The sequence below is a fragment of the Dendrobates tinctorius genome, unplaced genomic scaffold (genome assembly GCF_039654945.1).
Source record: "Dendrobates tinctorius isolate UK_male_01 unplaced genomic scaffold, ASM3965494v1 ptg000035l, whole genome shotgun sequence".
In the NCBI taxonomy this organism is placed as follows: domain Eukaryota; kingdom Metazoa; phylum Chordata; class Amphibia; order Anura; family Dendrobatidae; genus Dendrobates; species Dendrobates tinctorius.
Genome location: NW_027361703.1, coordinates 33,001,018 through 33,479,008, shown reverse-complemented (window position 1 = coordinate 33,479,008; position 477,991 = coordinate 33,001,018). Strand labels below are relative to the sequence as shown.

At 43.9% G+C, this 477,991-nt stretch overlaps 1 protein-coding gene and 1 long non-coding RNA gene across 5 annotated transcripts; one reads left to right on the top strand and one right to left on the bottom strand.

Moving 5' to 3' along the window:
• Positions 1-74,510: 74,510 nt before the first annotated feature.
• Positions 74,511-429,205, bottom strand: PTPRZ1 (protein tyrosine phosphatase receptor type Z1). Of its 4 annotated transcripts, XM_073573381.1 has the most exons (32): positions 428,938-429,189; positions 319,864-319,926; positions 316,422-316,598; positions 303,030-303,181; positions 295,279-295,374; positions 265,876-265,939; positions 259,298-259,455; positions 257,812-257,962; positions 233,049-233,233; positions 230,214-230,340; positions 224,113-224,159; positions 204,351-205,236; positions 201,870-202,532; positions 190,398-190,412; positions 178,950-179,094; positions 171,728-171,819; positions 150,857-150,942; positions 148,820-148,840; positions 148,434-148,530; positions 146,766-146,848; positions 142,529-142,663; positions 134,567-134,701; positions 128,584-128,747; positions 116,044-116,179; positions 114,287-114,433; positions 113,507-113,600; positions 110,751-110,824; positions 83,348-83,476; positions 82,988-83,134; positions 78,808-78,950; positions 78,085-78,220; positions 74,511-75,276 (listed from the first exon to the last, which is right to left on the bottom strand). In XM_073573381.1, the coding sequence occupies exons 1-32, from the start codon at positions 428,993-428,995 to the stop codon at positions 75,139-75,141; spliced, it is 4,944 nt and encodes a 1,647-aa protein (XP_073429482.1). In that variant the 5' UTR covers positions 428,996-429,189; the 3' UTR covers positions 74,511-75,138. The 4 variants fall into 4 exon arrangements, with proteins under 4 accessions (XP_073429482.1, XP_073429483.1, XP_073429481.1 ...); XM_073573382.1 differs by lacking the exon at positions 190,398-190,412 and having other exon boundaries at positions 428,938-429,188; XM_073573380.1 differs by lacking the exon at positions 148,820-148,840 and having other exon boundaries at positions 201,870-205,236; positions 428,938-429,205.
• Positions 393,355-394,394, top strand: LOC141087683 (uncharacterized). The gene is made up of 2 exons (XR_012231713.1): positions 393,355-393,578; positions 393,741-394,394. It is a non-coding gene; the product is annotated as an uncharacterized lncRNA (long non-coding RNA).
• Positions 429,206-477,991: the final 48,786 nt, after the last annotated feature.

The following is a 477,991-nucleotide window of genomic DNA, read 5'->3' as shown; positions in this document are numbered from 1 at the left end:
TCCTGGGGCACTCTCCTTCCATGATGCCACGCCGATCCAAGAATTTAAATGACCTATTGGTACGGAGCCATTATGTGCCCACCCCCAAGAACTTCTTTGGTTCCAGCGGTCCGGTGTGCGTGTCCTTCCCATGTGGGCCCTGTGTTGCCTGTGCCAATGTCCTGCGCTGCTCCACCTTTAGCTCCTCAGATGGCATGAGGGAATATAAGATCAGATATCGGATTTCATGTAGCACTTTAAATGTTATTTATTACGCCACATGCCCGTGCCGCAGAATATATGTGGGTCTTACCACTAGGGAGCTGAGGGTGCGAACACGTGAGCATGTGCGGGACATTGGCGCAGCCAGGACGGTGTCTGATTTGACTGAGATCAAAACTATTCCCCGACATTTCTGGGTACATAATAATTGCGATGTGGGGCTGCTGAAAATCAGGGGTATTGATGTACTCCACATGGGCATCAGGGGTGGCGAATACAAAAAAAAGTCCTTGCACAAATGGAGGTAAAATGGATTGTCCAATTGGACGCCATGACATCAAGAGGACTTAATGAGTTCTTAAGTTTCGCCCCCTTTTGTAAGATCTGATGTCCCTGTGTGGATATCCACACCAGTTTTCGTAGTTCTATATTCCTTATATGGTTATGAGTATATATACTCTACATTGACTTATTCCTTTAGGCATTCCTGGTCTATGTCTTTGTTCCTGTGTCCCCAAAACCCTGTATTCCCAATGCTTCCCAGCAGTATTTGTTTTTAATTTGATTTTATTTTTCACTAACTTTTTAATTCATTTTTTTTTCTATATTTAGCCAGTCTATAGTGGTCCTCCATTTGGCCTTGACTCAGCCCCATTTTGTGGATCCTATATATCGTTTACTGCAATCAAGCATACCTAGCGCTCTATGGAAATCGTCATACAATTATTCAATGGATGCATCGCCAAATATTTATTTCTGTATATGTGTATGATTTACTATCTGCATATGTATGCTGCCCCACGGTGGTTATCTATATATTGATATATGATTTTCTTGTTACCTATATGTGGCGGCAATGTATTAACTTTTATGGCATTTTTCTGGCCCATGATATATGCCCTTCATTGGGATCTGATCTACACTCTTGTTGCAGTCATCAACTTTTCCTTTTTACAACTCTATGGCCATGCGCATCGCTCTAGTATCTGGGGCTCCACACTGCGGCCGGAATCTGTATGCACTGCGCTTGTATCTGGGCATATGCCCAGCACGTGCGCACTGTGCAATCATGCCTGTGCTGCAGTGAAGAACCTGCAGACGCTAGGGCGCATGCGCTGAAGGTGCCATCACCATTGGTGGATTCCGGTCACGTGACCGGGTTCAGGGGCTAATTTAACATCCTGCATGGACGCTTATAGCAACTTCCTCCTTGACAAAGTGGCCTGGTGCACCACGAAACGCGCATCGGGGGTGACACTGCCGGGCTCTCCTCCCCGGAGAGCTCCTCCAAGGGCACTTTTGAACGGATTTTTTTGACTTGCTATTATGGATTACCCGTACCATTCAGTCCCCTGTTTCTAATGGTCCCACTCTTTGGTCTCTGATTCTACTACATAGCCCTTTGGCTTTATTATGGCATTATGATATGGGTAATTGGATATATGACCATATTGGGGATTTTTAGCGGGATTGTTTCCATCATGGTGGGAGGAGTTGGGGACATTTGGGTTAATACTGTCTGCATTATTTGATGAGCACTTCTGTCACTTTGAGATTTTTACCTGTAGTACTTTCTCTAAATAAAACTTGACGAATCCCGACGTCCGCATGCTCCGTTGGTTATTATACGCTACCCGGGTTGGTTTCTGACCTGATCTAAGCCTGCTGATGGACGGGCTTATTTCAAATGAGGAACTGATGGCAGCAAACCGTACCATTTTAGTGAGGAACTCTGGCAGTGACTGATGGGAGATATATATACACCCTGTTTCCCCAAAGTAAGACACCGTCTTATATTAATTTTTGCTCCGAAGGTTGCACCATGTCTTATTTTCGGGGGGGGGGGGGGGGTGTCTTATTTTCTCAAGAAAAAGAATTGACTTTTTTTTAACAAAAAAATTAACATTTATTAACACACCAGCGTATGCCGAACAATAGTCATCACAATACAGTAGAATCAAATAAACTGTGAATCGTATCAAGAATTTCTTGTTACTACCATATAACTACGGTATTTCCATGTACAACATGTAAAACAACGAACAATGGTTCATTTACTGATCTCAATATTTAATAACACAAAACAAGATTTATTCAATGACAACCATGTCATCATCTTCTGGAACATCACAACAATCCAAACTCTGAAGTTCCCGTGGAATTTCTTGTGACTCCATTTCTTTCAGAATCATTGGCCCATATCTCTCATGTCTAGCAATAGCACTGTCGTAGTGCATTTGCAATGCAAGTGTCGGTGATTTTCTCCCATGAATTCTTCAGCCAAGTCACAATCTCTGGCAGTTTAGGTTTCACAAAGTTTCCACATTGATTTCTCTCCATTCTATTTTCAATGTAGTCATTGATTTCCACACGCAAATTGTCCTTGAATGGCTTGTTAATGGCAATAGCAAGAGACTGGAGATAAGCCGTCATTCCTGCAGGAATCATTATTTGATCTATTTTTCTCTCATGAAGGAAGTTCTTCATGTCTTTGGCGCAGTGTGTGCTGGCGGCATCCCAGATCAGCATTCCTATTTGGCTCCCTCGCATAACAAGCGACAGCATTAAATCGACCCACTTCCTTATAACTGCTGGTGTGGGCCTGGGCTTTTTCAGTTTCAAAAATATAAATGTCTTTCTTGCCCTTTTGAAATGAGTAAAGGTGAGACTTTAGTGCCATCCAGACGCATCGCCAAAATACAGGTAACACGTGCACTTTCATAAGCAGTGGAGAGAACGTACTGATGAGGCACTTCGTTGTTTGAGATGCTTTGCCCATAAACACTGCAGTTTCATCCATGGCAATCATGTTGGAAAGATTGTATTTAGAGAAGTCAGCGTCATCAACAAAGGTCTTGAATGCAAATGCGCGTTTAATAATTTCAGCATCTTCCAGCCTAAAGAGTGTTGTGGATCTTAAAGACAGTTCACTTCGTTGAAGGAAGTTATCCAGCCAGTGTTGTGATGCCTTGAATTCTTCAGGGGCAATTTCAAACTGTGGTGCCATTGCAAGGGCAAATTCTTGAATCTGAGCCCTAGTCACAACCAATGTCTTTGCTCTCCTGTCAGCAACCCACTCACAGATCAGGTCTTCTAGCTCAGAATATAATGCTTGCCGACCAGATCCAGCCTTGCGCTTTTTAGCATTTCCGCTGTCCACTTTTTGACTGAGGTTACCGTAATCTGCTCGCCAATTTTGGACCAATCGGACACTCAACATTTTCTCTTTGCAGAATTCAGTAAGATTTTTGCCCCAAGATTCTTCCACGATTCCTTTTTTGTACTCGACGGAATAGCTCTTTCTTTTAGCGCTCATGTCTAGGGGTAAAAATATACCGTATCACCATTGTTTACGGTATTTCTTTTACAGTACGGTACTTTACGGTAGACCGTTCAGCAGAAAAGCAGACAACAAATCAAAGTAACACACTACGGTATAGTACTGTAATTGCCTGACTCCCACACAGGGCCACAAAACATAAGGGCTCTAAAATGGCTCCCACACACTTTCAGGACACTGTTCCGCTACTGTAACAATCACCCACAGCAGTTCCTTTACCGTAGCAGCCCCATCATCATTTTGCCCCAAATATTCCCATCATCCCATTGCAGCCTTCATCATCCCTTTACAGTCCCCAGTACAGCACCCCCATCATTCCATTACAGCCCCCATCATTCTACAGTACAGTATTGCAGCCTCCCATCATCCCACATCATCCCACTGCAGTCTCCCATTATCACAGTATCCCACTGCAGCCTCCCTTGTGTGTACCGTACACACACACCCTTACACAGACATACACACACACTTTCACATTCTTACTGGTTTCCTCCGCAGTGCTGCTTTCAGTGCTTTGGTGGTGCAGGAGCCCTGTGCCAATCAGAGCGCAGGAGCCCTGGGCCAATCACAGCCCAGGAACAATCAGAGGCTATGGATGACGTCAGCTGGTCCATGGTTCCTGCTCTGTGATTGGCGCAGGGCTCATGGGCCGAGATCGGCACACAGCTCCGAGGCTGTGATTGCAGCCGCGCTGTTCGCAGGAGTTAGGAGTTAGTGGCGGACAGCGGGAGCGAGACACAACTGCATGCCCCATGCACAGAACAAGGTATGCCTTATTTTCGAGGGGGGTGCCTTATATTAGCAGGCACAGTGCTCCCCCTAGCATGCCTTACTTTCGGGGGGCGCCCTATTTTCGGGGAAACAGGGTATGTATGTGTGTGTGTGTGTATATATATATTATTATATATATATATATATATATATATATATAGATATATATAGATATATATATATAAAATCTATCCCCAGCCTGGACTGGTGATATACACACGTGGTCAAAATTGTTGGTACCCCTTGTTTAATGATAGAAAAACCTACAATGGTCACAGAAATAACTTGAATCTGACAAAAGTAATTATGCATAAAAAATCTATGAAAATGAACAAATGAAAGTCAGACATTGCTTTTTAACCATGCTTCCACAGAATTTAAAAAAAATAAAGCTCATGAAATAGGCATGGACAGAAATGATGGTACTTCTGAAAATAATGTGACAAAAGGGACATGTTAAATCAAGGTGTGTCCTCTAATTAGCATCACAGGTGTCTACAGTCTTGGAATCAGTGAGTGAGCCTGTATAAAGGGCTACAGATACTCACTGTGCTGTTTGGTGACATGGTGTGTATCACACTCAACATGGGCCAGATGAAGCGAAGGAAAGAGTTGTCTCAGGAGATTAGAAAGAAAATTATAGACAGACATGTTAAAGGTAAAAGTTATAAGACCATCTCCAAGCAGCTTGATGTTCCTGTGACTACAGTTGCACATATTCAGAAATTTAAGCCCAATGGGACTGTAGCAAACCTCCCTGAACATGGCTACAGAAGGAAAATTCATGACAAATCAAAGAGACAGATAATACGAATGGTAACAAAAGAGCCCAGAATAACATCTAAACAGATTAAAGGTGAACTTCAAGCTCAAGGAACATCAGTGTCAGATCGCACTATCCATCAGTGTATGAGTCAAAGTGGACTTCATGGAAGTCGACAAAGGAGGACACCATTGTTGAAAATAACTCCTAAAAAAGCCAGACTACAATTTGCCAAATTACATGTTGACAAGCCACACAGCTTCTGGGAGAATGTCCTATGGACAGATGAGACAAAAATGGAACTTTTTGGCAGGGCACATCAGTTCTATTTCACAGACAGAAAAATGAAGCATAGCAAGAAAAGAACACTGTTCCTTCTGTGAAACATGGAGGTGGCTCTGTTATGTTCTGGGGCTGCTTTGCTGCATCTGGCACAGGTTGTCTAGAATCTGTGCAGGGTACAATGAAATCTCAATGCTATCAAGGGAGTCTACAGAGAAATGTGCTGCCCAGTGTCAGAAAGCTTGGTCTCAGTCGCAGGTTGTGGGTCTTGCAACAGGATAATGAACCAAAACACAGCTAAAAACACCCAAAGAATGGCTAAGAGGAAAACATTGGACTATTCTGAAGTGGCCTTATTTGAGCCCTGACCTAAATCCTATTGAGCATCTTTGGAAAGAGCTGAAACATGCCGATTGGAAAAGACAACCTTCAAACACGAGACAACTGGACCAGTTTGCTCTTGAGGAGTGGGCCATAATACCTGTCGAGAGGTGCAGAAGTCTCATTGACAGTTACAGGAATCGTTTGATTGCAGTGATTTGCCTCAAAAGGTTGTGCACCAAATTATTAAGTTAAGGATACCATCATTTCTGTCCAGGCCAATTTTATGAGCTTTATATTTTTTAATTCTGTAGAAGCATGGCTGGAAAGCAATGTCTGACTTTCATTTGTTCATTTGCATAGATTTTTGATTTATTATTACTTTTGTCAGATTCAAGTTATTTCTGTAACCATTGTGGGATTTTCTGTTATTAAATGAGGGGTACCAACAATTTTGACCATGTCAGTATATCCCCCCTACTGGGAGCGCCTCATTAACTCGTACCTATAAGGGAAGCCTTTCCGGCAACTATTTGCCCTCAGTGCAGTTTCCTGTCTGACTTGTGGCAAGTGGTGGCGCCAGAGAGCCAATCCCTGCTGGGTCCTTCTCCCCCCCCCAAGTGAGCGAAGTCAAAAACCCCTTCCCCTGTGCAATTCGTCACACCTCCTAATGAATCAAGTTCGCCATCCCTCTACTGAATCAATAACTGCAGAGTTCCATACCTCCTCTGGAATTAACACCAACATAAAGACCCGTGTGGGGGGAAACTTCATGGCATAGGTTTCCATGGCTGAGCAGCCACATTCAAGCCTTACATCACTAAGCACAATGACGAGTCAAATGAAGTGTTCTAAAGCATGCTTTCACTAGTCTGGCGCATAGGAAATAGGTTCTCTGGAGGGAAGAATTGAGCATCTCTATTTGACGAATCTAATGGATGAGTCTTGGTTTGTCAAATTTCAAGAGAATGTTACCTTCCTGACTAAAGTTTTGGTGCAGGAGGGATAATGTTGTGATTGATTGTTCCACTGAAGGGAATTCTTAATGCTTCCGCATATGAAGGGCTTTTGGACACGTGTATGCATCCAACTTTGTGGGGCAGTTTAGGACAGGTCCTTTACTTTTCCCACAAGACTGTGCCCAGGGCACAAAGCAAGGTCCAAAAAAGGCTTGGTTGGGAGAATTTGATGAGGTTTTAACACTGTGTGAGCTAGGTAAGTTTTTCCATGCAAAACATTTTTACGATGAACTAAAAGGGAGATTGTAAGCTAGTCTCTCATACACTTATCAGAGTCCCCATAGACGCAACCCCAAATCTTGTAGAAAGCCTTCCCAAAAGAGTGGAAGCTGTCTGTGCTGCAAATCCTATGGATTCAGAATGTGATGTCATAATAGCTTCTAAAGATGTAATATGTAGGTTTCCCGATCTTTTTGTCTCTATTTTATATGTATTGGGTGAATCAAATTAGCAACAGAAGGGAACATTCTGATATGACCACTGCAAATCCCTAGTGCAGTGGGCACAATTACATTAATTTAGCTGAAGCTGTGACCTCACGCTATGTTAAAAGCTGACTTAGAAAAGCATGCTGTAAATATTTCCAGGGTGTTTCTCTGCGGAGCGCACCATGCTGTTCCACTGATGCATCAAGCAGTTTCTGCCAAGTTGCACTTATGCTGCTTTAAGATGATGTGAAAGCCTCAATAAAAAAAACAGCTTTTTTCTTGTTTTGAGAACTAGTTTTCAGTTTAATACATCTGGCCTAATATATCTAAAAGCAGGCTTGAATTTTATTTTATCTTTTAAGTACATCATCTACAAAGTGGTGGTTTTGTGAAATGCTCCAATATGGATTAAATAAATCTATTTTCAACGTTGATTTCCTCCCAGGAGTCCTGATAAAATAGAATTTTAGTTTTTGAACCACAGGAGGCACTGTCCTTCAGGCACGCCGTAGTACTGAACAAGTGCATTTATTTTCTGTAGACTTCCCAGAGACGTTGATTTAAACAAGAACTCAGAAGTGGGGAAAAAATGGAATAAAATGGACATCTATGCAGCACAGCAATGTTTTGTAACCATTTGAAATTTGCATTATGATGCTTTTTTGATACTTAACCAGTAGAACATTTTTAATTTTTTTATTTGTCCATAGTAATGAAAACGCTATGTTTTAGTTAATATGATTTTTGCAGCGCTTCTGCTTAAGTGATCGCATTGAGCGGTTTATAGACTCAAGAGAAAGTCTATTGAATGAAGTAAAACCTGATCTTCAATCCTTCTGCTACAGAGCAGCTTGGTCAGGTGACCACTCACTAAAACAATGTGACAGGTCCATAGAGAACAATGGGTGTAACATTGGTATTGCTGCGTCGATTTGAGCACTGTGTACAAAAGTGATTGAGAAGACAGAGCTGCTATAAATATTCCCTTAAAAAATGGAATAAGTTCCCATCTTAAAGGGAACCAGTCGCCAGGTTTTTCCGATATAAAGCCACCGTTAGGGTCTCCTATCTCCAATTAGTCCCCAATCTAATCTCCAGATCCCAAAAAATTGCTTTTATTATACTTACGGGGCAGTCTGGTCCAATGTGCATTTCTGGTCTTGATACGACGCTTCATCTCTTACTGCGATTGCCGTCCTACGTCATCCACACAGTGTCCTCCATAACGCTCCTGCACACGTGTACTTCTCTGCCCTGCTGAGGCTAGAGCAAAGTACTGTAATGCACATGCGCAGGTAAAGGCCAAAGGGCGCCAATGACCTCAGCAGGGCAGAGAAGTGCACCTGCGCAGGAGCACAATGCTGAAGACACTGTGTGGATGATGGAGGACGTGTCATCCACACAAAGCAGGACAGGATGCTAGCAATGTAAGAAGAGAGGAGGCGCTGGTTCAAGAATTGGACTGCCCCAGCTTTAAGTATAATAAAAGGTATTTTTTGGGAACTCTGTAGACTGGATTCTGGACTTTTTTTATAACATTCTAGAATGCTGCAAAAGAGGCCTCAATGGTGGTGGTTGTACTTTAGATGGGAAAATCTCATTTTCTTTCATTTCCTTTTTTCTTTACATTATAGTTGAAGCTTTCAAAATTATAAAGAATTTTCCAGTATTTGTTCTATACATTTCATGCCGCCCTCCACCAGGCAACTTTGAAAATCTATATCTATACAATAGCGGTCTACTAGAAATCTGGTTGATGAGTATGTGGTTTATTAAAGGGGCAGGTTCTAACAATTTTTATTGGTAAAGAGTCTGACTTTTTTGAAGATCATGTAGAACTGAAGACTGTGCCTTCTTTCGTCCCAAATTATTTACGGATAATCGACAATTAATGTTTTGTTATATTTATGTCAAAGAGCTTCTTTTGAAGAAGAGGAAAGGTTACATACTGACCTCTTAACCATTGCAGATGTGTCACCATATTGTTGAATACAACCAAAGGATTCGGGAAGGAGGATTTTCTTTTGGAGAGGTCTAAATAAAAAGTATCAATGTTGACAATTGTAATATAGATACAAGATACCATAATCTCTTCTTATGTTGCAGAAGGTGTTCAACTATCTTTGTCATGGAAGCAGTATTGAATATCCGCTTCCTAGCCATTGTCTAAAACATTTATTATAAATTGGCTTAGTAGGCTTCCAATAAAGCAGAGCGTGGGAGAAGTGTTCTTTCTTCGTCTTTTACTTAATATCCACTCTTTTGATCTTGCTCTCTACCCATTGTTTTGCTTCTGCAGGATGGAAACGGAAGATGTGATAGTTTTTCTTTCTTGTATTCATCGTAAATAATAATTAATTTAAACCTGGCACCAGCACAAGACTTACGTTCTATATCCAGATGAGATAGTATACAAAAGTTTTATTGGATTATTCACACAAAGATGCAGAGAAAAGTGAGTATTCGTGTAAAGTCCCTTTCCTTATGTTTTCTATGGGATGGGCAAGGCTTAGACTGTGTGTAATACTACCAAAAAACAAAAAGAAAATAATTTACCGTACCCAGAAAAATTTTTCTATTTTCAAAATGTGGCTCTCATTTTTTATAGAAAGAGCATGTGCAGATATGGCTTTCGACATTCATTGCAGTCAATACAGGTTTACACTTCAACGTGCGTGTTACAGGGCTACTATGACTATTAATTATTAATGTCAGACTTCACTATTAATAATTAATATTCAGCTATGAGTGATGCCTTAATGTTTTCTGTTCTTTATATACTGTATGAACGGTGATTAACTGTGACGGAACTGTGGGTAAATAAAGAATATTACTCAAAGTCTACAGTTATTCTATTGAATTGCCACACTAATATAGGATACAGTAATATAGCAATAGCACATAGTAAACCAACAATTGCCTAATAGTGTACCACCCATGTAACCTAAACACACATCCAATATAGCTGCCCACTCCCTCCTAACAATACTACCTGTCCCTATATAGAATCAAGGGGTTAATAGCAGTGCAGATATATCTATCCAACAAAGGGTTAAGGGTATAAATAATGTTGGGATAAAGGGTGAGTACTTAGTACACGGCGACTAGGCCTCCTTACCTTGACAAGCCAGAGCTGGTATGTCAATCTCCACAAGGAGAAAACTTACCCCTTAGACCTCAGTCCAGAGCCTCTCACCTAGCCAAATCAGTTCTCATACTTTGCACTGACGATGGCCAAAAGCCCGAAACACCGTGTCGGCAGATTGAGATTCTGATTTGGCTTTGATCCTGTCATATTACAAGACTTCTTAAAGGGTTGATTGTGACTTGTAGGATTGCTACTACCAACAGGTGGCGCTATAGAGCTCAAGTCCTCTTTTCTCTCTGAAGAGGCAATTTGCACATTACATTTCCCAGAGGAGCATTGCACGGCGAATAAGCCTCCTTACCTTGACAAGCCAGAGCTGGTATGTCACTCTCCACAAGGAGAAACCTTACACCTTAATACTTAGACCAATGTTCTCATCATGATGACAATAGAGTAAGAGAGAAAGGAAATGTGTGTCTTTTGGTTTTTCAGTCAAGCAGAAGAGGGGTTAATGTCCAGTCCCAGGTGTGGGAGATGTGAACCCTCTATTCTATTTTTCCCCACCCACTGGCTAAGGTTCATAATCTTTGAAGATTCTTGGAGAACAGAAGTCCCAGAAGACTGGAGAAGAGCAAATGTTGTTCCTATCTTCAAAAAAGGGGAAGAAGCTGGACCCAGGGAACTATAGGCCGGTGAGTCTGACTTCTATACCAGGAAAGATCTTTGAACAAATTATTAAACAACATGTAAGTACCTGGATAAGATTTAAGTGATTAAACAGTCAGCATGTGTTTGAAACTAATAAGTCATGTCAGACTAACTTAATTTCCTTCTATGACAGAATCACTGGGTGGATCAGGGAAATGCTGTAGATATAGCATATCTTGACTTCAGCAAAGCATTTGACAAAGTATCTCACACAATCCTTATTGAAAAAATAACTAAGTATGGAATGGACAAGGCAACTAACTGTCAGGTGGATTCATAACTGGCTTAGTGATCGGACCCAAAGGGTAGTCATAAATGGCTGCAGATCCAGTTGGAAGAATGTCTCAAGTGGGGTACCACAGGCCTCTGTTCTGGGCCCTGTATAGATCAACATCTTTATCAATGATGTAGATGAAGGAATTGAGGGCAAACTGATTAAATTTGCTGGTGACACAAAGCTAAGAGGGATAGCTAATACTAGAGAAGAGAGAGGATTCAAAAAGATATAGATAAACTGGAGCAGTGCGCAGCAACTAACAATGGTTTTAACAGGGAAAATGTAAAGTACATCTGGGCAATAAGAATGAAAAAAGCATATACAAAATGGGAGGAAAAGGGCTAAGAAACAGGACATGTGAAAAAGACTTGGGTATACAAATAGATCACAGACTGAACATGAGTCAACAGTGTGATGCAGCAGCAAAAAAAAGGCAACTACAATTCTAGGATGTATTAACACAAGCATACAGTCTAGATCACGTGAAGTCTTTATTGTCCTCTACTCCTCTTTGGTCAGACCTCATCTGAAATACTGTGTCCAGTTTTGGGCACCACATTTTAAAAAAAGACATTAACAAACTGCAGCAAGTTCAGAGAAGAGTGACCGGAATGCTTACCGGTCTGCAAACCATGTCCTATGAGGAACGGTTGCAGGATTTGGGAATGTTTAGCTTGCAAAAGAGAAGACTGATAGGAGACTTAATAGCTGTCTACAAATATCTCAAGGGCTGTCACATTGCAGAAGGATCAACTTTATTCTCATTTGCACAAGGAAAGACTAGAAGCAATGGGATGAAAGTGAATGGGAAGTGACACAGATTAGATATTAGAAAAAACTTCTTGACAGGATGATCAATGAGTGGAACAGGCTGCCACGAGAGGTGGTGAGTTCTCCTTCAATAGAAGTCTTCAAACAGAGGCTGGACAGATATCTGTCTGGGATGATTTAGTGAATAGGGGGTTGAACCAGATGGCCCAGGAGGTCCCTTCGATCTCTACCCCTCTATGATCTCCCAATCCTGGCTGAGCTCTTTTTCAGGACATAGACTGACCATTCCTTTGCCTCTCTTTCAACAACCACCCGTGGGGAATTGTATCAGATGGTGCAATATTTATATATATATATATATATATATATATATATATATATATATATATATATATACATTATAGTGACAAAGACACTGGTAAAATTCTGGAGGGGGGACATGTTTCACTGTGATTAATGGCACCAGTGATGCAAAACCCAGACATTTTCCTCCATCACATTAAGTACTGCAAGGGGTTAACAGCTAATTTGTTTAACCCCCTTAATGACCAAGCGAATTTTTACAATTCAGACCACTCTCACTTTGAGGTTATAGCTCTAGAACGCTTCGGCGGATTCCACTGATTCGGAGATTGTTTTTTCATAATATATTGTACTGTACTTCATGTTAGTGGTAAAATTTCATTGATATGACTTGTGTTTATTTATGAACAAAACGGAAATTTGGCAAAAATGTAGAAAATTTTACAGTTTTCAAACTTTTAAAGTTTGTGCCCTTAAATCAGAGTCAAATTGCACAAAATAGTTTATAACATTTCCCACATGTCTACTTTACATCAGCACAAACATAATTTTTTTTTGTTAGGAAGTTATAAGGGTTAAAAGTTGACCAGCGATTTCTCAACAAAATTTACAAAACCATTTTTTTAGGGAACACCTCACATTTGAAGTGAATTTGGGGGCTTAATATGACAGAAAACACCGAAAAGTGGCAGCATTCTAAAAACTGCACCCTTCAAGGTACTCAAAACCACATTCAAGAACTTTATTAACCCTTCAGGTGCTTCGCGAGAGCTAGAGCAATGTGGAAAGAAAAATTAACGTTTTATTTTTTTTCACAAAAAAATTACTTTAGACCCAATGTTTTTTATTTTCACAAGGGTAACAGGAGAAAATGGACCACAAAATTTGTTGTGCAATTTCTTCAGAGTACATCGATACCCCATATGTGGAGGAAAGCCACTGTTTGGGTGCATGGCAGGGCACAGAAATGAGGGAGCACCGTTTGACTCTTTAAATGTATAATTACGCATATCACGGTGATCAAAATTAACCAATAGAAAAAATCTCCCACCATTTTCTTCAATGAAAATGGCATGGATGGCCAGGGAAGAGAGCCGGAGGGTCCGAGGATGGCGGAGGTACCGAAGGGGCTCAGGGGACCCCATTTCTCTCTCTGGTAAGCTAGCTCATATCAGTGGAGAGAGAAATGTTTGGGAAATCTGAATTTTTATTCAGTGAATAAAGGCAATTACAAGACTCGGGATGGTAAAAAAACAACTCAAATCATGTTCTCTGGAGTCTCAGCGAGCTGAGACCCTGGTGATATTCCAATGCCTGGGGGTGCTATACCCTTATTTCTCAGCGTCATTAACAGGTGCATCGGCGGTCATTAAGGGGTTAATGGGCTGGGTTTTTTTGGACAACATAGAGCAGGTGTGAGGTTGTCCACCTTATCTCCACACCTGTGTGTGGTCTGGGGCTTAAGTAACTGGCCTGCGGAGTACCTCAGTATTTTTTCTACTTCTGGTTTTAACTTACAATCAGAGGGAAAGTATTTTGTAAGCCAAAACCAGGAGAACAATTAGAGGAAAAGTATAATAGAAACACGTCACCACTTCTGCTTTTTTCACCCACTCTTTGTTTTGGCTAACACATACTGAGGTAAATAATTCACTAAATACTCAACATGTACACGTGGCCTAAGTCTGGTTTGACACATTCTTGACACCCGCTCAGCCTAAGCTAGCTTCTTCATATATGCTCATGACCCAGCAGTCATACTAGGTCTTCCAATGCAAGAACCGTCTGTGTTCACATGTGTGAAACCAATCCAAAGGTGGGCACATTTGTATCTGTACTCAGAATGAACATCATCTATGGCATTTGTGCAGTGTGTACGTGGGCCCTGGCTCCTGTGGCATACTCATTTTGGTGTGCAGATACTGTATGCAAATTAGGAGCATAATGTTTTTCTGAGCAGCTATATAGACTCTATCCTTGAACAGTCTCACGATAAACTGTTGGCAGCCGCTATAATCTTGTCTTATAAATCGCAAGGCTGCTCTCAACTTTTCTGCTCCATTGCCTTGTTTGTACGTAATTTTCTTTCTCAGCTGTGATAACAGCTTTCGCAGAGTGTTACATTTTTATCTCAGCAATACATGAGAAGGTAAAAATGTTTTATGGCAAATCTGTTTTCTGGGTGTTCAGTGAACATTCAGGAGCACATTGGTAATGTAGCTCCACCTGTTATGAATGGGTCACCGAGGAGGATAGCAGGACCAGGCTAAGCCACCAGAAAACCAGAGAGGTTGGTAACTAAGCGGATTGCAGACCCCTGATCCTATCCACACAACTAGCAGTAGCCGTGGAGCGTACCTACGATGCCCTAGATGCCTCGGCACAGCCGGAGAACTAACTCAGCCTAAAGCAAGAAAGGTGAAATCTAAACTGCCCCGGAGCAGACCCCAAAGGAATAGACAGCCCCCAAACATATATTGTCATTGAGACAAGATGAAAACACAAACGCAGGCAGAAAAATAGACTGAGCAAATGATGGGGCCCAAACTGACTAGACAGGACAGGAAAGGAAAGACACTGTCTGCAATCACGCAAAAAACCCTGAAAAATCCAACACGTCTGATGCACAAAAAACACTGAAGTCACATGACTTCGCCCCCACTATGTTACCATGGCAGGTCAGAAGTGGGATCTCCAGGAGTAGTCCCTCTGGACCGTGGCACCGAGAGGCCCCGGGCGAGCTGCCAGGTAGAGCCGACCCCAATACAGAGATCGTTATGAGCAGGCCCAGGGGTTCAGATGCCACGATAGCCGGTACCGAGAGGGGCGGCTCAGGACAGACTAGAGTAGGAATGCGGGACTGAAGCATAGACAACAGGATGGAGCAGGAACACGGGAGACAGGACTGGTGTAGGACTGAAGCGTGGATAGCTGGATGGAGCAGGAACACAGGAGGCAGGACTGGAGTAGAACTGTAGGACTGAAGTGTGGATGGATAGCAGGGTGGAGCAGGAACACCGGAGGCAGGACTGGAAGCAGGATTCGCTAAATCATCCCAGTCAGATGTCTGTCCAGCCTCTGTTTGAAGACTTCCATTGAAGGAGAACTCACCACTTCTCGTAGCAGCCTGTTCCACTCATTGATCACTCTAACTGTCAAAAAGTTTTTTCTAATATCTAATCTGTCTCCTCCCATTCAGTTTCATCCCATTGCTTCTAGTCTTTCCTTGTGCAAATGAGAATAAAGTTGATCCTTCTACAATGTGACAGCCCTTTAGATATTTGTAGACAGCTATTAAGTCTCCTCTCAGTCTTCTCTTTTGCAAACTAAACATTCCCAAATCCTGCAACCTTTCCTCATAAGACAGGGTTTGCAGACCGGTCACCATTCTGGTCGCTCTTTTCTGAACTTGTTCCAGTTTGTTGATGTCTTTTTTAAAATGAGGTGCCCAAAACTGGACACAATATTCCAGATGAGGTCTGACCAAAGAGGAGTAGAGGGAAATAATGACTTCACGTGAGCTAGACTGTATGCTTCTGTTAATACATCCTAGAATTGCATTTGCCTTTTTTGCTGCTGCATCACACTGTTGACTCATATTCAGTCTGTGATCTATTAGTATACCCAAGTCTTTTTCACATGTGCTGTCACTTAGCCCTATTCCTCCCATTCTGTATATGCTTTTTTCATTTTTATTGCCCAGATGTAGTACTTTGCATTTCTCCCTGTTAAAAACCATTCTGTTAGTTGCTGCCCACTTCTCCAGGATGGCAGGACTGCGAGGCTACTGCAGGAATCACTGAAGACAGGACTGCGAGACTGCAGAGGAAGCAGGGCCCAGTGTGCTAGCAAACACAACGATCAGGCGCCTCCCTCAGGGGGGAACGGCCTGATATGGCCCTGTCTGGTCTGCCATTGGTCAGTAGGTGCTTCCAGGTCAGGGCATTGCCAGAGCACAAGTAACAGGAGGGAGGCGCGGCCGCGACCGTATTGCGCATGCGCATTGCATGCAGAGACCCCGTCAGCCATGAGCCTGTCAAAAGGGACTGCCGTGGCTGTTGGGTGGCGTGGGAGCGGAGGCCGGGTGAGTATGAAGAGGCGGCATAACACACTATATCAGCACTCTGGTATATACTGAAAGCAAAGCAAAAAGAGACCAATATAACAGGGGACAGAACAAACTGACACAAGCAGTAACATATGGGCAGTGATTCAGCACAGCCCCAGCAGGAGCAGGATGACCCGCACAAAGCAGAGATAGACAAAACCAGATCAAGTGCAAAAAGATTAGCAAATGAACCACTTAGCTGAACCATGCAGGAACAGAGCAGGAGACAACAGACATCAGACCTCAGAAGGCACAGGAAGAAAATTACCAGCAGGGATTGAAGGAAGTCAGCTTTCTTAAATACGCCAGTCAGGCCGGTTTCACATTTGCGCCCTATAGCACAGCGACGGCCTGCGCACGCCGCCGCTAAGCCCCGCCCCCTGCCGGCTCCCTGCCCGCCACATCCGGTCATCACCGCCTACTAGCGCACATGGGCGCTTGCGATCTGCGCACCCTATCTTTAGCATAGGGTGCGCAGATCGTGCGCTGGCAGGATTTTGCCGTGCGCTGCGCACTTTTGAAGGTGCGCCCATGTGCGCCGAGCGCAGCATGTCGCATTTCGGCGTGCACGGCGCACCTTCAAAAGTGCGCAGCGCACGGCAAAATCCTGCTAGTGCACAGCCAGCGCACGATCTGTGCACCCTATGCTAAAGATAGGGTGCGCAGATCGCAAGCGTCCATGTGCGCTAGTAGGTGGCGATGACCAGATGGGGCGGGCAGGGAGCCGGGAGGGGGCGGGGCTTAGCGGCGGCCGTGCTCAGGCCGTCGCTGCGCTATAAAGCGCAAATGTGAAACCGGCCTCAGAAACCCAAGATCTCCAATCGTCATTATCAGGTGGCAAGACTCTGTCAATCTGACCAGCTCCACTATGACCAGTAACCACCAGAGGGAGCCCAGAAAGAGAACTCGCAACACCTCTGCAAATCTGACCAGCTCCAATACCTTCAGTAACCACCAGAGGGAGTCCAGAAAGAGAATTCACAACATCCACCCATTAGGACAGAAGTTACATGACTCATTCTGCTGGGGAAAAAGAAGAGCGGAGCACGGATAGTTTGGTTTCACAAATCAAATTTTTCTCTCATTTCTAAAAATGATCCATGGTTTGTTCAGCGTGATGATAAAGGGAGTGGGATATGTGAACAATATGATGTATGTGAAGAAACAAAATCATACCCTCTACCCATCAAACAGTAAAAATAGATATCCGTGTCTTGCAATGGGAGTTTGATTTCATGCACATGACTCTATTTTCTTTTTTCTAAACAAGTACTCCACAAGAAAAGAAGGAAACGTGAAAAGGTAGATTCACTCTAATGAGTCTACGATCTATCCGCAAAATTAATGGATAGCACATGGACCAAAATGCTCATGTGTGCAAGAGCCCATCAGGAGGCAAGAAAGAAGCAGGGAGTTATAATCACTGACTATATTGCAGTAGTTTATTAAGTTTTTAGGAATTTGGGTAAATATTTGGAAGTGGAAAAACCCCATAAGCAACATTTTCTTAGGCTATGTGCCCACGTTGCAGAAGGGAGGTATGAAGACTGCATTCTTTGCTATTCCTGATGACTTCATTATTAAATTGTATGAATCATTGTTGAACCGCATGGATGCAGTCCTTCAAGCTCATGGAAGTCACACAAAATATTAAATATGACTCTAATAGCACCACAACTTCATTCACCAATGTTATGCAACATATATTTGTATTTTAATTATTTGTTTGAATATCACATTATTTTCTGTGGCCAACAAAACTTTTGTCTTGCCAAAATCTGACCATTCTGTGTCCATTAAATGATCAATATTTCTACATTGATGGCAATTTATTTTCTTAACCTAAACCACACTTCGGAGGGTTTCATCTTTCAAAAGAATAATTTATACAGCCAATGGATGAATTTAACGTCCGTTTATAAGCTTTTATTTACATAACATGGATAAGCGACAATACTTCTGTCAGGGAGTGTACTAGAAAATGGGAAAAAATTCCAAGTGCGGTGAAATTTCAAAAAACAGTGCAATCCCATGCTTGTTTTTTATGTGGCTTTTTTTTACTAGGTTAACTAAATGCTAAAACTGACCAGCCATTATGATTCTCCAGGTCATTACGAGTTCAAAGACACCAAACATGTCTAGGTCCTTTTTTATCAAACTGGTGAAAAAAAAACTTTGTTAAAGAAAAAAAAATGCGCCATTTTCTGATACCCATAGCGTCTCCATTTTTCATGATCTGGGCTTGGTTGAGGGCTTATTTTTTGCATACCGAGCAGACGTTTTTAATGATACCATTTTGGTGCAGATACAATCTTTTGATCACCCGTTATTGCATTTTAATGCAATGTTGTGGAGACCAAAAAAACGTAATTCTGGCATTTTGACTTTTTTTCTCACTACGCCATTTAGCAATCAGGTTAATCCTTTTTTTATTGATAGATTGGGTGATTCTGAATGCAGCGATACCAAATATGTGTATGTTTGATTTTATTTTTATTGTTTTATTTTGAATGGAGCATAAGGGGGGTGATTTGAACTTTTATGTTTTTATTTTTATATTTTTAAAAACATTTTGCTTTAACTTTTGGCGTGCTTCAATAGTCTCCATGGGAGACTAGAAGCTGCCACAACCCGATCGGCTCTGCTACTTATAGGCGATGATTAGATCGCCTCTATATAGCAAATTTACCGTATTTTTCGGACTATATGACACATCGGACCATAATACGCACCCCAAATTTTCAGAAGGAAACTGGGGAAAAAAATTAATGCATCAAAATAGGGTCCGTCTTAAAGTCCTGAATGCAGTTTACCCAGGGGGGATTGGCAGCGCTGGTGGCAGCAGGAGTCAGACGATTCTTCCTTTGGTCCGACGCTGCAAGGTGATGATCTCGCTCCCATCCCAGCCCGGTGCAGCAGGTTCGGCAGTGCTCAGTGTTGTGGAGGACTCCGTCGACATTTTCTGAGCGCCCAGAGGCCCCACACTTCTATTGCCTCCATGCTGTGGCCTCCGGGAAAATGGATGCCAGAGGCGCGGCATGCACAGATTGAGATCTCGGCAACGAGATCTCGTCCTGAGACCCCAGGAGACAAGATCTCGGAGCCGAGATCTCACCCGCGGCTATTGCGGGCACATGTCAGCTGTTCAAAAAAACACATTTGAAAGGTAGACTCACCAAGACCCTGACTAATGCACTAGGAGGATGCAGTAGACCTCCATTGATAAAGGCTGGGGCAGCACAGGTGCATACCATTGATGAAAACAGCCAGTAACCCAAAGTGGTCTGGCTGCCTAGTAGAAAAAAAAATGCTACAAATAGGGCTTGCATAGGACATCAGTCACACAGATAAGTGTGGTGCAAAGTGTCTGAACAGCCTATTAATGATGCCCATAGTATTAGCAGGCGGGCTGTGCAGCACTATATATAGACCTCTTTATGTTGGCTTGGTTTTTCCTGTGTGATGCATATATGTTTTGCATTAGGTAATAAAAGGTTGTTTTATTCCTGACAGGACATTTATTTCCATTTTAAAAATGGAGCGGCACTTGGGATGTCTGACTGCAGCTCCATTCATTCTCTTTGGGACTTCCAGATGAAAACAAGAGCAGTGCTCGCAGCCACTGAAGAAATGAATGGATCAGTGGTCAAGCCGCACATGCTGCTACAGTATAATGGGGATAAAAGCTCCACTGCTGTAGATTTGGTCCCAGCATTCAGACCCCCACCAATCAATATGTTATCACTTTTCCTGTGAAGAGGTGATTCCTTTTTCCACCGGAAAAACTCCGTAAGTGCATCATGTTCCAATCACCAATCACTAATGGAAATAAAGAATCTTCTAATTAATATCAGAGAGAACAAAAGACCACCATGCACAACACAATCCACTAAACCAAGACCAATACCACATACAAGGGAGAAATGCCACACCATGACCAGACCACATATTTCCAGCATATAGCGACCAAATAATACCACATACAAGGAACATATACTTCCATACCATGACAAGATCATATATTACCAGCAAATTGTCACCAAATAATACCACTTACAAGGGACAAATACTGTCACGGTCCTGGTCACGGCCCACGTCGCGCGCCCTCATACTCACCTTCCAGCGCCGCAGCCTCTCCTCTGTCGGCAGCATCCTCCTCAGACTGGCCCGCGGCCTGTGACGTCGCTACGGGCCTTGCGCATGCGCCATAGGCCGCGGCCGGCTCTCCCTGCCTCTTATGCTCTGGTGGTGCCCTGACCCGGTAGCACCGCCGGACCAATGGGGGCCGATCCTTGGGTATTTCAGGCCACTCTCCCATAATGGAGGCGCCTGATCGTTGCTGTGCTATCCGCACGCTAGGCTCCCGTGCCCCTGCCCTGTGCACTGCGCCAGTTCTCATACTTCCCTGTGCTTCTATTGCAGTCCTACTCTGGTCCTGTCTACCCATGCCTTATTCCTGCTTTCCTACTCCGGGTCCTGTCTACCCGTGCCTGATTCCTGCAGTCCTATTCTGGTCCTGTCTACCCGTGCCTGATTCCTGCAGTCCTACTTCGGTCCTGTCTACCAGTGCCTGATTCCTGCAGTCCTACTCCGGTCCTGCCTGCCAGTGTCTTTGTCTCCTGCTGTCCTACTACAGTCTCCACCCAAGGCCTACGCCTTCCCTGTGCTCATGGTACCAGGTCCTCTGTCTCGCTCTAGTCCATTCCGAGCCGCCCCTCTTGGTACCGGCTGCCATGGCACTCGAACCCCTGGGCCTGCTCCTAACGGTCCCTGTATAGGGGTCGGTCCCACCAGGTTGCTCGTCCGGGGCCCCTCGGTGCCATGGTCCAGAGGGTCCACTCCTGGAACCCTGCCTTGCCTAGCGAAATGCTAACAGTACGATCAGGCCTTGGATTCCGCTGGAGTTGCTCTTTTTGCGGGAGAACCAGGGGCGCATCATGTCCGTAATGAAATCCATGGAGTCGAGCTCATCAGCTCTTCAGGCCACCGATCCGGGAAATGCTGCTCAACAGGCCAGTCTCCAACAGGAGCTGGGCCAGTAGCGTGACACCCAGTCCCATATCTTGACTTATATGGCCTCTGTAGATAATCGCTTGGTGGCTCTCCAGTCCGCCACCGCGGCATCTACCGCTCCCCCCGGTCCCGCTTCTTTTCCCTCTCCTCGCCTTGCCAAACCACCCCGGTACAATAGCGACCCCAAACATTGCAGAGGGTTCTTAAACCAATGTAGCCTTCACTTCAAGCTTCTACCTCACCAGTATCCCTTCGATAGGGCCAAAGTGGCCTTTATCATGTCCCATCTGGAGGGGGAGGCCCTGTCTTGGCTAAACCCTCTCTGGGAGAGGGATGATCCTGTGGTTTCAAACATTCTGGTCTTTTTGGATACCTTTCTTAGGGTGTTTGATGAGCCAGGACGGGTAGCCTCTCTTACTGAGTCGCTTTTCAACCTCCACCAGGGAGCCCTGAGTGTTGGACAGTATGCCATCCGGTTCCACACGTTGTCTTCGGAATTGGGTTGGAATAGTGCAGCACTGGTAGGAGCATTTTGGCGTGGGTTATCGGACAGGATAAAGGATGAGTTGGCGGGTCGGGATACTCCCACCACTCTCGAGGACCTCATCTCCCTGGCCACTCCCATAGACCTCCGGTTTCAGGAGTGCACGTGGGAGTCAGCTAGGGACAGGAGACCCACCAGACCAATCCCATCCGCGAATTGGTCCTTTAGTCCACGACCAGCTGGGTCCACCCACACTCCTCCCGAGCCCATGCAGGTTGACTGTGTCAGGTTGGCTGAGTCACGTCAGAGAGAGAGATGGGTGCAAAGTCTATGTCTATTGTGGAGGAGCATCGCATTACATCCGTTCTTGTCCTGAGAGACCGGGAAACTCTTCCATCTAGGCCAGGTAAGAAAGGCCTCCCTAGGTGTTAATGATTCCCCTCAACCCCTCACGATATCTGTTCTTTTGCTTTCAGGGGAGAAACGTAGGTCCAAGGTGGCCTACGTAGATTCGGGCTCGACAGGTAACTTCATCCAGCGTGAAGAAGTGGACAAGTACCGAATTCCCGTGGTTACCCTAAAGAATCCTCAATTAATTGCTTCAGTTGACGGCAAACCGCTACAGGAACCCATCACCATGGTCACTGAGGAGGTTGATTTGAAAGTCGGCGCTCTCCACCGGGAAAGAGTGGCTTTCTACGTGCTGCCTGATTTGTCTCATGCCATTCTGCTTGGTCTTCTGTGGCTACAGACCCATCAGCCGGTCCTCGACTGGTCGTCCGGGGAGGTATTGCGCTGGGGACACTCGTGTCAAGGCCGGTGTCTGAACCCTATTCGTCCCGCTGCTCCCGCACACCCACCTTTGGAGCTCTTGGGGCTTCCCTCGGCCTATTGGTCCTACGCAGACGTCTTTGACAAGAAGGAGGGGGAGATCCTTCCTCCGCACCGGTCTTTCGACTGTCCAATAGAGTTAATCCCCGGTTCCACCCCTCCAAGGGGTAGGATTTACCCACTGTCTCCCGCAGAAACCTCAGCCATGTCCGAGTACGTCCAGGAGAACCTAGCCAGAGGATTTATACGGAAGTCCTCCTCCCCCACAGGAGCTGGTTTCTTTGTCAAAAAGAAGGACGGTTCGCTGTGCCCATGCATTGACTATAGAGGCTTGAACAACATCACTATCAAGAACCGGTACCCCCTTCCACTTATCCTGGAGTTGTTTGATCGCCTCAGAGGGGAGTGGATTTTCTCCAAGTTGGATCTCAGAGGCACCTACAATCTTATCCGCATCCGTGCAGGCGATGAATGGAAGACCACTTTTAACACCCGTGACGGTCACTATGAGTACCTGGTTATGCCCTTTGGTCTGTGCAATGCTCCCGCTGTGTTTCAGGAGTTCATCAATGAGATCTTCCGGGACCTTTTGTACTCCTGTGTGGTAGTGTACTTGGATGACATCCTTGTCTTCTCCCCAGACCTTCCGTCTCATAAGAGGACTGTCCGCCTGGTTCTTCAGCGTCTTCGGGAGAATCGTTTGTACGCCAAGATGGAGAGATGCCTGTTCGAGCAAACCTCGCTACCATTTCTGGGCTACATCATCTCCGACGCCGGGCTGCAGATGGATCCCGAGAAACTGTCCGCCATTCTCAAATGGCCCCGCCCCATCGGAATAAGAGCTATTCAACGCTTTCTCTGATTCGCCAATTATTACAGGCAATTTATTCCGCACTTCTCGTCACTTACCAAGCTGATTTCTGCCCTTACCCGTAAGGGGACGAGTTCCAATTCCTGGACACCAGAGGCTGAAGAGGCCTTCCAGTCACAAAAACGGGCATTTTCCATGGCCCCTGTGTTGTCCCATCCTGTGAACAGCAAACCCTTCGTGCTGGAAGTGGACGCATCCTCGACAGGTGCCGGGGCTGTACTATCTCAGAAAACCGCTTCTGGTCGCCTACGCCCTTGTGGATTCTTCTCCAAAGCCTTCTCCCCATCCGATTGCAACTACTCGATTGGCGACCGTGAACTCTTGGCCATCAAATTGGCATTGGAGGAGTGGCGTCATCTTCTGGAGGGAGCTGTCCATCCATTTGTTATTTACTCGGACCACAAGAACCTGGCCTACCTTCTGTCCGCCCAGAGACTCAATCCTCGGCAGGCCAGGTGTTCCTTGTTTTTCCCTCGCTTTGATTTTGAGCTCCATTTTCACCCTGGGGACAGAAACACCAAAGCCGATGCCCTATCCAGAGTCTTCCAACCATCCGAGGTTGGGGAGGAACCATCTCATATCATCGAACCCACGAAGATTATCACCGTGGCACCGCTGAATTTGCTTTCTCCACCCCCAGGCAAGACTCTCGTGTGTTGTGAGTTCATTTTTCCCTTCACCAGTGAGGTCTGATGAACTCCCTCTTCTGGCGAAGGAAGGTAGTGAGGCTGATTACCAAACAGCTGAGCAGGTAGATGATGACTGGGTCACAGGAACTGATGACTGGATATAAGGCAGCCGACGCCCTGCTGCCTTGCTGGTGATTTTCCTGCTGGATTCTTGGAGACCAGTCTGATTTCTGCTTCTCAAAGCTAAGTTTTGCTCTGCCTTTTGTACACTTTAGTTCTGGTTTTGTTTGCCTTGTTTTTTGGAGTTCAGCCATCCCCGGCCGGCGGTGAGCTGAATTCCATTTTTGTCTCTGATCTGTTAATCTCTGGCTCTGTCTTCAGAATATACCTGAGTGCTGATATAGTCTTTTTGAAGCCTAGCGACTTCAGGGCCTGTTTTTCCTATCAGTCGGTTGGTTCATTTTTGGATAGGGTTTTTGCGGATTGCAGACAGCAGCTTTTCTATCCTGTCCTATTTAGTTAGCTTGGGCCCCATCATTTGCTCAACCTATCTTTCTATCTGTGTTAGTGTTTTTCATCTTGCTTCACAGTCATTATATGTTGGGGGCTGTCTATTGCTTTAGGGTCAGCTCTGGGCAGTTCAGATTTCCCCTTTCTGTCTTTAGGCTAATTTAGTTCTCCGGCTGTGATCGAGGGGTCTAGGGCACCGTAGGAACCCCCCACGGCTACTGCTAGTTGTTGTGGATAGGTTCAGGGGTCTGCAATCCGATAACTTCCAACTTCTCTGGTTTTCTGGACTTAGCTATTATTTTTGTTTTTTCCTCCTTCGGTGACTCATCCATAACAGAATCACCGGCCATACCGCAGATCCTAGGGTACTCAATAGCAGGAAAGAATTGTAAGAAAAAAAAAAAAGGTGTCAGAATTTCTTTGTGTATATTTTTTCCTCTATATCTCTGAGGCCGTAGGGGGAATTTTTTTTTCTCTCAATGGAGATGAAGCAATTGTCTGATCGTGTGGAGCAGCTTGCTGCGGAAGTGCGGGAAATTTCCGCCTATCTTACTCATTCACATGCTGCTGAACCAAAGATCCCCACTCCTGATGTGTATTTTGGGGATCGGTCTAAATTTTTGAATTTCAAGAATAATTGTAAATTATTTTTTGCCTTGAAGCCTAACTCGTCGGGGAGCTCCGCGCAGCGGGTTAAAATTGTCATCTCTTTGCTGCACGGCGATCCCCAGGATTGGGCGTTTTCTTTGAAACCTGATGATCCTATTCTAAATAATGTGGATGCATTTTTTCAAGCCTTGGGGTTGTTGTGTGATGAACCTAATGCTATTGATCAGGCTGAAAAGGCCCTGTTGGCATTGAGCCAGGGTCGGGATTCTGCAGAGTTGTACTGTCAAAAATTCCGAAAGTGGGCGGTCCTTACTACCTGGAATGATGATGCCTTGGCAGCTCTCTTTCGGAAAGGTTTGTCAGAAACCGTAAAAGATACTATGGTGGGATTTCCTGTTCCCTCTGGTCTTGACGATTCTATGTCATTAGCCATTTAGGTTGATCGGCGTTTGCGTGAATGCAAGACTGCACGAGAGGTGTTGCCACCTGTTGAACAAATGTCTGAACCTATGCAATGTGATAAAGTTTTGTCCAGGGCGCAACATCAGGAGTTCAGAAGGCATATTAAGCTGTGTTTTTTTTGTGGAGATGCCTCGCATATTATTTCTGTCTGTCCTAAAAGAGAGAAACGTTGTGCTCACACGTTTTCTGTGGGTGGTGTTCAACCTAAGTTTCTCCTGGCAATTACTCTGATCTGCTCCCTGTCCACATTTTCCGCCAAGGCTTTTGTGGATTCGGGAGCAGCTCTGAACCTGATGGACTTGGATTTTGCTAAACGTTGTGGATTTCCTATGACGCCTTTGCGGACGCCTATCCCTTTGAGGGGTATTGATGCGACTCCTTTGGCAAAAAATAAACCTCAGTTTTGGACCCAGGTGGTAATGCGGGTCGCCCCAGACCATCAAGAAAATTGCAGATTTTTGGTGTTGCATAATTTGCATGATACCATTGTTCTGGGGATTCCCTGGTTGCAAATCCATATCCAGTTTTGGATTGGAAATCTGTGTCTGTGGTGAGTTGGGGTTGTCGGTGTACCCTTAGTGATGCTCCTGTTTTCTCCACCTCTCCCCAGTCACATGATGTTCCTGACTATTTGGCTGACTTTTATGATGTATTTAGTGAGAATGAGTCTGCGTCTTTGCCTCCTCATAGGAGTTATGACTGCGCAATTGAGCTGAGCCCGGGGTGTAAATTTCCCAAGGGTCGGCTTTTCAATTTATCTGTACCCGAGCACGAGGCTATGCTATCCTATATTAAGGAGTCGTTGGAGAAGGGTCATATTAGACCATCCTCTTCACCCTTAGGTGCTGGTTTTTTTTTCGTGGCTAAAAAAGATGGTTCATTAAGGCCTTGTATTGACTATCGTGCCCTCAACAAAATTACTGTTAAATATCAGTATCCGTTACCCCTGATTTCTGATCTATTCTGCAGAGTTAAAGGTGCTTGCTGGTTTACCAAGCTTGACCTCAGGGGGGCGTATAATCTTATTCGCATTAAGCATGGGGATGAATGGAAGACGGCGTTTAATACTCCGGAGGGACATTTTGAGTACCTGGTGATGCCTTTTGGGCTCACTAATGCCCCATCTGTCTTCCAATCCTTCATGAATGATATTTTCTATCTGGATGATATTTTGATCTTTTCCAAGGATTGGGACTCTCATGTGGAACATGTTCGGACTGTGTTCCGGATTTTTAGGGAGAATTCCCTGTATGTCAAGGGATCGAAATGCCTTTTTGGGGTACAGAGGATTTCATTTTTGGGATTCATTTTGTCTCCGTCAATTACTGAAATGGACCCGGCCAAGGTACAGGCCATTTATGATTGGGTTCAGCCCACTTCTTTGAAGGCCCTCCAGAAGTTTTTGGGTTTTGCTAATTTTTTTTCGGAAATGTATAGCTAATTTTTCTAGTATTGCCAAGCCATTGACTGATTTGACTAAGAAGGGTGCTGATGTGCTGAATTGGTCTCCGGAGGCTGTTTCTTCCTTTCAGGAGCTGAAGCGAAGATTCACTTCTGCTCCGGTTCTGCGGCAACCTGATGTCTCACTCCCGTTTCAGGTAGATGTGGACGCCTCTGAAATTGGTGCAGGAGCTGTTTTGTCCCAAAAAGATCCTGTGACATCTAAAATGAATCCCTGTGCTTTCTTTTCCCGAAAGTTCTCCCCATCCGAACGTAACTATGATGTGGGGAATCGGGAACTGTTGGCCATGAAATGGGCATTTGAGGAGTGGAGACATTGGTTGGAGGGAGCTAAACACCAGGTCGTGGTCCTTACTGACCACGAGAATTTGATTTACCTGGAGTCGGCCAAACGCTTGAATCCTAGACAGGCTAGGTGGGCCTTGTTTTTCACACGTTTTGATTTTGTGGTCTCTTTTCTTCCTGGCACTAAGAATGTCAAGGCAGACGCCCTCTCTAGGAGTTTCTTTGCTGATTCTCCTGTTGTGACCAAGCCTGCTACCATCTTAGGCGAGGGGGTAGTTCTTTCTGCCATCTCGCCCGATTTGAGACTTGCTCTGGAAGAGTTTCAGTAGGACAAACCTGAGCGTTGTCCCAGTGGAAAGTTGTATGTTCCTGACCACTGGAGGAAGAGAGTGATGTCTGAAGTTCATTGCTCTGCATTGGCTGGTCATCCAGGTATTTTTGGTACTAGAGATCTGGTGAGTCGGTCTTTTTGGTGGCCCGCCTTGTCTTGTGATGTCAGGAATTTTGTGCAGTCATGTGGGACTTGCTCCCGGTCTAAACCTTGTTCTCGCTCTAGTGGGTTGTTGATGCCTTTGCCGGTGCCCAAGAGGCCATGGACCCATATTTCAATGGATTTTATCTCTGATATGCCTGTCTCTCAGAGAATGACCGTTATTTGGGTGATTTGTGAAAGATTCTCTAAGATGGTCCATCTTGTACCACTCCCTAAGTTGCCATCTTCCTCTGAGTTGGTGCCCTTGTTTTTGCAACAGGTAGTTCGCTTGCACGGGATTCCTGAGAACATTGTGTCTGACAGAGGAGTTCAGTTTGTGTCTAGATTTTGGAGGACTTTCTGTTCCAAGCTGGGAATTCAGTTGTCCTTCTCCTCTGCATTTCACCCTCAGACCAACGGGCAGACGGAGAGAACAAACCAGACTTTGGAGTCGTATTTGAGATGTTTTATTTCGGCTGATCAGGATGATTGGGTTTCATTTTTGCCCTTGGCCGAATTTGCTTTAAATAATAGAGCTAGTTCTGCCACTTTGATGTCACCTTTTTTTTGTAACTTTGGGTTTCATCCTCGATTTTCTTCAGGGCAGGTGGAGCCTTCTGCCTGCCCAGGTGTTGACACTGTGGTGGAGAGAATGCACCAGATCTGGGACCAAGTGGTGGATAAGTTGTATCTCTCCCAGGAAAAGGCCCAGCGGTTTTCCAACCGGCATAGGACCATTGGTCCCCAGTTTAAGGTGGGTGATATGGTTTGGTTGTCATCAAAAAATATCGCTATGAAGGTGGCTTCTCCTAAGTTTAAGCCTAGATTTATTGGACCTTACAAGATTTTGGAGATTATTAATCCGGTCTCATTTCGGTTGGCTCTTCCTGTCACGTTTAAGATTCATAATGTGTTCAATTAGTCCTTGTTGAAGAGGTTTGTTGAACCAGTAGTTCCTGGGGTGGCACCTCCTGACCCTGTATTGGTTGAAGGTAACATGGAGTATGAGGTAGAGAAGATACTGGATTCCCGTCTGGCTAGACAGAGACTCCAGTATTTGGTTAAGTGGAAGGGTTATTTATAATTCCTGGGTCTCTGCCTCTGATATTCATGCCAAAAGATTGGTGCGTGCCTTTCATCGGGCTCACCCTGATCGCCCTGGTGGCATGGATGAGGGTTCGGTGACCCCTCCTCAAGGGGGAGGTACTGTTGTGAGTTCATTTTTCCCTTCACCAGTGAGGTATGATGAACTCCCTCTTCTGGCGAAGGAAGGTAGTGAGGCTGATTACCAAACAGCTGAGCAGGTAGATGATGACTGGGTCACAGGAACTGATGACTGGATATAAGGCAGCCGACGCCCTGCTGCCTTGCCGGTGATTTTCTTGCTGGATTCTTGGAGACCAGTCTGATTTCTGCTTCTCAAAACTAAGTTTTGCTCTTCCTTTTGTACACTTTAGTTCTGGTTTTGTTTGCCTTGTTTTTTGGAGTTCAGCCATCCCCGGCCGGGGGTGAGCTGAATTCCATTTTTGTCTCTGATCTGTTGATCTCTGGCTCTGTCTTCAGAATATACCTGAGTGCTGATATAGTCTTTTTGAAGCCTAGCAACTTCAGGGCCTGTTTTTCCTATCAGTCGGTTGGTTCATTTTTGGATAGGGTTTTTGCGGATTGCAGACAGCAGCTTTTCTATTCTGTCCTATTTAGTTAGCTTGGGCCCCATCATTTGCTCAACCTATCTTTCTATCTGTGTTAGTGTTTTTCATCTTGCTTCACAGTCATTATATGTTGGGGGCGGTCTATTGCTTTGGGGTCTGCTCTGGGGCAGTTTAGATTTCCCCTTTCTGTCTTTAGGCTAATTTAGTTCTCCGGCTGTGATCGAGGGGTCTAGGGCACCGTAGGAACCCACCACGGCTACTGCTAGTTGTTGTGGATAGGTTCAGGGGTCTGCTATCCGATAGCTTCCAACTTCTCTGTTTTTCTGGACTTAGCTATTATTTTTGTTTTTTCCTCCTTCGGTGACTCATCCATAGCACTCGTGCCTGAGAATGCCAAAAGAAGAGTTCTGCTTTGGGGGCATTCCTCCAAATTGGCAGGCCATGCCGGAATTCAGAAGACTCTTGCCCTCATATCTCGGCATTATCGGTGGCCAACTCTCCGCCAAGATGTGGCAGACTTCGTTGCCTCCTGTCCCTCCTGCGCTAGGAATAAGATACCACGTCGGCCTCCGTCTGGTCTGCTGCTCCCTTTGCCAGTTCCTACGTTACCTTGGGAAAACATTGCCTTGGACTTTATCACCGATTTGCCCTGCTCATCCGGTTGTACGGTGATTCTAGTGGTGGTGGACCGCTTTTCCAAAATGGCACATTTTATCCCTCTGAGCGGCCTCCCCTCTGCACCCGGATTAGCTAAGATCTTCATCCATCAAATTTTTAGGCTTCACGGCCTACCTCAATGTATTGTATCTGACCAAGGAGTCCGGTTTACTTCCAAGTTTTGGAGAGCACTTTGCAGACTCCTGGATATATCCCTGGATTTCTCATCTGCCTACCATCCACAGACCAACGGGCAAGAAGAGCGAACTAACCAAACGTTGACAGGATATCTTCGTCATTTCTCCAACGCCCACCAGAATGACTGGGTGGACCTGCTTCCCTGGGCGGAGTTAGCTTACAACAATCATACCGGCGAATCCTCGACCAAGGCGCCGTTCTTCGTGATGTTTGGCAGACATCCCGGCATTCCCCTCCCTGTAGCTCCAGTCTCCGAGGTATCTGCAGCCAACTCCTTGTCCCAAGAATTTTCTGAGATCTGGTCTGAGACCACTCAAGAAGGCCAGTGAGCGGATGAAGAATCACGCAGACAAGAGGAGATTAGATCGTCCGCCATTTCACATCGGGGATAAAGTCTGGCTCTCATCCAAGTATATCCGGTTAAAATTACCCTCCTACAAGCTGGGCCCCCGGTACATCGGCCCCTTTGAGATCCTGAAACGTGTCAATGAAGTCGCCTACAAGTTGAGGTTGCCTGATTTGCTTTGAATCCTGAACACCTTCCACGTCTCTCTCCAGAAACCTGTGGTACTAAATCAGTTCCATCCCTCACCCTGTCCCGCTCTTCGACCAGTGGGCTCCGACAACACCTTCGAGGTAAGAGATATTCTCGTCATTAAAATAGTCAGAGGTAGGACCTTTTTTCTTATTGACTGGAAGGGTTTTGGTCCTGAGGAGAGGTCCTGGGAACCTAGGGAGAATATCAACGCTCCCCGCCTTCTCAGGAGATTTTTTGCCAATCACAGCAGGGGGCGGCTTAAGGGGGAGGGTACTGCCATGGTCCCGGTCACGGCCCCCGTCGCGTGCCCTCATAGTCGCCTTCCAGCGCGCAGCCTCTCTCCTCCCTCCGTCGGTGGCAGCGTCCTCCTCAGACTGGCCTGCGACCGGCTCTTCCTGCCTCATCTTATGCTCAGTGGTGCCCTGACCCGGTAGCACCGCCGGACCAATGAGGGCCGGTCCTCGGGTATTTCAGGCCGCCCTCCCATAATGGAGGCGCCTGATTGTTGCTGTGCTATCCGCACACTAGGCCCCTGTGACCCTGCCCTGTGCACTGCGCCAGTTCTCATACTTCCCTGTGCTTCTATTGCAGTCCTACTCCGGTCCAGTCTACCCGTGCCTGATTCCTGCAGTCCTACTCCAGTCCTGTCTACCCGTGCCTGATTCCTGCAGTCCTACTCCAGTCCTTCCTGCCAGTGTCTTTGTCTCCTGCTGTCCTACTACAGTCTCCACCCGAGGCCTACGCCTTCCCTGTGCTCATGGTACCAGGTCCTCTGTCTCGCTCTAGTCCATTCCGAGCCGCCCCTCTTGGTACCGGCTGCCATGGCACTCGAACCCCTGGGCCTGCTCCTAACGGTCCCTGTATAGGGGTTGGTCCCACCAGGTTGCTCGTCCAGGGCCCCTCGGTGCCATGGTCCAGAGGGTCCACTCCTGGAAGCCCACCTTGCCTAGCGAAACGCTAACATACTACCGCACCATGCCAAGACAAATATTACCATCACATAGTGACCAAATAATACCACATACTGTATAAAGGAGAAATACCAACACATCATGACCGGACTACATTGTGACTGAATAATACCACATACACGGGACAAATGCTGCTACACCATAACCAGATCACAAATTACCACCCCATAGTGACCGAATACTACAATACAGTTCATGAATACAAAACACAATGTTAACAACACTGTTATTGCCACCAGTTACATGAGTATCTGTCCTTACAACCACACAAAACCGCACACTCCATTGAGGTGGCCTTTGTGGAAGAGTGGGTAGAAAAAAGGTTTCACCTATGTTTTGAGTTTGCCAAGAGACATATGAGAGACTCCTCAAATGTATGGAAGAATTTGCTGTGGTCAGTTGAGACCAAAATTGAGCTTTTTGGCCATCTATGTAAAAACTATGTCTGCGACAAACCAACACAGCTCATTACTCCAAGAACACCATCCCCAATGAGACATGATGGTGGCATGTTTTTTTCAGCAGAAGGGACAGGGAAAATGATCCAAATTGAGGGTAAGATGGATGACGCTTAATACAGGGATATTCTTGAAACCTGTTTCAATCTGTCAGTGATTTGAGACTGGGATGGAGGTTCACCTTACAATGAGATAATGACCCAAAGAATACTGCTAAAGCAACACTCAAGTGGTGTAAGAAGAAACTTGTAAATGTTTTGGAGTTGTCTAGACAAAGCCCAGACCTTAATCCAATTGAGAATCTATGGTCAGACTTGAAGATTGCTGTTCACCAGAGGAAACCATTTAACTTGAATGAGCTGGAGCCATTTTACCTGGAAGAATGTGTGAAAATCCAAGTGACATGATGTGGAAAGCTCATAGAGACTGTGAAACTGAAATTCCAGGTTGTAGGTAGGAAAACACCTAAAAATGCCTAGGGTTGGGTGGGTGAATACTTTCGCAAGCCACTGTATATATACATCCACATTATACTTTATCCATATACACACATATTTGCTGAATATAAAGTTAGTTGGAGAACTTTTTTAACCACTACCTTTTGCAGCCAATCTTCGTTTTGTTGCGTTATTTTCTCTCTCCTTCCAAGAACCATAACTTTTTAAAAAAAATTTATTCACATAGGAGTCAGCAACAATGGGACCTAAAACTTTACCTTTGATATTTATTTATTAATTAAAAAGTCTTGCAGAAGATCCACATATAAAAACAAGAAAACCAAAAAACATACACATGAAATAAATGCAGATATCACAATACAGCCGGAGTCACACTAAACGTATGAAAAATCATTTCGAGTCTCCCTGCCGAGAGTGACATGAGTGTTCTCCGTATGGTAATCCGTGTGTAATGTGTTTGCAATGCGATGATGCGATTTCCTCTCAGCCATGTATCCGTATGGCTTTACATTTCTCCCTGACTTTCTCCATTAAATTAAATGGCTCAGTGGTCGGAAATGAATCAAAACCTCATTAAGAAGCCCATAAATTAGCTCCACAAGATGTTCCCTCCTCCAATCTTTCAAATCGAGTCCCTGCTGGTGTCTTGTTTTTGCTGGTTTGTGACAAACGTGTGAGAGCCTAACCATAAACACAACTAAGCGTATTCTTCTACATTGGGGCTTGTCTCAACGTTTTGGGGAGCCTTCCCCAGGGATTGTGAATCCGAGAAGGCGGAGACGAATGTGGGTACATCCGCTTTTGAGGCGTCGGTTGACTAAAGGCCCCTTTACATTTAGCGATGCACCAGCGATCCCGACCAGCGATATGACCCGGTCAGGATCGCTGGTGCATTGCTAAATGATCGCTAGTGAGCTTCCACACAGGAAGATCTCACAGCGATGCAGCAGCGATACAGCGGACGATACTTATCTTTCAGACGCGGCGATCCTGACGTCCTCCCGCCCGCGTCCACACGTCGCTCGTCAGTGCCAGCAGGAAGCCCAGCAGGAAGCGCCCGACGAGAAATGGAGCTGCGCGATCAGCGATGGACAGCGGGGGAGCCGGTCGGAGGTAAGTATCACACATAGCGATTTCGCTGCTGCGTCACCAAATCGGTGATGCTTTAGCGATATTGTTAGCGATATCGCTATGTGTAAAACCCCCTTTAAGGACATTGCCACCATCTGCAGGGTTCTCTACGCAGCCATCTGGATAAGTTTATCAGTAATGTCTGATAAGCCTTTCTACATTTGACCTTTTGGAGACTGTCACCTGGCCTAACCTTCAAGGACACAAACATTCACAAAGGTATTTCAGCTGAGGAGCATCTTTTACTTACACTACGGTATTTATTACGCCTTTATTTCTGATATATTAAATGGAATTATCCTTTTAAAAAACCCGCTCCAGACGTACGTTTTGAAAATAATATTGTGTGAATGTTTACGGCATCTTTACTTCAATTACTTTACCACATTTGGTCATTATCACTCCCTGATGTTTGCCAAAATGAACTGTTCCTTAGCATGTAATAGTGTTGTCTAGAGTTGAGCGAAACGGGTCGAAAAAATTCAAAAGTCGCCGACTTTCGCCAAAGTCGGGTTTCATGAAACGAAACCCAAGCTTAGCGTGAGGTCGGCGACTTTAGCCCAAATTCGCGTTTCAAAAGATGCTTTAGCGCCCTTTTTCAGTCAATCAGGAAGAACGGACACTGTGGGCAACGTGATGACATAGGCAGCGGTCACCACCATCTTGGAGAAGGGCATGCAAGTGATTGGCATGCTTTGTGGGGCGTCACAGGGGGTATAAAAGGGCGTGCACGCCGACCGCCATGTTACTCGTGCTGATCTCAGAATAGGGAGAGCTGCTGCTGCTGCTGCTGATTCTGTAGGGAGAGCGTTAGGAAGGCAAAAAGAAAAAAAAACTGCTTCTGCTGATAGCGCTTTTCACTGTAGTTACTGTGCAGTGAAAGGTGAAGATTTTTGCTTTTGTGCAGCAGCTCTGGTGGTGATTAGCCTGCCTTTTAAGGCTAGCTGCATTGCTGTGTGCACACTGGTGTTCAAACTGCTTTTTTAAAAGCAATCCAAATTTTATTGTTTTGTCCTGGTGAGGTACTGAGTGTTCATTTTTTCACACACCGTACAGTGGTGTACGCTCCTCACACAGTACCGTGTAACGGCTGTTATCACGGCCAAATTGAAGCTAAGTGTGTGACTCTGTATGGAAAAGCCGAGGAGTTTGTCCGTTCTTACAGACCTACACCTTATAGTTTTGTCCGTTTTTCAAACAGTTTAGTATATTTGCTGTTTGATTACATTCAAAACTAGAGAGAGACTGCGTGTGTCAGTCCGTATACAAAAACACGGAGCTTGACAATTTTACATACACCGTACAGTGGTGTACGTGTACGCTCCTCTCACAGTACCGTGTAACGGCTGTTATCACGGCCAAATTGAAGCTATCTAAGTGTGTGACTCTGTAAGGAAAAGCCGAGGAGTTTGTCCATTCTTACAGACCTACACTCTAGGGAGATCCCAATTCTGCCCAATTCTATATACACCTTGTAGTTTGTCATACACTAGGCAATTTCTGCCTGTCACATTGCGGTGTAATTTACACAGGGCCTGACAGAATCCAACTGTGTCCTGAAGTCTAGAGAGATTCCAATTCTCCCCAGTCCTCTATACACCTTTCTTACACATTCCAGAATCTGCCTGTCACATTGCGGTGTAATATACACAGGGCCTGACAATCCAACTGTGTCCTGAAGCCTAGAGAGATTCCAGTTCTCCCCAGTCCTCTATACACCTTTCTTACACCATCCAGAATCTGCCTGTCACATTGCGGTGTAATATACACAGGGCCTGACAGAATCCAACGGTGTCCTGAAGTCTAGAGAGATTCCAATTCTCCCCAGTCCTCTATACACCTTTCTTACACCATCCAGAATCTGCCTGTCACATTGCGGTGTAATATACAGTCTTGGCCAAAAGTTTAGAGAATGACACAAATATTATATTTTCACATGATCTGCTGCCCTCTGGTTTTTATGTGTGTTTGTCAGATGTTTGTATCACATACAGAAATATAATTGCAATCATATTATAAGTAACAAAAGGTTATATTGACAGTTAGAATGAGTTAATGCAGCAAGTCAATATTTGCAGTGTTGACCCTTCTTCTTCAGGACCTCAGCAATTCTCCCAGACTTGCTCTCAATCAACTTCTGGATCAAATCCTGACTGATAGCAGTCCATTCTTGCAAAATCAATGCTTTTATTTTGTCTAAATTTGAAGTTTTTTGTTTGTCCACCCGTCTCTTGATGATTGACCACAAGTTCTCAATGGGATTAAGATCTGGGGAGTTTCCAGGCCATGTTCCCAAAATCTCTGTTTTGTTCCCTGAGCCATTTAGTTATCACATTTGCTTTATGGCAAGGTGCTCCATCATGTTGAAAAAGGCATTGTTGATCGCCAAACTGCTCTTGGACGGTTGGGAGAAGTTGCTCTTGGAGGACATTCTGGTACCATTCTTTATTCATGGCTGTGTTTTTAGGCAAGACTGAGAGAGAGCCCATTCCCTTGGCTGAGAAGCCACCCCACACATGAATGGTTTCAGGATGCTTGACAGTTGGCATGAGACAAGACTGGTGGTAGCTCTCACCTGGTCTTCTCCGTATAAGCTGTTTTCCAGATGTCTCAAACAATCGAAAAGGGGATTCATCAGAGAAAATGACTTTACCCCAGTCCTCAGCAGTCCACTCCCTGTACCTCTTGCAGAATATCAGTCTGTCCATGATGTTTTTTCTGGAGAGAAGTGGCTTCTTTGCTGCCCTCCTTGAGGCCAGGCCTTGCTCCAAGAGTCTCCGCCTCACAGTGCGTGCAGATGCACTCACTCCTGCCTGCTGCCATTCCTGAGCAAGCTCTGCACTGCTGGTAGCCCGATCCCACTGCTGAAACACTTTTAAGAGACGGTCCTGGTGCTTGCTGGTCTTTCTTGGGCGCCCTGGAGCCTTTTTGGCAACAAGGGAACCTCTTTCCTTGAAGTTCTTGATGATGCGATAGATTGTTGACTGAGGTGCAATCTTTCTAGCTGCGATACTCTTCCCTGTTAGGCCATTTTTGTGCAGTGCAATGATGACAGCACGTGTTTCTTTAGAGATAACCATGGTTAACAGAAGAGAAACAATGATGCCAAGCACCAGCCTCCTTTTAAAGTGTCCAGTGGTGTCATTCTTACTTAATCATGACAGATTGATCTCCAGCCCTGTCCTCATCAACACCCACACCTGTGTTAATGGAGCAATCACTGAAATGATGTTAGCTGGTCCTTTTAAGGCAGAGCTGCAATGATGTTGAAATGTGTTTTGGGAGATAAAATTAATTTTCTAGGCAAATATTGACTTTGCAAGTAATTGCTGTTAAGCTGATCACTCTTTATAACATTCTGGAGTATATGCAAATTGCCATTAGAAAAAATGAAGCAGTAGACTTTGTAAAAATTAATATTTGTGTCATTCTCTAAACTTTTGGCCATGACTGTAAACAGGGCCTGACAGAATCCAACTATATCCTGAAGTCTAGAGAGATTCCAATTCTCCCCAGTCCTCTATACACCTTTCTTACACCATCCAGAAACTGCCTGTCACATTGCGGTGTAATATAAACGGGGCCTGACAGAATCCAACTGTGTCCTGAAGTATAGAGAGATTCCAATTCTCCCCACTACTATATACACCTTGTACCTTGTTTTACAGTACCATATAGTTGGTGGTTTTTTGGGTACATTTTCCCCAAAAATGAGGAAGTGTGGTGGAAGAGTCCGTGGAAGTGGGTGAGGGTTGGCAGCTGGTAATGATGGTGTTGGTGGTGGATCTGCTGGTAGTGGCAAAAGCAAAATAGCACCTAATGCAGGAGGTGTTGAGCCTGCATCATCGTCTGGCTCCACAAGGCCTCGAAGGCTCCCTTTTCTGAGAGTAGGTAAACCGCTTTTAAAGCCGGAGCTTCATGAACAAGTTTTGGCTTATATTGCTGACTCAGCCTCCAGCTCTATCGCCTCCTCTTCTGATGTTTTAAAAATTAAAAGCACAGTCATCATTGGAGGCTCATGGTCATGAACCATACCTTTCCTTGTGTTCTTCACCCCAACCAAAATTGAAGGATGCAGCAGGCCACACTACAGATTACTCCATGGAGCTGTTTTCACATACCATGCCTGGGTTATCAAAGTCAAATCGTGAATTACCCAGGCCAAGATGAATCTGACATGGAGTGCACTGATGCACAGCCACTGATAGATGATTCTGCTGGTACAATCACTCAGAGCACTACATTGTCCTCGCAATGTACTGAGGCAGAATCTGACCCTGATGAAACTCAGGTGCCCCTTCCTGCATACTATACCACCATACACGGTGAGACAGAGGAAGGTGCACATGACATTGAAGAGGAGGTGATGGATGACCTAGTTGTTTACCCAGATTGGCATCCATTGGGGGAATAGGGTGCTGCTGCCAATTGCTCAGAAGCGGAGGAGGAGCATCCGCAGCGGGCAATGACATCACAACAGCTGTTATTTGGCAGGCCTGGAGCAGTCCAAAAGCAGGTACCAAAAGAGTTGCAGGACAGCTTGGCCAGATGGTCAAAATAGCACAGCGTGCAAGGCCTCAAAATGTCTTCCATAGTAGGAAGAGTGCAGTGTGGCACTTTTTTGAGCAAAATCCTAATGATCAGGCAAAGGTTATCTGTAAGAAGTGTGCAAAGACCTTTAGCCGAGGGAAAAATCTGAGAAATTTGAATACCAGTTGCATGCTAAGAGATTTAACCACCATGCACTTGCAAGCGTGGACGGACTACCAAAACTCACGTACCACATGTGCAACTGCTCCCAAAGAAGGTAGTCAGCAACACTACATTGTTTCCCCCACTGTAAGCACACCGGTTAGCACACCACCAGCAGCAAATGTTGAGTTGTCGTCGCAAGGGCAAATTAGTCAGGGAATCACACTGTTATTGCAACGAAAGACTGAATCTAGGCCATCAGAAAGAGCACCAACTCCATCACCATCATCAACCCTCTCTCAGTCCGCCATGTCCATCGCTAGTTCGACCATATGCAGCTCTCAAGTCCAGCTCACCCTACCAGAGACTATGAGTAGGACATGAAAGTACTCATCCTCTCATCCGCGTACACTGGGTTTGAACGCCCACATTGCCAAACTAATCTAGTTAGAGATGATGCCCTATCGGTTGGTTGAAAGCGCAGCTTTCCGCGAACTCATGGCCTACGCAGTACCACGCTATGACCTACCCAGTCGCCACTTCTTTTCTCGCAAAGCCATTCCAGCCCTCCACCTTCATGTGAAAGACCGCATTGTACATGCACTCAAGCAATCAGTGAGTGGAAAGGTGCACCTCACAACTGATGCATGGTCCAGTAGGCATGGCCAGGGCCGTTACATGTCCATCACCGCGCACTGGGTTAATGTGGTGGATGCAGGGTCCACAGGGGACAGCGGTGGTGGGACAGTGCTGCCTAGCCCACGGTATAGGAAACAGTTGGCTGTAGGTGTTCGACCCTCCTCCTCCTCCAGAAGTGAAAGGTCGTCCACAGAACGCAGTCGCATGAGCACTCCATCCACAGCTGCCAGTGTTGCACACGAGGTGTCCCCCTATCGATCAGCTAGTGGAAAGCGTCAGCAGGCTGTGTTGAAGATGATGTGTTTGGGCGACAGACACACCGCGGAGGTACTGGCCGACTACTTTCAGCGACAAACTGAGTCATGGCTGGGCAGTCTACATCTTGAGGCAGGCAAGGTAGTTAGTGATAATGGCCAGAATTTTGTGGCAGCCATAGCCCTTTCAAAACTCAGCCACATACCTTGCTTGGCTCACACCTTGAACCTGGTGGTGCAGTGCTTCCTCAATAATTATCCGGAGTTAACAGGCCTGCTCCAGAAGGTCCAAAGACTGTGCTCGCACATCCGCCGGTCGCCGGTACTCTCCAGTCATATGCAGAAGCTGCAGCGATTGCTCCACCTTCCCAAGCACCGCCTAATTATCGACGTTGCTACAAGGTGGAACTCCACCCTGCACATGGCTGAGCGGCTGTGTGAACCGAGGCAGGCCGTAATGCATTTGTGGGAGGATTCACAAGCAGGCACTTTGAGGGCAGACATGGAGTTGACAGGTGTGCAGTGGTCGAAGCTGAAAGACCTCTGTAAAGTCCTTCAGTGTTTTGAGGAATGCACACGGCTAGTAAGCGCAGACGACGCCATCATAAGCATGAGCATCCCACTTATGCGTCTGTTCATGCAAACTTTGATGCACATTAAGGAGCAGGCGTCTGCAGCCGAGGATGATGAGGAAGAGGAGGAGGGAAGCCTTGATGACAGTCAGCCATTGTCTGCTCTGGGACATCTCCTGGAACTGGACGAGGTGAAGGAAAAAGAGGAGGAGGATGATGATGGGGATGATTATTTAGGGGAGGAGGATGCTTCTTGTGGGGCAAGAGAAAATGTTGGCGTGGCAAGGTCTGGTCAAGGGTTTGTGCGTGACTGGAGGGATGTGGATTTGCCTGAAAGTGCTCCTCCACCCAGCACTCGCAGTGCATCATTGACACCGGGAACATTGGCCCACATGTCAGATTACGACTTGCAGATCCTAAAAAGGGACCCCCGCATTGCCAAAATGATGAACGATGACGACTACTGGTTGGCCAGCATCCTGGATCCACGCTATAAAGGCAAATTCCAAAACATCATGCCACAGGAGAACCTTGACCTAATATTGGCTATCAAACAAGCAACTCTGGTAAACCGGTTGGTTGAGGCATTCCCAGCACACAGTAGCGGTAATGGTTCTCACACGAGCCGTAGGGGCCGAGGGCAATTTGGAAGAGGTGTTGGTGGTGCACACATCAGAAGTGGCGTTGGAGACAGGGGTTTCATGACCATGTTGTGGACTGATTTTTCAAGTCCCGCGCACACGACTGGTAATACTGCATCGATTGAAAGTGACAGGAGACAGCACTTGTCAACTATGGTTACAAACTACTTCTCGTCCCATATCGATGTTCTCCCTCACAGGTCATTCCCATGTGACTATTGGGTCGCTAAACTTGACACCTGGCCTGAATTGGCACAATATGCCTTACAGGAGCTCGGTTGCCCAGCTGCAAGTGTGCTATCGGAAAGTGTCTTCAGTGCTGCTGGATCAATCCTGACAGAAAAGAGGACCCGTCTCTCGACCCAAAATGTGGATGATCAAACCTTCATTAAAATGAACCATGCATGGGTTTCCAAGGATTTTGTCACACCTTACCCTGATGACACATAGGTTGCCAGAAAAATGGCTTTCTTTGGTCCTCCTCTTCCAGGGACTTGACCAATTTTGCCTTTGGCAGCAGGTGAATGTCCCACATCAACATATGTAATTTTGTAAACCTCCCTAACTGGGCTGCCTCCTCCCCCATGGTCGGGGTCACCATCTAGTGCACGCAACCGTGCGAGTGCCGTTGCCCTGGACAGGTGGGTGGGCCGATCTTGGGCACTGGCACAGGGTCCCTCATATTGCAATCAAGTGTCTCTGACTGTGGGGGTGCACACCCGCCGTCAGACACACCGCCGTACTATGAGGGGCCCAGTGCCAGTACAGACGCCCACGAGTGGGCCCCCCCTTGCTTGGGCAGGGCCCCAGCATTTGCAATGTTTACCTCTCCCTGCTCCTCCGCTGTGTAGTCTGGGCTGTCAAATCCTTCACTGGGACTGCCACTACAAATTTGGTGAACTGACAGAAGATGATGGTTAAGACGTAGCTATGCCTTGTCCCGCTGGCCGGGCACTAGCTTCAGATGATCAATGGCTTCCATTTCTTATGGACATCGACTCACAATGAGATGCGGTGGTGGTTTCTCATCAGCTTTCACAGTTTTCCTACCCACAGACGTGTGACATTCCAGCGCACATTTTTAAATGTGCCCTCTCATGCCAATCCAATTGAATCGGCTACGGCCTGTGGCTTCTGTGTTTTGCACTCCAAAGTTACGTGACAGATCATGATAGGCAGTGAGCACCATGTTTACATCTCTCCCTGTGATCAAAATTGGATGGATATGAGTAACGGCGATGGGATCAACTGTACTGCGATACAGCAACACTTTCTTCACAAAGAAAGGTTTTTGCTGTCTCCACACACTAATTAATTGAGGGTCAGCATCGCCTCTGAGAATTGTGATGGAAGTTTTTCCCGTGAATAGTAATTCCTAGATTTCTGCAATCACTAGACTTTTTGTCAGTAATTGTATGCATCTCATTGCGGAGAGTATGGACTGTCCTAATGAGACAGAGATATATATGAAGATTAAAAAATACCACGTACTGGTGTACGCTTCAAATACATTTCCTTTTTTCGACTTTTTAGATTGTTGTCTAATCCATACTGAGAGCACGGAGATTTTAAATGTTTAAACTATGCTATATATACCTGCTAACCAGTGATAATGTACCCTTTCTCAACTTTGTACAATCTGGTCAAATCCATACTGGACCTGAGAACGTCTGAGTCTACCTCCTGATCTATAGACATATATTTTTAATGTGTAAACTATGCTATACATACCTGTTATCCAGTGATACGGTAACCTTTGTCACCTTTGTCCAATCACGTCTAATCCATACTGGGCCTGAGACCATCTGAGCCTGCCTCCTGATATGTAGACATAGGTTTTTAATGTGTAAACTATGCTACATATATACGTGTTATCCAGTGAAACTGTACTCTTTATCAACTTTCTAGAATCTTGTCGAATCCATACTGGGCCTGAGAATGGCTGCCAAGCTGTTAAGCAAGCTACAGCACCTGTGGTTTGGACACATAATTTTTTGCATTTTTTCAGGAATGCCGGTTAGGCCTAATTCAGGAATTGCAGTTGACCTGCACTTACTGGGAAATCATCGTTCGCGGGGAATAATTGGAATCACAAATCCATAATTGTAATCACAAATCCCCATCACTAACGGTGTTCTGCGGGTTATCTGTATCTGTAAGCGACAAAAGCTGGTCCTTTCAGTGTAGCACGCATGCAGCCCCGGACATGTAAGGCCATGATAGACCTGTTATTGCTCGATCTCATGTGCCAGAGCCTCGCGTATCACTCTAGTAAGCTTGACGCCTACTGCGGGGGCATGCCGGAGTCTCGTTCGTTAACGGAATAAAGCTGACAAATCGCCAGCACAACTGCAAATGGAAATACCTCACCACACACAGAATCAACAAACTTTCAATGTGTGCATCTTTTCTTGAGGTGGCATGGTTGTGGTTTCCTGGGTGGAGTCCAATTAAGCCGCAGGCTCCACTCCTAGTGGTGCCCTTTTGGACATTCCTTTAAGGTTCAGCTTTGCAATAATACGGCCCCAGAAAGCAAACACTTTGCCTTCATGGATGCTGTTTGGAGGTTCGTGGGAATAACGCCGCCCAATCGCCAGTTGGCATAATTTATTGGTGGGACGTCCGATGGTATATGATCGTGTTCGATTTCAGAAGTTTTTTTTGTTTGTATTTTACGTTTTTATTCCAGCCTTTCTTGACTTCATAAGGGCATGACAAGCCTATATCTGTATCTCCTCCACCTCCTCCTTTTACTCCTCCACCTCTTTTCTAAATGTAGTTGCCCTTTTCCATATGTTAATTTTTGTCTTCTGAGCATTTTTTCGGCTTTGGGACACCTTTTAAGGTGTTTTGTAATTGTTTTCTATGTGTTTGTATGTGTTTATGTTTGCCTGCCATTATTTTCAATGTGGTTCGAGGAACATTCGATGAACTTGTCTCCTGTGCGACGAACCAAAACACTAGCGGGGTGGCTCAGCACTACTCCTGATATATAGACGTACATTGTTAATGTTTAAACTATGCTATATATACCTGCTATCTGATGATACTGTACACTTTGTCTACTTTTTATATTCTTGTCTGATCCATACTGAGCCTGTGAGGGTCTATGTGACTGATGGAATATATATGGAGATTGACAATTATCCTTTGACTGAAAAGAGCTGTACGCTTGTGATACAGTGCCATATATCTGATGTTATTTTGTGTCTATTTTGTGCTAAATTTTGAAGTTTGGTGGAAGAGGCCGCGAACGTGGGCGTGGGGGGGCCAGCTGGTGCTGATGGTGGTGGTGCATCTGCTGGTAGTGGCAAAAGCACGATAGCAGCTAAGGCAGGAGGTGTTGAGCCTGCCTCATGGTCTGGCTCCGGAACGCCTGGAAAGCTACCTTTTCTGGGAGTAGGTTAACCGCTTTTAAAGCCGGAGCATGAGGAACTGGTTTTGGCTTACGTTGCCGAAACAGACTCCAGCAAATATGCCCTCCTCTTCTGAAGTTTCAAAAAATGCAAGCACTGAGTCGTCAAGTGCTGGCTCCTGGTCAGGAAGAGCCCCTTTCCTTGTGTCCTGCACCCCCACCCAAAGTGAATGATGCAGCAGGCCACACTTCACATTAGTCCATGTAGCTCTTTCTATCATACAATGCCTGGGTTATCAAGTCAAATCGTGAATTCCCCAGTCCAAGATGAATCTGACATGGAGTGTGGGAGGCCAGCCAGGGCAGTGGGGTTAATCGGTACCGGGCCGGTGTCTCACAGGGATGTGTCACGGTGGTGGTGACCCGTTCCATGTCCCTGGGCGTCCATGCAAAGGGGTGAATTACGTTTATAGGTGAATGATACGTGACGCCACCTGTGGTTTCTGGGACAGATGTTGTGGTGCAGCTAAGATGTAGAAGCCCTGCACAGGTAGGGCCGTAGTCGCAGGGCAGATGAAAGAGTTGGTAGATGGTGTGCAGTGCAGGATGTAGCAGAGCCGTGTGCCAGGCGCAGGAGAAAGATGACAGACACAGTCGTGCAGTTCCTTTACCTGTACTTAGTAAGTGCCGTCCAGGACCCAGAGTACAGATGGAGAAGGAGTTGGTCAGCCTGGAAGCCAATTTGGAATTCTCTCTCTGCAGATAGGTAGTGTGGCCTCCGTTCTAGCGCTTATCTGAGGTACTCGCAGTGCTGAGTTCAATGAAGTTCCCCCTGTTGACTCTCTTTTGGAACTTTCTCATATGGCAGGCAGCCGTAGCCTTTTCCTTCTGGCTCCCACACGTCGCTGCTGGGGCCTCCGAGCCTTAGTTGGGTACAGAGCATTTACAACTGCTACTTCCTCCGGTTTCGGCTGCAGGAACGTCAGTGTCCCTACAAACTCGGAGACCGGAATCCGGACCATGCCCTCCAGCTAGGAGTGAGCCTTAACTCTGCTCATCCTCCAGCTCCCCTTCTCACGTCCGCACACTTCCCCTTCCCTTCACAGACTGCCCTAACTTACCTCCTCCCGACCACAGAGAGCAGCTCCTCAGCAGTCAGGTTCAGAGGTCTTCCTGCTAGCCTGGAGTGGGAAATGTGTTGTGTGTTGGTTTAACTGCTAGAGAGATCCTTTGTTGCTCCCAAGCATGACATCACACTCCCTAGGAGGAAGGTAATGCCACTGTGGCGACCGTACTCCTGGGGGCGCCACAAGTGCACTGATGCCCAGCCACTGCTAGATGATTCTGCTGGTACATTGACCCAGATCACTACATTCCCCTCACACTCTACACAGCCAGAATCTGACCCTGATGAAGCTCAGGTTACCCTTCCCATATACTGTACCACCTTACACAGTGACAAAGAGGAAGGTGCAGATGAAAGTGCAGGTTCGGCCCACCCGCCGTCAGACACACCGCTGTACTATGAGGGGCCCTGTGCCAGTGCCGTCACCAATGAGTGCCCCCCCCTGCTTGCTCAGGATCACAGCACTTGCAAAGTTGAAATACTTACCTCTTCCTGCTCCACCGCCATGATGTCTTTCGCATTTCGTGACAGTGATATTCTGATCAGAGAGCGCAATGACATCACGTCTGTATGCCCAGACTAATACAGGGATTCCCTAGCGACTTTTTTGAGGAGGCTTATTTAATTATTTTCAATGTTGGGACAACAATTTTTGGGGAGCACTATACTCTGGAGAATGATATATGGGGCCCACCATACACTGGTGGACATCAGACACTGGAGCAGCATTTACAGAGCCCATTATACACTAGAGCATTAGAAATGGGGCCCATTATGTTTGGAGCATTATTTGGGCCCATAAGACAGTGCAGCTTCATCCATGGGGACCAACATATACTGTAGCATTATGTGGAGCTCATCATATACTGTTTCAAACATTATATGGGACCAATGATTCTGTATGGAGAAATATATGGGCCTCATTACTCTGTATAGTGCGCTATGCGGTGGCCATAATACTGTATGGAGTAATATACTGTCCGTTTTTGGTGCTATTGGAGAATTTAAAATGGATATCAGTCATGAGATGTAAAAAGTGAAGTATTTTTCATTGTACTATACCGCTATTTCTCTGCCATATCGGAGCATCATGAGTTGTGCTATGTGTTAAAGGGGCGCTCTTTGGCCCAGGGCACATGAAAACCTGGAGCCAGCCCTACCCCCCCACAAATTTAGCCAAATAACCCCCATTTTTCAGTGCGTAACTAGTATTATGAAGTAAATTAAGGTTGAAATGCTTCAGTAATAAGAATTGATGTTTTTGGCATTCAAAAGGGCACTGTAGATGTGTTTCCTGTCCTCCACTCCCTGCCGACTTTGCTTCCCCATTGACTTGCATTGGGTTTCGTATTTCAGTCGGCCTTCAACTTTTCACAAAAATCGGCCGATTTCGTTCGACCCGACTTTTGCGAAAGTCGGGTTTCATGAAACCCGACTCGACCCGAAAAAGGCAAAGTCGCTCTTCTCTAGTGTTGTCTCTTGTTGAGTCAGGGCTTAGTTTGGTATGTAGCTTACTTTTATGATGGATTACACTGTTAATATTATGCGTGGAGAAGTTTTTTTTACTGAATTTGTGTTTGTTTATTGTTAAATTTAGATTTCCCTACACTGGTCTCTCCCATGCCGCAGTTCATGTGGAGTTTCTGATTGGGGAATCGACCATCTTAGGCATTGTACATTGCACTTGTACAGAAATATTGGCCTGCCTTCATAATTCTGTTCTGCTGGAGCCCAAACAAGAAAACTTGCTGCGGATAGCCCGTGGCTATGAGCAAACATGCCAGTTCCCCAACTGCATAGGATCCCTTGATGTGAAGCATATCCATGTTCATAAGCCGCCAAACACAGGGTCCCAATATTAAAATAAGAATTTTTTTTCCGTAGTGCTGTTGGCCCTGGTCGACAGCATATACAGGTTTGCAATTGTTGATATTGGGGCCTATGGAAGAACTAGAGACTTCAGAGTCTTCAATTCTTCAAAAAGGGTCGGCGGCTGCGAAGCAATGATTTGAAGATACCACCCCCATGTGTTCTACCGATTCAAGCCTGTGTCATCCCTCACAATTTCACGAGGATCCATGAATGTCCATCAAATGATGCTGAAGATGGAGACTATGGAAATAATGGCATGGCTCCAACACATGTTGCCAATCCACGTTCTCAGTCCTCTGGCCTTAAAGTGCGTGACATATTAGCAAATAGTTTTCTATCATCAGAGGGATATACTGCATGGCAAGACTATGCTGTGTCTATGTTATAATAACCTTTGTTCAATTATTTTCATTAACCCCTTAAGCCCCAAGGGTGGTTTGCACGTTAATGACCAGGCCAATTTTTACAATTCTGACCACAGTCCCTTCATGAGGTAATAACTCTGAAACGCTTCCATGGATCCTGGTGATTCTGACAATGTTTTCTCGTGACATATTGTACTTCATGTTAGTGGTAAAATTTAATTCAAATAACTTGCGTTTATTTGTGAAAAAAACGGAAATTTGGCGAAAATTTTGAAAATTTCGCAATTTTCCAACTTTGAATTTTTATGCCCCTAAATCACAGAAATACGGCACACAAAAAACTTGATAAGTAACATTTCCCACATGTTTACTTTACATTTGCAAAATTTTGAAACCAAAATTTTTTTTCGTTAGGAAGTTATAAGGGTTAAAAATTGACCAGCGATTTCTCATTTTTCTAACACCATTTTATTTTTATGGACCACATCACATTTGAAGCCACTTTGAGGGGTCTATATGATAGAAAATACCCAAAAGTGACACCATTCTAAAAACTGCACTCCTTAAGGTGCTCAAAACCACATTCAAGAAGTTTATTAACCCTTTAGGCGCGTCACAGGAATTTTTTGAATATTTAAAAAAAAATGAACATTTAACTTTTTTTCACTAAAAAAATACTTCAGGTTCAATTTTTTTTATTTTACCAAGGGTAACAGGAGAAATTGGACTGCAAAAGTTATTGTGCAATTTGTCCACTGTTTCGGCGCATGGCAGACCTCAGCAGAGAAGGAGCGCCGTTTGACTTTTTCAATGCAAAATTGGCTGGAATTCAGATTAGACGCCATGTCGCGTTTGGAAAGCCCCTGATGTACCTAAACAGTGGAAACCCCCCCAAGTGACCCCATTTTGGAAACTAGACCCCCCAAGGAACTTATCTAGATATGTGGTGAGAACTTTGAACCCAGAAGGGCTTCACAGATGTTTATAACGTACAGCGGTACAATTAAAAAAAATAATATTTTTTCCACAAAAATGATCTTTTCACCCCCAATTTTTATTTTTCCAAGGGTAATAGGTCCCTAAAAGTTATTGTGCAATTTGTCCTGAGTACGCTGATACCCCATATGTGGGTGTAAATGACTATTTGGGCGCATGGCGGAGCTCGGAAGGGAAGCAGCACCATTTGGCGTTTTTGGCTGGAATTGAGATCGGACACCATGTTGCGACTGGAAAACCCCTGATGTACCAAAACAGTGGAAACCCCCCACAAATGACACCATTTTGGAAACTAGACCCCCCAAGGAACTTATCTAGATGTGTGGTGAGCACTTTGAACCCCCCAGTGCTTCACAGAAGTTTATAATGCCCGGGCGTGAAAATAAAAAATCGTATTTTTTCCACAAACATGATCTTTTAGTCACCAATTTTTTCATTTTCCCCAGGGTACAAGGAGAAATTGGACCCCAAAAGTTGTTGTCCAATTTGTCCTGAGTACACTGACACCCCATATGTGGGAGAAAACTACTGTATGGGCACACGTCGGGGATCGGAAGGGAAGTAGTGACGTTTTGGAATGCAGACTTTGATGGAATGGTCTGCGGGTGTCATGTTGCCTTTGGAGAGCCCCTAATGTACCTAAACAGTGGAAACCCCCACAAATGACCCCATTTTGGAAACTAGACCCCCTAAGGAACTTATCTAGATGTGTGGTGAGCACTTTGAACCCCCAAGGGCTTCACAGAAGTTTATAATGCCCAGGCATGAAAATAAAAAAATCGTATTTTTTCCACAAACATGATCAATTAGTCTCCAATTTTTTTATTTTCCCAAGGGTAACAGGAGAAATTGGACCCCAAAAGTTGTTGTCCAATTTGTCCTGAGTACGCTGATACCTCATATGTGGGAGAAAACTACTGTATGGGCACACGTCGGGGCTCGGAAGGGAAGTAGTGATGTTTTGGAATGCAGACTTTGATGGATTGGTCTGCGGGTGTCATGTGCGTTTGGAGAGCCCCTGATGTACCTAAACTATTGAAACTCCCCACAAGTGACCCCATTTTGGAAACTAGACCCCCCACGAAACGTATCTAGATGTGTGGTGAGCACTTTGAACCCCCAAGTGCTTCACAGAAGTTTATAACGCCTGGGCGTGAAAATAAAAAAATCATTTTTTTCCACAAAAATGATATTTTTGCCCCCAATTTTTTATTTTCCTAAGGGTAACAGGAGAAATTGGACCCCAAAAGTTGTTTTGCAATTTGTCCTGAGTATGCTGATACCCTTTATGTAGGGGTAAAACACTGTTTGGGCGCATGGCAGAGCTTGGAAGGGAAGGAGCACCATTTGATTTTTTCAACGCAGAATTGGCTGGAATTGAGATCAGACGCCATGTTGCATTTGGAGAGCACCTGATGTGCCCAAACAGTGGAAACCCCCCAATTATAACTCCAACCCTAACCCAAACACACCCCTAACCCTAATCTGAGCCCTAACCCTAGCCCTAACCCTAGCCTTAACCCTAGCCCTAACCCTAGCCCTTATGGGAAAATGGAAATAAATACTTTTTTTTTATTTTACTATTTTTCCCTAATTAAGGGGGTGATAACAGGGAGGGTTTGATTTACTATTTATGGCGGTTTTTATGTTTGGCGGCTGTCGCACGCTAAAAGATGGTTTTTATTGTAAAAATAGTTTTTGCATCACCACATATTGAGAGCTATAATTTTTCCGTATTTTGACCCACCGAGTCATGTGAGGTCTTATTTTTTGAGGGACGAGTTGACGTTTTTGTTGGTTCCATTTTCGGGCACGTGACATTTTTTGATCGCTTTTTATTCCGATTTTTGGGACGCAGAATGAACAAAAACCAGCGTTTCATGAATTTCTTTTGGGGGGGTGCGTTTACACCGTTCCGCGTGCGGTATAATTGATAAAGCGGTTTTATTCTTTGGGTCGGTACGGTTACAGCGATACCTCATTTAGGTAGTTTTTCTATGTTTTGTCGGTTTTTTGCAATGAAAACAATTTTCAATTTTATATAAAAAATAATTATTTTTGCATCGCTTTATTCTGTGAGCTATAACTTTTTTATTTTTTTGCGGATGATGCTGTATGGTGGTTCGTTTTTTGTGGGACAAGATGACGTTTTCAGCGGTACCATGGATATTTATATGCGTCTTTTTGATCGCGCGTTATTGCACTTTTTGTTCGGTGGTATGATAATAAATCATTATTTTTTGCTTTGTTTTTTATTTTTTTTTTTTAAGTGGTTCGCTAAAGGGGTTAACTAATGGGACAGTTTTATAGGGCGGGTCGCTACGGACGTGGCAATACCAAATATGTGTACTTTTATTGTTTTTTTTGATTTTCAAAAAATGAATTTATTGGGGAATATTTTTTTTTTTTTTTTTACTAATTTATTTAGCGATTTCTTTAAAATTATTTTTACACTTTTTTTTTTTTTTTTTGCTTTATTACATAGTCCCAGGTGGGACATCACTGTCCTGTGACAGATCGCTGATCTGTCACATCACAGATCACTGTGACAGATCAGCAATCTGTCACAGGCAGTTCTGCAGACTTCCTCATGCCTGCACTTTGCAGGCAGTGAGGAAGTCAGCTCCCTACAGGCCCCCGAAGGCCCCCGTCGCCATCTTGGATCCGGGGGCCTGTAGGGAAGGAGTCCCCCGCAGCAGCGCTGCACATTGCGCTGCCGTGGGGGGCTCAGGTAAGCACGGAGGGAGCCCCCTCCTTGCCGATGCTTCCCTTTAACCCCCGGTACACCGCGATCGTGTTTGATCGCGGTGTACAAAGGGTTAACGTGTCGGGGGCAGTCCGTGACCGCCCCTGACACATTGTGCCTGGTGTCAGCTGTGATAATCAGCTGACACCCGGCCGCGACCAGCGGCGCTCACCACGTGGGCGCCGCTGATCGCATTAGACGTACTATCCCGTCCTTGGGAATTAAGTCCCAGGGCACATGGACGGGATAATACGTCTAATGGCAGAAACGGGTTAAAACACTGTTATGGAGCAAAGTGTGTGAAGACAATTTATGTGTTGAAATACACCCTGTATATCATAAGCCTCGAAAATATATTTGTAAAAACCAAAATCACACCTTCAAATAACAGGTTTATTTTTAGCAACTATATTTAAAAATATATATTCAAATCATATGGCAACTTAGGATAATATTCCATGGAAACATGAAACAAACAAACAAGGACATTAACCATTAAGACACTTTTTTTTTTTTTTTACAAATTCTGGTACGAAGGTGGAGGTGATAGCGGCAGCACAGCCTCACTTGTTTGTTGATTTAGGTTTAATACATGATTTGGACCCTGAGAAGTGGATGCAGCTGGAATCCGAGCAAAAGGAGGGCCCTGCTGTGGTACATGGTATTGGCCACTTGGGTAATGGTATCCATACTCATGTGGATTTGTGTTTGACATTTGGATAAACCCCCTAGAATGGCCATGTTGAACGTACCCATGTTGAGACCATTCTCCTACAGTGGTTATGTTCAAGTGGCCATATTGGGCAGGTGCAGCAAGACTTGAGAAGTGCGCATGTGTTTGGCAGTGTTGGTATGGGGTTTGAAGTGGCTGAGGCGATATGATCAATAGTGGAGATGGTTCTAGGAGTGCTATTGGCTGGACATCATGGCATGTGTAGGTGGTTGTTGGTGGACATCTGCTATCTTTCAAGGAAGTTGAAAGTCAGACTTGGATTGTTAGGTTTGGTGCATGAATCTATCACAATTTGTACGGCACCTCGTGGAAAATTGATGATGAACAGTGTCAAATGCTGCAGAGAGATCCAGGAGAATTAACATGGAGTATTGACCATTAGATTTAGCTGTTAGTAGATTGTTAGAGACTGTAGTGAGGGCAGTTTCCATAGAATGTAAAGAGCGGAAACCGGAATGTAGAGGGTCGAGAAGAGTTATCTGAGAGATAGTGGACAAGACAGGAATGGGCCAGGCATTCCAGAAATTTACAATTGAAGGGAAGATTAGAGACAGGTCTATAGTTAGTGCCACAGTTTTGGTCAAGGGATGTTTTTTTAGGTAATGGATGTATGTGTCCGGAACACCGCACTGCACTTGCTCACTGAGCCAGTGCGCGTGTCCTGAGTTGAACAAACTATGCTCAAAGATACCTGTGGAGCGAGGCAGCAGTGGTGGAGATGCGTGCTTCAGGTAAACAGGACCTGAAGTATGTGACTGCTGAGGAGTGTATGGGGGTGGAGACAAGCTCTGGAGAGCGGCGCTTGGGCTAGAGATGCACAGAAAGTAGTCGGCAGACCCGGGTCTAAGCTAGGAGATGGCACGGTACAGGAGGGGCAAGACAGGGACGTGGTCAGTCACAAAGCATAGTCTGGAAACCTGAGATAGCAGCACGGTACAGGCAGGAGCAATGGAACAAAATGTCAGGGACAGGCAAAGGTCATAACAGAGAGGCAAAACAAGTACAGAGGCAGGCAACGATATCAGAAACAGGAACGGACCAGGTCATACACGAGCAAACATACACAGACAGGCAGTATCCACAGATACACAGGGGTCAGGAACTAAGTCGAGGTTAAAAGTATCACTGACAACAGACAAAGCCCAAATGAGGCTATTTAAAGCCCTCCCAGAACCAGAGAGAGGCCAAAAGCAATAACCCCTGCAGCACTAAACCAGAATTCACATACAGAACATGACAGTATGATGGCATGCTTAAATGAGGAGGGAAAGATACCAGACAAGAGAGCGAGGTTAAATATTTTTGTTAGGTGAGTGTTGACAGCAGGGGAAAGGGACTGAAGGAGATGTGAGGGAATAGGGTCACTGTTGCAAGTAGTAGGGCATGAAAATGCAAGGAGCCTGATTACTTCTTCTTGACTGGTTCAAAATCAGAGTGAGCTAGATGCATTGGGGCAGCGTCGGACTGGAACACCTTGGGCCCACCAGAGAAAATCATTCTTGGGGCCCACTATGTAGCTGCATAGAATTAAATACCAGACCACCAATTGTGCGGTAAAACACGCTAATATCCGGGTATAATATAAGGTTGTACATGTATTAATTATGTAGCAGGAGTTGGGGTAGCCCCCTCATAGAATATAAAGCAGCCCCCTCATAGAATATAATGTAGACCCCTAATAGAATATAATGCAGCCATCTCATAGAATATAATACTGCCCCCCTCATAGGGTATAATGCACCCCCTCATAGGGTATAATGCACCCCCTCATAGGGTATAATACTGCCCCCCTCATAGGGTATAATGCACCCCCTCATAGGGTATAATGCACCCCCTCATAGGGTATAATGCTGCCCCCTCATAGGGTATAATACTGCCCCCCTCATAGGGTATAATACTGCCCCCCTCATAGGGTATAATACTGCCCCCCTCATAGGGAATACTGCTGCCCTCCTCATAGGGTATAATGCTGCCCCCTCATAGGGTATAATGCTGCCTCCTCATAGGGTATAATACTGCCCCCCTCATAGGGAATAATGCACCCCCTCATAGGGTATAATGCTATATAGATATATAGATATAGAGTTAGATAGATATAGATAGAAAGATAGAAGTAGAAATAGATAGATATAGAGATAGATAGTAGATAATGGATAGAAAGTAGATAATGGATAGATATAGATAGAAAGATTCATAGAGATAGATAGAGATAGATAGAGATAGATAGAGATAGATAGAGATAGATATAAAGATAGATATAGAAAGAAATATAGATAGATAGATCGATAGGTAGATAGATATAGAGATAGATAGAAAATAGATAATGGATAGATAGATAGATATAGAGATACATAGCTATAGATAGAAAGATATAGAGAGATAGATATATAGATAGAGATAGATAATAGATAGAGATATATAATAGATAGAGATATACATATATAATAATAATAATAATAATATAGACATATATAGATAGATATAGAGATAAATATATATAGATAGATGGCTATAAATAAAAATAGATATAGAGATATATAGATATAGAGATAGATAGATATAGAGATAATAGATAGAGATAGATATAGAGACAGATAGATATAGAAAGATAGAGATAATAGCTAGATATAGAGATATGTATAGAGATAGACAGATATAGAGTTAGAAAGATAGATAGATATAGAGAGAGATATAGAGATAGATAGAGATAGCTAGATAGATAGATGGATAGATAGATATAGATAATAGAGATAATAGATAGATGTAATAGATAGATATAGAGATAGATATAGAGATAGATGGATAGATCAATAGATAGATAGATAAAGAGATAGAGATAGATAGATAATGAGATATAGAGATAGATATAGAGATATAGTGTTAGATAGAAAGATAGATATAGAGATAGATAGATATAGAGATAGATATGGATATAGAGATAACAGATAGATATAGAGATAGATAGATAGATAGATATAGAGATAATATATAGATAGCTATAGAGAGAGAGATAGAGATATAGAGAGAAACAGATATAGATATAGAGATAGATATAGAGATAATAGATAGATATAGAGATAGATAGATATAGATATAAAGATAGATAGAGATAGAGAGAGCGGTAGATAGAGAGAGATAGATATAGAGAGAGATAGATACAGAGATCGATAAATAGATAGAGAGATAGATATAGATATAGATAATAGATAGATAGATAAAGATAGATAATAAATATAGAGATAACAGATAGATATAAAGATAGAGTAAGATAGAAAGATATAGAGATAGGTAGATATAGATAATAGAGATAGCTAGATAGACATAATAGATAGATATAGATAGATATAGAGATAGATAGAAAGATAGATATAGAGATAGATGTAGAGATAGAAAGATAGATATAGAGATAGAGCGATAGATAGAGATAAATAGATAGATAGAGAAAGATAGATAGATATAGAGATAGAAAGATAGATAGATATACAAAGAGATAGATATAGAGATAGATAGATAGATATAGAGAGATATAGAGAGAAATAGATATAGATATAGAGATACTAGATATATATATAGAGATAGATATAGATAGAGAGAGAGATAGATACAGAGAAAAGATATAGAGATAAATAGATAGAGAAAGATAGATATATAGATATAGAGATAGAAAGATAGATATAGAGATAGAGCGATAGATATACAGAGAGATAGATATAGAGATAGATAGAGATATATAGATAGATAGCTATAGAGAGAGATATAGAGAGAAATAGATATAGAGATAGATAGATATAGATATAAAGATAGATATAGAGATAGATATAGAGATAGAGCGATAGATAGCGAGAGATATAGATATAGATAGATACAGAGAAAAGATATAGAGATAGATAACGGATAGATAAATAGATAGATAGGTATAGAGATAGATAGATATAGATATTAGATAGAGATATATATATAGATAAAGATAGATATAGATGGTAGCTAGATAGATAATAAATAAAGAGATAATAGATATAGAGATAGAGTAAGATAGATAGATATAGAGATAGATAGACATAATAGATAGATATAGAGATATATATATATATATAGAAAGATATAGAGATAGATAGATATAGAGATAGATGTAGAGATAGAAAGATAGATATAAAGATAGAGAGATAGATTTAGAAATAGATAGATATAGATTATAGATAGAGATAGATAGATAGATATAGATAATAGATAGAGATAGAAAGATAGATAGATATAAGAGAGATAGAGAGAGAGATAGATAGAGATAGATAGATAGATAGATAGATAGATAGAGAGAGCGAGAGAGATATAAAAAAAAACAAAAAAACACAATACTCACCTCTCCTCCTCGCTCCCACGCTGATTCCGGCAGCCGGCTTCAGTGTCAGGAGCTGCCCCCTCTGCCAGACACACAGCGGGTGCGCGATGTAGTGACGTCATCGCGCACTGGCTGTGAGCCAGGAGCAGAGAGGACTGAGGGCGGCGCCGGCCCTGATTTACAGCTGTAGTCTGCAGAGCAGCTTACTGGGCTGGGGGCGGGGCCTCTGGGGGTGGAGACTGTGAAATGATATTCACTGCTTCGCAGTGAATATTCATTTCTCTTTAGCAGCGGGGACAGGGGCTCCTGCCTCCTGACACCCGCTGCTGCTCCGCTGGCAGGGGCCCCCATAGCAGCTGCATGGTGTGCGACACACCACTGGCTGGGGGCCCCTGGAGCAGCGGGGGCCCTAGGCAACTGCTGGCCCTGTATGCCTGCAGGTGCCAGGGCCCACCAGATGCCAGGGCCCACCGGAGAATCCACCGGTTCTCCGGTGGGCCAGTCCGATGCTGCATTGGGGGACGGAGGACAGTGCATGGTATGAGGGGATTGGGAGATAATTTTCTGTCAGATATGGTCAATTTTCTCTTTGAAATAATTGGCCAGATCGTCAGCACGGAGATCCGTGGTTGGGGCCTGCACTCTTGGGTTGAGTAGGGAATGAAAAGTGTCCTATAGAAATATTGCAGTTTCAATTTTCCAAAATTCCATATGTACAGAATGTAGCACTTACCTATTTTCTATGGCAGTAATGCAGTTCCAATTTTCTAGATTTACTATTCTTAATCTTCCAGAGTGCAACTTTGTTTTTTCTTAAAATTGTTTGCTAACAGACTAACTTGCTGCTCAGGCACCTCCCATCAAGTGGGGGTGACTTAAATAATAAGTGTCTCCTAGCTATTGGCTGAGACCAATTTAGGATGGAATATGCTGTCCCCATAAGAGGTTGGGAGTGTCCTAAGCACAGTGCCCGGGGATGTGTGAATAGTGCGAAGAACCCCGGGCAGCAGCAACAGAAGGAGAAGGTGGTAGTGTGGGACTGGGGCCATGGCGGTAAGTTGCCATCTCTGCTGGGGAAGGAATGTGCAGAGACGCCAGTGCTACAGTACCCCCTTTACGCCCCCTCTTCTTCAGGCCCACAAGAAATCTCTCCAGGAGGAGAGGGTCATGAATGTTCTCTTTGGGCTCCCACGACCTCTCCTCAGGACCGAACCCTTTCCAACCAACAAAAAAAATGTTTTTCCTCTTAGTGGCTAGAATATTTTCTCTACCGCGAAAACATCTTCAGTGCTGACAAGAGCAGGAGTTAAACTGGTTCTTGAAAATGGGACTGAAGATGACAGGCTTGAGGAGAGACATGTGAAATGAATTGGGAATTCGCAGAGAGGGTAAGAGTTTGAGCCTGTAAAATACAGCATTTATCTTAAACTTGGTAAGAAAAAAAGCAAGCCGGCACCACAGGTATCCCTGCCAGGTATTGCTGTCAAACTCGTGCTGTGTTGCAGGCTATTACCAAGATCGTGGTGCTTGTCCAGAAAATACAATATGTATAAGTCCACAATCAGAAGAAAAAAGGACCATAGCACTCACTGATCCAAATAGAAAGTCCGCGTTTATTGGCACACAGTTACAACTTCATGGACGGGAGGGCTGTGGGAGAGAGTGAGCACACACGCGACGACGGCCGTTTCACACCTAATAGTGCTTCCACGGATCAGTTTCAAGGCACAAGGCGCGCATGCGTACTGGTCCACGGCACTGTCACGGAAAGAGTACAATCAAATGCACTGGCCGCACATATATGGTAAATTATAAACAAATGATCAGCCATAGATATTTAAACCTCTGTACAAATGGTTCACATACCTATTAAAAACCAGAATACTGTAGCATAGAGATATATAAAATAATAGTGTATCAATTAAACTGATGAAGCCTAGAGGAAAACACACACACATATATATACAGTATATATATATACACACACACACACATACTGTGTCTATCTATCTATCTATCTATCTATCTATCTATCTATCTATCTATATATACATACATACACACACACACACAAGAGTGTATCCCCAACAGAGGAACCAAATGCCAATATGGTAATAGAACTAAACAGACCACTACCAAAGCCCAATAGAAGTATATGGAATAGTTGTTACATAATATAATAATACGGCAAGTAATATTGCTGTATACATTAATCAAACCGTCTAGACATATACATATCTCCTTTAGATGGATTGTATCATATAATTATACAAAAAATTCAAAAGATCCATTATCACAAATTATTATGAACACTTTATACTTTTGTGTTTATATGTGTTTTCCTCTAGGCTTCATCCATTTAATTGATACACTATCGTTTTATATATCTCTATGCCCGACGGCTTTCAGAGTCTCCATGTGATGGCGGTTGCCATGGTGCCCATCTGGCCTCGCAGTGCGATGCCGCCTGGCGTCCCGGGTTGTCATAGTGGTGCAAGTGTCACATCCGGTTCACGTCCCTGCCACTTCCAATCCGGTGTGTATTTATATTTCCCGGTTTCCCTCACTTGTCATTGTCCCTGATGAAGGACAAGCATCCAAAACGTGCATTTTGGTAGACGCACTGACCCTGACGACCCTATCAAGTGATACATACCAGAGATAATACAAAATATATATAGGGTACCTTGCCTTATCTAATATGGCAGTATGTGCCTTGAAGGACTTATGGTGATTACATGTTGCGGTGTCGGCTGGCACATTTTTGTATTTTTACATGCTACTCTTTTGTCACCATTCATTTGTACATATTGATGTAATCTTCTGAGTCCGGCGTCTGTTTGTATAACGGCATAGTTGTGCCAGTGGTTGCACCCATGTTCGCCATTTTCCGCTGTGTATATTGTACTTTCAATAAAGATAATTTTTTACTAATTATGCATGGACCTTTGGTCATAATTGTGGTTTCCACAAACCTCCCCCCTTTCTGTGTTTGCTAATAGCGACTGGTCCATATTTTAGTCCCTCCTGAGTAGCAACTATCACATCTCCAAATATCAGGATACATTTGATATTTATTAAATTTGTTTTGTTGCTGTTGATCACTAGCATCCATTCAGGGCAATAGTATGGCCTGTGTGGTGGTAGTGTCTCTGCCCCCTTTTTATCAAATACATCCGTGTAAGTCCAATAAGCAGGAGGCAGGCCAAGTAAATTTGATGGAGTAGGCGGTGGTCTAGCAGGATGAATGGGAACAAGGCACCTCTAATGACAGGCCTGACCCCATCGGAGTACTTCTCCGGATCTCCAGTCTAAGACAGGCTTGTGCTTTCGTAGCCATGTAGGAACAGGAGCAGGGATGGGACAGACCAGCCAGTACATAAAGAGAAATTTTATTCAAGTGCCACATTCCGACACAAAGTTCCACAGGTTTAGAAACGAACAGCCTCAGAAAGAGGTTTTCCATTCACCAATGATTACCACCAACGGATCCTGTAGACACTGGATCAGGATTTGATACTGCTCCACAACTGCCTGTTGAATGAAATTTCCAGCAGAACCTGAGTCTAGTTAGGCCGATTCGACAAAACGGATGTTGCTAAAGAAAACTGATACTGGCAGAATCAGTGAAGGAGAGGAGTGATCCTTGCCCAGGGTAGCCTCTCCAATAGACCCTACACTCTGGTGCGGATTACATGTTCTGGACTGCCATAATAGAAGCACTTTCCCTCGGCCATCTTTATCCAGTCAATGGACCCCGGGGAGAGTGCCGAAGCTGAGGTTTGCTGCATGATCAGCCTTTGAAAGGTAGGAGCCAAGCGCACAGGTTTTCTCTCGTGGGTCACCTCCTTGGAATGCTCCTGAAACCAGATGTCAATCTGAGTTGTCAGGGACACCGGATCCAGCGAGGTAGGTATATCATGACCTGCCAGCTCAACCTTGCTTCTCCTGGAAAGGCCCTCAGCGGAGGCCACCAGCGCCTCATTGTTCCAGGTAAGCTCAGAGAACTGGAACAGAATCTGAGAGCGTGCTGTAAGGTTTCTCTGACGTAGTCTGAAGAGAGAAGATACTGCAAAGGAAACACGGCCAGACTCATCAAAGACCTTGCAGAATGCATCTAAAGAGGTTTGAAACAAGAGCATCCCCTCTCTTCCATAGGGGATTGAGCCATGCCAGACCTTTGTTAGTAAAGCAAGACATGATGAATGCCACTTTGGCTTGATCATAAGCTTACTGGTGTGCCAAAAATTAAGTGCAGCATGCATTGATTGACGAACCCCAGGCATAGAGAGGGATCACCATCATAGCGACAGACGGGGTCCATAACCTGGAATATAGCTCGTATTCTGATGTGCCATGCCTGGGATTGCTGCAGCTTGAGCATGGGTGGATGCGGCTGCAGATAGCGTGTCTAAGCGGATGGTCACTGCGCATATAAAATATTTTGCCCTGGTGGTCTTTCTGGCAGGAGACTTCCTGGTACAGGTTAGAGATAGAGGAAGCTTGTGATTGAGCCGATTCCATGGCCTGAGCAAACTGTAATGGGAGTGGTAGAGCCACTGTGCCATGGTCCAAGGAGAGACTAGAGCGGCGTAACTAGGTGAATGCATGACTCTTTGCTAGAGCCCCTGATGGTGGGGTTAAACTTTGCTCCTGAAAGACATCAGATGCTACATCAAGACAGACCTCGGACGCATGGCAGATGAATCTCAAGGGACAGGAAGCTGGAATGGCCAAGAAGGATAGGCTCAGCTGGTACAGACAGGCACGGTAGGAAGCCAGGAGTGTCAGTGCTGGTGGGCTCAATTGGAAGACAGGCAGGCATTGGCAGGTGCAGGCAGCAGGTACAGGTGGGCAAAGGCAGCTGCAGGCAGGGACAGCTGATATACAGACTGGCACTGGCAGCCAGGTATGGCTGGTATATAGGTGGCACAGGCAGGTATGACTGGTATATAGACTGGCACAGCAGGTGCAGGCAGGTACAATGGAAGGCACAACCAGGAACGAGCAGAGAAAGTGGATACAGGTCGGTGCTAGCGGGTATTGGCAGGGGACCTGAGAACTAGCAAACATGCAGACTGACAAAACATGTTGCTCAGGCACCTCCCATCAGGTGGAGGGGCCTTAAATAATACGTGTCTCCCAGCTATTTGCTGGGGACACTTTAGGATGGCATGCACTCTCCCTTTAAGAAGGTGTAAGCACGCGCCCTAATCACAGTGCCCAGGGATCTGTGAGCCAAAGAAGGATGATGAGGGAGTGCGGGACAGGGGCCGCAGCAGTGAGTAATTTGGCGCCCTGCCGGGGGGAAGGGCGGACACATGCAGGGACTCCTGCGCTACACAATAATTGTTTGGGATAGTGGAGCATAAGCAAATTGAAATACTGGAAATAAGTGTTCACTGGACGTGTTTCCTCCTATCAGGATTCATCAGCGGATCAACTATCTTTGTGGAAAATTCTAGATAAAGGCAAGACAGTAGCATAACCTGATTAGTCAATTCACATCACATTGATGATATAATAAATATAACAAATAGGAATGACCTCACACAAAATCCTAATGATTACTCTGGTAATTGTTAAGGATAGTGGAACATAAGCAAATTGAGATACTAGTAGTGTTGAGCATTCCGATACCGCAAGTATCGGGTATCGGCCGATACTTGCTGTATCGGAATTCCGATACCGACTTCCGATATTTTTTCAATATCGGAATTCGGCATCGGAATCGGAAGTTCAAAGTTGATTGACAGACTGACGTCATCATGATGCGCGGTGTGTGCGCATCATGATGCGCCGTCATTTCGGGCCTTCCGGGGGTCTCTGCCGGCCTGCCGGGGGGCTGTGTGGACTGCCCGGGGTCTGTACCGGCCTGCCGGGGGGCTGTGCCGGCCTGCCGGTGGTCTGTGCACCCTGTGGGGGGCTGTGCCGGCCTGCCGGGGGGCTGTGCCGGCCTGCAGGGGGGCTGTGCAGGCTCCGGGGGGCTGTGCCGGCCTGCCGGGGGGCTGTGCCGGCCTGCCGGTGGTCTGTGCAGGCTCCGGGGGGCTGTGCCGGCCTGCCGGGGGGCTGTGCTGGCCTGCCGGTGGTCTGTGCAGGCTTCGGGGGTCTGTGCAGGCATCGTCCGATGGGACTACAAGTCCCATCGGGCGATGCCTGCTACCATGACAGTGATTGACACATTAGCCAATGATGGGACAGTAGTAGTCCCATCATCCGGCTAATGTGTTAAATGTTAAAAAAAAAAAAAAAAATACTACATACATACTACATGCATGCTACATACATACTACATGCTACATACATACTACATACATGCTACATACATACTACATACATACTACATGCATGCTACATACATACTACATGCTACATACATACTACATATATACTACATACATACTACATACATGCTACATACATACTGCATGCTACATACATACCACATACATACTACATACTACATATATACTACATGCATGCTACATACATACTACATGCTACATACATACCACATACATACTACATACATGCTACATACTACATACATACTACATACATGCTACATGCATGCTACATGCATACTACATGCATGCTACATACATACTACATGCATGCTACATACATACTACATGCATGCTACATACATACTACATGCTACATACATACCACATACATACTACATACATACTACATATATACTACATGCATGCTACATACATACTACATGCATGCTACATACATACTACATGCATGCTACATACATACTACATGCTACATACATACATACATACTACATATATACTACATGCATGCTACATACATACTACATGCTACATACATACCACATATATACTACATGCATGCTACATACATACTACATATATACTACATGCATGCTACATACTACATGCATGCTACATACATACTACATGCTACATACATACATACTACATATATACTACATGCATGCTACATACATACTACATGCTACATACATACCACATACATACATGCTACATACATACTACATATATACTACATGCATGCTACATACATACTACATATATACTACATGCATGCTACATACATACTGCATGCTACATGCATGCTACATACATACTACATACATACTACATACATACCACATATATACTACATACATACAATACATTCATACAATACATACATAGACATACAGTACATATAACATAGAGTAACATACTTACCAATACTTGTCACATTGTTCCCCGAAGCCATTGTCGTCTACGGAATAAATATTAACATAACAAACCACAAAAATACTCACCCACGATCCGAAGCAGTCCACGAGTGTGTCCCACGACGATCTTGGGTAGAGAACTGCAGCATCAGATGATGCTGCCGTTCTCTACGGGCTGCAGGAATCCAATGACGGAAGGTAGGTATCCTTCCGCACTGTATTCCTCCGCCACTTAAAAAAAAAAAAGTCCCTAGTCTCACTTTATGCCATTGCTGCGTGGGAAATTCCCACACAGCAATGGCATAAAGTGAGACTAGGGACTTTTTTTTTTTAAGTGGCGGAGGAATACAGTGCGGAAGGATACCTACCTTCCGTCATTGGATTCCTGCAGCCCGTAGAGAACGGCAGCATCATCTGATGCTGCAGTTCTCTACCCAAGATCGTCATGGGACACACTCGTGGACTGCTTCGGATCGTGGGTGAGTATTTTTGTGGTTTGTTATGTTAATATTTATTCCGTAGACGACAATGGCTTCGGGGAACAATGTGACAAGTATTGGTAAGTATGTTACTCTATGTTATATGTACTGTATGTCTATGTATGTATTGTATGAATGTATTGTATGTATGTAGTATATATGTGGTATGTATGTAGTATGTATGTAGTATGTATGTAGCATGCATGTAGCATGCAGTATGTATGTAGCATGCATGTAGTATATATGTAGTATGTATGTAGCATGCATGTAGTATATATGTAGTATGTATGTAGCATGCATGTAGTATATATGTGGTATGTATGTAGCATGTAGTATGTATGTAGCATGCATGTAGTATATATGTAGTATGTATGTAGCATGCAGTATGTATGTAGCATGCATGTAGTATATATGTAGTATGTATGTAGCATGTAGTATGTATGTAGCATGCATGTAGTATGTATGTAGTATGTAGCATGTAGTATGTATGTAGCATGCATGTAGTATATATGTAGTATGTATGTAGTATATATGTAGTATGTATGTTGCATGTAGTATTTATGTAGTATGAATGTAGCATGTATGTAGTATGTAGTATGAATGTAGCATGTATGTAGTATGCATGTTGTATGTATGTAGCATGTAATTTTTTTTTTTTTACATTTAACACATTAGCCGGATGATGGGACTACTACTGTCCCATCATTGGCTAATGTGTCAATCACTGTCATGGTAGCAGGCATCGCCCGATGGGACTTGTAGTCCCATCGGACGATGCCTGCACAGACCCCCGAAGCCTGCACAGACCACCGGCAGGCCGGCACAGCCCCCCGGCAGGCCGGCACAGCCCCCCGGCAGGCCGGCACAGCCCCCCGGAGCCTGCACAGCCCCCCGGCAGGCCGGCACAGCCCCCCGGCAGGCCGGCACAGCCCCCCGGAGCCTGCACAGCCCCCCGGCAGGCCGGCACAGCCCCCCGGCAGGCCGGCACAGCCCACCGGAGCCTGCACAGCCCCCCGGCAGGCCGGCACAGACCACCGGAGCCTGCACAGACCCCCTGGCAGGCCGGCACAGCCCCCCGAAAGGCCCGTACAGACCCCAGAGAGGCTGTACAAGGGCAGGAAAGGGTTTTTCTTATTCCGATACCGGAAGTCCCATAGACTTGAATGGGACTTCCGGTATCGGAATCGGCGATACCGATACTTTTTTTAAAGATCGGCCGATACCATCCGATACGATACTTTGAAGTATCGGACGGTATCGCTCAACTCTAGATACTAGCCATAAGTATTCACCAACGTGTTTCCTCCTATATCAGGATTCATCAGGGGAGTTTGGAATACTTGATCCAGTGTAACAACATGAGGGTGTTGTGCCACTGCTCACGGTAAATGTGACATAGTGTATCTTGCAGAATACTTACTCCATAGATAATTAAATATGCGCACCAGACTCATCAATACATCACTTTCAGGTACTCTCGCATGTCATATCTGGTCTGTGGCGCGCTGGGTAGAACACAAGGGACACCACCAACACGTCATATCCGGTTCATGGAATGCATGCGTCACTATCAAGTGTCAATCTGGTACTGTTACTTCCTGTGCACCCAGGAATTACCGACAATATTTAAATATGTCTAAAGTACCAATCATATATGAATTAGGGGAGTTTGTAGCCAGGCGCCTAGATAGGAGTGATGACTAAAACAATTAAAGTGTTACATCTATAAATAATCACAAATAGAATGGCAATTAAGCTATTTCATAAGGTAAGTAGCATTCTACAAACTGAACTAAAATTGGAGCATATTATCTCTACTTGACCACCCCGAACAGATACAAAAGCTAGAAATCCCAAGGATTGACTCAGGAAGACCATTTCACATGTCCCCCTGTCGACCTTGGTAGGGACATTTCTCTCTAGAGCTCACGTGCTTGTGGTGATTGTTCCATCTGCCAATTTATGCTACACACCTATACATTTTTTAACAACATAGATCAAAAAATGTTCTGCTCAAGAAATATTCCAACTGTGGCTCCAAAAATGTGGTCTATGCACAAAGCTGTCCATGACTATATGTGGGCCAAAGCACACTGGAATTAAGCAGAAGGGTACAGTAGTATCTCTCCAACATCGCCCTAGCAGCAAAACATGACATGAAATCTTATTCCTACTAGTATTATGGGTTGAAATAGTGTCCCCCACTTCTACGCTCAGAATCACGTTGGATCTACGATCTCGATTGTGTTTTCCCAGAAGGCATTAATAAAGAACTCTTTTATAAAATAAAAAAAAAAAAGAATTATTATTTTACTTTTATTTTTTATCACTTATACACTTTAGTCACACTATTTTATATTTATATTCCTCACTTTTTGGCCATTTTTTTCTGTGTTTTTGGTGTACACATATGCATAAATACATTCATACAGTACATACATACTCTCACATTTACACATACTTTCATTATTGTTATCACCTTACACCTATTCTTCATTTCATCCTCACATCATATTCACTATTATTACTCATCCTCATTTTTTTCCATATATTTTAATATAAATATATATTTTTTATATTTTTCAGATTATCATCATCTTTCCCCTTTGGACTTCCTTCTTGGACCCTTGGAATGCTGTCTGTTAGGGTTCTAGGTAGGAACCCGAGAGTGGACCCTCTGTGTCGTGGCTCCAGAGCCCCCAAGGGCGAGTGGACCAGGTGATGACCACCCCCTATACAGGGAGTGTTAGGGGCAAGCCCAAGGGAGATGGAACCACAACAGTCGGAACCAAAGGGATGACCCGGGGTGTTTACAAGAGAGAAGATCAGAGTGCAGGAGAGCATACGAGAGAGGGTATGGACCTGAGGCAGGAGGAGACAAGCTGTGAGGCAGGGATGGATCAGGACCAGCAAAGACCAATAGCTGAAATATAAGGAGGACACAAGGAGATTAGGAGATAATGGACCAAGGGGTACTGGCAGAACACAAGATAAGATGGAAGAGGCAAAATACACAGGAGACAGACAACTACAGAGGCAGCGGTACAGGCAAGGAACAGGCACGGTAGTAATACAGGATGGCTAGTGGAGGAACAGGAGAGGGAGGTAGGAAGAGAGGACGGAGGAGGGAGCGAGAGCAGGGAGACACAGGACGGGGAAGCCAGGCGGGAAACAAGGCAGAAAGCTGACCGCAGCACAGAGGGTGCGCAGGGACCGGAGAGTCGGGGGTGACGCTGCGCAAAGAATGCTTAGCGCCACAGAGATTGACAAACAGGCGTCTTACCTGCCAAGACGCCGAGCAGAGATAGCCGGTGGGTGCCGCCATGATGGGGCGGAGCCACCGGGTCACGAGCTCCCAGGATGCCTGGCGACCGGGGAAGAGCGAGCGCGCATGCGCGGACCTCTGATGCGCCGTGACCCTGCAAAGCCAGACGAGGAACGGCATGAGAGCGGACTGGGAGGGCGCCAGGAGGAGGCGGTCCCCAGGTGAGAGTATGGGGTGTAACAGTACCCCCTCTCTTACTCCCCTCCTTCTTAAGGCGGGACAGAAACCTTCTTGTGATGTGAGGGGCATTGATGTTCTCCCGGGGCTCCCATGACCTCTCCTCAGAACCAAACCCTTTCCAGTCAATAAGGAAAAAGGTCCTACCCCTGACGGTCTTCTTCGCCAAGATGTCCTTGACATCAAAGATGTCTTCAGCGGTGCTAGGTTGAGGAGCGTGGAACGAAGCTGGGTGAAAGCGATTAAACACCGTAGGTTTGAGGAGCAAGATGTGGAAGGTATTGGGAATCCGCAGAGAGGCAGGTAGTTTTAACTTATAGGCCACGTCATTGATGCGACTCAAAACCTCAAAGGGACCAATATAACGTGGGCCCAACTTATAAGAGGGAATCTTAAGTCGGATGAAGCGCGAGGATAGCCAGACCCTATCGCCGGATGATAAGGAGGGGCGTCAGGGCGTTTCTTGTCTGCATACCTCTTCATCCGATCGCTAGCTCTCTCAAGGGCTCCTTTTGTCTCCTCTCAAATTTTAGAGAATTCTGAGGACAAGAAGTCTGCCGCCGGCACGCCCGAGGCGGGGGAAACGGGAAGAGGAATGCCCAGATGCTGCCCAAAAACCACAAAAAAGGGAGACTTGGAAGAGGATTCGTTGGGGTAATTGTTGTAGGCGAATTTGGCCCAAGGAAGCAGCGAGACCCAATTGCTCTGGTGTGCGTTAGAAAAATGCCAAAGATAGGAGGTTAACACTTGATTGACTCGCTCCACTTGGCCGTTGGATTGCGGCTGGTAGGCAGGGGAGAAATCCAGGGTTACCTTCATTAAGCCGCAGAGGGCTCTCCAGAAACGAGAGGTGAACTGAACACCGCGGTCTGACACGATGTACCGGGGAAAACCATGAAGTCGGAAAATATGGTGCAAGAAGATCTTCGAATAGAAAAAAGTTGATTCAGCCCACCCTTATAGTGATGTCCACACCGCACATTAGTAGTTCTATCCGAGCAAGGAAGCGTCTCTGCTTGACGTCAGGTACTTGTGAAAAAAGAAGGTATCTACCTCCGGAGATAAAATCCAAAATCTTTATTGAAACAAATTAAAAGGTAATAAGCTGCTTGATAACCAGTGTATACTGGAGGAAGGAATGTCCTGACGTGCCCCGACTTTAGCTAATTCTTTATCCCCCAGCTTTTATGGCGCTGTTCAGACAAAAAATGTTTCCACTTGGTTGTCCACCACAGGGTTTTTTAGATGTGGGCAATCTCCTTGCAAAACATGTCTACGTTCTAAAAAAAGTCTGTTTTTTCTTGCTCAAAAAACATAAAGAAGTTCAAAATTAAGAGTTTTCTAAATTGCAACTCAGATTATGTTGTATACATAATAGAGTGTTCAGCATGCAGATTGCTATATGTGGGCTCCACGATCAGAAGATTAAAAGACAGGACTAGAGAGCATCTTTATGATATCATTCAGCCCACAACCCGTCATATATCTAACGCATCCAACCATTTTGTAAACCTGCACAATAGACAAGTTGCACAATTTAGTGTTTATGCAATAGAACAGGTGCATGGTAATATGCGTGGTGGAGATAGGGTGAAAAAAATTGCGGGATAGGGAAGCATTTTGGATTTATTTATTAAACACCCGAGTACCTTTGGGCTTGAACTTAAAGAAGGAATTTGTTGCACTATTGACTATTGTCTGTACCATCTATATATGACATGTACCGTCATAACTTAAATGTGTTATGTGTTTTTTTTTTTTTCTTCTCTGCCATGTTATCTGGGTGTTAACCTTTTCTTAGTGGAGCAATTATTTTCATTTGTTTACCACCTGTTTGGGGAGTATTTTAACTTTTGCAAGACTGCTCATTGTGAAACTGAGGACTAAGAGCACTACACGTGTTCGAAACGCATCCAGTTATCTAGGACATTCCTTCCTCCAGTATACACTGGTTATCAAGCAGCTTATTACCTTTTAATTTGTTTCAATAAAGATTTTGGATTTTATCTCCGGAGGTAGATACCTTCTTTTTTTGCAAGAAGATCTTCGCCAACTCGGGAGCAGAAGGCAGACCAGGCAGAGGGATGAAGTGGGCCATTTTGGAAAAACGATCCACCACCACCAAAATGACGGTACAGCTGGAAGACGGAGGTAGATCCGTGATAAAATCCATGGCGATATGGCTCCAAGGGACCGAAGGTACAGGCAACGGATGCAAGAGACCAGAGGGCAATTGTCTTGGGACTTTGTTTCGGGCGCAGGAGGAGCAAGAAGCGGTGAACTCTAAGACGTCCTGGCGGAGCGAGGGCCACCAATAATGGCGGGAGATGAGGGATAGAGTCTTCTTGGCTCCGGCATGCCCGGTGACTTTAGAGGAGTGTCCCCAACGCAGAACCCTTACTCTGTCATGGTCCAATACCAAGGTCTTGCCAGGTGGTGGATTGACCAGACTTAGAGGAGCTAAGGTGACGATCTTAGCTGGATCGATGATGTGGGCAGGACTCTCCTCTTCATTGGTAGGAAGAAACGACCTCGATAGAGCATCTGCTTTAGTATTCTTATTACCCGGCCGAAAGTGGAGCTCGAAGTCAAAGCATCCAAAGAATAAGGACCATCTGGCTTGCCGAGGGTTGAGCCTTTGAGCAGACTGAACGCAGGCCAAATTCTTGTGGTCGGTAAATATGGTGAAGGGATGGATGGCTCCTTCGAGAAGGTAACGCCATTCCTCTAAAGCCAGTTTTATTGCAAGTAGTTCCTTGTCCCGATGAAATAATTGCGTTCGGGAGGGAAAAAAAAGCCTTTAGAGAAGAATCCACATGTGACAGCCCGAACAGTGGAGGTTCTTTGCAGAAGAACTACTCCTGCTCCAACAGATGATGCGTCGACCTCGAGAATGAAGGGCCTATCGGCATCCGGACGGTGGAGAACAGGTGCTGTAGAGAATTCCTTCTTCATAGTTTGGAAGGCGTGCTCTGCCTCAGGGGACCAGAGGTTGGGATTTGCCCCTTTGCGTACGAGAGCAGAGATAGGCTTGGTTAAGGTGGAGAAATGAGGGATGAATTGCCTATAATAATTGGCAAAGCCGCGAAAGCATTGACTGGCTTTGAGTCCAAGGGGACGAGGCCAGTTAAGGACAGCGGACACTTTCTTGGGATCCATCTTCAGACCAGACTTCGAGACGATGTAACCTAGAAAAGGCAGGGGCGGTTGCTCGAAGACGCATTTCTCCAACTTGGCAAAAAGGTGGTTCTCTCTTAGATGTTGTAAAACTTGCTGTACGTCTCGCTGATGGGTAGAGAGAGCCAGAGAAAAGACAAGGATGTCGTCTAGATAAACCACGACACAAGAGTAGAGGAGATCCCGAAAAATATCGTTGACGAGCTCCTGAAATACTGCTGGTGTGTTACAGAGGCCAAAAGGCATAACAAGGTACTCATAGTGACCATCACAAGTGTTGAACGCGGTCTTCCACTCATCCCCAGCGCGAATTTGGACCAAGTTATAGGCTCCTCGAAGATCAAGTTTGGTAAATATTTGTGCTCCTCTCAGGCGATCAAAGAGTTCGGGGATGAGGGGTAACGGGTACTTGTTCTTTATTGTAATGCTGTTAAAACCTCTGTAGTCGATGCACAGACGGAGCAAGCCGTCCTTCTTTTTGAAAAAAAAAAGCCTGCGCCCACAGGAGAGGAAGACTTTCGTATGAAACCCTTGGCCAAATTCTCTTGAATGTACTCCGACATGGCTTGCGTCTCTGCCGGTGAGAGCGGGTAAACCCTACCCCTCGGAGGGATGGCTCCAGGGATGAGATCGATGGGGCAATCGTAGGATCGGTGTGGCGGGAGGTTCTCGGCTTCCTTCTTGTTAAAGACTTCCGAAAAAGAACTGTAAGCGATGGGCAACCCGGGGGAAATGGAAAGGGAACGGGGACCACCCACGGGACACACCGGCAGCAGACACCTCGCCCCACAGGACTCCCCCAGCGCAAAATATTGCCCTTATGCCAGTCTAAGGTAGGCTCGTGTGCCGGTAACCAGGGAAGGCCAAGAAGAATAGGATGAGAGATGCCCGCTAAGACAAAAAAGGCGATTCTCTCCTTGTGCAAGGCCCCTACCTGGAGTTCTACCTCGTGGGTGACTAGGGTAATGGCCTCTTGAAGGGGTTTGCCGTCCACGGAAGCGAGGATCAGTGGAGTCTCTAAAGTCTTAACCGGGACCGAAAATTTAAGGACCTCCTCGAGCCTAATAAAATTTCCTGCTGCGTCGGAATCCACATACGCTGCCACAGAAAAACGTTTACCACCAGCGTGCAACAGGATGGACAGAGTGAGGGGTAGAGAGATATCAGACACACCTAGGGAGGCCTCTCTTACCTGACCTAGGCGGAGGAGTTATCCGGACGTTCTGGGCAGGCAAGGACCAAATGAGAGGCACTGCCACAGTAGAAACAGAGACCCTGGGTGCGCCTCTCCTCACGGCATTGTCCAGATAGTCTGAGCCAGTCCACTTGCATGGGTTCTGGCACAGAAGCTGAAGCAGATGTCCTGGAATGAGGACAGGGCGGTCCACGGATGGCTGGGGAAGAACGAAGAAGCCTCCTCTCACGAGCACGTTCTTGGAATCGAAGATCGATACGTGTGGCCAGCGAAATCAGATCTTCTAAGGCAGTGGGGGTGTCGCGACCAGCTAACTCATCCTTAATTCGACCCGCGAGACCTCACCAAAAGGCACCTACCAACGCTTCATTGTTCCATCCCAAATCAGAGGACAGCGTACTGACCCACGGTTTGGGACCCCTGGTGAAGGTTAAATAAAGATTCCATGGTAGAGGCCAGGCGACCCGGCTTGTTGAACACTCGACGAAACATCTCAAAAAAGGTACTTAGCTGGTAGACCACAGGATCGTCATGCTCCCAGAGAGGGTTAACCCATGCCAAAGCGTCTCCCTCAAGGTGGGAGACAATAAAAGCCACCTTGGCCCGCTCAGTGGGATACTGCAGAGGCAGGAGTTTAAAGTGGAGGCGGCACTGGTTCAGGAAACCCTGACACAGCTTGGGGTCCCTGTTGTAACGAGGTGGCTTAGCTAGGCGGGGCGGTGCGTGAGGAGCCAAAGCTGGGGCGGGGGATGCGGCGGCCGACTGCAGGGAGAGTAAGCGGTCGTCTACAGAGGCCATATAGCTGAGGATATGGGTCTGGGTATCTCTCTGCTGAACCAGCTCTTGCTGCAGTCCAGCCAATTGGGAGGCATTCCCTGGATCGGAGGCCTGGAGCACGGAGAGACGGGAGTCCATAGACTTCGTGAAAGCCATGATACGGGATTGATTCTCCCGCAAGTAGACTAGCTCTTTCTGAGCCGCAGCGGCTCCAGCGGGGTCCATGGCCTGTTTGTTCTGTTAAGATTCTAGGTAGGAACCCGAGAGTGGACCCTCTGGGTCGTGGCTCCAGAGCCCCCAAGGGCGAGCGGACCAGGTGATGAACACCCTCTATACAGGGAGTGTTAGGGGCAAGCCCAAGGGAGATGGAACCACGACAGCCGGAACCAAAGGGACGACCCAGGGTGTTTACAGGAGAGAAGATCAGAGTGCAGGAGAGCATATGAGAGAGGGTATGGACCCGAGGCAGGAGGAGACAGGCTGTGGGGGCCGGGATGGATCAGGATGAGCAAAGACCAATAGCTGAAATAGAAGGGGGACACAAGGAGATTAGGAGATAATGGACCAAGGGGTACTGGCAGAACACAAGATAAGATGGAAGAGGCAAAATACACAGGAGACAGACAACTACAGAGGCAGCGGTACAGGCGAGGAACAGGCATGGTAGTAATACAGGATGGCTAGCGGAGGAACAGGAGAGGGAGGTAGGGCGAGAGGACGGAGGAGGGAGCGAGAGCAGGGAGACACAGGACGGGGAAGCCAGGCGGGAAACAAGGCAGAAAGCTGACCGCAGCACAGAGGGTGCGCAGGGACCTGAGAGTCGGGCGTGACGCTGCGCAAAGGATGCTTAGCACCACAGAGATTGACAAACAGGCGTCTTATCTGCCAAGACGCCAAGCAGAAATAGTCGGTGGGCGCTGCCATGATGGGGCGGAGCCACTGGGTCACGAGCTCCCAGGATGCCTGGTGGCCGGGGAACAGCGAGCGCGCATGCGCGGACCTCTGACGCGCAGTGACCCTGCAAAGCCAGACGAGGAACGGTGTGAGAGCGGACTGGGAGGGCGCCGGGAGGAGGCGGTCCCCAGGTGAGAGTCTGGGGGTGTAACAGTGTCCATGCTGAAGATAATTGGATCATCGTGGTTATCAGTGGTGGTGCTGTATCATAATTTGCACTATTGGTCTCTAACTGCTCCTCCTTCTCGTACCACTCCTCATTATTTGCATTTGTGCAAGCAGATAATGAATGTATACTTTGATAGATTAAATGATTAAACCTCCTGTATTCGGTTCTAATGGAGCAATTACCATGCTGCCATCTTCAACGCCTTTATAGCGCAGCTGTGACATCAGCAATGTGAGGAGGTAACAATCACGCCAATGCATGTCAGGGCAGGGGTCTGATATGCACTACTCCTCTGTTGCAGTAGTGCCGCTCATGTGTTCTATTGTATTTGTGTCTGCAGGACAGTAGGAATCCAGACAGCAGGAATTGGCATCCTCCCTGTTCTCCAAGCTAGTTACCAGTATAACAGACAGCTTGGAGAGCTAGCAGAGCTCCACTCCAAAGTAGCGCCCCCCGGGAGCCAGTTCAGATTGCCTCCTGAAGTGAAATGCTCATCTGGTCTCATAGCAAAAGTGGCCCAAAGTACAGATACAAATACATTTTGCATTATATCTTTTGAGGATTCATACAAGAGAAGAAGAATATGACACAATTTTACAACATATTGGATTAGCCCAATTCACATGTAGACACACATGTACTGGAAACCATTTTTAATATTTATTTCGTAATAGTGTTAACATTCCATGCAAAACAGTAGTAATAATATCATTAAAGAAGCGCTTAAACAGGTCGGGACAAATCGTTACAATAAAAACAGAGTATATCAATGTAACAATGCAAATACAAGTAACTAGAAAACTGACTCTCTGATCAAATATAAAAATCTACATTTATAAATATAAATTTGGTCCATGGAGTCACAAACAGTATTTACAGTAATGTTAAGTTCCTTACGTCCTTAGCTCGGCGTAGCTTCTTCCTTGAAATGATGTACTATTTACAATCCAATATTAAAACTACTAAATATGAGCATCACCACAACTACATAGTACATGTTTGCTCTGAAAAGGAGCATAGCTATAAATATCGAGAATCAAAAGATTAGAAATGTGCTAGTAATAAACTAATACTGAGTAAATATAAGACAACTCCATTTATAAAACACTGCCAATAACTAGTCAATTAATAATGAGGTGATGGATTACAAATTCTTCCCCAAGGCACACATTATAATTGTGGGCAGTAAGCAAAAGTCATTTACAAAAATAGTGCTGGTAGAAGTTTCAAAGAGATATGTGATGAGCAGTCAGATCGTTCCTAAGATTACACTAAGGATTCCAGGCTTTCTGATGTGTTCCCATCTGGTAGAGCGGATCCATTGCTCTCCATACATGCCACCTGTCCCTCCTGTCGTGTGCTCACCAGACTCAGGATAGCCTTATATAAGAACTGAAACTGCTCCTAGAAAAAGTGTGGAGAGTAAATCATTAACATTGCTGCACATATAATCTACTATTTAATTATGTTACATTTTACAAGTATTAAATATATTGTTAATGGTTTCAAATCAGTGCATGAATAATGTATAAGCAGTAAGTCAACATGTATTCTATACTAAAAGACTCACAAGCCAAAAGATGTGTGTAATTGTGTATCTCTAGCAAGCATGGGGGCAGCAGCAAGTACCCTCCTCCTGCAGACTCTGTGGCTACTTTATTAGATGATTGCCGATGAGTCACCATACACCTCCCTTCTATCTAATGAAACCTTTTACCCTCTCATTGCTTTTCATTATCTTCATCTCTCTTTCTCTTCCTCCTTGAGTGAGAGGTCCTCTATTCATGGTGGAAGAACTGAGCTGCAGGTTTGAGATCTGTTTTAGGAAGAATACAGCTTTTTTATTAGGTAGTCTTCCACACGGTCACCTTACCTTTAGACTATATTCACTCGACCGTATAGCTCCTGTATGTTATGATCTGTATTATGGCTACAAATCTGTGCCCGACTCATGACCCAGACTAACTCTGTGTTATAGCAGCCTGAACGTGGTTGTCCTGACTCCTGACCTGAACTTACAGCTTGAAAAGCCTAGATTGCAGACCGTAAAATGCTGTCACCATATGGTCATGTTAATCTGCAGATTTTCTGATATATGTGTATCATTCTACTATGGAGGGTAATTATTATTACTGCTATATGATTTATTTTCAAAAATATAACGATAAAAGACTAAGATTAACCAACAAGTAACTAGCTAATATGCTTTTGGAGTGTTGAGGAAAACCAACAACCCAGAAGAAACCCACACAAACTCCAAGTAGAGTTTGCCCCGCCTCCTTACTGACTGAAATCCCACAATGTCGGTCCGCTATCTCAGCCTTCTTCTCTGCTCGCTTTCTCAAATTGAACATGGACAAAACAGAATTCATCATCTTTCCCCCATCTCACTCTACCCCTCCATCAGATCTATCCATCAATGTCAATGGCTGCTTTCTTTTCCCAGTCCCACACGCTCGGTGCCTTGGGGTGATCTTCGACTCTGCGCTCTCTTTCAAACCACATATCCAAGCCCTCGCCTCCGCCTGCCACCTCAAACTCAAAAATATTTCCCGGATCCGCTCATTCCTCAACCACAAAACTACAAAAACACTAGTGCACTCTCTTATCATCTCCCGCCTCGACTATTGCAACCTCCTACTCTCTGGCCTCCCCTCTAGCACTCTGGCTCTGCTCCAGTCCATCCTACACTCTGCTGCTTGACTAATCCACCTGTCTCCCCGCTATTCCCCAGCCTCCCCCCATGCCAGGCCCTTCACTGGCTTCCTATTGCTCCAATTCAAAACCCTAACCATGACATACAAAGCCATCCACAACCTGTTTCCTCCATTCATCTGTGACATGGTCTCTAGGTACCTACCCGCACGAAACCTTCGATCATCTCAAGATCTCCTTCTCTACTCCCCCCTCATCTCATCTTCTCACAACCACATACAAGACTTCTCCCGTGCTTCCCCCATACTCTGGAACTCTCTGCCACAACACATCAGACTCTCACCATCAACGGAAGCCTTCAAGAAGAACCTGAAGACCCACCTGTTCCTACAAGCCTACAGCCTGCAATGATCCTTGGTCTACTGAACCACTGCACAACCTGCTCTACCCTCTCCTACTGTATCCTCACCCATCCCTATAGACTGTGAGCCCTTGCGGGCAGGGTCCCCTCTCCTTATGTACTTGTGTGTCCCTTGTCTTACACATGTTTATTATACTTGTCTATATTTCCCCTTTTCACATGTAAAGGCGCCATGGAATAAATGGCGCTATATAAATGCATAATAATAATAATAATAATAATAATAATAATAATAATAATAATAATAATATCCTTACCAGGCCACTGTGCTGCCCATAATTTACACTATACCTAAATGGTAACTATAGTTTTATGAACAAGCAGTGCGACCATAGGCTATTAAAAATATTCAGAATGTAATTACTTTTAAAGAAACTTTTCTCCAAACCACTGGGTCAACAACTATATATACAATGTAGGAACCTGATCCCACCTGCTACAATGGTGAATCGAGGTTACTGGTATAGCCAAACCGGCTATGCCATGTTGTTTCATAACTTGCAAAGAAGGTAAATTTCAGAACTGTTCAACTGTTGTAGAGATAGGTGCAAGGCCTAAATATGGAATCCACACAGATCTAATATCTGTGATGTGTTCTATGGAAATGACATACATAAGTTAGAGGCCAAAAACAATTTAGGTAAAATTATAAGCATACTGAAGTCTGTATGTTACATCTTACTTATATTCACCGTGAGCTGTATATATATAAGTAAAATTGCAATGATGTGCTGAAGGACTGCCACCTCAAAAATAAAAATCACAGATGGATCAATAGCTTTTTACAGACAATGGAAAAAAGTGCCCAATTTTTACAGACTGTCCAATACTGTCAACCTGCAGTGACTCTTGTTGCACCATACCACTGTATGACCAGCTCTACCCTCGCCTACTGTATTCTCACCCATCCCTTGAAGACTGTGAGCCCTCGCGGGCAGGGTCCTCACTCCTCCAGTACCAGTTGGTGTTTTTACGATGTATACCCCTTTTTATATGTAAAGCGCCATGGAATAAATGGCGCTATAATAATAAATAATAATTTCTGGACAAATGAAAACTTTACAAATGAAAAAAATTGCAACTGAATTTGCTGAGGTCTGTCCCAGTTATCGATTGTACAAAGGTTGTGTACTTACTAAATCTGAGAAAATCCCTGGTCGCATCAGATTAATCATCTTGGCCACCTGGTAAACATCTACAGAGTTTTCATTCTCTAGTTGCTGCAGAAGAGTAGACAAAGCGCAGAATGTTCCAGCTGTCACCCCTCCATACCTGAAATAAGGAGAGACACGAAATGCAGACCCAAATGTACAACTTGTTAATATGAATATATGATATGTTACACAGCGGATTTAGTAAAAGTGATGTAGTCTAAAGCGACAGAGAGACTGTGGGCAGTTTATGGAGTATATCACCCTCTGACTGGTATCATCTATTAATAACGAGAAAAATGAACTAGCAATGATTGTTGCTTTACAAGAAGAAACACAGAAATATAGTATTTTTGGACCGTATATTACTTAGTTTATTCATCTAAGCTGCAGTTTAATTAAACTATAACTAATGGTGAATTTATCGTCAGAAAATGGCTGTTTAAATTATGTTTTGAAGGGAAAATATTAAAAAAAAAATAATAGTGAGTTTTTTTTATATTTATGCTATAAGTACTTCCTAAGTACAGAAGTTATACAAGGAATGCATCAGAAAGAGGAAAAGATTTCCTATTTGTTTTTTTATACTTTGGCTAAATTAGACTACAATCATCTTCAGAAGACGATAACTAGACCTTTAAATTACTATCACATGCATAAGTATTTAGGAAACATGGTAAAATTTATACAAGAATATGTCGGACTTACTCATCATGTACAACAATAGGTCCGTCTTTATTAGCTGCTTCTTCTTTGATCAGATTTATAAGCTCAAATGTCTTACTCATTCGACTGTCAGGATTTGGCCACTTTGGACAATGGAAATGTTTCACTTCCAAAACATAGTCATCCTAACAAGAATCATATTTGCAGGGTTTACAAAACAGAAGCTAGATAGATAGATAGATATGGGTGCTTCAGCACAAAATTAGAATATCATCATAAAGTTAATTTATTTCAGTTCTTCAGTACTAAAAGTGAAACTCATATTATATAGAGTCATTACACACAGAGTGATCTATTTCACGTGTTTATTTCTGTTAATGTTGATGATTATGGCTTATAGCCAATGAAAATCCAAAAGTCATTATCTCATTAAATTAGAATACTTTATAACACCAGCTTGAAAAATGATTTTAAAATCCAAAATGTTCTCCTACTGAGATGTATGTTCAGTAAATGCACTCAATCCATAACACCTCAGCAATGCCACAGGCTGATCGCCTCCACGCCACGCCGCATTGATGCAGTAATTGATGCAAAAGGAGCCTGACCAAGAATTGAGTGTATTTGCTGAACATAAATTTCAGTAGGCCAACATTTCGGATTTTAACCCCTTCATTACCCAGCCTATTTTGACCTTAATGACCTGGCCATTTTTTGCAATTCTGACCAGTGTCCCTTTATGAGGTAATAACTCAGGAACGCTTCAACGCATCCTAGCGTGTTTTTTCATGACATATTGGGCTTCATGTTAGTGGTAAATTTAGGTCGATAATTTTTGCGTTTATTTGTGAAAAAAAGGAAATTTGGCAAAAATTTTGAAAATTTCCCAATTTTCACATTTTGAATTTTTATTCTGTTAAACCAGAGAGTTATATGACACAAAATAGTTAATAAATAACATTTCCCACATGTCTACTTTACATCAGCACAATTTTGGAAGCAAAATTTTTTTTTGTTAGGAAGTTATAAGGGTTAAAAGTTGACCAGCGATTTCTCATTTTTACAACAAAATTTACAAAACCATTTTTTTTTAGGGACCACCTCACATTTGAAGTCACTTTGAGGGGTCTATATGGCAGAAAATACCCAAAAGTGACACCATTCTAAAAACTGCACCCCTCAAGCTACTCAAAACTACATTCAAGAAGATTATTAACCCTTCAGGTGCTTCAACAGGAACTAAAGCAACGTGGAAGGAAAAAATGGACATTTTAATTTTTCCAACAAAAATTTTCTTTTAGCATCAGTTTTTTCATTTTCACATGGGTAACAGGATAAAATGGATCCTAAGATTTGTTGGGCAATTTCTCCTGAGTACACCGATACCTCATATGTGGTCATAAACCACTGTTTGGGTGCACGGCAGGGCTCAGAAGGGAAGGAGCGCCATTTGACTTTTTGAATGGAAAATATGCTTGAATATTTAGCGGTTGCCATGTCGCGTTTGGAGAGCCACTGTGTGCCTAAACATTGGAGCTCCCCCACAAGTGACCCCATTTTGGAAACTAGACCCTCCAAGGAACTTATCTAGATGCATAGTGAGCACTTTGAACCCCAAGGTGCTTCACAAATTGATCCGCAAAAAAAAAGTACTTTTTTTTCACAAAAATGTTATTTCGTCTCAGCTTTTTCATTTTCACATGGGCAACAGGATAAAATGGATCCTAAAATTTGTTGGGCAATTTCTCCTGTGTACATCAATACCTCATATGTGGTCATAAACCACTGTTTGGGCGCATGGCAGGGCCCGGAAGGGAAGGAGCAGCATTTGACTTTTTGATTGGAAAATTAGCTCCAATCGTTAGCGGACACCATGTCGCGTTTGGAGAGCCCCTGTGTGCCTAAAAATTGGAGCTCCCCCACAAGTGACCCCATTTTGGAAACTAGACCCCCGAAGGAACTTATCTAGATGTGTGGTGAGCACTTTAAACCCCCAAGTTCTTCACAGAAGTGTAAAACACAGCAGTGAAAATAAAAAATCTTTTTTTTTGCTCAAAAATGATTTTTTAGCCCGCTATTTTTTATTTTCACAACGCTAACAGGAGAAATTGAACCACAAAAGTTGTTGTCCAATTTGTCCTGAGTACACCGATACCCCATATGTGGGGGGAACCACTGTTTGGGAGCATGGGAGAGCTCAGAAGGGAAGGAGCACCATTTTGGAATGCAGACTTTGATGGAATGTTCTGCAGGCGTCATATTGTGTTTGCAGAGCCCCTGATGTGCCTAAACAGTAGAAACCCCCCACAAGTGACCCCATTTTGGAAACTAGACCACCCAAGGAGCTTACCTAGATGTATAATGATCACTCTGAACCCCCAAGTGCTTCACAGAAGTTTATAAACGCAGATCCATGAAAAACAATTTTTTTTTTTTCCTCAAAAATGATTTTTTTAGCCCGCTATTTTTTATTTTCCCAAGGGTAACAGGATAAATTGGACCCCAAAAGTTGTTGTCCAGTTTGTCCTAAGTACGCTGGTACGCCATATGTGGGGGGACCACTGTTTGGGCACACGTTGGGGCTCGGAAGGGAAGTAGGCATTTTGAAATGCAGACTTGATGGAATGGTCTGCGGGCATCATGTTACGTTTGCAGAGCCCCTGATGTACCTAAACGGTGGAAAGCCCCCACAAGTGACTGCATTTTGGAAACTAGACCACCCAAGGAACTAATCTAGATGTGTGGTGAGCACTTTGAACCCCCAAGTGCTTCACAGAAGTTTATATCGCAGAGCCGTGAAAATAAAAAATAATTTTTTTTCCACAAAAATAATTTTTTTAGCCCCCAATTTTTTATTTTCCCAAGGGTAACAAGAGAAATAAGACCCCCAAAATTGTTGTGCAATTTTTCCTGAGTACGCTGATACCCCATATGTGAGGTAAACCACTGTTTGGGCACACGTCGGGGCTCGAAATGGAGGTAGCACTGTTTAACTTTTTGAACGCAAAATTGGCTGGAATAAATGGTGGCGCCATGTCGCATTTGGAGACCCCGTGATGTGCCTAAACAGTGGAAGCCCCTCAATTCTATCTACAACCCTAACTCCAACACACCCCTAACCCTAATCCCAACCCTTATCATAACCCTAACCACATCCCTAACCCCAACACACCCCTAACCCTAATCCCAACTCTAACCTTAACCACAAGCCTAACCGTAATCCCAACCCCAACCCACCCCTAATCCCAATCCTAACTACAACCCTAACCCTAATCCCAACCCTAATTCCAACCCTAACCCTAATTCCAACCCTAATCCCAACCCTAACCCTAATTCCAACCCTAACCCTATTTCTAACCCTATTTCTAATCCTAACCCTAATTCTAACCTTAACCCTATTTCTAATCCTAACCCTAACTCTATTTCTAACCCTAATTCCAACCCTATCCCTAACCCTAAAGGAAAAATAAAAATATTTTCTTTATTTTATTAATTGTCACTACATATGGGGGTGATAAGGGGGGCGGTGATTTACTTTTTTTATTATTTTGATCACTGTGAAAGTTTATCATAGTCACCAAAATAAATGAATGAATCTGCAGCATTGCAAATTCGATTAGGCGCACTGCGCATATGCCCGCCATTTTCCAAGATGGCGGCGACCATGATCCGGGATGGTGGGACACCGGGACGGCCAGAGGGAGTTCGGAGGCACCGTGGAGGGTGAGAGGGGGTGATCGGAGGGTGGGGGGGAGCGGAGGGAAGGCGGGGGGAACAGATTATGACGGCGGCCACCGATCGATGCCGTCAGTCGGTGGCGCCAGCCGATCGGTGCCGTCAGTCGGTGTGGGGGGGGGGGTCGGGTCTCGGTCTCCAGCCATGGCCGATGCTATTTCAGCATCGGCCATGGTTGGATTGTAATATTTCACCAAATTTCATTGGTGAAATATTACAATTGCTCTGATTGGCTGTTTCACTTTTAACAGCCAATCAGAGCGATCGTAGGCACATGGAGGCTATGCTTCAAATAGCCCACTCCGTTTGTAATGACTCTATATATGAGTTTCACTTTTTGTATTGAAGAACTGAAATAAATTAACTTTTTGATCATATTCTAATTTTGTGAGAAGCACCTGTATATAGATAGAGATAGATAGATACATTTTAATCAACTAAAATGTATACCGTATATTAGATAGATAACCTGAATATCTGCACATACCTGTGTAGCTTCTAAAATAAAATCTTGGATAATAAGTTTTTCTTCATTAGAAAGACAAACATGATCTTCTCCAGCCAAAGAGACAGTAAATGTTTCACATGTAATTGGCTCATCTCTGTTTGGCCAATACACAAATTCATCTTCAGCCTGGGCAAGTAATAGTAATAAAAAAAAAAATGAACATAGTGTACAAATAAAAACAACATCATACTTTTCACATAATACAAATAAAATGAAAAAGAGTACTGAAATCCATGTTAACTTCTTCTTGTCAAATGCATTACCAAAATCAGTTAACATAAAATTAGTGATTGCGTTTAGATAGTAAAATCCCTGAACAGTTGACATACTGAGACTTACCATGTTCGGGTTATCAGGAAGCATTACAATTATCTGAGAATTGTGGTCCCAGATCATCCTCCAGAAATCTTTTATGGTGTGTAATAATGGGTGCTGCGTTATGATGAATTCATTACTTTCATGGTAGCCCTGTAGAGAAAATATTGTGCATCAAGTTATTAATGAAGCATATCCAATCTACAGAATAAATATAAGCACAAATACCAGGTATGACTGCTCATACCAGCTTCTTTCCATCAGGTGTTCAGTATTTTTGCTGTAGTAGTTTGCACTATTATTGTTGCAGTCATACTGTAAACTACTAGTAACCAAATGAAATCCCTACAGGCAACGTAATCTGTAACACTAAAAGTGAATATTTTCCATTTAGATACTAAGTCCTTTGACTTTTTACATGAGCAAAATCATTTTATCGTATAACAACGTTCAATATTACAATAGGAAACAATATTTCAAAAACATTTCTGGGAGTGATGGCATGAGAGTCCTAAAATATCATGATTAGAGGCAGATTATCAGTGGCAGAGAAGGAAAATCTCTAACATTGAGGCACGCATTATGCTCTAAAAAGAAAATAATATGATGACATGTAGTTGTGCCTTATAAACTTCCATCTTAAAGCAAACCTGTAACCAGTTTTGGCTGGTTTGAGATACAGTCATCACCTTTCAAGGCTGATATACAGCATTCTATTATGCTGTATATCTGCCCCCAACCCGACCTGCAAGAGAAGAAAAAGAGCTTTTAACATACTCACCTGCGGGGTAGTCCAGTACTAGGGGTGTCGCTGGTCTTGGTCCGTCACTTCCCTTCTTCTTGCGATGCCGTCCTCCTTCTTGGTTTGTGTGGATGATGCGTCCCTACGTTATTCACACAGTCTCCCTGGCATCGCGCTGAATAGGTCAGAATAAAATACTGTAGTGCGCACGTAGGGAAGGTGACCTGACGGACGGACTGACTGGTCAGATTTAAAAAGGCGAAAACAGCTAGGAAAGTGTAGGTGACGTGCAGTACCTTGAACTGACATTACAGGGCAGGGAGGAGTGTGAGCATAGGACTTGACATTAGCTTAGGGCTAAAAAACCGTTGGTCATGGGGGGCGGAGTGACAGGAGGGTTCCAGAAAGTTCCAGTCCCCAGGGGGAGCTCAAGTGATGAGGAGACTGTGACAGTTGCTGCACTGTGAGGAAAACCCAACCAGGGGGACTGAGGAGAAAGGAAGTCAGGGGGTGGTCCTGACACGAAGTACCGCAGTATAGATGAGGATCCGGGTGTGAGACACCGTATTGGACCGACGCTTGACCAGTAACCTTACTGTTGGTGTATAGGCCTAAGGAAGCCGCAGTGACGGAGCTGTCAGAGTGTCACTGAGTAAAAAAAGGGGACGGTACGTAAATATACGTCCCTGGAGAAAGTGTGTCACCCTGTGTTCTGTAACCGGAGCATTGTGAAGGAAAGTGCGGTGTGCTGTGAGGCCGTCTGGCGGACGGCGAGGAAAAGAATAAACTTGGACCTGTTGCACCCGAAACTTGCCTCCAGCTTGTGTCTGTACGTCTCTGCGCGGTATCCAGAGGGACCACCCCCCAGCCCGGCCCACCGACCCTACACTTGGCGTAGTCGGCAGGATCAACGCCGCTAATACAATATCTTCTGCGGCAGGCCTGCCTCTGAGTTGTGGTAATGGACTTGGACTGCACTGTGTGGATTGCAAATACCTGTGGATTACAAATTACCAACCTGTGGATTACAAATTGGGAGTGCTGTGGCATACCTGCGTTGCCTGCAGAGGATCCGGGATGGTACCAGGTCCGGAGCAAGATGGAGGTGCTGCTTCATTGCAGAGGGGAGATCCAGGTGTTTGCCGTTGTCTCCAATGGACTGGGGCCCCCTCCTACGTACCCTTGGGGACGGCGCTATGTACCAGGAGGCCGCCGCTCCCACAGACTGGACCCTGACAAGTGGGTGGAAAGGCCTGCGGTCGCCCCACCCAGCAGAGGGAGTGGCACAGAGGAAAAGATTGTCTGCGGCTGTTTGGCGCCATTCGAATGCTGCCCACTGGACGGGATGCGACGCTGCGGTTGTAGAGGCATCGGCCACCTGGAGTGGCGATGGCGGCGGGAGATCGAGCTCCTCCAGAAGATCTGTACCTCGGAGTCATGAACAGCCAGTCTGGTCTCGGGTGGAGGAGCGGAGCCATGGCGGATCCCACTGGAGCGGCCGCCCAAGATATCAGCAGAAAGCCCCTCCGCAGAACCTCTGGGCCTGGAGGCCAGCCTCACCAGTTGGTGGAGTGAAGAGTGGAGACTGCAGGAGCAGCCACGGGAAGATGTGACGGAGACAGCGACGCCAGGGAAGGTGAGAGCTCCCCGTCTCTGCCCGTGGCTCCGCAAGCGGCCCCCACGACTCAGCCGCAGCACATGGCCTCCTGTGATTCCGAAAGGCTGGCCAAGGAAGACTCCACTGTCTATGCGAAGCTGAGTGGGCCCTCCACCCCCAGCCCCGAGCCACCACGCCCGGTGACGCCACGCCTGGTGTTGCCGGTGCGGAGCCTGTTGCCAGAAGACGCTGTTGTGCCCCCCTGCAAGGGGTGACATCCTCCCTGAAACCTGCTGTTACTCCAGTTATGCCGGCTCCGGCTGAAGCTCCGGATGCAGCCCACCCTGCGGCCACGGTTATGCCGGCATTGGAACTGGCTGTGGCCTATTTGTCAGGCCCTGTGGCCCAACATCCGGAAAACCTGTCTGCCCCTATCCGCCACCCGGCCCCCGTGGCTGCTGGGCCACAGACATCACCAGCCGCCTCTGCCCTGTTTTTGTCCCCGGCTAAGTCCCGCCCACCGGACCCTCCGTTTGGGTGGCAGAAATGATAAAAAAGAAGAAAGCCAGGGAGCAGGAAGTATGGAACCTGCTTCATGCAAAGGGGGAGGCTGGCATGGCGGCGACATGACCTATGGGACGGCTCGTGTATACGAATATACCCAGGGGGTATGGGTTCATACGCGATCTGGCTACCGGCCAGAAGGTTTATATTAATGTGGCCTCTATTCGTCACGGCCGGGCTCTATACAAGGGGGACTTGGTGTCGTACTACAAAGAGTACTGTCCCCGCGGCTACTACGCGGTAGCTGTGATTGCTGAATCCAAAGGTCACGAGCCCCCCCGTAGAAAGAACTCACAGGACACTCCTTACATCCTGGGAGCTCCACGGCTGTGGGGCCCCTCGCTGCCGGCCACTAGGAGGTGGCTTGAACTTTCAAAATTTCGTTGCACCGTTGTGCAAATCACAAGGAAAGTTTGCATCCAAGTTAATGAAAAAAAAAAAGTTTAATATAAAAGTTGAGGTTTTGTTTGTATTAAGCCTGGCAAAGTGGGGAGGTAATGAGAGAGGAAGTGTCCATGTTAAAGGAAGGGGGAGAAGAAAATCTGTTATGTTTATTATATGCTGGTTTTAAAAAGCAATAGAAAAAATGTAAGAAAACGGGGTACTTGTGATATTATAGAGTTGTTTTGATGTATGATATGCACAAGAAGATGCGACAGGTCTGGGTAAGGGAAGGTCTGTTTGACCAAAGGAAGCGTGAGACCAAAGGGGTCTAGGAGTTGAGAGGGTCTGGGAGACCGGGACGCCGACCATGACTGGTAACTAAGAGAAAGACAAAGAGATGGAAGATGTGAAGCAGACATTAGTCCCAGGTCAGGTCCCAGACATCACGGACACCCCAGGAAGAGGAAGACGGGCACCGGCGATGATCTGGTAGGTGTAAGGCCTCGATCATGGCGTACCGGATTGTGAAAAGTGACAGAAGGGAAGAGTAGAAGAGTAAGATTGTCGGGGCGACAATAGACAAAGGAAGGGGGAGTTTAGGGAAGGTGACCTGACGGACGGACTGACTGGTCAGATTTAAAAAGGGAAAACAGTTAGTAAAGTGTAGGTGACGTGCAGTACCTTGAACTGACATTAGATGGCAGGGAGGAGTGTGAGCATAGGACTTGACATCAGCTTAGGGCTAAGAAACCGTTGGTCATGGGGGGGCGGAGTTATAGGGAATTGGTAAAGCTATAAATTTGACAGGAGGGTTCCAGAAAGTTCCAGTCCCCAGGGGGAGCTCAAGTGACGAGGAGACTGTGACAGTTGCTGCACTGTGAGGAAAACCCAACCAGGGGGACTGAGGAGAAAGGAAGTCAGGGGGGTGGTCCTGACACGAAGTACCGCAGTATAGACGAGGCTCCGGGTGTGAGACACCGTATTGGAGCGAAGCTTGACCAGTAACCTTACTGTTGGTGTATAGGCCTATGGCAGCCGCAGTGACGGAGCTGTCAGAGTGTCACTGCGTAAAAAAAGGGGACGGTACACAAATATACGTCCCTGGAGAAAGTGTGTCACCCTGTGTTCTGTAATCGGAGCATTGTGAAGGAAAGTGCGGCGTGCAGTGAGGCCGTCTGGCGGACGGCGAGGAAAAGAATAAACTTGGACCTGTTGCACCTGAAACTTGCCTCCAGCTTGTGTCTGTACGTCTCTGCGCGGTATCCAGAGGGACCACCCCCCAGCCCGGCCCACCGACCCTACACGCACGCACTGGGAAAGGTCAAGGAGCCCCGGCGCATGCGCACCGGAGTACTGTGCAGGAGCGCAATGCTGGGGAGACTGCGTGGAAGATATAGGGACACATCATTCAAATGAAGCAAGGAGGGCGGCCATCGTAAGAAGACTGTATTAGCCGGACTAAGACACGCCCCTTGGACCGGACAGGCGAGTATAATAAAAGGTCTTCTCTTTCAGGTCAGGTTGGGGGCAGATATACAACATCATAGAATGCTATACATCAGGCCTGAAAGGTGATGGCCTTGGCCTAGTGACAGGTAATTAGGTACATACTGGAGACACACCATCAACACAACGATTGAAGTAAGAGGAGAACTGAGGTCAGTAATCTTGGAAAATCCACACAATAAGAACTTGGTCCACCAGCAGTATATTAATAATTTAATAAGTGTGGAGTGTATCATCTCATTTACTTTAGATAATATCTAATGAAAGTGATCTTTTGTTAATGCTAGTGGACATGGTAGAAGTATGTCAATTTGGATAATTGTATGTGCATGTTGTATACCTTACCACGGTGTTATTATTGTATCATCTCATTGCTTACACTGGCAGAAGAAAGGTGATTTACCAAAGTATATACAGTCAAGGCCAGAAGTTTTGAGACTGATACAAATTTTGGTTTTCACAAAACTTGCTGCTTCAATGTTTTTAGATCTTTTAGTTGAATGTTTCTATAGTTACTGAAGTACAATTCTAAGCATTTCATAAGTTTTTTTAGACTTTAATTGACAAATACATCAACTTTATGCAAAGACTCAATACTTACAGAGGTGACCTTTATATAGCTTCTGGGCCAAATACTAACTGATGGCAACTCATTCTTGCCTAATCTGTAATTGGAGCTTAACAATTTCTGAGTTAAGAGTTAACCCCTATCTTGGAATGTAACTGACTCACTCTTGGTCAGGGTTTGTGGAGCTCTGTGTACACCTGCTGTATACTATACTATAAACTTACATTGAAGGAGAATGAAAACAAATAGATAAAACAATTCAATTGCAAACTTATTTTAATGATCTTTCACTAAATTCCCAAATCCTAAAGGTTATACTGTAAAGATGTCACAATTATTCATAATGGGTAAATAAAGAAAAGAATGTTAATACCATCACAATGAAGGTCATTAGTTCTCATTTATCACTGGCTTTAAAGGTGCAAAGTACTTCATGGTGGAGAACATACAGGTTGAGTAATATGGCTGTGATATAATTAACACAACGAGTCAGATATTTCAGCATAACTAAATAGTGATGCTGCTTTACTGCTAGGAATCCCACATTTGACCTTCAATAAACACAACAATGAAGCAGATGTGAATGCTATTCATATGCATCAACAAACCCTTAGCAATTATATTACTGAAAGCAAATGGTTTAACAAGGAATGACACATATAGTATGTCATCAGTCCCTGCAGGCCCTGTATGATAGCTAACATTTAAAGGCGAAATAAGCTAGAACAGTTAATTTCCAGAACATCATGAGCGCTGTGTGTGAAGGGGGCTGGCTAACTGGCCCATTTCAATTATGAAGCCAGCTCTCTTCTCTGTCAAAACATCAACTGTGATGGAGAAGCGGGCTGGCCCTTCTTCACCACAGTTGATACATTCACAGAGAACGGAGTCAGTTTTGTAATTGAAATGGGCTAGTCAACCAGCCCTTTTCATACAAACAACTAATGACATGCTAATACAGAGAACAGTACTGTGCAGGGCCAGACGAGCGATCAGTTAAATCTGGAAAATGCCAGCTGAGTAGATTCAGCAATGGTCCAATGAGATGCCGATACAAAGAATACTCTACTGCACAGATGAGCTGGTTCAGCCATAGCCCATATTGATTGCCACATTGTTAATAGTATTGGTGTCCTCAGGAGGCCATTACTGTTAACAACTGTGGTGGAGCAAAGAACCACCGGCTCCCTGCTATGTCGTTTACTCCAGCAGGAAGCAGGATACTTCTGGCCTGCATCTTGCTGAAGGCAGCACAACTTCATTGCGTTGTGCTGCCTGCATTGACTCCCTGCAATACAAGATAGAAGAGCAGAAGCTGGTGGACAGTGAGAGTTGATTATACATGTGGTTAAAATTGTTAGTACCCCTCGTGCAATGACAGAAAAAACCACAATGAAAGTCAGCCATTGCTTTTCAACCATGCTTCCACAGAATTAAAAAAAAATAAATAAATAAAACTCATGAAATAGGCCTGGACAGAAATGATGGTACCATTAACTTCATATTTGGTTGCACAAGCTTTTGAGGCAATAACTGCAATCAAACGATTCCTGTAACTGTCAATTAGACTTCTGCACCTCTCGACAGGTGTTTTGGCCCACTCCTCAAGAGCAAACTGCTCCAGTTGTCTCATGTTTGAAGGTTGCCTTTTCCAGACAGCATGTTTCAGCTCTTTCCAAAGATACTCAATAGGATTTAGGTCAGGGCTGATAGAAGGCTGCTTCAGAAAAGTCCAATGTTTTCCTCTTAGTCATTTTTGGGTGTTTTTAGCTGTGTGTTTTGGGTCATTATCCTCTTGCAAGACCCATGACCTGAGACGGAGACAAAGCTTTGGGACACTGGGCAGCACATTTCTCTTTAGAATCCCTTGATAGTCTTGTGATTTCATTGTACCCTGCACAGATTCTAGACAACCTGTGCCAGTTGCAGCAAAGCAGCCCCAGAACATAACAGAGCCTCCTCCATGTTTACAGTAGGGACACTATTCTTTTCTTGATAAGCTTCATTTTTTCATCTGTGAACATAGAGCTGATGTGCCTTGCCAAAAAGTTCCATTTTTGTCTCATCTGTCCATAGGACATTCTCCCAGAAGCTTTGTGGCTTGTCAACATGTAGTTTGGAAAATTCCAGTCTGGCTTTTTTATGATTTTTTTTCAACAATGGTGTCCTCCTGGGTCATCTCCCATGAAGTCCACTTCGGCTCATACAGAGACGGATGTTGCGATCTGACACTGATGTTCCTTGAGCTTGAAATTCACTTTTAACCCCTTCACCCCCAAGGGTGGTTTGCACGTTCATGACCGGGCCAATTTTTACAATTCTGACCACTGTACCTTTATGAGGTCATAACTCTGGAACGCATCCATGGATCCCGGTGATTCTGACAAAGTTTTCTCGTGACGTATTGTACTTCATGTTAGTGGTAAAATTTCATTCAAATAACTTGCGTTTATTTGTGAGAAAAACGGAAATTTGGCGAAAATTTTGAAAATTTCGCAATTTTCCAACTTTGAATTTTTATGCCCTTAAATCACAGAGATACGGCACACAAAAAACTTGATAACTAACATTTTCCACATGTTTACTTTACATCAGCACAATTTTGGAACCAAAATTTTTTTTTGTTAGGAAGTTATAAGGGTTAAAAGTTGACTAGCGATTTCTCATTTTTACAACACCATTTTATTTTTAGGACCACATCACATTTGAAGCCACTTTGAGGGGTCTATATGATAGAAAATACCCAAAAGTGACACCATTCTAAAAACTGCACCCCTTAAGGTGCTCAAAACCACATTCAAGAAGTTTATTAACCCTTTAGGTGCGTCACAGGAATTTTTTTGAATATTTAAAAAAAAATGAACATCTAACTTTTTTTCATTAAAAAAATACTTCAGGTTCAATTTTTTTTATTTTACCAAGGGTAACAGGAGAAATTGAACTGCAAAAGTTATTGTGCAATTTGTCCTGAGTACGCAGATACCTGATATGTGGGGGGGGAACGACTGTTTCGGCGCATGGCAGAGCTCAGAATGGAAGGAGCGCCATCTGACTTTTTCAATGCAAAATTGGCTGGAATTCAGATTGGACGCCATGTCACGTTTGGAGAGTCCCTGATGTACCTAAACAGTGGAAACCCCCTACAAGTGACCCCATTTTGGAAACTAGACCCCCCAAGGAACTTATTTAGATATGTGGTGAGAACTTTGAACCCACAAGGGCTTTACAGAAGTTTATAACGTACAGAGGTACAATTAAAAAATCATATTTTTTCCACAAAAATGATCTTTTCACCCCAATTTTTATTTTCCCAAGGGTAACAGGACCCTAAAAGTTATTGTGCAATTTGTCCTGAGTACGCTGATACCCCACATGTGGGGGTAAACCACTATTTGGGCGCATGGCAGAGCTCGGAGGGGAAGCAGCGCCATTTGACGTTTTTGGCTGGAATTGAGATCGGACACCATGTCGCGTTTGGAAAACCCCTGATGTACCAAAACAGTGGAAACCCCCCACAAATGACACCATTTTGGAAACTAGACCCCCTAAGGAACTTATCTAGATGTGTGGTGAGAACTTTGAACCCCCATGGGCTTCACAGAAGTTTATAACATAAAGCCATACAATTAAAAAATCATATTTTTTCCACAAAAATGATCTTTTCACCCTCAATTCTTATTTTTCCAAGGGTAACAGGACCCTTAAAGGTATTGTGCAATTTGTCCTGAGTACGCTGATACCCCACATGTGGGGGTAAACCACTATTTGGGCGCATGGCAGAGCTCGGAAGGGAAGCAGCGCCATTTGACGTTTTTGGCTGGAATTGAGATCGGACACCATGTCGCGTTTGGAAAACTGATGTACCAAAACAGTGGAACCCCCCCACAAATGACACCATTTTGTAAACTAGACCCCCCAAGGAACTTATCTAGATTTTTGGTGAGCACTTTGACCCCCCCAGTGCTTCACAGAAGTTTACAACACCCGGGCGTGAAAATAAAAAATTCGTATTTTTTCCACAAACATGATCTTTTAGTCACCATTTTTTTATTTTCCCAAGGGTACCAGGAGAAATTGGACCCCAAAAGTTGTTGTCCAATTTGTCCTGAGTATGCTGATACCCCATATGTGGGAGAAAACTACTGTATGGGCACACGTCGGGGCTCGGAAGGGAAGTAGTGACGTTTTGGAATGCAGACTTTGATGGAATGGTCTGCGGGTGTCATGTTGCCTTTGTAGAGCCCCTAATGTACCTAAACAATGGAAACCCCCCACAAATGACACTATTTTGTAAACTAGACCCCCCAAGGAACTTATCTAGATGTGTGGTGAGCACTTTGAACCCCCGAGGGCTTCACAGAAGTTTATAATACAAGGGAATGAAAATAAAAAAATCGTATTTTTTCCACAAACATGATCAATTAGTCCCCAATTTTTTTATTTTCCCAAGGGTAACAGGAGAAATTGAACCACAAAAGTTGTTGTCCAATTTGTCCTGAGTACGCTGACACCCCATATGTGGGATAAAACTACTGTATGGACACACGTCAGGGCTCGGAAGGGAAGTAGTGACGTTTTGGAATGCAGACTTTGATGGAATGGTCTGCGGGTGTCATGTTGCCTTTGGAGAGCCCCTAATGTACCTAAACAGTGGAAACCCCCACAAGTGACCCCATTTTGGAAACGAGACCCCCTAAGGAACTTATCTAGATGTGTGGTGAGCGCTTTGAACCCCCAAGGGCTTCACAGAAGTTTATAATGCCCGTGCATGAAAATAAAAAAATCGTATTTTTTCCAGAAACATGATCAATTAGTCCCCAATTTTTTCATTTTCCCAAGGGTAACAGGAGAAATTGGACCCCCAAAAGTTGTTGTCCAATTTGTCCTGAGTACGCTGACACCCCATATGTGGGAGAAAACTACTGTATGGACACACGTCGGGGCTCGGAAGGGAAGCAGTGACGTTTTGGAATGCAGACTTTGATGGAATGGTCTGCGGGTGTCATGTGCGTTTGGAGAGCCCCTGATGTACCTAAACTATTGAAACTCCCCACAAGTGACCCCATTTTGTAAACTAGACCCCCCAAGGAACTTATCTAGATGTGTGGTGAGCACTTTGACCCCCCCAGTGCTTCACAGAAGTTTACAACACCCGGGCGTGAAAATAAAAAATTCGTATTTTTTCCACAAACATGATCTTTTAGTCACCATTTTTTTATTTTCCCAAGGGTACCAGGAGAAATTGGACCCCAAAAGTTGTTGTCCAATTTGTCCTGAGTATGCTGATACCCCATATGTGGGAGAAAACTACTGTATGGGCACACGTCGGGGCTCGGAAGGGAAGTAGTGACGTTTTGGAATGCAGACTTTGATGGAATGGTCTGCGGGTGTCATGTTGCCTTTGGAGAGCCCCTAATGTACCTAAACAATGGAAACCCCCCACAAATGACACCATTTTGTAAACTAGACCCCCCAAGGAACTTATCTAGATGTGTGGTGAGCACTTTGAACCCCCAAGGGCTTCACAGAAGTTTATAATACAAGGGAATGAAAATAAAAAAATCGTATTTTTTCCACAAACATGATCAATTAGTCCCCAATTTTTTTATTTTCCCAAGGGTAACAGGAGAAATTGAACCACAAAAGTTGTTGTCCAATTTGTCCTGAGTACGCTGACACCCCATATGTGGGATAAAACTACTGTATGGACACACGTCAGGGCTCGGAAGGGAAGTAGTGACGTTTTGGAATGCAGACTTTGATGGAATGGTCTGCGGGTGTCATGTTGCCTTTGGAGAGCCCCTAATGTACCTAAACAGTGGAAACCCCCACAAGTGACCCCATTTTGGAAACGAGACCCCCTAAGGAACTTATCTAGATGTGTGGTGAGCGCTTTGAACCCCCAAGGGCTTCACAGAAGTTTATAATGCCCGTGCATGAAAATAAAAAAATCGTATTTTTTCCAGAAACATGATCAATTAGTCCCCAATTTTTTCATTTTCCCAAGGGTAACAGGAGAAATTGGACCCCCAAAAGTTGTTGTCCAATTTGTCCTGAGTACGCTGACACCCCATATGTGGGAGAAAACTACTGTATGGACACACGTCGGGGCTCGGAAGGGAAGCAGTGACGTTTTGGAATGCAGACTTTGATGGAATGGTCTGCGGGTGTCATGTGCGTTTGGAGAGCCCCTGATGTACCTAAACTATTGAAACTCCCCACAAGTGACCCCATTTTGGACACTAGACCCCCCACGGAACTTATCTAGATGTGTGGTGAGCACTTTGAACCCCCAAGTGCTTCACAGAAGTTTATAACACTCGGACGTGAAAATAAAAAAATCATTTTTTTCCACAAAAATGATATTTTTGCCCCCAATTTTTTATTTTCCTAAGGGTAACAGGAGAAATTGGACCCCAAAAATTGTTTTGCAATTTGTCCTGAGTAGGCTGATACCCTACATGTGGGGGTACAACACTGTTTGGGCGCATAGCAGAGCTTGGAAGGGAAGGAGCACCATTTGACTTTTTCAACTCAGAATTGGCTGGAATTGAGATCAGACGCCATGTTGCATTTGGAGAGCCCCTGATGTGCCCAAACAGTGGAAACCCCCAATTCTAACTCCAACCCGAACCCCAACACGCCCCTAGCCCTAACCCTAGCCCTAACCCTAGCCCTAACCCTAACCCTAGCCCTAACCCAACACACCCCTAGCCCTAACCCTAGCCCTAACCCTAATGGAAAAATGGAAATAAATACATTTTTTTAATTTTATTATTTTCCCTAACTAAGGGGGTGATAACAGGGGGTTTGATTTACTATTTATGGCGGTTTTTATGTTTGGCGGCTGTCGCACGCTAAAAGACGCTTTTTATTGTAAAAATAGTTTTTGCATCACCACATATTGAGAGCTAGAATTTTTCCGTATTTTGACCCACCGAGTCATGTGAGGTCTTATTTTTTGCGGGACGAGTTGACGTTTTTATTGGTACCATTTTCGGGCACGTGAAATTTTTTGATTGCTTTTTATTCCGATTTTTGGGACGCAGAATGAACAAAAACCAGCGTTTCATGTATTTCTTTTGGGGGGGTGCGGTAAAATTGATAAAGCGGTTTTATTCTTCGGGTCAGTACGGTTACAGCGATACCTCATTTAGGTCTTTTTTTATGTTTTTGTCGGTTTTATGCAATGAAAACTATTTTATATAAAAAATAATTATTTTTGCATCGCTTTATTCAGCGAGCTATAACTTTTTTATTTTTTCGCTGATGATGCTGTGTGGCAGCTCGTTTTTTGCGGGACAAGATGACGTTTTCAGCGGTACCATGGATATTTATATGCGTCTTTTTGATCGCGCGTTATTACACTTTTTGTTTGGCGGTATGATAATAAATCATTATTTTTTGCTTCGTTTTTTATTTTTATTTTTTAAGGGGTTCGCTAAAGGGGTTAACTAATGGGACAGTTTTATAGGGTGGGTCGTTACGGACGCGGCGATACCTAATATGTGTACTTTTATTGTTTTTTTTTTTATTATTTCCAAAAAATGGATTTATTGGGGGAATATTTTTTTTTTTTTCTAATATATTTGGCGATTTTTTTTAAATTATTTTTACACTTTTTTTTATTTTTTTTTTTACTTTATTAAATAGTCCCTGGTGGGACATCACTGTCCTGTGACAGATCGCTGATCTGTCACATCACAGATCACTGTGACAGATCAGCGATCTGACACAGGCACTGCAGAAGGCTTCCTCATGCCTGCGCTTTGCAGGCACTGAGGAAGCCAGCTTCCTGCAGGCCCCCGAAGGCCCCCGTCGCCATCTTGGATTCGGGGGCCTGGAGGAAAGGAGTCCCCCGCAGCAGCGCTGCACATTGCGCTGCCGTGGGGGGCTCAGGGAAGCACGGAGGGAGCCCCCTCCCTGCCGATGCTTCCCTTTAACCCCCGGTACACCGCGATCGTGTTTGATCGCGGTGTGCAAGGGGTTAACGTGTCGGGGGCGGTCCGTGACCGCCCCTGACACATTGTGCCGGGTGTCAGCTGTGATAATCAGCTGACACCCGGCCGCGATCAGCGGCGCTCACCACGTGGGCGCCGCTTATCGCGCCGACGTACTATCCCATCCATGGGCATAGGGGCCCAGGTCCCATGGACGGGATAGTACGTCGGATGGCAGAAAGGGGTTAATCTGTTTAGATGTTATTCTGGTCTCTTTTGCTACCATTCATATTATCCATCTCTTTGATTTGTCATCAATTTTCCTCCTGCGGCCACGTCCAGGGAGGTTGGCTACAGTCCCGTGGATCTTAAATTTCTGAATAATATGTGCAACTGTAGTCAGAGGAACATCAAGCTGCTTGGAGAAGGTCTTATATCTTTTACCTTTAACATGTTTGTCTATAATTTTCTAATCTCCTGAGACAACTCTTTCCTTCGCTTCCTCTGGTCCATGTTGAGTGTGATAGACACCATGCCACCAAACAGCACAGTGAGTATCTGTAGCCCTATATACAGGCCCACTCACTGATTCCAAGATTTCATGAGTTTTACTTTTTTAAAAATTCTGTGGAAGCATGGTTGAAAAGCATTGTCTGACTTTCATTTGCTCATTTTCATATATTTTTTTATTTATTATTACTTTTGTCAGATTCAAGTTATTTCTGTGACCATTGTGGGTTTTTCTGTCAACCAACAATTTTGACCACATGTGTAGGTGTGTATAGGTTTTTTTTTTGGAGGTGGGGTGCTATGGGAGGATATCATGCTGTAAGTGGGGCTGTGGAAGACAATACTGTGACTAAGGAGCAGTACAACCAGTATACTGTATGTGAAGCTGTGTGGGTGGACATCCTACTGTGTGGGGTGCTGTGGGGAACAATACTTTGTATAAAGAACTGTGCAGCCATCATACTGTATGGGGGGGTATTGAAGCCATGATAATATTTGGGGAACGTTCGTGGACAATACTGTATGGAAGGCTGGGGAGACTATACTGTTTATAATGTCTTGCACAGCCATCATATTGTATAGGGGCTGAGGTGACATCATTCTGTGTAGAGGGAGCTGTGCAGCCATCATATGAGTGTAAGGGAGTGAACAGGACCAATGCCATCAGTCCGGAATACACTCTGGAGCCGGAACTATCGGGGTATTCATTACTGTTGCAGGGGGCTAATTTGTCTGGGCGTGGAGGGCTCGAGCACTTGACAGAAAGGGGCGTGGGAGACTTTAAAAGGAGCTGAGCGCGGGAAGGAAAGAGACTTAGCGGGAAGGCGACTACAAAGCAGGATGAAGGTTGACTCCCTCTCAATTACCGCCACTGACGCCAGCCCTTTACAGACTGTCCGCCTTTTACTCGCTTTACCCAGTGTTCCTCCACGAACGAGATCCATACTGGGTAGTGCAGCAGACGTACCGACTTCTCCCAGACGTTGTGATCCTGCATGAGGCCTTGTTACCCCTGCGGCCTGTGTGGCATTGTGCTCCCAGTATACCGAATCACACTCTAGGAACTCACAGAAGGAACTGTACTCTCTCTCTCTAACGGAACCAAGTTCAACGGACCCAAGTTCAACGAACTCAAGACCAGCGGACCCGGATAATTCGGCACGAACAGGAGACAGTGCATCTCGTTTCTACACAGCTGAGCCAGAGACTTTGTTCACAGACTGCGATGCCGTCGGGAGCTGTTCCAACCACTCGCCAACAAAACTTCCAATCAATAAGTCGTTACTTTCACTTTTACCCCTCTTGTTGTGTTTTGCTGTATAGTTCACTAGCTGCCTTAACACCTCCCTGCGTGGAGGTTTCCTTTAATACATATTCAATATTTGCTTAAGTAAACTTTTGTTAACTCCTTCTCTGCTTCCTGCTGTTTCCTGCATCCAATGAACCTTTACATTTTGGTGTAGTAGGCAGGATGCAGTCCAGCAGCATGGAGTCGGCAGAACAGGCAACCGGGCCCAGGATCAGGATCTCCTTGTGGGCTATGTTAAGCAATTTTCCCAAATTCACAGGGTCTAACACTATGCTGTGAAGTTGGACCGAGCGCATGAGAGGAATGTTGAGACTGCACCCGATGACTCCTGCGCTAGAGGCTGAGGTGGTCATTTTAGCGGAGAGAGTGGAACTGTCCCGCGAGAAGATCAAGTTGATCCAGGACAGGCCAACTCCTGAGACCATGAAGGACGTCCGGGCCTTCCTAGGATTGACAGGGTACTACCGATGCTTTTTGAAGAACTTTGCCCATGTGGTGCAGCCCCTGTTAGAGCTCTTCAAAGGGGTATCCCAGAATGCAAAAGGCCGGCCCATCCGTTGGGAAGACAAACAAGAAAAAACTTGGAACTTGATGAAGGTGCTGACTGAAGCACCGATGCTGGCTTACGTGGACTTTTCTGTGCCATTCATTCTACACATCGACTGCAGCTTACACGGGTTGGGAGCTGTGTTGTCACAGATGCAGGACAGAAAAGAGATGGGTGATCGCTTACGCAAGTCGGTCCCTTCACGATTCCGAACACAATTCGGACAACTACAGTTCTTTCAAGCTGGAGTTGCTGGCACTGGTGTGGGCTATGACGGAGAGGTTCGCTGAATACCCGGCCGGCTCGGAAGTGTTGGTGCACACCGATAATAATCCATTGGTGCATCTGGAGAATGCTAATTTAGGGGCCCTCGAACAACACTGGGTAGCCCAGTTGGCGAAGTTTCAGTATAAGATTGCTTACAGGAGGGGGGCCGAAAACACCCACACCGACCCCTTGTCCAGAGTGAGGCATGCAACGCCTGGGAAGAACACTGGTGAGATGTTAGAGGAAGAGGAAGTTCTCCGATTTCAAAAGACTGCTGGGACGGGTGGGATGGTGGCAGCGACGCTGGATCAAATTGGGACCTCCCCGCACAATGGAGTCTTGGGAAGATCCAGGGACGAGTGGGTCCGCTTACAGCAGGAGGACGGTGAACTTGCCCTGTTTTGACAATGGGTGAATGCGAAACAGTTGCCCAGGCAAGAACAAAGAAGCACTCCGACTCCTGAAGCACTAAAAATACTTCGACAGTGGGAGCGACTCCAGATGAGGAATGGCCTGCTGTATCGTAAGGTCCAGTTGCAGAAAAAATTGGAAGCCTCTTGGCAGGTGGTGATTCCTGAGACGGTGCTGTCCGAAATCACCGCAGAAGGTCAAGAGAACTGAGCCCGCTTTGGTGCGGAGAAAACCTTCCAATGGCTACAACATTTTGTCTATCATCCTTGCTTGAGAGCAGTGGTTGAGGAAGCTTGTAAACTATGCTGGGCGTGTGAATTGGCCAAATCTCCACAATAAAGGGCCCTGACACAGACTATTGTGATGTCAGCGCCCCTGGAACTGCTGACTGTTGACTACTTAACCTTCGGACTGGCACATCAGGGATATGACCACTGTCTGGTGATGGTTGATCATTTCTCGAAGTTCGCTGAGGTAACACCCACTTGAGATCCAATGGCAGAGTCGGTGGCCCACGCCATCTGTAAAAACTTTATTCAGTCTACGGATGCCCACAAAGGATTCACTCTGATCAGAAGGCCTGCTTCTTAGGGAGAGACATGGAGGACGAATTACAACAGATCTACCAATTTGACCGGACCCACACCACACTGCATTATCCACAAGGAAATGGGGCCTGTGAACGCTTCAACCGTACCCTTATACAAATGCTGAGAACTTAGGAGGAGGATCGTAAGGCCCGGTGGCTTGAGTATGTGTCTGAGCTAGTGTGGATCTATAATAATCGAGTGCACCAGACCACCGGTTTCACGCCATACTCTGTGCTGTTCGGCCGTGAAGGGAAAGGAGTCACGGAACTGGAATTGGACCAGGGGGAGGACTACCCATGGACGGGGTGTCTACCTGGGTTCGAGAACATCGCCATCATCTGCAGACCCTACATCGGCTGGTACAAACTCGACTTCGGAAGCTGGAGCACCCTGAGAGACTACCTCTGCGTGGGACAGATCTCTCGGTTGGAGACCGGGTGTTGGTAAGGGAAAAACGTCCACGGGACAAACTGGAGAATCGATGGAAGAGTCGGCCATACCGGGTGAAGTGCCAGGTCGGCGGGAAAGGACCTGTCTATGAAATTCAACCAGAAGGAGAGGGGGGTGCTCCCATCTGGGTAGTGTACCAAAGTATGCTCTGGTCATGCATCTGAAGATCCCATACCAGAGGAAGAAATGGCTGAGGTTCCTGAGGTGGTCTCTCCCACAGTAGAGGAAAATGAAGAGTAAGAGAGTCCGGAACAGATTGAAAATGTATCTGAGAATCAGAAGGGACTGTTATGGTGGGCACTGACCTGGCTTCCCCAACATTGGAACTGCCGGGTACAACCACACTTGAGGACTCCATTTTTCCTTCCAATCTACGCCACTCTGAACGTACAATGGCTGGACAGCACTCCAACCGGTACAACCAGGACAAATTCATTTGGCAACAGGCAGCTGAGAAAGATCAACACAGACGTAACGTGTTCCAGGATATCTCGCCCGTGGAATGGCGAGTGAAAGGAAAGGGGGAGTGTAAGGGGGTGAACAGGACCAATTCCATTGTTCCGGAATACACTCTAGAGCCCGAACTATCGAGGCAGTCATCACTGTTGCAGGGGGTGACTTGCCTGGGCGGTTAGAGCTCGAGCACCTGACAGAAAGGGGCATGGGATACTTAAAAGGAGCTGAGCGCAGGAAGGAGAGAGACTTGGCGGGAAGGCCACAGAACTCCCAGAAGGAATTGTACTCTCTCTCTAACAGACCCAAGTTCAACGAACTCAAGACCAGCGGACCCGGATACTTCGGCACAGTCAGAAGACACTGCATCTCATGCAGGCATGCATCTCATGATCATGACTAAGGGTGCGAAGTCACCAGAAACGCGCTGATAACGCAAGCATATTCACTCTTTGTGCTGGCATTTTAACCTCGTATTTTGCATGGATTGAAGTGAATAAAGGAAAGACTATTTTTCACTACATCGTGGAGCTGGACAATCTCTCCTTTCTTATGCTACAATACAAACGCTTTGACACGGCAGGTCCGTACTCCGATGCCTAAAGATGCCCTCTCTGGTGAGCTGGATTTCTTATTGGTTTCCTTTAATACATATTCAATATTTGCTTAAGTAAACTTTTGTTAACCCCTTCTCTGCCTCCTGCTGTTTCCTGCATCCGACGAACCTTTACACTATACAAGGGGCTGTGAGGACCATCAAACTGCATGGAGGGCTGTGGAAAATAATACTGTGTAAGTGAGCTGTCCAGCTATAATACTGTATTGAGGGCTGTGGGGAACATCATATTTTGTGGAGGCTGTGGTATCAATCATACTGTCTAGTGGACTGTGGTGAACATCATACTGTGTGAGGGCTGTGGTGACATCATTCTGTATTGGGACTGTGGAGGCCTTCATACTAAGTGGTGATCTATGGGGTCCATAATACTATATTTGGGATCATCATACTGTGTGGGGACTGTGGCGACTATCATACTGTATGGGGAGATTTGGAGGCCATTATACTACAAGGTCTATTTAGGCTAATAAACGTTGTGAGGAACCTATGGGGCCATTTTACTGTGTGGGATGCTGTGGGGCATCATACTTAATGTTGGATTTATGGGGACATAATGTGTGTGGGGTCATCATACTGTGTAGCAGTATTTTTCGAGGCTTCCTATTCTATAGGGGCCATGCAAAGGGTGATATAGTGGGTGGGAACACTAAGGAACTTCAATAGGCAATAAGGGGGCAAAATAACTATGTGCCATAACACATATCCCTCTCCGTGCCTTTAAAAATAGGGATATATGTCCTTCTGTCACTGAGCTCTATGTGCCATGATAGAACTTTTGCTATGGGGCCTTCATGATTTCTATGTATACCTCTGCTAGGGGGCATTATTAAAATAAAAAGGCACTGAGGGTCATTATTATAAGCAGGCATAATGTGATGGTCAGGAGACATTAGTGAAAGGAGGCACACTGGGAGATCGTTATCATTATAGAAAAAGCACAGGAGGCATTGTTATTGTAAGAAAGCACAGGGCATGTTTGTATAAGGTTTTACAGGATCATTATTATTATAAGGGGTCAAGGTAAATTATTATTAAAGGGGGCATAAGGTAGCATTATTAGTGTGAAGATGTAGAGGAGAAGACCGGGCTGTGGGTGCTGACCAGGCACTGGGTCCAGAACTGCTGGGGCCAGGCCTACTGTTGCAGGGGGTGAAGGAGATTGAGGACGGAGCAGACCCTTGACCTGTGTAGAGGGGGAGTGGTGAGCCAGTGGGATATAAGCGGGTTTGCGAGGGAAAAGAGAGGGGCTTCCCGCCAGAGAGAGGAGTCAGTGAGGACCGGCGCTGAGCTGCGAGTAAAGACAGTCCGCACTGCAGCAATTACGGTTGGTTGCAGCAAGGACTCTCAGACCTCATTGGGCGTGCGGAGAAACGTACACCGAGTGGAGGATCACAGTGGATTATGCTTTGCTGCTCTGCAGCATAACAGACTAGCGGCTCAGCGGGTCAGACCGGTGACTGCCCGCTGTCGCCAGAAGTGAGACCGACTTGTTAGGCGGGAAGCCGGAAAAACTCAGCGCGGCCTCAGCCGGAAGCCAGCCATCCAACCCAGGAATAGAGAAACACATCAGAGTTACACTAAGTGAAATAGACATACCGTATTTTTTGGACTATAATATGCATTGAACCATAAGACGCACTCCAAATTTTGGGGTGGAAAACAGCAGAAAAAAAGATTTTTATAAGATGGGGGTCTGTCTTATTGTCCGCATTTAAGGTATCTTACCTGAGGGCCGGCGGTGGTACAGCGGGGTCACAGAAGGCATGGTCCCTTCCTCAGGAAGCCGACGGTGGCAGAAGTGGGGCAATGCTGCAGTCCTGGGGTGCAGTGCTGCAGGTCCAGTGTCGGCGGTGAGGAATAGCATGGAGCCGGACCCCTTCCTCAGGATACTGGTAGGAGAAATGTGCCCATGCCACGGTCCGGTGTCCACAGCAAGCAGAGCCGAGTGAATCACCGGCTTCCTGTGGCCATCTTCCTGAAGCCGTGGGCGCCTGCGCAGATTGAGATCTTGGTGGCCATTTTCCTGAAGCAGAGTGCTGCCGAGATCACAATCTGTGCACACGCGGCCTCCGGCGACCATTTTCCTGAAGCCTCCGGTTGCCCACGGCTTCAGGAAAATGGCCGCAGGGAATCCAGTGATGCAGTTGGCTCTGCTCGGCATGGACACTGGGCCACGGCGTGGACACATTTCTGCCGCCGATATCCTGAGGAAGAGACCCTGGTCAGGTGCACTCCGCGCCGCTCACTGCCACAGCATCGCCACACCTCTGCTGCCACCGGATTCGATGCTATACCACTGCTGCTACCTCCTGGTAAGTCTGCGTTCACACTAAGATGCACACCCCATGTTCCTCCCAAGTTTTTTGGGAAAAAAGTGCGTCTTACAGTCTGAAAAATGTAGTGTATAAACTGCCATCCTGAGTTATTTTTCCCTTTGTACCCCTTAGCCTTCACCTTGTTTATTCCCTGTTGCTCACTGTGAGTTGGTTATTCTTGTACTTATTAAGTAATTGCTTTCCCCTGTTAACCCTTGCTCTGTGCCTCTGCATCACTGCATCCTAATACCTGTGTTACAAAGAATTACAGAAAAAACTATATTACGGTGCAGGATACTGGTATTACATGGAGGCAAAAAAAGAAGAAGGTACTATTACTGTGCAGGGAACAAATGGGGCATTTTTAGGAGATTGGCTAAAGCACTTTGTGGTTTGTACAGGGGGGGAGAGAATGTGAGCAAGATCCTGAAAAAGCAGTAAATCGAAGATGTCTGTGCTACATTTTGCAGGAGCGAGTAATGGATGAAACTAATTGTCATGGTGGCCTGGTCTGAATGGAAAGAATAGGGAAAATGAATAACTACGATCAGTGACAATGTTACTGGTGACAGTACACACATACAGTATATGGTCTGCAGAGCACTGATGTTAAACTGATATCATCATTATATGGTCACTGAATATACCGAAATTAGTCCATAAATGCTATAATAAATTGGCACTTCTCCAGAATAATACACATCAATATTCGGACTTATATAAATAATTAGCCGAAAAAATGAAGAGATCCAATAAACAATAAAAAAATTCCTTTTCTATTAGTGAATATTAAAAAATATTAAAACCACCTAATTATAGCCAATATCACATAATGGTACTATATAGTATACAACAGAAGTAAAATACTAGCATGTAACACATTTGTACCAGTAAAATGTTTAAAAGTAAATACTCAAATCACCAGTTTCAGTGAAAAAATACAACAGGATATAATCAGAGTAACAACATGACACCTAATGTGTCTAAGTGTCTGTGAAAATAAAGACCTAAATCAACACTGAAAAAAAGCTGCCAATGAGAAAAAGAAATAGAACACAAACAAATGGTCACTGTACCTGAAGCGTATAGTATGAGTGACACCGGTGGCGCAGCCTCCTCACCCCAACGCGCATTTCGCACCGAGCTTATTCACTAATAAAAAAGGAATTTTTTTTTATCATTTATTGGATCTCTTCATTTTTTCAGCTAATTATTTATATAAATCCGAATATTGATGTGTATTACACATAAAGGTTTGCACACAGTACTAAGCCAGTAAAAAATTCTTAGGAGAGTCATCCATACACCCTTGAAGGCACTAAGTGAAGTGACTCATAAATAAACTAACAAAGTGTAGTTGATTTACTCCTACACTCATAAAGACTCTGAACTAGTGCAAAGCCAGGAAAAAATAATATGGAGCATCATCCATACACCCTTGCAGGTACCAAGTAGAGTGCCTCATAAAAAAATTAACAAAGTGTAGTTGTGCTACTTCTACACTCATAAAGGCTTTGCGGATACACCCTTGAAGGCAAGAACTGTAGGGCCTCATTCAAATATTGAACATTAAAAACACTTTATGTGCTACTGTCATCTGGTGGTGTGGAGAAGTGGGGGCTAATCCAAGCTTTGTTCATTTTTATCACAGTGAGCCTGTCAGGATTCTCTGTTGACAGGCACTTTTGCCTGTCTGTTATGACTCACTCCTGGCAGCAATAAAAACCCACTTAGACAAAACACCAGCGGCAGGGGAGCAGAACACCTCCAAGGCATAGAGCAGGGGTGGGGAACCTCAGGCCCCAGGGCCATTTACGGCCCTCGATGACCTTTTATCAGGCCCCCGAGCAGATTCTCAGGGGCCGCATTCTTGGACAGGGAGCTGTATTTTGATTGCCACAAGCTCATTAATTTCTTCTTGCTCTGTTAGCACACACACTCAGTGTTCACTATTGAACATTGAAGGGCATGCAATGAAAGATTAAGTCATGAAACCAGTGCCAGAGTCAGGATGTACTTTGTGGGCGGAGTCTGTACGGCCCCCGAAGGATGGTATAAATATCCAAATGGCCCTTGACAGAAAAAAGATTCCCCACTCCTGGCATAGAGTAAGAGCTCATGGCAGGTGTCCAGCTTTGAGACCCAATAGTTGAAGGTCACAAAAGAATTAGGGAGTACACTCGTTTGGTTGGCCAGATATTGCTTGATTATCTTTAAAAACTTTTTCCTCCTTGTCAAATATACCCGGTCATCAGGCCCAGGATGCTGAGAGGGTGTCATAAAATTGGCCCAGGCCTTTGATAGTGTACCACTGCCTCTGCTGTATGTCCATCTCACCTCTCCTCCTTGGTTGGGAAAGGAAGCTTACCTTCTGCCACTAGCATTGTCTGATGGGAATTTTTTCAACATATTTCCCAAAATGGCCTTTTGGTATAGCACCGTTTTAGAAGACCTCTCTGCCTCAGTAAGGAGAGATGCAAAGTTCTCCTTGTAGCATGGCTCTAGCAGGATGAACAACCAGAACTCTTTTTTGACCAAGATAAATATAATGCGAGGGCCACGGGAAAAGCAGCGGTACATAAAGTCGGCCATATGAGCCAAGCTCCTTACAGTCAACACTTCCCTGTCTCCAAGATTATGATGACTCTCCATGTCCTCCTCCTCCCTTTCTTCCTCTTCAGCCCATCCACGTACAAAAGATGGGACGAAGTGTTACGGGCTGGCGGAACGCACCAAATAATAAAGATGGTATTTAGGTGCGTTCGCAGCCCAGGGTCCACAGTGCAGAGGTGTTAACTGCTGCTCGGTAATGGCGGACGCGATATGGCGGTATAATAACGGAACACACGGGGTTAACCTCAACCAATGTGTACAGAAGTGGACTCTTATCTCACAGAGCCGCACACAACCACCAAATAATAAATGCCGCAGCCTGTTATTGCTCACAGAGCTCAGCAGTGTGAGCGCTAGTGTATAGTCACAGAACTCAGCCCTTAGACCACAGGACTGAAGTCCCTCTAGACTGCTAGCGCTTAGCACTGCGACTACGATGCCAGCAAGGGTTAAATAAATTACGTGTGCAAGTGTGCACAGTGCCGCTCAGGTGGACGCCACTAGTCGCCCTGGGTTGGGCCAGATAAGCGCACAGGTTGTGCAAGGCGTTGCACCGGCGTGGCTGTCACTTGCCGGGGTTCGATAGTGCCCTGCAGTGGGGGACACCATCGGACGCTAGTGTGCAGACGGCTGGTATGCACTGTGGCCTATAGACTAGCCACTGACAGGCGCTGACTCGGACTCTAAACTCTACCAACATACGTATCAAAAGGGAAGGGGTTTCATAATGAGTCAGTCACCAGATACATGCATCCATCATCATACACTCCAAACTATTTGAGTCTATACTAGCGCATGGCCGAGTGGCCATGCGACCCTTTTATAGCAGCGTCCTTCTGTGACCTTCCTGACCGTCCAATTCAAGCTGGAGAAGTTCCTGAGCATGTGACCTCCGATCTCCAATGAGAGATCGTCCCACGGGCATGCTCAGTGGACCGAAAGGAGGACTTAGTCCCTGGAGCAGCTCGCTGCTGACCAGCCTGCGTTGCTATAGTTGGACCAGAGGTGGCAGCAGCAACTAAACCTACAGAGCCGGTCTGAGCAGAGCGCCTGGATCGGCGAGTCTGCTGAGCAGCCCCCTGTGCGGCCGGAGAGGAATGGGAGACTGCCAAATGCAAGGCTTGGGATTCCTGCTGTGCAGCGACCAGAACCCAATGCCTCACACGAAGATTGTATCGGTACTAGCCTCTGTTGCACCAGAAATCAGATCCTGCTCCTTCTCAGCCTCCACTTCCTCATTGTTACCCAATCCGTGCTGAGCAGATGAGATGAGGATTGACTGGGTAATATATCATTATATCATTGTCTCATTTCTTCCTCCATCTCCACTTGGTCAGCAGGCATGGCTTCATGTTTAATTGTGAGCAGCAACTGTTTAAGTAGGCAAAGAAGATTATTGCGCTTACTATGGTGTCATCGCTGCTCATCATCTTTGTGGAGTCCCCAAAGTCTTGGAGCACAACAAAAATGTTGGACATCCATGCCCACTCTTCAGTTGTTATGTGCGGAGACTGACCACAATACCGACAGGTGTGTTAGAGCTTGCATTCGACAACTGGTCTCTGCTGCTCACAAAGTCTTGCCTGCATGTGCAGTGTTCCAGAGCTTGGTGATGTCACACACCAGTCGTTGAGCTGGCACTTGTATGCGCTTCACAACCACCACCAGGTTAAGCCCATTATCACACACAACCATGCCTGGTTGGAGGTTCAGAAGCAAATTCCACAGATCTGTCTCATGTTATTACTTTAAGTAACTCTGCCACGGTAAATTAGCTTCAGCAGAGCCTGTTGCCACTTCCAACTGATATGGAAGACGTGCTGGTACAAGGCAGGGACACCACATTGGAAGACCGAGTACCAAAGGACAGTAAATCTTCCGTGTCAACAAGCCTAAACGGCAACATTTCAAATGCAATCAGCCTAGATACGTGCCAGTTTAGTATTTAGGACTGTGGAAACTTTCTCTTTCGTTCCAAGGCCTGGAGTAGAATCATAGAATCGTAGAGTTGGAAGGGACCTCCTGGACCATCTTGTCCAAACCCCTGCTCAATGCAGGATTCGCTAAATCATCCCAGACAGATGTCTGTCCAGCCTCTATTTGAAGACTTCCATTGAAGGAGAACTCTTTTTGTGGCAGCCTGTTCCACTCATTGATCACTCTGTCAGAAAGTTTTTTCTAATATCTAATCTGTGTCTCCTCCCATTCAGTTTCATCCCATTGCTTCTAGTTTTTCCTTGTGCAAATGAGAATAAAGATGATCCTTCTACAATGTGACAGCCCTTGAGATATTTGTAGACAGCTATTAAGTCTCCTTTCAGTCTTCTCTTTTGCAAGCTAAACATTCCCAAATCATGCAACCTTTCCTCATAAGACAGGGTTTGCAGACCGGTCACCATTCTGGTCACTCTTTTCTGAACTTGCTCCAGTTTGTTGATGTCTTTTTTAAAATGTGGCGCCCAAAACTGGACACGGTACTCCAGATGAGGTCTGACCAAAGAGGAGTAGAGGGCAATAATGACTTCACGTGATCTAGACTGTATGCTTCTGTTAATACATCCTAGAATTGCATTTGCCTTTTTTGCTGCTGCATCACACTGTTGACTCATATTCAGTCTGTGATCTATTAGTATACCCAAGTCTTTTTCACATGTGCTGTTGATTAGCCCTATTCCTCCCATTCTGTAATGCTTTTTTCATTTTTATTGCCCAGATGTAGTACTTTGCTTTTTTCCCTGTTAAAAACCATTCTGTTAGATGCTGCCCACTGCTCCAGTTTATTTATATCTTTTTGAATCCTCTCTCTCTTCTCTATATTAGCTATCCCTCCTAGCTTTGTGTCATCAGCAAATTTAATCAGTTCACCCTCAATTCCTTCATCTAAATCATTGATAAAGATGTTGAACAATACAGGGCCCAGGACAGAGCCCTGTGGTACCCCACTTGAGACATTCTTCCAACTGGATGTGCAGCCATTTACGACCACTCTTTGGGTCCGATCACTAAGCCAGTTATGAATCCACCTAATAGTTGCCTTGTCCATTCCATACCTAGTAATTTTTTCAATAAGGATTGTGTGAAATACTTTGTCAAATGCTTTGCTGAAGTCAAAATATACTAGAGTATGAAGTCAAGATATACTAGAGTATGGACATCTGAAGGCTGTGCCTGATGATGTTGTGTCAGAATGTGCAAGGACAGGTGCAGGGTAGGAGGCACTTGCACCAGTGTCATGGACTGGGGATTTGGAAGCACCTAGCACAGGGGAAGAGGCAGTGGTGTCACCCTCTAGCACCAATCGTGGATCCAGACATTCAGCCCACGGAGTCAGGTGCTTAGATGACATGTGCCTGATCATGCTGCTGGTGGTTAGGCTCTTAGTGTTCCGGCCTTTAGTGGTTAGGCCCCTGCAGATCTTTGCATGGCACAGGTTGCAAATGACTTTTTTGTCTCAGAACCCTCTTTGGAAAGGTCTCAGACTGGGGAACACCTAACGCTTTGATGGAGAAATTCCCGAGTGTTGATGCTCTGAAGAACAGCTGCCGGCCTTGTCCCTCTGGTCACTCCACTGCTTTTTTCTTCCTGTTTTGGTGGTGCCAATTCCTCCCTATCAGCACTGCTGGCCTGGCTCTGCATGCCAGCTTCTCAGGTTGGGTTGGTGACTTCATCACTCACCACCTTGTCTTTCACCGCCGGAAATTATAGCTGCAGTCATTTCTTCATCACCACTTCTGAAACAGTACCATCACCAGTGGATGGCAGTCAATGAAACTGTAATAAATGATTCAGAGGGGCGATAGAGAAGAAAAGGGACTGCATCGCCATCCTCCTGTGACGTTCTGTTTGAGACTCCCCTCAAATGAAACGTCACAGGAAGAAAAGCAAAAAAAAAAAAAAAACAGGTATAGGGATTAGAAAGATAGAGAGAATGGTAGGGAATTTTATAATAAAGATAATTACAAGAGTAGTTAGGGCTTAAAGACTGATATTTATAAAGGACATTATATGTATCGGATCAACCCTTAAAAAATGCACTACATACCGTAATGTATGAAGCGTTTATGTAATCTGCTCCTTCTCCAGCCAGTGATGAAAGGCCTACTCTCGATCGTTCCACTGTGAAAAAAAAAAGTATCATTCTACTATTAATTTATGCAAACATATTTATTACGCAGGCAGATGCAATCTCTGGGACCCCCACTGATTCTGACAATATAGAGCTGGAAGAAACTATTACTTTATTCCTACCAGGCAACATTCGCAGCCACAAACTGTGGAACAGACTGCAACATGACTCCATTAAATTAATAGGGTGTCCCTGCAGTCTGATACCCGCCCACCTATCAACTGTTGATGGCATCCCTAAACTTTATGCCATAAGCTGTAATAGTGGAAAGAAGATGTAATAGTGGCAAAGCACTGTTTATGATTACGTGTCCATGTAAAATAGATGTTAATATTAATATTGAAATCTATTTGCTTCCTGAAGTAATCAACTTTTCTTTTTTTAGCACAAATGCTAAGACAGTTTCTTTATCAAAAAGTGTCTGCTTTCATTGTTTTATTATAGAAACAAGTGAATTGATGCGATGTGAATCAAATTTGTGTAGAATTTTTAGAATTTTTAGGACCGTCAAATTTACCTTTGCTATATTACATAATAAGAAGATATGAAAAATTTGTGGATGGAAGACGTCAAATCTCGGCAATTTATTCAAACATATGATTTTTATTCTACTCAACGGGTTTCAAAGTGTCAAGCACTTCTTTCTCAGTAAAAGACCACATAACTTTTACATAATGCAGAAGATTTACATGACGAAAGGGCAATCTTTCTAATAATGTCTTATAGCCATCACAAAGTATAGCCTAGCCATCATGTAGCCCAGCACATCACATAGTATAGCACAGCCTATCATTGCCTGTAGAAAAGATGAGGCAAGGAATGCAGTGAAGCAAATATTTTGGGATGAATATATTTTGTGAGATGTCACAGCTCATATCTCAAAAAAAAATTCAGAAAAAGCCCCACAAAACTGAAAAACTCAATAAACTGTACAAATAGTGTGTATGACAAAACAGCTGTGAAGATTGCTTACCATCCGTTTACTCATAGCCATACTTATGGAGATCATTTTGACATTACTAAGGCTGCATTTGCCTTAAAGAGACTTAATTGGGTTGGCTACTTTCCTAGGAGACCTCAAAGTGTTATACACATTTTGTTCAGAGCAATGGAGTACCTGAAAATCAAATTTTTCAGAAACGTTCGCAAAAGCTTGCACATTTTTTAAATACTAGTTGCTGGCCCGATTCTAAAGCATCGGGTACTCTAGAATATGGCCAGCAGCAGATTAAAATAAAAAATGTGATATACTTACCATCCGACGGCCCCCGGAATCTGTACCTCCACTCCACGCTGCCGGCATCTTCCGTTCCCAGTACTGCTTTGCTCCAAAGACCGCTGCTGACGTCCTCTCGCGACAGCGCAACGTCATCAGTGGTATTTCGTGCAAAGCAGTACTGGGAACGGAAGATGCCGGCAGCGTGGAGAGGAGGGACAGATTCCGGGTGCGGTCGGAAGGTGAGTAGATCACTATTTTTATTTTAATTCTATTTTTTACACATTTATGGTACCGAGGGTCCAAAGTAGTCTCTTCTCCTCTGGACCCTGGGTACCGGCTAGCGCCGGGCATCTCCGGCTGCGTCGCCGCTGATGCCCGTGCGCCCGGAGATGACCTGCGGCAACCGTCGGGAGATCAGCGGCTAGCGCCGCTGATCTCCTGACGGGACGGTAGCGGTGGCGTGCGTCCTGCTAATTGCGGACTACGTCTGCGCACTGCGCCTGTTGCTGATTGGTCGCGGCCTGGCGGGGGCCTGGCGGCCGCAACCGGTCAGCGCAGCGGGATTTCGGTTAAAGATAAGGCATTTATATATATAGATAGATTATCTCTAAGTGCAATGATATGCTTAGACTTCGGTCAGTGCCCTAGGTCCAATGAATGACAGACTTGCATAAAACAAACATCCTGCTCACCACTCTATCTCCTATCGACCCAACTGTTGACCCAACTGTCCAAACTGGATGCGCTAGACTTCAAACACATCTCCCTCATGTCTTCTCCTGCTCCGGTCACAACTGATACCTAACATCATACCACTTAGCTTGGCAGGGCTGCTTCAGACTTCAAAAGGTGCTCAACTCATTCCACAAAAGTCAATAGTATAATCATCCCTACAAGACTGCATTCTCATGTGTCCCAGAACTTATTAGATACTATCCACCTTGTAGCATGACACCTAAGGCAACATGGCACATGCACAAAACCATTGCCTAATCCACTGAAGGATACAGTAGTACCTTAAATATAAATATAATTCCCAGACGAACTTTATGGAGTCCAATGTCAACATGAACTCCACAAAAAGATACATGACCTCTTAGGCCGGGGTCACACTTGCAACTGCAGTGCGAGAAACTTGCGCGAGTCTCTCGCATCAATACCTGGCACTGCCGCCAGCACTCGGGAGCGCTCAGCTGCATAGAAATACATGCAGCCGCACACTCCGGTCCCGAGTGCCGGCAGCAGTGCCGGGTATTGATGCAAGAGACATTGCTGTTGCATGTGTGACCCCAGACTTAGAAAGCCTTACACAGGTTTGGACTGGCCCACAGGGGAACAGGTGAATCACCCTTGTTCAGTAGTGGCCCTCTACCCTAATATCTGTTTTATATTTGTTTGTACAGCGTGTATACAATTAAATTGAATAAAACACAAACACAGATACAACACAAACCTGGAATAATGGAGGAGGTTCTGTTTTTATCTCGGTTTTGTGCCTTTAAAGCTGTAGAGTAGTCACACTGGAGGATATTGGGTTGACTTAGCAACTTAAAAAAAAAATAAAAAACAGAAGAAAACTTTTTAATGAAATGATATTTTATGATAATATATCCAGCAATGTTTTCTTCTTGTGTGCAATTATGGTAGCAGTAAGAAATAGCCTATCCACGACTCATTTTTGCACAAAACTATGATACACTGAAATGTTAAAACTAAAGAATATTAGTTAAATTCAGGGCTTGATCCCCTGAAAATGAAGGTTTTCTTTTTATTAAATTTCTCATCAAGAATATTTTTGTATTAAACCACTGGATTCAGTCTTGTGTTCTGAAAATTGGTCACCAGATTGCAGGTCACAGTGTACAAGGCTTCTTAAAAAAAGGTTGCTTTTCTTTGGCGGCACATCCTGCTATTAAATAAGAAGGAATGTACTTCTGATTCCCATTCATTCTGAAAGAATGGCTTTTTGGCTTTTTATTATGTACAGTGTGTCATTTTGTCAGAATTCTCTGTTGATAATAATGAATTATGAATTATTGAATGTACTAGAATGTCCAATACTGAATTTATTATTAAGCATTTTAAAAAAGTTCAAGGTGAATGTCACGCTAAAGCTGCAAAATTATATTAGAGTATCTATAATGTACTCCCAGGACTAATATTCAAAAAAATGAAGGAATGTGAAAAAAAACTATTGAGGCAAACCTAGTTCATTATATAGCACATGACTTACCTTGAACTGCATTTCAAGTCGGGTTTTTCCAGATGGGGCCGTTGTTAGGAGAGCGTTAACATATGCATGTATGTGACTCTCAGCTACTTCTGTCTCTCTGCTCAGAATGGCCTCCACGAGAGCATCATGAATGAAGATGTACTGTTCCTGAAAGGGTTAACATGAAATGTAAACCCATTGTTTGGCTAACACCACTTATTCACATGCCCAATGACTTTTCAAAGGAAGCGATTATCCTCATAGGATGAAAAATCTGAGTGCCCTGATTCTCTCTGCACATACTGAATGTGATATGTCGCTAATGTTATCAGACCGCAACGTCTACAATATGATTTACTGTATAAGCACAACATACTTATCGTTTCTGATTGCAATGCCTTCATTTTTAATTTTGTAAATGTAAGAGCTACAAACATCCTCAAATTAATTTGTACTTATTATTTTTTCTTCTCCAATGAAATGAATTTACCGTAAATGGAAAATGACCACAGAATTAATATGCGGAGTCCAATGACTTAAATTTATAAAATAAATGAAAACTGGATACAAAAAAAAAATACAAATAAACCCAAGCTCAATCAAGTGTAGGCTCAGATAATATTCTAATAAAAACATTAAATCAGTTTGAATATGTGAGATTTGTGATTTTTCCCTGTCTTTATCCATATTTTATAAGTGATTTCCATATTTATACAATGTTATAATTGCAGAAGTATTGTATATTTGAGAACCACTAGATTTTTTTTTATTGTTGCTGTGATCTACTATAGCTGAAAGAACTGTTATTCATTCATTCCCAATTAAGTTTAAAGCAGGGATCCCCAACCTGTAGCTCAGGAGCCACATGTGGCTCGCGATCTTACGAATTGTGGCTCGCGGCTGTCTGCTAGCTTGGTGCATTAGCTTCAGGTCAAGCAAAGAGCTATGAAGAGCGCATCTCAAAATGGTGAATTTTGTGAGCAGTCCGGCACAGAATAGCAGATCTGGATGCACGTGTACTGGTCTTAAGGGCATGTCACACTAAGAGATATCGCTAGCAATATCGCTATAACTAGTGACGTTATAGCGATATTGCTAGCGATATCGCTGTGTCTGATACTTACCTACGACCCGCTCCCCCGCTGGTTATCGCTGATCGCGCGAGAACAGGCTGGACTGTTTCTCGTCGTCAGCTTCCTGCGGCGCTTCCTGCTGTGAGGACGAGCGACGTGTGGAGCCGGGCGGGAGGACGCAGGATCGCCTGGTGTGACAGGTAAGTAGCGACCCCCGTCCCCAGCGATGTCGCTGGTGAGATCTGCCTGTGTGGCAGCTCACTAGCGACCACTTAGCGATGTACCAGCGATCCTGACCGCGTCATATCGCTAGTCGGGATCGCTGGTACATCGCTAAGTGTGACAGTACCCTTAGGGGTTTAGAGATAACTTAAGGATGGTGTGCTGGAGACAGGATGATACTACCGGTCAGAGGAGGTGCTTAAAGCTGGATATGACAGTGTGGTGGGAGTGCTTGATGGGGGAATACTGAAGGGGGGGATTGTGGGACCTCTGGATCTTGGTATACTGCTTCTGTGGAAAAGCTTTGGCTGTCATTATACCCATAATAGGAGCTTTGGTTGCCACTAATGTGAGGGCGTGTGGGAGCCAGATGGGCTGGCGACCATCTCTCAGAGCTGGATGTTGCTCTCAAGGTTAGAAAGGTTGGGGACTACTGGTTTAAGGAACGCATGAAAGGAGAGAGATTATACAAATCATTGTTACCTCGGTTTGTACTAAATAATTTCTTTGAGTCCGAATATGTTTTAAGAACCCAAATACGTTTACAGTGCCTTCTTGTCTAATTTGCTGCAACATGCTATCCAGGACAATGTATGTTCCAGTTCTTCCAACACCCGCACTGAAATATGAAACAGATAAAAAATTAAATCATCGAGTGTTTTTGAAATATGACAGTACTGCTCAAAAAGACTTCTCCATATATACAAGCATAGTTTTAAAAATGTGACGTTATCAGACATTATGAGGTTAAGACAGGCCGCCGTCTGGCTGGATACAAATAACTTCCTTGCTTGATTGTGTGCTGGAAAAATTCTAACCACTATGTGCTAGAGCATTCAAAAGGTATCACCACCTATGTATTGTGAGAATGCCAAAGGCACAGTGCAATAGTGTGTTTGTAGGTCATTTTGAAGGTAATATGATTTTAAACAAACATGAAATAAATCTTTTAACAAAAGTAACATTGAGTGAAATAAATCTTTCAACAAAAGTAACATTTCAATTATTATTTTATGCTGAGTTTTGCAGGATAGTTCTATTTTTATTGGATTACACAAATTTTCAAGGGTGCAGACAAAAACTAATTCTACCCAGAACTCAGTAGTGTTCTCATTACCCACAAGCTATAAATCCACCACTGGCATCCTTAATATCCATGACTGCCTTATTACAGTATTTCCCACTAACTTAAAAGAAATCTTTCATGAGGTTTTTAACACATAATCTGAGTGCAGTAAATTGGAGGGGCAGAGACATTGATTCCCAGATATGTGTCACTTACTGGACTGCTTACAGTAGTTTGGATAAAATCCCTGTTTTATCAGCAGGCGGTTGCCATTAGAAGACCAGTAAACCTGCTGTCATGTAGTTCTCTATATTCATGAGCGCTATCTAATTCCACCTCCACCACTTACTGTCAGCTTTCTGCCTATGCACAGTGTACACAAAAAGTTGTCAATCAGTGGTGTGGATTGTGTTATACAGAGCTCAGAACAATCTTTTCTACTTACTCCTTCTATAGTTTCATTCCTCCATACTATTTATAAATGAATTGACAACTAGATGTTACCATATAACTTGTCAAAGAGGTGTGTCTTTTTATAATCTGATACTGTCAGAACTGATTGAATAGTTGAGATTCTGCTAGTACACACCTCCTGCTGGTGACACCCAACTTTCGATTTATTGTTAAATATTCAGAAAGAATAATAGCAATGCCACAATGTAGAGGTCTGAGAAAAGAATTGTTATTTAATCAAAAACAAACTCCACATTCTGAAGATAAGGGTAAAAAGAAATATAAACAATATAGGGCTCCACCACCATCCTTCAGCACTTGAACCCTAGAGGTGGCCAACCACAGAGGAAAGAATAAGGTCATTGGCTGAACAACAGTTTAACAAATGATTGCCTGGTGGACAGTCTATAATTAAACCAGCCATATACAGTACATTTTTAGTCATTATTAGAGATGGGTGAACCCGAACAGTAAAGTTCAGCGTCCATACCGAACACCTACTTTTCGGGCACGGACACGGAACACAGACTTCACCAGGAAGTCCGTGTTACTGTTCGGATTCGGCTGCCCGAAATTATCCCCGCTGGTCAGAGAGCTGCGGTTACCATGCTGTCAAAAGACAGCATGAGTGCTCAGCTGTGATCGGAGGTATAAAGTTTACCTCCGGTCACTGGTGTCAGATGATGGGACTACTGCTCCCAACATCCGACGCCTGCTGCCGCTAATAACAGTGAGAGCAGGAGCAGCTGATGGGAGTATTCATTAGCCAGCTCCTGCGCTGTAAATAAATAATTTAAAAAACAAAAGTATGGTTCCACTGTATTTTTGATAGCCAGCCAAGCAAAACTCACATCTGGTGGCTGCAACTCTGAGCTGTCAGCTTCAGCAAGGCCATGTTCCAGTAATTCCATGTTCCAAAATAGGTCAAAGTAAGCAAAAGTTCGGTAACTGACCGAGTTCACTAAAGGCTCTTTCAGATGTTAGTTTTTCCAGTAGCAGCACAGTCCACAAAACGTCCCGCACACATGCGCACTGATGACACCCACATGACATCCCTTTGTCATCAGTGTGACATGTACCAGTGCCTGGAAATCAGCGGTACTGTGCACTCTGTTCCCCGATGTCGGGTGCTGAAGAAGACAGTTCATATCACTGTCCCCTGCTCGTGCTGCAATCAGCGCTAGCAAGGACCAAGGTTGAAAGTTGTCTAAATATTAAAAAAAATGATTTGGGGTTCCTCTATATTTTTGATAACTAGCCAGGCAAAACTAACAGCTGCAGACTGCAATCCTCAGCTGTCAGCATTAGCAAGGCTGGTTATCAAGAATAGAGGGGTCCCCACACCATAATTTTGAATGATTTACATAAATAATTAAAAAATACAGAAATTGTTTCCCCCACATTTTTGACAACCAGCCAATCTAAAGAACACAGCTGGGGGCTGGTATTCTCAGGCTGATAAGGGACCATGGGTTATTGGCCCCCTCAGCCTAAAAATAGTAGCCCGCAACTGTCCAAGAAATGGCACATCTATTAGAAGTGCCAATTGTGGCACTTTCCCTAGATCTTCCCACTTGCCCTATGGCGGTGGCAAGTGAGTTTCATATTTATGGGGTTGATGTCACCTTTGTATTGTCTAGAGACATCAAGCCCATGGCTTAGTAATAGAGAAGTGTCTATAAGACGCCTATACATTACTAATCCTAAAGTTATATTGTTAGTAAATACACAACCAGAATAAAGTCCTTTAATCAAAAGAATGACAGACTCATTTAACGAATCTAAATTGGACCATACTAACGTGATTGCCCTGTACACAGAAGCCAATGTCTCCTATAACAGAATTAGAATAATAAACCACAATATTCCTTACTCATCCACCGAGAAGATAATAATACAGTTGTCCAAGATGGGTCTAGCTCGGCTACATCTAGATGGCAGGCTGCATTGCTGCATGATGTGACTATACATCCTGACATCCAGAGACACTGAGCTGCATGTGTTATCGCTGCTCAGTGTCTTGCGGCCAACTCCTATGACCTGAATGATGTCTCCATCAGCATGAGAAAGTTCACTACTGCTGCTCAGTGTCTCTGCTGGATGGCAGCCTGTAAAGTCGCATCATTTAACAATGTAGCCTGCCATCTAGATGTATCACAGCTAGACCCATCGCGGAACAAATGGATTACTATCGTCTCTGTGGACAGGTGAGGAATATTGTTGTTTATTATTTCAATTCTGTTACAGGAAACATTGGCTTCTGTGGACGGGGCGATGACGTGAGTATGGTTTAATTCAGGTTCATTAAAGGAGTCTGTCATTCTTTAATTAAAGGACTTAATTCTGTGTGTGTGTTTTTATACATTATGACTATGGGGTTAGTAATAGGGGTGACTTATAGATGCCTCTCCATTACTAACCTCTTGGTCTGATGTCACCTGATAATACAAAGGTGACATCAACCTCCTCAAGTATCACCCCACTTGCCACCGCACAAGGGCAATTGGGAAGAGCGAGGCTAAGTGCCGGATTTGATGCATCTTATGGATGCACCATTTTTGGTGCAGCTGAGAGCTGATGTTTTAAGTCTGGGAGGAGCCAATATCCATGGCCCCTTCCAAGGCTATTAATATCAGGTCCTAGCTGTCTGCCTAGCCTTTGCTGGTTATTAAAGTTTTTTTATATTAATAAATGACGTGGGTCCCTCCCCATTTTTGACAACCAGCCAAGCTAAAGCAGACACCTGGAGGCTGGTATTATCAGGCTATTAAGGGGCCATGGATATTTTCCCCCCCAGCCTAAAAATAGCAGCATGTAGGCGCTCCAGAAAAGGCGCATCTATTAGATGCGCCAATTCTGGCGCTTTGCCCGGCTCTTCCCTCTTGCCCTGTGGTGATGGCAAGTGGGGTTCATATTTGGGGGGTGGATGTCACCTTTGTATTGTCCGGTGACATCAAGCCAACGGCTTAGTAATGGACAGGCGTCTATAAGACGCCTGTCCATTACTAATCCTATAGTTATATGGTAAATAAAGACACAGCCAGAATAAAGTCCTCCATTAGAAATAAAACAACACACACTTTTAATTACTTTTTTTATTTAAAAATAACAAACACAGTTATACTCACCTAACGCCCAATTCCATCGAAACCCCCGTTCTCCTCTAATAAAACTAAAATAAAAAAAACAACAATATACCATATCTGTCTGTTGTTCTGTCTCACGCTGTAATCTATGTATAGCGGATAAACAGTTTTCAACCTGGATGGTGCCAGGAGGCAACCGTCCAGACTGAGAACCACTTGTGACTGAACTGCTGTGAGCGCAGCCTCAGTGACCGGTGGTGACATCATCGAGGTTACCTCTGGTCACTGAGGCTGCATTCCAAGCCAGGCTGAACTGCAGTGGCCTCAGTGAGATCCCTGTTAGCACCAGACATGGATTACGGCGTGGGACAGAACAACAGACAGGTATGGTATATTGCTGTTTTTTATCTTAGCTTTATTACAGGAGAACGTGGGCTTCGGTGGAATTAGGCATTAGGTGAGTATAACTGTGTTTGTTATTTTTAAATAAAAAAGTAAACGTGTGTTTTGCTTTATTTCTAATAAAGGACTTTATTCTGGCTGTGTCTTTATTTACCATACCACTATAGGATTAGTGTTGGAGAGGTGTCTTACAGACACCACTCCATTACTAAGCCATGGGCTTAATGCACCAGACAATACAAAGGTGACATCAATCCCACAAATATTAACCCCACTCATCACCGCTACAGTGCAAATGGGAATAGCTGGGCAAAGCGCCAGAATTGGCGCATCTAATAGATGCGACTTTTCTGGGCAGCTGCGGACTGCTATTTTTTGGCTGGGGGCCCAATATCCATGGCCCCTTACCAGCCTGAGAATATGAGCCCCCAGCTGTCTGCTTTAGCAAGGCTGGTTGTAAAAAATGGGGGGACCTCACGGTTTTTTAAAATTATTTAAATCATTAAAAAATATGGCGTGGGGACCCCTGTATTCTTCATAACCAGCCTTGCTGAAGCTTAGAGCTGAGGGTTGCAGCCCCCAGATGTGAGTTTTGCCTGACTGGCTTTTAAAAATATTGCGAAACCCATGCTGCTTTTTTTTAAATTATTTATTTACAGCGCAGGAGCCGGCTAATGAATACACCGATCAGCCGCTCCTGTTCTCGCTGTTATTAGTGGCAGCAGGTGTCAGATGATGGGAGCTGTAGTCCCATCAGCTAACACCAGTGACTGGAGGTAAACTTTATACTTTCAATCACAGCCGAGTGCTCATGCTGTCTTTTGACAGCATGTGAACCGCGGCTCTCTGAACGGTGGGGATGATTTCACCGTCGATCAGAAGCGGTGCTTGCCGCGCTGTAATGCACATGACAGCGTTGCAAACACTGGATGTTCAAGCCCCCTATTCAAGAGAATGTGGTCCAGGTTTTGGGTTCGGGTCCAAGTACTGTTCTGGTACCTGGACCCGAACTTTTTGTAACTGTTCGGCTGAACCTATCGGACCCGAACATCCAGGTGTCTGCCCATCTCTAGTCATTATTGGTCTTTACATTACTTTAAACTGGCCATATATGCTCAATTAATCAATTCAAATACAATCTTCAAAGAACATCTTTTACAGAAAGATCATTTGTGGACTACCACATAATGTGAGAAAATAGTAAATTCTTTCCAGACAATAATGGTGTGCCATTGCTAGGCTAAAAACATCATTTGATGTTAAAATTCACCCAATGAATAGTCTCATTAATTAAAATAATTATTTTTTAACTTTAGACCAATATGCATGGCCCCATAAATTAAGTTAGTCTATGGGCTGGCACATCTCTTCTTATCTGTTGAAGTAGAATTTATTGGTGTTTCAGATGTTTTCTGTTGAAACGTAAGATGCTGAGCTTCTCCCATGTCACTATTCTTTCACAGCAAAGGAGCTTGCTGCACGGCCAAGTTATAGTATCATTATGACTTTATTTACATGTGGCTACTGCCAGTGGCGTAACTTCAAACTCATGGGCCCTGATGCGAAAGCTACAACGGGGCCCCCAAATATTTTAAATCTTTAATAACAACCGTCTTTTTCTATAGGCCAAAGGGACTTCAAGGGCCCCCTAGGCTCCAGGGCCCAGGTGCGATTGCAACCCCTGCAGCTGTTGTAGTTACGCCCCTGGCTAATGCATTTAAGTGCATGTGATATTGAAAAGAGATAATTTGCTGGCAGCTGTTGTAGACACTGCCTATAAGTACTGTTATAGATCCCATTATGAATATCCCTATTTCACATGAACTCAACTTCATCATATGGAATGGAGAAATGTACTTTATCTGCAAATGTATCAAACCATTACTACATGTACATTATTACACATTTACACTTACTGAAATTGTGTATTACTGCATGTATGAAATGAAAACGAGTGCTATTCATAATATGCTGCAGTCATAGTCAATGCCTATTTTGAGAGCTCTTCAGGAACCAAAATAATGACTACATTGAAGACAAGAGCTGTCACACTGGCTTTTGCATTGACTTAAGAAAATAGACTAACAATTATTTGAAAGGAAACAAGAAAAAGTTGTCACATTCACATTAGTTTGTCTCTATACCAACTGTCTAACATGAGTGTGACATACATGCTAATCCTAATTTTGTCATATAAGTGGAAATCTCAAGGAATAAGTGCATTCATTTCATTAATACATACTGTATATAACAACTGATAAATATTTGACCTGTCAGTTAGGGTTACACTTAGCGATGCACCAGCGATCCCGACAATGATATGGATCGCTGGTGCATCGCTAAGTGGTCGCTAGTGAGCTGCGACACAGGTAGATCTCACCAGCGACATAGCAGCGGTTGGGAGTCGCTACTTACCAGTCAGACGCGGCGATCCTGACGTCCTCCCGCCCGCGTCCACGCGTCGCTCGTCGGTGCCACAGGAAGCCCAGCAGGAAGCGCCCGACGAGAAATGGTCCTGGACGTTCTCGCGCGATCAGCGATAATCAGCGGGGGAACCGGTCGGAGGTAAGTATCACATGTAGTGATATCGCTAGCAATATCGCTGCTGCGTCACAAAATCGGTGACGTTACAGCGATATTGCTAGCGATATCGCTATGTGTAACGGGCCCTTTAGAATTGCATTGTTTCAATGAATGGTTTATTGTGTCTGACACACTTTAACAGATATCCATTTGTGAAGGTGGTTACAAATTATATGCCATAAATCAAAATATGGTGATGTAAAAACTAGCTTTTGCAAAAAATCTGGTATCACTGTAATCACAGAATAAAGTCTAAGGCTGGTTTCACATTTGCGTTTTTTAGCGCTGGAAAAAAACGCTAACCTGCGCATGCGTTTTTTCCCCTATATTTAACATGGGTGCGCATACCTGCGCGCTTGTAAGCGCATGTATGCGATTTTCATGCGCTGCGTTTTTTTGGGGTGTGCGATTGGATTTTCCAGACGCATCATGTTGCATTTTTTGGCCCTGCAAAAAAGCGCATGCGCACGTATGCGCACGTTTTGCGCTAAAAATGGCCATTGTAGCCTATGGATGCGCATATGTGCGCACTGGCATGCTCATGTAAGCGTTTTTTTGCATATGCGTTTTTTTTTTTAACCATGGAATTTAGGGGTTTGAGTTAGAGTTAGGGTTAGTTAAGGGGGTTTAGGGTTAGGGTTAGGGTCAGGGTCAGGGTTAGGGTTGGGTTTTGGGTCAGGGTTAGGGTTTAGTATGGTTTGGTTAAGGGTTAGGGTCAGGGTTAGGGTCAAGTATGGTTTTGTTAAGGGTTAGGGTCAGGGTTAGGGTTAGGGTTAGGGTTAGGGTCAGGGTTAGGGTTAGGGTCAGGGTTAGGGTTAGGGTTAGGGTTAAGTATGGTTTTGTTAAGGATTAGGGTCAGGGTTAGGGTCAGGATTAGGGTTAAGTATGGTTTTGTTAAGGGTTAGGGTCAGGGTTAGGGTTAGGGTTAGGGTCAGGGTTAGGGTTAGGGTTAGGGTCAGGGTTAGGGTTAGGGTTAAGTATGGTTTTGTTAAGGATTAGGGTCAGGGTTAGGGTCAGGATTAGGGTTAAGTATGGTTTGGTTAAGGGTTAGGGTCAGGGTTAGGGTTAGGGTTAGAGTTAGGGTCAGGGTTAGGGTTAGTAAAGTCATGGTTTGGGTAGTGTGAGGGGCCACCTAAAAATGTTGGAAAAAAACGCAAACGCGGTAAAAACGCGCTAAAAACGCATACAAACGCATAAAAACGCTGCGTTTTTTTCATGCATGCTCATAAAAATGCTTGAAAAAAACGCAGCAGTTGTATGCTTATGTATGCGTTTTTTCAATGCGTTTTTTTGCGGGAAAAACGCGCTGGAAAAAAAAGCAAGTGTGAAACTAGCCTAATCAGCGTAAAAAATAAACGGCGTAAAAAATCAATAAAACCAATTCTTCACCTGTTGTTGATTTGTAAGGTTCGGCTCACATTTATCTTGCACTCTGCACTAAGCGCTTACACCTGGGTTTTCGTGTAAATCTCTGAAATATGTGATTCAGATGAACCCCCTGGTGGAAGATTCCCTATATTGATGGAGACACTGTGGACCCATCTGGCCTATGATACAGTGATGTCCGTCTTTTTAGGCCCACATAAAAGCGCGGTTGGCCACAGTTTTAGAACTTCTGAAAACAGGACAAAGCTGAGCAGAGACCAGATGGAGTCCAGAGTAACTCTTGATGCCTCATTATTGTGAATGGATTTCATCTAGATCACATTATTTGGAGATTTAAATGGAAACCACAATGTTAGTGCTCAGCCTAGCGCACACGATAAATGTGATCCCAAATGTTATGTAAAATGTTCCCAATAAAACTTTCAATTCAATCCACAAAAAAAGCAAGTCCCAGCTCAGGTTCGTTATCTGTTAATGGGAATATAGGGGTTCCATGTTACTGGTAGTACAAATGCTCTGGAAAAACGCTATGGCTCCTCACCCTCCAAAAGAAATCCAGCAAATTCTGTGATCCCAAATCCAAATGCCCCCCTCAATTCTGAGCCCCACAGAGTGTGTAAACAACATGTTTGGCAGGGGTATAATTTCCAAAACGGGGTCTCTTGAGGGGGTATTCTGCTCTTCTAGCACTTAGGGGTTCTGTATATGGAGTCCGCAAACTATTTTTAGGAAAATATGTGCATCAAGAGGCAAATAGCACTCCATCCCTCCTGAGGCTCGCCGCGTGGCGAAGCAGTACTGTACTGCCACATATGGGGTATTGCCAAGTTCAGTAGAAATTGGGTGACAAATTTTGGTGCCATTTTTACCCATTTCCCCATGCGAAAATGTAAAATATGGGGCTAAGAAAACATTTTTGTGGTAAAAATGTAATTTTTTTTCTTCACTGTCCAATGGCATAAAATTCAGTGACACACCCATGGTGTCAATATGCTCACTGCACCCCTAGGATAAAATCATTGAGAGGCTTAGTTTGTAAATTGGGGTCACTTATGAGGGTTCTGCTGTTCTGGCACCTCAGGGGCTCTGCCAGTGGGTCATGGCACCCGCAAACCATAACAGTAAAATCTGAACTATAATATAGCTATGTAATATGGGAGTTTTGCACTGTGCCTTATAAATAGTTCTCAATTACATTTAGGGTATTGGTGCAATCAGGAGAAGTTGCACAACAAACTGAGAGGACCATTTTTCCCTATTATCCTTTATAAAAATTAAAAATTTGAGTGGTAAAAATACAGTTATTTTTTCTTCACTGCCCAATGGTATAAATTTCTGTGAGGCACAATGGAAGTTATATTGAACAAATTTTACCACTACCATGAAGTACAAAACATCACAGAAAAACACAGTCTCAGAATCAGTGGGATCCATTGAAGAGTTCCAGGGTTATTACCACATAAAGTGACACTGGCCAGAATTAAAAAATGAGGCCACGTAATTAACTTACAAAGTGGCTCGTCCTTAAGGGTGTTAATGGCCGAACATGCTCCTATTTTGCATGCATAGCAACTTATACTCCAGTTCATTTTTTCGGTTTATTCTTTTCATTTTTTTTTGGTTATAGTGCTCCCTACAGTATCATGGTTCCCAACATAATGCTCCATGCAGCATAGTGATGCCCCACACAGTACTCCATACAGTATAGTGGCACCCCACATAGTGCTCCATACTGGATACAATATAGTGACACCCCACATAGTGCTCCATACATTATAGTGGTACCCAACATAGTGCTCCATACAGTATAGTGGCAACCCACATTAAAAAAATAAACCATTCTACCGATTCCCCCGCCACGCTGAGATATCAGATGCAGATGGGGGATGATAGGAGAGGGAGAGTCAACTGCCGCTCCCTCCTCCATCATTGCCTTCAACTGTGTCAGCATCTAGGATGCCAAATATACTTGGGATACTCGCCCGGCGTTGGGGCCAAATATTCTCACCCTGCCTGCCAGAGTTTGACTTATGTGCAGTATACCAACAGAATTGGTATATCCTCTTGTAGTCCCTATGCTAACTGAAATCACACAGATTTACCTGAACAAAACTTTACAAACCCTTGAAAGTCTGAGTATGTATAATGTGTATATTACCAAGACAGGCTGAAATGGTAATGAAGTGTACGTTTGCATTAATGTATCTTCCCTTATTTTAATTACAGTCTGCAAATAATGAGTTTCTTGTCTCTTAAGATATCCTTGTGCCATAAACTATGGTAGTTTAGTTAAAAAAATAAGGAAATAAACATAAAAAGAAAATGCCAATCAATTCTTTTCAAGAAGTGTAAATTAGTTAACACCAAGCTGGGATCACCTAATCCACATTTTCTAAATAAAAACATTTTAAGACACAACAGTCAGATAAAAGCAAAGAAAAAGCCTAAAAGTCTTGAGCGAACTTCTACTAAAATCCAGGTTTCTTTGAAACAAAGCGACTTTGCTATTTCCACAAGTGTAGAAACTTAACCGATGGACTACAGGTGTCCAGTGGTCTGAATAAAATCACTGCTGTCCCAATGCGACAAAATGTCCTCCTACTACCATATGGCAAAAAGTACAATTAATGCAATGTCTTTAAGGCCTATACTGAGACGCATACCATTCCAAATATGAGGCATAGATTGAGATAGATCTCTGTTGTTTTTAGCGAGTGGCAGAGTATGAAAACTACATAGGCACCAGGAATTTTTGCAAAATTAATGGCAGATTTGAATATTTAAAAAAAATGTAGAAAAATATGCAATTGCACTTTACAACATTACAATTACCTGAAATATAGGGCAAAGTTGACCCTTCAGTGGTTGCATCATAAAAAAGTGAAGGTTCTGCAGTGGTCATAACAGAATCTTAACTTCAAAATCATCGAGTTACTTTGGAGTTAACTCTAACATGCAGTTCATTATAAACAAAGAAATTAGAATATCTAGAGAAATGTTTCTGCCTATGTTTCTTTATTTTAATTTTGCCTTGGTACCAACATTACAGCCATTAAATTCCAGGTCAGTCAAATAGGGCCCAGTTAAAAGGAGATTGCCAAAGAAAAATAAAGTGGCTTATACGGTTTGATCATAATATAAAGTAAGAATTTTCTGTTTTTTTTATAGGTTTCAGTTATCAGTGAAAGATCACTTAAGAAATGGATGTGCCGATCAAGATTTTTTTTCATTTGGAATGTATGTGCCAAGAGAAATGGGCATCTTTACCACAAAGAACATAAATGGCCTGAATTACAACTACAGTATCACAAAACACTGCAATACATGAGCAGTAGGCAGTACACAGTATTGAAGAGGTTGTTCAGTACTTTTATAATTATAGCTAATACTTCTGGATAGGTCATCAATATCAGATCTGTGGGGGTGCAGCTAGCACCCCCGCCGATTAGCTGTCCCTGATGCCAGTGACAGCCGGTTGTGAACAGCTGTGGAGCGGAACAGCCCAGCTACATCAACCGTGAAGTGCTTGCAGCGGGTGCTGCAGTTCCAACCTTATTCATCTGCATGGATGTGCAGTACCCAGCCGTGGCCACAATACAATTGTTGGAGCAGTGATGTGTATCGCCACAATGGATCACATCTGGCGGCTGGCACCAGGAACTGCCTAGAGGTGGTGGGGTGTGCCAGGTGTTGCACCCCCATCAGTCTGATATTGATGACCTATCCTAATGATAGGCCATCAATATAAAAATACAGAACAACCAACTCAAGAACTAAGGGTAGGTAGACTTCTTTAACAGAAGAATTTTATTAATTTATCCATGGTTTATTTGCTGGTTCTGCTATTCAGTGGTGTACAATAATATATTGTAGTTTAGTATGAAGCACATTAAAAATAACACAAATGTGTCATAAACTGTACTGTACATATAATTTTGAATGTTAGCAGATATATTCCATGCTTATATGATGTTACATAATAGGCTTTGCAGGATTTTAACATAAAACATACTAATTTCCATAACCTTGGTCAGTGTCGTAACATACCTGCAATGCACTACGACTGGTCCATTGACATTACGCTTTGCTGTAGAGGCCTTTCTTACAAATGTCAGAACAGGTAGAGAATATTCAGGAACACCCATATCAGGCCATTGTGTATAATGGTACTGAGTTATCACACGCTCATTTAATCGTCCTTTTTGGGAACCCTGGGAGATGCAAAACAAAAACATTTACACACATGATCATTCTATTCAGTTTGTAAGTGCTGGGCATGTTCCAATGTGTCTAGGAACTACATTGTACTAATTGACTAAACTAATGTACCATACAGTAACGCTGTCAATGTGTAATCCTGCACATTATATAACCATTTCATGGTGACATGACAAGATTCAGTATTATCCCGAATAATGTTTGAAGACGGGAAACTTGCAATAAAGTGGAAAAAGTAGTAAAATAATCTAAAGCTGATTTTACTCATCACATTCAATATTCAAAGGCAAATTTCTATATTAAGACTACATTTAAATTGTACATTTCATACTACCCATTTGAATCAATACAGTCTTCATATTTTTCACCGATTCTGCTCAGATCAGCCCTTTCACATTTTTCCAACCTTTAAAAAAAGGTTCTATTTTATAATAGTTAGAAAAAAATGTAAAACTAAATGCAAGTGGAAGGTTTTCTGCTGCCATTGACTTCTTTATGTAAAGAATAAAAAGACAACAACAAAAAAAATCAATCTGCCAGTGCGAGAGAAGAGGAATTTAGCAGTCTTCATTCTCAAGTACACCAATCCACAATGGAATCTAGGCATGCAGCAGTTTTTTTATACAATGCAATAGGTAAAATTCATATTGTAAGCAGCATTGAAATCCATTATAAAATGTGCATGTTACACATAGATTTTCCTTTTTTTGTTTTTAATATTTTTAATCTTATTTTTGTCATTGTTTTTAATCTCTTTTTTCTTTCTACATATTTCTTCAGTGCACAGTATTTCCCCTGCCTGTGGATCTTTGATGTGACCTTACCATGTGATTGGACCATCACCATCAAGTGCCTGCAGCGCTTATTGGATATTTAAATTTATTCTATTATTACTGGATGTCTTTTTTGATATCGCCATATTTATATGTATCTTCATCTATAATATGATTCTGCTATATGCAGTTCTATGTATTGTAATACGCATGTATTGTCATATGTATTTTTATATATTACACCGTGTTATTTATATTTGACGGTTTGTTTAAATGGATTTAGATATATGTATTTATTGATATTGTATACATGTCTTTATATCGCACTGCTCCACTGATCCCCTCTATACGGGAATTCCTCTCCCTTCCATTCTTCTGACTTTGTGGTGTATGGCTGCGCGCATCGCTCCTTGCACTCTGTGGCTCCACTCTGCATCTCTATGTGCTATGCGCGCTCCCGGGTTTTCCCGGTGCGGGTGCACTAGCACATGATTCCTGTAGTGCTCTGTAGGACCTGCGGCGGCTGGGGCGCATGCGCCAGGAGTGCCTCCACCACTGGTCAGTTCAGGTCACATGACCGAGGTCAGGGGCTATTTTAAGGTCCTGTTTGGACCTTTTACCATATCCCTCTTGAGAAAGCGGCTTGAGACGCTGCGAAACGCACGTCGGGGGTGGTACAGCCAGGTCTCCCCTATCCTCCCAGCCCCGGTAAGTGCCACTGAGGTCTCTTTTATCCATACTCCTTCGCTGCTCATTTCGGCAGTTTATTCCATTATACTGACGCCCTTCATTACTGTCAACCTCATGATGTTTACATTCAGGTCACTATGCCTGGGCGTTTCTTTTACCTTGCATTGGTGTTTATGGACTTTCTCAGGGACATGGTCTGGGGCTATGTCTTCCATCTACATGGAGGTTTAGGGTACTTTGGGTGGATACTGTTTGCTTTTGTTCTCATTAGCACATCGTTATATACACGTTATCTGCAGTACTTTACTCTAATAAAATTTGACTATTTGTTATTGCATGCTCCATGTTTTCTCCTGGTTTCCACCTCTTATACATAGAACAACTAGGCACAGATGGCGACAACCCTGGCACACGCTGCGAACACGCTTCCTACAGCGGTGCTCCAGGTGCGCCGAACGTCTTTGGAGAAAATCCAATCTACCTGAAGATTTCATCCATAATAAGTTTATGCTTAAAACATACAACACTGCCCTTCACCTCTCAAAACAAACTTATTTCAACACCCTCATCACCTCGCTATCCAATAACCCGAAACATCTCTTTGACACTTTTCATTCCCTACTTAACCCAAGAGTGCAGGCCCCAACCACGGATTTCCATGCTGACGATCTGGCTAATTATTTTAAAGTAAAAATTAACCATATCCGACAGGAAATTATCTCCCAATCACCTCATACCATGCACTGTCCTCCCTCCCCCACTGCATCTAGCTCGCTCTCTGATTTTGAACCAGTCACAGAAGATGAAGTAATCAGGCTCCTTGCATCTTCTCGCCCTACCACTTGCACCAGTGACCCCATCCCATAACATCACATCTCCTCCAGTCCATTTCCCCTGCTGTCACCACTCACCTAACAAAAATATTCAACCTCTCACTCTCTTCTGGTATCTTTCCTTCCTCATTTAAGCATGCCATCATACAGCCATTACTTAAAAAACCATAATTTGACCAAAACTGTGCCGCGAACTATAGACCTGTCTCTAATCTTCCCTTCATCTCTAAACTCCTAGAACGCCTGGTCCACACCCGTCTTATCCGCTATCTCAGATAAATCTCTCCTCAACCCTCTCCAATCTGGTTTCTGCTCTTTACACTCTACTGAAACTGCCCTCACCAAAGTCTCTAATGATCTTCTAACAGCTAAACCTAATGGTCACTGCTCCATGCTAATTCTCTTGGATTTCTCTGCAGCATTCGACACTGTGGATCATCAGCTCCTCCTCACTATGCTCCGTTCCATTGGCCTCAAGGACATCATTCTCTCTTGGTTCTTCTCCTATCTCTCTGACCGCTCCTTTACTGTATATTTTGCTGGCTCCTCCTCCTCTCATCTTCCCCTTACTGTTGGGGTTCCTCAAGGATCGGTTCTAGCCCCCTCCTCTTCTCTTTGTATACTGCCCCTATTGGTCAAGCAATCAGTAGATTTGGGTTCCAGTACCATCTCAATGCCGATGACACCCAATTATACACTTCTCCTGATATCACGCCTGCCTTTTTGGAAAACACCAGTGATTGTCTTACTGCTGTCTCTAACATCATGTCCTCCCTCTATCTGAAATTGAACCTGTCAAAAACTGAACTCCCTGTGTTTCCTCCCTCTATTAACCTACCTATGCCCAACATTGCCATTTCCGTGTGTGGCTCCACCATTACTCCCCAGCAACATGCCCGCTGTCTTGGGGTCATACTTGATTCAGAGCTTTCATTCATTCCCCACATCCGATCATTGGCTTGCTCTTGTTATCTGCACCTCAAAAACATTTCTAGAATTCGACTTTCTTACTTTTGACTCTGCAAAAACTCTTACTCTTTCTCTTATTCATTCTCGTCTGGACTATTGTAACTCGCTACTAATCGGTCTCCCTCTTAAACTCTCCCCTCTCCAATCTGTCCTAAATGCAGCAGCTAGGATCATATTCCTCACCAATCATTATACTGATACATCTACCTTGTGCCAGTCCTTACACTGGCTACCCATCCACTCCAGAATTCAGTATAAACTTATTACCCTCACCCACAAAGCCCTCCATGGCTCAGCACCACCCTACATCTCCTCCCTCGTCTCAGCCTACCACCCTACCCTCCGTTATGCTAATGATCTGAGGTTAACATCCTCATTAATCAGAACCTCCCACTCCCGTCTCCAAGACTTTTCACGAGCCGTGCCAATTCTTTGGAATGCACCACCCAGGCTAGTACGATTAATCCTCAAACCCCACAGTTTTAAGCATGCCTTAAAAACTCATTTGTTCAGACTGGCCTATTGCCTCAGCGCATTAACGTAAATATCCCTGTGTGGCTCATTTCTAAATTTTTTACCATAACCAGGTTCCTCGCATCATGTTCTCACATGCTTTTTGCATTTAATAGCCCTCTGTGTCTGTACTGTTACATATTTAGACTGTTAACTGGTTCATGCAGCAACAGGAACACCCGATTCTTACACTAGGGAAGGTCCAAACCATAAAAACAATAAAAGCAATTGTTACCATCCACCTTTCGTGTCTCCCCTTTTCCCTTATAGATTGTAAGCTTGCGAGCAGGGCCCTCATTCCTCTTGGTATCTGTTTTGATCTATGTGTTTATTGGTATGCTATGCTGTCATGTCTATTGTCTGTACAAGTCCCCTCTATAATGTAAAGTGCTGCGGAATATGTTGGCACTATAGAAATAAAATTATTATTATTATTAATCAATGTCTTATCAGCAGGAGATTAGAGGACAACTTGCTTGGTGCCTCCTAGTCCAACCACACCCCTACCTCTGAGTAGCAGCTGTCATTATACAATGTACACAGAAATCTGTAGTGAAAGCGGGTTATACAGAGATCATCAACTAAGCTCTGCTAGATCTGCAGCAGAGAAAACTGTGACTATCATAACTGTTGTACCCAACAAACTATGTGATGCATCCCTGGAATCGAGGTCTCTGTCCCTATCTCATGCTGCTGTTAGGTAACATAGTAAAAAACCTGCTGACAGATTCCCGTTAAAGCCACAACATACCGTACATATATTATGTATACATTGATCTCTTCAGCTGACCAGCCAGCAATCAGCACTTTGACTCATGCATCATATCCTACAGACATCATTCTATATCAACATGAACTGATCTCTTTGCATGGCATATCTTCTAGCTGGGCCTAAAAAGTGCCTTAATTCTACGACACAAGGAATCAGAGGCTACAATTTCAATGGCCCTCAGGACAGAAGTCAGCTTCCATGATACAAAGTTAACAATCTTTTTTTTAGCTTTCTATTAGTTACAGATCTGTATTACCAGGACAGTAAAAAAGATATTTTGTGCCTGCCGCATATTTACTTGTCCTCTATATTATTTCCTCTGATATATAATCTATACAAAATTGACTAACTCTATCCTAATTAAAATGTCCTTAGAAATGGCTCATCAGGGTACTAAAAATGTATCGTTACTTCATTGAATACTCCCAATAATATAAATAGTATACTTATTATAAATTATCAAAGTGGTAATTAAAGATTTTATGGAAAAATATATAAAACTTATGGGAGTCAAATTCTACTACTAAAAGGAAGGTTATGACTTTCTGATTTTAGGGGCTTACCGTCTGTGAAATGACACTAGAAATAGGTACATACAATATGTAAGGGCTTAAAAGGAACCTTTCAGGTCCCCTGACTGCTCCCTACCACTAGTATAGCAGTAGGGATGGCCATTTCTTTAGTGTTGCATTGGGATCACTAATGCTGCATTCTTTGAAAAATGAATTTTAATCCTGCAGCTTTGTATATGAGGCAGAAGCAGTTTGGTGGGGCATCTCTTTCCGAAACTAGCCCTGCCCATGACCTTCTAATCATGCCACCCTTGCCATGACTGACATCCTGAAGTCAAAGCACCATCTTTATTCAGGCTGTCACTGATGCCCAGGGAGGCGAGATTACAAGATTTAAGGCGGGAATAGACTATGGAATAAAATGACTAGTCCTGTCTCATCAGCATATGTGACTCTGCAAAATTAAAGCTAAGTTTTCAAAAATGGCAGTGCTAGTGTGTAACAAATACATGTTTACTTCTTGTAGATTCTAAATATGTCTGTTGATTGAATAGTGCATTAGTTTGCTATGCTATACAGTGAATATCCCACAAATTGCTTGTTATACGTTTTTAAAAGACCCTCCAAAATGATAAAATCAAATATACATGTTGATTGAAAAACCCATGTCGTAATGGAGATTAATACAAAGACCCAAAACTAAATTCATCAATGTTTACTTATATGCGGAATTGTAGATTTATTACAAACCTTCTTAATTTTAATGTTCCTCAGTGTAAATGTTCTCACAGTATAATAAGCCAGGACACAAGTGTTTTTCTGGGTAACCAAAAATGAGCCGTATTCTTCACTCCCATCGTTAGGCCAATACTGGTCACACTTCCTCTGCAAATCACCAAGCAAATGACATTACTAGCAGAGTAGAATTTAGTTCTGAACATTACATAAACATGTAAAAGCATTTTCTCGGTATATCTGTAAAGAAAACTGGATTTCTTCTATCGTGATTATACTGTACAGTTAGTGTATCAGCCACAAGTCTTAGTCCATTTCACTATTCAATAAAAAATATAAATTGACCTTTTAAAATAACCTATTGGCTCACTTGCTATGTCGGTTTAGTGGATAATATTTTTATTCTTAATTAGATATCAATTCTACAGATATTTTTTTTGTTTGAAATCTGTGTTGTGCCATTCCTCTATTATTTCAAGCAGAAATGTATCCATAAATTGAAAACTGGGAGCTGCAAGTTGTTCTTTCATACGTTAAAGGATATCTGTCGGTAGGATCAACCCTCCTAAACCATCCATATGCGCATATGGTCATAGAAAGGAGAATATAACGATACCTTGATATCTGCAATCCAATGTTTTATTCCAAGGAAATCCACATTTTTCTTATATTATGTTAAAAGGAGGAGTTACCAGTGTGATGTATAATGGCCGCTCTCTAGTCTTCTGATCTCACTGCAGAGCTGTGTGTGATTATACCTGGCACATTTGCAGGTTCCTCTAGGCTTCAGCTTCCAGCTGAAAGGCAAATAGAGCTGTAATATTGTTGCAATTCAGCAGAGCTGTGAGAGCTGCAGCTTCTAATGAATTATGGACAAAGTTCAGTTCTACTATTCTGTGTATTTACATGTCTCACACTGGTAAATCCCCCTTTCAATTAAAATAAACTCTGGAGGGAGTTTCTCAGGGAAATAAGTGTCCATCCCATAATCCTGAACAGCTCATTTACATATAAAAATGTGGATTTCTTTGGAATAAGTCCTTGTATTGCAGATGTCATGTTATCATTTTATTCAACTTTTTAATACCTGGGTGCCCATAAAAATGGCTAAGGAGGGCTCATCCAACTGACAGATTTCTGTCTCTTTGACTTTGTCCCATCAGTGAGAGACTACAGTAACACCCTCCTTTACAAGGTGAATGAGTCAACCTCAGTAGTCAATTTACTACTACAGGGTGGGCCATTTATATGATACACCTGGGTGGGCCATGTATATAGATACACCTAAATAAAATGGGAATGATTGGTGATATCAACTTCCTGTTTGTGACACACAAGTTTCCCCCCTCCCATACACTAATGTGCCACAAATAGGAAGTTGATATCACCAACCATTCCCATTTTATTTAGGTGTATCCTTATACGTGGCCCACCCAGGTGTATCCATATACATGGCCCACCCTGTATATATTTAGATCAACAGAAAAAGCACAATGTAAAAAAGTTTTAGAATTGTTATTAAATGGCGATTATACGTATTTCCTAAAACAGAGCTGTCAGGAGGTGACAGATCCTTAAAATGTTAATGGCTGATGTATGTTACTAGACAAAAAAAGGAATTTCATTATTTTGCTATTATTTTCTTTTAAAGGGTTTGCCTGATAGAATATTTTCCAGGACGTCCCTGGGAAAATATTTTCCAGGACGTCCCTCCTGACAGCACCAGGGAGGACGTCCCTCGCCTCTGAGCAGGGACAGGAAGAGCACACAAGAGGTTAAAAACAGTCTCCACCCCCATTCCCTCAGTGTTTTTCCTGTCCCTGCACGGAGAGATGCACAAGAGGAGTCGGCTTACCGGAGGGGTCCAGGGGATTAGGCGGCCCTGGCAATCCTTCCTCCTGTGAAGCGGCCCCGGCGCTGAAACCCTCCTGGGTGGGGGTCCCTCAGCCACAGAGACCAGGGGAGGATGAGCCCCCTGGGTAGAGCTGCTTCCTCCCACAGCAGAGGCTCTCATCTCCGATGCCGGCAGCAGCGCGGGGCCTGGAAGTCGCGTGCAGAGAGACCGCAACGCACTTCCGGTCACATCAGAGCGCCGGAAATACAGGCCGCCGGCGGGTGCTCTGAAGGAGGAGAGCGCGGTATCAGCGAGACAGGCAGCAGCCTCCTGTCCTGACCTCGCAGAGGCTCTCCACAGCGATGGAGAACCAGGGCAGAATCGACCCGGATGGGGTAAGTGCGCATAGCGCAGACCGACCGACTGACACCCGGAAGGCCCAGATCAGAGCCTGACTGTCCCTCTCTTGCACTATGCAGGAAAAGGCACAACCGACAGCACCCGTTCCCACGACCAAACAGGCGGAGAAAGACCCAGGGAAGCCCAATAAGTGTCCCGAATGCAGAGTTAAGCTCCCCAGCAAGCACAAGAAGTTGCTGTGTGACACTTGTACAGCCAAAGTAATGAAAGGCGAACAGCCGTCCCTCCTATCGGAGATGAGATCGCTGATTCGAGAGGAGGTCCAGGCTTCCGTGGCCACCTTGTCCCAGCCACAGCCAGCCAGTCCAGGCCCCAGTGCTAAGCGAACCAGACAGGAGATGGAGCTTAGTTCGGAGGAAGGTTCCTACTCCTCGGAATTGGATCAGGAAGAAGACGAGCTGGGCACTAGTGAACCGGAGTATGGGAAAAGATACCACTTTTCCTCGGATAATACAGACAATCTGGTTCAGGCGGTCAGAGACACAATGCAGATTGAGGAGGTCCAGAAATCTCAGTCCAGGCAGGACATGATGTTCGGGGGCCTTAGGGCGCAGAGGAAAGTAGTATTTCCAGTGAACGACCATGTGCGAGCTATGGTCCTGGAGGAATGGGAGGAGGCGGAAAAACGTCTTGTGATATCCCGGGACATTAAGAGATGGCTCCCCTTCGACCCCGAGGACATTAAAGAATGGGAGGTAGTTCCCAAAATTGATGTCCCTGTGGCAAAAGTAGCCAAGAAAACAACGATCCCTTTTAAGGACGCGTCTAGTCTGAGGGACCCCATGGATAGGAAGGCGGATAACCTACTAAGGTGGGCCTGGGAAACATCAGCAGCCTTAATTAAAACAAACGTAGCAGCTACTTCAGTAGCAAGGTCTATGTGTTTATGGTTGGGCCAGTTAGAGGAACATTTAACTAATAAAACCCCAAGGGAGGAAATTATAGATTCTCTTCCAATCATGAAGTCAGCCACAGCCTTCCTAGCCGATGCTTCGGCGGAATCTGTTAGAATTTCCGCCCGGAATAGCTCTTTGTCAAATTCGGCACGCAGAGCCATCTGGTTAAAGACCTGGACGGGTGACGGAGCCTCTAAAAACAAGCTCTGTGCCCTTCCCTTCTCTGGGTTAAAAGTCTTTGGCCCAGCATTGGATGATATATTAGAAAAAGCATCTGATGTAAAGAAAGGGTTCCCTGAGGAAAAGAAGCCTAGGGACCAGCCCTTTCATAGACCCGGGGGATATAGAAGGCAGCAGTACTATAGGTACCAGGGGAGCTCTCAGAGGGGTTCCTACGGTAGCACCCACTCTAGAGCTTGAAGATCTAGAGCCCCCCCTTCTGAATCACGTACTAGATCCAGGAGAACATGACTATACCAACATAGGGGGTCGACTCAGAGAATTCAGTTCCCAGTGGTCTCAGATCACAAAAAAACAGTGGGTACTGAGGACAATAGCAGAGGGTTACCAAATAGAATTTTCATCCCCTCCCCCCGAAAGGTCCATTTCTCCCCGCAGAATAAAAGACGACTCACAGATGTAGGTTGACGTGACAGAACTGGCAAACTTAGGGGTGGTAATTCCGGTTCCCCGGGCAGAAATTGGGGCGGGCCACTATTCATCCCTATTTGCCATCGCGAAGCCATCTGGAGAATCCCGTACCATTATAAATCTGAAACACTTAAATGCCTGGGTCACGTACAAAAAATTCTGAATGGAGTCAATCAGATCCACAGTCCATTTGATAGACAAGAATGCCCTGATGTGTACCCTGGACCTGAAAAGTGCCTACTATCAGGTGCCAATTCACCCAATGTCACAGAGATTCCTGAGGTTTGCAGTAAGACTTCAGAATCGGACCTGCCACTTTCAATTTCAATGTCTTCCCTTTGGTCTGGCCTCGGTGCCTCGAGTCTTTACGAAGCTAATCGCGAAAGTGGTGGCGTTCCTAAGAAATCTCGGAATAATCATCATTTCATACCTAGACAACTTCCTCCTGGTGGCGAGATCGGCAGAAGAACTACGGCGACATAAGGAGAAGACAATAGAGGTTCTAGAGTTTCGGGGCTGGATCATAAACAAAGAAAAATCAAACCTAGTACCAGAAAGAAGAAAGATTTTTTTTGGGGTACTACTGGACTCCAGAAGCAGAACTTCCTTCTTACCACCAGAAAAACAGACAAGGATACGGGACAGCATGAAGGAACTTCAAAAAGGCCGCGTTTCCATCAGAATAGCCATGCGCGCTCTGGGCCTCATGACATCCTGCATCCCTTTTGTACGTTGGGCACAGTTCCATGCGAGAACCCTTCAAAAAGAAGTACTGGCCGCCTGGGATCGTCACCAGACCTCCCTAGACAAGAAAATGGCCTTGTCTCCAGCAGTAAAAAGATCCCTGGTGTGGTGGATGCAGCGACAAAACCTAAGGAAACGTGTCCCCTGGATCACCTCCCCCTGCGTCATAATCACTACAGATGCCAGCAAATGGGGCTGGGGGGCTCATCTAGAAGGCAGAATTCTTCAGGGAAAATGGCCGGCAAACATGCGGTCCACCTCCTCCAAATTCAAGGAACTTTACGCCACATGGGAGGCCCTAAGAAGAAATCAGGACAAACTAAGAAATCAACACATTAAGATTCTATCGGACAATGTGACGGCGGTATCCTTCCTCCGGCATCAATGAGGAACAAGTCATTGGGCACTCCAGGACCTGGCAAAAAAGATCTTTTCCTGGGCAGAAAATACGGTTCTGTCAGTAACAGCCGTCCATCTCGAAGGCTCGCAAAACACAGTGGCAGATTATTTAAGCAGGCAGAAGATCTGTCCCATGGAGTGGGAGCTGAACACAGAGATCTTTCAGAACTTATGCCAGCGCTGGGGAAGATCGCAAATAGACCTCTTCGGAACCAGAAAGAATACGAAGACATACAGGTTTTTCTCTCTGAATCCGTTGGACAATCCAGAAGGGGTAGACGCCCTAAGCCAGAAGTGGGGGCAGACTCTTGCATATGCATTTCCCCCGATAGCTCTCATTCCAGCCATCCTCAGGAAGATTCAGGAGGATCAGGCAAGAGTGCTACTGATAGCACCTTATTGGCTGAAAAGGAGCTGGTTTCCACTCCTGGGTATTATGGCAGAAGATCAACCACTCCTGCTTCCACAGAGGGAAGACATCATTCACCAGGGGCCAGTGCTTCACCAAGATCCAGGGAGACTTCACCTGTCAGCCTGGATCCTGAACGGCAGATCCTGAGGGCTCGAGGCCTGTCAGACCAGGTCATATCGACCATTCAGGCCAGCAGAAAACACGTAACTTCTGCGATATACCACAAAATTTGGAAAAGATTCTGTCTGGATTGTGGCAGGCCCGACTCAGCGGAAGGAAAGCCAGACATCCCAAAGATACTGGATTTCCTTCAGGCAGGCTTTAATAAAGGACTTAGGCCTAGCACGCTGAAGGTCCAGATCTCGGCATTAAGCGCCTTTCTTGACTACCCCTTGGCCTCCCATCCCTGGGTAATAAAATTTATCAGGGCAACTCAGAGGTTACGTCCCACAGTCAGGAGGTCAGTCCCCCCATGGGATCTTAGTCTTGTCCTGCAGTCCCTTTGCTCAGATCCCTTTATCCAGAGTCAGGAGATGCCCATCTCACATCGAACCATGAAGGTAGCATTCTTAGTGGCGATCACCACTGCAAAACAGATAAGTGAGATACAGGCGCTATCTATCCGAGACCCATATCTCCGAATCTGGGAGGATCGAATAATCATGAGATTAGACCCCACCTTTTTGCCCAAAGTTGCGTCAGTCCAAAACTTAAACCGGGAAATAATTTTACCTTCCTTTTGGGAGAACCCCTCAAATGACAAAGAAAGGGCCCTGCACGAATTAGACATACGCCAGGCAGTTATTGATTACATCGGGGCCACGCAGGGTTGGAGACAGGACCATAACCTATTTCTACTCTTTGGGGGGAAAAACAAAGGGAGAAAAGCCTCAAAAGCCTCCATCGCGAGATGGATAACATCGCTAATCAGTTTAGCCTATGTCTTTCAGGGGACTCCTCCCCCAGAAGGGTTAAAAGCTCACTCAACTCATGAATATGCGCATATTTATGACTTTAGTGAGTGGCACCACGTGACCGCTGAAGCAGGAAGAGCAGCGGCGCCGAGAACATGGAACAAGCAGGTGGACTGCAGAGAAGAGCCAGGAGGGGGTGAGTATGAATGGGGGGAGCCATATTCACCTGTCCCTGTTCCAGATCCAGCAACGCTGATGAGCAGCGGGCAGCAGGTGGTGAGTATACAGTTTTTTTTTTTATGTATCGGAGACAGCGGCAGCAGCAGCAACATGATGGGGCCACTCACTGTCCTCATTATCTGGGGCCACACACTGTGCAGCAAAACTGGGGCCACTCACTGTGCAGCATTATCTGGGGCCACACACTGGGCAGCACTATCTGGGGCCACTCACTGTGCAGCAAAACTGGGGCCACTCACTGTGCAGCATTATCTGGGGCCACAAACTGTGCAGCATTATCTGGGGCCACTCACTGTGCAGCATTATCTGGGGCCACACAGTGTGCAGCATTATCTGGGGCCACACACTGTGCAGCATTATCTGGGGTGATACACTGTGCAGCAAAACTGGGACAACTCACTGTGCAACATTATCTGGGGCCACACACTGTCCTCATTGTCTGGGGCCACAGAATGTGCAGCAAAACTTGGGCCACTCACTGTGCAGCATTATCTGGGGCCACACACTGTGCAGCATTATCTGGGGCAACTCACTGTGCAGCACTATCTGGGGCCACACACTGTGCAGTATTATCTGGGGTCACTCACTGTGCAGCAAAACTGGGGCCACTCACTGTGCAGCAAAACTGGGGCCACTCACTGTGCAGCATTATCTGGGGCCACACACTGTCCTCATTATCTGGGGCCACACACTGTGCAGCAAAACTGGGGCCACTTACTGTGCAGCATTATCTGGGGCCACACACTGTGCTGCATTATCTGGGGCCACTCACTGTGCAGCATTATCTGGGGCCACACATTGTGCAGCAAAACTGGGGCCACACACTGTGCAGCAAAACTGGGGCCACTCACTGTGCACCCTAGGCTTATACGTGAGTCAATAAGTTTTCCCAGTTTTTTGTGACAAAATTAGGGGGGTCGGCTTATACACGAGTATATACGGTATATATACAGTTGGCTCCTGCTTGTGATGTGTTGCAGCACAGAACCTGTAACAATGCAATCACTATTGTATAAAAGTGCAGCAACTTGTTTGAATGATATGTTTATTCAAATTTATCATCTGATGTTACAAGTTAATACGTGAAATCACTCTTTAAATGGATTGTCTCTTTTTGTTCCCAAATAACAGCCGCAACATCTGTAGCTAATGTCTGGCATTTTACTCACCTTGATTTCTATCAATGTTGTCCATGGACATGACTGGTAAAGCTTCTAAGGGGAAATACTAAACTTACTTTTTAAAATGTACTAAGCTCCTAACTTTTTTTTTCTGGAACTAAAGTAATAACAAAGCAGTAATAATGAATAAGTGAAGCAAAGCTGTGAGTAGTATCCCATTCGGCTTAACATGAGCACTTACATATATATTTCTCTAAATAGTGGTAGTTCTTCTGACCTTTTTTTAATTAACAAATTAACGACATTTTTTTAATTACAAATGTGTTTTATATTTGTAAAAACTTACTCTTCCCTTTTCAACCAGGTTTGTTATCATGACGATAACTTCTACGCCATGCTCCCATAACATTCTCCAGAAATCTTCTGCAGTTGATTTCAAAGGTCCTTGAGCAGCAATATAGGCTCTTGGCTTGTGGTAACCCTTAAGAAAAATGACTTGTAGGTTAGCCTTAATTGCATGTAAACATGACAGATTTTCAGTTGGATTTCTTTCATTTTAATACCCCAAAAATTAAGAATAGGTATTTCCAGAACATAATTGTTTTGCAACAATGCAAATTTTTTTCTTAGTCACGCAGTTGGGTAAGTGGCTCGGAAAGACCATGACACTGCGGATCCCGGTACTAATTCTATGTGTAAATTGAAGTATAAAGTCTAAGAAGAGTACGGTACATATACTCTAACACTACAATGTTATGGGGCACAGTAATGAAAAGCTTATTTTATAGTTTTTATTGCTAATTTTCACTACATTTAAAAGTCATTGTGGGTCGCCCTCACACCCAGGGCAGCGGGGTACCCGGTACCGGGCCGGTGTCAGGGGGATGTGTCAAAGCAGCAGTGACCCGGTCTATGGCCCTGGGCGCCCAATATCAATGGCGGTGATGTTAATAGTGTTATAGTTTATTGAATAGTTCGAGACGCCACCCGTGGTGTTTGGCAAGGGAGATGTTCAGCCAACACTGCATGCAGATCCACTGGGACTGATGATATATTGCAGCAAAGATGGTATAGCTCCCCACAGGTGGAGCTGTAGTCCCAGGGCAGTGTAGGTGCAATGGACGAGGAGAGGTGCAGAATGGTATACCGTAGATGCTGTTACCCAGATGTAGCGGTGCTGGAGGGGTTAACGACGAATGAATGGAGGACACCAGGGCTTGTAGGTTCAAGGCTTTACTCACAGTTCTTGGTAATCACTGGTGCCCGCCTCCATGCCATGTCCTCCAGGGTAGAGACTCAATCAACCGCCCGGGCAAGTCAGGGTTCTCCTCTCCAACACTCCGCCAACATGTGCCTTTCCTGAACGACTCCTCTATTGCGCCTTTTAGTGTGAAGAACTCCAGTACCGTGGATCCCTGAAGTTCCTCCTGTCAGATGTTCCTAGAACCTTACTTGTATGACAGACAGCTGTAGCCCGATCAGGGACCTCCTGGATCCCGGTTCTCTATCCGTGTTGCTGCTGTGTCCCAAGTCTTAGATGGGAGTAGTGCATTTACAGCCAACTACTCCACCGGTGTCTGCTGCAGAACCATAAGTGTCCATACAACCTCGGGGACCGGGCCCAAGCCTTGCGCTGAGAACCTATAGGCAAGGTTCCTCTTCCAACCCACAACTCCTCTCTGTTCTCCTACTCCTTCGCTCCGCGCTGTTCTTTCTCTCTCTTATGGAAGCTTAGGTTGCAGTTCTACGTCTTTCTCCTTCTCTTCTCTTTCCCGTGCCAGCTGGCTCAGATCACTGAGGCAGCTGCAGCACTCTTTCTAAACTGAACTGAAACTGAACTCAAAACTAACTTCAGAACTGAACTTCTCTCGCCTGACCTCCCGTCAGACTGACCTGCAATTCTAAACCTTCCCACTCTTTTATATGGATCTCCACTCCACCCGCCTCCCAGCACATCTCGTGTTACGAAGCAAGGAATCACCAGAGGTGCTCTGCTACCCTCTAAGCATGAGCCGCAATGTGATCAGTGCTGAACTATCCTGTGTGTGGGATGCAGGTGTTGAAGTGTGGAAAGGAGTTCCCAACTTACCCACTTGGTGGGGCACTACACCTTAGGAGAAGGTGCAGTACCTCTGTGGCGACTGAGCCTCAGGGGCACCACAATTGCAGGGGTTCAACCTCAGTGCGGCCTCTAGTTTGGGACCTACCCTTAGGCTGCAGGTACTGGGGGACTTTGCTGTGCACTGTTGTCGTCACTTGATGGGCATTTATTAATGTGAAGCAGGTAGAAGGCTGAACTAATAATTTAAGGGCTGTGCACATACATTTGGACACTTCTGGAGAATTTATCAAGCTTGGTATTTTCATTGTAACTGTACTTTATGAATTATACTAAAAAAATTACTTGGTGGTTGCCTACCTTTTCAAAAAAATACTGGGACGGTGTAAAAAGGCAGAAGAAAGCATACTATACCACTTTTTAACATAAGAAAGCTAGTGTAGAGGGGCTTGTGAATTCCCCCAAATGTGAATATATATATTTAAATAAGACACTCACTTTGTATATTTTAGAGTATCAATAACAATTTAAAGGGAATCTGTCACCATTTTTTTCTATATAATCTGATAACAGCATAATTTAGGGCAAGAGCCTGATTCCAGGGATGTATCACTTACTGGGAGGCTTGTTGTAGTTTTCATACAATTCTTCTGCTCTGTTTATAACCCCATCCACACCCTGACTGGCAGCATCCTCTGTACACTGTGCAATATGAGCAAGCTGCTAATCAGTCGTGGGGGTGGGGTTATACAGATTAGCCTGACTGCTGGTCATGTGAGCTGTAGTCTGGGCAGTGTTAAACTCCTGCTGATAAACCACTATTTGTATTGAAACTACAACACAAAGCCTAATAAGTGACACATTCCTGCAATCAGGTTTTCATGCACCAGATTACACTAACAGCAAAGTGTCTTTAGGGATGAAAATCCATAATAGCAGATTACCCAAAGGGTAAATGAACCCAATTCAAGGGATATTGAGATTAAAACTTGACTTTAACTAGAATTATTTAATAAATATGGTCTAACAAAATGAAAAACACTAAAGAGATACTGCTATATGAGATTTTTTTAGGATTCTTATATAGGGTATCACTATCCTATGGCTAACAAGTCTCCTACCCAGACTAATGGCTGCCATCCACTAGTTAGGGAAGCTTTCTAAGGTTAATTTATAGGTATTAGTGATGGCGAGTAGCATTGTTGCTCGCATCTCCCCGATAATTCTCGGGTGTCCTCTGAGTATTTTGGCGTTTGGAGTATTTAGTTTTCGTCGTCTCAGCTGCATGACTTGCGACTTGTAGACATGCTGAATACATGTGGGAATTCCCTAACAAACAGGCATTCCACACATGTATTCAGGCTGTCTAGCAGTCGCAAATGATGCAGCTGAGGTGACGAAAACTAAGTATCCGAGCACGCCAAAATATTCGGCGGACACCCAAGCATCTAGTATACTTGCTCATCACTAATAGGTATCAATTGCATGACCACTAAAGCTAATTTAAGATTTGCTCATAGCCGCCCCTTTTATGATTGAGTCACCGAGGAGGAGAGCGCAATAGGTTATGCCACCAGAACACCAGAGAGGTTCGTCGCTCAGCGGATTGCAGACCCCTGATCTTAACACAACTAGCAGTAGCCGTAGAGTGTTCCTACGTTGCCCTAGATGCCTCGTCACAACCGGAGAACTAACTAAGCCTAAAGACAGAAAGGTGAAATCTAAACTGCCCCGGAGCAGATCCCCAAAGAAATAGACAAACCCCAAACATATATTGTCGGTGAGACAAGATGAAGCACAAACACAGACAGAAAATAGACTGAGCAAATGATGGGGCCCACACTGACTAGATAGGACAGGACAGAAAAGGCACTGTCTGCAATCACGCAAAAACCCCAATAATTCCAACACAACTGATGTACAAAAATACTGAGGTTTGAACAACCTTGCCCCCACTATATCAGCACTCAGGTGTGAACTGGCGGCTAGCAACAGGCTAATACAGCAGGGTACTGAGCAAACAAACACAAGATACAAAAATACAGGGCAGGAGGCAGCTGCCCCAGGGGGAGCAAGCTCACCCCTGACAGCAAGGCAAAAACAGATGCAAAGGGTTTAGCAAAAGACACTTAGCTGAAAAAATGCAGGATCAGGCAGCAGACAGAAATCCTCAGTAATCAAAGAAAGGAGTATCATCGGCAGTCACTGAGAGAAGTCTGCTCGCTTATGTAGTCCCAGTCACTACCGCCACTCCTCCAATTATCTTCTGCAGCTGTTGGGTTAACATCATGTTGACCAGCACCACTACCAGCAGTATCCACCAGATGGAGCCTTGCCTCGGATCAAGAGAGCTCACAACACTCCCCAACATGTTTCGCCGTGACAGGCTTCATCAGGGGACTGAGGTTATAGTTTACTACTCTGAGATTAAATAGCAAAAACCTGCTGACAGATTCCCTTTAATAGATATCACTTGAAAGACAAATACTGACTGAATGACTGAATATGCAGAATATTTACTTACATCAACATAATTTGCATTAATGTAGTCAGTTGGCTTTCCATCCTTTTCTCCAACTTGTGAAAGTTTAACTCTGCTGTGATCATCTTAACAAAAACAATTTCAAACAAATAAGTTGTGATTAGATTAGAACATTTTCATGGTTATCACCATTATTATTTGTAAATTAAGGTATCCTAAAGTACAAAAAAGATAATTTTGATCTAGAACCGGGGTCTCAAAACCAGAGAAGGATCATAATGAGGGAAATTTTGGACACGAGACTCCGGGGGCCCATGGCCAGATTATAGTCCTTTTCAACACCATTGGCAGCATGTATCACCGATTAAGACCAGTTCGATAACACCATCACACTGGCTGCTTCATTTAGCAGATACCTGGCCAGAAGAGAATGAAAACGGGAAACACTTACTTCTCCAGGAGATCATCTGGAGAAGTGGTTCCTTTTTTTTAATGCCACGGGGAACAGTAGAATGCAGATGGAGTTTGGGTGGGAGAGAGGACATTTAATTGCAATGAATTGGGGTGAAGGGTGGGAGAGAGGACATGAAAATGTAATAAATTGTGGAGGCGGGAAAGAGGACATGTAATTGCAATGAATTGGGAGTGGTGGGAGAGAGAACATGAATTTATAGTGAATTGGAGGTGGTGGGAGAGAAGACATGCAATTCAAATGAATTGGGGGTGTGGGTGGGAGAGAGGGCATGAAATTACAATGATTTGAGGGGTGTAAGATAGGATATGTAATTGTAATGAACTGGGGGAGTTTGAAAGAAGACACGAAATTGCATTGAACTGAAGAGGTACGGGGAGAGAAGACATGGCATTGCAATAAATAGGGGGAGAGGACTTGTCATTGTAAAGAATTTAGGCTATGGGTGGGAGAGAAGAAATGTAATTGTAATGAATTGGAAGTGTGGGTGGAAAAGAGGACATTTATTTGTGATGAACTGGGGGTTGTAGTTGGGAGTCAGGATATGTAATTGCATTGAATTGGGGGTTGGCAAAAGAGAACACATGGAATTGCAATGAACTGAGGAGGGGGCACAGGATACAGGACAGGGACATATAACAAATTAGGAGGATAGCGACACAGTGGATAATTTATGTTTTTATTGGCTGCAGGAAAGTGGCTAATTATAGATAAAGGGGTCACAGTTTTGGCTTATCAATTTATATTTTGACTGGCGGGTTGCACATTGGCTAATTATAGATTCATGGTGTGGTGCATAGCTTTATTCAGGGGTGCAGTGGGGGGGGGGGGGGGTCTTTGTTTTTGTTGTAGCCAAAGTCACCATGCAGCCCCACCCAAAATGAAACACAGTGACCCACACCCTAACTGTATTTTTCTATTTTATATTTAGAGTTTTTAAATATGGCTTATCCTTTGTTCTAAGGAGTTTTACTCACCTTAAAAAAACATATGCTTGGCTAATCATGTATGTTTTTTTTTCCTAATAGCTATCTAAAGCGTATGGTTAGATTAATTGATATCACTTTTAGTCACTATTGCAACTAAAATGCAATGATTGATTTCCAATAAATGACTTGTATGGCTATAATGCATAACAGTGACTAATGCTGTATTTTACACAGATTTAAATATCCTTCAAGTTCTAGATCAAAGCAAATACTTTAAATCTATAGCCCTTATTTCTTCTACTTACTTACAGGCAACAATATTTATGTATCTGTTCTTGTTCTTGTTGTCGGGGTGGTTTGAGTTATCACATGTTATGCCTGAATCCACAGTGCAGTTCTGAACCTCCTGCAATGAAGAAAAAAATGAGTCCAAAAGTATCACTCCCTTAGGCTGAGCTCACCCAGGCATTCGGATCTGCTCAATCAGGTTTCCATTGCTTTTTTGCTGGTAAAATAGGGACAAGAGCTGATGCAGTCCGATATAAAATGGATCTGTCATGTGAATCACGGCTCCTGTAAAAACGGATCCTATAGTAACATCATGAACAGAATCAAGTGGAAATTGGCTGTGATCTGATATGAAGGACACTTCTAAGCCAGGGCTACACTAGGTAATGACAACGAAACATTCTTACCTGATAAAACTCTTTCAGTGTCTAATGAGGAAGTGAATAAAAAGAATGACATAAATTTTACAATGTGAACATAATAGGGAATGATAAATAAAAACAAAATGCAACTGATAGATGAAAGCAAATAATGTTTAATTTCTGGGGAGAGCAGACCAAACAGTTCATAAATCTTTATACAATGGCGTTCCCACGTAAATTAAACACAAAGTATGGTAAAACCAAAAAGTGAACATGTAAGGCCTGTTTCACACTTCAGTTTTTTGATGTCAGTCAAAATCCGCAGTTTTTATAAAAAAACGGCTCCGCCCCTTTTTTGGCGGATCCTTTTTTCCCCCCATAGACTTGCATTAGCAACAGATTTTGATTGATGGTCGTCCGTTGCATCCGTTTTTAAGACGGATCCGTTAAAATTTTAGCGGCCGTCGGCTGGAGTGGATGGACAATGTAACTTTTTTTGTAGCGGCGGACCGCTATATTTAACTGCGCATGCCCGGAAGATTTTCTCTGCCAATCATTTTAACCCTCAATAGCGTTCTCGTTCTGGAATCTCTCTCTCTCAGGTCGTGTTACTTTAAATTTCAGGCACTTAGCAGCTAAAGCGGATCCGTCCAAGAAACGGATCCAGTGGCATCCGTTTGTGGAGAAACGGATCCGTTTTTTCACACACTAGCGGATTTTGACTGACGTCAAATAACTGAAGTGTGAAACAGGCCTAAGTGTATAGCTCACAACATGTCAGTGGAGGTATTATAATATAGTCTGGTATTCCAAATTATATAAACTGAAGATGACAATGGCGGCCAATAGGGTGAATCAAAGGGCACAGCTGCCTACTGCTAACTACAGTAATTCCAATTAGTAACAGAATCAGTGGTTGGAGTGAGGACATTGAGAAATCAAACACTGTTCAGACCATACTTCTACCAGTCATAAACACTGGGGTGAGGCGCTAAATACAATAGATGGATGGTAATACAGCTGATGATAAATCACTACTGACATGAGGACAGGCCAAAATTTACAAATGTTATATAATTGGATCCAAGGTCAAGCATATGCTTTATTGTCATAAGCAATAACATTTGTTAATAGAAAAGGTATTATGCATGGATGGTAGATACTATATATGAATAGATTGATACAGTAGATGCTCTACACATAGACAGATAGATAATTAGATAGATAGATAAATAGATATTAGATAGACACATACATAGATCTAGAAATAGATAGATACATACATAGATATAGAAATAGATAGTTAGCTTAATAGATACATAATAGATATAGATAAATAGATATATAACAGATAGATAAACAGATAGTAGATAGATAATAGATAGATAGATAAATATGGGATAGCTAGATACATAAGTTAGTGAAAAATGAACAGCACTTGGATGCAACTAGCATGACAATAGTATGAATTCACATGAATGTGCGAGTTTGATTCGCTAATTGGATCAGAAATGTGAATCCTTTTTTTTGGAGGTCATCAATCTTTGAAAAAAATGGACCTATTAACTGCCCCATAGACAATAACGTGTATGTGTTCTATCTGTGAAAAACACCAAACAGAATGTTGTACATATGTAAGGCTGGTTTCACTCTTGCGTTCCTTGGAGCTGAGCACGGCCACTGCTAAGCTCCGCCCCCTGCCACACCCCCTCCGGTCAGCTCCGTCTATGGGCGCATGACGCTGCATGCGACCTGTGTACTCTATCTTTAGCATTAGGTACGCAAGCCGTGTGCAGGTATGGGTTTGCCGGCGCATGCGTCCTTTTGATGGTGCGCTGAGTGCACCAAAATGCAACAGGTAGGCGGAGCTGGCTGGAGGAGGCGTGACAGGGGGCAGAGCTGAGCTTAGCGGCGGCCGTGCGCAGCTCCAAGGAACGCAAGTGTGAAACCAGCCTAACACAGACATGTGAATGAGGTTTAACATGAAGAATAGAATGGCACCCACTTCCTGTAAATTCCTTTAAAAGTATATGTATGGCTATCATAAACATAAGGACCAATTTCAATCAGTGTAAGATGTACCTCAAACTCTTCTGTGAAGCCACTGCTTGCATGCAGGTCTGCAACATGTTTAGGGAACTGCTTCAAAGGTATGGCTCCAACATCATCTTAAAAGTATGAAAGAAGAAATATGTTCTTACTGGTCATTATCTCTCCATGTCAATTAATGCACATAACAGACTGATCATTTTACTGCACAGTTTTAGCAATAACATACTGTATATAGACCTATTATCTAGTGAGTACATGGTTCCTTGGAACCTAGTAAGGTACTGTATTTCTCCGAGGGTGGCATCAAATACAGTAGCGAATGTTAATTGATGTCAGCCTGCACTAAATCGCTTCTTGCATCAGGCTTTTTTGAAGTAGGAATGGATATAGATGTAGCATATGGTTTGGAAACATATTTCAGGCGTTGTCCCATCGTAATAAAGTTGAAAATCACTGATCTAGAATATTGAACAGTTTATGAACTTTTTTTTTTACTCCGACATTTTCTGCCTGTTTTACATCTATTTTATTTTATTGTCTTCTATGTGGATGTGGCTTCTTTTACAGAAATCCTAGCTCCAATTTATTTTTGAGCAAAGTTTTGTTAGTCATTTCCATCAACTTATACCTTATACTTTAGTGGATTTTTGCAATCTATTAGTAAGTTCATGATAGTAAGGGGCATGTAATGTAATGTGAACTGAGGTATCGCTGAATGGAGAAAGTGCCCATTGCCAAGTGTTTACATGTCCATAGTATACAACAGTAAAAATGGAACTGTGGCAAAAACACAATAAAAACATACGAGTTCCAAACAGATATTGACCTGCCTGGAATCCAACCCAAAGTTCCAAATGGTGAAGTCAACTGGTAAATAACTAGAGATCTCTCATCTAACCAAGTCCTCTTGGCACTGATGTCTTGAGGGAAAGTGCTGACATAATACTGGCAAGAAGTGGCGGTTATGGTTTGTCAGAAAATTTATTTTAACTCTTTGTGAACATTTACAAGATGTCCTCAATGAAAGTGACCTGTTGTAATTTGAAAAATCGAATGACTCCATGTGTGAGATGAAAATGTTGGACAAAGTAAAACAAGGTTGAGCGGTCCACTAAAAGAAAATAGACTACCGATGGCCAAGCTTTGGTCTCTGATGAGATCCGCATACTTTTCTAACTTAAGGCTTTGTGCCCACGTTGCATTTTTTAAGTGTTTCCGCAGCGTTTGTGCCGGCTCAGACGCTGCAGAAATGCTTAAAAGAAGCTTCACATTAAATTGCATGCATTTTTGGCTTTTTGTACCAATGCATGCGTTTCTAAACACTTTTCCAATGTTCCCAGAAAATGCATGGAAAATACACGTCAAAAACGCGTGTCTTTTGTGCAAAAAATGCGCAAGAAACGCACGGAAATAAAACGCGCGTTTTCTGGGAAGGGGACCAGTTTCCTGAGCGTTTAAAAATGCTAACGTGGGCACATAACCTAAATGTCTAAACATGTCACAAAACATTTCACATCTGCACTTCTACTACTTCTGGATAGTTAAGAAGAAAAGAGTTTAGAAAATCAATGCATGAAATATCATTTCACAGTGTGTATATTAATAAGTGTTTCTTTGACAAAGATACATCAACGTATTAATGCAGAGCTGTTATTTACATCAACAGATGTTCACCATTTAGACCACCTAATAACTTAGTCTTTAGATAACAAGAATTTGTTGATATGATATTAGCGCCCATCTGTTCTATTTCATAGATGATTGGATATGAATACTAAAATTGAATTATCTTGAAAGTCTAAAAGAAACAAAAATCCACATATGTGCAATTCCACCTTCACACTTAAAAGGCGGCATCTGGCAGCAGGTGTGTGTTTTATAATTAGTTTCAAATACAGTAACAAGCAATAACAGCTAAATGAAGGATTCGCTCAGGAAAGCAGCTGTGCAATCCAATAAATAAATATTAACCAGCAGACAGTCCATATTAAATGCAAAGACTTGAGAAATAGATTTCATGTGTATTGGAAATAAAGTTTGCATAACTACAAAGAAGTAACTTCAATAAATAGCTGGAAGTTGCCAAAAAGTTCTCCAGTCGAGATTGTAGTTTAATCAGTAAAAAAAGCAATATCAGTGAAGCCTTCTGTATTGTGATCTCAATAAATACAGTAGTGACAGAAGTCATCTAGACTGACCACAGATTCCCAACAGCGCCGTCTATAGTGTATGTGGTTACTTCTTAACATTCTGGTCAATCAGTAAAAACATAGGATTATATTTATATCTTATATTTTCTCCTGCGTTATAGCTTCTTTAGCAATGACCTTTTGTGGCTTACCCTCCTTATGATGTGTGTTAATGACTGCCTTCTGGACATATGTCAAGTCAGCAGTCTTCCCCATGATTGTGGAGCCTAATGAAACAGACTAAGGGACCTTTGTAAATGCTTAGGAAGCCTTTGCAGGTGTTTTTTGTTAATTATTCTAATTTACTGAGATAACAACTTTTGGGTTTTCATTGGCTGTAAGCCATAATCATCAACATTAACAGAAATAAACACTTGAAATAGATCACTCTGTAATGACTCTATATAATATATGAGTTTCACTTTTTGTATTGAAGAACTGAAATAAATTAACTTTCTGATGATATTAAAATTTTGTGAGGAGCACCTATATATATGGCAATTGACAGTTCCTCTTTCATTTCAATATAGAAAAAAATTCCAGACAAAAAACAGTTTTATTGAAAAGTTATACTTGTACGTACTCCTTCACCACAACCTAGATTACTGTGATAAGCATTTGAGACCCTCACAATATATTATACTGGCCATTATTAAAGATCTGTTGCCTATTAATTATATAGCTAATATATAAAATATACTACTCCTGGCTTAGAATCTAAGCAATTTCTTTGGCGTTTAAATCAAACTCTAACTTGCACTTTTCTTTAATTATTCTCTGAAGTTGGTAGTCAGGCACACACGCACGAGCAAGAACAGGACGTGACAGGATCAGTGGGAAAGGTGCGGAGCAGGGAGGCAACTACCACTGCAGATAAAGTCCCCCGATGGGTAGAAGACCTGAGAATAGAGATCAGTCAGTTCTGCGAAAAAATGGTGGCTTCAAGGAGGACTCAGGCAGAGAGGCCCGGTTCATTGGGGCGAGATAGAGGAGCTGTTCCCCGAAGAGAAGTTGCAGCCACAAAGAGGAGACGTCCCCTCACCTGCTATATTTGTGGAGAGCCCGGTCATACTGCCCGGTGTTGTCCCCAGTGGAGCCGACCAGCCCCGCGGCCTCCGTTAAACTAGATGACTCCGAGCATGAGGGACACCGCTCGGAGCGTGAAGAGCAGAAGAGGAGTGAAAAGAGTCCCACCAGCCTTGTTTCCATGTGCCCCCTGGTCTGGGTCGAAATCAACGGGAGAGCTGTGCGGTGCCTAATAGACATCGGTTCGCAAGTGACCACCATGCCCGAAAATTTTTTTCGTAGAAATTTCACGAAGGCGCTGAGGCCCGAATGGGGCCCAGTCATTAGGCTTATGGCAGCCAATCACCTGCCTATCCCAGTCGCAGGGGTGGTATGGCTGAACATAGAAGTCTGTGGAAAAGATGTGGGGAGAAAAGGAGTAGTGCTGGTAGATAGAGAAGCCGCTAGGGATCATACCGTAACCCTGGGCATGAACGTGCTTAAAGACCTTGGAGGTATACTTCTCAATGAGTCCCCAGACCAATTCCTACGACAATGGAGAGACCAGATTCCACAGAAGAGGGTTTTTCAACAGCTGATTCGGACAGCCCAGGTCCGGGAAATATGCAGCAGCGGGAAAGAACTAGGTAAGATCATCGTCCCCTCTTCTTTGAATCGAGTGTTGTCCCCTGGACAGACCGTGCTTCCCCTGCCTGTGCGAGCGGGTGTCCCTCTAGATTGAGTGGAGGTGCAAGTGGAACCCAGCCAAGCTAATCAATTGCCGTCAGGGATACTGGTCGCACGGACCATGGCTACAGTGCAGGATGGCACCGTTCACGTGCGCTGTGTGAATTTGGGAGAGACTGACGTGACTCTGCCCCCCAGGCGAGAAGTGGCCGACATCCTAGGTGTACCAGATGAGCTGGTGCCCTCCGAAACAGTACAGCTGACAGCAAAGCCAGAAGACCCGTGGCTGGTGACTGTAAAGGCAGAGACCATCCCAGATCTGCAAGAAGGCCGACGGATTCTAAAGCAAATGCGGGCAGAACTCTCAGAACTGCCTTCTCATCAAGTTCCTTGGGTGGAGGCCTTGTTAGGAAAGTACCAGGAGGTGTTCACAAAAGATGAAGATGATTTTGGGAGCACGACGGCCATCACCCAAGAGATACCCACTGGGGATGCGGCACTGATACGAGAGAGATATCGCCAGATACCCCCACAAATATATCAAGAGGTACAGGGAATGCTGTCGCAGATGCTGAAGAAGGGAGTGATCCGTGAGAGCCAGAGCCAGAGGGCTGCCCCCATCGTCTTGGTGCGGAAGAAGGATGGAACTTTACGCTTCTGTGTGGATTACTGCCGGCTCAACGCTTGTACGGTGCGAGATTCATATCCACTGCCATGGATAGAGGAGTCCCTGTTGATGCTGGGAAATGCCCGGTATTTTTCTACGCTGGACCTGGCCAGAGGAAACTGGCAAGTACCCATGTCTGAACAAGATCGAGCCAAGACAGATTACATTCTTCCGATGGGATTATATGAATTCGACCACATGCCTTTCGGCCTAGCCAACGCCCCGGGAACATTTCAGCGTCTCATGGAAAGATGTCTAGGAGACTTGAACTTTGAAGCCACTCTGATTTACCTAGACAATATCATCTTCTTTGCTCCCACCATTGAAGAACATCTCCAAAGATTGGAGCAAATTCTGGGTCGGCTACAAAAGTACAGGTTGAAAGTGAAACCCCAGAAGTGCCACCTCTTCCGGACTCAAATCAATTATCTGAGGCATGTTGTCTCTGTCGAAGGAGTGAGGCCCTCGCAGGAGAAAATCGCTGCCATGCAGGAGTGGCCGACCCCAAAAACCGTAAAGGATGTGCGAGCATTCCTGGGACTCACGGGATACTTCCGGCGCTTTGTAAAAGATTTTACCCGCTTCCTAAACCCCCTCCTGGAATTGTTGAAAGGAGTACCCTCATGTGCGAAGAACAGGAACATACACTGGGGAGAGCAACAGGAGAAAGAATTTCAGGCCCTGAAGAAAGCCCTGACCCAGGCCCCTGTGTTGGCCTATGCAGACTACACGCAGCCGTTTATCTTACATACTGATGGAAGTCTACAAGGACTCGGGGCAGTGCTTTCGCAGATGCAGGATGGAAAGGAGCGTGTCATCGCATACGTCAGTAACTTCTTACATGACTTGGAAAAAAATCCGGATAATTACAGCTCATTCAAGCTGGAGTTGTTGGTGCTGGTGTAGGCAATGACTGAGAAGTTTGCAGAGTATCTGGCTGGCTTGGAAGTTCACGTGCGTATGGATAACAATCCATTGGCTCACCTCGAAACAGCAAAGCTGGGGGCCCTACAGCAATGTTGGGTAGCACGAATGGCAAAATTTCGGTACAAGATCTCCTACAGAAGGGGAGTGGAGAATACTCATGCTGATGCCCTTTCCCAAGTAAATTACCGTCCACCAGCGCCCAGTCGGGATGAAGAGTTGGAGGCTGTAGAGGTTCCAGAGATTGGAGGGACTGCCAGGACGGTGGCAGCGACACGGGAAACAGTTCAAGAAAGGACACAGGAGAATTTGTTGGAACAACCCCGTGATGAGTGGGTCCGAATGCAGCAGGAAGATCGAGAGATAGCTCAGCTGAGGAGGTGGCTCATAGCCGGACAAGTGCCTGGCCAGAGTGAGAGGGCATCTATGTCCCCTGAGATGTTACGGATGCTGTGTCAGTGGGAGCGGCTACAGTTGCGGGATGGTATCCTGTACAGGAAAGTGTACCTACAATCTGAACTGAATCTCATTTGGCAGACGATCATCTCCTCGTCCCTGGTAGGCCAGGTGGCTAAGGAGGCGCATGAGAAAGGAACACACTTCGGGCCAGAAAAAACATTCCTGTGGCTGCAACGTTTATTCTATCATCCCCACTTGAGGAACATCCTGGAGAGAGTGTGTCAGCAGTGCCGGAATTGTGAACTAGTCAAACCGCCGTAACAGCGAGCCCCCACAGAGACAGTGAGATCCTCTGGACCCATGGAACTACTGGCCATAGACTATTTGACGATTGGGCCAGCGCATCAGGGCTATGAGCATTGCCTAGTGATGATCGACCACTTTTCCAAATTTGCTGTGGTCACGTCCACTCGGGACCAGACTGCTGAGTCTGTGGCCTATGCTATCTGTAAACATTTAATCCAAGTGTATGGGTGTCCCAAGCGAATCCATTCTGATCAAGGAGCCTGCTTCCTTGGGAAGGTGATGGAAGAGTTACCGTACATCAGCTGTACAAAATCGATAAGTCTCGGACCACCCCTTACCGTCCACAGGGGAACGGAGCTTGTGAGAGATTTAACCGCACCCTGATTCTTATGCTGAGGACACAGGAAGAAGACCAGAAAGCGCGCTGGACTGAGTCTGTCCCTGAATTGGTGTGCGTGTACAACCGTAAACACAGTACCACAGGATTCACGCCCTATTCACTGTTCTTCGGCCGGCCCCGGAAGGGACTGACTGAATTGGCGCTGGAGCCTGAGGAGGACTACCCGTGGACAGGGGTGTACTCCTGGGTTCGAGAACATCATCGTCGACTGCGGACCAATCAATGGCTGGTACAAAACTGACTCCGTGAATTGGAACACCCTCAGGTCACTCCCCAGAAGGGGACAGCCCTACGACCGGGGGATGGAGTCTTAGGAAGGGAGAAGCGCCCCCACAACAAGTTGGAGTTTCGGTGGGAGAAGAGCCCATACAGGGTGAAGTGATGGCTCGGTGGACGGGGACCCGTCTATGAGATTCAACCTGAAACAGGTGAAGAGCTTCCCACTCGTACACTACATCGGAATATGCTGCGTCCCTGCTTGTCTCGAGACCCTCCGGCGGTACCATCTGCCCCGGTACCCCCGGCAGCTGAACCAGTGATCGCTGCTGACGACGAAGATGAGGGAGACTCTCTACCCCTTCAGGGAAACCCGGAAACAGGGCTGGTGCCTGAGACTACGGAAGCAACCGAGGAAACCTCAACTTCCACTTTCCCAGTGCCTGATTCCACAACCTCTACTTACCTCTCTGTACCCCCATACGCTACAACCAGGACGAATTCATCTGGCAGCAAATTGTACACGGTCTGGAAGATCGTCAGCAGGAGCTCCAGAAACTCTCGCCCGTGGAATAGCGAGCTCACACAGAGGTGGAATGTATGGCGGTGAAGTACAGGAGGAGCCGAGGAGGGGTTGCCTCCACTGCTCCATGCCCGGAACCATTGAGCAGGGCGGCAGGTTCCCCAGGGGACACTTTAGCTTTAGCAGCCTGTTCAGCAGCCAGGAACAGGAAGGGAGGAGAGCGGAGAGCGGGAAAAGCACACAGGCTTTTCTCAAAGCAGCGCAGACATCAGACAGGGGAGGACGCTGACGCAGGCGGGGAGAGAACTCTGGTACAGCCGCCAGAGTCAGAGAGACCGCGGACAAAGACTGCAGACCATGAGTATGTGAAGCCAGGTACTGTGGTGTCAGGAAGGTTGTGCACTCCCCCTGTGATAAGACGCTGTCCTGCAGAGAGACTGTGTTCTGTGACAAAACGCTCCCCCGCAGAGAGACTGTGTTCTGTGACAAGACGCTTCCCTGCAAAGAGGCTGCACTCAGTAACGGAGCTGTGACCTGTTTAGAGAGACTGAGCCATGTACAAGGTCCCAATGACTTATGTGTTAATGCAGAGCCCCTGATTCCGGTGAGAAAGCACCTCTGCAGAGCAAGAGAGAAGGACTTGGAGCAAAGGGGATATCGTCAGTCTCATACTCCTCTGGCTCCCGCAGTAACCCCTCGTACCCTGGTTGGACATCAATAAAGGCCCAAGATACAGAGCATTACGGACTACAAGCGCCGCTGGTGATTCAACGCCAACGTTGGAGAACAGTGACCCCTTTAATCAAGACCCCTGCAGACTGATAAGTTTCACCATAAGAAAATAACTCTTATTACTGTTGAATACTGTTTATGCTTTTTGACTGTTTGCTAAATCCGTTCACATTATATTCATTTCTACACTGTTAACTTTATTCCCTGTAAATAAACCTCTCCTTTAACTGTTGATCCGTCTGTTCCGTGGTGACATACCTATTCCTGCACGTTATTACCTAGGCTTGAATTGTTGCCCTTAGAAATATGTGTGCGTGATAGTATTTATTTATTCAACTCACTTATATAGCGGCATTAATTCCACATCACTTTAAAGAGATAATCATCGCTGTTCCCTGTTGGAACTCACAATCTAAATTCCCTATCAGTATGTGTTTGGAATGTGGGTGGAAACTGGAGTACCAGGAGGAAACTCCCCCAAACACAGGGAGACCGTATGAACACCTTGCAGATGTTGTCCTTGGTGGGACTTGAATCCAGGACCCCAGTGTTGCAAATCAACAGTGCTACCCACTGAGTCACCGTGGTATGCAATATCTGTGATAATGCAGACTATCAAGAATATTTAAGGGAGTAAGTACATGGGGATTCTTATATATCATATTCAAAATAGGACAAATGTTGGTCCTGAAAAACAAATACAGTGACTTGAAAAAGTATTCATACCCCATGCACTTTCTTACTTTTTTTAACGTTACACTCACAAACAAATGTATTTTATTGGGATTTTATACTATTTATGTTGGTGAAATACCAACAGAAAATAGCAAACATTCGGGAATTTTAATGGAAAGGATACATGGGTTTCCAATTATTAAAAAAATATAAATCTGAAAAATGTTACGTGCATTTATATTCCTCCTCCTATAGTCCAATACCCCTAAATAAATTCCCAAGTTACCATTTGCTTCCAGAAGTCAAACCAAGGAACACACCAGACAGGTCAGGGATAAAGTTGTGGAGAAGAGTAAAGCAGGTTCAGGTATAACAAAAACAAAAAAAATAGCAAAGCTCTAAAAATCTCACAGAGCACTGTTCAATCCATCATCCAAAAATGGAAGGAGTATGGCACAGCTGCAAACCTTCCAAGACATGTTGAGAACTAAATAGAGAAGCAGCCAAGAGGCCCCTGGTCACTCTGGAGGAACTGCAGAGATCCACAGCTCAGAAGGGGGAATCTATCCACAGGACAACTATTAGCCACATACTTCACAAAACTGTCCTTTGTGGAAGAGTAGCCAGGAGAAAACTGTTTTTGAAAGTGAGCCATAAAAAGTCCCATTTGAGGTTTGCAAAAAGCCATATAGGGGACATAGTTAGAATGTGGAAGTAGGTGCTCAGGTCAGATGAGACAAAAGTAGAACTTTTTGGGCTAAATGCAAAACACTTTATGTGACTAAAAACTATGACTGCACATCACCCTGAAAACACTATCTCCAACATCAAACATGATGCTTTTCTTCAGCACGGACAGGGAAGTTGGTCAGATGGATGAAGCTAAATTCAGGGCAATCCAGGAGGAAAACCTGCTAAAGGCTGCAAAATACTAGGGACTGTGCTATAGGTTTACCTTCCAGCAGGACAAGAACCCTAAACTGCCAGAGCTATGATGGAGTAATTTAGATTAAAGCATATTCATGTTTTCAATGGCCAAGTCAAAGTCCAGACCTAAGGATTGAATCTGTGGCGGTTCACAGACGCTCTCCATCCAATCTCACTGAGCTTGAGCTAGTTTACAAAGGAGAATGGGAAAACAATTTCAGCCTCCAGATGTGCAAAGCTGGTAGAGACATGCTCCAAAAGAGTTGCAGCAGTAATGTCAGCAAAAGGTGGCCCTACAAACTAATGACTCAGGGGAACTGAATACAAATTCACGTCACAATTTTCAACATTTATATTTTTTGAAACATTTAGAAAACCATGTATTATTTATTTTACCCCTCACAAATACTTGATACTTTGAGTTGGTATCACATAAAATAACAAAATCTGTTTAAGTTTGTGGATGTGAAAAAATGTGTAAAAGTTCATGGGGTACGAATACTTTTTCAAGGCACTGTAGGTATAACTTTCCAGTGTACATACAGTGTGCATATTAAATCCGTCCATATAATGCTGTTTTGCGAACTCAGCTAAAAAACACTAGTGGGTATTGTGATTTAAAGTAGTAAACCAACATGTACATTTTAATTGTTGGACAAATAAAGTACTGTATATACTTGAGTATAAGCCGAGATTTTCAGCCCATTTTTTTGGGCTGAAAGTCCCCTTCTCGGCTTATACTCGAGCAATATATGCCAGGGGGTAGGCAGGGGAGGGGGACCGGGGGTGTCAGATCATACTAATCCCCCTGATGCGTCTCTGCAGCCCCCCTGCTTGTCCCACAGTCTGCCTTCCTTCAGCGGTCATGTGGCACCGCTCATTAAACTCATGAATGTGCGCATATCCATGAGTTTAATGAGCGGTACCACATGACTGCTGAAGGAAGGAAGGGAGACCATGGGAGAAGGGGCTGCAGAAACCACGCCAGGGGGGTAAGTATTAGCGATATTCACCTGTCTCAACTCCATAGCTGCTCGCCGCTGTCTGCCGCGTCCTCTGTCAGTGACAATCAGCCAGCAGAGGGTGCTGTGACGTGGTTAGTGCGCGCTGCACCCTCTGCTGCCTGAACGTCACTGACAGAGGACGCGGGAGACAACAGCGAGCAGCAATGGAACAAGGACAGGTGACTATCTCAGGTGCTGTGTCCTGAGCCAGCAGCGACACCGACCCCCGTCCCCCAGCAACAGAGAGGTGAGTATGTCATTTTTTGAAATTTTTATTTGCAGCAGCAGCGGCAGCAGCATATGGGGGCATAATTTATGGAGCATCATATTGGGGCATAATCTATGGAGCATCTTATGGGGGCATAATATATGGAGCATCTTATGGGGGCAGCATATGGGGGCATAATCTATGGAGCATCTTATGGGGGCAGCATATGGGGGTATAATCTATGGGACAGCATATGGGGGCATAACATATGGAGCATCTTATGGGGGCAGCATATGGGGGCATAATCTGTGGAGCATTTTATGGGGGAAGCATATGGGGGCATAATATATGGAGCAGCATATGGGGGCATAATCTATGAAGCATTTTATGGGGGCAGCATATGGGGGCATAATCTATGGAGCATCTTATGGGGGCATAATCTATGGAGCAGCATATGGGGCAGATTCTATGGAGCATCATATTGGGGCATATTCTATGGAGCATCTTATGGGGCCATAACCTTTATGGAGCAGCATATGGGGCATATGATTATATGGAGCATCTTATGGGACCATTATTAACCTTTGTGCAACATTATATGGGGTGTATTTTGTATGGAGCATCTTATGGGGCCATTATGAACTGTATGAAGCATTATATGCGGCTCCTGATTCAATATGGATATTCAAAAACATTTAACCTACTGATGTCTCAATTAATTTTACTATTATTGGTATCTATTTTTATTTTTGAAATTTACCAGTAGCTGCTGCATTTTCCACCCTCGGCTTATACTCAAGTCAATAAGTTTTCCCAGTTTTTTGTGGCAAAAATTAGGGGGTTCGGCTTATACTCGGGTCGGCTTATACTCGAGTATATATGGTAGTCTATTTTACATCCAGGGTGAAATAATAGTTATTAAGCACTAGAAGACCCCAAATAAACAGGTAATACTAATAGTTAATATTTGATGTCCTTAGAATATATTCAGCATATTTCTTTGCCTACAAATACACACATATTACTGAAAGCTCACGTAGATTTACAGTAATTGTGTTCAATGCACAATAAACAAGGGATTTAAAGAATGTACAATATGTGAATGTGGAAACACATCAATCCATAACTCGACGCTCACATATACATATCACTATTGTTTATACACCTGTATCTGGAGAAGAATAACAGATACTCTGCAGTAGCCAAGGTAACTGACATTATCAATAAGAATGCTGTACTAAAGGAGGTAAGCATATCTCTTACGTTCTTGTGAGATGCTAGTCCTATGCCCACAGTACATGTGCTCTCCTCTACTTGGAGCATAATGCCTCAGACACATAGGGAGATAGACTGAAACTTTATTCCTCGTCTCCCCTTTTTGTGATTATTTACTATATTTCAGTGTACTAAACAGATTTTGGGGGCGAAGCATGTTTTTGATCAGGGTAAAATGAACTACTGATTGATAGAGGATAAAGAAGATAAAACTATCCTCAGAATGAAACATATTACAAAGTCTCATATAATCGCATACAACTAAACTAAAATGATGACAGTAGATATGTTGGGAAGTCTTATACAGTGGCTTGCAAAAGTATTCATCCCCCTTCCCTTTTTACCTACAGGGGTTGGACAAAATAATGGAAACACCTAACGTTTTGGCATCATAATCTTCGAACATGTTATAAACATATAAACCGTGACATATGGTATGTTTTGTAGTTGATTATTTGTGTTATGTGATATGTGTCGGTAAATTAACTGTTTGTTTTGCAGAATTGTAAGAACATTGATGAGAACCTGATACCAATGGCAGACCTCTCGGATTTTCAAAGAGGCCAAATTGTTGGTGCTTGTATGGCAGGCTCTAGTGTAACAGAAAGTGCCCGAATGCTTGGCGTGTCAAGAGGTACTGTCTCCAAAGTAATGACTGCTTTTGAAAGAGAAGGAAAAACGTCCCCAGCAAAGCACAGGTCCGGCCGAAAGTCAAAGTTGACTGAGAGAGACCGTCGGACTCTGAAGCGAATTGTGAGAGAGGATCGCAAGACCACAGCTCCGAAAATCACTGCTGAGCTCAATGAACACCTATAGAACCCAGTTTCCATTAAAACTGTTCATCGGGAGCTGCACAAATCTGGATTCCACGGAAGAGCTGCAATTAGAAAACCGCTGCTCTCAATGACAAATGTTTCCAAGCGTTTAGAGTGGTGTAGAAACCTCCAGAATTGGTTCCTCGAGCAGTGGAAACGTGATATTCTCAGACGAATCGTCGTTTACCCTATTTCCGACCTCCGGCCGAGTGTACGTTTGGAGGCAGCCGAAAGAAGCATTCCATCCAGACTGCCTTCTCCCAACAGTAAAACATGGTGGAGGTTCTGTGATGATCTGGGGTGCTATTTCGTGGAGATCTGCCAGGCCAATGATATCCCTTCATGGAAGAATTAACAGCCGAGATTATTTAGGCATTTTGGGCAACCAAGTGCATCCTATGGTTCAAGCATTGTTCCCGGATGATAATGCACCAATTCATACAGCTAGAATTATTAAAGCATAGTGCGAGGAACATTCTAATGAAGTTGAGCATCTCATCTGACCCCCACAATTCCCCAGACCTCAACATTATTGAGCATTTATGGTCGATTTTAGAGATTCAAGTTAGACGTCTATATCCGCCGCCATCGTCGCTCAAAGAACTGGAGGGTGTTTTAACTGAAGAATGGGTTACAATTCCTTTGGAAACAATTCACACCTTGTATGAATCCATACCTCGGAGAATTGAGGCTGTAATCAACGCAAAAGGTGGACCTACACCATATTAAACTAACTTTTGTTGATGTTTCCAGGTGTTTCCATTATTTGTCCAGCCCCTGTATTTTGTTACATTACAACCTGTGTTTATATATTTTTGCAATGCGATTTGTGTGTGATACATCAGCACTAAATAGTCTAAGTTGGTGAAGTGAAGTGCGAAAAATATAGGACATAAATTAAATTTATGGGATCTAATAACTAAAAATTGGCAAGTGCATATATATTTACCCCTTTTGCTATGAAGCCTCTTAAACATTTCTGGTGCAAGCAATTACTTTCATAAGTTACATGTTTAGTGAAAGGAAGTCCACCTGGATGCAGTCTAAGTGTCACATGGATTGCCAGAATTGCAGGGGTGTCAATACTTTGGGCCACAACTGTACACACCTTTTCTGAAAGGCCACAGAGGCTGCAACACCATTAAGCAAGAGGCACCACCAACCAAACACCATGAAAACCAAGGAGATCTCCAAAAAAGTCAGGGACAAAATTGTTGAGAAGTACAAGTCAGGGTTTTGTTATAAAAAAAATCCCAATCTATGATGATACCCAGAGCACCATAAGATCCATTATCATCAAATAGAAAGAAAATGGCACCACAACAAACCTACCGAGAGGGCCGCCCATCAAAGCTCTCAGTCCGGGCAAGGAGATCATTAATCAGAGAGGCAGCACAGAGATCAAAGGTAACTCCGAAGGAGCTGCACAGTTCCCAAGCAGAAACTGAATTATCTGTCCATACGACCACAATAAGCCGTACACTCCTCAGAGGTGGCCTTTATGGAAGAGTGGTCAGAAAACCACCATGGTTACTTACCGGTAGCCAGTTTTTCCGGAACCCATGACAGCACACCTGAGAGAGGGATCCGCCCCGCCAGGACAGGAACCTACTGAAATATAAGGGGTGGCACCTCTCCCCCACTTCAGTTGGTTACAGAGCATTGAGAGGATTTCCCGGTTAGTTACATGTTTATCCAATACCACATCACACAAATACACCCTGTTAACGTGCACACCCATACGGTGAAAAAGGGGGGGAATATACAGGTGCTGTCATGGGTTCCGGAAAAAACGGCTACCGGTAACTAACCATGGTGTTTTTCCTTCACCCATGACAGCACACCTGAGAGATTTTTGGAGACTTCGAACACCTTAGGGAGGGACCACCGCTTGCAGCACCCTTCTACTAAAGGTTAAGTCAGCAGAGGAGGATAGATTTAATCTATAGTGCTTAAAAAAGGTTGAGGGTGAGGCCCAGGTAGTGGTCTTACAGATTTGCTCAATCAATACCTCTGCCTTTTCAGCCCAGGAGGTCGCCACGGCTCTGGTGGAATGAGCCTTGATGCCGTCAGGAATCGGAACACCACTAGCTGAGTAGGCTACACTAATGGCCTCCCTAATCCATCTGGCAATAGTCCCTTTTGATACTCCATAGCCCTTCCTGGCACCCTGAAAGGCTACAAATAGGGAATGGGACCTCCTCCACTGGCTAGTCACTGATATGTACTCTAAGAGGGCGTCTAGTTTATGGAATTTCTCCTCTCCTGGGTTTTTTGGATTCTCACAGAAGGAGGGGAGGATAATCTCCTGGCTACGATGGAAATCTGATACAACTTTCGGTAAATAAGCAGGGTCTGTTTTTAGGACAACCCTGTCCTGGTACACCTGGGTATAAGGTGGATTAACTGAGAGGGCCTGCAAGTCACTTACTCTATGTGCCGATGTAAGGGCCGCTAAAATAATGGTCTTTAGGGTGAGATATTTTACTGGTAGTTGTTGCACCGGTTCAAATGGCTCTTTCGTGAGAACTTCTAACACAAGGTTTAAATTTTGGTAATGGGATTGGTTTAGACCTCTGGCAGGATTTAATGAATCTGGCCACCCATCTGTTTGCTGCTATGTTGCAGTTATGTAGAGCGCCTAGTGCTGAAACCTGTACTTTAAGTGTATTTACTGCTAGACCAAGCTGTAGCCCCGCCTGTAAGAATTCTAAGATGGCCTTGATCGGGGGTTCTTGGTCCAACGGTTTCCCTAGGATCTGCAGAATCTTATTCCATGTTCTACCGTATATATGTTAGTTGTTACTGGCTTTCTACTTTTCATCAGCATAGCCACCAACCCAGGGGAGAACCCTCTATTTTTTAAAAGTGACCTCTCAAATTCCACGCCGTCAGATGGAACCCCTTGACTTGCGTGTGGAATACCGGACCCTGAGCTAGCAGGTCTGGAATCTCTGGTAGTACCCATGGGTCTGAGAGGGACATCATCTGCAGTAGTGAGAACCAGGGCCTTTTCGGCCAGAACGGGGCTATTAGGATCACCCTGACCTGATCTTCTCTTATTTTCTTCACCACTGCTGGGATTAGAGCTACTGGAGGAAAGGCATAACCCAGTTTGAAATTCCACGGAATTTGCAATGCGCCCACCGCCCATGGGTCTTCTTTTGGGTTTAGTGAACAGAATCACTTTACCTGCCTGTTGCTTTTGTTGGCAAAGAGGTCTATTACCGGCTCTCCCCAGAGTTGTACTATTTTCTGGAACACTGAGTGATCTAGGGCCCATTCTCCTTACCTTAATGTGTTGCGGCTTAGGAAATCGGCTTGTATGTTCTCTACCCCTCTGATGTGTAGGGCCCTTAAAGAGAGTAGGTGTCATTCTGCTCTGTAAAAAATTTCATTGGTTTCGTTCATTAAGGAGTGTGACCTTGTCCCCCCCTGGTGGTTGATATATGCCACTGTCACTTTGTTGTCCGACATGATCCGGACATTGCGGCCTTCTAGGCTGGGAATAATTTTTTTTAAGGCTTTGTTTACTGCCCATAGTTCTTTTAGGTTGGAGGATGCGTTTTGTTCTTGGTGTTCCCAGGGTCCCTGGGCTGCCTGTCCCCTCAGGTGCACTCCCCACCCCGAGGAACTTGAGTCCGTCAGGATCACATCAGACACTGGTCTATGCCACAATGTTCCTGCTACTAGGTTTGCCCTGTCTAACCACCATCTGAGAGAGTTTTTGACTTTTAAGGAAAGTTCCAGCCTTCCTTCTAAACGTCCTCTTAGCAATTTCTGTGCTGATAGGATCTCTGCCTGCAGTTGACGGATATGAAATTGTGCCCATCTGACCGCTGGAATACAGACTGTCAGAGTGCCTAGTAAGGACATCGCCCCTCTCAGGGTCATGTGAGGCTGGTCTATGGCTGTCAAGGTTACATTCCTCACCTTTTCCACTTTGGCCTCTGGTAAAAGACAAATTTGTTGTTCCGAGTCCAGGATGAATCCTAAAAATATTTGCCTTTTTAGGGGTTGTAGTCTTGACTTTTTGACATTCACCATCCAGCCAAGTCTCTGTAGGGTATTTGTTACGCTTTCCACTTGTTCTGTGCAGTGATGTTCTGAGTTGCCCACTATTATAAAATCTTCTAAGTAGGGTATTATAATCGTGTTGTGGATTCGGAGGAAGGCTGTCATCTCTGCTACGACCTTCGTAGACACCATCGGGGCTATGGATATGCCGAATGGAAGGGCTCTGAATTGAAAATGCCTGAGGTTGCCCTGTATGTAGAGAGCTACCCTTAAGTATTTTTGGTACTCTGGATGGATCGGGATGTGGTAGTAGGCATCCTTTAGGTCGATCACGGCCTTAAAACAATTGTGGTGTAAAAGCTTTATGGCCAAAGTCACTGACTCCATTTTGAAGGTCTGGTTTTCTATCCATTGATTGAGGCCTCTGAGGTTTATAATCGTCCTGAATGAATGGTCTGGCTTTTTTATCAGGAAGAGGGGTGAGTAGAAACCCCTTCTCTCCTGTTCACTTGGAACTTCAGTCAGAAGGTGTTTGTCCAGCAGACTTAGGATTTCTGCCTCTAGGACCAACTGCTCTTCTATCCCATTCCGGACGGGGGTCACCACAAACGATGCTCTTGGCCGTTGAAAAAAGGGAAATTTGAGGACTGTTTTTATGTTTAGAATCCAGGTATTGGAAGATATACTTTCCCTTGCTTCATAAAAGAGCATCAGTCTCCCCCCCACTGGGATATCGGCGTCATTGTGGGGATTTCTTTGTGGATGAAGCGGCTCCGCCAAACATGAAACCAGACTCTTTCTTCCTTTTGTCCTCCCATCTTTTCCAATCCCCCGGAGGACAGCCTTTGTTGAATTTTCCCCTCCGAAAGGGCGGTCTTCTTTGATCTCCAGGAAATCTAGGGAAGCCCTTCTTTCTATCACCCGCTTTTTCCAGGATGCCGTCCAAATTTTTCCCAAATAGAAATTGTCCATCACATGGAAGAGAGCACAATTTAGCTTTTGACTGTAGATCTCCAGGACAGCCTTTAAGCCATAATGCATGCCTTGTGGCGTTTGATAATCCCGCCGCCCTCGCCGTCAGTCTCATGGAATCGGCAGAGGTGTCGGCCAAAAAAGCGGCTGCTCCATGTAGAAGATACATGTCTCCCAGGATTTTTTCTCTTGAAACTTTAGATGCGAGTTTTTCGTCCAGCTGCTGTAGCCAGATCATTAAGGATCGAGCTGTGCAGGTGCTAGCTACTGCCGGTTTAAGTCCCCCTGCCGCTGCTTCCCATGTATGTCTTAGGTAGGAGTCTGCTTTCTTATCTAGAGGATCTCTTAGTACTCCTGAGTCTTCTAGGGGCAGGGCCAATCTTTTGGATGATCTGGATACTGCTGCATCAATTTTTGGGACTTTGTCCCATATTTCCGTATCTTTAGGGTCAAAGGGATATCTCCTTTTAGAGGAGGAAGGAAGGCTACCTGATCTTTCAGGCTTCTTCCACTCTCTTTCAATGAGCGCCTGGATTTTCTCATTAACTGGAAAGGTGTGCTTTTTCCTTTCCTGTAACCCCCCGAACATGACGTCTTCTAGGGACTTAGTCGCTTTCTCTTCCTGTAGGCCCATGGCTGTCCTAATGGCCTTAAGGAGCGCATCTGTATCCTCTACCGGAAAACACGGCCTGCCCCCAGTATCACTATCTGAGGAGGAGGAGGACATGTGCTCGACCTGATATTCAGACGAGGAGGAGTCTGATGAGGAACTTGATGAGTAGGGAGTCTCTCCTACTTTTTTTCTTTTTCTTTAATAACATTTTAAGTGAGCCTTCTACGTCGGACCTTATGACTGATCTGAGGTTAGTTGCCAGGCTCGGCACCTCCTCCGCCATAATTCGCTGGATACAGCTGGCGCAAAGGTCCTTTTGCCAATCTCTCACTAGGGGGCTCTGGCATATAGCACACACTCTATTATTTTTCTTGCTCCCTACTTTTTTGCCTTTTCCCTAAGGAAAAAATAACACACAAGAAGGACCCTATTAATATTGGTCTAACTTTCACGACGATCACTCACCACCCACAAAGTCGGATACCGGACTCGGAGGCTGTGTTGGAGCATGTGGTCTGCGCTCTCTCTACCTCGAGGAATCTCTCGATCTGTGGCTCGGGCGGCTACTGCTTTTGCCGCTTGAACGGCTGCCATGCTTACATGCAGAGGTCTGCGATGGGGGCAGAGACGGTGGAGATGGTGAATGCTCCTGCTGTGACCCTATTGTATCACCTGGCCGCCCTGCTCCTCGTCCTCCTCCTTTAAGTAGGTGCATCCGGTGAGCGATCTCTTCACCTCCCCCCTGCGACCACCGGCCACCATTCTTCTCTCTGCAGCCGGCGCCGCACCAGGCGCCATCTTGCCGTCGCGTCTGTGACATCAGCCGGTGCACTCCCAGGGTGCACCGCGCCGCTGACGTCAGACGCCGGAAACCGCCCCCAGCTTTCCTTGTCGTCTCAGGGAGAAGGATCGGGCGCACGCAGGGGGAGGGAGGCACGGAGGAGCGCCCCGCTGCCGAGGCCTGCCTTACCACACCCGCACGAACCAGGGGCCTGCAGGAGGATCCCCGGGGACTGCTCTTCCAGGCCACCGACGGCCGGCGCTGCAGGTAAGCAGACCTGCTCTTTCCGCTCCGGGACGGCCCTGGGTCCATCTTCTTCCATGACAGGCACCGCCGCTGTCAGACTGGGATCCCGTTCCAGGACAGGAACCCAACTGAAGCGGGGGAGAGGTGCCACCCCTTATATTTCAGTAGGTTCCTGTCCTGGTGGGGCGGATCCCTCTCTCAGGTGTGCTGTCATGGGTGAAGGGAAAAAAGCATTTACTTACAAAAATTGTAAGACTCATTTTGAGTTTGCCAAAAGACATGTGGGAGACACCCTAAATGTTAGGAAGAAGATGCTGTGGTCAAATGAGACCAAAATTGAACTTTTTGGCCACAAAGGTAAACGCTATGTCTGGGGCCAAACCAACACAGCTGGTCATCACCCCAAGAACACCATCCCCACAGTGAGACATGATGGTGGCAGTATCATGCTGTGGGGACTTTTTTTGACACCAGGGACAGGGAGAATCATCTGAATCAAGGGGACAGTGCAAAACACAGGGATATTCTTGAGCAAAACTTGTTTCAGTGTGTCAGTGATTTGAGACTGGGACTGAGGTTAACCTTCCAACAATACAGTGAACAAAAGCAAACTGCTAAAGCAACACTTAAATGGTTTAAGGGGAAATGTATAAACGTTTTGGAGTGACCTAGTCAAAGGCCACAACTTAATCCAATTGATACTCTGTGGTCATACTTGAAAATTGCTGTTCAGCAGAAGGAATAATCTAACTTGAAGGAGCTGGAGCAGTTTTGCCTTGAGAAATGGGCAAAAATTACAATGGCAAGATGTGGAAAGGTCAGAGACTTATCCAAAGCAACTTACAGCTGTAACTGCTGCAAAATTAGGCTATACAAAGTATTGACTTTAGGGAGGGGGGTGAATAGTTATTCACAGTGAAGTTTTCAGTTATTTTATCCTATTTGTTGTTTGCTTCACACAAAAAAAGAAAACCAAATGTTCACAGTTGTAGGCATGTTCTTTACATGAACAGATGCAAACCTCAAAAAACAGAAATTCAAGGTTGTGAGGTAGCAAAACACGAAAAAATGTCACAAGAAGTGAATTCTTTTGCAAGCCACCTATATGGGTAGTCGTTCTTTAGATCTAGGCATCTGTACATTGACTTACTAAGGCTGAATTAGTGTCTCCCTGAAAAGTAAGACAGAGGAAATGTTAGGAAAACTTTTTACGTTAATTGATACAAAAAATCCCACTCTTTTATGAACAGTGCATACAAAGTAATAAACTAAATATATTCAACACCTAAAATAATCACACATGCAAAGTCGGTGATATACCTGAAACTGGAAACACTGGTGCAGGGGGAGCAGAAATTACTCTTGGTGATGTATTATCCTCCAAGTAAAAGTGTGCCGTCTGAAAGCATTTCCTGCAATGTCATGAAGAACTTTATTAGTTATTTATGTAACTGATAAATATATTATTCATTTCTATAATATATTATTATTCAATAAAACATCTTGAAAACTCTGTAGACTCAGTGAAAAGCAGAAAAGAAAAGTGACAACGTCTCAGACCGGTCCAATCTGAGTCCCTTAGCCCCAATGTATAATAGGAACCCCAATTACCATGAACCATTTATACTAACTATTGGTGTCTTTCTATGTGAAACACATTCCTTTGGTCTCCATCATGCATCTCCTTCCAGGTACAAATGCACCCAGTGCCTAGAACTTAAAGAATAAATCTGTACAGGATTGTATGCCTTCATTGTGATTTGTGCTTCACACCAAGTACATCAGCAGAGCCTGTGTACCTTTATATTTGAACTTCATCTTGGTCCAACTTTTCCAAAAAGCCCTGATCCACCCTCTAGCCATGTGTTGCATTCCATAAGGTCTACTGATTACAGCTATAGGTCCTGCTATAGGTGAAGAGAAGACCACAATATATGGATATTAAGCCTAAACAACCTGGAGAGCAGTTTTACAGCATAGAACAAAAAGATAAAGTGGGCACTATCTTTAAATGTCAAAATGTCAAAGTTTGTTTGTGTGAATAATGGATCCTAAGCATCGCACAAATGTGAGACTACAGGCAAACTCTGCGTTTCATTTAGGAGAGTGGTGGAAGAAGAGGGCACATGATAAGTCGGGCACAAAAGGTACAGAGCGGATAGACAATTAAATGCAGTGCTTTCAACATGTTTTTTTTTACAACAGATGACACAGCACTAATTAGATATTTAGAACACTAATTACACCACATACAAGTACCATTAATAAACCCCTTTGCTCTTAGGAATGCTCTTGTGCCTCGCGTTGCGTCTTTCTGCAAATCATTTACCGTAGTTTCAAATGAAATGAAAATTCACTAACATTTTTCCCTAAACAATGTTTCCCTTATCTGCTAAATATCCAATGGGAGCAGGTACCTACCAAGTGGTCTTTATCTTAATATTTACACCAGTAAATAGGATAACTATTTTATCATAGTAAGAGACTGGAGTGCTGGTAGGCATTTTGCTGATTTTGGTAGTAAGTGAAACAAATCTACTATGTACAGTAGTTCCCAAAATGCTTGGATAGATGACATATCTGCCAAAACGTGGCACGCCTATAGTCAGGAAGGGGTACTGCCTGAAGAGCTCAGCTTGGACTAGACAAGACTACTGGAGCATGATAGTTGTTCACTTTCTGTATCCAAACAAATGTTAGTTTTACAAAGTATGTAGTCATGTAATATTATGTATGATAGATCTGCACTCCACATTGCTGCTGTGTCAGACTGTCCTGGAGTACAAGAATGAATATCATTTATGGCTCTGGTTGTTTAACACTAGGATTTCAGCCTCCACCCTATGTATATACTGGGAAAATGAAACTCGCTCCATATCCATACAGTAGGACAGGTTGACTATAAGGTATACTGTAAAACATTTTGTACTGTACTTTTTTTCTCCTATAAAATAGCATAGTAAAGTAAGCCATACCATATAGTAAATAAAAGGGGAAACCCTTGTATACTGGCCTGTCAAAAGCCAACATTACATGTCTAATTGTTATATCCTGGAAATACGTTCCTGCTGAACTTGTGCTCATACACAGCCAATCTGATCATACAGAATAAAGCATAATGACAGGACAGGCAAGGGCGAGAACTACCGATGAGAGAGCAGGGGAGCTTCAGACTATGTCAGACTTTGTTTAGAGATTCAGGCTGAGCCATAATCACTGATCATATCCGTGTCCTAATGGAACAGACCTAAAAGCATCCTGCACTAAAGACGATAAATAGTAGGTGAGCATCACTCAGGGTGAAGTGCCTTAAAGGGAGAATGAAATGCCCCTTTCAAATAGAATTGTGCAGAATCTGTCTTGTGGATTTCCTTGTTTGGGACAACCCATTTAAATAATTTGTATTGACCTCAGACTGTTTTAGAATATATACGAGGGGCGATCCAAAAGTAATGATAATCGTTTATTTCTATTGCACACAGAAATTAAAATAAAATGTTTTCTTCTCTCTTAGGTACCCACTAGTCCAGGAAAAAAAAAATCACTTAAATAGGCCACGATTCCCGGGAGCTACATTCATTTGAATATGAACTGCCAAGGAGTGAACATCAAAATGGAAAAAAACGAGCTCAGAGCTGTCATCAAATACCTCTGCTTGAAAAAAATGTTTACCAAAGACATACACAGCGACTTGGTGGAAACATTGGGGGACTCTTCTCCTCCATATTCCATAGTTGCACGCTGGGCCAAGGAATTTAAGCTGGGAAGAACATCGACGGAAGATGAACATCGCGAAGGACGCCCATCCACGTCCCTCAATGAAGAAAACGTGAAAAAAGTTGAAGAAGTTGTGTTGGCAGATCGAAGAGTGACTATCAGACATGTAGCTGAGGTCACAGGGATCTCATATGGCAGTATTCAAAGAATCCTTGCAAAAGAATTGCATATGAGAAAGGTCTCCGCGCGTTGGGTGCCAAAAATGTTAACCGACGAGCAAAAGAAGAAACGAGTTGACATTTCAATAGCAAATCTCGAAAAGTTCCAAGCAGACAAGGAGAATTTTTTGTCACGTTTTTTGACCATGGATGAGACCTGGATCCATCACTTTGATCTCGAAACTAAACAACAATCAATGACATGGAAACGAGCCGACAAACCGACGCCGAAGAAATTCAAAGTGTCAAGCTCAGCAGGGAAGGTAATGGCGTCCTTTTTTGGGACGCTGAAGGAATTATTATGGTGGACTATTTGGAGAAGGGAGCCACTATTATGGGCTCCTACTACGCAGAACAAATAAGAAGATTGCGGGAGACTATCAAGGAGAAAAGGCGCGGCAAACTGCGGGCTGGAGTGCTGTTTCACCAAGATAACGCACCGGCTCACAAAGCTGCAGTTGCCATGGCTACCATTCAAGAAGCGGGCTTTGAACTGGTGGAACACCCCCCCTATTCGCCAGATCTAGCCCCCCAGTGACTTCTTTCTTTTTCCTCGGCTCAAGGAACACCTTCGGGGCAAGAAATTTGACAACAATAGCGACGTGATAACCGCTGTTGGGGAGTTTTTTGAGGGTCAAGATCAAGAATTTTTTTCGAAGGGAATTCTAAGTTTAGAAAAGAGATGGACTAAATGTATAGACTTGTTAGGAGACTATGTAGAAAAATAAAAATTTTTTTTTACTATATTCATTGTGTTTATTATTGATTATCATTACTTTTGGATCGCCCCTCGTATTTATCTTTTTTTCCATTTACCATAATATGACAAACTACAGCTTCATAAAACATTAATTAATTTTATCCATAGTCATATATTTCATTAGTATTTTCAGTGATTCTAGCACATAAAATATACATTATTGTTAGATGTCTTATATCCAAAGAGCCTATCCTTATAACAAATTGCTTTAAAAGGTTTTTTTTTTTTGGCTTTTACTTTTATTTGACAAACACTACTGCATAGATTAAGGACTCAATTTAACTATAGTACTTTGAGTAACTTTACAATTTATGAAGAGTGATGATGACAGACAATAATCACAAAGATGTCCGAGTCCCTTTACAGGTTTGCTGGACTTCCAATCACAAACCATAACCATTGATATGGGGCTGGCCCCTATTTTGCAGCTATAAAAGCCACTGCTATTCTGGGAAAGATTTCTATAATATTTTGGAAGGTCACCTTATTGTAAGTTCAGGCACTGATGTTGTACATGAAAATCTGTCTTAAAATTGGAATACTAATTCATCATCAGTGTTTTCAACAGAGTTAAAATCTGAGCTCTTTGTAGGCCACTTAGTCTACACTAAACTTCCGAAACCATGATCTTTATGGACCTTGCTTTGTTCACTGGGCACAGTTGGAAGAGAAGAGAGCCTTCCCCAAACTGTTCCCAGAAAGTTGGAAGAGTGAAATTGTTTAGTAAGCTTCAGCACTATCTACTTGTAGTCTTGGAACATATCAATGTTCACTTGATCGACATCTTTAAGGCAAGAATTTAGATTTTGTGTAAGGGATATCAATCAAGCAAGAATGAACATATTTATGGACCATCCACCTTGACTCGTCTACTGAATGACTTCACCTTCATGACTGCAAGTATGTAATTAACATACACCACATCACATACAGTATATACAGATTCTTCACAGGGGTTGCCTGTTCCAAATCGATAAGTCTGCAGTCAATGTGTGTGTGCAAGGATTCGGAAGTTTCTGAGCTAAGAACCGGAGGTTATGTATGCGTTATACATACTCCCAACCAGAGCCGGTCCAGTGGGCGCTGCCTCACTCCATACACATGTCAGTATGGCTGACTAGAGAGCATGGCCTCGATCAATACAAGTGTATGGAGCAAGGCAGCGCCCACTGGCCAAGAGTTTGTATAACTCATACTTAACAGCTAACATAAGAACATTTTTTTAAAAACTTACATATGAAAGGTAAGTGTTAGGGACTCGCAAAATCTGGGGATCCTTGATGTTTGGATTGTGAGCTTATGTGTCTTGGCCAAAATAGTAACTAATACCCCATGTCTTCTTATCTTTTTGCACTTTTTATCATTTTTGCAGGATGCAGCTAGGCCTCCTTATGTTGGCTTGTGTTTTTTTTCTGTGTGATGCATGTATGTAGTGCAGAACAGCCCGCCTGCTAATACTATGGGCGTGATCAATAGGCTGATCAGACACTTTGCACCGCAATGTGTGAATGAGGTCCTATGCAAGCCTTATCTGTGTGCATTTTTCCCACTCGGCAGCCAGTTCCTCTTTTTCTTTTGGTTACTGGCTGTCTTCATCAGTGGGTTGCACCTGTGCTGCCCTAAGCCTTTATCAATGGAGGTCTGCTGCATCCTGCTAGTGCATCAGTCAGGGTTTGGTGAGTCTACCTTTCACAACTCATACTTACCCTGCGGTCCTGGATCAGAAACCAGCAAATCCCTCCAGTGCCCAGAGTGACTGCAGACGTCTCAATTTGGACCAGACAACCCCTTTAACCCAATGTGGTTATTATTAAAATTTATAAGGATATGTTCAGAAAGCTATTCAGCTACAGTACATTAGAAGGCAGTGACGGAGCTTTAGGGGGTTAAAGCTAATGACAGGTTCCCTTTACCATATACACTTTATTCAATTGCAATTAATACTTAAGTCGTCTACTTTAATCAACATTATCATCTTACTTTTCTCTTAGACACATTGAAACACTGAATAAATTTCCCACTGTCAGAATCAAAAACATCATTTCAAGAATAGCGGGGAAAGTAGCATGCCCATCACAACAATTAGGTTGTTACTATATAAAGTCTATGTAAAACATCTGGCTCCCTGACTCCAGTAAGGAGATTTAAACACTTCCATCTGTTTGGTAATAGAGGTGAACAACATCATCATGATGTGTTAAGTGTGAATAACTAATTATCACACGATTAGAATGAAACAAGTGATGACTGTCTGTAACATAGAAACATACAGTAATCCCATCAATCAAAAACATATAAAAAATAATGATGTTTGACAGATGTAACTATAAAAAAACTTCAGCATTGAACATGCACATAAACATTTCCACAAGGAAAGCAGAAATGAATACTTCTAGCTACAAAAAAATTGTGGATATATTAGTGGATATGAGCCAGATCCACAAAACACTACTATAAGGACAGGAATTTGTATAAACATTTTGGCCCCGATTCACATTTGCATATTTTGTTTCTAAGTCATTTTCTTGTCTTGTCTTTTTTTTATGCAGGTGGATTGTGCACCAATTACATCAAAATTAGAGCACAGTGATTGATGAATTGGTGCAATTCAAAGCTCCTATTTTTAAGCCCTTTTGCTTTTTAGCGCATTTTTTAGAATAAAAAGTCACACGATCCTTTCAACAAGGAATAAAACGTCACTTCAACTGTACACAAACAAAACTTGGAGCCTTTAATTCTTCAGTCCCTTCTTTAATTTTTCAGCCATGATCCTGATTTTTGTGTTTTCATACTTTTAAAGCCTTTAATAATACTTTGGATTTGAAAAAAGTAAATCTGCTATTTACAAAGGCTTCAAACCTTCACTATTGCTACTAGCAATCTGAGTATAGTAACTAAAACACTGCATTACAACGCAAGTTATTCTGTATATTACGGTATATCTTTCAATCTATCAATTATCCATATATTTCTGGGTCTTTCTTAGAAATATGAACTCCATAGCAAATTATTCTTTCCACTTTTATTTTATGGTCCAAGGTATAATCCAACTCAAACAAGTCGGTTAAAAAATTCAAAAATATTTTTATTGAAAAAATATTTTTCATAAAACAATGGTCACACAGTGTAAAAAAATCACAACCCCCATGTGCGAATAGTAGTGTAGGCAGACGCAATTCGAACAATAGTTCTTAGTCTTTGCATACCATTCAATACTAAGTTCCACCTTAAATACCACATCCTATCACAACCATGTGTCTAATTGGGATAGGATGTGTTATTTAAGGGGGAACTTAGTATTGAATGGTATGCAAAAACTAAGAACTATTGCTTGAAACGCAACCGTCCACGCTACTATTCCCACATGGGGGTTATTGATTGTTTACACTGTGTGATCATTGTTTTGTGAAAAATATTTTTCAATAAAATGCTTTTAAATTTTTTAATGGACTTGTTTCAGCTGGTTATACCTTGGACCATTGCTTTTCCAGTTGCACTACAGTGTCCGTGCTCGGAGTCCAGTAACAACTGATGGGTGAGCTGACTTTTTGTTTTTCTATTACTTTTATTTTATGTTGCCCTTACTTTTAAACCACCTAATGTGAAGCTCCCCTTTAGGTAATTATGACTATATAATATTATCAATATATACCTTGCATAGTTATGAGCTATATATATTAGCATTGTACGGGCTCTATAGGCAGCTCTGCCATTAAAAATAGGTCTTAGATGTAACTCTGATGGCAGCTTAGTATACATTCACCGATGCTATACTTTCCATAATCTTCAGTACACTGTTCAGCAACAATTTGCTTTTTACAAGATGAAATAAAATCATGTCACTTACCGCCAGTATATAAGAATACCCACAAGTACCACAAGACAGATAAAGGTCAGGGATGAGACGACCACTAGTGGTATAATTGTCTTCTCCTGTGACTCCAGGCCTTCTGCTAGACCAACACGAGACTCATGGCTACTATTACTTGCCTCTGCAGTCAGAGAAAATGGAAATCATCCATATATGTATATTAGTAAAAAAATAGACCATAAAACATGTGTATGTGGAGATATAGTTATGAAGCAGTAGTGACGCTTACTACTACTGGTGGCCGTTAAATGAGGCAAATACTGTAATTTGTGGGCATTCTCTCACTGCTCCATACACTAAAGCAGTGTTCCCCAACTATGGTCATCAAGAGCCACCAACAGACTATGTTTTCAGGATTTTGTAGTATTGCACAGTTGATGGAATTATTGCCTGTGAAAGTACTACAATGATCACCTGAGCCATAATAGGAAAACCTGAAAACATGACCAGTTGAAGACCAGAGTTGGGTAACACTCCCCTAAAGAGTTTGGCCATATCTAAAATGTTGGTGTGGAATGTGTTGCTCTGGAGTGGACCCTCTACACTTAAATCATTATATGAGGAGTCACACATCTACAATAATAAACTACACCTTATGTTGTACTGTGGTTTACTTACCTTAGAATATTGAGCAGGAACTTCATATTATATGAATGACTGCAGATTGTAAGTGAAAAGTTGAAATAGTCAGCCCTGCTTTCTTCTCAAAAATTGCAGAGTCTCTTTTGCTTATTATTGTAATTATTCTATTAATTGGAAATGGGTTAAAATACATTCTACTGAAAACAGGTTCAGCCTAATGTGTATAGGAACCCCTGAGTCTCCCCAACAAATGATGTCCAATTTCGGACTGACAATCCTTTTGTTGTCTAAAAATAAGAGATTCTCTAAGAGAGAAGACATTTCTGTCTCGGCATAGTGAGCGACGCTGTGTGTATGAGAGTCGGGTAAAAGATCAGTCAAACCATCATTCAGCTGACATTTATCTAAAGTGTGTGGGTTTAACTCTACCAAATGTAAGACTGATTGTAATGTTACATACAGATCTAGCAGAGGTTACCATGGCTCAAATAAAACAGCACTAGGGTACCATGGCCCAAAAAGTGTAATTCTACACCAACTTGATATCAGATAGAGGCTTGTACAATGTTAAAAGGAGTTGTCTGGCCTTCCGGTTCAAGTCTGCAGTTGCTCTGTTTGACTGCAGACTTGTGAATTCTCACAGGAACCGGGAGCCGTGGGCTAGTGACCGAAAGTATGTGATTTGCATACATATGGTCACGTGCCGACTCGACTAGACATGTGTGGATTGACTCAATGCAAGTATATTGAGCAAGGCCGGACACGTCTAGACGGAATGTGGACAGAAGTATGCAAATTGCATACTTTTGGTCACACACCAAAGGCCCCCAGCATTGGCACTAGAGAATCATCACAGTGCATGCTTTGTGAGGATTTACAGGTCTGCAGTCATATAGACTAACTGCAGACTTGTACCCAAGGCCGGACAAGCTCTTTAAGCTATCTTAATCTCTCTATTGAGCTAGTCTTCTGTGACGGGTTACTAAGATGGTGTGTGGTGGGTCATGATAACCTTTGTTACATCTGCACATTGCTGCTTCCATATGCAACACAAATATCAACAAAAATACTTTTGAATATGTTACAACCGCTGAAGGATTGTTTTGCTGTCAACTTAGAATGAAAGATGGACAATTACTGGTATCCTATGATTTGTGTAGTAAATGATAGTCTTACTTCTTTGGTTTTATATGACTGAAGTGTTTTTTTCCATATGGCCAAACAAGGCAAGCTAATGGGGAAATGTATTTATCTTAAATATCACATTTTAGAGAGGACCTGTCACTTGCTTCAAAAAACGGAGTTACTATAATTATCGTCTAAAAGTCTCTGAGCTCCGCAATTCTGCCCTCTTTTCCATTTGTCATTATTTATTTTTATTACCTTTGGAGTACAGTAAGTGAACTGTACATTTAATCAGAGTTTTTTTCTGGGGACATGTTCGTTCACCCCTCCCAGATTCTGGCAATCACTGTGTGAAAGCCCAAGTCTCCAGAGAAAACTCTGAAGAAATGCCCAGTTGGTCTTCAAATAGAGATTTCACATAGTGCACTCCAAATGCGTTAAATGTGAACATTTCTGTAATAGACTGATACATAACAGAAGGTAAAAGCAGAACCAGGGGAGCACATGACTTACAATTTTTCCAATTTTATTGAACAAATGACAGGTCTTCTCTGTCATCACCTTTGAACAAAGACTTGTACAGTTTATATACAGCTATAATGTACATAAAAGCTGAACATTATATACCTTTTACTTTAATTCTCTGGCAATGTCCCTGATTTATAATAGGAGTTACAGCCCACATGGACAGTTTGCTCTTTCCTGGTTATTATTGGAGGCTGAACAAGCAGGGAGTAATGCGAGATCAGACACTGGAATGGTGAATACTGATGTACATGACAAAGTCGTGACTACAGAATAGGTAAAGAAGCATTGATGACGCAGCTCAGCTTATTATGTAGATTATATTGCCATATAAACTGTATCCTTCTGATGAAAGGTAAACAATACATTAACACCTATACTACAATCTATTATGATTTTATATGTATCGCTTGTTTTATGTATAATATGTACAGTATGTATGTGTGTATATAGGACTGTGTGCGCTAAACAATATATGTGTATATATATATATATATATATATATATATATATATATATGTATGTATGTATTTTACTAATCTTACATTTCAAAATGATACAATTGGCATAAAATGCATATCAAGATAATGAAATATTGCATCAAAACTCCCTAATCAAAACATGTGGCATCAGATTAAAGGACAAACACTGTTTAGAACATGCACGCAAGCATCACAGTCATGTATGAAATATCATATGTATATGATATTTATTCATTAGTCCATGCATCTCATGCTCCTCCACCACTGTATAGAGAAATATACATTACACATAAAGCACCACAGAAAATTAGTCTGAAATTGACTCGCTTTGGTATGTTTCTATTACATCACAAATAAAGTATTGCTTGTCTAGAAGTTTCTTGAATTATAATTCTATATATATTCATATATTATATGATTATATGAAATATAATTATCCTACTGTATGGACATACACTATCATCACAGGAAACATACATACATACAGCCTGATGGACAATATGCATTTTTTTTTTTTACAGGTTTCACATGACAAAAAGTATTTGAGATTCCTTGCAGCTCCACTGCCCATCGCCAACGTATTCGACATCTCTTAAACCCCCATTTCCCAACCCCTGTGGCCCCTTGCATACCCACATGAACTGAATAACGACAGATACACATATTGTTTGGATAATTTGGCCACAGCAGCCATTTATTAACATATAAACAAACGTTTTACAATAGTTAACAACCCGTAAGGGTGGTCGTCGAAGCCCCGAAAACCAAGATTCCATAAAGTTATTAAACCAACATGGTCCCCAGGTCGAGTCTTGCCTCCAGCCGTAAAGCACCAGCTCGGAGGCACCAAAAACAACCCGCTTGGCCAAGAACCATTACCATATCCAAGTCCCCTTTCTCCCTTCGTCGGGATGCCTCAAATATCTGTCCACATAGGCCCACCCCGGAGGGAGTCCAGGACCTCTTCCGACCCCCCCCAGGGCATGCAGCCTCACCAACTTCGAGGACCACCCCTACGCCTCCAACACAAATGTTTTGACCCCTCAAACATTTGTGTCCCTCCACACCTGCAAACCTTTTTCTATACCTTCCTGAACTGCTAGACACCACATATCTAGCCCCACGGCGTTGAGATGAACTCCATCCTTCCTTCAAAACTCCCCTTTTCCTGCCTCCAAATCCAAATGACGAACAACAATTGCCCCATTCCGCACCATAAAACGTGCCACCGCCTTGTTTAATTTAATTCTGGCCCTGTTAATACCCTGAGCCGAACGAGCTCCGTGCCAAACTTTCCTCGGAATAATATCCGACCAAATCACCAATAAACCTGGAAACATGGACCACAAACGCAACAGGTCAAATTTAACATCATTGATCAACTCGCAGCACGGCCGCTTCCCCAGGTCGTTACCCCCCAGGTGGATCACTAGTAAATCCAGAGCTTGGTCCAATTTCACGAATCTGTGAAACTCCAGTAGCAGTTGTTTCCCCACCATGCCACGTTTTCCAATCCATCTCATGACTGCTACATCACGTGGCACACCCAGCTGTCTTTCATCCGGGTGAACTGCCGCTCTCCATGCTGCCCAAAACACGAAAGAGTGCCCCATGATCCAACAGAGATGACCAGGCTCTGAAAATAAACAAAATTGAACAGGCAATTTAAGTACTGACAAATGATTGCCAAACATTATACTTGCGCCAAAGATGGGCGCACATAAGATCGGAACCTTTTCGATTCCCAGCGCCCAATTCTCTTCACCACCTCATCACCCAAACCTCTTTTTGCCACTTCCGTAGCTGCCCCAATTCGAAAAGAGTGGCCGATATAATTTTTTGCTGGTAAGCCCCCTCTTTCCAAACAGGCTCAAAATACAGACACGAACTGGAAACACGACAAAAAGGAACCATCTTCATGAACTAAAAGCGGAGCATCTGGTAAACCGGTGTTTGCCAAAAAACTATTTGCACACAAAACCGGACACATTGGAGAACCTTGAACCTCAAAGAGTACAATCTTGCATCCTTTTCCTGCCCTATCCGTTTTGGACATATGGATAAATATGACTACCCTATCCCTGCAAACATCCACATCCTGACTCATAAGCCCCCCTTTTTTGTTCTTCTGGACTAGCTAATTCCCCTAAACGAAAAGCCCCGAAAAAGGCCAGGGAAAATGCTAGCCTAAAAAGAATCCGTTCCCAATAAGAAAAACAAACTATCCCCAACTGATCATTTAATAATAACAAGATTTCGTAAGAAACCGGCCTTCTCCCATCCGATACTTTCCAGCCTTTTTTCCAACCTTTAACCGCTTGTAATACCAAAAATGTTTTTGTTAAATCTCGTAAACCCCTAAACTTAAAACCAAATGCCAAGCCGGTCATAAAGTTATTAATTTTTGGAACCGACCAACCCGATTCCCAACTGTGATCCACCAGCATCTGTAACTTACTTTCATCATCCAGCTCGTCGTTCAAGGAAGCCTTCCATTCTTCCCAGACGCTCCAAGATTTTCTATAGTGAGACCAGGTACCCACTGACAAAGATTTGGATAATAATTCCCTTACCACATCAACGGGAGGTTCCATAACTCAGCTGCACAACTCAGCCCTCCTACCGCGGCCTGCGGTGCCAATTCCCGAAAACGGACCCACTGCGAAGTAAAGAGAGCTTCCAGAATAGGGAATGAGACACCAGGATTAACTTCCGCCACAATCCACAGATTATTGCTGAAACCTAACCACACCAAATGCTGTAACAACTTTACAACATCACCATCAGCAGAAGATAATGAGTTAAGGACCCTAACCGATCCCGTCGATTCGCACCAAAAACAAATCTTCCTGTTTTGAATTCTGGAACCCCATCATGACAGTGCAACAACTATAGGAAATACCTTGCGAACAACCAGATTCGAAGACAAACCTTTTTCTTTCCAGGTTTGAGGCCAAAACTGCACAAGCCATTCTCCACGGAAAAACAAGCAAAAACCGTTACCATCTGCTAGACCCACCGAAAGGCCTAGTTCCTCAGCTGACAAAACTGGCGCAATCCACATGGATCTACCATTATAAGAATCCAAAAAGAGACACCAAAATTTCAAATCATTGCGAAGTTCCTTTTTTAGTCTGATAAAGTGTCCTGGGGAACTAATCCTGATCGTCGCCAAAGACAACCTACGGCAAAAGGCCCTCCCCATAGGCATAATACGGCAGGTGAAATTCAATTTTCCTAGTAGGGTAGTAGGGACTGTACTTTAAGCAATGTCGCTTTCTTCAAACCGCTGACTCGGTGGACTTCTGACCGCAAATCCGACACTTTATCCTCAGGTAACCTACATTTCATCTTCAGAGAATCAATTTCAATACCAAGGAAACTCAAGGAGGTAACTGGGCCCACTGTCTTGTCTGGTGCCAAAGGAACCCCGAAACGTTTAGCTATACTCTCCATAGTACGCAACAACAGCGAGCATTCAGTATTGTGAGCTGAACCGATAAACAAGAAATCATCTAAGTAATGCACACATGATTTCAAACCAGAGACCTCCTGAACAGTCCATTCCAAAAACGTGCTAAATGCCTCGAAATAAGCACAGGATAACGAACACCCCATGGGCAAGCAACGATCTACGTAAAAACCTCCATCCCAAAAACAAACGAGCAAATGCATGCTATCCGGATGAACTGTCAACAATCGAAAAGCCGACTCAATGTCAGTTTTAGCCAATAGCGCACCCTTTCCGCACAAACAAACCCAATCCAAGGCCGAATCGAAAGATGTATATATCATCGAGCATAACTGAGGGTCAATCCCATCATTCACTGAAGAACCTTTCGGGAAGGAAAGGAGGTGAATGAGCCTGAACTTGTTAGGTTCCTTTTTTGGAACCACCTCCAACGGGGAAACTCACAAGTTAGACAACGGAACTGAATCAAAGGGGCCTGCCATTCTACCCAAAGAAACTTCCTTAGCTAACTTTTCTGACACAACCTACGGAAACTGCAATGCCAATTTCAAATTTTTTGTAGAAAATCTCGTCTTCACATCAATGAAAGGAATTTTAAAACGGTCTCTAAAACCATTCCGTATTAACGAAGCAGCCGCTTTGTCGGTGTATTTATTTAGGAAGTGCTCCATCTCTTCCAGCCGGACCGGAGTCACTCCTTTTCTCAACATTGTCTGACCCTCTGTTCCTCCCAAACTTAAAACACTTTGATGATCAGTGACTGCATCCACAAGAGGAACACTCGTGCCTGAATTTACATTTCGCTCCGAATCTACAAGTGCTGTCGTTAAAGGAAAAACACAGTCCCTTTTGCATCGACACCGAGTGTCCCGACTGTCCTGAACCCCCGTGCCCCCCTGAAACCACTGAGAACTCTGGCCCACTCTAGGTGGGGCCATCACCCTCATCCATAAAGCTATGTCCTTGTGCTCCCAACGAATGCTGGGCCGCACCGCTTTCCTTTGACGAAACTGTTCGTCGTACCTCAACCAACCCTGTCCTCCATAAACCCTATATGCTTCCCCAATTGCATCCATGTAACAAAAAAGTCCCGAACAATTATCCGGAGCTTTTCCCCAATTATGCTAGCTAATATAGCAAAAGCTTGCAGCCAATTGGAAAAGGTTCTTGGGATTAAACGGGACCTCCTCCTCTCTTCATCCTGTTTCTTGCGGTCATCCCTCCTTACCCTATCCAAGTTAAATTGCTCTAAGGGAAGCAAGGAAAATATCTCCACGTATTCCCCTTTCCATATTTTTTCCCTCACTTCTTGCTTCAGGTGCGATCCTAGGGGGCCCTCAAAACAGACATAAACCTCCCCCTTGGCTGTGTCATCAACCTTGCTTGTTTCTTCCTTATCTTTTTCGCCACCTTCCGCTGGAAGGGCTCCTGTATTCTGGGTCCCTCCTTCCTCTATGGTCGCCCCTACATTACTCATTGAACCGACCGAGCTCGCTGAAACCGAGCCTGGCAGGGGAACTACATGTCCTTGCACAGTATCCCTACTAACACCCAGCCATGCTACAGTAGGTGAATCCCCACCCCGTGAATCCCACCGGCTAACTAAATCGCACAGGCCATGTAGAAAGGACCCTACACCCCCACTAAACTCGCCTGAAGACCCAACAGTACTAGTACTTTCAAAAGAAGACATAGAAGGGAAAATAATAGGATCATGCAAAGTCTCACCTGGCTGCCTGGGTGCTGTGGGCCCAGCAGCCGAAGATCCGGAATCCAGATGTGACATCACTGCACCACTTCCACTCGATTGACTGTGCGACGCCATCCTGTGTTCCGTATTGTTCGCTGATGGGCCAGCCAATTGCTGCCCGACATCCCGGTGTCCTTCTGCGGTGTTCTGTCTGCTGAAACCACCTCCCACACACCCCACAAACATACCCGGCTGAAACCCACTGCCCTGGGATACCCCCAAGCTGCCTGTACCTACATATCCAACCCCTAGGCCAGCTGGATGCTGCCCCCATGTCAGAGCTCCTCTTGGGCCCCCTTGCCTGTCATAATCCTATAGCCCCATCCCCCCTGAGCAAACCGGGTGGTGTTCGCTATCCCGTGCACCCACAGCGCTAACATAACCCCTGCACATATAACCCTCCCCCTGGGTCAGACCTGTGCTGCCCGCAGCTCCTATGAAGCGCCGCTGACAGGGGCGGTTGGGTGGAGCCAGCACTCTCCTGACTGACGCACTGAAGCGCCGGTGTACCCGGCCTCCATTCCCCCTGTTCCTCCGCTGTCCCACGCTGAGCAGGTGCTGCTCCAGGCTGCAGCCCTGCCGCCTCCATGTCGTGGCCTTGCGCGCCACGCGATCCGGCTTGCTGCGGTCCCCACTGGTGGGCGGGGCTATGGCTCCTGTCCTCAATGCCACCTCCCTGCCGAGAGACCTTGGAAGCAGGCCTCCACTGAATCGCCTCCCCTTGCCAATGCAGAGCGGGGCCCTTTCCCGGGCGGGCTCCCGCCGTACCTCTGCTCGGATCCTGAGTCCCTGATGCAGGCCCCACCGTGTAGCAGGATTCCTCCCTGCTCTCTGTGGGCGAGCTCCTGGCTTGCAGCTCACCGCCTGTGCTGGAGGGTCTCCTAATGCGGTGCCGGGCCCGAGGGGTGGGCTCTGGACTGAGGTGCTCCGGAGGTCTTGTTCACCGAGGCCGGCGTCCCTCGGGTTGGGGTTGAGGGGACCCCGCCACCCCCTGAAGCAGGCCCTGAACGGAATCCTGTAGCCATCCTGCGCCCCAGGAACCCGCAACGTCCCTCAGCCACTGAAAAACGGCCTCGATCTCCATGAAGCAGGTACCTTACAGATTCCTACAGTTACTGAGGGGTACCTAAAATGGTTGCCCCTATAAGATTGCTCCCCCTATTTATACCCATGTCCCCTGACCCCTCCCCCCTTAACTAACCCTCCCCTTTAATAAACCCAGCCCCACTCAGCACAATTCACTAATTAACCCCTTACACCACACTACCCAATACCCACAACTGTAGCTTCTCTCCCTCTCAACTTTGTCATGATGGCCTCCCTTTCACGGCCTTAGGCTTAGTACGGCCTCACTTAACAGTAGCAGAATGTCCACATCCAGCAGCAGGGAGAATCCAGAAATCCAGAGATTGAAAGTGCAAACATAATATCACAACATTAGTTTTTTAATATAATTTGATACTGATCTATAATAGTGCTGATGGGCATATGCAGCCTCTTGTCTGCCTTGCATTTACTGGGGTATTTCATGGCAGTGACAACATGTTACATATTTTCAAATGCAAAAATTTCTTGGATGTTATATGGTGAGTTTTTTTGCATTTTTGTATTCCCTCTTTTCCATAAGGTGACTTTGGCCGCCACACAGGTGGCAAGTGAATGGGGTAATATTGCGATTTGCAAGAAATTGCAGCCTTGACAAACAAGTCGCAAAAAGTTGAAAACAGGTGGATTTTTTTGATACGTGCTTGTGTCGTTTTTGGGTAGCAGTGCAAACCCATTCACTTGCAATATGCTTTTGAGGTAGCAGCGGCATGCAGTGATCCTTGGCCTGTGTGATGGCCAAAGTCGCTATTTAGGCCCAGTCATATTGACTTTAAAGAGTAACCTTCATTTTAATTTTTATTTCATAAATCAATAAAGCAGAAGATTGGAAGAAGCAACTTTGTTTTAAATCTTATCAGAGAAATCTGTTTCTTTCTCTGCCAGAACTGATCCGTCATTATCAAAATTCTTGATGCTGAGGTCAAATCTGTGTTCAGTGAAGACTTTCCCATTACTGAGACAGAGGATGAGAACTGCTGCTGATGAGAGTCTATGTAGATAGAGGAGGGACAAGGAGAAGGATACTTTCAATACCAATGATGGCAAGAAGAACAAAAAAAAAAAATCAATCTTAGAACAAATCAACCCAGCATGTTACTCGAAGAATCATCACACTACGACTTGCCAACTTTGGACATATCATATACAGAGCGCAATCACTGGAGAAGGACGTCATGGTCGGAAGACTAGAAGGAACAAGATGAAGAGGAAGACAAGCAACCCGATGGCTTGCTACAATAAAGATAATGGCGGAGAAGACCTTGTTGGACCTATCTAGGCTAGCACAGGGTTGATCTTCCTACAGAATGTCCATCCAGCAAGTCGTCATGGATCGAGATCAAGCTGAGGACTTTTGATAATAATAAAAGAAGAGAGAGGAGGAGATAAGGGCTCTGTCTCTAGCTCTTCCCTCCTCCGGTCTACATAGAATTGTATCAGTAGCAATGGCCATCTCCTATCTCAGTAATGGGAGAGTGTGTCTTCACTGACTACAGATTTTACCTCTGAATTAAGAACTGATCAATTCTTGGAGAAAAAAGCAAATTTCTCTGATAACACATTACAAAGTTGGCTATTTTTTTAGTGTACTATTGATTTATGACATTCAAATTAAAATGATGGTTAATGTTTAATAGAAACAAATTCACATGTTGAGGGCTCAATTTAGATTTTGTAGGGGTGGAGCAGCTGTAATATATGACCAAAGCGCTAGGTGCTTGATGATGTACCAATAAAATTCTCAACCTAGGCCTGTGTATTTAGATAAGGGGTAATCAGAGTAATCATGGGGAACCAAGTCTTCTTACTTTAAATGGGGAAAGGCCTTGCTACAACTCTGATCACTAGGGGGCTTTATTATACAGCTCTCATTTGTACATCACACACACCCAACGGCCATGGGTTCCTCTTCATGGCAGTTATACTGACCAGAAGACACCGACATACAATAGGATCTGGCATCTGTGTCTGGCTGCTATTAGGGCAATACCTCATTTATAATTTCTAATAAGAATCTCGGGATGGGTTTGTGGGACCTTCTTAATACGAGTCTTTTCACAGACCACATAAAATATGATGTTGACGTTTCTATATACATATCAAAGCGGTACATCAATCAGGTGTACATGGCAGACACAGCTGAGACATAAAGCATATACATACAAATATTGCACTTATGATGATATAGAATTATACAGTCTGCAGACCAACAACCACAGTGATGGCGAGGAATGGATGAAGTGCAGTCATGCATTTTTCTGTGGAGTCTGAAATTTGCATTAAAAAGGCACAAGTTGTACTGGAGGCATGCATATCACATCCTGGCATCAAGCATATAATGCACTATGTTCCACAGACAGTTACATGTTATATTCATGACGCACCTTGATTAGAAAACTCTTCATGGCATCAGAAATTAGGGTGTGGATCATGGGGCATTTATGGGTTAAGAAAGAAAGGAGATCATAACTGTTCTTATTTTACAATGGGAACTTTGATATGTTGCATGCAGCTTACTGTCAAGAGCTGTCCAATTCAATGTCTATGCGGCACTATATGCAGCACAACCATCAACAGAGCTACACCTTATATTTGTAATTGCATCTCCTTTAACAGGGGGGAAATCTACAAGGTGGCAACAAATTATTAGGGGATATCATTTCTTCACTCTATGATCATCTATGAAAAAACAAATTCTGATCTTTCACTGAAATCTATTATTATGGTTTATTGGGCGGTTAGTGACATGTTTGAGTTTTATAAACTACAACCTTTTTTTTTTTTTATAGAGGACATATCAGAAAATGATCTATTTTTGCAATATTCACACTGGCTTCTATGCCTAATATTACATTTTCTGCTCTTGTAGAGAAGACTTTCAAGCAGTCTCATTGTCATAATAGGCAGGAATACTTTGACAGGTAAGACCTGTACCGTAGATAAAACAGAATTCACCATTCAGAATACGTGATGTTACAGCTCCCCTCCTCCCCCTCCCTTCACAATCAAGATTGTCCAGATAATGCTTCTATGCATACAACAGCAGTCTATTGCTGCAATTGCCCATGTGAATAAAATAGAAAACTAAAATTATTCATAGTTGTCAGTTTCAAAATTGCAAGATTTTAGTTTATTTTTTATAGTGTTCAAAAATATTTAAAATATTAAAAAATAAATTTACGTAAAACCTCATTTAAACATCACAACATTTTCCAATGATAAATTCCCATTAAGTACTAAATTGCAAGGTGATGGTTCCTGCCCCAAAATTTAAGACTTAGTCCTTAATACAGATTTAAAGTGCTTGCCTAATTTTCATTAATTGTTAAAATTGCAAAATGCCATCATTTTTATCCTATAAATATAGTGCAATCACCATATTATACAGCACTGTGTACTTACAATTGCTAATGTTGCCTTTCTACCCAGTTAATTCTTCTCTTTTCTCTGCTCTATGTAGAAACAGAAATTCTCTTCCCTGCATGAATCATCCCCCTCCTCAACTCCTGACCCAGCTGCTCTGCTCATCCCCATACCAGGGACTTTTGCAATGATCACTCATGAGTCATTCAGTGAAAATAGATCTCCAGTTTCTACATTGAGCGCAGAAGGATTCAGCTAGTCTGTTTTTAATCATATGATATCATAGACCTAATGGAAAAGAAGAACTAGCTGGGTAGAAAGGCAAAATGATCAATTGTAAATACACAGTGCTATATAATATGGTGATTACAATATTAATTGAATAAAAACTTTAATTCTTTAAAATTCCTTTCCATTCTCAAGAGCAGATGGATTTTTAATTCTACAGTTTATTGCTTGTTTCTTAGGTTACCAGCCACCCACGGGTGCCCAGACTCCTAGGCAAGCAACATGCACTTGCCCGTTGTTTGCTGGCTGGATCAAGTGTCCCTTTCTCAGGGTTGGAGGGCGCACAGTTCAAACTTACTCTGTGTCAATGGGTTGCTTGCCAACTGTCCATAAAAATAGGGCACTTTATTTCTGTGATTTATCTGAAGCTTAAGAAACTTATGCAGTTTATTATCATATTACATTTTACAGTGAAGGCAGCTTATGTCTTGATATCCAAATTATGGGCTGTAGACATACATAACTTATAATCACAATGATTTATTATGGTTTCATATGTGTTCGTAAAAAAATATTATCTGTCCATGTTTTCTTGATAAGCTGTCCAGAAATAATAAAAAGTCAAGTTGGCAACCCTGACTGTGACCGTGCCACCGGTCTGAACTGTCAATCTTCAGGAGCACAACGCCCTTGAGAATCAAGCCAAGAAGAAGAGGTCCTGAAGACAGAAGAAGAGAAACTCTCTAGTAAAATGATTATCTGCATCAATCCACTAAAACGGAGCCCAGAAAAAGAGTACACTTGTGGCTTCATGGGGTTAGAGACAGTCTGGTGTCTCTTAAGGTAGACAGGAGGATCTAAACAGCAACTAAAAATGTTCAATTACCGCATTAGATCAGAGGGCAATATTGAAAAATATCTCATGTAATCTTATGGGGGCACAAATAATTCCAGGCAGCCTCATTTTTTTTATCTACAAATCACATGTGATTTCTTTTAAGAATCTGTATCATAAAATACTATGTGATGTGACTGAGCATGATTTTGAAATGTAATATTGTTATACAATTTTTATTTTTTACATTCTGAAGAGTCATATCATATGAAGCAATTTGCATATGAAATCACATAGCTTTGCTGAGCACTTATCACATGCAATGAATTCTCACAGGAGATGAGGCATATTGTGTTAGGTAGGTGTCACTGGACTGAATGCTGCCTGAACTAGTGCAGGACAAGATTAAGGCCATGTTCCCACATCAGCGGTTGATCATTATTTTCTAGAAGTATTTATAAGCCAAAACAAGGAATGGAAGAAAGAAGGAAAATTATTATGGAAATGCTTGCATCTCTTCCACTTTTCTGACTCACTCCTGGTTTTGGCTATTACTAATGGAAAAAACTGAACAAAATACTGATGCGTGAAAACTGCTTAAGGGACTGAAATATCCCGTATGCTACATATTAATATTCAGACCAACAAGGTAATTTTATATTATTTTTATAATGACTTGTGTGTAATGCATTTCAGATAATGTCTGAATAAATGATTTTACATGAAGGTAAACTGATTTATCATGAGTTTGCTCAAGCTAGGGCTCCACAAGTGTCGCGAAACACTGAATTTGCAGTGACACACTGCAACATTGGATATCCCTATGGACCTGCGACATACTACAACTGTGACATAGAAGTCACAGATCGCTGCACATGCGTTGGATTTTCAGTCGCTAGTCGCATGTGACTCACTTGCCACTGACGTCAATGGAAGGCGCTTACAACGTGGATGCGACTAGTCTGTAACTTGGCAGCTTTATCTAGAGCAAAATCAGAGCTCTAAGGGTATGCTTCCACGTGGCGTATTTCATCTGGATTTGCTGCGGATTGAAGGCTGCGTACAGTCGTAGCGTCCAATCCGCAGCGTCCAGCTGTTACAGCATAGTGGAAGGAATGTTATGAAATCTCGTCTCCACTATGTGTGTAGGGACGCAGGTGACACACCCGAAATTACGGACATGTGGCGCATCTTTAAAAACCGCAGCATGTCTATTTAACTTGCGGAGGTGCTCAGTAGGGTGACCGCAAAAAATCGATGTCGGAATTTTGTCCGTCTGGACCCCACAAAACGATTCCCCTTTCCAGATATTGAGATAGCCAAAACTTGAGCTCAATCAAACGACGTTAACCCGTGCCGCTCGTCGCTCAAAGTTTGAAAAAATCCAAATTGAGGTATTTTAAGATTTAGGTATTTTGCATAGTCTGTTAGACTATAAAGAATGTGGCAACAACATTGCAGAAATAGCCCTGACCAAATTCTCGAACCATTTGTGGTATTTGAATGCAGAGTTGGTGGGATTATCGTTTTTTGATCCCACCATTACAGACAATGAAAAGTTGTTAATGGCTAATAAATTGCTCAGTAGCACAGATGAACCATCAGAGCACGCTAGGGTTGTAAATCCAAAAGTTAGGAAAGAAAAATTAAAAGAGGTAGGAAGTAACCGACTTTAACGACCTTCTGACAAAAGATGAAGAACAAAAGCAATATGTCCTGCAAGTTGTAAGCAAATGCCGAGCATTATATTCTGACGTTTCAAAAACTACTTTAACAAAAGCTCTAGAATAGATAACTATGTAAAATTATCAACTCAAGTAGGTTAGCGTGCTCTGATGGTTCATCTGTGCTACTGAGCAATTTATTAGCCATTAACAACTTTTCATTGTCTGTAATGGTGGGATCAAAAACGATAATCCCACCAACTCTGCATTCAAATACCACAAATGGTTCGAAAATTTGGTCAGGGCTATTTCTGCAATGTTGTTGTCACATTCTTTATAGTCTAACAGACTATGCAAAATACCTAAATCTTAAAATACCTCAATTTGAATTTTTTCAAACTTTGAGCGACGAGCGGCACGGGTTAACGTCGTTTGATCGAGCTCAAATTTTGGCTATCTCAATATCTGGAAAGGGGAATCGTTTTGTGGGGTCCAGACGAACAAGATTCTGACATTTTTTCCCCCCATATGAGATCCGGTCACCCTAGTGCTCAGTCTCTGCAAGATAAATAACCCATTCTATGTATATGATGCGGTGATACCGCATGTGTTCAATGAACACATGCGGTATCACCGAGTGTAGAAAGGGGGGCGGTGCTTTGGGCAGAGCGGGGTTTCCGCAGCGTCCAAAGCGCCGGCAATACGCTGCGTGGAAACATACCCTTAAATAGTCGGCTGCAGCAAGTCACAGAAATGTTTCTGGTCAAGCGACTTTGCAATGAACTGTTGTTGCACGACACATGTTGTTGTGTAGCCCTAGCCATAAGGGCATGTATTTTATTTTCATATTTATGTGTGCTGTCCTTATTTAAATTGGATAGTTCACAGACTGGGCTGTTCTGCTGAGAGTTTTATACCCATAGCGAGTGTCTGCATGATAAAAATTGCAGCATGCAGTACTCTCTACCATTTTAGTCTACAGAAAAACCGATTCCATGCAGATTGCATCCACTTTTTATGGATATGTTGACATTATTGACCTATGAGACTGTATTTGGTGTTGTAAAATTTTTTAAATTGTTGATGTTACCATATGGAAGTCATATGATGGGTGTATAGATGGAAAATGGATGACAAGGCGGATAAAAATTGTCCAGTTTTTCTAGATGAAAAATGCACAATTTTTCATATGCTCATCTCAGCCAGGCCTACTGTAATTCATATATTATATATTTTTGGAATTCACTGTTGTTAGAAGAGTTCCCTGATGCTGGATCCCTATCAGCTGGGATTGGTAAGGGAATCATCACCACAGGGAAAATAAGGCATTACATAATTTCTATTAAAATGAATCCCTGTCTGTTTAATGTTTGAGTCCTCCAGGAAAGAGAGGCTCCTTGTAGTCTTTTTCTAGCTGCTCTATGGCTTATAGATGATGATCCTAAATTGGGGAATCCACTGTATTACCGCAGAATTTCATAATGGTACATATGAAAGTGTTTTTTGTTAATCAAACATTTTCTTTAAAGGGGTTATACCCATTATCTTTATGACAAAGCAAACGTATTTGGGACCTGACTTTGTGACACTAATATATACGTATTACAGGTTTTCTTCCTGCACTTGTCAGTGCCATCTTCCTTACACCACTCTCCTATTTCAATATGCCTGCTGATGGAGGAGCATGTGACCAAACCTGTAAGTCTGCCTCATCCAATAGAAAGAGAGCTGTCCCATGCGCAGTGTTTTCATTGGCGAAGGCTGGTGTACTGGCCTGGTCACCGACTCCAGCAAGCATTTTGTGGAGAGCAGTGCAGTCTGTGAGGAAAGGTGCACTAACATGTATAGAAGAAGAACATGTAACACATAGTGAACCTGTCATGTGAAAAAACCCTATTAACCTGCCGATATGAGGCTAATCTGCAGGTTAATAGCATTCTGAATCTGCCCAGCGCCTGCACTGAGACCCCCACCACCGTGAGGAAATTAGATTTATTCCCCTTGGCAGCATCCAGTGTTCAGTCATAGAGGTGGCACCGGCGAGGGTTTAGGCACCTATCTGTGCATGGAGAGCGGCGGCTGTAACCACGCTGCCTGCACTGACTGACACGACACCCGGCCCTAATGCTGAGTCGATGTCAGTCAGGTTACAGCTGTCACACACTATACACAGAATGGTCACTGAACCACTCTGTCATCCGAGTGTAGTCTGATGGTTTCCAAGGACTCACTCACTTGCATCGCTGAGTGCGAATCGATAGCTGGAATACCGCAATTTTTTCCTCAGATTGACTTGACCTGAGGTAAAAAATTGGACATGTGCACGGCCCCATAGAATAACATTGGTCCGAGTGCGATCCAATATTTTGTTTGATCACACTTAGACCGGGGTCACACTTGCGAGTGCAATGTGAGAAACTCGTGCGAGTCTCTCGCCTCAATACCTGGCACTGCCGCCGGTGGTTCAAACTGGAGCGTTCAGCTGCATAGAAAGACATGCAGCCGCACACTCCGGTCGCGAGTGCCGGCGCCAGTGCTGGGTATTGAGGCGAGTTTCTCGCATTGCACTCGTGTGACCCCAGCTTTAAAATGAAAATCCGACCATGGGCACGAGCACTTTGGATATGTCATCAATATATTTTCAATAGGGGTGGGTCAGCTGGCAGCTCGGCTGATCAGCTGTTTCCGGAAGCCGGATGTGATCAGTTGCAGAGCTGCACAGAACAGCTCTGTCAAATGCATAATGGTCGTGACCGTGTCCTGCACATCCATCCACAACTACCTGAATGAATGGGAGGAATGGATCTGCAATACCCAAATGTGGCCACTATGCAGGTGACAGAGCTGTGCTGTGCAGCTTCTCAAAGTGATCACATCCGTCCACCACCGCCATAGGGAACAGCTAAGCAGTGGGAGTATCGCACCCCTACCAATCTGCTATTAATGACCTATCCTAAGCATATGCCATCAATAGAAAATGTACTGGACAAATACATTAACAAAATGAACTTAAAATGTCTTAAGTGCTTATATAAGAATATGAAATAATGGGGTTACTGGTCTTGATTTTGTTATATTTATATTCATAGTAATGAATGCTGTAACTATGAACTCATCATTTTATGTTGTCCTATTAGTACTGTCTTAGGATTTCATGACTTATCACGATTTGAGTTTAAATATTAGGCAAAAATGATAAATACCTGCAAAAGCTTTAAAATTATACATTATAATCTTCCTATTATCTTGCATAGATGTGAGTAATGCATTAAGCAACATGTTACTTAGTGATGGTATCCTTTTCGTATCATGTTATGTATTGTGTTCCTTATTGAGTGGATGGTTTGTGTTACAAATTCTTGAAGGGATACTGACATCTTGTGGTAAAAGAGCTGTATTACACAAATTAAAGACTGCAGTAAATGATGCGGACTGAATGATCTGTAGCAAATAGTTCAGTAAACATAAGCTGCCATAGTTCAATGCAGCACAAGTCGAATCCTGTTTACACAGGACAACGCACTGCCGAGAACGATGTTTTGCGCTGCACAAAAAAAGTTTCACCTGACGAACGAGCATTTTGATGATTCACTGGGTGATCAGCAGAATGTTTACATTGAAAGATTATCGTAAATGAACATTGTTAAGAAAGCTCACTTAAGATAATTTTTCGGAGGCAATGCAGTGTATGTGTAATCTCATTGGAACTACAAATAATTCAGCATTAGAATCCAAATGATCAAAGTGCAAGCAAAAATAATAGCTTAATAGTAACTTTTCTTCTGGGCCAAAGAGACCTATTGGGCACCCTAGATTCCAGGGTCAGGGACAGTGTTAGGGGCAGGCAAACTAGGCATTTGCCTAGGGCTCCCACACCCCCAGGTGCCCCCTGCCAGTGGTCTGCCACCAATAGCAGCACACCACGCTGACGCAATGGGGCCCGTGAGTTAGGGGGTCCAGATGCCAGAGTCTTTCTGCAACCCCCTGCATCGCGCATTCAACTGTTTTATCATAGATGCCGATACAGTTGAAATCAGTGGTGGAGGAGATAGTGTCAGGTGATGCTCCTTCTCTCTGACTCCCCCTCTGCTTCTGATGCAGCAGGCACGATGACGTTACTTCATCACACGCCACACTGTGCCGAGTGGTTAAGCAGCTGAGTAGAAGCACTGCAGAGATCACAGCAGTGGGGGAACGAGGATAGGTGAGTATGTATTTGTTTACTTTTACGTGAAGTGAGTATGTGAAGTAATATGGGGTGTACATTATACTATTCGAGGCTGCATTATACTATATGGGGCTGTATTATACCCTATGGGAGCTGCATTATACTATATGGGGCTGCATTATACTATATGGGGTGAGCATTATACTTTATGGGGCTGCGTTATACTCTATGGGGCTGCATTATACTCTATGGGGGCCGCGGTATACTCTATGGGGGCTTCATTATACTCTATAGGAGCTGCATTATACTCTATCAAGGACTATGTGGAGTGCATTATACTATGTTTACTATATGGGGGCTGCATTACACTCTATGGAGGACTATTGGTAGTGCATTATACTATATGGGGGCTGCGTTATACTGTATGGAGAACTATGGGGTGCATTATACTATATGGAAGACTATTGGGTGCATTATGCTACATGAAAGGCTATGGGATGCATACTATATTGAGGACTATGGGTTATGCATTGTACTATAAGGAGGAAGTGTATTACACTATATGGAAGATTATGGGGAATCTATTATACTATTTGGAGGACTATGTGGAGTGCATTATACTACATGAAGCACTATGGGGAGTGCATTATACCATATGGAGGACTATGGGGTATGCATTATTATTCTATAAGGAGGACTATGGCACACCTTATACTATATGGATGACTATGGCGTGTGCATTATACTATATGGAGGAATATAGAGCATGCATTATACTAAACAAGCAAAATGCTGCCTATTCTTTGAGTGATTAGATTGTTTATGCTGGAACAGAAATCATTATTCTCAGCAACAAATCACCCGGTGAACATGATATGTATGGGGACAGAATGATCTACTATTGGTCATTCTGTGCTCATCATTCTTCCCCAGCCGGTGTAGAGAACCCAGTAAACAAGTGTCGAACGACTTCAATATTGTTGATCACACACATTTATTGACCTGAACTAAGTGCATGTACATGCAGCTGAAATGTTTCTGTGTGATGGTTCAATATGTTAGCATTTGGGGTCCCACTTTAAACTTTTGCCCAGGGCCCCACTTTGTCTAAAACTGGCCCTGTCTATGGTGAAGTGTTAATGCAACACCTGCACCCACAACAGTTATACCCCTCTTCATTAGTCCAAGTGCATTCATTCTCTACCTACGAAGCTTGTCTGACAGCTGCAGCCTGATGGGGAGATTGAGCCTAAACTTTGAAAAAATCAAAACAAAATTTTTTTTGCCATGTAAAAAGTTTGAATTGTGAAATCTGGTAACAGGTCTGCTTTCAGATCACACTTCTAATTTTCATGAAAGTATGTACAATAATGCCCTGTCCTATCTTTTATAATTATTTATTCCTTAAAAAAGTGGCATCATTCAGCACTTAAGTAAGCAGGCTGCCTTTAGCAGACAAATACTATTTACTTATCATTAGTCACCCTAGAGGAAGACATGACTGAATCTGAAATTTCACTAACATTTGGATAATACCTCTTTTCTCAGTTGGTCTACCATAGGAAAGAAACAAAATGATCACCGTAAAGATAAGCTTGTGAAGAAATTGCATAAGTTACAAAAAAAGAATGCTTCTATGGTATCAGAGAAGCTGCTAAAACCTACAAAAATAGAAAAGTGGCTCAAATAGTTTAGGAACTTAGCAGTCACTGTTTCATCAGTAACGTGTAAAGACAATCATAAGCTTGAAGTGCAAGTATATTAAAGTATTAAAGAAGAATTTGATGAGAAATCTTATAATCTAGTTACTCATCTCTAATTAAATGTCTTGCCTATACCCATGTCTGAATTATAGTCATCCAATGCAGTCCTATTGTCTATAATTCCCAGTAAAAACTCAAAATCTAGTTCTCTACAGTAGTGATTTTAAAACAGATGTGCAAAGTCATAGATAAGGAGTTCTTGATTACCTAAAACTTTTGAGTCTTTCCCTTAAATGATTACTCCCATCTTCATAAATGGGGATTGTCAGATAGAGCTTGTAAATACAAGCAATTTTGCATTGAGTGTCTATTGAAATTTTAGCTGTTCTTAGAGATATTTAACACTTGTTTTAAGTTTGCAGCTCATTGTTTTGGAGGCCAACTTTTGCTGATGGACGGTAGAACATTAGCAGCTTTTTTTACTGAGTTTGAAAACACCAGTTTGAAGCTGGCAATAAAGAAAAGCGAACGTGCTCAAATAAGGTGTATTCCGAGCATGCTTATGTGCTAACCGAATGTTGCCGACTGTATGCCCCCGACTGTTAGACAGCTGCAACACATGCAGCGATTGTCTGTTTGTTAGGCAATACCTGCATGTGTTGTGGCTGTCTAACAGCCGCGAGACATGCAGCCGCGTGGACTCGAACATAGTATTAAATCACGCCAAAGACACTCGGTTAGCACACGAGCGTGCTTGGATAACACCTTATCTGAGCACATACGCTCATCGCTAGCTGGCAAGTATCACAAGAGCCAGCTTTAGGGAAGGGCTTACAAGCAAGACAGCAGCAGTAGTCGAACGAGCTGTAAACAAAAGAAAAGTGTTGAGACCTCAAGAACTAAAAATTTGAACAAGTAGTAAATTGCTTGTATTTATAAGCAATATCCAAAAGTACACATTTATGAAGATGAGAATAACCCTTCAAGTGAATATGGCTATAGTTTTAGGATATTTTGCATATATATTTCAGAAGTCAGACGTTCCTGCCAATTCCAAGTCTGTATTTTTGCTGTCATGGTTGATTGCTTTTACATAAAGAAAATAAATATATTTCTAGATGCTCTCCAAGCGGTTGGATGACACCTTTAAAATGTTCTATAATTCTGTGTATTAAGAAAAAGGAATACAATTTTAGGAGTAAAAACCAGTCATGTCTCCTATGACAATGCTGTGTTTTGCCCATAATCACCCATTTTTTTGGTACATAATCCACAGTGAGAGGGAACAAACCATCTTTTTTTAAAACCTTGTTGCAGAGAAACCATTATTTGATCAGTACATGCTGCATGCATTCATTCATATGTAACAATTGGTTGCATGGTTGTTACATTAGTTAACACATTTATTTGATTAGGTTCCAAAAGCAAAGGAAAGCAAAGCAAGAGAGCACACAAAAGGTAGCAGAGGCTAGTGCACCCATAACCAAATGATTAAAAGAAGCGCAAGCTATGTTAGGAATCATAGTGGCTCAAGTTTAATATTACTGTTTATTTTAAGACATCAGTTACATTTCAAAAAGTACTAACTAACTCAAAACAATACTGTATCTAAAAGCCTGCAGACCTCCCGAAAAGATAGGCAAACTTACCATGGACAAGTCTACACTGCTGGCTTGAAAAAAATGTTACCTTTTAGTCAACTGACTGATTCTATAAATTTGGTAACATGAAATCTGCCATTTATTCCTTCCACACACTCATTTTTCTAATCTCAATAACACTGTTTTCATACTACATTATAGATCAGAATATTGCCGATGTTTCATGAAACATAGAATAATAATTTCATATCTTAGGAGGCAATATTGAATCCAGCTGAATGCTCCACCACTAACCTGCCTCAGATTCGTTGACTACTGTTGTACGATCAATACTTATAGATGGTGGTGATGTCATTTCTGATCCAGGAGTTAAATCTGCTTTACCTGGTTCAGCTGCAACCTCAAAGTCTTTGTCTCTGTCATTAGGGTCTGAAAAATTAAAATCTGTAGAAGTCTCGTTATCACTAAGACTATCTGAGGTACTTTGACCAGATCCACTTTCTTCATCACTAGTCAGTACTGCCCAAGAACTTGACTCAGATGTATTTTCCAGGGCAGTATTATCAGTCTGAATATGCATTTCCAGAACAGATTGGTCACTGTGCGTCTTCAAGTCAACACTTGGAGGTGTAGAATGGCTTGTTTCTTCCATGTAATGGCTTGTTGGGTTGTTGGATGTAGCTGTAGAAAGTGCGCTTCCTTCTTCAGGCTGTTCAGTTGTACTTATATGACTCTTCTCCATCTCGACGTACAAATAACTACTAGTATCAGCTACCGCATTCTTTTGGGGTTCTGTAGGTGGTGTGGAATCTGTTCTAGCTACTAGATAGCCATCATCCACTACAGAAGAGCCCATTTTGGTATAAGTGCTGACAGTAGATAACACATCTGTTGCAGTTTGAGACGTAGCTGTTAACATTGATAATGTGCTAGGACTCTCACTGTTTGGAGAATCAGCTGTAACAGAAACATACACATTTGGTAAAATAACAGGATGATGAACAGACTCTTTAGCTTTTCTTTCAAGGGCAGAGGTGGGTAACACACTGCCTTTAGCATACTGTGATGACACAACATGCGAAGGGTAAGCATATGGTGGTGTATGGACATACAAGGTAGTGTCTTGCGGTAACATACTAGAAGGCAACAATGGAGTAGAAACTGTCTGCGACATTGCAGAGTCATAAGCAGGTACAATATTTATAGGCTTAACAGTTATCTCTTTACCACCTGACTGTGATACATTTACAGCAGAATTTACATTCGAGAACAAATGAGGTGTAACAACATTCTCATGCAAGACGGACATAGTTTGCTGGGAATATGCAGGTTGAACTGAACTTGGAGACAAAGAATTACCAACAGGAGGAACATATGTAGAATGCAACAAGGACTCAGCAGTAGCACCCACAGAAGGCCGCAGCACAGAGCCAGTGTTAGAGCCTAGGTGATAGGAACTCAATGTTTCATTCAACTCTCCAACACTGGGTATAGCTGAAGCAATGCTAGTATTAGGCAAATGTGAAACAGTCTGCATCATCGCTTCGTTAATGGATTTTTCTGGTATCTCATAAAAGACATCCTGAGTTGGCAAAAGTAGCATATCAGTAAAAGCAGAGACAGTTTTTGAGGCTGCAGCAAGCGGAGCTTTAAGCAATATATCACCAGAGGTTGTGGATACAGTATTCAATGCCTGGACAGGTAGCAAATTTTCTGACATTGGATTAATGTCAGCATCAAAATTGCTAGTAGTGGGTAGAGACACTGGATTGATTGCAGGTGAAAATTTAGTTTCCCTTATTACATCAGATGAAGAAATACCTGCCATCACTTGATGTTCTTTATGTAAAGCTACTTCACCATAAGAAGAGGTAGACTGCGGTTCAGTATCAAAGTCATCTACTGTGGGACCTAGAGTAATTGGCTGGCTTTGATTTAGCTCCGGCATGGTGTATTTTACTGGAGCTACTGCAGAAGTTGAGGACTTTTTAAAACTTTTCAAATCATCTATCCCATTCAGAAAATACCCACTACCAGAAAATGTATCTGAATTATCCCCTTCACTAAAAATGGTGTGTGTAGGCTGGAGTAAAACATCCCCTTGTGATATTACAGTACTTGGTTTAAGCCGTAATTCCCCACTAGGCATTGCAGTACCCTGGTGAAATATGCCAACAGAATCATGCACAGAGGCTGATGAGTCAGAGGAGACAGCAAAGGGTTCTGTGGAAGCCAAATTATTAGAAAAAGGATAGGCAAGTTCAGACACCGTGGACAGTGCATGCATCTTTAAATCAGTGCTTGAAGGTTCAAGTTGAGAACTCAATTGAATATTATTAAAGGTGTCACCCTCATGGCCATGTGTTAGCATCTCAGAAGCAGCATGAGCAGTCTGATATGGTTTTACATCAGAAGAATGTGTTTGGCTTGGCTGACCTAATGCATTGGTTTCAGGCAAGCCCAAATAAACATGCAAAGAAGGGGTGTCAGTTGCAACAGTCTGCGTGACTTGTGAGAACATTTCTGAATCTGCATGATGACGAAACACTTCTCTACTGGAGGAAGTGAAGGAAAGTGTAAGCAAAGGAATGCCATCATAGGAAGACAGGGAAGGTTCAACTGACACATCAACATTGGGAAATACAGGTGTGGCATGCAGGATCTGACCAACATCTGAAGTAGCAGGGGTAGCTTTCAGGAGCTGCGTGGCTGACAACAAAGGAGTAACTAGAGGAAAAACTTCACTAGTGTATGAGGGTTGAAGAGGTATCTCACCATTTGATACTGGTTGAGTTGTCTGAGAGAGTACCTCAGTCGCAGAAGCCTCATGTTGTTCAAGGATTGGAGAGACAGACTGAACTGTTTCCTGAGGGGGAAAAGATGTTGAAATGTAGGGCTTTTCCAATTCCGGAAGCAAAGTTGATGGTAGTAGCCCTGCACCACCAGGAGATGATGAAGATAAAACTTCAGTATTGACCACACGCCTCATCTCTTCTGTAAGAACATTGGGTTGAGAAGTAACATTCAACGCACCGAGTGTCTCATCAACTGCTAGGTTTACAAATTCATTATCAGTGTCAGGAGATATATCTTCACTAGTACTTGATTTTGGAGATTGTGCAGAAATGTTATCCCCCTGAGTACTTTTTAGTGGAGTGACCACTGAAGTAAAGGTGGCTGTAGTTGTGAAGAAGGTATCATTATCACTGGACTGAGATCTTTCAGTCGGCATCAAGATCATCTTCTTCCAACTAGTGGCGGTCACTGGAGGTTCATTAATAGCATTTGTGTGACTATCATTTTCATCAGGTGGTTTGGTGCTGTCGGAGATATTAAGTATAAATAATTCAACCTTACTTTGAAGCTCTTTAGTTTTATAGACTTCTTCACTTTGTTTGGAGGGTTTCACCGTATAGGTTTCAAGAGTTGTAACAGATGGTTTCACTGTTGACTGCAAGGTAGGATACAACAAATTTTTAAGTCGATCAGGCTGCTTGTGTAGTTGATCCTTCCATGATTCTGTTGTTGGTTTGTAAGGCTGAGAAACCAGCTCTTCTGTATACTCAGATGCTGTTGCTTGAGCTTCTTGTCCATGTATTTGGTTTTTAGTGCTTACAGTGCTTACTGGTATTGGAAACATATTTTCAACTTCTTCACTTTCCTGTAGAAAATAGAAGCAACTGCTCAAAAATGATCTTTACTTTATAAAGAATGCAATTACTTTGTATAAAACCTCATATGTAGCATTATTATGTTAACGACCTAAATAAAAAAAACAGTCGATACTGCAAAGGGTTGGAATGAATACCTACAATTATAAGCAAGACAATACAAGCAAGCTACTATTAGTAATCTAACTAAAGCTATCCAAAACACACAGATTCACATGATTTATACTTTCTTAATGAAGGATCTTGGCTTATATATCACATATGCTCCAAATAGCTGCTGTATGTACTTTTGGAGAAAATACCACACCTATTTACAAAAAGGTACATAACATTTCGTACTCATTCTAAATACTTTACTCAGTCATATAGTAAGTTAAAACCAACAAGAACAACCCCTTGTACAATTTCACAAACAGACAACACACTAAATGGAGGAGGAATGGATATTGCAATTATATATGAGAGATATGGGCAAAAAGACAAGGAAAATAATACAGTTTGGAGACTCTAAGTTATAATGAAACAAAGTAAATTAATACAATAAATGATGTAACAAACTGAGACACTAAATTTCCCATCTAAAAGATTTATTTTAAAATTCCTATACCCCGGAGCAAAATGTTGCAGCTGAGGAGTCCTTGATGAGTTCCAAGAGCTGTTTGTCATTCCGACAATTTATCCCCTACAAAGCGAGCCAAATACAGTGTCAAATTATACAAATTATGCGAAAGCACAACTGTACACTTGCACCTTTCTAACATACAACGGTAAGGACGGCCAAATAAACTCACTAAACTGCCTCCAGAAAATTGACATCCCAGGTAAAATTGTCTGGAAGCTAATGTTGCCATTTAGTGTCTGTCGACACAGCTGCATGATTTGTGGCTTGACAACCTGAATACATGTGTGGAATTCCTAACAAACAGGCAATCCCCACATGTATTCAGGCTGTCTAGCGGCTGCAAATCATGCAGCTGCGTTGACAAACACTAAATCTCCGAGCATGCCAAAATACTCGGAGATCACCCGAGCATGCTCGGGAAACCCAAGCAACAAGTATACTCGCTCACTGCTAATTATAATACATTTATGGATGGAGTTGACCTGTCAGACCAGGTGCTTCAACTGTATCTTGTGAAGTGAAAGACCAGAAACTGGTATAAAAAGATAGTCTACCTCATCCAGATTGCTACCTATAACAGTTTTGTTCTGTGCCAAAAAGTCAAAAGGAGCACTCACATTTCTCCAGTTCCAGGAGAAAATTGTCAAATGTCTCCTCTTTGACTCAACGGCAAAGGAGGTAGTCTGCGAGTAAAAAAATTGATCACTTGTTGGGATTTTCTGCTGTTTTGGTGCCTTTGTCCATGCAAATGTGACATGGTGACCATTATCTCTTTTAACCAATTTGTGTTCCAAAATTCAAATGTTTCTCCTTCCATTCCGAGCCTTGCCTTTTGTCCAAACAGAACTTTTTGACTACATGTGGAGCATCGTCGGGCTCGTAAGAAAGTGGTAAACTGTGAAGTCTACTTTTTGGTGTTAACTCTTGCAAAAATGAGAAATATGGGGCTAAAGCAACATTTTTGTGAAAAAAATGAACACTTTCAATATGCCGACCTAATGTTATCAAATTCTGTGTAGTACCTGTGGTTCAAAGTGTTTACTATACCCCTGGATAAAATCCTAGAGGGGTGTAATTTCCAAAAGCAGGTCTACCTCTGGTGTCTTCACTCCTCTTTAACGTATGCAACCATCACACACATCCTGATGAAGCCAACTCTTGACCTTTCCTCTATGTACAGCTAATGGCAAATATGTGTACAGCCATTCACCTCAAACCTTCTTGGACAGCAAGTCCACCTTGATTTCTACATTCTCAACCAAAATATTCTTCAAATAACTAGAATCCAAAATATTCTTCAAATAACTAGAATCTGGTTTCTGTCCCAATCACTGTACTGAAATTACCATAACCAAATTTACAAACAAGCTATTATCTGACAAAGCCTTTAGTCAAAAGACAATACTCTTCACTGCTCCATATAGACCTGTCATTCACCCTTTGACACAATTAACCTCTCCCTTCTGCTACATACAGTTAGGTCCATATATATTTGGACAGAGACATTTTTCTAATTTTGGTTCTAGACATTACCACAATGAATTTTAAACAAAACAATTCAGATGCAGTTGAAGTTCAGATTTTCAGCTTTCATTTGAGGGTATCCACAATAAAGTTGGATGAAGGTTTTAGGAATATCAGCTCCTTAACATGTGCCACCCTGTTTTTAAAAGGGACCAAAAGTAATTGGACAGATTAAATAATTGTAAATAAAATGTTCATTTCTAGTACTTGGTTGAAAACCCTTTGTTGGCAATGACTGCCTGAAGTCTTGAACTCATGGACATCACCAGACACTGTGTTTCCTTCTTTTTGATGCTCTGCCAGGCCTTCACTGCAGTGTTTTTCAGTTGCTGTTTGTTTGTGGGCCTCTCTGTCTGAAGTTTAGTCTTTAACAAGTGAAATGCATGCTCAATTGGGTTGAGATCAGGTGACTGACTTGGCCATTCAAGAATATTCCACTTCTTTGCTTTAATAAACTCCTGGGTTGCTTTGGCGCTATGTATTGGGTCATTGTCCATCTGTAGTATGAAACGACGACCAATCAGTTTGGCTGCATTTGGCTGGATCTGAGCACACAGTACGGGTCTGAATACCTTAGAATTCATTCGGCTGCTTCTGTCCTTTGTCACATCATCAATAAACACTAGTGACCCATTGCCACTGGCAGCCATGCATGCCCAAGCCATCACACTGCCTCCGCTGTTTTACAGATGATGTGGTATGCTTTGGATCATGAGCTGTAACATGCCTTCGCCATACTTTTCTCTTTCCATCATTCTGGTAGAGGTTGATCTTGGTTTCATCTGTCCAAAGAATGTTCTTCCAGAACTGTGCTGGCTTTTTTAGATGGTTTTTAGCAAAGTCCAGTCTAGCCTTTTTATTCTTGATGCTTATGAGTGGCTTGCACCGTGCAGTGAACCCTCTGTATTTACTTTCATGCAGTCTTCTCTTTATGGTAGATTTGGATATTGATACGTCTACCTCCTGGAGAGTGTTGTTCACTTGGTTGGCTGTTGTGACTGGGTTTCTCTTCACCATGGAGACTATTCTGCGACTATCCACCACTGTTGTATTCCGTGGGTGCCCAGGTCTTTTTGCATCGATGAGTTCACCAGTGCTTTCTTTCTTTCTCAGGATGTACCAAACTGTAGATTTTGCCACTCCTAATGTTGTAGCAATTTCTTTTCTTGGATGGGTTTTTTCTGTTTTTGCAGCTTAAGGCTGGCTTGTTTCACCTGCATGGAGAGCTCCTTTGACCGCATGTTTCCTTCACAGCAAAACCTTCCAAATGCAAGCACCACATCTCAAATCAACTCCAGGCCTTTTATCTGCTTAATTGAGGGATTGCCCACACCTGTCCATGAAATAGCCTTGGAGTCAATTGTCCAATTACTTTTGGTCCCTTTAAAAACAGGGTGGCACATGTTAAGGAGCTGAAACTCCTAAACCCTTCATCCAATTTTAATGTGGATAGCCTCAAATGAAAGCTGAAAGTCTGAACTTCAACTGCATCTGAATTGTTTTGTTTAAAATTCATTGTTGTAATGTCTAGAACCAAAATTACAAAAATGTGTCTCTGTCCAAATATATATGGACCTAACTGTATCCTGTCATGCCTTATCACAGACTTGGCCTTTTCCTGGTTATCTTCATATCTCACAATCTACATACTTAGTATCTCACTTTCCCACACTACCTTTTCATCCCACCCTCTCTCTGTTGGTTGCACTCAGTGCTCTGTCCAGGGACCTGTACTTTTCTTAACTTATACCTTTAGTAACATAGTAACATAGTTATTAAGGTTGAAAGAAAGACTTTAAGTCCATCTAGTTCAACCCATATCCAATCCTAACTTGTCCTAACATGTTGATCCAGAGGAAGGCAAAAAAAAAACCATGTGGCAGTAAGCTTCACATTGGGGAAAAAAATTCCTTCCCGACTCCACATGCTGCAATAATACTAGCTCCCTGATTCCTTTGACCAAGGAAAAGCAAAGTCCCATGGCTTCCAATACCAACTGTTTGCTGATGACACTCAAATCTACTTCTCTGGTCCAGATGTTATTTCTTTGCTGTTCAGAATCCCAGAGTATTTATCAACTGTATCATTCTTCTCATCACACATTCTAAAATTCAGCGTGGACAAAACCAAACTCATCTTTCCTTTATTGCATTCAACACCCTCACCAATCCTAACCATCACAGTAAATGAGACCATGCTTTCCTTTGTCTCACAAGTCTATTCCTTGAATGTAACCCTTGACCACTCTGTCCTTGAAAGCACATCCAAGCCAATCTCATCTCTAGCTGAAAAACATTTCCAAAATCCACCTCTTCCTCGTTTTCAAGTCAACAAAAATGTTAGTACATGTCATCATCACCTCCTGCCTTGACTACTGCAACATCCTCATCTAGGGCCTCCCATGTGAACACTCACACCTCTCTAAACTAGTCATAAATAGAGATGGGCGAACCAGAATGGTAAAGTTCAGGATCCGTACCAGACACCTAGAGTCTGTGAATGGATCCCGGACATGGACTTCTCCCGGAAGTCTGAGTTACTGTTCAGGTTCAGCAGCAAGAACAAAGCTTGTTGAGAGGCTGCAGCATAGCCAATCAACAAGGCTTCCTGTGTGTGCAGTTCCAGCTCAATCACAGCCATGTCATGTATTGGCATGGCTGTGATTGGCCGGCACACTGTGTAAAAAAAAATAATAATAATAATTTAACCCCTTAGTGACAGAGCTAATTTTGACCTTAATGACCAAGCCAAATTTTTCAAATCTGACTAGTGTCACTTTATGTGGTAATAACGGATCCAGTGATTCTAAGATTGCTTTTTGTGACATATTGTACTTCCTGATAATGGTAAATTTTGAGCGATATGATTTGTGTATATTTATGAAAATATCAAAAATTTGACAAAAAATTTGAAAATTGCACAATTTTCAAACTTTACATTTTTATGACCTTAAATCAGATAGTTATTCCACACAAAAAAATAAACAACATTTCCTACATGTTTACAACAGCACAAATTTAGAAACATATTTTTTGTTAGGAAATTAGAAGGGTTAAAACCAGCAATTTCTCAATTTTTCAACAAAATTAAAAAAAGAAACTTTTTTAGGCTATGCACTCACGTTTGCAGAAAATTCCTGACTCCTTTCCAGAAAACGCTCGTTTTCGCTGTGATTTTTGCCGCGATTTTTTCCGGAGCATCCCCAGTCTCATAGAATATAGTTAGAAATGTGGATTTTTCTGCGAAATTAATGAGCATGCTGCGTTTTTTACCGCGATGTGTTTTTTTTCGCGGAAAAAAACGCATCAATATGCACAAAAAGTGCAGAATTCATTCAAATGAATGGGATGTTTCTTGTAAGCGTTTTTTAAGCATTTTTGCTGGTAAAAAACGCTTAAAAAATGCTTATGTGTGCACACACCCTTAGGCTACTTTCACACATCCGGTGTGTGGTGTCCGGCGGCGTGCGGCGAAAAGCCGGGCCGCCGGATCCGGCCTGCAGCCGTGACACTGGATGTGTATGCGGCGTCTGATACGGCTCGGACATGATTTAAAGGAGCCGCTGAGAGAGACAGCTGCTGAAAGGGAGGGGTGGGGAGGAGAGGAGAGGGGGGTGGAGAGAGAGAGACATGTGGGGTTAACACTCAGTGTCCAGGCGAGAGAATCTCTCTCTTGCCGGGCACTTGTGGGGTTAACCCCACAGAGAGATCTCTCTCTCTCACCAAGACACTGTGAGTGTTAACCCCACAAGTGCCCGGCGAGAGAGATCTCTCACAAGTGTCCGGGTGACAGAGAGAGATCTCTCTCTCTCTCGCCCGGCACTTGTGGGGTTAACATTCACAGAGTCCGGGCATGCGCTGTGGAAAAAGCTGGTCCAGCGCTGACAAAAAACGTTGCAGAGAACGTTTTTTGCAGATGCCGGACGGCTAATTTTTGCCGTTTCCGGCAACAACTGGACACGAGGCATAACCATCCGGCACGATGCGGCGACAATGAAAGCTTATGGGACAAAACCGGATCCGGTGCTGGATCCGGTTATTAAAAATTTTGCAGCATCGTGCCGGATTACAAAAGCCGGATGTGTGAAAGAGGCCTTAGGGAGCACATCAGATTTGGAGTGATTTTGAAGGGCCTGTATGACAGAGAATACCCAAAAGTGACACCACTCTATAAACTGCACCCTTCAAGGTACTCAAAACTACATTAAAGAAGTTTATTAATCCTTCAGGTACCTCATAGGAATTAATGCAATGTGGAAGGAAAAAATGAATATCTTACTTTTTTACAAGAATTTTGCTTTAGCCCCCAATTTTTTACTTTCACAATGATAACAGGAGAAAATGGACCACAAAATTTGTTGTGCAATATTTCCTGAGTACGCTGATACCCAAAAATGGAAAGCAGCAATAATGGCTGGAATTGATAGCGAATTCCATGTCGCGTTTGGAGATGTGCCGAAACAGTGAAAAACCCCTACAAATGATGTAATTTTGAAAACTACACCACTCTAGGATTTTATTTAGTATAGGGACGATTTTTAACTCAAAGTAGCGAGTACTTGCGTTCAACACTAGTCGTAATATCGTCATCATTATTTTTTTTATTTTTGAAAAAACCCTTAACCCCAACTCTAGTCCAACCCTAACCCTAACCCAAGCCTAACCCTACTGGGTCGCCCTCCCAGGGCTGTGGGGTACTCTGTACCGGGCTGGTGCCAGTGGGATGTGTCACAACAGCGGTGACCCGGACCGTGGCCCTGGGCACCCAAGTAATAGAAAGATGTGAATGGTGGAATGTAGTTAAATGAATAGTTCGTGACGCCACCTGTGGTGTTCGGCAAGGGAGGGGTTAAGCCGACGCTGCAGACAGATCCTCCAGGACAGATGGTGTGGTGCAGCAATGATGGTATAGCCCTCCACAGGCAGGCCTGTTGTCCCAGGGCAGTGTAGATGTGGGGACACTTAGGTGGTGTAGTGTCTGGTGCAGGGGATGTAGCAGTGTCAGGCAGATGGACGCAGGAAGGAATGGAGGACACCAGGGCATGTAGTTCCAAAGCTTTACTCACAGTCTGTAGTGCCCGCTTCTGTGCCGTGTCCTCCGGGTCAGGGACTCAGTCAACCTCCAGTCAAGATGGAAAGCTCCCTTCCACACTCCGCCAACTTATGTGCCTTTCCTGAACGTCTCCTCTATAGCGCCTTTAAATGTGAAGATCTCCAGTACCGTGGTATGCTGGAGTTCCTCCTGACAGATGTTCCCAAGAACTCTACTTGCACAGCAGACAGCTGTAGCCTGCTTCGGGGACTCTTTTCTCCTAAGTCCCAGCTCCTCTATCCGTGTTGCTGTTGTGCCCTCAAGACTTAGATGGGAGTAGTGCATTTACAGCCTACTACTCCACCGGTGTCTGCTGCAGAACCATTAGCGTCCATACAACCTCGGGGACCGGGTCCCGGCCTTGCGCTCAGAACTTCTAGGCAGGGTTCTTCCTCTAACCCGCGTCCTCTGTGTTCCCTTCACTCCTACGTTCCGTACTTGTCTTTCCCTTCTATGGAAGTTCAGATTTCAGTTCTACGTCTTTCTCCTTCTTTCCTCTCCTTTCCCGTGCCAGCTAGCTCGGGTCACTGAGGCAGCTGCAGCACTCCTTCCTCCATCCCTTCTTCCAGGGATCCCCACTCCCTCCGAGTGGCTTCCTTCCTCACTGACCTCCAGTCAGACTGACCTGTCATCCTAAACCATCCCGCTCATATATATGTATCCTAAACTCCACCCGTCTCCCAGCACGTTTAGTGTTCCAAGCAGGGAACCACCAAAGGTGCTCTGCTACTCTCTAAGCAAGGAGCCGCAATGTGGTTGTGCTGAACTACTCTATTGTGTGGGGTGCGAGTGTTGGAGCATGGTCAGGAGCCTCCAACTTACCTGGATGGTGGGGTACCACACCTTAGGAAAGAGGAAGGTGCAGTACCTCTGTGGCGACTGAGCCTCAGGGGCGCCACATACCCCCCCGATAAACACAGCACGTCCGCGGGCTGCAGGGTAAACAAAGTTGACAGTACAGGAACATACAAATTTTACAATGCTGAATAAACATTTCTTATACTATACTTCCCAATATGAGAGGCACTCATTCTTGAACGTTGCAAACAGTTACTAATTAACTACCAAAAATTCTAAGTCAAAAAGTGCAATTTTTCATACTATACGTAATTCTAAGTGCTATTATCTGTGACTCACTATCACTTCAGTATTCTTCATCTTTCTTTCTCTAGTACACATTTTCTTTTTCTCTTTCTAGTGCACATTTGCTACTTTCTTTCAAGTGATAACTGTAATACCTGGTTCATCATATACTTTTCCAATTCTTTATTCACATCTCTCATCTCTGGATCAAAACATTTCTCATTCTATATAAAAGCGATCATAAAACACATTATGAAATATTTCACATTAAAACTTTCAACAATAATTCTTGTAAGTGCTGGACACCGCTCCCAGACGGGATCTCTTGCAGTGTCCTTTGATTGGAGTCATGCTCCAATGAGGTAGACTTAATCTTCGCAAAGTGTCCATATGTAAAACCAAGAGAGGGCACCTAAAGAGGTGCAACTATTTACAAGTAAAAGTTTTTTTGATCACTCCAAGTTCATGATCGCTTATTTCAATATGAAGGCTGCCAACCAAAACAGGGCAACACTGGGAAAAACCAAAACTGAACCATGATGGTCAAAAATAAAACAAAAGGCACAACGGTGCAAATAAACCCTCCTGGGTCACGAGAGTTAGTTCAAGTTTCTAGTGTTGGTCCCCTCCTGGGGTTCAGGAAGCTGTTGATGGGGTACTGCTACCAGATGAAATACTTTGGGTGTCTTCATCCTGCTGGTTACTTACTAATTTCAGTGCTCCGGTGCGTGGCCTAGCACCGAGGGATGCCGCAGCTTGTCGGCGCCGATAGGCGACTATATGGGGGTTCGGCAGCCAAGGGATGCCGAGGTCACTATCCCAAAGCAACTGAGACTCATCCAATCCCCGAAGATACCGAATCGTGCGCGCCTGTTCCAGCCGTACCCTTCTCAGTAGAGATCTCCTCCACCTCCCCATTTCCGACTGTCCCGTGCCCCAGCTGACTCCTCCAACTGCCCCATTTCGAGTTCCCACAAGTCTGTCTCTGACAATGTGAAGTCGGGGGGCAACCCATTAGGAGGGCCGGGGTATATACCTGGGGCCTCCTGGCGGTGCGGTCCCTGCTCCGATGCAGGCATAGCGGTGGTGGACTCTGCTTGGTGGAACACCGGGGACGGCGGTGGGGCCACCGGCGGCTCCGGATCCGTGGGGGTCTCCGTAGGGACCTGCGCAGCCGCGTCAGGTCCAGGCGGGAGCTCCTTTTCCTCTGCTTCAGCTCCCTGCGCTGTGTACAACTACTCCGGTAGTAGCGACAGGGAAGGAACAAAGTACGCTGCCGGTGGCATGGCAGCGGCTCCAAGCTCCACAGGGTCTGCCGGGAAGAGGTCCGCTGCAGCAGCGACGGGTACCGGTGTCGCGGGTAGGTGTAGGCCCCTCCTGGGCGCACTGCAGATTCAAGGTCCATAGCGTTTCCTGCTGCAGTTGCAGGCGGCACATCAGCTGGGCAATTTCGTCCTCCAGCTGCTGGCGGTTCATTTCTGCTACAGGGTCGGAGCCTTCAGCCATGGCGCCGGGGAGATCCGCTTCCCCGCGTTCCGCAGGCCTCCTTCCCTCTCTCTCCAAGATGGCGTTCTGGCATCCTTCTCCCTTCTCTCTCGGCCCCTTTCCCGCCACTGGCTTCTGCCCCTCCTTCCGGGGGCGGCGTCTTGTTCCAGCGCCTCCATACCAAGCCAGTATGCGAACCCCTCGGGGGGTGGGCCATGTTGCTGTTACATAGTAATTCAGGCAGGGGAGGCCCAAGACTCTTCGCGGTCTTTTCCTAGTACCTCCCATCTCTTTACGCCCTTCTTCTCCACGCCAACGGCCATTTTTAATGTTCATTTCACAGTCTATTAAATTGGATCTTCTGCACATTCTCAAAAGTTTTAAGTTCAACAAATCTCAGGCGCACAGAACCCGATGGCTTCGGGTCTCATCATCCTGTTCGTGATGCCAAAATTGGGTCGCCCTCCCAGGGCTGTGGGGTACTCGGTACCGGGCCGGTGTCAGAGGGATGTGTCACCGCAGCGGTGACCCGGACCATGGCCCTGGGCGCCCAAGTAATAGAAAGATGTGAATGGTGGAATGTAGTTAAATGAATAGTTCGCGACGCCACCTGTGGTGTTCGGCAAGGGAGGTGTTAAGTTGACGCTGCAGACAGATCCTCCGGGACAGATGGTGTGGTGCAGCAATGATGGTATAGCCCTCCACAGGCAGGGTTGTTGTCCCAGGGCAGTGTAGATGTGGGGACACTTAGGTGGTGTAGTGTCCGGCGCAGCGAATGTAGCAGTGTCAGGCAGATGGACGCAGGAAGGAATGGAGGACACCAGGACATGTAGTTCCAAAGCTTTACTCACAGTCTGTAGTGCCCGCTTCTGTGCCGTGTCCTCCGGGTCAGGGACTCAGTCAACCTCCAGGCAAGATGGAAAGCTCCGTTCCACACTCGGCCAACTTATGTGCCTTTCCTGAACGTCTCCTCTATAGCGCCTTTAAATGTGAAGATCTCCAGTAACGTGGTACGCTGGAGTTCCTCCTGACAGATGTTCCCAAGAACTCTACTTGCACGGCAGACAGCTGTAGCCTGCTTCGGGGACTCTCTACTCCTAAGTCTCAGCTCTCTATCCGTGTTGCTGTTGTGCCCTCAAGTCTTAGATGGGAGTAGTGCATTTGCAGCTTACTGCTCCACCGGTGTCTGCTGCAGAACCATTAGCGTCCATACAACCTCGGGGACCGGGTCCCGGCCTTGCGCTCAGAACTTCTAGGCAGGGTTCTTCCTCTAACCCATGTCCTCTGTGTTCCCTTTACTCCTACGTTCCGTACTTGTCTTTCCCTTCTATGGAAGTTCAGATTTCAGTTCTACGTCTTTCTCCTTCTTTCCTCTCCTTTCCCGTGCCAGCTGGCTCGGGTCACTGAGGCAGCTGCAGCACTCCTTCCTCCATCCCTTCTTCCAGGGATCCCCACTCCCTCCGAGTAGCTTCCTTCCTCACTGACCTCCTGTCAGACTGACCTGTCATCCTAAACCATTCCGCTCATATATATGTATCCTAAACGCCATCCGCCTCCCAGCACGTTTAGTGTTCCAAGCAGGGAACCACCAAAGGTGATCTGCTACTCTCTAAGCAAGGAGCCGCAATGTGGTTGTGCTGAACTACTCTATTGTGTGTGGTGCGAGTGTTGAAGCGTGGTCAGGAGCCTCCAACTTACCTGGATGGTGGGGTACCACACCTTAGGAGAGAGGTAGGTGCAGTACCTCTGTGGCGACTGAGCCTCAGGGGCACCACACTACCCTAACCCTAATGCTCACCCCTAAACCTAAGCTCAACCCTAACCCTATCCTAAACCCAACCTCAACCACAACCATAATGGGAAAGAATGAAAGAAATAAAACTTATAAAATAAAATAAATGTAATCTCACAAAGGGAATGATACAGGGGGAATAACACATAATTATTGGCTTTTGACCACTGAGATCAAATTGAACCATTAGGAAAAATCCATGTTGTTGCCAGGTGCTGGCTGGCAGATCTCAGCGGGCGCACGGCACAGCCATTTTTTTCAGGAAGAGGACGCACGGGACAGAGCTAGAGGGAACATGGAATGACAGAGGTACCAGGAAGAGGCTTGGGGACCTCATTTCTCTCTCCTCTGACATGTATATCAGAAGAGAGAGAAATGTTTTCAATAGTGGTCACACTTTTTTTCTTTATGAGTAGCAGCCCATCCTTAAAGGGGTTGTCCAGCCTTAAGCTATAAATTTGCAGTCATTCCGATGCAGGGCGGTTATGTGACTGCAAGTATGCAATATAAAAACTCCAGTACACATTCCAACTAGACAGTTTCTGCCTCGCTCAATACACTTGCATTGAGTGAGGCGATGCAAATCTGCTTGGTACGTGACCGCATGTATGCAAATCACATACTTTTTGCCGCCACTGGAGAATCCTCACAGCATGCAGTATGCACAACGTGATGATTCACAAGTCTGTAGTTACACAGAGTGACAGCAGACATGTAACGAAGACAACACAACCCCTTTAACATCTTTACTTCTAGCTGTTTCATAGGCTATATTCATACGACCGTACTGTTTGTCTGAGTGCTTCCAGTGGAAAGTAGTAACAGCATTCTGACTAGTTCAGATGAACGTTTGTACTGTTCAGATGCGGTACATTAAATGCTTACGTGTTAATTTCTTTAAAAGGGTTTTCCAATTACCAAAGTTCATTTTAACCCCTTCACTACCAAGGGTGGTTTGCATGTTAACTCCTGGGCCAATTTTTACAATTCTGACCACTGTCCTTTTATGAGGCCATAACTCTGGAACGCTTTCATGGATCCTGGTGATTCTGACAATGTTTTCTCGTGACATATTGTACTTCATGTTAGTGGTAAAATTTCATTCATATAACTTGCGTTTATTTGTGAAAAAAATGGAAATTTGGCGAAAATGTTGAAAATTTCGCAATTTTTGCAACTTTGAATTTTTATGCCCCTAAATCACAGAGATATGGCACACAAAAAACTTAATAAGTAACATTTCCCACATGTTTACTTTACATCAGCACAATTTTGGAACCAAATTTTTTTTTGTTAGGAAGTTGTAAGGGTTAAAAGTTGAGCAGCGATTTCTCATTTTTGCAACACCATTTTATTTTTACGGACCACATCACATTTGAAGTCACTTTGAAGGGTCTATATGATAGAAAATACCCAAAAGTGACACCATTCTAAAAACTTCCCCCCTTAAGGTGCTAAAAACCACATTTAAGGAGTTTATTAACCCTTCAGGTGCTTCACAGGAATTTTTTGAATATTTAAAAAAAAATGAACATTTAATTTTTTTTCACAAAAAAAATATTTCAGGATCAATTTTTTTTATTTTACCAAGGGTAACAGGAGAAATTGGACTGCAAAAATTATTGTGCAATTTGTCCTGAGTACGCTGATACCTGATATGTGGGGGGGACCACTGTTTCGGCGCATGGCAGAGCTCAGAAGGGAAGGAGCGCCGTTTGACTTTTACAATGCAAAATTGGCTGGAATTCAGATCAGATGCCATGTCACGTTTGGAGAGCCCCTGATGTACCTAAACAGTGAAAACCCCCAACAAGTGACCCCATTTTGGAAACTAGACCCCCCAAGGAACTTATCTAGATATGTGGTGAGAACTTTGAACCCACAAGGGCTTCATAGAAGTTTATAACAACCGCGGGACAATTAAAAAATCATATTTTTTCAAAAAATGATCTTTTCACCCCCAATTTTTATTTTCCCAAGGGTAACAGGACCCTAAAAGTTATTGTGCAATTTGTCCAGAGTACGCTGATATCCCACATGTGGGGGTAAACCACTATTTGGGCACATGGCAGAGCTCAAAAGGGAAGCAGCGCCATTTGACTTTTTTGGCTGGAATTGAGATCGGACACCATGTCGCGTTTGCAAAGCCCCTGATGTACCAAAACAGTGGAATGACCCCATTTTGGAAACTAGACCCCCCAAGGAACTTATCTAGATGTGTGGTGAGAACTTTGAACCCCCAAGTGCTTCACAGAAGTTTATAATGCACAGGCGTGAAAAAAAAAATCATAATTTTTCCACAAAAATGATATTTTTGCCCCCAATTTTTTATTTTCCTAAGGGCAACAGGAGAAATAGGACCCCAAATGTTGTTTTGGAAATTGTCCTGAGTAGGCTGATATGATGGGGTAAAACACTGTTTGGGTGCATGGCAGAGCTTGGAAGGGAAGGAGCACCATTTGACTTTTTCAACGCAGAATTGGCTGGAATTGAGATCAGACACCATGTTGCGTTTGGAGAGCACCTGATGTGCCCAAACAGTGGAAACCCCCCCAATTCTAACTCCAACCCGAACCCCAACACACCCCTAGCCCTAACCCTAGCCATAACCCTAGCCCTAACGGGAAAATGGAAATAAATACATTTTTTTTAAATTTTATTATTTTTCCCTAACTAAGGGGGTGATAACGGGGGGGTTTGATTCACTATTTATGGCGGTATTTATATTTGGCAGCTGTCACACGCTAAAAGACGCTTTTTATTGTAAAAATAGTTTTTGCTTCACCACATATTGAGAGCTATAATTTTTCCATATTTTGACCCACCGAGTCATGTGAGGTCTTATTTTTTGCAGGACGAGTTGACGTTTTTATTGGTACCATGTTTGGGCATGTGACATTTTTTGATCGCTTTTTATTTCGTTTTTTGGGACGCAGAATTTACAAAAACCAGTGCTTCATGAATTTCTTTTGGGTGGTGCGTTTACGCCGTTCCACGTGCGATAAAATTGATAAAGCGGTTTTCTTCTTTGGGTCAGTACGGTTACAGCGATACCTCATTTATGTCTTTTTTTCTGTTTTGGCGCTTTTATGCAATGAAAACAATTTTATATAAAAAATAATTATTTTTGCATCGCTATATTCTGCGAGCTATAACTTTTTTATTTTTTCGCTGATGATGCTGTATGTGGCTCGTTTTTTGCGGGACAAGATGATGTTTTCAGCGGTACCATGGATATTTATATGTGTCTTTTTGATCACGCGTTATTGCACTTTTTGTTCGGCGGTATGATAAGAAATCATTTTTTGCTTCGTTTTTTATTTTTTAAGGGGTTGGCTTAAGGGGTTAACTAATGGGACAGTTTTATAGGGCGGGTTGTTACGGACGCGGTGATACCAAATATGTGTACTTTGTTTTGTTTTTTTTATTTCCAAAAAATGAATTTATTGGGGAATATTTTTTTTTTTTTAATTTATTTAGCGATTTTTTAAAAATTATTTTTACACTTTTTTTTACTTTATTACAATGTCCCGGGGGGACATAACTGTCATGTGACAGATCGCTGATCTGTCACATCACAGATCGCTGTGACAGATCAGCGATCTGTCACAGGCACTGCTGCAGGCTTCCTCATGCCAGCTTCCTGCAGGCCCCCGGAGGTCCCCGATGCCATATTGGATCCGGGGACCTGCAGGAAAAGAGCCCCCGCAGCAGCGCTGCACATTGCGCTGCCGTGGGGGGCTCAGGGAAGCACGGGGGGAGCCCCCTCCCTGCCGATGCTTCCCCTTAACCCCCGGTACATCGCGATCGTGTTTGATCGCGGTGTTCAAGGGGTTAACGTGTCGGGAGTGGTCCGTGACCACCCCTGACACATTGTGCCGGTTGTCAGCTGTGATAATCAGCTGACATCCGGCCGCGATCAGCGGCGCTCACCACGTGGGCACCGCCGATCGCACTAGACGTACTATTCCGTCCTTGGGACTTAGGTCCCAGGTCACATGGACGGAATAGTACGTCCATTGTAGGAAAGGGGTTAATCAACAGATCTTAGAATTATAATAATTTTCACAATTGCATGTGTTTAAAAAAATGTTCCTGTGCTGAGATAATCTTATAAATGTGTCGCTGCTGTGTACTGTGTAATGGCTGTGTCTGACCGTACAGGGTCATGGTCTGATCATACCACAGCTCCTGGTCAGGGGAGGAAGCAAAAAAGTATACAGACATTACAGCACAAGACCATAAATAATTTTTTCTATGAGGTAAAACATTTTTTAAAAACAGGCAGGGAAACACTTTATTTCACAAAAAAGAATCAGCTATGATCTCTTGCAGTCCTGTCTGTATACTCTCTGTATCTTCCACAACTGCCCAGGAGAGGTGGTATGATCAGACCATGTTCCAGTAATTCCATGTTCCAAAATAGGTAAAAGTAAGCAAAAGTTCGGTAAATGACCGAGTTCACTAAAGGCGCTTTCAGATGTTAGTGTTTCCAGTAGCAGCACAGTCCACAAAACGTCCTGCACACATGCGCACTGATGACACCCCTTTGTCATCAGTGTGACATGTACCAGTGCCTGGAAATCAGCGGTACTGTGTACTCTGTCGGGTGCTGAAGAAGTCAATTCACATCACTGTCCCCTGCTCGTCCTGCAATCAGCGCTAGCAAGGACCAAGGATGAAAGTTGTATAAATATTAAAAAAATGATTTGGGGTTCCTCTATATTTTTGATAACTAGCCAGGCAAAACTAACAGCTGCAGACTGCAATCCTCAGCTGTCAGCATTAGCAAGGCCGGCTATGAAGAATAGAGGGGTCCCCACACCATAATTTTGAATGATTTACATAAATAATTAAAAAATACAGCAATTGTTTCCACCACATTTTTGACAACCAGCCAATCTAAAGAAGACAGCTGGGGGCTGGTATTCTCAGACTGATAAGGGACTATGGGTAGCCCGCCGCTGTCCAAGAAATGGCACATCTATTAGAAGTGCCAATTCTGGCACTTTGCCTAGATCTTCCCACTTGCCCTATGGCGGTGGCAAGTGAGTTTCATATTTATGGGGTTGATGTCACCTTTGTATTGTCTAGTGACATCAAGCCCACGGCTTAGTAATAGAGAAGTGTCTATAAGACGCTTATACATTACTAATCCTAAAGTTATATTGTAAGTAATTACACAACCAGAATAAAGTCCTTTAATCAAAAGAATGACAGACTCATTTAACGAATCTAAACTGGACCATACTCACGTGAACGCCCAGTCCACAGAAGCCAATGTCTCCTATAACAGAATTAGAATAACAAACCACAATATTCCTTACTCGTCCACCGAGAAGATAATAATACAGTTGTCCAAGATGGGTCTAGCTCTGCTACATCTAGGTGGCAGGCTGCATTGTTGTATGATGTGACTATACATCCTGACATCCAGAGACACTGAGCTGCATGTGTTATCGCTGCTCAGTGTCTTGCGGCCAACTGATATGACCTGAATGATGTCTCCATCAGCATGAGAAAGTTCACTGCTGCTGCTCAGTGTCTCTGCTGGATGGCAGCCTGTAAAGTCGCATCATTTAACATTGTAGCCTGTCATCTAGATCTATCACAGCTAGACCCATCGCGGAACAAATGGATTACTATCTTCTCTGTGGACAGGTGAGGAATATTGTTGTTTATTATTTCAATTCTGTTACAGGAAACATTGGCTTCTGTGGACGGGGTGATGACGTGAGTATGGATTAATTCAGGTTCATTAAAGGAGTCTGTGTCGTTCTTTAAAGGACTTAATTATGTGTGTGTGTTTTTATACATTATGACTATGGGGTTAGTAATAGGGGCGACTTATAGATGCCTCTCCATTACTAACCTCTTGATCTGATGTCACCTGATAATACAAAGGTGACACCAACCTCCTCAAGTATCACCCCACTTGCCACTGCACAAGGGCAATTGGGAAGAGCGAGGCTAAGTGCCAGATTTGATGCATCTTATGGATGCACCATTTTTGGGGCGGCTGAGAGCTGATGTTTTTAGTCTGGGAGGAGCCAATATCCATGGCCCCTTCCAAGGCTATTAATATCAGGTCCTAGCTGTCTGCCTAGCCTTTGCTGGTTATTAAAGTTTTGTAAATTAATAAATGACGTGGGTCCTGCCCCATTTTTGACAACCAGCAAAGCTAAAGCAGACACCTGGAGGCTGGTATTATCAGGCTATTAAGGGACCATGGATATTGACCCCCCAGCCTAAAAATAGCAGCACGTAGGCACTCCAGAAAAGGCGCATCTATTAGATGCGCCAATGCTGGTGCTTTGCCCGGCTCTTCCCTCTTGCTCTGTGGTGGTGGCAAGTGGGGTTCATATTTGGGGGGTGGATGTCACCTTTGTATTGTCTGGTGACATCAAGCCAATGGCTTAGTAATGGAGAGGCGTCTATAAGACGCCTCTCCATTACTAATTCTATAGTTATATTGCAAATAAACACACAGCCAGAATAAAGTCCTTTAATTGAAAGAATGACAAAGTCTCCTTTAATGAATCTAAATTAAACCATACTCACTGTTTCCATGGTCTCCTGTAATAAAACAAAAATAAAAAACAACTATATCCCTCACCTGTCCATTGTTCTATCCCATGCCATAATCCATGTCTGGGGATAAACCGTTTTCAACCTGGATAGTGCCAAGATGCTGCAGTCCAGTCTGAGAACCACTGAGGAATGAGCTCCTGCGAACTCAGCCTCAGTGACTAGCAGTGACGTCATCGAGGTTACCGCTGGTCACTGAGGTTGCCTTCCTAGATCGGCCCCTGAAATGCAGATACCTTGGTGAGATCAGACCTGCACTGTGAGACTTTTTCTCACTGCGCTAGTTTGGATTGGGTTGCTTTCTAGAAAGATGCAATATTGCAGTTTATTTGTGTATGAGGTTACAAGAAAGGATAAATAATCCAGATATTTATGCTGAGTCCTGCATTTGGCATCAGGAAGAAATTCTTTTTTACTGATAATTATCTTGTTTAGTTTTATTGGTTTTTCTCTTTTTACTACAGGATAAAAGGTAAAATGTGATATGTCTGTTTTCAATGTTAATGACTATGTAACTATGGTAGCCCCAATATCATAGCTGCAATTCTCGTCTACTGATTTTTTCTTGGGTAGCCTTAAATGGAGTACAGGGAAAAAAAACATAATTTTGTCATTTTTTCACATTTTTACACAATTTGCATGCTCATACTGTATAAGTTCTAAATGAGAAAGAAGAATTACCTGAATATCCTCTTCAGTTTCTGTCACATCTAGAAAGAGGTCATTTCCTGAAAAAAACACACCACAATTTGAGCCTTCAGAACCACTAATGATGAATACGGTATGATACTCCAGCAGCACTAGATCAGGTTTGTGGCTGGTAATATATACGATTTTGACAACTGACCGAATCTCTAAAGTAAGATGTTGGTGTCGGAGTAACAATACCAACACGCTCCCCACCTTTGTCTACAGGTTACATCTGACTACTAAATTGATCACAATGTTTCTTTGATTTGGGCAGGAAGTGATATCTAGAAATATTTCCCTTTTTTTGAACAGTAAAAAAAAAAATAACTACAACATGGTCAATTTATCCAATTTTCATGCTGCATGTGGCTCTGAACATTATGGGCAGTGTGAATTGCAGGTATTATGGTAGTTACATTGGTTCGGACTGTTTATTCTGTAAAAATGTACAGATGTGGTCAATCTATAACCATGATGTCGGTATGGCTTATTCTTTTATTCTTTAACTACGATGTAAACTTCATTAAGAATAGTTCCCAATATCTACTTTTGGGGATCAATTTCTGCAACACTTTTAGTTCAATCTGTTACCCAATTAAATAGTATTAGCTATACTATCCCACAAAACATTGCATATCGAAACATTGTATTATAATAGATAATCTCTCGCCTGTGATTTTTTTTTTTTTTACTTTCAGTTATGTTACAACAGCTAGAACCTGCAAAGGCATTCTAGGAAACACCATCAATTTTTTCACACTAGCATTTCTACATGGCCCCCAACATTGTTCACAACTTCTAATTGTGGGTTGATCATTTTGGTGCTTTAATTGGAAATTGAAAGGCATATCTTCAGTGGAAAAAGAATCTTCACTTCCGTGAGAAAATTAGACTATTTTTTAATCTATGCTCTATATTAGGTATTAGTTCAGTTCTTAATAAGTGCATTTACACTGTACGATTATCAGGAACTAGGAATGTTTGTTTTCGAGAATCATAAGTAAAACATCGAGTAAAATGAGCTTTTGTTTGCCTAAACTTTATTGTTGTTAACAGCACATGCTGAGTTTACAAGACCTGTGCTACCGAGAAAAATGGCAGCCTATGCTCGCTGAGCGATCTATTACTCATCTTTCTCTGCCCATCTCAAGTGCGGTTGGCCTATCTAAACAGGCTACTAGCCCCTTCATGATTTATGGCGTACATTTATGTCATATGTTGTGTCTCTGAATTTGATGCGGGCTTGCGAGTCTGCGTCTTTCCCAGCAGATAATCGCTGATTTAATCGGCTATCATCTGCATCTAACAGCCATGGGTGAAGCGGAGCCCCATATGTGGCTGTTAACCTGTAAAATGCCACTATCAAATCTCTTACAGCAGCATTTAACAATTCTCAGTAGGGGGGTGCGTCATTCCATGGTCCCATTTGCGCTCCTGTGACGTGATCTCGGGGTGCCGATGGGTTGCCATGAAAGCCGGAGGTCTGCTGAAGACCTTCGTGCCTGTCATGACAATTCTCCTGTGTGGCTGGCACTCATAGGAGATCGGTATTTTAGCTATACATAGCTTTGCTAATGCGCTGATATGTATAACACAGGTGATCAAGATGATCACAGCTTCAAGTACCATAAAAAAAGTTTAAAAATGAGAAAGAGAAAAAAAAAACAGAAAAGTGCATTAAACCCTTTTGCTCCATTAGAAATAAAAAATGCCACTAATGTAAAAGTCCAATCTATCAAAATATAAAGTAAATTAATTTTGTGTGTCCTCTGCTTATTCCCTATTTTTCATTATGTGGCATATATTATTATGTTACATATCCTATTAAAGCATACGGCTATTCATTACAATCTTTTCATGCTTTAGTGTCATTTCATTCTAAATATCATTATAGTAATCAGACCCGGAGTGTCTGATTACTATGGAGAATGGAATTTGGTAGGATGATTTTACTTCTAGAACTCGTGATATGGCTATATTGGTCATAGTACAGTAATAAAAAGGATATCTGTTTTGTAGCAATTAGTTATGGGTAAACGTGCTCGGATAAAGTGTTAAAGTGTTATCCGAACGTGCTCGTGTGCTGAGTGTTTTGGCATGCTCGAAATATATGTTCGAGTCCCTGTGGCTGCATGTCTCGCGGCTGTTCGACAGCTGCAACACATGCAGGGATTTCCTGTTTGTTAGGCAATTCCTGCATGTGTTGCGACTGTCTAACAGCAGCAGCCGCGGACATTCGAACATATTTTTCGAGCACGCTGAAGACACTCATTTTTAGCACCCTATATCCGAGCGCAATCACTCATTACTACCAATAATTCAGTGTGTCAACCCTGAAAAACTGAGCTTTAAGGCTGCCCACAAATTAACTTGGTAGTGCAATGGGGATGTGTTGATGCTCTCCAATTGCATCAGTACTGCCCCAGTGCACTGCCTTAAACATGAAACTAAAGTGCAAATTAACACACTAGGTCCCCAGAACTGAACTAACGTCATGCCATTCCAACCTTGGGTAGAGAATGAGATGTGCAATTTGCTCTATGGTTGCGCTAATATTCTACGGTAAAGATATGATAAGGGACAGGTTGACTATGAAAGCTTAGGACAGTGACGAGGAGAAAAACAAATTCATTGCAAAAAATAAAAAAAAATGTTTTTCTTACCTTTGACACAAAATGAAGGGGAGACTGTCTGTATTCCACATATTCAGACTGTGCACATTTAGACATTTTAATTTGTAGAAAGAAGTTATCTATATAATTAGCAACCAATGTGTGTAAACTGGGAGCGCTATCTCAATAAGATTGCCGGCACGTATTGTGTGGCCTACACAAGCATATTTATGGCTGATGTGTTATATGACGAACTTCCTAACAATGCAGTTAAAAATGTCTAATATAACAATAATCAGCCTATTTGCATTTGGTAGCACAAAGGACTGTAAATGGCTGTGTTAGGACAAAACAATGACAATGTAAATGCTACATGCATGTAATAAACAACCAAAAACACACACAATACTGTACATATCAAATATTAAATGTAGGTTCAGTTATAGACATAACAAAGTCAACACAAGTTCTTGTTTTTACGACATTCGACAACGGTGTTTGTGGAAATGGTGAGCAAGTGATCAAGCAGGTGGGAGAAGATAAATCTATCCGTTCATGAAAGAAGAATCCTATGCAATAATAAAAAATGCAGTCTACAACTCGTGATTGGAGCCAAATGTGTAATGTGAGCTCGATGGAATAAAATATAATATTACTTTAATTAACATTGTAATATATGATCAAACTGTTATTTCTATTGTTGAATTTACTATATACGTCCTGCATATAGATATATTGCATAGGACCCTAACACCAGCAGATTTAGTGATTCAGGAGAAAGGAGAAAGGTGACAAAGAAACTGTGCTGATTATAACACAATGATTGATGAATGTATGCAACCAATTATGACATAACAGCATACGTAATATTAATTATAGGACTAGTCTTCAGGAAGTCAATGGCGTGGTATGAACATGGAGAAAATGGAAGAAACTTCACACGTAAACCTAAAGCACGGCCACAAGTGATGATAAATATATTAGCAACATAAATTATATATTAATAGATGCAAGAATTTGTAATAATGAACATGTAAATGATTCACTTCTTACATGAAAAAGCTTTTATACTTGTCCAATACAAATAATATTAGTAGAATATGGTGGCGATTGCACTACTGCTCCCATTTATAATGAGTGTGCACATTTGGCACAGGCTCAGGAATTACAGTTTGGGGTTTTCAATACTCGATGGATACATTATAATTTAGCCCGATTTGAAGGGTTTGATCAGGATTAGAAAACAGGATTTGTTATTTTCTAGAAATTGAACCACTTCTTGCCATGGGCTAAGCTTGCTTTTGCTATGGGATTTATCTGCAATAACAGACACAGACCAAGGAGAACAGTGGTGCTGCTTCAGGGTGAGTTAAAATAGGCAGACTGTAATCCTGATCAACCCACTTACTTATACAGTATACTGATTTTCCGTTTCATACCGTTTGTGACACATATAAGACACAATGTCATCACACTCTCTGATATTTGTACAAGGTTTACTTAGTAATGACGTAAACCTGCTGCATCATCAGAAATCAGGAATACAAAGAAGATGTACCAGAAAGATGGAAATCAGTGCGTCTACACCTCTATCTAAGGTCTGACATGATTCAGTTTGTTCATTATCCAGATATACCTTGTCCAGGGAAGTGTCAACATTGCCATATTAATGTCTACATAACCATAGGTCACATGAAAGAATGATATGGATGGTATCAATCCATTTAACACCTAAATCTTAAACAACTGAGACTAGTGTTAAGATTACCTTGAATTGGAGCTAAATACTCAAAACTCCAGTAATCATGGGCTATGCACAATTATGACCTACTCTATGTGATTTACCGTACTTAGAAGGTTTCCTATAGTCACAAAACCTGAATGCACCAACAAAATAATCAACACATGTGCTACCATTAATAACAAAATAAACATCAAATTAATCTAAGAAGGTTTGGAAGTCTGAGACATACATTTTTTTTGGATAGTATTGCATGCAAATATACTTTCTCCTAAAATGAAAAAAAAAACTCTTCAACAAGCCTTGCTACATGACTAGGGATGTAAAGCTCATTAAAGGGATGAACACTAACTCATCTGCTGTTTCCCCATGAAGCATTGACAATTTGACTGCAATCCAGCTGATTTCCTTCAAGAGGAAAAAAAACGTTATTTTAAGGTAGTTATTGATCAGCCTTTACAAAGTTATGACATACAGTACATCCTTACTTTATTTTGTTCCTTCTCTCTCAAACACTATGATGAAAGTGTGTTTTTTAACTGCCTAGTTCATGCTATCTTTGGAGATGCTTTGACTTACAGATCTAGCAAAAAACTGCTTACAAACTATTCACAAACTCTCTGCCTGTGCACGTGGGAGGGCAGAAGAGACGCTCACACAGGGAGAGTGTAAATTTGTGCTTGAGTACAGATTCTTGCTAGAGCAGAAGTTCAAAGCAGCTTGTGAACAAGCATGAACCAGTCAGTTAAAACAGCACTGCATTAACAGAAGGCAGCAAAATAAAGTAATTGATTATACTGTATTTCAAAGATTCATATCTTTGCAAAGGTCAATCAATAATAACCGTAAATAGAAAAATAGTGTATTTTTTTTTTTAAGGAGAACCAATCCCCTTCTCCTAAGCTAGCATTAAACTAAAAATGACATTTATGTAGATAATACTTTAGACAATCCACACTTACAACTCTAGGTTGTGTTCACTAACTTTTCTAAAGAGAAGACTTGGTAATTTGGTCATGTTCCACCACATTTTTTTTCTATATCAGAAAATCTTTCAGAGAAGCTTTATAAATATGTTTTTTATTTCAAAAGAAAACTTTTGCAATTGTACTAACATACATGTTTTTAAAAGATGGCAACATAATGGGCTTTAGTTTGAAAAATTCCTATGCAGGTCAACAGTTTTCAGCTTGTTTGTTATATTTTGGTGCAAATGTGCATTCAAAATATGAAGATCTGAAATGGTTCTGCCTACAGCAGGGTCAGAGCAGTGATATATTGCAATCTGGTTTTCTAAAGAAAAGTAAATTTTTAAAACGAATATATACCTACGTAAACCTCATTGTAAGGTTTGTACTTCACGCAGTAAGTACACCATTTCTGACAACAAAAATACTGTCATCAAAATGCATCATACTATAAAAGTTCCCCATGATATTCTAAGGTTTCAGTGGTAATCAGGTAAACAGTATATAAAAGGAGTCCATCTAATGACTGTCTACACGCAATGTCCATACACGACTACACTATATGCTATATTGTAAACTATGTATACTATGTGATAAATACAGCAGCGGTTATTAAGGTCAGTATGTGGACAGAATATCAGAATCTTGCGTGTCATTATTATTGCATAGTCATAAGTCATTCATTCTAAACAGCAAATTAAAATACGTAATACTTTATATAGTACATCTGTGCATCTATATTTCCATATCCGAAGATTTATATCGTCATACCTGCGTTGTCCGTTGTCATATCAAGCACCACTTGATCACTGCGCTTCCCATACAGACCATTGCTGCACAATGCCACAACTTGAAGTACATAACTTATGTTGGGCATTAAATTATACAAAATTGCACCCTAAAGAACAAAATAAAAATATTTAAATTGCCTATAAATGTGGTGAAAATAAGCAAGTTTTACTTCTGAAATGTCTTGTTATATTAAGCATTCCCATTAGAAAATGGAAATCTTGAACAATCCTACATTGGATTGTAGAATTACCTTTCAGTGCAAAATATTAGGGAAAGAAATGAAGATGCGATAAATAGCATTTCTCCTCAAACTTAAAATAAAGGCAAAAGCATAGAAAAAAAAAACAACACAGCACTGGTTAAAATACATTGAGAATACACTCCATAGTATGTACATGCGATTTCTTAATATCTCGTACAGTTATAATCCCACTGGTAATGTACCCTAAGAGCTCCTTTATTATAGTAGGTAGTGATGAGTGAGTATACTCGCTGCTCGGGTGTCCTCCGAGTATTTTGGCGTGCTTGGAGATTTAGTTTTTGGTGTCTTATCTGCATTATGTGCGACTTGTAGACAGGCTGAGTACATGTGGGAATTCCCTAACAAACAGGCATTCCACACATGTATTCAGCCTGTCTTGCAGTCGCAAATCATGCAGATGAGACGACAAAAACTTAATCTCCGAGCACGCCAAAATACTCGGCGACCACCCGAGCATGCTCGGGAAAACCCGAGCAACGAGTATACTCGCTCATCACTAATAGTAGGTTGTGAATAATTCCATACACCTGTTAGTGCAGAAGCAAGTTCAGAAGCGTACTTAGAAGATCAAATGAATAACAAACTCGATAAGATTAACAAAAAGGAAAGATGTCACCCAGATCACTAAGGATATTGGCGGGTGTAGAATAATGGTCCTCTGAGCTTGCCAGGGGTAGGAACCTACACACAACCCTTATCAGCAAGAGCTTTGGCCAAAAATTTTCAGCAGAACATCTCCCTAATGTGGGACTATCCCACTGAATCTGGGAAGGTTGGAAGGTATTTCCTGCAGATAAAATAGTGATTTTATCAAAACTACAGCAAACAGCCCAGTTAGTGACTGACACATTGCTGGAATCAAAGTCTCTGTCTCTATATTATGCTGCTTCAGATTAGGTGGCAAAAACCATGAGACAGTCTCTGGAAAATTCAGTTCTCTGTTATGGGAGCTGGAGAGCCGCAGGGAATGTGCAGAACAGCCAGCTTATGAGGTGACCATGCTTTGGATGATATTCATAAGAGTAATCTCCATGAACAAGAATCTATGGAGCTATGTATCATGGCTTTTGTGCCAGTTTTGTGACTGGTGTCAAAAATTTGTGGATTTTTATTGCATGCCATTTTTATATAAAAATGTGTGATTTTTGAGGAGGGAATTTTATGCTGTTCTGGGTACTTTTTCTAAGTGGCCATGGTTAGATAAGGTTTTAATCAGATTTATAAATAAACTCTTTTAAAAAACAAAAATATTTGTAAATGTTCTATGTGAGTATTGTAGTAAGGCAGATCCATTTTCTATATGATAACTTCATGTTAGTTATATGGAAATAACTGTCTAATAGCAAATATTTTGGCAACAAGATTTATTTGAAAGTAATAATGCCCAAATAATATACCAAGTGCTACAGTTATATGGTCCAGTCTGTTTTTAAACATATCAGGTTTGAGAAACTTAGATTAAAGGGAACCTGTCAGCAGGATTGTGCACAGTAACCTACAGGCATTGTCAAGTCGGCACCATTATACTGATTAAAATGAAACACTGGTTGATGAAATCAGTCTTGTGGTTGTTGTATAATATTTAAAAAATTATCTTCATCATTTTGGTGGTGCCAGATTTTTTATTTCGGCTGCAAAATGGCAGCGGCGGCGCTTGCGCAGTAGCATCTATTGGAACCCAGTAGATGATACTACACAGGCGCTGGCACTGGCACCATTTTGTGAAGAAATTTTTGTTTTTAACCCACGATAGTATAGGAATAAATCATAAATGCATATAGCCATATTAGGCTATTAGGCATGTATCATGCTACACCACACGCCATTTTGATAAAGCTGAATTTAAACATGAATACCTACGCAGAGCACCACATAAAGCCCTCCCACAGCCCTGCCCCAGAGCACGAGCATATCATTAACTGAAAACTGAAAATAAAGATTAAACAACAACCACAAGATGGATTTCATCACTCCAGGTATCATTTTAATCAGTATAACGGCGCCGACCTGATACTGTGTGTAGGTTACTGTGCACAATCCTGCTGACAGGTTCCCTTTAAGAGCTAAGGATGGGATGAAATCTTGTCATAGATGACCAGGACAGACTTTCCAGGTCACCCAGAAAAAGATCTGAATCTGTCTATGGCTTGCCATCACTCTTAATATAGGACTTCCGGGGAGCCATAAAATACTTATTTGACACTGGCTTGACTTTGTAAATCATTTAAAAGGAACCTGTCAGCAGGATTGTGCACAGTAGCCTACAGACAGTGTCAGGTAAGTGCGGTTATACTGGTTAAAATGATACCTGGAGCACGAGCATATCATTAACTAAAAACTGAAAATAAAGATTAAATAACCACAAGATGGATTTCATCAGCCAAGGTATCATTTTAATCAGTATAACGCTGCCAACCTGACACTGTATGTAGGTTACTGTGCACAACACTGCTGACAGGTTCACTTTAAAGCATATTTTGTTTTGCTGCATATCATTATAAAGTCCATGCATGGGACACAAAAGAAAAAAAAAACAAGCATAAAACAATTACCAAGTCCTGATATCCATCTGTCAGGTATTCATGTCTTGTTTGGTCTTCTCCTTGTAGCTGCTGATAATAGACCAAATATCTCTCAATAATTGCTTCATAAACAACTCGAGGCCTCTTCCATGTAATTAAAAGGCTTGTGCTATTCTGGGATTCAGCCTGGACATCTTCTGGTTCTGAACTGCAAACTGAAAAAAGGAAAAGGGAGAAAAATTAAAATACTGTATTTTTGCTCATATAATAATAATAATAATAATAATAATAATATCAATAATATTACATGTAAATTGCTCTGCACAACTTACCCATCATCAATAGGGAACCCTAAATAGCAGACATATTTATAAAAAGTAACAAAAAGAAGCAAAACAAACAAACAAAAAAAAATCAAACAGCAAGCAGAAACAGACCATCTGTATATGGATTTCTGTATATAGTTATTCCATACCTAAAAGGGTTATTCCCATATTCACACATGGGTATTGTTGGATAGCGCTTGTAAATACAAATAATTCAGCAATTTACTGTAAATATTTCAGCAGTTCTTGAAATAGTAACACTTTTCTTTTGCTTACAGTTCGTTGCCCTGGACACCGACCACAACAGTACATGAACAGCGCTTACAAGCTCTTTTCTATTGAACTTGTAAGCACTGTTTTAAAGCTCACCAGGATTGCTGAAGCATGCTGTTAGTTCCTAATATCAGCCTGTTTCAGCTCTGTGCTTACAAGTTAGACAGAAGTAGTGGTCAGTTTTCTAGGCAATGAGCTGTAAACAAAAGAAAAGCGTTAAAATCTCAAGAATAACTGCAAATTTTAATAAGCAGAAAAGAGTAAAAGTGCTTGCTTTTTAAGCACTATTTGAAAATATTCATCTAAGAAGATGAGAATATCTACAGGGTGGGCCATATATATGGATACACCTGGGTGGGCCATTTAAAAAGTTGCAATCCAAAATGGTCGACTTCAAAATGGCTGTCATGGTCACCACCCATCTTGAAAAGTTTTCCCCCTCCCATATACTAATGTGCCAAAAACAGGAAGTTGAGATCACCAACCATTCCCATTTTATTTAGGTTTATCCATATAAATGGTGCTGTGAGCTGGAGGACTGTGAGGAATCATATATTAGGGGTCATCATTCTGTGTTTGGGGGCTATGAAGGACTATACTGGGTCGGGGTGCTATGGGGTCCATAATATTATGTGAGGGGCTGTGAGGTTGATCGTACAGTGTTGAGAACTAAGGGGGGCCATCATACTGTGTGTGGGAGGGGGCTGTGGGGAATTATACTGTGGGTGTAATCATTCTGTGATTGGAGGCTGTAGGGGATCATACTTTGTGGGAGACCATTGTACTATTTATAGGGGTTGTTGGGGTCATTATGCTGTGTGTGGGGCTGTGAGAGTGATCATACTGTGTTGGGGGCTTGTGGGGAATTATACGGAGACCATGGACAGCCATCATATTGTGTGGGGGCAAACATACTGTATTGGGGGCTGTGGGGATCATACTATGTCGGGGACCATGGGTACCATCATACAGTGCATATGGGGCTGAGAGGGCCATCATAGGGGCTATGGTGGCTATCATACTGTGTTAGGAGGTTATGGAGGATCATACTGTAGTTCTTACCATTCTGTAGATAGACAGCTGTAGAGATCTACTGCATAGGGGTCATTATTTTGTGTGGGGTCATACTTTTTGGGGTACTGTGGGGACCATCACACTGTATGGGTAGCTGGGGGGCTCATACATTGGTTGGGAATATGGAGGGATCATACTGTTTGGGGGGCTGTGGGGAAATCATACTTGTGGGGGCCATTATACTGTGTGACTTTTTTTTGATGCTGTGGGAGATCATGCTATATATGGGGACCATCACACTGTATTGGGGGCTTTGAGATAACATATTTTGTGTGGGGATTCATACTGTGTGCGGGGGTTGTGGGGTATAGCATGCTATGTGGGGAGCTGTGAAACCATTATATTGCGTTAGAAGGAATCATACTGTGGGTCATCATTCTGTATTAGGGACTGTGAATGATCATAATATGGGAATCATAATTCTAAGTTGGGAGGTTGTGGAGGACTATACTGTGTAGAGGTGTAGAGGGGCAGGGGGCCATCATATTGTGTGGGAGCTGTGAGGTTGATCATACTGACTTGGGGGACTGATGGGGCCATTATTCTGTATGGGGGCTATGGGAGATACAGTGGATGTAATCATACTGTGTGGGAGATAATGACTGTTGCTGTGAACGTGATCATACTGTGTTGGGGCTGTGGGGGATCATACTGTGTTGGGGTAGGGTGGGAGCCATCATATTGTGTGAGGGCTGTGAGGGTGGTCATACTGTGGTGGGGAACTGAGGGTGCTATCTCACTGTGTGTGGGACTGTGGGGTGATTATACTGTGTTGGGGGGACCATATTGTGAGTTTCATAATTCAGTGTTTGGAGGCTGTGGGGGATCATACTGTGTGGGAGACTATCATACTATTATAGGGGACGGATGGGGACATCATACTGTGCGTGGGACTGTGAGAGTGATCATATTGTGTTGGGGGGCTGACGGGGATCATACCACGTATGAGGACCATGGAGGCCGTCATACTGTGTGGCTCTAATGATACTATGATGAGTGCCGTGGCGCTCATCATAAAATATATAGAGTGCCATGATCCTAGTGCAGGTTTTGGATCTGCAAATCAGGGGTTAATGGTTGTGGCCTCTCTTTGGATCAGGGAAGTCATCTTATAGCCCTGAGGAGCTCCAAACTCTGTCAGTTATACTTTTGCCCTCGGCTAAGTAGTTGGACCCTTGTGTGCTTGTGCCGGCTCTGTGTTTGATTCCCTGTTGTTGATCCGGTCTGTCCTTCCGTCTTGGTTTGTGTCTAGTGATTCTGTACCATTTGCTGTCTGCCTGGTACTTGACCTCTGCTCCTCCCTGACTGCTTGCTTCGTCTGTCCCTATTGTACCTCCTCTGCCCTCCACCGTTCTGACCCCTGGCCTGCATCTGACTCTTCTTCTGTTATACTCCCTTTGGTACCATTGCTGCCCTCTCCGCTGTCTCCCCAGTGAGTGTCGCGGCGGACTCCGCCCCAGTCCCGCCTCCTGCGGTCACGTGCCGCAGGTCCTGTGACCCTGTGGGTACGCTCACTCCCGGTAGCCTGCGGGGTGCCACCCGTCCCCGCTCGTCTCAGGCTTAACCGGATCTGTGCTGGGTGCCCATCACCGGTTAGTTCCCGTGACATACAGTAGAGGACTATGAAGGCCATCATACTGTGTTGTGGTGCCATGGAGGATCATACTGTGGGGCTCATCATTCTATATATAGGCAGGGATTACACTGTGTGGGGTTCATTATTCTGTGTGTGGCATCATACTTTTTGGGGTGCTGTGGAGGGCATCATAATCTGTGTGGAGCTGTGGGGGCTCATACTTTAGTGTGGGATATACAGAGTTCATACTGTGTGGGGGATTATGGGGGCAAATGTACTGTATGTGTGATTATACTTTTTGGAGGCCATGGGAGATCATATTGTGTAGGGGACTGTAGAGGCCATCATACCTTATTGGGGGCTTTGGCACATCATATGGTGTGTGGGGTCCTGCATAGTGTGTGTGGTCCAGCATAGTGTGTGTGGAGCTGTAGAACTATCATACTGTGTTAGGGACTTTGTGGTCATCATACTGTTTTTGAGGAAGCGGTTGATCATGGTACTGAAGGCTGAATACCAGGAGAAGTATGATTTACTGTTCTTTATAAACTTTATAAAAAGCAGTAAATTATAAGGTTAAGAGCTGCTCAATAATAAAAAATAAAATCAAAATAAAATACGTTAATAATCATATTGAACAGAATTGACTTACTTTGGCCCTCCATAGACGACAAAAATTCTCATGTGGCCCCTGGGGAAAATTATTTGCCCATCCCTAGTGTACTGTAGCTGGATAAATTAATGCACATTAATGTTTCTTCTAAACATGGAGTAGAATCCTATGTCAACACCATGGTTAATAGTGAGGAAATGCAGTTTGAGGAAGTCGTTCAGTAATCTATTTTTTGGACACTTGGGGGAGCCATATACTAAGGTATTGATTCTTACAAACTCCATGTGCAGCCATTGTTTGCCATAAAGTAACATTAGCTGATACATCCTGGTACTACATTACTACTGTAACCATTTTTTAAACTAAGATAATAATCATGTCAAGTTACAATAGTTTACAATATATTCAATATTAAATGGCTTTTCCTTGGGTTATTGTAATGCGAAGTCACCAACAATGTAGAAAGCCAGTGAAAATGCAGATCTTTTATGTGAACATGGGAATGTCACCAGTAAAAATGAAAAGCCTGCTCTGATTTGTGTCTGATGCATCTCTGCAGTACTACATGCATGGTAGTGCTCCTTTACCTGTTCTCGCCCTCAACAAACAAAGTGATAGTGATGTTGAGCTTCCTGTGGCTATTTCTGTCTATTACACAATGTCATTTTGTTGGAATCCAAATCAGTTATCAGTGTTCCATAAAGATAAAGTCCCAGGTTACAATATTTTTAACTTACAAATATCTTTCCAAAATGAACTCACGTAGATCTGTCATACCTGACACCAGATTTGACAGTGCAAATGCACAGACTGGCTTACAGATCTGTCAGAGCAATGAGGCAAACACCATTGTTTTCCTGCTTGGCATTTTAACCCCTTAGCGACAGAGCCAATTTGCAGCTTAAATACCAGGCCAATTTTTACAATTCTGACCACTGTCCCTTTATGAGGTTATAACTCTGGAACACTTTAATGGATCCCGCTGATTCGGAGATTGTTTTTTCGTGACATATTGTACTTCATGTTAGTGGTAAAATTTCTTCGATAAGTCTTGTGTTTATTTATGAAAAAAATGGAAATATGGCAAAAATTTTGAAAATGTTGCAATTTTAAAACTTTACATTTTTATGCCCTTAGATCACAGAGATGTGTCACATAAATTTCTTAATAAATGACATTTCCCACATGTCTACTTTACATCACCACAATTTTGGAAGCAAAATTTTTTTTTGTTAGGAAGTTAAGGGCCTGTCACACTAAGCGATATCGCTAGCAATATCGCTATAACTTGTGACGTTATAGCGATATTGCTAGCGATATCACTGTGTCTGATACTTACCTACAACCCGCTCCCCCGCTGGTTATCGCTGATCGCGCGTGAACAGGCTAGACTGTTTCTCGTCGTCAGCTTCCTGCTGTGACGACGAGCGACGTGTGGAGCCGGGCGGGAGGATGCAGGATCGCCTGGTGTGACAGTTAAGTAGCGACCACCGACCCCAGCGATGTCGCTGGTGAGATCTGCCAGTGTGGCAGCTCACTAGCGACCACTTAGCGATGTACCAGCGATCCTGACCGCGTCATATCGTGTGACAGTACTTTTATAAGGGTTAAAAGTTGACCAGCGATTTCTCATTTTTACAACAAAATTTACAAAACCATTTTTTTTTTAGGGACCACATCATATTTAAAGTCATTTTGAGGGGTGTACATGACAGAAAATACCCAAAAGTGGCACCATTCTAAAAACTAGACCCCTCAAGATGCTCAAAAGCACATTCAAGAAGTTTATTCACCCTTTAAATGCTTCATAGGAACTAAAGCAATGTGGAAGGAAAAAATTAACATTTAACTTTTTTTTGCAAAAAATTTACTTCAGAACCAATTTTTTTTATTTTCACAAGTGTTAAAAGAGAAAATCAACCACAAAATTTGTTGTACAATTTCTCCTGAATACTCCGATACCCCATATGTGGGGGTAAACCACTTGTTCAGCACACAGCAGAGCTTGCAAGGGATGGAGCATCGTTTGACTTTCTCGACGCAGAATTGGCTGGAATTGAGATCGGATGCCATGTTGCGTTCGGAGAGCCCTTAATGTGCCTAAACAGTGGAAACCTCCAACAAGTGACCCCATTTTGGAAACTAGACCCATTAAGGAACTTATCTAGATGTGTGGTGAGCACTTTGAACCTTCAAGTGCTTCACAGAAGTTTATAAACGCAGATCCGTGAAAATAAAAAGTCTTTTTTATTTCAACAAAAGTGATTTTTTAGACCCAATTTTTAGACCCCCAAAGTTGGTAAATAGTGGAAACCCCTTAATTCTTGCTCCAACCCTTACCCCAACCCTAACCCCAACCCTAACCCTAACCCCAACCCTAATCCCTAATCCTAATTCTAACCCTAATCCTAGTTCACCCTAACCCTAATTCTAACCCTAGCCCTAACCCGACCCCCCACCCTATAAATGGTGGTGCCATGTCGCATTTGGAGACCCCGTGATGTGCCTAAACAGTGGAAACCCCTCAATTCTATCTACAACCCTAACCCCAACACACCCCTAACTGTTGTGAGTTCATTTTTCCCTTCACCAGTGAGGTCTGATGAACTCCCTCTTCTGGCGAAGGAAAGTAGTGAGGCTGATCACCAAACAGCTGAGCAGGTAGATGATGACTGGGTCACAGGAACTGATGACTGGATATAAGGCAGCCGACGCCCTGCTGCCTCGCTGGTGATTTCCTGCTGGATACTTGGAGACCAGTCTGATTTCTGCTTCTCAAAGCTAAGTTTTGCTCTGCCTTTTGTACACTTTAGTTCTGGTTTTGTTTGCCTTGTTTTTTGGAGTTCAGCCATCCCCGGCCGGGGGTGAGCTGAATTCCATTTTTGTCTCTGATCTGTTGATCTCTGGCTCTGGCTTCAGAATATACCTGAGTGCTGATATAGTCTTTTTGAAGCCTAGTGACTTCAGGGCCTGTTTTTCCTATCAGTCTGTTGGTTCATTTTTGGATAGGGTTTTTGCGGATTGCAGACAGCAGCTTTTCTATCCTGTCCTATTTAGTTAGCTTGGGCCCCATCATTTGCTCAACCTATCTTTCTATCTGTGTTAGTGTTTTTCATCTTGCTTCACAGTCATTATATGTTGGGGGCTGCCTATTGCTTTGGGGTCTGCTCTGGGGCAGTTTACTTTTCCCCTTTCTTTCTTTAGGCCTATTTAGTTCTCCGACTGTGATCGAGGGGTCTAGGGCATCGTAGGAACCCCCCACGGCTACTGCTAGTTGTTGTGGATAGGTTCAGGGGTCTGCAATCCGATAGCTTCCAACTTCTCTGGTTTTCTGGACTTAGCTATTATTTTTGTTTTTTCCTCCTTCGGTGACTCATCCATAACACCTAACCCTAATCCCAATCCTTATCATAACCCTAACCACAACCCTAACCCCAACACACACAAACCCTAATCCCAACTCTAACCCTAACCACAAGCCTAACCGTAATCCCAAACCCAACCCACCCCTAACCCTAATCCCAATCCTAACTACAACCCTAACCCTAATCCCAACCCTAACCCTAATTCCATCCCTAACCCTAGACCTAGCCCTAACCCTAACCCTAACCCTAGTCCAGCCCTAACCCTAACCCTAGCCCAACCCTAACCCTAGCCCAACCCTAACCCTAACCCTAGCCCAACCCTAACCCTAACCGTAGCCCAACCCTAAGCCTAGCCCAGCCCTAGCCCTAGCCCTAACCCTAACCCTAATGGAAAACTGAAAAAAAAATATTTTCTTTATTTCGCTATGTTAGCCTAACTAAGGGGGTGATAAATCTGGGGATTATGTACTATTTTGTTTATTTTGATCACGATGATAGTATCATTGTGATCAAAATGAATGAATGGAATCTGCCAGCCGGAGCCTGCAGATTCCCGGAGGCGCTGTTATGAACTCATTTTCGGCTCCACCAGTTGAGAGTTCCCCTCCCGTTCTCCCTCTGGTGGTGACAGGAGGTAGTGAGGTTGGTTTAAGTGGTAGTGATCTGCCACCTGATGAGGAAAATAATGATTGGATCTCTGGAGTATCAGACTGGATATAAGACAGCCGACGCCCTATCCTAGTGCTGGTGATTCAGTCTGCTTCTCAGGTCCTGGACTTCAGCTCTCTTCCAGTCTTCTCAAGTTAAGTTTGTTTTTTGCTATTGTTCACACTTGCGCTTGTTGGTCAGTTCAGTTTCTTGTGTGGTCAGCCTGCCCCTGCTGGGGCTATGCTGAATTTCCACTCCTATGTATCAGTATTTGCCAAGCTGCTTTTTGTCCCTTATTGGATTGGCCTCTTTTTGTTCTGTCTCAGAATATTTCAGAGTGCTGATATAGGTGTAGAAGTCTAGTGATTTCAGGGTTAATTTTGTTATCAGAAGTGTTGGACAATATTTTTGTAGGTTTTTTTAGCAGATTGCAGACAGTGTCTTTCCTTTCCTGTCCTGTTTAGTTAGCCGGGCCCCATTGTTTGCTCAGCCTATTTTCCTGCCTTTGTTTGTAATTTCATCTTGTTTCACCGTCAATACATGTGGGGGGCTGTCTTTCCTTTGGGGTCTGCTCTGGGGCAGTTAGTTTTCCTCTTTTCCTGCTTTAGGCTTATGTAGCTCTCCAGTTGTGACGAGGCGTCTAGGACCATCGTAGGAACGCTCCACGAATGCTGCTAGTTGTGCGGTTAAGTTCAGGGATCTGCAATCTGCATAGTTACCAACTTCTCTGGTTTTCTGAGACTTAGCTTGTTGTTTATTTTTTCCTCCTCGGTGACCCATTCATAACAGGGCGCACAGCGCATGCGCCCGCTATTTTCTCTGGATCCAAGATGGCGGCGCCCACCAGAGGACGCCGGCGGGACGCGGGACCACCGGGAGGGGACCCTGGACCACGGAGAGGTACCAGGGGGGATCGGGAACCCTAGTTCTCTCTCCTCTGATGTGCGATCACATCAGAGGAAAGAGAAATTTAATGCACAACCGCGGCTTTTTTTTTTCCGGTCGCTGTTATATTGCAATCGGGGTCGGTAAAAACCGACCGATTCATGTTCTCTGGGGTCTCAGCTACCCCCGGGGTGGGTGTACAGACTGGTAGCCGCTGGTGAGTGTCCTCTGCCACATTTTTCATACTTTTGTACTGTGCCCTTTGTGGACATATGATGTTTTGATGCTATGTGAGTAAGTGTGGACACTCGACATAATCATGATTTTGAGTATACTACTCTATTGATTAAATTATTTTTCCTCTCTACTTACATCAATTTTGTAAACCAGCTTGGCTTTCCAGCTCTGTCTCCCTTTGCTGTTTGCCCATTCTGTCTTGGATTTGACACTAATTTTCCCAACATCCTCCTTTATGGATCTTTATTTGATTTTTTAATATATTATTGTCAATAAATTTATATTTTTTTTACCATATTATGTGTGGATCTATTTATCACTTTTTTTGGAGCTCCTTTGCTCACGGTTTGTGTCACATATCAGTGCGATAGGTCTATTTGTTCCATGAATGTCCTATTATATGATCTTTATAATTGATGTAATCCTCAACTAGGATGACATTTGTCACGAGCATACTACTAATAGTTACCAACTTTTCTGGTTTTCTGAGACTTAGCTTGTTGTTTATTTTTTCCTCCTCGGTGACCCATTCATAACAGGGCGCACAGCGCATGCGCCCGCCATTTTCTCTGGATCCAAGATGGCGGCGCCCACCAGAGGACGCCGGCGGGACGCGGGACCACCGGGAGGGGACCCTGGACCACGGAGAGGTACCGGGGGGGATCGGGAACCCTAGTTCTCTCTCCTCTGATGTGCGATCACATCAGAGAAATTTAATGCACAACCGCGGCTCTTTTTTTTTTCCGGTCGCTGTTATATTGCAATCGGGGTCGGTAAAAACCGACCGATTCATGTTCTCTGGGGTCTCAGCTACCCCCGGCAGCTGAGACCCCAGAGAAAATCCGACACTGGGGGGCGCTATTCACTTTCTCCACAGCGCCGTGAATTAGCGGCGCTGTGGTTTTAGTACACTTAAATACCACCGTTAAAAGGCGTATCGGCGGTCGCTAAGGGGCTAATAGACAATTTAACAGTCAATGATGTGCTCACCCTAATATCAGGATTATACAGCCATTCTGAGAACCAGCTCTATCAGGTCTAGTAGATATACCGTACTTAATACATTTATCTATATAGTTTGTATTCTGATATCTGCTGAGGGTGTTTCACACTGCGTTCAGGCAAACGTTCAGTGGCTACGTTGGGGCTTACGTCAGATCCAATCGCAAAACAGGATTCGTGTATGTGGGGCAATGGGAAAATAGACTATAATGGTGCCGACAGAGCGACCGTGTGCTCTGACGTGCCTACTGGAGGCACTGAGACGTAGTTGACTGCATCTAGGTTTCCTTCTCCAGTAGGCGTACACGCACAAAAATGATGCACGGCAGAGCGCATGTTCGATCTGTTGGCACCATTATAGTCTATGGCCCTGTCGGCGCATACGCCCGAATCCTGTTTTGTGGGCGGGTTCGGATGTAAGCTCCAACGGGGCCACTGAATAGGTGACTGAAAGCAGCGTGAAAGCACCCTTACCGATCCATTTCAATAAATAACTTGAGGTAGAAAGTTTTATTGTATCCAAACTATTACTTTCGAGTGAATTGATCATGGTTATGGAACCATTTTATCTTACTACTTGGTAGTCATGTCTGTCTATTGTGTTTATTGATACATACACCAAGAACAATAAAAAGATCAACTATTGCTTGCTCATTTGGACAACTTTTTCATTTTTACTTCTTACACAAGCATTAACTAGTAAATAAGGTATCGTAATCTAAGAGAACTTCAATCCTGTTCATTATATGTGTCATTCGTATGTAGGGGAAAAGTCTTCCATGCAATCTGCTTCCACCCAGAAGTCACAAATCTAAATGCTAAAATCCATTTTTTTGAATATCACAAGTGTGGTTACATTCACAAGAAACACTTTATTCAGAAACATATGCAACTAGTGGAAGCTAATCTTCTATACTAATACTTGTACAATGGGGAAAAAAAAGTATTTAGTCAGCCACCAAATGTGCAAGTTCTCCCAATTAAAACGATGAGAGAGGTGTGTAATTGACATCATAGGTAGACCACAACTATGAGAGTCAAAATGAGAAAACAAATCCATAAAATCACCTTGTCTGATTTGGCAAGATTTATTTTTCAAATTATGGTGGAAAATAAGTATTTGGTCATTAGCAAAAGTTCATCTCAATATTTTGTTATATATCCTTTGTTGACAAGAATGAAGTGATTAAACAGAGTCAGCATGGGTTTGTAACTAATAAGTCATGTCAGACTAACTTAATTTCCTTCTATGACGGTATCACTGATTGGGTGGATCAAGGAAATGCTGTAGATATAGTATATCTTGACTTCAGCAAAGCATTTGACAAAGTATCTCATACAATCCTTATTGAAAAAATGACTAAGTATGGAATGGACAAGGCAACTGTTAGGTGGATTCATAACTGGCTTAGTACAAAGTACTACATCTGGGCAATAAAAATGAAAAAAGCATATACAGAATGGGAGGAAAAGGCCTAAGCAACAGCACATGTGAAAAAGACTTGGGTATACTAATAGATCACAGACTGAATATGAGTCAACAGTGTGATGCAGCAGCAAAAAAGGCAAATGCAATTCTAGGATGTATTAACAGAAGCATACAGTCTAGATCACGTGAAGTCATTATTTCCCTCTACTCCTCTTTGGTCAGACCTCATCTGGAATATTGTGTCCAGTTTTGGGCACCACATTTTAAAAAAGACATCAACAAACTGGAGCAAGTTCAGAAAAGAGCAGCCAGAATGGTGACCGGTCTGCAAACCCTGTCTTATGAGGAAAGGTTGCAGGATTTGGGATTGTTTAGTTTGCAAAAGAGAAGACTGAGAGGAGACTTAATAGCTGTCTACAAATATCTAAAGGGCTGTCACATTGTAGAAGGATCAACTTTATTCTCATTTGCACAAGGAAAGACTAGAAGCAATGGGATGAAACTGAATGGGAGGAGACACAGATTAGATATTAGAAAAAACTTTTTGACAGAGTGATCAATGAGTGGAACAAGCTGCCACGAGAAGTGGTGAGTTCTCCTTCAATGGAAGTCTTCAAACAGAGGCTGGACAGACATCTGACTGGGATGATTTAGCGAATCCTGCTTTGAGCAGGGGGTTGGACCAGATGGCCCAGGAGGTCCCTTCCAACTCTACGATTCTATGATTCTATGACAATGACATAGGTCAAACGTTTTCTGTTCTTCACAAGGTTGGCATACACTGTTGGTGGTATGTTGGCCCATTCCTCCATGCAGATCTCCTCTAGAGCAGTGCTGTTTTGGGCCTGTCGCTGGGCAACACGGACTTTCAAATCCCTCCAAAGGTTTTCTATGGGGTTGAGATCTGGAGACTGGCTAGGCCACTCCAGAACCTTCGTATGTTTCTTACAAAGCCACTCCTTCGTTGCCCTGGAGGTGTGCTTGGGATCATTATCATGCTGAAAAAACCCATCCATGTTTCATCTTCAATGCCCTTGCTGATGGAAGGTTTGCACTCAAGATCTCACGATACATGACCCCATTCATTCTTTCATGTACACTGATCAGTCGTCCTGGTCTCTTTGCAGAGAAACAGCCCCAAAGCATGATGTTGCCACCCCCATGCTTCACAGTATGATGTTCTTTGGATGCAACTCAGCATTCTGTCTCCTCCAAACACGACGAGTTTTGTTTCTACCAAACAGTTCAACTTTGGTTTCATCAGACCATATGACATTCTCCCAACACTCTTCTGTATAATCCAAATGCTCTCTAGCAATATTCAGATGGGCCCGGATATGTACTGGCTTAAGCAGGGGGATACGTCTGGCACTGCCGGATTTGAGTCCCTGGTGGCGTAGTGTGTTAATGATGGTAGCCTTTGTTATGTTGGTCCCAGCTCTATGCAGGTCATTCGTGTGGTTCTGGGATTTTTTGGGATTTTCTGGGCCCCTACCACATTTGGCGTAGTTGGCAGGATCGCCGCTGCTGATACATCTTCCGCGGCAGGCCTGCGCCAAGAGGACTCCAAAAGAACGGTTTACCTGTGGATTACAAATACCTGTGGATTACAAGACTGCTCACCTGGGGATTATAAATTGGAGACTTTGTTCCGGATCATCGCTACCATCAGATGATCCGGGGCAGCACCAGAAGCGGTCCAATATGGCTGTTGTACTCCAACGCCAGGAAGAGGCCCTGGCGTTTGCAATTGTTTTGGATGGGCTGGGGCCATCTCCAACGTACCCCTGGGGGAAGCTGTGTATGTCTGGGGACCGCCACCCCCTCACATTGGATCCAGGCAGATGGGTGAAGTCGGCCATCGCCCCACCCAGGAGCGGGAGTGGCCCGGGAGAGAAGACCGGCTGCTTGGCGCCATTCGACTGTTGCCCACCGGACAGGATGCAACTCTGCAGCTGCTGTGGCCTCGGACGCCTGGAATGGCGGTGGCGTCAGGAGGTTCGAGTCTCGCTGGGAGACCTGCTTTTTGGAATCACGGACAGTCCTCAAGACATCGGGCGGAGAAGAGGAGCGATTGCGGGCCCTGTGGGAGCATCCACCGAAGACATCACCTGGGAGCCTCCCCGCGGGATCCCCAAGCCTGGTGGCTAGCCCCGCCGGACGACAGGGTGAAGAGCGGAGGCTGCGGGAGGAGCCGTGGGGTGACGTGTCGGAAGCCGCGGCGCCGGGGAAGGTGAGAGTTCCACCAGCTCTGCCGGCTGCTCCGCAAGCGGCCCCCATCACCCGGCCGCACCGCGCGGCCTCCTGTGCTCATTTAAGCTTGGCTGTGGAGGGCTCTGTGGCCTCCGCCGGGCCGAGTGATGCCCCCGCTCCCGACTCTGAGCCACCCCGCCCGGCGGCGCCACGTCCGGTGTTGTCGGAGCGGAACCAGCCCGCAGTCGATGCTGCTGCGTTCCACCTGCCAGCAGCAGCCAATCCCCTGAAGCCGGTCACCACTCTGGCCCCGTCTGCGACTCTGGTTGTGGCCTGCCCCGCGGCCCATATGCGTCACCTCCGGAGTCGGCTGCGGCCTGCTTGTCGGGCTTTGCGGCCTACCTATCAGAAACCGTGGCTGCCCCTGACCGCCACCCGGCCCCAGTGGCTGCTGGGCCGCCAACATCTACGGCCGCCTCTGCCCCGCTGTCAACCCCGGCAGTGTCCCGCCCATCGGACTCCGGGGCCTACACCGGACCCTCCGTTTGGGTCGCGGAGGTCATCCGGAAGAAAAAGGCCAGGGAGCAGGATGTCTGGAACCTACTCCATGAGGGAAGGGAGGCTGGCATGGCGGCTTCACGATCTATGGGCCGGCTCGTGTACACCAACCTGAAAAAGGGATACGGGTTCATTCGGGACCTCGCAACTGGTCAGAAGGTGTACATCAACGTGACTTCCATCCGTCATGGCCGGGCTTTGCGAGAGGGGGACTTGGTATCGTACCACAAAGAGTACTGTCCCCGTGGCTACTACGCGGTAGCCATAATTGCGGAACCCGAAGCCCACGAGTCCCCATAAAAAGGACCCCTAGAGACACTCCCTGCATCCTGGGAGCTCCACGGCTGTGGGGCCCCTTGCTACCGGTTATCAGGAGATGGCCCGGACTGTCAGGATTTCGCTGCACCGTTGTGCAGGCCACGTGGACAGTTTTCCGTCCAGGTTACAAAGAATGTTGTTATGTTGTTCAATTTGTTTTCCTGACATAGCGGGGATGCGGAAAAGGGAGTATTAATGTTAAAGGGAGGAGGAGTCTTTATTTTAAAGATGCTGTGCGGAAAATATCGTGTTGGAGATAATGTTAACGTGTTTGAAAAAAAAAGAAGAGAAGAAAAAAAAAAAAAGAGAAAAAGGGGTTACTCCGGTTGAGTATCTCCTACGGTTATTAAAGTAAAAGTAATAGGATGTTAAGCGTTGATTTAGTGAATAGTATGTAACAAAAAAAAATGTGTGTAACAGGTTCTGGGTACAAGGTAGATGAGACGAAGACGCCGACCATGACTCTTTTTATGTGAAGAACGAAGTGACGAAGACCATGGTACCAGACAGTGGTCCGTCAGTCATGTCCCCAACACCACGGATACCCCAAACGGACAGGCGGGCGCCAATGATGACCTGGTAGGCGAAAGGCCTCGGTCATGGCGTTCCGGACAGCTGAAGGTAGTGGAAGGGGAGAGTAGTGGGAGGTTCACACCGTAGAGTAGTCTGGGTGGACCTCACCAACCCGAAAGAAGTTGTCACGTGGCGTGCGCGCTGGCGAGTAGCAGTAGGCTGCTCGGAGCATGGTGCTCCCGGCGTAGTTCAGCCCCGTGGGCAGCGGGTTTTGGCCCAACGACCGGTCCGACAACAGACTGTGGACAAGATTCAGAATGACGTAGGTAGGGAGTATGATTGTCAGGACGACAATGGACAAAGGGAGGGGGAGTGTGGGGAAGGTGACTTGACGGACAGACGTGACTGGTAGAAGGAGGGGACGGTTTGTGCACAAGAGACGGAGATTGACAGGATAGAAGGAAGACAGCTAGGAAAGGTAGATAGGAGAGTGCAGTACCGAGAAATGACCACAAGATGGCAGGGGGAGTAGCTTAGGACTCAACATCAGCTTATGGTTTGAGAAATGCTTAGTCTTTGGGGGCGGGGAGATAGGAACCCAGGAGGGGAATTCCCGGTGAGAGAGGGGATAAATAGAACAGGATAGGGTTCCAGGCAGGCTAGTCCCGGGAGGAGCTTGGTAGAAGACGGTGAAGACAGAAGAGCTTGACCATGGGACGGACAGCAAAGAGACAGTCAGGGGGGTGGCCCTGACCCAACGAACCGCAGGACAGACGAGGCCCCGGGGGTACCGATTGGACGACGACCTCGGGCAGGTGAAGCACTGGCGGTAGATTGGTCTAGGACAGCCCCAGTGCAAGATCCGCGAGGGACGTTACTTCCACTGGAGCAAAGGTGCTGGTACCCGGGCCTGGAGGCAGAGAACTGTAAGGAGGCTGCGGTGCGTGGTTGTGGTTGTCAGGAGGACGACGAATAAATCCGGAACTGTTACTATTGGAATCTGTCTCCGCCTCGTCCTTGCATTGCTTGATGTCTGTGTAATCCGGACAGGGTAAGCAGTGGTCCACCCCCCAATCTGGGCCCCTACCACACCTACTGCAGATTCAGTCTTCCCAGCCTGTTGCAGGGCTACAATTTTGTTTCTGGTGTCCTTTGACAGCTCTTTGGTTTTCACCATAGTGGAGTTTGGAGTGTGAATGATTGAGGTTGTGGACAGGTGTCTTTTATACTGATAAAAAAGTTCAAACAGGTGTCATTTCTACAGGTAATGAGTGGAGGACAAAGGAGCCTCTTAAATAAGAAGTTGCAGGTCTGTGAGAGCGAGAAATCTTCAATGTTTTTAGGTGACCAAACACTTATTTTCCACCATAATTTGCAAAATAAATCTTGCCAAATCAGACAAGGTGATTTTCTGGATTTGTATTCTCATTTTGACTCTCATAGTTGTGGTCTACCTATGATGTCAATTACAGGCTTCTCTAATCTTTTAATGTGTAGGAACTTGCACAATTGGTGGCTGACTAAATACTTTTTTCCCCACTGTATGTGAAGTCAATTTAAAGGGATAAAAGGGTAAAATTACAAAGTAAAAGCCAGCAACTTTGCAATCTACCTTGCCTGATAAAGACTGTGCTAGACTGCTACTGTACATGTGTCACACAACTTGGTACATTTTCTCAGCAAAACAACAAATTTTACCACTGTGCTCTAGTAGGCAGATAACAAATATGGCATATCATGCCTAAGATGTAACTTGGCTCCACTGCACTGGCAACTTAATTCAGTCACATCTGTTTTTCAATAACTGTAAGTTGCTTTAGAAAACGAATACTCATCTGAGGGTTTGTGCACACTGAGTATTTGGCAGTGTTGGAATGTTGGCAGTAATCATGCTGCTTAAATAGATTCATTTTTTACTCTTTTTTGGTGCATTTCAAGTGCGTTTTTTCTTTCAAATTCCATTGAATGGATGAAAAATGGTGCAAAAAAGGCTGAAAGAATTGACATGCTGCAAATTAAAAAAATAAATTCTTTGATGGTTCAAATCCACAAGGATAAAATAGGAAACATGCATGCAATTTCAGTAATCTCATTCACTTTGTTGGTGCTGAAAAGTGCAATGTTTTTTACTATTGAAAAACAAGCAGGAAAAAAAGTGGCAAAAACAAACTGTGTGAATAAGTAATTTGGCTTCTCCAGTTTTGAGGTGTGACAGTTTTCTTGTTTCCAGCATGTCTCCTTAGGCCCCCTGCACACATTGAGTATTTGGTGAGTTTTTTACCTCAGTATTTGTGAGCCAAAACCAGAAGTGGAACAATCAGAGGGAAAGTATAATAGAAACACGTCACCACTTCTGTATTAATCACCCACTGCTGGTTTTGGCATGAATTTGGTGAGTTTTTGACCTCAGTATTTGAAAGCCAAATTCAGGAGTGGGTGATAAATACAGAAGGGGTGACGTGTTTCTATTGCCTTACAAAAACTGAGGTAAAAATCTCAACAAATACTCAAAATGTGCATGTGACCTTAGACTGGAAATTCCTTCTGCCACCCTTATCAATACAAAAATGGTGGAGGGAACAAGAGGCGCAATAGTGCCCTATCACTAGTGACACTTGAAGTATGAGCAGTATAATACAGTTCCACTCACCTATTCCAGCTGTGTAACCCACAACTGGCTTGAGAGCATAACACAGAATCAGCTGCTGCAGGACCTCCACCAACCACTCGCACGTGGAAAAACCTTCAGAAAGTTGTGGGAAGCAGGGTGTGTTGCAGTCCGCGCTGCCGAGATTCACAAATCACCTGGAATACAAGATGTTGTAGCAGTGTACTCCTTTATTTCCTCCTACGCGTTTCGGCGCCCTTCCTGGCAGGTGCCAGGAAGGGCGCCGAAACGCAAAGGAGTACACTGCTACAACATCTTGTATTCCAGGTGATTTGTGAATCTCGGCAGCGCGGACTGCAACACACCCTGCTTCCCACAACTTTCTGCCACCCTTGGCATTTTCTAGATGTCAGACTGAAGTAATCTTTTTATTTCCTGGCAAACTTCATTTGTTGCAATCTAGGAAAACTAAAGATAGTTAAGCTGTGGCTTCAACTATGTCTTTCTTAGGGCTATATACATTACTTAATTTATGCTCATAGTAATGATCATATAATGGCATACCATTGCGCCTTAAATGTGATATTAAATGAATTCCTTAGATAAATGTTTTAAAAGAATATGATATTTCTGGATTGCATGACTTTACAACTAGAACATAATACATTTGTACCTTTTCTGGCTGTCTAGAAATCTAAAACGACAATGAGCACCTGTTCCCTTGATGTCTTACAAATGAGTCAATGAGATTCTGCAATGCTCTATCCACATTACAGTTGGTTCCCTTTCATACTGCAATCATTCCTCATTCCCTGCTTCTTCATCATCTCTTGAGTTGTGATGCAGAGAGCGGAGTAGCACTTAGCTGCGTGTAATAAGCTCATCGGTGCATAGTTATTTTAAAACCTTTTGTGATGTGGTAACAGAATATGATGGAGAGGAAACACAGCTATTACATACCTGGTAATGAGTTTTTTCATGAGACATGACGGCACCACGAGAGAGGGGATCCGCCCAGCGAGGACAGGAAACCTTCAAGATAAAAGGGGCGGCTCCTCTCTCCGCATCAGTTGTTTTACAGAGCACGAGAGGAACTCCGCAGGTTAGTGTACACATAAATAATACAACTTTAATACTGTTAAATTTCCGACACCAAGGGAGTGTATAATACTAATAATGCACCCAACTAATGACGTGATCAATAGGGCGGGAATATAAGGGTGCCGTCATGTTTCATGAAAAAACACATTACCAGGTATGTAATACCCGTGTTTTTCCATTCTACATGACGGCACCACGAGAGAGTTACAGAGATTTGTATTCTCTTTAGGGGGGGATCACTGCTTGTAACACTCTTCTCACGAATGTGAGATCAGAGGTAGCAGATAGGTCTAATCTGTAATGTCTGAGAAAGGTAGATGGAGAGGACCAAGTGGCCGCCTTACAGATTTGGTCGATGGAGGCGTCTGCTCTCTCCGCCCAGGATGTTGCCATGGCCCTCGTGGAATGGGCTTTTAGGCCCTCTGGAACAGCCCTGCCTGCACTACTATATGCTAGTATGATGGCCTCTCTCACCCATCTAGCTATATCATAGAATCATAGAATCATAGAATCGTAGAGTTGGAAGGGACCTCCTGGGCCATCTGGTCCAACCCCCTGCTCAAAGCAGGATTCGCTAAATCATCCCAGTCAGATGTCTGTCCAGCCTCTGTTTGAAGACTTCCATTGAAGGAGAACTCACCACTTCTCGTGGTGAGTTTGCTTAGAGGCTTTAAGGCCCTTCCTTGCCCCCTGATATGAAACAAACAGGGCCCTCTGTTTCCTCCAGGGTTTTGTCATCTCTAAATATTGTAGGATACATCTCATAACATCTAAGCAATGTAGCCTCTCCTCCTTCTTGTTACCGGGGTTAGGACAAAAGGATGGCAAGACTATTTCCTGAGCTCTGTGGAATTTCGACACTACCTTAGGGAGGTATGCTGGGTCTAATCTTAAGACAACTCTATCGTCCATAACCTGAGTGTATGGCGGGTCTGCTGACAGTGCGTGTAAGTCCCCCACCCTACGTGCCGATGTAAGTGCCACTAATAAGGCTGTTTTTAAAGTTAACACTTTATCTGATGTCACGTCTAGTGGTTCAAATGGACTTTCTGTTAGAGATGATAGGACTAGGTTTAGATCCCAGGGAGGAGGTTTAGGAGATGGGACAGAGTTAGCTCTAGTACAGGCCCGGATAAACCTGGCCACCCAGCTATCATTTGCTAGGTCATAGTTGAATAATGCTGCCAGGGCTGAAACGTGTACTTTGAGGGTGCTGACAGCTAAGCCCAAGTCTAAACCCCTTTGCAGAAACTCTAGCACTGCCCTCACCGGTACTTCTCCCTCCCGTATTGGGCCTGAGGTGGACAAAAATTTTCTCCATATTCTCCCGTATATTTTTGTAGTCACTGGCTTTCTGCTACTGATTAGGGTGGAAATTAACTTTTGTGAAAACCCTTTTTTCTCTAACAGTGACCTTTCAAATTCCAGGCTGTCAAATGCAACCTGGAGTTCGGAGGGTGATTGAAGGGACCCTGTGTTAGGAGGTCGTGGTCCTCTGGGAGTACCCATGGGTCCGTCACTGACATCACTCTTAGCCAGTAGAACCACGGTCTTTTTGGCCAAAAGGGAGCTATCATAATTACTCTGGCTCGGTCCTCCCTGATCTTCTTCAGGACTAATGGAATGAGGCATATCGGAGGGAAGGCGTACAGGAGACCTGATGTCCATTTTATCCTGAAGGTGTCTACCGCCAGTGGCATGTCTGCTGGACTTAGAGAGCAGAACTTTTGAACCTTTCTGTTGGTTTTTGAGGCGAAGAGATCTATTATGGGTTTCCCCCACATAAGCATAATCCGTTGAAAAATGGACTCTTTTAGGCACCATTCGCCTTGCTTCAACCGGTTCCTGCTCAGAAAGTCTGCCTTCAGGTTGTCCACACCTCGGATATGCAGGGCCGATAATGAGAGAAACTGACGTTCCGCTAGAGTCAGGATTCTTCCCGCTATTTTCATTAATGACCGAGAACGGGTGCCCCCCTGATGGTTCACATATGCTACTGCTGTACGATTGTCTGATAGGACTTTCACGTGATGTCCTGTCAGGTGTGTCAGTAAACCTTCCAGCGCCCTTTCGATGGCTAGCAGCTCCCACTCGTTTGAGGATAGATCTTTTTCGTCCTGAGCCCAAGGATCTTGAAGCCATAGGGTGTCTAGATGGGCTCCCCAGCCCCAAGGGCTGGCATCTGTCGTGATTACTCTGGAGGCTGTATATGTCCAGGGTACTCCCCTTGGAGAGGACTCTATCTGTAACCACCACCTGAGTGACTGGAGTACAGGGTCCGGGATGGTGAGCTTTTGCTCTAACTGCCCCTGAAGCCTCAGATCGTTTTGTAACACACACCACTGAAGTTCCCTTGTGTGAAACTGAGCCCATTTTATTGCTGGTATGCAGGAAGTTAGGGATCCCAACACTGACATGGCTTTCCTCAGAGTCATTACTGGCTTTCTTAATGTTGTCCTGATTAGGTTTTTGATTTTTTCTTCTTTTTCCTCTGGGAGGCGACATTCCTGCACCACCGAGTCTATTGTTAGGCCCAAAAAATTCTGGATCATTGTTGGTTCCAGTTTGGATTTTTTGAGGTTCAGTTGCCAACCCAGAGTCTGAAGTGTCTCCATCACTATCTTGACTTGTTCCTGACAGTGAGAGAAATCTCTCCCCACTATCAGGAAGTCATCCAGATATGGTATTACCAGGGCATCTTTTTCCCTGAGATGTGCCGAGACCTCCGCAATTAATTTCGTGAAGACCCGGGGGGCTATTGCTACCCCAAAGGGCAGAGCCCTGTATTGAAAGTGATGCCACTGAGATTTTATCTGGACTGCCACCCTGAGATATTTGCGGTCTTGCTGCCGGATCGGGACATGATAGTAAGCATCCTTGAGATCCAGGACCGCCATGTAACACCGAGGAAAGAGGAGTTTCACTGCAGATCTTATGGTTTCCATCTTGAATGATGGGACTATCAAATATCTGTTGAGGCCTTTCAGATTTATAATTGTCCTCCAGGAATTGTCTGGTTTCTTTATTAGAAATAGGGGGGAGTAAAAGCCTTCCTTTTTTTCTTTTTCCGGAACTTCTTCCAGTACGAGTTTCTGTATGAGTGACAATACCTCCTCTTCCAGACTCTCTTGTCTTTCTTGAGAAGATTGCACTGGAGTCTGAATGAATTTTTGTGGTGGCCAATGGTGGAACTTTAATTCCAGACCTGACCCTACTATCTGTCGGATCCAGGTGCTGGATGAGATTCTCTCCCAGGCTGGGAGGAAGTGAGAGAGCCTTCCCCCCCACCTGAGAAGGACCGTCACTGGGAGGGTTTTTTGGCTTCCCTGGAGGGCTTGCCGAAATAGAAGCCTCTCCCTCCTCTGTATCGCCTGTCAGAATTGTTTTTGTCTCGATCTCTGAATTGTTGCTTTCTGAATTTTCGGCCCCTCTGAAAGGAGCGCCGAAACGCTTGAAATGGTTGTTTTGGAAAATTTTTCTTTGTATCACCCGCTTTTTCCAACACGTCATCCAATGCTGGTCCGAACAAGAAATTTCCCTCACATGGCAGAGAGCACAGTTTCATCTTTGCCTGAGTGTCCCCCGGCCAGCATTTTAGCCATACTGCGCGCCGTCCTACATTGGTTAAGGCTGCTGACTTTGCTGCTAGTCTGGCCGAGTCTGCAGAAGCCTCTGCGAGAAAGTCTGCCGCCGCTCTAATAGCCGGTAATGCTTCCAGAATTGACTCTCTGGGAACTCCATGTTCTAGTTGATCCTCCAAGTTGTCTACCCATATCTTTAGAGACCTAGCCATACACGTAGCTGAGATAGCCGGTCTTAGTGCCCCAGCCGAGGTTTCCCAGGCTGTCTTAAGGCAATTGTCCGTCTTCCGGTCCAGCGGTTCTTTCAGAAACCCCAGATCCTCAAAGGGTAGGGAGATTTTCCTGGCGACTTTTGATATCGCTACATCGATTTTGGGAGCCCTATCCCAGGATGAGGATGCCTCTTCCTCAAAGGGATACCTCCTCTTCAGAGAATTAGATATCTGGGACTTTTTCTCTGGTTTTTCCCATTCGCGTTTTATGAGCTCTTCTATTTGCTCATTAATAGGGAAGGTCTTACGCTTTTTCTTTTGTAGTTCACTGAACATGAGTTCTTGGGCTGTCTTTTTTGCTCGCTCCTCTACCAGCCCCATGGTAGATCTGATTGCTTTAATAAGTTCATCCGTAGATTCTACTGGGAACGTATCTTCCCCATCTGAGCTACTATCTGAATAGTGCGTTTTATCTGAGTCCTCCTCTGATCCTGTATAGTCTTCTTGAGAGACCCCTGAGGGGCTGGATCTATCCCTAGTTTTCCTATCTGCATCCGCAGATTGTAATGCACTTACTGACTTACAAACCTCTGTTTGAATTAGGGACCTCAGACTATCCGAGAATGAGGGAGTCTCCTCCGCTATTGTTTTGTTAATACACTCCTGGCATAACTTTTTATTCCAGGCTGTTCCTACGGGACCTTTGCATAAAGCACATTCTTTATTCTTAGATTTTCCCCTACTTTTCTTAGGGACTTCCTATACTCCACCCCGCCAATGTATGTAAGAGAGGGAGGAGAGGGAAGAGAGGAGACAAGAGAAAGAGAACAGACATTAGAGTACTGGACTTTCTCGTAGTTCACTCACCACTCGGACGCTTTCACAAAACGGGTACCGGATCTGGAGGCTGACTGGTCTTCTCACTGTCTCCTAAGGAGACTAGGGACCCCTCCTTCTTGCGTTGACGATCCGCCCGTGCGCTGCCCGAGCGGCTTCCACTGCTGCTGCGGCGTGTCTTGCTCTTTTCGTGTGAGCGTGACCGCCTTTCCTTCGCTTCCTGGCGTGGTTGTATATGCTCTGGCGAGGGGCTCTCCATCCTGCCGTATATGTCTGCTGCTATCCTGTGCTGAGAGCAGTCACACCTGACCATGTAATGGAGTAGTGACACCAGCCACTACCGGTTTAAATAGCAGCCCCCCGCTTCCAGCTGCTTAGCAGGAGCCTAATGAGAGCGGTCTTTTTTTTTTTAAATTGGACCGCCTGGGCCCCGTACCCCGCTTGCGCCCTCTGTGTGCGCGCACCACTACCTGTGTCCGCGCGCCCCCTAGTGACTGCGCACACCCTCCTGTGTCTCTGCTGTGCGCGCCACCTCTACTTCCGGGTCGCCGCTTACCACTTCCAGTTTAGCGTCGGCTTCCTCCCAGCAAGGCCCCACCATGCGCGCTCCAATGCGCGTGTCCTTGCCGCCCTGGTGTGCTCAGCGGCGCGAACCCGGGTCTTCCGGTGAGTGCCTGGGCCCCATACCGGTCACCTGCGCTCTCCCTCTTACCTGAGGAGAAAGGATGGACGATCCACTATACCACCAACGTATACACCAGGTAAACCTTCCAGAGCCGGATTCTGCGGGGACTGGCGTCTGGTCTCAACAGGGCGGGTACACCAATGTGGCACCCCCGAGGAGCAATATCTTCGCCCAGGCACCGATGTGTCACATGGGCTGCATGGCCACCATACGTCGACCGGGAGGGAACACTGAAAGTGGCCTCCGTGGACGTTTTACGGGGTACATTTACATCTTGGAGGGTACACCGCCTGTGGTCTCCAAGGTATCCAGCTTCACCCGGGCATCTGCCCCCTGGGCTGTGGCCATGCACTCGCTCAGGGGGGACATAGGAATATATGACCCCCGAGGCGACTACCGGTACCTGGTATCAGGTGTAGCAGACCGGTGCCTGCTATTTGATCACCCGACCCAGGCCCAGGCATCCTCTTCTTTCTTCCAATCATCAAGAGGTTTTCATCTTGAGGGTTTCCCATCGAGGACAGGAAACCAACTGATGTGGAGAGAGGAGCCGCCCCTTTTATCTTGAAGGTTTCCTGTCCTCGCTGGGCGGATCCCCTCTCTCGTGGTGCCGTCATGTAGAATGAAAAAATAAACTTTTTCCAAGTGAAAGAAACTGAGAGATCAGATTACGGGGGCCACTGTAACACTTTGCGTTACAAGTCAAGCACTATAAACCACACAATTACATGATTTTCCTTAAATGTGTAATGTAACAACCTGGCTCGAGAATTTCTTCGATTCCAGTGTAGGAGGAGAACACCTGTCCCGAGAACTTGGAGTGCTGCTGCCTGAAGTTGTTCTGCAGATAGTCCATCACCATGACATACCCAGACTGCTGCATAGTCAGGATCTCACAGAAATATTCCAACTGACAGAGAGGAAAAAAACAACAGACATTAAAATAGGAACTCTTATAGCATGTGTTACATCAATGCAGTAAATTGCAGTCACGTCACATATTAGCAATTATCTCCTTATATCATTGCATTGTACTAGGCTGTAAGACTAAAGCTGGCCCTATACAAATTCATATTGCAGCTTTACAATCCATACATCAAGAGCTATAGAAAAAACATGAAGGCAGGATACATTTCAATAGTTTTGAAGAGGCGTCTAAAATCCAAGCTCACACCGGGCGATTGCAGTTTTTAGATTTAGCACCACACAGGTTTTGCAGGAAAGCAGCTCAAGGACCATGTCGAGAACGGCTTGTAAAAACTGTAATATTACTACATCTAGAGGGGAAATAGAGGTTTAATATAAGGTTTTACACACATCCATCACTACCAGAAGGATAAGATTCACAAGTAATGATTTCAGGCTGCATTCAGAGAACTTCAGAATGATTCAGATTAGATGGAAAATTTGTATTAGATCGTAGGTGCAGAATATGAAATCAATGGAATTCTATGGCAATATTCACACATGCATAATTCTATATGCGAAAATGCAGAGGGCATATATTTTAACACACATTATGCTCCATGAAATGCTGCATCTTTTAGTGTTTTCTTTCCTTGAATGTAGTGTTTTTAGTGCTTCTGTGGAGAAATACAGTACAAGATGGCACCCAATGCACATAAGAGTGAGACATTAAAAAAGAGTAATGTCCGTAAAACCTTTAAAATTGTAAATCCAATCAGAAATATCTGATATACTATATCATAGATGACAGAAGATTAAATTGATGAAGCCTGTGATGATTGATTTCTAGAGCACTATGTGCTGTATAGTCTAGAGATGGGCAGATCAACTAGTGAGACTCTGGACCTTCGGCCAGGTTAGTAGTCTCAAGCTACTGGGCAGGAGACTTGCAAATTAATCCACTCATCTCCAGAATAGACCATAAACACCTTTTTTCCTACTTTCTAAGAAATCTGTCATTGATTGATCAAGGGTTATTCCTAGATGATAATTTGCTCATAACCAGGTGTCTGGATGCTGAGGACCCACACCCATCCACAGAATTGAATGGAATACATACGAAAGCCACTACTCCAATCAGTGTCTACAGGACTGAAGAGACATAGCCAAGTGTAATTATCTGCTCAGTTGGGAATAATCCTTTACATTGCTATGTCAGATTTTACAAGTTTCACCAATGTGAAGTTCTCACACTTACCTCTCACATTAGACAATCCATTTGAATGGATATCCCCTTGCATGTTTGTTTGGTAAAGGTAAGGAACATGTTACTGCTTACCTGGGCTTCAGAAATTGTTGCTGTGTCCTTAAATACAATCCACTCTACTGTTTCTGAGCATGGAGGCGTTGTTAGTGATCCATTGTACGTATAATATTTGTCTGTGTAGTTTGGCAGTAGGTCCAGCAGTACAAATGGATCTAGTTCAGCCTTTTTACCTGTAAAAAAAATGATTATATTATCAATCTACAGACACAAAAAAAAAAAACAGGAAACATTTCAGGTTCAACACCCCAAAATCATATTTTGCCTTGGTCATAGAAAGTGCAATAGAAAATAAATCATCCCTGGATGCTTATGTATGAAAGAGAAAATATTGTTTTCCCTAAAACAACTGTTCAAATATTGTTCAACATATAAAATGTATCTGAAAAGTTTCTATAGGTAACACTTCCACATTTGTACCACGTTACATGCTCAGTAAAAGGAGTTTTCCAGTCTCAACAAGTTATCTTTTATCCATTGGACAGGAGGTAATTTGCTGATTGGTGGGTTTCCAATCACAAGGACCCCCACCAGTCAGCAGAACTAGGAATTTTGATACCAGACAGGGAACTTTTATCCCCATTACAAAATGGAGCGGGAGGCTGGACACCTGAGCACCACTCTATTCATTGTCTATGGAACTGCAGTAAAAAGCTGAGAGCTCCTAGGGAATGAATGAAGCGGTCAAAAAGGCGTACTGCTGGTACGTTCTAACAGGGATAAAGGTTCCCCTTTGTGTCAATTGGTGCCGGTCCCAGTAGTTGGACCACCTCCGATCTTTAAATTATCACCTATCCTGTGACTACATGATAAATTGTTTTCACCAAACAATGCTTTTAAATGTGACCTGGTTTTCAACCAAATTGACATTAATGTCTATATTGGCATACAATGCAAACTCCACTGAAGTAATGAAATGTAATCTAAAAGAATTGAAATAAACACAATATTAATATTGATTTAGTTGTTAGCTGTGTCAAAAACTCTCTGATTTAGCATTGTGCTTAAAGAGGTTGTCCACTACCCTATCTCACTTACTGATTTTGCCATAAATGCCTAAAGATAATGTTGCTAAAGGTCCCCATCTACCTTTTCTACCAAATGTCATGTGTTTACCTTTCTGCTTCACTGCTTTTGCCCCGGCCCTAGCTCTGATGCTCACAGCCATCATTTCCTCTTCAGGGTCCTCTGCTCCCTTCTGACTACCTTTCCAATCATCCCCAGTCAAGTATTGTGCTACAAGCCAGCAGTGATCACAACCCCTGTAACTCGACCTAATCCCATCCCACTTGTCCCACATCTTCACAGTGTAAGGGGTTACAAAGGATGATGTGTTCCCCTAACCCTTTAAGTACGTCCCGATTACTGTGTATTATTTAATGTCATATTTGACAAGTGTATGTAGTAATGCTGCTGTAATATGTGTATATAATGTCCAGTGTATTGTTATATTTCTGCTGCATAATGTATATAATAGGGAAAGTGCAGTGTATAGTTTGACCACTAGGTGGTGGCACAGAGGTCAGTGAACTGTACATAGTAGTGATTAGAAACCAGCATAGGAAATAGTTAATTTAGGAGCGGTTAGCTGGGGAGTAAGGCAGGAGAGCTTCCTGGATAGGAGTAGTTGGGGCGAGAAGCCCACAGTGCTTGGGTGGGCAATATGCCTGAGCTGCCCAACACCCCGTAACGTTGAAGGAAGGGCCCAGCCATCCAGAGACAGTGTCAGCTAGTGAAGTGATAGCTGAGGTGAGAGGAGATAGAGTTCCTCAGAAGCAGGAGACAGAGTTTCCCAGTAAGAAGACTGCAGTACAGTACGCGGCAGGACAGATGAGCAGATCACTCAGTATTTGGAAATTGCTAGCATGGATGGACTCCCTTGGTGCTGGGGTGAAACGGATGAGGGACCCCTTGTATACAGCGAGCTTACACAACGAGGATGCTGGGAAAACATACAGTGTGGTACGACCCGATCTCGAGTCGTGTGACAGGGAGAAAGGAGAAGGGAAATGTCATGGTCACGTGTGTCAGGACGCAGATGATGCCGCAAGGCGAACCCATAACACACGTGACCCTGGATACACCGCCTCCAGTGGGGCGCATTTAAATAATAAAAACGTGCAGGTGGATACGCCGCCTCCACCTGGCGAATTTAGGTATTACATGTTATACATACAATATCTGGAAACACCGCCTCCAGTAAGGCGCATTTAAATAATAAAGGGGGAAACCTGGGAAACTTTAACAATGGTGGGCCCTGCGATAGGGAAAAGGGAATTGGAGACCTCCTGAGCCAGTGTCCCTGCACTCCTAACGTTCCCTATGCCGGTTTCGCACCGGACGCCGCACGCGTACCTCAACGCCCTTGCTCACCCTGAACCTAAACCCTCACTAGGGAATGGGTCGGTGCGGAGACTAATCCCACCACTGCACTAATAACACACATGAGGAAAGAGACAATACAGGGGAAACACCACTTAGCTTTGCTCTGTTGCGTGCACTCCTAGCAACAGAGCCCACCACCTGCGTGCGTCTTCTCCTCCACCCGGATCCATCACCATAACAGGACCCTTCACCTTAGTGCAGCCTTGGAGCAGAGTCCAACACCAGTTGCAGCTGCTTAGAACCAGAGTCCCAAGGATGAGTTCAGCTGCTGACACGAAGTCGAGCATGCTTGAGTCCAGCTCAGCGGCCAAGTCCCACATGGTGAGTGCCACTCTCCATAGTCGCCACTCCACCAGCCCATGCAGACACTTCCCGCTGACACCATCACTGCGACTCCACCACGCCATGCCAGCCCTTCGTCCAGACACCATAGCTGAAACACATCCCCCCTGGCTAGCTGCGCAGGACTCCTCACCAGCTCCATCCTTCCTCCAGGCTCTCCAAAAACAGAGTGAACACAAACTCACAATATCACAGGCAGTGATTGCACACCTCTAGCACACCTTTATAGGGTGTAACACCTGATACATGATTAAGTGCACAAAACCTAAAGTGCAATATCAAAACCACCACCGGGGACAGTCAAGACACCTTGGAACTTTCCAAAGTAAAAATAAGTTCACCCAGTGATTTAAAACTGTCAGATCACTTCAGATCATGACAGGAAAGATGCAGTATCGTGTAACATGGAAACTGATGTAGATGATGGAATGTATCTGGATGTGCCACGAAGATTTGAAAGTAAAGTTTTGCATTTTGTGTTTTACCTGGACTGTGTCTCTGTTCATTCACATGAAGCCAAAGGTGACCCCACGGAAAGGAGGGTAGGTCCTGTAGGTGCCAGGAATGAAGAGGCAAGTAGAGTGCAAGAGAAATGTAGTGTTTCTGTGACGGGAGGCCAGGGCTCAGGTGCCCCGGTGTCCATGGCCATGACTACGGTCCTGGCCGACCTTTACAACAGCATCAGCATTAGTGATAGGATGTCCAGCTCTTTTTTAAGTGTTCTGGCTCGCTTGGTCCCACTCACCAAACAGAGATTGCTCTTTTAGATCCTAAATGGATCGCTACTAAATATGTGTTCACCTCAGGCAAAGGTGAATGCCCACCTGCAATCGAAACCATGCCCACTTGCACTCAGTCCCTTAAATTAATGACTGGGCGGAGTTTAGTCCCCCAAACACTGGAATTTTACGCCTAGTGACAGCCATTAAGAGAATTTAGTGTCTCTCACTTGGGTGTTTGGCTCTGTCATTCACAGCAGGGGCCAGCTCTTTGTCTTGGTTGTGAATGACCCATCACTAATCTATACAATACATAGAAGTAACAAAAAGCACCAGAACAGCAGCCCTGGCTATAACACAGGTTGTAGAAAGGGAGTGTGTGTACATACATTTACATACTGCTATAGCCATACAGAAACAAGGAAGAGCTCTGGAGGGTGAAATGTGTAGGGAGTTGTGTTTGCTGTTGAATGCACAGGACCAGGGAGTGAGCTCTGCTGAATAAAGAGCCCCACCAAACAACATGAAAGTCACATTATTAAGAGTTACGTTAAGAGTGAGGGAGCCCTCAGTTAAGTGTGACTGTGGGGGAAGATTACCCTTAATCAGTTAGGGATGACACAGAGGGGGAGCTGGACCCGAAGTTCAATAAATGTGACATAATAGGGGAGAAGTACCCAGAGGTGGCCCTAAATTAAGTAAGGGGTGACACAGATAGGGAGGGGAAGCCTCCTTCAAGAAAGACAGTTGGAGAGGACACAGTGGGGGAGGGGGACTTATGTCAAGGGTATCAGTCTGGGTGAAAGACCCTCAGTCAGTTACAGGTGACAAAGTGGGAGAAGTGAATGGTCAGTCAAAGGTTACAGTGGGGAAGGAGGGCCCTCAGTCAGTTATGTGTAACATAATGGGTTAGTGGTGCCCCGAGTCATTTAGTGGTGACACAGCAAAGCAGATGGTCCACCATTCACTTGGACGTGACTAATGGTCTCCCCTTGCACCAGACATATCACCTGTAATTGGATAAGTGCCCTCAATCAGTTATGTATCATAAGTTGACATGGCTCTGATGTCAATTCACACTGCGCATTATTTCTATATACAGTGCCTTGCGAAAGTATTCGACCCCTGGAACTTTCCAACCTTTTCCGACATGTCATGCTTCACATATAAAGATACCAAATGCAAATTTTTGGTGAAGAATCAACAACAAGTATTTCCAACAATTGTGGAAATTCAGAAACTGAAAAGTGGGGCGGGCAATATTATTCGGCCCCTTTATCTTAATACTTTGTTGCTCCACATTTTGCTGCGATTACAGCCGCAAGTCACTTGGGGTATGTCTCTATCAGTTCTGTACATCGAGAGACTGAAATTCTTGCCCATTCTTCCTTGACAAACAGCTCGAGCTCAGTGAGGTTTGATGGACATCGTTTGTGAACAACAGTTTTCAGCTCTTTCCACAGATTCTCGATTGGATTCAGGTCTGGACTTTGACTTGGCCATTCTAACACCTGGATATGTTTATTTGTGAACCATTCCATTGTAGATTTTGCTTTATGTTTGGGATCATTGTCTTGTTGGAAGACAAATCTCCCTCAGTCTCAGGTCTTTTGCAGACTCCAACAGGTTTTCTTCCCATCAATTTTAACCATCTTCCCTGTCCCTGCTGAAGAAAAGCAGCCCCAAACCATGATACTGCCACCACCATGTCTGACAGTGGGGATGGTGTGTTCATGGTGATGAGCTGTTTTGCCTTTACGCCAAACATATCGTTTGGCATTGTTGCCAAAAGGTTTGATTTTGGTTTCATCTGACCAGAGCACCTTCTTCCACATGTTTGATGTGTCTCCCAGTTGGCTTGTTACAAACTTTAAACAACACTTTTTATGGATATATTTGAGAAAAGGCTTTCTTCTTGCCACTCTTCCATAAAGGCCAGATTTGTGCAATGTACGACTGATTGTGGTCCTATGGACAGACTGTCCCACCTCAGCTGTAGATCTCTGCAGTTCATCCAGAGTGATCATGGGCCTCTTGGCTGCATCTCTGATCAGTCTTCTCCTTGTTTGAAATGAAAGTTTAGAGGGACACCCGGGTCTTGGTAGATTTGCAGTGGTATGATACGCCTTCCATTTCAGCACAGTGCTCCTTGGGATGTTTAAAGTTTTGGAAATCATTTTGTATCCAAATGCGTCTTTAAACTTCTCCACAACAGTATCACGGACCTGCCTGTTGTGTTCCTTGCTCTTCATGATGCTCTCTGTGCTTCAAACAGAACCCTGAGACTATCACAGAGCAGGTGAATTTATACGGAGACTTGATTTCACACAGTTGGATTATATTTATCATCATTAGTCATTTAGGACAACATTAGATCATTCAGAGATCCACAATGAACTTCTGGAGTGAGTTTGCTGCACTGAAAGTAAAGGGGTCGAATAATATTGCACGCTCCACTTTTCAGTTTTTGAATTTCCACAAAAATCTAAAATAACCAATAAATTTCGTTCAACTTCACAATTGTGTCCCACTTTGTTGTTGATTCTTCACCAAAAATATACATTTGGTATCTTTATGCTTGAAGCATGATATGTTGGAAAAGGGTGAAAAGTTCCAGGGGCCGAATACTTTCGCAAGGCACTGTAGCTGCCCCAAGAATGCTTTTCTCTGTTTAATCCAAAGTATACCATTCATACATTGTATAACGTTACACCAACTGTTATACTTTATAGAAAGCAGAGGAGTGAGAATCACTCAACACAGTTCTAAAAAATATTTCCGTACAGTGCTGGTACACAGCTCAGTATTGCAGTATAATATTCTCCATGCTGCTGCACATTGTCTTCCATGCTGTGGCTGTTTCTGGTTATGAAGTGACAGAATATTTGGAATCCCTCTTATTCTGTGAGATGGGTATGGAAGACATCATAGCAGCTAATCTTCAGAGAGGAATGAAAATAAGAACGGAGATAACTGTCAGATATGTCAGGTAATGACTAGAAATAGTGTTATTTTTCATGTACAGGCACATGACAGCATATTCTGTAAAGTTTCCTGAAATGGCCGTAACCCTTTAAGATACAAAAGTTAAAGGCTGGCAACTCACATGGTAGGAAAATAGCTCCAGAAAGCAAAAAATAAACTCACCAAACCGATGAACACTATCAACTCCATTGATGATTGCATTATAATTTGTGTTTTCTTCACCAATCTGCAGTGATATAAGAACACAAAATATAAAAGAAGTCAGTAAATGCTGTACAGCAACAAAAATAAATATATTAACAATAATAACAGTAAAAAATATTAAAAAAAGTTATTATAATAAAGAATTGTAAACGTCACAATGTTCTCTCATATCTGATATGTAGACATGTATATATATATATATATATATATATATATATATATATCTCAAGAAGACAGCTATTACACGGCCTGCTGCACATAGGGATACAAACTTGTTTGTGAGAGGGGCAGTTGGGGAGAATGTGTTTCCATTAGTGAAGAGATGAGTAATCCTTTGTACTTTGTTACGTCTGCAATATGAAAAAAGAAGAAAAAACGTGGATGGCACCGCTGTTACCGTAGTAGTTTCAGGTGGTGTGAGGTTTTAGGAGTGCTGGCTTGCCTGCAGCCTCGGGTGCTCGTCCTGGGAAGACCACAGATGTATCCAAAATCCAAAGAAGAAAAGAAGGACCGCATTCACCGGGCTGTTGAAGAAATGCTACTACTTTACTAGTACATGCGTTACATATTGGCCGGAGGAGTGAGAGCGGGAGTGGACAGAAAGCTGACAACGGCTGTTTCGCGCTGAACTAGCGCTTCGACTGGTCAATCACCCGTCGAAGCGATAGTTCAGCGCAAAACAGCCTGCTCTCACTCCCCCGGCCAATATGTAACGAATGTACTAATAAAGTAGCAGCATTTCGTCAACAGCCCAGTGAATGCGGTCCTTCTTTTCTCCTTTGGATTTTGTTACGTCTGTGTTCACTGCACTCTCATACTGTGTCTCCCACTTGCCCCCTATAAGAAACAAGTAGAGGGGGACATCACTTGACAGCTACAGCCAATGTGCAGCCGATGTTTAGCTGCAGCCTTCACATTCTGTTCACACTGGCTTCTTCTGCTTTGATGGAAAGTAAAGACTGCAGCTAATCAGCAGCCTTTGATTGGCTGCAGAATCAACATGACGCCCACATTCACCCATGCTTGATGTTGGCTTCAGTTGACTGGCAGAGGAGCCATGCCAGTCCGGAAGGGGAGGATAATTGTTTTTCTTCTATTGCCCTGGGTTCATTAAGATTAAGTTTTTTAGTATTTTAAGACTAACCTTTATCAACATTCAGAGTGGGTGTGTGTGGGGGGGGGGTCAAAGGACCGCTGCAACCACACCAGCACTCACTGGTTGCCGCAGATGGGCTGCAGTGGTCAAATCATTCACGCTGCTGGATGTTTTTGTGTGGGCATTGGCATGAGACACAGTTGAAGTGCAGAAGAACCAGAACTGAGACTAGATTTTTCTAATTAAATCATACGGGGCCCACTGCGATTAAAGGGAACCTGTGAAGCCTCCCTGTATGTTGCCTGGCCCTTTGCACCTCCATCGCACCACATTTCTGGCTGCTCTGTTCACTGTTGTTTGTAAGAAGGAGAAAGAAACCGATCATATAGTCCAAAAAGAAACAATTTATTTGTTCAATACAGGTAAAAAATAGACGGACAATTAGCAATGGTATCATTGTGTTATTACGCACTTTGAGTTATTTTTTGTGTGTATATTATTTGCTTACATTTTATACACGATAGCGCTCCATATTTTCATACCCCTGGGTTGTGCGTCCCTTTTTAGATTTTGTCATATTTTATCTGTCCATTGCTAATTGTCCATCTATTTTTTACCTGTATTGAACAAATAAATTGTTTATTTTTGAAATATATGACCGGTTTCTTTCTCCTTCTTTCAGCTTTGTGTAATTATCCGATTGTCCACACAATATCACCTTGGTCTGGCTTCTTGGTTGTAGGGTCTTTATCTTATATAATTGTATACTCACGTAACACTATGGATACCCTCACCATCAATTAGCATTTCCTTTGTTTACCATTTACCCTAGTTTGGGGCTTCTGACCCACGTAGACCTTGCAGTTCACTGCACATGTCCGGGACCTACTCATGGCTGGAACTCCCAAACTAGGGAGAACACTGTGCCAGAGATGTGGTGCGACGGAGACATGGAAGTGCGGACAACGGGCAGGGAGCAGCGGGGATGGATAGAAAAGTGAGTGGTGAGGTGAGTAGAAGTATTTTCTTTATTTTTTACATATTACATTTATCATGCTCTGGAGTCTAAAGAGATCCCAGAACTTAATAGGAAACATTCCATTCTCAGAGAATATCTTCTCTGCAAATCGAATTTCCAGGGAAAATCTTAATGAATAGGTGAATTGGAAACATGTTAGATCCGCTCATCTTTAGTAATAAATAACATAAAGTGTATAACAGTCAAAGGTATCTGTAGCCTTTAAGTGGTTTTATATAAACTTTTAAAGAACATTATTACTGGTTAAAACAAAGGTCCAGGAAAAAAGGAGAAATCACAGTATGACCAATAATTCCTTCATATCGTAAGGATGTAAGTAACACAGCAGAGCTTTTCGTATGGAACAATAAATATGATAGTGTTAGCTTTAGAATTTCCTTTTGCAAAAGAACTGATTAATAAAAGGTATATGCGACTGCTTTCTCTTCGTCACTGCCTTTTAAACATTTGATAAGAGCTATTTACAAGGCAAAACAGAATCAAAGAGTGATCACTGCCCCATTATGGCACACCCAGAAGAAGACCTCTTCTCACACATCACCTAGATATAGATGATCTATCTCCTGTTGGCTTGTCTGTGCATTGTCATGGAAACACAAAAAATTCCTCCCACTAATACTGCCGTTTACAGGCTTATTACCTGTAATCACAAATGATTCCAGCTATCAAGGATTTTTCCTACTTAAGCCAGTTACAGCTTAAGCAGTTACTTAAATAATCCTATTTACGCTAAGTGTTTTATTACAAAGTGTCATACATGTTCTTACTAGTATGGTGACATTCTTTGGCAGCCACATAGTCGAAGATTATATTGCTATGTTTTTAGATGATTCTCTTTTTCAGGAGTTCTCCATCAGAACAACCAATCCATATATTCTATCATGGAATTTGAAAGTTCCGGAGACGTACCACTGTCCAGCTTCATCAGCCAGACGAGAACTGTTGGTAGCAGCAACATTCACTCTGAAGGACGCCAGTTGTCCATTTATTATTACGGTATATAGCCAGCAATTTATCGGAATACAATATTTACACTGCAATACCTCTGCGATTAAAGGGGGTGATTCTAATGAGAAGCATATTGGTAATCAAGAGGATGTGACCATCCAGCCACAGCTCTCACTTCATCTTGATTATGTACAGGTATCACTCAACTACCCCCAAATATCCTACTAGGACATATAAAAATTGTTCTGTAAAGGTGATGTCTCATTAGAAACACCGGGAATGCAAGTGCTGACACTGCCTTAACGACATTGGCACGGGAGGTGTATATGTGTTTTTATTTCAACGGGGCAAAATAATCAGATCGAGAAGGGGTTGTCTTAGCAGTAGACAAACCCTTTAACCTCTTAATGACCGCCGATACTCCTTTTAAGGGCAATCATTAATGGGCCTTATTCCTCAGTGCCGCTTTATAATGGCGCTGAGGAATAAGGGGATAGCACCTCTCACTGGCGGCAATTGCTGCAGGTGTCGGCTGTATATAAAAAAGCATTTTTACTGTGTGATAGCAGTAAAACTGGTATAAATCTGGAATTGCTGTAATCGCACCGAACCGAAGAATAAATCCACCTTATCACTTATGCCACATGGTGAACTGCACAAAAATAAAAATGAGAACTACTGCTACTGCTGTCTATTTGTTAATTCTACCTCCCAAAAATTGGAATAAGGCTCGGCTCACATTTATCCTGCACTCTCTGCTGAGCGCTTATGTCGAGGTTTCAGTGTAAATTCCCCAAAACTGCAATTCAGACAAAACCCCCAACAGAACCACTCCCTCATGAAGCATATGGAGTCACCTTGGACCGGTCTGTGTGCGGTGTCCCATCATTTTAGACGTCTTTTAGCTCACAAGTGTGGACGACTACAGATCTGTGCATGCCTAAAAAGATGGACACCACACAGAGTACGAAGTATCTCCATTTGCCTCATGGTGGGTGGTTCCTGTGGGGGTTTAGTCTGAACCACATTTTTGTGGCATTTACATGGTAACGCCGACGTAAGTGCTCAGCATAGAGCAAGGATGTGATCCAGCCTTATACTGGAAGCAATCAGAAATATTATGTACCCCAAAAGGTTACTAATAAAATCCCAAATTTATCCCACACAAAACCAGCCCCCACTCAGTTCCCTCATTTGTCACTGGAACTATAAGTGGTCCCCACATTACTTGTAGAAAAAAACTGTGGAAAAGCCAAATCCCTCTAAAAAAAAAAAAATCCAGTGAATTCTGCACTCCCAAATCGAAATGCCTCCTTCCTTCTGAGCCCCATTGTGCCTAAACCACAGTAAGCGGCCACATGTTTGGCATTATTGTAATGGAGAGAAAGCACAATTTACGGGTGCATATCACCAGAAGCACAAGCTGGGCACAATGTATGAATGCACTACAATTTATGGGGGCTCTACACTGTATGGGGACACAATGTATTAGACTGACAGATTTGCAATTCTCCAGAAAGAGAGTCTGGTGTGAATGTCACAAAATAGTCACTGACCGGTCCAATTTCTACAATGGGGTCACTTTGGGATTTTTCTGCTGTCCTGTTCCAAATTCCTTGAGGGGTTTAGTTTCCAAAATAGGGTCACTTGTGGGATGTTTTCACATTTTAGGGGCTTTTCAAATGCGACATGGCATTCACAATCTATACCAGACAAACAGCGTTCTTTCCTTTCCTAGCCCTGCCATGTGCCCAAGCAGAAGCTTTTGACCATACATGGGGTATCGCCATGTTCAGGACAAATTGTGCAGCATATTATGGGGTTTGTTTTCTCCTATTATCCATTGTGAAAATTACAATTTTGGGGCTAAAACAACATTTTAATGAAAAAAATGAAAATTTTCAATATGAGGACTGTGCTGGACGAAGTACAAGTCTCTCCCCTCTTGAAATGTGCCCCCTCCCTTGGCATTCCCCAAGGTCATAAAAAGCCATGCAGCATTTATCTTTAATGAAAAAGCTAGAAACCAACCCTTTGAAGCTCTTGACACAATGGTGTGAAATGTTCTGCAGCTGCAGCCAACTCTCTTTTGTCTGACTGAAACACAATGGAAACCCCATGGTACAACAAGTCACAGCAAGCTCGGAGGTATTGAATCTGGAAAATCTAATATATAAAGCTGAATGTGTGTGTGTGTGTGTGTGTGTGTATGTTTGTATGTATGTATGTGTGTATGTCCGGGATTGGCATCTGCACCGTCGCAGTTACAGCCACAAAATTTTGCACAGTCACACGTCTGGACCCTGACAGCATCATAGGCTATTTTGTGAGGCGAAATTTTAACCCCGCACGTTACAATTCACCAAACAATTTTGCCCCTATCTACATAATGGGGAAAAAAGAGAGGCCCTAAGACAGAGGAGCTGCGTCCTTCTAGACCTACCGTGTGCGGCGTCACTACTGCGGGCGCCAAGGGGGGCTGCAACTGCAGCGTGGCGTAGAACACTGCCGCTCGACGACAAGGCTGGAAGGCAAGCGCGATGTCGGACACTAGCGTAGCGGTGCGGTGAGCACAGTGGCTTAAGGCTTGCCGCTGACTACTAAGCTAATTCCCTATCACCATGCGTAATATCAGAGGGTTTCAAATGAGTCAGTCACCAGAGTCATACATCCGTCACCATTCACACATAGCAGTATAGTCTATACTAGTGCATGGCGGAACGGCCATGCGCGCTTTTTATAGCCGTGCGGGACCTTCCAGATCTCCGAGATGGACCAATGAGATCTGGAACAGGACCTGGGCACATGACTCCCGATCTCCAATGGGAGATCGTCTCGTGAGCATGCCCAGTAGGAGCACAGATGGACTTAGTCTCTGGAGCGGTCTGCTGCAAAGCAATCTCCTCTGCCTCTATTTCTATTTGTTTTGTGGTTTTTGTGTGCAGAATAAATTTTTGTTAACACATTCTATTTTACCAACAGCAGTTATTAACCCGGGCGAAGCCGGGTAGTACAGCTATTGACCTATAATAACAGAATGCATTATCTCTGAGACTAGCCAAGCACGTTATCCGAATCGGAGTTCCTTTCCCCACGCACCAAAATTATTTAGCCACCTGTAGCCCTCTGGATTATGGAGTTATAAAGCATAGCTTATAGGAATTACATACAGTAGGCATATTTGGTCTCTATGCGCAGATAACATCCAGCGGAATCCAGTGGCAGTTTAACCAACTCATTCAGAGCTTCAGGCACAAAATTATGGGCCAGCCACAGTTCTGGACAGAAAATCTTATTCTCAGACATAGGAAGAGGGAGGCAGTCCAGGGTTGCTAGCAATGTGTGGGAGGGGACAATCTAGGAGATAAGAGACAGCTGCTCATTTTGAGCTGAGTTTTCTAATGGCCGGAGGATACGTTATCTGACGCAGCCAGGAAAGCCTGTAACTAAGATTTGGACCTGTGATCCATCAGGGCCTCCCTGTGGTCACATGCTACATAACATGGTAACTGTAACCTATCTATACCCTATCCTTGTACTACACTTGTGACTGTATACCTGTATATTGTTCTTGTAAATATAAACCTGTATATTTCTAGTGCGCCTTTTCAGCGATTAAATATAAAATTAATCTTGGGCTGCTCTTTTATCTCAGTTCATGAATCCCCACGTCCGTTCGCTCGGTTGGTCAATTGTACGCCACCCGGGTTGGTTTCTGACCCAATCGATATAAGCCTGTTGTCGGACAGGGCTTATGCTGAACGAGGAACTGGTGACAGAATACCGTATTGCTTTAGTGAGGAACTCTGGCAGTGATGGCCAGAATGTTATATATATATATATATATATATATATATATATATCTCTATCTATATATATCTATCTATCTCCAGTCTAGACTAGTGATATATATCCCCCCTCACTGGGAGCGCCTCACTAACTCGTTCCTATAAGGGAAGCCTTACCGGCGACTATTTGCCCTCGGTGCAGTTCCCTGACTGACCTGGAGCGAGTGGTGGCACCAGAGCTCCGATCCCTGCGGGCCCTTCTCTCCCCTCCCTCAAGATGAGCAAAATTGACGCCCTCTTCCCCTGTGAGATCCCTCACAACGACTTTGTTATCAAATTCTGTGTGGTACCTGTGGATTCAAAATGCTCACTATACCCCTGGATAAAATCCTTGAGGGGTCTAGTTTCAAAAATGGGGTCATTTGTGGGGGGGTTGTACTTTTTAGGCACATTCGTGGCACTCTAAATGCAACATGGTGTCCGCTCTTGATTCCAGCCATTCAAAAAGTCAACTGGTGCTCCTTCCCTTCCAAGACCTGTCGTGCGCCCAAACAGTGGATTCACCCACATATGGGGTATCGGCGTACTCAAGAGAAATTGCACAACAAATTTTGGGATCTATTTTATTTTCTCCTGTTACTCTTGTGAAAATAATAAATTTTAAATTTTTTCTGAGAAAAAAAGTTAAATAATCATTTTTTCCTTCCACATTGCTTTAGTTCCTATGAAGTACCTGAAGGGTTAATACACTTCTTGAAAGTGGTTTTAACTACTGAGGGGTGAAGTTTTTAGAATGGTGTCACTTTTGGGTATTTTATGTCATATAGGCCCCCTAAAGTCACTTTAAATGTGATGTGGTCCCTTAAAAAATGGTTTTGTAAATTCTACTGAAAAAATTAGAAATTGCTCATCAACTTTAAACTCTTCTAACTTCCGAACAATAAAAAAACTTTAAAAAATGATGCAGTTGTAAAGTAGACATGTGGGAAATGTTATTTATTAACTATTTTGTGTAACATACAGTACATTGCTGATTTAAGAGCTGAAGATTTAGATGTTGGAAAATTGCGACATTTTTGACATTTTCAAAAAATGTCTGATATTTTCACAAATAAGTCATAGTGAACAAATTTTACCACTATCATGAAGTACAATATGTCAAGAGAAAACAGTCCCAGAATCAGTGGAATCCGATGAAGCATTCCAGAGTTACAGTACTACCACATAAAGTGACAGTGTTCAGATTTAAAAAATTTGGCCTGGTCATTAAGGTCAAAATTGGTTCGGTCACTAAGGGGATAAGGGGCCTGCAATGATTGCTTGACAACATTGTGTTGAACTGCAATCCAATTAAAACATCATTCCCTTTCTCTCATTAGATGTAAAAAGTTGTGTCTTGATCCAGGGTGGGCTGAAGCAAGATGCTCCAAATTCATTAATAGATATGCACCACTTAATTTATTGACAGCATCAATAACATAGAGCACATTTCTTGAATTATGCCACTTTTGTGGTGTAAATTATGATGAAGTAGTAAGAATTTTTCAAGCTCTGTCCACTTTTCAATGAGTGCTTAAAAATGTTGCAAGTTTCTGGTTCGTTCAAACTGTTTGATAAATTGACCTCTAAGAATTTTGACCTGACATATTTGTTTGCTATGGAATCCTAGCAAAGTCTATATAATCTCAATTTACTGTGCTTTTTGCTATGGGGCATGTATTGCTACTTCTTATGTAAGCAATTAGTGTAATATGAAATGTTCTACTTACAGATGAGCAAAAAGATTTCACAATGCCATGGTTCAGTATCAAGTTTGGTCCTTCCTAGTCAGCAGAACCATGGCGGTTCTGCTGACCAGACTACAGATAGCTTCTGCAATCCTCCGCCTAGCATCCTGAGCACCACTGACACCTAAATAGACGCCCAAAATGTCACCAAATAAAAAATACTCCAGTCAGACCACCAAGAAGGACCAAAATGGAAGGACTAGGGTAGTTTGACTCTAGGCAGGAGCACAGTACCAGGAGAGGTGCCCAGCATGCTGCACAGGGAATTGCTTGTGTAAAAGTGGTCCAGTGGCAATGGAGAACCGAACTGGACACCAGATCAGTGTCGTTCTAAGGCCGGGGTCACAATGGCGAGGAATACGGCCAAGTGAGAGGCGCTAAAAGCACGCATTAGACACGGACCAATGATTCTCTACGGGTCCCTCGCACCAGCCGTATATTTCTCGGGCGTCTTCTACACTCCGTGCCAATTGCAGCATGCTGCGATTGTCAGCGTACTACGCCCGTAGTACGCCAATGCAAGTCTATGGGTGCGCAAAAAATACGGATTACACACAGACCACACGTGACTTGCGAGAAATACGCACCCGGTGTCTTTTAGCAAAGCCGGCAATTCAGTGCGCTATACAGTAAACTCACACTGACAGGTTTAATAAAGAAAGAAAGAATAGATATAGACACATAGAATACATTATATATCAATATATATGCATTCTATGTGTCTATATCTATTCTTTCATTTCTTTATTAAAACTGTCATAGGGCTCCATTATATGTCCATTTTGCAAGCCTGCGAGAAAATCTCACATACGGATGCCATACGGATTACATACGGATGCTGACATGCGCAAAATACGCGACCACACCTTGATTACGGATGACATACGGAGCACTGTTTAGGGGCCATTCATCCGTATTACGCATGTAAAATATTGACCGTATTTTGCGCAGGTTAGTGTGACTCCGGCCTAATCTATTTGCTCATATCTGAGTCTAGTTTCTAACAATTTCAATTTATGGTAATTAATTATATTAATAAAACTACTGTGATTCTTAGCTAAGGAATATTTGTCAGCATTTTTGTGTGTGTACGAAATAAGATTCTATCATTATTTTGAGAATATTGCTTTGTATTAGTAAAACCAGTAGATCACACCAAGATCATATTTTCTTTTATTAATGTTATTGTTTTCATGAAAATTAAATTTGCTGTTATCTTATTATTATCTCATGACAAGTTTTGATCACTGACCCTTTTTGAAAGAAAGAATCTAATATGGGCATGATGTGTAGTTGCCAATCTAAAATAAAGCTCTGGTCAAATTGAAATAATGCATGCAATGTAGCAGTCAGCATTATGCAACATCCCATGGCAGAAAATTATTTTTTTCTTCTTGCCCAACTGCAAGTTTCCAAGTTCTGTACCCTATAGGTACTGGTCACCCTATAAAATCACACATGTCTGATTTACTTCACAGACTGTCTGCTATGCAGCTATTGGCTGGAGATATACCCCACATACTGTCTGGAGATATGCCCCACAGACTGTCTGCTATGCATCCATTGGCTGGAGATATACCCCACAGACTGTCTGCTATGCAGCCACTGGCTGGAGATATACCCCACAGACTGTCTGCTATGCATCCATTGGCTGGAGATATACCCCACAGACTGTCTGCTATGCAGCTATTGGCTGGAGATATACCCCACAGACTGTCTGCTATGCAGCTATTGGCTGGAGATATACCCCACAGACTGTCTGGAGATATGCCCCACAGACTGTCTGCTATGCAGCCACTGGCTGGAGATATACCCCACATATACCCCACAGACTGTCTGCTATGCATCCATTGGCTGGAGATATACCCCACAGACTGTCTGCTATGCAGATTTTGGCTGGAGATATACCCCACAGACTGTCTGCTATGCAGCCACTGGCTGGATATATACCCCACAGACTGTCTGCTATGCAGCCATTGACTTGAGATATTCCCCACAGACTGTCTGCTATGCAGCCACTGGCTCAAGATATACCCCACATAATGTCTGCTATGCAGCTATTGGCTGGACATATACCCCACAGACTGTCTGCTATGCAGCTATTGGCTGGAGATATACCCCACAGAATGTCTGCTATGCAACTATTGGCTGGACATATACCCCACAGACTGTCTGCTGTGCAGCCATTGGCTGGAGATAAACCCCACATATACCCCACAGACTGTCTGCTATGCAGCCACTGGCTGGAGATATACCCCACATATACCCGACAGACTGTCTGCTATGCATCCATTGGCTGGAGATATACCCCACAGACTGTCTGCTATGCAGCCACTGGCTGGAGATATACCCCACAGACTGTCTGCTATGCAGCGATTGGCTCAAGATATACTTCACAGACTGTCTGCTATGCAGCCATTGGCTCAAGATATATTCCACAGACTGTCTGCTATGCAGCCATTGACTTGAGATATTCCCCACAGACTGTCTGCTATGCAGCCATTGGCTCAAGATATACCCCACATAATGTCTGCTATGCAGCTATTGGCTGGACATATACCCCACAGACTGTCTGCTATGCAGCTACTGGCTGGAGATATACCCCACAGAATATCTGCTATGCAACTATTGGCTGGACATATACCCCACAGACTGTCTGCTGTGCAGCCATTGGCTCGAGATATACGACACAGAATGTCTGCTATGCAGCTATTGGCTGGAGATTGAATTCACAGACTTTCTGCTATGTAGCCATTGGCTAGGGTTTTTCCTCACATACTTCCTGCTACACAACAATTGGTTGGAGTTTTACCCCACAGACTTCCTGCTATTAATGGTTGAATATGTAATTCACAAGCTTGTACACTGCAGATATTGGCTGCAAATACTGTACTTCAACAACTTTCTGCTCTGCAACTACAGACTGAAGTTTTACTTCACAGAAGTCCTACTCTAGAGCTATTGGCTGAAGAATTACCTCACATACCTCTTCCTCTGCAGCTATTGGCTGAAGAATTACCTCACATACCTCTTCCTCTGCAGCTATTGGCTGAAGGATTACCTCACATACCTCTTCCTCAGCAGCTATTGGCTGGCGATTTACTTCACAAACATTCTGCTCTGCAGCAACTTGCTGAAACTGTACCTCATAGACTTCATGATCTGCCACCATCTACATTTCACTCTGTATAAGATTTGTGATGCGCTGCTGGTGACACAAGCCTTCTCATATGTGTCAGTTTTTAGACCATTGATCAGTCATTCATGAGGAGTCTGACTTAATGAACAACTCTGTCATAACACACTGTACAGTAAGATTGGAGGATTGTCTTACCAGTTACAGGAAGCAACATTGTTGCCAAGTGATATCTCTCATAATAGTCACGCACTTGGGAGTACTAATGTGCAGTAAATGTTGAAGTCTGCCTTTCATCTGGGTCTAAACAAGTTCTCAAGTTTCAGCAGCTTTTTCTAGACCATATTGTTTGAACATCAGCCTGTTATTCAGGTATATGTCCCCGGGCTACTTTTATTCTAACTTGAATTCTACAGAAGAGTGTGTTTACTACTTGTATGACCCATTAACATCAGACGTGCTAGTTTGATACTATGATACAAAATAGAGGTAATACTGTATATACAGGAGCTTCTCACAAAATTAGAATATCATCAAAAAGTTAATTTATTTAAATTCTTCAATACAATAAGTGAAACTCATATTATATAGAGTCATTACAAACAGAGGGATCTATTTCAAGTGTTTATTTCTGTTAATGTTGATGACTATGGCTTACAGCCAATGAAAACCCAAAAGTCATTATCTCAGTATATTAGAATACTTTATAACACCAGCTTGAAAAATGATTTTAAAATCCGAAATGTTGTCCTACTGAAATGTATGCACAGTAAATGCCGAGTGTGCTGGCCAATCAAGCACAGTGATACTGTGGTTTTTAAACCAGGTATTAAGCTAAGTGCACACGTACCGGAACTCTCGCGGAAATTACCGCGAGAATTCCGGAATTCCATTCCGCGGGAAAATCGCATTTTAAATTACCGCGATTTTCCCGTGGAAAAACTAGCATTTTGCAAGCGTATTTAGCTTGCAAAATGCTAGCGTTTTCCAAGCGATCTGTAGCATCGCTTGGAGAACTGATTGACAGGTTGCTCACACTCGACAAACATAGTGTTTGACGAGTGTGACCAACTTTTTACTACTGAGGCCGCCTACTAAGCATCAGTAGTAAAAGATAGAATGTACAAAAAAGAAAAATGGTGTTATTCTTACCTTCCGACGTCCCGCGAATCCGTTCCCAGTAGTCCTTTGCGAAAATGCCCGCGATGACGTCCGTTCTCGCGGGATCGCGATGTCTCGCGGTAATTCGCAATGACGTCGCGCGAATGACCACGAGACTTCGCGATCCCGCGAAAACGGACGCCATCGCGGGCATTTTCGCAAAGGACTACTGGGAACGAGAGCGTGAAGAGAAGCAGGAAGACTGCGCGGGACGCCGGAAGGTGAGAATAACAATATTTTTTATTTTAACTTCTATTTTTTACAGGGATATGGTACCCAAAGCCCGGAGGACAGTCTCCTCTCCTCCGGACCGTGGGTACCATCCGCAAATGTTCCGCTTACTTTCCGCATGGTGGGCACAGCCACATGCGGAAAGTAAGCAGAACAATGCATTCCTATGGGTGCGGGATCGCCGCGATTCCGCAAATTAATGAGCATGCTGCGGTTTTTACCACGAAGCGATTCTGCCGCTGTAAAAACCGCAGCATTAGCACAGCATTGCGGAATCCCATAGGAATGCATGGGATGCTTATTTTTTGCGTTTTCGCGGCAAAATCGCGCTGTTAAAACCGCCGCGGAAACGCAAAAAAAAACGCCACGTGTGAACTCAGCCTTAGTACTTTTGGCAGTGTGGACAGGTGCCAAGTCCTGCTGGAGAATGAAATTTCCATCTCCAAAAAGCTTGTCAGCAGAGGGAAGCATGAAATGCTCTAAAATTTCCTGGTAGACGGCTGCACTGACTTTGGTCTTGATAAAACACAGTGGACCTACACCAGCAGATGACATGGCTCCCCAAACCATCACTGATTGTAGAAACTTCACACTAAACCTCAAGTAACTTGGATTGTGTGCCTCTCCACTCTTCCTCCAGACTCTGACACCTTGATTTCCAAATGTATTGCAAAATTTACTTTCATCTGAAAACAGCAACTTGGACCACTGTTCTTGGACCATGTGCTTTTCAGGAAACCTGTTCTCTTGCGGGACCTTCCAAAACAGAGACCATATGACCAAACTACAGTCTCATTATATCGTATGAGACACACCCATTGATGGGAGGTGTGTGGTTAGCCAGACACGCCCAGCTCTCTGACTAACCATGAAAGCCCAGCCCCTTATATACTAAGCAGGCTGGTGGAGCTACAAGTACCGGAGAAACATTCCAATCTGCTGCCATCTACCAGTTTGATGAAGATGAAGTGACGGTGGACATTTTAGCAAGACAATGATCCCATACACACCACCAAGGAAACTCTCAACTGATTTCAGAGAAAGAAAATAAAGCTGGTAGAAAGGCGCAGCCAAAAACCAGATCTGAATCCAATAGAAAATGTATGGAAGGAACTTAACCTCAGAGTTCATAGAAGGAGCCACCAGAACCTTAAGGATTTGAAAAGTGTTTGTGTGGAAGAATGGGCCAAAATCACACCTGAGTAATGCCTAAGACTAATTTCTCCATACAGGAGGCGTCTTGAAGCTGATATCACCAACAAGGGCTTTTGTACGAAGTATTAATTCAATTTCAGTAACTGTGTTCAATACTTTTTCCCTGTGTAATTTCTTAATATTACATATAACTTAATTTATGAATATCTATGATTAGATTCCTTTGCCTGCGTGGATTGGATGAGTTGTTACCAATATCTGGGGAGAATCTCATACCAATAGCACTTTTAGAAATGTATTTACTTACAAAATTGGTGAAGTGTTCAGTACTTATTTCACCTGCTGTATATACATATGTTGCCACCATATAACATGCGAGTGGACCAATTTGCCACACAGATAAATCATTCAGTTCAAATGGTTTTAACCCCTTAAGCCCCAAGGGTGGTTTGCACGTTCATGACCGGGCCAATTTTTACAATTCTGACCACTGTCCCTTTATGAGGTAATAACTCTGAAATGCTTCCATGGATACTGGTGATTCTGACACTGTTTTCTTGTGACATATTTTTCTTCATGGTAGTGGTAAAATTTCATTCAAATAACTTGTTTATTTGTGAAAAAATGGAAATTTGGCAAAATTTTTTAAAATTTTGCAATTTTCCAACTTTGAATTTTTAGGCCCTTAAATCACAGAGATATGGCACACAAAAAAACTTGCCAAGTAACATTTCCCACATATTTACTTTACATCAGCACAATTTTGGAACCAAAATTTTTTTTTGTTAGGAAGTTATAAGGGTTAAAAATTGACCAGCGATTTTGCAACACCATTTTATTTTTACGGACCACATCACATTTGAAGACACTTTGCGGGGTCTATATGATAGAAAATACTCAAAAGTGACACCATTCTAAAAACTGCACCCCTTATCGTGCTCACATTCAAGAAGTTTATTAACCCTTTAGGTGAGTCACAGGAATTTTTTGAATATTTAAAAAAAAAAATGAACATTTAACTTTTTTTCCACAAAAAAATACTTCAGGTTCAATTTTTTTTATTTTACCAAGGGTAACAGGAGAAACTGGACTGCAAAAGTTATTGTGCAATTTGTCCTGAGTACGCTGATACCTGATATGTGGGGGGGAACCACTGTTTCGGCGCATGGCAGAGCTCAGAAGGGAAGGAGCGCCATTTGAGTTTTTCAATGCAAAATTGGTTGGAATTCAGATCGGACGCCATGTCGCGTTTGGAGAGCTCCTGATGTACCTAAACAGTGGAAACCCCCCCACAAGTGACCCCATTTTGGAAACTAGACCCCCCAAGGAACTTATCTAGATATGTGGTGAGAACTTTGAACCCACAAGGGCTTCACAGAAGTTTATAACGTACACCCCCAATTTTTATTTTCCCAAGGGTAACAGGACCCTAAAAGTTATTGTGCAATTTATCCTGAGTACACTGATACCCCACATGTGGGGGTAAACCACTATTTGGGCGCATGGCAGAGCTCGGAAGGTAAGCAGCGCCATTTGACGTTTTTGGCTGGAATTGAGATCGGACACCATGTCGTGATTGGAAAACCCTTGATGTACCAAAACAGTGGAAACCCCCCACAAATGACACCATTTTGGAAACTAGACCCCCCAGGGAACTTATCTAGATGTGTGGTGAGAACTTTGAACCCCCCAGTGCTTCACAGAAGTTTATAATGCCTGGGTGTGAAAATAAAAAAATCGTTTTTCCACAAACATGATCTTTTAGTCAATTTTTTTTATTTTCCCAAGGGTACCAGGAGAAATTGGACCCCAAAAGTTGTCCAATTTGTCCTGAGTACGCGGATATGGGAGAAAACTACTGTATGGGCACACGTCAGGGCTCGGAAGGGAAGTAGTGACGTTTTGGAATGCAGACTTTGATGGAATGGTCTGTGGGTGTCATGTTGCTTTTGGAGAGCCCCTGATGTACCTAAACAGTTGAAACCCCCCACAAGTGACCCCATTTTGGAAACTAGACCCCCTAAGGAACTTATCTAGATGTGTGGTGAGCACTTTGAACCCCCAAGTGCTTCACAGAAGTTTATAACGCCCGGGCGTGAAAATAAAAAAATCATTTTTTTCCACAAAAATGATATTTTTGCCAATTTTTTATTTTCCTAAGGGCAACAGGAGAAATTGGACCCCAAAAGTTGTTTTGCAATTTGTCTTGAGTAGGCTGATACCCCATATGTGGTGGTAAAACACTGTTTGGGCGCATGGCAGAGCTTGAAAGGGAAGGAGCACCATTTGACTTTTTCAACGCAGAATTGGCTGGAATTGAGATCCGACGCCATGTTGCATTTGGAGAGCACCTGATGTGCCCAAACAGTGGAAACCCCCAATTCTAACTCCAACCCTAACCCCAACACACCCCTAACCTTAATCTCAGCCCTAACCCTAGCCCTAACCCTAATGGGAAAATGGAAATAAATACATTTTTTTTTATTTTATTATTTTTCCCTAACTAAGGGGGTGATAACGGGGGGTTTAATTTACTTTTTATGGTGGGTTTTTATTTTTGGCAGCTGTCACACGCTAAAAGACGCTTTTTATTGTAAAAATAGCTTTTGCATCACCACATATTGAGAGCTATAATTTTTCCATATTTTGACCCACCGAGTCATGTGAGGTCTTATTTTTTGCAGAACGAGTTAAAGTTTTTATTGCTACCATTTTCGGGCATGTGACATTTTTTGATCGCTTTTTATTCCGATTTTTGGGACGCAGAATGAACAAAAACCAGCATTTCATGAATTTCTTCTGGGGGGTGCGTTTACACCGTTCCGCGTGCGGTAAAATTTATAAAGCGCTTTTATTCTTCGGGTCAGTATGTTTACAGCGATACCTCATTTAGGTCGTTTTTTAATGTTTTGGCGGTTTTATGCAAAGAAAACAATTTTATATAAAAAAATAATTATTTTTGCATCGCTTTATTCTGCGAGCTATAACTTTTTTATTTTTTTGCTGATGACGCTGTGTGGTGGCTCGTTTTTTGCGGGACAAGATGACGTTTTCAGCGGTACCATGGATATTTATATGTGCCTTTTTGATCGCGCGTTATTGCACTTTTTGTTCGGCAGTATGATAATAAATCATTATTTTTTGCTTCGTTTTTTATTTTCATTTTTTAAGTGGTTCGCTAAAGGGGTTAACTAATGGGACAGTTTTATAGGGCAGGTCGTTACGGACCAAATACGTGTACTTTTATTGTTTTTTTCTTTTTTATTTCCAAAAAATGAATTTATTGGGAAATTTTTTTTTTTTTCTAATTTATTTAGCGATTTTTTTAGAATTATTTTTACACTTTTTTTTTTTTTTTTTTTTTTAACTTTATTAGGTTGTCCCAGGGGGGACATCACTATCCTGTCACAGATCACTGTGACAGATCAGCGATCTGTCACAGGCATAGAAGCAGACTTCCTCATGCCTGTGCTTTGCAGGCACTGAGGAAGTCAGCTCCCTACAGGCCCCCGATGATCCCTGTCGCCATCTTGGATCCGGGGACCTGTAGGGAAAGAGACCCCCACAGCAGCGCTGCACATTGCGCTGCTGTGGGGGGCTCAGGGAAGCACGGAGGGAGCCCCCTCCCTGCCGATGCTTCCCTTTAACCCCGGTACACCGCGATCGTGTTTGACCGCGGTGTGCAAGGGGTTAATGTGTCGGGGGCGGTCCGTGACCGCCCCTGACACATTGTGCCGGGTGTCAGCTGTGATAATTAGCTGACACCCGGCCGCGATCAGAGGCGCTCACCACGTGGGCGCCGCTGATTGCTATGACGTACTATCCCGTCCCTGGGAATTAAGTCCCAGGGCACATGGACGGGATAGTACGTCATATGGGATTAAGGGGTTAAACTAAGTTGTAGTTCTTAAGGATCTAACGTTTCTGAACTTTCTAGTCCAAAAAAAAAGAATACAAAAGCAAATAATAATTTACAATGAAATGATGAAACCAATCTGCACCAAATTTGTCATACAGGTAAATCCAAACATTTTAAACCAAGTTTCAACTTTTAAGAACCTACAGTTCTCTATATATTTACCAAACAAACAAAAGAAGCAATAAGACTGGACCAATCTGCCTGACACTTGTCACTCAGGTAAATCAAACAGTTCAGAATGTTTTACACTGGGTTTGATCTCTTGAGGACCAACATATTGGCTTCATATCAGTAGCAAACAATGTTTTTAACCACACACAAACAAACAGTTATGCCAAATAGAACAGTCGAAGGTGGATAATTCTTCTAGTGTACACATATGTAATTTTTTTTCTTCACACAATTATGCATTTTTTTTAATTTTTATTTAGAGGCTGCTATTGGAGAGCACTGGGTAGAACCCTTGTACCTACTTGTTGAATGATCTATTATCTTGGCTTTGTTGCTTCAGTTGTGGTATTTTGCATGAATGGCAGTGCATTCATTAACTAGTCCAAGACCGGGACATTTACTCCGGTTCCTCACATGGCACATTTTCGTGTTTTTTGTACAGGCGGTTTAATATTTCTTCTCACACTTTTTTGCCAATATCAGGCAACTATGGTGAGAAAATAAAGGAAATATGTTTCTTTATTTTTCTTTTAGTGGTCCTTTTTGATTACAAAAAAATAAACGCATTTTAAAATTTGTTCCCCTTTTCTGTAATAATTATTCTTGGATATCGAGAACATTTTTTTTTACGGGGTGGTGCTTTTAGCAATTATTTAGATTGGTAGTGGCTTTTTTTATTATTTATTTTTCTAACTATTTAATTAAGTTACTTTTCATTTATTTAAATATTGTACCGCCCCCATTGAAACATAAAAGGCTTTTGGGGGCAGCAGCCGCCGTCAGCATCTGCTCCCCCTCCCCTTCCCTCTGCTCCCCCCGCCTTCTGATTACCCCCCCGAGTCCCAGTGTCCCGCTGCCATCGGTGATGGGTTCCCCACACCTCCCCTGTCCCGGGACCACCTTTTCTTGACGACCTGACCCCCGACGTTCCATTTTGGACTACTCTTTATGGTGACCATTTATTTACTTTCTACTATATACTGTGGCATTTATCTCCATTTTTTTCTTTTCTTGCCCTCAATATTCTATTTGGGTCTAGATCTCCTAACCATCCTCATATTGGATGGTTTCCTGCTCCCTCCTATATCAGGGCTATTTACAGGGCTCCTCAAATCTTATGGGGTCTTCCGGAGTGAGTGTCGGTATGATATCCCCTCTATTCTTATAATGGATGGTCACCTTGCTTATAGTACCTTTTGGTCCATCTATAAATATTTTGAGTAAATAGCTATATTTCTCTGGGGACGCCCAGATTCGGGGTTTTTGGGTCATGCCCTATGTATTATTATGTTCATTTTGGTAAGTGGTCTTTGCCTATCAGCATTTATTATTAGATCTGTTTGGGACATTTGGGGGGGGGGTGTCTTCCTTTTTAAATGTTTTTATTCTGTATACCTGTTTGTCTCTCAATAAAATTTATATGTATTGGTCACATACTTTATTGCCTTGGGTGTACGCTTTATATGCTGGGCCCTTTTTTCTTCTTTTGCCGCCATTGGTGATGGGCGCCGCCATCTTCTAAAATGGCGGCAGATTCCATTCATTCATTTTGATCATTTTGATAGATCCCATCACAGCGATCAAAATAAAAAAATAGTAAAATCACCCCCCCTATCACCCCCATAGGTAAATAAAATATTTTTTTTTTCTATTAGGGTTAGAATTAGGGTTAGAATTAGGGTTAGAGTTGGAGTTAGGGTTAGAGTTGGAATTAGGGGTGTGTTGGGGTTAGGGTTGGGATTAGGGTTATGGTTAGGATTGGGATTAGGGTTAGGGATGTGTTGGTGTTAGGGTTGGAGTTAGAATTGAAGGGTTTCCACTGTTTAGGCACATCAGGGGGTCTCCAAATGTGACATGGCGCCACCATTGATTCCAGCCAATTTTGTGTTATAAAAGTCAAAACGGTGCTCCCTCCCTTCCAAACGCCGACATGTGCCCAAACAGTGGTTTACCCCAACATATGGGGTATCAGCGTACTCAGTGAAAATTGCACAACAACTTTGGGGGTCTAATTTCTCCTGTTACCCTTGGGAAAATAAAAAATTGGGGGCTAAAATATTTTTGTGGAAAAAAATGATTTTTTATTTTCATGGCTCTGCGTTATAAACTTCTGTGAAGCACTTCTGGGTTCAAAGTGCTCACCACACACCTAGATAAGTTTCTTTGGGGGGGTCTAGATTCCAAAATGGGGTCAATTGTGGGGGATTTCTACTGTTTAGGCACACAGGGGCTCTCCATACGCGACATGGTGTCCGCTAACGATTGAAGCCAATTTTCCATTCAAAAAGTCAAATGGCGCTCCTTCCCTTTCGAACGCCCAAACAGTGGTTTATGACTACATATGAAGTATCAGTGTACTCAGGAGAAATTACAAAACAAATTTTAAGATCTATTTACCCTGTTGCCCATGTGAAAATGAAAAAAGCTGAGGCTAAAAGAAAATTTGTGAAAAAAAAGTAGTTTTTTTACGGATCAATTTGTGAAGCACCTGGGGGGGGTTCAAAGTGCTCAACCCACATTTATATAAGTTCCTTGGGGGTCTAGTTTCCAAAATGGGGTCACTTGTGGGGGAGCTCCAATGTTTAAGCACACAAGAGCTCTCCAAACGCGACATGGCAACTGCTAAACATTCAAGCACATTTTCCATTCAAAAAGTCAAATGGCGCTCCTTCTCTTCTGAGCCCTGCTATGAGCCCAAACAGTGGTTTATGACCACATATGAGGTATCCGTGAACTCAGGAGAAATTGCCCAACAAATTTTAGGATCCATTTTATCCTGTTGTCCACGTGAAAATGAAAAAATTGATGCTAAAATAAATTTTTTGTTGGAAAATGTCCATTTTTTCCTTCCATGTTGCTTTAGTTCCTGTGAAGCACCTGAAGGGTTAATAATCTTCTTGATTGTAGTTTTGAGTATCTTGAGGGGTGCAGTTTTTAGAATGGTGTCACTTTTGGGTATTTTCTGCCATATAGACCACTCAACGTGACTTCAAATGTGATGTGATCCCTAAAAAAGGTTTTGTAAATTTTATTGTAAAAATGAGAAATCGCTTGTCAACTTTTAACCCCTTAGCGACAGAGCCAGTTTGCAGCTTAATGACCAGGCCAATTTTTACAATTCTGACCACTGTCCCTTTATGAGGTTATAACTCTGGAACGCTTTAATGGATCCTGCTGATTCGGAGACTGTTTTTTCGTGACATATTGTACTTCATGTTAGTGGTAAAATTTCTTCGATAAGTCTTGTGTTTATTTATGAAAAAAACAGAAATATGGCGAAATTTTTGAAAATTTTGCAATTTTAAAACTTTAAATTTTTATGCCCTTAAATCAGAGAGATGTGTCACAAAAATTTCTTAATAAATAACATTTCCCACATGTCTACTTTACATCACCACAATTTTGGAAGCAAAATTTTTTTTTTTTTTTTAGGAAGTTATAAGGGTTAAAAGTTGAACAGCGATTTCTCATTTTTACAACAAAATTTACAAAACCATTTTCTTTTTAGGGACCACATCATATTTAAAGTCATTTTGAGGGGTGTACATGACAGAAAATACCCAAAAGTGGCACCATTCTAAAAACTAGACCCCTCAAGGTGCTCAAAACCACATTCAAGAAGTTTATTAACCCTTTAAGTGCTTCACAGGAACAAAAGCAATGTGGAAGGAAAAAATTAACATTTAACTTTTTTTTGCAAAAAATTTATTTCAGAACCAATTTTTTTATTTTCACAAGTGTTAAAAGAGAAAATCAACCACAAAATTTGGTGTACAATTTCTCCTGAATACGCCGATACCCCATATGTGGGGGTAAACCACGTTTTCAGCACACGGCAGAGCTCGCAAGAGATTGTGCACCGTTTGACTTTTTCAACGCAGAACTGGCTGGAATTGAGATCGGGTGCCATGTTGCGTTCGTAGAGCCCTTAATGTGCCTAAACAGTGGAAACCTCCAACAAGTGACCCTATTTTGGAAACTAGACCCCCCAAGGAACTTATCTAGATGTGTGGTGAGCACTTTGAACCTTCAAGTGCTTCACAGAAGTTTATAACGTAGAGCCGTGAAAATAAGAAATCCATTTTTTTTCCACAAAAATGATATTTTCGCCCCCAAAATATTTATTTTTACAAGGGCAACAGGAGAAATCATACCCCACAGTTATTGTGCAATTTGTCCTGAGTATGCTGATACCCCTTATGTGGGGGGGGAACCACTGTTTTGGCGCATGGGAGAGCTTGGAAGGGAAGGAGTGCCATTTTGGAATGCAGACTTTGATGGAATGGTCTGCGGGCATCATGCTGCGTTTGCAGAGCCCCTGATGGGCCTAAACAGTGGAAACCTCCAACAAGTGACCCCATTTTGGAAACTAGACCCATTAAGGAACTTATCTAGATGTGTGTTGAGCACTTTGAACCCCCAAGCGCTTCCCAAAAGTTTATAAACGCAGAGCCGTGAAAATAAAAAGTCTTTTATTTACACAAAAGTGATTTTTTAGACCCAATTTTTAGACCCCCAAAGTTGGTAAATAGTGGAAACCCCCTCAATTCTTGCTCCAACCCTATACCCAACATACCCCTAACCCTAATCCCAACCCTAATCCCTAATCCTAACCCTAATCCAGTTCGCCCTAACCCTAATTCTAACCCTAGCCCTAACCCGAGCCCAACCCTAACCCTAGCCCTAACCCTAATGGAAAACTGATCACATCAGAGGAAAGAGAAATTAAATGTAAAATCGCGGCTTTTTTTTTTGCGGTCGCCGTTATAGGGTTAATAACGGCGATCGCAAAAGCAGAGTCGGTAAAAACCGACCGATTCATGTTCTCTGGGGTCTTGGCTACCCCCGGCAGCCAAGACCCCGGAGAAAATCCGACACTGGGGGGTGCTATTCACTTTCTCCACAGCGCCGTGAATTAACGGCGCTGAGGTTTAAGTACACTTAATTACCGCCATTAAAAGGCATATCGGCAGTCATTAAGGGGTTAAACCTTATAACTGCCTAACAAAAAAAAAAAATTGTTTCCACAATTGTGCTTATGTAAAGTAGACATGTGGGAAATGTTATTTATTAACTATTTTGTGTCACATAACTCTCTGGTTTAACAGAATAAAAATTCAAAATGTGAAAATTGCGACATTTTCAAAATTTTTGCCAAATTTCTATTTTTTCACAAATAAACGCAAAAATTATCGACCTAAATTTATCACTAACATGAAGCTCAATATGTCACAAAAAAACAATCTCAAAATCGCTAGGATCCATTGAAGCGTTCCTGAGTTATTACCTCATAAAGGGACACTGGTCAGAATTGCAATAAATGGCCAGGTCATTAAGGTCAAAATTGGCTGGGTCATGACGGGGTTAATAGTTGTTCTGTTTAGAACCGCCCCTTCAGGTTTCCCTGGCTTGGAAGCTTGTAGCTATTTTCTCCCAGATCTCAGAGATACTCACATGAGTCTTGCTCTCTGCAAAATCATTGCTCCTGGAAAGCGGATTCCAGTGAGGGTTTAATACAGTTATATGTTCTGCTATGTATCTGTGTGAAGTGAGCCATAATGCAGCCCCCGTGATATGTGCAATGTATTTCCAGCTCTTTGTAATGCTCTTACACTGTATGTAGTTTAGATGCATTTCTGTACAAGGTAATGCAATGCTGGCAGCCTAAGTTTGCTTAGATATCTCTTTTCACAGCATTGTGTGTTGTATTACTCAGCCTCTGTAATAATGCCTGCTATTGATATAACAACACTCTTTATCATTGCCTTTACTGTTATAATAGCACCGTGTATTATTGCTGTGTTGTTATCTGACAGTACTTACATACTGTACTGTTTCTTTATAGTTTTTACCCGATCTCATCCACTATTGTGCTCACCAATCTCCTCAACTATATCATCCATTATCATCTACCATTGTTGTTCACATCATCTCGATAAATATAGACTTAAGCACCCATACAGTCTTTTTACAGGGAGTGGATGAAGGGTTTAGCCGTATGCTGGAATCCACACAGTGTCATACGTGGAAGAAGGCAGAACAGATGGTAATAAATCGCCTGTGTCTTCTTTATGCAGAGCTCGGCGATGCCTCATAGCCTGCTCCCCTCTCCCATAGCTGCACGATCACTTCCAGCTGCTCTACTACAGTTTAGAACATAATTGCAGAATAGAATGCATGCAGATGTTTTAAATCTATGCACTGATGAGGGGTAAACACTCCAAAACTTGTTGGCAAAGCATGCAACTTTCAATTTCCATCTGGCAACACCATTTTAAACCCAATAGATACTTCTCTACAGGTAATTGTTTTGTACATCCCCAAGTCCAAAAAAAATTGGGAAGTTGTGCCATATTTTAATAAAATAAAAGTGACATGATTTGAAAATATCTTACATCCATATTTTATTTATAGCATAATATAGAAAACATATCAGGAGCACAAAAATAGCGCAACACGTCTCAAAAAGTTGGGACACGGCTATGTCTACTATTGTGCAGCACACGTTCTTTTTACAACAGTCTGCAAATGTCTGGAAATCGAGAAGACCAAATGCTGACGTTTTGGGAGGGAATATATAATCCCTTTCTTTTTTGATGTAGGATTCTAACTGCCCAACAGTCCTGGATCTTCTTTGCCATTTTATAATGTGCCAAATGCTATCTGTTGGAGGTTTGGACTGCAGTTCATTCCCCGAATCCTTCTGCAAAGCCAATTTGTTGTGAAGGATGCAGTATATGATTTAGCATTGTCCTGCTGAAAAGCATTCCATGAAATAGACCTTGTCTGGATGAGAGCATTTGCTGTTCAAAAACTTTTACATTGATAGTTCTTTTCAAGAACTGCTTATGCCATAGGCACTAATAACAGCCTATGTAATCAGAGATGTAGGATTTTGAACTATGTGCCGATAAAATCTGGATGGCTCTTCTATTGAGTTTGCGGAACATAACGCATTAGTTTCCATAAAGAATTAAAGAATTTTAAATATTGATTTATCTGACCACAAAACAGCTTTCCATGTTGCCTCAGGTCATTTTAATTGAGCTTTGACGCAGAGAGGATATGATGGTATATGGCTTGTTCTTTGCATGATAAAGAATTAACTTGCATTTGTGGATTGCATGGCATACTATGTTTGCAGTCAATGGTATTCAAAAGTATTCAAGAAGCCATAAAGTGATTTGCACAACTCAATCATGCCTGCTATTAATGAAGTGACACCTATGGCGCTATAGATCACAAGTATCCAATATTGACCATCAACTTTGTCCCATGTGCATATGGAATTCTCCAGAGTCACTGAATCTTTAGAAAATATTATGTACTGCAGAGAGTGGGATATTCAGTCTCAATTTTACATTGAGAAACATTTTTCATAAACTTTCACAAATTTGAGATGCAATTCAGAGAGTGATGAACCTTTAACCATCTTTGCTTCTGAGAGACTCTGCCTCTCTACCAGGCTATTTTTACATACAGTCATGTGACTTGATTGAAAATTGACCCTCCAGCTAGTTTTCATTTGTAACACTTACTTTTACTACATCCTTTTGTTAATCCTGCCACAGCTTTTTCAGATGTGTTTCTGCCATCAATTTCTAGGTGAATTATTTCTTTCAAATGAAATGGAAAAAATGTCTCACTTTGAAATTCTGTGTTGTATGCTCTGTTCTCAATAAAATATGGCTACAAGAGATTTCCAAATCATTGCATTTTTGTTTTCCCTACATTTTACACAATATCCCAACTTTTTGCAATTGGAGTTGTGTGATTAAGCATAAATAATTTTCTTTCTTTGGATCTTTATGATTTTATTTCTATTTTGCAGAAAGAACCACTGAAATACCACATAGTCTTACAAAAGGGTTAGGCTCTAGTGTCGCTGAGGGGCTACCCTTATTCAAGAGGAGAACTAGCTTATGGCTGACAGGCATGGTTTATATCAGATTTTGTTTCAGGAAAATGCTGATTGGTACTTTTTGAGGAAGACTGTGTAACTGATGCCTACATCAGAATATCTATTTATATAATTGCCTTGTAATGTTTTCATTTCCTGTTCTGCCCAGATGTCACCGTATCCCAGAATTCCAAGCGGAGGAAGTTCACCGACCGCAATTTGGGACACCCAATTGATGGGTGTCTCAATATGGAAATTGCTGCTGGTACCAACCTATTGCGCGGTACCACCAGCGGAACACCGTCGCACCACACATGCACACAATCTCACACTCACGCAGTCTCTTGTGTGGTACCACCAGTGGAACACCGTCGCACTGCACCTGCGCAAATTCCACGCAAGTGCAGTGAATCATTCGGCTCATCCCGGCGACAGATGCATGATGTGCCTACAGGCAGAGGAAGCCGGTCACATTAAAGGGGTTTTCCAACGAACGAAAGTTCATTTTAAAAATTGATTGTGTCTGACCGTGTATGGAGCATACCATATCTCCTGGGCAGAGGAGGAAGCAAAAGACAATACTGACATTACAGCAGGGGATCACAGGGGATTCATTTTGTGAGGTAAAATATTTACTGACTGTTTTTAAATATTATTTTACTTCACAAAATGCATCCCCTGTGGTCTCCTGCTGTAATGTCAGTATTGTCTTTTGCTTCCTCCCCTGCCCAGGAGCTGTGGTATGTTCTGTACAGGGTCAGACACAGGGGTGAAAGAGACAGAGCACAGGGGGGAGACAGCTCAAATGGGACAGCAACAAGGAGAGAACACAGCACAGGAAGGAGAGAGACAGCAGACAAGGGGGATAGCACATGGGGTAGACAGGTCAAAGAAGAGAGCACAGACGGGAGAAGTCAGCACATGGGGAAAGAGAGAATGGATAGGGGGGTGAACACATGGGGGGAGAGATTCTCAACGCTGCAAAGCCTTCCCCCATCGTGACACTACCGCCCTCCCGATCCGATAGCATTGGGCCTCCATCTATCATATATATACTGTTTTATATACAGTGGGTATAGAAAATATTCAGACCTCTTTAAATTTTTCATTCTTTGTTTCATTGCAGCCATTTGGTCAAAAAAGTTCATTTTTTTGTCATTAACATACACTCTGCACTCCATCTTGACAGAAAAAAAACTGAAATGTAGAAATTTTTGCAAATTTATTAAAAAAGAAAAACTGAAATATCACATGGTCATAAGTATTCATGTTGGGGTGATCTCTTAAGGTGAGATCTTAGTGATTGCCTGCCCCTGACTTGATAAATATAAGCCAAGTGCATGCATAGAAGAAAGAAATCGGACATAGGGTCAGATGTGTGCACCGCTCTCTGCAAAAGCTGGCACAGAAATGAACTTTATTAGTATAAACAAAAGATCATGTAGCAGGCAGGAAGAGGGCATTGCACAGCTTCTCAGTAGCCAGCCATTGTATTAGTCTGTTAGGTCCGTGTAAGGTCTATTCCATATATGGTCTTCAGTGTATCCACCTCACAGTCCAGCTGTGCTTAATTAAACTGATAGAACTTTATTTGTAAAGGCACACACAGCTCACAGTGCATGTCAGACCAAATGAGAATCATGAGGTCAAATGAACCGCATAAGGAGCTCAGAGACAGAATTGTGGCAAGTCACACATCTGGCCAAGGATTCAAAAGAATTTTTGCAGTATGCAAGGTTCCTTTGAGCACAGTGGCCTCCATAATCCTTAAATGGAAGAAGTTTGGGACCACCAGAAATCTTCCTAGACCTGGCTGTCCAGCCAAATTGAGCAATCGTGGGAGAAGAGCCTTGGTGAGAGAGGTAAAGAAGAGCCCAAGAAAACTGTGTCTGAGCTCCACAGATGCAGTAGGGTTATGGGAGAAAATTCCACAAAGTCAACTATCACTGGAGCCCTCCACCAGTTAAGCCTTTATGGCAGAGTGGCCCGACAGAAGCCTCTCCTCAGTGCAAGTTATGAAAGCCTGCATAGAGTTTTCTAAAAAACACATGAAGGACTCCCAGACTATGAGAAATAAGATTCTCTGGTCTGATAAGAGGAATATATAACTTTTTGGTGATAATTCTAAGCGGTATGGATCCCCAAATCTAAGTGTGAAAAACTTGTTGCATCATTCCCAAGAAGACTCATGGCTGTACTAGCTCAAAAGGGTGTTTCTACTCAATACTGAGCAAAGGGTCTGAATACTTATGACCATGTAATGTTTCAGTTTTTCTTTTTCAATAAATTTGCAAAAATTTCTACATTTCTGGCTTTTTTCAGTGAAGATGGGGTGCAGAGTGTACATTAATGAGAAAAAAATGAACTTTTTTGAATTTACCAAATGGCTGCAATGAAACAAAGTGTTAATTTAAAAGGGTCTGAATACTTTCCGTACCCACTGTATATGGTGGCATTTAGTAAGTTGTTCTGAGCACTTTTGTACTATTATAAAAGAAGAAATAAAACATGGATTTTTTTAAAACTTTATAAGCAATTTCTCCTTGTGATTCAGAGTTTAGAAATGTTTGAGTCTGATGGTCTTTATACCAGATTAAATGGATTTTAAATGTTGCTACAAGTAATATTTTCATTTAAAGTCCTAATATCAATTATTTAAATTGCTTGTAAAAACAAGCATCTTTGCTTTTTTTTTTTATTTAGTTCACGTTGCCTAGTAAACAGGTCATCAGAGCAGCATAGCAGCGGTGGCCAAATATGCACAGTGCTTACAATCTTTTTACAATAGATCTGTAAGCACTGCTCTGAAGCTGGCCAGCTCACTGGGGTGCACTGTTTCCTCCCAGTCCAGCCAATTTCTGTGCCCTTGTAGATCTCTGATGTTGTAAAGGCAGAGCTGCAGCAATATCGGAGAGCACTAAAGACCTAGCAATTGTCATAATGGTCATTTGGAAATTATTTTTAAGGGTAATTGACATCCATTGTAAATAGGTCTGTACTCATCAAGACCTAAATAATTAATCTTCTTACCTTAAATAAAACAGATAAAGCTTTCAGTTTTCCGTTTCCTTTTATGGCATCATCCAAACTCTCAAACTGGTTGTCATTAAAGGAGAGGATTTGCATCTATAACCGGAGATGAAATGGTAGAAAGCTGTTAGCTGTGATTATGCATTCCGCATTAGTCACTGATAGTTATAATGACACAGGTACATACACCAAGTTACGAACAAGAAATGTCTAGCTGTATGGAGCCTACATAATAAAGTGATTAATGTATAATTCTGTACCTGCTAAGGACGTCCATTAGCCTTTTTGCGTGACATCAAGAACATGTTTTACTTTTCTTTATACCTTATATGTACTGACAGATGTTCCCTGACTATTGCTATTCCAACCATATTCACACTCAACTCAAACATTGTTACTCAAACAATAGACCTTAATTTAGGCATTGAAAAGCGATCTCTTATAAAGTGCCTCCCACATTATTCCATAGACGAGGTGCAATCATTTCTCTCTCTTCATTTTAGCTGTATATTTATAGCAGGGAATACATATTTTATCCTGAAAAAGTACCTATATTACATTTAAATTCAACAGGAAATGTACTTTCAAAAAACTGCATAAATCAATGGTATAAGCAAATATAAAAAACTTTGTAATATATATTGTGAGAAAACTATGCTTATTTCTCCAATTATAATCCACCTCTTCCCATCCCCTGGCCTCCTGGACTCATTATTCACTGTGAAAAAAAACCTGTTCAGATCCATTTTGCTCAAGACAAGACTGCCAGCACAGTAAGGTGTAAGGTTACCCAGCATATTGAAATCTATTTAGAGCAGAAGGGGAAAGAGGAGCAGAATGAGTGGCAAATGAAAAGATGGTACAGCTAATTTATTCCAATGGTAGCTTCACAGCTACACTGTTCAGTATAGTTGTATAATTTCCTCTATGCTGCTGATTCTGTCTGTGTGCCAACATAGTGTCACACTCGCGCCTTGGCAGACTGGCACAAGCAAGGGAGTTGTCGACCCACTGTGCCATAAACCAGACTACCTTGGAAGGGGAGTAACTAATGCAGCTACCACGGTCTTCACTTGAGCCTCTGATGGTGAGGTCAGGCTTGTGTGGCAGGTAGCTGCCAGGTGCCACTTCAGGGTGGTGTCTGGCTGTGGCTGCTGATCCCACTGGGGAACAGAATGCTATAACAGGTGCAGGTGACAGGCACGACTAGCAGACAGACAGGTGAGCACGGCTGAGACACTGGCAGGCGGGCACAGCCAAGACACTGGCAGACAGTCATGGCCGAGACACTGGCAGACAGGCATTGCTGAGACACTGGCAGGCAGGCAGGCACAGCTGACTGGGAAGGCACAGGGACTCGGGCAGGAAGGATGGAAATATAGATGGGTATGAAGGAACAGGTTTGGACCTGTTCACACTGGAGAAAAACCACAAGGCTGCGGACGGAGAGGAGCTGCAGTTAGCAGCAAGAGGTTCTGCAGCAGCAGAAGCAGATCAAAGCAGAACCGCAGGAGTGCAGAGCACAGGCAGAGCCGCAAGAATGTGGAGTACAGGCAGAGCCGCAAAAGTACAGAGCAGGCAGAGCCGCAGGAGTGCGTGGTATAAGCAGAGCCGCTAGAGTACAGAGCAGGCAGAGCCGCAAGAGTGCAGAGCACAGGCAGAGTCACAAGAGTATGGAGCAGGCAGAGCTGCCAAGAGCACGGAGCAGGCAGAGATGCCAAGAATGCGGAGTATAAGCAGAGCCGTAAGAGTAAGGAGCAGGCAGAGCCGCAAGAGTGCGGAGCACAGGCAGAGTCACAAGAGTACGAAACAGGCAGAGCCACAAGAGTGCGAAGCACAGGCAGAGCTGCAAGAGAACACAAGGAAAGACACAGCAGGGAAGGGAGCCACAGACAGAGGTAGGACTAAGTTCAGACAAGGCAACGGTACAAGACAAGGTATAGGAACAAAGAAACAGGGGCCGGTACGAGACAAGGCAAGGCGCAAGCACAGGGACCAGGATATTCTGCCTCCTGGAGGGCGGACGGACAGCTACAAGGTAAGGCTAAGAACAAGGACTCAGAGACCAGGATATTCTGCCTCCTGAAGGGCAAACAGACAGGTACAAGATACAGGACTAGGAATCAAGCCTCCAGAAAAGGCGAAACACAGGACAGGACCTGGCAACTCAGCAGTAAGACACTGAGTAAAGGCATTGCTCAGGCAGCTTCCACCGGGTGGAGCTGCCCTAAATACTAGAGGCCTCTTGGTGATTGGCCAGGAGCACATTAAGCAGGTGCACACTGAATCCATAAGAACCAGAGAGTGCCAGCGCTGCCCCCCTATGCACACAGCCAGGAAGCATGCAGAGAGCAAGCAGGAAGCAAAAGGCACACATGGAGCCAGCAGCAGACAGAACACACAGTATGGCCTGGAGCAGTGAGTAAGTTGGTGTGTGGGGGATGGGAGGTCATGCAGTGATGCCAGCAGGGTTGTTACACATAGGAAAATTAGCACTAATAACTATTTTTGTATGGTTAGTGTTTGGGAGACACCAAAGTAGCTAATCTCCACTCACGAGCCCAAACTGATTTCAAAATTAATGGAGAAAATTGGTGAAAAAAATGACATTTCAAGTCATGCGATGATCAAAAATGATGTCATACCTCGTGTAAATGCTAAAGAGGGGGATAGGATTAAATGCAAATTGATTTGGGTCAAATCTAACCATTTGGATTCGATTTTGCAAATTGCAAAAAATACCCAACCAGAGAAGACTTGGACTCAACTGGTTATAGGCTTCCCTATAACGGCTTGGAGCCGTCACATCAAATAGTGTAGCACAGCCTTCCATAGCATGTATAAAAGCTGACGCAGGGAATGAAGCAACCATTTTGGGGTTCATTTGTTTTATGAAAGAATGTTTCACAGCTTACAGTTTAGCAATGAAAATAAGAAGAAAATAGGGAGAAAAAGACAAAAAAACTAGGAGTATACTGTACATACAGTCTGTGACAAAACAGCAGTGAAGAACAGTTACCATCCATTTACTCACAGCCATACATTCTGAAAGTAACTGGTCTGAACTCAAGGGACCCTGTGAATCACAACTTTTTTTCAAGCACAACTGTCTGGTACTGCAGCACAAATTAACTGGACTGAGCTGCCACAACACTATGTACGTATGGTGTAAACCAGCTTAAACAATAATGGTGATGCAATGATTTCAGCCAGTTCATTGTGCTAATCAGGAGGGTTTCCTCCATTAATCAAACACTGATGTTTTTAGCCTAGGAATAGGACATCAGTTTAGGGGCCCCTGCAAATTTTCTGTATGGATTTAAAAAACAAACAAACTTAAAGCATAATAAAATAACAGCAATATACAGATGTAGCAAAGATTACCATGACTCATAATGCACCATCTTGATGTCTTGTCATTTATTGATGTTAAGTTTGTGTCACTTTTGCACTGTTCATGGAAGACTTACAGCTGTTAACAGGGTTTCCATTGACAGGCTTAACCTAAGTCACTCCATTTACCAGATTCAAGAAGTTTTCCTGGCCTTCACCCTTTAACCCCTGTACAGGGATTTGGACTTACATAGGGGCCCCTTGGTTGAGTCCACAGAGTAGCTGCTGACCAGTGGAGCAAACTGAATGCAAGAATGGTCACCATAGGCTTAAATGACCAGAGGTCACGTCAAAGACAAAATCGTAAAGCAAGTGGATATTCAAAATTCAAGCCATGGTCAGAAAACAGGATAAATTGGGGAGACAACACAAGAGCAAGGACTAGAGCTAAGTGACAGTGTCATGATCCAGGTTGGACATGACAGGTTTTGAATAAGTAACCTTTTTTTTCCTTTCAGCTGGTTGCTTGGAGTTGGTTTTGACCCCGGTGGCCATTGGGGTTATTACACAGTGGTGTCTTTTGTTCTAGTTTGCCCCCGGTGGTGGTTAGCGTTATTGCACATGATAATGAAGCAGGTGTGATTCCTTAGGTCCTGCCTATAAAGGTGTAGCAGGTGGTTTCACTCACTGTTGGTGATATTGGTGTTTTCCAACCATCCTTGGTGAAGGAAGAAGCTAGAGAGAGTTCCTGGCAGCTCAGTCAGAATCCTGGAGTGGCAGCTATGGTGTCAGTGAGGAGTTCTGGCAAAGCTTGGAGGAGTGGCACCTATGGTGTCAGCGAGGAGTTCTTGTAAAGCATGGTGGAGTGTCAGCTATGGTGTCAGCGAGGAGTTCTTGCAAAGCTTGGTGGAGTGGCAGCTATGATGTCAGAGAGGAGTTTTTGCAAAGCTTGGAGTGGCAGCTATGGTGTCAGCGAGGAGTTCTTGCAAAGCTTGGTGGAGTGGCAGCTATGGTGAAAGCTGCACTCAGATGCTGGACTCTGTTGCTGGAAGAGAGCTGCACTCAGATGCTGGACTCTGTTGCTGGAAAGCTGCACTCGGATGCTGGACTCTGTTTGTTATGAATGAGTCACCGAAGGAGGAAAAAACAGAAATACAAGCTAAGTCCAGAAAACTGGAGAGGTTGGTAGCTATCGGATTGCAGACCCCTGATCATATCAACAACAACTAACAGTAGCCGTGGGGGGTTCCTACGATGCCCTAGACCCCTCGATCACAGCCGGAGAACTAAATAGGCCTAAAGAAAGAAAGGGGAAATCTAAACTGCCACAGAGCAAACCCCAAAGCAATAGGCAGCCCCCATCATATAATGACGGTGAAGCAAGATGAAAACACTAACACAGATAGAAAGATAGGTTGAGCAAACGATGGGGCCCAAGCTAACTAAAAAGGACAGGATAGAAAAGCTGCTGTCTGCAATCCGTAAAAAACCCTACCAAAAAATGTCCCAACCGTCTGATAGGAAAAACAGGCCCTGAAGTCGCTAGGACTTCAAAACGACTATATCAGCACTCATGTAAATTCTGAAGACAGAGCAAAGAGACAAACTGATCAGAGACAAAAATGGAACTCAGCACACCCCCGACCAGGGATGGCTGAACTCCAAAAAACAAGGTAAACAAAACAAAACTAATAAGTTCAATAGCAGAGCAAAAACTTATCTTTGGGAAGCAGGAATCCGACCGGTCTCCAAGAATCCAGCAGAGAAATCACCAGCGAATCAGAAGGGCGTCGGCTGCCTTATATCCAGTCAGAATTTCCTGTTACCCAGTCATCATCTACCAGATCAGGTGTTTGGTAATCAGCCTCACTACCTTCCTTCACCAGAAGAGGGAGTTCATCAGACATCGACGGTGAAGGGGAAAATGAACTCAACACTGTTGCTGGAAAGCTGCACTCGGATGCTGGACTCTGTTGCTGGAAAGCTGCACTCAGATGCGGGACTCTGTTGCGGGAAAGCTGCACTCAGATGCGGGACTCTGTTGCTGGAAAGCTGCACTCAGATGCGGGACTCTGTTGCTGGAAAGCTGCACTCAGATGCGGGACTCTGTTGCTGGAAAGCTGCACTCAGATGCGGGACTCTGTTGCTGGAAAGCTGCACTCAGATGCGGGACTCTGTTGCTGGAAAGCTGCACTCAGATGCGGGACTCTGTTGCTGGAAAGCTGCACTCAGGTGTTGGATCCGGTTGGAGGAAAAGATGAACTCAGGTGTCGGACTCTGTTGCTTGGGGCATTAGCAACAGAGCAAAGCTAAGTGGTGTTTCCCTGTTTGTCACTTTCCTCAATGTGTGTTTTAGTGCAGTGGTGAGATTAGTTTCTGCACCGTCCACTTCACTAGTAAGGGATTGGTTCAGGGCGAGCTAGGGATTTCAGGTATCCTGATCGGCGCCCGGTGCGGAACCGGCCTAGGGATCGTTAGGAGTGTAGAGACACTGACTCAGGAGAGTACAGGAGGTCTCCACGTCCCCGTTCCCTATCGAAGGACCACCATTGTAATTGTTTTCTTGGTTTTCTCCTTTATTCTGAAATTCGCCCTGCTGGAGGCGGTGTATCCAGACATACGTGTACTACTGAAATTCGCCTGCTGGAGGCGGTGTATCCGGCTGCACATTCTATTATTTAAATTCGCCCTGCTGGAGGCGGTGTATCCAGGATCACGCGTGTCATATAAATTCGCCCTGCTGGAGGCGGTGTGTCCAGTCATACGTGACCATGACAGACAGGTAAGCAGAACTCATTGGCAATGGAAGTCAGAGACTCAGGGGTTTAAATAGCAGACAGCCCCACTCAGGGCTCGCAGAATGGAATAATCAAAATCAAGCAATTAACCACATAGCTCCCTGATGTAGTGGCACCAAAAATCCTAGTAATAAAACAGGACTGACGCTGTCAAACGTCACTGGCAACAAAGGAATGGTGCCTCCTAGCGGCCCGAAGCAGAAAGAGGGGACAGGAACTGGCACTTATGTTACAGTTTGGAGTCAAATTACATATTCTTTGTGCTCTGAAAGGCAGCGCTCACTGAGTGCATTGGGGAACGCCCGCTTGGCAGCGCTATAACATACAGGAAGACTCAATTTCCTTAAAAGTTCTCTTGGGTTTATTGCTCCATATCCCCAGCAGCACAAACACAGACTAGTCAGCCTTTAGGTCCGGCAACATAAAATAATAATGTCCATAAACAGGTCTTTGCTACTTCAGACCCTGTTCACACACAGGCCAGGGCAATGTCCGTTAAACACTCAGTTCCATAGGACAGTACAGTCTCTTACTGACCAGGGTCCGACCGTCCACTCTGGAGGTATCTCACAGACCTCGTTCCTCTGGTTCAGGAAAGCCAGCACTGTTTCCACAGGCTGTGCGATATCCAGCAAGCAGGCTTGGCCTGGAGCCACACACACAGGAGGCTGTCTACCTCCCAGGTTACAGACAACTATGTAGTGTCCCACCTGGACACATGGAAATCTGTGCACAATCCAGACTCCCAACACTCTCTCATGTGCTAAACACACCTCCATTATGTAGCCTGTAACCCACCCCCAGGTGAGGACTGGATCACATGGCTGGTCACCTGGTCATGACCTCACGGCAGGTCCTGAAAATACCTTCTGGTCCTGAAGGAAAATAGGGGTACAGCCAGCACCCTCACCCAAAGGTGAGGTAATATGGGTAGCCTGACCCTCCCATCTCTCGTAGCTACCTGCAACCCAGACCCAGGTGCACTAACCGTTATATTAGTGCTCACGTGCACTAATATTAAAACACTCCGGGTTGCATCTCAGGGAGCATCCATCCCTGTGACATATATCGGCCATTCACAACCCTGCCAGTCACTGTTTCTGCATCACCACAGAGGGAACGCCTGTATGCATGACCTGGGGAGCCCACATAGCGCCCCCTACCTGTCACAGGGGTCACTGAATTACAGCTCTGATAACCCAGTGCTGTGTTATCTGAGTCAAGGCTGGATTTGTAGATGACAAATTTTATCTACATACTAAAAATATTATCCACCCATGCAATGTAGATTTTCAGAGGCGAAGCATGTCAATTTTTTGTTGCGGAATACATTGCAGACTTCATGCAATGTAACACAATCTGTGGCAAAATCCTCATTTAATACATGCACATATTGCAGAAAATTTGCAGATATTTTGTATGCAGCAGTAAAGATCCTGAAAAACCCTTCAAACATTAGATAGTTATGTGAACAAATAACAAGAATTATGACATGGGATAACTAGCAAACTCTGAGTCACATTTAGCATTTGTTGGTCTTTATTTGACTTAGAATTATTAAACATGTCTTTACTTTAGAGTTGCTAAAACATTGCAAAAATATGAATTATAAATGATTACCTCTAAAGGGAATTTCTGGCCTTCTAAACTGTGCTCTGATCCATCTGACGTAGCATTGCATTTTCCCCAGTGAAATGTTATTCTGCTAGCTCGGTAAACTGCATCTAATGCTCCACCGCTAAGGTAATATTCTCCTGTCAAATTAATTTCCACTGAAAACCAAGAAGATAATGTATTAAAACCAATTATATATTATTTTAGGTGTCAACAGGCATTAGAGAGACATTTGTTATGCAATATAGTTCTTGTGACAATATAATACTAAATATTATAAGAGCTACCAGGATGATGAGCGGACTGCAAACTATGTCCTACGAGGTACAGTTAAAGGATCTGGGAATGTTTAACTGGCAAAAAAGAAGGCTAAGAAGCGGTCTACAAATATCTGATGGGATGCCTCAGTGTAGAGGGATCATCCTCGTTCTCATTTGCACATGGAAACACGAGAATGGAATGGCATGAAACTGAAAGGGAGAAGATACAGATTAGATATTAGAAAAACATTTTTGACAATGCGGGTGAGTGGAACAGGCTGCCATGATAGGTGGTGAGTTCTCCTTAAATAGAAGTCTTCAAACAGAGGTTGGACAGACTGAGATGGTTTAGTGAATCCTGCATTGATCAGGAGGTTGGACACGATGACCTTGGAGGTCCCTTCCAACTCTAACATTTTATGATTCTATATCTAACTGAAATACAATGTACTATATAACAAAACAATGATAAATGACAATCATATTTAAAATGTAAAAATGAAAATTGCTGCAGAAGAAAATCAGGATGTTGAAACATATTCTTTATTTATTTTCGAATATATATAATATATATCAACGGCGCTAGTGTGCAGGGTTGATTCAACAGCAAGTAAGAAACCCCCACACCACCAGGGGTGAAAAGAAACGATTTAAACAAAATGATACTCGCGCTGTGAATCAATGGAGAATAAATATATTATATATATATTGTGGGGCAAAAAAGTATTTAGTCAGTCAGCAATAGTGCAAGTTCCACCACTTAAAAAGATGAGAGGCGTCTGTAATTTACATCATAGGTAGACCTCAACTATGGGAGACAAACTGAGAAAAAAAAATCCAGAAAATCACATTGTCTGTTTTTTTTTTCCTTTTATTTGCATATTATGGTGGAAAATAAGTATTTGGTCAGAAACAAAATTTCATCTCAATACTTTGTGATATATCCTTTGTTGGCAATGACAGAGGTCAAACGTTTTCTGTAAGTCTTCACAAGGTTGCCACACACTGTTGTTGGTATGTTGGCCCATTCCTCCATGCAGATCTCCTCTAGAGCAGTGATGTTTTTGGCTTTTCGCTTGGCAACACGGACTTTCAACTCCCTCCAAATGTTTTCTATAGGGTTGAGATCTGGAGACTGGCTAGGCCACTCCAGGACCTTGAAATACTTCTTACGAAGCCACTCCTTCGTTGCCCTGGCGGTGTGCTTTGGATCATTGTCATGTTGAAAGACCCAGCCACGTTTCATCATCAATGCCCTTGCTGATGGAAGGAGGTTTGCACTCAAAATCTCACGATACATGGCCCCATTCATTCTTTCATGTACCCGGATCAGTCGTCCTGGCCCCTTTGCAGAGAAACAGCCCCAAAGCATGATGTTTCCACCACCATGCTTTACAGTAGGTATGGTGTTTGATGGATGCAACTCAGTATTCTTTTTCCTCCAAACACGACAAGTTGTGTTTCTACCAAACAGTTCCAGTTTGGTTTCATCAGACCATAGGACATTCTCCCAAAACTCCTCTGGATCATCCAAATGCTCTCTAGCAATCTTCAGACGGGCCCGGACATGTACAGGCTTAAGCAGTGGGACACGTCTGGCACTGCAGGATCTGAGTCCATGGTGGCGTAGTGTGTTACTTATGGTAGGCCTTGTTACATTGGTCCCAGCTCTCTGCAGTTCATTCACTAGGTCCCCCCACGTGGTTCTGGGATTTTTGCTCACCGTTCTTGTGATCATTCTGACTCCATGGGGTGGGATTTTGCGTGGAGCACCAGATCGAGGGAGATTATCAGTGGTCTTGTATGTCTTCCATTTTCTAATTATTGCTCCCACAGTTGATTTCTTCACTCCAAGCTGGTTGGCTATTGCAGATTCAGTCTTCCCAGCCTGGTGCAGGGCTACAATTTTGTTTCTGGTGTCCTTTGACAGCTCTTTGGTCTTCACCATAGTGGAGTTTGGAGTCAGACTGTTTGAGGGTGTGCACAGGTGTCTTTTTATACTGATAACAAGTTTAAACAGGTGCCATTACTACAGGTAATGAGTGGAGGAAAGAGGAGACTCTTAAAGAAGAAGTTACAGGTCTGTGAGAGCCAGAAATCTTGATTGCTTGTTTCTGACCAAATACTTATTCTCCACCATAATATGCAAATAAAAGGAAAAAAAAAACAGACAATGTGATTTTCTGGATTTTTTTTTCTCAGTTTGCCTCCCATAGTTGAGGTCTACCTATGATGTAAATTACAGACGCCTCTCATCTTTTTAAGTGGTGGAACTTGCACTATTGCTGACCGACTAAATACTTTTTTGCCCCACTGTATATATATATATATATATATATATATATATATATATATATATATATTTACCTGTAGGATCAAGGCAATAAACTCATAAGCATTAGATGTTAGAAGATACTGAGTATTGATGGATCAGACTACAAAAAGACAAAGCAAAACATAAGTTTTAAATCTGAAAATGCAAAGTCATATCCAAAGAAAAAAAAAAGTGTGAAGTGTCCGGGTTAGGCTCTAGTGACTAAGAGCATGGTCGGTATTGCATTCTAATAGTTAATTAAAAACACCTACCATATAACTATGCAGACGTAAATAAAAACAGAAACAAACACACTGGGGGAACCATAAAGTGCTATAAATGTAACTTGCACATGCCCCCACTGTGACTATTACCTCTGAATAAAGAATGGAATCTCCAGCGCTGGACTTCAGTTAAAAATACATCATTTATGACCATGAGTAAGACCCTCTAGGTCGAAACGCGTTGGTTGGAGACCACCAGAGACCCCATCTGCCTGTATGTCCTTATCCATACTTTTTTCTGTTCTATTTTAAGAATTTACAATAAATGATGTATTTTTAACTGAAGTCCAGCGCTGGAGATTCCATTCTTTATTTTGCTTCAGTCAACACCCCTGATCAAGGTGACTCCGTGCGCAGGAGGATTATGGATCGCAACCGAGACTGGTGAGCTGACCTCCCTTCATTTTCCCTATCCTTCTATAATTATATTACCTCTGAATAGGAGTGCAGTGGGAAACGCCCGATGTTTCACTAATGTGAACAGACTTTTAAGCAGTAGATTCACCGCTGTAAGCGGACTTTTAAGCAGTAGAAGCCAGCGGCACATACTTGCTAATCGTTTTTATCTACTAAATGAGAGACTTCCTAAACGATTAGCAAGTATATGCCGCTGGCTTCTACCGCTTAAAAGTCCGCTTACAGCGGTGAATCTACTGCTTAAAAGTCTGTTCACATTAGTGAACCACCGGGCGTTTCCCACTGCACTCCTATTCAGAGGTAATAGTCACAGTGGGGGTATGTGCAAGTTACATTTATAGCACTTTATGGTTCCCCCAGTGTGTTTGTTTCTGTTTTTATTTATGTCTGCATAGTTATATGGTAGGTGTTTTTAATTAACTATTAGAATGCAATACCGACCATGCTCTTTGTCACTAGAGCCTAACCCGGACACTTCACACTTTTTTTTTTCTTTGGATATGACTTTGCATTTTCAGATTTAAAACTTATGTTTTGCTTTGTCTTTTTGTAGTCTGATCCATCAATACTCAGTATCTTCTAACATCTAATGCTTATGAGTTTATTGCCTTGATCCTACAGGTAACTATATATATATATATATATATATATATATATTTTTATTCTCCATTGATTCACAGCGCGAGTATCATTTTATTTATTTTCATGTTTTTAATCTGCACTATAAAAATATTTTTTTTCACCTGAATGTACAGATCCTGTGGAAGGCAATATACTTTATGATTTAAAGCATGCTTGAAAACAGAGAAAACCGAGTCTATGCTATTAGACAAAAATGCAGAAAATGTTATTTATCATTAAATATGACATAAAATGTACGTATATGCACAGAACACCACATAGTAATCCAGTGAGCAGAAAGAAAGTGGATAACAAATAGACATTTTGCTTATAGTGACCTGAGTTCCCTAGATCATAGCTAAAACAACTGCTACCACAATATAGGCATTAAAGGCAGAAAGTAATGCTGTTGTGGGTCAAGCTAATCTTCTAAACACACCATGTTTCCCGGCGTAGTATAAGGGAGGGGGGCGCATAATGCAAGGCCCCACAAAAGTCTGTGCATCCCATATATCCCTCAAAAGCAATCTAGTGATGTATTATAGAGGAAGCCAAGGGAGCACCACCTTCAGTGAAGCAGGGAAACTGAATGTGCACAGATGCATAAAAAGCTGAGCCTAAATAGCAAGACACACGTAGTGGTGGAATAGGTGACCATATATCAAGTGCAGGTAATTACCTGTCATGTCCTCAGATTGTGGGAGCAAGTAGAAACGGACCCAGTCGTCCGTTTCGGTGAAAGTATCCTTCAGGGGGCGTGGTTTTAAACAATGCCAAGTTCCCATTTAAATACCCATACCTATGTGTAAATCAGCCAATAAGGGTCACTGTTTACAAATGGTGCAATAGCACGCTGTCAGTGTCGCTATATGGACGTCACTTCCGCCTCAAACAGAGTCTCCCCATTGTGTAATATTAGTAGGCGGGCAGCTCATTCCTTACAAGTGGGAGGCTAAGGCGTCGCTGCAGCCCCTAATAACATAAAGCAGGGAGCTGGCCTCCCCCTTGCCAGCTGTCTCCTTGACGTCTTATCTACTTCCACAGCTCTCCTAGGTCGCCTGGTTACGCCCACATGACCTAGCTATCTGGGCGATAGTGACGTGTGGATGCATTACTGGCAGGGGAATAACGCCTATTCTATTTTTACCATACGTGACTTCCCCCTCCCCTCCTTCCTCTTTTGGGCAGAAATGATGTCGCTGCTCAGTTCTGGCAGTGACTTGTGGGCGGGAGTGACTCCCGGGTCTCTTATTGACAGGGGAGCAGTTCGCCCTCCCACTTTGGGTGTAGGTGTCGCGCTGCGTAGCCCTGGCAGGAGAGATATTTGCAGCTCCCTGCTTTATGTTATTAGGGGCGGCAGCGACGCCTTAGCCTCCCATTGGCAGGAATGAGCTGCCCGCCTACTAGTATTACACAATGGGGAGACTCTGTTTGAGGCGGAAGTGACGTCCATATAGCGACCCTGACAGCGCGCTATTGCACCATTTGTAAACAGTGACCCTTACTGGCTGATTTACACATAGGTATTTAAATGGGAACATGGGATTGTTTAAAGCCACGCCCCCTGAAGGATACTTTCACTGAAACGTACGTCGGGGTCCGTTTCTACCTGCTCCCACAATCTGAGGACATGACAGGTAATTACCTGCACTTGATATATGGTCACCTATTCCACCGCTACGTGTGTCTTGCTATTTAAGCTCAGCTTTTTATGCATCTGTGCACATTCAGTTTCCCTGCTTCACTGAAGGTGGTGCTCCCTTGGCTTCCTCTATAGTACATCACTAGATTGCTTTTGAGGGATATATGGCATGCACAGACTTTTGTGGGGCCTTGCATTATGCGCCCCCCTTCCCTTATACTACGCCGGGAAACATGATGTGTTTAGAAGATTAGCTTGACCCACAGCAGCATTACTTTCTGCCTTTAATGCCTATAGTGTGGTAGTAGTTGTTTTAGCTATGATCTAGGGAACTCAGGTCACTATAAGCAAAATGTCTATTTGTTATCCACTTTCTTTCTGCTCACTGGATTACTATGTGGTGTTCTGTGCATATACGTACATTTTATGTCATATTTAATGATAAATAAAATTTTCTGCATTTTTGTCAAATAGCATAGACTCGGTTTTCTCTGTTTTCAAGCATATATTTATGAGTCGTCGCTTTATGCAATTTTAAGAGGTGGTATCAACGTCCCCTTGTATTGATTATATTATGATTTGGAGAATTGTCATAATATCATGATTTAAAGCATGATGCTCTTCGGTTCTGGGGGTTATTGCTATATGGAGATCTATTTACAGGGAATGGTTCATTGGAGAGATGTTTGCCACACAGTTTTTCTGTATACTTCTAAGGGAGAGCTAGTTTGCAAAGTCACTGGCAAAGTGCAAAAGGGGAGATGCGTTTCATTGCGGCTATTATCTTCAGTTATTTGAAGCCCAGAAGTTTCCTCCAGCACACTATGTGTTGAAAGTGGTTAAAAGGCCATTTTAAGGGCTGGGTTTTTGTGGACAACCATAGAGTGGGTGGGAGGCTGTCCACCTTATCTCCACCCCAGGGTGTTTTTTGGGGGTTACATAGTCGGTCTCCAGAGGCATTCAGTGTTCAGTAGGGCTGGAGAGAGAACTTCAGCGTTTTGTGTCCTGAGAAGGAAAAGCTGAACCAGTGAATGGGTCCCTGCAGATACAGAGACTGTATAACTGTCGCGATCCATGTTGGATTGTGGCAGATTTAGCACAGATATCCTTTTTTTTCCTTTAAGCCTTTGGCTTAAGGTTAATTTTGCCCCCGGAGGCCGCTGGGGTTATTACACTGTAGTTGCTTTAGTTCTGGTTTTGCCCCCGGTGGCTGCTGGGGTTATTACATGTAAATTACCAAGCAGGTGTGATTACCCTGGCTCCTACCTATAAAGGAGTATCAGGTGTTCTCAATCACTGTTGGTGATATTGTTCATTCCCAACCAACCTTGGTGGAGAAAGGAGCTATTGAGAGGAGTTCCTTGCAGCTCAGCCAGAGCTTTGGAGTAGCAGCTATTCAGGTGGAAGCTGTATCCGGATGCCGTACTCTGTTGCTTGGAGCAATTGCAGCAGAGCAAAGCTAAGTTGTGTGTTTTCCCTGTTTTGTTGTATTTTCCTTGTGTGTATTAGTACAGCAGTGGGACTAGTATCTGCACCATCCAGTTCACTAGTAAGGGATAGGTGCAGGGCAAGTTAGGGATTGAGGTATCCTGCTCGGCGACAGGTGCAGAGCTTGTATAGGAAACGTTAGGAGTATTCAGGGACACTGCCTAAGGGGAGTGCAGGAGGTCTCCACGTCCCTGTTCCCTATTGCAGGGACCCACCATTGTAACTGTTTCCCCGGTGTTCCTTTTGTTTGTCCTGGTTTGAGTGCCATCCTGCGGGTCGCGTCACAGAAGACAAGTCACTCCGTGACAATACCATTTGTTTTGTTTTTCCCTGCTTTTGCCTGAAGGTGCTATGATTAGGTAACCGAGGAGGATGGCAGGTGAATAGGCTAGGTAACCAGATAACCAGAGAGGTTGGTAACTTAGCGGATTGCAGACCCCTAAACTGATGACACAACTAGAATTAGCCGTGGGACGTACCTACGATGCCCTAGACGCCTTGGCACAGCCAAAGAATTAACTAAGCCTAAAGAGAGAAATGGGAAAGCTAAACTGCCCCGGAGTAGAACCCCAAAGGAATAGATAGCCCCCAAACATATATTGCCGGTGAGACAAGATGAGGCACAAAATACAGGCAGAAAATAGAGAAAGCAAATGATGGGGCCCAAACTGTCTAGATAGAACAGGACAGAAAAAGATACTGTCTGCAATCACGTAAAAAACCCTAAGAAAAATCCAACACGTCTGATATGCAAAATACTGACCTCTCCCCCCACTAAATCAGAACTCTGATGTGAACTGGACGCTAAACAAAGATACTGATATAACAGGGGATTAGAGATACAGAAAAGACTGACACAAGCTGTGGCATATGAAACAGAGTCCAGCACAGGTCCCAACAGGGAACCCGGCTGAACTCACACCAGCAGAGCAAAAATGAATCCAAATTCAAAAAGATTCAAGCAGACAAATAACTTATCTGAAAGATGCAGGACGGAGCAGGAGGCAAGCAGACTTCCAAAATGCTCAGGAAGCAAACCAAATCACCGTCAACAATTGAGGGAAGGTTGCTCACTTAAATCTCTCCAGTCTGTAACATCAGACCTCCAATCATCATCCTCAAGTGATTGACTTCTGTCAGCCAGACCAGCTCCATTACCAGCAGCAACCACCAGAGGGAGCCCACACTCAGAAGCCAGGTCAAAGGTGTTCACAACAGAAGGGCTGTGTTTATTTTCACATTACGTTCGTTTATGCCACGTGTCTAATGAACCAACGTAAGATTTAAAGAGACAGTGTACCTGTGTCTACCTCTGTGTGCAGCCGAGTGAGCGGATGTACCACAACTGATACAGGTCATTATTTTATGGTTGAAACTTTTCTCCCAGCTCCATCCTCATATACCTAAACAACACTGGCATGGTGTCACTGACGGCTCTTTCACAGAAGCATGTCAATAAAAGCAAGATATGTCTATTATTTTCTTTCTTTCTCTGTATTTAAAACATGCTTATATTAGCCGTGAGCAATACAAAATAACAGGACATAAAAACAACTGTTCCTCTTTCACAGACTAGGCAGAGGTCATATTTAGACTTGTAACCCAGCCTGTATGAAACACTTCTCATGCGAGTCACCAGTTGTCATTGACAGCCCAAGTGTCTGCGGCTGCGTAACAGGTAGTACAGCTGCGAATTCTATGCACTGTACATAAGATCAAACCCTTCTGGCCGATGTAAAGAATTACACAAAGGGACCTACTGCACAAAGCAATATTTAAGGCTTTATGACTCTGAAAAAAAAAAAAAAAAATTTTTATTGCCTTGTTTTTGTTAGTTACATCCCTAAAACTAAACTTTTGGATGTGATAAAAGAGAAACACTGATGCATGTGGTCTCTCAGATACAAGGAGTTGTTTTTTTAGGCAAGTGTCTTTAAACATCCCAAATAAGTTCCCTGTGGTTTCAATTCAAATGTCTTAGCATTTACATTATGTCATTAGGACAGGGCCATCAAATGCCCCTGTGAAGCTTAAGTATGTCACTCATCAATATCTTTGTACAAAATCTGAAACGTGCATGCCACACAAATAGAAATGTCAGTGAATCGCTCTGCCGTGATAATAAAAATAACAGACATTGTTACTCAAAAGAATCTGAATGCCACCTTTGTGAAACAGTAGTAGAAATCCTCTAGTGACCTAACAATAGTTTTTACTTCTTGCGTGCAATATATTTACCTAGTTAGTTAAAAGTCTAAATGTCTTAAGATTCCCTAGAGACAGTTGTGAGGTCTGTAAGGTCATTTACTGTGTTACTGCTAATTAAACATCGATTTACACGCTGTCCTTTGCGTAAACCCTGAAGAAATCCAGACTACACAGTATCAAGGCTACATAGAATCAATGAAAAACATCCTGCAAGTCCTAATAAAATATACTCCAGTTTTGGTAACACACTCTACAATTTACAATATTTTCCATATCCGAGTTAAATTATGAAAGAACAATTGTACATGTAAATTTGTCAGGAGTTTACCATGCTATTTATATCGTTGTGTCGCCCTATAGACGTTGTTGTTACTGTGTATGGGTTTGGTCTACCATCAAACAGATGGGAAAGCCACTATGAATATTTTTTGCCATAGAGGGAAAGTCATACAATCTATATAACACTCATCATTGAAATTGTAACTCCAAGAAAGGAAAGAACTATGGAAATCACAGAACTGATAGACAGGTTAATGATGTGCAAACTTTGACAAAACGGGAACAACATTTTCAAAACATTTCGATAAACTCAGTATTGATTATGAGCCCCAAATGCAGAAATACATGCACTTACGCTATGTGGCATGCTATTAATAACCTCATTAATGGTTGTCTGAGCAATGCACTGTTCGACTGAATACACTAAGGCATGCAAATCATCAAAATCCGCTGCAAGCAACTACTTTTGCAATTGCTGCCCAATGACATCCTAGATGGGCGCAATGGGAGACAACATGCCGTGTTATTGTGTTAAACAGAGATTTCCATGACACTTTGGAGAAATGGCTATATCACTGCTACCACAATTGACACATTCATAACTGAAAGTGAAATTGGATATCGCATACCAATCTTAAAGTGTCAAACATGGTCCATTGAAACCATCAGAAAGCTTTTGGATGACATTGGGCTATGAGCCAGATATCTAGCTACAAGAATTCTATTAGCTTCACATCACCTTTTTCAAAGGATATCATGGTGCAAAGCAAGATGGCAATGAAGGCAAGAATGAAGATCTATTTTCTTCAGCGATGACGTCCGCTTTTGTTTTGGATGTAGTGATAGCTAGAGATTGGTCTGGAGCCCATGTGGGCAACGCCATACAGAAGCCTGTCATGTTACACCAGTCCCACTTCTGGGTGTCACGATCCATTTCTTGGATCTGTTTCAGATCTGGATTTCCTCACATAAACTTTTACTTTTTGGCCATCAGGGATTAATGTCAGTTTTCCCCCCGGTGGCCGCTGGTGTTACTGCATTGTGATTAATTATCTATGCAGGTGGGTGCCACTCCCCCTCCCTTTATAAGGCCACCTGGTGCTACAGATCACGGTTGGTTCTAATGTCACGGGGCACTAAGGGGAAAACAGGTCGCTTCCATTAAGTGTACCCCCAAGTTAAGGAGAGTCAGGACTCCACCTTAGCCTTAGGGGCAGTTCAGGGACCCTGGTTCCAAGTCACCTGTTTTACCCTTAGTGCCCCGTGACATTATAACCAACCGTGATCTGTAGCACCAGAACTGTGGAAAACATGTGCTTGACCTCCATAATGTGTGAGGTTTTTGAATATTAAATTGTATCTTCATTATCTGGCAGGGTGGCAAAATATGAGACAGTGAATACTGTGTGATACAGGCTGTCACCCCGAATACCACAGATTGCCAAAGTTGTATTGAAAAGCAGCATTTCGGTACGTAGTCAGTAATAATAATATTCTCGCCTACACTAATAAGTGGAAGGTCTGGAACAGTAAGTTTAGACAGGCTTAAATTTCTTTCATGCACCTCCTTAAGTGGTTGGATTAGACCACCCTCATGCATCCCCTCTTTAAAGGTTTAGTATTATTGTACCTCTTAGTGGTATAAGTATATTAAGTATATTGTATACTTATTAAGGTATGCTTTGTTACAAGGGTACTCTATTTTTTTAATGACCCTCACCCATCCTATGTACATATACCCTTCTCCCTCCCCCTTCCCTTTCCTGTTCTGTTCCCCCTCCCCCTCCTCCTCCCAGTTTTATGTAAAAAACTTCAATAAAAATATTTAAAAAGAAAAGCCGCATTTTGTTCTTTAAAAACAGAGTTTTTTGAATGTTGGCTTGTTTCTGAAAGTCTAGTGGCCAAACCCTATGAGTTCTTGAGCGTCTGTCCATATTTCATTAGTAAATATCACCTAGCATCACCTGTAAACCAAGTAGGAGGCCAAGATGACTTAAACATGTCTGAGTACAATATTACAAGACTTAAAGAAAGCAATTTAGGTACTTTCCTCTTTAAAATATGCATTTACGCATTGGTATTTTCCATATAATTCTTCCTTCCTCCAACTTATTTCCTGTGCGCAGAGAGTGGCAGCTGTAACCGCATCTCTGGGACTGTTACGGTTACAGCCACCGCTTGCTATATACAGGGAGGTGTCTGAAACTGTGCCAGCGCCACCCCTGTGACTGAGACAGTGAGTCTGCCTGGAAAAATAGAGTTAATTTTCTCCCAGCAGTGGGGCTCTCAGGGTGGGTGTTGCACGGTGCCAGAGCGATATTCCGGTAACTTGCAGATTGACCTTATATCTGCAGGTTAATAGTGTTATTTTTCTTGACAGGTTCTCTTTAAGTATAAGCACTGTACACTTAAACTTATACACTTTTTTAATATACCATTAGTTTTCAAAGTTGCCAAGATGATTTTGGGCTTGTAAGTGTAGGTTCACACTGTTTTTTTTACATGGACTTTGAAGAGGATCCATTTCAAAACTTATATGAAAGCGTATTCGAAGAATGTTTTAAATAGCCCATATGTATAAGAAAAATTAAAAAAAAAGTCAGTATGAACATATACTAACAGTGCACTGAAACATTCAGACGCTGAGAATCAGCTAGAAATTATCTGAGAAAACATGGTCAGCCAGGCATTTCAGCAGCAGCGGAAACTGCAGAGGAAATGTATTATTCAGTGTTCATTTAGAATAGATGAATTACAGTCATGGCTGAACGTGTTGGCACCCTTGAAATTGTTCCAGAAAATGAAGTATTTCTTTCAGAAAATGATTGCAGTTACATGTTTTGTTATACACATATTTATTTCCTTTGTGTGCATTGTAACAGCACAAAAAAACACAGAAAAATAAGCAAATTGGACATCATTTCACACAAAATCGCAAAAATGGGTTGAACAAAATTGTCGGCACCTTTACAAAATTGTGGGTAAACAACTTTTCTTCAAGCATGTGATGCTCATTCAAACTCACCTGTGGAAAGTAACAGGTGTGGGCAACACGAAAATTACACCTGAAACTATAAAAAGGGAAGAAGTTGACCAAGTCTTTGCATTTTTTGTCCATATGTGCCACACTAAACATGGAGAACAGAAAGAATACAAGAGAACAGTTTGAGGACTTGAGAACCAAACTCGTTAACGACATCAACAATGTCAAGGTTACAAGTCCATATCCAGAGATCTTGATGTTCATTTGTCCACAGTGCGTAACATCATCAAGAAGTTACAACCCATGTACATTTCTGTTTTTCAGTCAAGATGGGAGGCATAGTGTACATTAATGAGAAAAAAAATGAACTTTTTGTAATTTACCAAATGGCTACAATGAAACAAAGAGTGAAAAATTTAAAGGGATCTGAACTCTTTCCGTACCCACTGTATATAGCAAAACTTGCAATTGCAATAATTTTTTAGGAGAAATACATCATTTTCTGGAACAATTTCAAGGGTGCCAAGACTTTTGGCCATGACTAAGTTTTTGTCTACAAGAATAGAACTTGTTCCAGCAGTTTGGATTTCTATTGGTCTCACGTACCTTTCTCTATAATGTCCATATGCCCTTTGGGGTATATAGAAATTAAATATTGTCTCATCGATGAGTCAGCTTCTTTGGAAAGGAGAGTCTGCAGTGTGCAGTGTATGCTAACTCACAAATATTGCCGACTCTCAAGCAATTTTCGGTTACTGGCTAGAAATTGGATGTTTGCATGACTTCGGGCAAAGTAAAATATGATTTGGCAATTACTAGGTTTATTTAGCAGTTTGCATTCCTTTGTGATAATAACTGTAATTTTCCAGGTACAGCACATATAAAAAGAAATATATATATACCTGTTTTTCCTGTGTTTCGAATTAAAGTATGATTAGATGTTTGTTCCCAGCCTTGAAATGTTAGTTTCTTCAGATTCATATTCAACTGAGTGAGATTCTCATCAATGTTGATGGGAGATTGTTTGGCACCATTGCATGCGGGATATTTTTTCACCCAGTTTGTTTGGCTAAAGCTTTCTGCAATAGAGAGGTTATATTAAATCTCAGATTAAAACTTGCATGATAAGTAGTATGGCAGTATAAGGGAACCTTAGAGCATGCAGTATAACTCTAGCTTCCATAGACATACATTGGGCCTCTTCATTGTACTGTACCACACCAACTAAAAAAAGTATCAAGCAGATATTCACCCTTTCAAGCACTGCTTTTACAGACTAGCAAGGCAAAAACGAGGAAGCTTGTATGAAAGAACATCAAAGCCGTGCAGTTGTACCATGTGCACGGTGCAGAAAGTGAGTTTTTAAAGGCTTGGAAAACAGAACCTCAATTTGATCTATTCAAAGCATGCCCAACAAATTCTTCTAAAAATTCAGCAGATTACTGGTTTAACTTACGCCAGAAATGGTTTTGAGTCCCTGACTGGTGTGTCTTTTCTGGCAAGAGGCACGGAGGCACACAACAGTGGAAAGATTGCTGTAATTGATTACGTGCCATGAGCCACTAATGTTTTAGGCGCTTCTTACTCCTGCATATACATCAGTAAAGGAAAGCCGTCACACCAGATAATGCTATTTACTTGCAAATATATGGTTAATCTACTAGTAAATAGCGTTAGAAAGGTCTGCGGCCGCTGTACAGAAAGCGCGCCTCCGGAGACAAAAATAAATTATACCGTCCGGGAAAGCGTCAGTCATGATGGCGCGCACTGAGCAGCTACAGTCACCTCTCACCACACTGCTCCAAATACTGTGAGCAGCGGCGGTAAGCATGCCACGGCACAATGACTGACAACTCGCTCTGCAGAGCTGGCTGTCAGTCAAAGTATTAGAGCAGCAATGCTTACAGCCACCGCTCACAGTGCTGTTAGTGGGGACAGTAGCCATGCCCCAGAGCAGAGGGGACACAGAGGTGCGCATAGTGTGTGCTATCATGTAACCACTGACTCAGAGTGGCTCCGGTGCATGCGCACATCTGACGACAAACCAATCATGGCAACCAATCACAATCCTGCGGGCGTGTATAATTTCAAAACCACACTGACTGATCCATGGCTCAAAAGATAAAGTCACCACCCCTAAGACTAAAACAAAAGGCATGTGAGGGAATCCCCTAATGATATAAAGTGTTTTTTTAAACCTAATACTTGGAGCTTTTCTTTGAGAAAACGTGTTAGTAATGCACATTGCATTATGAACAACACACTGGGGGGCCAGGTTAATAGCTAAAAACAAGGTGACGGGTTCCCTTTAAGACTAGCACAACACCAATCTCAATGAATCCGGCCCATAATGTTACTGGAATTTAGAACACAAAATAGTTGTTCTTTATCTTTATAGATGTCATTATTATGATCTAATTTAATCTCCTATCATTAGGCAGTGTACACATATTAGGTTCCTGTGAGGTCTTTTTACAGTCCCTCCTCCTTTCGATGTAGATGTCTTTTTCATTTTCTGATGTTTCTTGTTTCATGTAATGTTTAGCGATTTTACAGGCATCATGTGTATAAGGCTTGGAGACTTGGCATGAGTTCCGGTGGTGTTCATGCCAGTTCTTGCTTGTGCATTCCCTCACTTCTCACGTGCTAAATATGATAGTTTAGATCTTGTTTGTACAAGATTAATTTCAAAGTACTCTTTACCTAATGTGTACAGAGGAGTTTAAAGTATACCTACCGTAATATCTACTGTAGATAGATAATGACAAATGCATTTCAATATGATTTTCATAATATTTTCTTGTGTTGTTAGTTCTCAGCTTCTCTCATTTGGACCTCCAAATTATTTCAATTTTGCATAGTTTCTTACTTTCAAAGTAGCTGTCATGCATATTTAAGGCTAGTTTCACATTAGCGTTTACGGCTGCAGCGTCGGACTGCGCACGGCTGCCGCTAAGCCCCGCCCCCTGCCGCGCCTCCGCCGGTAGCTCCACCTACAGGCGCATGACTCTGCATGCGTCCCCTATCTTTAGCACTGGGGATGCAGGCCGAGCACAGGTATGCGTTTGGCGGCGCATGCGTCCTTTTGACGGTTCGCCGAGCGCACCAAATTGCTACAGGTTGCGTTTGGCGCTGGTTGGCATCCCCAGTGCTAAAGATAGGGGATGCAGGACGCATGCAGCGTCATGCGCCCGTAGGCGGAGCTACCGGCGGAGGCGCGGCAGGGGGCGGGGCTTAGCGGCGGCCGTGCGCAGCCCGATGCTGCGGCTGTAAGCGCTAATGTGAAACTAGCCTTAGAGCATCTAAATCTGCATTGCGCCATCCCTCTCCACATGCTCCACATAGAAAAATTCAAAGCAATTGACAACTGGGTGTTACTATTTTCCTTGTCAAAGTTGTGTTTCTATACCTTGTTTACCACCGCACTGATAAGACAGTGACACAGCGTGTAGGGACATGCCCCGACACAGTCTTTTCATCTGATTGGTTGGATTTGCCAGGTGGGCCGATATTGACGACCTATCTCTAGGACAGGCCATAAATATTAGATGCTTGGATAACCTCCTTGAGCAGATCACACTTGGGTCTCACTAGAAGGATCCTTTTCCATCAGTTGTATCTTTATAATGCTTCCTTCACAAAGTCATTTTCAAAAATGTTTAGAAAAAAAGCCATGTTATGGGCTTTTCACCAACTTTCTGTTTGATTTTCCCATTCAGACATTGCTTTTTTACGTTTTTTTTTAATTTTTGTGTAAGTGATCCAAAAACAACCCCAAAAGTACCAAAACTGTAAAAAAAAAAAACCCTTATAGATGTGCATTGTGTGTAACGAATTTATTGTTCCCTAATCATTTTCAGCTCAAATTTGACTTTGGTGTTTTTGAAAAAAGAAAAAAGCTGAAAAAACACCAAGAGAAACAATACTACCATAATAATGAAAGGTCTGTAGGAGCTATGTCTCCTGAAGCAACTTGACAGAAAATACATTTCAAACACTTATTCAAATCTTTCTGGAAGATGCTGCAGTTTTTTTTGCGCTGCAGTGTCAAAAATTCAATAAATTCTTGGGTCAAAGGGCGCTGTCAGATGGCAGTATGAATTGGCATGAGATCGGAACGCAGCGCGCGGGCTGGACTACGGCTCTTTTGACCGGAATGTGACAACTTCATATGTTTCTATGCAGCTGTCACATTCGGATGAGTGCACTGCGTCCGATTTATGCGCAATAAATGAGTGACTTATCCACAACTAATGTAAATATATGACTATTATTACTACTACTGCTTCTAATGTTGACATGAAAGCATAATGTTTCTATGGCACAAACAACTTTTATCATTACCTGTATATGACCAATCTATAGCTTCAATTAATTTTCGCTGCTGTCGATATCCACTCACCAAACCTGCAAAAGATACAAACATGTTCTTCAGTATGGTAGTAAGGTTACAGTCAATATTTTAGAATAGCTAAGATAAAAAACATGTACAATATAAACTATTGTTCTTTCTACAGTTTCAACTTTTACAAACAAAAAAACACTTTCTTCTTGACGACAGATTGCATTGAAGTCGTTTACGCCCAGAGGCGACCAACCCCATAGGATTTACCTTTCCTATATCGCATTATGGCACTGATTTTTTTTTTTTTTTTTTAATGTAGGACTTTGATCCTCTCATTGAAGACATTTGAGCTAAACAGAGATTCAAAAGGAAAGTTTCACAATAGAAAATTGTAACTTTTAATGTCTCAATTTTCACTATGCACTAAAAAATATACTAAAGAAAGGGATTATTTCCTCATTTTCAGGTAGTATGATTGAAGTAACAATTATTTTGTATTCCAAATTAAGGCTTTATAGCTATCATCATCACAAGAAAACCATGACTGTATGGTTGCATTTGCCTGCAAGCAAAATTACACATATGTTACAGATACAATCATAAATGAGGTTAGTTTAGCATTACACTTAAAAGGCAAGTGTTGTTAGAATAAGCTTTGCAAGAATTAATAGTACAATGAATCTAAGAAACATGGTAATATATGCTTTTTTCTCCACTAACGAGCCATTTCCACATTTAACTCATCATTCACTTTGAATAGTAGAAACTAAATGGACTGTGAGTTCACTTACTATAGATTACAGCTCCCAATTTAAGTCTATGGAGAGCAGAAGAGAAGGGAGATAAGAAAGACGGGAGGGTAAAGAGAGAGACACAGTAGTTGTTGCTTTTCAGCAAGTGTTTTATTTCAACCTGGTGCTGGAGTCACAGCTACACTGCTCAGTCTTGTTGTATAAAGATGCAAAAGCACAGGAGAGGGTCTGACTGTTTGAACCGAACTGATGTGCAGAATAGGGCACTTTTATCTCCATTTTACAATGGCGTTGTAAAGTGCATGTGACCATGGCTCATAGTAACATAGTAAGGCCGAAAAAAGACATTAGTCCATCCAGTTCAGCCTATAAAATTCTGTCAGAATAAATCCCCAGATCTACGTCCTTCTAAAGAACCTAACAATAACTGTAAGATACAATATTGTTACGCTCCAGGAAGACATCCAGGCCTCTCTTGAACCCTTCGACTGAGTTCACCATCACCACCTCCTCAGGCAGGGAATTCCAGATTCTCACTGCCCTAACAGTAAAGAATCTTCTTCTATGTTGGTGGAAAAACCTTTTCTCCTCCAGACGCAGAGAATGCCCCCTTGTGACCGTCACCTTCCTTGGTATAAACAGATCCTCGGAGAGATATTTGTATTGTCCCCTTATATACTTATACATGGTTATTAGATCGCCCCTCAGTCGTCTTTTTTCTAGACTAAATAATCCTAATTTTGCTAATCTCTTTGGGTATTGTAGTTCCCCCATCCCCTTTATTTATTTTGTTGCCCTCCTTTGTACCCGCTCTAGTTCCATTATATCCTTCCTGAGCACCGATGCCCAAAACTGTACACAGTACTCCATGTGCGGTATAACCAGAGATTTGTACAGAGGCAGTATAATGCTCTCATCATGTGTATCCAGACCTCTTTTAATGCACCCCATGATCCTGTTTGCCTTGGCAGCCGCTACCTGGCACTGGCTGCTCCAGGTAAGTTTATCATTAACTAGGATCCCCAAGTCCTTCTCCATGTCAGATTTACCCAGTGGTTTCCCGTTCAGTGTGTAATGGTGATATTGATTCCTTCTTCCCATGTGTATAACCTTACATTTATCATTGTTAAACTGCATCTGTCACCTTTCGGCCCAAGTTCCCAACTTATCCAGATCCATCTGTAGCAGAATACTATCTTCTCTTGTATTGACTGCTTTACATAGTTTTGCATCATCTGCAAATATCGATATTTTACTGTGCAAACCTTCTACCAGATTGTTAATAAATATGTTGAAGAGAATAGGTCCCAACACCGACCCCTGCAGTACCCCACTGGTCACAGCGACCCAGTTAGAGAATATACCATTTATAACCACCCTCTATTTTCTATCATTAAGCCAGTTACTCACCCATTTACACACATTTTCCCCCAGACCCAGCATTCTCATTTTGTGTACCAACCTCTTGTGTGGCACGGTATCAAACGCTTTGGAAAAATGAAGATCTACCACATCCAATGACTCACCTTAGTCCAGTCTATAGCTTACCTCTTCATAAAAACTGATTAGATTAGATTGACAGGAGCGATTCCTCATAAACCCATGCTGATATGGCGTTAAACAGTTATTCTCATTGAGATAATCCAGAATAGCATCCCTCAGAAACCCTTCAAATATTTTGCCAACAATAGAGGTTAGACTTACTGGCCTAAAATTTCCAGGTTCACTTTTAGAGCCCTTTTTGAAAATTGGTACCACATTTGCTATGCGCCAGTCCTGTGGAACAGACCCCGTAGCTATAGAGTCTCTAAATATAAGAAATAATGGTTTGTCTATTACATTACTTAGTTCTCTTAGTACTCGTGGGTGTATGCCATCCGGACCCGGAGATTTATTTATTTTAATCTTATTTTGCCGGTTTTGCACCTCTTCTTGGGTTAGATTGGTGACCCTTAATATAGGGTTTTCTTTGTCTCTTGGCATTTCACCTAGCATTTCATCTTCCACCGTGAATACCGTGGAGAAGAAGGTGTTTAATATATTAGCTTTGTCCTCATCATCTACAACCATACTTTCCTCACAATTTTTAATGGGCCTACACTTTCACTTTTAATTCTTTTACTATTGATATAGTTGAACAGCTTGGGATTAGTTTTACTCTCCTTAGCAATGTGCTTCTCTGTTTCCTTTTTGGCAGCTTTAATTATTTTTTTAGATAAAGAATTTTTCTCCTTATAGTTTTTTAGAGCTTCAACGGTGCCATCCTGCTTTAGCAGTTTAAATGCTTTCATTTTACTGTTAATTGCCCCTCTTACTTTTTTGTTTAGCCACATTGAGCTTTTCCTATTTTTTGTCCTTTTATTCCCACAAGGTATAAACCGCTTACAGTGCCTATTAAGGATGTTCTTAAACATTTCCCATTTATTTTCTGTATTCTTATTTCTCAAGTAAAAAGCCGAGCGCTGTGCTTGGATTTTTGCCGCAGCCCTATAGAGAACGAATTGAGCAACAATTGGGCATCCAACCTACCACTCCATTTTCTTATGGAATTAAAAGTGCCCCACCAGTGATAAAAATCACCCCTGCTGCTGATCGGTGCAGGTGACTGCATTTGGACCCCGATGATCAGTAAAACATAAATGGTTTTTACCGGAGAATCCCTTTGGGTAACTGGCTTTTACATTACACAGATATAAAAAATAGTCATTCAGTCAACAGCTATATGCTCCCAATCCACCAGGGATCCATTTTGACGAGTGATGAGGAAATAATGCCATTAAATACAGCTAGACCTTCTTGGACCCAATTAAAGTCAATGGAGACTAGCAGCATTTTCCAGTATTTTCTAGATAACACTTCTGGCATATGGTTATACTGTAAATGAAAGCCAAGTCACTAGTGGGAACAGAGCCCAATAGCGTATTTTAATGTTGATATATGCTATTTATCATCTGTCAGGACATCCATAATTGTACTTTCCAGAATTAATCAAGGCCTCTTTTCTTTAGATTACCTTTGAGCTTTAAATGAAAAGTAATGAAAATATCTTTAATCCTTTAATAACGGAGAACTGGTGAAACTTGCCTTGAGCTTTCCTGCAAACAGAAGAAGACTATGTGGAGCATGTTCAGGGCTCTGGGTAGACTCAATTAATAACACTTTATTTGGAAGAATTTATAATGTGGAATTTAGTTCTCTGGGTTGCTAATCCGCCTTTTGTAAACTTGTTTAACATTTACATTTGTTGGGTTTTCAGCTCTGACACAGTCTGCAGCATATTTTTTCTACATGTCATTTTGCTAAGTCATGTCAGTATTAAAGAGGTTGATCACTTTTTGGGGACTTTTTTTTACTTAGATGCAGGCATTTTTGGCTAAAAATATTTTTTGTAATTGGGTTTAATGAAAAATTTTGAACTTCTATAGCCTCTGTGTTTCACGGTCTATTGCTAGCTGCAGAATGAATTAACTGAGAATCTGTCAGTGAGCTCATTCTGAAAGATGAACAGCAGAGTTTCTAACTCTTAGCTGTTTTTTTAGCTTTTCTCAGCTGATTTATGTCTACGTGCTACATCAAAGTTAAATAAATAAGGAAATAAGAAGCTTGCTAAAGCCAAACTGTACAAAATTTTTAGTGACGCCCAATTGCAATTGTCCTTGTGAAAAAACTATGAGAAATTACACTAAAGGTGTTTATAAACAATAACGTCCAAACACTGGTTTCCACAAAACAGAACAATCTAATAATGCATATGGTACAGCTTAGGTTTTCCCCTACAGCAGATGATGATGGACAGAAGGGTTGGACTATAAGATTTAAAACTCCTTGGGGTCAAGCAAATTTTAATTTTTTTATGCTTTCATTTTTCCATTCTGTTCTTCCATGAGTCATGAATTTTGTATATTTTTCTACCGATATAGCAGTACTAGGGCTTGGTTTTTTTGGGAACAAGTTGTTTTTTTGAATGATAGCTTTCAATTTACTATACATATTCTAAAAACGAGAACAATATTCTAAGTGGGGTAAAATAGTGAAAAAAAACTGGATTCCAAATTGCGCCTGTCACGTTTCTCTACTCACAGTCTTAAGGACACTGTGAATGACAGCTCTGCCACCCTTTAAGATAATAATAATCTTTATATAGTGCTAACATATTCCGCAGCGCTCCACAGTTTGCACAAATTATCATCACTGTCCCCAATGAGGCTCACAATCTAGATTTTTGGAGTGTGGGAGGAAACCGGAGTACCCGGAGGAAAGCCACACAAACACAGAACATACAAACTCCTTGCAGCTGTTGTCCTTGGTGGGATTTGAACCCAGGACCCCAGCGCTGCAAGGCTGCAGTGCTATCCACTGAGCCACTGTGCCTTCCGTGATCAGGCGCATGCTTGACTGTCAGTATTTCTAGTGACACCCCTAGCCACCCAATCAGAGGCAAGGGCGTGCTGGGCTGTCAGTATTGTGAATGAGAGCACAGCCACCCAATCAGAGGCAGGGGCGTGCTGGGCTGTCAGTATTGTGAATGAGAGCACAGCCACCCAATCAGAGGCAGGGGCGTGCTGGGCTGTCAGTATTGTGAATGAGAGCACAGCCACCCAATCAGAGGCAAGGGCGTGCTGGGCTGTCAGTATTGTGAATGAGAGCATAGCCACCCAATCAGAGGCAGGGGCGTGCTGGGCTGTCAGTATTGTGAATGAGAGCACAGCCACCCAATCAGAGGCAAGGGCGTGCTGGGCTGTCAGTATTGTGAATAAGAGAACAGCCACCCAATCAGAGGCAGGGGCGTGCTGGGCTGTCAGTATTGTGAATGAGAGCACTGCCACCCAATCAGAGGAAGGGGCGTGCTGGGCTGTCAGTATTTTGAGTGACAGCCCAGCCGTCCAATCAGAGGCAGGGGCGTGCTGGGCTGTCAGTATTGTGAATGAGAGCACAGCCACCCAATCAGAGGCAGGGGCGTGCTGGGCTGTCAGTATTTTGAGTGACAGCCCAGCCGTCCAATCAGAGGCAGGGGCGTGCTGGGCTGTCAGTATTGTGAATGAGAGCACAGCCACCCAATCAGAGGCAGGGGTGTGCTGGGCTGTCAGTATTGTGAATGAAAGCACAGCCACCCAATCAGAGGCAAGGGCGTGCTGGGCTGTCAGTATTGTGAATGAGAGCACAGCCACCCAATCAGAGGCAGGGGCGTGCTGGGCTGTCAGTATTTTGAGTGACAGCCCAGCCGTCCAATCAGAGGCAGGGGCGTGCTGGGCTGTCAGTATTGTGAATGAGAGCACAGCCACCCAATCAGAGGCAGGGGTGTGCTGGGCTGTCAGTATTGTGAATGAAAGCACAGCCACCCAATCAGAGGCAAGGGCGTGCTGGGCTGTCAGTATTGTGAATGAGAGCACAGCCACCCAATCAGAGGCAGGGGCGTGCTGGGCTGTCAGTATTTTGAGTGACAGCCCAGCCGTTCAATCAGAGGCAGGGGCGTGCTGGGCTGTCAGTATTGTCAGTGAGAGCACAGCCACCCAATCAGTGGCAGGGGCATGCTGGGCTGTCAGTATTTTGAGTGACAGCCCAGCCATCCAATTAGAGGCAGGGGCGTGCTGGGCTGTCAGTATTGTGAGTGACAGCCTCAGCTGCTCAATGTGTCTAGGCCTGTGGGCTTTCCTCCAGATATCACCTATTCAGGCTGATTACCTGACTATTTAGTTGCCTGTCAATGGTGAGACCATTAATAGTCGTACCTTTGCTTGGTGTTGTATCTGCCCCCTGCTCTGTGTTCTTAAATTCTGATCTTTGTTGCCAGACCTGGGATTTGCTCTTTTGACTACTCACTTGTATTACCCTTTTTTCCATTGACGTTCTGTCAAGGCACTTGACTGCTGACTTCTTGACTGCCACACCTCACAGCTTGTCCGTGAGAAGTGACAGAGAGCCATGTTTTTTCGGGGTTTTGCTTTTTGTTTTTTGCAGTGTTCATTCTGCATTAAACCTGACAGACAGGGCAAGATGATTCTCCAGGTCAATATAATTACACGGATATTAAACTTGTATTTTTTTTTATATTTTAGTAGTGAAAAGAGCTAAAAAGAGCTAAAAAAAAAAAAATTAAATTTCTTTTGTTTGTGTCGCTATTTTCTGACACCCGTAAATTTTTCATTTTTTAATCAATGGATCTGTAGGAGGGATTATTTTTTATACCATTTTGGGGTACCTACAATGTACTGATCTCACAGTATTGCAGTATATGGTATAAATCGCAGTCTCCTTTGAAGTTCGACCTATAGCTGATCTTCAGAAGTGTATCATGATGGTGACGATGGGGACCTTCAGCTGGTAAACCAGAGAGCCCCCGCGCCTGCAATTGCGTTATTTAAATCAGAGATTGAGAGCATCATTTCAAAAGTTAAACAGCAGTCATCACAGCTTTTATGGGCACATACCAGCTTATTTATTACAGCCGGTATCTGGCCTGCATAGAGTAAGAACAACTTCTACGTCTGCTCCAAAGGCTGCGGTCAGAGTCCCGTATGTTATCTCATGCGAGAGACTATTCCGGCTCCCTACTTGGCCATTTATTCTCAGCACATAGAAACCTATTGAACACCTCCAGCAGTGGTAGTTAGAACCGACCGGGGCTGGACTAGATCTTTAAAGTTAATTTTCTCTGAAATCCTGGGGACTATGAAGAATTGCTCAAAATAGTCATTAAAGCAGACTATCAAATTTGTTTTAAATGGGTTGTTGCATCTATCTACAGGAGACAATCGCTCTCTAGCTTCCTGTTTGGTAGGGGGCGCTGTACGTCTGATGATTGACACTTTAGCACAGCAGCATGACTACACCACTGTTCTGAACTGTGGGCTCTCCGATGCTGCAAGTAGAGGCAGCTTTTCCTCTGCAGCATTGGGGAGAGAAGGGGCACTGAACAGGGTTGGACACAGGCAGAAAAGGGTCCCGGTGCCAGAACAATATAAGGGCCCTTTGCAGTCCACTTACTTATCATAATACACAATTCCATCTTCTTTGGAGGTTGAAGTGACCACCTTACCTCTTGTGCCCCTGTACGACTGCACAGGTTGCACCACTGGCATGTCCACCCCTGGCGCTGAAGCTGATCCCTACACCCTCAGAGCAGCACTTCCAGGCTTATTGCAAAGAATTTCCTCCTTGCTAGAACGGAGAGAATTTTTTAAAAAAATTAAAATTGCAAAATATGTTGTTTTTACAAGCACTTTGCAATTTTACCCATATAAAATGATGAAATATCCCCTTTAGTGAGATTTGTTTGTTAGATCACGAATGGGTTTTTTATTTGGCATGACAGAAAGCGATAGGACTGTGTTTTCCAGGACCATACATCTGTAGAGGACTTGTCCCTTGCATAAACAATTAGACCTTACTCTATCAGGATGTGCACAAGTCTCTGGTCACGCATAGCGGTAACACCCAGATCATTTAACTACAGACTGATTTTTTTAGGTGCACATGTAGATATAGCTTTTACCTCTACAATAGACATGAGAACTCTATACTTCCCGAGCTGAATTACAATGTTAAACACTATCATTTACTACAAAAGTTATTGGGGAGTGGATAGCATGACTGTACAGCATACCGTCATAAGGAGGGGGTGGAATCACACCCTACAAAAGGTACAACATATCCATGTAATGAAGCAGCCCTGCTCCGACGATGCCAGAGTCTTCCCCTAATATGTCCCTAATTACTTAGCAGTGACGTCTGTGTTCAGCCTTCGTCAGGTAACGTGTATATATCCTGTGGTGTAGCACCGCCTTTCCTTCCAGGCAAATCACGTACATGTGCTGTTACATGTCTGATAATAGTTGTTCACAGCAGAATCTTGCACTGTCATGTCTAATAGTTTTAATCCTTTGGGCCTAATAAAAATAAAACGGTAAGTAATTATGTTACTTCTGATGTAAAATGTACAACAGTAATTTACGGACATGTTGGCCTTTTTAGGATGAACCTTTAAGGACCAGGTATTTTTCTGTTTTTGCGCTTTTGCTTATTTTCCAAGAGTAATAACATTTTTATTTTTCCATCGATATAGACTTATGAGGGCTTATTTATTTATCTCACTTATATAGCGCCATTAATTCCACAGCGCTTTACAGACATTATCATCGCTGTCCCCAATGGGGTTCACCATCTACATTCCTTATCAGTATGTCTTTGGAGGGTGGGAGGAAACCAGAGTACCCAGAGGAAACCCACACAAATATGGGGAGAACATACAAACTCCTTGCAGATGTTGTCCTTTGAACCCAGGACCCCAGCACTGCAAAGCTGCAGTGATTATAAGGCCATGGTGACACCAAATATGTTTGTTTCATTATTTTCCTCATTTTTTAACCCCTTATCACTGCAATACACCTTTTCACTTACCCCGAGAAATAAGAGGATAGCATCTCCCAACGGGTGAAAATGCAGTGGATGCCATCTGTATACCATAGCTGATACCCTGCTGCATTGGCCATAATTGGTGTTGACACCGATCATGGTCGTTCAGCTCCCTAGATGCTGCTATCAGTAGCAACAGCGGCATCGAGATGGTTAACAAAGGGCTCCGTCTTTAACCACATTGGTCCCCCGAGTTCATGATAGTGTGGAACTAATGGTGGCAATGGCGATTGTAGGCCAAGTAATAGCCTTGGGGGTCTGCCAGCTGTTTTGGACTGTTTTGATGTTAGCAACATTAAAGTGGAAAACGTATAATTTTACATTTCATTAATTCCACTTTACATTAATTTATGTGAAACACTTGAAGAGTTAAAGAACACTTGACAGCAATTTTTAAAATAGCATCTATTTTGGGGTCCAGTAAATAAGCCCCTTAAATGCTAAATATTTCAACTTTCTAAAATCTAATAAAATAAAAGGACATTTAAAAAAATAATGCTGACAAAAACTAGGCATATGAGAAAGGTTATTAACTTTTTATGTAGTATACTTATCTGCAATAAGCGTATAAACATTCAAAAGACAAATAATATTCTGTACCAAATATTAAGTTCTGTTTTTTCTATTGTAACAAATACTTATTTCATTCAATTTCTTTCAAAATAATACAATGTGTTTTACTGGTTATTACTTTTAGATTCTGTCTCACAGGTGAAGTGTACTTATGATAAAAATTGCAGACCTCTCCATTCTTTGTAGGTGGGAAAACTTGCAAAATTGGCAGTTTATGAAATACTTATTTTCCTCACTGTAGCAGTAGGCAATATGGGCTCGAATACAGTGACTCACATGTTCGGTACAAAGAGGACTTCTCTTGTTCTTTTTTGTTGGTGAACAATTAGCCTTTACATCCAGGCACAGAGCACAAGTTAAGCCTTAGTTGGTTGAAATCAGTTTCCTTGACTATATAGGTGTCCTAACACCAATATCACCAAAAGTAGACTAGCAGTCCTCAGTAAAAGAGTCTCATGAATAGACAACTTCTGACCCTTTATCCCCAAATAAAGTGCACACACTGCAAATCTTTTTAGCCCCAAAAAATATTTTTAGCCCCAAAAAATATTTTTAGCCCAACACCTGCGGTGAGTGAAGGCTACAGAGAAAACCATAAAGGGAAGGGCATTCCCACTATCCAAACAAGCATATCATTCCATAAAAATCCAGGCCAGGAAACAGACGTTATTAAAGTCCTTTTTTTGTTCTGACCTGGTGAAGTGGATTCTCTATGCTGTATGTGTGGGTGAGCAGCATTGAATGGTCGCAATGGTGCAACAGAGAATGCCTATGCAGAAGATACATGAGTCGTTGAGGACCAAAACACCAAGGTTTACAGAATGGCAGACAATCAAGCAGAGAAAGTAGAACCATGTGAATCTGAGCCTAATGTACAAATATACATAGGAATTGTAACTGTAACTATAAAGCAAAAAACAAGGTGTCAAAAAAAGAGGGGAGTATTATAATATAGAGCAATTGGTGAAGTTTTAAAACATAACTTTTACTTTGCTCAAAAAAAGATTTGAAAATTGTGTGCCACCAAAAAACATTTAAAATTGTCGATATAATAAGGGTACCTAATGATACAATAAAAATCAGGCCCCAAATCAACACATTTAAGGATATCAATTGTCACCTAAATATCATTGGACCACAAGGCAGACAATAGGGTACAGCGATTCTGGTTCATCATATATACACACCATAACCCAAAATGCACATACATAGTAAATACAAATTATGAAAGCCCATAATACTGGCTATACATGTGTATGAAAAGATGAGAAAAAAATTGGAACAATCTCACCAAAGAGTTGGAGGAAGGACTGGAGTCTTCATGGATCATATAACAACGAACGTCCCTGGAACAGGAGGTTGGGAAGACAATACCCTGTCAATCCCTATGGGACTAGCAATCATCTATTCCCCAAAACTCCCACCCTAACAAGGGCAGTCCACATCTAACCCTATATTGCACATGCCCTGCACTTTCCCTAAATGGGTGTCCCAACGCATTTCGTCCAAGCGAACTCCTCAGGGGACTAGCTTGTCATAAAGTGCCATAGTGCTAAAGCTGGAGCGACAAATATAGCCTTCTACTCTCAATGCTGTCTGCAGAGAGTGAAGGAAAAGAGGGCAATTATAACTGTACACAACATTTGTATCTTCCATCAGGAAAGCAGTCAACCATAGAGATGTAAGTATAGTTCATTATCTACCAGCAGGGAAATGGTTAATAGCAGCGATACAAAATGGTTGCCCATAGAATAAGTACTAATGTAGACACAAACTGGAGACTCGCTACAAGACATGCATCATCTCTACTGTAGAGGTCCGGCTTGAACAGCATTAAGAACAATTGTGAGAAATTGGCAATTTGCTTGGTGAGTGGTAGATGTGGACAACACCTAGTAAGTTAGACTGAGCATGTAAATAACATTGATCGTAGCATGGATGTCAGGAGTAACAAAGGAGCTGATAGACACTTAGCTGGAGCTAAGCCATTTTAAGTAGAAGCAATCTCTTGACAAATGGGAGAGAACTGTGGACAATGCTACTTAATACACAACTACATTGGCCAGACTTGATAGGACTAGGGTGATGAGGTCAAAGGAGTTCGCTAGTTACCTGAGATATCTGACATTGAGGACTGCAAAGGGAGTCGTCCATAAAAGATTGGATGAAGGCCCAGCACTGGAGTATGGACAGGTGAGAATCAATTCCTTGGCAAACTATACTTTGCTAGGAGTATCCTGATTTCTTGGATTTGGTATGCCTCACTCGGCTTTTCCTACATAAGTAATATACTTACTGGAGCTCAGCATGCATACTAGAGGAATCTTGGGAAATATAGCAATCCCCAACCTGTCCTGTCACTATCTCATAGCACTTATTAGCAAAATGCTCCTTAGAAGATTTCTAACCTTGATGTGAGAGATTAGAAAAAAGGTCTTCGTTTTTTCTAACTATGCAGTGTCTCTGTTGTACATAGGATTGGTATGATATTGCCCTTTACTCTCACTCAAATAATGGGATTAATCTGTAATACAGTCTGTGGACAAGAATGGTTCTGTTTGTGGGAAAAAAAATAAAAAGCAGATCCTTTTAACTGATTAGAAACCTATTTTTAGAGAGAAAACTTTCATATTCATGTTTTGTATTAAGATTATAAAATATTCGGTCATTACAGAAAGCTTTGTCTTTTATTAAAAATGTTACTTTAGAAAATCACAGAGGCTTTAGCTTAACTTACGTACAGCGGTGCGGCAGCCCTTCTGACCTGTTTTGTTTTTCTAGATATTATCATATATTACTAATTCCTATTTCCAATGAAAAAGAACAATTCTGGTGTATGTTTTCTTACAACTCTATATTCTGAGATGCTCTGTGTCTCCTGTAAATGTATAAGTAAGTTAACAACTGGGTGATACAATTCCCCTTGATATTCGAAGAAACATGTTGTCTTGATTGAGTGAGCGGAACAACTGAAATCAATCCACTGAGATTTCAAGTTCAGTTTCCTGAAATTTGCAGATCCCGGTCAAATTTCAAAAATTTGGTATTTGATTCACAAGGATTATAAAAAAAATGACTTATGCCATTTCATTCACTGCTGAAGATTGCATTGGATGAGTGGGCTCATGATACCAGACATGGTCGTGAACGCTTATCCCTAAAGACTTGCAGCTATCTCATCATATGGCTTAGCGCAATCAATCAAGGAGTCTATCACAGGGACTATAAAACATGAAGGCGGTAAAGCAGTGGTCATTTTAGGATTTTACAGGCTAGAGATAGGAGTTCAGAGCGCACAGCTTGTGATCACAGATAAGGGATATAAAAGTCCAAATCTGATTGTGTTTTACAACTGCACTGTTGAAAAACATTGAAAATCGAGGGATAGTCTCTGTCTGTGAATAAAAATACAAAGATTAGGTGATAAGTGGTAGGGAGGTGCATGATCTGCAGACCTTAACATTTTTTTTATTCTTGATAAAATGCCAACAAGAAGGGTAGTTTAATACCCCTTGGTCCTAATTTTGTTCTTGCAATAATGAACTCAAAAGAGGTTTAATACCTTAACAGGAGACCTCAAAGTTTTTCACACATCCTTTCCAAGTAATTAGAGGCTTTGAAGTATTGAGATTCTTGGTGAATTTATTTGCTGCAAAGTGAATTTTTGGGGAAAATTTGATGATACTGGCGAACTTGAATTTCAAAAGATTCTCTCATCTCTAACCTTGATGTAAGAAACAGTGACTCATTACCTAGCTAAATGTGTTTTCTGCATCAAAATATTTTTTTTGTATTATGGTATATTTAAAAAGGATCTTTTACCAATTTCAGCATGTTAACCTGGCCACATCATGCAAATCTGGCTGCAGAACTGAGTAAAATATAGTCTTTATTTTTTAATTTCTAATCTCTGTTGCAGATATATTTGCTTGTAATGTTTAGGTTGTAATTTATGAAAAGCCCAACTAGGTGTTACCACAGATTTTTCTCTAGAGGTGTCTACTTCTTCCCCTGCATGATGTTGACAAATCATAGGCAGGAGGTGTAATGAAGAGGAAAAAAAGAGCATGCCCACAATAGCTTAGAACAGGTATTTTCCTGTGTGAGACATATAATGACATACAGTATGCTCTTGTCACAGATCTCACTGCAGAGTTGTGTGTGATTACAAAGAGCCAGTAGCAGAGCTGAAGTGAATGTGATTACTAACACCTTTCAGCAGTGTTATCAGGAGGAGGATACATCAGAGCTGACAGCACTGTGAGAGATGCAGCTGTAGATGTAGAAGTTTTAGTAATGAGACAAAGCTTATCTCTGCTGTACTGCCCCTATCACACTCCTGAGATTTGAAAGTTAAAAAGTCTTAGTAATTATGCTTTTTTCTGCTCCATTCCCAGCATTTTGTAATCATGCAAAGCTCTGCAGTGAGATCAGTCAAAGCAAGGTTGTCTGTTATTACATGTCTCACACATGAGTAAGCCTGCACTAAGCTATTGTGGGGGCGTGTTCTTTTGTATGTTGCTGCTTGCTTATGATTGGGCAACATCATACAGGGCAAGAAGAAAATATCTCTAGAAAAATCTCCGGTAATGCACAGTTGGGCTTATCATAACTGTAATTTAAATTTTACAAGCTAATATCTCCGCATGGAGAGGAGAAGTAAAAAAAAAAAAAAAAAAAAAAAAAAATTTTATTTAGCTCTGTAGCCACTAATCCCACTATTTCATGAGACAACCAGTTTAATAAGCGCAAACTGGTGAAAAATCCCATTTAACAAGTTTTTCTTTTAAATGCTACATCTGTTTATCTTTAATTTAGCAATATTATTATTATTATTATTATTTATTGTTATAGCGCCATTTATTCCATGGCGCTTTACATGTGAGGAGGGGTATACATAAAAACAAGTACAATAATCTTAAACAATACAAGTCATAACTGGTACAGGAGGAGAGAGGACCCTGCCCGCGAGGGCTCACAATCTTCAAGGGATGGGTGATAATACAGTAGGCGAGGGTAGAGCTGGTCGTGCAGCAGTTTGGTCGATCGGTGGTTACTGCAGGTTATAGGCTTGTCGGAAGAGGTGGGTCTTCAGGCTCTTTTTGAAGGTTTCGATGGTAGGTGAGAGTCTGATATGTTGTGGTAGAGAGTTCCAGAGTAGGGGTGATGCGCGAGAGAAATCTTGTATGCGATTGTGGGAAGAGGAGATAAGAGGGGAGTAAAGAAGGACATCTTGTGAGGATCGGAGGTTGCGTGCAGGAAAGTATCGGGAGACGAGGTCACAGATGTATGGAGGAGACAAGTTGTGGATGGCTTTGTTAGGGTCATGGTTAGGGTTTACATTTATGTAATAAACAGAATACTGTATTTCTGAAAAGAAATAAAGATATCTAAAAGATCAAGTAGGAACTGCATCACACAGTATATACAGTACTCCCTACTGGAACAGTACTGGTTTTCAGAGCTTATGAAATGCAAGTTGCTATAGTGATATCATTAAATAGAACCTAGTTCACAAAAAATGATCCTACGTAAAATACGTTGCTAAGTTACTGTAGCTTAGAAATACATGTATTCATAGTTGTAAAGGGAAATATGACTTCTCATTTACCTACAGCATATTACATTCTATTTTTTTGCCACCTTAGTGGCATTTAGCAATGCATGGCAGTTTGACTAGATCTTTATTGAACGCACTACCAGCCTCCTGTCCTATAAGACGCCTTACTGGCCACTGCTAATTTGTTAGCAAGGCTAGGTTCAAAATGGAGCTTTTATCATTTTTAACCAGTTTAACTCTGTTTTAAAAGATTTGACCCTCAAAAATATCCTTCAACTCCATGATGATATTTGAAGACATTGGCAAAAAAGGATCAAATAGGGAGAGTCACCCGGGAACAATCAACTTCCATAAGAATCATATTTGATAGTTACGAGAGCCTACAAAGTTCTTATGTCCTATACAATAGGGAGCCAAGATCTGACCCAGTCTGGGTTCATTACAGCACATCTTGATTCAACTGTGTATGAAGCCTCCTAAAACTACAATGGCAGATGTTGGGGATAAAAGATCAGGCGCTAAAACGAGTGTAGAAATATTTTCAATGTGTAAACCAGCATGGAACATAATAAATATTTTATTAACACACAATATCTCGTCTCCTTTCACCCTTGATTCTATTGTTTTATTCTGCAATCACATGTGTATAAAATATATAAAATACATGTTGTAAGCCTACAATCTTGTCTCTGTCTATATAACAACTGGCTATGGCAGGAGCAATTCCCTCACTACTCTTTGTACCCTAGGAATGGAGAAACTAGCACCTGTTTCCAATAACTTATCATTCATGTCTAGGTTTAATACTTCTGTAATGTCCCAGTTGTGCCACTATTTAGACCTTTATTTATTTTTTTCTTCAAGTTATCCTGTTACGAGAAAACGCAGTATTATCTGCAGGGACCATGTTATAGAGCAGGGGGAGTAGATCGATATATACAAGTAGTTTTGTGAGAAAAGATTCAGTACAACCTGTTTTAGTCGTTTTAAACCTCTTCTCTTTGCGGGAATTTTGTCCAGTAGGCGCTCCTATATGTGATTGACGGCTGTCTCTGTATGCACACTTATGCATGGAAGTCACTGATAGGACCGCCCACTGGACCCAAAATTCCAGAAAGAGCACAGGTTTAAAATGATTAAAACACAGGATAAACTGAATCTTTTCTCACAAAACTAAATATCAATTTACTCCGTTTCCCCTGCTCTATAACATGGCGTCTTAAGATTGGAATCCATTTTCCTGGTAACAGGTTTTTTTAAGGCACTCATACAAATTAGGTGAAAGTTACCCAAACTTACTTATTTTAGTAGGAACGCCAAACAATATTTATAGAGATGTGCAGATGTCAGGAGAAATAAGGATTAAGCATGTACAGTAAGCCATGGCAACTCATCTCTAGGCTTATATCCCTTTCCTTCTAAAAGAACCACATGCAGAAATGTGTATGGGATATTTTGATGGAACAGCTTTCGACTGAAAGTTACAAGTATCTAAGTTGTCTGAGCACCTCTAATTAATAGTGTTTCTCTATTTTAATTACTTATATAGCACTATTAATTCCACAGCAATTTACAGACATCATAACTGTCCCCATTGGGGCTAACAATGTAAATTCCCAATCGGTATGTATTTGTAGCATGGGAGGAAACTCCCTAAAAAGTATGATGATCCCACATCCCCCAAACAATAAGATGATCCTAAAGTATGATGGCCCCCCAAAGCCAGCCCAAAAATTTGGTAGCACCTATAGTACCCTGAATAGTATGTGAAATGCATCTTGGTTCGAACCCTTGAGACTGTGCTTTGTGGCCAGCTTCTTTTTCTGCTGAATCACAACAGATACACCTTTTCTGCTGGTGTTTAGTTTCTGTTATCCTTGCTTCAGTCTTTTAAGGGTAACAGGTGTTTTCATTTACTCATTCGGCTCCCTATCACCTTTCGGGTGCGACTTTATATTCTTTCTGCTGGTGATAATCTCATTTAGATGTCCAGCCATACAGCTGTAGTTTAAGCTAGTCAATGAAAGATCAGCTAGGGTTTCTCTCTCTTCTGTTTATGTTCTTTACCCTGCACCTACTGTATCTTCTGTTTCTTTTTATGAAGAAGGCTGCATATTCTCTAACAGAACATACTTAATCCTTTATTTTGTACCTTGTTTTTTTTATTCTCTATGGAATCTCTTTCTATTTCAGCACACTTTCCCTTCTGTAGGGTAATTTTCACTTTGCTCTGCTCTCTGGTTCTTTAGGAGGAACATGATGTACTTGACAGCCTTTAAGGCAGCATATGTCTAGTCTGTGGTTAGGGCTATCTCAGCTCACTCAGGAACCACTCGGGACTGTGGGTTCAGGATCTCTAGTCTGTACAGGAACTAGCAGGGTCAGATGCTGTTTTAGTGTTACCTATTTTACAGAGTGAGTTGCTACACAATCATTACAGTATGCTGATCCCACTGCTCCCTACACAGAATAATAATAATAATAATAAATTTTATTTTTATAGCGCCGACATATTCCGCAGCACTTTACATTTCAGAGGGGATTTGTACAGACAATAGACATTACAGCATAACAATAATCACATACAGTAGATTATAACAAATACCAAGAGGAGTGAGGGCCCTGCTCGCAAGCTTACAGTCTATGAGGAAAGAGGTAGACACGAAAGGTGGGTGGTAACAGTTGCCCTGATTGTATGGACCAGCCATAATGTTAAGTGTGTAACAGTACAGACACAGAGGGCTAATGGATGCATAAAGCATGTGGGAACATGATGCTGGGAACCTGGTTATGGTAAAACTTTTGGCTCTGCCACACAGGGATAGGTTAGGTTAATGTGTTGAGGCGATAGGCCAGTCTGAATAAATGCGTTTTCAGGACACGCTTAAAATTGTGGGGATTGGGGACTAATCGTATTGACCTGGGAAGTGCATTCCAAAGAATTGGCGCGGCACGTGTAAAGTCTTGGAGACGGGAGTGGGAGGTTCTGACTATTGAGGATACTAACCTCAGGTCATCAGCAGAACGGAGGGCGCGGGTAGGGTGGTATACTGAAACAAGGGAGGAGATGTAGGGTGGTGCTGAGCCATGGAGGGCTTTGTGGGTGAGGGTAATAAGTTTATACTGAATTCTGGAGTGGATGGGTAGCCAGTGTAATGACTGGCACAAGGTAGAGGCATCGGTGTAACGATTGGTGAGGAATATGATCCTGGCTGCAGCATTCAAGACAGATTGGAGAGGGGAGAGTTTTGTAAGAGGGAGACCGATTAGAAGAGAGTTACAATAGTCGAGACGAGAATGAATAAGAGAAACAGTGGTTTCTCAGAATGATATCTCCCACAGTACACTCCAAAAATAATAACTGACAAAATTAAAAAAAAATACTTACATCACCTCTGTACCCAAGGGCTGCTCACTGTGTGAATTGATGCTATGCACAGCACATGTAATTGTAATGTAGTCATCGCACCTGTTGCGCTGAGATTCAGAACTCAATCACACAGGCAGAATGCTGGTACAAGGAGTTGCATCCTGAGGCACCAGTATCTGCCAGCTCACGGGCTTTATAGTAGCCTCTTAGTCTGCTGCTATGGGTAGTATGTCCTTGATTACCTTCCTATTTCGCTATGATATTTCACATTGATTTTATCCGTGGAAGGGTTAAGTTTTCCACCTACTTTACCTTTCAGGATGCTATTGTAATCTGTAACTATGTTCTATGTGCTGACAGTCTTTTAAGTCTCAGATCTACAGTGGAAACAGGATGTTGTGTTTGCCTGCCCGAAAGTTTTCATGCTCTTGCTAGCCTGACCTTCTTTTGTATGTTTTCCCATTTCTGTATTTGTACTTTCAAAATAATTGACCTGTAGACTATATAGTATTTTTTAGTCAACTTGTTAGCATTGCTCTACAGTGAGCTTTTATCTTGCATATCAATAGAAAACAATTGAACATGTATAAGATCATATAAGAAAGAATGTAATCTTCCTTTTAAGTGGAATATAAGCTATTTATGGGACAAGTGCTAATTCATACAAGCTGCCTGTAACAGACATTATGCAGTTTTTTAGTTGAAGCTAGCAGTGGTTCTAAAAGCAAGTTAAAGGGAACCAGCTATGTTAAATAACACTATTAACCTGCAGATATAGGGTTATTCTGCAGGTTAATATCATTAGGACGCAGGCTCGGACTGGGCCTCTGGAGAACCAGAGGATTCTCTGGTGGGCCCAGACACTGACACCTGCTGGCATATAGGGCCAGCTGCCTAGGACCCCTGCTGCTCCAGGGGCCCCCAGCCAGAAATGACTCCAGCAATAACAGTTGATCACTCTTTTGTTTGTTTTTTTTTGTTTTTTGTTTTTTTTAAAGAGTCCGTTTTCCTGGATTAACATTTTAGAATGGTTTACTACATATCAATTTTTGGGTCATAAGATGATGCTGTGCTGATACATGGAAGACACAAAACAAAGCAACATCTTGAACACAGAGACCTTCCATCCAGCATGTATTACTGAGAGGACAAGCCCAAAACAGAAACGTCTGAAACCTGGAGAAGACTGTAAATTGCACCTCTGAAAATGAAAGAAGGAAATTACACTTTGGTGCAACTGAAATGTGTAACTTTTTTAACTTAATGTAACAACACATGTAAAAATACTTTTTTTTCCATCAATGGTGTGTACAGCATTTAAAAAACACCAAAAGCTATAGGGACTGCAAATAGACTTAAATGTATAGCCAATTCCTTATTCCTGCAGAAAAAATGGCATCTTACTACCGTATATACTTGTGTATAAGCCGAGATTTTCAGCCCATTTTTTGGGGGCTGAAAGTCCCTCTCTCGGCTTATATGCGAGTCATATACAGGGGTCGGTGGGGGAGGGGGAGTGGGGGGTGTCAGAGACCATACTCCCCCCTCCTGGCACGGTCTCTGCAGCCCCCCCCTGCTTCCCCCATGATCTCAGTGTCCCAGCTGTTCCTGCATTCAGCGGTCACGTGGTACCGCTCATTAAACTCATGAATATGCGCATATGTAATGAGCGGTACCACATGACCGATGAATGCAGGAACAGCTTGGACGCCGACATCATGCTGGAAGCAGGGGCTGAAGAGACCAGGCTCCAGGAGGGCAGTGAGTATGACAGGGAGGACGGGGAGCTGAGTAATACTTACCGCTCCCCGTTCCATCACTGTCTCCCTGGTCCTCTGGCTGTGACATTAGCGGAGGGTGCGATGACATAGTACGCGCCCACTGCTAACATCACTGCACAGAACCCGGAGACAGCGATGGAACCGGGAACGGTAAATATAGCCAGTGACGGAGAGGTATGTGTTTTTTTTGTTTTTTTTTTATAGCAGCAGCGGCAGCATATGGGGGTGTTTATATATGGAGCATCTACTTGAGCCACTATTAACCCTTGTGCAGCATATGGGGGGTGTTTATATATGGAGCATCTACTTGGGCCACTATTAACCCTTGTGCAGCATATGGGGGGTGTTTATATATGGAGCATCTACTTGGGCCACTATTAACCCTTATGCAGCATATGGGTGGTATTTTATGTATGGAGATTCTACTTGGACCACTATTAAGCCTTGTGCAGCATGTGGGGGGTATTTATGTATGGAGCTTCTACTTGGGCCACCATTAACCCTTGTGCAGCATATGGGAGGTATTTATGTATGGAGCTTCTACTTGGTCCACCATTAACCCCTGTGCATCATATGGGGGGTATTTATGTATGGAGCTTCTACTTGGGCCACCATTAACCCCTGTGCATCATATAGGGGGTATTTATGTATGGAGCTTCTACTTGGGCCACCATTAACCCTTGTGCAGCATATGGAGGTATTTATGTATGGAGCATCTATTTGGGACAACATTAACCCTTGTGCAGCAATATATGGGGGGATTTATCCTGGGGGGTATTTATCCTTGGAGTATTTTGTTGGGCCACCATTAACCCTTTTGCAGCATTTTATGGGGGTATTTATCTATGGAGCATCTTTTTGGACCACCATTAACCTTTGTGCAGCACCACCCTCGGCTTATACACGAGTCAATAAGTTTTCCCAGTTTTTTGTGGCAAAATTAGGGGGTCAGTTTATACACGAGTATATACGGTAATTGTTTTGAGTGATAAATTCTTTTCTTACACATTTCATCGTGCCTCAGTAGAAAGTAGAGTAAGGAAGGTTTGAGTGTCTTGAGCGGTATCACAGGGCACAGAAACAGTTCCATATGAAGGAACATTACATGGCTGATTCCAACAGTTTTAGCTTAAAATAGCTTAAGTGTAGCTGAGGCTTTGACCAGCAAGCACACTCTGCCACAAGCACACACTGATAAGAGGCTAAATAAACTGAAGTATATCTTGAGAATAGCATTTTTGAGGAACAGCGAATAAGAAGAGTTGACAAGATATGCTATAAATGTCTGATAAATCCCACCATTAAAATCGACAACAATCCCAACAAACTTAAGAACAGAATCCTGAACTTCTATGCATTCTCACCATTCGTGGTGGAGACATGGTTATCATCATTAGGCATTTTAATAACTACCCCAAGTGTCAAATACTACAGTGCAGCACAAAATATCTCTCTAGCAAGGACAAACAAATTTTACATTGCAGCACAACATACCCAGCAGTACCAAAGATCAGAGTGAAGGATCACTAATAGCAGCATTGCAACTCTACAAAAATCTTCTCCCCACTAACAGCAGCATCTTTTCCTCCTCAAATCCCTTCTTCACTGGCAGCACTGTTCCTTACCAACCTCTTTTCCACTGGCAGCAGCATTGTCTCCATTCCTACCCTTTTCATAATATCAGCAGCATTATTACCCTCCCTAAACCTTACCCATGTGTAGGAACATTGACCCAGTTTCCAACTTTCCCAATCACAAGTATACAAACCAGGGGGACAAATACCTGAACTTGACAGATCCCTGTTCAGACTAGTAAAATCACTACTCTAACCTCTTCTGTCCCTATCTGACCGTAGAGGATGGCACCCTAAGATAACAAGATGGCGCCCCTCACTCAACGGCGGCTCACCCTGAATGCTCCTAACAGCTCCTAGTATATGTTAGGCGTCGGGTTCCGGGTGCTGCACAGCGGGAATCCCGAGCCTTTCCACCTACGGTCTCCCATTCCTCTCCGGCCGCAGTGGAGCCTGCTCAGCAGACTTCACGATCCCGGTGTTCCGCCCACACCAGCATTGTAGGTTCAGCTGCTACTGCCACCTCTAGTTCAGCTATGGCAATGCAGCCTGGCCAGCAGCAAAAGACTCCAGAGGCTAAGTCTTTCCTTCGGCCCACTGAGAATGCTCATGAGACAATCTTCCATTGGGGATCGGGAGCCACATGCTCAGGTCCTTCTCCTGTTCCGATTGGTCCATCTGGAGCATCAGGAAGGTCTCGGAAGCGCACGGTTATAAAAGGTCTGCATGGCCACTCAGCCATGCGCTAGTGTAGACTCTAGTTGCTATATGTGTAGATGATGACGGATGCATGTACCTGGTGAATAACTCTTTAAAATTCCCCTCCATTTGATATTACGTATGTGGTTAGGGAATTAGTTGCAGAGTCAGCGTCAGCCAGTGGCTAGCCATAGGCCACAAGTGCTCGTCACTTCCCAGCACTAGCGTCCGATGGTGACGCCTGTCATAGGGCACTATCGTACCACGGCAGGCACTGTCGCTTCGCGGCAGTCAGTTTCTGTTAGCTGCGTTCGCAGCTGTGACGCCACACGCTCGGTAGGTCTAGAGGGACGCTAGTCCTATGTCCTGGGGCCAGAGTCCTGTGACCATATACCGAGCGGCCTTCTCCCCGAGCGCTGTGTGAACAGGCTCGGCATTTGTGTATTAGCGTTAGTGCGGCTCTCTGAGGTAACAGAGTTCGCCCAGCGCACACCAGGTGACGTTTAACCCGCGTGTGTTATATTGCCATATTGAGCATCCGCCATTACTTAACAGCAGCATACCAACTCTGCACGGTGGACCCCGGGCGACGAACGCGCCTACTATTATTTTATAATTTGGTGCGTTCCGCCAGCCCTAACATTATACTAGCTCCAGGGTCTGGCTAGTAATGGCGGATAAGCAGCAGCTACTGCAGCACATTCGGCAGCTGGGGGGCAGGTTGGCGGCTCTCGAGCATTCAACCTCAGCTGCGAATGTTACTGCGGCCGATGCTCAGGCAGCCGCTGAGGCTGTCTCCCGTGCTACTATGTCCATCCCTGCACTGATGTTATCCCACCTCCTGCTGCCCGAGAAGTTCTCGGGCAATAGTGCCTCCTGCAGGGGAATTGTGAGCCAGTGTGCTATTCAGCTTGAGCTGCTGGCCACGCGATTTCCCTCTGAGCGGGCTAAGGCCGGATTCATCGTGTCTCTTCTGGCTGGCAGGGCTCTGGAGTGGGCCACCCCACTGTGGGAGCATGGTGACCCCATGGTTCAGAGAGCCTCACAGTTCCTAGCCTCTCTGAAGCAGGTCTTTCTGGGACCACGGGTCACACACGATACCACGCTCCAGCTGTTGGCCTTGACACAGGGTTCGTTCCTGGTCAATCAGTATGCCATTCGGTTTCGGACAATGGCTTCTGAGCTGGAATGGTCAGACAATACTCTAATACCAACTTTTAGGAGGAGTTTGGCTGACCACGTTAAGGATGCTCTGGTCACTCGGGAGATTCCCGGCACTCTGGAGGAGCTCATTACCATCTCCAACTGTATTAATCTCCGCTTCTTAGAGCGAGGGTTGGAGCGCTCCCAGTCCAGACAGAGGTTTAGGTTGGCTCCAACTTTCTCAAAACCTCTGGGAGTCTCCTGATCGAGCGTTCGAGTCGTCGGCAGTTAGGGAGGTGCCTCACACGGGCTCTAAGTTCCGCCCAGATCGAACCTCCATAGCTCACGCTCACTGCCGACAGTCTGATCACCTTCCAATAGGTGCCCACAGCATTCAGAGAAACATCCGCGTCTACTGGCAACAGCAGGAGGGTTACGAGACACCACACAGTTTTCCTCCAAGCTGACCTTTAAGGGGGTGTTGGAGTTCGGCTCCTCTCCTCTGGCAGTGGAGGTTTGCGTAGATTCTGGAGCGGAAGGTAATTTTATGTCCTCAGCCTTTGCACTCCAGCATGCAGTCCCCTTGGTTATGCTACCTCAGCCGGTCACCATCAGGGTGGTGAACGGTTCGACATTACCCTCGAAAATTACCCATCAGACTGCTCCATTAAAACTCTCACTGCCTCCGTCCCATCACGAGACAGTATCACTCCTTATTATGCCCGAGGGCATCGACCAGGTCCTCCTAGGAGTTCCCTGGTTGCATAGCCACTCTCCTCATATAGAGTGGTCCTCGGGGAGAATACTGGGTTGGAGCAAGTCCTGTGAGGATAGATATGTGAAGGACCGCATTCAGATAGCCTCCACCGAGGTACTCACAGATCTCTCTGCACTCCCAAATCACTACCAGCAATACACGGACGTATTCTCGAAAAAGTCCGCTGAGACCCTTCCGCCCCATCACCCCTACGACTGTCCTATAGACCTCTTGCCAGGCACGGAACCTCCTCGAGGTCGCGTATATCCTCTGTCCCCCAGAGACGGAGGCCATGTCCCAGTACATCCATGAGACCCTGGCAAGGGGGTTTATTAGGAAGTCTGTGTCACCAGCGGGGGGCGAGATTCTTCTTTGTACAGAATCATAGAATCATAGAATCGTAGAGTTGGAAGGGACCTCCTGGGCCATCTGGTCCAAGCAGGATTCGCTAAATCATCCCAGTCAGATGTCTGTCCAGCCTCTGTTTGAAGACTTCCATTTAAGAAGAACTCACCACTTCTCGTGGCAGCTTGTTCCACTCATTGATCACACTGTCAAAAAGTTTTTTCTAATATCTAATCTGTGTCTCCTCCCATTCAGTTTCATCCCATTGCTTCTAGTCTTTCCTTGTGCAAATGAGAATAAAGTTGATCCTTCTACAATGTGACAGCCCTTTAGATATTTAAAGACAGCTATTAAGTCTCCTCTCAGTCTTCTCTTTTGCAAACTAAACATTCCCAAATCCTGCAACCTTTCCTCATAAGACAGGGTTTGCAGACCGATCACCATTCTGGTCGCTCTTTTCTGAACTTGCTCCAGTTTGTTGATGTCTTTTTTAAAATGTGGTGCCCAAAACTGGACACAATATTCCAGATGAGGTCTGACCAAAGAGGAGTAGAGGGCAATAATGACTTCACGTGATCTAGACTGTATGCTTCTGTTAATACATCCTAGAATTGCATTTGCCTTTTTTGCTGCTGAATCACACTGTTGACTCATATTCAGTCTGTGATCTATTAGTATACCCAAGTCTTTTTCACATGTGCTGTCACTTAGCCCTATTCCTCCCATTCGGTTTATGCTTTTTTCATTTTTATTGCCCAGATGTAGTACTTTGCATTTTTCCCTGTTAAAAATCATTCTGTTAGTTGCTGCCCACTTCTCCAGTTTATTTATATCTTTTTGAATCCTCTCTCTCTCTCTTCTCTAGTATTAGCTATCCCTCCTAGCTTTGTGTCATCAGCAAATTTAATTAGTTTACCCTCAATTCCTTCATCTAAATCGTTGATAAAGATGTTGAACAATACAGGGCCCAGGATAGAGCCCTGTGGTACCCTACTTGAGACATTCTTCCAACTGGATGTGCAGCCATTTACGACCACTTTTTGGGTCCGATCACTAAGCCAGTTATGAATCCACCTAACAGTTGCCTTGTCCATTCCATACTTAGTCATTTTTTCAATAAGGATTGTATGAGATACTTTGTCAAATGCTTTGCTGAAGTCAAGATATACTATATCTACAGCATTTCCTTGATCCACCCAATCAGTGATTCCGTCATAGAAGGAAATTAAGTTAGACTGACTTGACTTATTAGTTACAAACCCATGCTGTCTCTGTTTAATCACTTCATTCTTATCCAGGTACTGACATACATGTTGTTTAATAATTTGTTCAAAGATCTTTCCTGGTATAGAAGTCAGACTCACCGGCCTATAGTTGCCTGGGTCCACCTTCTTCCCCTTTTTGAAGATAGGAACAACATTTGCTCTTCTCCAGTCTTCTGGGACTTCTCCTGTTCTCCAAGAATTTTCAAAGATTATGGAGAGGGGTTCAAAAATGTCTTCTGCTATCTCCTTCAGTACTCTGGGGTGTAATTCATCTGGACCTGGAGACTTGAATTCATTTAGGTTAGCTAAGTGTTTCCTCACTATCTTTCTGTTTATAGATATCCTGGATTCTTCTATTCCCTTAATAGGACAGTGAAGAACAGTTGATGTTACATTTCCTTTCTGAGAGAAAACAGATGCAAAATAGGAATTTAAAAGTTCGGCCTTCTCAACATCCTGTCTTACCATTTCATCCTGTAAAAATCCTATAGCATCTTTGACTTTTCTTTTACTTTTGACATAACCTTAGGTTGCAATAACCGTCGAAAACAAATATCCTCTTCCCCTGATCTCCTAGTTGTTCAATAGATTGCGTAGGGCCCAGGTCTTCACTAAGCTAGACCTACGAGGGGCTTACAACCTGATCCGCATACGCGAAGGAGACGAGTGGAAGACAGCCTTTAAAACCAGGGATGACCATTATGAATATCTGGTCGTGCCCTTCGGCCTCTGTAACGCCCCAGCTGTCTTTTAGGACTTCGTAAATGATGTCTTTCACGACATGCTCTCCACCTCAGTGGTGGTCTTTCCGGATGACATCCTCATCTTCTCTCCAGATTTGGTCTCTCACCGAAGAGACGTCAACAAGGTCTTCGACCGCTTGCGGGCGAAGCAGGAGTCTTTACCTTTCCTGGGCTATATCATCTCGGCCCAGGGGTTGGCATTGTATCCTGCCAAATTGCAGGTGGTAATGGACTGGCAGGAACCCCATTCTCTTAAAGAGGTGCAGCGCTTTTTGGGGTTCGTTAATTACTACCGTCAGTTCATTCCCCACTTCTCCACACTGGTAGCTCCTTTGGTTGCCCTCACCAAAAAGGGAGTCAATCCCAAGGTTTGGTCAGAACAGGTCTCCACGGCCTTCTCGTTTCTTAAGACCCATTTTGCTGGTGCTCCTATCCTCCACCGTCCCGATGTGGATAAACCCTTTATCCTAGAGGTGGATGCCTCGTCCTTCGGTGCAGGAGCAGTCCTTTTCCAGAAGGATGTTAAAGATCGGAAGCATCCCTGCTTCTTCTTCTCAAAGACCTTCTCACCGGTGGAGAGAAACTACTCCATCGGGGACAGGGAACTGCTGGCAATGAAGTTGGCCTTTCCCGAGTGGAGACATCTCCTGGAGGGAGTCCGGTTCCCCTTACAGATGTACACCGACCATAAAAACCTGGTCTATTTACAAATGGCCCAGCGCTTGAACTCTTGCCAAGCTAGGTGGTCGCTCTTCTTCTCCCGCTTCACCTTGCAACTGTCCGGTGAGAAGAATGTCTGGGCTGATGCTCTCTCTCGTTTGGTAGTGTCAGCGGAGGAGGCTGAGCTTCGGCTAATCGTCCCCTCTGAGAGCCTGAGGAACGTGGCTCCGGTCGCCCTCGAGTCAGTGCCTTTGTTCCTTCCCGCCTGCTGCCAGAGGTTCTCGCGTAGGCGCACGCGTCCAGGGTGGGTGGTCACTTTGGTAATAAGTGGACCACTGAACTCCTGGCAAAGACTTATTGGTGGCTGCACATGGCGCGGGAACACGAGAAAATAAATTCAGGCATGCGTGTCTTGTGCTTGGAACAGGTCCTCTAGGCAGAGGCCGGCTGGGTTAGTGTACCCTTTGCCGGTGGCAGACAGACCCTGGGAGATGGTTGGCATGGATTTGTGGTTGGCGTGCCCAAATCCAGTGGCAGCAAAGTCATCTGGGTGGTCACCGATCATTTTTCTAAAATGGTGCATCTGGTGCCACTCGCGCGGCTGCCTTCTGCCCGTGGTTTCGCCACGCTGTTCATAAAGCACGTACTTCATTTGCATGGTATGCCGGACAAGATAGTTAGTGACCGAGGTCCCCAATTTGCGTCACTCAGTATTCAGCTAAATTTGTCCTCCGCTTATCATCCCAAGACGAACGGGTTGGTTGAGAGAGCTAACCAAACTCTGGTCACATACATGCGACATTTTGTCTCGGCCAGGCAGGATGATTGGGCATCCTTACTACCGTGGGCAGAATTTGCCCTGAATAATGCAGTGGCTGACTCCACTGGTCAGACTCCGTTCCTCCTTAATTACGGCCAGCATCCGCGCGTCCCAGTCCCGATGCCAGTGTCTTCCACTGATTCCAGGGTGGCAGACTGGGCAGTGGAGGCTCGCGACATTTGGGATTGCACTCAGGATGCCATTCGAGCCTCTAAGAAGAGAATGAGGGCATCCGCCGACACGCATCGGCATCCCGCTCCAACTTTTGCCCCTGGTGACTTGGTGTGGCTCTCTGCCCGAAATATCAGGCTGCGGGCCGAGTCCACCAAGTTTGCACCGTGATACATTGGTCCCTTCAAGGTCCAGGTCAACCCTGTGATCTATCGCTTGGCTCTTCCTCCCCACTTGGCCATTTCTGACACCTTTCACATGTCCCTCCTTAAGCATGCCCACTTGTCCCGGTTTCCCGAGTCATCTGCCAGGACATCTGACCTGTCTTTGGACGAGTTTGAGGTCAATGCCATCTTGGGTTGCAGGGTGGTGCGTGGCAAAAAAATTTTATTTGGTGGACTGGAAGGGTCATGGTCCTGAGGCTCAGACCTGGGAGCCAGTTGAGAGTATCCACGCTCCGCTCTTTATTGCCGCATTTGAGCGCAGCGAGGCTCAGAGGGGAGAGGACCCTAGGAGGGGGATAATGTTAGGCATCGGGTTCCGGGCACTGCACAGCGGGAATCCCTAGCCTTGCCACCTTCGGTCTCAAATTCCCGCAGTGGAGCCTGCTCAGCAGACTTCACGATCCCGGCATTCAGCCCACTCCAGCATTGTGGGTTCAGTTGCTACTGCCACCTCTAGTTCAGTTATGGCAATGCAGCAATGCATCTGGAGCATCAGGAACATCCCGGAAACGCACAGCTATAAAAGGTCCGCATGGCCGCTCAGCCATGTGCTAGTATAGACTCTAGTTGCTATATGTATGGATGATGACGGGTGCATATACCTGGTGAATGACTCATTAAAATTTCCCTCCCTTTGATATTACATATGTGATTAGTGAATTAGTTGCAGAGTCAGCGTCAGCCAGTGGCTAGCCATAGGTCACAAGTGTTCGTCACTTCCCAGCACTAGCGTCCGATGGTGTCGCCTGTCATAGGGCACCATCGTACCACGGCAGGCACTGTTGCTTTGCGGCAGTCGGTTTCTGTTAGCGGCGTTCGCAGCTGCGACGCCACACGCTCCTTAGGTCTAGAGGGACGCTGGTCCTATGTCCTGGGGCCAGAGTCCTGTGACCATATACCGAGCGGTCTTCTCCCCGAGCGCTGTGAGTGTGAACAGGCTCGGCATTTGTGTATTAGCGCTAGTGCGGCTCTGTGAGGTAACAGAGTTTGCCCAGCGCACACCGGGTGACGTTTAACCCGGTGCGTGTTATACCGCCATATTGAGCGTCCGCCATTACTTAGCAGCAGCATACTAACTCTGCACGGTGGACCCCGGGCGACGAACGCGCCTACTATTATTTTATAATTTGGTGCGTTCCGCCAGCCCTAACAGTATAGCTATGTCTGTGTAGCAACTCACTAGGGAAAATAGGTTATGAACTAAAAACTGCAACTGACGGTTCTTGACTCCGTAGTCCCTAGTGGTACCTGTGGGTGTAGACAGGGACCTAACCACAGACTAAGAAGTGGCAACTCTGGCCTAAACTGCCTAAAAGGCTGACGAGTTGCTTCACGCTCCCCCTACAGAATTGGAGGGCAGAGCAGAGTGTGAATTACCTACAAGAAGAGAAGTGTGCTTAACAAAGGAAAGATCCCAAAGTGAGTAAAATAAGTAATGAAATACCAAGCAAAGAATAAAACACGTACTGTTAGCAAATATACAGCCTACTTACTAAAGATAAACAAAAGACAGGTGCAAAGTATAGCAAAGAAACATCAAGGCAAAAATCCCTAGCTGAAAGCTCACAGACTGGCTCCAAACATCAACAGAATGTCAGAACATCTAAATGAATATATCACCAGCAGGAAATTCTGGTTGGGGGCAGAATATAAAGCTGAACCCAAAAGGTGATAGGCACACAAATGAAAACACCTGTGTTAAGCTGTATCTAGTGTGTCTTGGCAGAAAGTGAAGCTGACCACAGAACACAAACTAAAAGGATTGAATCCAGGAGCATGATACAAACCCTCCCCAGCCTCCTCCACTGGTAGCAGTATTCTCCCCCCAAATTGCCCTTTCCATTGCCACAAATAGTTTCTTCATTCCCACCCCTACCAGACTGGCAAAAGATAATGCATGTGATTTAGGATGAAGAAGAGAAAGTGTGTTAAACCCTTCAGTATTTCATTGATAATGCAGTACTAGCATTATCAGTACATTTTTTCCACTCAATTTCTTTGCAATGCTAAATGTTCCATTATCAGATGACCAACACAGGCCGGAAGGCATTATTTTAATTGGCTATGGTTACCCACAGGAAAATATCAGGGAGTGATTTGAAACCAGTTACTCCTTTTAGGGCTCTCTAGCCATGAAAAATTGCCTTTTCTGGCCTGCTCACTTTGATAGCAGTTTTAAATAAATCTCTCTGCCTCCTGTTTTTCTAACCAACCAACTAGTGTACTCAATGACTGCCTGTGCTCAGTTGCACACATAACAAATAATCATCCGTGTCTATCCTGGAGGTTCCACCCCACGAACCTTACACAATTCCATTTTTGGACAAACTCCACTTCTGCACCATATCTTCATCAATCACACATTAACAGTTACCATCGAACACCATATCACATACATAGGCATCAGCTTTTGTTTTGGCCAAAAGATTTTTTAAGCCGCCACCACAACAAGGTAGACTCTTCTGACAGGGCCCAACTCTTCTCTAACCTATTAAACATTTGCTAAAATATCCAATACTCTTTATAGGTATATTTGTATTTCAGGGAATGTGTCATATACAGTGCATTTTTTAAAAATGCCAATAATACCACATATAAGGGACAAATACCGTGACACTGTGACTGGACCATATCTTACCACATAGTGACAGAATAATACCACATGCAAGGAACAAATGCTGTCACACTGTGTCTGGACTACATATTACCACCACATAGTAACTGAATAATAGGATATACATGGACAAATACTACCACACCATGGTCAGACCACATACTATCACCACATAGTGACCAATAATACCACATACAAGGGACAAATACCATCACACTATGGCTGGACCATATCTTGCCACATAGTGACAGAATAATACCACATACAAGGAACAAATTCCGAACACAGTGTCTGGACCACATAGTAACCGAATAATACCACATACAGGGACAAATACTACCACACCATGATCAGACCACATATTACCACCACATAGTGACCAATAATACAATATACAAGGGACAAATTCTACCACACCATTACCAGACCACATATTACCACCACATAGTGACTGAATACTACAATACTGATCATTATTAAAGTGAACCTATCAGCACATATTACCACCACACAGTGACTGAATACTACAATACTGATCATTATTAAAGGTACTTGTCAGCAGAATTGTGCTGAGTAACCTACAGACACTATCAGGTTGGTGCGGTTATACTGATTATAAGGAAACTGTTGTGAGTTCATTTTCCCCTTCATCACTGAGGCCCGAGGAATTCCCTCTTCTGGTAAGGAGAGGTAGTGAGTCTGATTATCAGACACCTGAGATTAATGATGATGACTGGCTGAGTGGAGTCACAGACTGGATATAAGGCTGCATACGCCCATTCCTCCCTGTGGGTGATTTCTCTGTGGTATCCTTGGAGTCCAGTCTGAATTCCTGCTCTGCTAAAGCTAAGTTTTCCTCCTTGCTTTTTGCATTTGTGCCTTGCTTTGTTTTTTCTGGATTTCAGCCATTCCCTGCTGGGGTGAGCTGAACTCCTTAGCTCTGTCTTCTGAAAATACCAGAGTGCTGATTTAGTTTTGAAGCTTAGTTGCTTCAGGGTCTTTTTCCATTTCAGCTTGCTGGCCTATGTTTTTGATAGGGTTTTTTGCCGATTGCAGACAGCAACTTTCCTTTCCTTTCCTGTTTAGATTAGATTGGGCCCCAACGTTTGCTCAGCCTATCTTTCTATCTGTGTCAGTGTTTTTTCATCTTGCTTCACCGTCATTATATGTTGGGGGCTGCCTTTTACTTTGGGGTCTGCTCTGGGGCAGTTTAGATTTCCCTTTCTATCTTTAGGCTATATAGTCCTCCGGCTGTGTTCGAGGGGTCTAGGGCACCGTAGGTACCCCCCACGGCTACTGCTAGTTGTGTTGATAGGTTCAGGGGTCTGCAATCGGATAGTTGCCAGCTCCTCTGGTTTTCTGGACGTAGCTTCTATTTTTGTGTCTGCCTCCTACGGTCACTCAATCATAACAGGAAACCTTGGTTGATTAAATCTGTCTTGTGGTTGTTTTTTAATCTTTATTTTCAGTTTTTAGTTAATGAGATTCTCCTGCTAAGGGGTGGCCTGTGGGGAGGGTCTGTATGTGATGTTCTACTTACATATTCATCTGTATGGCTTCTGACAGGTCACTGATCCCTCAGTGACCTGCCCCCAATTTTACTTACTGAATATATGTATTGAAAAAAAAAGCACATTCAGCCGACAGGCGGTGGCAGCACCTGCGCTGCAGCATGATTGCATCTATAACATGCATTAAATTATTTTATTTAGGGATATAAATTAATTCTGAAAAAAAAAAATCTGTCTAAAAATGGTGCCGGCTTCGTCTGTGCAGTAGGATCTGTCGGAGATCCGATAGATGCTACTGCTCAGGCGTAGCCGGTGCCATTTTGCTAGAGGAAAAAAAAAATTGTCTCTACCACATACAAACACACACATGCATTTATACACACATTAGTGAGTTAGCTGTTGCTCCCCGTGTGCATCAATAAACCTTAAGTACCCATGGCTGATTATATCACAGGTTATCCAGCCTTTGACCTCTTTTAGTTGGTAGACTGAGAGCACTCTAGAAGACTTGGGAATTTGGAGATATTTTGATTTATATAGCCATCAAAATTTGTCTCAAAATACTTGCCCTTTTTTCCTACTTTCAACACATAGGTTCCAATTCCCCATTGTTGTTGCTCTAATTTTCTGGAAATATTTACTCTTTTAGGTGACACTAGTATATGCTTTATACCCTTATTCTCTTAATTTGTCTTTCTTTTATACCCTTTCAATTTTTTTAGCATTTCTTGACAACTTTGTGAAAGATATATTCATGAAATGCGACTTTTACCAATTGTTGCATTTTTTTGGGGTACATCTCACTCTAAGGCAGAGATCACACATGCAAGGAATACCGCCGAGTCTCGAATGTTAATACCCGGCACTCCCACTGGCACTCAAGAGCGGAGCGTGCGGCCGCAGAGCAATACATGGAGCCGCACACTCCGCTCCTGAGTGCCGGGTATTAACATGCGAGACTCGGTCGTACTCCTCTCATGTTTCAAAAACTGACCGTCACATCCAAGCATAAGCATAGTGTGAACAGGTGCTTAACCTAGAGTCACCAACTCATATACATTCAAGCAAAAAAGGAAGCACGCTGTAGCGCCAAACCATGCAAACATGAAAAATGAATAATGAAATGCATTACTGCATTAGAAGTATGAAAAATTGAGAAAGTTTAGTGCTTAAATTGGCCAAGTTATGTGTACCTGGAAGCCACGTTAAGGCATTTCTCGTTTTCCAGGTCCCTATTCTATGCTTTGTATATGAGTTGTTGACTCTAGGTAAAGCACCTGTTCACACTATGCTTATGCTTGGATGTGACGGTCAGTTTTTGAAATTTTTATTCATTTACCTTCTGACAGAGCACTCCACCTGTTAGCTGCAGGCATTTTTAATCAAACCAGGGCCATTTCCCCTCCACAGAGATATAGACTTCAGTCCTAACAGAGGATTTTTCATAGGTTCCCATTCAGATGCAGACTATAGTCTTAGTGAGGATTGGCATAGAATAGGGACCTGGAAAACGAGAAATGCCTTAACGTGGCTTCCAGGTACACATAACTTGGCTATTTTATGCGCTAAACTTTCTCAATTTTTCATACTTCTAATGCAGTAATGCAATTCAATATTCATTTTTCATGTTTGCATGGTTTGGCGCTACAGTGTGCTTCCTTTTTTGCTTGAATGTATAAGAGTTGGTGACTCTAGGTTAAGCACTTGTTCACACTATGCTTATGCTTGAATGTGACGGTCAGTTTTAGAAATTTGTATTCATTTACCTTCTGACTGAGCACTCCACCTGTTAGCTGCAGGCGGTTTTAATCAAACCAGGGCCATTTCCCCTCCACAGAGATATAGACTTCAGTCCTAACAGAGGATTTTTCATAGGTTCCCATTCAGATGGAGACTATAGTCTTAGTGAGGATTGGCATAGACAGTGACCTGGAAAACGAGAAATGCCTTAACGTGGCTTCCAGGTACACATAACTTTGCCATTTTATGCGCTAAACTTTCTCAATTTTTCATACTTCTAATGCAGTAATGCAATTAATTATTCATTTTTCATGTTTGCATGGTTTGGCGCTACAGTGTACTCCTCTCATGTGTGATCCCGGCCTCATCCTGTAATCCTTGCCTGAAGTTTTTCTGGCAAATTTCCTAAATTAGCATCTTTTAAATGATTCACAACTTTTTGTGCTAAAAAGGTGCAAAAATGATTAAAGGGAATCTGTCAGTAGGATTGACCAAACTGAACTGTCATGCATGTCATGTAGGTCATAGTAAGATGAATAAAATGATACCTTTAATATCTGTGATCTGATGTCTTATTTATATGTAAATGAGCTGATCAGGACTATAGGCCGGACACTGATCTGCATGAGAATCTGCATCCAAAGAATATTTTATATGCAAAAAATATAGCGCATATTGGATTTTGCATAAAATTCATGAACCTTGTGCACCATTTTGAATAATTTACCATAGAAAACATTGGCAAATACCACAAAACAAAAAAGTGGTTTTAATAAATTGCAAATGATGAATTGGGGCCATAAACTGTAAGGACTGACTAATGTACTCTTGACAGATACCGTTGTTACTACAGGGTATTCACTTCAGTTGTCAGTGGCTGATCTTTTTTTAGTAATGAATCAAACGAATGGTGTTCCAATTTAGAAATGACACCGTGACCATTCCTTTTTATTTCAAATTCGTATTTAATTGTAATACATTTCCCAGAGTTACATAAAGTCATTTCTGAAAGGTAACCAGGGTGCTGCATTTCACTCTTCTAATACTCATCTATATCTAATGTAAGCTACTCACGCTGTTATATTATGAGTACAGGATTAAAAGGTAAAAATCAAAACAGCAAAAAGGTAACTTTTTTTCATAAAAAGAGCAGAAAGTAAGTTTCTTTTTGCAAGAGAATCCGCATTTATAGAATAGAATCCAAGCCACTAAAAATTACCAAAAAAGAGGAAAGAAGATGGCAGAATAAGTTATTGGAATAGTCACTAAATTTTTCAGCTAGTAAGTACTTAAATGTTGTCCAAGTTGCCAACATGTTCCAGTTTCTACATGCTTACACGACACAGGGCATTTCAAGGCAAGCTATGATTTGCAAAAACTTGTGTTTTATAGTATTTTTCCATCATTGCAAGTTATCAACTACCCTTAAATGCCCCATTATTGGAGCATGTGTACCACTGTTACATTCATTGTTGGTGGGACTGCTGTAGATAGTCAAGTATTTTGCTCGGCTATCTCAGGCAGTCTTGTAGACAATGAATGAAGAGGTGATGTACATGTGCACTCGCTGTTCGATTGAGGCAATTAAAAGTCTCACTCTTGGGAGTGGCGAGGGTAAGGGGCAGGACACTCAAGGATCAGCAAGTTGACAACTTGCAAAAATGAAAATAAGCCTTTAATTAATCACAAAGTTTTACAAATTAGTATTATTTTCAAAAGCCATTAGGGAAGCCTTAGGCTAAATGGTACTCTCTGCAAAAGTGCCTTTGATGTTCTCCATCCCATTAATTTTTTACTCAGTTTACCCAGAACAACTGCATGTATTTTACACCCAAATGAAAACGGATTAAAGCTTTCTTCACATGTAGGCCCCTATTCATTATGGCTGGCACTGTGTACACTTTGTATGCCAGCCTTAATGAACAAAGCACTGGAATATGGTGATCCTTAAAGGGAATCTGTCACCCATTTTTAGTGATCTCATGTAAAGATATCATTGAATTGTGTGTCATAAGGATTCTATTAGGACTTTTGATTCTCCCTGAACCTGCACCTTTGATGCATAAATACCTTTTTTATCTTGGTTGAGATGTATGTAAATTGCCGCAGTCCGGTCCGATGGGCGGGGCTTATTCGCCTTCCCCCCCCTCCCTGTCTTGCTTTATGCATTTCTTCGGTCTTCTTCCTGCGTTCACGTAGTGTTTCCGCGCTTGCACATTGAAAAGGCCTCTGGCGCTGGCGCAGTATGCTTTGCCCAACTGTGGGCAAAGTATATAATTGGTACCGCGCATGCGTCGGTATTTTTCAGCATGGATCTGGCGTCCAGGAAGAGTGTCCTGCATGTGAAGACTTCCGGGGCATAAATCGCGCTGAAAAATACCGGCGCATGCGCAGTACCGATTATAAGCTTTGCCCACAGTTGGGCAAAGCATACTGCACAAGCCCCAGAGGCCTTTTCAATGTGCAAGCGCAGAAAAACTACCGCATCTGTGATATTTACAGATGAAGTTACGTTCAGAAAGCCGAGGGGGGCGAATAAGCCCAGCCCATCGGACCGGAAACGCGGTGATTGGCATACATCTCAAGCAAGATAAAAAAGATATTTATGCATCGAAGGTGCGGGGTCAGGGAGAATCAAAATTCCTAATAGAATCCTTATGTGACCCTTTAAGAATTTAAGGGGGTTGCTCTACTACTTTTACATTGATGATTTATTCTAAGAATATTAAATCAGAGGGGTTCTTAGTTGATGGAGCTGTGATGTTCCACTCTGCAGCTGCCACCCCCGACACTGAGAATAGCTGATCAGTGGGGGTGTTGGAATCCCACCGATGTAGTGGATCAACCCCATAATAGGTGTGGCACAAATTATGATGAACCTGTTGGGTGGGCTTTTCCACTCTTCCTCACCCCACACTGCAAACGTCCAACTTACACACTAGCTGTTTAACGAACACAGCCCTACACAACACTCACACTCTGATCATATACTGCAAACTGATAAGTGCAAAAAATGAAAAGTAAAAAGTAAAAATTGGTCAAATTCCTCTACAAAAAAGAGAAAAGTTGTGAAATTATAAAAATCCTAGGATAGACAGACATGTTAATTATATACAAATGATGAAAAATTAAAACAAAATTTTCAATGCTTCTCATTTTTTTTTAGTATTGAAAAAAGGAAAAATCAGAAAAACAGGCTCAAAACCCTATGTATAGAGGGTGGGGTGACTTCCAAATAATACAAAAATCAGAGAAAAGGGAAGCAAAAATACCCAAATAAGTAAAACCAACACTTTATCTTTATTTAGAATTTATCATAACATGATTTAAAAGACTTGCTTTTAAAAAAGGAAGATGTGGACAGAATAATCCTTATACCCCAGTGGATGTATGACTATATAGAGTAAAGCAAAAATTGCACAGTAATGGTGGGTTTAGATAAGCAACATTATGGGGTCCAAGAACACTTCTGTTTGGTATAGTAACTAAAAGAAGCAATTTTACAGCTAGATATCACCATATCTGTCACAGGATCTATAGTAACAGAGTGTAATGATGTATAGTAGTTTTCTATGAAGACAGTGGCTAGATGATAGAGTCACAGACACAGGTATACGTGAAAGTAGTTTGTATTAAACAAGCAGCACAGAACAGCACAGGTGCTGGCGGAGCCAGACAATGACAGCAGTGGTAACAGCAGCAGAACTCAGTCCAGTAGATAGCAAGTTGTACACCAGCACTATGTAGATGTAAGCAGACACAATCTTAAGAATGCAGGCAAGGACAGTCACTTAGCCCTCTCCCTTGCGGGAGGGGAATCTTCGGGCACAGTGCAGTGGCAGAGAAAGTCACTAGGTAATTGATACTGGATGTGTAAAGGTTGCAGGGATAAGTCTCTCAGGTGAAATGCACACAGCAGTCAAGATCTTCAGCGCATACCGTGAGTGCTGTAGTAGCGGTGAGCGGTGGAGGCAGAGCTGGAAGGAGCCTTCAGGCAGACACCGTCAGAGGGTCCAGGCGGCGGCAGTAGGCAGCAGGTAATCCAGGTGGATTCAGCAGGAAGGAAGGAGGTAGCACAGCGTGCAACTCCCAGCTAGCAGATCAGGTACAGGACGAGATATACAAGCAAGGTAGTCACGTCCAGGAAAGCTATTTAAACCCGGCGGGCGGGACCAACAGGCGGTGATGTCACAGGAACCAGTATGGCCGAATGAAGCCAGGCTTAAGGGCAACAGTAAGGGCAAAGTCCGGAACACAGCAGAATAGGAACGATGCTTACATTATTCCCCCCTTAAAGAATGTCCTCCGGACAATCTTCGACCAGGCTTGTCCGGGTACCTTAGATGAAACTGCTCCAGCAGCCGCGGAGCACAGATATTCTCCACCGGTTCCCAGGAATTCTCCTCGACAGAGTATCCTTGCCATTTGACCAGGTATTGCAGCTTCCTTCTGAAGATCCGTGAATCCAGAATCTTCTCCACGACATATTGTTCATGTCCATCAACGAGCACTGGAGCTGGAGGAGAGGAAGTACGCCCTGGGAAGGAATTTGGTACAACTGGCTTTAGTAGGGAAACATGGAACACCGGGTGAACCTTCCAGGCAGGGGGTAATTTCAGACGCACCGCTACCGAATTCACTAGAGCCACGATCTTGTATGGCCCTACAAACTTCTGCCCAAGCTTGACAGTCGGTGCCCTCACCCTCAGATTCTTGGTAGACAACCAGACCGTATCTCCCACCCTATACACCGGAGCCGGCCTCCTGGTACGATCTGCTGCTCTCTTATACCTCTCCTGCGCTGTCGTCAAGGTGGTCTTTAGAGCTTCCAAATTCTGCTGTAAGAAAGAAAGATGGTCAGACACAGCAGGCACTGCAGCCTCCTTGGGGAACTGCGGCAAGATGCTTGGGTGGTAACCCTGATTAGCAAAGAACGGTGACTGCTTAGTCGAGGAGTGCTGCGAGTTGTTATATGTGAATTCTGCCAGGGGAAGCAGATCTACCCAATCGTCCTGCAGATGACTTAAGTAGCAACGGAGGTACTGCTCCAGGGTCTGATTCGTACGTTCCGTCTGTCCATTGGTCTGTGGATGGTAAGCCGAAGACAGACTTACTCTAATATCCAGAGCCGCGCAGAAACACCTCCAGAACCTAGACGTGAACTGCACCCCACGATCAGAGATCACCTCATCCGGGACTCCGTGCAGACGGACCACCTCTTGAATCAACAAGTCTGCAGTCTGTTTTGCTGTGGGTAATCCAGCGCAAGGGATAAAGTGTGCTGCCTTAGTGAGGCGGTCCACGACCACTAGAATGGTGTTCTTACCCTTGGAGACCGGTAGTTCAACAATAAAGTCCATTGAGATGGATCTCCAGGGACGAGATGGTATAGGCAAGGGTTGTAACAACCCGGAAGGCGACGCACGAGGCGTCTTGAACCGAGCACATACCTCGCAGGATGACACGTATCCCTCCACGTCCTTCCGGTACGAAGGCCACCAGAAGTACCGAGCCAGGAACTCTTGGGTCTTCGTTATTCCACGATGTCCCCCAATCTTAGAATCATGGATCAGTCGGAGGACTTCAAGTCTTGTCACCTCTGGTACATACAGCCGATTCTCCTGTAACCACACTCCTCCACTGAAATTTAGGCTTACTTCGGGGGTAGGTTGCCTTAGCAACGGATCTGCTGCGTATGCTGCTTTGATCTCAGACAGAAGATCCTGATGATGGATTGCAGAGATGAAATGAGCGGGAGACACAACAGTACTAGGAGATGACTTAATCACTTCCTCAGGAGCAGCAATCCTAGATAGCGCATCTGCCTTACCATTCCGTGCCCCCGACCTGTAGGAGATGATGAAGTTGAATTGGTTTAGAAACAAGCTCCAACGTGCCTGACGTGGGTTCAAACATCTTACGGACTGCATGAATTCCAAGTTTCGGTGGTCGGTAAGAACTGTAATCGGAGTTGAGGACCCCAGCAGCAAGTGTCTCCACTCCTTGAACGCCGTCACAATCGCCAGTAACTCCTTGTTCCCTACGTCATAGTTCTTCTGCGCCGGGGATAGCTTCTGAGAAAGAAAGGCACAAGGATGAAGAACTGCCTTCTCACCTCCTCTCTGTGACAACACTGCGCCGATGGCGACATCCGATGCGTCCACCTCAAGAGTAAAGCTCAGGTCTGGGTCTGGATGTCTTAAGATGGGAGCCGACACAAATTTGTCCTTCAGCCGTGTGAACGCCTCCTGGGCTTGCGGAGTCCACCGGAACGGTACCCCCTTCTTAGTCAGTTGGGTGATGGGAGCCACAATCTCAGAGAAGTTACGGATGAAGCGCCTATAGAAGTTGGCGAATCCCACAAACCTCTGAACTTCTTTCACCGATCCTGGCGCTGGCCACTCCTGGATCGCTCTGGTCTTTTGATCGTCCATCTGGAGACCCTGTGGAGAGATGACATAACCGAGGAACTGCACTGTTGCCCTGTGGAACTCGCATTTCTCCAATTTGATGTAAAGATGGTTATGCAGCAGGCGTTGCAGCACTGTCCTCACGTGGAGCCGATGTTCCTCGAGATCACTGGAAAAGATTAAAATGTCATCGAGATACACAACCATAAATACATCAAGCACATCTCGGAAAATGTCATTAACAAAATGCTGAAAGGTTGCAGGAGCATTTCGTAGTCCGAACGGCATGACCCGTGACTCGAAGTGTCCATAACGGCAGCGGAAGGCCGTCTTCCACTCATCTCCAGACCGAATTCTCACGAGATTGTAGGCTCCCCGAAGATCCAGTTTGGTGAATATCTTAGCCTGCTTCACCCTCTCCAGTAGTTCAGAGATTAAGGGTAGCGGGTGCCGATTCATGACCGTTACCTTGTTTAAATCACGGTAGTCCATGCAAGGACGCAGACCCCCGTCCTTTTTCTTCACGAAGAAGATTGGTGCACCCGCAGGAGAAGTAGACGGTCGGATGAAGCCCTTGGCGAGATTCTCGTCGATGAAGTCCTTCAAGGCCTTTAATTCAGGACCAGACAAAGGGTAAATACGCCCGAATGGGATCTCCGCCCCAGATACCAGTTCTACCGGGCAATCATAAGGCCGGTGGGGAGGTAACATATCTGCCCTCTTCTTGTCACATACCTCTGCCAGATCCTGATACTCCGGTGGTAATTGTCCCTCAGTCGTAGCTACTACCTTGGGGATAGCAGCGACCTTAGGAATAGCGGGGTTGCTGTTAGAACTTGGAGGGAACTGCACTTCCCTGGTCTCCCAGTTGATGCGAGGATTCTGAACCTGGAGCCAAGGTAACCCCAGGATAATAGGGAAATGAGGAGAAGATATTAGTAAAAAGGACAAATGTTCCACATGTTCCTCTCCAATGCATACCTTCACCGACTCAGTCTCCATGGTTACCGGTCCAGATGTAAGTGGCGACCCGTCTACTGTCTCCATCAAGACTGACGACTCCCTCTTCACTGCCCTGATTCCATGCTTCCTTGCAAACGCGATATCCATGAAGTTCCCACTGGCCCCGGAGTCCAACATGGCGGCGCTCTCGACACACCGACCCTGGAAGCAGACCCTCAAGGATAGGTAATAGTGGGAATTCTTCTTAGTAGCGAAGTTGGAGGAAACGACGGATGTCATCGAGATCACCACTGCGTTCAATGGAAGAGATGCCAGCGAATTCATATCGGCAAAGTCCAGGTCTCTCTGATTGTCTCTGCCCCCCGAATTGTTCAGATCTAGGACGCAGGACTCCCCCGCCTCGGAGTTACAATCAATGATAGCTGCAGCCGTCTTACGTCTCCTGACTGGACACTCGGAGATGAAGTGACCGGTCCCCCCGCAGTAGAAGCACAGGTTTTCCTTAAAGCGATGCTCCTTGCGGGCATCAGGAGGATTTCTACGTACGGCATCCACCTGCATCGGTTCGGGCTCGGGCTCGGGATTCCTCCTGCTGGTGACATCTCTGGAGGGAGAAGAGAACGGAACAGTGTTATTAAACCGTAGATCAGACCAGCGCTCCTGTCTGCGCTCGGAGAGTCGATTGTCAATGCGGATGCAGTGATTGATGAAGTCCCCAAGAAGCACGGGCGAGTCCCCGCGTGCCAGTTCATCCTTAACTGCCGTAGACAATCCCCTGCGGAAGATGGCCTGCTTGGCTGCCCCGTTCCAGGTGGTGTCTAAAGCCCATCTACGGAAGTCCAATGCATACTCCAGCACCGAACGCTTCCCCTGCCGAAGGGTCAGCAGCGTCGTCTCAGCAGTATTAGCTCGGTTCGGGTCATCAAACATCTGCGTCATTGCGGCAATGAAATTGTCCATAGAGTTAAGCAGAGGGTCATCGGTCTCAATCAAAGGGTTGGCCCACGCGAGTGCCTTACCAGACAGCAGCATGACTATAGTCAGAACTTTGGAGCGTTCAGTAGTGAACTGTGGGGCATGAGCAGCAAAGAAGATCCGGCACTGGTTCAAAAATCCTCGGAATTTATCCCTCTCACCAGCGAACCGGTAGGGTGGAAGCTTCGGGAAGGTCGGTGTAGTATCCCGGGCAGCACCTGCTACCTGCGCGGCTGGGGCCTGTTCCAGAGCAGCAATCCGATCGAGCTGCATAGGAATCGCTTGCTCCAATGCCAGAACACGATCACCCTGAAGAGGAGCTGCTTGTTCCAGCGCCGTAATCCGATTTGCCAGTCGTTGCAACTGTGCCTCTGCTGCCCCGGCGTTGTGTTCGATACGTTGCTCCAGCGTGTCCAGCTGGGTCCTAATGCCTGCCACATCCTGCCGTATCAAAGCAAGCTGCTTGCTTACACATTTCTCCAGGGACTCTACACCTGCGGTCTCCATATTGGGGGCTTGTATATCCTGTAATGATGTATAGTAGTTTTCTATGAAGACAGTGGCTAGATGATAGAGTCACAGACACAGGTATACGTGAAAGTAGTTTGTATTAAACAAGCAGCACAGAACAGCACAGGTGCTGGCGGAGCCAGACAATGACAGCAGTGGTAACAGCAGCAGAACTCAGTCCAGTAGATAGCAAGTTGTACACCAGCACTATGTAGATGTAAGCAGACACAATCTTAAGAATGCAGGCAAGGACAGTCACTTAGCCCTCTCCCTTGCGGGAGGGGAATCTTCGGGCACAGTGCAGTGGCAGAGAAAGTCACTAGGTAATTGATACTGGATGTGTAAAGGTTGCAGGGATAAGTCTCTCAGGTGAAATGCACACAGCAGTCAAGATCTTCAGCGCATACCGTGAGTGCTGTAGTAGCGGTGAGCGGTGGAGGCAGAGCTGGAAGGAGCCTTCAGGCAGACACCGTCAGAGGGTCCAGGCGGCGGCAGTAGGCAGCAGGTAATCCAGGTGGATTCAGCAGGAAGGAGGTAGCACAGCGTGCAACTCCCAGCTAGCAGATCAGGTACAGGACGAGATATACAAGCAAGGTAGTCACGTCCAGGAAAGCTATTTAAACCCGGCGGGCGGGACCAACAGGCGGTGATGTCACAGGAACCAGTATGGCCGAATGAAGCCAGGCTTAAGGGCAACAGTAAGGGCAAAGTCCGGAACACAGCAGAATAGGAACGATGCTTACACAGAGCTGTAAGACATGCAACAAAAGAATATCGCTATTTTAAATCAATGTTGATCACTGTCCTACAAGGAGTAAAGCAATACATGAATGCATAAATACACACGTGGTCAAAATTGTTGGTACCCCTCGTTGAATGACATAAAAACCCACAATGGTCACAGAAATAACTTGAATCTGACAAAAGTAATAGTAAATAAAAAATGTATGAAAATGAACAAATGAAAGTCAGACATGGCTTTTCAGCCATGCTTCCACAGAATTTAAAAAAAATAAAACTCATGAAATAGGCCTGGACAGAAATGATGGTACGCCTGAAAATAATGTGATAAAAGGGACATGTTAAATCAAGGTGTGTCCACTAATTAGCATCACAGGTGTCTACAATCTTTGAATCAGTGAATGGACCTGTATAGAGGGCTACAGATACTCACTGTGCTGTTTGGTGACATGGTGTGTATCACACTCAACATGGACCAGTGGAAGCGAAGGAAGAGGTGTCTCAGGAGATTAGAAAGAAAATTCGAGACAAACATGATAAAGGTAAAAGTTCTAAGACCATCTCCAAGCAGCTTGATATTCCTGTGACTACATTTGCAGATATTATTCAGAAATTTACGCTCCATGGGACTGTAGCCAACCTCCCTGGACGTGGCCTCAGGAGGAAAACTGATGACAAATCAAACAGACACATAATATGAATGGTAGCAAAAGAGGCCAGAAAAACTTCTAAACAGATTAAAGGTGAACTTCAAGCTCAAGGAACATCAGTGGCAGACCGCACTATCCGTCATTGTATGAGCCAATGTGGACTTCATAGCAGATGACCAAGGAGGACACCATTGTTGAAGAAAATGATAAAGCCAGACTCCAGACTAGAATTTGCCAAACTACATGTTGACAATCCACAAAGCTTCTGGGAGAATGTCCTATGGACAGATGAGAAAAAAAATGGAACTTTTTGGCAAGGCACATCAGCTCTATGTTCACAGATGGAAAAATGAAGCATATCAAGAAAAGCACACTGTCCCTACTGTGAAACATGGAGGAGGCTCTGTTGTGTTCTGGGGCTGCTTTGCTGCATCTGGCACAGGGTGTCTAGATTCTGTGCAAGGTATAATGAAATCTCAAGACTATCAAGGGATTCTAAAGAGAAATGTGCTGCCCAGTGTCTGAAAGCTTGGTCTCAGTCGCAGTTTTGCAACAGGACAATGACCCAAAACAAACAGCTAAAAACACCCAAGAATGTCTAAGAGGAAAACATTGGACTATTCTGAAGTGGCCTTCTATGAGCCCTGACCTAAATCCTATTGAGCATCTTTGAAAAGAGCTGAAACATGCCATCTGGAAAAGGTAACCTTCAAATACGAGAAAACTGGAGCAGTTTGTTCTTGAGGAGTGGGACAAAATTCCTGGCAAGAGGTGCAGAAGTCTCATTGACAGTTACAGGAATCGTTTGATTGCAGTGATTGCCTCAAAAGGCTGTGCAACAAAATATTAAGCTAAGGGTACCATCATTTCTGTCCACGCCTATTTCATGAGTTTTATTTTTTTTTAATTTCTGTGGAAACATGGTTAAAAAGCAGTGTCTGACTTTCATGTGTCCATTATAATAGATTTTTTATTATTACTTTTGTCAGATTCAAGTTATTTCTGTGACCATTGTGGGTTTTTCTGTCATTAAACGAGGGGTAGCAACAATTTTGACCACGTGTGTACATATCTCTAAATAATTTATATATATATATATATATATATATATATATATATATATATATATATATATACAGTGGGGCAAAAAAGTATTTAGTCAGTCAGCAATAGTGCAAGTTCCACCACTTAAAAAGATGAGAGGCGTCTGTAATTTACATCATAGGTAGACCTCAACTATGGGAGACAAACTGAGAAAAAAAAATCCAGAAAATCACATTGTCTGTTTTTTTTTCATTTTATTTGCATATTATGGTGGAAAATAAGTATTTGGTCAGAAACAAAATTTCATCTCAATACTTTGTGATATATCCTTTGTTGGCAATGACAGAGGTCAAACGTTTTCTGTAAGTCTTCACAAGGTTGCCACACACTGTTGTTGGTATGTTGGCCCACTCCTCCATACAGATCTCCTCTAGAACAGTGATGTTTTTGGCTTTACGCTTGGCAACACGGACTTTCAACTCCCTCGAAAGGTTTTTTATAGGGTTGGGATCTGGAGACTGGCTAGGCCACTCCAGGACCTTGAAATGCTTCTTACGAAGCCACTCCTTCGTTGCCCTGGCGGTGTGCTTTGGATCATTGTCATGTTGAAAGACCCAGCCACGTTTCATCTTCAATGCCCTTGCTGATGGAAGGAGGTTTGCACTCAAAATCTCACGATACATGGCCCCATTCATTCTTTCATGTACCCGGATCAGTCGTCCTGGCCCCTTTGCAGAGAAACAGCCCCAAAGCATGATGTTTCCACCACCATGCTTTACAGTAGGTATGGTGTTTGATGGATGCAACTCAGTATTCTTTTTCCTCCAAACACGACAAGTTGTGTTTCTACCAAACAGTTCCAGTTTGGTTTCATCAGACCATAGGACATTCTCCCAAAACTCCTCTGGATCATCCAAATGCTCTCTAGCAAACTTCAGACGGGCCCGGACATGTACAGGTTTAAGCAGTGGGACACGTCTGGCACTGCAGGATCTGAGTCCATGGTGGCGTAGTGTGTTACTTATGGTAGGCCTTGTTACATTGGTCCCAGCTCTCTGCAGTTCATTCACTAGGTCCCCCCGCGTGGTTCTGGGATTTTTGCTCACCGTTCTTGTGATCATTCTGACCCCACGGGGTGGGATTTTGCGTGGAGCACCAGATCGAGGGAGATTATCAGTGGTCTTGCATGTCTTCCATTTTCTAATTATTGCTCCCACAGTTGATTTCTTCACTCCAAGCTGGTTGGCTATTGCAGATTCAGTCTTCCCAGCCTGGTGCAGGGCTACAATTTTGTTTCTGGTGTCCTTTGACAGCTCTTTGGTCTTCACCATAGTGGAGTTTGGAGTCAGACTGTTTGAGGGTGTGCACAGGTGTCTTTTTATACTGATAACAAGTTTAAACAGGTGCCATTACTACAGGTAATGAGTGGAGGAAAGAGGAGACTCTTAAAGAAGAAGTTACAGGTCTGTGAGAGCCAGAAATCTTGATTGCTTGTTTCTGACCAAATACTTATTTTCCACCATAATATGCAAATAAAATGAAAAAAAAAACAGACAATGTGATTTTCTGGATTTTTTTTTCTCAGTTTGTCTCCCATAGTTGAGGTCTACCTATGATGTAAATTACAGACGCCTCTCATCTTTTTAAGTGGTGGAACTTGGACTATTGCTGACTGACTAAATACTTTTTTGCCCCACTGTATATATATATATATATATATATATATATATATATATATACAGCTCAGGATTGTATTAAGATGCAAGAGGTCATGCTAGATACAAAGACTGGCCGGCAACTGTGCAACATAAAGCAATATATGCATCAATAATAATAATCAGTTTACTTATAGCCAGACAACCACAGGCATACAGGATGATATAAAACAAAAAATGTGCAAAAATTGCAATTGTGTGCAAAATAATAACAAACCTACACCAATACCATATTATACCTACAGATCCAAGGGGCAAGGGGGGTAGAAAACTCAAGGGGCAAGGGGGGGGTAAAAAACCCAGACGCACGTTTTGCAACAGCTTCTGCGGGGGGGTTCAGTTTTGAGTATTATTGCCACATGCAGAAATACATGCACTTACACGCTTTGGCATCCTATCAATGAGGTTATTAATGGCTTTCTGAGGAATGTTCTGCTACGCTGAATACACTTGGGCAGGCGAATCATTAAAGGGAATCTGTCACCCTTTTTTCAAATATGAGCTGCTGGCATCGACATCAGGCGCTTATCTACAGGAATAATATCACTTCATGTTGTTACTAACCAGAGTATCCTCCTGCCCCCTGCACACACCACGCTCCAACACACGTTTCGCTCTTGCTTCGTCAGGGACCATTTGTGCATTGTTTTTTAATTATATTTTTATATAAAAAATTGTGAGATACAAATAAAATTCTTGTGACAATGTATTGTCTTTAGTATCTTTTATTTGGATGTGTACTATAATAATAAAAATAGTCAGCACTCTGAATATCTTTGGTTTTGGTTTTATATCTTTTTGTTATTTTGATTAAATGTTTTTCTATTGTTGGTATCGTTTTCCATATAGGTAATTAGCTTATCTACAGCATTCTGCAATGCTGTAGGTGAGCCCCCGATGTAACATGAAAGATATGAAAAAAAGAGTTAGATTGTACTCACTGGGGGGTGGTCCGGTCCGGCACCTCCCATCTTCATACGATGACGTCCTCTTCTTTTCTTCCTTCCTCAACAGGGCAGAGCAGTGCGCCTGCGCAGGAGCTGTGATGGGAAGGAAAGAAGAGGACGGCATCGTATGAAGATGGGAGGCGCCAGACCGGACCGCAACACCCATTGGACCAAAACCGGACACGGACCGCTCCTGGGTGAGCATAATCTAACTTTTTTCTTATCTTTAAGGTTACATCAGGGGCTTATCTACAGCATTACAGAATGCTGTAGCTAAGCCCCTGATGTCGGTGCCGGCAGCTCATATTCAAAAAAAAGGGGTGACAGATTCCCTTTAAGATCATTGCTGGCAGGAGCCATTTTTTTTTTTTTTTTTTTTTTTTACACAAACCCCCATGTCCATGCTATTATGTGCAGCCTTGGTTGTATAAACCTGCTAACATGGCCTTCATCATCTCCATACTTTTCAGAAAGCTCCAAAACACCGGATTTGTCTCACATTGTCACATTGAGCACATCTTGCGATTGCAAAGCCAGTTGTCAGCAGTGGATCCTGATGATTCGTGTGAATAAGTGTATTCAGCGTGGCAGAACATTCCTCAGATAACCATTATTAATTTAATTGATAACATGCCAAAGCATGTAAATGTGGTAGGGGCCCAGATTAGGGGGTGGTCCACTGCTTACCGCGCACAGACGACACAGAGACGAGATGGAGGCAGATTTTCAGGTACAACAGGTCCGAGTTTATTGGCCATCCTCCTGACGACCGTTGCCATACACCGCAGCACCTTTACAGCTCTCCGTATTCAGGCCCGGGTACCTGTGTTTCGCCCCCAGAGGCCGTGGGGTACTTGGTGCCGGGCCCGTGGATTTCTATGGGAGATGTCACAGTGGCGGTGACCCGGCCTGTGGCCTCAGGCGGTCAATGTAAAAGGGGTAGAGTGATGGGGATAAAGTCATTGAGATGATTCGTGACGCCTCCTGTGGTTTCTGGTCAGTTTGACCAGCGCTGCAGGGTTGCTTCTCTGGGACAGATGGTGTGGTGCAGCAATGATGTTGTAGCCCTCCACAGGTAGGGCTGTAGTCCCAGGGCAGAGTAGATGAGGTTGAGGTAGAGGAGGAGATCGTGAGGAGGAGTAGATGGTGCAGTGTTAGGCACAGAGATGTAGCAGTGCTGAGTGGGTTGGCGCAGGAAGGCAATGAGACAGATGAATGCAGTTCCAGTTCTTTTACTCACGTTCTTGGCACAAACAGATGCCCATTTCAGTGCTGCGGTCTCCAGATCAGGGGCTCAGCCAACTCCCAGGCAGATGGAATTAACCTTTCCAGCTCTCCCGTTCGTGTGCCTGTTCTGAACATCTCCCCACTAGCGCTTATACTGAAGTACTTGTAGTTGTGTGTTAAACCCAAGTTCCTCCTCTCAGATGTTCCTTGGAACTCTACTCGCACGACAAGTGACTGTAGCCTGCTTCGGGGACTCCATCCGTCATGTCCCGGCTCACACATAGGTTGCCACCGTGTCTTCGAGTCTTTTGTGGGAATAGAGTGGTCACATCTCCTATTCCTCCAGTGTCTGCTGCTGGAACATTAGTTTCACAAACAGCCTCGGGGACCGGACCCCGGCCATGCGCTTCAAACTTGAGGAAGGGTTCTGCTCTCACCCTAGTCCTTAGTTCTCTTCTCCTTACGTTCTGCACTAAACTATCTTCCTTCTGAAGGATCAGGCTTTCTATGGCTCTTTCCTGGGCCAGCAGCTCCAGGTCACAGGAGTCTGCTGCAGCACTTCCTTCACTCCATCCCTCTCTTGGGAAGCTTTTCTCACCAACTGACCTTTTCCTAATATTCTCCCGCTCTCTTGTGCAGTCTAAGCTCCACCCACCTCCCAGCACTCTTCGTATTCCAAGCAGGGAGCTATGAAGGTTGCTCGGCAACACTACTGTGTTTGTGTGGGATGCAGGTGTTGGAGGCTGGTCAGGTGTTCTCATCTTACCTGCAGAGTGGGACACTACACCTCTGGAGGAGGTGCAGTACCTCTGTGGCGACTGAACCCTCTGGGGCGCCACACCTGCACCTCTCCTTCGTAGTGACGTTCCTCGCGGCTCTTTCGCTGGGGCTGCGCTAGTCCTATCTACCGCCAGCGCTTCACCAGTCCGAGGTCCTCATCAATTTGGTACCCCGGGGCCTCGTCTGTTCTGCGGTTCTTAGAGGCGGCGCCACCCCCCTGACTATCTCTTCTTACCAGTCCCCTGGTCTAGCTCTCCACCGTTGTCCGTTCTCCTTACTGATGCTTCTCCTCCTGAGCTCCTCCCGAGACTGGAACCCTCTGGAACCCACTCCTGTCCTATTTATCTCCCTCCTTGGGAAATCCCCTCCTGGGTTCCTATCTCCCCGCCCCCCATGACTAAGCGGTTTCTAAAGCCCTAAGCTGCGGTCAAGTCCTGAACTACGCTCCCCCCTGCCATCTTTTGGTCAAACTTAGGTATTGCACTCCTATTCCAATTTCCCCCAGCTGTTTCTCTTCTGTCATTACAAACATCCGTCTACAGTGCACAAACTATCCCCTCTCCCTACTTACAAGTCCGTCCGTCAGGTCACCTTCCCTACACTAATGCGTGCAGTGCCCATATTTGCTACTGCATAAATTGAGATGTTTTAAAAATGATATTTCCATTTTTTTATCATTTGTATATGATTACTACAGTATGTCTATTGATCGTGTTGTTTCCATAAGGCCACGTTCACATATCGAGTATTTGGTCAGTATTTTAAATCAGTATCTGTAAGCCAAAACCAGGTGTGGAACAATCAGAGGAAAAGTATAATAGAAACACGTCCCCACTTCAGCATTTATCACCCACGCCTGGTTTTGGCTTACAAATACTGATAGAAAGCCTGAACGTGAGAACATATCCTACTTCTAGGACTTTTCCTTATTGGTGATGCAATTTCAATGTTAGGGAGTGCATATACGGTAATCAGTCATAATATTCTGCTCTACATAATCATGTCCTACAACTATGAAATATGACTTGTGAAGACTATGGACTATATGATGGACATTTACATTTAAAGTTCAGGTTGTTGATCTATTCAGTCCAGTAATGTCATATATGTTGCTTCTATATAGTATGATTAGATACAGATGCTCTTCATTATGGCAAAAAAAAGTCAACCAAATGATTTTGGCATGGGATCTCAAAGTCTGATAAGCCAATGTAACAAAGTTATAGTTCATTCAACTACTTAAGAAGACAGTTTCAGAAATTAATCTCATTCATTTACCCGTAATCACTAGGTAATGCATCAACACCAGAGCATACGTCACTGTTTGGTGTAAATCGTTTGTTCCTTCTTGACAATGGAGCTTATTTATCAAAGCTAAATGTGACAGATTATCAGTGTCATTTGCAACAAAAAATGTTTTTCATGGCATACACAATATTTATTATATGATTTAGACACTTTTTATGACTTACATGACAAGTAGCCGCTTCGTGACTTGTGGGAAATGGGGTGTGATTTAATATCAACACCCTGGGGGTTATTCATTAATGTCCTAAACAGAAACCAGGTGTGTACAGGTGCTTACTACGAGTAGCCATTTCCATATATAACCAACAAATAAAGTAGCACTCTGTAGCGCTATAGCAAGAAAACATGAATTATATGAAATCTGAATTAAATTACTGCTCTAGACGATAGTGAAAATTGAGAATACTTAGCACAATTTCTGTTTGGAAGTGATGGTCAGTCTTTTGATATTTGTATACATAGGCTCGCTGACTGAGCACTCCACCTCTCAGCCTCTGGTGGTTTTAATTACAGAAGGATCCTACCTCCCCATAGAGATGTAGGCTATCAATCCATGAGAGGATTCACATTAGGCATGTCCCAGCAGAGAGAATCGCCTTATTGCGGCTGCCAAGTACACATGAATTAGCCAATTTATATGTTAAGCATTCTCAATTTTTCCTGTTTTCTAGAGCAGTAATGTAATTTAGATTTCATATATTTCATGTTTGGATGTGATAGCGCTACAGAGTGCTACTTTATTTGTTAGCCAAACTTAGACTAGACATTCTTAAAATAAGCAATATTTCTAAAACAACATGAACCATTATGCTTAATCTGGTGTATTTTAAGACTGTCCAGTCTAAGTTTGCACTGCCTAAGAATTGAGTATTAATAAGTATGCCCCAAAAAGGTCTAGATTGCAGTTGGCCTATATGGCTGCAAGGTTAGGGGTAGGGTGATCATGACTCTCCATGTCATTCATAAATAGATCGTATCCTCTTTGTTAGACAGCACACCTCTGATATCCATATAAGTTGTAGTTCATTAAATAAGTAATATGAAATGTAATTGAGTATTAAATCTAAAAACATTATAAAGCCGAGACTCTACAGCCGCTATGGGGGGCATACGTATATGTGCTTTTAGTACCTAGTCATGTACATCTGTTATTGTAACATGTCACTAGAGACTCTCATTACTTTTTAATGACTTCAAAACCTTAGTGACATATTGTGTTGTTTAAGATATCACATTTTACTAGATATTAAATAATTAATGAACTATGAAAGATCAATAACACAACCACGTCTTTATGTTTGCCTAGATAATCTCAAAGTGTAAATTCAAACCAGACCCATGGGAAGACTCTTTCTCAACCTATAAAAGCATGTCTTTGAAATAATGAACACTACACCGTGTATTCTTCCATTGTGTGAAGCTTTTTATTTTACAGTAGCATCGAAGACCCGACTGCTGCTATTCACTGGTCCTAGTGATGTATATTAAGTGTCACTTGTTAGAATATATCAGAAGTAAGAAGTAATGTTCCCATACATCAGTCTCTATCCAGAAGCAAGTCTTCCCTGTTCTGCTCTATGCTCAGATCCTTTGCAGCACTAAAGACAGCACATTTGCTAATTCAAAGGAAAATCAAGAAAAGACTCTTTAGAGTACATTAAACATGAAAATTGTTAAAGGTGCAGCATAAACAAAGGTGATATAAAAACAAACACGGCCCTCTGGGCAAAACAGGAAGAACAAACAAAATGGTACCACAAAGTACAGTCCCTGTGGTAATTGAACACCAAAAAACAAGGAGTGACTATCATTTCAAAAAATTATTACAAAGTTTACCCAAAGACTTACATATATAAACAAAATAAAAATACATATACATTACATATGGGGCAAGGAAAAAATGAAGGGCTTAGTGGGAACAGGACAACTAGCTAAAAGGCGTATAGTAGACATGGGAGTTGGATCATGGAAAAAAAAACAATTACTCCAAAAAGTGCAAACACTATTCACAAAAGTGCCAGTGCCTTTCAAAAATACAACCAATATATGGAGAGGTATTGCTACTAAACAGGTAAATCATCATATACAACCAAATTAATTAAGTTAAAGTATACTGAGAAAGACAATAGTCCCAGATAACATACCTATGCATATATGGGGATTACAAGTCAACTAATCCATGCCCTTACCCATGTTATCCTACTCGGATGAGTAAAAAAAGCCAAAATATGGTAATACCAATAATCAATAGTAAGAATAAATCTCACCAAAAAATAGTATGAAATACAGCATAGATGAGAATTAACACATAACTTTTAATAAAACATTAAAAATTATCAAAAAAAGAAAAGTGTCACCCTAAGTGAAAAACAACAAGGAATTATGTTTCAGTCGATAATGTCAATGTTATAACATACTAAAAACAATAATCCCCTTAGGATAAAACTGATTTCTCTTGCAGTAGCTATAGTGAAATCCATATAACACAGGATATAATGTCAAAAATATAACTATAGATGGAAACAAACCATCAAAATAGAATAACACCTGTTATCCTGGCAGCATAAAAACATGATATTTAGAACAGTTAGTACCACCAACAATGTTAGTTGATAGAGTACACAATTTGCGAGACTGAGCAAAAAAAGTAAGGAACAATCTCACCAAATCCAATGACTGGGCACAGGAGAGGACAGTGGTCCTGGATCACTGATGATTCAACAGGCGATTCATGGGAAAGACAATATCCTGTCCGTCCCTATGGGGCTAGCAATAACCTGTCCCCAAAAACTTCCGCTCTGACAAGGGCAGTCCACAGCTATCCCTCTACTAAATGCGCCCTGCACTCTCCCTCATGTGTCACCCACCCCAATGTGTTTCTTCCAAGCAGAATCATCAGGGGACTAGCTTATAAAAGGACATAAAGTACTGGAGAAGAGCAAATGTTGTTCCTATCTTCAAAAAGGGGAAGAAGGTGGACCCAGGCAACTATAGGCCGGTGAGTCTGACTTCTATACCAGGAAAGATCTTTGAACAAATTATTAAACAACATGTATGTCAATACCTGGATAAGAATGAAGTGATCAAACAGAGTCAGCATGGGTTTGTAACTAATAAGTCATGTCAGACTAACTTAATTTCCTTCTATGACGGTATCACTGATTGGGTGGATCAAGGAAATGCTGTAGATATAGTATATCTTGACTTCAGCAAAGCATTTGACAAAGTCTCTCATACAATCCTTATTGAAAAAATGACTAAGTATGGAATGGACAAGGCAACTGTTAGGTGGATTCATAACTGGCTTAGGCTGGTTTCACATTTGCGTTTTTTTTCGCGGTAATTTAGCGCTAAATAGCGCATGCGGTTTTTTTCCTATACTTTGCATGGGATGCGCTTATGTGCGCATACACATGCGTTTGTACGCGTTTTACCGCGCATGCGTTTTTTTGCGGTATGCGCTCGGGCGCACAAAATGCAACTTGTTGCATTTTTTGTGCGTCCGATTTGCCTCAAAAAAACGCATGCACGCGCAATGCGTTTTTTTACAGCAAGACACCCATTATAAGTCTATGGTGAGCATATGTGCGCATTGGCATGCTTATGTATGCGTTTTTTTGCACATGCGTTTTTTTTTTACCATTAGTTTAGACAATGGAATTTAGGGGTTTGGGTAAAGTTAGGGTTAGTTAAGGGGGTTTAGGGTTAGGGTTAGGGTCAGGGTTAGGGTTAAGTATGGTTTGGTTAAGGGTTAGGGTCAGGGTTAGGGTTAGGGTCAGGGTTAGGGTTAAGTATGGTTTGGTTAAGGGTTAGGGTCAGGGTTAGGGTTAGGGTTAGGGTCAGGGTTAGGGTTAGGGTCAGGGTTAGGGTTAAGGTTAAGTATGGTTTGGTTAAGGGTTAGGGTCAGGGTTAGGGTTAGGGTTAGGGTCAGGGTTAGGGTTAAGGTTAAGTATGGTTTGGTTAAGGGTTAGGGTTAGGGTTAGGGTCAGGGTTAGGGTTAAGGTTAAGTATGGTTTGGTTAAGGGTTAGGGTTAGGGTCAGGGTTAGGGTTAAGTATGGTTTGGTTAAGGGTTAGGGTCAGGGTTAGGGTTAGGGTTAGGGTCAGGGTTAGGGTTAAGTATGGTTTGGTTAAGGGTTAGGGTCAGGGTTAGGGTTAAGTATGGTTTGGTTAAGGGTTAGGGTTAGGGTCAGGGTTAGGGTTAGGGTCAGGGTTAGGGTTAGTTAGGGTTTGGGTTAGGGTTAAGTATGGTTTGGTTAAGGGTTAGGGTCAGGGTTAGGGTTAAGTATGGTTTGGTTAAGGGTTAGGGTTAGGGTTAGGGTTAAGGTTAGTTAGGGTTTGGGTTAGGGTTAAGTATGGTTTGGTTAAGGGTTAGGGTTAAGTATGGTTTGGTTAAGGGTTAGGGTTAGGGTCAGGGTTAAGGTTAGTTAGGGTTTGGGTTAGGGTTAAGTATGGTTTGGTTAAGGGTTAGGGTCAGGGTTAGGGTTAAGTATGGTTTGGTTAAGGGTTAGGGTTATGGTCAGGGTTAGGGTTAGGGTTAGGGTCAGGGTTAGGGTTAGTAAAGTCATGGTTTGGGTTAGTGTGAGGGGCCACCTAATGTTGGAAAAAAATGCAAACGCGGTAAAAACGCACTAAAACCGCATACAAACGCATAAAAACGCTGCGTTTTTTTCATGCATGCTCATAAAAATGCTTGAAAAAAACGCAGCAGTTGTATGCTTTTGTATGCGTTTTTCAAAGCGTTTTTTTGCGGGAAAAACGCGCTGCAAAAAAAAGCAAGTGTGAAACAGGCCTTAGTGATCGGACCCAAAGAGTGGTCATAAATGGCTGCACATCCAGTTGGAAGAATGTCTCAAGTGGGGTACCACAGGGCTCTGTCCTGGGCCCTGTATTGTTCAACATCTTTATCAACGATTTAGATGAAGGAATTGAGGGTAAACTGATTAAATTTGCTGATGACACAAAGATAGGAGGGATAGCTAATACTAGAGAAGAGAAAGAGGATTCAAAAAGATTTAAATAAACTGGAGAAGTGGGCAGCAACTAACAGAATGGTTTTTAACGGGAGAAATGCAAAGTACTACATCTGGGCAATAAAAATGAAAAAAGCATATATAGAATGGGAGGAATAGGGCTAAGTGACAGCACATGTGAAAAAGACTTGGGTATACTAATAGATCACAGACTGAATATGAGTCAACAGTGTGATGCAGCAGCAAAAAAGGCAAATGCAATTCTAGGATGTATTAACAGAAGCATACAGTCTAGATCACGTGAAGTCATTATTTCCCTCTACTCCTCTTTGGTCAGACCTCATCTGGAATATTGTGTCCAGTTTTGGGCACCACATTTTAAAAAAGACATCAACAAACTGGAGCAAGTTCAGAAAAGAGCGACCAGAATGGTGACCGGTCTGCAAACCCTGTCTTATGAGGAAAGGTTGCAGGATTTGGGAATGTTTAGTTTGCAAAAGAGAAGACTGAGAGGAAACTTAATAGCTGTCTACAAATATCTAAAGGGCTGTCACATTGTAGAAGGATCAACTTTATTCTCATTTGCGCAAGGAAAGACTAGAAGCAATGGGATGAAACTGAATGGGAGGAGACACAGATTAGATATTAGAAAAAACTTTTTGACAGTTAGAGTGATCAATGAGTGGAACAGGCTGCCACGAGAAGTCATTAACCAAAGTGAAAACATATTTCCCCTTCAGCACCTTTCCAGTGACTTTTTCCCATACCCCCTTTGCCCAAAGCTAGGGTTTTGGCACCTTCACTCACTAAACAGAGGAGTCTGAACAGGTTATCAGCATTACCATGCAGCTCCCCTGGCCTGTGCTCCATATGAAAATTAAAGTTCTGGAGCAATAAAAACCATCTAGTCACCTGGGCATTCTTCCCTTTTGTTTCCCTCATCCATCTCAGGGGCAAATGATCTGACACTAGCCTGAAGTTCCAGACTAACTGGTTGTATCTCAGGCTGTCTATTGCCCATTTGATGGCCAAGCATTCTTTTTCTATGATAGTGCATAGTTCTTTTCACAGGAGAATAATTTCCTACTTAGGTACAGGACTGAATGTTCATCCCCATCTATCTTCTGGGACAACGCAGCTCCCACCTCGACGTTGGAGGTGTCTATCTGGAGCATGAACTCCTTAGAGAAATCTGGTGCGACCAAGACTGGCTGTCTTCACAGGATGAGCTTCAACTCCTGGAATGCTATCTCTGCTGTTCAAGCTGTCCTGCAGTCCGAGGGTACAACAGTGTCAACCCGTACTATCCGTCGGCGTCTGAATGAAAAGGGACCGTATGGTAGGAGACCCAGGAAGACCCCACTTCTTACCCCGAGACATAAAAAAGCCAGGCTGGAGTTTGCCAAAACTTACGTGAAAAGCCTAAAACGTTTTGGAAGAATGTTCTCTGGTCAGATGAGACAAAAGTAGAGCTTTTGGGCAAAGCTCCGACAGGCTCCCCCGCTGCTCATCGCTGGTCGCGCGAGAAGGTCCTGGATCATTTCTCGTCGGCCACTTCCTGCTGGGCTTCCTGTGGCGCCGACGAGCGACACGTGGAGGCGGGCGGGAGGACATCAGGATCGCTGCGTTTGACAGGTAAGTAACGACCCCCGACCCCTGCTATGTTGCTGGTGAGATCTGCCTGTGTGGCAGCTCACTAGCGACCACTTAGCAATGCACCAGCGATCCATATCGTTGTCGGGATCGCTGGTGCATCACTAAGTGTAACGGTACCCTAAAGGGATCCATGTGAAACGGATTCAAATTGGAAGCTTCACATTTTCTTGCATTTTGCATCTGTGTCTCACTGATGAAAAAAGCAGAAGCTACTAGGATGACACCTGAAAATGAATTGGTCCTTTTCTCTCGGATTGTTATTACTGGTAGGGGGCATCACCACTTAAAGTGACTAGGGCAGCATGAATGTCAAATACACACCTGCCTTTTTTTTAGCAAATGCCAGAAGGACCTGTCTGGTAATGGGCCGCCTTGACTGCTATGTTGTTAACAGAATTGGTGTTCTCTGGACACCCATATTGTTAAGAGTTGCGACGGAGCACAAAGTTGCCGAATCCATCACTTATCCAAGCAGGCCACGGGAATCATTGGAAATATGGGCATGTAGTAAATCTCGCTTTCCTTCATCCAGGGTAATATTAGTAATATATCCCCATCTGCTGCTTGGGGTCAGGGACAGCAGGGGCCTGTGTGATTTCAAATGCCAGAGCTGAATTTCAGTCCCAGTCCGTACCTGCCTACAGAGCTGAACAAAATGAAACTCTCAGTTGAATGCTAAAGATGAGCAACTTAGTTGGCAGTAAATTTGGTTCCTCGTATCTCCATAACAGAATGGAGTAATAATAAATAAGTTTATAAAGAAAAACATACCACATAATATACTCGAGTATAAGCCGAGATTTTCAAACCATTTCTTTGGGCTGAAAGTCCCCCTCTCGGCTTATAACTCGAGTCATATACGCCAGGGGGTCAGCGGGGGAGGGGGGGCAGGGGTGTCAGGTCATACTTACCCCTTCCTGACGCGTCTCTGCAGCCCGCCCGCTTCTCCACGGTCTCCCTTCCTTCCTTCAGCGGTCACATGGTACCGCTCATTAAACTCATGAATATGTGCATATTCATGACTTTAATGAGCGGTACCACATGACCGCTGAAGGCAGGAAGGGAGACTGTGGGAGAACGGGGCTGCAGAGACCGCGCCAGGACGGGGTAAGTATAGGCTATGTTCACCTGTCCCCGCTCCATCGCTGCTTGCTGCTGTCTGCTGCGTCTTCTCTTAGTGACATTCAGACAGCAGAGGGCGTGGTGACGTGGTTAGTGCATGCCGTGCCCTCTGCTGCTTGAATGTCACTGACAGATGATGTGGCAGACAGCAAGCAGCGATGGAGCAGGGACAGGTGCCAGGATGGGGTAAGTATAAGCTATATTCAACTGTCCCCGCTCCATTGCTGCTTGCTGCTGTCTGCTGAGTCTCCTCTTAGTGACATTCAGACAGCAGAGGGCGTGGTGACATGGTTAGTGCACGCCGTGCCCTCTGCTGCCTGAATGTCACTGACAGATGACGTGGCAGACAGCAAGCAGCGATGGAGCAGGGACAGGTGAATATTGCAGGTGCCAGTTCCTGATCCAGCAGTGACACGGGCAGCGACGGAAAGGTGAGTGTCATTTTTTTTTTATTTGCAGCAGCAGCAGCATACGGGGGCATAATACATGGAGTATCTTATGGGTGCAGCATATGGGGGCATAATCTATGGAGCATCCTATGGGGGCAGCATATGGGGGCATAATCTATGGAGCATCTTATGGGGCAGCATATGGGGGCATAATCTATGGAGCATCATATGGGGCATAATCTATGGAGCATCTTATGGAGGCATAATCTATGGAGCATCTTATGGGGCCATAACCTATGGAGCATTATATGGGGCATATTATTCTATGGAGCATCTTATGGGGCCATTATTAACCTTTGTGCAGCATAATATGGGGTGTATTTAGCATGGAGCATCTTATGGGGCCCATCATGAACTATATGGAGCATTATGTGGGGCTCCTGATTCAATATGGATATTCAAAAACATTTAACCTACTGATGTCTCAATTAATTTTACTTTTATTGGTATCTATTTTTATTTTTTAAATTTACCAGTAGCTGCTACATTTTCCACCCTAGGCTTATACTCGAGTCAATAAGTTTTCCCAGTTTTTTTGTGGCAAAATTAGGGGGGTTGGCTTATACTCGGGACGGCTTATACTTGAGTATATACGGTAATACTCTTCATTCATTCTTGCTGCTATATGCAGGGGTGTACAGTTTGGATAGTAAAAATTGGTATACTCAGTAAATAAATAATTGCCTCACAATCTATTAACTATGGCCAGGATATTTTGCCTCATGACTCTAAATATCTAGGGCTTAGAGAACTGTCCACTATTTACAGTCTGCTCCATACCATCAGAAGAGAAATAATTCCCATGTTAAGTATATTCTCATCTCCACTTGACTAATGCTCACTAATCTCTGCTTGAAATACCAGACAGATGCGTGCACAGATCCTGAGACAACATACAAGCAGCTCTGTGTCATACAATATTAGATGTATCTGACAATTGTGTTTTCATCCCTGAAAATGGCTGCTCTAAAGAACGTACTACAATATTTCATTTTTTTCTTTAGCCCACTGGTTTTGTATATCGCGATTACAAGAGTTGTCTGACAAGTCACAACAATAACTTAGCCGTCTTCTTCATATGTTACGCCCCTTACTGAAACTACTGACAGCTGAGAAACAAGGAGGCATTTGGCTCAAAATCTAACTTATTGAATTAAACAGGGCTGCAATGATATTCTGCTGTTATACAGGAGTATGCCAACACAAAAATCATTGGACAGTCACATTTTCCTACATGCTTCTGTATTATGACTTGTGGTTATAGAGCTTTGTTATTTTGTGCTCTGCTTCATTGTTATTTGTGTCCTGTAACCTGCTAAGCTCTATTCATGGGTCATTATATATATAAAAAAAAGCATTTGTTTATAGTTTTAATTTATTTATCTCTCTTATATAGTGTCATTAATTCCATGGTGCTTTACAGATATCATTGAGATAATTATATTCTCTATCAGTATGTCTTTCTGTGGGTTTCCCCTCCCTCATGCTCCAAATACACAGCTCAAAAAAATAAAGGGAACACTAAAATACCACATCCTAGATATCTCTGAATAAAATATTTCAGTTGCAAATTTTTATTCATTGCATAGTGGAATGTGTTCAGAACAACATAACATAACAATTATCAATGTAAATAAAAATGAATATCCCATGGAGGTCTGGATTTGGAATGATACTCAAAATCAAAGTGGAAAAATCAAATTACAGGCTGATCCAACTTCAGTGGAAGTGCTTCATGACAAGAAAAAGATGCTCAGTATTGTGTGTGGCCTCCACATACCTGTATGACCTCCCTACTGTAAAACATCTGGACATGCTTCTGATGAGGTGGCGGATGGTCTCCTGCGGGATCTCCTCCAAGACCTGGACTAAAGCATCCGCCAACTCCTGGACAGTCTGTAGTGCAACGTGACATTGGTGGATGGAGCGAGACATGATGTCCCAGATGTGCTCAGTCAGGATTTAGGTCTGGGAAATGGGCGGACCAGTCCATAGCTTCAATGCCTTCATCTTGCAGGAACTGCTGACACACTCCAGCCACATGAGGTCTGGCATTGTCCTGCATTAGGAGGAACCCAGGGCCAACCGCACCAGCATATGGTCTCACAAGGGGTCTGCGGATCTCATCTCGGTACCTAGTCAGGCTACCTCTGGTGAGCACATGGAGGGCTGTGCGGCCCTCCAAAGAAATGCCACCCCACACCATTACTGACCCACTGCCAAACCGGTCATGCTGAAGGATGTTGCAGGGAGCAGATCACTCTCCATGGCGTCTCCAGACTCTGTCATGTCTGTCACATGTGCTCAGTGTGAACCTGCTTTCATCTGTGAAGAGCACAGGGCGCCAGTGGTGAATTTGCCAATCCTGGTGTTCTGTGGCAAATGCCAAGCATCCTGCATGGTGTTGGGCTATGAACACAACCCCCATCTGTGGACATTGGCCACCGAGACCATCCTCATGGAGTCGGTTTATAACAGTTTGTGCAGACACATGCACATTTGTGGCCCGCTGGAGGTCATTTTGCAGGCCTCTGGCAGTGCTCCTCCTGTTCCTCCTTACACAAAGGCGGAGATAGCGGTCCTGCTGCTGGGTTGTTGCCCTCCTATGGCCCCCGTCACATCTCCTGGTGTACTGGCCTGTCTCCTGTTAGCGCCTCCAGCCTCTGGACACTACGCTGACAGACACAGCAAACCTTCTTGCCACAGCTCGCATTGATGTGCTATCCTGGATGAGCTACACTACCTGAGCCACTTGTATGGGTTGTAGAGTCCGTCTCATGCTACCACGAGAGTGAAAGCACAACCAACATTCAAAAGAGACCAAAACATCAGCCAGGAAGCATTGGTACTGAGATGTGGTCTGTGGTCCCCACCTGCGGAACCACTCCTTTATTGAGGGTGTCTTGATAATTGCCAATAATTTCCATCTGTTGTTTATTCCATTTGTACAACAGCATGTGAAATTGATTGTGAATCAGTGTTGCTTCCTAAGTGGACAGTTTGATTTCACAGAAGTTTGATCTACTTGGAGTTAGATTCTGTTGTTTAAGTGTTCCCTTTATTTTTTTGAGCAGTGTACAAGGAGATCATATAAACTACTTGAACATATTGTCTTTGGTGGGATTTGATACCAAGACTAATGATGTTTAGAGATAGGTGACCCCGAACAGTAAAGTTTGGCGTCCATACCGAACACATACTGTTTGGGCAAGGACACTGAACACAAAGTCCGTGTTACTATTCGGGTTTGCCCCCCCCCGAACATCGGTAGTTTGTCGCGCTGTCATGTGTAAACATAGGAGCCCACTGATAAATACTTCCATCAGCCGCTCCTGCTCTCACTGTTATTAGCGGCAGCAGGCATCAGCAGATGGGAGCAGTAGTCTCAGCCGGCACCAATGACCAGAGGTAAACATTATACCTCCAATAATAGCTGTGGGCTCACTATGTGACCTCTGCACCAAGAGAAAAAGTCTCACGGTGCAGAGGAGAGTTCACTTCGGTTCATCAGAAGAATATCACTGCGGTGAATTTGAATTGTGGTGAACCCGCCTCTGCACCATGAGACTTTTTCTCACAGTGCAGAGGTCACCGCAGTTCATTTGTTCAATAGGAACGCAGCTTCAGTGACCGGCAGTAACCTCCGCTAGTCACAGACGCTGTGCTTGCAGCAGCTCATTCACCAGTGCTTCTCAGCCTGGATATTTGCATCTTGGCACTGTCCAGGTTGAAAGCCATTTATCCCCCAGACATGGATTACGGCATGGGACAGAAAGACAGACAAATGATAGATATTGTTGCTCATCACTACTACCCAGGACCCAGGCTCCAAGGCATCAGAGCAAACCACTGAGCCATCATGTATCAAAGCTAAGAACGGAGCCTCCGTGCATATGTGCTAACCACTGAGCCACTATGCACCAGAGCTAACCACTGAGGCTCCATGCATTGGAGCCAAGCACTGAGCCACCACACATCACAGCTAACCACTGGACAATTGTGCATCAGAGCTAACCACTATTCCACCATCAGATATTACCACTGAGCCAACATGTATCAGAGCTAAGCCCTGAGCCAAAGCACATCAGGGCTGACCCACTGATCCACCATGCATCAGAGCTAACCACTGGGCCAGGCCACTATACTGCCCTGCCCTGTTTTATGCTGAATTGTCATGTTTTGAATCACTGTAAGGAATGGAAACATATGGGAGATTGTTGTGTGTCTGTTGATACAACCATGGAAACCTCAGAGCAAGCAATACTGTAAAAAAGTGGAATTATTTCCAATCTAGTTAAAAAAGTACAAAAACTTTGACAGATGACGTACAGTATACAGTATGTATGTCATTACCAGGGAATCACAGCTTCTGCAGGGGGAATGTTGCATTACAGTTTGGTAATCTAAATGTCCAAGTAATATGTTACATGACAGGTCCATCAGATCGGAGTTGCTGTGACTTATAGGGGCGAGGTGAGGGGGTTTGCGGTGGCTGAGCAAAGTGAATCATAAAAAGGAAATTATAATGTATGCGATGGAAGCCCTATATGAAGCTGAAATACATGATTTTCAAACAGAATGTCGGGTACTGTTTTGAGTGCTGATAAAAGCTGACTTGAAAGTTTTCTTTATTTTTTAGGAAACCAAAGAGGACTTCACTTAAATGGCCACTCAATAGTTTTGACATGTGTGATATAATTGTAACAATGAATATGCCTTTAACTTTGAGCATTGTACAACATCTGAGTTGTGCTTTGATACTTTTTAGACTTCAAGTGAATCCTAGAAATTCAATTAAGGATTGACTGGAAAGGAGATCATTTTCCGATCTCTGGGGGTCCAATCGTTGGAACCTCCACTAATCCAAGAGCCAGGGCTCTGAAGACAGACCCATGCGTAAATGAAGCAGAGGTCAATCATGATCACTGCTGCTTCGTTCATTTTTAATGGGACCTCCAGATATATCAGAGCGCTGGTCTTCCAGAACAATGAATGGAGCGGCAGTGAACATGATCAACCTTTGCTCCATTCACGGGCCTCTTCAGAGCCCTGGCTCTCAGGATCGGTGGGGGTCCCGGGAAGGCCCAGAAGCTAATCACAGGGTGTCCCATTGCTACGAACCACTAAAGTGGTTTTCAATGTCACACAATCGATTTAACAAACTAATGCTATAATGGTCCCTAGGGGGCTATCCCAACAACTAAATCAATATGTAGCATGGATCATTAGCATATTTTAAATCTAATGAACTGATCAATATCAGGTTTTAACTAAGTTTGGTCTATAAATGGCACACTTGACTTGAAACAAACACTACCTCGATATAATACCGAATTGCTTCGTTTGTACCAATATGTACTATGTAATTAAAAGCAATGCTTTTGAATAATAGATTACCCGCTGATCTACATAAAAGCCACAAAACACCGAAACAGTAAGAATCTCTTAAAGGTAATTATCACAGCATTAAAGAATGAGATTGGTAAAACCGTGATTTCCCCAACACAACGGAGACCCAATAGCGTTCAATGTCTTTTCTCTTAATGTTTTGTTTGTTATGTATGTGCTTTAAAAATGTGACATTTCTAAATATGAGATCTTAGCTAGGAGAGTAGCAGAAAGACAAGCCCGGACTCGGCGTGCTCAGAGGCATGGTTAGCAGCCATACCTCCCTGGAATTTAGCTTGAAAATAGAAAAGACTTGATTTCTCTCCTGGCTGACCTGAATAATGCAGAGAATGCTTTGAAATGAGGGCAGGTCATAACAAAATGTAGAATTTTAAATTAATTTAATGTATTCTCCCAAGAAGTCATTCGTCTTTATGAAGAGACAAACAATATGTAATTTTTTCTGCAATCACTGTCATGGTCATTATTCACATATATCAAACCAGCAATGGTGACAAAGGATGGTGAGACAAGCTAGAACAACTCAACAACCTTGTGACTGGCATCATTACACGAAAATGAAGTGAAACCAGCACTACTAAGCTGCAATCGGTGTGGCCCATAATAATGAGCGAGGTGGGCTAACGGTACACCAGCCAGGTGGGACATGGATGAGCCTGACAGTAATACCAGAATCACAAAGGTTTAGGAAACAAGAGTAAGTTATCAAGGTAACATGGTCAAGTCACTGCCAGAAAATGGCTTTTAAAGAATAAATCTGCCTAACACTTACATGGGTTTCCACTGATAACATTACCAGTCTTGTTGACATTATTACTTATATTATTCTCTTTATTTCTATATCTCTGAATAACAATCAAACATAACATTACATTTTCCTATTATACCCTACCGGACCACAGAAACATACTTCAACAAGAATCATCGCTGCATCTATGTTTCCTATTTCATTCAAAAGAAAGAATCTTGAGGAGTGTCCTTGACAAGAATGCGGCCTGTTTAATTCAGAAGAACAATAGTAGTCGGGCAAAGGAGACAGCAACGCAGATATAATGCCCAGCCTTCTAACCATAAAGGATAGAGAAACAATTATCTATCTCATATCTATCCCATAACTATCTCTCATATCAATCCCATATCTATCAGTCTATCTCATATCTATCTATCTATCTCATATCCATCAGTCTATTTCATATCCATCCCATATCTATCTATTCCATATCTATCTATCTATCTATCTAATATCTATCTATCTCATATCTATCTATCCCATATCTATCTATCCCATATCTATCTATCTATCGATCTCATATCTATCTATCAGATAGATAGATAGACATGGGATAGATGGATGGTGTCACGGTCACGTGTGTCTGGACGCAGCGACTACCGCAAGGCGACCCTATATGACACACGTGACCCTGGATACACCACCTCCAGTGGGGCGAATTTAAATAATAAGACGTGCATACAGGCGAATTTGGGTATTACACGTAAATCTGGAAACCCCGCCTCCAGTAAGGTGAATTTAAATAATAAAGGGGGAACCTGGATAACATTAACAATGGTGGGCCCTGCGATAGGGAATAGGGAAGTGGAGACCTCCTGAGCTCCCTTGAGCCAGTGTCCCTGCACTCCTAACACTCCCTATGCCGGTTCCGCACCAGGCGCACAACAGGAACCTAAAAACCCTAGCTCGTCCTGACCTAAACCCTCACTAGGGAATTGGTCGGTGCGGAAACTAATCCCCCCACTGCACTAAAACACACATGAGGAAAGATGACAAAACAGAGGAAACACCACTTAGCTTTGCTCTGTTGCGTACGCTCCTAGCAACAGAGCCCACCACCTGTGTGCATCTTCTCCTCCACCTGGATCAATCACCATAACTGGATCCTTCACCATAGTGCAGCCTTGGAGCAGAGTCCACCACCAGTTGCAGCTGTCCAGTAACAGAGTCCCAAAGATGAGTTCAGCTCCTGCCCAAGAAGTCCAGCATGCTTGAGTCCAGCTCTCAGCAACCAAGTCCCGCACGCTGAGTGCAACTCTCTCCATAGTCGTCACTCCACCAAGCCATGCAAGCACTTCCTGCCAACACCATTAACTGTGACTCCACCACGCCATGCCAGCCCTTCTTGCAGACCACCTAGCTGCCACTCGTCCCCTCTGGCTGGGTTGCGCAGGACTCATGTTCAGCTTCTTCATTCACCCAGCTTCCTTGTGAATGACTAACATACAATCAATATCACCAACCGTGATTGAACCCACCTGGCTCCCTTTTATAGAGCCTAACACCTGATTTGTAATAGCGTGCACATTAACCCTAAAACTAAGGTGCGATACCACTCACCACCACTGGGCAACTTAGAATGAAACACCACGTGTAATAATTCTAATGGCCACCGGGGGCAATCAACCCACTTTGGCACCAAGCCAAAGGGAAAAAAGTTCACTTTGTCCATTTAAACTGTCAGATCCACGTTGGATCATGACAGATGGATGGATAGATAGATAGATATGAGATAGATAGATAGATATGATAGATATATATGGGATAAATAAACATGGGATAGATGGATGGATAGATAGATATGAGATAGAATTAATCTATCTATCCATCTATCCCATGTCTATCTATCCCATATTTATCTATCTCATATCTATCTGATAGATAGATTGATAGATATATATGATAGATAGATATGAGAGATAGATATATATGATAGATAGATAAGATAGATATGGGATAGATAGACATGGGATAGATGGATGGATAGATAGATTCTATCTATTTCATATCTATCTATCCATCCATCTATCCCATGTCTATCTATCTATCATATATATCTATCTCTCATATCTATCTATCAATCTATCTATCAGATAGATAGATATGAGATAGATAGATATGGGATAGATAGACATGGGATAGATGGATGGATAGATAGATAAATTCTATCTCATATCTATCTATCCATCCATCTATCCCATGTCTATCTATCCCATATCTATCTATCTATCCATCTATCCCATGTCTATCCCATATCTATCTCTCCCATATCTCTATCTATCTCATATCTATCCCATATCTATCTATCTCTCATATCTATCTATTATCCATCTAGCTCATATCAATCATTATCCATCTAATATCTATATATCTATATTATAATCCATATAGTAATATTTATAACATGTTCCATAATTGGAAATGAAGACATTTTTATTGCCCAGCTTTTCCAAGAAATCTTTCAGTCTACAGTATGTCCTGTGCCCAGACGCCTATAATTCAGAGAAGTAACAGTGATCTATTATTTTGGAATAACCATTGGTCTCTGCGCACTTTTTGCTTTAATTATAATGAAATCTTTGACAGAATGTTGTGCCCTTTACAGCGTGCTCTCGCATCCTTTATCTCTAGCAGAAATGGCCACTTATTCCTAAGAGAGAACTCCTTGTCTGATTTACTATCCTCTGCTGAAAACCAAAAAGAAAAAAGTTGCGGAGCACAATGTAGAAGAATGCCATCTGGGTTGCCAAGGCACTGTGCTGAAAAATATGTTCCAGAAGCTGGTGGCGCGGTTACTAGGGAAGTGATGGACATTAGTCATAGTAAATGCCACATATTTTTATATTAGGCAAAGTATTCAATAAAGTGCATATATAGAAAAGTAATATATTGTGTTCACAAAAAAAATAAATAAAATCAATCTAATCTTTGAGTATGGGGACATTATGTCATTTTCCAAAGGTGTTTAGAAACCCATCCTTCACGACCTTAAAATAAAAGGAAAAGGGGTTGTGTCACAGCAGGCATTGGTTATATATTGCTAAGGGTTATGAGTACGAAGCAACCACGTTCAAAACGTGTCAACTTGTAATGTTTCTTCTAGGATCTGTTTTCCTACAGGACAAATAGTCACAGTATGAAATGATTTCCTTTAATTTTTAATGGATACTTAATAAAAGACAGATTTATTTTACTGTCTGGACCTGGCTTTCGTGGAGTGTTGCCTATTGGTTGCTAAGATATACCACTAATGTTCAATTGGTGTGGGTCAGACTGTTGTGACCCCCGCTAATCAATATAACAAAGTGTCAGGAAAGTGTCATACGACTTCATCCGCTGTGGTTGGAGTTTGGTTTTACCCATGGACAGCTGTTATAGCAAATGGTTATCAATCTGGATGCCCAAAAGAAAGCTATGTGAAGGAACCATGTGAAATGGTACGGCACACTACTTGCACCACTTCCACTTCGTTTGACGAACTGTTGGTGGTCACAGCAGATGGACCCCGATGATTGAACCAGTAGCATAATTACCAGAGGGGGAAGAGGATGCCGTTACCCTGGGGAATGTTCTCTGCGGGGTCCACCCGTAGCTTCACTACTTTTAACTGTATCGGTATGCGCAGTGCACCGATACAGTTAAACTCTATGGCAGAGGAGTGAGACATGATCTCCATGAACTGCCACGGGAACACTATGGGTTCCATGAGTCCCCCAGCAGTAATCGCAGGTTCATCCAGGATGCCACTACAGTTGAGAGCAATGATGAGAGAGGGAGCATCATTAAACACACCCTCTCCCATCATCCCTCCTCTGGGTATGACATTACAGCGGGTGTGATGACGTCACTACATGGCACCTGCTGTGCTGAGATGTACAGGAGCTCAGAGCACTCCCTGCAGAGACTGAAGCAGTGGGGGAACAAGGAGAGGTGAGAGTTGTATTTTTTATGGGCAGTGCATTATACTGTATAGAGGCCTATAGGGAGTGTATTTTACTGTATATAGGCCTATAGGGAGTGCATTATGCTACATAGAGGCCTATGGGGAGTGCATTATACTATATAGAGGCCTATGGGGAGTGAATTTTTCTATATGGAGGTCTATGGGGAGTGCATTATACTATATAGAGGCCTATGGAGAGTGCATTATACTGTATGGAGGCTTATGGGGAGTGCATTATACTATATGGAGGCCTATGGGGAGTGCATTATACTGTATGGAGGCTTATGGGGAGTGCATTATACTGTATATAGGCCTATTAGGAGTACATTATACTATATGGAGGTCTATGGGGAATGCGTTATACTGTATGGAAGACTATGGGCAGTGCAATATACTTTATGGAAGCCTATGGGGAGTGCATTATACTATATGGAAGCTAGTTAAGGGGCCATCAAACAGTGTGGGTATTACAGTAAGGGGGCCATCATACAGTAAAAAGGTGTCATGGGAAGCCTAGGTAACTTTAGGCTGAAACCCCGGGGCCCCTGCGGTGTCCCTCAGACTAGGGGAAACCCTGTCTGTCCCTCAACCCAGGGTTTACACTGAAGGTGTGCCTGCCTGGGCCTCCACCCTGTCCTTGTCTCGTGTCCAGCCCTAAGCTGAACCCACCACCCTCCACCCTGTGAGGAGACCAAACACCAGACCCCACAAATAAGTATGGACAGGGATAACGGAAATGCACCACACCGCGTACACACAGGGGAATACAGTAATGTGCAAGGGCAACCAAATAATACAACACAGGGAGGCAAAATGGCAACAATGGAATATACTACACCAGCAACCGTATGCTCCTTAGACCACCACTCCAGAGCGGTATCGCTTAGCACAAGGCAAGAGCTATAGTCGGCGACGCCCATAGTCACACAGGGCAATTTAAAGACAGAGGGCATGGCTAAGCCCTCAGCTAGAATGACAACCTGGTTAACCCAATCCAAGCCGGATCAGAAGACCAACCAGCGCCGCTGAGAACCATGTGGTAGGATGGGGTATTACTGCTGACTGCTGTCTGACACCCTGGTGCGAACAGTGTCCGACATGACAAAAGGTCATCATACAGTGTAGGAGCTAATGTGGGGTCTTTGTATAGTGTGGAGGCCATTAAGCAGTGTTGGGGCCATCAAACATTAACGAATCAGAATACTGTGTGGGGGTGCCCTACAGTGCGGGGATCATCATACTGTGTATAAGAGAACATCATACTGTGTAGAGGGGAGATGTAAAGCGGGAGACTCGGGACATTATTAAATGTTAAGTGGGCACTTTTTGTTCTAGGGGAACTCAAGTTATTGTGACTGTCAAAGGGGCACACAGAGGGCATTATTACTTTCTAGGGTGCAAAATGTGGGCACTGTTTTCTTGGGCACTTGCACAAGGCATTAATGAGGTTTGTTTTTCTATCTAGAGGGCACACAGTAGGTGCAGTAATAGGGACTCAAGTATAATGTGTTTATCTACCTTTACATCCAATCAATCAACTTACTGTATTTACTTGCCCATGACTGAGAACTTGTCGTTATGTTCTATGTCACCTCCTATACTGCTTTGGGGGCTACCTGTCACGTGAAAAAAAAGTTATCAACCTGCAGATATTGGGTTAATCTGCAGGTCACATTTTTTCATATGACAGGTTCCCTTTAAGCTTTAAACACTTGCTACATGTTATAAAAAGCAGTTGTAAAAAAAGTCTCCTTTACATCTTGGTGGATTGCCTACAGGTAATTATATTCAAGTAGTATCATATTACTATTAACATTACATTTCACAATAAATAAAACAGGTCAATGCTTTTAACAAGGTTGCAGTTTGTAATTATTCTGCTATCTGTCAAAGTGGATTTGTCACCAGATTTCACAATACAAACCATATATATTAAGTAGATCGCTTGTGTCTGATGAGACACATGTGGAGATGAGCGGATCTTTTGAAATTCGAATTCGACACCTTTGTTGAATTTTCACCAAAAAATTCAATTTGCAGTGAAAAAATTTACACAAATCTCAATACTGGAAATCTTGCAACTGCTCATAAAATACACGTAGTGGAAAGGAGGTAGGAACCACACTGACTATAAGGGCTTACGCTTTACAAGAGAGAACCCCGATGTCCATAAGAGCTTACAAGAGAGAGAGGGTCGAGCTTACCATAAGAGCTTACACTTTACAGGAGAGAGAATAGACCCCCCACTGACCAAGATAGCTTACACTCTACAGGAGAGCGGACCCCCCACTGACCATAAGAGATTAGATTCTACAGGGGAGAGGACCCTGCTGACCATAAGGGCCCCATCACACACAGCAATTTCGCTAGCCAGATCGCTGATTTTTTGACATCACAGCGATTTCACCAGCGAGATCGCTGTGTGTGACGGGGATCAGCGACCGGCCCCCCCGCCGGGTATCGCTGATCGTGCACGGCTGTTTTTTGATCGGTGCTCTCCCGCTGGCCAGCGCGCATCGCTGCATGTGGCAGCGGGAGCAAACGATCAGCGACGCTTCCAGCGCTCTAAGCAGGCACTGGGAGCTGGTAACCAAGGTAAATATCGGGTTACTAAGCGGCGCGCGTCACTTAGTTACCCGATGTGTACCTTAGAAACCTGCGTGCTCGCAGGTATTTAGAGAGTGACTGTTAACATTACAAAAGTAGAACAACTTGTGCGCATGTAACCGTGGGTCGGGATGTACGGTGTAAGGAGAGTATGTATTTTGCTTGGAGCAACCCAGAAGTAGATCAACTTTCATGAATAGCAGATCGCTGCTTCTAGAGAAGACTAACATGATCACAATCTCCTTACGTCTTGCCCTGCATTGAACTATAGAAAATTAAAAATCAGCATGTGGTCGCCGCAAGAGAATTATCTATTTGTAAAAGAAAGATTGTATATTTCATTCTTCAGCGTTCTACATAGTATATGCCTGGCAGACTCTACCTAAAAATGTAGTAATCATGTCTTTAGAGTACAGCTCTATGCAAGAAGGGAAAATAGGTCTTTGTAATGGTAAACAATCATTTTCTCAATGAGTATGCATTTCTCTGAGGCTTTGTGTGAGAGCAGAGTATTAGCGGAGACTTTCTCAAAGCAGCTTCAGATTAACCGATTTTTCTTTAACCCTCCGTCAGGCGCAATAGATCTGACAGGCACACAGTAATTAGTTTCACTTCTCTCTCCTTGCCCACTTATCAGAAAACCCCACCCCTCCTAGTTATCTCCTGACTCTACAGGCTCTGTGAAACCTGATATCACAGTGACTCAGCAGACCTTCTAGTGAGCAGATATCAACACTTTGGCTTCTCAGGCACATTGCGCCTGATTTCAACACAAATTGAAAGGTTAGTATTTTCTTTTTTTATTCATCACGATTGTGTATTTAGCTTGTTTTATGAAGGATTAATGCTAAGTTAGTGTACATAAGTACTGTTTTCTTAGACAAAAGGAGGGTGGCTTCTAAGGCACATTGCGCCCTAACACATACTCTTTCTCTCTTGCTTCAGATTTTCTGCTGCAATGGCCAGAAAACAGTATGATTCATCTAAACCCCTTCATTTAGAAGAAATGAAGATTTTTTTGTTAGAAGATGATGAGGAAGAACCAGCAGTAACTGAGGATTTAGAGGAATCTAGTGACATTTCATCTGAAGATGAGGTAGCAGAATGTAACACTGATTCTGGAACAGAGCAGGATGGTGATGACACTGATACAGAGGAAACAGACACAGATCTAGCTTATTATTTGGGCAAAGATAAAAATACAAAGGACGTCCCAAGGACGTTCCAGAACAAACACCGACTCTACCACCTTCTAAAAGACGCAGTTGTACTACCTGCTCATTTGTATCTGGTTTCAGAAGGCTTTCTAAATATGACTGCAAAATATGTAAAGAATCAATCTGCCTTTCCCATGCAACTTTGGTCTGCCAGCCTTGCTTTTCTAAGTGTACCTGTGCTGCTTCTGCTGCAATTGAAACCACTGAAGATGAGTAGAAAATAATTAACATCTAAGTGCAATATCCTTTAAGTTTTTTTCCATAATTTTATATTTAAGCAATAGTTAAGTAAAGATAACTGGAGCCTATTTGGCGGTACTACCGAAAAGTGGTACTTTTAGTTTTAATAAGTTTATGGTTAATAAATGTTTTTTTTTGCATCTGATTTGGTGTAATCTCTTTTAATACATTCCTATGAAGGTCACTGACTACTTCTATAGTCCTGAAATTGAAATATGTAGCTACTATAGGTGGTTTTCTGACCTGTGCTTGTCAGGCACATTGCGCATGAACTGAGGAGAATCTATATTGCGCCTGACGGAGGGTTAATACATAGACTGTGTAACCTAATGTTCTCCTGACCTTGAACACAAAAACCCTGTCCTCCATGAATCAGATACTGCGCTAAAGCACCCAATTTATCAGGAAGAGATTTTCCTTTGATTTTCATGGCACAGCTTTTTCCTTAGAACTATCGCTGTTTTATTTTTTATTTTGCTTTTCCAGTATAATGTAGCTAACATTACATTGAAATATAGAAACGGAGGGGCTAAGAGTTCCATTTTATTACCGCCAGTGTTAAGCGGAGTAAGATGAGCCAAATTTATTAAGCACCAGCTGAAGAGCCCGGCGCTGCCCGGGCATAGCAACTAACTATGGTTAGTTATATCAAATTAAAATTAATATATACAGTACAGACCAAAAGTTTTCACACACCTTCTCATTCAAAGAGTTTTCTTTATTCTCATAAGTATGAAAATTGTAGATTCACTCTGAAGGCATCAAAACTATGAATTAACACATGTGGAATTATATAATTAACAAAAAAGTGTGAAACAACTGAAAATATGTCTTATATTCTAGGTTCTTCAAAGTAGCCACCTTTTGCTTTGATTACTGCTTTGCACACTCTTGGCATTCTCTTGATGACCTTCAAGAGGTAGTCACCGGAAATTGTTTTCACTTCACAGGTGTGCCTTGTCAGGTTTAATAAGTGGGATTTCTTGCCTTATAAATGAGGTTGGGACCATCAGTTGTGTTGTGCAGAAGTCTGATGGATACACAGCTGATAGTCCTACTGAATAGACTGTTAGAATTTGTATTATGGCAAGAAAAAAGGAGCTACTTAAATAAAAACGAGTGGTCATCATTACTTGAAGGTCAGTCAGTCCGAAAAATTGGGAAAACTTTGAAAGTGTCCCCAAGTGCAGTGGCAAAAACCATCAAGCGCTACAAAGAAACTGGCTCACATGAGGACCGCCCCAGGAAAGGAAGACCAAGAGTCACCTCTGCTGCGGAGGATAAGTTCATCCGAGTCATCAGCCTCAGAAATTGCAGGTTAACAGCAGCTCAGATTAGAGACCAGGTCAATGCCACACAGAGTTCTAGCAGCAGACACATCTTTACAACAACTGTTAAGAGGAGACTTTGTGCAGCAAGCCTTCATGTTAAAATAGCTGCTAGGAAACCACTGCTAAGGACAGGCAACAAGCAGAAGAGACTTGTTTAGGCTAAAGAACACAAGGAATGGACATTAGACTAGTGGAAATCTGTGCTTTGGTCTGATGAGTCCAAATTTGAGATCTTTGGTTCCAACGACCGTGTCTTTGTGCAACACAGAAAAGGTGAACGGATGGACTCTACATGCCTGGTTCCCACCGTGAAGCATGGAGGAGGAGGTGTGATGGTGTGGGGGTGCTTTGCTGGTGACACTGTTGGGGAGTTATTCAAAATTGAAGGCATACTGAACCAGCATGACTACGACAGCATCCTGCAGCGGCATGCTATTCCATCCGGTTTGTGTTTAGTTGGACCATCATTTAGTTTTCAACAGGACAATGACCCCAAACACACCTTCAAGTGGTGTAAGGGCTATTTGACCAATAAGGAGAGAGATGGGGTGTTACGCCAGATGACCTGGCCTCCACAGTCACCAGACCTGAACCCAATCGAGATAGTTTGGGGTGAGCTGGACAGCAGAGTGAAGGCAAAAGGGCCAACAAGTGCTAAGCATCTCTGGGAACTCCTTCAAGACAGTTGGAAAACCATTTCCGGTGACTACCTCTTGAAGCTCGTCAAGAGAATGCCAAGAGTGTGCAAAGCAGTAATCAAAGCAAAAGGTGGCTACTTTGAAGAACCTAGATTATAAGACATATCTACAATTTTCATAGTCATGAAAATAAAGAAAACTCTTTGAATGAGAAGGTGTGTCCAAACTTTTGGTCTGTACTGTATATATATATATATATATATATATATATATATATATATATATACACACATGTATATATACATATACACATCTCACACACACATACTGCTTGAGAAAGGTCCACAATTCCCAGGAGCGAAACGTCGCTGTATGGGCAACTAGCCAGATGGGCTAATAAATAGCACTTTGACTGGAACTCTTTTGGTGTGCTGCTTTCATCTTGAGGACTATATATATTGTAAGGTAGCGCTGTCATTCAAGGTTGGGGACACTCGCTTGGCAGCCAAATAATCACGTCCGGCACGGGTTTTCCATAAAACAATAACAATCCATGCGGTTTATTCAGGCATCATAAACCCACAGCAGCAACATAAAGTTCATATAAACAGCATAGCGTCCATGACAGAGCTTCCCTTTTAGCCCTGTGGTCACACAGTATTTACATCATCTAGCCAACAGGCTATACAGTCTCTTAGTAACACCCCCGTGTCCGGGTTACCTCATCGTTGCTTCACCACGCTGCACACGTTCATTCCCTCCAGGAAACTATCAGGCACACGTCGCCATTACTCACAGCCACTTCACACACGTGCTGTCAGGCAGGAAGGCACACTCATCTTCCTAGCACAGTTGGTCTGGCGAGACCTTCCATACGGACCAACCGGGTCCCAGAATTCCCTCAAGTGACCTACCCTGGCCACCTTATATGGTTCGTGGCCACGCCCACTGGTTCACATGGCTATGACCTCATCACAGGTCCTTCACACTCACCTAGTCTTTTACTACCAGCGTTATCAGACACACCCCTAGGTGGATTTGTAGGTTGCTGGTCCCGCACATCTCTCCAGCTACCTGAAGACTTCCCTAAGACATTGACACGGAACCTCAGCAGTATCACTGCTGATCAACACATACACAAGTCTTCATCTCAAGGCCACCCACCTTGAGATACATTACGATCATTCAGCATCCTACCCCTATCAGGACACTGGAAATGCTTATACGCCTGTCCTGGACAACCCACACTGCGCCCCCTAGTGGACACAGTGGCCACTACACCACATTATATATATATATATATATATATATATATATATCCAATGAGAGGAAAGAATAGCATAGCACTCACCGATCCAGGTGAAAAAGTCCGCTTTATTTAGCAATCCACATTAAAACTTCATGGCCGGGAGGCTGGAGGCCGTCATCAGACATTGCTCACTCCTCCCTCCAGCCTCCTGGCCATGAAGTTTTTATGTGGATTGCTAAATAAAACAGACTTTTTCACCTGGATCGGTGAGTGCTATGCTATTCTTTCCTCTCATTGGATTTATACATTGTGTTTTCTGCACCAGAACCCGAGATCTCGGGGTTCAGCCTCCACAAGCAGTATGGACATGGCAGTCTCACATCGGCAGTAGTATTGGCAGTGCCGACTTGCTTTCTTTTTCTTTATACGTTAGAGATATATATATATATATCTCTATCTCTCTATCTGAGTGTAGAGTCCCGCACACTCTGCATAGCCACACTCACTATAATATCCCACACAATCCCGTCAGCCAGAGCTACCGGACTACTAGCCCTAATATCCCACATCATCCCGTCAGCCAGAGTCACCGGACAACTACCACTAATATCCCACATCATCCTGTCAGCCAGAGCCACCAGACTACTACCTCTAATATCCCACATCATCCCATCAGCCAGAGCCACTGGATTACTACCCCTAATATCCCACATCATCCCATCAGCCAGAGCCACCAGACTACTCCCCTTAATATCCCACATCATCTCATCCTGTCAGCCAGAGCCACTGGACTACAACCCCTAATATCCCACATCATCCCGTCAGCCTGGGGTCAGAACCAGAGCGCTGAGTGGAACGGTCCTAACTTTCATACTGGGGATCCCTTTAAGAGGCCTGGCATCAGAACCAGAGTGCTGAGTGGATTTGTCCTGATTTCCATACTAATGATCCCTTTAATAGAAGCCTGGGGTGAGAATCAGAGCGCTGAGGGATTTACCATAACTTCCATACCAGGGATCCCTTTAAGAGGGACCTTAGGGCAAATCAACTCAGCATTCTGGTTCTGACCCAACTTCCATAGTGGGGATCCCTTTAAGAGAGCCTGGGGTCAGTACCAGAGCATTTGAAGGCAATTTCCCTGAGTTCTAGACCGGGGATCCCTTTAAGAGAGGTCTGGGGGTCAGTACCAAACCGCTCGATGGATTTGCCCTGACTTTCATACCGGAGATCCCTTTAAGAAAGGCCTGGAGTCAGTACCAAAGCGCAAAGTGGATTTGCCCTAACTTCCATACCAATGATCCCTTTAAGAGAGAAGATATGCCTCTGGGATGGGGGATGTGTCATGTGTATTATGGGCACGGGAGGGGGTGATTCATTTCTGTCATGTTCTCTCTGCTCCTTTCTGGGGACAGACAATGGCTGGGATCTTATATTCCCGGGGATGCTAGATTTCTCCCACCATGTCAGTGTCTGCTGAAGTGTTGTCAAGTGGGAAAACTTGCCCATAGCAACCAATCACAGCTCAGCTTCTTTTAACCAGCTCTGGTGAAATGAGAGCTGCTTGGTGATTGGTTGCAAGGAAAACTGTTGCTCATAGCAACCAATCACAGCTCAGTTTCTTTTGAACAGCTCTGGTGAAATGAAAGATGTTTCGTCACACACACACACACACACACACACACACACACACACACACACACACACACACACACACACACGCACGCACGCACATGCACATTCAGTTTTATATATAGAGATTGCGCCCCTCATGGGCTATCCGTGAACTACAGGCTGAAATGTAAACACACGCTTAGTGCATATTTTCACAGTAATTTTTAATACATGCTTTATTTTTAGTAAATCTGTCATACTATGGTTGACAATACTTGTATTGCTAAGTCATTCTCACTTGTTAAAAAAATGGCAAGAGTGGCATAAAATACAAATAAAAAAATCTCTATTTGTGAAAAAAATAGGCTTGTGTCATGGTTTGAACAGGGTTCTTGCCCTGCACTCACAGGGTTAAGTGTTCGTGGCCTCTTTCTGGATCTGGGAGGGGTATTTATACTCACTCTTTACCAGGGTTCTCTGTCAGCTATACTGTTGTTCTGGTGTGTCTGACCCCTGGTGTGCGTGTATTCTGCGTTGCTTGTTTGATTCCCATGTATGACCCGGAGTGTTCCCTCACTCTGTACTCCGTCTCTCGCTTTCGTACTACTGTCTTCTCCGGTTCTGACCTCCTGGCTTGGCTATCGTTACTCCGTTACAGTTTGTCCCTATTGTACCGTCTATTGCCCGTTCTGGTTTTCTGACCTATTGCTACGTCCTGACTATCCTTTCTGTCTAAACCCCGTGGTACTGTATTGCTATCTGGTGCTTTGACCCTGGCTTCGTCTGGTTTCTGTCTCTGTCTATGCCCCTTGGTAACATTGCCCCGTAGTTACCTTTCTAGGAGTTTCCCTGCAGCTCCTAGATCTGTGGAGCTTAGGCCACGCCCCCAGCAGTCATGTGCTTCAGGTCCTGATACTCTGAAGCACGCATCGTCACCGCTGCTGCCCTGCTCCACAGGTATCTGTGAGTACTGTCTTTGTACTCAGGACACCCGCACTGGCTCAGTGAGCAAGTGCAGGGCGGTGTTCCTGACATTATAGCTGACAGAGAACCCTGGTAAAGAGTGAGTATAAATACCCCTCCCAGATCCAGAAAGAGGCCACGAACACTTAACCCTGTGAGTGCAGGGCAAGAACCCTGTTCAAACCATGACAGCTTGCAATAAAATCTGCAATTTTTTTTAAAGAAAATTGTGCAAATATTTTAACCCGTTCGTTACATATCACGTACATATACGTCATATGTTGGGTTACATTCTTTGCTAAAAGCTCAAAATCTGAGGATGCCTAATTCTTGGCAACTCATCCAGCATCTATAGTGAGTGGAACTGAGCTTCAGTTGCTGCTGTTAACCTCTTGCATGCTGCTCTCTCTGACAGCAACATTTAATGCGGTCAAACCGAGGAGCGGCCTATTCTGCTCGTCCATTGACCCCACTGCAATGTGAACTCAGAGTACTGATGATTGCTAGGGCAGATTAGAGCCTGCTGAAAACCTCTTTCCCGGTCATCTTTGCACCACTCATGTGAAGTGAGAGACTTACACAAGAGACTGATTTTTACTATATAAAGAAATTCCTTTCTATTGTAGAATATAGTAGAAGTGATCAGATGATCTCAGGTTCAAGTTCCCTAAAAAGATTAGAAAATAAAGTCAAAAATATATATAAAATAAAAAACTAACTAACAATTTGAATCACCACCCTCTTACCCCATTAAAAAGAAAGAAATAATGAAAATTGCGGCATCGGAAAAGTCTGATCTATCAAAATATATGGAAATATTCAAGTATTCTGGGTGATCATCATTAAAATAGTAACAAGAACCTAAAAATCAAGCTAAAAAGTACCAAACTCTACCTTCCGTATTACTGCAGCACACATACTGTAGCATAGTGGTGAAAAGACAGGGAGTTGACACAGACACTTTTTTTATATTAAAACAAAGCTGCATCTTAGGAGGCACCTCGAGTCCTCCTTTATTATGAGAGGACCACTGCAGAAAAGCACTCTTGAGGCCTAGCGGGAACAAAGAGGACCATGTAAACGGGGTGGGGTTGGGTGCTTGGGGGTTTGCTCTCAAATCTTGGTGGGATAACCCATTATTTATGCCATTTAAAATGTAAACCACAATAACAGGCATGGTTATGTGGAGTTGGTAAAGCCCTTACTGCAGATTGTGCACAGCAAGTGCAAGGAATATTGATTTTACAAGCAGGATGGAGATCATTTTAGAGCTGTCGCTGAAATAAAGGGAGTGTTTTAATAATATTAGGAGGTTAGTTTTATGCACATTTTGAAGGTGGAACTTCACTATAAATGAATAATGCTGCGTCTAGGATTAAAAACTGTATTTAGATTATGAGTCACTGGTTGTTCTATCCCATGCACCTCATGTACTCTTCACAGAAAGCGCAAATGTATTACAAAATACAAAACCTAATTTGGTTTCTGACAAGGCGTGTCTAGCAAACCTCAGCGAATTTCAATATCTAATCCAAAACCTGCCCTATCGTCAGTGGTGTAGAGTAGAGGATTGTTGCCCCAGGTGCCATATCTATGGTGACACAAAATTTCAACCACACCTTCAACACTCTGCTTGCACTTTGACGTGAATAACATCCGCAAGAGCCGCACTGAGTGCCTGCTAATATAGGCGGTAGCAGAGGGAAGGAGTTTGTCGTCAGCTACTGCACTCAACATAGGCAGAAAGCAAAATCACAAAGCTCAATTTAATGGATCTCAGCTGACGATGACAAATAAATGTTCACTGAACAGCGACGGAGATGACTTAGGCTTAGACTAAAATGAATAATTTGCACATCGCTCAATGCAATTTTCATTCCTAAGAGATACTTTTACTTTACACTTTTTCTAACCTTTCTAGGGTTAGGGCTAGAAAAAGGCTTAAGTTTTGACTTACTGCTAGCGTTAGATGGGTCACACGACTGTTTTCTCTCCGTCCGTGAAAAAAAACAGTCAGGTTATGCTAATCAGAGTTTGATCAGAGCGGGATCCAATTTTCTTTGTGGTGGAGAAAAAAAAAAGTTTATCTACCTGCTCCATTATGTCAGTCCATGAAAAGTGTTATTCAGGTGCAGCACAATTTTATTCACGGCCCATAGACTTCAGTGAGCCAGTACCGGAGGCAAACCATGCTGTTATGACTGTGCCAACCCATTCACACTGGTAACATATAAACCAGGAAAGACTCAACACCTACACACAACAGGTCCCTGTCAGACAAGGAAAGTCTTAAATCTGACCCTAATTTGTCCCTGCCTTTACTGTTGTGAGTTCATTTTCCCCCTTCATCACTGAGGCCCGAGGAATTCCCTCTTCTGGTAAGGAGAGGTAGTGAGTCTGATTATCAGACACCTGAGATTAATGATGATGACTGGCTGAGTGGAGTCACAGACTGGATATAAGGCTGCATACGCCCATTCCTCCCTGCGGGTGATTTCTCTGTGGTATCCTTGGAGTCCAGTCTGAATTCCTGCTCTGCTAAAGCTAAGTTTTCCTCCTGGCTTTTTGCATTTGTGCCTTGCTTTGTTTTTTCTGGATTTCAGCCATTCCCTGCTGGGGTGAGCTGAACTCCTTAGCTCTGTCTTCTGAAAATACCAGAGTGCTGATTTAGTTTTGAAGCTTAGTTGCTTCAGGGTCTTTTTCCATTTCAGCTTGCTGGCCTATGTTTTTGATAGGGTTTTTTGCCGATTGCAGACAGCAGCTTTCCTTTCCTTTTCTGTTTAGATTAGATTGGGCCCCAACGTTTGCTCAGCCTATCTTTCTATCTGTGTCAGTGTTTTTTCATCTTGCTTCACCGTCATTATATGTTGGGGACTGCCTTTTACTTTGGGGTCTGCTCTGGGGCAGTTTAGATTTCCCTTTCTATCTTTAGGCTATATAGTCCTCCGGCTGTGTTCGAGGGGTCTAGGGCACCGTAGGTACCCGCCACGGCTACTGCTAGTTGTGTTGATAGGTTCAGGGGTCTGCAATCGGATAGTTGCCAGCTCCTCTGGTTTTCTGGACGTAGCTTCTATTTTTGTGTCTGCCTCCTACGGTCACTCAATCATAACACTTTACCATGGAGGTTTTTACCCTAACTAAACGTAACTGTGCCCCCATTCAACATCGACTGACCCTGCGTGTCCTTAACCCTCTCTATAGATAATGTACAACACAAAAACAACTATACCTATAAAATGAAATACACATAGATTAGGATGAGGCACAGGCCTATGAATGTGTTCACACAGCCACATGCTAAAGATGGAGGAAGATAAGAAGAATCAAAAAACAAAATGGAATATGTGGAAACTTCCCAGACCCTAAATGTAGAAGAAAGGAAATGGTACTGGGGAGGAAGACTCACAAACAAACTGTAGGAAAACCAACAGTGATTAACAAGGCATGATAATCCATAGCTGAGAGGCTGTAACTCCAAATACCAATCTATGTTGAAGTATAACCAGCAAAGGAGGTAGGTGCAAGGTTAGTATAAATAGTCACTCGCAAGATGTGACTGGACAGAACCAAATGGGGAAGTGAAAGACACCTGAATAGAAGCAAACCAAGGAAAGACAAGCAAAGACAAGAGAATTATCAGTTGGAAAGAGATTGAACAGGCTATGGCTCAGCAGAAAGGGAAACCGATCACATACCAAGAGGTCACCAGATTGAGTAAAAAAAAAACAATCCATGACACATACGTACTGTAATTTTTTTTCCTTAGATCATTCAGTCTGAGGAAAAAATCAGACAGTGCACAACCCCACAAAATAACATGGGTACGAGTGCTATCTGTCAAAACCATGGATAGCAGTCTTCTGATTTAAATGGTAGTATGCACGAGCCGTTAGGCTTACGGCTAAGTTTTAGCTTAGTGCAAGGGTTAGACTTAAGGTTAGAGCTTGACTAATAAAATTGTTACCTAAAAAATACAAAATCTGTATTAAAAATATAAAAAAAGTATATAATAAAGCAACTTTTTCTCCTAAATTTGAGCAAATAACACGGAAAAATAGGAAGTCAAATCACAAACTGTAATTACAACAATATTTGACTCAAACTACAATACATGTGTTTGGAGAATAGCGGTTCAATCCTGTAAAGGATTCTGGGTGCGCTAACCGTTCACAGGCTATGGAGCACAAAATACTTGCTCTGCCCCAGGCACTGGCAACCCACACTGCGCCACTGACTAAAGTCTAAAACTTTGTATCTCTTCAGAATACAATACATTCAGAATAAGTTACACTGTTTGTCCCTTATTTTGTAAAAAAAAAAAAAAATTATATATATATATATATATATATATATATATATATATATATATACACTCACTGGCCACTTTATTAGGTACACCTGTCCAACTGTGTGTTAAGACTTAATTTCTAATCAGCCAATCACATGGCGGCAACTCAGTGCATTTAGGCATGTAGACATGGTCAAGACAATCTCCTGCAGTTCAAACCGAGCATCAGTATGGGGAAGAAAGATGATTTGAGTGCCTTTGAACGTGGCATGATTGTTGGTGCCAGAAGGGCTGGTCTGAGAATTTCAGAAACTGCTCATCTACTGGGATTTTCACGCACAACCATCTCTAGGGTTTACAGAGAATGGTCCGAAAAAGAAAAAAAATCCAGTGAGCGGCAGTTCTGTGGCCGGAAATGCCATGTTGATGCCAGAGGTCAGAGGAGAATGGGCAGACTGGTTCGAGCTGATAGAAAGGCAACAGTGACTCAAATTGCCACCCGTTACAACCAAGGTAGGCAGAAGAGCATCTCTGAACGCACAGTGCGTCGAACTTTGAGGCAGATGGGCTACAGCAGCAGAAGACCACACTGGGTACCACTCCTCTCAGCTAAGAACAGGAAACTGAGGCTACAATTTGCACAAGCTCATCGAAATTGGACAGTAGAAGATTGGAAAAACGTTGCCTGGTCTGATGAGTCTCGATTTCTGCTGCGACATTCGGATGGTAGGTCAGAATTTGGCGTAAACAACATGAAAGCATGGATCCATCCTGCCTTGTATCAACGGTTCAGGCTGGTGGTGGTGGTGTCATGGTGTGGGGAATTTTTTCTGGGCACTCTTTGGGCCCCTTGGTACCAATTGAGCATCGTTGCAACGCCACAGCCTACCTGAGTATTGTTGCTGACCATGTCCATCCCTTTATGACCACAATGTACCCAACATCTGATGGCTACTTTCAGCAGGATAATGCGCCATGTCAGAAAGCTCGAATCATCTCAGATTGGTTTCTTGAACATGACAATGAGTTTACTGTACTCAAATGGCCTCCTCAGTCACCAGATCTCAATCCAATAGAGCATCTTTGGGATGTGGTGGAACGGGAGATTCGCATCAGGGATGTGCAGCCGACAAATCTGCGCCAACTGTGTGATGCCATCATGTCAATATGGTCCAAAATCTCTGAGGAATGCTTCCAGCACCTTGTTGAATCTCTGCCACGAAGAATTGAGGCAGTTCTGAAGGCAAAAGGGGGTCCAACCCCTTACTAGCATGGTGTACCTAATAAAGTGGCCAGTGAGTGTATATATATATATATTTGTTAACTAGCACTTTCTCATTATGGTGTCCATTGAAATAATAATCTCCACATGAAAACACTGCAACGACGCTCAGATCATTACATGTGCTCTTTCTTTCGTCTCTCACATACTGTCAGTACTATGTGTGCAATTAGTAAGTGTACCGCACATTTCACAGAGGGTGTCGCAGGAGGTGGCATGTAAGAACCTATGTGCCACATCAATATTTAAAGTACATTATAAATGTGTGGGTTAAATAATAAAAAGGATATCTTCTTTAGTAATTGCTAGCTTTATTATTATTGACACCTAGATAATACAAGCGTTAGTGTTAGTTATTAGTGTTAGTGTTAAAGAGTTAGTTAGTGTTAGTGTTAAAGGGAATCTGTCACCCTATTTTTGGCCTATAAGATGCGGCCACCGCCATCAGGGGCTTATCTACAGCATTCTGTATTACCTTCAGAGTTATGTAACATCCTCCTTCTTACTTCTGCTGTGGCTCCTGCGCAGGCGTACCTCCTCTGCCCTTTTGAGGGCAGAGTAAAGTATTGCAGTGCGCAGGCACTGGACCTCTTTGACCTTTCCCGGCGCCTGCACACTGTAGTACTCTGCTCTGCCCTCAATAGGGCAAAGTACGTCTGCGCAGGAGCTGCGGCAGAAGTAAGGAGGACGACGTCGTCATCGCTAGAAGAGGGGAGGCGCCGGACCGGATGGCGACACCCATCGCACCGGACCGCACCCCGGTGAGTATAATCTAACTCGTTTTTCTTATCTTTCAGGTTACATTGGGGGCTTATCTACAGCATTACAGAATGCTGTAGATAAGCCCCTGATGGCGGTGGCCGCATCTCATAGGCCAAAAATGGGGTGACAGATTCCCTTTAAAGACGTGATTTTTTTCCTCCCCTTCTTCTAAGAGCCATAACTTTTTATTTTTTCAATCAACAGACATATGAGGACTTGTTTTTTTGTGGGACAAGTTGTACTTTTGAATGACACCATTGATTTTACCATGTACTGTACTGGATAATGGGAAACAAATTCCAAGTGCGGTAAAACTGCAACAAATGTGCAATTCCATAATTGTTTTGGGTGTTTTTTATTTTATAATGTTCACTATATGGTAAAGCTGACCTGCCATCATGATTCTCCAGGTCAGTACAAGTACGCAGACACCAAACAAGTATATTTTTTTGTTTAAGCGATGAATAAAAAATCCAACATTTGTATGAAACATTTTTTTTGCTTTTGTGGACATTTTCCAACACTCACAGCATTTTCATTTTTTGGGATCTGGAGCTTATTTTTTGCACCCTAAGCTGATGTTTTTACTGATACCATTTTTGGGTAGAGATGATGCTTTGATTGACTCATTGCATTTTATTGTGATGTAATTTTGGAGTGTTAATTTTCTTCTTGTTACACTGTTTACCAATCGGATTAGTTTATTTTATATTTTGATAGATCGGACATGTCTAAATATAGCAATACCAAATATGTGTATCTTTTATTTTTTTTAATTGTTTTATTTTCAAGGGTGGTGGCAACAGGGGGGCGTGATTTGAAATTGCTTTTTCTATTTTTTTCATATTTTTAAAAACTTTTTTTTAACTTTTTACTGTATTTAATAGTCCCCTTAGAGGACTTGAAGCTGCGATTGTACAATTGTTGTCCTATAAATAGCAGTGCTTCAGCCCTGCTGTGTATAGCAGAAATCATGATCTCGTATGGGCCATCATTCACAGAAGGACCATAAAGACAGAAATGGGCATCATCAGCAGACTCCTGGCTGTCATAAAGACCCACCGGAGTCCCACGATCATGTCTCACTGGAGTATGGAATGACATGCGCCCCAGTTGACATGTGTTAAATACCGCTGTCAGAGATTGGTTGCAGGATTTAACAGTTCCACATCCATGGTTGGAGCACAGCCCCAAGAGTGGTGGTGAAAAGCACATGATGCCTGATTAAATCAGCCGTCATGTGTCGGGAAAGATGCAGGTTCAGCTTGTGAGCCCGCATCAAAGTTAGAGACATGACATATAATGTAAAAATAAGTCATATGTTGTGAAGGGGTGAGATATGAACATACACAGCTCCAATTGAATTTCAAGGGCTTTTCCATTTTAAGAAAGCCCCTTGTTCCCAGATGCAGAGTGTTTAAAAAAAAAAAAAAAAAAGAAACTCAGCTTTACACACCTTCCTTGGGTCCACCACCGAGTCTCAGCCGCTACTGCTGGTGTCTTGTATTGTTGGCAGTGGAGATGTCATATTGACAGTGTTTTAACCAATCAGTGAGCTCAGTTCAAGTAGTTGGAAAGAGCTGATCAGAGCCACTGATCTCACTGATTGGCTGCAGCTCTGTCGATGTGATATCAGTGCTGCAGACAATAAAAATCACCAAGAACAAAGGTAGATACTTAGCTTTGGATCCAGGAATAGTGAATAACAGTGAGCTGGTACTACTGTACTGCACATTTCGCATTTGTATGTTTATTGGACACTTGCTTATACATTTTTAGTTTTGTTTTTATTGTACACCTGCTTATAAATTTGATCTAAATATATTAAACGCTATAAGATCAGCAAAGTGAAATGCCCAATCCCTATTAGCTGACATTCTCAAGTCATATTAGAAGACTTCCCATCATCTGCACACAAAAAGAGGTGTATGTATTAGTATTGCAATGAATCAGTTGCACAACATCCTTAGACAAAGAAAAGAGTTGAGCAAATCTTGTATATACCATGAGCAGTTGTATATAGCGATCTACACAACTGGCACTAAGACAACACATCTATTCCAGCACACATCTGATCCAAGTGATGGCAAAGAAAAGAATAATGCAAAGTATTTATAAAAAAAAGGCCTTTCACTGAAAGGCCACATAGTAGTGTGAGAAGAACAAAGAACAAGAGCTGAGAGCAGCATTCATCATGGCTTTGTTTGTGACCTCCCTGGAAACCTTCCTTCACAATGAAAGCAGTAGCATCCAAGTATCCACTATCAGTGGCTGAAATAATATCAGGACTGACAGCCTTTAATCATGGAGTTATACCATGTTCAATAGCTTAGCTGATATTATTACATCGTTCATTTACGACAAAGATACAGTGCTACACAGAGTTATGTTTACCGGTATTTATCACTTACAGAATAGCAAATGCTGTGTTCTTCAGACTATATAATCCTGGATGGAATCATCTTCCTAATAAATAGGGGCAACTAATAGAAAGCATCATAGGCATGATCCTATCACCCTCAAATACTATCCACAGTGAATTTCTTGTTAATTTAGAGCAGCAAAATAATGTATTGAGCATTGCAAAAGAGCTTGACTTGAACCCCACGAAAGCTGTAAAAGTACCAAATTTCAAATTTTTACAATTTCTTCCTTACAAATTTACCAAAATTGCTGAGCAATCTGTTTTGATGTGAATCCCAATCTAGTGACTTAAAAGGCTAACCACCTTTCCATTTAATGGGTGATGATAACTCAAGTTACTGCTAGGGCCTCCAACATTGCACCACTGTTTCGTTTATTGTCTATGGGACTGTCGGACAAATTCAAGTGCTGTCCCAGTAACAGAGGCAAGAAATTGCAAGAAGCAGCAAGTGCTCTACTACTGTTCAATTTTGATGGAGCATTCAGATCTCTACTCTCAGGATAAAGTGTGACTGCGACTCCTATCACATAGGATACACAGAGACTGCTGCACAAACATTACAAAGGATACTGTTATGACTACGACCAAGCTCGCGGCCGAGCCGGCGCCTCCACATCGACCAACCACGCCGACATGGGGCGAGCGTCTCAGGTGGGGACGGAATGTGGACCCACTGGACCACAGGGAGGACCCGGGCCTACCCGGACTAGGGAAGAAGCCAGAAGTTTGGCAATATTTGATTGTAGATGTTTTGTATAACAATAGTTTTCCGCTTTGAGGCCATTCACAAATTCTTACATCTCAGCTATAATGCACAGTGTCCAAAGATGACCCAAAATTTGACTGACTTTGACCGACTATTCAAAATTCGACTGATCATTGATCACTTCAGCAACAAATTAGCTGAAGTGTACATTCCCCAAAGGGACATTTGGGTAGATGAGTCTCTAATACACTTCAAGAGGAGGATTAAATTCCAGCAATACCTGCCCAGTAAGAGGGCCAGGTATGGAATTAAATTAATCAAATTGTGTGAGAGTACCTCAAGGTACACCCACAGATTTAGAGTTTATGAAGGGAACAATACCTGGATTCAACCCCCTGAGTGCCCCCCTTTCCTGAGAATAAGTGGAAAACTAATTGTGCAGTTGCTCAGAAAAGGTAAGACAAGGACCCAATGTAACAACAACATGCTGGTGGTCAAGTATAAGGACACTAGGGATGTACTTTTCTTGAAAAACATACATGGTAATGGCAGCACCCTCACTGCTGTATGAGGTACAACTACACAGGTCCCCAAACCAGACTGGGTGGAATTGATTTCTCCGATCAAATCCTCCAGACATACAGTGCCATGAGAAAAGTCAAGGTGTGGTCGAAGAAGCTGGCCGTGAATATCATACAGATGGCAATGCACAATGCTTTTGTGCTTTCATTTCCAGGAGGTAGTAATCAAGGTCCTGTTTTTTGGAAGTCAGGAAATGGTGATGTTCAGTACTTCTGGAACTGAAGGTGCCCGTATAATACCAGGGCAACATTTTCCAGGTGAGGTCCCTCAAACTGCAAAGAAAGGATGGTCACAAAAAAGGTGCAAAGCGTATTACAGAGGAGGGATAAGAAAGGACACAACTTGACAATGTGAAACCTGCCCCCCCCCCAAAAAAAAAAAAAAACTGGCCTGTGTATAAAAGACTGCTTCAAACTGTACCATGCATCCACGGATTACTAAATTTTTTGCCGATTTACTCTAATTTATTGCATAAATTGATGAACTCTACACAACTCACATATGCCAACCAGATGCACTCTACACATTTTACATATGCTAACCTGATGTACTCTACACAACTCAAATATGGTGACCTGATGCACTCTACACAACTCACATATGCCGACTTGATGCACTCTACACATCTTACATATGCCAGCCTGATGTACTCTACACAACTCCCATATGCCACCACATCATAAAATTCACATATCAAGAAAGCACTAGAAAAATTCCAATATAGGGTCACTTTGTGATGGGCTACTACTGTTTGGCACCTCAAGGACTCTGCAAATGCAACAATACGCCCACAAACAATTTCATCAAAGCCTTTGCTCCAAAACTTCACTCCTTCTATAGAAACTTGGTAGCATGCCCAAATAGTAGTTTTCCACCACATATGGGGAATCATTGTACACAGGAGAAATTAAACAGCAGATTTTGGATTCCATTTTCTCCTGTTACCCTTGGGAAAATGAAAAATTTGGGGCAACATTTAAACAAATCTTTAGTGGTCAACCAGGAAAACTATCTGTTTTCTGTATTAATTTTATAATCACTAGGTGTGATTAATTTTTTTTTTTTTTTTTGGGGGGGGTATAATATAATTTATGTACTATAACAGTGGCACTCCAACCTGGTAAAAAAAAATTAAAAATAAAAAAAAAATTGAAAAATATATTTATTTTAAGCATGTTAGCCATGTGAAAAAAAAAAAACCAGAATAAACACCTAATGCGTTTCTGGTGCGTACACAGTGCCCTTAGTCATTAGTCATATTCCTATGACTAAGGGCGCTGTGTATGCACCAGAAATGTGTCAGGTGTTTATTCTGTTTTCAAACATGGCTAACATGCCTTAAATAAAGTTTTTTTCTATTTTACCAGGTTGGAGTGCCACTTCTATTCCTGTTTCCTTCTGCTAACTGCTGTGCTCACCAGCAGAATCTGGCACCCACCTATGTTTTCCTTGATTGGACCCAGCCACATTTGGTCGTATGTTTGGATCACGTGTCAAGATCCCATACCTCTTTCTCCTGCTCTATTACGGTGTTCCCCAACACCGGTCAACAAGAGCCACCAATGGTTCATGTTTTCAGGATTTCCTTAGTATTATACAGGTGATAATTGCATTACCTGGACAGGCAAGAATTCCATCACCTGTGCAATACTGAGGAAATCCTGAAAACATGAACCATTGGGTGGCTCTTGAGGAAAACTGCACTATAAAATATTAAGCAACCCTTTGAACTAGACAAAAAGGTATCCTATTAATATTACCTAAAATTGCCACACAATTGTCCATATTTACAGGGCTCAATTTCTCCTCCCAAAATTAAAAAGTGGAGTGGAGCACGCTCAAATCTTTGATTCATTCAAACATTATAAAGTTTAGATGTCAGCTCCCTACTATGAGTAGTCATCATTAATTTTTATAAGATTAGATATCTCACTAGCTCTTAAATAATCCCATTTCTCATTTTTCAAAGCATGAGCCAATTGATGATGTGAAAAATAAGAAACAGGGGCCAAATTGTATATCAAATCCAGATTTTAAATAAATCCCCTTACTGTATAATCTGATCTTTATTATAACTACACTTTCCCAATTTAACAATTCTGTTAGATTAATCTATCTTCTTTATACCATATATCTATTCCTCCATAGGAAAGACGAGGGAGGAAAAACAGCCTTCTATACCCTCTAGATCTCTAATTTGGATCCAAATCTTATGTATAATTTTAATTGCTCCCATCCTATTTAATGGGGCAACAGAGAATATGCCTTGCTCAAGTATCTGATATATACAGTATTATTGCATCTAATTTATGCATGCACCAGATTTTTAATTCTATTGTGTAGTTTATTGCCTTAGTAACTTTGTAATGAATCAGAGGTGGCCAGTGTCCCAAGCAAAGACTGCAGCGCTTGAAAGTTCTTTGCTATAGAGCTTGCAAGCATTGCTGTGAAGCTGGCCAAATTACTTACTCAGCCAGCTTCAGTTCCCCTGCTTCTTGGTTGCTGTAAAGGCAAAGCTGCCTCTACATGCAGTATGGGAGAATGTACAGTTCAAGCTATCGGGTCATCTATTTCTCTTGTCCAAATTGTCAATTTTCAGGAGTCCACTGATCCCTGATGAGTAGGAATCCACGAAGTAGGGGCTCAGTACTCTCATCTGCAATCGTGAGAACTTTCATTAAGACAAACAACTTGTATAAATGAAGAAACCAAGTCCCATAAGGGATGTACCCAGCTTCCCTACACTCTCCACTCCTCAACTCCATAACTAGCAAGATTTGTTTAAAATATTCCAGATGGAGAACACATAGGGTCAGAGAAAAATAATTTATTTTTGAAGTTGTTTAAAAATTCATTAAAAGAATTTCATCTTCTGAAAGAATCAGAAATAAACACATTTCCAACCTTGCAAACAGTTTATGTAAAAGGCACTCGACTTTCAGAAATTTTCTTTGAATGAATATGCATTTGCATCCCCAACAACTCACCGTTAGTTCACTTCTAAGCATAATAATACAGTCTGTCCTCAACTCCACTGCCCGACTAATCCACCTCTCTCCTCTGCAAATCCCTCCATTGGCTCCCAGTTCCCCAGCGAATCCAGTTCAAACTACTAACACTGACCTACAAAGCCATCCACAACCTTTCCCCTCCCTATATCTCTGACCTAATCTCCCAATATCTTCCCTCACGTAATCTTCGATCCTCCCAAGACCTCCTACTCTCCTCCACACTTATTCGTTCCTCACACAACCGCCTCCAAGATTTCTCCCAAATATCCCCTATCCTCTGGAATTCCATGCCTCAACACGTCCGATTATCCACCACTCTCGGATCCTTCAAACAGAACCTGAAAACCCATCTTTTCAGGAAAAGTTACAGCCTGCAATAACCATTCTGCCGCCTCACCACCGCCTCAAAACCACCAGAGCTGCTGCACCCCCGACCTTCTGTCTCTTCCCCACTATCCGATAGAATGTAAATCCGCAAGGACAGGGTCCTCTCCCCTCTGTACCAGTCTGTCATTGTAAATTTGTTTACTGTTAACGATATTTATAACTTTATATGTAATCCCCCTTCTCATGTACAGCCCCATGGAATTAATGGCGCTATATAAATAAAATAATAATAATAATAATAATAATACATATGTGAGAGCAGAGACCCCTCTGAGTTAGGCTAGGTTCATATTGCGTTAGGGGCATCCGTTTCACGGATCCGTTAAACAGATGCGCTAACGCAGACGTCATTTTTTACATCTTATGTGCACCTAGTGCTAACGTATGCGCCAACGCATGGTAGCATTTTGCTACCATGCGTTAACCATACAGGTCTATGCACAGCGAACATCTAGACCGCATTCTCGCATCATCGCTAATGCATGCTGAATTAGGCATGCGTTAGGATGGGCTACTATCATTGTGGCCAATGGGTGCGTTAACGCATCCGTTACATAGCGTTAGTGCCGTTATGTAACGGATGCGTTAAATGCATACCCATAACACAATGTGAACCCAGCTTTATAGAAAATGTGACTAGCCAGATCAAAATGCATAATTAATAGGACCTCTCAAGAGTCTAAGTCCTTACAATGTGTTATTTGGAGCCTACCCAGACTGCTCACTAGTTACCTGACTATTATTGAATTAGTGGCTGCCCAGAACCGGACAAGTTCTAAAATAATTAGATTTCCATCAAAATGTTTATCCACTTAGTATATTGCAGTCATCATATTATACAGCACTATACACTTACAATTTCTCATTTTGCCCTTCTACCCAGCTAATTTTTCTCTTTTCCATTAGTTCAATTATATCATGTGATTAAAAGCTGACTATCTAAATTCTTCTAAGCACTATGGTCAATTTTCCCTGTATGAGTCATAATCACTCCAAAAGTTCCTTACAGGGTGAGGAAGAAGCTGCTGGGTCAGGAGGTGATGAGGGAAATGATTTCTGCAGAGACTAGACACTTCCTGTTTCTACATAGAGCAGAGAAAACAGAAGAATTAGGCTAGTTTCACATTTGCGCTTTTGAGTGCAGCGACGGCCTGCGCACGGCTGCCGCTAAGCCCCGCCCCCTGCCCCGCCTCCGCCGGTAGCTCCGCCTACCGGCGCATAACGCTGCATGTGTCCCCTATCTTTATCACTGGGGGTGCAGTATGCGTTTGGCGGCGCATGCATCCTTTTCACGGTGCGCCGACCTTAAAATATAATAGACCTCACTCTTACAGAATTTCAACTTAATTTCCTGATTCTGTCATACACATTATTGCACATTCATAGAAGAAACTATCTGTTCTACGAAAAGTTATATCCAGAAAGGACATATTTATAATAAATGAAAAATTGTCCAACATTTTTGGATAAATATGACAAATTCATTGAGATCTGGACACCATGTATCGAATTTGCTTATCCCCATTTATCTACCGTATATACTCAAGTATAAGCCGACCCGAGTATAAGCCGAGGCACTTAATTTTGCCACAGAAAACTGGGTAAGCTTATTGACTCGAGTATAAGTCACCTTCTCCCTGTCCTGCTATGCGTGGCTCCCACTGATGTATGCATGGGTCCCCGGTCTCGCCTGGCCCCCCCGCGCCCGGATGGCTCGGCTCCCCCGGTGCCGCATGGCTCACCCCCGTCCTATCGGTGTATGCATGGCTCACCCCCCCCCCCCTGGTCCTACTCACCTTCCTCGTGCCGACGCTGCATCTCCGTTGTCCTGGTGGCAGCTCTCCTGTCCTAAGCGGTCACGTGGTACCACTCATTAAGGTAATGAATATGCGCTCCATGCCTATGGGAGTGGAGACACGTGCATATTCATTACCTTAACGAGTGGTACCACGTGACCGCTGAGCACAGGAAGACCTGTCAGCGCCGGGATGGAGATGCAGGGTCGGAGATGCAGCGGCGGCGCGAGGAGGGTGAGTATTATGTCTCCTGTTAGCCATTGGCAGAAGCTGCACCTGTCACTGTGCAACAGCCGTTGGCTCCTGCAGCTGCTGCGCCGTTTCCCCTCCCCCTGGCTTTCTGGACAATGACTCATGTATAAGCCGAGAAGGACATTTTCAGCACACAAAAAAATGTGCTGAAAATCTCGGCTTAGGCTAGTTTCACACTTGCTTTTTTTTGCAGCGCGTTTTTCCCGCAAAAAAACGCATTGAAAAAACGCATACATAAGCATACAACTGCTGCGTTTTTTTCAAGCATTTTTATGAGCATGCATGAAAAAAACGCAGCGTTTTTATGCGTTTGTATGCGTTTTTAGCGCGTTTTTACCGCGTTTGCGTTTTTTTCCAACATTTTTAGGTGGCCCCTCACACTTCCCAAACCATGACTTTACTAACCCTAACCCTGACCCTAACCCTAACCCTAACCCTGACCCTAACCCTAACCCTAACCCTGACCCTAACCCTTAACCAAATCATACTTAACCCTAACCCAAACCCTAAACCCTAACTAACCCTAACCCTAACCCTAACCCTGACCCTAACCCTAACCCTAACCCTGACCCTAACCCTAACCCTAACCCTAACCCTGACCCTAACCCTAACCCTGACCCTAACCCTTAACAAAACCATACTTAACCCTAACCCTGACCCTGACCCTAACCCTAACCCTAACCCTGACCCTAACCCTAACCCTAACCCTAACCCTAACCCTGACCCTAACCCTAACCCTAACCCTGACCCTAACCCTTAACAAAACCATACTTAACCCTAATCCTGACCCTAACCCTGACCCTAATCCTTAACAAAACCATACTTAACCCTAACCCTGACCCTAACCCTAACCCTGACCCTAACCCTAACCCTAACCCTGACCCTAACCCTAACCCTAACCCTAACCCTGACCCTAAACCTTAACAAAACCATACTTAACCCTAATCCTGACCCTAACCCTGACCCTAATCCTTAACAAAACCATACTTAACCCTAACCCTGACCCTAACCCTAACCCTGACCCTAACCCTAACCCTAACCCTGACCCTAACCCTAACCCTAACCCTAACCCTGACCCTAACCCTTAACAAAACCATACTTAACCCTAATCCTGACCCTAACCCTGACCCTAACCCTTAACCAAACCATACTAAACCCTAACCCTGACCCAAAACCCAACCCTAACCCTGACCCTGACCCTAACCCTAACCCTAAACCCCCTTAACTAACCCTAACTCTAACTCAAACCCCTAAATTCCATGGTTAAAAAAAAAAAACGCATATGCAAAAAAACGCTTACATGAGCATGCCAGTGCGCACATATGCGCATCCATAGGCTATAATGGCCCTTTTTAGCGCAAAACGTGCGCATATGTGCGCATGCGCTTTTTTGCAGGGCCAAAAAATGCAACATGATGCGTCTGGAAAATCCAATCGCACACCCCAAAAAAACGCAGCGCATGAAAATCGCATACATGCGCTTACAAGCGCGCAAGTATGCGCACCCATGTTAAAGATAGGGGAAAAAACGCATGCGCAGGTTAGCGTTTTTTTCCAGCGCTAAAAAACGCAAATGTGAAACCAGCCTTAAACACGAGTATATACACGGTATATTTCAATTTGCTCTGTCATGATGTGAAAACCATTCATTTTTTTACAAAAACATGCATTTTGGATACATTTCACCATGTGATTTTTATTGATTTGAGTGAAGTCAGTGATTTAAAATGCAGGGCAAAAATGCATAGAGAGTTGACATGCTGCAGGTTATTTTCTGCACAAAATGTGCAAGTCAATAATACGTAACGTTGCATGGCACTTTTTACTTTGAATTATGTTTGCTTACTGAAATGAATCCTTAAACACCTTTCTTTTTCTCTTCTCTCGCCTGTTTCTCCTTTTCCCATTACATTCTGTTATATCTGACTTCACCCCCATGGACACAGAAATCCTTTGTTCTACTTTACCTTGAATTGAATTCCAATAATACGATTGGTCTAATTAATTTCTGTCACTCCAGGCTATTGCTGATGTCGTGTCATTGTTCATACACCTTTTATTAAACCAATAAAAAGTTTTGTAATAGAAAATGTTACAATAAGCAATTAATGGATTCATTATAGACAGCTCTTATAGTATTTTTACTGTATCTCCAGCTCAGGAGACCTTTTGTCAGTGTCTGGTTTCTGATTGATTTCATGATAGAAATCTGATGAAGTTGCAGTTCTGATGATCCTATGAAGTTCTGACATTACCATGATCTGGTGACCAGTTGATTTGTTAAGTCTTTTATTCCAATGCCTTGATATTATTCTCCAAGCTTCTTGCGAGCATGCAGAGCAAAGTGTTAATCATCATTATCAGCACATTGTGGGTCATTTACATGCGTTTTTTTCCCAATAAATGCCGACAGGATTGTCTTGTGATGTCGACTAAGATTCATGTGCCCAGTTTACTAGGGGATATGGGTGTAATAGTCAGGATCCTCTGTTTGAATCTTTACTCTATAAGCCAAAAACATTCAGACGCTCTATAGCCTGCAATGATCCTCGGTTTACTGAACCACCGCACGACCTGCTCTACCCTCTCCTACTGTATCCTCACCCATCCCTGTAGACTGTGAGCCCTCGCGGGCAGGGTCCCCTCTCCTTATGTACTTGTGTGTCCCTTGTCCGTTGTCTTACACTTGTATATATTACACTTGTCTATATTTCCCCTTTTCACATGTAAAGCGCCATGGAATAAATGGCGCTATATAAATGCATAATAATAATAATAATAATATTATATCCTGGTGGATTTAGGATGTCTGTGTCAACATGTCCTGAGTGATGAACAAATGAGGGTTCCAAACTTTTTATTTCTTTGTGTAGTTTATTCACTATTGATGATCATGGTAAGGGATTGGTCACTGTACTTGGATTTCATTTTTGATTAATGGGATCCTGTCAGTAAAAAAAGCAGTGTATACCTTACCTTCAGCCCTAGAGGTTATCTGCAGTAATTGCAATGTTACGCATGTCTAGCTGTCTAATGGGAGGTGGAGCTGTAGGAAGAAAGTAAAGTATATTCTTTCTGCAGCTGCTCGCTTCCAGTCATTGGGGCAGAGCACAAGGTTGTAACAGGCACTGGTCTCTATGTTGTTGTGAGTAATCATTAAACCTGCTGTGTGTTGGACAGTGTGCTCCACAGTGTGTACACTAGGCAGGATGCAAGCCAAAGCATGGTGTGCGCTAAGCAGGTACGGACTGGAACTGAAATTCATCCCTGGCATTTGAAATTACACAGGCCCATGAGGTCACTGACCCCAAACACCAGATGTGGATATATTACCAATATTACCAAAATTTACTACAAGACCAATAATTCTAATGGTATCCGTGGTCCGCTGGGGTAAGTGACTGAGCCAGCGACTTTGTGCATCATCATAACTCTTAACAGTATGGGTGTCTTGAGACCACCGATTCTGTTAACAACACAACCAGACAGGCTCTTCTGGCATTTGCCAGACTTGCCAGATGGCCAGTCCGGCTCTGGTGCTAAGGAGGATGCAAGCCAAGGCACGGTGTGTGTGCTAAGCAGGATGCAAGCCAAGGCGCAGTGTGTGTGCTAAGCAGGATGTGTAAGGGGAACGACCAGACTGCGGGCACCTGCTTGCCGGGGCTGGAATTATTGAGGCTGCATCCCCTGTTACCTGGGGAAGCTTTAGCAAGGTGGACCTTCCTCCTGACCTAGGGGGTGGGGGATAAGAGGGAAAAGCACACGCAGCAGCGGAGTTTGGCGCAAACCGAGGGCAGCATGCAGTCAGGTGAGCAGCGCGCTCTGCTTCCCCTCCCCACTGAGTACTGGCACTGCAGCAGGGCCCCACCGTTGCAGAGGGACCGCTGCCAGAAGAGAAGCCGGGCGTGCTACAGCAATCAAGAGAGAGGGACTGCTTCGCTCAGGGAAGACGCTTGTTCAGCAGCAGCCAGAGAGAGGAGTGCTCCGTCCTGGAAGCACCAGCACCGTGCAGGCTAGCGTCTGCCCTCTCCTGCCGTGGGGACTAGAGAGCGAGAGACGTGTAGTGTGTGCCCGGTGACTACCAGAGAATAAGACACCGTATGCTCCATATCCATGAGTACAGTGCACGTGCCACATAAGAGTGACCGGGTACGGGACAGACACTTGCGCCCTGACTTTGCCAGTGTACAGCTCTGGCGGAAATTAAGAGACCACTGCACAGTTTTCTAAAAATCACCATCTCTACCTATCTGACAGCCATTCCATCCAGTGTCAGTTGAATTCCAGCCAAAGTACACCTCATTCTACTTAATGTGCTTCTGTTTAGGTGTTCACCTGAACCAAACTTTCTTATTTAATGAGGGAAAGTATAAATAACACTGTTGTGGTCTTCACAATCCTCTTGCAATACGATAAGCTGGATGGCCAAACAAGTGCTAGGAATAGCCCAAAATTAATTTGAATGAAAAAATAACTATGCCAAAGGAGTTGAAAAGAAAAGTCTTGAGTGAGGAAAAGAAGGGCTCAATTCTGGCTTTACTAGCAGAGGGATACAGTGAGAGTCATTTTGCCTCCATCCTTAAACTTTTAAAGATGGCAGTCCATTACAACAAGGTCAAGCAGCAGACATTGAGGACAACAAAGCTACAGACCAGCAGAGAGCGAAAGAGACTCTCCACTGACCGGAATGACCGTCATGTCACTCAGCAATCGCAGGATGACATCTAGTGACCTACAAAAGGAATGGCAAATGGTAGCTGGGGTGAAGTGCACAGCAACAACAGTTCGTAACATGCTCCTGGAGGCAGGACTCAAGTCATGCAAAGCTAGAAAAAGCCTTTCATCAATGAGAAGGAGAGCCAGGCTGAAGTTTGCCAAAGACCATAAGGATTGGACCATAGAGGACTGAAGTAAGGAAATCTTCTCTGATGAGTCTAATTTTCAGCTTTGCCCAACACCTGGTCATCTAATGGTTAGACGGAGACCTGGAGAGACGTACAAGCCACAGTGTCTTGCACCCACTGTGAAATTTAGTGGAGGATCGGTGATGCTTCAGCAAGGCTGGAATTGGGCAGGTTAATCTTTGCGAAGCATGTATGAATCAAGCCGCATACAAGGTTATCCTGGAAAAACAGTTGATTCCTTCTGCTCAGGCAATGTTCCCCAACTCAGAGGACTGTTTTTTCCAGCAGGACAATGTGCCATGCCACACAGCTACAGTTGTGGCCAAAAGTTTTGACACCCCTGCAATTCTGTCAGATAATACTCGGTTTCATCCTGAAAATGAGTGCAACACAAATTCTTTGGTATTATCTTCATTTAATTTGTCTTAAATGAAAAAACACAAAAAGAATTGTCCTAAAGCCAAATTGGACATAATTCCACACCAAACATAAAAATGAGGGTGGACAAAAGTATTGGCACTGTTTGAAAAATCATGTGATGCTTCTCTAATTTGTGTAATTAACAGCACCTGTAACTTACCTGTGGCACCTAACAGGTGTTGGCAATAACTAAATCACACTTGCAGCCAGTTGACATGGATTAAAGTTGACTCAATGTCTGTCCTGTGTCCTTGTGTGTACCACATTGAGCATGGAGAAAAGAAAGAAGACCAAAAAACTGTCTGAGGACTTGAGAAACCAAATTGTGAGGAAGCATGAGCAATCTCAAGGCTACAAGTCCATCTCCAAAGACCTGAATGTTCCTGTGTCTACCGTGCGCAGTGTCATCAAGAAGTTTAAAGCCCATGGCACTGTGGCTAACCTCCCTAGATGTGGACGGAAAAGAAAAATTGACAAGAGATTTCAAAACAAGATTGTGCGGATGTTGGATAAAGAACCTCGACTAACATCCAAACAAGTTCAAGCTGCCCTGCAGTCCGAGGGTACAACAGTGTCAACCCGTACTATCTGTCGGCGTCTGAATGAAAAGGGACTGGATGGTAGGAGACCCAGGAAGACCCCACTTCTTACTCCGAGACATAAAAAAGCCAGGCTGGAGTTTGCCAAAACTTACCTGAAAAAGCCTAAAACGTTTTGGAAGAATGTTCTCTGGTCAGATGAGACAAAAGTAGAGCTTTTTGGGCAAAGGCATCAACATAGAGTTTACAGGAGAAAAAAAGAGGCATTCAAAGAAAAGAACACGGTCCCTACAGTCAAACATGGCGGAGGTTCCCTGATGTTTTGGGGTTGCTTTGCTGCCTCTGGCACTGGACTGCTTGACCGTGTGCATGGCATTATGTAGTCAGAAGACTACCAACAAATTTTGCAGCATAATGTAGGGCCCAGTGTGAGAAAGCTGGGTCTCCCTCAGAGGTCATGGGTCTTCCAGCAGGACAATGACCCAAAACACACTTCAAAAAGCACTAGAAAATGATTTGAGAGAAAGCACTGGAGACTTCTAAGGTGGCCAGCAATGAGTCCAGACCTGAATCCCATAGAACACCTGTGGAGAGATCTAAAAATGGCAGTTTGGAGAAGGCACCCTTCAAATATCAGGGACCTGAAGCAGTTTGCCAAAGAAGAATGGTCTAAAATTCCAGCAGAGCATTGTAAGAAACTCATTGATGGTTACCGGAAGCGGTTGGTCACAGTTATTTTGGCTAAAGGTTGTGCAACCAATTATTAGGCTGAGGGTGCCAATACTTTTGTCTGGCCCATTTTTGGAGTTTTGTGTGAAATGATCAATGTTTTGCTTTTTGCTTCATTCTCTTTTGTGTTTTTTCATTTAAGACAAATTAAATAAAGATAAGAATCGCAGGGGTGTCAATACTTTTGGCCACAACTGTAGGTCAATGTGTGTATGAAGGACCACCACATCAAATCCCTGTCATAGCCAGCCCAATCTGCTCACCTGAACCCCATTGAAAATCTCTGGTATGTAATCAAGAGGAAAATGGATAGTTACAAGCCATCAAACAAGGAAGAACTGCTTAAATTTTTGTACCAGGAGTGGCATAAGGTCACCCAAAAGCAGTGTGAAAGACTGGTAGAAAGCATGCCAAGACGCATGAAAGCTGTGATTAAAAATCATGGCTATTCCACAAAATATTGATTTCTGAACTCTTCCTGAGTTAAAACATTAGTATTGTTGTTTCTAAATGATTATGAACTTGCTTTCTTAGCATTATTTGACGTCTGCAAGCACTGCATTTTTTTTTTGTTGTTGCTATTTTGACCATTTCTTATTTTCTGAAAACAAATACAAAACTTAGTGCTTGGAAATTCAGAGACATGTTGTCAGTAGTTTATAGAATAAAAGAGCAATTTACATTAATACACCTATAAAGAGAAAAATCAGACAAACTGAAAATTTTGCAGTGGTCTCTTAATTTTTGCCAGAGCTGTATAGTGGCCAAGCCACGTTGGGCTCGTACAGGACTGTGGCCCACACCATTGTGAGCCACTGCAGCATATGGACTAGGGGCTCAGCGGAAGATGCCGGAGAATGACCGCTGCCGCCAGAAGACGGGGCATTGCTGTCCACAGTATCCCATTGGAAAAAGACACCGGGACTGCTGTTGTCGGCACTATTGACTTCATAGTCTGAGGAACTACTGACTTTCTAGCCAGAATTCAACAGGCGCAGTGTGTGTGCTACACAGGATGCAAGCCAAAGCAGTGTGTGTGCTAAGCAGAATGCAAGTCAAAGCATGGTATGTGTGCGACACAGGATGCAGGCCAAGGTGCAAGCCAAGGCGCAGTGTGTGCTAATCAAGATTCTTCTTCTTTTGTGGCCACAATCAGTATGGACCTCCTGGCGCAGTGGCCACCATGTTTGGCAATGCCTCTTTTAGATACAAATATCCAATTCAATCCCTCCCAGGGTGACTATGGGTATAGTCAGACGGCCGTATACATTGTGCCGCGAATGGAACGCAGTGCACAGACTGACTGGTGGCTCTTGCGACTCGAGCGTGACAGCTGCATTGAAACACATGAAGCTGTCAAGCTTCATGTATCAAGGAGAGCCGCTGGCCAGTCCGTGCACCGCTTTCCAATCTCAGTCCGATTCATACGGCAATCTGGCTGAGCCCTAAAAGTGGGAAATTAACTTTTTTAATAAGGTCCATGCCAGTATCTAGTCAGGGATTTTGTGCTCCTATTGAACTTCAACCACAGATCAATTCCCAGACCAATCAAATGATATCCTACTCACAATGTAGTGCCTGGAGCTGACATTTCTGATCACCATGTACTAAGAGACATGGGCATGCTCTGCAATGGATATACCATTACTCCAGTGTCAACTAACAGGAACAATTCCCAAACATAAATAATGTATGCAATCATTTCGCAGCTTATCAGTACTAATAAATTGTATGCATAGCATCAGATAAGCATACCACAGTACATATTATCACTCGGCCGTAAATGGTACATGCCGGAATACCTAGCCAAAGTTAGACAACTTCATAAATCCTTAGTAACACGTGACAATCTAAATTTAAGAGGAGGGGACCCTCCAAATCTTACAGATGGTAGGTGGTATCAGCTTAAAGGGTAATTAACAAATAACAACCTCACAATGGTGTAACTAATTCCCACCTTACTACCCTTGTGCCTCTCTGGTCCCTGTAATTCTTGGGTCTGTAGTAGTCTTATGTCCATACAGACCGAGCACGAAGCACAGAGACCAGTGGGACCTGAAAAGGATTAGAATGGAATTGGCTGGGGATTGATAAAGTGAGAATTACTCCTTTTATTAGTTTACACCTTTCTTAGTGGGCTTTAAAGTGGTTGGACAACGCCTTGTATTAATGGCAGATACTGTATTTCATTGTGCACACTGAAGGGAAGAGCTGTCAATCACTGAGTGTGACCACCCACAGGTTAAAGGGGTTGTCCACCACTGGACACCCTCTCTTAACTGTTAAAGCGCCTCAGATAGCAGTTGTCACGTGACTGTCCTGGATTCAAAGTGCTGACATTGCTGGCACGGCGCTGGTTCGAAAGGTGAGGATGTGGGTTTTCTTCATTTTATCAAGGGCATTTTTAGCAGTTATGGGGGTCCTCCATTAGTTGACAACCTCTTTAAAGACTGAAATAAATACATAAATATTAATTTTGACTGTTTACGGCAAAACTATGCAGATATCTACTCAGTTTCTTCTGTTCTACCCAATGCTGTCTGCACATACAACTGCCTGCTTAACATCACAGCTTCACTTTAGGTATATATTTGTCTTTCACACCATAAAGACAAGTTTCCATGGCAGTATATTAATGATCCTATCATGGGTGCAACACTCAAATTGGTTGTCCACAACCGGATGACCCCTTCTTAATAGCTTCATGACATAAAGCAAATACTCTACACACTTTTATAACATAAAGGTGCCATTCCTGCAATGTTCTTGCTGCATCTCTTGGGCGATTGGGGACATTATAAGTGTGAAGTGTTCTTGTTTTATGTTGTGCAATGAAGATTTTAAGAAAGGATCCACTGGCATAAGACCTCTTTAAGATGACCATACACTTTAAAGGGATGTGGGGAGCAGACCGTTATCTTTCCGATACTCCCAAATATATAAATACTAGCTGCTGGCCCGATTTTAAAGCATTGAGTACTCTAGACTATGGCCAGCGGGAGAGTAAAATAAAAAAAGTGATATACTCACCATCCGACAGTCCCCGGACTGTGTCCCTTCTCTCCACACTCCCGACATCTTCCGTTCCCAGTAATGCTTTGCGACAAAGACTGCTGCTGACGTCACTCTCGCGAGAGCGCGATGTCCTCAGTGGTCTTTGGCGCAAAGCATTACTGGGAACGGAAGATGCTGTGAGTGTGGAGAGAAGGGACACAGTCCGGGGGCCGTCGGATGGTGAGTATATCACTTTTTTTACTTTAATTCTATTTTTACACGTTTATGGTACCTAGGGTCAGGAGGAGTCTCCTCTCCTCTGGACACTGGGTACCGCTAGCCGGTCACCTCCCGGCTGCGTCGCCGCTGACGCCCGTGTGCCCGGAGATGACCTGTGGCAACCGTCGGGAAATCAGCGACTAGCGCCGCTGATCTCCTGATGGTAGCAGTGGCGTGCGTCCTTCTAATTGAGGCCTGCTCACTGCGCCTGTCGATGATTGGTCGCGGCCGCCAGGCCTCAACCAATCAGCAACGCAGGATTTCGGTTACAGACAGACACCATAAGACGATTATATATATAGATTCAGCTCAGCCAAACACTTGTTTTCACTATAGGAAGTTAGAAGCTGCTACCCATTACCACTACTAGTAAAACCTAGCGATTGTATATGAACAATATGGCTGCAGTGAAATAAATGTTACCCACCGTAAATCCAGCAACCATGAGCCTATGTTCAATGGTTCTAGCTCCAAGGCCATATTAGATAGCTGTTAGTTGGGTGATCTTGTTCGTCTGATAGCTATATCTCCTGTTGCCCCCCAAACACAGGAATGCTTGGCTCTCCAGAGCATTCTTGTATTGACTGTGAGAGAGCCGCTGCCATACTCCTCTGAAAATGGCTTACCTCCCCGGCCAAATAAAAGTGTCGGGAGACTTAATTCCAACCACCTGATCATTAGGTTGCCCAACACAATCTGTGAGAGCACAGTTGAGAACCTCCCATGCCCATTAGATGGTCTGTTGATCCTGATGAAATTGACCTTCAGGTTAGAAATGCGTGAATTATGTTAGAGCAAATGAATTAGAGTGGAACTAAATTTTACAAAAATCTGCATTCACCAAAATACATATTATTTGTAATTCTCTTCTGTGCGGGTTCAGCAAAATGCCATCAGCCCCCATGTTTCTGAATTGTAAAGAGCCACCAAATGTAAAAAAACAAAAAAAAAATACTCCCACTCACCAATATGGAACTCTGTTCCTCACAGTCACCCTTCCAGTTGTCATTGAATCTTCTGATCACTGATTCTCGTGCTGAAAACCCCAGGCCTCTCCCCATAGGTCGGGACTTCCGTTTCTGCACAGGTGCCAGCAAGGTCACGGAGCATGATGCGACGTCATGATGCTGTGGCCTTTGGTGCACTTGCATGAGTGGTGAAGATGTGGCGAGAACCCGACTGGTGATGGTGAGGAGTGGATTTTTTTTCATTTTTAATCTTGGGGTTTGTAGAAACCCCAGAGCATAAGAAAAGACATTAAATTCTAGGAAAACCAGGCAAATGTGAACTTCACCTGATCTGTTCATCACTGTTTTAGGTGCAAAATATCACAGTAGGCAGCACATCGCCTCTATGGTACAAAACTTCATAAAATGCACAGAATGTTAATCTATAAAAATATTACAATTCATGTTCTCTCTTCTGCAATATTTTTTAACCCATTACTAAATATGGTCTTCTACAAACACCGTAAAAGAATATAAAACATGGAAAAGATATGAGGGTTCAGTCCAATATGCTTTATTTTAAAGAGGATGTCAACTACTTTAACATTGATGGCCCATCCTTAGGATAGATCATCAATATCTGATCGGTGGCGGTGCGACACCTGGCCTGGCAGCCTTGGCGATCAACTGTTCTCTGTGTCAGGGGCTACTGGAACTGACCAGTAACAGAGGTGCACAGCACAGCTCCGTCTACCGAATAGTGGCGGCGGCCAGATACCGCACATCCGCCCTCTATTGACTTGATTAGGGGACGGAGGCGCACTACCCAGCCGCGGTCACTATACAGCTGTGCCTTTCCGTAACTGAGCAGCAACGAGAACAGCTGATTGGTGGAGTGTTGCAACCCCACCGACATTGTTGACCTATCCTAAGGATAGGCCATCAATGTTAACGTAGTGGACAACCTCTTTAAAATAAAATGCACATTCCAATTTATTTTGCTATATGTGATGAACCTCCTCATTGGTTGCCATTTACAATCTTTGCCCACTGATTTGCTTTCAGGTTTTGATGTCCATAAAACAGATCTTATGTACTCTGATTTTTCTTTGTGCTGCTGAGCATTTCGTACCATTTCACGTACGGTGTGGTGCATTTCATGTGTGACAGTAGGGTACGTTAGGTAACAAAACAAGCCTTCTCCAGCTCTTTGTCTACACATGATCCTCAGGATGAGAAAGCCCAGACCGTCTGTGGCCGGTAAATGATGCCAATGAAAGAATAATTAAAGGGCAAGCAATGCAGCGGAGGAGAATAGCCATACACTGGATGCTACAAAGCCTCCTCGTCTCCATATTCCGGCACAGAATAAAGAGCAGCGCTGGGTCCTGATGAAGATTAGATCAGCTCCGAATAGGAAAGGCTGAAAATGTGATCTGGCTAAAAAAGGCAAATCTGGCTGGAACTAAGGATGTGATGGGATAATTATGATTTCTACGGATTCGTTATACCCCTGGGCTTCCGTCTAGATATTGTTCCAAAGCCGACTTGAGTGAATTGACATATTAGTACGTGAGGGCAGCAGGCGTCTCCGTGCAGCCACCATCTGGCCAGCAGACAATGCTCAGTGAATGGGTTTAATGCACGGAGCTTTCATTACCTGATTTAGCTCCGGCTTTTCGGAATTCGCCGTGGCACATGCACACAGGTAATCACCCTGGCGTAGCTACCAGCGAGGGGGAAACGCACTTGTAGACCATCGGACGCCCCTGGGCTAGTGAGGGGGAGCGAGGCTGTTTGTGCTCACAAAAGAAAATCAATGGTATAAGCATGCTGTATCCAGGAGACATTGCGGGAGGCGATCCGCTGCTCAGATCTCTGCTATTAAAGTCAACGGAGCGAGGAATGAATTGGGTTCTACTCTATACGCTGCGTCCAGTACACAGGATCCATTGTGGATGCTCGTCTCTTGTTTAACCCCAAGCCGGCCAGGGATGGAAAAAGGGACCGTGTACCTATGATGAACCTCTATATGTACGAAGGAAAGCCATGTACAAGGCTATGTAATAGCTGATGTCTTCTATGACCCAGATCACTGGAGGAAAAAGCCATTTACAGCTATTCCCCCAATATATAAGTATGCATATAGTCGTCATATAGTCTATGACCAACATCACTGGCGATCTCCACTAATAGCTATATATTAGGGGAAAGCTTCAGTTTCAATAGCAGGGATTAGCACACGCTTTATTGTCACCGCGTGGACCGGTTCACAGAGAGATATGGTGACCCGAAAATACAGGATAATGGCCAATCAGAATAGTAAAACGCGTCCCCCGAGATCGCATACAGATTGATCATTACTAGCACATCTAACCCCTCCTGACAGAGCAGAGGGTCCCTGAGAAGGACCATTATGTCTGGATCACGCAGTGTGATGTGGAGCGTGGCACCTGGTGACAGGTCAGTGCGATCACCTGTGACCTCCTCACAGGCCGGGCGGAGCCGTCATGTAGGACCCAGGGTGACTGCACCTGACAGGCAGCACGGTGCCCGCAGCCACCCGGCTCTAGCACGGTGCATCACTCACCCACTCGCCAGGCAGACAGCAGCTGCAGACACGCCAGCAGGCAGCGGACGTGGAACATCTCCGGGGCTGTGTGGGGAGCGCCGACTGCCAGGAGAACGTAGATCCCGAGCGCTGATGTGGATCCCCGTGTGCCGGTGCCGTCTCTAGCAGCGCGTCATGGCCGGCTCCCACTCCACAGCTCCCCACTCACAGGATCACAGACAACGAATGGAAACTGCCTCGCAGGGCAAAAGCGCAGCCAGGGAACAGGGGGTTAACCGAGGCACAAGTCACACCCCCTGCACCCGATTGGCTCATCTCTAGAGCTCCCTTGTAGCAGGTTTTTGGGAAATGATACGGGGGCCACACTGTGGAAGAGTGAGAAGCGGAGGCGTGAAGGGTTAAATCATTTCTGGCTTACACGAAAGCCCACAGGGATGGGTAGCTGAGGTGCGGGGAAATGTTACATGGTCTCCTTCCAGATCCCACTAAGCCAGTGGTGAGAAGCTAGCAGCCCCCAGAAGCACGGCTGACCCCCTGGGGATGGAAAGAGGAAGAGGAGACAGGTGCAGACCGGGGTAACACAGAGCGTAGGTCGCTGGGCAGGACGGTCACAGGCTACCTGCATGCTTCAGCCCCACTCACACCTGTCACACACACCCCTGCAAGGGTTAACGCCGCCCCCTCCCTCCTCTGTTCTGACACATTCCTGAGCTGGTGCTCTCCCCTGACAGTGTGCTTCCATCCAGTAGTGTGCTCTCCTGCTGAGCCACCTCTGTCCTGGCCCCATCCCCTCTCCTACCCCTGCCCTGCCCCACAACAGGTAACCACACAGCCCTCCCCTGCCCCACACAGTAACCACACAGCCCTCCCCTGCCCTGCCCCACACGGTAACCACACAGCCCTCCCCTGCCCTGCCCCACACGGTAACCACACAGCCCTCCCCTGCCCTGCCCCACACGGTAACCACACAGCCCTCCCCTGCCCCACACGGTAACCACACAGCCCTCCCCTGCCCCACACGGTAGCCACACAGCCCTGCCCCACACAGCCCTCCCCTGCCCCACACGGTAACCACACAGCCCTCCCCTGCCCCACACAGTAACCACACAGCCCTCCCCTGCCCTGCCCCACACGGTAACCACACAGCCCTCCCCTGCCCCACACAGTAACCACACAGCCCTCCCCTGCCCTGCCCCACACGGTAACCACACAGCCCTCCCCTGCCCCACACGGTAACCACACAGCCCTCCCCTGCCCCACACGGTAACCACACAGCCCTCCCCTGCCCCACACGGTAGCCACACAGCCCTGCCCCAGCCCCACACAGTAACCACACAGCTCTCCCCTGCCCCACACGGTAACCACACAGCCCTCCCCTGCCCCACACGGTAACCACACAGCCCTCCCCTGCCCCACACGGTAACCACACAGCCCTCCCCTGCCCCACACGGTAACCACACAGCCCTCCCCTGCCCCACACGGTAGCCACACAGCCCTGCCCCACACAGCCCTCCCCTGCCCCACACGGTAACCAGGGCTGTGGAGTCGGTAAGCCAAACCTCCGACTCCGACTCCTCAATTTCCCTTACACCGACTCTGACTCCAACTCCGACTCCGACTCCACGACTCCGACTCCGACTCCCACACATATTGCTTATATTTAAGTGAAAAATTTATTGTAGTACAATGTGAACCTCAGACATTTAATCATTTTTATGATCCAATAATCAAGATATTTATATAGAACAGAATATATATTGGTGTACTACCCGGTTTTCATTCTTTTTGGTACAGATACGATATGGATAGACAGATATGGATAAATGGATAGATAGAGCAGATTTCTAATCTGCTTTTGCTATTGAAAACATTATCTATGAGCTCAAAAACCTTTCAGGTGATGCAGTTTTTTAAAAAGATGATCAGCTTTTGCAGCTGAAAAACGTATCCTCAAAAAACACAGGAAAAACGCTGTGTGTGAATGTAGCCTTAGATCAGGAATATAACAGCCATTTATAGGACATTTCATAACTTTCCCAAACTCCTATGAAAAAATATTCAGCACATGCTGCATTGAATTACTGTACCCAATTTATTATATATTTTAGGAGTCGAAGTCGGTCGATTTTATACCGACTCCAACTCCGACTCCACCAAAATGAGCACCGACTCCGACTCCACGACTCCGACTCCGACTCCACAGCCCTGACGGTAACCACACAGCCCTGCCCCACACAGCCCTCCCCTGCCCCACACGGTAACCACACAACCTTCCCCTGCCCCAAACAGTAACCACACAGCCCTCCCCTGCCCCACACGGTAACCACACAGCCCTGTCCCACACAGTAACCACACAGCCCTCCCCTGCCCCACATGGTAACCACACAGCCCTGCCCCACACAGCCCTCCCCTGCCCCACACGGTAACCACACAACCTTCCCCTGCCCCAAACAGTAACCACACAGCCCTCCCCTGCCCCACACGGTAACCACACAGCCCTGCCCCACACAGTAACCACACAGCCCTCCCCTGCCCAACACGGTAATGACACAGCCCTCCTCTGCCCCACACGGTAACCACACATCCCTGCCCCAGCCCCACACGGTAACCACACAGCCCTCCCCTGCCCCACACAGTAACCACACAGCCCTCTTCTGCCCCACACGTTAACCACACAGCCCTGCCCTAGTCCCACACAGTCACCACACAGCCCTCCCCTGCCCCACACGGTAACCACACAGCCCTGCCCCACACAGTAACCACACAGCCCTTCCCTGCCCCACATGGTAACCACACAACCTTCTCCTGCCCCAAACAGTAACCACACAGCCCTCTTCTGCCCCACACGGTAACCACACAGCCCTGTTCCAGCCCCACACAGTAACCACACAGCCCTCCCCTGCCCCACACGGTAACCACACAGCCCTCCTCTGCCCCACACGGTAACCACACATCCCTGCCCCAGCCCCACACAGTAACCACACAGCCCCCCCCTGCCCCACACGGTAACCACACAGCCCTCCCCTGCCCCACACAGTAACCACACAGCCCTCTTCTGCCCCACATGGTAACCACACAGTCCTGCCCCAGCCCCACACAGTAACCACACAGCCCTCCCCTGCCCCACACAGTAACCACACAGCCCTCCCCTGCCCCACACGATAACCACACAGCCCTGCCCCAGCCCCACACAGTAACCACACAGCCCTCCCCTGCCCCACACGGTAACCACAAAGCCCTGCCCCACACGGTAACCACAAAGCCCTGCCCCACACAGTAACCATACAGCCCTCCCCTGCCCCACACAGTAACCACACAGCCCTCTTCTGCCCCACACAGTAACCACACAGCCCTGCCCCAGCCCCACACGGTAACCACACAGTCCTGCCCCAGCCCCACACAGTAACCACACAGCCCTCCCCTGCCCCACACGGTAACCACACAGCCCTCCCCTGCCCCACACAGTAACCACACAGCCCTCTTCTGCCCCACACGGTAACCACACAGCCCTGCCCCAGCCCCACACGGTAACCACACAGCCCTCCCCTGCCCCACACGGTAACCACACAGCCCTGCCCCACACAGTAATAATAATAATAATAAATTTTATTTCTATAGCGCCGACATATTCCGCAGCACTTTACATTTCAGAGGGGATTTGTACAGACAATAGACATTACAGCATAACAATAATCACATACAGTAGATTATAACAAATACCAAGAGGAATGAGGGTCCTGCTCGCAAGCTTACAGTCTATGAGGAAAGAGGTAGACACGAAAGGTGGGTGGTAACAGTTGCCCTGATTGTATGGACCAGCCATAATGTTAAGTGTGTAACAGTACAGACAGAGGGCAAATGGATGCATAAAGCATGTGGGAACATGATGCGGGAAATCTGGTTGTGGTAAAACTTTTGGCTGTGCCACACAGGGATAGATTAGGTTAATGTGTTGAGGCGATAGGCCAGTCTGAATAAATGCGTTTTCAGGGCACGCTTAAAATTGTGGGGATTGGGGACTAATCGTATTGACCTGGGAAGTGCATTCCAAAGAATTGGCGCGGCACGTGTAAAGTCTTGGAGACGGGAGTGGGAGGTCCTGACTATTGAGGATACTAACCTCAGGTCATCAGCAGAACGGAGGGCGCGGGTAGGGTGGTATACTGAAACAAGGGAGGAGATGTAGGGTGGTGCTGAGCTACAGAGGGCTTTGTGGGTGAGGGTAATAAGTTTATACTGAATTCTGGAGTGGATGGGTAGCCAGTGTAATGACTGGCACAAGGTAGAGGCATCGGTGTAACGATTGGTGAGGAATATGATCCTGGCTGCAGCATTCAAGACAGATTGGAGAGGGGAGAGTTTGGTAAGAGGGAGACCGATTAGAAGAGAGTTACAATAGTCGAGACGAGAATGAATAAGAGAAACAGTAAGAGTTTTTGCAGAGTCCAAAGTAAGAAAAGGTCGAATTCTAGAAATGTTTTTGAGGTGCAGATGACAAGAGCGAGCCAGTGATCGAATGTGGGGGGCAAAGGAAAGCTCAGAATCAAGTATGACCCCAAGACAGCGGGCCTGTTGCTGGGGAGTAATAGTGGAGCCACCCACAGAAATAGCAATGTCGGGTATAGGTACATTAGTAGAGGGAGGAAACACCAGGAGTTCAGTTTTTGACAGGTTCAGTTTCAGATATAGTGAGGACATGATGTTAGACACAGCGTTTAGACAATCGCCGGTATTCTCTAGAAAGGCTGGCGTGATGTCAGGAGAAGAAGCGTATAATTGGGTGTCATCAGCATAGAGATGGTACTGGAACCCAATTCTACTGATTGTTTGACCAAAAGGGGCAGTGTACAAGGAGAAGAGGAGGGGGCCTAGAACCGATCCTTGGGGGACCCCAACAGTAAGGGGAAGGTGAGAGGAGGAGGAACTGGCAAAAGATACAGTAAAGGAGCGGTCAGAGAGATAGGAGGAGAACCAGGAGAGAACGGTGTCCTTGAGGCCAATGGAACGGAGCATAGTGAGGAGGAGCTGATGATCCACAGTGTCGAATGCTGCAGAGAGATGCAAGAGAATTAGCATGGAGTAATGACCATTTGATTTAGCTGTTAGCAGATCATTAGAGACTTTATTGAGGGCAGTTTCAGTGGAGTGTAAAGAGCAGAAACCGGATTGGAGAGGGTCGAGAACAGAGTTTTCTGAGAGATAGCGGATAAGACGGGAGTGGACCAGGCGTTCCAGGAGTTTAGAGATGAACGGAAGATTAGAGACAGGTCTATAGTTAGCGGCACAGTTTTGGTCGAGGGATGGTTTTTTAAGTAGTGGATGTATGATGGCATGCTTAAATGAGGAGGGAAAAATACCAGAAGAGAGAGAGAGGTTAAATATTTTAGTTAGGTGAGGGGTGACAGCATGGGAAAGGGACTGGAGGAGATGTGACGGAAATGGGTCACTGGTGCAAGTAGTTGGGCGAGAAGATGCAAGGAGCCTGCTTACTTCTTCTTCTGTGACTGGTTCAAAATCAGAGAGTGAGCTAGATGCAGTGGGGGAGGGAGGACAGTGCGTGGTATGAGGTGATTGGGAGATAATTTCCTGTCGAATCTGGTCAATTTTTTCTTTGAAGTAATTGGCCAGATTGTCAGCTCTGAGCTCTGTGGTTGGGGCCTGTACTCTTGGATTGAGTAGAGAATGAAAAGTGTCAAAGAGACATTTTGGGTTATTTGATAGTGAGGTGATGAGGGTGTTGAAATAGGTTTGTTTGGAGAGGTGAAGGGCAGTGTTGTATGTCCTAAGCATAAACTTAAAATGTATGAAATCTTCGTGTAGATTGGATTTTCTCCACAGATGTTCGGCGCACCTGGAGCACCGTGTGCCAGGGTTGTCGCCGTCTGCGTTGTGGTGTTCTATTTATAGGGGGTGCAAATTCATCCAGGGCACTTTGAAGTGTTTCATTGTAATGCTTCAATGCAGAATCAGGACATGAGAGGGAGGAGATATGGGCCAATGAAGACTGCAAGTTCTTCATAAGTTTCTGGGTGTTAATGGCCTGTATGTTTCTATAAGTATGGACAGTGGGGGTGACCTGAGCAGCCTGGCAGTTCTTGATAGAGAATGAAAGAAGATTGTGGTCAGAGAGCGGGAGAGGGGAGTTTGCAAAATCATCCACTGCACAAAGCCGAGAGAAGACCAAGTCGAGGGAGTTTCCGTCTTCATGCGTTGGAGAATTAGTAAGCTGCGAAAGGCAAAATGAGGAGGTTAGAGATAAAAGGTGAGTAGCAGATGGTGAGAGGGGAAGAGCAATGGGGATGTTGAAATCTCCCATGATGAGGGTAGGGATGTCACAGGAGAGAAAATGTGGAAGCCAAGTGGCAAAATGATCCAGGAACTGATGGGAGGGGCCGGGAGGACGATACACCACCGCCACTCGCATGGAGAGGGGGGTGTAGAGTCTGACGGCATGGACCTCAAAAGAAGGGAAGACAAGTGAGGGTACTTGAGGGATAACCTGAAAGGTACATTTTGATGATAGGAGCAGACCAACGCCTCCACCTGCTCTATTGTCTTATCTTGGGGTATGAGAGAAGTGTAGCCCCCCGTATGAAAGAGCAGCAGCAGCGGTAGTGTCTGACTGCTGGATCCAGGTTTCAGTAAGTGCCAGGAGGTTAAGAGAATTAGAAAGGAAGAAGTCATGGATGAAGGAGAGTTTGTTACACACTGAGCGAGAATTCCAAAGTGCACAATTAAGAGAGACAGATGGCAGGCAGGGAATATTAATCAGATTAGAGGGGTTTCTAAGTGTAGCAGTTGGGGGGTTTGACTTTCTATAACATGGGGGACCAGGATTGGGAGCAATGTCTCCTGCGACTAGGAGAAGGAGGATAGAAAAAGTGAGCAGATGGTTAAGTGATTTGTGAGAGCGTCTCTGATGTTGAATGGTGGGACTGACTGGATCTGTGCAATTTAACAACGTGAAAAGAGCGTGAGTGCTATACATAGGAGAGGAAAGAAGCGAGGGGCCGATATGGATGGAGTGTAGAGAGTTAATGCCAGGGCGGTGGATGTGTGTGAATGCAGGAGCCAGGATTAAAATTACACAAATGCATATGGTATACACTCACTGGCCACTTTATTAGGTACACCATGCTAGTAACGGGTTGGACCCCCTTTTGCCTTCAGAACTGCCTCAATTCTTCGTGGCAGAGATTCAAGAAGGTGCTGGAAGCATTCCTCAGAGATTTTGGACCATATTGACATGATGGCATCACACAGTTGGCGCAGATTTGTCGGCTGCACATCCCTGATGCGAATCTCCCGTTCCACCACATCCCAAAGATGCTCTATTGGATTGAGATCTGGTGACTGAGGAGGCCATTTGAGTACAGTGAACTCATTGTCATGTTCAAGAAACCAATCTGAGATGATTCGAGCTTTATGACATGGCGCATTATCCTGCTGAAAGTAGCCATGAGATGTTGGGTACATTGTGGTCATAAAGGGATGGACATGGTCAGCAACAATACTCAGGTAGGCTGTGGCGTTGCAACGATGCTCAATTGGTACCAAGGGGCCCAAAGAGTGCCAAGAAAAAATTCCCTACACCATGACACCACCACCACCAGCCTGAACCGTTGATACAAGGATGGATGGATCCATGCTTTCATGTTGTTTACGCCAAATTCTGACCCTACCATCCGAATGTCGCAGCAGAAATCGAGACCCATCAGACCAGGCAACGTTTTTCCAATCTTCTACTGTCCAATTTCGATGAGCTTGTGCAAATTGTAGCCTCAGTTTCCTGTTCTTAGCTGAGAGGAGTGGTACCCAGTGTGGTCTTCTGCTGCTGTAGCCCATCTGCCTCAAAGTTCGACGCACTGTGCGTTCAGAGATGCTCTTCTGCCTACCTTGGTTGTAACGGGTGGCAATTTGAGTCACTGTTGCCTTTCTATCAGCTCGAACCAGTATGCCCATTCTCCTCTGACCTCTGGCATCAACAAGGCATTTCCGGCCACAGAACTGCCGCTCACTGGATTTTTTTTCTTTTTCGGACCATTCTCTGTAAACCCTAGAGATGGTTGTGCGTGAAAATCCCAGTAGATCAGCAGTTTCTGAAATACTCAGACCAGCCCTTCTGGCACCAACAATCATGCCACGTTCAAAGGCACTCAAATCACCTTTCTTCCCCATACTGATGCTCGGTTTGAACTGCAGGAGATTGTCTTGACCATGTCTACATGCCTAAATGCACTGAGTTGCCGCCATGTGATTGGCTGATTAGAAATTAAGTCTTAACACACAGTTGGACAGGTGTACCTAATAAAGTGGCCAGTGAGTGTATATTTGTTGTACTCCAAATGTAGAGGGAGTAGATGGATATAAATGTCTTACCTGTCTAACTGCCATGTTATAACTGCCAATAGTACTTTGATACATGTACTTCGATTACATGTGCATAAATGCTTAACTGCCAAGAGCAAGCGACACTACTCTGTCCTCCTCCTCCTGGACCTGTCGGCTGCCTTTGACACAGTGGACCATTCCCTATTATTACAGACCCTCTCATCCCTCGGCATCACAGACTTGGCCCTCTCCTGGATCTCATCATACCTAACAGACCGGACATTCAGCGTCTCCCACTCACACACCACCTCCTCACCTCGCCCCCTATCTGTCGGAGTCCCACAAGGTTCAGTCCTAGGGCCCCTGCTGTTCTCTATTTACACCTTTGGCCTGGGACAGCTCATAGAATCTCATGGCTTTCAGTATCATCTTTATGCTGATGACACACAGATCTACATCTCTGGACCAGATATCACCTCCCTACTAACCAGAATCCCTCAATGTCTGTCCACTATTTCATCCTTCTTCTCCACTAGATATCTGAAACTCAACATGGACAAAACAGAATTCATCATCTTTCCCCCATCTCACGTGACCCCCCCTACGAACCTATCAATTACAGTAAATGACTGCCCACTCTCCCCAGTCCCACAAGCTCGCTGCCTCGGAGTAATCCTTGATGCTGATCTCTCCTTCAAACCACATATCCAAACCCTTTCCACTTCCTGCCGACTTCAACTCAAAAATATTTCACGCATCCGTTCATTCCTCACCCAAGAATCTGCAAAAACCCTAGTCCATGCCCTCATCATCTCTCGCCTTGACTACTGCAACCTCATGCTCTGCGGCCTCCCCTCAAACACTCTCGCACCCCTCCAATCTATTCTAAACTCTGCTGCCCGACTAATCCACCTGTCCCCCCGCTATTCCCCAGCTTCTCCCCTCTGTCAATCCCTTCACTGGCTCCCAATTGCCCAGAGACTCCATTACAAAACCCTAACCATGACATACAAAGCCATCCACAACTTGTCTCCTCCATACATCTGTGACCTCGTCTCCCGGTACTTTCCTGCACGCAACCTCCGATCCTCACAAGATCTCCTTCTCTACTCCCCTCTTATCTCCTCTTCCCACAATCGCATACAAGATTTCTCTCGCGCATCACCCCTACTCTGGAACTCTCTACCACAACATATCAGACTCTCACCTACCATCGAAACCTTCAAAAAGAGCCTGAAGACCCACCTCTTCCGACAAGCCTATAACCTGCAGTAACCACCGATCGACCAAACCGCTGCACGACCAGCTCTACCCTCGCCTACTGTATTATCACCCATCCCTTGAAGATTGTGAGCCCTCGCGGGCAGGGTCCTCTCTCCTCCTGTACCAGTTATGACTTGTATTGTTTAAGATTATTGTACTTGTTTTTATGTATACCCCCCTCACATGTAAAGCGCCATGGAATAAATGGCGCTATAACAATAAATAATAATAATAATAATAATAATAATAATAATAATGCCCCCTGCATAATGCTCCCCCTAGCTAGGTCTGAATATATAGGAGGTTAAGGCTAAGTTTTTTTGTTTTTTTTTCTTTTTTGTTGGCTCTCTTCTCGTTAATCAATCACACTAAATTGAGACACCAGGACCCAATAAAATGTTGTGGTCAAATAAACACATGCCCAGCACTACATGGATCATAAAGCACTTTGAAAAGTTTCTTGACCTCACAACATAAGGGGACAAGCAGAGTAAGTTGAAAAAAAAAACTATATACCAGATATAAGCTTGCAGAGTTGAAAACACAGAGATAGCATTCAGGATTAACTGCTTGCTGACATTGAATGGAGACACAGGAGTGGATTCAGAGCAGAGATTGGAAAAGCTGGTTACCAGATATAAGCTTGCAGAGTTGAAAACACAGAGATAGCATTCAGGATTAACTGCTTGCTGACATTGAATGGAGACACAGGAGTGGATTCAGAGCAGAGATTGGAAAAGCTGGTTACCTGTATGAAGAGAATAGAGATGCGTGTCACATTCATCCATGTTATAACTGCCAATAGTACTTTGATACATGTACTTTGATTACATGTGCATAAATGCCCCCTGCATGTATAAATGCCCCCTGCATGTACAGTAACCACACAGCCCTCCCCTGCCCCACACGGTAACCACACAGCCCTGTCCCAGCCCCACACAGTAACCACACAGCCCTCCCCTGCCCCACACGGCAACCACAAAGCCCTGCTCCACACAGTTGTGGGGAGGAGGACCCCCATGTAGTGATTGGGCCAGAACTGGGGAGACCGCCATCAGGGTTATTGAAGGAGCCACACCAGGGGGATTACAAAGGGAGACATGCGACTGAAGTTGTCAGGGCAAAAGGGGGCGGGGCTAGGAGACAAGGAGCAGGGGGCGCGCTGAGGTGGCAGTTGGGAGAGAGACTGGGAGGAGGCAGGAAGCAGGGTGACTTGCTGGGGCACCGACGGGAGTCTGTGAGGAGAAAATTGCGCATTTACCGTCGTGAGAGACTGATACCGGAGATTGCTCCCCGCCCCCGTTCTCAGAGAACCATCCCCGCCGCCACCCGCCTTTGTGGGAGAGAATCTTTACCTCAGGTTGAGGCCGTGTATACACGTAACCAGGTCACAGAGGCCTGGACACTTCCCCCCAGCCTTACCCCACCACGGCAACCCTGCCGTCACCGGCCTGAAGATACGCCACCTCGTCATAGGCGAGATTAAAGGCCTGCGACCCAGCTTTGGGGAGAGACTCCTTGAAAAAGGACGTATACGGGTCATCTGGGGAACTGCGTCATCACCGCGTGCCACCATCATCACTTTCTTCAGGGCCTGTTGCGCCCCACCGGCATCGCTTTCTTCAGGGCCTGTTGCGCCCCACCGGCATCGCTTTCTTCAGGGCCTGTTGCGCCCCGCCGGCATCGCTTTCTTCAGGGCCTGTTGCGCCCCACCGGCATCGCTTTCTTCAGGGCCTGTTGCGCCCCGCCGGCATCGCTTTCTTCAGGGCCTGTTGCGCCCTGCCGGCATCGCTTTCTTCAGGGCCTGTTGCGCCCCACCGGCATCGCTTTCTTCGGGACCTGTTGCGCCCCGCCGGCATCGCTTTCTTCAGGGCCTGTTGAGCCCCATTCCTTCCAGGAGTAGCGAGGCGTCAGGACAGCCGCCTCAGCGACCTCTACGCGGCCACGCTCACGAAACCGACAGCCCCTGGAAGGCTAAGTTACTAAATAGTTTTGTTAAGATTGTTGAGTCCCTGCGTGGACTGTTTGTTTATTCTTATTTTTAGGCTTGTTCAGCCAAGCCCCAGTGGCTACAGTTTTGATTAAAGTTATTTCACAATCCACCATCCATCTAGTGTCTCATCACTGCATCCTGCGAACCTGCTCAACCCAACACAGTAAACACACAGCCCTCCCCTGCCCCACACAGTAACCACAGAGCCCTCCCCTGCCCCACACGGTAACCACACAGCCCTGTCCCAGCCCCACACAGTAACCACACAGCCCTGTTATGAGCTCATTCTCTCCTTCACCTTTGATGTCCGATGAACTCCCTCTGCTGGTGAAAGGAGGTAGTGAAATTGATTTGGATGGGAAAAACCTGTCATCTGAACAGGTGGAGTGTGATTGGACATCCGGAATCTCTGAGTGGATATAAGGCCGCCTACTCCCTGCTGGGTTGCTGGTGATCCTCTCTGCTCTGAGCTCTGGCCTCCAGTTTAGTCCTGTCTACTAAAGCTAAGTTTTTGCCCTGCTATTGTTCCATGAGATTTTGTCTGTTTACTTAGTGTTTGTGTTCAGCCAGCCCTGGTTGGGACTGGCTGAACTCCATTTTTTTCTCTGATCAGTTGATCTCTTTGCTCTGTTTTCAGAATATACCTGAGTGCTGATATAGTGATTTTGAAGTCTAGTGACTTCAGGGCCTTTTCTATCAGACGTGTTGGACATTATTTTTGGCAGGGTTTTTGCGTGATTGCAGACAATTGCTTTTCTTTCCTGTCCTATCTAGTTAGTGAGGGAACCATTGTTTGCTCAGCCTGTCTTTCTGTCTGTGTTTGTGTTTTCATCTGTTTTCACCGTCAATACATGTTGGGGGCTGTCTATTGCATTGGGATCTGCTCTGGGGCAGTTTAGATTTCCCCTTTCTTTAGGTTTATTTAGTTCTCCGGCTGTGAAGGAGGTGTCCAGGACCACGGTAGGAACACCCCACGGCTACTGTTAGTTGTTGTGAATAGGATCGGGGTCTGCAATCCACTAGCTACCAACCTCTCCGGTTTTCTGGACTTAGCTTGTATTTTTGTTTTTTCCTCCTCCGGTGACTCATTCATAACACAGCCCTCCCCTCCCCTACAAGGTAACCACACAGCCCTGCCCCACACAGAAACCACACAGCCCTCCCCTGCCCCACATGGTATCCACACAACCTTCCCCTGCCCCAAACAGTAACCACAAAGCCCTCCCCTGCCCCACATGGAAACCACACAGCCCTGCCCCACACAGTAACCACACAGCCCTCCCCTGCCCCACACGGTAACCACACAGCCCTGCCCAACACAGTAACCACACAGCCCTCCCCTGCCCCACACAGTAACCACACAGCCCTCCCCTGCCCCACACGGTAACCACACAGCCCTGTCCCAGCCCCACACAGTAAACACACTGCCCTCCCCTGCCCCACACGGTAACCACACAGCCCTGTCCCAGCCCCACACAGTAAACACACAGCCCTGTCCCAGCCCCACACAGTAAACACACAGCCCTCCCCTGCCCCACACGGTAACCACACAGCCCTGCCCCACACAGAAACCACACAGCCCTCCCCTGCCCCACACAGTAACCACACAGCCCTCCTCTGCCCCACATGGTAACCACACAGCCCTGCCTCACAACAGGCATCCACACAGCCCTGCCTGTTGTGAGCTCATTTTCTCGTTCATCTTTGATATCCGATGAACTCCCTCTGCTGGTGAAAGGAGGTGGTGAAACTGATTTGGATGGGAGAGACCTGTCACCTGAACAGGTGGATTGCGATTGGACATCAGGAATCTCTGAGTGGATATAAGGCAGTCGACGCCCTGTAGGGTTGCTGGTGATTTCTCTGCTCTGAGCTCTGGCCTCCAGTTCAGTTCCTGTCTTCTAAAGCTAAGTTTTGCTCTGTTATTGTTCCATGAGATTTTGTCTGATTTGCTTAGTTTTGTGTTCAGCTGCCCCGGCTGGGGCTTTGCTGAATTTCCATTTTGTCCCTGTTCGGTTTAATCTCTTTTGCTCTGTCTTCAGAATATATCGGAGTGCTGATATAGGGATTTTGAAGTCTAGTGACTTCAGGGCCGTTTTTCCTATCAGACGTGTTGGAACATTTTTGGTAGGGTTTTGCGGATTGCAGCCAGCATCTTTTCTGTCCTGTCCTATCTAGTTAGTTGGGCCCCATCGTTTGCTCTGCCTGTCTTTCTGTCTGTGTTTGTGTTTTCATCTGTTTTCACCGACAATACATGTTGGGGTCTGTCTATTGCTTTGGGGTCTTCTCTGGGGCAGTTTAGATTTCCCCTTTCTTTCTTTAGGCTTATGTAGCTCTCCGGCTGTGACGAGGCGTCTAGGACCACCGTAGGAACGCTCCACGGCTACTGTTAGTTGTTGTGAATAGGATCAGTGGTCTGCAATCCGCTAGCTACCAACCTCTCCGGTTTTCTGGACTTAGCTTGCATTTTTGTTTTTTCCTCCTCCGGTGACTCATTCTTAACACATGCCCCACACAGGAACCACACAGCCCTGCCCCACACGGGAACCACACAGCCCTGCCCCACAACAAGTAACCACACAGCCCTGCCCCACACGGTAACTACAAAGCCCTGCCCCACAACAAGTAACCACACAGCTCTGCCCCACACAGTAACCACACAGCTCTGCCCCACACAGTAACAACACAGCCCTGCCCCACACAGTAACAACACAGCCCTGCCCCACACGGTAACCACACAGCCCTACCTGCAGTGACATCATCCACAAGGTACACCACGAACACGTCTGATAGAAATAGTGTCAGCTTTGCAGATATTACCGACTGTGGAAGCAGAATCCAAAAACCGACACACTCATTTAGTGTAGATGTGGGACACACAAAAAATGAAACAGAACGTAAAGTCCTAATTACTATGGATGCTCCCCAGAGAGAAATACGCTGAAGGAATCAGAAGCCCGTTGGAGCTAGAAAACCTTATAACGTTATGTAGCAAAATAAATGATTGCAACAGATTTAAAGATAAAAAACACAACCACTAACATTATTAGAGTTTGCTGCAGTCTGGAATGGCGAACACTGTGCTCACGTACACGAAGAGGACGCGGTGTTAGAACCCTCCAGGACAGGTTACCACCGTACAAGCCGATCATAGAGCTCTGTGCACATGCAGGAGCTCAAATTCTTAGATAAGAAAAACAATAAGACACAAATCAAGGGTATAATATTTCCTTTAACCCCTTCACTACCAAGGGTGGTTTGCACGTTAACTCCCGGGCCAATTTTTACAATTCTGACCACTGTCCATTTATGAAGTAATAACTCTGAAACGCTTCCATGGATCCCGGTGATTTTGACAATGTTTTCTCGTGACATATTGTACTTCATGTCAGTGGTAAAATTTCATTCAAATAACTTGCGTTTATTTGTGAAAAAAACAGAAATTTGGTGAAAATTTGTAAAATTTCGCAATATTCCAAATTTGAATTTTTATGCCCTTAAATCACAGAGATATGGCACACAAAAAACTTGATAAATAACATTTCCCACATGTTTACTTTACATCAGCACAATTTTGGAACCAAAATTTTTTTTTGTTAGGAAGTTATAAGGGTTAAAAATTGACCAGCGATTTCTCATTTTTGCAACACCATTTTATTTTTACGAACCACATCACATTTGAAGCCACTTTGCGGGGTGTATATGATAGAAAATACCCAAAAGTGACACCATTCTAAAAACTGCAAACCTTAAGGTGCTCAAAACCACATACAAGAAGTTTATTAACCCTTTAGGTGCGTCACAGGAATTTTTTGAATATTTAAAAAAAAATTAACATTTAACTTTTTTTCACAAAAAAAATACTTCAGGTTCAATTTTTTTTATTTTACCAAGGGTAACAGGAGAAATTGAACTGCAAAAGTTATTGTGCAATTTGTCTTGAGTACGTTGATACCCGATATGTGGGGGGGAATCACTGTTTCGGCGCATGGCAGAGCTCAGAAGGGAAGGAGCGCCATTTGACTTTTTCAATGCAAAAGTGGCTGGAATTCAGATCGGACGCCATGTCGCGTTTGGAGAGCCCCTGATGTGCCTAAACAGTGGAGACCCCCCACAAGTGACCCCATTTTGGAAACTAGACCCCCCAAGGAACTTATCTAGATATGTGGTGAGAACTTTGAACCCACAAGGGCTTCACAGAAGTTTATAACGTACAGCGGTACAATTAAAAAATATTTTTTCCACAAAAATGATCTTTTCACCCCCAATTTTCATTTTCCCAAGGGTAACAGGACCCTAAAAGTTATTGTGCAATTTGTCCTGAGTACGCTGATACCCCACATGTTGGGGTAAACCACTATTTGGGCGCAAGGCAGAGCTCGGAAGGGAAGGAGCGCCATTTGACTTTTTGGCTGGAATTGAGATAGGACACCATGTCGCGATTGGAAAACCCCTGATGTACCAAAACAGTGGAAACCCCCCACAAATGACACCATTATGGAAACTAGACCCCCCAAGGAACTTATCTAGATGTGTGGTGAGAACTTTGAACCCACAAGGGCTTCACAGAAGTTTAGAACGTACAGCGGTACAATTAAAAAATCATATTTTTTCATAAAAATGATCTTTTCACCCCCAATTTTCATTTTACCAAGGGTAACAGGACCCTAAAAGTTATTGTGCAATTTGTCCTGAGTACGCTGATACCCCACATGTGGCGGTAAACCACTATTTGGGCGCATGGCAGAGCTCGGAAGGGAAGCAGCGCCATTTGACGTTTTTGGCTGGAATTGAGATCGGACACCATGTCGCGTTTGGAAAGCCCATGATGTACCAAAACAGTGGAAACCCCCTACAAATGACACCATTTTGGAAAAGTTGTTAACCAATTTGTCCTGAGTACGCTGATACCTCATATGTGGGAGAAAACTACTGTATGGGCACACGACGGGGCTCGGAAGGGAAGCAGTGACGTCTTGGAATGCAGACTTTCATGGAATGGTCTGCGGGTGTCATGTTGCTTTTGGAGAGCCCCTGATGTACCTAAACAGTGGAAACCCCCCACAAGTGACCCCATTTTGGAAACTAGATCCCCTAAGGAACTTATTTAGATGTGTGGTGAGCACTTTGAACCCCCAAGGGCTTCACAGAAGTTTATAATGCCCGGGCATGAAAATAAAAAAATCATATTTTTTCCACAAACATGATCAATTAGTCCCCAATTTTTTTATTTTCCCAAGGGTACCAGGAGAAACTGGACCCCAAAAGTTGTTGTCCAATTTTTCCTGAGTACGCTGATACCCCATATGTGGGAGAAAACTACTGTATGGGCACACGTCGGGGCTCGGAAGGGAAGTAGTGACGTTTTGGAATGCAGACTTTGATGGAATGGTCTGCGGGGTGTCGTGTGCGTTTGGAGAGCCCCTGATGTACCTAAACTATTGAAACTCCCCACAAGTGACCCCATTTTGGAAACTAGACCCCCCATGGAACTTATCTAGATGTGTGGTGAGCACTTTGAACCCCCAAGTGCTTCACAGAAGTTTATAACGCCCGGGCGTGAAAATAAAAAAATCATTTTTTTCCACAAAAATGATATTTTTGCCCCCAATTTTTTATTTTCCTAAGGGTAACAGGAGAAATTGGACCCCAAAAGTTGTTTTGCAATTTGTCCTGAGTAGGCTGATACCCCATATGTGGGGATAAAACACTGTTTGGGCGCATGGCAGAGTTTGGAAGGAGCACCATTTGACTTTTTCATCGCAGAATTGGCCGGAATTGAGATTAGACGCCATGTTGCATTTGGAGAGCACCTAATGTGCCCAAACAGTGGAAACCCCTAATTCTAACGCCAACCCTAACCCCAACACACCCCTAACCCTAATCCTAGCCCTAACCCTAGCCCTAATGGGAAAATGGAAATAAATACATTTTCTTTTTATTTTATTATTTTTCCCTAACTAAGGGGGTGATAACGGGGGGTTGATGATTTACTATTTACGGCGGTTTTTATGTTTGGCAGCTGTCACACGCTAAAAGACACTTTATTGTAAAAATAGTTTTTGCATCACCACATATTGAGAGCTATAATTTTTCCATATTTTGGCCCACCGAGTCATGTGGGGTCTTATTTTTTGCGGGACGAGTTGTCGTTTTTATTGGTACCATTTTCGGGCACGTGACATTTTTTGATCGCTTTTTATTTTGTTTTTTGGGATGCAGAATTTATAAAAACCAGCGTTTCATGAATTTCTTTTGGGTGGTGTGTTTACGCCGTACCGGGTGCGGTAAAATTTATAAGGCGGTTTTATTCTTCGGGTCAGTACAGTTACAGCGATACCTCATTTAGGTAGTTTTTTTATGTTTTGGCGCTTTTATGCTATGAAAACAATTTTATAAAAAAAATAATTATTTTTGCATCACTTTATTCTGCGAGCTATAACTTTTTTATTTTTTCGCTGATGATGCTGTTTGGCAGCTCGTTTTTTGCGGGACAAGATGATGTTTTCAGCGGTACCATGGATAATTATGTGTCTTTTTGATCGCGCGTTATTGCACTTTTTGTTCGGCGGTATGATAATAAATCATTTTTTGCTTCGTTTTTTATTTTTATTTTTTAAGGGGTTCGCTTAAGGGGTTAACTATTGGGACAGTTTTATAGGGCGGGTCGTTACGGACGCAGCGATACCAAATATGTGTACTTTTATTGTTTTTTTTTTTATTTCCAAAAAATGAATTTATTGGGGAATATTTTTTTGTTTGAATTTATTTAGCAATTTTTTAAAAATTATTTTTACACTTTTTTTTTTACTTTATTACAATGTTGATCAGCGATTTGTCACAGGCAGTCCAGAAGGCTTCCTCATGCCTGCACTTTGCAGGCACTGAGGAAGCCAGCTTCCTGCAGGGCCCCGGAGGTCCCCGCCGCCATATTGAATCTGGGGACCTGCAGGAAAGGAGCCTCCGCAGCAGCGCTGCACATTGCGCTACCGTGGGGGGCTCAGGGAAGCACGGAGGGAGCCCCCTCCCTGCCGATGCTTCCCTTTAACCCCCGGTACACCGTAATCGCGTTTGATCGCGGTGTGCAAGGGGTTAACGTGCGGGGGGCGGTCCGTGACCGCCCCTGACACATTGTGCCGGGTGTCAGCTGTGATAATCAGCCGACACCCGGCCGCGATCAGCGGCGCTCACCACGTGGGCGCCGCTGATCGCTGTGTCGTAATATTCCGTCCATGGAAATTAGGTCCAGGGTCACATGGACGGAATATTACGTCCATTGTAGGTAAGGGGTTAAATGTACTGGCATTTTAGAGATACCTCACACATTACAGAATTAATGTAGTGCAGTAGCTTGCAAAAGTATTCACCCCTTGGCTTTTTACCTATTTTGTTACATTGCAATCTGTGTTTAAATATTTTTATAATCCGATTTGTGTGTGATACATCAGTACTAAATAGTCTGTGTGTGAAGTGAGAAGAATATAGGCATAAATTAAAGTTATGGGATCAAATAACTTGAAATTTGCATATGTATTCACCCCTTTTGTTATGAAGCCACTAAACATTTCTGGCGCAAGCTATTACCTTCATAAGTCACACGCTTAGTGATAGAATGCGCACAGGTGGATTTCCTAAGTGTCACATGATCTGTCAGTATATACACACCTTTACTGAAAGGCCATAGAGGCTGCAACACCAATAAGCAAGAGGCACCACTAACCAAACACCATGAAGACCAAGGAGATCTCCAAATGTCTTTATGCCGGTACTGCAACTGTGATGGTTACATGTGACTGGACACACCGCCTCCAGCAGGGTGAATTTCTCTGACACACGTGACCCTGGATACACCGCCTCCAGTAGGGCGAATTTAAATAATATAACGTGCAGCCGGATACACCGCCTCCAGCAGGTGAATTTCAGAATTACACGTGTATCTGGATACACCGCCTCCAGCAGGGCGAATTTAAATAATAAGGGGAAACACCTGGGAAACCGATACAATGGAGGGCCCTGCGATAGGGAACGGGGATATGGAGACCTCCTGCACTCCCCTGAGTCAGTGTCTCTACACTCCTAACAGTCCCTATGCAGGTTCCGCACCTGGCGACGAGCAGGATACCTAAAAACCCTAGCTTGCCCTGCACCTAGCCCTTTCTAGTGAAATGGACGGTACAGAAACTAATCCCACCACTGCACTGAAACACACAAAAGGAAAGGTACAAACAGGGATAACACCACTTAGCTTTGCTCTGTTGCTCTTGCTCCCAGCAACAGAGTCCAGCACCGGAATGCAGCTTTCCTCCTGAATAGCTGCTACCAAGCTTTGTCAGAGCTGCAAGGAACTCCTCTCTGTGGCTCCTTCCACACCAGGTCTCTGACTGAGCTGCAAGGAACTCTCTCTAGCTCCTTCCTCCACCAAGGATGGTTGAAATGACAAATATCACCAACAGTGAGTGAGAGCACATGACACACCTTTATAGTTAAGCCAGAGGAATCACACCTGTTAGTGATTCCCGAGTAATAACGCTAACCACAACCGGGGGCAAACTAGAACAAAAGACACCACTGTGTAATGACCCTAATGGCCACCGGGGGCAAAACTAACTTTAAGCAACAGCTTAAAGAAAAAAAAAGGTTACAAGTGCTTTTATCTGTCACAATCCAGCATAGATCGTGACAGCTACACTGTCATGTGTATTACCTTTTCGTGTGTCACCTAGGTACTGCTACACTAATGTTTATTACCTTAAGAGTTAAATGTGTAATGTAAATGTATATGTTGTTATGTATAAAGTTAGGGAAAGTGCAGTTTGAAGGATTGGCCAATAGATGGGGGCATCCTAGTGCACACGGTTCGTAGTTAGTGGATAGAGTAAGTACATGGTTAAAAGTAGGAGAGGCTGCTGCATAGTAAGCCAGTGTATAGTCTTATAAGCTATAAGCCCAGGACGTGGCAGCAGTCTCTCAAATGTAAAAGTGATAAGCCCAGCCATCCACAGCACCAGCACAGCAACGTGCTAGTACAGCAGAATGTGGCAACTCATTGCTTTTGGCACATACCCTTAAGACCAGGACGAAATGGCCAGGGGAACCCACAGAAGCAGTGAGTACAGATGGAGAAGAAGCGGGGCCAGTACAGAGGGCAGTACATCAGATCAGGTCTCAGAGGCTACTGACTCCAGCAACTAATGATCTTGTGTCTGGGGCGAAACAGACCGAAGGATGCTTAACCGTAGCAGAGCTGAACAAAGAGGAAACTGAGAAACCGTTAAGGGATGGTCCGACCTGGGTCCGTGCAAAGTAACTATGAATGCAGTGCAGGGAAAAGAGAAGGAACCTTGTTGTGTGAAGCCTGTTGTAAACGCTGTGAAGACTTTGGAAGTGCTGTGTAATGAACCAAGTAAAGATGTCTTTGTTGAAGTTATGATGGACTGTGTCTCAGTTGATGTGAATTTTCCTGGAGACGGTCTCCCACTGCGTAGGGAGGACCCTAAAGGAGTTGAATCCGGAGACACAGGTATGCTGACTAGTGAGCATAATTTTTCTGCGAGGAGAGGCCAGGACACCAGAGCTCTGGTGTCCTCGGCTACGACTATGATCCTGGCCGACCCTTACACTTATGCACAAAAATTGTAAGGCTTGTTTTGAGTTTCCCAAAAGTGTATAATCTTCTGCTGAAGAAACACAGATTGTATTGAAACTGCAACACACAGTCCAGTAATTGACACATAGCTGGAATTAGAGTCTCTTCATGGTGCTCTCCAACTATGTAGCAAATACCTGGTGACAGATTCCCTTTAAAGCAATGTTTCTCAACTCCAGTCCTCAAGACCCACCAACAGGTCATGTTTTCAGGATTTCCTTAGTATTGCACAGGTGATGCTGTTAATGCTTGAGCAGGTGATGAAATTATCACCTGTGCAATACTAAGGAAATCCTGAAAACTTGAGCTGTTGGTGGGTCTTGAGGCCTGGAGTTGAGAAACACTGCTTTAAAGGGTTACCCTAAAGTTGTCATTTGAGCAGCACATGGCTTTCCTTTCATGTTCTATTTTCAGGCAGGTCAGGCATTGCTTCTTGGTGCTTGGTATTAGTAGAACTACAGTATAAAGCTCAGCACTGATTCTGCTGTAACATATTCAGCTATCAGTGGTTTATTCTGAGATGTACACTGCTATCACTATATTTATACATATCAATACAAAATGGAACAGCACAATACTTATCTTCGGGTGCAAAGCCCCCAGGCAACCAGTCCACTCATTGCCCAAAGTATACAAATTTCAAAAAAACTAAGGCAGCACTCCATAGTCTTGATAGAAAAAATGTGCAAAATTTATTCAACCCACATTTCAGGGCTGGGCGACGTTTCGGCTCTATCTGAGAAAGGCTATGTGTTAATTTAACCCCTTAACAACTATAGAATTAGTAATGGATAGGTGTCTTATTGACACATCTCCATTACTAAGCCGTGGGCTTGATGTCACCTTACAAAAGAAAGGTGACATTAACCCCACAAACAACCCCACTTGCCACCGTTACAGGACAAGTGGAAAGAGCTGGGCAAAGCTCCAGAATTGGCATATCTAATAGATGCGCTTTTTCTGGGCAGCTGCGGGCTGCTGTTTTTAGACTGGGGGGGTCATATCCATGGCCCCTTACCAGCCTGAGAATAGCAGCCCGCACCTGTGAGTTTTGCCGGGTTGGTTCAAAAACATAGGGAGAACCCACGTCGGGTTTTTCATTCATTCGTTCTCCTCTGCTTGCGCCAATCACCGGCAGAGCAGGGGAGAATGAGAGCCATGTTCAGTACCTGCAGTCGGGGAACAGCGCTTACAGTGGCGCTTTTTCCCTGGCCGTCCATGTGGTACTGACTAGACTTGGCCGCAGGTAGTCGTCAGTTACCACTTCAGGGCAGTCGCGGAGTTTGCAGCAGCTAAACGGAAAGTCAGAAGCGCAGTATGGGAAACTAGCCAGGTCGGGAACGAAGAGTAGAATACTGAGAAACATGCAAGAAACAAATGGGGTAGGAACCAAGCGCTCAAACAAGGAGTGGTGGGAGGAGTTACCTTATATAGAACCTGCTCTCATGGGATAGGCTAGGGAACCAGATCTCTTCAGGATGCAGCAAGGTTAAATACCTGCAGAGACCAGCCATGCCCTAAACCAGATGTAAACCCGATGCTGTAACAGCCTTTGCAGGGTAGTGCAGGAGAAAACAAACTTTAGCGGAACGGCCTTCCACAAGAAGAAATCACACAGTGATTAGAGTGGCGTTGAGGAGCCATACAAATTGTCGCCATGACAATACCCCCTTGTGTGCGGAGCAGTGTGGGTGTTAGCGATCCCGTGCAGTCTGATCAACTACAGCCTGCGACCGGCTATCAGTTAACTGAAGGCAGCGAATCTGTTCTTACTGGGCCTGGACTCTTGTTCCCTGCGGCTGTATGATGGCTGCTGTAATACCCGTATGTGGTACAGTCTGGGTGGTAGCGGTCCCGAACAGTCTGTGCAATCACCGCGTGTGACCGGCGGTTCCGTTTTTACTGTTCTGCCTTCCTCCACATGTGGTGCTGTGTGGATTTCAGCATACAGCTAAACTTCATCCACTTCCCCAGTAGACAGACTGTATGGATGCTTAAGTCTATATTTATCGAGGTGATGATGTGAGCTTGATAACAGTGAACGATGACAGTGGACAGTCACGGACAATAATGGACTATGTAAATGATATAGTGGATGATATTGTGTGATCACAGAGTGGATGGTAATGGAGTGGTAAAAACTACAAGGGAATAAACAGTGTATCAGTACTGGCAGATAACAGGGATAATAGCATGATACAGGGTACAATTAACATCAGTAACTGGGGCTTTACAGAGATAGCACGTAACACAGCATAACACAAAGATACAGTTATCATGGCTTTCTAAAGCGAGTTCAGGCTGCCAGCATTGTATTACTTATACAGACATGTATCTATCTGCATACAGAGAAAACAACAATATGGTACAAAGCACAACATGCCTAACTACAGAGTATGCTACACGGTGGCTGCATAACTGTTCTAACACATACATGTAAGTACATTTGACCCTCACCAGAATCCGCTTGTCAGGAGCAGCGATTTGTAAGGAGAGAGTACCAGAACATGTGTGTAAGACTCAAAGGTCTGGGGGAAAATGTCTGCAAGCCTTCTGGCCTGGGTGGCTAAGGGAGCGGTTCTAATCAGAACACAGTTAAAGAGAAATGCTCACTTTATCCAGGAACAGGATAAATGGGCAACTTATGACATCTATAGGTTATAACTGGTACTGTACACCATGAATTAACTTGCTGCACAATAATGGGCAGAACAGTAGCTCTCGAGGATCTGGTTTACCTGTACTACTTCTTCATTGTTCTCCAGATGGTACATGGAGAAGTCCAGCTGGACATCCAGTGATTTGCACAAGGCTCTCCAATCTGACAAGAGAATTGGACTATCGGATCAGAGACTACATTGGCATGTAAAAGTTTGAACACCACTGGTCAAAATTACTGTTAATGTGAACAGTTAAGCTAGTTAAAAATGAAATGACCTCCAAAGGTCTAAAGTTAACAATGACACATTTCCTTTGTATTTTAGGCAAAAAAATATATTGTCATTTTTTTCAGTTTAAAAATTAAAAAACGGAAAATGGGCTGATGCAAAAGTTTGGACACCCTGCATGCACAGTACCTGGTAGCACCCCTTTTGAAAGTGTCAAAGCTTGTAAACGATGTTTGAAGCCATCCAAGAGTCTTTCAATTCTTGTTTGATGGATTTTCATCAATTCTTCAGTGGAGAATTCTTCCAGTTCTATGAGATACTTGGGTCATCTTGCATGCACTGCTGTTTTGACGTCTAGCTGCACATTTTCAATGATGTTCAGATCAAAGGACTGTGACGGCCACTGGGGTCAATGAAGCAATGTTCAACGGCACAGGAGGTGGAGTCTTGACTGTAATCATAGCAGTGAAGTACCTGTCCAGAGGGCCAGTCGATAACCAGCATGTGTAGACCCAGTCATGGAAGGCCCAGGAAAACAGAATTCACGGATTGGAATGCAGTACACTGATCTGCAGCATAGCTGGCAGCATAATGTAATGAACAAGTTCAGTTTTCCATCTTTGGAGGCAATAGTGAAGTGATGATCCAGCTGTTATTTAGGAAGCTGAAGTCAACGGACCAGATCCAGTTGAATGAATTTGCCCGTGTGTCAGGAATCCAGATTGACAGAGAAAGTGAGGAACCTCTCCTGCCAAGTCAGGGTAACTTCAGACAATAGTCTTGGAGAGCAATCACTCTCATCTATGATCATCTCTCCTGTTAACCCTAGGTGTTGGAGTTTCCCGGTCTCACGGAGTCCTGGCGAACAAAATGTCCCTTGCCTCCACAATACAGATAAATGTTCTCTCTGTACCTCCACTGTCGTTCCTGTACAGTGCACTCAACTTGAATTGGTTCAGGAGTCGTTGGTGACATTTGCAATGGCAAAGGAGCCCAGAAGTTCAGAGCTAACTTGTTCCAGATTTCGCTCATGGAAGCGGAGATCAGTCCTAGTGGCCAGGTGTATCATGGTGTCCAGCAAGGAGGGTAAGTCTCTGCCAGCCAGCACATCCTTAATTTGCCTAGAAAGACCCTGACAAACATCATGGTATAATATGCCCCATCCTGGTCTTGTGCCACTAATATCTCTGCGGCTCTTCTGTGAAAAAAAAAATGTAGAAAAAAAAAATGATTCAACTCACTCTCGCCTGCTCTTACGACATGTGGTGTACTCTTTCAAAGCGGGTGACAATCAGCACATAATGTCACCGTCATGCACTACCAGTGACTTGCACACTGACGTCAGCTGCTGGCCTCTGATTTGCCGGAAGTGTATATTGCGGTGCAGGAACCTGGCGTCCTCAGTTGAACATCAAACTGAAATGGCTGCAGGCATTGGTGCACAACTGTACACTGAGATGAAAGGAAAGAAATTTGTCACTTTGCCCTGAAGGTGGAGCACTGGAGCGCATTCCACATGATGCAGGGGGCACATAGACCACTTCCTGCTCCATGGCTTATCTTTGACATGTGCATTACTGGTGGAAAGCATGCTGCTCATTATGTGGAACACATACGTCACCTCCCTCTCTAAGACTATATGTAACATGCATATTTGCAGTGTAATGCACGCAACCCCTTGAAAAAACAAGTTTAATGTAATGTGATATATATTGTGAGTTATGATGTGCGTTAAAGATATTAGTAATATTGACAGTATGAGTAGTCTGACCAAAGAAATAGTGAAGGTTAAATTTTGGAACTAACCCAGAGTGGGAGGGGCTGAGTTGAAGGGATTTTGCCAATTTCCTGTTAGGAGTTCAGATATGGCCTGGAGTGCATAGAAAGATGACCTAAAGCCCATGGTGAGCAGTGCCGTATTCTGGAGTGTCCCTAAAGTGAGAGGAGACCGAAGGAAATAAATAGTGAGATCCGAAGACAGAAGTGGCTAAGAAATAGATTCATAAATCAGAGATGGGTTCTGAGGGTGGATGGATGCCTAGCAGTAAGGCCCAGAGTTCATAACTTCAAGAGTTAACAGGGAGACACAGGCCTGAGTAAGGCTGGTTTCACACCTGTGTTGGGCAGAGCTGAGGAGTGCTGCGTACTTCCTCCGTTAAGCCCCTATCACTGCCGCAACTCTTCCATTCAGCTCCGCCTATGTCTGCCTGCATCCTGCGTGCCTATATTTAACATTGGGTACGCACGCCATGTGGATGTATGCAGATGCCTCCAATTGCGTCGTTTTGACGCTGCACCAAACTTCGTCGGCGCAGCGTCAAAACGACACAAGCGGAAGCATCCGAATACATTTGCATGGCCTGCGTACCCAATGTTAAAGATAGGTGCGCAGGATGCAGGCAGACGTAGGCAGAGCTGAATGGAAGAAGTGCGGCAGTGGCGGAGCTTAAAGGGAATCTGTCACCCATATTTAGTGATATCATGTAAAGATATCACTCAATTGTGCGTCCCATAAGGATTCTATTAGGATTTTTTATTCCCCCTGACCCCGCACCTTTGAGGCATAAATACCTTTTTTATCTTATTGGGGATGTATGCAAATCGCCGCGGTCCGGTCCGATGGGCGTGGCTTAGTCGCCTTCTCCCCCTCTCGGCTTGCTGCATGTAATCATCTGTGAATATCACAGATAACGTTGGTTTCCGTGCTTGCGCATTGTCAAGGCCTCTGGCTCCTGTGCAGTATGCTTTGCCCAACTGTGGGCGAAGCATATAATCACTACTGCGCATGCGCTGGTATTTTCCAGGGTGGTCTATGCCCCGGAAGTGTGTCCTGCATGTGAAGACTTCCAGAGCATAGACCGCAGTGGAAAATACCGGTGCATGCACAGTAGCGGTTATAGGCTTCGCCCACAGTTGGGCAACGCATACTGCGCAGGCGCCGGAGGCCTTTACAATGCGCAAGCACGGAAACCAATGTTATCTGTGATATTCACAGATGAAGATTACGTGCAGTAAGTCGATGAGGGGGGAGAAGGTGACTAAGCCACGCCCATCGGACCGGACCGCAGCGATTTGCATTCATCCCCAACAAGATAAAAAAGGTATTTATGCATCAAAGGTGCGGGGTCGGGGGAGTCATAAGCCCTAATAGAATCCTTATGGGACGCACAATTGGGTGATATCTTTACATGATATCACTAAATATGGGTGACAGATTCCCTTTAAACCTTCTTTCCTCCAGACGTAGAGGATGCCCCCTTGTCCCCGTCACAGGTCTAAGAATAAAAAGATCATTAGATAGGTCTTTGTACTGTCCCCTCATGTATTTATACATTCCTCCCTCTCCACTCATCTCAGCTGAAGACTTTGCCTCATTTTTCAAGGAGAAGATTGATAACATCAGAGACAGTTTTGGTCAACAACCCCCAGTGCCCTTCCTCCTACCTGCCCTGCCCTCCTCCCCCAAAACCAACTTCTCCACCATTACAGAAGATCGACTCTCCACTCTACTCTCAAGATCACATCTCACTACCTGTGCACTTGACCCGATCCCATCCCACTTCATCCCAAACCTCACCAGTCTTCATCCCAACCCTAACCCATCTCTTCAACCTATCACTAACAACTGGTGTTTTCCCCTCAAGCTTTAAACATGCCTCAATCACACCTATCCTCAAAAAGCCCTCTCTTGACCCATCCTCTCTATCTAGCTATTGCCCTATATCACTTCTCCCCTATGCCTCAAAACTACTGGAACAAAACGTCCATCTTGAACTATGCTCCCACCTCTCTTCTTGCTCCCTCCTTGACCACTTGCAATCCGGCTTCCGGCCACACCACTCCACTGAAACTGCCCTAACTAAGGTGATCGATGACCTACTAACCGCCAAGGCCAAGCGACACTACTCTGTCCTCCTCCTCCTGGACCTGTCCTCTGCCTTTGACACAGTGGACCATTCCCTATTACTACAGACCCTCTCACCTCTTGGTATCACAGACTTGGCCCTATCTTGGATTGCGTCATACCTAGAATCTCATGGCTTTCAGTATCATCTCTATGCTGATGACACACAGATCTACATCTCTGGACCAGATATCACCTCCCTACTAAACAGAATCCCTCAATGTCTGTCTGCTATTTCAGCCTTCTTCTCTGCTAGATTTCTAAAACTTAATATGGACAAAACAGAATTAATCATCTTTCGCCCATCTCACCTGACCCACCCAACGGACCTATCCATTAAAGTAAATGGCTGCCCACTCTCTCCAGTCCCACAAGCTCGCTGCCTTGGGGTTATCCTTGACACTGATCTCTGTTTCAAACCACATATCCAAGCCCTTTCCACTTCCTGCCGACTTCAACTCAAAAATATTTCACGGATCCGTACATTCCTCAACCAAGAATCTGCAAAAACCCTAGTCCGTGCCCTCATCATCTCCCGCCTTGACTACTGCAACCTCCTGCTCTGTGGCCTCCCTATTCTTAACTCTGCTGCCCGACTAATCCACCTGTCCCCACACTATTCCCTGGCCTCTCCCCTCTGTCAATCCCTGCACTGGCTCCCCATTACCTAAAGACTCCAGTTCAAAACCCTAACCATGACATACAAAGCCATCCACAACCTGAGTCCTCCGTACATCTGTGACCTTGTCACCCGGTACTTACCTGCACAAAACCTCCGATCCTCTAAAAGATCTTCTGTACTCCCCTCTTATCTCCTCTTCCCACAATCGCATACAAGATTTCTCCCGTGCATCCCCCCTACTCTGGAGCTCTCTACCACAACATATCAGACTCTCACCTACCATGGAAACCTTCAAAAAGAACTTGAAGACCTACCTCTTCCGACAAGCCTACAACTTGCAGTAACCACCGATCCACCAAACCGCTGCACGACCAGCTCTACCCTCACCTACTGTATCCTCACCCATCCCGTTGTAGGGTCCTCTCTCTTCCTGTACCAGTCGTGACTTGTATTGTTTAAGATTACTGTACTTGTATGTGTTATGTATACCCCTCCTCACATGTAAAGCGCCATGGAATAAATGGCGCTACAATAAATAATAATAATAATAATTGTAATAAGATCACCCCTAAGCCTTCGTTTTTCCAAACTAAATAACCCCAAGTGTAATAACCTGTCTTGGTATTGCAGACCCCCAGTGCTCTAATAATCTTGGTCACTCTTCTCTGCACCCGCTCCAGTTCAGCTATGTCTTTCTTATACACCAGAGACCAGAACTGTATGCAGTATTCTAAGTGTGGTCACACTAGTGACTTGTATAGAGGTAAAATTATGTTCTCCTCATGAGCATCTATGCCTCTTTTAATGCATCCCATTATTTTATTTGCCTTTGCAGCAGCTGCCTGACACTGGCCACTAAATGTGTGTTTGTCGTCCACCCATACACCCAGGTCTTTTTTCAGTGACAGTTTTGCCCAGTGTTTTACAATTAAGCACATAATTATTCATCTTGTTTGTTCTACCCAAGTGCATGACCTTACATTTATTGCCATTAAAGCTCATTTGCAATTTATCAGTCCAAGCTTCTAGTTTACATAAATCCTCCTGTAATATAATATTAATATATTGATTACCCTGCAGAGTTTAGTGTCATCTGCAAATACTGAAATTCTACTCTCTATGCCCCCTACAAGGTCATTAATAAATATGTTAAAAAGAAGCGGACCCAATACTGACCCCTGTGGTACCCCACTGCTAACCGTGACCCAGTCCGAGTGTGCTCCATTAAAAACCACCCTTTGTTTCCTATCCTTGAGCCAGCTCCTAACCCACTTACTCATATTTTCCCCTATCCCCATTGTTCTCCCTTTTGTGTGGCGCCACCATATCAGAAGCTTTTGAAAAGTCCATGTACACCATGTCCACTGCATTTCCTTGGTCCAACCGGAACGGTCTGACAGGAACGGTCCCTCGTAAACCCATGTTGATATTGGGTCATGAGGTTATTCTTCTTCAGATACTCCACTATAGCATCTCTTAGAAAACCCTCCAGGATTTTACCCACAGTTGAGGTTAAGCTCACTGGCCTATAATTTCCAAGTTCAGTTTTTGTCCCCTTTTTGAATATTGGCACCACATTTTCTATACGCCGGTCCTGTGGTACAGACCCTGTTATTATGGAATCTTTAAAGATTAAAAATAATGGTCTATCTATGACTGTACTTAATTCCTGCATTACTCAGGGGTGTATCCCATCCGGACCCGGGGATTAGTAATTTTTAGACACCCTCGTACTTCCTGCTGGGTTAAGCAGGTGACATTAAATGGAGAATTTTTTTATCACTGATCATGTTATCTGTCATGGGATTTTCTTGTGTAAATATTGTTGAAAAAAGTCATTTAGCATATTGGCTTTTTCCTCATCCTCATCCATCATTTCACCCAAACTATTTTTAAGGGGACCAACACTATCATTTTTTTAGTTTCTTACTATTTATGTAGTTAAAGAATATTTGGGGATTATTTTTACTTTATCTGGCAATGAGTCTTTCTGTCTCAATCTTTGTTGTCTTTATTTGCTTTTTACAGAATTTATTTAATCTTCTGTATTTATTTAATGCCTCATCATTACCTACTTGCTTTAATTCTCTAAATGTTTAATTTTGTCACTTATCGCTCCCCTTACAGCTCTATGTAGCCACAGTGGTTTCCTCCTATTTAGTGGTCTCCCTCCTTGAACACTCCAACACTTGATCCTGGCTCACCCACATGTCACGGGTTTACAGCGACAAAGAGGAGACCGAAGACTGCAGCGTCTGATTTCTCCTATTCCTGCACTGATTAGAAGCACTTCACCTTTATATTTAGGCTATGTGCCCACGTTAGCGTTTTTAAATGCTCAGGAAACTGATCCCCTTCCCAGAAAACGCGCGTTTCTTGCACGTTTTTTGCACAAAAGATGCGCGTTTTTGATGTGTTTTTTTCCGCGCATTTTCTGGGAACATTGGAAAAGGCTAAAAATGCTCAGCAATGCAGAAATTAATGAGCATGCTGCGTTTTTAGCCGCAAAGCGATTCCTGAGCGTTTAAAAACGCATGCATTGGCACAAAAAGCCAAAAGCGCATGCAATTTAACGTGAAGCTTCTTTTAAGCGTTTCTGCAGCGTCTGAGCCGGCACAAACGCTGCGGAAATGCTTAAAAAAGCGCAACGTGGGCACACAGCCTAAATGGTGTAAATTTATTTTAGCAGTGCAAGGGTTAATTTTCTCAGTTGAGAGCTTCTGAAAGCTTTCCCGCATTAAGGTTCCCAGCTGTGCACTGTTAACCACTCCCATTCTCCTATACAAACTGGGTCCTGGCTAGCAATCATTGTCTGAGATAGCTTATGCTGCATGGCTGAAGGTTTTTGGTGGTTGTTGTTGGAGAAGGCTTTTGGTGGATCTATCTGTGATGGTTGCTAGCTTTTGAGTGTGTGATAATTCCTTCTTCTCCTACTTTGGTTTAACCCCATCCTCCACTTCCCAGTGTTTACCTCTGTTGTTTATGTGTGTAAATGTGTATGTATTTTCCTTTATCCCTGCTCATATTACCTTGTTAGTATGGTTGGTGTATTATTACACTACTACTCCCCTCTTCCTTGAGTGGGGAAGGGTACAGAATGAGGGCGGATTCAGGAGCTAAGGCAAGGTACTTGGCCCTGGCATCTTCACCATCTGAAGTAATCCGGGGAACTGGACAAGCTAGGGTGCCCCTAGTGTTAGGGACAAAGAAGGAACCTTTGGTCCTGGGACCCCCGACAACAGAATCTTGACAGCCACAACATAGGTTACATGCAGTCTGCACAGGTGTAGCACCTTCAGAGGATAAGTCCACACACCCAGCAAGGACCCCTACTTTCTTGTAACGTGTTGGGGCGTAAGAGATAAATACTTTGCCCACATCTACTGCCCCGCACTATGTTACACAAGCAACCATGCTGGGTACACCTACAGGCAGCTGATTGTGGGGCTCTATAATGGGGTGTTCTTTTGAAGACCTTTTTTTCTCCAGAGAAACCTCTCATACTGAGAGAGGAAAGGGGCTGAGATTTAGATGAGTAAAGCAATTTATGATTTATATGTAGCACTGACATTTTGTTATACAGGTTTATGTATACCATTTTTTAGGGGACCATTTCAGATCGATTAGTCTACAAACTATTGGCATTGGTCATCTAATGTTTTCAATCTGATGTAGATTTTATGCCAATTGTGTGAATACTGAGGGCTGATCTAGGGATTACCAGGGCCAGTCGATATTAACTGGGACAGCCATCATAATGTCATCTTAAGGGCGCCAGCTCTTAATACACACTCCTTTTGCTCTTTTTTATCAGACCGTCTTCTTCTGAGCGAGTTCTTTAATGCATATCTAAGAAATTTGTTTTTTAGAAGGTTTTCAAACTGAGTTTTTTTAAACATCTAATTGGATTAAAAAATGTAAAACACAAAATAATTAGCAATTACAAAAGACTCATAATAAAAAAGTAATTGAAAATACAATAAATAGTTAATTTAGTTAAATGAATAAGCAGTAAAAACATGTTCTGCTGAATTCTGTTCCCAGGTCCAATGACAGGTTTATCTCTACTTATTGCTCATAACCATGTTCTCTTGCAATCATATTTATTAGAAATGTGTGAATATGTTTCACTATGTCTACTTGCACAGGAAACAGAAGGTGGTATGTCAGCTGTAAAAAACTGGTGCTACAACTTGTGTTGCCTGTCATGACTAAAATGTATATTGCTGGAGGCTACTTACTCATGAGATGTGCAGGGTCGAGCAGGTGAGGAAACTCATTATTATTTCTTGGGATTGTTTTAATAACTGCGACATTCAAACTGTTTTCAAGCACAGCAGTTGCATTACAGGTTCAGAATGGGTTTTCTTTTTTCAATGTAACATGGTCTATGTATCCCAAGTCTTTAAGATCCTTAACCCGTTTGCGTTTTCATTTTTCGCTCTCCTTTCCAGAGCCATAACTTTTTATTTTTCCGTCAATATGGCCATGTGGGGCTTATTTTTTGTGGGACAAGTTGTACTTATGAACGATACCAATTGGTTTTACCATGTCGTGTAACAGAAAGCGGGAAAAAAAATTCCAAGTGCAGTGAAATTGCAAAAAAAAGTGCAATCCCACACTTGTTTTTTGTTTGGCTTTTTTGCTAGGTTCGCTAAATGCTAAAACTGACCTGTCATTATAATTCTCCAGGACATTACGAGTTCATAGACACCAAACATGTCTAGGTTCTTTTTTATCTAAGTGTTGAAAAAAAATCCAAAGTATGCTAAAAAAAAAATAAAATTGCGCAATTTTCCGAGACCTGCAGCGTCTCCATTTTTCGTGATCTCAGGTTTGGTTGAGGGCTTAAGTTTTGCATGCCGCGCTGACATTTTTAAGGATATTGTTTTTGTGCAGATATGATCTGTTGATCGATATGATCCATTATTGCATTTTAATGCAATGTCGCGGCGACAAAAAAAGCGTAATTCTGGCATTTTGACTTTTTTCTCGCTACGCCGTTTAGCGATCAGGTTAATCCTTTTTTATTGATAGACCAGGCGATTCTGAAAACAGCAATACCAAATATGTCTATGTTTGATTTTATTTTTATTGTTTAATTTTGAATGGGGCGAAAGGTGGGTGATTTAAATGTTTATGTTTTTTTTATTTTTTCATATTTTTTTTTAAATTTTTTTTTAACTTTTGGCATGCTTCAATAGCCTCCATGGGAGGCCAGAAGCTGCCATAGCTTGATTGGCTCTGCTACATAGAGGGGATGCTCAGATCGACCGACCACAGGGTGGCGCTCACAGCAATCCGACATAAACCACCATAGAGGTCTCAAGAAGCCTTCTGGTTGTTATGCCGACGCACCAATGACCCCTGATCACGTCACGGGAGTCAGCGGTGTGCGTAATTCCGGAAGCGCCATTTAAATGCCGCTGTAAGCTGATATTAATAGCCTGGGAATCAACATAGGTATTACCCTTTTCCCAGGCTATAAACATCAGCCTCTAGCTGTGGACTTTCCCTCTGTTGGTAATGAAAATTCCGAGGGAGGTCACACCATTTTTTTTCTGAAAAATATAAATTTATTAATAAATACAGTAAGCTGCACACACAGTAAGCTGCACACACACTGCACTAATTATATATGTGACTATCATATTTATTTCTATTCTATCTATTCTATTCTGTCGGGTCACGCTGTGATTCTACTGTACACGGCAGATCAATTGCAGGCTTTTCAAAAGACAACAGTGTGTAAAAATCGGACAGCACTCGCATGGTCGAAGTGCTGTGTGATTCTTTTTCTAGCACTCATTGCGTTCGCGAGTCTTGCCTGAGATACAAGGACATTCGCAGCATGCTGCAATTGTTTTCTCAGTACGATTTTACATGAGAAAAGTCGCAGATGAGCTGTGACTCATAGTTTAGCATTGCCCAGAGTGCAATCCAATTTTTTATTGGATTGCACTCGTCCATTTTCCTCACAGATGAGTATGATCCTTTAGGGTTCCATCTTTAAAGTGCAGTCCTGTTTAAGGCCCCCATGACCACAGGTTTCATAGGAGACCATCATTTTGACTGTACACTGCAATACAGTGTAATAAGAAGCCATCATATCTCTTGCAGGATGGGCCATCTGCTGGCTAGTCTAAATCAAGCAAAAACAAACGGTGCTGGAAGATTTACAGGGGGATCGACCTCGTATGCTTGACTGGATCAGGTGACCCACAGGAAGGACTTCTCTGGTATAAAAGCTGTGCGCGCCAAACTAAGAGGAGATTTGGTGGCAGGGAAGAGAGAGGAACAGACGTACTAAAGAGAACGCCATTGTGAATTCGCTTTCTGGCCTACCTCTGGTTACAACTAAAGGTAGTGGAGCTGGTCAAATTGACAGAGGGGTTGCGAGTTCTCTTTCTGGGCTCCCTCTGGTGGTTACTGGAGGTAATGGAGCTGATCTGATTAACAGAGGCTTGCCACCTGATAATGAGGACGACGATTGGAGATCTGGGGTTTCAGACTAGATTTAAGACAGCCGACTCGCTCTATCCCTGCTGGTGATTTTCTTCCTGCCTCCTGAGGTCTTAGTTTCCTGCTAAGTCCATGCATGTTCAGCTAAGTGTTCATTTGCTATTCTTTTTACATTTGATCTGGTTTTGTCTATTTCAGTTTTGTGTGGGTCAGCCAGCTCTGGCTGGGGCTGTGCTGAATCACCATCCATATGTTACTGCTTGTGCCAGTTTGTTTTTGTCCCTTATTAGATTGGCCTTTTTTTGCTCTGCTTTCAGAATATACCAGAGTGCTGATATAGTGAGCGAAGTCGTGCGACTTTAGTATTTTTTACATCAGACGTGTTGGACTTTTTTGCAGGGTTTTTTGCGTGATTGCAGACAGTGTCTTTCCTTTCCTGTCCTGTCTAGTCAGTGTGGGCCCCATCATTTGCTCAGTCTATTTTCCTACCTGCGTTTGTATTTTCATCTTGTCTCACCTACAATATATGTTTGGGGCTATCTATTTCTTTGGGGCCTGCTCTGGGACAGTTTAGATTTCCCCTTTCTTGCTTTAGGCTTAGTTAGCTCTCCGGCTGTTCCGAGGCATCTAGGATCATCGTAGGCACGCTCCATGGCTACTGCTAGTTGCGTGGATATGATCAGGGGTCTGCAATCCGCTTAGTTACCAACCTCTCTGGTTTTCTGTGGCTTAGCTTGGGCTTGTTCTCCTCCACGGTGACCCAATCATAACAGAATCACCAGCCTAACTGCAGACTCTAGGGTACTCAAAAGAAGGAAAGAATTGTAAAAAAAAAAAAAAAAAAGTGTCAGAATTTTTTTATATATTTTTTCCTCTTTTTCTCTGAGGCCGTAGGAGGATTTTTTCTTTAATGGAGATTAAGCAATTGTCTGATCGGGTTGAGCAGCTCACTGCTGAAGTGCAGGGAATTTCTGCCTTTCTCGCTCAATCATCTGCTGTTGAACCAAAGATTCCTACTCCTGATGTGTTTTCTGGGGATCAGTCTAAATTTTTGAATTTTAAGAATAATTGTAAACTATTTCTTGCCTTGAAGCCTAACTCATCGGGGAGCTCTGTGCAGCAGGTTAAAATTGTCATCTCACTGCTGCGCGGCGATCCCCAGGATTGGGCTTTTTCTCTGACTTCTGGAGATCCTATTCTGACTAATGTGGAGGCATTTTTTCAAGCCTTGGGGTTGTTGTATGATGAACCTAATGCTATTGATCAAGCTGAGAAAACCTTATTGGCATTGAACCAGGGTCAGGATTCTGCAGAGTTATATTGTCAAAAATTCCAAAAGTGGGCGGTTCTTACTAAATGGATTGACGATGCCCTAGCAGCTCTCTTTCGGAAGGGTTTGGCAGAAACCGTAAAAGATGTTATAGTGGGATTTCCTGTTCCCTCTGGTCTTGACGATTCTATGTGTCATTGGCCATTCAAGTTGATCTTTTCGTTTACGTGAACGTAAAACTACACGAGAGGCGTTGCCGCCTTTTGAACAAACATCTGAACCCATGCAATGTGATAGGGTTTCGTCTAGGGCGCAACGTCAGGAGTTTAGAAGGCGTAATAAGCTGTGTTTTTTCTGTGGAGACGCCTTTCATACTATTTCTGTCTGCCCTAAATGAGAAAAACGTTTTGCTCACACATTTGCCGTGGGCAGTGTACAGCCTAAGTTCTTTTTGGCAATTACTCTTATCTGCTCCTTGTCTAGATTTTCCGCTAAGGCTTTTGTAGATTCAGAAGCAGCTTTGAATCTGATGAATTTAGACTTTACTAAACGTTGTGGTTTTCCCATGATACCCATGTGAACTCCTATCCCTTTGAGGGGTATTGATGCTACTCCTTTGGCAGAGAATAAACCCCAGTTTTGGACCCAGGTGATAATACGGGTCACCCCGGACCACCAAGAAAATTGTAAATTTTTGGTGTTGCACAATTTGCATGATTCTATTGTTCTGGGTTTTCTGTGTCTGTGGTGAGTTGGGGTTGTCAATGTGTTCTTAGTGACACTCCTGTTTTCTCCATCTCTCCCCAGTCTCATGATATTTCTAATTATTTGGCTGATTTTTCTGATGTATTTAGTGAGAGTAAGTCTGCGTCTTTGCCTCCTCATAGTAGTTATGACTGTGCAATTGAGTTAATGCCCAGGTGTAAATTTCCCAAGGGTCGGCTTTTCAACTTATCGGTACCCGAACATGATGCTGTGCGATCTTATATCAAGGAGTCGTTGGAGAAGGGTCATATTAGACCATCCTCTTCACCTTTAGGTGCTGTTTTTTTTGTGGCCAAGAAAGATGGTTCATTAAGGCCACCTATTGACTATCGTTCCCTTAACAAAATCACTGTTAAATATCAGTCCCCTTTATCCCTGATTTCTGATTTATTTTCCAGAGTTAAAAGTGCCTGTTGGTTTACCAAGCTTGACCTCAGGGGGGCGTATAATCTTATTTGCATCAAGCATGGGGATGAATAGAAGAAGGCGTTTAATACTCCACAGGGACATTTTGAGTACCTGGTGATGACTTTTGGGCTCACTAATGCCCCTTCTGTCTTCCAACCTTTTATGAACGATATTTTCCGGGACTTTTTGGATAAGTTTTTGATTAGAGTTGAGCGAAATGGGTCGGTCATATTCAAAAGTCGGCGACTTTCGCTGAAGTCGGGTTTCATGAAACGAAACCCGACCATAGCGTGAGGTCGGCCACGAGGTCGGCGACCAGAGAGCCAAAGTCGCGTTTCAAAAGATGCTTCCAGTGGCCTTTTTCAGCCAATGATGGAGGACGCACACTGTGGGCAACACGATGACATAGGCATCGGTCACCACCATCTTTGAGAAGGGCATGCAAGTGATTGGCTGGCTTTGTGTGGCGTCACAGGGGCTATAAAAGGGCATGCATGCCGACCGCCGTCTTACTTCTGCCGATCTTAGCATTAGGGAGAGGTTGCTGCTGCTGATTCGGAATAAGGGAGAGCGTTAGGCAGGGAAGAAGAACCAAAAAACTGCATCTGCTGTTAGCGATTTCCACTTACAACACAACACTTTGTGTGCAGTGACAGGGGAGGCTCTATTTTTGTGCATCAGCTCTGTTGGTTATTAGGCTGCCTTATAAGGCTCCCTGATAGCTGCATTGCTGTTTACACACTGCTGTGCAAACTGCTTTTTTAAGAGCAAAAATACTTTTCTTCCTCTTTTATGCACAGTTACCAAGCGTTCATTTTTCCACCCTTTTGTGTGTGCAGCAGTCCTGCTTATTAGGCTGCCTGCATCCATACTTGGACTGAGAGCATCATTGTCAGCGTCCTCAAATCTCTAGTGAGATCCAAATTCTCACCAATCCTATGGACACCCTCCACCTTGTCATACACCATCCAATTTCAGCCTGATACATTGAGGTGTAATTTCTACTGGGCCTGAGACAATAGTTCAGCGTCCTCAAATCTCTAGTGAGATCCAAATTCTCACCAATCCTATAGACACCCTCCACCTTGTCATACACCATCCAGTTTCAGCCTGTTACATTGAGGTGTAATCTCTCCTGAGCCTGAGACAATAGTTCTGTGTCCTCAAATCTATAGTGAGATTCAAATTCTCACCAATACTATAGACACCCTCCACCTTGTCATACACCATCCAATTTCAGCCTGTTACATTGAGGTGTAATCTCTCCTGGGCCTGAGACAATAGTTCAGCGTCTTCAAATCTATAGTGAGATTCAAATTCTCACAAATAGAGTTGAGCGATACCAGCCGATACTTGAAAATATCGGATCGGAATGGATCGGCCGATCTTAAAAAAAAGTATCGGTATCGCCGATTCCGATACCGGGAACCAATGCAAGTCAATGGGGCCAAAATATCGGAATTAAAAAAAACCCTTTCTTTCCTTGTAGGTTAATTCTACATGAAGAAAAACAACTAAGAATAATGTAGAATGTATTGTGGGAGGTGGAGGAGACATTAAAGCCATAGAGGTTTAGCCCAATCAAATGGAATAGCAGGAATTAAACTTTTTTTTTAAAGATGTTAGGAGTTACAAAGATATTGACTATGTTAGCCTCATTTATATTTTGCCAGACATGTATGTCTTCTTCTTCTTTCTTCTTTCTTCTTCTTCTTCTTCTACTTCCTTTTTTTACATTCTTCTTCTTCTTCTTCTACTTCCTTTTTTTACATTCTTCTTCTTCTTCTTCTACTTCCTTTTTTTACATTCTTCTTCTTCTTCTTCTACTTCCTTTTTTTACATTCTTCTTCTTCTTCTTCTACTTCCTTTTTTTACATTCTTCTTCTTCTTCTTCTACTTCCTTTTTTTACATTCTTCTTCTTATTCCTTTTTTTACATTCTTCTTCTTCTTCTTCTACTTCCTTTTTTTACATTCTTCTTCTTCTTCTTCTTCTTCTTCTTCTTCTTCTTCTTCTTCCTTTTCTTACATTCTTCATATTCTTCTTATTCAACAATTATTATTCTACATATTCAGCTTCTTCATCTTCTTCCTATTCTTCTTCATCATATTCTTGTTTGTGTCAGGCATTCCTGTAGTTGTTATCTAGAAAAGTTAGAAGTTTACACCTTCCGTTCTGCCTGTCACAAAAGATTTACAACAGGATTTGTCCGCGTTCAGTTTGGCCTGCAGCAGCAGGCCTTTTCCAGGGGCACCATGAGGAGGAACGGACTCACCCCCATACACTGCTTAGTCTTCTTCTGCTTATAAATAAGATAATATCATTTGCTCAGAGTATTAGTCTTATGCTTAATGTTCTTCTGCTTTGTTTTTTTTATGCTTCTTTGTCTTCTCTCTCTTGTTGTTCTGCATCTTGGTGGTTGTCTTCCTGTTCTTTGTCCTCTTGAACCAGCTGACGGTACTGGCACCCGGAGGGGCAGCAGAAGGAACAAGAGCCAATGGCACTACCGAGGACCAGCTGACGGTGCTGGAACCCGGTTACTAAGCAGGAGGTACCTGTGCTACAAAGCACTACCAAGGACCAGCAGACGTTGCCGGAACTCGGATACCGAGATGGAGGCACCTAGGCCAAAGGCTCTGACGAGAACCAGCTGATGGTGCTGGAACCCGGAGGGGTAGCATAAGCTGCAAGAGCAAATGGAAATAGCGAGGACCAGCTGACAGTGCTGGCACCCGGAGGGGCAGCAGAAGGAATAAGAGCCAATGGCACAACCGAGGACCAGCTGACGGTGCTGGAACCCGGTTACTAAGCAGGAGGTACCTGTGCTACAAAGCACTACCAAGGACCAGCAGACGTTGCCGGAACTCGGATACCGAGATGGAGGCACCTAGGCCAAAGGCTCTGACGAGAACCAGCTGACGGTGCTGGAACCCGGAGGGGTAGCATAAGCTGCAAGAGCAAATGGAAATAGCGAGGACCAGCTGACAGTGCTGGCACCCGGAGGGGCAGCAGAAGGAATAAGAGCCAATGGCACAACCGAGGACCAGCTGACGGTGCTGGAACCCGGTTACTAAGCAGGAGGTACCTGTGCTACAAAGCACTACCAAGGACCAGCAGACGTTGCCGGAACTCGGATACCGAGATGGAGGCACCTAGGCCAAAGGCTCTGATGAGAACCAGCTGACGGTGCTGGAACCCGGAGGGGTATCAGAAGTTACCCCTGAAAAGCAAAGTTGGCATGCCGCAAGCTGGCCGCAGTTACCGAATCACACTGTCCTACAGGGGGTGCTTGTCCTACTGGCACTATGGAACAAACCTTTCTTACCAGAACCCGCAGTCCACATAGGAAGCACCTAAACTGCTGGCACCCTAGCCTCGGCTAACCCAACCGCAACACGACATGGCAACTTGGGGTGGCAAACTGACATTGACACTTCCCGGAAACAGCAGGCAGGGCTGGAACCAAGCTGGGCAGGAGGGAGTACCCGTGCCAAAGTCAGTTATGAGCAGCAACTGGCGATGTTGGAGCCCAGGACAAGCACTTAGCAGGCTGAGGCCTGATGTGCTGTCAATTGGGAGGCAGCAGGACAGATTGCCATCAAAACAGCAGGGGAACAGCTGACGTTACTGAACCCCACAAACACAGGAGCTAGTGTTTTACTCTGTGAAGACGGCACTTCCGAGCAACAACTGGCTGTGTTGAAGCCCAGGGACAAGCACGGAGCAGGCTGAGGCTGCATTGAAGAAATTTTAAGATCGGTTGTAGACTACTAATTTGAACCAAGCTCCACTTAGGCCTGTGGCTTCACTGATTTTCGTATTTCCCCTGTCCTCCAACCCCGCCAGTTACAGCTCCGAAGTGGCGTCTGCACAATCCACACTTATTCCTGTGTTACAGGTGTTCAGTCCGGTCAGTTAATCCCCTGATGTGTGTCCAGCAATGTCGCCTGCTCTGTCCACATTCCCATAATGGGAATGTGGACAGAACAGGCGACATTGCCGGACACACATCAGGGGATTAACTGACCGGACTGAACACCTGTAACACAGGAACAAGTGTGGATTGTGCAGACGCCACTTCGGAGCTGTAACTGGCAGGGTTGGAGGACAGGGGAAATACGAGAGACAGTGGAGCCACAGGCCTAATTGGAGCACGGTTAAAAATCAGTAGTGGTACGACTGTGTAGGCAGCAGGAGACTTTGCCATCCACACAGCAGGGGATCAGCTGACATTACTGAACCCCACTGAGACACGGGAGCAAGTATCTCTTTCCGTGTGGACGGCACTTCCGAACTACAACTGGCTGTGTTGAAGCCCAGGAAATAGGAGGGTGTAGGCAGAGGCCTACTGTATTTTGAATGAGGTGACAGCAGGAGAGACTGCCATCCACACAGCAGGGGATCAGCTGACATTACTGAACCCCACTGAGACACGGGAGCAAGTATCTCTTTCCGTGTGGACGGCACTTCCGAACTACAACTGGCTGTGTTGAAGCCCAGGAAATAGGAGGGTGTAGGCAGAGGCCTACTGTATTTTGAATGAGGTGACAGCAGGAGAGACTGCCATCCACACAGCAGGGGATCAGCTGACATTACTGAACCCCACTGAGACACGGGAGCAAGTATCTCTTTCCGTGTGGACGGCACTTCCGAACTACAACTGGCTGTGTTGAAGCCCAGGAAATAGGAGGGTGTAGGCAGAGGCCTACTGTATTTTGAATGAGGTGACAGCAGGAGAGACTGCCATCCACACAGCAGGGGATCAGCTGACGTTACTGAACCCCACTGAGACACGGGAGCAAGTATCTCTTTCCGTGTGGACGGCACTTCCGAACTACAACTGGCTGTGTTGAAGCCCAGGAAATAGGAGGGTGTAGGCAGAGGCCTACTGTATTTTGAATGAGGTGACAGCAGGAGAGACTGCCATCCACACAGCAGGGGATCAGCTGACATTACTGAACCCCACTGAGACACGGGAGCAAGTATCTCTTTCCGTGTGGACGGCACTTCCGAACTACAACTGGCTGTGTTGAAGCCCAGGAAATAGGAGGGTGTAGGCAGAGGCCTACTGTATTTTGAATGAGGTGACAGCAGGAGAGACTGCCATCCACACAGCAGGGGATCAGCTGACATTACTGAACCCCACTGAGACACGGGAGCAAGTATCTCTTTCCGTGTGGACGGCACTTCCGAACTACAACTGGCTGTGTTGAAGCCCAGGAAATAGGAGGGTGTAGGCAGAGGCCTACTGTATTTTGAATGAGGTGACAGCAGGAGAGACTGCCATCCACACAGCAGGGGATCAGCTGACGTTACTGAACCCCACTGAGACACGGGAGCAAGTATCTCTTTCCGTGTGGACGGCACTTCCGAACTACAACTGGCTGTGTTGAAGCCCAGGAAATAGGAGGGTGTAGGCAGAGGCCTACTGTATTTTGAATGAGGTGACAGCAGGAGAGACTGCCATCCACACAGCAGGGGATCAGCTGACATTACTGAACCCCACTGAGACACGGGAGCAAGTATCTCTTTCCGTGTGGACGGCACTTCCGAACTACAACTGGCTGTGTTGAAGCCCAGGAAATAGGAGGGTGTAGGCAGAGGCCTACTGTATTTTGAATGAGGTGACAGCAGGAGAGACTGCCATCCACACAGCAGGGGATCAGCTGACATTACTGAACCCCACTGAGACACGGGAGCAAGTATCTCTTTCCGTGTGGACGGCACTTCCGAACTACAACTGGCTGTGTTGAAGCCCAGGAAATAGGAGGGTGTAGGCAGAGGCCTACTGTATTTTGAATGAGGTGACAGCAGGAGAGACTGCCATCCACACAGCAGGGGATCAGCTGACGTTACTGAACCCCACTGAGACACGGGAGCAAGTATCTCTTTCCGTGTGGACGGCACTTCCGAACTACAACTGGCTGTGTTGAAGCCCAGGAAATAGGAGGGTGTAGGCAGAGGCCTACTGTATTTTGAATGAGGTGACAGCAGGAGAGACTGCCATCCACACAGCAGGGGATCAGCTGACATTACTGAACCCCACTGAGACACGGGAGCAAGTATCTCTTTCCGTGTGGACGGCACTTCCGAACTACAACTGGCTGTGTTGAAGCCCAGGAAATAGGAGGGTGTAGGCAGAGGCCTACTGTATTTTGAATGAGGTGACAGCAGGAGAGACTGCCATCCACACAGCAGGGGATCAGCTGACATTACTGAACCCCACTGAGACACGGGAGCAAGTATCTCTTTCCGTGTGGACGGCACTTCCGAACTACAACTGGCTGTGTTGAAGCCCAGGAAATAGGAGGGTGTAGGCAGAGGCCTACTGTATTTTGAATGAGGTGACAGCAGGAGAGACTGCCATCCACACAGCAGGGGATCAGCTGACATTACTGAACCCCACTGAGACACGGGAGCAAGTATCTCTTTCCGTGTGGACGGCACTTCCGAACTACAACTGGCTGTGTTGAAGCCCAGGAAATAGGAGGGTGTAGGCAGAGGCCTACTGTATTTTGAATGAGGTGACAGCAGGAGAGACTGCCATCCACACAGCAGGGGATCAGCTGACATTACTGAACCCCACTGAGACACGGGAGCAAGTATCTCTTTCCGTGTGGACGGCACTTCCGAACTACAACTGGCTGTGTTGAAGCCCAGGAAATAGGAGGGTGTAGGCAGAGGCCTACTGTATTTTGAATGAGGTGACAGCAGGAGAGACTGCCATCCACACAGCAGGGGATCAGCTGACGTTACTGAACCCCACTGAGACACGGGAGCAAGTATCTCTTTCCGTGTGGACGGCACTTCCGAACTACAACTGGCTGTGTTGAAGCCCAGGAAATAGGAGGGTGTAGGCAGAGGCCTACTGTATTTTGAATGAGTTTACAGCAGGAGAGACTGCCATCCACACAGCAGGGGATCAGCTGACGTTACTGAACCCCACTGAGACACGGGAGCAAGTATCTCTTTCCGTGTGGACGGCACTTCCGAACTACAACTGGCTGTGTTGAAGCCCAGGAAATAGGAGGGTGTAGGCAGAGGCCTACTGTATTTTGAATGAGGTGACAGCAGGAGAGACTGCTATCCACACAGCAGGGGATCAGCTGACGTTACTGAACCCCACTGAGACACGGGAGCAAGTATCTCTTTCCGTGTGGACGGCACTTCCGAACTACAACTGGCTGTGTTGAAGCCCAGGAAATAGGAGGGTATAGGCAGAGGCCTACTGTATTTTGAATGAAGTGACAGCAGAAGAGACTGCCATCCACACAGCAGGGGATCAGCTGACATTACTGAACCCCACTGAGACACGGGAGCAAGTATCTCTTTCCGTGTGGACGGCACTTCCGAGCTACAACTGGCTGTGTTGAAGCCCAGGAAATAGGAGGGTGTAGGCAGAGGCCTACTGTCTTTGTAATGCGGAGACAGCAGGAGAGACTGCCATCTCCACAGCAGGGGATCAGCTGGCAATGATGAACCCCACTAACACTTGAACGAATGTGTTTGGCTCTGTGGAGACGACACTTCTGAACACCAACTGACGCTGTTGGAGCCCAGGATTAGGCGAGGAGCAGGCTGTGGCCTACTGGATTTTGGCAGGTGAAGGCAGCAGGAGACTTGCCATCTCCACAGCAGGGGAACAGCTGGCAGTGCTGAACCCCACTAACACTCTAACGAAGGTGTTTGGCTCTGTGGAGACGACACTTCTGAACACCAACTGACGCTGTTGGAGCCCAGGATTAGGCGAGGAGCAGGCTGGGGCCTACTGGATTTTGGCAGGTGAAGGCAGCAGGAGACTTGCCATCTCCACAGCAGGGGAACAGCTGGCAGTGCTGAACCCCACTAACACTCTAACGAAGGTGTTTGGCTCTGTGGAGACGACACTTCTGAACACCAACTGACGCTGTTGGAGCCCAGGATTAGGCGAGGAGCAGGCTGGGGCCTACTGGATTTTGGCAGGTGAAGGCAGCAGGAGACTTGCCATCTCCACAGCAGGGGAACAGCTGGCAGTGCTGAACCCCACTAACACTCTAACGAATGTGTTTGGCTCTGTGGAGACGACACTTCTGAACACCAACTGACGCTGTTGGAGCCCAGGATTAGGCGAGGAGCAGGCTGTGGCCTACTGGATTTTGGCAGGTGAAGGCAGCAGGAGACTTGCCATCTCCACAGCAGGGGAACAGCTGGCAGTGCTGAACCCCACTAACACTCTAACGAATGTGTTTGGCTCTGTGGAGACGACACTTCTGAACACCAACTGACGCTGTTGGAGCCCAGGATTAGGCGAGGAGCAGGCTGGGGCCTACTGGATTTTGGCAGGTGAAGGCAGCAGGAGACTTGCCATCTCCACAGCAGGGGAACAGCTGGCAGTGCTGAACCCCACTAACACTCTAACGAAGGTGTTTGGCTCTGTGGAGACGACACTTCTGAACACCAACTGACGCTGTTGGAGCCCAGGATTAGGCGAGGAGCAGGCTGTGGCCTACTGGATTTTGGCAGGTGAAGGCAGCAGGAGACTTGCCATCTCCACAGCAGGGGAACAGCTGGCAGTGCTGAACCCCACTAACACTCTAACGAAGGTGTTTGGCTCTGTGGAGACGACACTTCTGAACACCAACTGACGCTGTTGGAGCCCAGGATTAGGCGAGGAGCAGGCTGGGGCCTACTGGATTTTGGCAGGTGAAGGCAGCAGGAGACTTGCCATCTCCACAGCAGGGGAACAGCTGGCAGTGCTGAACCCCACTAACACTCTAACGAATGTGTTTGGCTCTGTGGAGACGACACTTCTGAACACCAACTGACGCTGTTGGAGCCCAGGATTAGGCGAGGAGCAGGCTGTGGCCTACTGGATTTTGGCAGGTGAAGGCAGCAGGAGACTTGCCATCTCCACAGCAGGGGAACAGCTGGCAGTGCTGAACCCCACTAACACTCTAACGAATGTGTTTGGCTCTGTGGAGACGACACTTCTGAACACCAACTGACGCTGTTGGAGCCCAGGATTAGGCGAGGAGCAGGCTGTGGCCTACTGGATTTTGGCAGGTGAAGGCAGCAGGAGACTTGCCATCTCCACAGCAGGGGAACAGCTGGCAGTGCTGAACCCCACTAACACTCTAACGAATGTGTTTGGCTCTGTGGAGACGACACTTCTGAACACCAACTGACGCTGTTGGAGCCCAGGATTAGGCGAGGAGCAGGCTGGGGCCTACTGGATTTTGGCAGGTGAAGGCAGCAGGAGACTTGCCATCTCCACAGCAGGGGAACAGCTGGCAGTGCTGAACCCCACTAACACTCTAACGAAGGTGTTTGGCTCTGTGGAGACGACACTTCTGAACACCAACTGACGCTGTTGGAGCCCAGGATTAGGCGAGGAGCAGGCTGTGGCCTACTGGATTTTGGCAGGTGAAGGCAGCAGGAGACTTGCCATCTCCACAGCAGGGGAACAGCTGGCAGTGCTGAACCCCACTAACACTCTAACGAAGGTGTTTGGCTCTGTGGAGACGACACTTCTGAACACCAACTGACGCTGTTGGAGCCCAGGATTAGGCGAGGAGCAGGCTGTGGCCTACTGGATTTTGGCAGGTGAAGGCAGCAGGAGACTTGCCATCTCCACAGCAGGGGAACAGCTGGCAGTGCTGAACCCCACTAACACTCTAACGAAGGTGTTTGGCTCTGTGGAGACGACACTTCTGAACACCAACTGACGCTGTTGGAGCCCAGGATTAGGCGAGGAGCAGGCTGGGGCCTACTGGATTTTGGCAGGTGAAGGCAGCAGGAGACTTGCCATCTCCACAGCAGGGGAACAGCTGGCAGTGCTGAACCCCACTAACACTCTAACGAAGGTGTTTGGCTCTGTGGAGACGACACTTCTGAACACCAACTGACGCTGTTGGAGCCCAGGATTAGGCGAGGAGCAGGCTGTGGCCTACTGGATTTTGGCAGGTGAAGGCAGCAGGAGACTTGCCATCTCCACAGCAGGGGAACAGCTGGCAGTGCTGAACCCCACTAACACTCTAACGAAGGTGTTTGGCTCTGTGGAGACGACACTTCTGAACACCAACTGACGCTGTTGGAGCCCAGGATTAGGCGAGGAGCAGGCTGGGGCCTACTGGATTTTGGCAGGTGAAGGCAGCAGGAGACTTGCCATCTCCACAGCAGGGGAACAGCTGGCAGTGCTGAACCCCACTAACACTCTAACGAAGGTGTTTGGCTCTGTGGAGACGACACTTCTGAACACCAACTGACGCTGTTGGAGCCCAGGATTAGGCGAGGAGCAGGCTGGGGCCTACTGGATTTTGGCAGGTGAAGGCAGCAGGAGACTTGCCATCTCCACAGCAGGGGAACAGCTGGCAGTGCTGAACCCCACTAACACTCTAACAAAGGTGTTTGGCTCTGTGGAGACGACACTTCTGAACACCAACTGACGCTGTTGGAGCCCAGGATTAGGCGAGGAGCAGGCTGGGGCCTACTGGATTTTGGCAGGTGAAGGCAGCAGGAGACTTGCCATCTCCACAGCAGGGGAACAGCTGGCAGTGCTGAACCCCACTAACACTCTAACGAAGGTGTTTGGCTCTGTGGAGACGACACTTCTGAACACCAACTGACGCTGTTGGAGCCCAGGATTAGGCGAGGAGCAGGCTGGGGCCTACTGGATTTTGGCAGGTGAAGGCAGCAGGAGACTTGCCATCTCCACAGCAGGGGAACAGCTGGCAGTGCTGAACCCCATTAACACTCTAACGAAGGTGTTTGGCTCTGTGGAGACGACACTTCTGAACACCAACTGACGCTGTTGGAGCCCAGGATTAGGCGAGGAGCAGGCTGTGGCCTACTGGATTTTGGCAGGTGAAGGCAGCAGGAGACTTGCCATCTCCACAGCAGGGGAACAGCTGGCAGTGCTGAACCCCACTAACACTCTAACGAATGTGTTTGGCTCTGTGGAGACGACACTTCTGAACACCAACTGAAGCTGTTGGAGCCCAGGATTACGCATGCCGCATGCAGAGGCCAATGGGCAGCGGTTTTTATGGAGGTTGTGGACTACTACTGATTCTAACCATGCTCCACTTAGGCCTCTGGCTCCACTGTCTCTACTATTTACCCTGGCCTCCAACCCCGCCAGCTACATCTCTGAAGTGGCGTCAGCACAATCTACACTTGTTCCTGTGTTACTGGTGCTCAGTCCCGTCAGTTGATCCCCTGATGTTTGTCCGGCAAGTTCGCCAGCTCTGTCCTCATTCCCACTACTGGTTATGGGAATGTGGACAGAGCAGGAGACCTTGCCGGACACACATCAGGGGATAAACTGATGGGACTGAGCCACAGGAACAAGTGTAGATTGTGCTGACGCCACTTCAGAGATGTAGATGGCGGGGTTGGAGGTCAGGGGAAATAGTAGAGACAGTGGAGCCAGAGACCTAAGTTGGGCACGGTTAAAAATCAGTAGTGGTTTGAATGTTGATGGAGCTGGTGACTTTGCCGTCCACACAGCAGGGGATCAGCTGGCATTACTGAACCCCACTAA

What these genes read in the sequence shown, in the direction of transcription:
- PTPRZ1 (XM_073573380.1), bottom strand. Translation starts at nt 428,995, where the DNA reads ATGTTCCACGTCCGCTGCCTGCTGGCGTGTCTGCAGCTGCTGTCTGCC. An exon ending in ACCTGGTTGAAAAGGGAAGA is followed by an intron (nt 134,702 to 142,528) that starts GTAAGTTTTTAC and finishes GGTGATTTGCAG; the next exon opens with AGGAAGTGTGACCAGTATTG. An exon ending in GACTTGAAATGCAGTTCAAG is followed by an intron (nt 113,601 to 114,286) that starts GTAAGTCATGTG and finishes TTTTTTTTTAAG; the next exon opens with TTGCTAAGTCAACCCAATAT.